Raw genomic sequence first — 548704 nt, forward strand, 5'->3', positions numbered from 1 at the left:
CATCCTGGAGCACTTCTGTTGTGTTTTGTATGTGCTTCGGGGTTTTTACATGTTTTGGAGTTTGTATGTGCTTTGTCTCTAGGGGCCACCATAAATATACTTTTATTTATTCACTCCACATAAAATGTAATAAATAAATCATATAATACAAAAACCAACTATTTACATTTCAACTTTTAACTATTTAAATTTTCAGCTTTTTCCTTTTTAACAAATTTAAAGTGAAACAACACAAAACACTGCAAACCACAACACAATTAAATATAAATTAAAATATGAAAACAAAAAGAAGATGCACATTCTCTGTCATATGGTCCTGCATGAATAAACTTCTGAATCCTTTATCATCGCAACTGAAAATAGTTGTGGATGATTGCTATACCTTTCTAATGTGATGTTGTTGTCCCTGGCTCTCTTTCTCTGTCTCTCCCTCCTGCTCTGTTCCTGTGCTACTGCCAGTGTAGCTACCGCCCCTCCCTCCTCTTCCCAGCGCAAAGCACAAGGCTCGCGTATGGAGTGAAGCCAAAAAAAAGTGCGAGAGAGAGGGTGAGAGAAAGAAAAAAAAACCCACGGCTCCCAATAAGGAGCCGGCTCGCGTCGTTCACGTCAAAGATCCGGCTCTAAGAGCCATTTCGTTCGCGACCGACACATCACCACATAGCAGACAGGTTTGGCCCAGATCTGGTGACTGACTGGTGACTACTGGCTGACTTCTGGCATGGTAAGTGGTATGTCATCCAGTTATGGTCCATGCCTGGCGTAGATGGCAGTGTTTATGTGATGACATGCCACATCTGGCCCGATTATGGTTTGGTTTATGTAGCCCAGGCTCATAGAAAACAGGTCTGACTGACTGGTGTCATGGCAGGGTGTATGTCAACCAGATGTCGGCCAGGTCTGGCAATGATAGCACTATTTATGTTCCCATTTTCCTATTTTAGTTAGAAGACCCAAATACCATGTTGCAATACTATACTGCTATGGTAGCCAACGTTTCAAATGCAGGTTTGACAGGTTTGTGAGTGTAAACTTTATCCAAAACCTAGTGAGGGTTTACTCATGCTTACCGCGGGTGGCTGTAGCTCAGGAGGTATAGCAGGTCACCTACTGCTTGGAAGGTTAGTGGTTCGAGCCCTGTATGTCAAGAGTATGAATGTAGTTAGGAAGCACTCAGTTTAGAGAAAGTGTGCGATTGGGTGAATGTGGCGTGTTGAATAGAGCACTTTGAGTAACCCAGGAGAGTAGAAAAAGGCTATGTATGAATCAGTCCATTCACTGTCTGAACAGAGTTTTGTCATGTTACTTTTGCACTATTATGTTCTGGCACATGTTGTTATTACATGGTTTGATTAAGGTACACATTAGGCTGACATCTGGGGCCAGAGCTAAAACTGTTTTGGGCCAGCACAGGGCCACCAGTGTGTCTGCAACTGGCCTTGTGCTGACCCATGTGTGGGCCACCAAGGGGCCGTTATTCTTTGCGCTATGTGGGCCATGTGTAAGCACATTGTGTGGGCCAGATCCGGGCCATACCAATTTTGCTATGTGGGGTCTTGTCGCTCTTAAATTGATTTTCACCTGTTTACAAGTAAACGTGTTACAAGTAACGTTACTGATCTTTTCTGGTCATGAGATACGAAAAGTTCTGAGTGCAGAAGCTCCAGAGTCAGAACCAACCAGTCCTGAGTCGAAATATAAAAAACATTCATGCCACCCGCTCTGTCATGTTACTGCTTTTCTGTGAACGCTGCCATTAACTCCATCCTAATGTTCACATGCATGTCTGGGCATGACCGTGTGCTCTGGCGAGCCCCTGTTTAAGCAGCATTAGTGTTTTGCGGTGATGTTTCTGTCTGTCAGCTCGCAGTTTGAAAGCTCTGCTGACTCTCCTCTCCTCTTCATTAAAAACTGGGCCACTCTGCAGAGCACATTTAGAAACTCCACCGCAGACCAGGCGACTGTGTGACTGTGGTTAGGCACCTTAGAGAAGAGGATGATAAATTGCTTTTTAATTGCTTATAAATGTGTAACGGGGCTTGGCCACCTGCCCCAGGTCCTGATTGCTCTGCAGAGCTGAAGCTGAGACAGGACATCGGGTTATGAAGTGAGAGGACTCGTGTGCAGCTTTGCTCTGAGGAGAGGCCTGCATGGATACCGCTCGGACCGCCTGTTTGTGGCGGTATTATGGCAACTTAATGTGTTGCATTTCCACAACTCCCCTCCTCCTAATTACATTTTTCTGTGCCAAACATTTTACATTATTTCATAACGCGACATGACTGCACATGAAAATCATGTTTTCTGAAACATAAACTCCACCCGAAACATAGAAATGCCCCCAAAAATGCCAAAAGCAATAATATTCAGCACAGTTGGACTTTCAGTGGGACCTTTAGTCATCTGGAGAGTTTGCAAAGCGTCCGATTGGCTCACTTTAAAGCCCTGTATTCAGTTCAGTGCAAAGTTATTGATCCCAGGAGCCCTCATGTATAACATTAAATATAATAATGGTAGGGTTAGTAGAAGGAAACCTGCAGGCCTACACCACAGGAAGCAGTCACTTTCCATATCTTTGTGGAAACATTTGCTTTGTTATTGTTCTGTCTTGAAATGAAAGTAACAAATGGTTGTACTGAATTTGAGTTTGATGCCACCAACCTGTTTCATTAAAGCTCAGACAAGGGCAACAATGAAAGGCAGGCAACGGCTCCAGCCTGTTCACAAAGATAAGTTGGATAAGCAGTTAAGAAGATGGATGGATAGACGGACAGATGGACAGGAGCAACAGAAGACTGGAATTTCTGTGCAATGCAAAAATTCTAAAAATCTGATGATTGGGTATAGAATGAGCACCTTAAAGAGGCTGCTTGTTTCACAAGTAAAGATGTTGAGGGGTCGCCCCTCTGAAAGAGTGAGTGAGCAAAAAGTTTGAGCACAAAAAAGAAAATGGAAAAAATTATGACCAAAAAAAATGACCTTTCATTACATGGAAAAACTTACCTACCATGAAAAGAACAGAGAGGAACAAGATCCAGAAACTCCGCTGCCTGACACAACACCCTAATGACCCATGTCTTCATACACACTATGGCTCGTATGACCCCACTGACTCACATGATGGGGGGGGGGGGGTAAAGTAGGACCCCCTCCAAGGTAAAGGGGGTTTAAAACCTGGGACTCCCCTTCTGCTTGTAGGCCTGAAGTTAAACACCTTCATGAATCCAAATGAAGTCTTAAAGTTGTCTTCACTTAAAAACTTAGGACTCTGTAGTCCGTTAGTGTCTCTGTCTAGTCTTTTTTGTAGCTGTTTGTGTCGTGCTTTTAGTGTCCCGTTGCTTTTTAGTCATTGTCTGTCATTTACTGTGTTGCTTTCTAGTCCGTCCTGTACTTTGTAGTCATTTTATATCTCTTTGTTTTTTTATGTCTGTAGTTAATTTGTTTCTCATGTTTCTTTGATCTGTTTGCAGTTATTTTGTATCTCACTGGACTCATTTTATATTTTACATCTCTGGTTTTATGTCTTTTGTTGTTGTTTGTCTTGACGTTTTGTAGTAACTTAGTTGTGCTTCAGTGTGTTGCTCTGTGGTCATTTCATTTGTCTTTGTTGTCCTACGTGTCTTTTTGCATTTCTTTGTGCCTCAGTGGCTCTTTGGGTGTTTCAACATATATTTGCAGTGTGCTGTAACACAGCCCAACATATGAAACATATCTGGTGGTTCTGTGCATATACTCATGCATAACGTGTATAAAGAAATAATGAAAAAGCTCCTCCAGGCTCGGGCCTGAGGCCCCCCCCCCCCTCCCCTCCTGGTACTGGACCTCTCTGGTATGTAAACAGTGCGTTAGTCAGTGGCGCAGTGATCCAAAGTTTCCAGAGCTCACTAGGGACAGCCTTGCCACCAGGGGCGTCTGAGCAGATGACTAATAAAGGTGTCATTAAGCCTGTTGATTTTCACAGGCAGCACCTACACGGGCCCAGGTAGACCTTGGCAGGTTGTTGTTTATAGTCTGGTGTGAGGGGGGTCACATCCTCGATGTCTCAAGAGGGCAGGCAGTGTCCGACCCTGAATCAAGGTTTCATTTAGTGTGTTGATTTTCAATGCAGCCGGTAGGTAGAGCCTGGCATGTGTCGGCCTCTCAACCTTTCAATAATTATGTTAGCTTTTGGGGGGAAAAAGTGACCGGCTGTTCCTGGACGTGGAGCGCAACATCTCCCTGAAGGGTGGACCCACTGAGGCTCGCATCCCCTGTTGGCTGCCGGCCACCAAGATGAGATGATTCAGCTCCAGGCTCCTCTCACTTGCCCTGCTGATTAACTGACTTTTTTTTACAATTACTGGGGTAACTAGTGAGTGCTGGGTGCGGACGGCCTGTTAGGACTGGTGATGTTTAGATGACATGACTGATCAGCTGGGCGAGAGCCTTGATTGGGGGAGTTAAGCGAAGCGGGGCCAGCAGACGAGCTGACCGCAGCTGTCAGCAGCAGCTTATTTTGAGGTCCTGAATAAATTAAAACAAAACAAGCAGTAAAGTCAGTCATTGTTACAAGAGGAATTTGGTCATTTAATGGACTCTCCACAAATAAGTCATTTGTTATGTTTGGTAACTGTTATTGGGCTGGATGGTTTTTAGATTTAAGAGGCCTGAAAGTGTAAAAGCCCCAACAGCAATTCCTAAAGGCATGGACAAGTTACTGAGTGGGTTTAAAAGGCTCTGAGCCAGGGGCCCAATAAGCAGAACATAAGTGAAACAGCTAAAAATAGATCACAAAACAGGTTTCATCCTTTGAGGAGCATGAAAGCAATAAAGTCCAACTGATCTAGCATCTTTTGTGGAAGTCTCTTTCTCTGTTTCTTCTCTTTCCCTGAGTATACCGTTATGAAACAGGATCAGCAGTTTTGCACCCGCTGAACAAATATCAGAAAGACAAAGCAAAAAAGAAAAAAGATGCAAAGAAATCTGCTTATAAATGACAGAAAAAAGAGAAATCAGAACTAAGGTTTCTTCTAGTATCAAGGTGTCCCCGTGATAGATACAGATACATCCATAACACACTGCAAACCTAAGCTACTTTTAATCCCACAAATACAACATCAACCCCATCTGGATTATTCTAACATGAACAGATTAAAAATTTTACACATTTTGTTCAGACAGTCTGGACTCAGAGATCTGAATACAACAAAGCATCAGAGCAGTCAAAGTAATAAACCACTCTGAGCTCTATGAAGCAGACTTTAGTGACTTAAGTGAGTCCCTGACGTTCAGGAAGGTGGTGCAGAGCTCTGAGAGCAGGCCTGGAGAGGACTGGTTCCTTGCTGTTGTTTCTCTGGGAGTCTGTTTGAAGTCTCCTAAGGATTACACTGATTTCACCACCTTAGGGCTGCTGAGATCCCCCGCACACACACCCAATGGTTACAACCTGCGACACTTTTACACTCGGAGATGCCAAAAAGCAGCAAGGGGAGAGCTCGAGAGGCAAAGTGAAAGTCCAGCACATTTTTCTTGTGTGGACCCGGCTCGTGTGTGGACGTTTATTTGACGTGTCACGTCATCGCAGTCCATGCCAAGCAGCCCGGCCACCCTGCAGCAGCAGCAGCAGACTCCAGGGCCATGTTTGAACTCCGTGCCACAGCTACACTGCTCTCATTCATTTGTGCAATAATTGCTCTGACCTTTGAGAGTTTTCCTTGCAGTGCTTCAAAATATAGGCAGAAAATTTGGACGATCACAGGTACTAATTAAGTCGGGTATCATGGCTCTTTCCCTTCACCGCACTTCATATTTTAGCTAATTTGTCTGCACTTCTGTTCAGGCCCATTTGTGAGTTTGTGTTGAGAACGTGTGATGTAATGGCTGAATAAAGTAGGACTGATTCACCTGGATTTGTGAGTTTAAGCCATTCGTGTTTTCTTAGCTGCAGGTTCCAGTAGTCGTAAATAGTGTTTGGAGAATGACTAACATTCAGCATTGGAGCGGTCAGTCGGCTCATTGATGAAATGCCGAGCGGCTCCAGATACTGAATCAGGATAAATGATGGAAAGTATGCAAGTCAACATTTGCGCTGCAGGTGGAAGCCAGACGGACGTTCAACCCAGCTCAGATGGCTGCTGGTGGTCAGATGATCTAACTGTGCTGTACTCATCATCGCAGCCAACAAACTTTTACTTCCTATGGAATTTATGCAGGTTATTCTAATGGTCTTTAACATGCAGGACTTATTGAGGATGTTTAATGCTGCATAGAACGGACTTTTATGTTTGGTTGAATTAATATGACTGAAGACAATACAGAAATAATTAATGATTTATTCACATTTCCATTAACTTTTTCTCATAACTTCCCAGCTGTAAGTCACATTAATCCATAGCAATAAAGTTAATCTGCTTGTCTCTTTGGAAAGTCTTAAAAGACAACGTGATGCAAATCGACTATAAAGAGACAAAACAAGAACATGGATGGAAAATAAACACAAACAGACATTAAACAACAAGGAAGATGAAAAAACAACTGCGATTATACAAAATGGCAACAAAGACACTTTAAACTGTTTTTAAAAGACAGGGAACAGTACAAAGAGACACAAAATAACCACAAATAGACCTCAAATAACTACAAAAGATTCAAAAGCCCCCTTTCTGCTGATTGTCTAACTTCTGGAAGCCTACTGATGGGCAGCATCCATTGCTCGTGTGTATTAGATGACAATGTATAATTTAAATACATTTGAAAAACCAGCGATGAAATGCAGCCCTGCCTTAAATCCTCCCCTGCTCCCTGCTTCTATTTTATCTCTCTATTTTTAACTTTTTATTCAGACCAGCTGAGCAGAAGACTCGTTTGTTCATAGATTTCTACATATTCAGACCCCCTGCTGGACATTTAAACATCAAATTAATTTTTTGGACCCTTCAAACTTGTTTCTCACAGGCACTTAAAGGACTTCTGAACTCTAAAGACATAAAATCAGAAACTGAAAAACAATAGTTGAAAAAACATGCTTTTTTAATAAGAATTCCAGGTTGTCTTTAAAGTTCAGGCTCAAAACATTCATTCTTTTACTTTTTCATTTAGATGATCTTGAGGATATCTTGAAATGGGCATCATCACTAAATGGGTGTGCTGAACCTGTAGAAGAAAAGAAATCTGGGGCTAAATATGATTCAGAAAGAGCATGTTTTGTTGATTTTATTTCAGAATAATCAAATCACCCTCCATCTTGAATTTTCCAAAGGCTAATGGGCTTTATCAACAACATAAACGTTCTAGTTTTGGTGCATATATTATTCCGTTTTGAGTGATTTACTGGTCGATAAACAGAAAAAAAAAATGAAATAATGAGAATGCCTGGGCCTTTTTTAAAACACTGACGTAACTTCGGCTATGACAGGTGAAGCCGACATTCAGTTTCCTTAAACCTGCATTATTTCCAATGGCGAGTGGTCAGTGATTAATGACCCATCAGTTACACGATGTCAGCCAATGGCTGTGAAGTTTCAAAACATCAAAGTGGCAACACAGAAAACTTGAGGGTTATAACAGGGCTTCATTAATCAGTGGGTGACATCACAGTGTATTATCTGTATTATTGTAGGGTTTTTGCCTTACAATATAAAGTGCCTTGAGGGGACTGCTGTTGTGATTTGGAACTATGTAAAAAAAATTAACTGAGTGTTTATGGCTTGACAAACTCATCTGACACTGTAAGATAAGATGGTTTTAAAATGCTGCTCAACTCCTGGATAAATGGACCAGTCCTCATGGAACTATAACAACGTCAAGGATTTCAAAGAAGACAAACTCCTTCCTTTCTTCAGTGCGTCCGACCGCCTCAGAGATCTTTCCAGTGCCAGTCCTCTCATCACAGTTTGGCTACTGAGGTGTCCAAGCAGCCAATCTCTCAAAAGGAGACCTTCACACATTCCAAAATCATGATTATGGAAAATACACTCAAACCATTCTTTTAACCTTGTCCCTTTAGAAACACTTCAATTTTTCTCTCCTTTATTCCAAACATGGCAGCAGGCCTGCATGCTCTCGCTGCTCGCTGTTTGTTGGGCCTTGGAGCTCAGCGGTATCCTGCGGTTGCCTCAGTTGTGAGCTCACTTTTTATTTACCTACTCCACCCCCACCACCCTCCAACCCTCAATCCTTTCTAACGGGGCGTCTGGATGCGAAGGCCAGGTGAGGAGGTGAGCTGAAAACCTGAGGTGGTGCGTCAGAGGCACTATGAGTCGCAGACAGACCCGAGCAGGCTTCGGGGAAGGCGACTGAAAGTGCGAGAGATTAACACTCCTACTGCAGCATGTTAATGGTCTGCAGTCGGGGATCATAGAGTTGCCACCAGCCATTACTGTAGTTATGGAGAATTCAGTTGGGATCTAATGAGAGGCATTTGTTTGAGTCTAAAAGGAACAGTCTATTAAAAACAGAGCTCGTAAATACTCCCATGTCCACACCTCCTGAAAAACATGGGCCGAGTTTGACAGAAGATAATAAGCAGTAGTGGAGTCGGTTTTAATAACGTGACCTCCCTCGCCTCCATTTTTTTCCACTCACAGCCACAGAAACCTGCTGCTGCTGCTGCAGATCCAGGCTAACGGCTTCAGGTTGTAAAAGTCAGACAGCTCTTAAAAATGTGGAGGAGGAATGTTTGATGGTTCCAGAAGCGATTAAAGAAGAAGCCCTCATCGTCTCGACTGACCTCATATCGCCATAGGAAAATGTGTAAATGTGGAGCATTAGACAGAATGTAAAAAAGTACATTTACCTTGCTGCTGTACTTCACATTTTACTGTATTTCAGTTGTTTTGTGTAGTGTCCCACTACAAGGACACTTAAGAAGATCCTTCAGATAAACTTCAATCATATTTTGAATGAAATTTTGCCCATTCTTCCAATTTTATCCAAATATTAGAATTTGTTTTTTCCATATGGGCATAAAAGATGTTCTCCAATCTCTATTATGGACATTTAGAGAACACTCAATAAACTTAGTCAATATTTTGCAATATTTTTCACATATATCACATGAACTTTATCTTATAACATTTACATACATTTGTCACAGAAGCTGTCATTCTAATGACTTTCATTAGAATGAGAAGTTTCAGTCCAACTTTTTGCTTATACTTATTCTTTATTCTTATAGCACTGCAGATGAGATGTTTGTTCAATTTGTGTGGAATGTGTAAATTTCCATTTCCCCTCTTGTTCATTTATTTATGGAGCTTTATTTAAAACTTTGAGACAACGGCATCTATTCACAGTCTATTTAAGGAGCTATTCCTGGGCTCTCTGTTACATCACAGGAACATTGTCACTGACTACATATCCACTTATTTCTTTGTTTTTAGCATTTTGCATAAGTGCTGCAGATAAACTGTTAGTCTCTTCTCTAGTGTATAAAACTGTGTCATCTGCATATAGTGACACTGTTCCTCTTATTATTTCTATATTTTGCTTCCACTTGTCTTTGTTCTGTAACAAGAGTCTAATAGAGTTGTTATAAAGGGTCAAATTATCTGCCAAAACATTTTGTGTATGAGCTGTCAACATGTTAATTTCTGCTGTAAAGTTTTAACATAGGAGTCTATGGAGACTCACTGCTGGAGCCTCTGCTGGACGTTAGAGGAACTGCAGGTTCATTTTTGGTTATTTGAAGTTAATTAGTTATTTGAATTTCACGGCACCATTACTGTTAAGAACAGCAGAGCATTGGATCAGTGGAGGGATCATTATGCTAATCTCATTTAAAAGACTTCTCATCTGTATTTTTACTGTAGTTTATTCCTGGAACTGGAAAGTTAAAGTCAAATATACAATTTCTTCAGCTTTTCCTGGAAACTTTTCATCCAGGAAAAATTTGACATAACCCTTTAAAGATTAGGTTTAAGACTTTCATGTTAAATTGTTTTCTTTCATTCATTTTTTGTATCATTTTTAAACTTTAATTTAGCTTTGATGAATGAAAACTATAAAAACAAGAAGTTGAGTAATTTATCCTAATGTAATTCTGCTGAAATAATAAATAATGAAACTGTCTGTCTCTCATGTCTTGATGCATGCTCACTGCATCAAGACATGAGAATGAGCAATGGGCTGTGAGGTCAGTTCTTTGATTATTAATATGCAAACTGTTGCAACAACTACTGATCAAAGCCCACTGATCAAAGCCCATTGTTCGTTCAGTGGGCTTCAGTTTCAGTCATTGTGCAAATGTACTGTTTATAATGTTGGGGAAACCTGCAGTCAGCTGAGACTGAAGAAGTCACTTGGACGAGTGACGAAACGTTTCTCCCAATGAAAACGCTACATCCAGATGAACAGAATCAACTTTTTTGGTTCTGTCTCTCATCTTTCTTTTCCTTTTTCTTCATCAGGTCTGAAAGCATGAGATTAAAAAAAAATCTAACATCAGACTCTCAAACTGCTCTTTTTCTCCACCCAAATTATTTTTGGTTACTTGAGGTCATTTTTTCTGATGAATCTACTTCACCTTTGATCATTGATCAACATTTTTCATGTACCTGAGTGTTTGACCTGTGCTTTAATGCTGCTGAGGAGAAGCCTGGAGCACTTTTACATGTCTGAATGTGAAAAGCTGACTGCCTGCTGAGCTGAAAACTCTGGTGTCTTCATGTTCAGTAGCTGCTTTCTTGTTTATGGCTGCTTTTTTTACTGGCTTGTAAGCCTGTGAGTTTATAATAAAATTCAAATTATGGTAAGGAAAATGTTTACAGAACATAGCTGGGACTTCACAGCTCCTGACAGAGTCTATATTTATCCAGACTTCACCAGACATCTGGATCTGGTGCTGCAGCACTGAGGCTGTAAGCTTACAGTAGGTGCTACTGTACAGCCTCCACTTATTACCTCTTGTCTTGTCCCTGAGGTTTGGATCGAATGACTCGACCGCACAGTAAAAAGAGAAGGAGCAGTCGTGTTGAGCGTCTGAAAATCCCCTGGCAGACGGCGGTCTGGTGGAGGACAGATTCGTCTGAGAAACAACAAAAACATGCCAAAAACGAGCCACAATCAGACACACTCAGTAATAAGGACAGAAACCCGACCTCAACCCACAAGACAGAAGGGCTGCGAGATAGTTTGTGCACCGTGGAAGACCTTAGTCACTTCAGACGTGATGCACACGAATTTCCTCAGGTTGAATCACTTTCACCAAGATAACACCAACCTCCTGGGTCAGAAACATCAGCTTCAAACAACCAAACAGACACAAAACAACTGTAGATGTACTCAAACCAACAAAAAAAGCCAAAGAACTAACAAAGGTGCAAAATAAGTGCAAAAATACAACAGATACAAAACAGGCAGAAACAGATGTAACATCATTACAACAAGATGCAAAATGACCACAAGAGAATCATTACAAAAAGATGCAAACATCTGTCAAACGGACTCAAAATCATGTAAAAGGTGTGCAAACATGAAATGAAAATCGAGAATTACAAAAATTTAAATGCAAAATTAAAAAATTGAGTGTGGTGGAATTACAGGGACACAAGGAGACTAAGAAGATTCCCAAAATGACCATAAAACAGCTGGAAAATCTTTTCAAACACACATTAAAAATAACACAAGAGGATCAGAAAGCTGCAGGATCCCTGCTAAAGGAGCTGTTTCAGTCACGTCTATCTGAGAGAAGGTCCAGGACATGCCGGGGAGATTACATCTCTCGGCTCTCCTGCACCTCCTCCTCCGAGAAACCCAGGAGGCGGTTGCTGGGGCGAAGGACGTTTTGGCCTCTCTGCTCTGAGACTGCTGCCCCCAAATGTTGAGAAGTAAAAAAAACCTGGATTGTTGCATTTCTCAGATTTGAGGGTTTTCTGGTTTTCTTGCAGCAGATCAATCATCATTTGGTGGTTTGGGACTGCTGGGTGAAATTACAGCTGTGGGTATTCTTCATTGTTTTACTGTTTAATCAATAATGAAACTAACTCCATCCAAACTGATGTACAAACAAACGGTGGCACAGAAAAAACCTTCTGAGAAGAAAAACAAGCTATTCTATGGAATTCAGAGTTGATTCTTTCAAATGTGATAATTACTTTGAATAATTGAGTAAACTCTGCGATAACCTGCCAAGCACAAACAGACTTCCTTGGAAGAGTTCATTAGAAAAACTTCAACATGGAGAAGCTGAGTCGTTCGGGAAGAAATGTTGTAAATCTGAGCTCATTTATTCAGAGTTTCTGAAGTGGCTGACTCGATTGCTTCTGGCTTCTATTTAAACACAACCATCTATAAACTTTCTAACGTGACTATGAAAAGTGGGAAATGAGAAGTCTGTGTGGCCTCAATCTGTCGCTTCGACTTTACGGTCTTTGAATGTCTCTGCAGCAGAAGCTTCAGCTCCGGGCTGAGGGGGGAAAAAGAGGCAGGATGAAAGCGGGTGGAGAGCACAGAGGGTCTGGGTTTATTTGGGAGGTGGGGGTTAAGGTTCAAGGGGGTGCGATGTAATTAAAGCCGATGCTTTCTAACAGCATCTAACAGCAACACGTTCAGAGACAGAACTCTTGAAACAAACCAGGGCTGGTTCACTGGTGAGTTTCTTATAGAGTGCTGCTACTCTCACACTTCATTAGGCACTTTCCTCCGAGTGGACCTGCCCACTGTGGTGCTCCCCCAATTTCAGATCCTTAAGATCTGAAGTTCTGAAGGGGGAGCAGCATGAACTCCAGCCCCTGGCCCTCATATGTTCCTCCAGGTTTCTTTACCAAGAGTCTTATACTGAAAATGATTCTTTAACTTGACAGTTAAAATAAAGGGAAATGAAAGTTGCACCACCGTTCACCCCGTTGCCCAAATATGGCAACTTCTGGCTCCAAAACGCGATGTAATTAAAGCCAATGCTTTCTAACAGAACATTGAGAGACAGAACTCTAAAAACAAACCTGGGCTGGTTCACTGGTGCGTTTCTTATAGAGTACAACATAAGATATCACATTCACCTTTAGGTGCACACCAAAAGAACCGCACCAACAGCCTCTTTAAAATGTCACTTTTTTGTATGTAAATAGATAAAAATGTCGCTCATGTCACTGTTATGTGGATTTATGAGACCTGCTCGCTCAGGGTTTGATTCTCGATGTGATTAAAATGATGGCACTAAAATCTGTGCAGGAGCGATTTATATTTCCACTTGTTGATTTTTATTATTATTACTTTTATTTCTTTAGGGCACTTTTCCTCAGAGAAGGCCTCACTCTGTCAGCCAGCTTCAAATCCCCGCTGGGCTCCATCTCTAACTCCCCGTGGCATGTTTAAAGTATCAGCTCCTCTAAGCTAACTCCCTTGTTCATACCAATTGACTGGAGAAAAGAAGAAAATGCAATTTGGCCTCGAACTTTTTCTTATTTCTGGTATTTGGGCGTCTCTATGGAAACCGGGATTTGTTGACGGGACGCGTTGACAGGCGGCCTCGGCAGCCAAACACACAGAAATCCCCTCAACTCCTCATGAGGGCAATGCATGCAGGGAAAATCCTGTAAAAAGGCTCTCAGAGGGGGAGAGGAAGAGTACAAGCTTCGTCCTCTTCTGAGACCTGCAGCCGTTCGGCTTCACGCTCAGCTTCCTTCTTAAAAGACTCCAGGACAGACTCACTGTTTCTGGTTTCTCTGAAATAATACCTCTGCAAGAGAATGAATGATCACTGTTTAAATTTGGGTCAAAACAGCTCTGAAACAACGCTTTCAGCTCTTTATATGTTGATTTTAATTAGGTGCACTGGACAGAAACTTTTCCTCTATTTAAAGATTAATAACTTGTCACGTAAACATTGCAGCACCTCCATTTAAAGGCTTAAACTTTACCAAGAGCGCTCCGTCTTTGGAATAAATTAATCAGCCACAGATTCTTTACACTCTGCCTAAAATCTGAATTATTAAAAGCTTTAAATCATGTCCACATGTGCACCAGATTATAGTTTAAATGCAGCGGGCCTACACATAAAGAAAACGTAACATTTTAGAGTTAACTGAACTGAAAAACAGCATTCCTGTTAGCGAATTACTGGATCATGCTGGGTTAAATTTGTCACAACGATGATGCCTTCATCACTACCATAGTACAAGACCCCCCAAAAAGCAGGAATGGTGTCTGTTTCTGCTTTAGAATAAAAGATAATTAAGATACTTTATTATTTATTTGTAGGGTTGCAAACCAACAGCAAGAGTTAAAAGCAGCTTTAAAAAAGACACAAAAGTACTAACAATGAAAAGAACTAGAAAAACAACATGAATACATACAGACATTGTCCTGTTGTTTTGGTGCAGACATCCGTTTGTGTACCCTTTTTTGAAGCTCCTGCTTAGCGACTGGTTGGCGAAAGGCTGCAGACCAGTTTTGGTCTTCCTTGCAAACTACAGGCAGTCACAGAAATCTGCTAGTTAGCCAATCAACCACAAGGAGGATTTTGGTGCAGCACGCTCTTTATGACCAATTTTCTCCCATCTGACAAACTTAGAAGGAAACATTGCTACTGCACGACTTGGTTTGAAAAATAGCATCTTGTTTAGCATGTGGCTAAAATGCAACTTAATGCTAACCTAACCTTTACACAAAAGTTTAACATTTAGACTTTTTAATACACAACAGAGTGTAAAATATAAACTTAATATTAGTTAAGAGTCTGTCACAAATATGAAGCATAAATTCAGGGGCTCCGGGGATCCATGAGCAGGTAGGGGGAAAAAGGTGCTCCACACTTGCTCGCCAAACCATGCTCCGTTCGCTCCACTCTAAGCGCACTTCACTCTGTGATCGGATTCACTCCGCAATAACACACCACGCCACACTGCCAGACACTCACACTCAGATATCACTCAGAGGGTTACAGGACAGGTCCAGGACATCTATATACAAACAGACAGGGAAATATCAAAACCAGGAAAACACGAGAGAAGACGGCAACAAGAAACTCTGAACTACTGTCTTAAGTAGTGGCCAGGGAAAACAGGATGATAAGCCACAGGTGTATGATTACTTGCAGGTGCATGGGCTAAAGGCAGGAGGCCACCGTGAGCCCTGACCAAGCAGAGTGAAGACAAGAGAGAGAGAGAGAGAGAGAAAAGGAGGGCAAAACACAAACAAAACCATATGTAGCCTCACTAGGCCGACCAGGCAGACACATGGACCATGACAGGACCAGGTGAACTCAATAAAGTAAGGCAGTGAAAACAGAAACACCCATCTTCAATCTTCAAAATACAACAGGAAGTAAAGTGACACTGGGACCGAACTGAAGATATTTTAATGCATTTTAAATATTTCAAATGTGAGGTCCATGTGACAGCCTCAGCTGCAGAGATGCGTCCTCCACCAAAGTTAAAGAACATGTAGCAACATTTAACAGATCCTCTCTTTGCGGTTTAAACTCGTTTCATAATGAAGTTCAGTTTGATGTTATCGGTGCAGCCTCGGTTTTCACCTTCACCGAGAAATGACAGCAGGCGTCAGCATTAATAAACTCTTGGTTTCATGTATTTCTGGGTCATTAGTTGCTCATCAGCTTTCTTCCTCTGTTGTTTTAGTTTCGCTCATTTCAAATATTTTTCTTTCGTTTCTTCCTGGCATTGCGTCCTTCTCTTCTTCCTCTTCTTGCCTCCTTGTTACCTCTCCTTTCTTCACTCATTTTTGTTGATGACCTCTAGCCGAAACGCCTCGTTGCTGTCTCTGAATCAGACCTGTAATTCACTGCAGACCTGGCTTTGGGATGCAGGATGTTCTGGTTTCCTGCGGTGCTCAGAGAGGAGATGAGTGGGCAGAAATGGACACCAGCACCCGCCCCCACCACCACGCACACACACATACACACACACACACATGCACAGGGGGTCTACCTGCAATGGGTGGATGGCAGGCGGTGTGGGTCAGCTCAGGTGGGTGTTTACCCTGAGCTTTGAGCCCCGTGGAGAAAAGTTTGACTCCCACTCAGGAAATAATTGGTCTCACTTCCTTCTTCGCTGGCAGCTCCATCTGCCAGCATCGTAATGGAAGCTCTGTGTCAGATTTTCTCCAGAAGTGGATGCCTCGAAGAAAGGAGCTTAGTGAGGATTTACTGATGCACCGTCCTCCTTTTTCCCTCCTCACTCCGTCAGCCAGGAGATCGGCCGGATAACAAACCCGATTATTGACGATCGCTGGCCTGCAGCCTCCACGAGGCAGATCGGAGACTCGCTCATAGCTGGAAGCTGAGTGTGTCAGTGCTGGGAAACATCAGTAGCCTCCTTAAAGGATATTTAATGTTTAACTGGGAAATTCAATCACAAATACATTAAAACGTAAACTCTTCGCCCACTCCAACAATTATCAGCAAACCACTAAAGTCTTTATTTTCTGGAATCTGCTTAACTCGCATTAAGATCATTTTTTATATAAATATATATTTTAGGGGGGCTTTTTAGCATTTACTGGGAAAGGACAGTAAAGAGAAGTGAGGAGAGCTGGGAGAAGGAGCAGCATACGCAATAAAAAGCCAGAGAGGATTCAAACCCAGGCTTCTGCATTAAAATCACTCTTAGACATTTAGTTCTTCCGTGTTTGCACCACTGTCCTTTTATATTCTAAGCTGTCATTCTAAAGCAGGGGTGGGCAACTCCAGGCCTGAAGGCCTGGTGTCCTGCAGGTTTTAGATGTGTCCTTGAACCAACACAGCTCATTTGAATGGCTAAATGACCTCCTCAACATGTCTTAAAGTTCTCCAGAGGCCTGGTAATGAACTAATCATGTGATTCAGGTGTGTTGACCCATATCTAAATATGATATGATATGATATCTAAAACCTGCGGGTCACCGGCCCTCGAGGCCTGGAGTTGCCCATCTCTGTTTTAAAGTAAAGACTAGGGATGGGTACCGGTCTCCGGTGCCATGATGGCACCGGTTCTGACATAAACGGTAGTAACCAGACCGAAAAGCAGCGCACATTTCGGTGCTTTATTTCGGTGCTTTCTTTTCCTGAGCTGTGATACACTTCTAGCCAATCATTTTACGTTTCCGAGGATAGTAGGCGGGTCCAGGTACGTACGTTCTTTTAGAGCAGAGCTACAGATTAAAAATGACCAAGGCAAGCGGTCAAAAGTCTGGCTGTACTTCACAGCAAAATATGCAAACTCAGCAGCCTGCAACAAGTGCTTTAAGCTGATACTGTGATACTGTCAAAGGAGGTAACACCTCAAATCCGATGAAACACCTGGCGGCGCATAGCGTTTTTTTTTAAAAGCCAAGAAATGCGCTGTATTTGATAGCTTGCTGCAAGACCTCACACCGAGCGCATCTACTGCGGGTGGGTTGCCTGTTATGCAACATCCCCCAAAAACACGAAGAGGAGAGTCCTGGCCCCTAGCCCTGCCAGTGTAGCAGAAATGATGAGGATGATGATGGCAGCAGCAGCCGTTCTTCTCTGCGTGAGTAGCTTAATGTTGTTCGTGTGTAATTTACGTTGAGTAGGCTAACCACGTTATTAAATTAATGCATGTAAGGTGAACTAGCAAACATCATCATTGCTACATGCGGCTGTCTTCTTGTTTGATGGCAGATACTCCCTTCACCCTGGCCAAAAAGGCTAAAATGACCAAAGAAAAAGGGGGAAACGGCTAAACATGAGAGGTTTTAGAACAAAGTTTGTGTTTTTTCCATTGTTTAAGCACTGCTTCCAGCCAAGAGTGATACCATATATGCCCTATAGCTGCAGAAAAGGCTAACATTGTTATCTTTTTACAAAAACCAGCTGAACACGAGAGGTTTTTGTATGGGCTCAAAATGTGGTCATAAATATTTTGTACTTGTAAAAAAGATTTGTATGTGTAAAAAAGATTTGTGTGTGCGTAAAAAAGATTTGTATGTGTAAAAAGAATTTGTGTGTGCATAAAAAAGATTTGTATGTGTAAAAAAGATTTGTGCGTGCGTAAAAAAGATTTGTGTGTGGACTTAGAAAAAAAAACCCTGCAAGTTACAAGTACGGATTTTGACCCTATTTTTCTTCCTTTCATCTGATTGGTCAATGTCATGTCAATCACAAATGTAACAATCCAACCAGAGAACAGATGGGTTTGGCTGTCGAGGGGTGCTTTTTTTTAACTGCAGGTCTTTGAAGGGAATAAATGCCCTTTTACATGCCAACCCAGCGTTTTCCTTCATCACCACGAAGGAAAACAGTCTGTGGTCGTCCGAGTTTGGTGATTTTTGTGTCACAGGTCTACGTGTTAATACAGGGACTTCCACAGCCTTTTCAACAGCGCTGCGGACCGCGGGGTGGGGGCGGGCAGTGTTTTGGAAATGACAGTCTTCATTACAAAGCTTTCTTCGTTATGAATTAGCATACATGTTTTTATTGAACATTTGAAGAACCAGCAAAAAAAACAAACTCTTGTAGAGGACATAAAGTCAGAGATAGAAAAGACAAGGAGCAGGTGCATCTAGTACAGGTAGAGCTGCTGCAAAAACCCACAGAGCTCAGCAGCCAGCGTAACAAATTCTGGATCCTTTGCTTTTAGTTAGCAGTTAGCATTAGCAGCACATCCTGCGTCCGATGTGAAAGGACTTTTATGCTGCGCACTGTGACTCACAGCAATGGTCCTGGGTCAGCCCTGACTTTGTGTTAAACTAATCCTAAAGTAATAATGGTATTTCTAACCACTGATATACCACAACTTTTTCCTTTCAACAGCTACTGAAAGTTAGGGGACCTAGCTGCTATCGGATATTTATATAGCGATCCTCCAGCTTCAAACTGTATCACCCTTCAAGGACCTGCAGTTCAAAAAAGCGCCCCTCCGACAGCCAAACCCATCTGTTCTCTGATTGGATTGTTACATTTGTGATTGACATGACATTGACCAATCAGATGAAAGGAAGAAAAATAGGGTCAAAATCCGTACTTGTAACTTGCAGGGTTTTTTTTTTCTAAGTCCACACACAAATCTTTTTTACGCACACACAAATCTTTTTTACACATACAAATCTTTTTTACGCACACACAAATCTTTTTTACACATACAAATCTTTTTTACAAGTACAAAATATTTATGACCACATTTTGAGCCCATATTTTTGGACCAATTTTGTGTTCTCCATTCTTTAAGCACCGGTTTGAGCACCGTTTGAGCACCGGCACCGTTTCAAAAGTACCGATTTGGCACCATTATCGGATAAAACCTAAACGATACCCATCCCTAGTAAAGACATTAGACAACATTATCGATCTTATGTTGGAAAGTTCTGAATGTGGAAGTGACAAACTTTTTGATCAAAACCAACTGAAAAACAATTACACGGAGCTCATGGTAAAGACTTTCCAGAAACATCCATGAAAAATGGACATTTGCACATTTACAGCAGCGGTCCCCAACCTTTTTTGCGCCATGGTCCAGTTTAATGTCAGACAACATTTTCACAGACCAGCCTTTAAAGTGTCACGGATAAATACAACAAAATAAAATGACACGACCAAGAAAAAAACTGTGGTATTTTGTAAATATAATAATAAACGTGAACTTACTGTGTAATTGTGTAATCTTTTTTGCGGCGTCCTCCTGAAATTCACCAACAACATTGAGAATAACATCCTCCTCTCTGCCCCTTAATGCACTCTGGTTGCTATGGTAACGTGGAAATATTTCTTTCAAAATCAGACAGACAACTACAACATGGGAAAAGACCCAGGGAAACCGAGTTAATGATAAAAACCCTGAAAACCATAAATTCCAAACCCGAGCCTAAACTGGTACCGGTACCAAACAACTACCGGTCCATGGCCCAGGGGTTTGGGACGGCTGATTTACAACCCTTTCTGCTTAGTGCAGTTTGTCTAGCGTCCAGCAGAGGCTCTAGCAGCGAGTCAGTGCCTTCACAACAAGAGAGTGGATCTCTTAAGATTTAAACTTTGCATTAATAGGGAGCATGGCCTGTTTGACTGTAGCTGATAGCTGTCTTAGAGTCCCTGAGCTGGACCTCTGGACTGTGTTTGTGCTGTTGTCATTTTTAATGACATCATCTGGCCAAAAATATGGCTGCTGTGAGATTACTGTACTAACAGACCCTCCAAGAAGGCTGAGCTCCAGTTTTGGTGAAATTTAAGGATTTCATTTGGATGTTAAGTAGCAGGTATCTGTGTCCTTGTGAGGTACCCGTATAGCTTGCTAACTATGCTAGCTAGCATTAAAAGATAATTTAGCAGTCCCCTCTTGTCCAAATATCGTCATTTCTCCAAAAAAACAACATTCCATTTTCCAAAAAGCTGATGCTGATGCTTTAACCCTTTAAGACCTACCATAGAACCAAGTTCGCCAGAGCTTATATTATATGTTTACATGCTGTAGTGCCATTTTTGGGAGCATTTCAAGTTGATATACATCAATACAACCAACCAACCGTGCCCGCTCCATTTTGCATAACTATTTTTAAATCCTGCAACGACATAAGCTAGCGCAATAATTTTTTTTGCATATGAAACCGGAGGAGTTGTACTTACATCTTATGCCATCAGCTTGTCCTAGGTCACAGTTTCCTTCCATATAGCTTTGCAAAAACCGCATAAAAAGCAATTGCAGCAACAAAAACACAATATTCCAGAAACACGCTTTGCCGATCCAATCAGCTGTTTGTAACACTTCCTACGTCCATCAGCGCGAACTATCGCACGTCCGCCATGTCCTGCCCGAAACCGGAAGTGACGTCATTTTGCAGAAATGTAGGGTTTTTTTTTTTTACCATCAGGGCCTTATGAGCTTATACTGGTGTTTTTAAAAGTTATGTTTGACTTTATGACTTTCTGAATAGTTTCTGGGATGCTTAGGACTCATATTGCACTGCTGGAAAGAGTTTATTTTGATGCATATGCTGTTTTTTTTGCAAATTTGCATTATAATATTTATTTTCGTTTTTCCTGCAGTATATAAAAATTGGTGCATTTCAAAAATAAAAATATGAAGCCACTCAAAATAAACTTCCTGTGGTGGGAAACTATTTTGTGCAACTTTTTTGTATTTACAGTTTTGAGGGATAAGCCTCTTAAATTTCTCTAACTAGAAATATATGTTAAAAAAAACAAAAACGATTTTAAATTTTTTTGTAGTTTATTGCACTTTTTTGCAATTTATGTAATTACTGTGCACTTAATGCATACATATTATTAAAATTTGGGCTATAATGGTTGTATTGATGTATATCAACTTGAAATGCTCCCAAAAATGGCACTACAACATGTAAAAATATAATATAAGCTCTGGCGGACTTGGTTCTATGGTAGGTCTTAAAGGGTTAAAGGGTTAAAAGATATCCATCTTTTATACACACACCGGTACATCTGTATATATTTAGCACATGTGTATATATTTAGCACATCTGTATATTTGTTCACAGTAGATCTGTATATCTGCCCATCTGTATAGCAATATAGAACATCTGTATGCTAAACAGATCATTTGTATATCTGTACGTATGTATACAACAGTACATCTGTACATTCGTCTGTTGTTCATCTGTATATTTGGTCTCTGTGTACATAATCTGTTCATAACTATTCCACCATTATTCTACCCTTATCTGTATATATCAGTATGTCTGTACATTTGCCAGTAGGCATCTGTATATTTGTTCTTCACTTAACTTATCTATATTTAATCTGCTCTTAGTGCACTTACTGCTCTTGCGCTTCTGATTAGATGTAAACTGTATTTCGTTACCCTGTATTTAAACATGTGTAATGACAATAAAGTTGAATCCTAATCCATCCTAATCCTATATACAGTCTATCGTTAGCATCTGCAGATACAGCAGAAATTACCATCAGATGTTTTGTTGTCTTGTAAAAATATCTCGTGCACTTCTTTGAGATGTGCTGTTGACTTGAAACATGCAGGCTTCTAACTCTGTGAATGTGCTGCACTTTTGATTAGTCTGAGTATTTAGCTCTACTGATCATGTGTGTAGAACATCTGACTATTGTTGAATAATAGAGTACTGCCCATGCACACAGTAAAATGCACAGGACTCAGTTCCCATCCCAGGGGTCAAGCTGCTTGCTTGTAATGTCTCCTCAAGTAACATACAGTAAAAGCTTACAAGGAAACACAAATCCAAGGTCTTTACTTAACTCAAAAGCAAAGCAATTGAAATGTGCCAAATATTCAAGCAAACTGATCAACAAACAAAAGCTCTAGCAGCTCCAAAACAAACAACAGCAAAGATGGATAATTTGCATCACAAAATAAAGAAAAGACAACTAAAGAAATTCAAGACAAAGTCAGGCAATGGACAGTGTGCAACACAATCAGAACAGAGTCCTGCACATGCAATAACTAATTGCAACAACAGTGGCGGCAGCCATGAGGCAAAAAGAGATAAATGCCCAGCATATGTTAAGCAATGGCATAAATGCTAAAAATGAAATCACTTCCAGAAATGCTGTGAGTCATCACAAACAAGGGGATTTAAAAAGAGATCCTTAAACCCATTGAGATGCAAGCGCCCAGCAGCAATGAGGAAGTGTTCTTTGTGATTGTGGTCAGTCTGGACACTGTAAATCCCTGTTTTCTGCATAGGAATTACATATTCACTACTGTGCATGTCAATGGAAAACCAATTGTGCTCAAAGTGGATACCGGCACTAAATGTAATGTCACGCCAGCTGACCTTTTTGTACAACTGAAACAAGATGGAAAACTCCTGCCATCACAGAAAACCAAACTGGTGACATATGGAGGTGAGAAAAGTCAAACAGCTGGCACAGCTACATTCTTGGGCCAATCTGCAGGCAAGAAATACCTCCTACAATTCTTTGTAGTGAAACGAGACGTACAACCTCTACTCAGCCTACCAGACTGTCTCCGCTTAGACTTAATCCTATTAAACAAAGAAATCCACCATGTAGCCATAGATGAGGAAAAGAACTTTTTAGAACAGATCTTCTCAAGTATTCTGACCTCTTCGAAGATAAACTTGGTAAGCTTCCGGTCACCTATTCCATGAAAATAGACCCAGAAGTCCTGCCAATAGTAAAGCCTGCACGCAAAATACCAGTACCAATGCAAGACAAGGTGTTACTAGTCTGCAGGCTGCATGTTTTCTTTCCCTCTCCCTTTGCTTGCCATTTCCCCAGGTACACAGACTGCAGGCCGGTGTCAATTTGGGATCAATTAGAGAAAGGAGGCTTTGATTGGACAAACCAGGAGTGCACACCCCGATAAGGAAACTCACCTGTGGCTGGGTGTATCCAGAGGTGTGGACTCGAGTCACATGACTTGGACTCGAGTCAGACTCGAGTCATTAATTTTATGACTTTAGACTTGACTTGAAAAAATGTTCTAAGACTTGTGACTTGACTTGGACTTTTACACCAATGACCTGGGACTTGAATTGGACTTGAACCGGTTTACTTGAAAAGACTTGATATTTCACCCCAAATATAAAATTTAACATGCATATTATATAGAGATTGAAAATGTGACGTCATTCAGGGGTAAAACCGCAAAGGATTCTGGGAACTCGTGGCAAGCGGTACTAGCGCACGCAGGCTTTCAATTGAAATCAGTCACACAGCGATAAAAAAGAAACACAAAAATGTCAAGAAGCTGTTGTATTATTAACTGCAATAGCCGGTCGCATGACAGCCACGGGAAGCCGACGGGTAAAGAGATCGGTTGTTATCGGATTACGTCGTTGAAGAGAAATTGTTCGAGCCATGTTTCCGAAGTAACAAAGAGGCGACGGATGGCCTGGATTGCAGCCATTCAAAGACCAAGACGTCCCAGAACACTCCAGCTCACAGGTTAGTCTGCTCCAAGCATTTACACACAGGTCAGTCTGCTGTTGTAGTTAATGCGTCATTTTCATAACATAATTGGTGATATAGGTTACAAGCAAGTCTGACGCTGAACAGAAAATGTCGCGCTATGCTCCTTTGTTTATTGTGCATAAATAGTGAATTGTCCTGGCACAATATTGCGTTTCGCTTCTGTTATTATGGTACAGTGACAAAAACATATACTTTTATTCACAGGATAAAACAGTTGTTTTGTATCACTAATTGCCCAGTACGATTACAGCATACAGTATTATTGTCACTGCTACATTTCTGTGATGCGTACCAGAAATTATTTCCACTGCTAATTAATTACCGTTGAGCTTAAAGGTCCTATTAATAAACGGTTAACGAATGTGTATTTATGACGACGATTTGTGAGACTGGTAAACTTATGATACGTACGATGGTCTTTCGTTCTACACGGTGCATTTCAAGGTCCTGCACCCATCCGTCGGTAAACTGTACCTGGGCTTGTTGCAGTGACCTGAAGTTACTATCCTACAACCGCATCCAAGAATAACATGCAGCTTATCTCAGAACTGTCGGTGAAAATTATTCTTGGAGCTAGGTTTAATTGAGCAGCATTTTAAAGAGGTGCAATTTCACAATTTGTGTATATTTTCTAAGTTCACTATTTGGTCATGTGTTGAGAAAAACAGATTTAAAAATTACATGGTCTAATATTTACATTTAGCATATAACTGCAACATTCTTTTTTCGTTTTTTTTATTTTTTTTATTTTTTTTTTTATAAAGACTCGAAAGGACTTGAAATTCAAAATTTCAGACTTGTGACTTGACTCGGACTTTTACACCAGTGACTTGAGACTCGACTCTGACTTGCCTGACATTACTTGAGACTTGACTTGAGACTTGAGGATAAAGACTTGAGACTTACTTGAGACTTGCAAAACAATGACTTGGTCCCACCTCTGGGTGTATCTCTCTCTTCCTTGGAATTGTTTGGCACACATGTAGAGCTCCACTGGTGCATTTCGTTTGTTTGAAGGTTGTGGTAGGAGGACTAGGTAAGTCTGGGGACCTCATACACTTACTCACGTAGAATCTATTCTGTTAGAAACATTAGGTAAGTGGGTTGGTGCCACCCATTGTAATTTTTGAGCTTGTTTTGAGTTAAGGATTAGGGCTTTTTTTCGCTTCTTGTTTTTCTAGGGTAAGAGCTCAGCTAAGTTTTGGTTTGGTCTTTTTTTGTGTTTTGTTGGGGTTTTTTTGGAACAACCTAACTGTCCCTTTCTCGCCCACATTTTTTTGTATGAATTTGTGTCATTGTTTTTGTGAGAAAGCTGCTATTAAACTTGTCTCAGCATATAACACTTGTACTGAGTTTCTGGAGTTGTTGTTGTAACCCATATTTAAGTATAGCTTGGATAAAATGTACCAAAACATTAAAAAAATATATATTAATCTTAGCATTTATACTAAGTTTATAGTGAATAAGCCATAGGTTCAGCAGTGAAAGAGTTAACTGTTCTGAAGTAAACGTGGGTTGCTCTTAGCCAATGAGCTGCTGCAATGTGGTGCAGTGCCCCGCCTTTCATCTCCATCTGAGAGAGCACGGGCTTTTCCTCCTCTCTCGTGAATCCCCCATGAGCACGCTAGCAAGGAAAAGGAGATGGAGATTCACTGAAACGAGGTACGTTTAAAAAAAAGTGATATAAACGTAAGAGTTAGTACTCGCTGCTTATGAAAAATTGTTTTATTGCATGTGTACTGCTAAGACGAGTAACTAGTTTGGTTTCTTTTACATTGTTTGGTCGAGGAAGGTCAGGAATTGGAGACGGCGCCATTTCATTATTCCTGCGCCATTCTTTTTTTGAGATTGGTGAGCCAAGTGTTTTAATTGTTAATCGCTTATCTGCACTTTTCATGAGTTCATTGTAAGCAAAATGTTCTGGTATTTATTGGGAAAGTGTTTACAGTGTTTTGTGGAAAACTTTATATTATTTACTGGAAAAAAAAGCATTTAAAAGTGATGCACAGATTATTATCTGTTTTACTGTTTATTTTCAATTTGTAACATGGGTAACGTTACAAATAGTACATCTTAGGTGATAGCGAATTGTGAACTGTGATTATATGGGAATTTAATGTCCTATAACACTGTCGTTGACAGGTCAGGTTTTGTTCCTTAATGTTCTTCCTTTCGATGCATTGCATCGGATCCTGTAATCGATGGCGAGCCAATCCTGTTGACCAATTGACTTTTTCCTGTGCTGCATGGCAGAGTGTGGTAGGCCAGCTGCAACAACAAAAAAAACACCACTTTGAACCTACTATTCCCCTTCTTCACACACATCCCCCTGGACTTACGGACGGTGATTACTGTGATTGTACCACATGGTTCTCATTGAGGAAAAACTGGTACCAAAAAGGGATAATTTCATTTGAAATGTTTTTGTATGTTTGTCATTAATTTTCTTTTTTTTCTGAATGAGTAAAAATACATAAGCTGGCATTTTCAAAACTCACAGTTGCCTGAGTCTCATTCAGTTTGCCTTTCCTGTACATAGCCGAACCTACTAGTCCAAAGCCGTGAGCCCTTTTGCATCAAATTTGGGTGAGGTACATTTTGATCTAAGCGTTTGGAGACACATTAGTGTTACACTGTGTTACCTCCTCCTGCCCTCGAGGGGGCGTAATGCAAGGTTAAAGCAGAATTAATCTAGATGGTCAATCTCCGCGTGATCAGTCCTGTCACTGGCCAACAGAAAGGGTGTTATCTATGGTGGCAACCCACAAGAAAACTTCAGATGACATCAGACTCTGCATAGATCCAAGTGATCTAAATAAAGCTCTGAAATGCCCGCAACACCCTATATGTACCATAGAGGAGGTAGCTGCACAAATGCCTAACTCCACAGTCTTTTCTGTCCTGGATGTGAAATGCTCCTTTTGGCAGATAACACTTGACCACATGTTATCCATGCACACAACTTTCAGCTCTCCATTTGGCAGAATGGCATATGAAATCAACTCAGCCAGCGAGGTGTTCCAGCGTGCAATGGAGCAGGTCTTTGCAGGATATCCCTATGCTGTTATCATCGATGACATAATCATTGGTGGAAGAGATATGATTTAGACAGGGGGAACAAATCGTGGCAGGATCAGCCTGATATTATTTGTATCCCACTGTAACTTTACTGTATAAAGAGCTAACATCTCCAAAATGTCAGGAGTAGTTAGTTATTACAACAAGTGTTTGTGAACTAAAAATCAAGAATGTGGGATACTGATTGTCTGTGATTTAAACAGCCCAACACGTGCTCCCGACGAACGGAAAACCAATTCTGCAGGGGAGATCTACCTTGGCACTTGTGCAGGTGAAGCCAAAGGGAAGATATGCGTCACCATATTTTCATATTTTCTAGTCTTTGGCTTAGAATGAAGTTGGTTTGGAAACTTATTCAGCTATGCTTCATCTCCTGCTTTGCGTTTGTGTGGGCGCCCCGTGCTAGCAGTGTCCAAGCTTTTTTTTTTTTTTATTCCCCTTTTCACCCCCCCAATGGCTAAACATGCTGTTTATAGTGTAAAGCAGTTGATGAAAAGGTCAGAGAGAGACCAGATGTCTTCCTCAGCCTAATCAATCTCCGCAATGTGCCATGAGATTAAGCTGAGAGGCTGATGTCAAGGTAGACATGCACATTCCCAGACCCAAAAGCAATACTGTTGTTAAGACAAGCGTATATTTTTTTTTCTTGGTTTGTTTTTGCTATTCTTGTAAACTACATGTAACTTGATGTTGAAAAGGTGAAAAGGTGAAATGTTGAGTATGTTCTTACCAGTGAAACAGTTCCAGGTTTGAAGTGAATATAATGCTAGAATGTTATGGATAAGAATCTATTGTTAATGCATTATGCTGAAGATGATGTTAGTTGTTTATACAGCCATAAGTTAAAGAAAGGGGATGTAGAGCATCTGACTAGTGTTGTTGAATAATGGGGGTTTCCCATACCTGTTTGAAGCAAATAGTGCACTGCCCATACACGCAGTAAAATGCCTAACACAGGACTGGGTTCCCACCAACGGAGTCAAGCTGTTTGCATGTTATGTCTCCTCAGTTATACACAGTAAATCATGACTCATGAATCCAGGGTCTTTACTAAACGTCAAACACTGTGGATGAGAAAATTTTATTTTCCCTGAAGTCCCAGGACAGTGAATTAGTGCAATCTCAGAGATTTATTCTGAGCTCTGCGATTTGTTCTATCGGGGAAGGCGGCAAGAAAACTCCTCCCATTTCTTCCTAATTGGATTTTGAGCAGAATATTCCAGAATATTCTCCACGTTTGCAGAAGAGAGAGTGGATTCTTCTTCAGACTCGGTGTCGGTTATCTCAGCCTTATTTGGAGGAGCTGTTCATTCCATCCTGCTTTTACATCTTTATGGACCTGCAGTGTTTTCTGGTTTTCTTCACGTGGGTTAGCACTGTTTGCAGGAAGTGTGGTGAAGGTTGTGTCAGGGCCACTCTGGTCCTAATGGTAATACCATAATGTGTGCGCTGTTATAGATATGTGAGTGCAGTTATGTACTTTGTTGTTGTGACTCTGTGGTTGTAAATTGTTTTAAAATGTCTTGCGGACGGTCGGTGAAAGCACTGAAGGACGTCTCATGGAGGAAAGAAGAGGAAGGAAGCTTGTTCAGTGATTCTCCATATGTCCCCCAGACACTAGAGAAGCCAAACACTGAGGTTGGAAGTCATTAGGCAAAGGCTGGAGGGCACTGATGGTTCAAACAGCCCAGCAGCTTCAACACCCGGGGGTTTAAAAAAAATTCACAGCGGTTTCAAATTATTCCAGTGAAATCACAGTTCACCATAAAATGTGCAGAAATATTTGCACACTGCGCCCATATTCAATTTAGGAATCACTATTAAACCGACATCCAGTTACATAAATTAAAACCACTGACAGCTACCAGTTCCAGAGTTCAGTCGGACCGAATAAAACTTCCTCAGTTCCTCTGAGGTCCAGCAGAGGCTCCAGCAGTGAATCAGCCCCCATAGACTCCCATGTTAAAACTTTACAGCAGAAATAAACATGTTTACAGCTTGATACACAAACTGTTTGGTCTCTATGGATCGTTTCCCCCATTCTTAACAACTGTTGGGTGGGAGGGAGATTTTAAATTAATTATCAATTATACCTCAATATTATTATTAATCAGTTATTATTGATCAGTATGAGGGGAAAGAGGATTTGGGGCCACAAACCCTGAAATCAGCAGGTTTGTTGAACTACTCTGGCTGATCTGTCATCACCAGCAGGTGAGGGTCACCACAAAACAAACAGAATACTTCACAATGGAGGTTTCAGAACTGGAAAATAATACAATCAAAGCTGGTAAAAAAAAACAAAAAACTTCCAAACATATATTTATGAATACTAAAATAGCTGCAAACATATTTAAGGTTTGTGGTGCTTTATGGAGATGTGAATGGTCACATGAAAGCAAAAGAAATCACCTGTGGTGCTTTGAACAGATGACTGGATCATTCATGTCAGCTGCTGGTAGTTTGAATATGGCAGCTGATTCCTGCAGATAAACCGTGAGATCAAGCCGTGTGAAATCTGTTTATTTTTCACGGGTTAAATGGATCAGAGACTTTTAGGAAAATCTCTGTAATCCCCTAAAAACGGTTTCATTATCTTATTTTTTTCACATGCTTTTTCCTCTTCACCGGAAAGAGGGACTGGATCATAAGGATCACTTTGGTTCTGATGGCTGCTCAGTTTAACTGAATAACTAATCCAGCTTCAGTCTGCAGCCAGGATTTGCTGACCAGCATATAGCCCAAGTGGGTCGACCTAGTAAACCTACTAAACCAGCATACCGCCATTAAAATCAGCCGGCGTCTTAAGAAGCAGATTACGACCACTTTCCACTTTAATGTTCTGTCTGAGACACTGCAGACAAAACTTACAGCAGACACATTTATTTACCATCACAGCCCCCCAATCGGAGGGAGAAAAAGTAAAAGTACGAGCTGTCACGGAGCAGAAACGGGAGCTGGAAGCATGTAAATATAATAATAACCACTGCAGCCAAAGAGAGTGCCTGACGAGCCCAGTTTTAAGTAAGCTATTAAGACTCGACTGTACACTGTGTTCGTGTTTTCCTCCAAAACAATAAGTTCCGTTGGAGCAGCCTTTCAACGCCTCTCTCTGTCTCTCACTAGCAAACTTGACCCAGACAACAAAGTAAAGCTAGTTTTCAGCTGCGAGCCCGACACAAACCCGACGTATTAGCCAGAGGTCCCTTTACTATGGTTTGGAGCCACTGACCTGTTTTATATACGCGCGGAATAGTTTTCTATTCGAGATCGCTGCAAACAGTGCAGCCTTACCTAATGTCCACCCTACTGTTACTCATTTATATTAAGATTTAAACATCTAGTTGGTATTGGTATGGCGAGTAGCCTTCAGTAATAGTAATAAATCACACAGCAATAGTACATCCATGTAGTTGTAAAGTATTCAGAATACATTAATCTATAATCTTTAGTGGAATACATTTTAAAATTAACCTTCCCAACACTGTCAACAGGTTAGCACCTCATACCACAGTGCATCAAAGCAGTCTCATGAGCGCTGAGAAGGATGAGCCCAGAGCCCAAAACAGACAGTGCAGGAGATGACAAGGTTAGTAATTGTATGGTGAAAATTATACTTTTAGTTATCTTGACTGGCAAAAGAAAAGTAAATACAAAATCTGCTTCTCACATATAGGACATTTCCAAGATTTCTTTTCAAAACTTCTTCTCTCAATTTCATTACAGCTGTCCTGTGCCAGATGTTCTGTTGACCCAGGATCAAGCAGGGCTCGTGATCTTCACCAGCAGCTCCCTCACAAGAAGGATAAACCCAGCATTTCATGAACACTGATGGAGACCTTTGCTTTGTGTAATGTTAGAAGTACTCAGATAATCCTCAGAGGGTCTGCACTTTTACATAATATAATATCTTTAAGTCCTGTAGAAAGTTAAATATATGTTGTGCTCTCTGGTTACTCTGGTATGAATGACTCTGAATTACTTTATGATAAATAACACACTATTGTCAAAAAACAGTGAAAGAATTCCAGATCACAAGTTTTTAGTTCAAAATACAAGTGACGACCTTTGACTTTAATTGGGTTTTATTTAATTGTGTCAGAGAAAACATCATGTGCTCTTCATGTAGCTGAGTACATTCAGTGTTTAAAACAGAAGTTGTGCAGGTCTGAGATCAGCAGTTTTCTGAAACACCAAACTGAGGTCCTGTTAATGCTGATGTATAGTGACACAGTTACAGGGGTGATTAATCCTTTTGACTTTTTGTCTTTAAATTTATCAATAAAACAGCTGCAGCTTTCACTGACAGCACATGTGGTACTTTAACCTTTGTACTGTTTTCTTCAGTTAATTTTGGAGTTACTACAAAGATTGAAGATATAGGATGATCTGTCTGCTGTCACTGGGTGGTGCTGAGGTCTGAATCTGAGGACAGCTCCTGTAATCACAAACAGAACAGAATCATCACAAACTGAAATGTAAAGTTTATCTCTCAAATCTGAAATAGAGCAGATCCTTCTCTGTCCTCACACACTCGGGATCTGAAGTTGTTCAGTCCTACAGTTCTGCCGACAGCTGACATATGAGCTGTTTATTTTTTATTTTTTTTAAAGGCATTATATACTAACACATTTTCTAATATCATGTTTACCTTTGAGTTGTTGATGCTTTATAAATGGACATCTGCAAAGAGGAGATGATGGAGCAGGTTTCAGTCAAGGTTCAGTCTGCTGCTGCATCCTGGTCACAACATACGGAGGTGTTATCAGCAGCAGTGTTGGTCAAGTTACTTGAAAAAAGTAATCAGTAACTAATTACTGATTACTTCCCCAAAAAAGTAATCCCATTACTTTACTGATTACTTATTTTCAAAGGTAATTAATTACTTAGTTACTTTTTAAAAACACGATTTACAACCTGAAGAGGTGATAAAGCGATAGATCTTTCAGCCCAATTCTACTTTTTCTGCACAATTCATCGTACAAAATGTAATCAAATGGAAAAGTCTCTTTTTTTAACTTGTTTTATCAGTTTTAATCTTTTAACTTTATGCATCAAGCAAAAATAAAATTATATGCACCATTCTCTGACTTGAATAAATTAGTTTAACATTTAAACCTATTTTCTGCACATTCCAGCACATAAAATAAAATATTTTTTGTGTTTACACTCAGTCTTTCAAATAGATGCAAGTAAAACACAGCAGAAAATAAATAAAGTCAAAGACTAGCGGTCCTGTTGCTCTATTTTCACCTGTAAGTGGCGTAAATAGTGGCGTAGGCGGAGGTTTACCCTGGTGCAGGTGTGCGGCAGCGGTCAGTTGAAGAATCCGCGAGTTTCTCTGTGAATTTCCCATTACGTCGTTGCGCACTCGGTGCTTGCTTGGAAGTTTGGCGGTTTTTTCGCTGTAAAAAGAAGTTTTCTTCCCACGCACAACGGACACTAATGTTTTTGTCACTTTTTATGGAATCAAACTCAAAGTAAGGTCAGTACTTCCACGCTTTAAACGCTGCACGCTCATACTCTCTGCAGCACTCGATATATTATCCATTGTTGATCTGCACACAGCTGTTGCCACGAATGTCGCACTCGCTTACATCACTGTCATGAGACATTCCCCGAAAAACAAAAAATTCACAGTTTTAGTAACACAGCGTTCCTACGGGAAAGTAAAGGTAACCTAATTACCGTTTTTGCAATAGTAATCCCTTACTTTACTAGTTACTTGAAAAAAGCAATCAGATTACAGTAACATTACAAGTAACACGTTACTGCCTATCTCTGATCAGCAGTGGTATTGAACAAGAAATATTAATGCTTCAAATTATTTGTCCTAAAGGATGCACATGTGACTTTGTGAACATAACTCATTAAAAATAATTCAGACAGTTTTTTAACCTGAATATTTGTAACAAACTCAGTAAAATAAAAATGCTAAAAAAATATAACATTTAACTTAAGCTGCCAAGCAGAAGTAGTTGGTTTCAGTACATAAGTATCGGGCTTTGCTATTTAATCCGTAGCTATTGACTGATGAGGGGTTACTGAAGTGCCAGGTTTTTAAAAGTTGGCGTTAATGTCCTTCCACATGTGGAAAGCGACAGAAAACATGCTGCTGTTTGCACATATTTAATAATCAGCTCTGCACAGGAGCAGAAGCAGAGTCCAGCCTGTTGCTCTTACAGTATAATACTCATAATAAAAGTACAGTAACCGTGGTTAGTCACTGAGCAGCCCGGTGCGTTTCTCTTGATTTCTTTAGTCAGGGTAAATTCATTCACCTGCCACGGGTTAGCTAAACGAACTTTACAAAACAAGTTTCCCCGACAGCCGAGTGCTCATCTTAGCTAGCTAGGTCCTTAGCTGGCTAGGTAGCTAGCTAAGGACCTAAATTACAGACTAGTTTACAAACACATTTAACTTACCAAAAATAATGCGGTGGAGCCTCAGGTCCTCCTGTCCGGTAGTCCAATTTACTGAAGAACACCTCAGGCTGTCACTTTGAAATAGTCGGTAATGTAAACGCTGGACCTCTCTGCATCTGCCATTTCCGAACAGACACGTGCAAGTTTGTCCGTGACCGCAGCCGCGTCGTCAGTGTTTTCTCCAGTCATTGGTCAGCATTATAATATATGCAAATACATGCGGGTCGGAATCCCCGCCCCCCAGCGCGCCCCCGTGCGCCAAAACAGTGCCAGCAGAGTGAAACTGAAAAATGGTTTGAAACCAAAAAGTGGATTGAAACCGAAAATTGGATTGAAACCGAAAAAAAAAATTGTAAGCGAAAACAAAAAAATTAGTTTCAATTAATTGTTTTTCACTATCAATTTTTTTTTTCAGTTTCAATACAAGATTTTTCAGTACATTTATTTCAGTTACAATATTTTTTTTCGGTTTCAATATTTTTTTCGGTTTCATTCCAAGGTGGCATCGTTCTGATCCCATACAGCTTCAGCATTGATCACAGCCTTCATCTGTTTTGCGTTTTCTCAGCATTTTTCCTCCATTTTCTATTGTGAATTACTCCCTTTGTTGTGTGTTATTTTTCCCATCCATTCCCAGGCTGTTTCCATGAGTCACTCAAAGTGTTCTCTGCTGCGATCCAGGCCCAAAGTATTATTACAGACAGACTCCTTGTTTATGGTTTTCTCATCAATAAATGGCCTATTGTCTCCGGACACCGTGGGATTTAGTGTGGTGTCGTATTTTAATTTTTACTTTTAAACAGGAACACTGCTATAAATATTACATTTGTCCTCTGAAATAGTGTTTTCACAGGCAATTTCAAAAGTCAAAGCTGGGTGGGTGCCATTTATTGTAGCTTAATCCTTTCCTGCAGCACAGAGACAGTACTGTACTTTTTACAATATTACATTTATTTGACAGCTGCTTTTATGAGTTATTTTAGAGATTAACCCATAAGTGCATGCAGCGCTTGGACGCTGTGCCCCACAAGTGTGTATGTGTCTGGTTACAAAGCAGAAAAAATGTACTTTGTGTATGTTTATATTAGACAAGCTAATTAGCTTGGTTATTGGCTATTAGATAAGTTTGGAATACATTGTGAAATCATCCTCTGAATTTGGTCAGTTCACTTTTATTTATATAGCACCAAATCACAGCAACAGTTGCCTGAAGCTGCTTTACCAGTTAAAGGTTAAAGACAGAAAAAGTAGAGAAAGCCCCAACAATAAAGACAGCATTTTTCTGTGTGAGACAGTCTTCCGCCATATTAACAGACACACTAGTGTTCGCTAATATTAGCCAGATCTGATCTGATTGCTCCATGAATCAAAGTTAATGCTGAGTGTTATTAGGGCATTATTTATCATTATTCTGGAAGTGTCCTGAAAATTGGTGATTATGGATATTTATGCTGTCATTCCAGCTCATGTGTTAAACTACAGAAACACTTCTGAATTACCTTTGAGACTCATTCAAAATGAAGACTGTTTATATAAAAAATGAAAATACCTTCTGCATCTGGAAAGTGAGGCCATTGCTGAAGAGTTTTGCTTTCTCTCTAATGTTCAGCAGGGCACAACTCCACTGGTTGTAAAACAAAGTCTGACTGCATGGAAGTCTATGAGACACTGATGCTATATCTCCCCTGATCTCTGCGCTCGGTAATAATCTCTGATGAGTTTAGTGTCTTATTGAATAAAGCACATTTGGCAGATTCTCATTTTCTTAAGTTATGGAAGCATTAAAGTCATAGAGGATGATAAAGCAAAACCTTAGGGAGGGGATAGTCTACACTGCCCTGTGCTACTTCCATAACACAACTTAATGGCCTCTGGCAACATTTTTGGTCAAATTTAATAATTTAATCCCCTGAGAATATTTTGTTTTCTGACCTTTTAGTTTTTTGCACTACTGCATATATCAGCCGAAATATGGTGTAGGATGTGTGCTCCTTAGCAGTGATGTGTTGGTACATTAACCTAAGCAATCAGAATATTAACTTTTCGATTTTGGTAGTTGTTGTAAGTTTTGGCAACGAGCAGACAGCAAACTGCGTCATCGAAACTGACAAACACAAATAAATTTTCTTTTTTTTTCTCCAAAGAGTTAAAGTTAGACCCGTGGTTAAACCTTAAATGGTTAAATCCGTAACACTCTGTAGAACTCATTACTGATACAAATAAAAAATACATATTAAAATATTTTTAATCTCTGTGGGCACCAGAACACATTAGATAGTTTGAGAAATGTCAGACAGCTTCAAACTTGATGAACCTCCTAACCAAATAAAACCCTACCCCATACTTAACCCTACATGGGTCATCAATGAACTGGTGGATTTTAAGGTCCATCTGTTTTATTTTGCTGTTATTTTCCTTACATTTATCTCCATTTAGGAAAATAGAAAATCTTCTAACAGAAAAAATGTATGATACTATTCATTAGTTAAGCTGAGGTTTGGAGTTCCTCAGAGATCCACTCTGGGTCCTCTTTGTTTTGTTTGTTTGTTTGTTTTTTGCTTTTTGTATAAATTGTTCATCACTACTGTAACCACTGTGTATGTATGATAATCTTTTGAAAACGTTTTTTCTTTTCAAATATTAGGATGTGAACAAAACAAAATATAACCCTAGCTACTCTGTAACTAGTGACATGTTGATTGATCAAACCTTGAAAATCAAAAGTGTATTTCAGTTTCAGGTCAGTGTGTATGTATGCTGTATATATTTTAGATATAAATATATTAGCATTTTCAGCCCTTATGAGAATCGTAAAACTCCAGAGAAAATCTTTTTGACACATTTTAAAACCGATGACAAAGACACTGCGAATGGCCCACTGGGGACACATTTATGTGGAAAGTTTATTCGATGGCTGTCAGCTGTTTATCTTCTGGTGTCAGATGTTAAAGGCAGGAATATGTCGGTGCACACATTCTGTGGTCAAACACACATTCCCGTTGACCACATGTTAGACTGACGCTGCTTTCACGGCACTGGATTGGGTCTGGGTGTCTGATGATGGTCCTGGGTGGAGGGTTGGGGGATTTTTGTTTAGTGGTTGGTTGGCTGGTGGATCTGGGTCTAAGCTCGGAGCGCCGCCAGCTGATGAAAAAATTTCCCGTCTGCTTTAAGTTTTAGCGAGCATTTTTCTCCTAATTACATTGTCTCGCCGTGTAGGGCTGTAGAGTTTGTAGGTTGGGGGTAAAACTGGGGAAGGTGGGTGGGCATCGTTGCAAGGTCCAATACTAAACTGGCATGAAAGAAATTGGATATTGTCCTGCTCAGTGCAGGATTTGGCTCCTCAGCTATAAAAGAGGACCTCTGGCAGTCCTCTAAAGGTTTCAGGCTGTCCAAATCCACTTTTTTTCTTTTTCAGCTGAGACATGCTAAAAATAAAAACGGGCCTTTTTAAAGAGTGTGGCTTTTAATGGCAGCATGTAAAAATCTGCTATGTGTTAACAGCTTCACTGAGGCAAACCAAAGACATGCCTTAGCGGCCTCAAAACAAATTGGGAGGGCAAATGACAAAGCAGAAGGTGGCTTTCTTTCTTTCTTTCTTTTCATTTGGCTCTTTGTGCTTGTGTTTGATCAACAGGGTGAATGAAAGCAGCGGTGACGCCTTGAGACTTTACAGAAAATACACCCACTAAAAAAGCCAAAGATAAAAGAGGAACACAAAGCTCCAGAGTACACAAGCTCATAAAAAAGATCAGGATGTCGTCAGACTTTACCAGTTTACCCTTCAGTGTGCTCGTGCTCTCCAACACATTCTCTTCTGTAATATTTACTTTATGTAATATTTCACAGTCATCGAGGGTGTGACTTTTTTCTCGCCCCCGTTATAATCACACTCACAATGAATGACTGATGATGGCAGTCAGTTCATTCTGACAGCAGGAACAAAATGCTTATTTATTGAGTTTTATGTGTTTTCATTCCAGAAGTAAATGAGATTGTATGTCTTTGAGGCATTTTTTTTTTAGAAAAAATAGCTAGAGCTCCAGATGACAATTGATGGTGACACTTTTTTTTTTGTTATTTTTAAAATACTTGTCCAGTTCAGCTTCAAACACCTTTAGGGAAAGATCCAGGTTACAATAAAATGGTTGAAATTCATTTTAAAACATTATGCTTTTTACATTTTAACCAGAAAAGAGTCAGCAGTCATAGTTTTGTTGACCCATACCTACACCCCAATCTCCTTTGATTGTTTCTGTCATGAATTGGTGGGGAAAAATGGACCCAAATGCTCGACTCTTCCAAGAAAAAAAAACAGTGAATTTATTTACAGTGAATAATATGAAGAATATATACAGTTCATTGACTACGGCCGATGATCAGCCAACCGTTTGTTCTGGTCTGCAGTCCCTAGGACCGCCAATCTAGTGGCTCACCAAGCTTGCTGACAGCGCCTCATGTGATGCTGGACGGACGGCACCACCATCTCACCTTCCATAATAGAGAGAAGTGGGGGTTGGTAGCCCAGGGAAACCTCGAACGGTGAAACTCCGGTGGCTGTCGAGGTGCTGGAGTTGTGGGCGTACTCCACCCAGGCCAGCTGGTCACTCCACATAGTCTGTTTCGAGGAGTCAACTGCTTCCAGGTCTTGGTTGGTGCTCTCCACTTGTCCAGTGGTCTGGGAGTGAAAACCTGAGGACAGACTCACCTGGCCCCGGAGTTCGGAGCAGAACTCCCTCCGCACTTGGGATGTGAACTGGGGCCCTCGCTCAGAAACGATGTCTTGAGGGATTCCATTTGGAATTTTACAATAATGATTTTGTAAGTTTGAACGTCACATTAAAGGTAAATTCGAACCAGGAACCAGCAGTTTAAAATCTTAATCCAAGTTTTTGCTGACCCATTCACCTACCACAATCTTTTCTCCAACGCCAGTCTTTTGGGGTTTGGATCAGGAGTTATTATTATCATACTAATGAGGCAGTTAAAGGTAAATTAAACAATGCTGACTGTCAGTTTGAACCAGGAGGGAAGCAACAGAAAAAAACTGTAGGGTTTTATTGACCCAGCCATGCACCCTGACCTCCTCCCAGTGCTGCTCATTCCCTGTACACCTACATCAGTCAGCTTTGATGTCCTTTGCAGGGTTTTCATTAGAAATAAAAATCAATGTAGAAAACACTGTGCACAGTTTTCAGGCTGCACATCTGTGCACTATCATGGCTTTATTACGCAAAAACTTCACAAGACACTGTAGCAATTACATAAGAATATCCAGTAATGTCCCTGCCTACAATTAAACACATTCACTTACCGAAAATCGGGGGCATCTGCTGTGGCAAATGGGTGCAAGACTTTTACAACAAACTTAGTCACTGCTCGGTGACATTCGTCTATCCTGGCCTGAAAGGAGACGCTAATGGTAGACTGCAGCGAGAACTGCCAGCATCTGAGCCAGCCAGACTCTGTCTGTTTCTCTCATCATGGTCACCTAAACGCACAGTAATGGCAGGTTTTGTAATAAGGCAGATCGCGCTAACATAATATGCACTGTTGTTGATTATTTACCTGCCGCATTAACGGGAGAGGACATGCAAATGTTACCGCTGCTGCTGGTTTGAGATTCACGAATCCGGAGCGGAATTAAAAACACGACATTCATTTAAGCTTATCGCGTGTTTTTTGCATATTCGTAGTGTTTCCTCACTTAAATGAAATATCTACTTTGCAAGTACTGCAAGTTGCCCTGTTGTCATCTGTTCTCGTAAAGTATAACCAAACTTTTGAGCGTTTGAGCCGCCATGTTTCCTGCCAGGTAAATGACGCTCCACAACGTGGTGACGTCATTCAGGGTGACTGGAATCGATAAGGGAATCATTTGCAAAAATGGCAAACAATTCCAAGGAATTGAAACAGTGGGAACCGGTTCTCAACAAGAACTGGGTTTCGATACCCATCCCTACTCTTCACTGTATTTATTTTCAGATTTGTAAGTTATACCTATGATTTTCTCTTTTTGCTGTTACCTGCACAGCTAGATTCACTGAAACTTGTAAGAGGATGTGACCCCTGACCCTCTGTCATATGAAAGTCCCACTAAGTTACAAACCAAAAAGTAAAAATGCTCTTTATTCGGGATTTGTATGAGACACCTGCTGCAGTATCAGCAGCAGGCCTGTGAGGGATCAGACAAACAGAAAGTAAAAGGACGGATTCTGTTGGATGAATAAGATTCAGGCCGGCAGGTCGGAAAACGCCTTGGCCAGCCTCTGAGACAACCAGGGAAGGTTTAGGCACATGAATCCGGATCAAAACGCAGCAATCTGGCACTTTAACAGGCATTCTGACATGTTTGGCAGCACCACAGTTGTCCAATTACACCCCCTCTCATTTTTCCCCGCTGTCTTTAGTAGTTAAGTGTGGACCAGTTGACCAGATGACTCCATAACGAAAAACCTCATCATATTTAACTTAATTTGCATTTTGGCCTCCTGCTTGGTGAGTTTCCGAGCTGGATAATCAGGCTGAGCTGTTCAGGAGGTGTTTTTCTGTTATGTGCTGGGAGATTTGGAAGATTTTACCACCATGATTGGATTAGGCCCGCAGGTCTAGTCTGTTGTGGTTTGAGCCTCTTCAAAGCCTCGCTCTGTGCTCAACTTGCAGGAATGCCCATTACCTTGCGGTCGCTTGTCTCTCACAGAACTCCTGCAGCCAGCAGGTATCCCATCAGCCACTGCAGGCTGCTGTCAGAGCTCTGTGGTGGGGGTGGTGTATTTGATGGGGATACAGAGGTGAACATCACAACACTTTCCTGTGTGGGCCTCTGGAGCTGCAGGGTTTCCTTTGCGACTGACGCAGTATTTTGGTGTTTTTGTGGAGAAAATAGGACTTCAGCTGAAGGCCACACATCTATTTTTAATGCTCCAGCTTTAAATATACAGCGCTCTTTCTTTCCTCCGGGCTGAAACAATGCGTAAGAAATGTAAAAATGTAAAAGCTTTGTTTGGTTTGTGGCCTGTGGAGCCCCATGTGGCGTGCACCGTGTTATTTCCGGAGCTGGAATGAGTCGGAGTAGATATTTTGGATGTGTCATGCAGTGGGCCACCGCCCACGCCTGCAGCGGAATGCAGGCAGCGTCTTGTTTGATGTTGCAGCCGTGATGCAACCGTCGCTGCAGAAGGGTGTGCCCTCTCCGGCCCACGGCCTGACGCATTTCGCTGGGAAACTCCTTCCAAATTCCCACAGCTCCCAGTGAGCTGGGCTGGATTTGGACGACCGCCACGGCCCTGTGGGTCCGGCCGCTGTGGTCAAATAGGATTACAAACCACAAATCTGTGTTTGTAGTCCTTCAGCTAAAGTTAAAATCTTACCACATTTGTGGCCTGTTAGTTGAACGTAAACACGAGAGATGTTCAAACAAATAAATGCTTATTTTAGTTTAAAGCAACTCCACAATGAAAAAAAGACCATTACAATGCATTAGGTAAGCCCAGAGGCCCATTTTATGCCAGGACAATTAAATAAATTAAAATTTAAAAAAGAATTAACTGCAACACATATTTTGACTTGCTGTCTTCAAACACCACTCTTCAAAACTAAACAACCTCATGTGTGTACATGATTTTAAATATCTGTATGGAAGTCAATTAGTGCCAAATAAGTAAACTACATAGATTCTAACTGGAAGTCCTCATCTTTATTGACTGTGTTCAGACAAGACACAGTAAGATTACACATATATACAATTTGCAACTGTATGGGAAAAATCAATTTAAAATTCAAATATTCAAATGATTGAAAAAGGTCAACATAAATAACAGTATAAAAGCACCTAAAAAACGCATAAATGAGGCATAAAAATTAATCTATTTTAGCTTTGTTCGTTTATTTGGAGCCAAAATACCAATAAAATCACCTCACTCAACTGGTCTTTGATTGTTTTTTTTTTTTTGTTTGTTTTTTTTTTAAGAATTCTTGAAAACTTAAATGGAACATTTACAGTGATAATAAATACCTTAAATATAGAAGGAAATAACGAAGCCCTGAAGATTAGACCCTTAAGTAAATGTTTTAAATGTTTAAATAGAAAAAAGTCCCATCCCAGTTTTATGTTATCAACATAGCTGAGCTTCCACAGTAAAACAGGACTTGTGCAAAATATTTTAATTTGAACTAATGACACAGAAACAGCTCTTAAATGGTGATTAATTGATGTTTGTCATGTGAAATTTTATGCAACAGAAATATTTAACATCTCTGAGGTGCTCTGTGGTTTTGTAAGTCGATTCATCCTCCAGGTTGTCATGTCATCACATCTTTGTCTTTTAGTGCTAAAGGCAGACGAACGGCTCTCCTCATGGTCGTAAAAGGGGAGCCGAGACACAGCAACGCCTCTTATGAAAAAACTACAAGAGACACAAACTGCTTCGAGGTGAAAACAGCCAATAAAAAACAGGATGAAGCACCGACGAGAACATCAAAGCTATTTTAGCTGCACCCTGACCCAGTTTGTAGTTTATTTGCATTTAAAGCATTTTAACTTTAGTAAAAAGTCTGAAGTCAAAAGAATCCCAGAGCTTGAAACAGTCTGTACACCACAGCGCAGAGAGGTGGAAGACATTAAGAAGGTTTAAATTGGCTGTAGGTGTGAATCTGAGTGCCTTGGAAAGGTACCTGGATAAATCACAGTGCTGGGTCACTGTGAACATCCAAACAGATGAAAACAACCTTAAACGCAACGCAGAGCTTATCCAGGCCATGAGCTCTTCTCTGCAGAAAGGATCCAGCGGACAGTTCTGTGAAGGAGGTTATCTAAGCACTGAAATAATGGAATGTGTAATTTCGGGATACATCCTAATCCTTCGCCTCTCTGTCGCTGCCAGAGGAGCGTATAAATCCCTTTCCTGGTATCAGAGCCACTGATTGATCCGTGGATCATCATTCATCATGATCACTGCGCTCTGTGTTCCTGCTCCATGTTCCAGCTCTGGCTCTGAGCCAAAAGGGTTTAAGGCTCTAAAGTATTCCAGACTCTGAAGGACTCAGTCCTTACAAGCATGAATATCATGGGAACATTTCAGCGTTTCTAAAAAGACCTCTGCATCTACTCTGTCTGACCTCACTGACCAAACACAGAGGACAGTTGTTAATGTTTATCTGTGAAGCACTCAGATCAGAGTTCCTTTAAAATATCACCACAAGCACCAGACCTCCCATTCCACTTCATTTATTTAGTGCAGTTTAATGTTACCTGTGTTCACTCTGTGCAGGTGAGCCAGGAACTGCTATATTCAGCTAAATGTGACAGAAATACAGGAGTGAATTAAACAGGATAATTTTTTCAATTATTTCAATTCCTTTTAGTTTTTTAATATAGCGCCAAATCACAAAAACAGTTGCCTCAAGGTGCTTTATATTGTAAGATAAAGACCCTACAATATAAAAAGAAAACAATGAGATGACCTCCTATCAGCAAGTATTCCTATGGGGTCATCACAATTAAAAGGGAAAAGTTATAAAAAAGTTCATTATAATTATTCTGACTGGCCAGCTTTTAGAATCTTACTGAGAAATAACAAAGAAGCATCCTGCTCTGATATCCAAACCACCTTAAGTGGCTCCTTTCAGTGTGGAGTAGTCTCTACTCTAAAAATTAATTAATTAATTAATTAATTACATCCCTTTTTAAAACTATTTTGGCATAACTGAGTTTCCATATAACCATCAGGACTTGAATTAGTTCAGAAAAACTACAACAATAGTAATAGCCTTTAAACAATAAATACCTGATGCATGTGAGGAGTAATTTTTTTTATTTTTGCATGATTCACAGTTCATAATGATCCTTCTTTATTCCACACTGGGCCTCCTCTTTCTGAAACAAGCTGCTTTAAATGATTCCTCTGAAGTGTCACCATTTCACTGCTCTTGTCTTAATTTTGAACCCTCTCTGCCGTTACCACCTTCAGTCTGAGTTTGCTCACACTGAACTTGTATTAATCCAGAGCCTGTTGAAATGAGGGTGGATCCAGATTTATGGCCTTCATGGAGCCTCATGTTTCCCTCAGAGGGTTCAGGTAGCAGCCAATGGGCTGTGGAGGAGCTCCATGCAGATCGGGGAATTCACCCTGACTCGTCTCATCAAGTGGAAACTCTTCAGCAGTTATCAGTGTTTTCTTTGGGCGTGTATCTCCAGTTTGAAGACTCAAGTCTATTTGTGTCATAACATTGAGCTGTTTTTAGACTCTGAAGTCAGGCTGAGGCGGGAGTTTCCAAACAATCACTCAGTGTCATCATTAGCTCTGCAGGATAGAAACACGATGCAGAGGAGCTGCGCCATAAAACCCACGTCAGACACCAGAGAAACACCACCTACTGCTCCTGCATGCTGCACACTGGACGGGAGGCAGGCAACAAAGCCCAAAAGCTCATTAACTTATGCTTGTTACAACAATTAAGCACACAGCAGCCATATTATTGGTCACATAATGTCATTAAAAATGCTCCAAAAGCCTCCAACAGCACAAACAAGAGGTCCAGTTCAGGGTCTCTGGACCATGTAGCTAGCAGCTGCCTGTGTCACCATCCAATTGGTGGAGTCAAAGAGGGCACACTCCTTATAATGCAAACAATTTCTGCTGCGTTGGACACAAACGCAGATGAAGCTCTCATTCTCTTAAGGTTTGCTTTTCAAACCTTCAAGGTTTATTTAGGACTCTGGAGCTCATCAAATTCTCACAATGAATGAAGGCCAGTGAAGCAGCAAAGTGACAAAAGAGCCTCAAAGCATCATGAGAATGATTCCGAAGCAAACTCTAACAGAGATGATTCACATTTAAAGCTAAGAAGAGTCTGAGTAAATAACCCAACCTGTGGGAGCCAAGTTAATATAGTTCATATATTTTAGTATTTATATTTTGCTGTTGTTAAACTTGTTTGTGCAATTAATAATTTAAGAAGTAAATGCATGTTTATGGTGGAACTTAAATTATTTTATTGCTGTGTTGGCTTGGTTATGTAGTACCGTGAATACATGTGTCTTAAAGGCTTTTGTTTATAGTTAAATCCGGGCGTCACGGATGTATGCAAATGAGCGCATGCGGTGCGGGAGCGGGGAGAGAGAGAAAAAGAGTTAATACGGCATAAGCAATACGTGGCAGCCGGGGAGAAGAGAGCCACACGATTTTCCTGGCGTAGTAGGGTTTTTTTTGTAGAGGATAAGTTAAACCTGACTGATCCTGTAAGATGACCAGCAAACTGTGGAATAAATTTTTTGTTACATCTTTTCACATCGGAGTCCCGTGGAGAAGCGTGAGTAAGTGGAGCCAATTCACGAGGAAAAAAGTGCTCATTGTGGATGCTGAGCTGTGTGGTAGCCAACCTGCATGATTTTTGGATGATAAAATAAGGAGTTTTGTTGCTGCTATTCGGGAAATTAATACTATGAATGAAGAAGAAGACACAGTAGCAGAAATGGAAGCTAGGGCGGTGAAAATCACACCTAAAGCTATGGAGGAAAGGTTGCAACATGTTATTAATTTATGGAAGGCCAAGCTAGCGAAATTAACAGGCACAGTGAAACAAGTGCGCCAGCTGATGGACAATGAATGTGATACTAGCCTAACAGAAGCAACACAGTTAATGAAAGATTTTAATGAGCGGTTTGGAGAGTTGGAGAGTTTTTAACACAAATGTTAAAGAGGTACTTCATCAAATGCCAGAGGAGGATTTAACTAAAGACCAGGAAAAATGGTTTGAACCAAAGGCTGATTCCTTTAAGGCTTTTGCTGAGACAGCTTCGGCTTGGATTGATAAGATGGCCATGCGCACTGCGGAGGCTGAAAAATGCAATGAAGATGTGGATCCATCTGACAGCATATCTAATGCATCTGTCTCAAAATGCAGTGATAAGGCATTTTCAGAATGTGGCTCCTGCGTATCGTCATCAGTGTCGTCCACACGCATGAAGGCAGAGGTGGAGCAAGCTACCTTATTGGTTAAGGCATCATCTTTAAGACAGAAACGCTTGCTGGAGGAAAGGGAGGCTAAGCTCCAAGCTGAAAACGAGGAGCTAGAAATACAAACAGCTCTTGCAGCAAATGAGGCAAAGATCAAGATCTTATCGGAATATGAAAGTCGTGCATCCAAGGCATCCAGTCGTGTATCCACTCGGGATGGAACGAACTCCTATGTGGCATCGCATAGAGTTGGAGATTTATTTACTTCACAGCAGTCAAATAGTCATTCCCCCACGCGAGAAAGACAAGCGCAGAAGAAGAACATTCTCCCAAATGCACAGCAAACACACACTGTTACCTCCCAGCCATCACAGACACCAAGTGCTCTACAGGATGTGGTCGAAGCGCTAACTAAGCAGCAGGAGTTAGCTAAGTTGCCCCCGCAGAACATTTCTGTGTTTATTTATTTATTTATTTTTTATTTATTTTATTTTTTTTGCGCCTGTCTTGTTTGGCTCTTTTGCCATCAGAATTGTTGTCTAAAGGCAAAGAAAGATGCCCAACGGATTTACTTTACCAAATTGACCATCCCAGCCTTGCCGTAATGGTCCATTTGATTCACCTTTTATTGTTTCTTTTATTTTCACTTACTGAATACGGGACAGACTTGACTGGGGGAAAGAAGGGGAGAAAGAAAGAGGGAAAGAGAAACAGCTGAGAAGAGGGACGGGGGAGAAGGGCAAAAGACAAAAACCAACAGAATGAGCAGGAAAAAAAAGAAAAAAAAATGCATCTATCAATCACCTGGATCACCTGCTGAGAAAGAAAAAAGAAAACAAGCAGAAGAGAACAAGAGTAATAGAATAAACAACATCACAATGATATATGGGAATATGACAGTAAATACTAAATATTAAACATTATTGTGCAGCACATAAGATCAACAGAACACAGTGTGCTTTGAGGTAGGAGCCAAAAAGGGTGTAGTTTGTGGGTGTGATCACCCGTGTGTACACCTGTGAGCATGGACGCGCTTGTTTTTTTTTTTTTAAAAGGTTCCTTCATGTAATGATCTGCTAGAGGGTGTGGGGGGGCCACAGCCCCGTCCTCCAGGGCATGAAGCAGGTATGGAGGAGATCAAAACTCCAGACATCCAGAGGCCCCCAGAACACAAGAGACCAAGGAAGACCAACAAAGGGGCAGCCGCGCCACTGTCCCAGAAAGAGCTGAGGAGAGTCCCAGATGAGGGCTCACTCAGCAGCCGCGGAGCAGAAGCCAGGGGGAGTTGCAGTGACACGCCCGTGAGCTCCGCCGGCAGTCAGCCGTGCCTGAGTGACCGAGCCCCAGGCCGAGAGGCCGGGGGCACCCCACCTCCGAAGTGGCCCGAGCGAGCCCCAGGCTCCAGGCCCCGATAAGCGGCCGCCAAGGAGTGAGCCGGTGTGTACCTGGACGCCCATCCCCGGACACAAAGAACCACCAACGCACCGATGTCTGAGGGAGTCCGCCACTGGCAGGGGAAGTGGTGGTAGGGGGAAATAGGCCTCCAAACCTTGGAGGGCCTAAGATGTCCCCAGAGAGGTGGCGCCTGACACCCAACCTGACACGGTGAGCTCATACATCACCAAATGCATTGATGACGTAACACAGGTGAAAAGTATCACAACTCGAGCCAACCAGAAGCCATGGCTAACAGGAGATGTCCACAGGCTGCTGAAGGCCAGAGACAAGGCCTTCAGAGCTGGGGATGAAATAGGCCTGAGAACAGCGAGAGCCAACCTGTCCCGTGGCATCAGGAAAGCGAAACAGGACTACACACACAAGATAACCTCCCACTTCAATGATAGCAAGGATGCAAGAAGCCTATGGCAAGGCATCCAGGCTATTACAGACTACAAGCCTGTAGCGCGTAGCTGTGAGAGCGACACCACTCTGCTCAACAACCTGAACAGCTTCTTTGCACAATTTGAAGCACAGAACAACACACGCCCACAGAAAACACCACCACCTCCACACGACCAGCCTCTGTGCCTGTCTGCTGCCAGCGTGAAGAGGACACTCATCACCATCAACGCCCGGAAAGCAGCGGGTCCAGATAACATCCCTGGTAGTGTGCTGAAAGACTGCGCAGAGGAGCTGAAGAATGTCTTCACAGACATCTTTAACACCTCCCTGAGGCAAGCCACTGTCCCATCATGCTTCAAGACTGCCACCATCATACCTGTGCCAAAGAAACCATCCCCAGCCTGTTTCAATGACTACCGCCCCGTGGCACTGACACCCATTATTATGAAGTGCTTTGAACGACTAGTCATGTCACACATCAAATCCACCCTACCTCCCACCCTGGACCCACACCAGTTCGCATACAGAGCGAAACGATCCACAGAGGATGCAATCTGCTCTGCCCTCCACCCAGCCCTAACTCATCTGGACAAGAAAGACTCATATGTGAGAATGCTGTTCATAGACTTTAGCTCAGCATTCAACACCATAATACCACAACAACTCATCTGTAAACTGGACAGACTGGGCCTCAGCACCTCCCTCTGCAACTGGCTGCTGGATTTCCTCAGCCAGAGGCCTCAAGCGGTGCGTATGGGCAACAAGGTCTCAAACAGCATCACCCTGAGCACGGGGGCTCCACAAGGCTGTGTGCTCAGTCCTCTGCTCTTCACCCTGTTGACACATGACTGCACACCAACCTACAGCTCCAACCACCTTGTGAAGTTTGCGGACGACACAACGCTGGTGGGGCTCATCACCAAGGGCGATGAGACCCACTACAGGAAAGAGGTTGAGCTCCTGACCACGTGGTGCAGAGACAACAACCTCCTGCTAAATGTCAGTAAGACCAAGGAGATTATTGTCAACTTCCAGAGAGGCCACACCTGTCACCCCCCATTGACCATCGACGGCGCTGCGGTGGAGAGGGTGAGCAGCACCAAGTTCCTGGGGGTGCACATCAGTGAGGACCTCTCTTGGACCACCAACACAGCATCACTGGCCAAGAAAGCACAACAGCGCCTCTACTTCCTGCGCAAACTCAAGCGGGCAAGTGCTCCACCACCCATCCTGACTACATTCTACAGAGGAACTATTGAAAGTATCCTCTCCAGCTGCATCACTGTGTGGGGCGGTAGCTGCACTGACTATAACAGAAAAGCTCTACAACGCATTGTGAGAACAGCTGAGAGGATAGTTGGTGTACCACTCCCCTCCCTGCAAGACATTTACACCACTCGCCTCACCCGCAAAGCCATCACAATTGTCAACGATGCAACCCACCCACTGTCTGTTCAGCCTCCTGCCCTCTGGAAAGAGATACAGAAGTCTCCGCTCCCGCACTACCAGGCTCACCAACAGCTTCATCCACCAGGCTGTGAGACTGCTGAACTCTCTTCTCTCCCGGCTCCCAGCCAGCAGAATCACCAGATTGGCAGAAGTATAGTAGACAGATTGGACTCTACCCCCCCACCCACGCACACTCTCCAACAAGGAAACACTCTCTGAACCAAGAACTGAAAACATTCCTGACTTGCATTGCAATTGCACACACCTGCTGCTATATATATATTTTTAGTATTCTTTTAGCACTATTTATATTATTATATTACTATTTATTACCTTATTGTTAGGGCTGTTTTTGTTTTTGTTGTGCATCTGCACCTTATTGTTGTCAATGCCTACGCATGGGACAGTGTGAAACGTAATTTCAATTCCTTTGTATGGCAAGTACATTTGAAGAAATTGACAAATAAAAGTATTCTATTCTATTCTATTCTATATAGACACAGAAATACAGGCACACACATATACAAACATCCATTCCCACCCTCATGCTCTCATATGCACTTACTCCACACTCAACCAACGTGGAGACAGACATAAAGAGACGCTGTACACACGATCACACTCCCCAAGCATACTCTACAAACCGGGTCTAGGTACCCTTGCCCCTGGAGGGGGGAACTGCACCCAGACCCAGGTGGTGTTACCCTTTTCCCTGCGGTGGGGGGAGGCAGACCGCCCCGACTCCGCAGCAGCAGGGAGGCCCCACACTCCAGACCGCAGTCGGACAGCCAACTCCTCCTCCTAGCCCCCCCGCTCCAGCAGGTCGCAGAGAATGGGGGTGAGAGAAGACTCCAAACCTCCCTCCACCCGCTCATTGTAGTGTTGATGCATGTGTGTTCTAAGGTGCATTTAAAACCTAGGAGGGCATGGAGCTACCTGCCAGAGAGCAGCAGGTAAGCGCATGGTCCCTCCTGCTAGCCCTCAATGTCTACGTGTATTTAACATTGAGAGGTGGCCAACGACGCCAGGGGTGGGGTGTACACCCTGATGGTACTTTGGATTCCGTGTATCGTGCCCACCCCCAAGATCCTATATGTATGTGGAATGAGAGTGTGAGTAATGTGAATGTATAAGTTGTGGGATAAAATTGAGGCAGAGAATCAGAATCAGAATCAGAATCAGAATCAGAAAGGGGTTTATTGCCAAATGTTGAGCAGGTTTACAACATTAGGAAATTGCTGCGGTGCTTCAGTGCAAACATAGTGTCATAAGATATAAAAATAAGAATAAGAATTAAAAGTGCTACGTAGAAAGATATGTGCATGAGCTATACATGAGATATATACATGGGAATAAGAATTAAGAGTGCTACGTAGAAAGATATATACATTAGTGCAGGTGGTGATCAGTGCCAAACATGGAATGATGCAGTGACACAGCGTAGGGTCATGTGATAGTGGCGGGGACAGTCATATGGTTATTGTTCATGTGTCCAACAGCAGAGGGGAAGAAACTGTTCTTATGGCGAGAGGTTCTGGTGCGAATGGACCGGAGCCTCCTGCCTGAGGGTAGCAGGTCAAACAGACTGTGTCCAGGGTGAGAAGGGTCAGCTGAGATCCGAGCTGCACGCCGCAATGTCCTGGAGGTGTACAGGTCCTGCAGGGATGGGAGTCTGCAGCCAATCACCTTCTCAGCAGAGCGCACAACACGCTGCAGTCTCTGTTTGTCCCTGATAGTGGCTCCAGCGTACCACACGGTGATGGAGGAGGTGAGGATGGACTCGATGATAGCAGTGTAGAACTGCATCATCGTCCGTGTTGGCAGGTTGAATTTCTTCAGCTGCCTCAGGAAGTACATCCTCTGCTGGGCTTTCTTGATGACGGAGGTGATGGTGGGCTCCCACTTCAGGTCCTGGGTGATGGTGGTACCCAGGAAGCGGAATGAGTCCACAGAGGTGATGGGGGTGTCACTCAGGATGATGGGGGGGAGTGGGGCTGTGTGCTTCCTGAAGTCCACAATAATCTCCACTGTCTTCTGGGCATTCAGCACCAGGTTGTTGTGGCTGCACCAGGACACCAGGCGTTCAACCTCCCTCCTGTAGGCAGACTCATCCCCGTCCGAGATGAGCCCAATAACGGTGGTGTCATCTGCAAACTTGATTAGCTTGACAGACTGGTGGGTGGAGGTGCAGCAGTTGGTGTACAGGGAGAAGAGCAGAGGAGAAAGAACACAGCCCTGAGGGGAGCCGGTGCTGATGGTCCGGGAGTCCGAGACATTCTTTCCCAGCCTCACATGCTGCTTCCTGTCCGTCAGGAAGTCAGTGATCCACCGGCAGATGGGATCAGGCACATTCATCTGGGAAAGCTTGCCTCGGAGATGGTCTGGAAGGATGGTGTTGAAGGCAGAGCTGAAGTCCACAAACAGGATCCTGGCGTAGGTTCCTGGGGAGTCCAGATGCTGAAGGATGAAGTGTAGGGCCATGTTGATGGCGTCGTCTACAGACCTGTTGGCTCTATATGCAAACTGTAGGGGATCCAGGAGGGGGGCCGTGAGGGTCTTGAGATGGGAGAGAACTAGGCGCTCAAATGACTTCATGACCACAGATGTCAGAGCCACGGGTCTGTAGTCATTTAGTCCAGTGATCCTAGGTTTCTTGGGGACAGGGATTATGGTAGAGGACTTGAAGCAGGCAGGCACATGACATGCCTGCAGTGAAGAGTTGAAAATGCCAGAAAACACTGGGGCCAGCTCGTTTGCACAGTGTCTGAGGGTGGCAGGAGACACGCCGTCTGGGCCGGGAGCTTTCCGAGCATTCAGGTTCTTAAACTGCTTCCTCACATCTGCTTCATGAATATGAAGAGGCAGCCAGAAGGGGACGGGGACGGGGGGGGGGGTAGCCTCCTCTGCACCCTGGTGACATACCCCTACTCCAAGGTCCTGCATGTGTGGGTGGTTGTGGTGGAGCGGGAAGAGGGAGGCAGCTGGAGATGGGGAGGGAAGGAAGGGAGGGGCAAGTGACCCCTCCCTGGGGCCAGCTCCCCCGCTGACCCCAGTAGGCACCCCCATACTCCGCGACCCGCCAGGGAAAGGGGGCCCAGGCCCATCTAGACCGGGGCCCAGCGCAGCAGCGCCTCCCGGCCCCACAGAGCCCGGGACAGTCCACCCAACCCCACCACAGAGAAAACTGCACCCACCCCACCATCCACTCATCTTCCAGACTACACAAGACAATAGACGCCCAGGCTGAGATCTTCCTCCACCTCTCCTGTGTCTCCCCCTCCTGCAGAGAGAGCCCCTGAGGAGAGGAAAGCTCCTGCGAGATGTGACAATCTTCCCCACCAGTTGAAGAGCCCCCCAGGTGGCTCGATGCACCGGCGGCACCCTGCTCCAGGGCTGGGCCCCTATGCACCCACCCACCCACAACCCCGGCAACACACCAAGCCCCCGAGGCCCAGCCCGGGCCCCAGCCCAGAGACGGAGCGCCCCCAGAACCTCACGCCCATCCCGGACCCACCCAGGGGCAGCCAGGCTACCAGGTCAGTAACCCACGTCCGTCAGTACAGACCCTCCCCTAGCCCCGCTGCACGCAGCCGCGAGGAAACAGTCACCTGAGAGCCAACAGAGCCCCTAACTGGACATGACCGCTACCCCGGGTTGAGCCCCCCAAGGAAGATGCCTCCGGGGAACCCCCCGACGCCCTAAGCCTGTCCCTACCCCCACACCAATCACAACAGTGAAGGCGGGACCAAACTATGACCCCCCACCCCCACTAGGTGATGGAGCTGATCAAAGGAGCCCAGAGCAATTGATCTGATGTGGTGGCAGAGGCTGTATCAAGACTAATGTAATCTAATAGATAATTTCTATATTGGTTAGAATTAAGATTGTTTTTATTTTTCCAGTTCATGAGGACTGTTTTCTTGACTATGCATAGGGCAGTGAAAACCATATGGGCGATATTCTTTTCTGAAGTGACATTATCTAAGCTGCCCAACAAACACACTAAGGGGGAAGTTGGAATGTTACATTTCAGACACTTCGATAAGTCCTCACATATCTCGCGCCAAAACTTCTGAACTGGTGGACAGAACCAAAGAGCGTGGATATAATTGTCCGGTGAATTGGTTTGGCAGTGTGAGCAGTTGTTGGTAGACGTAAAGCCCATCTTGAACATCCGATGACCTGTATAGTGCACTTTATGTAATATTTTGTATTGAATTAATTGAAGATTGGGATTTCTAATTAGATGAAAGGTTTTTAAGCAAATCTGAGACCAGAAGTTTAGGTCTAAGTTAACTGATAAATCCGCTTCCCATTTTGCAATAGGAAGTGATATTGATTCATCTGTTTTAGAAAGCATTCTGTATATTTTGGATAGTAATTTGGGGGTTTTAAGAGTAAGAAATTGAACCACACTTGGTGGTGTTTGTAGTTCAACTTGACCCGGTTTAAATTTCTTTTTTACTATGGATTTAATTTGTTGATATTCTAAAAATCTTTTCTTGTTGATCCCATATTGTGTAACTAGTCCGTCAAATGAAATAAATTCTGTTCCTTCTAGTATATGTTCTAAATATTTGATTCCTTTACCACTCCAATCTGAAAAGTTTATCATATTATTGTTTTGTAATATGTCAGGGTTGTTCCAGATAGGTGTACGTTTGCATGGGATTAATGAAGACGCCGTCAATTTTAGAAACTCCCACCATGCTGTCAGAGAAGAGCTGATGTTGATGCTTTTAAAGCATTCATGTCGTTGGATGTTTGAGCTGATAAATGGTAGGTCTGAGATCTCTAGATTATTGCAAAGTGCTTGTTCTACATCTAGCCAAGGTTCATCTAAGAGGGTATGTTTTAGCCATCCTGAGATAAACTGAAGCCTGTTGGCTAAGAAGTAGTGCTGAAAGTTAGGCAGTTCTAGTCCTCCTTTATCCTTGGTCTTTTGTAGTGTTTTTTAAGCTTATACGTGGGGGTTTATTTTTCCAAAGGAATTTGGACATACATGAATCTAGAGATCTGAACCAATCTTGTGGCGGTTTAGTTGGGATCATTGAGAATAAATAATTTATTTTTGGTAAGACCATCATTTTTATAGCGGCAACCCTTCCCATGAGTGATATGGGTAGACATTTCCATCTAGCCAGATCATCTTCTACCTTCTTTAAAAGTGGGATATGGTTTAATTTAGTTAGATCTGCAAGCTTGGGAGAAACATTAATACCTAAATATTTTATATTTCCCGATTGCAGTGGTGTAGAAGAGGAATTATGGAGGGAGCAATTAATCGGTAGAACTGTAGATTCTGACCAGTTAATTGAGTAATCTGATATTCTTGCAAAAGAGTTTATCAATTCAATCACCCCAGAGATATTGGTTTGTGAATTTTGGAGAAAGAGTAACACATCATCCGCATAAAGGCTGATTTTATGTTCCACGTTCTTGCATTTTATGCCCTTAATTACTGAATTCTGTCTAATTGCTGCTTCTAGTGGTTCAATAAAAATTGCAAACAGTGAAGGGGAGAGTGGGCATCCCTGCCTGGTGCCCCTCAAGAGACAGAAGCTGGAGGATGTCTGGTCATTTGTTCTAACACAAGCTGTTGGGGAATTATATAATATTTTTAACCAGTTTATGAAAGAGGATCCAAAACCAAATTTGTGTAAAGTTGCAAATAGAAATTTCCAGTTAACTCTGTCAAATGCTTTTTCTGCGTCTAAAGAGAATATTGTAGTTTCTAGGTTTTTACTGTATGAGTAGTCTATCAAATTAAGTAATCTACGTGTATTTGTTGATGAGTGCCTACCTTTTATGAAACCAGTTTGGTCAGGATGAATTAAGAGGGGGGTTATTTTCTCCAGTCTCTTTGAGAGAGCTTTGCAGATTATTTTGTGGTCTACATTTATAAGGGATATTGGACGATAGCTTGCGGGATATACAGGGTCTTTGCCTGGTTTTAGCAGGAGATTAATGTTTGCAGAATTCATATTTGATGGAAGTCTGCCCTTTTCTTTAATTTCCAACAACGTTCTGTAGAAAACTGGTGCTAGAATCGACCAGAATTCTTTGTAGAATTCTGCAGGAAAGCCGTCTGGACCTGGAGCCTTATTATTGGGCATACTTATCAGAGCTTCCTGGAGTTCACCTGGTGTCAGTGGTGAATCCAGTGCCATTGCTTGAGTGTCCAATAATTTTGGAAGAGTTATGTTGTCCAAAAACTGATCAATTTCTTTTTTAGATGGGTTTATTTGTGGTGAATACAACGTTTTATAGAAATCCCTGAAAATGTTGTTTATTTGTATCGGATCATATATTGTGTTCCCAGATGAATCTTGAACAGCACATATAGTTGTTTTTTCTTTATTTATTTTTAGCTGGTTTGCTAGAAATTGACCGGATTTATTACCATGTTCATAATTTTGTAGGCGTAGTCTTTGTACTAAGAATTTTGTTTTTTTATCAATTATCTCATTTAATTCTAATTTTGTTTTGCGTATTTTGTTCAATGTTTCCTGATCTTGGTGGGACGCGTAGGCTTCTTCTAGTGTTTTGATGTTTTTTTCTAATTCCTGAATATTTTTGTTTTCTTTTTTCTTTTTATGTGATGAGAAAGAAATTATTTTACCTCTCATCACAGCTTTCCCTGCTTCCCATAGAACAGAAGCTGATGTTTCGGGAGTGTCATTATAGTCCAAATATGAAGTCCAATCTTTTTTAAAATATTTAATAAAGTCTTCATCTTTAAGTAGTGATATATTAAATCTCCAGTTTTTTCTTGGCATAGTATTATTCTTGTGCATTAGTGTTAAAGATACAGGACCATGATCGCTGACAGCTATAGGGTGAATCTCAGTGTCTGAAATGTCGTTCAGCAGTGAGCTGCTGACCAAAAAATAATCTAGACGAGAGTAGGAGTGATGGACATGTGAGAAAAAAGTATATTCCTTACTGGTGGGGTGAAGGGAGCGCCATGCATCGCAAAGACCAAAGTCGCTCATATACTGTTTGATTATATTTATGGACTGCCAATTACGCTGAGTTCCCGCTGTATTGAGCCTATCCATGTCTTCATTTAGTCTAAGGTTGAGGTCGCCTCCAAGAACAAGTGTGCCATCTAAGTGTTCAGAGAGTGCACTGAAAAAAACCGTGAAAGAATGAGGGATCATCAACATTTGGACCATATACACTTGCAATACATAGCTTTTTATCAAGTATAGATAGTTTAATGATTAAGAATCTGCCCTCTGGATCTATAACTGTATCGAGTACTGTGAAATTAATATTTTTATGTATTAAAATTGCTACTCCCCTTTGTCTAGAATTATAACAAGCTGAGAACACATTAGGAAGCTCAGGTGTTTTAAGTTCATTCGAACCTCTAAGAGGTCTGTGGGTCTCTTGTAAAAGGACAACATCTGCCTGTAGTTTTTTGAGTTGGTTAAATATTTTTAACCTCTTTACTCTGGAGCTAGCTCCATTTATATTCCATGTAATGAACCTCAGTGTACCCATAGATGTTTGTGTATAACTAGGGATGTATGCTGTGTGCGTCGCTTAGACAGGTGGAGAGAATACGTCACTTGTTCATAAATAAAGAGAAGGAGAGAGAGAGAAAATGTGTGGCGAGATGCTCCCTGAGTCTGACTTTGTGTATGCATATTTACTAATATGAGTAGGCTTGGCTTAAGTGTGTGTATCCTAAACGACTGTGTGCGCTGTCTGACTGAAGTAAATGTGCTGCCGTTGAGCGCATGGTGCGTATGTGTCGAAATAAAGGATGTTTGCGGATGAGTGTCGAAGCAGGTGATCGAGGCAGTAAAAGGAATAAAGAAAGAAACCAAGGACAGGGGTGAGCAGCATAAAACCAAGAGGGGGAAAAGAGAGGAACAAAAAAAACGAGAAGAAAAAAACAAAACAAAATGTAAACATTCCAATTAAATCACTGACGGAGAGTGACGGTGTTAATTCTGCTATGAAATCACACTTTAAGATGCGATTTGATACTGGTAAGTTAAACAGATGTTAATGCAAGTTAGTGTGAGTGGATAGGGAAAGGGTGCAGCTGATTCTTATCTGGTGTGAGGTTAATACAGCCACGGAGTGATGTTGGGGTCACGGTGGAGCTGTCCGTCCACGTACAGCCGGTCCACAGCGATGACAGCGCGGGAGCCCTTCTGGATGAAGCCGCGTCGGATTGGGAAGAGGACCCTGCGTCGTTCCAAGATCTCTTTGGGGAACTGGTCGTTCACGCTGAAGTCCGTTCCTTTTAATTCCCTGCCGCGGCTTTTCACATGTTCCTTTTGTTTGAAGTGGCCGAATTTGGCCACAATAGGACGTGGTCTCCCGGCCGTAGCCCGAATGGGGCCGAGGCGATGTACCCGATCGAAGACGATGTTCTTCACAGTGTCCTCCGGCAGCTTCAGGTGGGTTTTGATGAAGCTTTTTACCGTGGTCTCCGCGTCCTCTCCAGCGGCTTCTGGAATACCAGAAAATACCAGATTATCACGCATGCTACGAGCTTGTAGATCAATAACTGTTTCTTTTATTTTTTTATTTTCTCTATTGAGCTGGGTAACATTATCTGTGAGACATTTCACCGACTCCCTTAGCGTGGCATTTTCAGCAGCAAGCGTTTCCACCTGCTGCTGGCTGTACTCCAGGGATTCTCGCAAGCATTTAAATTCTCGGTGAAGAATCTCCACCAAGGACAGCCTTGCGTCAAAACTGGACAATCGCTTGTCGATTGACTCCAGTATGTCAGCAATATCTTTGCCGGCTGGCGATGTTGAGCCGGGGGAATCTGCCGGGCGTTGTCTTTTCGACGAAGGCGTCTCAGGTTTGGCCGGGGAAGCTGCACACTGGGTCTTCTTCATCACGAGATCCTGAAAGCACTGATCAATATAATCTTGGAGAGCCTCTAAACTCTCCTCGTTGTTCTCCAGGGTGTTGGAGATTATTTAGACAAATAGTGTTAGTTATAAGACAATTGATAAGTGTATTTGGTAATACTGAAGCTTAAATGAATTTGTTCAAATCTAAACTACCATTTGCTTTAATTTTCCGCCAAAATCTCCGGCGTCTGACGTCAGTTACAACATGAGTCGCTTACCTTGTCCGTCACTTCCGTCACTTACCACTTACCTCTCTCTGAGCGACCGATGCTGAGTTGGAGAGTTTTTAACACAAATGTTAAAGAGGTACTCCATCAAATGCCAGAGGAGGATTTAACTAAAGACCAGGAAAAATGGTTTGAACCAAAGGCTGATTCCTTTAAGGCTTTTGCTGAGACAGCTTCGGCTTGGATTGATAAGATGGCCATGCGCACTGCGGAGGCTGAAAAATGCAATGAAGATGTGGATCCATCTGACAGCATATCTAATGCATCTGTCTCAAAATGCAGTGATAAGGCATTTTCAGAATGTGGCTCCTGCGTATCGTCATCAGTGTCGTCCACACGCATGAAGGCAGAGGTGGAGCAAGCTACCTTATTGATTAAGGCATCATCTTTAAGACAGAAACGCTTGCTGGAGGAAAGGGAGGCTAAGCTCCAAGCTGAAAACAAGGAGCTAGAAATACAAACAGCTCTTGCAGCAAATGAGGCAAAGATCAAGATCTTATCGGAATATGAAAGTCGTGCATCCAAGGCATCCAGTCGTGTATCCACTCGGGATGGAACGAACTCCTATGTGGCATCGCATAGAGTTGGAGATTTATTTACTTCACAGCAGTCAAATAGTCATTCCCCCACGCGAGAAAGACAAGCGCAGAAGAAGAACATTCTCCCAAATGCACAGCAAACACACACTGTTACCTCCCAGCCATCACAGACACCAAGTGCTCTACAGGATGTGGTCGAAGCGCTAACTAAGCAGCAGGAGTTAGCTACGTTGCCCCCGCAGAACATTTCTGTGTTTAAAGGGGACCCATTGGAGTATCGGCTGTTCATGCGGGCATTTGAACATGGCGTGGAGGATAGAACAGAGAGCGACAAGGATCGATTGTACTACATAGAACAGTACACAAGTGGGCAACCACGAGAATTGATATGGAGTTGTTTTCATATGGAACCTACACATGGATATCAAACGGCTAAGAGACTGTTGGAGGAACACTTTGGAAATGCCTACAAGATATCAGTGGCATACATTAACTCTCTTAACTGGCCAACCATCAAGTCAGATGATGGAGAGGCTCTTCATCCTTTCGGCCTCTATCTTACTGGATGTCATAATGCAATGATGGATGTGGAGTACATGGAGGAGTTGGATAACACGGCCAACATGCGTGCTATCGTTTCCAAGCTTCCGTACAAGCTGAGAGAAAGGTGGAGAACATTTGCTTGTGGGTCTTAGACAAGGAAAAACGCAGAGTCAAGTTTGCAGATCTGGCGGAGTTCGTCAATAAGCAGGCCAAAGAAGTTTTGCATCCATTGTTCGGTGATATAAAGGACAGCACCTTAAAGGTCCAAGTTAGAGGGCAAGTGAGATGAGAGGTTGCAAAGGAGAAGTAGAAGCAGAAAAGGATTCACCACAGCTGCAACTATCACCATTACACAGGACGTACCCTCTAAAGAAAAGACCAAGGTCAGCGGCACTCAGGTGTGTGCATTTTCCAAACCTTGTCTCTTCTGTCGTGGTGAAGAGCACACCATGGAACAGTGCAAGAGGATGAGGAAGTCACTTCATAAGGAAAAGATTGACTTCATGCGAACTAAAGGACTATGCTTCAGCTGTCTTAAGCAGGGACACATGAGTAGTTCGTGCAAAGAAAAGGCAAGTTGTCAGGTTTGTGCACAACTGCACCCCACAGTGTTACACATGAAGACTAAGCCCAGTGCTACAAGCAAAAGGGCAGCTTCTGAAGTGGAATCATTTGAAAGAGAAGACCAAACAGAGTCAATCGTGAATGGATTTGTTGAAATGGAAGCACCTGCTCACGCTGCAGAGAAAACAGTGCACATCTTGGCAATAGTTCCAGTCCAAGTGAAACCTAAAAGAGGACAAAAGGTGACACACACTTATGCTTTTCTGGACCCTGGCAGTACTGCCTGCTTTTGTACTGAAGAGTTAATGCATGAGCTTAACTTGTCTGGCAGGAAGACAAACATTTTGCTGAAAACAATAGGAGAAGAAAAGGTCGTCAGTAGCCACATTGTGTCTGGGTTGGAAATGAGCAGCTTAGATAGTGATTACTTCTTTGGGTTGCCAGAAATGTACAGTCACAGTGACATTCCTGCTTCTGCCGACAATGCTCCTTCTCAGGACTACGTGAACAGGTGGAGCTACCTTCAGCAGGTGTCTATACCTAGGATTGAAGCAAAGATTGGACTGCTAATCGGGGCTAATGCACCTAAAGCTGTCGAACCTTGGCAAGTTATAGCCAGCGAGAATGGCGGTCCATATGCTGTGAAGACAAGGCTCGGTTGGACCATCAGCGAACCCCGCCAAGCAAGCAGTTCACAAAAGGCAGCATGCGGACTGATTCAGATTGCAGCAAACCGCATATCAGTTAGCAAATTGGATGAACTCTGGGACCAGCAGTTTAAAAGTGACTTCCCTGAGTGTGAAAGAAACGAGAAGCAAGAAATGTCAAGAGAGGATTTGCAGTTTCTGGAGATAGTGACAGAGTCAGCTACTATTGTGGACGGACATTACAACATCGCTCTGCCATTGCGGAACAAACGCATTAAGATGCCCAACAACCGCAAAGTGTCTTACACCTAAAGCGGAAGTTGGAGAGGAATACTTCATTCCACGCAGAATACTCAGCTTTCATGAGTAACATCATAACCAAAGGTTACGCAGTGAAAGTGCCAGAAAAGGACCTTGATCGTGACGATGGAAAGGTTTGGTACCTACCGCACCATACAGTTTACCATCCAAAGAAACACAAGCTTCGAGTGGTCTTTGACTGTGGAGCATCATACAAAGGCACCACCTTAAATGATCAGCTGCTACAAGGACCAAATTTTACCAGTACCCTTCTTGGGGTACTGGTAACATCCGATTCAGACAAGAAGAAGTGGCCATCATGGCAGATGTGGAAGCAATGTTCCACCAAGTAAAGGTGCCTGATGAAGATTCTGACCTTCTTCGATTCCTGTGGTGGACATCTGGTGACATTACTCAGAAAATGGTGGAGTACAAGATGGTGGTTCACATTTTCGGTGCGACTTCGTCACCAAGCTGCGCCAGCTTTGCTCTGCGCAAATGTGCTGAAGACAATCAAGATCCAGCCAACAGCCAAGCGGTCGACACAGTGCTGCACAACTTCTATGTGGACGACTATTTGAGGAAGCCATAAAGTTATAACACACTCTTAGAGCTGTATGTCAGAGGGGTGGATTCAGGCTCACAAAATGGATAAGCAATAGCAGAGCAGTTCTGTCTGCTATTCCAGAAGAAGAAAGGGCACCAGAGGTTAAAGATCTCGATCTGGATCAGGACATGCTTCCCATTGAGAGAGCGCTGAGAGTCCACTGGTGTATTCAATCCGACACCTTCAGGTTCAAGATTGTAATGCTGGACAAGGCACCCACTCGGAGGAACCTCCTGTCCACTGTGAGTTCTGCGACCCACTGGGTATCTTGTCATCAGTCACGCTTCAAGTGAAGAAGATTCTGCAAGAGCTTTGCAGGAGAAAGATTGGCTGGGATGTCATCATACCTGCAGAACTAGCTCACAAGTGGCTCAAGTGGAAGACCCAGCTCCAACAGCTAGAGAACATAAGCGTTCCAAGATGTTTTAAACCTGTGGGCTTTGGAGAGTCAGTATACAATCAGCTGCAACACTTTGCTGATACCAGTGAAGAGGGCTACGGTACATTAAGCTACTTGCTACAGAGGAACAGCCGTAACGAAGTCTACTGCACATTCATGTTGGGAAAGGCAAGAGTGGCCCCACTTAAGCCCATTACAGTTCCCCGCATTGAACTTACCACAGTAACAATGGCAGCACGAATGGACAGGTTTCTGGCATCTGAATTGCAGCTTCAACTCCAACCATCTGTATTTTGGTCAGATAGTACCACAGTACTCAAGTATATCAGCAATCAAACAAGTAGATTCCATACCTTTGTTGCTAACCGTGTGGATGCCATCTTGAAATGCTCCAGTCCAGAGCAATGGAGGTATATCAACACCTCACTGAATCCTGCCGACTTTGCATCAAGGGGGCTCCAAGCAGAAAGCTTCATGCAGTCCCACACATGGTTACAGGGGCCGGACTTTCTCACCAAACCCATGGAAGAGTGGCCAGAGGAGGTGCACCCAGTTGAAGGCCTGACTACAGATGACCCAGAGGTAAAGGGTAACCTGGTGTGTGCTAGTACAATCAAGGAATGTGAAGATGTAGTGCTGGAGTTCCTGCAGTACTTCTCATCCTGGTTTAAGCTTAAAAGGGCAGTGGCATGGATGCTTAAAGTCAAGAGCATTCTGCTGCAACTGTGTCGCAAAAGGAAGGAGTTGAGTGCTGTTAAAGATCAACCTGAAGTCGAGAAGGATATGAAAGGTTTCAAAGACAGCCTGTTTCAAGGGGACACCAACAAGCTAACTGTAGAGAACCTTGCCAAGGCTGAAGAAGCAATCATTCACTACTGTCAAAGGAAGACATTTTCCAAAGAGATCACCGCACTTTCTAAAGGTCAAGGGGTGAAGAGGACTAGTAGTCTTTTCAAACTGAGTCCAGTACTTGAACAAGGCATCCTCAGGGTCGGAGGGCGACTCAGCAGAGCAGCACTACCCGAGGAGTCTAAGTGGCCAGTAATCCTGAACAAGGATCTTCACATCACAAAGCTTATCCTCAGAGAAATACATGAGAACTTGGCTCATTGTGGTCGCAATCATGTTATCTCCAAGTTGAGAACAAAATTTTGGGTACCCGGTGCAAACTCTGCAGTAAGAAAAACACTCGCTAGGTGTATTGCCTGCCGGCGTGCACATGGAGTTGCACAACAGCAGCAGATGGCCGACCTACCCCGAGACAGAGTTCTGCCAGATGACCCTCCATTTACTAACTGTGGAGTGGACTACTTTGGTCCGTTCAAGATCAAACGTGGCCGAAGTACAGTGAAGAGGTATGGAGTCATCTTCACCTGCCTAACTACTCGTGCAATACACTTGGAGATGGCAGCCTCGATGGACACAGATTTCTTCATCCATGCTCTCCGTCGCTTCATAGCCAGACGAGGCCAGATAAAGATCCTTCGTTCTGACAATAGAACTAACTTCATTGGTGCAGAACGTGAACTTAAAAGAGCCATTGCTGAATGGAATGTGTCCAAAATTGAAGACCACCTAAAACAACAAGGCATTCAGTGGACATTCAACCCTCCCTCAGGACCCCATCATGGAGGGGTCTGGGAGAGATTGATCAAGTCAGTGAAGAAAATCCTAAACATTACCTTGAGGCTGCAGACACTGGATGAAGAGAGCCTGCATACACTTCTGTGTGAGGCAGAGGCCATTATTAATAGTCGGCCAATAACCAAAGCGTCCAGCGATCCAAATGATCTGGAAGTACTCACTCCCAATCACCTGTTGCTTCTCAGGAACAAACCATCTCTTCCTCTCGGACTGTTCGACAGGCAAGATCTCTACCCAAGAAGAAGATGGAAGCAAGTGCAATACATGTCAGAAATATTCTGGAAACGATGGGCAAGGGAATATTTGCCGCAACTTCAAGAGAGGCAAAGGTGGACCCGTCCATCTCGCAACTTTGTGGTTGGAGACATCGTGCTTATTGTTGACGATACAGCCCCACGCAACTCTTGGATTACAGGGAAGGTAATCCATACCATCTCGGACAAGGCAGGAATGGTGCGGCAGGTTAGAATCAAAACCAAAACGAGTGTACTGCACAGGCCCATTACGAAGATTTGCCTTCTGCAGGAATTGGACTGAAGTAATCAACTGCAGAGGCTGAAGTTTGTGTACTTTGGCTCCACAAGTTTAATTTGGTAATTGTGTAATAGAGTCACAATTAGGGGCTGGTATGTGGGAGCCAAGTTAATATAGTTCATATATTTTAGTATTTATATTTCGCTGTTGTTAAACTTGTTTGTGCAATTAATAATTTAAGAAGTAAATGCATGTTTATGGTGGAACTAAAATTATTTTATTGCTGTGTTGGCTTGGTTACATAGTACCGTGAATACATGTGTCTTAAAGGCTTTTGTTTATAGTTAAATCCGGGTGTCATGGATGTATGCAAATGAGCGCATGCGGTGCGGGAGCGGGGAGAGAGAGAAAAAGAGTTGATACGGCATAAGCAATACGTGGCAGCCGGGGAGAAGAGAGCCGCACGGTTTTCCTAGCGTAGTAGGGTTTTTTTTGTTGAGGATAAGTTAAACCTGACTGATCCTGTAAGATGACCAGCAAACTGTGGAATAAATTTTCTGTTACATCTTTTCACATCGGAGTCCCGTGGAGTTCTTTTTCCTCTTCAAACTAACGTACATGAGTGAAGCACGGGAAAACTGGTCTCACGGCTATACACAACCAAAGAGGAGGAGGCCACACAGGCAGCGAACATAGTCCACACTGAGCAGTCTGAGCAGCAGCATTTGGTCAGGGATCATTGTTAATGAGTACATTATTGCAGTTTGATTGTATGTATATTCAACATTATTTTCCTAGATGTCTGTAGCTAGTTATAGAAGACTAGCTATATGTGTAACCTAGCACAAAAGCTACAAAAGTATATCCAACTACTGTTCAAGCTATATCTAGCTAGACATTATAGCAGTAAATATTTATTAGAACAAAGCTGTTGAATCTAGCCAACCCTGGGAGGTAATTATCACTGTAGTTATCCAGCTAGATGATGCCGATGCAGTTTGCTACATATATAATTATATGTAGATGAAGTGAGTGTAGCTGTATGTAGCAAGCTATTATTAGCTATCTCTAGGTGTTGAAGCACAGCAAAGTGTTTATCAGGCAATTAGCTTTAGCACAGTGAATATTATCAGTATTATTAAGTTAAACTATATGTGTTGATGTAAGATATCAAATGGGTTTTTTTAGCTGTAGGTAATATGCTAGACCAGCTTACTGTAGCAACAAAATAGCTAATGTCCATATTAATCAAAGTACTATAGATTATTTAGGCACAGGGGCGATTTTAGCCCATTTTTGGGGGTGCTTCAGCTTTCTTACTTTTTTTGACTGTCATGATTCGGCTGTGTGGCAGGCAGGAAGTGGACCCAAACGCAAGCTCACAGAGGCAGGAATGAACTCAAAACAGAGCTTTATTGCTGGAGGGAAACGGTGAAACAAACTGATAAGAAACTACACTAGGAAGCAATACACTAGCACACAGAGAAACACACGGCCATGAATGAGGGAGAATGCGACACAGAACAGAGGGAGACGCGGACATAAATACACAGGTTTAACGAGGGAGGTGGGAGCACACGGGGAACACAGCTGACACAGATAATCGTAACGAGACAGGGCAGGAGCAACACAACATGATGCATACTGACAGGAGACTGTCAAAGTAAAACAGGAAGTACACAGTGGCGCAGACAGGAGGAGAGAGGGAGCACGGGGAGAGCACAGACATAACGGGCTGGGGAAAACATGGAATAAAACACAAGGGGAAACGAGGGCTCACAGATACACAGAGGGGCACACGGGGTAAAAGTCAGAAGGGGAAGTCAAATAAGGAACAAAATACAAAAATACATGAAACTAAGAATGCTGGGCCAACATGGCCCAGGATCATGACATTGACAATATTTGCTGTCTGTGTGACACACTACTAAAAGTATAAAAAGCATACAGTACTTGGTTAAGACGTAACATTTTAACAACAAAAGTATAGAATTCCCCCACCCCATCCCCCACACTCCCCCAAAATGGTTTGTTCCAGCTCGCCTCTCCCCTACTCTGGCTCTAGCTCCGTTGCTGCCAGAGCGATGGTGGCTGAGACGCAGCGGAGCAGAGGTGCCTGGCTTAAAACAGGACATATTAGCTGCATTTAACCTTCAGCTACTCCTTATATTGTTAGGTAGGAGTCAGACCATGTTTCTTTTTAGCTGAAAAACATTACACCCAGGTAATCTGCAGTGTTAAAAAAGTGTTTCCCGACTATGTTTGCTACCCTACAATCCGTCCTGCTCTGTAGTAAAATCAGCGACATTTGACCGTCCTGTTGCTCCCATTGAAATTTATATAGCCTATTTAAAATCTAAAACTTAAAATCGTCCATAGCCTACTGTTGTTACCACTGTCCTGTTTGAAATGGAATGAGAGAAGCTGCTTATTTTGTCATACGTGCATGTGCCGATATTGAATCCAAGGTACTAACTAGCTAACTGACTGGATGCCCATTAACCTCATAACCCTTGTGTGTGTGTGTGTGTGTGTGTGTGTGTGTGTGTGTGTGTGTGTGTGTGTGTGTGTGTGCAAAGAGACAGCCAGGTTCATAATGGATATGAGGAAGTTTTTTTCAAAAAAAAGGAGCCACATTCAGGTAAAAGTGTAAGAGCAAATGATCCATCAATAAAGGATAATGTTGGATCAGTGTATCAGTGGATCTTTTATTAGATGTTCATGTGGTTTGGTTATTTGCCTTTTGGTTGAAAGTACACTGAGAGAGGACTTTTTTTATTAGTGATCTTAATAATATATTTTTTTTCATATTAATGTAAGTTTTTCATCTAATTGAATACAATCTATTTGTGTATGATTATCAGTCCAAAGAGGGAGAGAGGAAAGAGGGGAACGTGAGGAGAAAGTACAAGGTCAGGAAGAAACAGGTAAGAAAACAGACCGGGAACAGCAGGCAAAACAGAAACTGTTAAACTGCTTGAGAGAGTTGACCACCAAAAGTGATTTGCCAAGGTGAGGCGACATAGGTTAAAATAAAAGAAAAAACTCTGCAGAGCCATAGTGGTATCTGCAGTAAAGATCTTTTCATACATAGTATACATTGTAACATAGGCAAAGTTGCCTCCATTTTTATAATTTTTTTATCGATATTTTGTACATTTGTACATTTCAAGGACTCTATTTTTGGAGTGTATTTTTATATATCTGTATTGTATTATACATACACATTAAAAGTGAATTTCTGTCCAAAAAGTGCACTGAGTTTATTTCTTACTCACTATGATCATCATTCATCATTTTCCCCCAGTAATTAAGGTTAGGATATGTATTTTTTTTCTATTCCAATCCATTCTTTGTTTGCAGCATTTAAGTAACCTTTATCTGATTTGATGGTTTTGTTACAGACTTGAAAAAAATGTTTTGCTTTTCATTCACAAATGTGGGGATTAAATTGTGTTAAAATGTACAAAACAGTGATGTCATGTTTTGAGATGAGGACCCAGGCACAGAGACGTGATGAATTTAAGAATCTTATGATTTAATAAAGAAATTTGCAGACTTGCACAGAGATGGTAAAATTATGATGACTGATAATGGAGATCAAGACAACAGACGATGAGGACAGAGAGGAACAGGGGTTTAAATGCACCAAGGAGACAGTCATAGAGAACTCGGGACAACTGGAGACATTTAAGGATGCAGGGACTGACAGAGACAGGGAAGAAGTCTCATCTTGCCTGGCTGGGCAGCTCTCTGGGTGCTCAGCACCCCCAAAGGTCTGATCCTAGAATCGCCCCTGTTTAAGCACATCAAATATTTATCTAGGTGTGTGCAGCATACTCATATGGTAGCTGCTTGTAACGTACATGTTTTATTTAGCTTATTCCAGTCTACCTGAAATTGCTAGCTAATGTAGCCATAAACATTTTCAGTGTTAACTTTTAAGTGCTAAAGTTGATGTTAGCATTTTAAGTTTTCTTTTAGCTATACATAATTTGTTCATAGAATGGAAATGACTGAATGACTGAGGGAAGGTTGGCGTAAGGACTGGTAAGTGACGGAAGTGACGGACAAGGTAAGCGACTCATGTTGTAACTGATGTCAGACGCCGGAGATTTTGGCGGAAAATTAAAGCAAATGGTAGTTTAGATTTGAACAAATTCATTTAAGCTTCAGTATTACCAAATACACTTATCAATTGTCTTATAACTAACAACATTTGCTTAATCATCTCCAACACCCTGGAGAACAATGGGGAGAGCTTAGAGGCTCTCCAAGATTACATTGACCAGTGCTTCCAGGATCTCATGATGAAGAAGGCCCAGAGTGCAGCTTCCCTGGCCAAATCTGAGACGCCGTCGTCGAAAAGACAACGCCCGGCAGATTCCCCCGGCACAACATCGCCAGCCGGCAAAGATATTGTCGACATACTGGAGTCAATTGACAAACGATTGTCTAGTTTCGATGCAAGGCTGTCCTTGGTGGAGATTCTTCACCGGGAATTTAAATCCTTGCGAGAATCCCAGCAGCAGGTGGAAATGCTCGCTGCTGAAAATGCCACGCTAAGGGAGTCGGTGAAATGTCTCACAGATAATGTTACCCAGCTCAATAGAGAAAATAAAAAAATAAAAGAAACAGTTATTGATCTACAAGCTCGTAGCATGTGTGATAATCTGGTATTTTCTGGTATTCCAGAAGCCGCTGGAGAGGACGCGGAGACCACGGTAAAAAGCTTCATCAAAACCCACCTGAAGCTGCCGGAGGACACTGTGAAGAACATCGTCTTCGATCGGGTACATCGCCTCGGCCCCATTCGGGCTACGGCCGGGAGACCACGTCCTATTGTGGCCAAATTCGGCCACTTCAAACAAAAGGAACATGTGAAAAGCCGCGGCAGGGAATTAAAAGGAACGGACTTCAGTGTGAACGACCAGTTCCCCAAAGAGATCTTGGAACGACGCAGGGTCCTCTTCCCAATCCGACGCGGCTTCATCCAGAAGGGCTCCCGCGCTGTCATCGCTGTGGACCGGCTGTACGTGGACAGACAGCTCCACCGTGACCCCAACATCACTCCGTGGCTGTATTAACCTCACACCAGATAAGAATCAGCTGCACCCTTTCCCTATCCACTCACACTAACTTGCATTAACATCTGTTTAACTTACCAGTATCAAATCGCATCTTAAAGTGTGATTTCATAGCAGAATTAACACCGTCACTCTCCGTCAGTGATTTAATTGGAATGTTTACGGGGTTTTTTTCTTCTCGTTTTTTTTTCTCTCTCTTTTTCCCCCTCTTGGTTTTATGCTGCTCACCCTTGTCCTTGGTTTCTTTATTTATTTATTTCGCTGCTTCAATCACCTGCTTCCACACTCATCGACAAACAACATCCTTTATTTCGACACATACGCACCGCACGATCACGCACAGTCATGCGCTCGACGGCAGCACATTTACATCAGTCAGACAGCGCACACAGTCGTACAGGGAGTGCAGAATTATTAGGCAAATGAGTATTTTGTCCACATCATCCTCTTCATGCATGTTGTCTTACTCCAAGCTGTATAGGCTCGAAAGCCTACTACCAATTAAGCATATTAGGTGATGTGCATCTCTGTAATGAGAAGGGGTGTGGTCTAATGACATCAACACCCTATATCAGGTGTGCATAATTATTAGGCAACGTCCTTTCCTTTGGCAAAATGGGTCAAAAGAAGGACTTGACAGGCTCAGAAAAGTCAAAAATAGTGAGATATCTTGCAGAGGGATGCAGCAGTCTCAAAATTGCAAAGCTTCTGAAGCGTGATCATCGAACAATCAAGCATTTCATTCAAAATAGTCAACAGGGTCGCAAGAAGCGTGTGGAAAAACCAAGGCGCAAAATAACTGCCCATGAACTGAGAAAAGTCAAGCGTGCAGCCGCCAAGATGCCACTTGCCACCAGTTTGGCCATATTTCAGAGCTGCAACATCACTGGAGTGCCCAAAAGCACAAGGTGTGCAATACTCAGAGACATGGCCAAGGTAAGAAAGGCTGAAAGACGACCAACACTGAACAAGACACACAAGCTGAAACGTCAAGACTGGGCCAAGAAATATCTCAAGACTGGTTTTTCTAAGGTTTTATGGACTGATGAAATGAGAGTGAGTCTTGATGGGCCAGATGGATGGGCCCGTGGCTGGATTGGTAAAGGGCAGAGAGCTCCAGTCCGACTCAGACGCCAGCAAGGTGGAGGTGGAGTACTGGTTTGGGCTGGTATCATCAAAGATGAGCTTGTGGGGCCTTTTCGGGTTGAGGATGGAGTCAAGCTCAACTCCCAGTCCTACTGCCAGTTTCTGGAAGACACCTTCTTCAAGCAGTGGTACAGGAAGAAGTCTGCATCCTTCAAGAAAAACATGATTTTCATGCAGGACAATGCTCCATCACACGCGTCCAAGTACTCCACAGCGGGCTGGCAAGAAAGGGTATAAAAGAAGAAAAACTAATGACATGGCCACCTTGTTCACCTGATCTGAACCCCATTGAGAACCTGTGGTCCATCATCAAATGTGAGATTTACAAGGAGGGAAAACAGTACACCTCTCTGAACAGTGTCTGGGAGGCTGTGGTTGCTGCTGCACGCAATGTTGATGGTGAACAAATCAAAACACTGACAGAATCCATTGATGGCAGGCTTTTGAGTGTCCTTGCAAAGAAAGGTGGCTATATTGGTCGCTGATTTGTTTTTGTTTTGTTTTTGAATGTCAGAAATGTATATTTGTGAATGTGGAGATGTTATATTGGTTTCACTGGTAAAAATAAATAATTGAAATGGGTATATATTTGTCTTTTGTTAAGTTGCCTAATAATTATGCACAGTAATAGTCACCTGCACACACAGATATCCCCCTAAAATAGCTAAAACTAAAAACAAACTAAAAACTACTTCCAAAAACATTCAGCTTTGATATTAATGAGTTTTTTGGGTTCATTGAGAACATGGTTGTTGTTCAATAATAAAATTATTCCTCAAAAATACAACTTGCCTAATAATTCTGCACTCCCTGTATATGATACACACACTTAAGCCAAGCCTACTCATATTAGTAAATATGCATACACAAAGTCAGACTCAGGAAGCATCTCGCCACACATTTTTTCTCTCTCTCCTTCTCTTTATTTATGAACAAGTGATGTATTCTCTCCACCTGTCTAAGCGACGCACACAGCATACATCCCTAGTTATACACAAACATCTATGGGTACACTGAGGTTCATTACATGGAATATAAATGGAGCTGGCTCCAGAGAAAAGAGGTTAAAAATATTTAACCAACTCAAAAAACTACAGGCAGATGTTGTCCTTTTACAAGAGACCCACAGACCTCTTAGAGGTTCGAATGAACTTAAAACACCTGAGTTTCCTAATGTGTTCTCAGCTTGTTATAATTCTAGACAAAGTAGCAATTTTAATACATAAAATTATTAATTTCACAGTACTCGATACAGTTATAGATCCAGAGGGCAGATTCTTAATCATTAAACTATCTATACTTGATAAAAAGCTATGTATTGCACGTGTATATGGTCCAAATGTTGATGATCCCTCATTCTTTCACGTTTTTTTCAGTGCACTCTCTGAACACTTAGATGGCACACTTGTTCTTGGAGGCGACCTCAACCTTAGACTAAATGAAGACATGGATAGGCTCAATACAGCGGGAACTCAGCGTAATTGGCAGTCCACAAATATAATCAAACAGTATATGAGCGACTTCGGTCTTTGCAATGCATGGCACTCCCTTCACCCCACCAGTAAGGAATATACTTTTTTCTCACATGTCCATCACTCCTACTCTCGTCTAGATTATTTTTTGGTCAGCAGCTCACTGCTGAACGACATTTCAGACACTGAGATTCACCCTATAGCTGTCAGCGATCATGGTCCTGTATCTTTAACACTAATGCACAAGAATAATACTACACCAAGTAAAAACTGGAGATTTAATACATCACTACTTAAAGATGAAGACTTTATTAAATATTTTAAAAAAGATTGGACTTCATATTTAGACTATAATGACACTCCCGGAACATCAGCTTCTGTTCTATGGGAAGCAGGGAAAGCTGTGATGAGAGGTAAAATAATTTCTTTCTCATCACATAAAAAGAAAAAAGAAAACAAAAATATTCAGGAATTAGAAAAAAACATCAAATCACTAGAAGAAGCCTACGCGTCCCACCAAGATCAGGAAACATTGAACAAAATACGCAAAACAAAATTAGAATTAAATGAGATAATTAATTTTAAAAAACAAAATTCTTAGTACAAAGACTACGCTTACAAAATTATGAACATGGTAATAAATCCGGTCAATTTCAACCAATCAGCTAAAAGTAAATAAAGAAAAAACAACTATATGTGCTCTTCAAGATCCATCTGGGAACACAATATATGAACCGAAACAAATAAACAACATTTTCAGGGATTTCTATAAAACGTTGTATTCACCACAAATAAACCCATCTAAAAAGGAAATTGATCAGTTTTTGGACAACATAACTCTTCCAAAATTTTTAGACACTCAAGCAATGGCACTGGATTCACCACTGACACCAGGTGAACTCCAGGAAGCTCTGATAAGTATGCCCAATAATAAGGCTCCAGGTCCAGACGGCTTTCCTGCAGAATTCTACAAAGAATTCTGGTCGATTCTAGCACCAGTTTTCTACAGAACGTTGTTGGAAATCAAAGAAAAGGGCAGACTTCCATCAAATATGAATTCTGCAAACATTAATCTCCTGCTAAAACCAGGCAAAGACCCTGTATATCCCTCAAGCTATCGTCCAATATCCCTTATAAATGTAGACCTTAAAATAATCTGCAAAGCTCTCTCAAAGAGACTGGAGAAAATAACCCCCTCTTAATTCATCCTGACCAAACTGGTTTCATAAAAGGTAGGCACTCATCAACAAATACACGTAGATTACTTAATTTGATAGACTACTCATACAGTAAAAACCTAGAAACTACAATATTCTCTTTAGACGCAGAAAAAGCATTTGACAGAGTTAACTGGAAATTTCTATTTGCAACTTTACACAAATTTGGTTTTGGATCCTCTTTCATTAACTGGTTAAAAATATTATATAATTCCCCAACAGCTTGTGTCAGAACAAATGACCAGACATCCTCCAGCTTCTGTCTCCTGAGGGGCACGAGGCAGGGATGCCCACTCTCCCCTTCACTGTTTGCAATTTGCAATTTGCAAATGAACCACTAGAAGCAGCAATTAGACAGAATTCAGTAATTAAGGGCATAAAATGCAAGAACGTGGAACATAAAATCAGCCTTTATGCCGCTGATGTGTTACTCTTTCTCCAAAATTCACAAACCAATATATCTGGGGTGATTGAATTGATAAACTCTTTTGCAAGAATATCAGATTACTCAATTAACTGGTCAAAATCTACAGTCCTTCCAATTAATTGCTCCTTCCATAATTCCTCTTCTACACCACTGCAATTGGGAAATATAAAATATTTAGGTATTAATGTTTCTCCCAAGCTTGCAGATCTAACTAAATTAAACCATATCCCACTTTTAAAGAAGGTAGAAGGCGATCTGGCTAGGTGGAAATGTCTACCCATATCATTCATGGGAAGGGTTGCCACTATAAAAATGATGGTCTTACCAAAAATAAATCATTTATTCTCAATGATCCCAACTAAACCGCCACAAGATTGGTTCAGATCTCTAGATTCATGTATGTCCAAATTCCTGTGGAAAAAAAAACCCCCACGTATAAGTTTAAAAACACTACAAAAGACCAAGGATAAAGGAGGATTAGAACTACCTAAATTTCAGCACTACTTCTTAGCCAACAGGTTTCAGTTTATCTCAGGATGGCGAAAACATACCCTCTTAGATGAACCTTGGCTAGATGTAGAACAAGCACTTTGCAATAATCTAGAGATTTCAGATCTACCATTTAGCAGCTCAAACATCCAACGACATGAATGCTTTAAAAGCATCAACATCAGCTCTTCTCTGACAGCATGGTGGGAGTTTCTAAAATTGACGGCGTCTTCATTAATCCCATGCAAACGTACACCTATCTGGAACAACCCTGACATATTACAAAACAATAATATGATAAACTTTTCAGATTGGAGTGGTAAAGGAATCAAATATTTAGAACATATACTAGAAGGAACAGAATTTATTTCATTTGACAGACTAGTTACACAATATGGGATCAACAAGAAAAGATTTTTAGAATATCAACAAATTAAATCCATAGTAAAAAAGAAATTTAAACCGGGTCAAGTTGAACTACAAACACCACCAAGTGTGGTTCAATTTCTTACTCTTAAAACCCCCAAATTACTATCCAAAATATACAGAATGCTTTCTAAAACGGATGAATCAATATCACTTCCTATTGCAAGATGGGAAGCGGATTTATCAGTTAACTTAGACCAAAACTTCTGGTCTCAGATTTGCTTAAAAACCTTTCAACTAATTAGAAATCCCAGTCTTCAATTAATTCAATACAAAATACTACATAGAGTGCACTATACAGGTCATCGGATGTTCAAGATGGGCTTTACGTCTACCAACAACTGCTCACACTGCCAAACCAGTTCACCGGACAATTATATCCACGCTCTTTGGTTCTGTCCACCAGTTCAGAAGTTTTGGCGCGAGATATGTGAAGACTTATCAAAGTGTCTGAAATGTAACATTCCAACTTCCCCTTTAGTGTGTTTGTTGGGCAGCTTAAATAATGTCACTACAGATAAGAATATAGCCCATATGGTTTTCACTGCCCTATGCATAGCCAAGAAAACTGTCCTCATGAACTGGAAAAATAAAAATAATCTCAATTCTAACCAATATAGAAATTATCTATTAGATTACATTAGTCTTGATACAGCCTCTGCCACCACATCAGATCAATTGCTCTGGGCTCCTTTGATCAGCTCCATCACCTAGTGGGGGTGGGGGGGTCATAGTTTGGTCCCACCTTCGCTGTTGTGATTGGTGTGAGGGTAGGGACAGGCTTAGGGCGTCGGGGGGTTCCCCAGGAGCATCTTCCTTGGGGGGCTCAACCCGGGGTAGCAGTCATGGCCTATTAGGGGCTCTGTTGGCTCTTAGGTGACGGTTTCCTCGTGGCTGCGTGCAGCGGGGCTAGGGGAGGGTCTGTGCTGACGGACGTGGGTTACTGACCTGGTAGCCTGGCTGCCCCTGGGTGGGTCCGGGACGGGTGTGAGGTTCTGGGGGCGCTCCGTCTCTGGGCTGGGGCCCTGGCTGGGCCTCAGGGGCTTGGGTCCTGGTTGGTATGTTGCTGGGGTTGTGGGCAGGTGGGTGTATGGGGGCCCGGCCCTGGCACAGGGTGCCGCCAGTGCATCGAGCCACCTGGGGGGGGGTTGTTACACCTTTCAGGAGCTCTCCTCTCTTCAGGAACTCACTCTGCAGGAGGGGGAGATACAGGAGAGGTGGAGGAAGATCTCAGCCTGGGCGTCTATTGTCTTGTGTAGTCTGGAAGATGAGTGGATGGTGGGGTGGGTGCAGTTTTCTCTGTGGTGGGGTCGGGTGGGCTGTCCCGGGCTCTGTGGGGCCGGCCGGCGCTGCCTTTCTGGGCCCCGGTCCGGATGGGCCTGGGCCCCCTTTCCCTGGCGGGTTGTGGAGTATGGGGGTGCCTACTGGGGTCAGCGGGGGAGCTGGCCCCAGGGAGGGGTCACTTGCCCCTCCCTTCCTTCCCTCCCCATCTCCAGCTGCCTCCCTCTTCCCGTTCCACCACAATCACCCACACATGCAGGGCCTTGGAGTAAAGGTGTGTCACCAGGGTGCAGGGAGGCATCCCCCCCTCTGTCCCCTTCTGGCTTCTTGTGCCTCAATTTTATCCCACAACTTAGACATTCACATTACTCACACTCTCATAACACATACATATAGGATCTTGGGGGTGGGCACGCTACACGGACTCCAAAGTACCATCAGGGTGTACACCTCACCCCTGGTGTCGTTGCCCACCTCTCAATTTTAAATACACGTAGACATTGAGGGCTCTCAGGAGGGGCTATGCACTTACCTGCTGCTCTCTGGCAGGTAGCTCCATGCCCTCTTGGGTTTTAAATGCACCTTAGAACACATATGCATCAACACTACATATGAGCGGGCGGAGGGAGGTTTTGGAGTCTTCTCACACCCCCGTTCTCTGCGGCCTGCTGGAGCGGGGGGCCGGGAGGAGGAGTTGGCCATTCGACTGGGGTCTGGAGTGTGGGGCCTCCCTGCTGCTGCCGAGTCGGGGCATTCTGCTTCTCCCCACCGCAGGAAAAAGGGTAACACCACCTGGGTCTGGGTGCAGTTTCCCCCTCCAGGGGCAAGGGTACCTAGACCCGGTTCTTAGAGTACGCTTGGGGAGTGTGATCGTGTGTACAGCGTCTCTTTATGTCTGTCTCCACGTTGGTTGAGTGTTGAGTAATTGCATATGAGAGCATGAGGGTGGGAATGGATGTTTGTATCTGTGTGTGCCTGTATGTCTGTGTCTATATGTCAGGTTGGGTATCAGACGCCACCTCTCTGGGGACATCTCAGGCCCTCTAAGGTATGGAGGCCTATCTCCCCCCACCACTTCCCCTGCCAGTGGCAGACGCCCTCAGACATCGGTGCGTTGGTGGTTCTTTGTGTCTGGGGGTGGGCGCCCAGGTACACACCGGCTCACTCCTTGGTGGCTGCTTATTGGGGCCTGGAGCGTGGGGCTCGCTCGGGTCACTTCAGGGTGGGGTGCCCTCGGCCTCTCGGCCTGAGGCTCGGTCACTCTGGCGCAGCTGGCTGCCGGCGGAGCTCATGGGCACGTTACTTGTGTTCTGGGGGCCTTTGGATGTCTGGAGTCTTGATCTCCTCCATACTTGCTACATGCCCTGGAGGACGGGGCAGTGGCTCCCCACACCCTCTAGCAGATCATTACATGAAGGAACCTTTTAAAAACAAACGCGCTCATGCTCACAGGTGTACACACGGGTGCTCACACTCACAAACGACACCCTTTTTGGCTCCTACCTCAAAGCACACTGTGCGCTGTCGATCTTACGTGCTGCACAATAATGTTTAATATTTAGTATTTACTGTTATATTCCCATATATCATCGTGATGTTGTTTATTGTATTGTTCTCGTTTTCTTCTGCTTGTTTTCTTTTTTCTTTCTCAACAGGTGATCCAGGTGATTGATATATGTATTTTTTTTTTTGTCTGCTTATTTAGTTGGTTTTTGGGTTTTTTGCCCTTTATCCCTGTCCCTCTTCTCCGCTGTTTTTTCCCCCTCTTCCTTTCTCCCTTTTCTTTTCCTCACTCAAGTCTGTCCCGTATCTAGCAAGTGAAAATAAAAAATAAATAAATAAATAAAATAAACAATAAAAGGTGAATCAAATAGACCATTACGGCAAGGCTGGGATGGTCAATTTGGTAAAGTAAATCTGTTGGGCATCTTTCCTCGCCTTTAGACAATAATTCTGATGGCAATCAGAATCAGAATCAGAATACTTTATTGATCCCTGGGGGAAATTATTTTTTTGTTACAGTGCTCCATTATAAACCAACATAAACCAACATTAACAAGACAGACAATACGCTAACTAAGAATAGTACAATATATACAACTAAACACCCAGCACGCCCCTGCGGGCGGTTTATCCTTCAAGCTCGGGTCCTCTACCAGAGGCCTGGGAGCTTGAGGGTCCTGCGCAGTATCTTAGCTGTTCCCAGGACTGCACTCTTCTGGACAGAGATCTCCGATAGCGTAGTGGTTAGACTACACGCCTTTGGAACCCAGGATCGCAAGTTCGATTCCTGCCTGGGGCGTCTGTATCCAGTAAGGGTCCTAAGGCTAGACCCCCTATGCTAAGCGAGCCTACCGCAGACATGAGCGAGACAGATAAATATGAAGGCATGCCGGCTCGGACGTCGCCCGGATCAACAAGGTCCGCGTCAGGTGTTGAGGAACCAGGGCACCCTGACGAAAAGTGGGCTACTGGAACAAGAAGGCATCGGTGGGCAAGAGACGAAAACAGGGCGTTGTTGGAATGCTACTACGCAAGTAACCCCAGCGGAAGGGGCTACATGAATAGGATGACAGACCTATGGATTCTTCGATACATATATATATATCTATATATATATAGATATATATATATATACATAAGTCACTCATAAATAAATAGCTGGAAAAGAAACATGTGTAGTTGTAGCAGTAACCAGTGTGTTAAGTGGATGCGTTGTACAGGGAGATGGCCACAGGCAGGAAATATTTCCTGTGTCGTTCATTGGTGCTTTTCGGTAATCTCAGTCTCTCACTGAACGTGCTCCTGTGACTGACCAGCATGTCATGGAGTGGGTGGGAGGTGTTATCCAACATTGTCTTTATCTTGGACAGCATCCGCCTCTCCGACACCACCTTGAGGGAGTCCAGCTCCATCCCCACAACATTACTGGCCTTACGGATTAGTTTATTGAGTCTGTTGGCATCTGCTACCCTCAGCCTGCTCCCCCAGCGTGCAACAGCATAGAGGATCGCACTGGCCACAACAGACTCATAGAAAATCCTGAGCATTTTCTGGCAGATGTTGAAGGACCTCAGTCGCCTCAAAAAATAGAGACGACTCTGGCCCTTCCTGTAAAGTGCTGTGGTGTTTAAAGCCCAGTCCAGTTTATTGTCAATGTGTACTCCAAGGTATTTATAGTCCTCCACAATCTCAACACTGACTCCCTGGATTGAAACAGGGGTCAAGTGTTTCCTGGTCTTCCTGAAGTCCACGATCAGTTCCTTAGTCTTTGCCACGTTGAGCTGCAGATGATTCTGCTCACACCACGTGACAAAGGAGTCGACCACAGCCCGGTACTCTGTCTCATCCTCCATGCTGATGCATCCAACCACCGCAGAGTCATCAGAAAACTTCTGAAGATGGCAGGACTCTGTGCAGTGGCTGAAGTCTGTGGTGTAGAGGGTGAAGAGGAAGGGGGAGAGGACAGTCCCCTGTGGTGCCCCTGTGTTGCTGATCACCTTGTCAGACACACACTGTGGGAGACGTACATATTGTGGTCTTCCTGTCAGGTAATCAACAATCCAGGACACCAGAGAAGCATCCACCTGCATCGCTGCTAACTTATTACCCAGGAGGGTCGGCCTGATGGTATTGAAAGCAATAGAAAAGTCAAAAAAACATGACCCTCACAGTGCTCGCCGGCTGGTCCAGATGGGTGTAGACACGATTGATCAGGTAGATGATGGCGTCCTCAGTTCCGAGACGAGGCTGATAAGCGAACTGAAGGGGATCCAGATGTGGTCTTACTATGGGTCGCAGCTGGTCCAGGATGAGCCTTTCCAGGGTCTTCATGATGTGGGAGGTCAGTGCCACGGGCCTGTAATCCTGGGGGCCACTGGGACGTGACGTCTTTGGTACAGGGATGAGGCATGATGTCTTCCACATCACTGGGACCCTCTGCAGACTCTTGAGGACGAGGGGACTCACTCCGTCTGGTTCAGCAGACTTGCCTGAGTGAAGTCTCCTCATTTGCATCTCAACCTGGTATTGAGTGAAGGTGATGGGTGGGGGAGGGGTGTCAGGAATCTCACAGGAGGCAACAGCGCCATGTGAAGAGAGAGGCTGGCACAGTGGTGTGGCTCTGGATTCCAGGTTGACTACAGGTGAGGTTGTGGGGGTGTGAGCAGACACTGTGGTGTCGAATCTATTGAAAAACAGATTCAACTCGTTAGCTGTATTCTCACCTCCCTCAGCTCCCCTGCTGTTGGTTGGCCTGAATCCAGTGATGGTCTTCATGCCCCTCCACACCTCTCTTATGCTGTTCTGCTGGAGTTTAGAATAGAATAGAATAGAATAGAATTCAACTTTATTGTCATTGCACATGCACAGGTACAGGGCAACGAAATGCAGTTTGCATCCATCCAGAAGTGCTTTAGTGATATAGATATATTACAATATATATTAGCAATAATATAGATATGTGAGTATATTACAGAAATGGGTCTATTATGGTATGTTATAATGTACACGGTATGACGTATGTTGTGAATATTCTATAACTATAAGTATGTACAGGCTGTAGTGAGTACAAGCTATGTACAGGATATGAACAGGATATAAATATGAAAAACTATACAGAATATGAAATAAATAACTTTACAGAATCTGAGATATACAGCTATACAGAAATGGGAACTATGCAAGTTGTAAACAGTTGTAGGATTAAAGATTATCGAATGTACAGAATGATTATTTACACAGAGCTATACAGTAGTGCAGTTAAGATAAGTGAGGGTGTAGATAGTTTTTACAGAGGCTATATAAAGTGCTAGTGGTTGTGAGTGGTGGTTCAGTCCATGTTATTATTGTGTGTTTGAGGGTACAGTTGTCCATTGTGGGTGTGTGTATGTTCAGTCCATGAGTTTAACGTGGGTCAGATGTCAGGAGGCAGAGTTCAGGAGTCTGACAGCTGTGGGGAAGAAGCTGTTCCGGTACCTGGTGGTCTTAGTCCGGAGGCTCCTGTAGCGCCTCCCAGAGGGCAGGAGGGTGAAGAGTCCATGCGATGGGTGACTGGGGTCTTTGATGATTTTCCCAGCCCTTTTCAGACACCGCTTCCTGTAGATGTCTTTTATGGCAGGAAGTGGTGCTCCGGCGATGCGCTGGGCAGTTTTCACGACCCTCTGCAACCCCTTCCGGTCCGAGGCAGAGCAGTTCCCGTACCAGACTGTTATACAGTTGGTCAGGATGCTCTCGATGGTGCAGCGATAGAAGTTCACCAGGATGTCTGAGGACAGGTGGTTCTTCCTCAGAGTCCTCAAGAAGAAGAGGCGCTGGTGAGCCTTCTTGACCAGCTTGGAGCAGTTGGTCGTCCAGGTGAGATCCTCGGAGATGTGGACTCCCAGGAACTTGAAGCTGCTCACACGCTCCACAGCCGTCCCCTTAATGTGGATGGGTGGATGTGGGTCAGCATTCCTCCTGTAGTCCACGATGAGCTCCTTGGTCTTCTCGGTGTTAAGCAGCAGGTTGTTTCTGTCGCACCACTCAGCCAGACGATCCACCTCCTCCCTGTAGGCGGCCTCATCGTTGTCACTGATGAGGCCAATCACCGTGGTGTCATCTGCAAACTTAATGATGGTGTTGGAACCATCAGCAGGTCTGCAGTCGTGGGTGAAGAGGGAGTAGAGGAAAGGGCTCATCACACAGCCTTGTGGTACACCGGTGTTCATTGTGATGGTAGATGAGCAGTGGTTATCCAGCCGGACATGTTGGGGGCGGTTGGTCAGGAAGTCCAGTAACCATTTGCAGATGAGGGAACTGATGCCCAGGTCTGTCAGTTTCCTGATGAGTTGTGAGGGGTGGATTGTATTGAATGCTGAACTGAAGTCTATAAACAGCATTCTGGCGTAGGTGTTGTTGTTGTCCAGGTGTGAGAGGACAGAGTGCATTGCGATGGAGACTGCATCCTCTGTGCTCCTGTTCTGGCGGTATGCGAATTGGTGGGGGTCCAGGGTGGGGGGGAGACAGGATTTGAAGTGTGCTAGGACCAGTCGCTCTAAGCACTTAGTGATGATGGGGGTGAGTGCTACTGGGCGGTAATCATTGAGGCAAGATGGGTTGGAGTTTTTGGGTATCGGGACGATGGAGGTGGATTTGAAGCAGGCCGGTACCACAGCGTGGGCCAAGGACAGATTGAATATGTCTGTGAGCACTCCTGCAAGCTCCCCAGAACACGCTCTGAGAACACGCCCGGGGATGCCATCAGGGCCTGCAGCCTTGTGGACATTGATCCTGCTCAGCACCGCTCCTACATCGGTGGGGGAGAGAGTCAGAGGTTGGTGGTCTGGCGTCATGTCTGCTTTGGTTGTGGTTGTGGGGTTCCCTCGCTCAAAACGAGCATAAAAGTTGTTGAGCTCGTTGAGGAAGGAGACATCAGAGGATGCGGGGGAGGGTTTGGTGGTCCTGTAGTCTGTGATGGTCTGGAGTCCTTGCCACATGTGTCGGGGGTTGGAGTTGGAGAAGTGTTCTTCTACCTTCTTTTTGTAATGGTGTTTGGCTTTTTTGATGCCCTTCTTTAGATTAGCCCTGGCTGTACTGTAGGCGTGTGCATCTCCTGACCTAAAGGCAGTGTTGCGGGCCTTCAGGAGGAGACGAACATCCCGGTTCATCCAAGGCTTCTGGTTGGGGTACATGGTGATCCGTTTCTGGGTGGTGACACTGTCTGTGGTTTTGGAGATGTAATCCAGTACAGATGAGGCGTACTGGTCCAGGTCTGTGTGGGTGAACATATTCCAGTCTGTGTTTTTAAATCTGTCCTGGAGCACTGCGTCTGTCCCCTCTGGCCACACTTTAATTGTCCTCACAGCAGGTTTCACACGTTGGATGAGTGGTGAATACCGAGGTGTGAGGAACAGGGAGAGATGGTCCGATTGTCCAATGTGGGGGAGAGGTGTGGCTTTGTAGGCTCCAGCCAGGTTGGAATACACATGGTCTAAAGTCTTGTCTCCTCTGGTGTGGCAGGAGACATGTTGGTGGAATCTGGGGAGGACTGTCTTTAAGTTGGTGTGGTTGAAGTCGCCAGCAACAATAAAAGCAGCCTCGGGGTGTTTATTCTGGTGTTTGTTAATGGCTGCAGAAAGTTCTTTCATGGCCAACCTAGCATTAGCGTCGGGGGGTATATACACGGCAGTGAGTATGATCGAAGTGAGTTCTCTGGGGAGATAATAAGGTCTGCATTTGACCATTAAAAACTCCGCATTAGGTGAGCAGTGACTCTCAGTAGTAGTGGAGTTCATGCACCAAGCATTGTTAATATAAATGCACAAACCTCCACCTCTGGTCTTGCCGGAGTCATCTGCTAGCCTGTCGGCTCGGTGTGTGTGGCGTCCTGCTAACTCGATAGCATTGTCCGGGCAGCTGTTGTTCAGCCATGTTTCGGTGAAAAACATGACATTTGAGTCCATAATCCGTCTGTTGTTAGTGATGGAGAGCCGTATCTCATCCATTTTGTTTGCCAGAGAACGGACATTGGCGAGAAAAATACTGGGTAAAGGCAGCCGGTGTGGTGTTAGCTTTAGCTTAGCCCCTAGCCCTCCGCGCCTACCTCGCCTTTGTTTACGATCTCGGCGCCGTCTGCGTGCACTTCCGCCCGGCCGGGGAGAGTGGGCAGCCTCCGGTGTTCTGGAGATCTCTGGGATGAGTCGGAGATCGGCGATAAAACTGTTGGAGTTGTGAGTCCAGATGTCCAGAAGCTCTTGTCTGCTGTAGGTCAGCAACGCACAGCAATTCTGGACGAATAATCCGGTTAAAAGTAGATAAAAAAAAACGCTAAATAGCAGATTCTGGAGAGACACTGAGCCTCGCGTTGTTCACGCGCCGCCATCTTGGAATGTTAGCTGGAGTTTCCACTCCAGCTTCCTCCCGTAATTGTCCTTAGCCTCTCTGATCTTGTCCTTTAGTAACACCTGGACCTTCCTCACCTCCTCTTTATTGCCCCCTCTGAAAGCCCTCTTCTTGTTGTTGAGGAGGGCTTTGATGTCCTTAGTCACCCACAGCTTGTTATTTGGGTAACAATGAACAGTCTGAGCTTGAACAATGGTGGAGGTGAATCAGGTTATGATCTGACCTACCAAGTAGGGGGAGGGAGGAGGAGCTGTATGCATCCTTGACATAAGCATACAGTAGGTCTAGAATTTTTTCTCCCCTGGTGGGACAGTCCACATATTGTCTGAATGTTGTTAGTGTATTGTCCAGTGATACATGGTTGAAGTCACCCGAGATCACAATAAAGGCACTCGGGTGTTGAGTCTGTAACCGGGCTACGGCAGAGTGAATGGTGTCACATGCAGCTGTGGGGTTAGCAGAGGGAGGAACATAAACAGCCACCAAGATGACGTGAGAGAATTCCCTGGGTAAATAATACAGCCTGAGTCCAACAGCACACAGTTCAATGTCCGGGCAACAAATCCTTTCTTTGATTGTTATGTTGGCAGGGTTACACCACCGCTTGTTAACTAAAACAGCAAGCCCACCTCCTTTCCGCTTACCGCTAGCGATGCTGTCCCTGTCCGCCCGAACAGTGTGGAAGCCTTCCACGGAAGCATTCTCATCTGGAATGTCTTGGTGCATCATTGATTCGGTGAAACACATCAGGCTACACTCTCGGTATTCCCTCTGACTCCTTACCATGTGCTGCTACTACTGCACATTCACCCAGTGTATATACTATATGTCTGTATATATATATATAATGTTCTTCCTCTACACCCCCCCCCCAATTTTTGCACATGTCGAGGAGCGTGTCAGGCTACATTTCACTGTGTGTTATACTTGTATAACTATGCATGTGACAAATAAAGAACCTTGAACCTTGAACCAGTGCTGAGAGCTCGTCGATTTTATTCGATAACGATCGCACATTTCCCATTACGATAGACGGCAGACACGGTTTATACCTCCTCGCTTCGAACCTCCACTGTCTCACCGTCTTCTTCTTTCTTCTCTTCTGTCCTTGACCTCTGCATCCCCGATGTGTTTTCCTCCAAATTTCAGCTGGTACTTCTGCGGGCCTGGCCAGCGAGCCGGCCGGCATCAGGGCGATCAGCTGATCTCTGGAGTAAACAGTCCGTGAGTGTAGGAGATGTGCCGCGGTCCCGTTCCTTGATAAAAGTAACAGTTCCACAGCCACCAGAAGAACAAAAACTCTCTCAATCCACATGATTGAGTAAAAGATAATAAACGGATGAAAATACAAGTCAGAAAAAAAGAATACATAAGAAAAAAGAGCTAAACTAAGAGAAAAAGCAGGAACGACTGTAACAGGCTGCACGCTGGTTGGCGCATGCGCACATTGTTTGAAAAGAACCAAACGGGATAGGCAAAAAAAAAAAAAGGAAATGTGTTTTATATAAGCAGTTATCCTTAAACCACCAAGCAGCAAGCATAATCAATATTAATCTATAAGGATATCAGATAGTTTAGTTGTGAATAACATACTTATTGTGGAAACTAATAGTTTTGCTGATGTGTCAACACTTGATAACACGCTGATGTGTCACTTGTTTTCCTTTCAGCTTGTTCTGGGTGTCCTTGGCCCCTCAGTAAAATATTTATGGATTATATAAATATCAAGCACACCATAGTTTGTCTTCCCGCTGTTGGATCCATCAGAGGCAGCATACAAATTTACGCCGCCGCATACACATCGGTAAATTACGTCTCCCAGCAGGCCGAGCAGCCAGGGTGCACATGTAGGCTTAATTACAGAGAGAACCCTTGGAAGAAACTAATCCTTCCCCATTTTGGAGAGCTTTGAGCTCCAGAGGAGGCTTCTCGACTCATCAGCCTGTAAATCAGCACTCCGTTGGCGCGGGCTCCACTTCCTGCCCCTACGGCAAGCCTCGCACTCTCTGAATCACTGTGAACCCAGAGGACTGGAGCTGCAGGGAGGCCAGGTATATTTGCTTATCTTGCACTGTTGGACATGCTGGAATCTGTGCAAAGAGTTTCAGATGGATACTCTGAGTTTTTTGAAATTCAGAACTGTAAAAACTTCCAGTCCCACTCGGACAGTGAAGACGCCGACTGGGGGATTTTTCTGTCCATGCGCGTAACATGTGGCCTCTCAGACCGTTTGAAGTCTTTTCCTTAACATTTAGAGCTGACAGAGATGATTACTTACAACATGAAGAACACTAATCAGAGAGACATTTCCCTTTTTTGTTTTAAGTTAGTGGAAAGAATAAAAACCGACTGTTGGCCTTGTTCCCGTAGCAGGAATTAATTCAGCAGATGGGATTTGGACAGTAAATATGTGCAGCCATGAAAGGATTACTGAAGCTCTGAAGAGGCTGTAAACATTTACTGCTTGAAGGTTAATCAACTGACAGCAGAGAGACACAAAACCCTACAAAAACACAAACTTTTCCAACACAATCAGGCCTTTCTTCCCTCCATCAGCAGTGAAAACAAACTCACTGCAGCTTCACCTGAGCAGGTAATAATCACCTTTGATTCATTCATTTCAGTTTCCATGAAGACACACCTTGAATCAGACTCTGCATGTAATTGCTGAGCTGTTGGATGAGGTCTTTGATGTTGGGGGGAGCATTTGTTTCGCTGATCGTCGTCATTGTTGAGCGCTGAGCTGCCGAGCGCGACATAATAACAGGGAGGCCGACACATCCTGCAGGCAGCGCTCACTGTTTATGATATTTAAGGCAATTAGAGCTCATCATCCAATCAGACTGCAGTCAGTGAAAGCATTGTTCAGGTGGTGTTTGATGGATTTCAGCACAGGTAATGTACTGAAATCTGTTTACAGTGCAGAACCGCCAAAGACTGCTGATGACTCCTGAGAGACGAGTTACGGGAAACTGTAAGCAGTGATTTAGATTTTTATTCAGGCTAACCTTATTAACCATTTCCAGGTTCTACATAAACTCTTCTCAGTAGAGACAAATGCCATCATACGACGGGAAGAAATGATGATGGCAATAAAATGCAAATGATGACTTCATTTAGTCAAGGGAAAGAGCTATCTAAAAAGTAATTGCCTCCTAATTACTGGTTGTGCCACGCTTGGCAGCAAGAACAAGCATTTGTGATAACTGAGAGTCTTTAACATCACTGTGGAGTAGTTTTGGTCCACTCTCCTTTGCAGAATTCAGTGACATTGGAATGTTTTCTCATGCCAAAGCACTTGATTTAAGTCCAGATTTGGGCTAGGCCACTCCAAAACCTTTATTTTGTTTGTATCATCCATTCAGAGGTGGGTTGCTGGTGTGTTTTAGATCATTGTCCAGCAAGTATCATTACATCATTGAGCATCATTACAGCAAGTCATCAAAGCAACCTGAGACCATCACACTACCACCATGTTTGACTATTGGTACAACATTTCTTTTAATGAAATAATGCACGAGTTTTATGTCCAATGTAACAGGACACAAAGCTTCCCAAAGTTCAGCTTTTGTCTCGTCAGTCTACAGAATATTTTACAGGTAGATGTGAGACGAGTGTTTGTGACCTTTTTGGTCAGCAGTGATTTTCTCCCATGGAGGCCATTTTTACCCAGTCTGTTTCTTATTGTTCTTGGAGTAATTTTGGTAGGCTGGTCACTCCTGACATCAGGCTTCCAGGTCACAGTATATATATATATATATATATATATATATATATATATATATAATATGACATGTCAGGATGTCATATTAATGTAATCATATAGTTAATTCTTGAAATCATCATTAATAAATGACATTTTGTATTTGCTCTGGTTTTCTTTGTCCGATGCTAAAATTAGTTTGATGATCTGACAAATATGCAAAAAAATAGGAAAGGAAGAAAATACTTTTTAAGGGCACTGAGAGTTTTTAAAAACTGAGCATATTGACATAGTGACTCTGGTTGATGTTTGTAATAAACTTTTTCACTTGTATTTTACAAACTGTGGGGTTGTGGCTTATTTTTTTCCTTATTAAACAAATATTTAGTTTAACCTGCGACTTCAACAGGTCAACAACTTGAGTGACACTTCAGGTCCTTATGTTTCTAGAACTCTGACTTTCTTCATCTCATTTCTGTTTTTAACACAGAAACTGCAGATTGACTTGAGTCCTTTTCCACATGATAGTGAAGAAGCAGGTCTACTCTGAGTGTCAGGCTTCTCCAACGTCAGCTCTGAGTTTGAGCACATTTACGTTTCGGTTTCCTGCCATAAAAATCCATTTGAGGAGTTTATGTCAAGTATTTCTCCGACTGTCGCTCCATAAGTGATGAAATATGGAGGATAAGTGGAGGAAGACAGTGACTGACCACAGGCACACCGCCGCAGACCAAAATGACAGAGGTCATAAAAAGCATGGATGTCAGGAAATAAAAGCAGCGTATAAAGGACGTGCGCACGCACACACGCTTGGTAAATTACTGAGCTTTTTATGTGTTTTTCCAGCTCCAGCAGAACTTTGCTGTGGTCTCCCAAAATTTTCCTGCTGTCACTTTTAATGCAGAGGAACAATAGAGGAGCTCGTGGACCTGAGTGACATCACAGAGGCCTGACGGCAAGACCTGCTGACACAGAGGTGAGTCAGCAGGTAGACGTCAGCATGGATGACAACACATCGCAGGGATGATGCACAGCTGTAAATCAGTCCTAGGATGATGGGAAGACGTGACACCCCAGGGATGGGTTACAAAAAAGACTGCAGAGCCCAGAAGTCAGAGGAGCCAGAAGCTCTTTTTGAAGAGGGTTGATGTGATTGTCACATAAACAGAGCACTCATGGGCTTGGAAATCCTGGAAAAGGCATGGAATCTGAATGTTTTTCAGGCCTGGAGACAAATGAGTAAAACTTATATTATTAAATCCTGAATTTAAACAAGACTTGTGTATAAAGCAGACACAAAGACACATGGCAGATGATCTCACATTAGCTGAAACATAAATAAAATTTAGTTTGTTCTTGCCAAACATTTTTCCAGATATTAGTATTTTTTATTTTATATTGTTTTTTATTTATTTATTTATTAATCTTAATAATTGCCATTATTATTATTATTATTATATTTATTTTTCCTCTTTTTCATTTTTTTATTTTAGTTTGTATTAAATTGTTTTTTTTTTATTTTAATATTATCATTTTATTTTAGATTTTGGTACTTTATTTTTGTTATTGTAGTTACTTTTCTATATTTATTCTTTTTTTAAATTTTATGATATGTTTATATATATACGCTTTATGTATATATAAATTTATTGGGGATTTTGGGGGGAGGGGGGTGATTGATGTCGCGTGTGGTTAAATCTGGCTGGTTACGTTCGGTCGGCTCCTCTCGGCTGTTTTACGTCTCCTGTGATGGAGGTTTATGGAGAAAATCCTTTGACTTGTTTAGAAAAACATAAGCTAAATGTTAAAAACAGCTGGACTCAGATCGGCACAGCGACACCACACCGCCTCTGTTGTCTGCTGCTTGGTATAAATGGCGGCGAGGCGTGGATCTGTCCCCACTCTCTGTTGTGAAACAAACAATTGTTTGATCTTGTCGAGTCACCGCACTCTCATCCCCAGACACCCAAAACATGCATTATAACATGCAGGGGGAATTCTGTGCAGGGATTGGCTGGCGGGGGTGGACAGGTATACACTCGGTGATGTGTTCAGACCACACAGAGCCGGCGTGCTCGCGCTGCAGGTCGCTGCAGTTTCCTCTTGTAAATATTTGGCGCTGTGGGGAGCTGAGGCCTCGGGTGAGCTTTAATTACAGCACAGGACGCTTTCATGTGGTGCATACCTGAGTGCAGGTATTTCTGCGGGGGAGGGGGTGTTTATGAGCCTTCTTTGGTTTCACAGCAACAGCCGCAGCGCGAGCCCCTAAGGTTTCACTGACGGTGAATCCGTCTGATCCCTCCAACAAACACAGACTGTTACTGCAGGATGATGCTGTGATGTCACCGCTGAATAATCGTTCCCACACCATCGAGCTCGGGTGCTCTGTCAGAGCTGCAGGAGACGCTCACAAGGTGTCCTCTGCATTACAGGAGGGGTTAACGTGGGCAGGAACGACCTATATCTTCTCGACTATAGGACATTTCAAACCCTGCAATGTGGATTGCAGTCAAGTTTCGTGCGCGATGACTTCCCGTTCCTTGAGCTGACTCAAAAAAAAAAAAAAAGCAAAATTTAATTTTGTCATTTTCACCCCACAATCAAAGATTCCTGGTTTTCCATCTCTTTAATTTTTTTGTGCAGGCAGGAAAATAAAACACCAAAACCTGCAGTTCCTTGACTGCCCACTAGAAGTGCCAACAGTGAGTAAAACTTTTCAGTAGAAATAAATATGTTTACAGCCTGATACACAAAGTGCTTGGTCTCTGTAGACCATTTAAAGTTTGCATTATCAGGGGTGTGGCCTCTCTGACAGGTGGATGGTGACACCGGCAGCTGTAGCTGCTAGCTTCACCTGACCTGAACCTCTGGGCTGTGTTTGTGCTGTCGGAGCCTTTTTGAGCATTTTCAATGACATCATCTGACCAATAACATAGCTTCTGTGAGGTTACTGTACTAACAGACCATCTATGAAATGTGTGTCCATCTTTGATCTACAGTCTGTGTTTCAGTCACATATGAAAGTATAACTTTGATTCAAATCTGTCTCTATTGTCTGTCTGTTTATATGAAAGCTCAGATGTTTATCTGCTCCTAACTTTAACATTTGCCACGCTTCAGTAAAACTCTGCTTCCTCATATGTTCAGCACAGTTTGGTCTTCAGTTGCCGAAGTCTGTTACATGTTTTATGAGCTATAAAGTGAAGGCAAGCGCCCACCTCCACCTACGGAGGGTGTGCATGACTTATATGCACTCTTTTGGTTAATTTCAGAGGATGAACTCAGCACAGAGAAGGTGGATTTTATTCTGAATATTGTCTGGATCTCGCAGATCTTTTTATCTCTGAGAAATTAAAAACACAGCACCTCCTCTCCTCCGATTGAGGGCGTCTTAAAATAACTGCATGCTGAGGGAGAGGCAATTAATTTTTCCACACCAACACTGAACAAAACTTTCCAGGAATTATGTAATTTCATGTGAAGGCCAGAAAGCTTGGCCTCACCTTTGCACACCGCCCCCTGATGGAGGGAGACTCACACAGCAGGTGGCTGAGAAATGAAGCTCACTGATCTGTTCTGTATAAATGACAAACACGTGCAGGCTGTGCACTAACACGACTGTAACACATGAACAAATCTGCCCACTCACGTCGTCCTCTTTCGCTTTCTCCTTGGCATCTGTTTCCTGAGTTGATTTTGGGAAATAAACTCTTGTGTTTTCAGTTGCTTGCTCATGCTTTGACTCGGGTTGAGTTGACCTGACACCGGTTTATTTTAATTATTTTAATTATGCAGATTAGACCAGAAGCTGCTCTCAGCTCAACTCTCACACAGCTTAAGTCTCCAGAAAATTCCAGCTGAGTGTTTCCTTCATGAGGTCAGGAGAGAAAACAGGACTGATGGGAAACCAGCCATCGCTCACAGGGACTCTGAGTAATCCGCTTCACCAGAGGATGAATCGACACTGACGTTAGAGGAACTGCAGCTTTTGGTTCTTTGTTTTGTGTTTTCAGAGAGCAGCAGTCAGTAAGATGAGCTCTGACTGATCATCATGTCTCCTGATCATGTGCCTCCTAACAAGCCTCCACCTCTGTGACCGACCTCTTCATGCCTTGTGTTGTTTTGACCTTTCTGTTTTTTCCTGCCCCTTCATCTTCATCTTCAGGAGTCTGAATAAGTCTGAGTAATGTGGACAATAATCACTCCTGTCAGACCTAAAAATGTTTATTTGTGTTTAAGAAGGTTTTTCCGCAGGATTTGTTGAAAATCTGGCTTCATTTTGTCATTTTAAATTAAATATGCCCAACTCTGAATTTATTATGACTTAAAAAACTGTAAATTCTAGAAGCTGAGATGCTGGAGACATCAGAGCTTTTAAAAAGTGACTCAGCTCTCTATAAAAATATTATTAAGGTCAAATAATCGATTAATCGGCTTATTTATGTTTAGATTGATATAATAGGGCAAATCCAATATGTGGAAAAATATAAGAGAAGTGTTAGTTTAGTTTCATATTTAGGAAATTCTTTAAATAATTTATTAGTGTCATACATATATATATATATATATATATATATATATATATATATATATATATATATATATATATATATATATATATATATATAACACCCAGCACGCCCCTGCGGGCGGTTTATCCTTCAAGCTCGGGTCCTCTACCAGAGGCCTGGGAGCTTGAGGGTCCTGCGCAGTATCTTAGCTGTTCCCAGGACTGCGCTCTTCTGGACAGAGATCTCCGATGTTGTTCCCGGGATCTGCTGGAGCCACTCGCCTAGCTTGGGAGTCACCGCACCTAGTGCTCCGATTACCACGGGGACCACCGTTACCTTCACCCTCCACATCCTCTCGAGCTCTTCTCTGAGCCCTTGGTATTTCTCCAGCTTCTCGTGTTCCTTCTTCCTGATATTGCTGTCATTCGGAACCGCTACATCGATATATATATATATATATATATATATATATATATATATATATATATATATATATATATATGTGTGTGTGTGTGTGTGTGTGTGTGTGTGTGTGTGTGTTCGTGTATATATATACATTAGTGTTATATGTAACAGCTTATATTTCATTTCATACGTTAATGTGCGCATTTGTTTTCTCTTTAGTTTTTTTAATTTTTAAATGAAATTTCTAAACATTTATGCAAAAATCAACATCAACAGATTCGTCTTAGTTTGATTATTTTTTTAAAAAGTATTTCTTCATCCATTTGCCCTGTCACATTTTATATGACTGATGCTGTTTCAAGGGGAGGATTATATTGTTTTTACTTGTTCTTGTTATGCAGTATATATTATATCCATGATAAAGATTTTTGAAAAAAGATTAAATCAAGTCACTTTAACCCTATCTGGGTTCCTGGGTCGGTAATCAGGAACCCAGTTTTCAGTTTGGACTTTTGTCAGTGTTTAGTTTCTAAGTGCTTCCTGTTTTATTGCGTTAGCCTTTTATCTGTGTGCATTATGTTCAGTTCTTCTTACCATGTCTCATTGGTCAGATCCAATTCAGCTGTGTTCTTACCTGATCATCCACTGTATTTAAGCCCTCAGTTTTTCTCATTTCGTCATCGTCTATTCAGTGAGTGCGTTTCCAGTTCAGTTACGTTCAGACCAGTCGTTCATGTTCATTTCTCTCAGTTCTGTTAATAAACACTGTAGTCATCTTCAACCAGCCTGCAAGACCTGTGTTTGGGTCCTTTCTTCCCTTTCTCCTCGTCCACGCAGTGACCATGACAAACCCCTTTAAGATCTTTTATCCTTATTGTCATTTCAAAACTTTGAAACAGCATCATCCTCTAATACAGTATTTCCCAACCTTTTAGAGCCACAGCACATATTTCACATTAGAGAAATCACACGGCACACCACCAAACAAAATCGTCACAAAAAGCATACTGATCATTTTTCCCCGCACACCAGGTATACTGTTTTACTGGCAGTTGGCAACCCATTTAATTAGAGCAGGTAGTTGTACTGCCCTCTAGTGGAAGAGAATAGTTGTTCTGCCCGTTACTCAAGCCAGTCACTCAGTATCAGGTGGAACCAGATAATCTTCCATGGCACACCTGATTGGCAAGCCTCTGTGCCGCTGCACAGTGGTGGGGAAACACTGCTCTCATATGCCCTAAAACGATTTTAAACAATAAAGGTTTGAACTGTATTGCACATTGTTCTGTTTCCTCATAGTGAGTGTAGTTAAAACCTAAAAACTCTACAGATAAACGTTGAGCTCAGGCTGAGAAAAGCTTTATTCTCCCTCAGTGTGAACATCACGTTAATCTAATGAACAAACTGGAAACTGTGGCCCCTCAGAGTTAAAGCGTAAAGGATGTTTTCAGCAGCTGCTGGTCCTGAGAGGCCATGGTTAAACAAACAGGTGTGTGAGGTGAAGACATTTCTTTAAATAGAAAACAGGATCTGCTCGAGTCTGTTTGGACTTGATGGGAAACACATCTGGGCAGTGGTGGTGACCCTTTACCTCGAATGTCCCACGAGGTTAAAACCCCTAAAAATAGAAAGTCTGTGTGTGTCCTGCTGTCGGTGAGGAGGGTTTAATGAAGCGAGGTCAGTTACAGGAACCTGCCGATGGACAAAAAGGTTCAAGGGAACAAAAAGCATCCGAGACATTCCCATAAACCAGAGAAGGGACAGACACTGCCTGGCTCATTTCCTTTCAGAGTAACACTGGCCTTAAGGGTCACGGAGTGAACTGCAAAACTAATGATGAACTGATGGGAAGGAAATAAAAGGGTAAAAAAGTAACAGGTAAAGTATATAATTAATAATAATAAAAGGTTAATATTAATTAAAGGTGTTGAGGGAGTTGGAAGGTAAAAATACAAAAACTAAAAATGAGGACGGTGATGCAAAACACCAAGGAAAGGGACAATAAGTCACAGGTGAACCAGGATCTAACAACACAGACAACTACACAAGGGGATACCTTTCAAAATAAAACAGGAAGAAACAGAGAGGCATAACAAAAAAGGAACAAAAAAACAAAACAATAAAAACTCCAAAAAAAGACAGCAGAAACAAGAACAGGAAGTGGTTCACAACATGGTCACTCATGTCATCTAACAGTGGCTAACAGTGGCTAACAGCAGCTAACAACTACAAAAACAGCAGTGCTTACTGAGAGAAAGGTTCAGGATGCCCTCAACAACCCACCTCAGTATCGCTGTCATTAGACAGCAGTGAGCGTCACTGAGTCACGGACTCATGGACAGTAAGTAAAGGTACTCACTACAGATTTTAAGGTGACTCTGGTAAAAGCATAAAATACTGTAAAGTATTTAATTAACCATATGTGCTTTTTTTCTTGATTTATTGCTAAGTGTTGATGTTATTAAAATATCTTAAAATTCAGTGAGTACAGTCTAAATGTTTCTGACCTATTGGCTGACTAAAACATGTTTGTCCTATAGCACTCGCCGTAGCATCACACAGGCGGGAGAACACGGTGCAACTTTTCCACAATGGAACAGCAGTGTACTTGATGACATGATGACATCACAGCTCAGCTCCACATGTTTTTACTGCCCTGACCCTACCTCCCTATCCCCGCCCCTACCTGCAATTTCATTAATAATATTTACAATGGAAATTTCACATGATACACATAATTGTGAGTTTTAGTTTAAGAAAGGTTGCAGTAATGACTGGACTGCTGTGTTCATTATATATCATATATAGGTGTGCCATATAAACTGATTATTCTATTATCTGGTTTTTAAGATCTAAAGAACACTTCCCTGCCTTTATCTTACCAGTTTCATTGGGTTTAATGATTTTCATACAGTAACATGACTGAAACACAAACTTCATCTCTCTAAATAAAGATATTGTACATGTATGCATAGCTCACGCTGCTCACTGAATAGCAACAAATGATGTGAGAGTGAGTTATATTTTTGTTTTAGTATACACCCCAAACTTAGAAGAGACGGCTGATGTTTGGAAGAGAATTGAATAAATATTAAAAATATATAAGTTGTTCTTCAGGATCTCCACGCCTGTGTAGCACTTATATAACCATATGTCTGTGGAAAGGTTTCCTTTACCTGATTCGTGCTTCCTTCAGCGGTGACAGAAGCAATCTGAAGTTCGTGTCGCTGTCGGGCTGTTGCCACAGAAGGCCAACGGTTGCCAAGAGCAAATGTTCAAGACGTTTCTGTCTGCAGTGACGTGAGGCAAAAGGTCATTAAGTCACTGCTTTCTCCAAACCCACACAGGAAAACATCAGCACAGCGTCCAGCCCCAAGACCTCCACAAGGAACGATGAAGACTGAGGACAGATACAGTAAATCTACATTTCACTCATTCATATGAAACCAGCAGGTTTTAAACAATAAACACATTTCTCATCATGGATCTTCTTGGTGGAATGTGTCAGGTGTTTGATATTTAACATTCGAAGCTCTGATTTTGTGATAATTAGCAGGTTTTTATCCCATTAAAAACATTAAAAGCATCTCATTGTGAGCCAGTGAAATCTTCCACATCTGTAATCCAGATGTTTGATCAGACTGAGGTGAATCCACTGTTTATCAAGTATCACACAGTCACCAGTACATCAGCATGTTTCAACGAAGCAATGGAAACTTTGGTTGTGAAATGATGAATGATGAGCTTTTTCTAAAGATGAATACTAATAAAGGTCAGGTCATACAAAGGGACCACAAACAGCTGAGAGGACTTAAGCTGACCAATCAGGACTTCTGATGTTCTGACAGAGTAGATTTGAGATTAACATCTACTCCAGCATCATGCTAAAAGAAGCGCTGATGCACCTTTCCTCAGTGTGAAAGAGAAACTAGCTGCTCTGATCACGGCTCGGTCCGCTGACCTCAGGCTCACACTAGAGTGAAGTTCAGGTGAGACGTAGGTCAGGGTGTAGCTCAGGGTGTAGGGCAGGGCTTGGAATTTAAGCCGGTGTCCTGTCTGTGAATCTGTGTTTATGTGTGTGTGTTCGGGGTGGTATAATAAACACTGACACATCTTCCCGAGAGTCTGGGGGCTTTGAAGAGGCTGTTTTTGACCTCTATCCATGCCTCCGTCTGGACTCGGAGGGTGCAGGTATCCCAATGCAGCCTGGATCCACATTTAGATTTACAATCACTGGCCTTTGTTTGGACTTGCACTTCCTGATGAGCCTTTTTCCAAATAAATGGATTCTGTGGAAAGCAGCTCAGAACGCCTGCACCAACTGGAAAATTCCTCAGAGCAGAGGCCAATTTTGGTGCTTTGTTTGTCAGTTTTTTAGCAGATGTAGAAGGAGGTGAAGATACTGCACTGTGGTTTATTTACCGGCTGTTTCTGAGGGAAAAGGGAGAATCTACAATCTCTGAGTAAAAGATAACAAGTGTAAACAGGTTGCATGAGCTCAAGTTTACAAAGTCAAAGGAGTGTTCAAAGGAAACCTGACAGGAAGTCCTGATTTGGGATTGTAGGAATAAAAGAAGGTCACACAGGTGCAAAAAGAGCTGTTCTGCATGTTTTTGACAGGTTTTAACCATAAATGTGTTCAATTTTAGACCAACGTTCCCACAAATAACACATTCAACCTTTTTCACTCATCTATAAATGTATAGTTTAGGGAAGATTTTTAGGAATCAAACTCATATAAAGTGCTTAACAACTCGAGTCTGTGTAATCACGTTCAGAGCAATTCAGCCAGATCTGGGTGGATCTGGTTTTTTACATTTATTTCTTAGAGTTCATTCCAAAGACCCAGTTATGGATGTTGGTTACTGTGGCTTTGCTAGATTTGCAAAATTTTAGCTTTCTGTAGTAAAAAAAACAATAGGAATTGGGAGTAAGAAGGTCTGAAATACAATAGCCATCTTGGGGGGGGAACAAAACACCAAAACACTTAATTTGCAATTTCTGATCTTAAAAAAAAGAAAGAAATAAAAACAAAACAGATCTTTCAAACAGGAGATAAGTTACAGACATCAACCATGGAGTTTCTTCGGGTAGACCACAAAGTCAAACTCAAACCCAGGCCACATCAGCCCATGGGTCAGATAATTAACCTCTGCTTTAAGCTACATTAGCCTCTCAGCTGCAGCCCCTGCAGGCCACTTTGCAAACCCCCCTCCTCACACTGTCCCAGGGTCGTATTTGCTCTCCTTGATGGGTTCCATGTATGAAAGTGGACGGGCTGGTTTGCAGTGCAGGTGTAAATAGAGTAAATTGAAAAAACAGGAAAGTGAAGTGTTGTTCCTCCATATGTTATCCATCTCAAAGCCTCCTGGGAGACTCGAGTGGCGACCCTGAGAGCGGTGAGATGAGCATAAATCTCATGGCTGAGCCGAGGATTTCGGTGACACTCGTGAGCTTCGTGCAGCAGCCAGGCTTGTGCTTTAAAGCTTCTGTTCCAGCTGCTTGGAGGAACGTTCTCACGCATCACCAACAGCTGGATGGGAATCAGAAAAACAAACAGTCATTGCCAACGAGATTTGCTATCTTTCCTGTCCTCTGACAGGTGGAGCATTGACATCTAACTCCATCTTTTTGAAGGCCTGTTTGGCTTTCCTCGAAGCTGCTCTGTTTTGTTTTCCAGAGGAAAGTTCACACTGGCTCAGAGTCGGCCATGTGCAGATGGAGCTGTGAGAACAGACCCTGCAAACAAAAAACTGAAATCTGCCTCATTATTTCACTGCTGATCAGCAGTGTCTCTATTTTTGGTTCTCAAAGAGACAAAAACACATCAGTCTTCACTGGACCAACATAATAAACCACTGGGGATATTTTAGAATATTTTGTGGGTCACCTTTTAGAAAATATTTTGTTATTACAGGACATAAAATGTCTAAATCAGCGGGGCAGATGGTTAAATGATCTTTGACCCTCCTAACTTGAAATTCTGTGTGACATCTGAGGTCAGCATGTGAAGGTGAATTCACAGCAAGCTAAACATAGACTGTACATAAATGATAGAAGCAGCCACAGTGAAGTCACCCATTAGTTTCTAGATATTTGAAGCTTCAGCCTCAGCAGTAAGTGCCCATATTTAGATGAAAATCTCTAAAATAGTTTTGACTTATTGCAGTTTTTTCTCATGTTTGCTTCCATCAGATTTCCTCCATTTATCTTTGGCTGATTTTGTGTTTTTGACATGGTCTGGGTGAGTGGCTGGAAATTTCCAACAGGTTCCTGAGCTTCCTTGGTCCTGCCCATGCGGCCCCTCTCTCACCTGGAGCTGATTGAGGCAATTAGGCTGGGAGATTTAAGCTCCATGTTGATGTCCATTCCTCGCCAGTTTATCAACAACTCTATGTTGGTAAGCAGGCCTCATGTTTCATATCTTCTATTACTTACGTTGTTGTCTTGTAAGTAATCCATTTAAAGACTCCTTTGACCCAAAGGTTACGAGTGATTCATATATGAAATGTTAAGAAAACCATTTTTGTACTTATTTTTACAGACTATTTATTAAACTGATTTTGTACGAAATAAAGAAATGAATGTGGCTATGTCTTGTTTTGGGAGCGGGGGGGGGGGGTTGTCCCAGAACCTCCACGGCTCAGAACGCCTCATCTCTTGGAATCTGGCTCACCTACCCGCTCTCTGGAAATCTCTCCATGCCTCACCTGCCTGTCATCTCACTATCTCGGAACCAACAGAACTCAGGTCAGCCATTTCACACCATCAAACTCCCTCAGACCTACGCCGCCTCTCCCTCAATGCATCTATCACTCTTCCAGCAAAGTAAACTGGGAAAAACTATTATACTCACCTTTTCTGGAACTCACCGCTTGCTGCATTCTAATTCCATTCCCCTCTCTCCCCAGTGCGACCATACGTACCAGTCACACTCCCACTGCCTTCCCGGTCTGGTTTCCCTGTTTTGCCACAGCCACGTTACCAAGCCACTGTATATTTTGTCACTGCCAAGTTTTAGTTGTGTTAGTTAAATAAACATTGTTAAATCATTACATCTGCCTCTGCTCTGGGTTTCTGCACTTGAGTCCAGTTCAGTTACCTGCCTCTGGCCTTTTGACAGTTTTTTTTTCTCACTGCAGTACGTTTTTATCTCTCATATTTTTCTTCTCTTTGAAGTTATGTCCATTTATTTTTCATCAGTTCATGCCTTGTGTACTCTTGTGATGGAGAGTCCCTTCAAACAGGTTCAGGGCCAGAAGGTCAGAGGTCAGCTCAGTAACCTCCTGCATGTTTCTGTATTTGTTTGTGTGTTGTGTTTTTGTCTTTATCCTTGACAATTTGTTCAAACTGCTGAATAAACTCCTTCAGAGCTGCTGCAGATTGAGGTCAGGATGGCCCCTCACTGCAGTTTTTCTTCACCTCCTAAACACTGTGAGATGACTCACTGATGAATATCAGAAGTATAAGCTGCTGTTGAAAGCTTCAGACGTCTGTCCATCTCCAGCTTCAGGAATAAAAGCGAGCAGAGATGGCTGCTTTGATATGATGTGTGTTATAACACTGCTTATCTGCTCGAGCTCCCCGCCCTGCGCTGATACATCAATAAGGGAACGCCCTGTGGGTAAACACCCGGCCCTGTGGCCTTCGGGGGCCCAAGTCCTTCAACCTGACCCATGCTCCGTGAAGGTGAGCCTGTGGTGTTTGGCACTGCTGACGGAAATCAAACCCTTCCATTTATTAGTTCTCAGAGCTGGTGTTGTTGTAAGGATCAGAGATGAAGAAAGAGTCTGGATTAATGCGGTGAGAAGACAAACAGCCATCGGGCCGTGGAAGATGTTAATGCACCACTGAGTATTATTTCCAGTCTTCAAAGGCAGCAGCTGATACCTGCCGATGAACTCTTTTGTCCCTGATCTCAAACCTGTTTTATGACTTCAGACCCTTAAAGAACCAATGTTATAATGTCAGAGGGCGTTTGAGTTTTCACGTGTACTTTTTCCTTTACTTAAAGACAGATATCATTGAATGTTGTAAAATTATTAATTACAGTTTGTAGTCTTTTTTTTTTTGCAAGAAAGAAACTCACAAACAGCAAGCGAGAGAAAATGTGTTGTATGGCTCATTCAGTGACTCAGAAATGAAAACTTTAATAGCTGTATTACTGATACAGCTGTTTTTACTCTTTTTTTGAATTGTGAAGCTGGGGTTGATGGCGCCTTGGACTTGAGGGGACAGTCTATCTGCAAATCTGATGGGAACTTGGGATTTCTGACTTCCTGCTTCAAATCAAATGCAGTGCAAATAACCAGAAGGAGGGAAGCATAATAAGAAAGAGGTGAACACGATCAGACACCAACAAAGGCAGGAAAAGAACAAAGGAAGGAAGTAAAAACAGAGAAAATAAACCTAACCTCCAAAATAAAACAGGAAGTAAACTAAAAGAGGGACTGGGACCAAAACCATACAGAACAAGGAATCATCCACTTAGCAAGTGAAACGTGGCCCAGAGTTCCTGTTCATCAGTGAAGGAAGACCAGAAGACAGACAGACATATTTCCAGTAGTCCAGACATTATAAAGGAAAGCTGTGGATTCAATCTACTTTCCTACCCTAACCCATGAGCGCAAGCTTCAGGAAGTAACTGAAAGAAAAACAATCGAAATGAGCTTCCTTTGAAGGATGTCTTCCTTAAAGAGAACTTGAGGACATCCAGAGGAGCCTGTTATGTGGTTTCAGGATACCTCTTGGACTGGTTTGGGTACACTTAAGTGTCCGGTGAGAAGAAGGGAGGAGGTGGTGGGAAGAGGGAAGTCTGAGCAGCTGCTGTTACCTAGACCCTGACAACCGTCAGGAGATGGATGGATGGAAAATTATGGGATTTTCTTAACTTTGTAAGATGTTTTAATTTAAAAAAAAATCTATTTCTGTTTTCACATAAAGAAGGGAATTATTTGAAATTTTTAAAGGCTAATTGGAAATAGCTGTGCTGTGCATTTGAGTTCATTAATTAAACTAGGTTGAACATGATCCATAAACTGAAACGAGTTTGGTACCCCAGATATTTTTTTATTAAAAAACTAAAACATTTTTAAACTGATCTCTGTGTAGTCAAAAAACATACATCAGTAAAAAGCTCTGAAATAAAATAGCCATTGTGGGGGAAAAAGAAAAACAGTATATTTGCTGCTTCTGATCTGCTTTTGAGAGTTTTTTACAGTAATCTGCTGCTTTAAAAAGAAAATATGCGCTGTTTGTGTGTTTGTATAAAGGTTTAGAACTAAGTTCAAGGAAGAAAAGTGGATTTAGAACAGAAGGAAGAAACTCCTCAAAAACAGTCAAGGTGAGACTTTCTTCTGTTATTATCACTGCAATAACACACGGCTTTTGGCCTACAAAAACCTTCTTTCCAATCTGAGCTCAGCATTAAAATCAAAGCACAGCAGCAGCTCCTCGGCCGGCTGTGCCAGCAGGCTCTGTTGGTATGTAATGGCCTACACACCCAGTCTAAATAAACCCAGGTTACCCACAACGCCACTGCAGCGCCTTCACCTCTCACACCTCTTCAGTTTGTGATTTCCAAGAATGTCCATTTTCCGTCCACCTGAAATTTTCCCCCAAGCTGTGATCGGATGTTCAGGTGGAGGAAAAATATTCAGCCAGGTCACATCTGCTTCAAAGATGAGGCATTAAAGGACCAAAACACATTTCCGAGTGCTCTTTCTTACTGACGGTGTGATGCTGTCAGACTGGAGCGACAGAATGCCGTTCAGACGGATACCAAAAGCTTTTATTTAGGAGAACAACCTGCACTTTTTAAAGCCAGTTTTAAAATGTACAAGAAAATGATAAGCAGACAGGTTGTATGGTATCATTCACAGAGTTTACCTGGAATTTTAAGTAAAATCTGTTGAATTCAGTTTAAGGTTTACTTTCCAGTGCCTAAAACTTACCACTAGATTCAGTAGAATAAAGAGTAGAGATTATAGGATTTTGAGGAAATAAAAAAAAAAAAAAAGGAATGAAACCTCTCCAGATCAGATTTTACCTCCTAAATAAGAAAAATGAGCCTAACTGAGCATAAACTTGCCCATCAGTGGTGCAGCAGCACCCACAATGGTTTCTGGTCTACAGTCTTTAAGTCAGGTTTAGCATGTTTTGTTTTGTTTTTTTCAATAATTTCTGGATCAAAGGCTCCTTGACTAAAAGGTCTTTTTGGGGGTTTTTTTAAATAGATTTTGTATAACAACTAACCTGAATATTATTTACATGAAAGTGGTGGGAAATAATGCTAGGGGACCTCAATATAAATGAGGACCCAGGATAGAACCCTGAGGTGCACCACATTGAATTAAATAATGTTACTACTACAAGCTGTATACCAACAAGTAAATTACCACTAATGCATCCCACTGGTTTTCAACTGTCAACGGCAGCATATTGAAGGAGACTTTTTGCCACAATATGCACCACAACTCCTCCTTTCCACATACCTCCGGGGCGGGCATCCTTAGTCGTTATTTAAGGTATGGTGCTGTGTTTTCTGGAAATAAGTTGAGTATTTTAACACCATGAATAAAAACCTGTGAGTTTTTATCAGCTCAAAAAATGTGTGGAAAGTCTGACCATTGTCCCTGTAAACCAGCTCGAGGTGCAGAAAGTTGATGTTCATCCAGTCGATGACTCGAAGCAAAGGTGATGAGTCCCAGTCTGACTTTTCACCAGCATGATGTCGCCCTTAGAAAATGGACCACACAGGCTGAGAAGAAGAAGAATGTCAGACATCTTTCATCCACTGGTGGAAAATCATGAGGAGCATGAATGAGTGGATGTATGTGTGTTTTTACTTAATAGTCAGGATGTCCCTCAGCCAATCGGGAGGTGGAAAGAAGATTTTCTGCTTCTTTAACTGATGAAAATCCCCCCAAACTGGAGACTGGAGCGCCATATGTAGTTCATGCATACCTCCCTGATTTAACAGCATTAAGAAAAAAAATTTTTTTTAAAAAATAGGCCAGCTTTTGATGAGTAAATATGCACTGGATACATTTTTTAGTATATTGGACTTTTTTAATTGCCAGTTTCTCAGCAGACTATAACTTAAAAATGTCTGCTTTCTATGTCAAGCCTTAGTAAGGAAGTAAGGTTTATGCTCTGAGTTCCTTGCTGCAACTCTTTTGCTCACAGCATCAACAGTAAGCAACATTAGCTAAAATTAGCTCAGAAAATCTTTAACTTCACCAAACAACCCCAACACAAACTGCACATAAGTACAAAGGTAAACACTGGTGAGGCATAATGGAGGATTTCAATAGAAAGAGAGCCTGAGTGTCACAGTTCTGGGTCCGTTGGACCCAGTATTTTGAGTTTATTATGTTTTGGTTTATTTTTGCATTATGGATTGTTTTCTGATGTTCTGGTGCTTTGTTTATTATTATCATTATAGATCTGTTTCTGTTATTCTTGGTGAGGGATCAGTTCTTAGGTTTTGGGTTCTCATGTGTATTGCAGTTCTGTTCAGTGTCTAGTCTGTCTCTCAGTGTCATGTCTGCATCTTGTTTAGTAATTCTTGTTTCCAGTCTTATTGTGAAAGTCTTTGTCTTATGTTAGTGTGTGCAGCTTAGCTCCCCTGTCTCGTCAGTTCTGATTTCCCCCAGCTGTGCTCTCCTTCTGTGTCTCATGCCCCTCGTTACTTCCCAGTGTATTTAAACCCTGTGTTTCACTGAGTCAGTGTTGTGTTGTCCCTCATGCTGTGTGTTTTAGTTTGTTGTTTCCCAGTTTAGATTAGTTTGTATGTTTTTCCCTGCCAGCAAATAAAGCTGTGATTTTGAGTTCACCCCCTGAGTCCTGCATTTTGGGTCAAACTCCTGCCTGCCGCACAACGATCCATGACAGAACGACGCGACCACAACATGGACCCAGCAGACTTACCCGGGGAGAGCAATCTGATACGTGTCCAACGCCTAGTCGAGTGGATAACCCACACTTCAAATACAAGAGCAAAGATTGTGGGGATAAATGCTATCGAAGCAATCCTCAAAGGAAATTCCCATCTCCGCCAGGTCAGAGGATGTGTGGACTTATTGGCCAATTTGAATGAAGCCCGGGAGGCGGCGCGAGCTTGGGAAATATCGGACGTGGCCCAGCAGCAATAGACAACAGCCACCCTGGAGCAGCCGCGTCAGCCTCGCCGGCCGGATGTGGTTTTGCCCGGCCCATCGGAGCCATCTGCGGGGAAGAAACGACGATCGCGCCGCCAGCGCGCCACCCCACAGCCGGACGTTCGGACTTGTACATCGCCGGCTGTGGTGAGTAGGGACTGTTTTTCCGTGTCGAACTGTGGGACTATTAGTTCAGGGGTGGTGTTTTGTGCTACGGATTTTGTGCTCCACCCGTTACACCTCCACCACAACCGTCACTGCAGTCTCCAGTTCAGTCTCCTGCAGCTCAGCTTTCCCCAGTGCAGTCTCCAGTGTCCCCAGTGCATCCTCCCTTAGCACAGTCATCCACTCAACCACCAGCTCCACTTTCTCCCCAACCATCACTACCACCTCTAGCTCAATCCCCTGTGCAGTCACCTCTTGTTCATTCTCCTGTGAAGTTATCAACTCCACCACCAACTCCACTCTCACCACCACCGTTACTACAGACATCAGTTCAGTTCCCTGTGCCAGTGCAGACACTCTCAGTTCAGTCTCCCGTGGAGTCATCTACTTCACCACCACCACCAGTAGCCCAGCAGCCGCTGTCTGCTCAGCTAGCTGCCCAGCAGCCGCTGTCTGCTCATTCACTCCATGCAGGGAGGTAACTTAATTTCTACTCGGAGTACTTTTCATGGTTTAGCTGCCGTTGGCACGGTTTGCCACTCCAGGGCTTCCCCAGAGGCTAGGTCTCAGTTCCCAGCTGATTCTGGACCCCTGAAGTTTAAGCAGCCCCCTAAGAACTGCACCATGTTAGCATTGCCTGGGCAGAGTCAGTGCTCGGTGCAGTGCCAGTTGTCCTCATGTCAGCCAAAAGACTTCATGCCTGTTGGCTTTGTTTTGGCCTCCGCTGGAGGGTCCAAGGGACCGCTCCGGCCTCTTGCCTCGTCAGCTGGGGGTCCGGGAGGACCCAGCCAGTACATCCTAATGTCTGCTGACTGTTCTGGCGAGGCTGTTCAGCCACCACCGGCTCCACTGCCTGAAACCTCAACATCCACGCCGCCTGCAGCATCAGCTTCTGCTTCAGTCTCGTCTGGTCCAGCCTCTGCCTCAACTTTGCCCGCTTCGCCTGGTCCAGCCTCCGCATCCGCTTCAGCATCGCCCGGTCCAGCTCCGGCTTCATCCTTGCTCGGTCCTGCCTCGTCTAGGTCTGCGGTTTATCGGCCATCTTCCAGGCTACTGGTCGGGCGTTATCGCCGTCGTGGGCGGCCCCCAGACCCCCTTCGCCTGAATCGCCGCCGCTGCCTTCCGCACGGCCGGCCCCCGGATCGCCGTTGCCGTCTGCACGGCCGGCCCCGTGACCTGTTTCCCCGTCGTTGCCGTGTGCACGGTCGGCCCCCTGAACTTTTCGTGGACTCTTGTTGAGCTCTGGTTTCATTTTGTTTTTGATGTGCTTTTCTGCGTTTTTGGACTCTGGTGCTCCTTGCTTTTTGTTTGGTCTCTGGGGGAGGGTTAGCCAGCTAGCTTAACTTAGCTATACACCATATATCTGATACTGGTATCTTCATAACCAGGGGCGGAGCGTGGGGGTGGCTTACTGGGCTTAAGCCTGGGTTGTTTTGTCAGAAGCCCGGGGTCTTTTGGAGTGTAATTTTTTTTTTTTCATAGTTGGATGCCTGGCTGACAACTATATAAAACAAAAAGTATACACAATATTCGAAGCACATAGTGCACACTGTGGGAATTTACGACTGTGCGTGAATCCCCCCCCCCCCCCCCCCCTGATATTGGTATGATCCAAGCTCAGGCACTAAGCGACTGAACGAGAGGGCGGGGGAGCTGCTGCCTGTGAGTCCGCTGTTGGAGAAACGGAGCCAGCCATACTAAGGAGAGCTTAAGTTTGACCAGGTACCAAAGCAAATCATTCATACCATACAAATAATGTAAATATGACGGTGTATCACGAAAGATTGATATCAAACTGATCACTTGACCCATATTACGTTACTTACTCTTCGAGTGAATCAACAAATGGCAAAATGAAAAGCCGAACAACAACAATGCTGTTTCTTTAGAGAGTCTTAGCTTACATGTGTTTATTTCATATTTTCAGTTGTTTCCCTCCACGGCTAAATAAATCGGTTTCAGTAATTTACTGATATACAAGAATGGACATAAGGAGCTTCTTTCAAAGAAAAAACTCTGGTAGATGTTATTATATATATTATGCTTTGTATGTTGTTCAGTATATTTCTATGCAAAACAAGAGGCACTTCAATACACAGCAGTATATTCACAGTTGAAACCAGATATTTACATACACTTTATGGAAAACACAAGAACATTTGTTTTTACTGTACAACATCAATTTAGAGTAAATTTGTTTTGGTTAAATAAATATTGAAATATCTTTTGAATTAGTTAAATGTCAGAATAAAGAGAGACAGAGCTGTCTATTTTTTATCACTTTCATCAAATTTAGGAGTACATATACACTAAGATTATTGTTAGTCAAATGGTTGTTTACCAAAAGTATCACCGTATCATAGGTACTCATGTATCTCGTACCTAGTGTTTCTTTTTAGGTTTCCTATTTTTCAAATTCTATATTTATTAAGTTATGCAGGCTTGTTTGCACAACAAGGCTAAATAATTATATAAACTTTTCTAAATCTAAATAGTGGACTTTGGTAGAATTTAAAAAAAAAAAAAAAAAAAAAAAAAACAAGTGTAGTGCAGGTCTATGATGATTTTTAGTGCTACTATCATCTAGTTCTGATTGTGGTTCTGTCTTGGTTAAGTCCTCAGTAGTCCTGATTTTGAACTGTTGTAGTCCTGTTTTAATTCAGGATCAGTTCTGGGTCTGGTTGAATTGGGGTTTAGTCCTCGTGTCTTGATACAGCCCTGATTTTGTTCTGCCTTGCTGATTAATTAAAAACCTAGTTTAAGGTGTCCTGCATATGTGATATATATTTTTCCCTATATGAAGTCATTCATTTTTTTTTTTATTTTTTTTTTTTTTTTTTTTTTTTAACAAAACTCAAAACAGAGCCAATTAATCTTTCAGTCATTTCTAACCCCCCCCCCCCCTCCCAAAAAAAAATCCCACATGTATACTACCCTTTAGGGCTAAGCCCCGGGTGTTTCAAATGTCTGGCTCCGCCTCTGTTCATAACGTCCAAGGAACTTTGCTGTCATCGTACTGATACTCAGAGACAGCAAATATGCTCCCCTCTCAGATGCTGGACAGCATACATGACATACATAATATGCAGTAAGGGAACATGACAGACCAGGACAGTTGCTGACCCTGCCATTTATATGCTCAATGCGGGCTAATGTGAGCAACAGACTGATGAGTAAAGCTGACTTAACAGCAGCAGGTGTGATTAATGATGTTTTTCCTGAGGTTAGGCTGAGTGCCTTCAAATACAGATCTACAGACTGGAAACTTGAAGCTTTAGTTTTTCTCAATACTGAAGATTCTTTAAGAGTTTTTCATTCCTCTTTGAGTTTCTAACATCAAGCTAATTGTTCTTCTTCTCTCTGCAAGAATTTTTAATGTTGGCTGCCAGGACCCAGGCCCCACAAAGTGAATGAAAACACAATAGCGTGCCCTTCATCTCAGGGCCCTCTACAGGCTGCCGTTGTCGTGGTGATGTGTGGACACGGCAGGGTGAAGTGAAGAATCGTGTGGAAAAAGGAGGTAAGATGCTGGAGGGGGAGAAGCATGAATACACTTTTGAGAGGTTTTCATAATGGCTGCAGTGATTCAGAGCTAAATTAAGCTCAGGGAAGCCAGCCCCAGCTTCAGGGCGGGGCTTGCATTCTCATAAGTGGTATTATTTAGCCGGTGATGTCAGTAAATTGGCGAGTCGCTGGTGGCCTCGCTTGTTCCAAATTGACATAGGAGAACAGTAAATACATTGATGCATGGAGTCTCAGAGAGAGTCTCTTAGTGAGCCAAGAGCTGTAGTCCTGATCTCTGAATCACATCCCGAAACATTTCCCCACTTTACTCCTTCAGCTCTACAGCATCTCCTGTCCACAGAAACCACAGCTCATTCAGCCTCCTGTTACATTGCCTCGCAGGTCTGCACACAGCCATACTTTTTCACATAACAGCTTAAGCTTCTTTTGTGGATGAATGGAATTAATGTAAATATAATCCAGCACCAACTTCCCTTTCTATTATTAAAGCAATGTGGGCCTATTTTAGGCTTCTGTATTTTCAGTCACATAGATATACTTTTTCATATTAAATACCACCAATACAGTCATCAGCTAACAGTAAAATGGGGATAAAATATTTTTTCTGCTTCTCCAAAGTGAAATGGATGGGATAATGGTAAAGCATAAAGAACAAGTCCATTATTTTGGTATTTAAACAGTGTATCTATGAGTATGGGTCTAGATAAGTATAACATTTTTGAAAGACTATAATATAATAATAATAATATTAATAATAACAACTAGATTGTGTAATTTCTGGATTAGTTGCAACAGGATTGTTGCTACTACCAGAACTGGGCTGTTGCTTGCTTGTAGGTTGACAGGTTACATTGTACAAGTTAGAAAACATAAATAGGCTTTAATTTTGTAAATCTGGCATGTTAAATCAGTGGTTCTCAAACTTTTTATGATACTCCTGAGTTAATGTCCCCTCATCCTGCATTTTTATAAGCATTAAACATAAAAAAGAACCCCAGTTTAATTTTACTCATGCTTAGCATAATTTGATTGGCAAACTAATTAGAGAGGAAGAGAGGAAATAATGTCAGCATTACAAACTGTTAATTTGGATATGAGACTAAAATGTATTATTACTATTATTGTTGTTGTTGTTATTATTATCAGCTTATTATGCCACTAACGTTGGCGTATTACCATTTTACTTCAAAGAAGACCTATAGTTACTGATACATAAAATTCATACTGACATTACTGAAATACATTTATACCAAGTACTGTGGTAGCTATATGGTAATTTTGTAATTGTTACCTTTTTTAGTTTCACCTCACCATTACAATGGTATTACTGTTCTAATATGTTCTAATATGCAGTGCCTATTATCCATAGGACTGATAGTGACTTTTATTTATTGTAGTTTTATTGAGCGTAAGCCTGGTCGGCTTTGATTTAACTTCACTGAAGCAGAGGTAAAGTGACGACAGAGGTTTCAATGAAAACCGCTGTCCAGCTGTTTCTCACAGAGGTCAGGTAAGTAAAAAGGTTCACTGTTTGTATTTCTTTGGTTGATTTAGCACCCAGCGGTTGGTCCGTCAGTCGCAGTTCGCAGGTGGACGAAGTTTCTCTCAGCACATTTCTTTGTTTGGTTGGCTCCCAATACCTCTCATACATTTCCCCAGCCTCAGATAAGCTAGTGCCAGGGAAAATGTAAAAGTAGGTCATATGTAGAAGCCCAACACTGTCAGAGTTGGTTTCATTATTTGTATTTCTTGCCGTGTAAACAGGCACCCAGCCGTGATCAGTGGGACATCAGGATGAGGAGCTCACAAAGAGATCAAGCCAGACGCATGCAAAAAGGTTAAGGGTCACCAGAGATATGATATACTTCAGTCAATGAGAGGAGCCATATGAAGACAGTGTTTGAGTTAGACTGTGGTCATTTCGATGTCTTTATCACTAATTAGGCTGTAAGGATGATAGCCTTTTGCCTGCAATGTGTTTACACAGCCTTTCCTGATTTTACTTAAAATCCTTCCAATGTGAGGGAGCAGCAGCTCTATTCTGAACAACCTCTCTAAGGCTGAGCCCAGACGCCTTCAGAGGAAGTTCATTTCAATCTCATTCTTACCCACAGCTTGTGGCTGTAGGTGAGGATTGGAACCCAGATCAGCAATTAAATCGCTGAGTTCTGTTCGTAATGACAGACTGCTGCATCAGTCCATCTGCCAATCTCCTGATCGATTTTTTTTTTTCTTTTTTTTTTCCTCTGCTCGTAAACAAGAGCCTAAGTGGACGCGTCTCACCCTTCAAGCATCGTATCAGACTTTCATATGTTTATTCTCATTGCTACCACTTCACACTTGACTGTAAAGCGGTCAAATATAATCTGGAAATAAAAGAAAGAATGACCACACATCCTTAAAATACTAAAGACATGAAGCCAGAAAGCTGCAAAACCTTCCACCCCTTGGCTACCCTAGAAAGTTTGTCTATTGAAGTTATGAACAGAATCAGTGACAGTGGGCAGGCCAACACTGAGAACTAATTCTCCATTATTGTCTGCAATAGAGAGTAGATTCAGAGATGGAAGGCTCCAAAGTACTCCCAACAGGACACCTCAAGGAATCCCATCAGATCATCTACTGAATTCACAAATGGTAAATGGCCTGTATTTATATAGCGCTTTTCTAGTCCCTAAGGACCCCAAAGCGCTTTACACATCCAGTCACCCACCCATTCACACACATTCACACACTGGTGATGGCAAGCTACATTGTAGCCACAGCTGCTATGGGGCGCACTGACAGAGGCGAGGCTGCCGGACACTGGCGCCACCGGTCCCTCTGACCACCACCAGTAGGCAACTGGTCAAGTGTCTTGCCCAAGGACACAACGATCGAGACTGTCGGAGCCGTGGCTCGAACCGGCAGCCTTCCGATTACAAGGCGAACTCCTAACTCTTGAGCCACGATCGCCATGTGCACAAGCAGCCTGGTTGGGCAACTTTCCAGGGACCCTCAAGTAGTCATGAGAGGATAAAGAGCTACCCACCCTAATAAATCATCATAATTGATATTTCTAAAATTACTATTCTTGCTTTTTAACCGCTAAACATCCATTCCAGGGTGGGTTACTGGTTGGGTTATTGTCCATCCCTTTTTCTTTTTTTATCTTTTTTTTTTTTTTTTTTTTTAGTTTTTTCTATTTGACATGGGAAAACCTTTAGCAGAAAAACTATAATGACAAAATTTATTTAAACTCTTTAAAGTTTATGAAATGTGGCCAAAAAAAACCCTAACCAGTCGCTGGTGCCCCGGTAGATGTTGAGAGGTTGAGTGTAAAAGAAGGGGGGAAAAGGTCAGGTAAGATGTACTTAAATGTCTTTTCCTTTGTGGTAGAGTGTATTTTCCTGTTTAAATTCCCTCCAGTGAATTTTAACCTGCCATACCTTTCAAATAATAAAAGTACATGAGGATGAATGTTTGGAGAATTAGTGCTGCAGAGGGAAAACTCACTCTTGGCCGACGTGCACATGAACATGAAATTGGATTATAGTGGAATACCTTCAGCCAATATTTTTCCTTTCTACTAAATTACCCTCAGCCGCTGCACAGTTCAACAACCAGATCTCAGATAAGGCCAAAGAGTGATGCTGCACAACGCTTTTTGGGAATTTGAGGCACCAGGTTTCTGATTTTTGCACAAATGTGTCTTTGAGTCCAAAGTGCATGGGAACCATTAAGAGAAACGTATACAGAGCAAACATACAGAGCAGGGTGTAAATTGTCAGCTGGCTGCAGCTCTAAGTAATCAGACGGGAACTCTGGAGCCGGCGTGATCCGATACCTGAGTAATTTCGCTCTTCTCTATGTGTAATAATCCATTTCACGGTTTATGTTTTAAGTGGAGAATTAAGTAATTCTTTGCTTTCTCGCTGTTTGTTCAGCAGTTCTGGGGTCAGCGCTGCTGCGTGTGGTCATTTTCTCCACAGTTTATAATACTCCCCGTATAAATCTCCTCCTTTGAAGCCTCCTTTTCCTTCCACAGAGGAACATTTCTCTGCATCCGGTTTATGAAGCAGCTTTTGAACAAACTCTCATGTTTTTTCAGAGCAGGATTGGAGCGAGATCTCTGCTTGTGTCATGTAAACTTGGACCTTCGCTGGGAGGTTGTCAAAGGAGGAAGAGGGAGTCAGCCTTTTCCTCGAGGGCCAAGGCAAACATTTCCTTTATTGAGGAACAGTATCTGCTGATGTCAGTCCTGTTAGTTGCTCTCCTATAAAGAGCCACTGTTTCAATAAAAGAGGTATTGATGCAGGAACCTAAACCACCAACTTGGAGGGTTTCAGTCTTTTGTGGTACTCATAATTAATCATTGAAATGCATTAAAAAAATGTAAAACAGGGAAACCACCCAAAATTCGTCCTCAACAGGGTTTACAGCTGAAGAAAAATGCTGTTTGTGTTCACGTCCAAGCCTCCACATTCTAAAGCGAAGGGACTGTCAGTCTTTTAACAGTCTGGAGCTTATTTTGTAGTTCTGTCCTTTATTCCTATTGGTTGTGCTTTGCATTGCACTCATCAACTTTAGAGCTGAGATCTTAAGTTGGTAATGTGATTTACTTTCTCAGAAGTCTTCAAGATAGAGCGTTTAACAACTCCCACTGACTAAGACTGGATATAAATGGGATATTATTGCTAAATGCAAATGCAATCATTTTGGTTTTACAGTTAAATTTAGCCTAGAAAGGTTTCTGTTTTAAATCTAAGCCTCACATTTCATTTTCCAAGCCAGAGCTCAGTTCAGGTTGTCAGCTACTGACAGGTGTTTACTGGCTATCCACCCTCAGGTTAGTGATTTATATACTGTAAACCTCAGTAATGACAACAAAACTCACTTGGACATGATCATTACATACAGTGCTGTGCAAAGGTCTATACTGGTTACAGGGAGACAGACTTGTATTTTAAGTAAGTCCTTTTGAGGGACAGTTCATGCAGGGTTTTCAATTTTTTTCTTTGGACATTGGCTGCTTTTTCACTAATTTTCAGTCCAGTCCTTGAACCTGACCATTTTCTGAGAAATTTTGTTTGTTAAGCCCCCTGAAGCAGTCAGCCTGAAAACCTAGTATGTCTCAGCATGATGTACAGCTTGTCCTTAAAAAATCTGAGGAAACTGGACACTTGGAGGGAAAGTATATGGTATAAGTATATGGCCTAAAAATCTACCTACAGCATATGAACAGTATACGAAAGTCATGTCTTTAAGAAAGAGGAAGAAATCCAGCAAATACCCGACACAAGACCTGATAGATGCATCTGCTGCTCACTGAAGCCTCATCAGAAATGGCCTCAGTTGAATGGAAGCTATCGAGAAGCCATTTTTAAAGAAGGGAAACATGGAGGAGACGTCCAACAGTGAGAGTCTACAGTCATCTGTGAAACATGGTAGAGGCTCTGTCATGGATTGGGCTGCCTTTCACCCAGTGGTGTTGGAGATCTTTGCCAAAGTTGATGAATCATGAACTCAGAAAAGCACCATCAGAGTTTAAGCCAGCATACAGTCAAAGGATCTAAGTGGCTTTATTTTCCAGCATGACAATGATCAAAAGGCAGAAACATCTAAAGAAGAGCTTTGAATGTCCTCCAAGAAGTCTGGAAAATTATTCCTGAAGAATATTTAAAGAAATTACAAGAAAGTTCCCTCAGAGTTCAGCCTGTGCTGAACGTGTTGCTGGTTTAAGATCTGAATCAGTAAAAAGTGATATTTAGTTTGCAGATTATGGTCCCGTTAGAGTTCCAGAGAACGTGTTCACTGGACACTAATGTGCAGTAACAAATGCACCTTTACTTGTTGTCTGACTGGTTAAAATCTACACTGTCAGAAAAACAACACAATTATGGACCTTAGAGAAGATGCAAATTACCGGTATTAAAGTATGAAGTCATTTTTTATTTTGTCGACTCCGCAGCTCTCGCTGGACCTCGAGGAGTAAATTAAACAAATGTAAAGGATAAATGAGAGGGAGCGGCAGCTTCTTAAAATCCTTCCCTCCTTAAAGCGTTAGTGGGATCTCAGCTGTATCATCACTTTCTGCTAAAGCTCCTCTGCTCCCTCCTTCTCTCAGCTCAGCTCCGTTTCACCGTCAGAGTCGATCGAAGCACCTGGAACCGCTTCAAGGACTCCGGGGTGGTTCTCCAAAACCAACAAACAGCCCAGCTCTTAGGTGAGCAGTCCAAGTGTTCATCAGTCTGATAGGTTAAGGACATCTTACACCATGGCCCACACCCAGATCTTCTTTGAGCGGCTTTCCTTTGGACAGCAGATCCTCCCCATCTTGTCCAAATTGGCTGCTTTTAAACTGCAGAGAGTGAGGGAGACATCACTACCCACTTCACAAACCTGTTGGCAAGTGTAATGTTGGAAAATTAAACTTTATTAAACAAATTATCAGAATTTCTGAGAATTTGTGTTCAGGAAAAGGACATTTTCAGTGTAGGGAGCCTCCTGTTTTTACCAAGGCACTGAATCATCCTCATCTCTATCTGACCTGGTGTTAGCTGACACCAGAAAACCTTCTTCTTGATTATCAGACTGTCCTGTTGACTAACAGTCAATAAGGATGATCACAGAAATATCTGTTAATCATGACATCCTATTAATGTCATGCTGCTGCTCAGTAAGATGATTGTTGTCCAACATAGGCAACAGATCTAAAACCTGCAGGGACACCGGTCCTCGTGGACTGGGATTGGGGACCCCTGCTGTAGAGAGTAGTTGACCTAACCCACTGCTTTTGAAGTCTCATTATTAGCATTTAGTTTTTTGGACCATATTTGGAGGCCCCAACTAAAATCCAAGAAGTTCACTCAGCAAAACTGGATTTCAGACTTCATGGACAATTACTAGTACAGTAACGTCACAGCAGTCAATTTATGGGTCAGATATTTGCATTAAAAATGTTTCAAAAGACTCCAACAGCAAAAGACTTCAACAACCTTAGCTAATTGGAGCCCTGCTGTGCTCCAATTAGCTAAGGTGAAGCCAAGCTGACAGCTAGCAGCTACAGACACCTGTCAGTCAAAGAGGCCACATCTTTAATGATTCAATTTCCAATTCAATTCAATTTTATTTATACAGCGCCAAATCAAAACTGTCACCTCAAGGTGCTTTATATTGTAAGGTAGACCCTACAATAATACAGACAGAGAAAAACCCAACAATCATATGACCCTCTATGAGCAAGCGCTTTGGCAAAAGTGGGAAGGAAAAACTCCCCTTTAACAGTAAGAAACCAGCAAAACCAAGCTCAGGTAGGGGCTGCCATCTGCTGAGACCAGTTGGGGTGAGAGAAGGAAGACAGCCTTGAAAACTGAAGGCTCTGCCTCCCATTCTACTTTTAAATACTCTAGGAACAACAACTAAGCCTGCAGTGTGAGAGCAAAGAGCTCTAATGGGGTGATATGGTACTATGAGGTCATTAAGATAAGATGGGGCCTGGTTATTCAAGACCTTGTATGTGAGGAGCAGGATTTTGAATCCAATTCTTTAACAAGGAGCCAATATAGGAAATATATGCTCTCTCTTTCTAGTCCCTGTCAGTACTCTTGCTGCAGCATTTTGAACTAACTAAAGGCTTTTTGTGGAGTTTTTAGGACATCCATACAGTTCTTATGAAAGAGGAAAGTATCTTTAGAGACCAAGACAGTTTCTATACCAGGCTGTAAATATTTATTTTTGCTATAAAGTTGGCCATTTTAACATGGGAGTCTATGGGGACTGACTCAGTGCTGAAGCCTCTGCAGGAAGTTAGAGGAACTCCAGTTGTGTTCAATAATCACCCTAAACTGTAAATGATTTAATTCTCAGCCACCTCTGACCCTCCTGCTGCTGTTGCCTTTGTGTGGAGGGATTGAGTCAGGCTGGAAATGTATTGGATACTATGTGCCTTGGTATGGCTCAGTCCTCAAATCATTACCTCTTCTTTGTGATTGAGCATCTGTTTCTGGATAAACTGCTTGTGGCTTCAGTACAATGATGAGGGGCATCTGCCAGTCAGCTGGCTGCTCACTTATGCAAATCTGAGAAGCTGACGGGCATTCCTGAGCATCGAATACCCCGAAACCTAACTCTGCCCGGTCACAGAGTGATGGGGCAGTTAATAACCGTGCAGCGTTTTTACAGCATGAGGAGGGGGAAGTCTGGGAGATGGACTGTGGCGGCACAGACACTCCGTGGTTTGGGGTAGAAAATCATTTTATATTGCTGGTTAACCACAGCATGAACACGAAACATGTACAATCTACTGAGGGTAAACACAACTGAGTGTATTCCTGACGAGAAAGTAACCGCCGGGTGAATTACAGAAGGCAGCACAACTCAGTGTGACGGATGATGACGGTGTCGAAGCACTAACACTCAGTTAGCTGCAGGTCTGTAATGAGCTGTGGACGGATGGGGAAACAGGTGGTTTAGGTCGGCGGGGGTCTGGGTCTAAATCTGAATGGCCACAAGGCGTTTAAACACCCCGCCACATGTTTTAGGCATGAAAAACACTCAGCTTTGAATAATAATTCATGTCTGCTGTGGTTTTCCACCAAAAACGTACAATTACCATGTTAGAGATTTCTATAATTATATTGGTTTAAGAACCAGAAGCCAAAAAAAGGTTAAGAATCACTATGAAAGCCCAGAATGATGTTCCTGAGGCCACGAGAGGGCCTCAGGGAGATGATCTGACCCATCAGGACACTAAATATTCAGTTTGGTGCATTTTTGATTCAGCAAAGAAAACAAAAACAAGTAAAGAAAGTAACAGTTTTGCTCTTTATGTTGATAAATTTAAACGCGCTCCATAATCAAAGTGGCCACAGACGTGAGCAGTCTCAACTTTATCGTTCTCTGGAACTCTAACAGGACCATAATCTGCAAACTAAATATTATGTTTTACTGATTCAGACCTTAAACCACCAACTGAGACTATAAACACATCAGGAAGGAGTTTAGTGGGCGCAGAGATCACAAATTTCTTCACAGATTTCTATATAAACTGGCTGGACCTGCTGGATATTTCTAAGTGTACCAGACTCAAACACCGCATCCATCTTTACACTGACTTTGTCTGCTACAGCAGAACATCTCTAATGAGTTTAATATGGGTTCATGTGGTGGATGTGCGGATTGCTAATTCATGTTGTTTGGCGTAAACCTCGGGCAGTTTCAAACTCTTCTCAGTGAGCGTGACGACAGCTTAATGAGCCGTTTACAGCTCTGTGCCGCCCACGGCTTTTCATCTCACCCTAAAATAGAGAGCCACTTGACACATTGAGACTCCAGACGATACGGAGTGTGAGTGCTGGATCATTATCCTCACAGTACCCTCGCTGCTGTGGATTGAGAGTGTGGACTGATGTGTGTATGATGAGCAGGGGTGATAAGGTCACAGAGTTCTCAGAGCTGGAGCTGTGGTCTTTGTAATAAACCTGAAATCAAATATTCAGCCTTGCACCTCCACTGATCAGTGTAATCAAACAGATGTGTAGGTGTGACCAGCTGTCAGCAGCTGGAGAGGACGTTGCTGTGTAAATACCCCGAGGTGTGGAGAGTGCAGGAGCTGGGAGGAAGCCAGGAACTAGATGTGCTGATTCGGGGCTCTTGGTCCTGGAGGGCAGAGCCGCCAGTCTGGAGCCCATTAGAGGAGCTAAGCCCCCCTAAAGCCAGCTGATCACTGCCTGCAGCTCCCTTCCCAGGCCTGGAAGATGGAGCATCGCAGAACAGACAGGTCAACATGAAAACCTCGCTGTAGCCCCTGAACTGCTGCCTCCCAAACATAAACACACACGCTCCCACCTTCCAGGCACACCTGCAGGAATACAGGGCTGAAATCTCCAGGTTCAAACCATAGCCAGCGACTGAAACGCGCTTTTTATGCACAGTTTCAGAGTTTAAGTGATCAATGACTTCAGTTGAGGATTATCATCCACTTCACACTGCTGTTATTTTGTCTGATGATTAAATCTTCTTTTTATTCACTTTAGCTGACATTATGCTTCATCCCACCCAAAGAAGCAGAGCTTCATGAGCTCACATCACATTCCCACGGTAGCACTGGCAGCTATTGTCAACAGGTTGGGGGATTGGAGGTAAACCCCGCTCTCTTTGTTGTAGCGCTGGTATGCGCTGACATCTGGATCAGCACACCCAGCTGCAGAGGCAGGGTGGAATGAGGGGGGTCACTGCTCGCCTCCCACGGGTCTTAAGACCAATAACAGACCTGAGCGGCCACAGGTGCACCGAGTCCTGCAGTGGGCCTCCATCAACAAATAAGGAGACAGGACACGACTGAAGAGAAAGGACTCCACCTGATATGACTGAAGGTAAGGGCTAATACGATCCATCAAGCAACGCAGCTACACTGTAAAACAACCTCTACTAGATGCAATCTAAGGAGCTTGGCTCAATGTGCTAAGCCACAGCTACATGCAGAGCGTGTGTTCACTTATAAATTGATGTTATTAACATGAAAGTAATAAATAATATATGTATGTCTGCAGTAAATTACAGGATCGCTTCACTGAAAGAGATTTAGAGAACAAAAGTTAGGTACTAGAATCATTTTTCAACATGCTTATAACTTCATCACAAAACATGACATCAACCGTTTTCTCACCTTCACTCCTCTCTATTATTTTCCTCATGACCGGTCATACTGAGGCTGCTGGCTTGTGGCTGGCTCTGAGCTCTGGATACCTTAAAGGTTCAGCTAGATCAGGATGACTAAAGTGTCTGATCAGGTACATTCTCGTGGTGATCTTTTCAATTCAATTCAATTCAATTTTAGTTATACAGCGTCAAATCACAACAACAGTCACCTCAAGGCGTTTTTGTTGTCTTTCCATGGTTTATTTGGTGACTTTTATGCATTCAGTCCCAGTGAGACGTTTTTAACATCAGACATATATGAGGCTGACCAGCTGGTCGTGGGTCAGGGCCGAGAATAGAGGTTCTAGCTTTGGTTCAGTTTGTTTTACCCCTGTAAACTCCAAGGTCCTATATTGCTGTATTCATTAAATAAGCTATAACTGATTTAAAAAGCAGCTGATTGTGAGGGGGCTGGAGGAACTTTTGTTAGGTTTGACAGATATATGTAACCAAAATGTCTTTAAAAACAATTTTAACTGAACATTTATTTGTCCCTGGGCTCTCTCTTTTAGAATGTTTTTAGTGAGCTGTTACTGTAATCATGCTCCCTTATCCTGATTAAACAGGGTTAAAATTACTTTTTCTCTATTAATATATACATGTATTTCATAAAATCACTACTACTTATTAAAAGTAGCCAAAATTGATGCACCCACCTATTAACAGCTCTCCAGCTGCCCTCTTCAGACTTCCAGAAGTTGGCCAATGAGAAGGGGAAAAAAAAGGGATTTTTGAAGTATGACTCATGCAAAGCTTTTCTAGTGACGTAAAAACTATGGCGGAGAAATATGTATTTGCAGATATTGTCAGAGTTTTACCCCTGATACTGCTGGATAAACAGAAACTCACTCAGGAACGAGGTCACACAGAGCTTAACTTTTCACTCGTGAGAGCGAAGCAGTTGTCTCCAACCCACTTCAACTTGCTTTCCCCCTGCAGGTTGTTTTTATTGGCATAAAGCTTGTTGCTGTACAGGGAGTGCAGAATTATTAGGCAAGTTGTATTTTTGAGGAATAATTTTATTATTGAACAACAACCATGTTTTCAATGAACCCAAAAAACTCATTAATATCAAAGCTGAATGTTTTTGGAAGTAGTTTTTAGTTTGTTTTTAGTTTTAGCTATTTTAGGGGGATATCTGTGTGTGGAGGTGACTATTACTGTGCATAATTATTAGGCAACTTAACAAAAAACAAATATATACCCATTTCAATTATTTATTTTTACCAGTGAAACCAATATAACATCTCCACATTCACAAATATACATTTCTGACATTCAAAAACAAAACAAAAACAAATCAGCGACCAATATAGCCACCTTTCTTTGCAAGGACACTCAAAAGCCTGCCATCCATGGATTCTGTCAGTGTTTTGATCTGTTCACCATCAACATTGCGTGCAGCAGCAACCACAGCCTCCCAGACACTGTTCAGAGAGGTGTACTGTTTTCCCTCCTTGTAAATCTCACATTTGATGATGGACCACAGGTTCTCAATGGGGTTCAGATCAGGTGAACAAGGTGGCCATGTCATTAGTTTTTCTTCTTTTATACCCTTTCTTGCCAGCCACACTGTGGAGTACTTGGACGCGTGTGATGGAGCATTGTCCTGCATGAAAATCATGTTTTTCTTGAAGGATGCAGACTTCTTCCTGTACCACTGCTTGAAGAAGGTGTCTTCCAGAAACTGGCAGTAGGACTGGGAGTTGAGCTTGACTCCATCCTCAACCCGAAAAGGCCCCACAAGCTCATCTTTGATGATACCAGCCCAAACCAGTACTCCACCTCCACCTTGCTGGCGTCTGAGTCGGACTGGAGCTCTCTGCCCTTTACCAATCCAGCCACGGGCCCATCCATCTGGCCCATCAAGACTCACTCTCATTTCATCAGTCCATAAAACCTTAGAAAAATCAGTCTTGAGATATTTCTTGGCCCAGTCTTGACGTTTCAGCTTGTGTGTCTTGTTCAGTGGTGGTCGTCTTTCAGCCTTTCTTACCTTGGCCATGTCTCTGAGTATTGCACACCTTGTGCTTTTGGGCACTCCAGTGATGTTGCAGCTCTGAAATATGGCCAAACTGGTGGCAAGTGGCATCTTGGCAGCTGCACGCTTGACTTTTCTCAGTTCATGGGCAGTTATTTTGCACCTTGGTTTTTCCACACGCTTCTTGCGACCCTGTTGACTATTTTGAATGAAACGCTTGATTGTTCGATGATCACGCTTCAGAAGCTTTGCAATTTTGAGACTGCTGCATCCCTCTGCAAGATATCTCACTATTTTTGACTTTTCTGAGCCTGTCAAGTCCTTCTTTTGACCCATTTTGCCAAAGGAAAGGACGTTGCCTAATAATTATGCACACCTGATATAGGGTGTTGATGTCATTAGACCACACCCCTTCTCATTACAGAGATGCACATCACCTAATATGCTTAATTGGTAGTAGGCTTTCGAGCCTATACAGCTTGGAGTAAGACAATGAAGAGGATGATGTGGACAAAATACTCATTTGCCTAATAATTCTGCACTCCCTGTATTAACTAAGAGAAGTTACTATAATTGGTTACAAAGTGTATTGTGCAAGCATGGTTATACAATGTGTGTGGTTATATGATGGGAGTGCAGCGCTCCCAGGATGCTGTCGGTATCTTGTCCCAGCCGGGTGGCTTCCTTCATTGAGTAGAATCTTTTCTTCTCAACGCTGCTTGTTCCCCTTATGGAGGTCGTGCACGTACTCATATGCGTAGGTTACATAGAGAGCAAACAGAAGCATTCTAGCTTTTTAAATGGCACCCTACAACACATACATTAAACCTAACAGATATCATGTTCATATTAAACTGACTCACACATCCTGTTTGCATGAAGACTTTAAATGCCATCAGGAATCACTGTTTTAGCTCCCAGCAGCCGCCGTCTCTGTTATTGATTCATACAAACATCTTTTCACACCACATCTTCATCAACAATTGGCCCCTCAGGGCCAAATTAGCACCCAGTGGCTCCGAACTTTTCCGCTAAATAAATGCCTAGTGGAGGGCTGATAATTCAGAGCTAACGGATCCCTGTCCTCCTTCCACCGATTAACGCAGGAAGTCACTATGAAAACATTCACATGCTGTCAACGTCTCAACAATCAGCACCAAGCAACATTTCAGAGAGTGCAAGTGTCAGGATGGCGGGTCAGGTCAAACAGCGGGGACACTCAGGCTTTAGGGTGTCATTTCATGTCTGGAGGTGAAGATGATCACAGCAGCTACCTGTTGAGAAGTGACTTTAATGCCACTTCAAATTAGTTCATCTCTATCTCCAGCTGGTTAATTAACAAAGCGTTTGTTCGTGACCTGCTGACTGGTGTCAGAGTCAACATGACGAGACAAAGAGCTGTAATGACTTAAAGTTCATCAAACACATTTCAGCCTGTAATGCTCCTCAGACTGTTCTTCTGCGTGGGAAGAAAACGTATTTCTACAGCAAAAAATTAAACTTCAAATCTGAGCAAGCACCTAGCATGCTGCCACGGGAATGTGAAATCCCCACTGAAATGACCTCTGCTGCTACCACGTCTTCCACCGAGCAAACCTCCGACGACCCCACTTCTGCTAAACAAGTTTTAAGAAAGACACGACTTATTTCAACTATTTATTAGATTTCACATCTTACAACAACAAACAAAAACAAGAACAAAAAAAACTGAGTTTTTAACGTCTGTTGCATTAAGCTAGAATGTCCAAGTCAGGTAGACACGTAGGTGTAAAAATTGTCCCATCGTTTCACCGAAGTTTCAGTCACATGATGTAACCTTCCCAACATCTTTTTGCAGGCAACGTTCCCAATCATTCTTTCTTTCCACATTTTAAGCATTGAAGTATGGGAGTCCTTCCAGTATTCCAAAATGACACGGGCGCATGCTACCAATGCAGTGCTTAACTCTCTAATTGGTGTTTATTTAACTGTGGCACCTCTCGTTTGTCTCCTAGTAGATATAATTTAGGTGATCTGGGCAAGTTACAAGGTATCCATCCCTGCATATAATTCAATACACTGTTCCAAACTGGAAAAACCAGCAGGCTGTCACGGCGAGTGAGATAAGCCGTATAAAATTAATAAATGAGGATCCAATCGCAGGCAGAAGTGGAGGAGTGAAGGTGGTTTATTGAACACAATGCGCCAGTGGAAAAACAGAAACAGAGATCACACTAAAGTATACTGGAGACAACTAAACTACTGAATACAAACCGGAACTCAAACATGAAGCAAGGTGGACGACGGTACAAGATGGTGACGGCAGGGAACACATGGATGAAACATGGTGGAATACACAGACGGACCAGTAACTACAAAGACAGAAGACGCGACTTAAATGCACACAGAGAAACACAGGGAGATTACACACAGGTGGGGGACACAGCTGGGAGTAATCAACGAGACGAGACAAGAGGTAAAACTGAACACACTCACATGAGACGCAGACCTTCACAATAAAACGGGAACAAGAAACCATCACACAAAGACGCAGACTCGACACTGAGAGACAGACAGAAAATGACACATGGAACTAAACTAAACCTGCAAAAACATGACAACTCAAAATACTGGGTCAAACTGACCCAGAACCGTGACACAGGCAGCTCCAGAGGGCATGTATCAAAGTACCTTTGGCTTGTTGGCATTTCCAACACAAGTCTTCTCTACCAACACCAATTCTATACAGCCTTGAAGGAGTATAATAATATCAAGAATTTTGTACTGAATAAATTTTCCCCTGGCTTGCCTAATGTTTAATCCATTATTCAACAATATAGAATCCCATGTATCTTCATTCATTGTACACCCTAGATCCCTTTCCCATATCGTTTTCAGGCTCTTATTTATATTATTTATATTTAGTTTTAATTTTTTTTTTTAAATTATTATTTCAACTTTGCTAGCAAGAGGGAGGCGTTGAAAGGCTGCTCCAACGGAACCTTATTGTTTCTGAGGAAAACACGAACACAGTGTACAGTCGAGTCTTAATAGCTTACTTACATCTGGGCTCGTCAGGCACTCTTTTTGGCTGCAGTGGTTATTATTATATGTACATGCTTCCATCTCCCGTTTCTGGTCGGTAACAACTTGTACTTTTCGTCTCCCCTTTTTCTCCCTCCCTCACACTCACAGACACATAATGGGTATGGCAGTCCATTCTCCCTGCAGCACGGACTACACTGCCCATGATGCTACATCCTTTAGGGCTATTCCTGTAACACTCAGCTCATATTGCCTTCAAACTAAAATATTTTTTGAATAATAATTTTAAAAAAATATTTCTTCACATCATTATGCTACCAATAATGATGTAAGTAGGTGTGACATGGTGACAAGACCCCTGCATTAGAGTCTCTTATTGCATGTTCTGTTTGGGTTTCCAGGGGTGTCGAATTACCAAAAATAGAGAGGGCATAGCCTAACATACGAAACAGGAAAAGACCGCCGTGTAATCCATTTATTTCAACAATTTGGCTGTATTCTGATTATCACATTTTTAAACGGTAACTGTAACAAAATACAGTTACTCTTATTTTGTAGTTTAAATACATAATACCAGTACATGTATTCCATTACTCCCCAACACTGCATGACAAGGACAAAATAGCCACAATATTAACATCTAAGCTAACTAAGGTTTTCCATCTAGTTACTTAGAAAGCAATTTGTTTGTGTTAGCATTTAAGCTACTGTAAATGCCAGAATAAACACAGTTTTATTCAACAAAACCCAACAGGATTTTGATCCACAGGGGAAAACTGTATTTGAAAGCAGGAGGGCGTTTAATTTATTTAATCTTTTAAAATTAGCTAATGATAACGTAATTAGCTCATACAACTGTGGCGGGGGTGTGGTCCCTGGCGCAGCTGCAGGGGAGGAGTGGTGTAGTGAGCTCAAGGGGTACCGGGAGGCAGGTGAGCCACAGGTGGTGGCGATTGTTGATGACAGTGTTTTTCCTTTCTGTTTGTTTATATAGTGACGGCAGAGTCGAGCGGAAGGCGCACTGGACCAGAACGGACTGTTTCCTGTATGCTGAGCGTCAAATAAATACATTACTTGTGAACAGAAACACCGTGTGTATTGCATACGTTACAAGTGGTGCCGAAACCCAGGATGGGGGGCATGGCAGACCCACGACGGGGCCGAGGAGCTGGCCCAAATGGTGGCCGAACTGGCGGCCACCCAGCGGGAGCAGGCGGTGGTAGCACAACGCTGGCAAGAAGAACTGCAGGTCCAGACTGAGCTCCACTTGCAGAGGATGGAGGACCTGGCTGCCCAGCTCCGGTCCTGGCTGGCACTACCACCAACCCCACCAGTGTGCTCCAACGGCGCTGCAGTGGAGGAGAACTGGTCGGATCCGGCGCCTGTGCCTGTGCCAGCCCCAGGGATGCGACCAGTGCCCATTCCCACCCCTCACGTGGGAGCCGCTGGGGCTCGGCAGGGGCCAGTGCCCGTTCCTGCGCCCCAGGAGAAAGCCGAGGAGCCGGCAGCGGTGGAGGCGGTGCGCAAGGAGCCGGTGGAGGCAGCGTGCAAACTGCGCCTGCCGGTTGAGGCGGAGGCACAGTGCGGGGATGCGCTCCAGCCGGTAGAGGCAGCGGCGGAGGCACAGCACGGGGAGCCACGGGATAAGTCGGAGGTGCCCGTGCTAGGGGAGTCCACGCCACCGAAGCCCGAGGTCTGCGGGCTGAGCAGAGCGGCCTCACCTCCACCAGAGGCCGGTGCGTGGTGTGGTCCGGCGTGCTGGACGGCCCAGCCGCCTGTGAGCCCCAGCTCAATGCCACACCGGCTGCGCCGCTGCTTGCCACATGGGTGGCCCCTGTCTGCCAGTGGATACGTGGGCGACCCCTGGACACACCTCATCACTGGCGCCGCTGGATGCGTGGGCGGCCACCAGAACAGACACCTCCCTGTCACTTGACCAGGGCCCGGGGGTGCCGACGGTCCGGGTTGATCCCCTCTCCCGCTCGTGGTGGGGGGAGTAGGTTCAAGTTTAATAAACTCAGCCATCTGCTCCTTGCCATCTAAAATATAACAGGACACTGCCCTAAATTCTCAACCATCTCACACTTCTGTTTAATCAGTTTTCTGTTTGACGTTTATTCAGCTATATGAAAACCCCGGAGGAACCACTTGAGGGATTAATAAAATTTTATTTAATCTAATCTAATCTAATAACTTTAATCTCAGCCAAACCAAGTTATCTGAGTGACTTATATATCATGTTTAACCTGAGTAGCGAAAGACCGCGGGGGTCTGAAAACGATTAAGCCGGGAGTCTGCTGTTCTCACCGGCTCGAGTGAATAGGGGACTACCCCCTGCTAGCTATCAAGCGGGGGGGGGGGGTGTAACAGACGTCTCCGAAAACGTCGGAGCACTTTTGCAAATATGCAATATCTTGATAAACCAAGCAGATATTTGAAGTTTACACAGCTACTTTCTCGCTTTAAAATATGTTAAAAGTTTATTTTGTGACCCAGAAAGATTAATAAGAGTAATATTAAAACTTAGTAGCGGCTGCCATTGTTGGAAAATGGAATTGGCTGGGCTGCACTATGAATTCTGGGATATAGTGGGCCACAAAGAATACATCCAACCCATCCCTCAAATCTGGGGGAAAGGCCGGATTCGGAGGAGTCTACGAACTGGGACAGCCTTCGTCACGTAGCTGTGACGTAATCGCTCTACAAATGCGGCCTCAGGAGGCAGCGGCCTACTTTTTGGGACACAGCTAGTGTCTTGAGAATTTTAGGATAACGTCAGCTAATTCCTCCAGACCCATAGGGATAATGTGAAACCTTAGCTGAACATTTTCAAATGACTATCAGCTAACAGTGTAGCTAACTGCATCTTTAGTCTTTGAAAAATCTCAGTGGAAATACTAGTTGTCTAGCTTTCTCAGCTAGCATGATCCATGACACTAACCTGTATATACTTGTGTAAAACAGTATAGATTTCATCCATCATGTAATAATACAAAGCAAAGGCACAGAATTAATATTAACCTTGCATAAATAGTTTTTATAATGTGTTTCAGTTAATCACTGGTTATAAAGTAAAAATGTATGAATGTGAAAAAATGTATGAGTATGTACGTGTTTTGGACACTCGAAGACTGTCTGCAGTATTTATATATGCCAACTGATGTCTTGGAAACCTGGTCCAGCTCCCACCCACGAGTGGTTTTGGTGAAGACAGGACATTATGAAAGCGTATTTCCTCTTTGAAGTGAGTGGAGCGGTCATGTAGTGTGAACCAAACCACTGTCACTGTGCTCTCATAATCTCAGACTTACATAACCTGTCTGCTGCCTTCCAATAAGCTACAGTTAATTACAACAAATGACCCATTTCCCTGATTCCCTCTTCGAAAAGTCGTTTCTGCTGTCTGGGCTTACAGAGCAGGAAATACATGTTCAACTTCATTACTGAATTAAAAAATAAAAGCTTGATTATTCATGCATTAAAAGTTGTTTTTCATCATCTGCTTGGTTGACCATTAGATGGGCCTCAGGGAAAATGTCTCGCTGGCTTTATAAGTCTATTAATATTAATTTCTTGTGAACAGATACCTACAGCCTTTCTCACTGGTTAAATTTTACTAGACCTCGAGGATCTTTACATGAACAAACTATATCACTGACATTTGACTGAAAATGAACCGCAGCTGTATGTTTAAGACTATTTAAGAGGCTCACACTGAGCCTGACATTTGGAAGTGAGTGGAAAACACTGGAACTCTTGGAAAAGGGGAAGCATGAAACTGGTTTGATACTCCCTTAGTTTTTCCTCAGTGATAAAGGGCATCCTGCTGCCCATTGGTCTATCCAGCAACAGCTGCCAGTTACCCTTTACTTCAATGGAAAACTCTTAAAGCTTAAAATGTAGACGTTTATCTAATCTTAGGGGGAAAAAAATCTTTAGTCTTTGCCTCTGTGAGCAGGTATGGAAAAAAGAAATTTAAAACAAATGTGAAAGCTGGTCCAGATGTTGGGTCTGCATAGGACTCAGATCAAAAAAGGTGACCATATAGTAATTAATATACTGGAGTCACCACAGCAGACGGATTTGCATGTTTGCTTTGGCAGATTTTTTCCGGATGTTCTTCCTGATCCAAATCGTTTATTCTGGCTTGTTACTGGCACTAGCCATACACCATCCTGTGATGGCATCCTTCACATGGAAGGCAAATATGTTAAGCACTAAACGTAGAGCTACCAGGTTTTTCATATGACGTCATTCACACGTTGCTCAAAAGCTGTCAAACTGGATGTAATGCACCCATGATGAGGAATTGGTGGTTTATATTCTCTGACTGGCTGCTGTTTGCTGAAATCAGTCACAAAGAGATTGCTGCACTAAAAACCTACTTGAGATTGCTTTGCTAGCAGGATGCCGCAGTTGCATTTGCTGACTTTTCTACAAACGCTTGCTAACTACTTGCCAACTGGCAGTAAATTCTTGAAAAAGTGTGAAGAAAACCAGAAATTGAGACTGTTAACCTTCAAAGTAAAAGTTCTGCTTTCCCACCAAAGCCAACACATTTCAAAAGGGTTAACTTTTACTCTGAAGGCAAATGATTTGGAACTTCTGGTTTGCACCACAATTTTCACAGGTATCTTTAGCTTGTGAATGTTTGCAGACAAGTCAGCGTCTTTCATTAAAACTATGAACGACTGCGGCAATAAGTTAGTGACTAAAGTAATCACGATAAGGATGGTCATGGACCAGTATGTAGGTCTGTGAAAAAAGCTTGTATTCACTTAACCCTGCACAGCATGGCAGACCACATGGTTAGTGGTTACATGACAGCAACACAACTAACTCAGACTTGTAAACTTGCCCTTTTGGTGTGACTCAATTTTTACTTTTTCTTTCAGTCTCAGATGCCAAATAGGGGGAAGAATCAAAGCTGAAGCTTTAAAAATGAATAAAAACAATAAGATAGTTTATTGCTCCTGCAAGCAAAATTAGTTTGTTACAGCAGCAGCATAAAGAATAAAGATAACAAAAAAATATATTATTAAGATGAAGAAGAATAAAAACTTTTAGTTCTACCATGGGGCTTTTTTCAGGTTTCAGCACCAGCTCTAGTCCATGAATATTAGAGGACGCAGAATTCAGTTTACCTGTCTGTAAGAGGATATTAATGAGACTCAGCAGTGAATGCAGCCTGATGCTGGTTAAACAAAACATTAACAGGAGCTGAGGCCATGTTTGCTGCTTCCAGCTGTTTGAGTTTATCAAATACCTGCAGCTTCATACGATCCATATGTGCATCTTCACAAGGAAACACATAACTTAATTTAGATCTCAGTTATTCCTGAAACAGAGACAAACTATTTTGTTATTTTGTTACCCTTTTGTTGCAAACTGTTGTGACTTGTTTTCTGGCTCATACCTAAAATGTTTCAGCTCAGATGTGCTCAGACTTGCTTTTGTTCTGCATTTGAGACTATATTATAGAAGACCTATTTCCTCGCAGACATAAACTCTTTTTATGATGTCAAATAAAATGATGGCAATAACATTTTGATGTTCAAAGTTGGTTAGAGAACCAAAAAACAGATTTGGTCTTTAGATCGGGAGTCTTGCAGTGGGTGTAAAATTGATTGGTTGCAGTTTTGAACAGAGCTAAAATGTGTTTTTCAGCCCTGAAAATTTCATGTGGATATCTCCGGTACTTACAAAGTTATGAGGGCTCAAATATACTTAAAAGACCTAATTCTGGACTTACAGGCAGTCAAATTACATGAGGTAACTCAAAAAAAAATTCCTAGTATAAAGGTAAAATTTTGCATGCCTTCATTAAATACACTAAGGTGACTGTACATTAAAAATCCGCTGACTTTGATTGGTTTGGGGGGAGCGTTGCCTTTCTCCTTCCTCTGTATCTGTAACCTTGGATTTTCTTAGAGATGAAGGAAGAGTCCAGGGGTCTCTGAAATCTGCCTCTGATCTGTTAAAAGCAGCAGATGGAAAAGAGAATCTATCCAGCAGCACCAATAAAATCTCACAGTGCGTTTTTCATGTGTGAGGCAGCTGAGAACAGTGGTACAGTAAACAGAGCCTCTACATCAGCTCCATGCAGTATATTAGATCATTTGGCCGGCTGGAGGAATCCCATTTAGCAGCTGATAAAAGCATTTGGGATGAATTCTGAAGCCCCAGGGCAGTTTGGAGGAGTCCCTCACCTCATCTTGGTTCAGTCATTGAACGCTCTCCACGGAGCTGTTTGAGGCCGCCGGTTGGCCGGCTGCAGGGAAAGTGTGGGCAGACTGGGACACGCGCAGATGAGCAGGATCAAAGAACTGTTGGCCGCCGTTTAACGCTGGAAAAACCATCGCAGGCTACATGGACCAGAGAAGAAGAACAGAGAGAGGCGATGGGAGTGGAGGTGAAGGTTAAGAGGAGGGTGGGGGTCGTATTAATGCGCCACTTTATTGCTTTGTACTGTTAAAATTAAGAGCTTGGATTTCATGACAGCACTTCAACCGTGCACGCTTGACTTCTCCTTCCAATCCGGGTTCAGTTTCAGACGCCTGCGACCCGAGAAGAGAGCTGACCCAACCGCCACTGAGTGACAGCTGAGTACCTGTGATCATTCAGTCTGTGAAATATCAGCATTGCAGAGCCAAACGTGAAGAAATACTCCAAATATTTAGTTTACAGAATTTTAACCCATCCATCCATCCATCCACTTCTGCTTATCCTTTTCAGGGTCGCGGGGGGCGCTGGAGCCTATCCCAGCTGTCATAGGGTGAGAGGCAGGGTACACCCTGGACAGGTCACCAGTCTGTCGCAGGGCTAACACACAGGGACAGACAACCATTCGCACTCACGTTCACTCGCACATTCACACCTAGTGGCAATTTGGATTTTCCAATTAACCTATCCCCACAAGCTGCATGTCTTTGGACGGTGGGAGGAAGCCGGAGTACCCGGAGGGAACCCACGCAAACACGGGGAGAACATGCAAACTCCACACAGAAAGACCCTGGCCTGATGGTGGAATTGAACTCAGGACCTTCTTGCTGTGCGGCAACAGTGCTAACCACCGTGCCACCGTGCTGCCAGAATTTTAACCCAATGTCAATAAAATGTGCAACTTTTCCACCTCTTTAATTTCTCCCCACAAATGGTCGAGCCTGCTAATTTCCAACTCCACATTTTCCTCCAGAACTCCAGTCAGGCAGAATTTCATTTTTGCTGTTGAGAGCCAATTTAAGCACAAATAAACTTTTAACGAACCTAACTTCCTCAAATTTCCTAATTTTTTTATCTTTTTTTAAAAGATTGGGTCCAATCCATCCATTTTTAGACATCACAGGCTTTGTTTGTAATTTCTAGGTAAATGTTCCAAAATTAGGCTTCTTCTTGTGATAATTTTCTGTTTAAGGCATTTAAATATTTTGAGTGTTTCACAATAAAACACGTGTAACACGTGATCTTAATTGCCCCTTGGGGATAAATAAAGTCTTTCTGATTCTGATATTAAAAGCATTTAGTTAAATGACTGGCATCTAAAGATATAAAAACATGGGTGATGTGGTGGGGTGATCAAATTTGGTCATTTTTGTAACTCAAGCATTAAAAATAACAATATTTACACATTATTTTATTTAAATAACTTTTTTTGTAAAAAAAAAACAATGAGCTACCATTTGTAATTCACAACAGATTTCTAACTGATCTTTATACATCCGTGGTTGGTGGATATCTATATCCCTTTTTTCTCGCTGATTCATATATAGACTTTAAATACACATGTTTTGATGTGAAGAAATTATACATGTGAATAAAACTTTCTCAGCCATTCTCTTTTGCAGCATCTTGGATTAAAACTAAGGGTAATGAGAGATTTAAAATACAGTGAACAGCTAACAAACAGAAATGATGATTAAAGTGTGAACAGAGACATGAAACATTTTGTCTCATTTTTGTGAAGGTAAACTTTTAACCCCAACGCCTGTCAGTCATTTGGATGAACTGTTATCCTGCCTGAAGCTAAACAAAACTCTCCACATATCCCAAAATATGCTTCTGTCTTCAGACTGTCTGCTCCTGGCCAGAGTGCAATCAAGGAAACACAGTAGGGCTGGTCGATATGACCTAAAATCATAATTGACATTAATTAAACATTTTCCCTTAATGAATATCATTACCAATTTTTAAAATGAATATTTTTTTTATAATGACGTGAATTTTTCACCAGATGTCAGTAACAACCCAAACAATCAGAATATGAAAGAAATCAAACCACAGATGGCCTTAGATTATGTGCAATAATGAGATATGACACAGGGAAAAAGTATTGAACACACTCAAATGTATTTAATACTTCATGCAAAAGTCTTTGTTGGTGATGACATCTTCAAGATGCCTCCTGTAAGGACAAACTAGTCGCATGCACTGCTCAGGTGTGATTTTGGCCCATTCTTCCACACAGTCGGGGGGATCCATGGGATCCTTCTATAAACTAAACTGAAAAACAATATAAACAAAACGGGAAAGATTATGTACCAAAAATGAAGTGATTTCAGTTCTGATTAGTTGCCCAGCCTCTTTCCTTGTTACCTGCTTTCTCCTAGGTCATTTTCGGTGTTCCAGCCTTTCATCTGTTGGATTCAGCTCCAAGCGCTTTCACTGGAAAATTCCCTCTGACATTTTTTGCCTTTTGGGTGAAAATTTTTCCTTGACTTTTATGATTGTACATGTATAAACAACTTTCCAAAGAAGTTGCCTGACTGTAGATTACAATTACTATTAGGACTCCTGCTGGTGAGGAGAGTTGGCCTTTTTAGAAATGTTCCGGGTGTTAGAAAATGAGATCATAGCTTTGATTTTAAAACCTCAAGCTTAAAGATGTGCTTCACATCAGTAACAAGCTGAAAAGGATGAGAATCCAGATGAATAGATTTTGGGGGGATTATGTCTGTCAATAAATAAATAAATAAATAAATATGTATCCCTTGCTAAAATAATTCATTTATTTTAATGACTGAAAAATTCATCTGAGTTCAGTGTGTTTAAATGTTCAAAGATGCTTATTAATGGTTAAAATACAAAAAGAAACCATTTAAAATGTAGTTAAAACATTTTAAGATGTATTTTATACTTTAACTGGAAGAGTTTGGAATTCATAAAAATGTGTGATGTGTGCTGCTTAGACTCTTATGTACATTTTGAAGTATCCTTAATTTTTTTTTTTCTTTAATTTAATTGGCATGTACTAAAGTTCTGGTGACTCCAATCAATCTGGTGAGAGTTTCAGGTAGAGGGGCGGGATCTGGCGGGGAGCTGTTTGCGTGAGAGGGATGAGAGATGAGCTACTGCTGTCGTGGAAGTTTGAGTCCGTAGGTGAGCAACATGCAGTTATCGGACATGTGGAGCTGTTATAAGCAACCAAGAGGTGATTAGGAGTCTGAGAGGTTTTTCCAAAACTGTGAGTGTTACCATGTAAAAAGTGCTGATATATAAATAACCGCATTTAGCGTAGCATTTTTCTGCTTAGCTCACTTTGTATTCAGCTAATGCTAGCTATTGCTGAGACGGCAATGAGTCGGTATTCAGCTGATTTATTTAATTCAGGAGGAGGTAGCTGACATTTTACCGGCGTGATAGTGGATTTTCTGTGACCCGGTGGACCGTGTGTGCCGCGCCCTGCTGGCGGTCTTGACCCCTTCCCTCCAACCTGTCCTTTGAACTATCAGGAGCCATGAGTACTGATATTTGCACGTGCCTGTTATTTTAGTGCTTGTTTACAAGTGAAGCCCCAACAAACCCCAGCCACAACCCAGGGCTGCAGCGAGGGTTATTTTGAGAACTTTTGAGAGTGTTGCAATAGAGGTGTGGGTAGGTGAGAGTGTGATGAGCCCACCATAATGTTTAATTATTGTGTTTCAGTTGGTATTACAAACCGTAGTGAATGAACAGTACTGAACACCGCTTTATCAGTGCTACATGTTATTTACTTTCTAACCCAAGTGATTTTACTTGTTTTCTCTTTTTTCCTGAAAATCACTAAAGTGAAACTGTTGCATTTCAAATGATATGCTTGTTTTGTGGTTTATTTACATGATTCATATTATGGGTTATAAGCATCAACAAAGGAATATCAAAAGTAAACTGCACTGTAGAGACCCAGGCCCTGCTCATATATACATGAGACAGGTGTTACAAATAAATAAATTTCAGCACATTAATCAGACAAGAACCTCATCCAGGATCAGAGACCGGAAACACTGTGAGTCAGTCAGCAGACAGATGAGGACAGCACCGTCCTTACTGCCCACCTCCTTTAAACAAGTGCCTGTTTCAGCCAGCAACTCTATTAAAAGCTACTTTTACCACAGCAGGTAGGTCCTTATGTTTGATTTGGCAGAGATTTTTTTGCCGAAGGCCCTTCCTGAATTATTATTTAACATTACTCATGCAATGTTTGTGATGTTTTATACAAACTATAAAACATTTCAGGTGAAGCAAATGGAAAAATTTGTTGTAGAAAACACAACTACTCACAGATTTACAGGTCAAACAGACTGCATGTACTGTAAATGGACACTCTGGGTGTGCAATAATTGGATCGTGACAGGACAATCAGCCTGTGAATGAAACTCAGGCAAGTCCAGGGGTTGGAGAGAGCGTGGGATCAGCTGTCCTCTGGGCCTCAATGAAGAGGCTGATGTGAAGAGCAGAGGTGGGCTCAGATGACAGAAGTAAAGAGGTGCGACAGTCCATCAGCAGAGTCTGGGACACATCACCTCACAGTCACTTATTGGCTTCGCTGCTGCCTTCTGATCCCACTACCTGTCCAAGTGTTCACATATTAGCCTGGAGGAGAACGGCGGCTCCTGGCTGTCTGCACGCCGCAGACGAACGACGAGGAAATGCAGAGGACACGTGGAGGATGATCCTCCAAGAGCTGCAAGATGAAAAGTAGAGAAACAACATCCGTAAGCATAGCCAGGATTCACTGTGGTCTGAATTTCACCATCTGATACGAGAAATAAAAGACCAACAACAGGCCAAAAAATAAATTCAAGGTACTACTGTTATTTAACTTAAAAGATCCAAACAGGTCAAAATGTGATTCCTGTTATTATTAAAAGCTGCAGTTTTTCAAGTTTTTCAAGCTCTCCAGTTTTTCCTCTTTGTGTTCACATCCAAAACATGAAAACCACTCTGGATGGAGGTCGAGTGTTTTCCTTCAGGTTTTTCCTCAAAGTGGAGGGTGAAACAGAGGACTGACCTCAACTCTGCTGCTTTACAGACAACTATTTTTCCTGTGTGCCACGGCTCATCACCAAACCCACCTGGAGGAGTATATTTAAAAGACGAAATACCCCGAGAAGAGCTCATCAATCAACTAGGAGTTAAATTTAGTTAGACATCTTCACACTGTCCTGTACTGACACCTGCCACCATTAAATAAACTGCAGCCATCATTCTAACTTGGTTTGCAAGCTAAGAGCAACCAAAAGAGTGCTTAGTCATACTCAAACTGTCTAGCTTTGTCATGTCGATCTGCTGTATGTCTGTTATATGTTCTATATGTTGTTCAACAGCTGAGAGTTGCATGTGTGTGTATGTCGCCCTTGCTAAAATAATTCATTTGTTTTGATGACTGAATTTAAGTCATTAAAAAACAGTTTATTGAGTGTTTAAAATGTGTTTATATAGGTTAGGTTATGTTATTTACGGTGTAAATAAAAGACTAAAATCCATGTAATTTATGTGATGTGTGTTATTTACACTCACAGCTTTCTTATTTGTGTTTTATAAGTGTCCTTCATTATTTATTTTTAATTTAATTGGCATGTACTAAAGCGCTGGTGACTGGCGTTTAACCTAGCATTTTTCTGCATAGCTCATACTTGGCTCTGTAAGGATGCCTTCAGCTAATGCTAGCTGTTGCTGTGTTGGTATTCAGCTGGTTTATTTAATTCAGATGGAGGAGACGAATGTCTTGCTGGCATGATAAAGCTCCCTTCTGTTGGTGTAAGCTGTGGGTATTGTCTGACCTGGCGTGTCCTGCCGCCACACCCTACTGGTGGCCTTGACCCCTTTCACCCGTCCTCTTGAATATCAGGAGCCGTGAGAACTAATGTTTGCACAGGCCTTCGATTTAATTGCTTGTTTACAAGTGAAATGTCTGTTTGGTTTTTGACCCGTTGATATTGGAACCAGAATGCTCTGGGTTTTAGAGCCCAGAGCATTCTGGTTCGAATAACTGTTCCCTGCTGGGTCGACCAAAGCATGTGCAAGTGCCTTCTTTTACCGTGCTCCAAAGAGAAATGCAAAATGAGAGAGGGCAGTTGCAAATACTACAAGTGAAAACCAATGACAAACTTTGAACCAGTCAGTCGACCTCGCAGTCAGCACAACACATGCTGCTTCCTGTTTGAAAATGAGATTACCTTGAAAGCATAGATGATTTTCGTTAACTTTAGCTTTCTTAGTTGCTAAAGTTAGCCAAGTAGCTGTGATATAGTCTGCATACATTTTGTTGGTTGGTAGTTTGTTACAATGTTAGCTGATGAAGTAATTTGAAAGTCAAGTTTGGCTATATTGGCCAATATTGTCTCTTCAAGATGAGATTTTTCTTTATGAGACAGGATGCTATGGATACTTTTAACCCTCCAAAGCCAACCCACGAACCACTCTGTGTACGTTATGTAGAATAGCTAGCAGTTAGCTATTGTTAGCCAAAATAATGACCCGTCAGGGTCAAATCTGATCCTGAAAACAAAATGATCCTTCCATGAATCGTAAGTCCTGCTGAGGTTAATCACAGATTTTATTTACTGATTTAAGGAAGTATTTTTATTTTATTTCATTTGTCAACTTTTACTCTATATGGGTTTTTTTTATTAAAACATACCTGGGTACTGCATGACTTTAGACTTTAACTTTGTCCAGATCGCTCATGAACAAGAGTTGGGGTTTTTTAATCTCAATGGAGCTCCTGCCAGGGTAAATCATGGATATAAATAAAAACGTTTAAATTATAATGGCAGCATATTCTCTGCATGGATTATGTTTATTTATAGGCCAAACCTGCTCAATAACACTCATTAGCCATAGTGTCTGTATTTTTGTAATAAAACTATAAATCCCTGTGTTAACCACTTGCTGTTATTTTGACTGCACCAGCAAGCTGATTGGCTGCCTGCGTTTCTCCCCCTTGCCCCTGGTCAGCGGACAGGAAGTGGACCCTCCTGTTGATTATGGTTCTTTGTGCTTCGTCTTACCTGCATGTGGTTCTGATTTGGACTGGATGGCGAGTGTTTTGATTGGCTTGCAGCCTGTTACAGACGTTCTTTTGTGCCTCGTCCTCTCCATGTTTTTTTTTTTCCTTGACACAGCGGCAAGAGGCCGCTCAGCGTTTCTTTATGTAGCTAATTGGGAGCCACTTTACCCTCCTCTGCCTTTTCCTCCTCCCTGCTCCTCGTTATGACAGGGTTAATGGCTTTAGTGAGAGGGTACTTTTTTTACTGGTTCTGCTGGTTTTTGCAGGGCCTCACAGCCAATTACAGTAATCAAAGCCAATATGTGGATCCAGGGAGAGGAGCCAAATGTGCTAGTTCAGGTGTAAACCAATCTGTGAAGGCTTTCTGCAGCAGAATAACTCTTTGTTTTTACCCTCCAGAGTTCAGCCTCCCCAATAGAGCTCCCCACGATGCTCAGATCTTAATACAGCACATCTGCTGGTCTAGAAAGTCTTAAAAACACTTCATTAGCCTTTTTAAAATATAGATTTGAGGTTGTTTTCCTGTTTCTAACTTCAGCCCTAAGGTCCTCTGTTCCTGTTTTCTATTCCATATGTGGTCCCGATTACTTTAATTGATTAATCATGAAGAACCAATACCCATTGGTTGGTTGTTACCTGCCTGTGACATCAGTTTCTTTTCCTTGCTATTTCTGAGCCGTACACCAATCCAGTGAGTTCCCGCTAAAGACTTTAACAGTACCATTTGCAGCACACATGTTTGCTTAGTGTGTTCAGGTTTATATTTAGGCTGCAGCAGGGGTAAAAGGTCAGATCACGAAGCTTAAAAGCCATTTGCCTGGTTTTTCGAGCTGCTCTCCCAATCAGAGACAAGGAGAAACCTTCAAAGAAAACCTCTGTCCTGTGGGGAGATAAAAGGTAGACACGGTGTAAACCTGCAAACATCAAAATTATAGAACTCTTTACATTTCTGATTTCCTGATTTTCACCTGAGTATGATTACCATGTTCACACCTGCACAAACAAACTGCACAAAGGAGGGAAAACGAGCCAGAGCTTGATTTAAACGGAATAAACAAAGGTGGTGTAAAAACACTTGAAGCAACGGGTCACTCTGGTAACCAAGAAAGAGAGCTTTAAAAATAACATGTACCATTATTATTATGGTAAAGTTTACCTGACCAAGCACTTTGGTCATTTGTGGTGACCGTGAAAAAAACAAAGCTAACATTCTTGTTCTGGAGACCAGAAACCAGTTTGTTCTCTATCTTTTATGTACAGTCTGTGTTCTTCGGGGGCAGAAAGACTGGTCCGGTCTCAAAATGCACCCCCCACTCAAGCCACAGGACCTGTGTGGCACACCACAGGATGCCTCAGTTAGCAGCTCTGAATAAGGGGGAGCCTTCAGCGCCAAGAGTCAATCAAAAGGTGATTTCAGAGTTTTTGAAATAGTCACTTGAATATAAGAGAATGTGAACACTTAAAATCCAGGAGCTAACATGTCCTGCTGTAAGCTGAGTGTGATGGAGTAAATGTGTTTCTGGTATGATGTGTGTCGCTGCAGGTTAAAGTGCGAGGTGTTTCCATGCTGATGTTTGCAGAGGAAACTTTGTGCTCTGGGAAAGCCCCCGAGTCTGACCCCATCCCCGTAATTACTCCAATTACTTTTCCATAACACTTGTGTTTGTGGTTGCAAGAACAGTTTTCCACATGAAACACTCGTTCATTCATGAGGTTCATGGAGCTGTGGTGAGCGGGGATCCTCGGCTCGGCCGTCACTGCTCTGACCGCCGAGGCCAGCTGAACAGCGTACTTTCAGGCCGTTGCTCTTTTTCTTTCTGCTCTACAATGAGTGAGCGGCTGCAGCAGGACGCTTCTTGTTTGGTCTGCAGATGTTCTGACAAAACCTCATCCGGGCCGATGGTGATTAACAGGAGGCACAACGTCCTCAGCTTCTCAGCCTTGTTAGTAAAACCTGCTTCAGATACCATCCAGAGGTCTGCGTCTGCAGGGGCAATCAGCTCAGACTCAGTCACGCCTTTCAAGTCCAGATGTTTTCTTGTGTTTCTGGGTCCCAGCAGGTACCTCCATAAAGTCTGAACTGACCGCCACATTTGGTACATATCTACAGCTTCTGTTGCCTGCCTCAAACAGACATAAATGTGCACAGATTTGTCTTTGTGTCTACCTGGAGTCAGAGGTTTGCCGTTTAAAATGTAGATGCTGTTTTTACAGGAAAGTTCTTAAACTTTAAGCTTTGGTTTTGATTCTGGTCTTGATCTCACACAGGGAGCATTTCAAAAGCAGTTTGCATGAGGTTTTTATTTTGACCCACTATATACTATATATGTTTGACCCACTTAACAATTCTCCAGTAAGCACAGGCACATCCAGGGTTTAATCAATTAGATTTTGAACAAAAACACAACTTGATTTTTACAGTTTTTTAAAAGGTTCACATGAGGAGGCAGTGTCCAGATGTATAAAAGCAACTGGAAAACTAACAAACTATGGTGGAGCAGGAGACAGAGTGGCAGGAGACACCAAAACACTGTTAAACAAAAACCAGGGAACCAACAGGAGAAAATGATCAAATAGCTGGATAACAAGGATCAAGTGAAATCAATCAGGACAATAACAAGGACATGACCAAAGGAGGGAACTAAGGGGGAGAGGGATAGCTCAGTAGGTAGAGTGGTGGCCCCATGGTCGGGGGATCGAATCCACTGAATGGCTATCCTGAGGTACCCCTGAGCAAGGTACCGTCCCTACACACTGCAGTGGCTGCCCACTGCTTCACTGAGTGAATGGGTTAAATGCGGAGAGGAATTTCCCACGGGGATCAATAAAGTATACATTATTATTAAGAATGCAGTAAAGCACATGAGTAGGTAACCATCATATAAACTGAAACAGGACGCAGAGTAGACTTACTCATGAAAGAGAGAAAAAAGGCTCACACTGAGCATGTTTTAAAATATATATATGAATTTTATAGATGTGAATTTGTCGTGTAACATGTACAGGAGAATGTAGCACCAGCGAGAATTTCCCTGTTTGGACCAGTAGTGGAGGTTGCATCACAGCTGCTTTCGTACATATTTTAGGATGTCAGTAGGGCAGTTTGAGCTCTTGTTAGCGGAGTCGGGACTACATCTGAGGCAGAGGGATCATTTCAGGGAGACGACTGAGCCGACGCAGCGTGCAGCTGTGTGTCTGAGGTTACTGCTCCCATCTTGTTGTGTATTCAGTTCTGGTGTCCTGCAAAATTAGTTGGTCAGTTTGAATGTCAGCATTAAGAATAGGTGTAAAGGCATTAAATATCACAAGTCTCCTCAAAGTCAAAGAGTTTTCTGTCTGCAAATGTGTAAGTTTAACCTTTGGTGGTGTTTTTAAAATAATCGGTGTCAGTCTGTATGGACTCCATAAAATAAACATGCAGCTGTTTTGTTGCCTTTATGATGTGTTTGACTTCATAATGATCCTCTGTTATTTTCCTGCTTCCTGTTTGCCTCACGCTGACACTAAAACCTTCCTGTCGTCGCTCGGCTTCAAACCGAGAAACATGAATCTTTAAATGTCTGTTTCAGTTTATTTTTAGAGCATCACAACTTAGAAACAGGTTGTGAGCGTGACAGGAAGCACACTCACAACCTGTTTCCACCTGTTTGCCTCTACCTGCAGATGCCACAGAGGGAGATAAAGCCCACATCATGAGCCTGGCCAGCATTATGTAAGCGTGTCATCGAGTAGGCGAGTGCAGATATGAATCCTCTGCTAGATATGAGCTCTCCATCACACGATGTTTAAATAAGTTTATTAATACCCCTTTGTGAGGATGACATCATGCTAAAGACTCTGATTTGATTGGTTGATGAGATGATAAGGAGTGCTTTTATCGTTCATCACAGTTTGTGAGGCGCCCGATGACAGCTAAGGTCACACGCCCAGCTGAGACCACAATGAAAGGCACGTAGAGCCAGAGGTCAAAGGCCGCAGCTGATTGTTTCACAAAAGAAATCCCAGAAATACTTTACCTCTGACCTCAGAAACTGGAAGCAGGCCGCTTTCCAACTTTTGCTTCATATAAGCTTCATTAGCTGCTCTGAATGTATTCCTAAATACAAAATAATAAGAAAACAGTCAATTTTTTAAAAATAAATGATAAAAATAAAAAGCCATTCTGAAAAAAATAAGCAAATATATATTTAATTTACGTGTGATATGATTGATTTCAAATAGATCTGTTTAAAAAACTGTTGTCACATGAGAATTAATTTTAAAAGAGAAAATTAAAAAATGTGAAAAAGTAAACTAATGAGATCAACACTTGGTTAAAATAATCAAAACCAAAAATAAACTTTGTGAAAACTAGTGAAGATTAATCCCAGAAAAAGGCCTAAATATTGAATCTAATGTTATAGAAAAGTATGGGAAAAGGTATAAAAAATGAACTGAGGTTCATTAGCTACTCTGAATATATATATATATATATATATATATGAGAGAGAGAGATGAACGTGAAAGAATGGAAAAGGGTAAACAAAAAAGTAAATATGAATTTGCAGACAGAACTGATCTACCATTTGTGTGAGGGTTTACTGTAAACTGTGTTTTTATTTATCTTTTCTACAGGACAGACTGTACGTGACGCCTCAGTCGCTCATCGTGGTGAAATCAGACAACATGTTTAGCCTTTAAATCTTCTGATCGTCCGATAATCTTCTGTTCTGATATTTTACAAGAAGAGACAAACTGACTTCCTGCTGACAGTCGGAGGGTGGAGGCGGCTTCCATTAGTGAAGAGCGCTGAGAGAGTCTTCCTCCTCAAATCTTGGAGCCTCTAAATTTATCATCCTAACGAGCTCCTTGCCCACTTTATGCTTCATCTTTCTAATTTTAGCAGAGAAATGAGGCGACTGCCAGACTGCTGCCTCCTCCCTCAGTGAACGTTAATCAGATATTTGAGCGTTTGTTTAGCGTCCTGTCTCCCCGCACCCCCCATTCATGTTCTTGATTTTAGATTAGAACATTTTCAGGTTTTCTTTGTCCTGGATTTTGCACCACTTTTATTCCATCTTTCTTTAGCTTGTGTCCTGTTTCTTTGCACTCTTGTCTTTATTTATACAAATTTTTGTTCCATTTTTTTTCTCCCAGCTTCCTGCTATTTTTGACATGTTTTCTCCTGCTTTGTTATTTTGCACATTTTTCCAATTTTCTGTAAACTGAAAATCTTTGAGTATTTTTAGGCTCTTTTGTCTGGTGTCTGTCAGTTGTTTAGTTTTTGGTTTTTTTTTTTTCATTCCCAATTTTTGCAAGTCTTTCATTCATTTTCCATCTCTTTCTACTTTCCCCCATTGTTTTCACCATTTTTCTTAACTCTTATGCTCTTGCTCTGTCCAGCCATTGAGTTTCATAGTTCATGTTTTGCATCATTTTGCCCTAAAGTCAAAGCTCAGTGTAAATAATACACTGAAATAAATAATAAGTGTAAATTTGAGCACATAAGGAAAGAAAAAACAACAACATCATGAGTCAATGAAGAGAAGCTCCACTGTAGGTAAAACTGAGGAATAATTTCACAATTCAAAGAAAAATGAAACAGAATTGATCCAGCATGGAGTTCATGCTGCTACAGACGACACGTAACTGCAGCCTAATCTGCAGCATCAGGACGGCGTATCTGAGCTCTGATCTGAGCTCCGTGCTGGCATCAGGGCGATGTGTGCGATCCAGCCTGGCTCGGGTTGCTTTCTCTGGGCGTGGCGCTGAAAGCTGCTCTTCCTTGTTTTGATTGTGAGCAGGGAGAGGCTCAGGCACTCCGACTCGGGCTCGGGGACTCGCTGACCCCCGACAGCGAAATCATTAGGACAAGACTGAAGATAGAAACTGTCAGGCACCCACTTGCCTTATCCTGAAATCTAATCAGAGTCCAACTCAACAGGACAAAGTCTGACAGCCCAACAGCAAGGCCATACTGGAGGAACTTTTGTCTTCAAGGTGGCATTAACTGACTGAAATGGAGACACACACACATTGAGCTCAACTGCTGGCCTCGCGAGTCGGTGTTTCTGATCTCCAGTCCACAGATTTAAATCTCCTTGTTTCCTTTTATGTTTTCATTTTTTTCCCGTTCTGCATCATTTTAATTGTTTGGAAATGTTTTCATTTTTTTGTGTAGCTTCCTCATCCTCGTTTCTTCTGTCCAGCAGGTAAAAATGTTCAGGATTCATAAACATGATGAATTAAAAACCATCACTGTGCTGCTTTCCTTCGTCCAGAGATGCAGATTTACAGTCAGATTAAATTTGCTTTAAGAGCCGAGTCCTTCGAGCAGGTCACTGCATTTTCCAGCCTGAATCATGTTGGGTCTGCAGCCGTGAGAAAACTCAGACTCCTGTATCATTATTTCCACTTCTCCCTGAACCGAAAACCCACCTCTAATTATTTTCTTCGCGCTCTCAGCCTCACAGAGCTCCTACAGTTCAAACAGCCACAGGATGAATAGCCCGTTTCCGTCGAGGATTTTGCTGCTTCATCATTCAGCCGCTAAATCTCTGAGCTGCTCCAGGAACACAGAAGTGATCAATGAGCATCCTGGAAGCAGCTGGGATCAATCAGTACTTTGTTCTGATGACCGTGACCGTGGAAGTAACACCAATGGGAGGCAGCGATTACGTCCAGGTCCTTGAGTTAACGTGTCCAGAAGAAAACTGCAACTAAGATCTCTTCTCCTTCTCTGTCTCCTTCTAATGTTGAGCTTTATTTATGAGGAATGAAGTAAAAACGCAGCAATCTGACATTCAGTGGCAATCTACACTTTTACTCTAAACACTTATGTCCACCCTTTTGATGTGACCATGTTGTGCTTTACACACTTGGTCCAGTTTTTGTGCTGTTTCTGCCTTTCCATGTCTATTGCACCATTCTGTCGCAGTTTCGCATAGTTTACAATTATTACAATTATTTTTTTCTGTTTTCCATCATTTTAAGCATCTTATGGACCCTTTAGCTCCGCTGTCCTACACACCTTTTTGTTTTGGTCTCTCTTCTCTTTTGCCCATTGTTTCTTTTCTGCCTTTTACTGCTTTGCACCATCTTTTTTTTTTTCACTTTTTAGCTTGGATTTTGTCTTTGTTGTCCTTTGTCTAGCGCCATCACCATCATCTTTTATTCTTTTGTCAAAGTGCCAGATTTTATATCTATGTGGTGTAAAATGTGTCAGAAAAGTACCGTCTTTATTTATCGAGGACAAAGTCAACTCAGTTTGCTTTATTTGTAAAGACAAAAATATTGGAGAGGAGAGCTTAACTATCAGAGACTTCCCCATGAATAGCAGTTCACTGAGAGAAGGAAGAAATCCTTAACAGAATCCATAACACAAAGAGATTGAACCAGGAACCTGGTCACAGGTGTCCTCAGGCATCTTCTCACTCCAGGAAAGATCTCCATACCTGCACAGGTGTGTCATCTGGACCAGCGGCCTCTCCACTCTAAGTATAATCAACATGCAGCCACAAATCAAATCTACCCAAACATTCAACAGTTTCTTGTGCAGGTTTTCACATTCCAGTTTTGGGATTCTGATTAACTTTTTCTCTCTCGCAGTGATTATCACCTTCAGGTTGTCTCATTGTTGCACATTCATTACTTTTTCATGTAAAATAAGTGATTTTCCATCTCTCACTTTGTGCCCAGATAAGTATCTGCAGCTTGGCTCTCTGAGAAAACAAAGAGCATTTCTGCTCACTTTCTAAAATCACATTTTTATGCCTTTACTGTTGTCACATAGTGGACGATGTGGACACGCAACTTTATGAACACGATAACTCAAGGAGTGGCGATTACTAAAACCTAAAGACCAATTCAACTATTAGCAACCTTGACCTGAATGTTAAGGTCAGAGGTCAAGTTTTCTGAAACTTTTGTGAAGGTAATTTAGGCGTTTGACAAATAGGGTACAGGTGGGCAGATCACTCCACACTGCAGTAGCATCACTACCAACTCTGGTATTGTTATTAGATCGAAATTAGCAGAACAGGATCTTAGTGGAAAGAAAAGTGTAACTTAAAAATGCAATATAAAAAATGTCTGAGCCTTTTTGTATTGACTGTCATGTTTATTTTACTTATAGACTATAACAGATTAAAAGAACAGAAGGTGACCCAAAGTGCTTTACAGACAGGCATACATTTACACTCAGGTCCACAAACAACAGTTTAAAAATAAAAAGCAGAAAGGTGTGTTTTGTTGAACTCGTTGTGGAAAGTAAAAGTCACAGTGATTTAGTGATCATTAAAATGTGTTCAGCCTTTGCAGATTGATGATTCATTTCATAAATCATGACGCACTGCTCTCCCCAGCATACACTCTCTTCACAGGTTAAAAGTATCGGTACTGGTATCTGTAATACTGACCCAGTATGTATGTGGTATTGGACCCGTACCAACATTTCCAGTATCACACACTGCAGGCTGTGAGGTACCAATCACTATTTGATCATGTGTACTCTGAGACAATGCCGCTAAGAATACGTAATGATTACACTACAGCAGGGGTAGGCAACTCCAGGCCTCGAGTGCCGGTGTCCTGCAGGTTTTAGATCGCACCCTGGGTCCTTTAAATCAGCTGTGATGGATCATGGACACATCTAAAACCTCCAGGACACCGGCACTCGAGGCCTGGAGTTGCCTACCCCTGCACTACAGTTTAATAAATTGTGTTCACTTCTGGTGACACAGGTGTTTCTAGGTGACCCAGCAGGCAAATGTTTTGCCACCTAATGATTCTCCTCCTGGGAGGATAAAAATGGCTTTGACTTTTCTGCCTTGTAGAAACAAAACAACCTCAAAGAGCTTCAGATGATGAATAACATTGACAAAGTTCCTCCTGACTTCCTGATACTGGGCACAGAAGTACAAAACTTCAATTTTCCATGCAGCTTAGAGTTCTGAGAAACTTATCTGTTCCAGCACTGAGAGGTTGATGAAGTGGAGGGTGGACAGCCTGTAACCTTCATCCTTTATTGTCAGGCACACACAGGAGTCCATTGAGTGGAGACAGGAAGCAGAGGTCTTCGACTGTCTCCAGATACTTTACCTCAGTGTGGACTCGATGAAACGGCGTCAGGCTCCTTCTTTGAGTCCAGTCTGGACTTCCAGACATGTCACAGGAGCTTTATTTCATCCTGGAGTCGCTTTGATGTATGCCTCAGTTAGAGGAAACCTTCACAGTAAATCATTCAGCTGAAAGCTCTGGATTAAAGACATTAAAGAGAAGGGGAACGTGGGTTTGAAATAAGTTTAAAAATGGCATTAAAACCTTTTCTTTCAGCAGCTTCTGTTCAAAGTGTCAGAGGCTGGAGGTTGTCCTACTGGGCTGTCAGTGTTACATAAGGAAGCAGTGAGGGTGTGGTGGGCAGATGTGCTCCCAGCTGTCAGTTCTCTGCTAAAAATTAGCTTTTTGTTGCTCAGCCGGTTTCTGTCTGCTGCTCAGAGTTTGGTGCCGTCTCCAGTTTGTAGAAACGTCATGGAGGAGAGAGAGGAGCTGTAAATCCACCACAGCACGCTGCTGAGAGCCGTCATGTTCACTTTGAAACTTAAAGGTCACAGTGTGCCTGAAAACAACTTAAAGAGAGACAGACCTGCAGCTTAAACATGAATTAAAAAACCTGCAGTTCCTCTGATGTCCAAAAGAGGCTCCAGCAGTGAATCAGTCCCCAGAGACTGTTACAGCTTTACAGGAGAAATAAACATGTTTACAGTCTCAAGCAAAAAGTCTTTGGTCTCCATAGATAATTTCCCCCTTCAGTACATCTGTATACATCTATGTATAACTGACCAGCATTAAAGGGAGCGTGGCCTCTTTGATCAGTCTGCTATATACTATATACAGTGGTCCTTTGCTACAATGTGGTTCACCTTTTGTGGCCTCGCTGTTTCGCTGAATTGTTCTGTGCAATTTTGCATGCTTTTCTTTTTTTTACAGCACATTGTGTTCTGCAACCTGATTGGCTGTAGACCATTGTCAATCAATCTCGTGTCGTGTCTCCTGTACAGTACAGAATGCGTTCAGTTTGTCAAATTTAAATCTTTGATCGCTAGCAGTGACTCTGAAGTGCTGTACTGTATGTCTGTAAGTTTTCTCCCCAACAAACACAGCAATGTTGACGAAACGTTTTGCACCGTCAAAGGCAACTGAGGGTTTTTGGTTTCATTCTATAATACTGGACTTATTTTTCTACGAAGGTTTGAACTTTGAGAGTGTTTAAACAAGAGAGAAAAGTGTGAAAATGTTTGTGCCTGTCTGAGAAAAGTGTATAGAGTGTGTAGTGAGGGGTTTTACAGTCTTAAAACATCTATAATAATTGTAAAATATAAAGTTGGCTACTTCGCAGATTTCACCTATCGCGGGTTATTTCTAGAATGTAATTCCCGCAATAAATGAGGGACCACTGTAATAATCATGAATGGGTTTTTTTTTTATGTTAAATGGGGTTTTTTTAAGTAGATGGACACAAATTCAGGATTACTGCTCAGCAGGATAAAACTGGAAAAACTTAGGATCCAAATAAAATTTAGAGACGGGACTGCAGAAACTGGTGGCTATGTCCATCTTTTATATACAGTGTACATTTTTTGGATGATACCGCATTGTTTCTGAGGGTTTGTTAAATTCCTTCAGAATGTTAAATAAAATTTAGAAAATACAAATAAAAGTGAATACCTTCAGCATGAGGTTAATAGCTGTGTGTTTTTTGTTCAGATATTAGTTTTTAAGTTAAATTGAGAGCAGGAAGACTTTGTGAGTTTGTGTTTCTGGGTTTCTCCGTTGAAAGTGTTAAACAGCTGACTGTTTAATGCCGGACTCCAGCAATGGTGGTCTGTTTCATCCCTTCACTGATTAAATCAAAATGTGTTTGCGAACTTGCAGCCATGAACTATATTTAGCTGCAGCTCCTTTTACTCCCTGAACTCTGTCTTTCTTCTCTTTATGGAAAATGTCCTCCACACATTAGCTGTCCAAACATCACCTCCAAAATGCACAAATTGAATAATTCAGCCCAGTTAGCTGAACAAACACACACCTTCACGAAAGTTAATGGAATTAACGAGCTGCACTTAAGTGTCTGTTGACATTTGTGTCTTTAAACCAACATCCTGTCCTGTAACGAGGCCACGCTGATTAACTCCTTGCTGCACAGACACGAAGCCGGCGTCCAGCTGAAGACTCTCCAACAACAACTGGCCACTGTTTGAAGTGTGAGCACGCGTCCTGCAGACCTGAACAACAACACCAACGTATCCAGGCCACCAAAGAAGAAGAGGAAGAAGCAACCAGCTCCTTAATGAACTGCACTCCATTACAGAAAGTGGAGCTCTGTGTTTATAACTGTTATTACAGGGGAAAAACCACACTCTCCAGCCTGTATGCCAAAATAATAAAAAATAAAACAGCCCAGGATACTGAGGAACCTTTTCCTCCACCAGGAGGAATTTTAATCAAGAGTTATGAATTTAAAAAAATGTTTAAAATGGTCAAAATAAAAAAATGTGACCAAATGAAAATAAAATAAAGAGTAGAACATTAAAGTCACTAAATAAGATTTAAAAGTATGAGACTAAAATCTAAAAGTAGGGATATGTCAAAGTATAAATACAGCATCTTTAAAACACATTTTATTCAAACCATGCTATATAAAGAATGGCATGGTAAAAAACAAAATCATTCACTGGGGCTGTATCCCAGTGGGTTAAAAAAAAAAAAATTAAAATGATTAAGAAGAAAATTTCATGAAAAACAGAAATTCAGTTGAGAAAAAACTAATTATGATATATGCAACTTTATAGATACTTTATATTTTAAAATTAAAAAATAAACATTTTGATTTTAAAATATTTAAAATATTTGGATTAAGAGACAAAAAGATTTAAAAAAAAAAAAAAAAGAAGAAAGAAATATCTTCTAAAATGAATTATTATTAATGTAAGGAATCATTAAGAACATGTGGTGACTGTAAGACTGAGTCAAAAGTGTTGACTTATTGTGTCCAGAGTGCAAGATAAAATGTATTCTGTTCAGTAAAAAAGTCAACGTCACACACATATAGATAGAATGATGTTATTTCAAACTTGTAAATATAATTGATATAACAAGGGAAAAGAAAAACTTAAAAATATCAAGTTTTCCTCAAAATCTCTATGTCTACACAATGTTTATGCTCAAAAAGGAGTAGGATGAAGTTAACACTTTTTTCAGTTTACACGTTACCTCATCCTCTAACACCTGCCCTGTTTCCCTCCCACACACTCACCTGACTCCATTCCACCAATCACTGCTTCAGTGTGTAAAACCCTCTTCACTACTTCACCTTTCAGACTGTTTTCGTACAAAGGCAGGAATCTGTTTGGTTTCCCTTGTTGTGTTTTCAGGTGCATGACTGTAGATATGCCCTGCCCCCTCCAGCTTCCTGTGAGCATCCTCTTGGGGAATAAAGCCTCCTCTATGTCCTCTGGTTTGACAGCGCTGACAGTTTCTCTCATCAGAAATTATGATCTGATGAGGACGAAGCGAACAAGCAGTTCCACGTCTGACAGTGTGAAGGCTCAAGAACTTCAAACGCCGACTCTGCATATTGCTGCGATGGCATCAGAGGAATGTTTTTGGAGCAGTATCATCACCCTCATCACCCTGACCTTAGGTGAAAGTTCAGATTATTTTATATTCATGAAAACCCTTGTTGTGGCTCGTGAAAAGTAAAGGTGAAGCCTCAAACCTGAATTCTCTGTAATGTCCAGGGGGGGGAACTCCTCTGCTCAGATTGTATAGAGCTCGCCTTCTAAGAGAAAATGAGCGTCCTTCTCAAGTGATGGGTTTTTGGTCGCAGATTGAATGAAACATGATGATCATTTTGGAGGTTATGGTCATGATAGAGTTACAGAGGAGCAGGAAGAAAGGAACAACAAGCTGCCCAATGAACATGAAGTAATCCTCAGTTTTCTAATGTCTGTTTTCTAAAAGACAAAACAAAAGAGTTATGATGAAAACAACTTCTAGCTTGAAGAACTTCACACTAATGACATATGTCAAACATAAGAGTTCATACAGAGTTCAAACAGATGATTTAGCAGCTGGCTCGAGTCTGCACGCAGATACAGACATAAAAACAAAAGATCAAATAACCTGAAAGGGGTGGGGATCCATACAGCACAGTAGCACCATATTCATTTATTGATATTGTCTCGATACAGGGACACCAAATATCAGTGTTCTGTTAAATAAACAAAAATACTCAGGAAATATTATGAACAGAGGGCCTCACCAACATCCTGAGACAACGTTAGCTGAGCAACTAGCATAGCTCAGACTGAAGTCACTCAGAGAGATTACTGTCTGGTTTATAAATACAGACAGATTGCAGACTCATGAGTGAGTGAGTCTGTGTCAGTGAGACCACTCAAGTGGACTCGACTTAACTCTGGTTACATTCCTGTAGATCAGAAAGGCTGTTGAGCACACATGTAATAATTAAATTTGTACACAGCTTCACCTACATGATTTTCACTGATTTGTCACTGTTCATTGCTGTATTATCAGAAAAAGATCGCATGTAATTGCTTCGTTGACCTTTATTCAATCACACACTGGTTGCAGACTGACTGTCTTACAGCAGGTTTTAGTGACAGTTTGTTTATCTGATGTCTCATTTTGCAGAAAAAAAACGTAATCTTATTTGATAAAACAGACAGATAACTGTGAGGACAAAATCTGCAGCAGAAAAATGTGATTGTTATTGCAAAACTCAGCGTAATCTCTAGAATATTGTATGGTCGGGTGTCTGCAGAACGACTTCTGACCCATGACGTTCTCTTCAGGTTTAACAGGTGTTAGTCAATGTGAAATAGACTGCTGTGATTGGTCATAAATCTTTTTTAGAAAAGAAAACATGCTCAGTGTTTAGGCAAGTTCAAATAAACATTTAAATAACTTCAAAATAAAAGCTCAACAATTTTTTTTTTCACTGGTTGTACAGATGGGCTGCTAACAGATGGCTCCACAGAATTAACACGCTAACACTGAGGCTTCAAAAAGAACAGATTCACCTGTGAGCGAGTTGACACCTGGGATAACAGTGATGTCATCAGGTTACGATAAATCTGTGGAACAGTCTGCACCACCCCCTGTGGGAGTAACGTGCAACTACTGGAAAAGGTGCAAGGGCCCAGTGATCCTCAAATCTCACAGGGGTTACAGGAGGAGGTCTGGTGCAACTTTAGGAGTGGGTGGGGCTTTTTCAGCTTTTATTGTGCTTTTATTTTATCGAGGAAATAAAGGTCCTCAAACCTGTGCACGAGCCTCACAGCATGTGGGGTCACCTACTGAGCTTATGACTCCCAGGCATTCGTTTCCACATGTTTGCCATCCTAAATCCTTAAAAGGTTTCATGTGAACATCCGACACTTTAAAACACGTTTGTCCTGTGAGTCAACTGCAGGGTTTGGCCATCAGGTGTTGCTGTTTACACTGAAAGAATGAGTTTAAACTGGTACAAAGTCTGCAGAGAACTCTGCAGTGTGTGTGTGTGTGTGTGTGTGTGTGTGTGTGTGTGTGTGTGTGTGTGTGTGTGTGTTCTGTAGAAGCTGTTAAGCTTTGTTGATCTTTGTGATTACATGTCGTTTTGGCTCCGACGGCTCCGAACATTCGTGGGAGGTTTGGAGAAGCATTAAGTGGAAGATGGAAAGTGTTTGGCTGCTGAGCACGGAGCTTTTAGCACATTCCTGTGCAGCGGAACGTGGTCTGGGTTCAGTCCTGGTCAGCGCACTCCTTTCTCCTGCTGGAGAAAACTTAAAGCCCGTCAATCAAACGGCGAGCCTGAGTCAGCGGGTTGCGGTCCTGTTGCCGATAGCTGAGCCGGCAGCGAAGAAAGGTGCTTCTTTGTTTGGAGCGTGCGCTGTCTTTTCTCTGCAGGCGGACCACGGGGGAAAGTCCCCGACCTCCCCTCAGAGTGTAGGGGAGATTATTTAAGAGCCAGCTCTGCCTCAGTGAGGGGTAATTACTCTGAGTACTCTCAGGCTGCTGCTCGCTGATGATTTTATGTGGCCATGTTGGATTTATGTAAGGCGACCTGCAGGCCTGCAGTGTGACGGCCGCAGGTGGGCAAGGAGCTGCCAGAAAGTCCTACTCAGACTTTCAGTTTGTGTGAAGTTAACGATGATGTGATGTTTGAGCTCAGCAGAGGGCCAAAACACTTCGTGCTGCTCTGAAGTTTATGCTCCATCTGAGGCTGAGCTTCAAGTCGTTTTCATTCAGCCTTAAATATTTTTGTCTCCAGGAAAGGTTCCCATTAGCAGTGGCATGTCTAGAAAATTTTTGTTGGGGGGGCCAGGTAGGGGCACAGATTTGGAGAAGGGTGGCAGATGTAATTGGCAGATAATGTTTTAAAAAAAAAATTCTACCAACCGTTAACCATAATTCAATAACCCTATAAACCTAACAACCGAATGCGCTTTTAACTCTTATTAGAATGAGATTTTAACCACTACGGTGCAAAGTTTTTAGATACTGCGTTGATAAAGTACAAGAGATACAATCAGTGCTTTGTCAGTGTTTACTCAGCATTCAAGGACAGCAATATTTGCACAGTATTTTTACTGACATATAGTGCACATATGTTTTGGGCAAAAACATTTTTGAATATTAAAATACAAACATCTGTAACATACAATTGACAAATTAGCCAATGCCAATGCAAAACTTCATCTGCCTATTAAAAAAAGAAGATAATCTTCTCACAAACTGGTGTTTGATTTTGAAACAGGAAAAAAGTGGGGAAACAACTGAAAAGACTAACATTTGAATAAAACCTGAAAGCAAGTAAATACTTCCTATGCTGCCTTATGGTAAACTTTGGTAATATTGATAAAGAACAACACTGGCTGATGATGAAATACAGTCAGCTGGCATGGTGACACTGCCAGTATTAACCTGCAGGGCTGGACTGGGACAGAAATTTGGGCATTTTGACTAGAGACCGGCCCACCAGGTATTAAAGCCATAAAGCCTTTGAATGAAAACAAACGCTGTTGTGACAGTGATGTACACTGTCTTGTTGGTATATGTATGATTTCTATACATTTTACGTCAGATAAAAACTTTGGTTGTAAGATTTAGATAATTATTTAATAAAAGCTAGATATTTTAAATGAGAATAAGAAAGAAAAATATTTCTTTGTGCCCCCCTTTCCCTGTTAATGCCCTACCTGGCCCCCTGGCAACACTTTGCTAGACCCGCCCCTGCACAGTTACCAGCTGTCAGCTGCTTAGAAAATGATCCTGGTGTTATTTGTCTCTCAGAAACAGTTCATAACTTCCCTTCAACTCATTCATGTCACCTAAAAGGTAAACCTGTTTCTCCATCACTGTTCAGCTCTGATGATTCAGTAAGGACATCTCCTGGTTTCATCTTCATGTTTCCCTCTCACCACATATCCAAACCGACATCCTGACCAGCAGCTTTTACAGCTGTGGCTCCAGCAAACATCAGCTGATACTAGAAAGTAATATTAAATACATTCTAACAACAGCTGATCAAGCTTAAAAGTGCTGCTGTTGTTTAGCGCAAATTCCGCTGGTTTCCTGTTTCTGGCGCAAAGTGGGCGATAAATAAATGAGAGAGAAAAGCCGATCAGCTGATCATTGATCAGTTTCATGATTGAAGTAGCAACAGGAGAGGGAGGGGGAGAGAATGAGAGAAGAGGCAGCTGTGCAGCGTAACGACAGAATAAATCCAGCTTTGTGTCTTTTTTTCATTATAGCGAAAGTCCGGGACAAACTGCGTCTCTTCTCAGCTCAATACGAAACGTGTAATATTTTCTCTGAATGAGGGACCATCCCATTTTTTAAGGAGCCGTTGGCAACTCTACTAACTAACCTTATGAATAAAATAAAGTTCACTATCAGTAACATCATAGCACCCACCCAGCTGTATAAAAACTCTGTCATGCTAGCTAGTAGTGATGGCCCGCTTGAAGCTGACGCTCCGGAGCGTGTGTCGAAAAAAACAACACACTGGTTCAGAAGCACTGTGTCGAGGCTTGCTTCGTTTGGCAAAAGTGACGTGACCAGTGACGTCCGAAGCTTCATTACGCACGTAACTGCTTCGGTACCTGATTCAAACGGATATAAGGAAGTGAATCATCCACGGGATTCGTGGAGTGTGTTGATGGTGACAGATAGCAACGAGGTGATCATTCCACTGACAGATCGAGCCAGCGAGGAAGAGAGGACGTTCTGGCGTGTGGGAATATTTTGAGTTGATTTTGCTCAATTCATTTTATCTGCCGAAGTGAAAAACTTGAAATGTCCAAAATCATGTTTTCATAATGTAAATATCATTACAGCATATGACTTTAGGAACACTTCCATGTGAATTAAAGCTAATGAAGACTACAAAAATGTATTTGACACTATACGTACATTACATTGCTACAGTTTAGAAAATCATTTTGTTTATTGTTTTTAGGTGATAGTCTGCAGGACCCAGGAATACCTGCATATACCAGCTTGCAGTGTGGTTCCTGCACTCCACAGCCTCTTCTGTTCCATGCAAGTGGATTTTCTCCAAGGCAGGAGAAACTATTTCTAAGAAAAGAAACAGACTCAGCCAGCGCACAGTAACACTAATCCTCTTTTTAAATGTAAATAACAAAAGGGCTACCTTACATTGATCATGTTTTTACTTTGCAAGTTCTTGATTAGGGGTGGGTTTTGATTATCGCTTTTCTGATTACAATCCATGCTAAATTGAATAAAGTGATATTGATTCATTACAATCCCGTGTCGATTTGTAAATTAACGTTACTATGCCTGAAACGCCAGCATCTCAGGTTAAACCTCACAACATGTCGTCAAACACCATACAGCTAAAACAGTAACTGGGAGCAGGTTTACGGATTCTGCATACAAACGTGAACACAGAGCGCGGACCCGACGCGTCAGAGTCAGATTTTGGTGCGTCGTTGGGTCCGCGCTGTGTTTGCCTCTTTTTTTTTTCGCTGGCTTCTGCAGCTGCAGGTTTCATAACTCTCTGTTTACATCTCTAATTAAGTCTCACATGTGTCAGCTTTCTTTTAATAGATACGAAATTATGGATATATACTGTTAAATGATCAGAATTGTAATATTTCTGACTGAGGCAAAACTTTCCAGATTCCAATCAAATTGAATCGGATCCTGTATCGAATCAAAATGATTCTACAAATCAGTAACGATGCAGCCGTACTCAGCCCCCTAAGCATTTTCCCTTTCCAGTTCACAAGCAATCCCACCCCTAGGTCAAAAATATGTAGAGGACAATTGGCCTAATCTAATATTTTGTATGAACCTGTCCAGCTGTCCAGTGATTAAACGACAAGTAGATGGAGGCAGGACTTCACAGCAGGGGCATACTCCATAATGTGCTGTGCGTTATCATATGTATATTATATATATTGCTCACTTATTGTATTTACCAACATCAAGGAGTTATGAGCAAAGAAAGGCCACACCATAGTGCATGTTTAAATAGGGAAAGTTTATTGATCAAAATGTATTACGCAAATACGCATTACATTTTTTTCAGCCCCCCAATCGAGAAAACAAAACCAATTACATGTTCAAAGCAACGGAACGGTGGCCCAATATCAGAGAGAACTCCACTCTTGAGTGAGCAGTCCGTTTTATTTTGCAGATTCAAGCTGCTCTTCAAAATTTTCACCACCAGATGTCACCGGAGAGGACTGTGTTGAAAAGCTTCGAGTAATGAACCGTTTTTCAATACAAGCTTCAGTGCTTCGGAAAGCTTCATTTGGCCATCACTACTAGCTAGTAGCAGTACGAGTTATTGTAACTGACGGTAAAAAGTCAGCACAACGAAAATAAACTCCACCTAAACTTGGTTTATATCTGACCCAGATAGACTGCAGGTCATAACTTCTTACCTGAAGTTCAGTTCACCTGACACTCGGACCGGCGGCTGCCTCGGGGCTCTCCTCCTGCCTCCCCTTCCCTCATCCACCTGCTGGCCTCTGTGGAAGCCCCGCCATAGCCACCACCAAACAACTGAGTTATTTTTACACATCGACCTGCATCTGGCCAATCCACCACCTCTCATTGTTCATGCCATTACAAAAAAAAAATAAAAAAAATAAGTCACCGGGCATATGCCCGGTATGCCCGATGGCCAGTCCAGCTATGTTAACCTGCAACCAAATCTGCAGCTCCATACAGCAATGTTACAACTTAGATTATATCTTATAACTCATAACTCTTATGTTAGCTCCCCTCAGTAGCATACTGTCTGAAATATTCGACGGCTGCAATAATTCTTTAAGTGTTATTCTTTCCTTGGTATTCTAATTTCACCGAAGTTTACTAAACTCAAACTTAATATTACTTACCGGGACATTTATTCTCTCCTCATTTTCTTTCACCAAAAAATTGTTTCCTGCGGTGCCGTCTTTCGTGCTTGGCTCTCCTACCTTTGCTAACGTGATGCACATAGCGCAGAAGCCGATGCTGCATTCACTTACAGTCGGATATCTGAGCTTCACCGTGAAAACATAATCGTACATTTGATATTTGATTGAATTTTATTGTTTTACCTTTGGGGTGGCACCTGGGGTGGCCAGTCTGGTTGGGGGGGTGGCCTGTGCCCCCCCAGGCCACCCCGCTGGACACGCCACTGCCCATTAGTTCCAGGTTCTGAAGAATACTACAGCATACTGGTGCTTCCAGGGAGAAGCTGTGAATCCAGTCTCATCGCTCGTCCTGCACAGGAAGTTCTCGTTCTGCTGCTCCACTGCAATCACGCCCCCCATAGTTGCTTGCCTTTCTCCATCCCACCGTCTCTTACTTCCACAGCTCAGTTTAATCTGTAAGTCCTTCAGCTGATCCACAAACAGTTCAGAATGCCTTCACGTACCAAACACCACTGTAATCCACCAGTGTGGAGTGACCTCAGGAGACAACTCAGTGTGGAGTGGGTGAGGACCTACGTGCATCTAAAGGTTGACCTTTGACCTCCTGTGACCATGTGTCCTCATATGGGGGATTGCATTTGAGCTTTTTTATTGACGACGATAAAAGACGATGCTTAGTCATTATATTCATCTTCAGTTCATTTCAGCAGGGATCAAACATCTAGCTCAGGCTACATCCCCTTCAGAGCGGTGACATCCTACGAGCTGGAGTCAGCAGCTGGGGATCAAACCACCAGGACCTTCATCCTAAACCCACCCAGATGTGATGAGTGTCGCTGTTAGTGTCAGATTGTTTTGAAACCATCACTGAAACAAACAAACTCAACTAAACAAATCTGCACGAGGAACAGACTGACTGTAAAAATGAGACAGAAGGAGCAGGAGAGGTAATCGTTACCAACACAGGTAAAAGAACACTGACACTTCTCACATGAATGTCGAGGTTTTTAAGATCATTGCAGGCTCGCTGGGAACCTCGTGAGCTCCTGGAGGACTCATAGCACTGGATGAATCCCTCTGATGAGCTGTTCAGTCCCAAACACAAGGACAGCATAGAGGTCAGGACTCAGCACTGCCACCACAGCATAATTACCCTCTCCACCTCCGCCTCACTCCTGCGTCTCCACCTGCAGCCCTGACACTAAGCCTTTATGCCCTGTGGATTTTGTGGTTTGAGGCTTTGCCACTCTGTACCTGCGGAGAGTTTTTGGCTGGCCGGGGATCCACAAAGCCTCCCGGCCACCTCGAGCTGTCGGCCCAGGCCGCAGAACAGTAAACCTGGCTGAGGCCAAGACCAGACTGTGGTCAGGTCAGAGCCTCAGGATTCCCCTCAGTGTGCAGGAAGCAAACAGCTAACATGAAACTCTGCAACAGCAGCACACATCAGTGATTTAATGCTGAGACGAGCTGCAGGTTCTTTTCTTAATGAATCATTTGGGCTGAAAAACACCAGAAAACAGGAAGAAAGCCCAGAGTGACACGTCTGCTGCCAGTACAGGATAAATAACCTGACTTCATGTCAGGTCACGCTCCACAGCTTTACTGCTAAGCAGACTGATGATGGTGCAGATGGCTAATGGATAATACTGTAACAGACTAATACAACAGTATAACACAGTAACAGGCTGTCTTGACTTCAATTCTTGTGCTCTGTTCATTGTGTGTGTGGTGGGGGCGGGGCTTAAAACAACCTGAAACAGTGAGCAGAGGAGAGGAATCAGAGAGCTTCCTTTCTTCTCAGCTTGTCACTCAAAGCACTTTCTACACTACTCTTTTACCAAATCACACACACATTCCTACATCACTTCCCCTGTGCCCGAGGACGTTGTCCAACATTTATACATGATGGAAGCATCAGGGACAACCTGGGGTCTGCTCAGGGACTTGGGGACCAACCCACTGATATTCCAGTTGGTAGGTGACCAGCTACCTGGACCACAGCCACTCTCAGACTGCTAAAACACATGAACTTAATGACACTGTGATTTCACAGTGTTTTCACTACCCCTTAATAATGTTTTGAGTTTTAATTGCACTATACATTACAAACAATACATTTTAAAACATTAAAATGATCATTTTAAATTAAAACTCTTATGAAGATTCATTAACCACTCCATTTTCAGAAAAAAGGAATTTTCTGGCAATTATTTAATTGTTCAGACTTTAACAGGCCGACTGTATTTTCACTGTGATTATTGACTGTTGCCATGTTGTCGTTTCCTCTCCCATATTTAATAAAAAGTGCATTCTGGGTAAACTTTCAAGGCTCACATCAGCATTAAAATATTTTAGATTCATGAAAGGTTTGTTTTTCACCTAAATTTGAAAGTAGGATCATTTTTCCAGCCCTGATTTCTTCAGGTTCAGAATCATTTTGTAAAGGCTGACTGTTTTTCCTGCGATGAAGCTGAAAAATGTCTCTGCTGTCATGCTTTCCATGATAACCCAGTCAGAAAATGTAATTTAATTTTAATTAAATCCCACAAGCCTTTGAGTTTACACAGAATGCATGCTTGGGCGTTATATGAATTATGAGAGAGGGGTCAAACATCCACCCAGGCATGTGTATGCTGCTCTGCATCACACATGTTTAAACTGGAGCTAATGGTTTCAGTGGAGAGCTAGCTGATGCTAATGCTCGGTGAGTTAAACGTTTGGAAATAAGATCGTTAACAGAGGAAAGTTCTGACGTTTGTAGTATTTGGCACCTCTGGGCCACCGTAGCTCGGTCCTGCAGCAGGCTGGTATCAGACGTCCCCTCTCTGCCTTTAAACACTTATTTTCTGTGTGAGAGCCATCAGCAGTATTTCAAACATGCAGAGAACAGCCAGCAGCATTTAAGGGCCTCTGAGCTCTTGGCAGCTTGGCGTTCCCAATGAGCTCCTCTGGGAAGCTTTAACTGTGTGCAGTCGGAGCTCGAAGTCCTGAGAATTTAAACCAAACGGCCTTTTAAGCCCAACAATAAAATCCCTGCCATACAGACTAAGCTGCTTTGTGCGGTATTCATTTCTGGAGTTATAACCAGCTTCCTGTCACCAGTGCTGTGCATGGAGCTGCTCACAAATAACGGAAAACACGCTGACGTCCTCCTGCTGTCCGCCTCCCTCTGTATAGCTAACAATTTTACGTGTTCATGAAGGTGAAGTTTTCCAGCGCTATCTGAGGTCCTCTCTGCACATGCCCAGTTCACTCCTTTTCTGTAAGTTAGTCCACATTGAGGACGATTACAGCCGAGTCCGAACAACCGAAGTGGACCCACATTCACACTGAGCCACTCTACCAAACACACATTCTCACCCTTCACATTTCTGCAGGTCCCTCAGATTCTCACCAAAGACTGTGAAGAATTTCAACTGAGTAAGTTTCATAGAAATACAGAACCTTTGAAAACAGCATGACGGCACAAAGTGTTTAGGAAGTCTCTCCTTTTCATTCCTGTCAGGTTTCAGGGCCTCTCAGCTACGATCCACACTTGATGATCTCGAGTGTGGCCGGATGTCATCAAACTGGAAATTAGATCCAGCACGAAGATCTGGACAGGCGGAGCTCTGAATGTTTAGAGGTTGAGGTCGGCTGAGGAGAAGGCGGCCTTCATCAGCACAAAGGTTAAGCTAATCAATAATCAGTTGAGGTGGCAGCTTTGAAATCGCTGCTCAGCTACACTTCATGTCCTGGACAACACTGCCACCGTGTGGACAGACAGCATAAGAGCAGCAAGTTCACAATTACTCCTGGGGTCAAAGGTCAGAGATCAGGGATTTGTTGGGTCTCATTACCTGAAGCTACCTGTCAGCCTCAGCAGTTTCATCACTCTTTAAGGCTCGACCAATAGAAACTGTCAGCTGATTGGTGTTTGATCACATTCATCAAAAACTAAAATGTGACGGTCACAAACATCACAGTGATGTCATGTCTGGTGGATTTAGAGAGAAGGTGGATAAAAGCGCTTCAGTTCATCATCTGAGAAAATATCAAACAGGAAGAAGTCCCATTTTCTACATTTGTAAGACACCTTTAAAAGTATAAAATCAGAATTGGATTCACGGTCCTGACACCCAGTCACACTATCCTTTATTTACAGTAACTTCAGTTTATCTGATGAAAGTTTTAGCTCCAGAATATTAATTTATGTTAAGTTTGAAGCCATGTAAAAAAAAAACAAAAAAACAAAAAAAAACATGAGAGGGTGGGTCAAAGTTCAGCTCTTTAGATCAGGGGTGTCACAAGGCCCGGGCTCCAGAACCAGCCCGCCAGACAACTTTGGAAAATATTTAGCAAATGCATTCCCCCATTCATACCACATAAAAACTAAATTACCCTATAAATGTGGGACGGTATGGTCTGTGTACTAACAGGACTTTATTGGTAATTTTGCTGTTCAAACTGTGCTTCATTTTTTATTCTTTAACCCTGTAATCCAATCCAACCCATCAAAAAATATATATAATTCAGATGTTTAATAACCTTTATAACAATTGTTTTGCTATATCATGTTGTTTAAGATATATTTTGTTAAGATTTTTTTTGCATCGCAGTTGATACAGTGGGTGTTTTGGGCAACTTTTTGTTAACAAGAATGTGAAATTTAGACCCCCAAAAAGGTTTTGTCCATAACATTTTGAAATTATGTCAAGTATTGATCATGTTGATGAGCTCTCAGACACTCATGTAGCAAATATGATACAAATGGCATAATACGGTTAATGTGATGTGAGGACTGAGCGCCGGCAGCTCAGCGTTTGATGTTTGTGTGACAGTAAGATGGAGACAGAGACGAGGCGTCGGCTGTTCGGTCGATTCGTTTATTATTTCCCGCACAAAAACAAATACAGCTGTTTTTAGTAGAAGGTGTTTGGTCTCTTGGTGGTGAAGCGGGGTTTGTGCTGGCGGCGCAGGACCCGGTGGGGCAGGGGGAACCTGATCTTGGAGTCCTGCAGGGAAACACAAAAGTCACACGATCAGACGTTAAAGCGCCAAACAAAGGCACTAACGGTTGTCTGTCGCCAGCTTCATGACCGCCAGGTTTAAAGATGGAGACTCGAAACCTGGAAGAGGAATCTGGCCATTGGTGTGGCGGGTTTTCAAGCTGGAGCTGACAATGGTGGCAGCAGCCCAGAGAGAGTCCCGCCTCCTGATGAGGGAGGGCAGCGAGAGGAAGACTTACGTGGAACTGCTTGATGGCGGGTCTGCGACACTTGTTGGCGGCGATCACCTGCACCTTCATGATCTGGATTGAGTGGGCACGAGCACGATGGCGAGCTCCCATGTCACGATCTGAAAGAGAGGTTAGGAGGCAGAGCTTAACAAACAGGAAGCAGCCGCTCTGTGCAGACATCTGTTGATAAAATCTTCCACGCCCTGCAAAATTAAGGGTTTTCAGGGTTTAAATAAAAATTAAACCCTAAAAACGCTCAGACGTCACCTGCTGCTCTTCGTTTCTACTAAGGTTCGATTTTTAGATTCAGATGTGAGCGAAATGCTCGCCTTCCTGCTCGTTAGAGATCATTGATCAGGCGCTGGAGGAAACGGCATCAGTGATGGAACAATAATAGTTCAGTAATTTTAGATGTTTAAATTAATCCTGTTAAATAATCCAGATGATGACATTAATTCATCATTAAGCCTAAAACCTCCTTAGAGGCAGGAGTTACGTCCACACTCAGGTGTTTGACCACCAGCCGTCAGCTCAGACCAAACACACCACAGCGCTGACACACAGCTGGGTTTAGCAGCTCAAACAAAAACCAGTGAACAGGCGCTTCAAAGCGCTCGTGCGAGCTCAGCTGGATGTTGGAGCCAGGAGGTCCTTAAAACCGTGGAGAAACTGCAGGAGCACGCTCAGATGCCATGAAACTACAAAACAGAAATGATTCTGCAGATTTACTGTCCGAGGTTTCCATCGGCACGTCCTTAGCAGAGAAATCCTCACCATGAAGAACAAGTCAGAAAAATTGAATCTGGCTGCACGCTGGCCGCCGTTAATTTTAGTGGCGAAAACATTTCCAAGTTTTCATCAGCAAACTTTTTTCCTGACAAAAATACAACGATCAATATATCTGCCAGGAAAGCACAAAGCCAGCTCCCCATTTCTCATGAAAACACGACAAAAGGTCAAAATCTGAAATCATCTTTAATATTTTGCTGCTGTGAAAAACAGAATTCCCACTTTTGGGATTAACCGTAAACCAAGCAGATCCAAACCTCATTCTCACCGTGATCCAGGTAAATTCGTCTGATTTCTAAAAACAGTTTCTAACGGCGCCTCGTTGGCCCGCTGTTAGTACTCACAGCACTGAGTGACGGCTCCAGATGTGGTGAGGTCCCTGTACTCTCTGTACATGTTGTGGGTGCCGCTGCGGGAGTCGTAGCGCAGCCAGATGCCGAAGTTCTTCACCTTCAGAGGCGTCTTCTCGTTGACCTGACCAGAAAACACGACGAGCCATTAGACGATGTCAGAGTCGCTAACAAGGAAAAAAGAAACGAGGGTTAAACAGAGACTCACCAGGCCGCAGTAGACGATCTCTCCGGATGCCTTCTTCATCTTCCTCAGCTGAGAGACAAAGTACCAGAAGCGAGACTTGGCTACGATGTGGTTCGGGGCGAAGATCCTCATCCGGTAGAGAGGGGGGGCGGGGTTCTTAGCCGAGGGCAGCAGACGCCCAATGACCTTATACTCCCTAAGCTGTGGGAAGAAAATGAAGATGCGTCACATGTAGGTAAAATGATCAAACCAACAACAGCGAGACAACAATAGGACATGTTGATCCCTGAATTCACTTTCAGAGGCACGACAGCAGCAGAGAAAGGCGACAAGGACCAAGTTCCTGTTCGCACGCCAGACAAAATCACGCCACGAAAACGGCGTGACCTTTGGGTTTGGGTGCGTACGGAGACATCACAAATGACACACAAGCTACAAATAACATTGCTCACTTAAACATCACCAAAACAAACTAATAATAAAATAACAGTTTCATTTTCTTACCGCAAACACTCAAACATGATTAAATTATCATTAAACTGACGGATCTGAGGTGTGTGTAGTGAAATTTTGGCTAAAAACAAAAAACAAAACTTTAAAATGACTTCAGTTTTATTGATATCTTAAAGCTTTTTTGAACAATTATATTTTAAACTACAAATAACACAATCCTCTAAAAATTTGTGTTTTTCTATTAAAAACAAGAATCCATAACTGTTTCCTTTTATCTTATACTTCCTCGGTGTTAGGTTGGGTTTTTTTGCTGTCATCATTAGCCGAAATCTTTCTTAGCATTTCCTATTTCTATCACCACCACAGGTGTGCACACACCTGCCACTGAATTACTGAGTATCTGGAGAAAACCTTAAATTGCGCTTTTTTTTGAAAGAGGTTCTGCAGCCGCTCCATTCAGTGCTTTCTATACGGATTAAAGGCAGTTCATTGAGTCCGTGTTTCAGTTTGTGTTGCCAAGCCTTTGTGTCTGTTTCTGAACATTTTATATCAACTCCAGTTCTGGCCTACAGTGGAGAATAACTGCTGTGAGCCGGAGGAGTTTTTACGGTACTCAATCACTGACCGCACTCGCTTTGAAAAAGCAGCGATTCTACAAAAAAAGTGTTTAAGACTTTCTTTTTTTTTTTTAAAAGCTCCATAAAGTCGCCATATTTATAAAACTATGATTAAAAACTACAGTTCCTACTAAAAAACCGGCTCACTATGCCTGGTTAAAAAGCACGCCGATAGCTCGGGTCAGAGATGAACTCACATTAGCTGCTAACATTAGCTTCTACTAAAGCAAATCAAGCTGCGCTGAAATTAAATCAGATTAAATATGATCAGTGCTACTGCTGGACCGCTGTCCACACCTCAAGCCGAGCTCATTTTCTCAGTGAAGGCGTGAGAGCTCGCACTCTCTCCGGCTGCAGCCCTCAGTTTGAGCCCAGTCCACATGGTGCTGACGCCATGTTGTAGACGCGAACGCACCAGGGTGAAAAGACTCAAATTGCCGCTTTAAGTCGCACTTTATGGAAATAGCTCTGCACGAGCCCCTCAAACTAGACGTTATTTTATTAAATGTGCTGTTAGAAGCCGCGTGTGAAGAGTGAAAAAGTGTAAATTTAGGGTTTACGTACTGTGCCGGACGCCTTCATGGTGCCTCTCGCTCACTGCCACAGTAAAAGAGGAAGCAGCAGGGCGGAGCATGCGCACGTCAAATGGAGGGCGGAAGTTCCATAGAGGTGCCGTCCGAGTTGAGTTCCCCCCAGAAACCGAAGAAGATAAGTTATTGACCCATAATCTGTCAAACATCTGTCAAACAATCTGTGTCAGCGATGGTATGACTTCATTCTGAGGCTAAAATCTGTTTTTAATGAATATCTGACCGAGAGAGTCAAATACAACTCAGCAGCCCCGAGAGGAGGGTTAAATGGCAGGAAGCTCTGGACTGATTATAATACAAGTGATTTCTTTATTTTAAATATATCCTCTTTATAATCCTGCAGCGTTTTACCAGAATAATCATGAACACTGGACATCAAACACACAGATGTATGTTTACATATATCTGTCTATATCTTAAATAGAAAGATATAGTGCTTATCCCTATATCCTTATAAGAAAGATCAGGCTTCCTGCTGTTTAATGAACAGCAGGACGAGTCTTCAGTCAGCACATCAAAGCACGGAGGAGAAAACAGGCTCGTGGTTCAATCCCCGTTTAGAAATACTGTTTTAAGACCACAAAAATGTTACAAAATAAAGAGTTTGACCAAGATGGTTTTTCCACTGCAAGCAGGTGGAGCTGAAGAAAGAGGGCTCCACACTGATATGATCAATATGAGAGTCGATCACTCTTGATTATTGATTTATTATGTCACGCTGTGATTGGATGCCTGAGTGTGGGAGAATCAGCTGTCAGCTGTGTCCTGTCATGTGCTGTCTGAGGGAGCACATCTGTTCCACATGCTCCTTCAGATGTTTACCTGCTGTAAAGCTGTGATCTGAACTCTTAAATTCAAATTAAAGTGTGCACTCTTTCTTCCTGTGGCATGATTATTGTCATCACACGGTTACAGGTGTTCACATACTCATGGAATCTTTAACCTTGTATAATTAGAAGAAGAAGAAGAAGAAGAAAAAAACAAGAAGAAGAATGTATTATCTTGGCAAATGTATTCTTTAGTGTCTTTTGACTTCATAAGAAACAGATCTAGTAATCATGGTCTATGTGCTTGCCTATAAAAGTTCATCTTTCCCATACTGAACCCATCTTGTGACTTTCATCAAAGAAAACAAACTAGATGTTAAATCTGTGACCTCAGGAACAACACAAAGGGCCTACTGTGTTTTCTGTCCTGTTATTGTCACCTTTTAGCCTTTTGTATGCCTGATTTAAAATAAACAAAGCGGTCTTGATTCAACATCTCCATGTCAATGAATCTACTGATCTAATGAAGCAAAGGCTGTGTAAGACAGAGAAAATGACAGTTCCAGCTGAACTTTAACTTTTAACCTCAGAATTAAATCCAGCCAAAATTCAGTCTGAAGCTTCTCTGCAGTCTGACAGCTTCACTGAAAAAATACATAAATAAATAAAATTAAAAAATCAAGAAAAGACTGCACAAACAGAGGGATTAAAATGCTAATGAAATGTTCAAAATTAGAGTTAGGGTTCACTTGTTGGATCACTTGTTTTTCTATTGTGAATCAGTCCACTCCTTTTGAATTGATGCGTGGAGCTGGCTACAGCCAAGGGGAATTCAGTTACCACATTTGACGGTAACTGTAGTTAAACTTGGGATGCTTGCTGAGAACCCAATTTAGACTTCGTGATTAGGACTGTCTTGTTACTGGGAAACATTTTTATTCACAAATGCAGATATTTCAAAGCTAAACCATGTATAAACAGATGGCTGAATGATCTTAAACTCTTGAGTAAGTCGCTAAAACATGTAAATGACAAGAAAGCCTGTAAACTTGTTGTACTATTAAATAAGTTCAGTTTATGTTAAAAGGAGGCCTCTCTATTTGAGATGTGGATCATGATTTCCCTTTTTATTCTCACGGTCTATGCCTATACTCTCAGATTTTACATTGCCCTTTTCTTTCTTTCTTTCTTTCTTTCTTTCTTTCTTTCTTTCTTTCTTTCTTTCTTTCTTTCTTTCTTTCTTTCTCTCTCTTTTCTTTTTCTGTTCTTTTTTTATCTTGTAGTAATGCTCAACCGTAACAACAACCGTTTGTTTTTGATAAAGTTCATTAAAAAAAATAAATAATTAAAAAAAATGTGCACGTTTTGCTGACGCAGTGACGGCGGACCCTCTTCCGGGTCACGCGCGGTGAGCCGGAAGTGATCGTGCGCGGACACGCTGCGTGCAGTGGTACTCCCGGCGGCTCTGTAAGGCGCTGACGGAGAAGAACCACCGGAGGAGGACGGTTTCATTAAGGTAGGATCTCATTCTTCTTCTCCCCTCTGAGCTCTGTCTGTGAACTGCAAACGGGGCTGAGGCTTACTGAGTTTTTTTGCGTGAGGCTTAAGTTGCTGTGGAGCTCGCGGAGCCGCGGGCAGGTAGCCTCACCGGGCCGTCATAAACCGGGGAAGAACCTCCCTCGGCTCCATCCGCTCCCCCGCACCGTCACAGCCGATCTAATTAAACACCTTCGGGTGAAGTCGGCGGGGTTTGGTGGAGTTTCAACCATGCGAGGAGCGCCCTCCGCCCGCCCGCGAGTTCAGCGGCTAGCAGGCTAGCTGGCGTTAGCAGCTAGTTTGTTCCGATGGGAAGGTGTTAGCTCGGAGCTAACTGACGAAGGTGGGCTTCATCCAGGAGCTGCGACATGGAGATATCCGCCTGGGGCTCAGGTGTTCGGTAGAGATGAGACCGTGTGCTGTGGGTGGTGTTTCGGTGTAAACATGGAGGCTGGAGTATTGGCCCCGTGTTGCATCACCCTCGGTCTCCGTCGTCCACAAACGCCACCCGAGCTGTCACTGCGGGCAAGAGCACTGCCAGCTCACCTGGACTGACTATCAGCTGGACACCTATTTACCTGTCATAGTACATAGCCCCTACATAGCCAACGTAATTCAGTCTGTAATTTTGATTAAATCTGTTTTTATAAGAACGCTGGACAAATTCTCTAAATTGGGCCAAAAGTGAATGGAGTTTGGTAGAGAAATGCCCGTTTTCTACAGCAGATTACCCATGTGTTATTACTGTACAGCAGTGTACACCTACTCGACCACGTACTTGGTTAATTTAAAAAAAAAAAAAAAAAACGAAGCTAATAAGGTTAAGAAGAGCATCCAAACCTTTCTTTACTGAAATTTAATAAAAAGTGAATGGAGTTTGGTAGAGAGGCGCCCTGTTTATCCAGCTGTGTTAATAATCAACTTAATCATCCCACCCTTGCTCACATGTTTCACTGAAACTACAACCTAGATCTGATGTGTTTATCATCACTACAGTGCAGAATCAAATTTCCACTAATCTGATAAAAAGGGAATGGCCTTTGGAAAGAGCCATATCTCTGGAGCCTTTCTTTTTGAGTTATTACTTTTATCTGACAACATCAGTCACATACTTTGAGTCTTTTATTCATTGTATTTACAAACAGCAACAACAAGTCTTAAGTACACAAAGGAAAGAACAACGGACAAGATTAAGAAAAGGGATAGAAATAAGCAAGAAGAGGCAGAAAAAGGGAGAGGAAGAGTTTTTAAAAATGGAGGAATCAAGGGGAGAAGGAAGGAAGTAGGATATGAATGAGGGAATATAACTAAAGTAGGATGAAGGAAAGGAAGGACAAATTAAAAGAAATAAAACTTGAACGGCACTAGGATGGGAGCAAGAGATGAAAAACAAAGTTTTTAACAAAATGTGATGTGGTTTTTTTTTTTGTTTTGTTTTGTTTTTTTTAATGGAGTCCATTCACTTTTTATTTAATGGAGTCTGTATGTTTTCCTGGGATTTCTGATTATTCACTAAAAATAAGTCTCTTGTGCTTCTTTAACTGTAACCTTAATAACTCTAAAGCTGATCGTGTTTCTTTGGCTTCTGCTGAAACAGTTTACTTGAACAAATGACACCTGAAACCTGTAACTGCCCTTAAATCATCTAATTAATCTGCTTCAATCTCACTAACCTGTGCTGTGACAATCGTCTCTTTCCTTGCTGCAGATGAGAGAGTTCTGGCCGGCAGCAGCAGAGAGGAGTGAACTGGCCTTGGAGGAAAGCTAACCCACGAATGGCCTGCCAGTCTGTCGCTGTAGTCATGGACGAGCAGGCCCTGCTGGGGCTCAACCCGAACGCCGATGCCCGCTACAGGCAGAGGGTGAGGCACTACCACACATCGCCACTGATACCCCCCACCCACACACCCAAAACAGTCACAAAAATCAAGCAGGATGGGTTTACAGATGCGTGAGTTGAAAATGGTTCAAAGATGACACGTCAGGAGCTGAAAGTAGTAAATCTTACTCAATGTCACAGGTACTTTAACAGAAGTAACGCAGCAAAAATGAGGTTAATCAGTGGAGTGAAGGAAGAGTCTGGGTACTGAAGCTTCAGGGTGTTCAGAGGATCTGGAGGAATAATTACTAGATCAGGTTTAAATCTCTGCTAGAGAACGAGGATGCTCTGCACCATGAATGCATCCGGCCAGCCTGACAGATTATCTGCCACTTTCACTTCATCCTGCAGGTGTTTACAGGTCTTTTCTCACTGTGTTTGTGTTTGAGCTGGTACAAAACTGCATTCAGTCATACTTAAACACGCTGAAGACACTTCTGTTGCTCCGTTTCAAAGATGAGACACAAACCACACGGCGCAGAGCTTCCAGAAACACGACTTCTTAGTTAAAGACAGCGTTCGGGTGCTGAACTGGCCTGCTAAAAAAACATCTGGAGCTCCATCAGCGTCCAATAGAAACAAGATAAGCAGAGCACACTCAGATCAAAACCTGACATCAGCACCAGTAAACCCTCTGCGGATGTAAAGGTGCAGGAGAAGAGGTGGTGTGAGAGCTGCTTGAGTAGAGCAATAGCTGGTGATGTCATTGATGTCGCCCTTCTGTGTATTTCCAGGCTATCGCTTACTTCGAGCAGCTGAAGGAGTCTCAGGACGCTTGGGAGGTTTGTGCTGAGGCTCTCGCCAAAGGGATTTACAGGTGAGTGCTCCGCCCACACACCACAGGTGTGTTAGAGTCGTACCTGCAGCTGTTAAATGCATTTCTGTGTTTCAGTGATGACCACGTCAAATTCTTCTGCTTCCAAGTCTTGGAGCATCAGATCAAGTTCAGGTGAGAAAGAAGTTTCTTCACACGTGATCACATGATGAGTATTACCTGCTGGAGCTGCTCTCACGTGTGTGTGTGTGTGTGTGTGTGTGTGTGTGTGTGTGTGTGTGTGTGTGTGTGTGTGTGTGTGTGTGTGTGTGTGTGTGTGTGTGTATTACAGACATTGCAGTTTGAGTGCTGTTCAGCAGCAGCTCATCAGAGAGACTCTGATGAAGTGGCTCCAGTTTCAGGTATGTCACAACTTTGTGCCAGTTTAAACATCACAGTAATTTTCACTGTTTTAGTGGTGCAGATTTGAGCCTCGCTCACATCTCCTCACAGACTCACTGTCACGTCTTTCGTCTCTTCCTCTTCCCCGCAGCTGATGAACACTCAGCCCGAGAAGGCCTTCATCAGGAACAAGGCAGCACAGGTGTTCGCCCTCACCTTCGTCATGGAATACATGACTCTGTGGCCCAAGTTCTTCTTCGACATCCTGTCCCTGGTGGGTCTGAACCCCCACGGAGTCGACATCTACCTGAGGACACTGATGGCCATCGATGCCGAGGTGGTGGACAGAGACATCCTGCACACGCCGGAGGTCAGAAAGCGGATCATGATGGGAAAATGTTTGGTGGTGTTTTATATTTGTTGCTGAGTTAGAGAAGGAGAGCAGGCTGATGTGGGAGAAAGAAGCCTCTGCAGGAAAGGAAACCCGCAGAGCTCTGGCCCACACGTTACTCACAAAAACAGACTGGTTTCTAAGGAAGTGCGGTCACATGACCCAACAGGAAATGTGTCATAGGAAGCGTTTGTAGCTTTGGTGATGATTTCGCTGCATGTATTCCTGCAGGAGACTCGCAGGAACACGCTGATCAAAGACAGCATGAGGGAGCAGAGCATCCCCAGCCTGGTGGAGTCCTGGTTCCAGATCCTGCAGACGTACCAGCAGTCCCACCCCGAGCTCACCTGTCAGTGCTTGGAGGTGGTCGGAGCCTACGTGTCCTGGATCGACCTCAACCTCATCGCCAATGACAGGTCAGAACAAGCACAGGGGGAGGCGTCGTATACATGATTTCTGACCCATGGCCATCACATCTCACCTGTTTTTGTGTTTTCAGGTTCGTGAACCTGCTGCTGAGCCAGATGTCCATGGAGGAGCTGAGGGAGGAGGCCTGCGACTGCCTGTTTGAAATCGTCAACAAGGGAATGGATCCAGTGGACAAAACCAAGCTGGTAGAGTCTCTGTGCCAAGTGCTACAGTCAGCAGGCTTCTTCAACGTGGAGCAGGTTAGAGTTACCATGGATACAAGGAAAACTCACAGTGTTTATGAAAGGAGGATTTGGTGTTTGTGGTCTCACAGCTGGTTCGTTAAACATGTATCAGTTTAAAAACTGATTTTGTTTTCTTAAGTTTGCAGCACTGAACTGTTCCTGCAGAATGTGTTTCCGTTACAGCTTCATGTTTGTTTCCTCTTCCTGTCCCCTTTAGGAGGAGGATGTGGACTTCCTGGCCAAGTTCTCACGGCTGGTGAACGGCATGGGTCAGAGTCTGGTGCTGAGCTGGACCAAGCTGGCGAAAACCGGCAATGTGAAGGACGCAGCGGAGACGCTGCAGGCCGTGGAGGCCAAAGTGCCTCTGCTGCTGCAGCTGCTGGTGCACGAGGATGACGACATCTCGGCAAACATCGTGGGCTTCTGCTACGAGTACCTGCACGTCCTCAAACAGGTGAGGCTTCTGAGGCCCGGGCAGCTTTTCTAACTTTTAGGAACAAGTTTAAAAGTGAGAACATGTTAAAAATTAGGGACCTTCGGGTCTCACAGCAGTGGTTTAAAATGTTCTGAGGTTGTTTTCTGTTCATAGCTTCCTCAGCTGACGGACCAGCAGAAAGCGAACATCGAGGTGAGTCTCTGAGCGCGCTCAGTGCATTCTTACGTCTTTATCTGAGGGCAAATCATTAAAAAGTTTTCTCGCTGTCACCATAGGCCATCATGCTCGCTGTAATGAAAAAACTCACGTATGATGACGAGTACAACTTTGAGAACGAGGTGAGTTTCTGTTTCTTCCTCTGTGAGGGCGGGGCAGAGCGGCAGGCATTACACCTGCTGTTGTTGTTTCTCAGGGCGAGGACGAGGCAATGTTTGTGGAGTACAGGAAGCAGCTGAAGATGCTTTTGGATCGACTCGCTCAGGTTTCACCGGAGCTGCTGCTGGAAGCCGTCCGCCGCGTCTTCACCAACACGATGCAGTAAGAAATGTTTTGATTTGTTTAGAGAGGTGGGAAAAACGCAGCTGCCATGTTTTAGCTTTAATGTCTCCTCTTAGGAACTGGCAGACAGCACCCTTCATGGAGGTGGAGGTCGCCATCAGGCTGCTCTACATGCTGGGTGAGGCCTTACCGGCGGCACATGGTGCCCACTTCTCTGGAGACACGGCCAAGACGAGCGCCCTGCAGGACATGATGAGGACGGTGAGTCACATGACCCCTCGGCTGTGGTTTGGTGTCTGTGCGGCAAAATTTTAAACGCGTTTTCTTTTTGAACCCTTAGCTGGTTTCCTGCGGTGTCAGCAGCTACCAGCACACCTCCGTCGCTCTGGAGTTCTTTGAAACAGTTGTGCGATATGATAAGTTCTTTATCGTGGAGCCACAGCACATTCCTGGCGTGCTGATGGCGTTCCTGGACCAGCGAGGCTTGAGACACAACAGCCCGAAGGTCCGCAGCAGGGTGGCCTACCTGTTCTCCAGATTCATCAAAACCTTACAGTGAGTCCAGCTTCACTTGCTGCACAATATCACATGTTTCAGTTTCCAATGGCAAGCCGTGTGCGCACAAGTGTGCGCTACACCAAGAATAACTCCACCACAACAAAATGTGATGTTTACACAGAAAACAGCAAAACTACAACCTGAGAAAATATTGTTTCATAAACTCTTTGAGCTGTACCAGCTTCTTTTTAACGTAATAAAACAGAAACTACAGCTGTCATTTCGTTCACAGTAGCCATGGAAACACAAACTGTTAGATCAGATTTGTGAGTTTCTTGTGGTTGCCAGCAGGTAGATTAACAGCAGTGGTGAGTCCACACATCACAAACATTTGGGACGAGTTTTATTGTCGTGTGGACGACAGCGTCCGGAGGGGGACGCACTGAACATGTGCAAACTTTTGTATGTAAAACTACATGTCTAGCCATGTTTTTAAAAAATAATTTATAATATTTAGTCTTTTGAAATCAGATGATTATTTTTCTTTCTATATTACCACTCTGACACTGAACCTGTTCATAACTCAGGCTGGAGTCAGGTTCAGTGGTTTATGATGATGGTTTCGATCTGTCGGCTTTATCAGGTTTTGACCTCCAGCTTTCACTGGTGTGGCTCTCAGCTGTTTACCCATTTATTAAGATTTCTAACCTCCGCTGTGGTCATGAGTAGAAAGAATGATGCTAAGGAACTTAGCCTCAATCTGGAAGGCAGAGTGAGGTGGATCTGACCAGGAGGCCACCTCAGTGAGGCGTTAAGGCCCCGAGGCGTCTGCTCAAGCTGCTCCATGACAGAAATATAGAATGACACTCATTACAGTCGGATGTGACTCTAATGTAGTTAATGAATCCATGAACGAAGAGTCTGATTTAAGAAAGAACATCCGAATGATTGAAAATACGCTCAGTTGACTTTAAAACCCAGTGTTCGTTTACCGCTCTCTGTTGGCAGTAAACACATGAATGCCTTCGTCGAGGACATCCTGACGAGGATTCAGGACCTGCTGGAGCTCACTCCACCTGTGAGTATCACAACACCGCCTCTTCTTGCTGTTTCCTCCTCCTATACTAACTCATGCATTTCTCTGTCTAGGAAAACGGTTTCCCGGCACTCCTGACCAGCGACGACCAGCTCTTTATGTTTGAGGCAGCCGGCATCCTCATCGTCAACAGCGAGAGCCCTGTGGAGAGGAAGCAGGCACTGATGAGGAGCCTGCTGACACCGCTGATGGACGCCTTCCGCCTGCTACTCACCAAACTCCCCCAGGAGACTGAGGAGGAGCGTCAGACCGCCCTCGCCGACTGCCTGAGTCACGCCGTCGGCTTCGCCAGGTGAGAATCCATCAACGATCTATTTATTTATTATTCTGTCCACCGCCACGGCGTGCTACTCACCTCGTCTGTGGCATTTCAGCCGGACCAGCAAAGCTTTCAGCAACAAGCAGACAGTGAAGCAGTGTGGCTGCACCGAGGTGTACCGGGACTGCCTGCAGGCCTTCCTGCCCGCACTCAGCTGCCCCGTGCAACGGAGCGTGCTGCGCAGCTCCGTGCGCTCGTTCCTGCACCGCATGATCATCTGCATGGAGGAGGAGGTGCTGCCCTTCGTCCCCGCTGCCTCAGAGCACATGCTGAAGGACTGCGAGGCCAAAGATCTACAGGAGTTCATCCCGCTCATCAGCCAGATCACTGCCAAGTTTAAGGTAAGCCGCCGCTGAACCAGCACCAAATCTTCCTGCACACTCTGACTCGCCATCCTTAACAAACTTCTCCTGTTGCCACGGCAGCGGCAGGTGTCTCCCTTCCTGCAGCAGATCTTCATGCCCCTCGTCCTTGCCATCTTCGAGGTTCTGGCACGCCCAGCAGAAGAGAACGACCAGACAGCGGCACTGGAGAAGCAGATGCTGAGGAGGAGTTACTTCAGCTTCATCCAGACCATCGCAGGAAGTGGGATGAACGAGGTGATGGCCAATCAGGGTGAGCGCCACTCAGCATGCCAAGAAACACGTAGACACAGAAGTAGGGTCTGAACCTCACAGGGGAGGGCTCATTCAGGGAAAGGAAGCATAGAAGGAATGATGGGAAAAGGAAGGAGAGAAAATGGATTAGGAACAAGGAAGTACAAAGGAAGAAGGGAAGGAATGAAGGGAAAAAAGAGATGGTAGGAAGAAGGAAACAAATGAGGAAAGGAAACAAGAGGAGAAAACGGTCCCGAATATTTTTTTCTTATTATACTTAAAATGAAAGAACAAGCCAAAGTTAAATGTTTTGTTTCCAGGGGCAGAAAACATGGAGCGCATCGTGTTCACCATCATTCAGGGCGCTGTCGACTTTCCCGACCCCATCGCGCAGAAGACCTGCTTCATCATCCTCACCAAACTGGTGGAGCTGTGGGGTGAGTCTGAAACATGACCTCGACAGGAAGTCGTGTCCTGTGAGCAGGAAGCTCGTTTTCTGTCGCTCCCTGCTGGTCAATACAGGGTGTGAGCTTCACTCTGAGCTCTTCTTCTTCTGCAGGAGGTAAAGACGGCATGGTGGGCTTCCCCGACTTTATCTACAAACACATCGTCCCAGCCTGTTTCCTGGCTCCCCTCAAACCGACCTTTGACCTCTCAGATGCACAGACTGTCCTGGTGAGTTTCTTTAAATCCACCTTTAATAAAAAAAAATCTCGTTTTGGTGACAAGCCTCAACTGTTTTCTTTTTTTCAGGTTCTGTCGGAGTGCGCTCTCACACTGAAGATGATTCATCTCAAACGGGTAAAAATGTGTTTTTGTGGTTGACCAAGCTTTGTTATGTGTCACCGCGCTTCCGCTTGAACACGTGCTGTTTTTGTTTCAGGGACTCGAATTCATCCAGTTCTTGCAGCAGGAGTACCTGCCATCACTCCAGGTGGCCCCGGAAATTTCACAGGTCAGAAAAGCTTAAACCCTGACGTTCAAAAATACCTCGAGACGTGTTCCGTTATTTATGTTCAGTTTTATTCATTTCAAAGTGTTTCCTTATTTAAATATGTTTAATAATTTTTTCCTTGCATTTTTTTTCCTCCCTTGATAGTTTCTTGTTGGTATCGTAATATATAGTTTGACCCTGCTGACTCTCCGTACTTTGGACGAACTGTGGTTGAACGTTACCTAGTGTTGGACGTTGGACAGGTGGGTGTGTCAGAAAGCCTGCTAACAGTTTGTCTTTTCTTTTATCCATCAGGAGCTCTGCCAGGTTCTCCAGCAGCCTGACGTCAAAGTCCTGAAAAACTACATTAAGGTACGAGTTGTTGTTCTTTCTTGGTTTACGGCCGAGTTCACCTGTTTCATTTCTACTGATGACCTTTTTTTTATGTCAACAGGCGTTCTTCCAGCGAGGAAAACTGTAGGGAAAAAAACTGGAAGTTCACGGGGACTGAAGGACTCTTCACAGGAAGTGGTCATACTGCCACTCAACAATTGAAAAATACAGGACCTTAGCATAGGCGCTGCTCTTGCACTTAGAATTAAATGCATAACAAAGCCCAGCTTGTCTAAGTCGGGGACGCGGAACGAAGCCTGGTGAAACCCCTCCCTCTGAGATCAGCAGATGTGCAGGAGCGCCACGTCTGCTCAGAAACGTGGAGAACTTTGTGGACGCCATGAGGAAAGGGCTTTTTTTTTTTTTTTTCTTTTTCAGGAGAGGACGCCTCTTGTCGGGAAAAGATTGGGTAATTATCCTCAGTGACCTTCTAGGTTAGAAGAATCGATAGCTTTACACTCACATTAGAAACCACATTTCAGAACAGGCTAGACTGAGTTTTATAAGAAGGAAGAATAAAAAGGGCTGACGCATTATTCTTATTTAAAATGTGGCTTTTTGTTTTGTTTTTGTTTTTTTTAAACATACATGCTGAGGAGTGAACGGTTGGTTTTAGGTTTGAAGTTTGAAACGTTACAGCCCGACTCGATCTGCAGATCAAGTATTATCTTGTTACCTGATCAGACAGAGATCCACGGCGTGGATTTTAAAACCGAAGACGTGACGGAAATAGACACCACATTTTTGTTTGCTGGATGTGGCTGACTTTTTTTTTTTTTTTTTTAATTTCAGATGGAAATGAAAATGTAATGGAGGAACAAAGTGTAAATAAGAGAATAAGATGTTAAAAATGTAAATAAAATTCCTAGGTTTAGTTTCTTTTTGTTTTTTAAATATTCATTCCCATCTGGAAACCATGTGCGGAGGCCCATTTATGCCAGGGAAAAAAATGTAATATAAAAGTGAAAATTTCCGATTTGTGGCATCAAAAGTTTATACAAAAAATTAAATATGCGTTCTTAAAACTTTTTGTTTATAAATCAATGGAGTATTCAATTAAATTCACTTTCAGAATGAACATTTTATTCCAGGTATTTTCTTATAAATGCAACTTGATGAGTATTAACACAATTTTGTATTTGTTTTTTGAATTTTCTTTTTGTTCAACCTTCTGGTGACCTTATGGGGACTCAATGCGTAAAAATTTGGTTTCCATAATTTCATAAAAAGTGAATATTTAAACTTACTATAAAGCGTGACTTTAAAGTAAAACTATAAATTTCACCGATGTAACTTTTACACAAAACATTTGACCCACACCATTAGTTTTACTACTTCAATACAAAAATCATGTAAATTGAATTAATCAGTACATGGTTATATTTATTATTGCACTGACACATCTTTAAAAAAAAAACATTTCGTTTGATAAATTTAAAAATTACAATTTGCAAAGGTTGCAAGTTACTCTGTTGTGACTTAAAAGCTTGCTGTGGCTTTTTGTTTGGTTTTTTTTTCTCGACCTTAAAGTCACAGTTTTAGGTTGTTTGAAATTAAAAATTTAACAGGTGTGATCTGAAAGTAAACATAAATATGTTTATTATTCCAAAAGTTTATCCGGTTATTAACTGCTTTGATGTATTTAGTCAAACATGAGTGACTTTTTTTTTTTGATTGAGTAATTAACATTTTTGATGCAGTTTCTCAATATTTTGAGGTTTGCTGTATTCAGTTAAGTTGTGAGTTTCTATGACTTTCATAGATTTTATATTATTCATATCATCAATTTATTAATTAAATATTTTGTTCTAGTCTCTTATAGTTTAACGTTTGGCAATTGAAAAATGTTTTTTCGGGGAAGAAATTACTTATTCTGAGTATTTGTACTTTTGATGCCTCAAATCTCAAAATCTAAAACTTGAAAAAACATCTGAACAATAATAAATGTAATCTAGCATTGAAATTGTTGTGATTTATTCAGTAATGCTGATTTACCAAACTTAAAATTTGAATCTGTTCACCTCTAATTTGGACAACTTTCATTCCTTTTTCTTGGCATATGAGGACCGTAGAAATTGGAACTAAATCATGCGTATCTCCTGTAAAAACAGACCGTTGCTGTTTGCAGAAGCAGCTCGATTAATTTTATATTGCAGTGACAATTCAGGACAATTCATTATGCAACACTTTTACTGTGAAGGAGCTGCTAAACAGTTATAACTGTCCTGAAACAGCAACAATCTGTACAGATGCTCTTCACACCTCCAGATTTTGTGACGCCCTGGAAATATTTCCAGTGTTTGAATAAGTCGGTGTGTTCATCGTAATTTGCTGTAATTTTCCTGAAACTTTGCCTTTGGACAACCTGCTGAGAAAGTGCCTGAAATTGTTGGTTCCAGTTAAAAGGGGACATCTTACACTCTCAAGAAATCCAGCGGGGGAAAAAATCTAATCAACAATAGTAATTTTTTTTTTTTCTTTAAAGAAAAGGCTCCGTAATTTACCCAAAAAGCGAATGTTTATTTGAGGAGTAACAGTTGTCAGCTGCGTATTAACACGGATTGAATTGGATGTACAGTTTGCCAATTAATGCTGCAGAACGGATTTGATGACAACAAAAATCTAATGAAATGTCATTAAATCATTGTTTACCTTTTCAGTTAACTGTAATACAGTTGTTTTTTCTCCTCTGTGGTGAATTTAAAGATGCTATCTCTTCAAACAATATCTGATATTAATGCATATGAAATAAAAAGAAAAACATTTGCTTTATTAGACAAATACGAATATCACATTCATAGTGAGCCTGAACTAAAATGTGAATATTTTCAGCTTTTTAAAAAAAATCGTAAATAGTTTATTTTTGGCAGATGTGGGCTTCCACAGACCTAGCAAAGTGCTAGTGGTCTAAATACATTGTTTAACGCAGGGCAATTGGTTTCTGGCTCTGATATAATCCACCTCAGTTCTCTGGTGATATGAAAGAACTCACTCAATGATGTTAGATTAATAAAAGCTGCCAAGCTAAGCACGCGAAAACAGTTAGCCTGCTTAGCTACAAATATCTGTGGTTAGAAATTATTTTATTAGCATTTTGAACATTATGTCCCATTTATAAATTGACCAGAGTGTTGTTACCGCAACTTTAACCCAGCTTAGTATAAATAGCTAAAGAGGCCTGTTACCTAATTAAAGGTAGATTTTAGTTTTATCTGGTTTAGCTAACAAGCTAATGCTAATTGCTGCTAAAACAAAGATCTGTCATTTCTATATTTTTATCCAAAAAAAATCCATTGTTATTGAAATTATTTACAGTAGTTATTAAATGTGTGGGTTTTTTGTCTTTGTTGTTTTTTTTGTTTTTGTCAGTGTAGGCTAGGCTTGCGGTTCCTCCCATTTCAATTTCCGCGTTATGTTAAGCTAGGCTAAAAGGATCTATAGGGTACAGGGGTTTTGTTTTGTTTTTTTGGGGGGTGGTACCTGTTTTTAAAAGGCTTCAAATGTTTTATTCCTAATTAATAACAATGAAAATTAAACATAACCATGATGATGTTAGTATATCACAAAGATGGTCAAAGCTAAAACGATGTAAAAAAAACAAATAAACAAAAAAAAACCCCAACATTACAGTGGCTGCTTATACCCTTTGTAATGTTAGCTATGTTGACTGGTAGCTGTTTTGATGACACGCTGATTAGCAGTTTCTCTGATTTCGTTTCCCTTAATTTCAGTCTTTGTGCTAAACTAAACTAATTGCAGTTTGGATTTGGATTTTCTCAATTCTATTTGCAGACTGTAAATTTCTTAGCAACATATAAAAGCCACATTCCGCCACTAAAAATTTAAAAAAGGTCCCAGCGTTGATACAAAAATGCACTCAAGTTGTCTTCTATAGAAATACAAAAACATTTATTAAATGTCAGGGTTTTTTGGGGGGAGTTGGGTTTTTTTTGTTTGTTTGTTTTTTTTTAGGTGACCTTTCTTTTAAAAGAATGTCTGTAGCGAAATTAAAACTTTCCTTCAGGGAGATGCTCAGCTGGATTTTACTCCAAGTCTGAGAGTTTACCGTTTAGCTTAGCTTAGCATAAAGACTGTAAATGACTAGCTTAGCTCTGTCCAAAGTAAAACTACACCTGATGAGCACCTGTTTCTAATGACTGTAAATGAAAGACTGGAATTATTGCTTGTTTAATATCTCCCTTTCTGCAAATGCCGAATGCTTTTAAAAAACACTCAGCTGTTACACTAACACCAGGATCTACACCTTGTTGTCTCTATGGAAAATGTGCACCTCCACATGTTGTTCATGCCCCATCAGCTTGAAGTGACTTTTTTATACCGTAGAAGTATTGACGCCGACACTAAAGGTCAGCTCTGCAAATCCGTCAACCCACAAAAAAGCAGAATCAGGTTTTTTTGTTTTTTTTTTAATTTAAAGGATTTAATGGATGTTTGAATTTTCAGGTTATATTTTCCTGTAAGTGGTCCTGAGCAGACAGAGAACTGAAAAATTGCCAAATAAATACATTTTATTGATGGTGAAATGTGTTGACTTTTATTTTTGAACCTTCTGTTTGAATGTCCATTAAAAAAAAAGTGTTCACTAATCAGCCACCTCATCCTTTTTTTATTTATATATCTGGATAAAGATGCAGTAAACGTTCAGAAATTGGCTTCATTTTATATGCTGTATGGAGGTATATTCATGCCACAATAGCTAAGCAAAGTTTACAACTAAGATGTATATTAATAATATTATTGACAAAGTGAAGTATTTGTAAATTAATAAATTCAGTCCTACATCCATGTGAATTATTTGGGGTCTTTAATTTGAAAAGACTTGCATTTCTTTTCATCATCTGCACAAAGGAAATATTGTGACATCCAGGCTCTATTACTAATAACAGCTCACATAAAAAAAAGTTGATTTCTGTAGTTAAGCAGCTCAGTCCTTGATGATCATAAAGACTTAAATATGTTAGACAAGTTTGTAAACTTCAATTTATGTAAATGTTTGAAGGAAACTGCAAATATCATTCAGTGAAGTCAGTCTCAGGTTCTGTAATAACGTTTTTATTTTAACCCTGTTGAACCACGCAAATTATTTCCTTTAATTTTTTGTTTGCTGTCGTAATGTGAAATCAGCGTGAGATTAAATCTCTGAGCCTACATGTGGGATTAGGACAGTGACTTTGACTTTACCTCTACAGAGATCATGTGACTGCTTTTATTTGGTTAACGTGTCCGGAAACGTTCCCAGAGGTGGATCCTGAGATTTTCTTTCTCACTGTGAGATGTGATGGAATAAAATATGAGAAATTCACAAATTCTTTCAATTTTGCTTCTTGAGAAGAAGCTAAACTCACAGCTCTGACATTTACGTCCTAAAACAGGAGAACATCATTCATCCATCAGCACATCTGTTTTCATTTTATAAAATCTTTTTTTCTCACCGTGGACCAAACACTTCACAGGTGTTTGTATTCTCAGCGGCAGTGGAAAACAAAGACTGAACCCGTTCACTGCACACTTGGTTCTTTATTGAAGTCGATATTTTTTGGAAACTAAACAGAAATTAAACATGTTTACGTTTTCTCAGACAGTCTTTGTTATTACGCACATTTAAGGCATGAATTCGATTTTTATTGCAGTAGTGTGAGCACACTGAAATGAAAGCAGATTTCTGCATTTATCTCAAAGGATTCAGATCCAGCTTTTCTTCTGGGACTCGCTTCATGCTGAGCAGTGAAAAATTTCAGCCGCAGTGGCTCGTTTTTTGATCTGCAAGAAGTGCAGCCGCTCATTTCCGAGGACGTGTCTCAGAGAGCTCATGAAGCAGAAACTGGAAACTACAGCAGCCACTTCAGTCCTGAGAGCTGACCTCTGACCTCCACTGCAGTGCGATCTGGTTTTCTTGGCAACCAAACAAAAACAGAATTTTTTTTTTTTTTTTTTTTTTTTTTTTTAAATCCTTCTTTAACGTAAATTCTCTCCAAACAGAAAAGTCGTGTTTATCGTCTTTCGCCCATGAGTCATTTCTGTGGTTCAGCTTCATCCTTTGATGACAGCGATCGGCCTCAGTTTGATCGCCTTCTTGCTGATGCCAGCCTCGTGACACGTGTTCACCACATCTGTCACGTTTTTGTATGATTCAGGAGCCTTAACAAAAAAAAAAAAAAAAAAAAAAGAAAAAGAAAATAGTCAGACGCAAACAGAAAACAGCTTAAAGTGCATAAAAACCCACCCTGACTCCTCCCCCTCACCTCCTCCATCACCAGTTTGGGCGACGCCACCCGGATGGCAATGCCCATGTCGGCCAGTTTGTCCAGGACGTCCTGGAAGTCCAGGTTCCTGCGTGACTTTGCTCGAGAGAGCGCTCGGCCCTGAAACAGACAGGAAGTTGCTTAAAGACATGAAACGAACCAAGGTTGACCATGTGACAGCGAGAAGGGCGCTCAGACTCGTACCGCTCCGTGACAGGTGGTCCCAAACGTCTCCGTCATGCCCTGTTCGGTCCCCGTCAGGACGTAGCTGCAGGTCCCCATCGTCCCACCGATGAGCACCGGCTGACCTGTGAGCTGGAAATGGCAGCGAGTTCAGGCAAGACTCACATCACGATGGCGAGTAAACAGACGAACATGACGCGCTCTTACCTGGTAGTCGACGGGGATGAGGGGGTGGTGAGGGGGGAAGGCTCGCGTGGATCCTTTGCGGTGAACGAGCAGCGTCCTCTGCTTCCCGTCCACAATGTGCTCCTCCACTTTGGCGATGTTGTGAGAGACGTCATAGATGACGTGCATGTCAAGGTCATCCGGCGTCGTACCGAACACTTTGGAGAAGGCCTGAAAGACACGAAAACTGCTTTTACAGACTCCGCTCACCCAAACCCCCTCCCCATAACGATCATAGCAGAATCGGGACATTGTTAGGTTCCACAGCAATCCGATGCCAGAAGTTCAAATTACAGAATATCCTATAAATGAAATGAAAAGAAAAATACACAAAAATTATGAATTAAATAAAAGTTAAAAGATTAAAAAAAATTACTAAAAAATGTAACGAAAATAAAAAATAAATGAACAGAAGCAGAAATTGAATTTTCTATCAAATTAATGATTTTTACAGTTGTATTTTTATATTATTTGTGGTGCGTTTAAGTGCATTCGTCGAATCTCCGACTCGGAGTGGAACAGAGTGGGTTCATCCTCCTGATCATGGAACTCACTTCTTCATGAGAAGAGCTGCGCTTTAAGCACCATGTGAGGTCACTTCTCTTGTTAGGGCGGGTGCAGCGGTGCGTTTATGACCCGAGAGCGGCTCAGGTGAGCATACCTGTCTGGTGAGGAAGGTCATGGAGGAGCGGTTGACCCAGGCGTAGTTTCCTGCGGCTGCCATGCCTTTCAGGTAATCCTGCCCCTCAGGAGAGTTGATTTGAGCGCAGGCCAGCTGTCGATCGTTCACCGTGATTTTGTCACGCTTCATCGCCTTCTCCATGGCAACCAGAGCATCTGTAAATATCACCAGGTGTTTTCGTTGATAATTTAAAAGGCAGAAGTGAAGGTTAGCGATCCATTTCGGCGGCACTCGTACCTGTGGCGACCTGATGCCCGAGGCCTCGGCTGCCACTGTGGATCATCACACACACCTGGCCTTTGTGGTCAATGCCCATCTTCTTGGCGGCGTAGTCGTTGTAGATCTCATCCACCACCTGGATCTCAGCATAGTGGTTTCCTGCTCCCAGAGTGCCGAGCTGCAACACACACACACACAGCTTTAGACCCCAGCAGAGGGTTGCAGGTGTGAACACAGGTGTGAGGGGCAGGGCTACCTGCGGCAGGCCTCTCTTCTTGGCCTTGGAGGACACCTTGTTGGGGTCGGCCTGCAGCATGCGCCCGTACTCTTCGCAGTGCTCCTTATCTTCGGCCCAGGCGTAGCCCTCCCTTAGAGACCAGTCCATGCCCATTTCCAGCGCCTCCTCCAGGTCCCTGGTGACACATGCGTTAGTCAGGTGACACACAGGTGAGGAGAAGCAGGTCTGTTCTGTTCTACTTACTTGGCGCCCATCGGGATGACGCCTTTCGAGCCGACTCCCACAGGGATGTGGTCGAACAGTGACTGAGCGAGCTGCTCCTTCACCGGCTGGACATCGCCCTCGTCCAGGTTTGTCCTCAGCAGGCGGACACCGCAGTTTATGTCGAAGCCCACGCCACCTGGAGGGCACATGGAAGTACTGTTTTAACAGGGTGGGTCACAGAGTAAGTTTCATGACGGGTGACCACAGCAGGGAAATCCACAGGTTGGAAGATTTTTTACTTCCTGCACACAGCTTCCCACCAAACTCCATTCATTTTTCATCAGGTTTTAGAGGACCCTGCTTATGTTTTATCATAGTACTTCCTACCTGGAGACACCACGGAATTGGGGTTGTCCATGTCGAAGGCCGCCATGTTCCCGATAGCAAATCCGTACCCAGAGTGGACATCTGGCAGGCCGATGGATTTCTGCCGACCAATCAGAGACACCCTGAGTACGAAGCAAAACATTTACTGTGGACACATACAGAACTGCAACACTCACGCTCACAATCCCCGGCAGCGCCGCCACATTCCCAATCTGCTTCATGGCTGGAAGGAACCCGCCCACACCTGAGGAGGAGGAACAGAGAGAAATGAGGAGGGTGGAGGTCAGGTAGAGGGGGCTCTCAGAGGGGTTCAAAGGTCACCGACCTCCTCCTCGGCAGGCATTACGAAGCTCCTCGAACATCAGCTTCTCCAGAGACTCGTTCACGTAGAAAACTCCTTCCACCTAAAGAGGAAAAGGAGGAGTCGTCAAGAGGTGCCAGCAGAGGAAATAAAAGCTTTTAAGGAGCGTCCTTGCTTCACTTTAATGATTATTCTGAATCTTTCTTCTGTCAGACAATGAAACCAACTGAAAATAAACTAAAATGGAGCAGAGAGTCACCTCCTCCCAGCGTCCACCCGCGGGTGGAGCAGAACAGATACACTTAAAACTTTCGTAAATCATTTTAAGCGTTTTTAAGTTTGTGCTGCTGTTCAGAATCATTTTTAGCCTCGTGCTTATTCGGCATTTCTCGGGGGTTCCGTCAGCTCCTGTGTTCTACTGTCTCTGATGTTCTCCTCTCATACCGTGGACACCTGTGTTTAATCAAGTCACCTGCAGCTGTCAGCCCGGCAGCCACGTTAGCAGCTAGCTGTGAGCTGTTATCCGTTAGCTCGTACCTGCATGTTGGGGACGAAGCCCTTTTTGATTCTCCAGGAGGTGGAGGAGATTTTATCCAGAAACTGCAGCTCATCATTGTAACTGCGACTCATGACTCCACAAACGACCAAAAACGGCAAATCTCACTCTTTAACGCCGCGTTTCACTGGCTGTCTAATGTAAGATTAGGGAAAAGATTCTTCTTCGGCTTCTTTTTCTTTTACGCTCGACAAGCTGCACGCGCATTACTGCCACCTACTGTTCAGTGTTCCACAGTTATTCTCTATGCGGTATTATCCTCAGTAGAACAGCAGTGTGTGGACGTGCTCCAGGATCTCTGCTCCTCCTGCTCTGCGGGTTCAATTTCTGTGATGGAAACACTTCCTGCCCTCTGTGAGGAGTTCCTGCCCGTGACAGTGCTCCCACACTCACACGTGTCCTTGCTGTATTGTGAATCATAAACTAAACCCTTCCCTTTCAGTCATTTCCGACCACCTTTGCTGTCGTTCATCGATGATGTATTTATGATTTCTGGGTATTCTGGTGGCCCACGCTGCAAATAAGACACGGCCCTGTCCTCCTGAACTGTGTGTTCAGTCTGCTTTTTCCATCAGTCACTAATTTTTTTTTTCTTTTCTGATTTCTTTTTCTTGTCATGGCAATACTGTTGTGGAATAAAAGTGCTCCACATAGAGTCTTTGGCTGAATTACATCCAGCTTCTTGGCTTTTTAATCACTGAATTTGTGTTTTTAATAGTTGTAGTTATTACAACTGCACACGTTTGAATGTGTAAAAGAAAACAATCATCTTTATTTCTGCTGTAGATCATGAAGATTGATATAGACAGTCATTCACTGAAACATGGAGATCCAAAGCGTCATTAAATAAATATAATATAATAAATACTGAGATGGTTACTATGGAGATAAATGACAGAGACAGACACTGCTGAGATCCACTGACTTATATTAGCAAAGAGAGAGAGAGCAGCACTGATCTGTGAATTCATTAAATGATCTCAACAGATATAATAGACAGAAATAAGAAGCGGAAATTTTCAACTTAAACCATCATCTAGTTTTTCTTCTACTTTCAGCAGAAAATGTGTTTAATGCATTCAGAGATTTCATCCTCACTGTTAACCTCATAGTGCATAGACACAGCCCAAAGGAGGACCAACAAACACTGATCCACTGATCTTTGTCATTGTCACACAGTTAGTTTGGAATTTAATACAGTAATAAATAAACTATTAATACAACTGTTAATAAAAACATAAGACCCCCAACACAAAATTTGTGTCAGGAGTATCGGAACAGTTGAGACGCATTTTTGCTAAACAACGGGTCTCTGTAGCTTTTAAACCCCAAAACACACTGTGGCAAAAATTGGTCCACCCCAAGCATCGGGTCCCCTGACTCAAACAGAGTAACATAGTGTACGCTGTTAAGGAGGATTGCTATGATTTATATATCCGGGAAGCCAAACAACCTCTGGCGAAGCGGATGGCACAACACAGAAGAGCTAACTAGTCAGGCCAGGACTAGGTAGTGTCTTCACACCTAAAGGCCAGTGGACACTCTTTCAATGATGAGGATGTATGCATCCTGGATAGGGAGAAACGCTGGTTTGAGTGGGGAGTCAAGGAGGCCATGTATGTGAAAAGGGAAAGACCATCTCTGAATCGAGGAGGGGGTCTAAGGGTACATCTTTCACTATCTTACAATGCTGTGATTGCAGACATTTCCCAACTCTCTGTGAATGGTACTCATGGTCAATGATCAATAGGCTTTGATCAACGGGCTTCGATCAGTGGTTATTGATCAATGATAATGGGAATTTGCATATTAATGATCAAGGAACGGACCTCACAGCCCACCGTTCATTCAGTGGACTAGTTTCAGTCATTGTGCAAATGTACTGTTTATAATGTTGGGGAAACCTGCAGTCAGCTGAGACTGAAGAAGTCACTTGGATGAGTGGTGAAACGTTTCTCCCACTGAAAACGCTACGTCCAGATGAACAGAATCAACCTTTGGGGGAACATAAAATGCCGTTATTTAAACACTTTATAAAGATTATTAATTTAATCTCCCCTGCAGATTTATTCATACCAATCGACATGTTCTGGAGAATACTCAGGATTTTATGCAGCCCGGTTGCCGTATTTGTAGTTTTACGAAAGTTTATTTTGGATAATGATTCAGGAAGTTTAGTGACAAGCCTTCAAAACAAAAGCAGAATCTACACAAAGCAACATAATGCATGCGTACATTTAAATAAAAAATATAAATACATGCATCTAATTTAATAAAAGTTTTTATTTTTACGGTATAATACATTTATTCTAACAGAATTATTAAGATTTTTTTTTTTTTTAAAACTTTGGTTTATAAACTTTTGATTTGAGTGCCCTCGACGTGTATTGTGAAAATCCATCCCGGAAGCGGTGTGTGCGTGTTTTGGGGCGCTGCAGGTTTGTTTGTTTATAGAGAAGCACATGAAGAGTCGTGGATGTCTTCCCGGTAGTTCACGGTGTGAGTGTTCTTCTGTTTGACTTCCAGCTTTCAGGACTACAAACGCTCCTTAACCCGGTTAGTTAGTTAGTCCGGGTAGTTAACACTAACCCGCGCTAAGCAGCAGCAGCGTCAGTGAAACGTTAGCTAACGATTAGACTGCGGAAACGAAAACGAAACGTTTGTTTTCACGCAGCTCTTTACATATTTTTCTACCTCACAGAGAACCAACGACGCTCTGAAATCAGCGCAAAATGAACGAAAATCCTCTAAATGTGACGTTTTAGCGGTAAAGCGGAGCTAAAGCTGCTAAGAAACTTCAAAACGTCATTAGTGACTCATCAAAAGTTAAATTTGGCAGATTTGTAATGAGGTTTCGTACTTAATGAGCTAAAGTTTACTGTGAGGTTTGGATTTGAATCAGAGTCACTTTGTGCACAGTAAAAATCACGTGATACTTTTTTAATATGTGCACAGATTAAATTAATGTTAGTTAAAGTTCATTAGATATCACGTCACTGTTCACCGATGATCCGATTTAGCAGCTGGAATCTTTTCACCAGACTCCATTCACTTTTTATCCGTTTTTAGTGAAATTTGACGACATATTTTTATGAGAAACACAAATAAAATAAGAAACGAAAAATAAGAACCTGATAACATAAAATGAAATAGATTAATACATACTAAAGAAATGAATACAATTACATACAAAAATAATAATTATTTTAAAGTAAAAATTAGAAATGAAACAAACATTAATAGAAAGATGATTAAAATAAAGAAAAAATATAATAATAATGAATAAAACAAAGTTGCATATAAATAAAATATTAAATACAACATGGAAATAAAATTATATGAAAAATCAGACTGAGTGATATAAAATCCAAACATGTGAATTCAGTTCTGTTAAGAGCATCATGGCCGTCTGCAGTCTGTGCATTACTTAGTGTGAGTCCTCTTCCTGTGTCTGTGTGTGTGAGCAGAATCATGAAGCTGCGAGTTCGGATCAACAGGCAGACCAGCCGGGTGGAGTTACTTGGAGAAGATCCCAGTTTGAAAGAGCTCAGAGATCACATCCAGGAGATGCTGTTGTCCTCACATGGACTCAGGTCGGTGCTGCACACGTCTAACTCTGTAATCTGAGTTGTGGTTAACAAAGTTTCAGTTATTTGACTCCCTACTTGTGCTTCAGTTCAGACACAGAGTTTGGTTTGTCTCTGAACGGCTCCAAGCTGCTCACGGACACTGCTCAGACTTTGGCGTCCTGCGGCATCGTGTCCGGAGATTTGATCTGTGTCCATCTGCCTCAGTCTGAAGCCACAGCTGCCGCCGGTTCAACCAGCTCAGCCTCGTCTACAAGCTCCACCTACACGGCAGCCAAGAGCTCTGCAAACCAGAGGCAAAGCCAGCAGACCCCCATCATGGCCTCCACTCAGGTATGATGTTCACCTCCAGCAGGTTGTTCAGGTGGGCTGGATAGGTGTGTGAGACATATCGAGCCTGTTTCCAGTCCATGTGTGGGAGGTCAGTCTACACAGACTGTAGACTGCCTCGGCCAGAGATCAGAAACAGGCCCAGAAAGCATCCACATACTTCTGGCTTCAGTGCACAGTTTCTGTTTTACTTTCTCATGTTTTTATGAGCTGAATTATGACATAAAATAATTCGCAAATACAGACACACCACAGAGCACACAGCAAGGGTTAAAGCTGGTTTAAAGGGCCACACACCCCTCACAGCTTCTCTTCTGTGGATGCACACGATGACACACTTAATTTCACATCATCCAACACTGATGACACTCTGACTCATCTCAGTTTGCATCAGCAGCATCAGACTGAAAGTGTTTAGGTGAACCAGCTGTGCCTCTGAAACCTGAGATGTTTTGTTTGGAGCTGGACGAACTCACGGGTTCAAAAGCTTTCTCACCTGATACTTACAAGCTTTCAGGGAACTTTGGATTAAAGAACAGTTAAAAGTCATGGGCGTGCCAGCCTTCATCGTGGAAGCACCGGCTCTCTCACAGCAGTAGAAATCTTCACATCTGGAAAGCTGCAGGAGTCTAACGGAGCATTTTCAGACACATCCTCAGCTTCACATCACCAGACACATTTTTAAATAGCGAAGTCTCAGTCAGCCTGAGAAGCATTTATATATTTGGTGCTTGGGGCGCTTTTAAATCCTTACAGATGTGCGTCTCATGAACAGCTGGAGAGAAAAACAAAGTTCTGCAAAGGTTTAAAAAGGACGAGCTTTACCCATTGCAGGAGATGGTCTCCAGTGTTACTGGTGCCAGAAAAATAAAAACAAACTCACTGGAAGAGCATAGTGGGCGTTAAATCTGTGTAATGGTTTGATGGTATTTTAAAATTCCCTATCATTCTCAAAATGAAGACAAACACTGATTTATAATCGTACGGTGTTCCACAAGGTTCCCATCCAGGCCCCTTGCTGTTTGTCTTTTACAGTTGTCACCACAAGTATTTGAAAACTGATAGAGCCTTTGTAGTTTAGCCTCGTGGGTCATCACAGAATATTTCATATCAAACAATAAGACTTTGAGCTTTAACTCGAGAAGACAACAAAGTGTTGCATTAACTGTTCAGGAATTTCAGCCAATTACAGTCTTGCATTTTCAAAGGCTGGTCAGCAGAGGCATCATTGTTCACATACTTATGGATCTGACTGTGTTTTGATGTTTGTGGTCAGCTGTAACATTAAAGGAGATCAGCCTTGACCTGTTTATGGCAGGTTGTTGTTTTTGATGTTGTTCATGTCTGTTTTATATTTTAAGTTATTATAACAAAGAAACAACAGCAGATTATTTTAGCCTGTGCCGCGTCACTCATCAGACCTGACGAGGGGCGTAGACGTGCCCAAGCTCACAGTTTTGTTGTTGGTAAACAGCCGAGCAGCAGCAGCAGTGTCAGTGGGGCTGCCGGTCCTGCAGTCCTTTCAGAGTCCCAGCCGTCCTGTGAGATGCTGGACTCTGAATCTTCAGCCACCATCTGGGAGCCAATGCTGTGCGGTGAGGCCGAGGAGGGTCAGGCACCACTCTCTCTGGAGCTCCTGTACCACACGGCCCAGCCAACAAGTCCCAATGATGCCATTATGGTGGCCGGACATCTCCTGATGCTCGAGACTGGGTTCATTGCTCAGGTGAGGCGAGGGGGACAGGTTAATATCCTGCTGAGTAAACAGGTGAAGGCAGACGCTTTGAGTAAGTGTGTGCGCCTCCACAGGGCACCGAGCTGAAGCCCGGTGAGATGCCTGCTGGATGGAGGTGTGCAGGTGGAGTCTACAAGCTGCAGTACACTCATCCTCTGTGTGAGAGCAGCCTGGCCTCGGTGGTGGCTGTGTGCATGGGCCCAATGCTCGTCATCAACAGTGAGTCCTCTTTAAATGGGCTGAATTTATTTTTCTTTGACCTTTTAGTGTCCAACTCCCACTGTGTTTCTGACCTGTTTCTTCTTCATGCAGCGACTCTGAAGGTTACAGAAACGGTCGACACTGTCCGCAAACTGTGTCTGAATGCATCCAGCTACGTGACCAACGAGTGGCCAGGTAAAGCTGTGATTGGTTGGCATAACGCCACCAGCACGGGAGCATCTTTGATTAATTTTCTGTGTCTGATGTTGTTCAGGAGGAAGTGCTGCAGCAGCATTTAAAGACCTCAGCAAACTGTCCCGGCTCTTCAAAGACCAGCTGGCGTACCCACTGATCGCCACCGCCAGAGAAGGTAACGCCCCTCTCAGATGAGTCACAACATGTTGGTGCTGACATCATCCAGTTCATCAGCTTTAATCAGAGAAAACCTCAGAGAAGTTAAATTGCTGTGAACATTAGCCATGTTACAGCTTTTAGTGAGTTTAAGAAAGATTTTATTTAAATCGATGTTCAATTTCATTAAAATTAAAATGTAAAACTCAAAATCCCACTCATAAAAAACATACAGGGCAAAGAGAATTATATTAACCAATCAAAATCTTAATGAAAGTTATTTAAATTTATATAAAATTAAAAGATTACTCCTTGAATTTACAGCTTTATTAAAAATTTTAAGACATTTTGACATGTAATTAAAGTGTCTCTTAAACTGTTAACTTGCATTATTTAAGGGGATTACATTATTAAATAACTTCACCATAAATTAGCAGTAAGTGCCTCTAAAAGTCAAATTTATTCTGTATTTTATCACCTACGGTGTTCCCCAGGGATCCAGTTTAGGTCCTCTGGTGTTTGACTTCTATGTGCGTCGAACTGAGAAGATTAGCAGCTTTAAAAGTTACATGTAGATGACACTCAATTTTACGTTTCCTATGATCAAAACATATTTTGATCGAAATCCCATTTTATCAACTACATCATCTTATTTAAATACCAAAGAACAAATAACTTTTATTTGTAGTAAAAAAGTGTTGGATAAAGAAGTTATATGAGTGTCCATGAAAGGTTTCATCCCAACCTATGAAGCCATGAGTTTAAAAAAAAAAAAAGGATTACAGATTATTTTGCCATCTTAAATTCGTTTTTTACTTTCAGACTTGAGTTCATACAGAGTTTCCTTTTCTAGTTTTTCTTTTCACACAAACTCATTTGTTTTGTAATAAACTATTTCATGTCAATATCCCGAAGAATTCTAGTAAAATCTGTCCCGAAACATTTGGGAAGCTGCTTCAGAGGAACAGCTTGTTTGACTCATATGAGCTTCAGTCGAGTTTTCATTGATGATGTTTCTCTGTAAGCAGATGCTAACGTGCTAACATGCTAATGTCTGGTACTGACAGTCTGTGATGTGTTTCAGCGATGGCTCTCCCCGTGGCGTTCGGTCTGCCTGCTCTTCCTCCGGAGCTGCTCCTCCGAGTCCTCCGCCTGCTCGACGTTCGCTCTGTGGTCAGACTGTCGGCGGTAAGCCGGCACTTCAACGTCGCCACAGCAGACTCGTCGCTGTGGAGACACCTGTACCGCCGCGACTTCGCAGGTGGAAAAAGAGTCCCTAAAACTATTTCATTTATTTTTAAAATTATTTCTGCAAATTTCTCTAACTATGGGTCAAATGTTCCACTGACACTGTTTAAATGTTCTTTTTCATGTGTTTTTTAGATTCCATTTTTTTTTTCCATTCCATTCCATTGTTTTTTAGATGTTCTTGATTTTTTTTTCTATTTTCATCTACGTATAAAAATGACAGGCTTTTCACCCTTAGAACACCCTTAACTTATTAAAACCTCTTATAATGTCTTAATTTACTTATTAATTAAATAATTTTCAGTGAAGTTTTAAACAGCTTACTGTACATTAAATATTAGAATCTGAATAAGAGAATTTAAATGACAGCATTAAAAAAGCAAATAACATTTAAAAAATGTAAAAACAAATCAGTCATTATTTTTATCCACAAATAAGCAGAAATTGTGGGGGAAACACCTGAATGTCCACCTTGTTTAAGATATTTTTAGAAATAAATAAACTAAAAAGTATCAAAATATTTTCTAAATTTACACAGATTTGAAGTTGTGAAATGAGTCCATTAAATAAAGGTTTATTGATTGATTTATTGTGATTGTCCAGTTTTTCAACAAAATCATTATAATTAAAGTGACTGATTGTGTTTGCCGTTTTTCAGATTCAGGCTCAGGCAGATCCAGAGACACAGACTGGAAAGAGGTGAGAAACACACTTTATCAAAGTAAATAACTAAAGAACTGTAAACTCTTAAAACCTCCTAATGTGTCGTTTTTAATATGAATATTTTAAGGTAATAATAAATTAGACTAATGTGGGGCAGATTGATGATAGCTCGCAGAATTTAAGCTTTAATGTGATTTGTTGTTGATTTTTTTGGCATTTTTTTGTGTAAATAATTTAATTTGTTTTTATTTGTTTTCCAGCTCTACAAAAAGTCGTACAAGTTTCGCTCTGAACTTCGAAATGCTGCCTCGACCCGCCCCCGCCCCCTCCTGCCTTTCCATCCAGGAGACATCTTCCACCCCATCCCCTACCCTCACTTCCCCCCGGTGCCGGGCATCATCGGTGGGGAATACGATCAGCGACCAAACCTGCCCCACGGCCTACTCCCCCGCCCCCGCTACGACCCCATAGGCCCGCTCGCAGACCCGCACAGACGACCTCGCCACGACTTCCACAGAATCCGACCAACGGGAGGGCGACCTTCAGACATCCGACGAGGATTCATCTGATCACTCCGTCACTGATCACATATCAATGACACAACTTCCTGTTTGACTCCGGGTTGACAAAAATTCATTTTCACAATAAAATCAGAATTTAAAACATTCTGTCTGGGAATCATTTATAACCTCACAACTGAACAAAATGTTTAAATCCTTTTGTTCCACAAAGACAAAAAAGTAAACATTTTAATTTAAAGTTTTAATTTTATGTGACAGCCATTTATTTATGGGTTAAAAATCAAACAGAAGAAGTTTGAAAAATGTCAATTAAAAAATGCAATCTACAGGGTGGGCCATTTATATGGATACACCGTAATAAAATGGGAATGGTTGGTGATATTAAAGTCCTGTTTGTGGCACATTAGTATATGTGAGGGGGCAAACTCCTCAAGATGGGTGGTGACCATGGTGGCCATTTAGAAGTCGGCCATCTTGGATACAACTTTTGTTTTTTCAATAGGAAGAGGGCCATGTGACACATCAAACTTATTGGTAATGTCACAAGAAAAACAATGGTGTGCTTGGTTTCAACGTAACTTTATTCTTTCATGAGTTATTTACAAGTTTCTGACCACTTATAAAATGTGTTCAATGTGCTGCCCATTGTGTTGGATTGTCAATGCAACCCTCTTCTCCCACTCTTCACACACTGATAGTAACACCGCAGGAGAAATGCCAGCACAGGCATCCAGTATCCGTAGTTTCAGGTGCTGCACATCTCGTATCTTCACACCATAGACCATTGCCTTCAGATGACCCCAAAGATAAAAGTCTTAGGGGGAGACCTTGGGGGCCATTCAACTGGCCCACGATGACCAATCCACTTTCCAGGAAACTGTTCATCTAGGAATGCTCGGACCTGGCACCCATAATGTGGTGGTGCACCATCTTGCTGGAAAAACTCAGGGAACGTGCCAGCTTCAGTGCATAAAGAGGGAAACACATCATCATGTAGCAATTTCAAATATCCAGTGGCCTTGAGGTTTCCATTGATGAAGAATGGACCCACTATCGTTGTAGCCCATATACCACACCAAACCATCACTTTTGTTGTTCCAACAGTCTTGGAGGGATCCATCCAATGTGGGTTAGTGTCAGACCAATAGCGGTGGTTTTGTTTGTTAACTTCACCATTCACATAAAAGTTTGTCTCATCACTGAACAAAATCTTCTGCGTGAACTGAGGGTCCTGTTCCAATTTTTGTTTTGCCCATTCTGCAAATTCTGTGCACCGATCTGGGTCATCCTCGTTGAGATGCTGCAGTAGCTGGAGTTTGTAAGGGTGCCATTTGTGAGTAGCTAATATCTGCCGAAGGGATGTTCGACTCTCCAGTGACATGCGGCGAGTGCTACGCTGTGGGCTCTTGCTGAATGAAGCTAGGACAGCCACTGATGTTTCTTCATTAGTGACAGTTTTCTTGTGTCCACATTTTGGCAAATCCAACACTGAACCAGTTTCACGAAACTTAGCAAGCAGTTTGCTGACTGTAGCATGGGAGATGGGTGGTCTCGTAGGGTGTCTTGCATTGAAATCTGCTGCAATGACCCGGTTACTGCGTTCACCAGATATCAACACAATTTCGATCCGCTCCTCACGTGTTAACCTCTTCGACATGTCAATGGCTGTGAACAAAGAGAAACTTGTAAATAACTCATATATTCTTATAGTAGTATGTAAAATTATTGCTATAGGTTGTAGTTTTATTATATCCTTATAGTTACTTTATATCCCTATATTTAAATAATGTTTTCATATCTGTAACACAAAATTATCAGTAGAAAACATGAGATTTTACTTTACAGTGGCCTTTAAATCTTTATTTTTGTTTAAAAAGTTTATTTATAAACTTTATTATTAATTAAATGATTCATGTCAAAAATATATAATGATATTAAACAAGTAGGTACAAAAATGAAATATTAATTTCATTAGTTTCCAATATTTTTAACACGCTTATCCCTCTACTGCATAGCGTTGCCCTGAGGCAACAAACCACATTTTCATGCCTCATACTGGGCCTTCAAAAAAACCACTTTTTTTTTTTTGTCAAATAATGCTACCAGGCACATCTCTTTCCAATAAAATGAGGAGTTGAAGGTGGTGTGACTTTCATTTTGGGGGGGGGGGGGGGGGCTGCACTACATGAGAGACATCTCCATTAGGAGGTAAGATAAAGATCACTATTTTACATCATTATAATAATAATAATAATAATAATAATGGATTGCATTTATATAGCGCTTTAGTGAAATAAATGTATATAAAAAACACTTGTCTGTGCATGATTATGTTAAGAAGTATATTTGATTGTTCTACTTTTTAAAATTTATTTATACAGTAAAACTGTTAATTTTCATTTGTTGCCTCAAGGCAACACTGTGCAGTTAGCCTAATTTTTTTCAGGCAAAATAATGCGTTAGCATATGTGTGTAGAGATGTGTTTGTGTGCATTCATAGGATCATAGTCAATGTTTTTTACTTTACAATCTACTGATAATTACAGGACATGGACGTAAAAACCTTTTATGCAAGGAAACCAAGGGAATGTGCAGTTAGGGACATTCCCTCAGAAAGTGAGGACAGTGAGCTTTCAGGGAGTGACAGGGAAGTGGAGGAGTGGATCCCTGAATCAGGTTTGAGGGACATTTAGGAGCTCAGGGGTCAGTTGGTAAAGTAATTGTGTGTGTGTGTGTGTGTGTGTGTGTGTGTGTGTGGACATGTATTACTTATTTTTGTGGGGACACAAATCTGTTTACACACTCACATTGTGAGGTCTCGCCTACTTTATGGGGACAAATGGCAAGGTAAATCATTAAATTTTAGGGTGAAGGCTTGAGTCAGGTTTAGGGTAAAGTGAGGGTTAGGTTCAGGCAGGTAGTTGTGATGGGTCAGGATAAGTCTCCAGGAAATGAATGGAAGGTAATGGAAAGTGATGGAAACACAACGTGTGTGTGTGTGTGTGTGCGCGTGTGCGCACACGTGCATGGGGTTAGGGTCAAATGTCGGATGTATTTTGGTGGTTTATTGTTCTGTGAAATGTTTACATTGTTTATTTGTTGTTTGATTATTGGTTCATCCTTGTTGTACTAATAAAACTTATTATAAAATAACTTGGTTTTGACTACCCTTGTCGCACAATGTTGCCTTGAAGCAACAAACCAATATCTGTTTGGGGGGAGGGTGTCAAATTTTATGATTGATATATTATTAGGGACCCTAAAGCTCCCCCAAAATACGGTGAAATATTTTTTTTTTCCCAAAAAAATTAAAAAGTCATGCAATAGAGGGTTTTAATAAATCCGTTTAAAAAGTATTTATTATTTATCTACGGTACAAGAAAAAAAGTCATACTTTTATTTTCGTTATATATTTTATTCAATTATTTATTTACGTTCCGCGACTTTATCTCGTAAAACAATGACGTAATCCTTTGTCTTGAACAAAGGGTGTATTTGTTTACATGCACTGCTTTGTCCGGCGCTGGGGTCTGGTCTCTGTGTGCGGGGTTTGCTGCGGGACGACGCTGATGTTTTGCAGAATTCCGTGACTGTCACAAACTGAGACCTGATCGCGCCTTCAGTGAAGTTCAAAGGTTCATTTCTCAGGCTTGAAGCCGTTAGTGAACTGAAGCTGAAATATGACCAGAAGATTTATGACGACTCACAGAGACGCAGATTTTCAGTGTTTTACACTCGAATTGCTCTCCTTTTTCTTTGCCGGCCAGCAGGGCGGGGACTGTCTTCGCATTACAAACAACAGTAACAAGGGTGTGTTTGATTTATTAACCGCTGAGCCCCGGAGGATGGTAGACCAGCGACATCCTGCAGGACCAAAGGGATTTTTCCCCCTTCTCATTTAATTTAGTTTTGAAGTTTAGATTCAATAAACTTATATAAATGTTTAAATTAAAAGAAAAAAATGCAGTCTTTATTTAATTATTTTATTTCTCATATATTTCATTTTCAGCTCCCAGTTTAATAAGAAAATTATCTTGAACTGTTTCCTTAATGTCATAACTGGAATTTTCTGTTGTAATTTAAAATTCATCTAAGAGTTTTTAGTTCTTATCAAAATTTATATTTTATAAACTTCGTTTTATAATTTTTCAAAAATATATTTTTTAATTTAATTTAACTTTGTATCTTAAATGTTTCTTGTTTTCTTTATTGAAATAAATTTTTCTTGAATCTGATTTAATATTTTTAAAAGCTTGTGTTTTATATTTTAACTTTTTCTTTTACATTTGTCGGTCATTTGGAACAGATTTAATCACACCTCAATGCACCTTGTCACTTTTGTATACCACGACATATATTTGCATGAATACATCCTTTTATATTTATTTATATTCTATATTTATCTTTATATTTATAGCTCTATGTCTATCTATTTATCTCAATATTTATCCATCAATATCTATTTTTCTACACTAATTTTATTGAAGTGCTTGATGTTTGTTGTATATTTTCTGCTATGACAGCTCAATTTCCCTCTCGGATTAACAAAGTCTCTGATTCTGATTCATGTTTATTTTTGTTTTACATTTTGTTTTGTTTTAAATTTGTCCACTTTTTCTATTGTTTATTTAAGCTTTTGTTTAACAGTTTGTTTTATTTTATTATTGTTTATTTTGTCTAAAGTTTGTGTATTTTTGTTCAGGCGGACAGGTCCTGGAGGATCACTGAATTCTTCGGTACGTATTTTTCTGTAACACCACAGCGCTCTCACGCTCGACTTGCGCGTGCCCGCCGTCGCGGTGCCCTGTCCCTTTAAGAGCCTCGTGTTGTTACAGGAAGTGTGAGGGGTGTTTCCAGCTGATCTGAACAACAGGAGGACCGGAGTCTCCCTCAGCAGTCCGACCTGTCTGTGCTTTTTTCGGGCACCTTAGCAAAGCTCGCCGGTCCCGACCTCCGGCGGCTCCTTTGCGCCGCGAAGAGACAGTCGTTCCGGGGTAAATCAGGAGGAGAGCCGGGGGCTTATTCTCGTCCGATAGCCGTGAGCCGGTGCCGTCGGAAGCTGTTAGCTCGGACTGTCATGATCCCAGCTCGGAGATGGCGTCCTTCCCCGGTTTGTGTAAGGCTGTCGGGCCCGCGGAGGAGGAGAACGGGGAGCTGGACGGATCCCTGCAGCAGATGCTGAAGGCCATCGCGGACGAGAGGAGCCGCCTGAACAGCCGACAGGAGATCAGCGGCATCGGTGAGTGTCTGCGTGCTTCTTCGTATCCACACAGGCAGCACCTGAACTCCCGTGAGCAGGGATGAGCCCTCTGATGTGTTTCAGGCTGGCTCTCATTTATCTGTGGGTCTGGTTTACTTTGGAGCAGGGCCGGATCTATCTGCTGAAGGCCCCCGGGGCTGCACTCTGGTGTTGGGACCCCGTGAAGACCCAAACACAGTGCTCTCCTTGCTTTCTAACCCAGCAGATGTTTCCATGTTTAAGCATTGGTGGACATTTCTTTAAACTAAAAACTAAAGACAGGTGTGAAAAGGTTTTTTAGTTAACCAAAAATGTCTAAAAATGCACATGCTGTTCAAACAGGGTTCGGGCTTAGAGCCACGGCGCACAGTGGAGTTTTAAAAATACAGTAAATAACTGTCAATGTTAAATAAGAAATTGCAGGTCCTCTAGTGTCCACCAGAGGCTCCAGCAGTGAACAAATGTCCAACTTTACAGCAGAATAAAAGCCCCAAAATGTTGGAGTGATTATGATCTGAAGGCAGCTTGGATCAGTAAAAATAATAACTGACATAATGTAATGACATTTATGGTTAATTTTCTAAACTCTGAGCTCCACAAAGGTCAGAAATCTGTTTTCTGAGGAGGACCTGAATGTCTCCTGTAATGACATCAGCTGCCGTGGATCCTCCATCTCTATGTTTCTCTTTTTTGCGAGGATTGTGTCGAGTCCTCGTGACTGCCTTGTCGCCCGGTCCTCGTCACGAGCCTCGTTGAAAATAAAAATGAAAGTTGATCTTTGCTCCGGCCTGCGTTTGCCGCCAACATCGTTGGAGCACCGCTCCGCCTGTTTCTCCTGCTCATTTGTTCTGATGGATAAATCAATGAAGCTCTGTTCACAGCACATGACTTCATCACAGCAGCTTCACTGTCATCACCAGGAGCAGAGCAAATGTCAGACACTGCAGTGCTACCTCTGCTTCGTGTCATCATACAGTCTTGAGCCAGGCCTCATTTCTTTCTTTCTTTTCCACTGTATTAAACTAAATAGAAATCAGAGTTTGTACAAATCTGATGAGCTTGAAAGCTGATCTGTGGTCTGACCACATTATTTCCTCCTGTCATTACAGAGATGAGCCCGGTCTTGGGTCTTTTCAGATTCTGATCATCTGCTGTAGATGGTTTTTAGGCCTCACTCTTCTTCTTTTGTCCTTCACTTGTCCACTTTTCCTTCTTTTTAAAAAAAATAAATAAATAAATAAAAAAAAAAAAAAATTTTTTTATATATATATTCTATTTTTTTAGGACACACCACGCTGAGATAATCTAGGTCTTCAGCTCTTTGAAAATCACCTTGTTAGTACAAAAATCGTATTTATGTTAACCTGTTTTATCTTTGGCACATTCTCATTTCTTTAACAGAACTAAAGAAATGAAGTGTTTCAGGGATCATCTGGTAATAAAAGACATGATTAAATAATTCGTTGCTCAGGTGGCCATCATGTGCAGATACAGCACTGGTTCATCTTTGAATTTTGAGCCTTTTCATGTTTGAATGATTCACAGGTCAGAGTTCAGAGGATTAACAAACACAATCCTATGGAAATGCTCTGGTACGAGGACTGGACTGAAAAGAAGTGAAAAAGCAGCCAGTGTCCAAAGAAGAACTTGTACTGCTGTTTAAGACCACTTTAAAAATTCACAGAAACTCTTGACTCCTTAAAAGCAAAATATAATGAGTTTTGGCTCAAGACTTTTGCACAGTATCGTAAACTAAACATTGGGTCTTCGAGTATTGATCACATGAAACATCCTCAACTTAAATAATAATGAAACCAGTTGATGCAGTTTGACTTTACGTGTTCCTCAAGGCTGTGGCTTCAACTTCATTATAACGACGGTTTTATAATACAGTGGATCGTTTATTAGCTGAACTCAAGGAGAGAAAGTCAGTCTGTGTTAGTTTTATATTTAAGGCCACAAACACAATTATTTAAACTGAGCTAATTTTTTAATAGAGTCTGGATTAGTTTACAGTGACACAGATCTATTTTTTTCTGAATAAGAGCAGGTTTCCAGACTAATCGATCGATAACTTAAATATCGTAGAGAAGAGGAGTCTGTGGATACGTCACAGCGTGTGTGTGACACCTGCAGTATCACACACACGCACCCCTGTGGTGTCACACAGGGCAATATTTAACGGTAAAGACTGTGCAGCGGGGCTGGAGGTGCTCCTGTTTCTTCATGCAGACTCTGTCGTGTCCTTGGATGCTCCTCTGCAGGCGGCTGGTGGTGACTCAGGTCTGATCCGACAGTGACTCAGGTCTTTGCTCTGATCACAGAATAACTCGAATTAGTCTCTCAGACGCAAAAACCTGGTGATGTCGCTAAAAGCAAGCATGGTGAGTATATAAGCTCACACACAGCTGACAATCACGACAGCTGACTCAATAAGGAAACTGAGGTTTTTCACATTAAAAGCCTAAGGGATGTGCTTACAGTTCTGTTTTTGCTCATTTACACAGTAAGAATTTATTTTATTTTAGCTTTTATGATAAACCATGAGCTGAACATGCTTCAGATATTTCACTTACCAAGCTCTTCACAGGAAATGATAACCAGCTGCCTCCCTCCTCCATGTTGGGGAAACGTCCTCCAGCTCGCCGCTGAGCCATCACTATCAGACCGTGGGCGGAGAGGCTCTCTGGAGAGTCAGCTGAATGAAAACACGGGAGAGGAAGGGGAAAGGCGAGCTGAGGATAGCGGCTGAACTTTCAAAATAAGAGCATAAATCCATTGCAGCTAGCATAGCTCTTGGGGCAAAGCTCCACCTGGGCAGTCCACACAGGTGAGGTCTGTGTGTGGTGACAAGTGGCATGATGTCAGCTCCGGCAGCACCTCTGCTAGGTTAATGAGCAGCTCAGAACTCTGGGTGTGACTATTATTCTGCATCCACACCTGAATAAACACAGCTGTTGAAAGTTTGATAGAAAATAGAAAAACATGGAGGGCGATTAGACCGCCTCGGTGGTTTTTATCGGTTGGTGGCGGCTCGTATAATTTGAATACGAGCTCTTATTTGAGAATTCACGGTCTGAACTATAAATACTCGCTGAGGCAGTGAAGCGGCAGTCAGGCGAGGCAGAGAGATGAACATGAATGATTTAGCTTTAATTACCTCCTGCTGTAAATACTCTGACATCAGCGCAGCTTTCACGCTGACGCTAACGGTGAGAGCGTCCATCGATCGTCTGAGATCTGCTCTTCAGGAACTGTGGTGCAGAGTTACCGCCGATCTGACCGTGACTCGCTCTCTGCTGACAAATTATTACAAATCCTGCTAATGAGGCCGCAGTCCGAGTCCGGGCAGAGGTGGTTGAAGTGCTCCAGTTTGTGTCTACGTGCACATATGTGTGTGACCGCAGGACGTCACAGCAGGAGGCCTCCAAGCTGTGTACAGTCTGTCTGGAGTGGACTGTTGGAGCCAGACTGTAAAGGTTTAATGTACAGGACCAGTTGTTACCGTCTATTTCCTTTAATAAGCGAATGCAAACATCTCAGTGCTGCGTTTATTTAGCCGATTGGTTTTTAGCTTTAATTTATGTAAGACTGTAAACTTTGAACTTATAGACAAAGGTTTTTGTAATTTGTTTAACAAAAAGTAATATCAGACCTGTTTGGATGATTTTCAGAGTAGCTTTGCATGATTCACAGTTTAAAATAATCCTGTATTTATTCCCGAGCCTTGCTTTAAAACTCTGTATTTCCCAGATCGTTGGTGAGTGGTTGCTTGAGGTCACTGGCTGGTTTCAGCGAGGGTGACAGCAAAACAAACCTCCCTGTGGCTGCTTTGGTCAGTAGAAGATTGCTGCGGTCTCGTGTAGCTGGAGTTTCACTCAGTGTGTCTGCAAACACAAGTGTGACACTGGAAACGTTCCTTACCACTGTGACTTTAGTGACCCTCAGTGCGCTCAGAAAGAACATGTTGATTATATTTAAAGCACAGTCTGTGTAACCTTTTAATTTAATATTCCAAATATTTCCTCCCAGCTTTGGGTTTGCCTCCAATGTTGGAGAGGAAGCTAAGCTTAGCTGTGTTGGCTTCATCACGTCAAAGTCAGCTTTGTGGTCGTCATACTGATGCTCAGCTGGATGGTACGCCAACGCTCTCTCAGCTGCTGTACAACATCTGTGACATGCAGATTGTATCAGAGCAGAATGAGCGCTGGCCAGTCAAAGGTTGTAGGTGTGAGTATTTGCATTTTTCTTTAAGTTCATTGGAGCTTAATTACGAAGCACTTTCAGACGTTTGGCCTCAGTGGCTCAGGCGTTGCAGAGAGTCTCGCTGGTTCATTCGGTGCTGGTGCGTGCACTTTGTTCATCCTTTCATCCAGGTCACTGGAGCTTCGAAAGCACATCACACAGGATTATATAACTGTCATGAAAAATGCAGCAGGCCTACCACGGCTCATGATATTTCTACCCACTGCTGCAGAGAGATTTGGGGTGATTCAGCTCACTTTCCTCAGATGATGAGTGATAGTGCGCCGGGCTTCATAACACAGTTGATGTATTTTTAAAATGGCATATGCAGCTATAAATAGAGCCGGACTTTTATCAACGTCCCAGAGGCTCCTGCAGAACTGTACTCTGCTTCAGTCAGCTGTGAGCCTTTAACACCTTTAAACAACACTCTGAAGCCCAGGTGACATTATAACAAGATACAACAAGATACCTGGGTGAGTTTAAACTAAATGACACTGTTCAGCACATCAAGGCTGACTCATCCTCGACTCACATCAGAATACATTTCCTTGAATGTAATTCATACATTACAGTGAGCCTTCACGGGATGATTTTTTTTTTTTTTTTTTTTTTTTTTTTTTTTTTTTTTACTGTTCTCTGGTTCATGACGTCATCATCTTCACCTTCGTTGCAGTGTGAAGCTGTGATTTCAGGGATCTGCAAGTGGGGTTATGTCACACTCAGACATGGTCACAGTTTCTGTCATAAAATCTTTTCATGAAAGACTTGATCTAATCGATTATGCGGACTGCTTAGTATGACATGCGTGGTAGCTAGTGATTTTCATGATCATGTCAGCAGAAGTGGTTCATATGGGACTCAGCAGGGTCATCGACATATGCCATGAGAAGTTGTTGAAGACCCCAATATCTCATTTACAGGAGAAACCTTTTTTTGGACAAACAATTATCACACCGAGGGGAAAAAAACAACTTTTTAGTGGGATTTAAAGAGAGCTGAGGGCTCTCTGGGTAAGTTTGGCCATTCTTTGGGTGGTTGGAGTGGTATTTTAGTGGCATGTTATGTGGTGTCGCAGCATTGGTCTTCTAAAACATTTAGTGGTCATTATCATTCCTGATCTGAACCATTGGTTCAGTCTTCTGCATCTGACCATAACTAGGCTGATCTCGTATATCCTGAACTTTTGTTGGTTCCAGCGGCAAGAAAGAAGGTTTGAGTTGCCATTAGGGAGGTTTGAAGAATCCTTTGGCTCTAATTATAAATGCGATTCAATAGGTAGTTTTAGGAGTTCTAGAGAAAATGTAGGTGCTTCCTTTAGGTCTATATGTGGTTCAAGTTCTCTTGTAGGAGGCCTTTGGTATAGTTTAGGTCAGGGGTGTCGAACTCCAGGCCTCGAGGGCTGGTGTCCCGCAGGTTTTAGATATCACCCCATTTCAACACACCTGAATCAAATTATTAGTTCATTACCAGGCTTCTGGAGAACTTCAAGACATGTTGAGGTGATAATTTCACCATTTAAATCAGCTGTGTTGGATCAAGGACACGTCTAAAACATGCAGGACACCGGCCCTCGAGGCCTGGAGTTCGACACCTGTGGTTTAGGTATTGTTGGAGTCACTACGAGGTTGTATGGAGCCTTTATTGGTCTCTGTTCAGGTTTTCAGTGGTTCAGGGTTTGCTCTCTCAGATGAGATATATATATATATATATATATATATATATATATATATATATATATATATATATATATATATATAACACCCAGCACGCCCCTGCGGGCGGTTTATCCTTCAAGCTCGGGTCCTCTACCAGAGGCCTGGGAGCTTGAGGGTCCTGCGCAGTATCTTAGCTGTTCCCAGGACTGCGCTCTTCTGGACAGAGATCTCTGATGTTATTCCCGGGATCTGCTGGAGCCACTCGCCTAGCTTGGGAGTCACCGCACCTAGTGCTCCGATTACCACGGGGACCACCGTTACCTTCACCCTCCACATCCTCTCGAGCTCTTCTCTGAGCCCTTGGTATTTCTCCAGCTTCTCGTGTTCCTTCTTCCTGATATTGCTGTCATTCGGAACCGCTACATCGATCACTACGGCCGTCTTCTTCTGTTTGTCTGCCACCACTATGTCCGGTTGGTTAGCCACCACCATTTTGTCCGTCTGTATCTGGAAGTCCCACAGGATCTTAGCTCGGTCATTCTCCACCACCCTTGGGGGCATCTCCCATTTTGACCTCGGGACTTCCAGGTTATACTCGGCACAGATGTTCCTGTACACTATGCCGGCCACCTGGTTATGGCGTTCCATGTATGCTTTGCCTGCTAGCATCTTGCACCCTGCTGTTATGTGCTGGATTGTCTCTGGGGCATCTTTACACAGCCTGCACCTGGGGTCTTGCCTGGTGTGATAGACCCCAGCCTCTATGGATCTTGTGCTCAGAGCTTGTTCTTGTGCTGCCATGATTAGTGCCTCTGTGCTGTCTTTCAGTCCAGCTTTGTCCAGCCACTGGTAGGATTTCTGGATATCAGCCACCTCCTCTATCTGCCGGTGGTACATACCGTGCAGGGGCCTGTCCTTCCATGATGGTTCCTCGTCTCCCTCCTCTTTCTTGGGTTTCTGCTGCCTGAGGTATTCACTGAGCACTCGGTCAGTTGGGGCCATCTTCCCAATGTATTCTTGGATGTTCGTTGTCTCATCCTGGACTGTGGTGCTGACACTCACCAGTCCCCGGCCCCCTTCCTTCCGCTTAGCGTACAGCCTCAGGGTGCTGGACTTGGGGTGAAACCCTCCATGCATGGTAAGGAGCTTTCTTGTCTTTATGTCAGTGGCTTCTATCTCCTCCTTTGGCCAGCCTATTACCCCAGCAGGGTACCTGATCACGGGCAGGGCGTACGTGTTGATGGCCCGGATCTTGTTCTTACCATTCAGCTGACTCCTCAGGACTTGCCTGACCCTCTGCAGGTACTTGGTGGTTGCAGCCTTTCTAGCGGCCTCTTCATGGTTCCCATTCGCCTGTGGGATCCCCAGGTACTTGTAACTGTCCTCTATGTCTGCAATGTTGCCTTCTGGTAGTTCAATCCCCTCAGTTCTGACTACCTTCCCTCTCTTTGTTACCATCCGACTACACTTCTCCAGTCCGAACGACATTCCAATGTCATTGCTGTATAGCCTGGTAGTGTGGATCAGTGAATCGATGTCTCGTTCACTCTTGGCATACAGCTTGATGTCATCCATGTACAGGAGGTGGCTGACAACTGCTCCGTTCCGTAGTCGGTATCCGTAGCCAGTCTTGTTAATGATCTCACTGAGGGGGTTCAGGCCTATGCAGAACAGCAGTGGGGACAGAGCATCTCCTTGGTAGATCCCGCACTTGATGGTGACTTGTGCTATGGGCTTGGAGTTGGCCTCTAGTGTTGTACGCCACATCCCCATTGAGTTCCTGATGAAGGCTCTTAGGGTCCCATTGATCTTGTACAATTCTAGGCATTCCAGTATCCAGCTGTGGGGCATTGAGTCATAGGCCTTCTTGTAATCAATCCAGGCAGTGCACAGGTTGGTCAGTCTGGTCTTGCAGTCTCGGCTGACTGTTCTGTCTACCAGTAGCTGGTGTTTTGCGCCTTTGGTATTCTTGCCAATTCCTTTCTGTGTCCCGCTCATGTATTGACCCATGTGCCTGTTCATCTTAGCCGATATGATGCCTGACAGGAGCTTCCATGTAGTACTGAGGCAGGTTATTGGTCGGTAGTTGGAGGGGACCGGTCCCTTCTTGGGGTCCTTGGGGATCAGGACCGTCCGACCTTCGGTTAGCCATTCCGGGTGTCTCTCGTTAACTAGCAGCTGGTTCATTTGTGCTGCCAGACGCTCGTGGAGTGCAGTCAGCTTCTTTAGCCAGTAGGCGTGAACCATGTCTACTGGCATATATATATATATATATATATATATATATATATATATATATATATATATATATATATAAAAATTGTTTGTTTGTTTGTTTTAGGAACCTTTCGGATTTCTAGAGTTATCCCAAACACAGTCGTCTGGGTTCCAGAGTTTCACAGCGAATACTCCGAGGATATTTAAGGATATTGGTAAACTGCTACACCTCTGGCATGATAGGTGGATCCTAAATGCAAAATCTGGGCTGTTTGGTGTTCACATATGATTAAAACAACAGGCAACAACACAAGGTGTGGCAACAGTTGACGCTGCACCATCATCAAAACCCTGGAAGAATGTGGTTTGTCCTTTCTGCAGAGCTGCCGTTTTAAAGTACCAGAAATTAAAGGACTGATGGTCAAGTATGAGATGCTGAGGTTTAATAAACTATGCTGGCTGTGAGGCATGGTTTAAAGTTACTGAGTCATTACTCTGACTGTAGTTACCTGATATTGGAGCCTGAGTTAAGGATTTCTTTTGGCTGGTTCAGTGCTTCCTGTTGCTCTTTGGAGCTTCTTCTGCTCGGGTTGCCAGCAGGTCGTGTTCACTGACTCACCCCCTGTCTGGGGAAAACATCCCTCATGCCAAGCGTGACTGGATGAAGGCCAGAGGTCACTTCCTTTCTACAGCCAGCGGTTCTGCCTGGCTGCTGCCTTAGCTCGGAGGTGTTGACTTGTGTGAAATGTGAACAGCTTTAAGCAGCAGCCTAAACATTAATTCACACACTTGAGTTTCAGCTGTAAACTCTGAATAATGACTGCTGACATCGGGTACTAACACCACAGAGGAAGTCTTAGTCCTTTTATAGGAGTGCAGAGTTAAACATGAGTAATTCGGAGAGGCTAGACAACAAGACCTTGGGGTGCTTGTCATCAGAGAAGCTTAATTACTTCTGCAGTAATGGCCTGTATTTATATAGCGCTTTACTAGTCCCTAAGGACCCCAAAGCGCTTTACATATCCAGTCATCCACCCATTCACACACACATTCATACACTGGTGATAGCAAGCTACATTGTAGTCACAGCCACCCTGGGACGCACTGACAGAGGCGAGGCTGCCGGACACTGGCGCCACCGGGCCCTCTGACCACCACCAGTAGGCAACGGGTGAAGTGTCTTGCCCAAGGACACAACGATCGAGACTGTCCGAGCCATGGCTCGAACCGGCAGCCTTCCGATTACAAGGCGAACTCCCAACTCTTGAGCCACGATCGCCCTAATGTCAGTTCTTTATGAGATGTTTATTTATGAGAAGTACCATTTTAAAAAAAAAAAAAAAAAAAAAAATTGTATTTACCTACCAGAACCAGTGATAAGTATTCATTTATTTGCAGGTTTATTCAGACTCGTCCTCTCAGTCACTCTAAATTAAACCCATAAGAAGTGTTTGTACAATTACTCTGGTTTCATCTTCATCTCAAATTAAATTAAAGCCTGAACAAATCAAAGCAAACGAAGTTTATCCTCCTGGACCGACAGAGTTAAACTAATTCATTTAATATCTGTGAAATTTAATGAAATGCCAATACACCATCATGGAAGGGCTTTATACCCACATCATGTGGTTTGGTTACTCCTCGTCATGCTGTCTCTCCTTTAACTTTGTACTGATCTTAGAATATTTAGAATTCGATTTTAATTTTAATTGGATATACAGCAAAAGAAAATAAAAGGCTACTTATAAAATCTAGAAACAGAATAAAATCTTAAAGTCTGATCTGATCTTTAGAGAGGGGGACTTTTTAAACAGATGGGAGGTAAAATAGACAATATAGATATATTTATAGCAGAAGGTAATTAAACATTAAACAGGCTAAAAAAATAACTGCGGACAGCTGTGTTAAAACTTTTACAGCAGAAATAAAGATGTTTACACCCTGATGCACAAACTGTTTTGGTTTCTAGAGAGAAGTTCCAGCTTCACAACAACTTTTGCCAAGGAATAAAGAGGAAGTAAAAGAGAGGAATAGTAAGAAAACTGTCACTATTTGCAGATGACAAAGTGTTATTTATTAGAAAAGAGGAAGATTGTAATTGTTTATCTGAGACTGTAATATCAGGAGTCAGAGACAAATATAACTTGTATTAGGGCTTAAAGTTTGCATGATTAGGGGCGTGGCCTCTTTAACTGACTGGGTGGATGGTGACACAGATGGCTGGAGCTGCTAGCTGTCTGCTAGGCTCCACCTCAGCTAATTGGAGTCACTGAACTGGCCCTCTGGATCGTGTTTGTGCTGTTGGAGCCTCAAGGATCTCAAAACTGGATTATAGATGGCAGACAGTTGGTGTCGTAAGCCACCGCCTCTGTTCAAAGATTGTCGTTCACAGTGTACATAGATGGCTTCTTTCACTCATCTTTCAAACCATCTGTACTCTGTCCAAGATGTGAACATTGGCATCCTTGAAAGAGTGACCTTTGTCCTTTAGATGCAGATGGACCGCTGAGTCTTGTCCCGTCGAGTTGGCTCTTCTATGTTGTGTCATGTATTTGTGAAGTGGCTGTTTGGTCTCTCCAATGTAGAGGTCTGGGCATTCCTCGCTACACTGTACAGCATGCTCTACGTTGCTAAGTTTGTGTTTAGGAGTTTTGTCTTTGGGATGAGTCAGTTTTTGTCTGAGTGTGTAGCTGGGTCTGAAGTACACTGGGATGTGATGCTTGAAGAAGACTTGAGTTTTTCTGATAAACCGGCAACATAGGGGATAACAATGTTGTTGAGTTTGTCTTTCTGATCCTCCCTAGATGGCGTCTGATCTTTTCTGTGCTTCTGGTGTCAGAAATAACTTCTGACACCAAAACACAAAACGTTAGCAGCTAAAATGCAAACGCCGAGGCTTCTAAATGTGGCGTGGTGTCACAGTGACTTCGTGGTCCACAAAGAGTCCAACTCAACAAGAGCCAGTCACAGACAGGAACAACCCCACAAACATCCAAACACACACACACACAGAGCTCAGCATTGATGTGTTTAATTTAAAACATGTTAAACTGTGTGAGGAATCAAAGTTCACCAGTTTTCTTTAATTAAATCAAAATTAGCAAAAACTCTAATGAGCGTGAATCTTAATTGGCTCCGGTTCAGCCGTCTGACCCGCTGACCTTCTCCTGCTGCTCTCCAGGTTTATCTGCAAGAGAAGCTCTCGCAGGAAGTTTAATTCAATGCAGAGTCATTCTCTGGCAACTGCCTGACAACTGTTGCTAAGCAACAAGGCAGGTGCCTCCGGCCTGTAAAAAGGTAGCAAAGAACCCGGGGTGACGGAGGACAGGGGGTCGATACCGAGTGAAACACAGAGCATCAGTATGAAATCGATTGGTGTCTGTATCCTCTCACACTCGGCCCTGTTTGATCCTTCAAAATAAAAGCGTGTGTAGTAATCCAGCAGCCTGTGAATAATGCATGAGCTGATTTTATTGGTCATAAGGAAGAAATAACTGGATCTGAACAAAAGCTGGAGCTGAATAATGGAATAATAGATTTTAGAGACAGTGTGAACAAAGCACACTTCCTCTGAGCTGCTTTCAGACATTAAACACTCACTGACACCATATTCACAGGGAAAGGCCTTTGAAACGTTTAAGTCCAGGTTTAGTGTCAGTGCTCGGGTTTTTGAAGCCCGTCTGAATGAAAAAGGTTATTTTAATATTTAATTTTTGTGGAACAGTTTCAGATTTCGTGATGTCACAGTTGTAGTTAAAGCTTTTATTGAAGTGCAGACCTTGAACCTGGATGTTTGGTTAATTAATCATCTGATTGTTTCCCGTGGCTGCAGGTTAGTTTAAACCTCTGAGGAGCACTGCTGTCCTAAATACCAGTTGTGTGCTGCTTGACATCAGCAGCTGCTGGATTCTGTCCATAGACCAGTAAGATCGGTGCTGATGTTGGATTAAAAATGACTGAACTGTCACGGCTGTCTGTTATGTTCCTCGATATGAGTAAATAAATGCTCATGCATGTATTTTTGCTGAAGGAACTCTTGTTGCCGAATAGTTTCTTCCCTTTTTCTGTTTTTGTTCCTCTGAAAGGCCAAAATTTATAAAGAAGCTTGAACTGAGGCCAGATTTTGTTAGCAGTTGAAGAACAAATATTTTTTTCCTCGAGCAGCCGATCACTCTGTAAGTGTAAGGTAGGAATCACTGGACGTGTTTCAGGCTTCTGTAGTCTCGCCTTTCCTTCGTTTTAAACGCTGTGATGTCACACAGCACCAAAATGTATTCATTTATTTAGTTATTCAACGTTTGAAACATCTGTCATGTCACAGTTGGTGACAGCTGTTAGCCAATTAGATAATGCTATGCAAATATCATGAGAGAGCAATATGTGCATGAAATAAACTGTCGGCTTTTTTCTAACTGCCGGACTCGGACCGTAAGTGGAGAAAAATGGTGTATGTACAGTACTTGACTACACACTGCAGCTCTTAACAGTCAGGAACACCCACAACAGTAAGGAACGTGAATCCTGTCAAAGTGGTTTTTGTTGGGCAGTCACGCATATGTCAAGTACTTTTACTGTGAAAGGAAAGAACAGGAAGATGCCCATTCCATACATGTGTACAACAAAGCAACAAGAAAAGTAAAGGATGGACGTAGCTTCTAGGTCTTAAATCTGCATTCTGCACCAGGGGCAACGATTGCCTAAAGGCTTCTGGTCCCATAAACGTTGATGGGAAAACACGTAAACACCCTCCTCATGAGTCGCGATAGTTTCAGTAACATTGAATAAAACATGGAGTTAATTCAGTAAAATTTGGTCATTAATGGCGTCGGGACGATTATGTGGTGTGCGCCAGCAAGCATGCTCAGACAGTCATGTCTAATCCATCCCAGTCATTTACTCAGAAATTGTTCCACAGACTGTTTAAAAATGAAGCTGCTTTAAACTGAATTCTCGTGCTGACTTGTTGTTTTGACCTCGTGTTTCTTGTCTCTGCAGGCTGTTTTAAAGATGACCGCATCGTTTTCTGGACCTGGATGTTTTCCACGTACTTTATGGAGAAGTGGGCGCCGCGACAGGACGACATGCTGTTCTACGTCCGCCGGAAGCTCTCCTACGTCAGCGCCGACAACAGCGAGGGCAAGAAGGTGACATGACACTTGATGTAAAGAGTCATCATCGCTCACGTTTCAGACATTTGCAGAGCACCAGCAGAGCCTGAGGGCCAGGATTTCAAAATAAAAGGTTTCAGAGAAACGTGAATGAGGCGGTGAGACATGATGGATGTGAGGCTGCATTTGTGTCTCTGTTGGTGAATAATAGATGGCTTGCTGGTCTGGATGTGGAGCAGTATTAAAATAAACCATGTTCAGGCTCCCTGTGAGCTGCAGTGGTTGTGTAACGTTGGTGTTCATGTGAGGATCATTCAGAGGGAGACTTTGACCCACCATCGCTCCCTTGCCCTGAGCTTTCCTACTACTTTTATTGTGAAAATGCAGAGTTTTTCAGACCCTTTCCTGCGTCTCCTTTATTTATTTGTAGTTTTTTGTTTTTTTTTTACCTTCGGTGCACCTGACCTGTGAGTTTTTGGCCCATTAAATGACATATTGCAAATTTTGGATGTGGTTATGATAGTTTGTCCACCACAGGAGCAGAATATGTGACAGAAAAAAGGAAAATCAGAGAACTAAACTTTAACCGCTGAGACGTTGGCTCGGTTATCCAAAGCACCGACCCAGAGTGGTTACATCTTTCCCACAATCAACCCTGAAAAGACCCCAGAGGACTTCCTGCTCTCTGAGGTGCTCACACTTTCCTCCGTGGCTCTGGCCTTTGACAGATCTGATGATTAGATTTATCTGAGTCTGCAGCAGAGCGGCTTCGCCCGCAGGTGGACAGTGTGGTTCATTTTTACTGCAGCGTTCGTGGCTGTCAGTCAGACTAACAGCAGATCAGACGATACAGACAGCAGACGCCATAACAGCTGGCGAGATGATCGGCAGCGACAGCAGCCATCAGCTTCCCATCACTCTGTCCTCTGAAGAATCCAGCTTCAGTCACAGGAACAGAACCTGAAGAAGAGCAGATCAGAAAAACAATGGAACCAGCTGATGAGACAGAAGCATTAGTCTCAGTAACTGAAATTAATCTGAGATTAACTTATTATCATTTTAGTTTTTGTCTTTCTGATCAAACGTTTAAACCTGCAGATTTCTCATGATGCCCTAAATCTCAGCCTCGTCCTGCTCTTCATCTCTGGTCGTCATAATTATATTTTATAAGCTCAGGCTCTGTTCGTCCTTCATCCCCCTGCTGTGTCCAGGTCTCTGCTTCCTGTCCCAGAGCAGAAACGGCTCTGGGAACCTTTCTCTTTCACATTTGTAATGTTTCCAGGGAAAACTTATTTAAGCTCAGGAACTTTTTTCCAGCATTTGTAAGTTTAACCAGCTGTGAGTGTGAACAACCTGCAGCAGACACCAGCTCCTCTGCTTCTGATCATTCAAAAAGTGCATTCCGGGTGATCTTTCAGCTGGCATCAGTGTGTGTGTGACGTGTGATTTGACCTTTGGAGGATTTGCGGGTTTTGGTTCTTCTTCATTGGTTTCATGTTCTCTGATGGACGCCTGGAGCTTCAATCGCTTTAACCCTTGGAGTTTGCGTGATGTCAGACTGAACATCTGGACCAGAAATGGTTCATGACATCAAACTGAAGAAGCTGCACCTGGTTTAAGATGTGAAATCAAAATGGCAGCTGCCGTAAAGCGGGTCACACTGCTGTGATGCGTTTGCTTCATCGTTCAGGTCAGAAAATGTTCATGAAGTTTGCATTGCTGTGAAATCAGGATCATAATCTCCTGCAACACACACACACACACACACACACACACACACACACACACACACACACACACACACACACACACACACACACACACTGGAAAACTAGAGTCATTTGACCTGAAATGAGCTTCGTGTTTTTGCTGAATCAGCGTCACTTTTTCAGTTTCAGTTCGTCAAAGCAGGAGGATCTGAGGCCACATAAAAACCACACACACACACAAGCGCTTCACAGGGAAACCATGACAACCGCTCCTACGCTCTAAATGGTTTCTGAGTGATATGAAGGCTGGCTTGTGGAAAACTTGTATTTCCCTCAAGACCAGAGAAATTCACCAAGTGGGCAAGGAAACAGTGGAGGAAGGAAGGAAGTATGTGTATAGGCGGGATGGATGGGGGAAAAAGAGGAAGTAGGAGAGGGAATCTGGGAGGAAGTAAGGTTGAAGGAGCTGAGTCTGATGGTAAGTGTGTTCAGACATGGTGCTGATGGAGGCTTTGTGCTGTGTTTCAGGTGGAGGTGGAGGTCTACAGGAGGGACTCAAAGAAGCTTCCGGGCCTTGGTGACCCCGACATCGACTGGGAGGAGAGCGTCTACCTGAACCTCATCCTTCAGAAGGTGCAGAGCAGTAAAGTTTAAAAAAAGAATCTTTTAAACTGTTTTTTGTTGTCCTCACTAACCTGAATCCTGCACCCTCTTCCAGCTGGACTATGTGGTGACGTGCGCCGTCTGCACGCGCTCAGACGCAGGAGATATCCACATCCACAAGAAGAAATGTCAGGTAGGCTGCTCTGCAGCAGCTCGAGCTGATGAAGCCACCAACCTTCTCTCATCCCACCCGTGATTTGTCCCATTTTATTTCCCCCTCCTGTGCTCACAGGAAGTGTTCGCATCTCCGAGTAAACATGCCATGGACAGCAAAGGGGAGGAGTCCAAGATGAGCTACCCCAACATCTTCTTCATGATCGACAACTTTGAGGAGGTAAAAGGATGTTTTGAGCTCGTGCAGAGCTTCTGTGGTGAAACGTCTCTGAGCTCACAGTGCTGTCACACTGAGGAGGGGAGGTGGGGGAGGAGTGAGGGCGGTGACTGAAATCAGCTCCTGGTTGGTGCGCAGATTAGTTGATGAAGTGTGACTAAAAGCTCTCGGCCCATTTGAAAACGAGCTTGTGCACAAGTGCAGCGTTTTTACTGCCACAAGCAGCAGAGTTCGCGCTGGGACAGAAACCGATGATCCTCCAAGGCAAGGGAAACGCTGCTGACCACAGTCACGAGACGCTGTTTCTGCTGCCGCACAGAAAGACACGGGACATTTGCAGGTGAAGTCATGTGACCTTCTGTTTGTGCAGGTGTTCAGTGACATGACGGTGGGTGAGGGCGAGATGGTGTGCGTGGAGCTGGTGGCGAGCGACAAGAGCAACACCTTCCAGGGCGTCATCTTCCAGGGCTCGATCCGCTACGAGGCGCTCAAGAAGGTCTACGACAACCGGGTTAGAGGCCAGAGCGTACACCTGCACACATGAACACCTGCACACATGAACACCTGCACTACACTAGCAGAAACATGCTACAGGAGTGTGAATGTGTTCTCATTTAGCATGCTCACATTTATGAAGTCTTGACACTTGGGCTAAGAACACCTGCAGACTCTGAAGCTCTCAGGTGTGATGGGTCAATCAACTGTCAGCAGTTTGACGTCCGTGTCGTGTTTCAGGTGAGCGTTGCTGCTAAGATGGCCCAGCGGATGTCTTTCGGCTTCTACAAGTACAACAACATGGAGTTTGTGAGGATGAAGGGGCCGCAGGGCAAAGGTCACGCCGAGATGGCCGTCAGCAGGGTGCCGACTGGCAACACCTCCCCCTGCGGCACCGAGGAGGACCAGGTCTCACCCATGCACGAGAGGGTGAGGGAGAAGATGCAGTTTAAATATTCGGTCCTGAGATTTTTCATTTTTCTCCTCTGAATGTCTCCACAACAGATTTGAAGGTTTTGTTTTTGAACAGCTGTGTTCATGACCTCAAATGTGACTGAACGTAAGCACTTTACTGTAATACTCTGTGGAGAGGACGGGGACTGCTTTATGTCTCAAACCGAGTATTTCTTCAGAGGATGAGACCAGCTGTGATTAGGTTGAAATCTGAGTTACCACAGAGAGGCTCGTGTGATCATCCACCACAGAACAACACTGCAGGTGGAGTTTCAGTTAAATTGCTTTTTGAGCTGCTGAAGTCTGATCTCACTTTCATCCCTGAGGCCGATAAACAGTTTGAACCTTGTACTGAAGCCTGTGCTTGCTCTATAAAACCTCTTTACAGTAGAGCTGGATATGGTACGCTTAGCTTTATGTTGTGATAAAAGGATCATTCTGCATAAAATCAATCCATCCTCTTTTATAACAGTCTGTTTTACTGCTATCAGAGTTCCTTGGACACTTTTGTAATCATGTCCAGGCCTTTGTTCCTGCTTACATTAAAAAGAAAAGTGAATGAACAGCCCACATCTCTCCACATCTGTGCATTAAAAGGGTTTTGATTGAATTGTCCAGTTACAACAGAGGACTGTAATCCCTCAGCAGCTAATTAAATGTTTCAGTTTAACCTCTTAAATGAAATCTGAAGGTCTTCACCTGAAGCTCATCTCCATCACAGAGCTATAACTGTGATGAAAACCTGCTCGGCTCGGGCAACCACTGGTGTGGTTTCACTTCTGTGTCCGAGATCTTTGAGAAGTAGAACAGAAAACCCCAAAACTCAGGAAGTGAGTCGAGCGAACGGCACGAAGCTCTGCTCAGACGAAATCAGGTCGAGATCAATAATACATGCAGCTGGACTGACTGTGCATCATTTAACAGCCGGATGTGTCTCTCACAGAGACGTCTGCTGGAAGGAGAGCTCAGCATGAATCCACTCTTTGATTATTGATCTGAACAATAATTTAAAAAAATAACTTCACATGAACCAAAAAAACCAAAGGATGTGACGGTGTTTACTGAAACAAGGACAGGAGCGATGGGAGAGCTGAAGGAATAAATTTACTCTGCTTAATTGGAGCAGCTCTTCCCCACAAATAAACTTCAAACTGCCCGACGTTCCAACAGGAAGCTCTCTGAACATCAGGACATCACACAGAGATGTAGAAGAAAACGTTTCAGCTGATTTCCAGCTAAACTTTCTCCTCATTACCAAAGAATCTGGTGCTGGTCAGGTGTGCATTTTAGGATATTTACACAGTTAATTGCTAATTAATTTTAGCTCAGGTTGGCTTGTGTCTCTGTAATACAAGCTGCATATCATCCCACCATCACCAGCAGGACAATGATGCACAATCAGCAGATTAAACCACTGATCACCTGTGGACCACAGACAGAAAAGCCTAGACTTCTGTGATGTTTTATTAAATATGTAATCCACAATGTTGTTCCTGAAAAGGCCAAATTTCTCTGCTGTTACAGAGTAAGATGTCCCTCAGGGTTCGACATTAGGCCTTCTGATATATATATATATATATATATATATATATATATATATATATATATAACACCCAGCACGCCCCTGTGGGCGGTTTATCCTTCACGCTCGGGTCCTCTACCAGAGGCCTGGGAGCTTGAGGGTCCTGCGCAGTATCTTAGCTGTTCCCAGGACTGCGCTCTTCTGGACAGAGATCTCCGATGTTATTCCCGGGATCTGCTGGAGCCACTCTCCTAGCTTGGGAGTCACTGCACCTAGTGCTCCGATTACCACGGGGACCACCGTTACCTTCACCCTCCACATCCTCTCGAGCTCTTCTCTGAGCCCTTGGTATTTCTCCAGCTTCTCGTGTTCCTTCTTCCTGATATTGCTGTCATTCGGAACCGCTACATCGATCACTACGGCCGTCTTCTTCTGTTTGTCTACCACCACTATGTCCGGTTGGTTAGCCACCACCATTTTGTCCGTCTGTATCTGGAAGTCCCACAGGATCTTAGCTTGGTCATTCTCCACCACCCTTGAGGGCATCTCCCATTTTGACCTCGGGACTTCCAGGTTATACTCGGCACAGATGTTCCTGTACACTATGCCGGCCACTTGGTTATGGCGTTCCATGTATGCCTTGCCTGCTAGCATCTTGCACCCTGCTGTTATGTGCTGGATTGTCTCTGGGGCATCTTTACACAGCCTGCACCTGGGGTCTTGCCTGGTGTGATAGACCCCAGCCTCTATGGATCTTGTACTCAGAGCTTGTTCTTGTGCTGCCATGATTAGTGCCTCTGTGCTGTCTTTCAGTCCAGCTTTGTCCAGCCACTGGTAGGATTTCTGGATATCAGCCACCTCCTCTATCTGCCGGTGGTACATACCGTGCAGGGGCCTGTCCTTCCATGATGGTTCCTCGTCTCCCTCCTCTTTCTTGGGTTTCTGCTGCCTGAGGTATTCACTGAGCACTCGGTCAGTTGGGGCCATCTTCCCAATGTATTCTTGGATGTTCGTTGTCTCATCCTGGACTGTGGTGCTGACACTCACCAGTCCCCGGCCCCCTTCCTTCCGCTTAGCGTACAGCCTCAGGGTGCTGGACTTGGGGTGAAACCCTCCATGCATGGTAAGGAGCTTTCTTGTCTTTATGTCAGTGGCTTCTATCTCCTCCTTTTGGCCAGCCTATTACCCCAGCAGGGTACCTGATCACGGGCAGGGCGTACGTGTTGATGGCCCGGATCTTGTTCTTACCATTCAGCTGACTCCTCAGGACTTGCCTGACCCTCTGCAGGTACTTGGTGGTTGCAGCTTTTCTAGCGGCCTCTTCATGGTTCCCATTCGCCTGCGGGATCCCCAGGTACTTGTAACTGTCCTCTATGTCTGCAATGTTGCCTTCTGGTAGTTCAATCCCCTCAGTTCTGACTACCTTCCCTCTTTTTGTTACCATCCGACTACACTTCTCCAGTCCGAACGACATTCCAATGTCATTGCTGTATAGCCTGGTAGTGTGGATCAGTGAATCGATGTCTCGTTCACTCTTGGCATACAGCTTGATGTCATCCATGTACAGGAGGTGGCTGACAACTGCTCCGTTCCGTAGTCGGTATCCGTAGCCAGTCTTGTTAATGATCTCACTGAGGGGGTTCAGGCCTATGCAGAACAGCAGTGGGGACAGAGCATCTCCTTGGTAGATCCCGCACTTGATGGTGACTTGTGCTATGGGCTTGGAGTTGGCCTCTAGTGTTGTACGCCACATCCCCATTGAGTTCCTGATGAAGGCTCTTAGGGTCCCATTGATCTTGTACAATTCTAGGCATTCCAGTATCCAGCTGTGGGGCATTGAGTCATAGGCCTTCTTGTAATCAATCCAGGCAGTGCACAGGTTGGTCAGTCTGGTCTTGCAGTCTCGGCTGACTGTTCTGTCTACCAGTAGCTGGTGTTTTGCGCCTCTGGTATTCTTGCCAATTCATATATAGACTTTACAGCTGAACACAAAGTATACTTTTTTGCTGATGATGCCATCCTTTATGAAACCTTCTTTGAGCCCCTCCTCTTGGGTTTATTTATGCCCCTGTTTTTAAAAACAAACAAAAAACCAAACATTTGCTCCTTTGGGGCTTGTAAATGTCTCGATCGATGGTTCCGATCTCTGTATGTGACTCACTTTATTAATGTGAAACTTCCCAACAAGACAAACAGTTTGGGTTTTAGAGAATTTCGTGTCCCTGCTCTGGTCACCAGCCGTACACTTACAATACATCGGGAATTTAAGGTTGGATTGCAAACGAATAAAATGAAACTGAGGATTTCGGCCAGTGAAACATCTCTTCTGCCTCCCCGTCTCACTTCTGTATAACGAGGTCTCGGTGACATGTGATTAAATCTTACTTCCTGTGTGGACTCTAACCTGCTGTCCTTCCTCAGGTGACATCGTTCAGCACGCCTCCGACCCCGGAGAAGAACCGCCCCTCCTTCTTCTCGCCGTCTCTGAGGCGCAAGATGCCTCGAAACCGGATCGCTGAGATGAAGAAGTCTCACTCTGCCAACGACAGCGAGGAGTTCTTCAGGGAGGAGGAAGATGAAGGTAAAGACTGGCACTTCTGCCTCATTCCTGAGACGCTCACCACAAGTGTGGGTAAAGTGTTCCTGAATTAATTCAGTTTATTAATCAGGTTAGCTGTGAGTCTCTTTGTGATAACACAACATTAATAAAAGATCATTAAACAGTCGTTTCTAATATACAGCAGTTCTCAGCAGCAGGTTCAAAATCTCCTTTTCCCCCTGAAGTAATCAAAGATCCAGAAACATGAATGTGTCACAAACTAGCTACCTAGAGTTCTCAAAACAGATCAGTAAAGTTAATTAAATGTAACCTGTGCGGTTGTGGCTCAGTAAACTAAACTCGTCCTGGAATTCAGACTTTGGGTTCCTGGATGTTGCTTGGTCGGTTATGGGGAAAAAAACGCTACCCGATCAAATGTTGGCATGATTTATGGTCAGAGCCACTATGATATCTGATCATCTTTGAACCTCCAGTAAGCAAACTTCCTGCTCCTCTGTAAGAAACCCAGCTGGAGAATTTAATGACAGTAAGTGTAAAATGGCGCCATGACATGTTCTGGTTTTACTTAAAGCTGAATTTTAACCCTCAGTGGGCAAAAATCTTTAATTTACTCTGTAAAACATTTAAGAGCATTACAAAAAATGGTTTATTAATAACATTTTTTTCAATTTTTTTTTTTTTTTTTTTTGTGTTCAGATCTTCACACCACCACAAACCTCCGCTCGCGCTCGCTGTCGGGCACCGGGCGCTCATTGGTCGGCTCGTGGCTCAAACTGAACCGGGCAGAGGATTATTTCCTGCTGTACTCACACCTGACCTACGTCACCCTGCCACTGCACCGCATCACCACAGGTCAGAGGTCTCACACTCACACAGCACCACAGTGCCCTACTACCCTCTGCAGGGAGACTGCGGGAACTGCAGGAAGTAAAGAATGACATTTTAAATTTATTTTAGGTCTCATTAATTCATAATATTGATTCTATTGAGGGATAAAGGATAAAACCTGCCTTTGGATAATCTGCAGGATCATGTTTGTCTTTCATTGCCCAGCAGGAGATCATTGACAGTGTTTTGTGTTGTCAGTGACAGCAGATGTGTGCTGATGATCACTGATGGATTGTGCGCGCTCTGTTATTTATTGTGTCTGTGTGTTTCAGACATCCTGGAGGTGAGGCAGAAGCCGATCCTGATGACATAGCATAGCTGGACTCAAAGCATCACTACGAAGTGCCTCCTGCATCAGGCCACCGAGACAACAGCAGCGCCCCCGGTGTTCTGACCGAGACCCGCAACCAAACAGCCGCTTCAACCGGAGACGCAGAAACGGCGTCAGAGGGACGACGAACAAACCAGCCATCCGAGAAGTGCCTCCGACTCTTTCGGTTCCTGCGGCCATCTCCACGGAAATGGGCCCGGAGTCAGGATCACATGACCTCTGCGTGAACTGACCGGAAATGAGAGCGAAGAATGTTTTTGTCTGTAAATACCTGCTGCTTTTCTCACAGACGCCTTGACTAAAGGTCGAGCTTTTAGAGACCGCCTCCTACTTCCTGTTCGGCTCGCTGTGGACTTCTTGTTTAAACTCCACCACGGGGGAAATTCTGGGTCACAGTGATTGTGTGAGAGGAAACGGCGGGGTCAAATCCACCTGACTCATACAGGAAGTGGTCGCTTCACTTCAGAATAAAACACCAACCTGTACAATTGCAGCTTCACTATCAGAATATTTTCACTTCTCTGAGTTCACAGTTTAAACCAAACGACATGTGATATGTGTCACATGACACAGTCAGTTAAGGATTCTGTCATAATCATTTTACAGGATTATAACTAAAGACAAAAATTTTAAAAATAATTCTAAGAATGATAATTTTTTTCAACAAAGACATGACCCACATTTTCACAACACTTATTCAAGTTTTCCCCCTGTTTTTGTAGAGAAAACATGAAATATTTCATATTTATTCATATTTGTTGTTGAATTTTATTATCAGACATCAAAGATTTTAACAGGAAAAGGTATTATAAAAATAATCATTTTTGTTCATTATGTTGAAAGTTTTCCCTTCTCAAAGAAAATGTATCTAAAGAATAATTACATTTTCAGCTTAAGATTTCTCTCAAAATGACTCAGACCTCAGTCATTCACTAAGATCAGCAAACAGTAAAACGAGTCCTTCAGACACTAAAACCTAAAACTCTTTATTTAAACACTACTCGCTTCATGTTGGATTTTCTGAGTAAATGTGTTCTAATGAACCAAAAATACAGAAAATACAGTTCTGATGCTGAAGACCCACCTTCATCTTGTGCGTTGTTAATTTCTTTGTATATAATGAATTTTATAAGTTTAAGATGTGAAACTATAAATGTAAGTTATTATATCTGCGTTTTTCACAAATTTGTACTTTTGTCTTACCTTCCAGTGTGAAAAACTTGGAGGCGACTTTTGTTGTGATTATATGAATAAAACTGAATTTACAGAAAATTTCCAACTAACAAAACGAGAATCTATTAAAGTCATTTTGAGAGAAATCTTGAATTATTTTAACTGGTGCAACATCATAAACGCTAACGTTGAGTAATCCTGATGAAGAAATTCTCATATTTTATTCCAACACTCCAGAGTATTCACTAAATAGTTTTAACTTTTATCTGTATGTACGTATGATTGAAAGCAACCAGTCTATAACATTTAATGGTAACTTTATGACAAGTGTTTTTAATACTAGCATTTATCGTCAGCGCTGAAGGAAATTTTTTAAAAAGAACTTTAGAACTTAAGATTTTTCACAAGTTTGTGCCATGAGTTTTCTTTGTGTTGAATTATCTCATTAAGCTCATTAAAATATTCAGTTTTAAAAAATAAAACTTATTGTAAAATTGCAGTTCATGAATTGTTGCACAAAATTATTTCAGTATTTAAATACTTGACTAAAATTAAAATTTTAAGTCCAAAATCTTTGAGTTTACTTTAAAGTTCAAATTAAAACGAGTTTGAATACAGATACAGCTTTAATTATGATGACATGTTCAGTTTGGGATCATTTCAGTAGGACTTGTTGAACCATGATTCAGTATTTGACCCCGTCCTCGTGTCCTCGTCTTTATACGAAATCACTTTTTCTTGTGATGATGAAACTCTGCCGTCGACTTTTCACGTCGACTCACTAAAGCGAAAAAAGGTAAAAGAAAAAAAGCAGCTTATAAAAACCAGCTTTTACTTTTTACAGATTTATTTTCAAACCTGCGGCTGAAACTGGACGAGACTTGAAAAACTGCTGAAGTTCCAGACGAAACTTTAAGGGAACAAAAGAAACTGAAGCAGCCGGCTGTTGATGTTAAAGTGACTCCCGGTTTTTGTCCCTCTGAGCTCCCGAAGCCTTAAACACACTGACTGTGTGTGTAACATCTCCTCTTTTCACTTCCTGTTTCTTTAAACTCACCTGTGAGACGTTTTAGACACACCAACCAGCCCAGGCTTCGAAGCGTCACCTGCATCATCAGAACACCAGAATCAGAATGACTCTGTGTGACTCACAGCGACTCCTTTTTTTTATGTTTCCTGTGAAAACTTAATCTTGTTGGAAAAAGTTACAGCTGAGAAATGTTTTAAGAAAACTGGAACAAATTCAACACTGTAAGGAGGGGAGGGGGGCTAAAATTGAACTGAGTCTAGGTAAGTAAAAATTTTAGTTTTAAGGGCATTTATTTAAAGAAAACTGCTTTTACCTCCTGAATGGAGAAAATCTCAGTAACCTCCTAAAAGTGAAATCAATTTTACTCTAAAATTTCAAAGAAAAATGAATCTGTTTTTAAAGTAAGTCGTACCTTGAGAAAAAACTCCAACTCTGATCCAAAGTTTGTGATAAAATGATGTAATGTTATCATCTTACATTATTAAAATTAGTTTTAGATATTGGAAAAAAATTTTTTTCGAGAATACACTTTGAGGTTTTAATGATTTGCATGTACGCTGTACTACAAACACCTGGTGTTTTCAGGTTTGAGGGTGGAGTCAGATCAGCTGTTGGTGTTATTGATCAGATGTCATCAGTATTGGTTTGCTCTCAGATGAAGCCATCGTCGCTCAGAGTGTTTTCCTCCGTGTCGTATTGCACCTTTTTCTTTGTGTCAGTGTTTTTGATGTAGTTTATAGATCTCCAGCTGAATGTATCCACGCTGATTAACAAGCGCTTTAAGTGAGAGACGTTTGACGGACTGTGACGGTTTGCACTGTAAAACGCTTTTACAGCCTTTTTGGAAGCAGTTTGTTAAACTTTCTGTTGACGTGTTCATGCTTCCATCACAGCTTTTGTACACAGACACACTTAATGTGCATGTTTCTGTCTCTTCTTCTGTTTCCAGACTCTCTGTACATTCTCCTGCATTTATTTACTGAAATACACATTAGCAGAAAAACGCCTCAATGTCAAGTCGTCTGAATTCAGCCCCACAGTCACAGGTCATTAAGGTGGACTTACTACAGTTACACTGAGCTGTGGTGAAGTCCTTCAGTGTAAACATGCTGTGTTAGGTCCTCCCCCTTTAAATACACCCTCTGCAAAAGCTGTTTTTTCTGGTTGACCAGCTTTTGGAAGCCTGCCGAGGACCAGGTGTGGCTGTAGTAATGAGGGCACCAAAATAAATAACAAAAAAACACTTTCCTTCCAAAAGTAGAAAAAAAACTGTCTTAGAAGCCTTGGATCACAGGGATTACTGTACACACACCAACCTCAACTGGCCATGTTAACATCCACCACTGGAACTGTAGTGTGCAGAAGTCTTGAACCACTGCCTGTTTCTTTACATTTGTCTTCCTGAAGGTCTTTCAAAGTTCTTTGGACACTGGCGGCTTTTCCAGGTCTTGTACTCGACAGTGTTCACAGGAGTGTGTTTGTGTTAAAACACAACGCTGACCTTTCACTCACGTGTCTACACGAAATAGACGACTCATTTGTTTAGATCACTGTTTGCCAAATGAAATGCAGTGGAAGATTATCTGGTTCCACCTGATTCTTAAGTGACCGGTGTGAGTAATGGGCAGAACAACTACATTCTCTTCCACTAGAGGGCAGTACAACTACCTGCTCTAATTAAATGGGTTGCAAACTGCCAGTAAAACAGGCGACAAAGAAATTACATAGTGAGTGCGACAACGCAGGGCGTAATAGCAATAGATAAATATTTTGGGGGAAAAAAAAGGTCCTGGAGAAAATTCCAACCCAGATAAGCCCATAGCATGAGTAGTGGTCACAAGAAAGCAAAAATGGTATACTGGGGAGAAATCGATCCGATTCTGCTGGTGCGCAGGGAAAAATGATCAATATGCTTTTTGTGACATTTTTGTTTGGTGGTGTGCCGTGTGATTATTATTATTTATTTTTTTTGTTAATGTGAAATATGTGCCGTGGTTCCAAAAGGTTGGGAAACACTGGTTTAGATTAAAATATCAAACAACACTTTGACATAATATTTCTGCACCAGCAAACTGAAAACAATACATGATGTGCACTGTCCTTAAAAGCTGAGTAAACTGGACAAATGGAGGACAAAAACAAACAAAAGACAAAGTGTCAGGGAAAGGTGGACTTATGAAAATGACACAACTGGACTGAAAATCAGAGGAAAACTTCTGATGGAGAGATGGATCGAAATCATTTTCAGTATGTACAGGTCATCAGGTGATCTTTATTAAAACTGATGAATTATGAACATACACACATCTGATCAGCAGCAACATCACAATGATCCCAAACACACTGCCAGTGCAGTAAAAACACACCTGATAGTTCTGTGTTTCTATGTAAAACAGAATTATCCAAGGAAGAGCTGTGAAGCCTGGAGATCATATCCTGCAGACGCAGAGATGACGAAGTTCAGACTGAAGAATAAAGGTACTTGCATCAAAACTCGTTAAAATAGTTCAAAACTGTTTTTGCCTTATATTCTGTATTTTACATTTTTGTTTCTACACTTCAATAAATCACTGCACTAAAATGAGGTGAGTGCAAGAGTTTTCTAAAACTTTAAGAATGAGCATGAAAGTGTTACCTCATGTTCACGTGTTAAAGGCAGAGTCTGGGTTGCTTGTCGGGCGAGAAGATACTTCGTGCAGTTTTACCTCCTGATGTTGGCGGCGGTTCTGGTTTAAAGACTGACACGGCGCTCAGCTCGATTTCTCCCGGGACTATTAAACTGGAATTATTCTCAGCACTCAGCCCGTCAGGAGGGCGGCGCTAGATGTTTGTGGAGGTGAAGCAGAAATAAAGACAACAGAGGAGCCGCTTGTTTCGTTTCCTTTTATTCTCCAATAAATGTCTTTACAAATGTTCTCAGATGATGACGGCATCTGGAAGGCCGAGCTGAAGGCCACACAAAGGACACTTGGAAAACGACAGTCTGTGTTTACAGAGAATAAACGCCGCGCTCTTCGGGGGAACATTCACTCCAAGTAGAAACTCTGCCGACACAATAAATAGTTTCCAGAGCAATAACACAAAAACACTCAGCAGACACACTCTAAGAGGAAATGTTACTGCAGGTATTTAATTTGTAAAACCAAATCGACTGGCCCGTTACTTAGAGCGCTCCCCAAAAACTGCTCAGGAAGTCACTCGTTCAGTCACTCGACAGATTCAAACCGTAAAACTGAAGCACTACGAGTCTAACAGCAGCGGCGGCGATGAACCGGAGGGAATGTAGGCGACGACCTGCTTCGATTGTTACGATTCAAAGAAATGATTCACAGTTTGACGACCAATTCGTTGTGATCAGACGAGGAAACGACGGGGGTGTGTGCATGTGTGTGTGGATAAACCGGCGCGATGAAGAGGTCAGTGATTCCACGTGGGAGGGGGCGGAGTCTGAGGATGACCACTGCTAAAACCACTGCGGAGTCTGCTAAAACCCTGGGGGAGGTGGGGCGGGGTCAGCTCAGGCTTTCTTCTCTTCAAGGATCTTGTGGAGCTCGTCGGCGTCCTCGGAGGTTTTGACCCGAATCAGCAGGGGGACGGGGGTGGTGGGGTTCTTGTCGTCAACGGGCGGATTTGGCACGCACACCACCATCACGTTATTCTTCCCCACCCGATTGCATGGCATGGATGACTGCACGATGATGTTCAGCAGGATGTTTCCTGGAGGAGGAGAGAACGTTATACAAGAAGAAGACCCGGCTTTAAAATTAATATTTATATTTGGTAAGTTGAAGATTTCTAATTTTATCATTTCATATTTATTATTACTATTTATTTCAAATTACATCTAAAGTTAAATCTCCTGTAAGAAAATAAAGCGTTTGCTAATCAGGGCTTTAAACGCGATGTCTGACATCAGCACGACTGGTCCAGTGTTCTGTTTGTCTGCATCCCGTCTGCTGATTCATGACCATTCACAACGACTTCCCGGATTTTTCAGCCCATAAGGCGCATTAAGCAAAACAAAACAGTCAGATAAGTCAAACTTTTACTCAACTCATTCTTGCTTCTTCCACTTCCGTACCATTGATACATTGATGTTGAATTCTCTCACAGCTGCTCTATTCCGTGTCGCTGAAGTATGTTAATGACTAACCTCGTATTATCTCAGTTGTTCTCCTTTTATCGAGTAGGAAAAAAGTTAGCGTTCGTCCTCTAACTTCACTGTGTTTATGTTATGCTAACACAGCTGTTTCGCTAGCAATCATGTAGCACATCATTATTTATCAGCTGGTCCAACAAACAAAAGTGAGCCTTATAGTGCGGAAAATACAGTACAAAGAAATATTTTATTAGTGTCCTTCAGCAATTACTGTTGGTTAATCTGCAGATTATTTCTGAATCTGTGGATTTGATGTTTGATAAAAATGGAGGTTAAAAGCTGTACAAGTTTCAGATCTTCCAGCTGTTTGTGGAAGAAGTTTCACTTGCTCTCAATTTAAAGAAGCTTTATCTTTGATATCGTTGATTAGCTGCAGTAATCCTGATCGAGTCTTTTCATGTCATCAAGGATTTGATCCGTTTTTATTGTTGAAGCAGCAGTGCTTGTATCTGACCAGCAGGTGGAGCAGTCTGATCACAGTTCAGACCTCATGAAGAGGAAGCTGCTGAATGTGGATTATTTTTATGCTTTTAGGTGTTTTGGACGTTTCTGGGCCTGAAACCTGAAGCTCGACATATTAAATGTTTCACTGCTGTAGGTTTGATGCGGCTTATTACAATTATAAGTGAGCAGTTATTGGTTACACCACTTTAAATGGTCTGTGTTATTTCAGATTACACTTTAAAGTCTATTTTTGTCCCCTTTGTTTTTGTTAGGACTAATCTGACACAGTGACCATCCTGACAAACATCACGCACGTTTGATTCTTTAAACCTGATCATCTTTGACATTAATGTGTTTATGTTTGATTTAAAGAAAAAAAATCTCAAGTTGGATTGAATATTGTGATGACATCAGATGTTTTATATAAAATCAATCTGTCGACGCGATGCTCTCACCCAGGTTGGTATCGGCTCGGATGATCATCTGAGTTTTCCCCTCGGGTGTCTTTTTGAGGTGCAGCGTTCCCACTCCTTTATCTTTGAACTCCGACTCTTTCTTATAGAACATTTTACACCTGGAAGCAGAGCAGACAAGAAATTAATAAATTACAAATCATTTATAATTAAATAAATAGGATTATTTAATAAAAAAACAAAGTTCAGAGTCGATGGGACACTTTCAGGGTTTTAGTGATGAAGATTTAAAGTCTGCTCTCTAAATCTTACTAAGATGGAGGAAGCTTACAGCAGGTTGGAGATTCCTCCATCAGCTGCAGGTCAAGTTCATTTCTCATTGTGTTCTTTTAAAACTTGCTGGAAGTTTGTATTTCATGACTACAATAGGATAACATAATGATCTGTCTGCTCCTCTCTCTGAGGAGGTGAACTCCATGAGTGCAGGGAAAGGACAAACAGCCAGGGAGATGAGAAGTTGAACCAACAGCTGGAAGCTACAGAGAAATATTTCTTACAGTTTCTCACTTTTTTTCTAAGCCCTCTCCTTTTCCTCCATCTTTGTCTAAAAATGTGATCCAATCAGCTCCAGCTGGCTTCAAAAGCATTACTAAGCTCCTCCTCCTGATAACCTTCAAGATGCAGTGTGAAGTTAATTTTTATTAAATAATTTGACTGAAATTCATTTATTCTAACTTCACTTGTATTCACGCGGTGCACCACAGCTCTGAGTTCTGTGCACAACGCTGCTCTTGTTTCCTCCTTTTCAGATTGATTTCTATGTGAAGCTGAAGCTGCTGCTCGACCTGCAGCTTCAGGGTGAAACATTTCAGAAACTTACTTCTTGGAGTAGAAAGCATCGTCCTCTTTCACCTCTTTGATCTCCGGCTTGGGCGGGTCTTCCGACTCCTCGTCACCGTTTTCGTCTACAAAAAAATATCAATAAAATTAAATAAAATATAAAAATTATATATAAATATAAATCACATGTTTTTTCCTTTCATGTTGAATCTTTGTCTTTCAAACTGCTGATAAAATGAGCACTGATTAAGTTTTAACTGATTTATTTAAACTATTTAAAATCATTTTCAAATAATTTTCAAACTCATCCTATTTGATCTTCACAGTAAAAAATATGAGAGAATCTCAGCTTTAAAACTTAGATATAACTTCATGTATTTGAGCGTTTTGCTGACCTGTGGGTTGAGCGTCCTCGGCTTTCGCCCCACTAAAGGACAGCGGAGCGGCTGATCCTGGAGCTCCGAACACTGAGGTCTGACTGGAGGAGGAGGAGGAGGACGAGAAGGAGAAGCTGGGGGGATTCGATTTGTTCCCTAAGGAACCCAGAACTGAGCTGTCCACCTTCTTGCCAAAGTTGAACGTGACTCCGGCAGGGATTGGAGCGGCGGCGGAGCTTTTCTCCCGGGTTGATTCGTCCGTTGTGTTTTTGGTAAAGGAGAACAAGGCAGCAGGAGTGGAGGTCGCTGAGCTGCTGCTGGAGGAAGATGAAGGAGGAGGAAGAACTGCGGCTGTGGCTGGCAGCGTCCCTCCATGCTTCTTCTTCTCCTCAGAGCCTCCGTCAGCCGATCCGCCGCCATACTGGCGCTCAATGCTGGCCAGGTGGCGCTCGTAGTCCCTGAAGATGGGGTTGAGGTCGCACAGCGGGTTGTCGTTCACATGTTTGGTGATCCAGTCCCGCACTGAGCAGTTGAGCGCCGTGAGCTGCCGGCTGTACTCTTTATTGCTGCTGCTGGAGCTCTGACTCGCACTGGTGGCGGAGCCATTGGTCTGCTTGGTGGCAATATCAGTGGCGGGTTTAGCCGAGGATGGCCCGTTAAACGTCAGACCTTCGAGGAAGGAGAAAGTGTTAGTGATGGCATAGAACGCTCAGCTTAGAAAGAAGGAAGCAGAATAAGAGAGTTACACGGGGCGATCGTGGCTCAAAGAGTTGGCAGTTTGTCTTGTAAGCGGAAGGTTGCCGGTTCGAGCCCCGGCTTGGACGGTCGTGTCCTTGGGCAAGGCCCTTCACCTGCCGCCTACTGGTGATGGCCAGAGGGGCCGATGGCGCGATATGGCAGCCTCGCTTCTGTCAGTCTGCCCCAGGGCAGCTGTGGCTACAACTGTAGCTCCCTCCACCAGTGTGTGAATGTGAGAGTGAATGAATAGTAGAATTGTAAAGCACTATATAAATGCAATCCATTATTATTATTATTAAAACATAAAGAGCCAGAAAATTTGATGTTTGTTTTTTTTAATCGATCATTAAGATGAACTGCTGTGAGCATCCTGAACACATTTTACACTCACAAGAGATCAATAAACTCATCATGCCCATGTCTTAGCATTTTTAAAGCTTCTAAAAACTAATGAAGACATTTTAACACAAAAAGAAAGCTCATTTATGGATCACATTCAAAGGACGAACAGGAATCTGAGCTGAAGGTTTTGAATGGCACATAAAGAGGAAATAGTTTCCGATTAATAACCGATCGAGCTGATCAATGTTTTGCTCACCAGGTGCAGATGAGGACGCTGCAGGCGAGGAGAAACCTCCGAAGGAGGGCGTGCCGCTGTTCCCATTCGTCAGACCGCCGAGGCCTTTGAGGCCTCCGCCATTCCCAAACCCGGAGAACGGAGTTGGAGCTGAGCTGCTGCTTGCTGCCGCGGTCAAGGAGAAGCCTTTAAAGCCTTTAAATGCTCCACTGCCCTCGCTCTGAAACAGGGAAACACTCAGATTACTTCATGATTATAATCGGACGCAACAGGTAAACAATGGTTTTCTCCTCGTACCTCGGTTCCAGTGTTTCTGCGTTTGGCCTTCTTGATTGCTCGATTCTTAAGCACATCTTCACTCGCCACTGAAAACGTCCCGGCCTGAAGGAGGACAAGAAAGTCAGACTCACATAATTCCAAGTTCCTGAAGCCCGACTTACAGTTTCAGCATGGCCTCTTACCTCCTCGCCCTCCTCCTCCTGATCCCAGTTCCTGTCCGTGAGCTCCTTATCAGCGATCCTCTTCGCCATCCCACTGTCTCTGTAACAAAACATAAGAATTCAGTTTGTGTTCTCTTTCATTTTTTTTTTTCAGGGTTTAGTGCGTCTTAATCAGCATTTTACAGAATTGAACTGAATAAGAAGTAGAAAAGATTCAGTCTAGAAACAAAAACTAGGACTGTAATAAAAATATGTTTACAAAACGGTTTATCATAAGCAAAGTAAAGTATTCTGCAAAGGGGAATCCCCCCCCCCACACACAAAAACAAAACAGGATTATTATTGAAAACTATTGATTAACCAGCTGGTGTAAATCAGATAACAGAGCTCAGTTTGTCCATTAACACAATTACTCAATTTTATGGACAGTTTGTTACAATTACTATTTAATCTAAACTATTTTAGTTGACTTTTCTTGTTAATATCACTACTGTTAACATTTTTCTGCTCATCTTCTTGATCTGGCTCAATGCTCCAGAACAGAAATCTGTGGAAGAATCCACAGATGTCCAAAGCTGCCCACAGACTGAACCTTAACTTACTGAACCTGAGCTTTTATCTCACCTACTTTCAGTATTACTTCACCTGAACACACCACTCTGCTTTTTCTCCAATAAAACACCTGATATTCAGGTGAACAGGTAACAACAGGTGTAAATCTGAGCTTTGGATGGCTATTCTGAACATTTAAAGGTTTCACCTCAAAATGTGAAACAATAAATTGAGCATTTTGCTAAAAGAAAGTAGTGCGTCAAATGATAAAAAGCTCCAAATTCTTTAAAGCTTTTCGCCAAAAACCCGGCTTCATTTGGTGTTTAGTTATTAATGGAGGCCGATAATCACCGATTAATCGACTATAAACAGCTGTGGTGGAGCTGCTGTTCGAATATTCTGGATGGTGTAAAGGTTTAAACATACCTGTGAATTCCTAGTGCGGTCCAAGGAAAGCTGATGTTTAACTAAATCAAATGCACAGGGTTAAGCACTCCTGTCAGGCAGCCTTTATCCGGGTTAACCATCAACTAGCCTGATTCGGTTAGCGCTTCTTTCCGGGTATAATCAATCACCTGTGTACCTGAGCCGAGAGATTTTCTAACTAACGTTTTACTCAGATTTCCGATTACTGAAAAACTGGCTCCTGATAAACTGGCCTACCATTACCGGAGCACACACCGAGGCCACCTGGCCTGTCCACGCCGGTGTCTAACATCATGTTCTGGCTGTTAGCCGCGGAACTAAACAAGCAAGCTAACCGGGCCGCTCACAAGCAGCTAATGTTAGCCAGCAGGCTAATGGCACGAGCTCCTCTCGTTTCCGGCGTTTAATGATTTTTTTGTTAACAGGTAAATGTGACGCACCTTGTCTGTAACGTAAAGTCCGGTCTCTGCCTCCGCGCGGCTCTGACAGCTCCAGGTAACGTCTGGCTGAACACCTTAACAGGTAACACCGCTCTGTGTTTTTGAACAAACCTCCTTACGCCGCCATTTTACAGAGCGGTATATTCGCATGGGTTTGCGCGGCCCACTTTCCACGCATGCGCACCACAAAGCGGCCTTTAGTCTGGGAATTGTAGTCCATATGTTTTTTTAAAACGATAATAAGAGGTTAAAAAACGCAAAGGTAAATGCATACTACGCACATAAATTATATTAAATATTAAATATGTCACCGGTGATTATTTAACTTTATATGCAGGGTGAAGGGTCTTGCTTAATGGTCACAAGCCCTAGTGACTTTCAATCTGTGGTCCAGTGGCCAAGCTCTGCACCACCACTGCTCCGAAGGGGCAGCTCTGCACAGGTAAAACATGCAGGGTTAGTTCAAAAAGCTCCCCTCCGACAGCCAAACCCATCTGTTCTCTGATTCGATTGTTACATTTGTGCTTGACATGACATTGACCAATCAGATGAAAGGAAGAAAAATAGGGTCAAAATTCGTACTTGCAACTTGCAGAGATTCACGGTTTTTTTGGCTAAGTCCACACACAAATCTTTTTTACACACACACAAATTCTTTTTACACATACAAATCCTGATTTGTACAAAATATTTATGACCACATTTTGAGCCCATACACATGCTCAGCATCATATCCAGAGGTTGTCTTCTGAAAATGGATGTATGAGTGCTGCCAGCATTATTACAGAGGTTGGAGGCATGGAGAGTCAGCCTGTCAGTGCTCAGACCAAATGCCGCACACTGCATCACATGGCTGTCGTCCCAGAAGGAAGCCCACAAACAGTTTGCTGAAGACAAGCAGACTAAGGACATGGATTACCTGTGGTCTGATGAGACCAAGATAAACTTACTTGGTTCAGATGGTGTCAAGGGTGTGTGGTGGAAACCAGGTGAGGAGTACAAAGAGAGTGTGTCTTGTCTACTGTCAAGCATGGTGGTGTGATGTCATTGTTTGGGGCTGCATGAGTGCTGCTGGCACTGAGGAGCTACAGTTAATTGAGGGAACCATGAATGTCAACATGTACGGTGACATACTGAAGCAGAGCATGATCCCCTCCCTTCAGAAACTGGGCCACGGGACAGTATTCCAACATGATGATAACCCCAAACACAGCTCCAAAAAGACCAGTGCCTTGCTAAATAAACTGAGGGTAAAGGTACTTGACTGGCCAAGCATGTCTCCAGACTTAAACCCTATTGAGCATCTGTGGGGCATGTTCAAATGGAAGGTGGAAGAGCGCAAGGTCTCTAACATCCACCAGCTCCATGATGTCATCATGGAGGAGTGGAAGAGGACTCCAGTGGCAACCTCTGAAGATGTAGTGAACTCCAGTGGTTGCCACACAAAATATTGACACTTTGGCCACAGTTTGGACATTTTCACTTAGGGGTGTACTCACTTTTGTTGGCAGCAGTTTTGATATTTATGGCTGTGTCATATCTTCAATGTTGTCCCATGAAAAGATAGAATAAAATATTTACAAAAATGTGAGGGGTGTACTCCTTTTTGTGAGATACTGTATATGCCAGCTGCTGACTCCATATGTTCCTTCAGTGTCGCTCCTGGCAGTCCCAAAAACCTGGCTGAAAAACAAGGACAATTAAGCTTTTTCAGTTATCACCCCCAATTTGACCTCCATGCTGCCTTTAAAAAATAAAATAAATAATAACAATTGTAATATTGTTGTTGTTTCATTGATTTGTTACTGATAGTTTTGTGAGCTACATCTCAGTTCACTGTAGGTTTCTTAAACATTAGAAACGCCTGTCAGTGTTTCTGATGTTTGATTCAGTGTGTGTTATAATCAGGCTTCAGCAACAGCAGCAGCTGTAACATTCATTTAAATTTGAATGAATAAAAAAGCAAACAAAACAATGTGCCGTGTAAGTTTTTTTTCTTCATGTTTTTCATGTTTATGTGGAAGTTGCAGAGAACTGACAGCCTGCTGTGCAGTGAATCCACCTGCTGGACAAAAGTCAAACTGCAGTGAAAACATTAGAGGACTGTTCAAAGGGTCATTTTGTAGATCTTACAGCAACACTTTATGCCAGGAAGGACATTTGGGGTAAAAACTCTCCCCAATCATGGATGTTGGTCCGTTAAAAAGAGGGTAGACAAAAGAAGCTCAGATCAGCTGATTATTTCATGCAGGCAGAGGTCAGTCATGCTCTGTGGTTGCAGAAAACTGAAGAACTGGTTTGAGATGTTGAGGCACAACTGTAACCCGTGGAGAGCTGTTTGTTCAGCCACTGGAGTGCATCGGTCACACAGCGACATCTCTGCACATGTTATTCGACTCTAACTGAACAAAGTGATCAAATATCAGAGTTAACGTAAAACAAATCGTCTCCATCAGTCTCACAGCTCTCTGCTCCCTGTTTCAGTCTTTACTGTTGGACAGCTGAGGATTCTGCTCTCTGACTTTGATGGCGTCTCTCTGCTTCACCGATCCTCTGAAGTTTAAATTATTTTCATGGAGTAAAAGTCACAGTTACAGATATCTAACCACTCAGATATGCCTCATTACAAACTACACGAGCATGACCCTGAAATCTGCATCACAGCTGACCTGAGTGATGTGCAGCAGGACACAAACAGTATTTACTGTCACATCTGTTAAAGTCACAGTAACTTTGTCAATCATCATTAATCCATCCTCCATCTTTCTGTCTGAAATATGTCACAAAACTCGACTTTTAGAGTTGTTGTTTCAGCCTTAAAGATAATCTCTGTGACTCTTTCCAGTCACAAACTTATTTTTATGATTCTTCTGATGGTACAAAAATACAGAAAGACACTCATTTTGTTTTCCTCCTGCTGCTCTGTGACTGTAAGACTAAGTCTGAACTCACAGAGCATTTTCAGCAGAGCAGCTTAAGTGAGAAGAAAACTGAAAGTATTATTAGAACGTAATCATACAACCGGCATTCACAGGAGGTTGTATGACTACATTCCATAACTGGTTAAACTGCACCTTAAAATCCATGTCTGTCCACTTATAACATATAACATTTATGGCAAAAACTGTTACTTCATCAGTGAGTGAACCTTTGTGTTGGATTTATATCATGGTGTCTAAAGCTGAAAGTATACAGTGCTTTCTCATTGAGGATTTTCTCATTAATAGTTATTGGCGACTGTCAAACCTTTGAGTTGCCGAGCAGCTGAATAGGGGGATAATGTTGACGCGTTACTCAAAGTTCCAATTTAAAAACTCCTTTATTTGTTATCCAAATCCTTAAAATCCATAGAAAAAACAGTGATCAAAACATTCCAGGCTTGAGCGGTCAGCAAAAATCAACTTCCACCATCACCCACTCATTCAGAAAATTCCCTCGGGCCGCGAACAGGTGATATAGCAATCACTACTACTATTATCAACACCACGTGACCCAAAGCTACGCCTATCCACGACAATAGTGGTTCATATTTACTGTGTATGACTCTTAATACTGTAGCTCCTGTGAAAAAGAGAGCCTTAAGTCAGAAGTACGTGGCTTATATAACTCTCTAACGTGCAGCTTAGAGCAGATAACCCGTAAGCTCGAGAGGAAATGTTGTTTCACCACTGAAAACAGGAAGTTTTTAAAGAAGACTAGAAAGAGAGAGCATATTTCTCCTATACTGGCTTCTCTTCATTGGCTCCATGTTAAATCCGGAATTTAAAATGCTCCTTTTTATTTTATTTTACCTCCTGTTTTTGTTTCTTTCGGCTCTTTATGATCGTCTGGGGTCGATTAGTCCTCCTTCCTTTGTTACCTTCACTTTTCCCTGACCACAACAGAGAACATCACATTACAGCAGTCTGTAATCTGTTTCTGTGTTTGTTTCTAATGCACCAGTTAATAATAATCCTTCTTTATCTGATACTGGGCCTTGGATAACCTCCTCTTCTCTTTGATTGGGCAGGTTCTGGAAGCCTGCTGAGGAGCACCCAATGTTTATGAGCTGGATGTGCTGAAGCAGAGGAAACCTGTGAGGAGTCAACATCAGACCAAGCTGTGTGCTCAATGATTCATCTTAGACGTGCATTCCTGGGCAAATTTTGAAGGCTCACATTGTTGAATTAATGGCTGCTCAGAACAGTACAGAGAATATTAAAGGTCTTCTTTAAGCTGCGCTTAAATTCTAGGACCATCTTTTTTCGGGGTCAGCTGGTTGTGGAAGGTCAGTGATTTTCTGTGGAACGACTCACATATGACAGAAAATAAGGAGAAGCAGGAAATGTCCACTGAGCGTTAAACATGTTTATAAAACAATCCTGTGATTTGACTTCAGACTAACTTTCAGCCTCAGAGATGGAAGACGAGCGTGGCTCCATCTGCATGAGGTAAATGAGCTCTGCTGTTGTGATTTCAGCATCGTACTTGCAGCTTCTTGCTTCAGCTAAACACTGATTTATGCTTCATCTTCGTCTCAGCAGTGCTGTGAAAAAGGCGGAGAGAAAACCTCATGGCTGCGTGCAGAGACACGAGGGATCGGGGGTAAAACGGTAGAGTTGGGCAGCAGATGGCTCATCTCCAAGCTTCCAGCATCCCGCCCGGCCTGCCAAATAGGAACAGGTGCTGGAGAAAGAAGGAAGTGAGCTGTGGGCCTGGCGGGCAGCGGGAGACCCCTGACCAGCTGGCGAGGAGAAAATGGAAAAAGCTGGCAGCAGAAAAAAGAGAAAACCTGTTTAATGCGGAAGGCGCCAGCATGCAGGCCCACAGAGGTTCTTTAAGCCTTTTAAATAAAACACACAGAGCTGACACTTCACACCGACCGAGAGCAGATTTTAAATCCTGCTTCTATTTACCAACATCTCATCGGCTCACTCTTTACGAATGAAAAAACAACTAATGATCCAGACTGACAGGATCTTCATAAAAATCTTTTTTTTAAAAACATTTGGAGAAAGTCAGCTGCAGCAAGAAGACTGTTCAGAATAAGAATAAGAAGCAGTTTCAGTTTTCATGTGTCTGTATAATAACTGAGTGCAGGCTGGAAACAGTCAGTGCGACATTCAGCACCTGTATGTTTAAATAATAATGAGCTTGGGAGTCTCACAGTCCAGTTTAAGGTCAAAGTGCAGTGGACGTATGCCACTATGTAAAACAGGTCTGATGTTCCTGCTGTAGTCTGTTCTGTTTTAATGTGTCTCTACTAAACAACAAGATAAAACATGATTTATCTATAATTGTACGTTGAAATCAGGCTCATTTTCTCGCAGAGTTCAATACAATCAGATCGAACAGATTTTACAACCTGAGACGTCGCCCTCTGCTGGACATTAGAAAGAATGCAGGTTAAACAAACTCATGTTTAGACTGCGTCCATCTGCATCGACTCAGCTAAAATTACTTTGGGCTGCGACTGTAATTAAAAACAAGAAACATATGACGTCATAATCATGTGACAGAGAGCAGCAGGTGTTTGCAAGGGTAAAAGGAAATGTAAATATCACATCCAGTATTTTATTTTCAAGATCATTTCCCACGGCTGTGACGTTTCAGGCATTTTGTGCAAATTAAAGAAAAGAAAAAGAGCAGAACTGGACCTCTGAAACATTTATTATAAACACCATAAAAGTCTAAAACTACAGAAACATGAATGAATTCTGCTTCTCTCCGTTTCATGTCAGTAAAATGTGACTGCTGAGCGGGTCTGCACACTTGGCTGCTGTAACACGAGCTGCTGCCTCCTGCTGTGCGCGGTGGGTCACTGCGAGTCGGGCCGGGCCCTCGCCACTCAGCGGGGTCCGGTATATGGGGATCCATTCAGTCAAGCGGCGAATCAAAGGCGTCGTCTCCTCCGAGAAAGCTGATGCGCTGCTGATCAGCAGAGATGCGGAACATCAGAGAGCTCGGGAGGGCTGAAATAAATAACCAGCAAAAGTCCAGCAACAACGTGGATTTAACATCATTCACTCATTTGCTCATGTGTTCATTACACTCAGTTATTGTCATGCAGTCACACCACCGTAAAGTCATTTTTTAAATTTATTGTATAGTTAATATCACTACATATCCTATAATTTCTTCACTAGCTCATTTATTCCACAGATGTAATCACACATGCTTTCATCCATTCATTTCCTTTATATTCGTTAATTTCACAGGTTATTCATATTTATTTTTCATTTGTTGTTTTTTCTGCTGATAAAGAGTTCCTGTCTCCCTCTGATGAATCCATCCTTTTGCTGACTTAAGTATTTCAGTGATTCATTCACACTTTCATGTGTTCACTGAGTTGTTCTGAGTAATCAGTATATTTAGTGTCTCATGTGCCCTTATGTTTACTTCTTTATGAGGAGAATATCAGAACTGAAATGTGTGGAGCTAAAATTGAGTGTTTTCTGAATGGACTCTGGTGCAGCTGTCAGGTTGATGCTTTGACTCCGTTTCTTTAATAATCTCATCGCAGCAGACCTGCCCTCACATTCCCGCCTCTAATTAATTTCATTTGATTAAATCGTTAAGATCTCACAGTCATTTTGTTCAGTGCTCACAGTTTTTCATGCGTCTACGCTCTAATCGCCAGTTCAGCACACAGATCTACGTGTCAATTAGGCTTTTGCAAATGGAGCTCTAATTAGGTTGAATTAATTGCCCTGCAATGTGGACAGCAATTAGTACAGTGACAAATTAAAGGGAAGCAGCATGTTTCTTAATGATCCCGATGCTGTCTCCATTAAATAAAATAATTTAAGTTATCAGAGCTTCTACTGTTTCCTCTCAGAGTTTTTTTTTTCAACTGGACTTGTGTATGGAGCTCAACATCCAACCAAATTATCGCTTGGCTTCCAGACCTTGAAAAGAACAAAATCATCGGCCACCCTGCATATCATCGTCTATACCCAGGGAATGCCCTACCCTGTATTTACAGACTTTCTAAGATCCACAAAGAAGGGGTTCCATTCAGACCCATTGTTAACAGCATAAACTCAGCCAATTACAACATTTCTAAACACCTTGCTGGCATCCTAACAGCCCTGGTGGGGAAGACCCCACATCACATCAAAAAATGGAAAAAATGGAAGAATGGAAACCTAAACATTGAAGTTTACCAGAAGCCCACAAAAGGACCAGTACATCCTCTTTGACTCCCAACAGAACCCTACAATCAAATCAAATCAAATGATAGGGTGGGGCTAGGTTTCACAGTGGGTTCACCCAAAGCCTTGGCTGATTGTGACCCACACCCGTTTTCACACCTTGGCTCATGTGATTAGGTAGAGGATCAATAGGAGGTTCACGACCTTCTTGGGGGACACTCCCATAGGGCTTAAGATAAGATAAGATAAGATAAGATAACCTTTATTAGTCCCACACGTGGGAAATTTGTTTTGTCACAGCAGGAAGTGGACAGTGCAAAAGTTATGAGGCAAAAATTAGAATACAATAAGAATAAATACAGTACACAACTGTACAGAATAGAATAAAATACTATATACAGTAGAATAAAATAAAATAAATATACAATAAGATAAAAATAGAATACAAATACAAATACTATATACAACTGAGTAAAAATACAACGATGACAGAAAGGATTATTGCACTTAGTATTATTGCATATGTATGGATGTGTGTGCTTGATCAGTTAAAGTCTTTATTATGGAGTCTGACAGCAGTGGGGAGGAAAGACCTGCGAAATCTCTCCGTCCCACACCGTGGGTGCCGCAGTCTCCCACTGAAGGAGCTGCTCAGTGCTGTCACAGTCTGCTGCATGGGGTGGGAGATGTTGTCCAACAGGGATGACAGCTTAGCCGCCGTTCTCCTGTCACTCACCACCTCCACTGGGTCCAGAGGGCATCCTAGAACAGAGCTGGCCCTTCGGATCACCGAAGGGCCGATCACTGATTAAATCTGGGACTCTCCACCATTTGACCTTAGAACTGAAGAAGCTTCTCGGATGAGAGGTGAAACATCTTCAAGCAACTTAAAGAAGTCCAGACGCTTTTCTTTCCAAGCTCCTTAGACTATGATAACCTGGATGACTGAGAACCTTCACAGACATATCAAAAAGGAAAATAGATTTAATTTTCTCAGATCCGTATATGGATGCGGATATTTACTTTTGCTGGTTTTCAATGAGAGGAAACTCAACATTTACATTTTTCAACAAGTTGCAGAACTTTCAGAGAGAAACAACAAAACCTTTGTGCTACAGCTGCGACTAACATCATGAAATCATTTCTGCAACAAATAAAACTAGAGCAACTTCCGGCCGGACCGGGACAAATAATCGGACCTGGCTTTTTCGGTCAATGCAGCCCATCATGATCAAAAATAAATCTCTCCCTTCCTAAATATGTCCATCCATCTGCCTTCTTACCACGTTAATTTCAGCGTGGTAGCTGGTTGTTACTGGTACTGTCGACTGTGCAGGAGATTCGATAGCTAACATGTCGGTTAATTTGACGATTTTGCTGAATTTACTTTTAGTTTCTTTTTCTGTCTTACATTTTCAGCTCTGCCTTTAAGTCATTTCTTCTGCACTAAACTACTGCTCTCAGTGCATGTAGGGCCAGTGCAGCCCCTCAACTGACCCATCCGCCCAAAAGTGGGTTGGTTCACCGGGACCATGCTAGATTACCAGTCCGGCCCTGCTTCTGCAAACAAACACCGCAACCCGGACCAATAAACTAGGTCATCCTTAGTTTAAGCAGTTTTTGCTGCAGGACTTGCTGTATACAGTTACAGGTGTTGTTATAATATTATTGTTTTTAGTTGCAATTGTTGCTGCAGGTAAGTTGTTGTGTTGAGCTGCAGGTGTTTAGTCACAGCAGTTGGATTGGCTGCTGTGTTGTTGCTGCTGAGTTACACAAGTGTTTTTGTTTGTTTGTTTCAGGTCTTGCTGCAGTTGTGCTCAGTTGCAGAATTTGCTGTGTTTAATTGCACAACACTGCTGGACCGTGTCATCTAAACCGTCTGCTGTTTCGTCTTCGGTTCTTCGTCTCTGGTTGCTCCTCCCCGCTGTTGCCGCTGTGGATCAGAGCTCATAACCGACTGTGGGCTGATGTTGCACCTGGGGAAATATCTGTGTGATGAATGAATCTGCCCGTCGGCCTCTTCAGAACGGCTGATTAGAAACTGTCTTTCGGCTTTAATATTAAGTGGCTCAGCAAACACTGGAGGGACTTTAGAACAATCAGACTAAGATGATTGAATTATGCTGATTAATAATTCATTCCTATTAAACCCTCAAATTTAGAACAAGCTGCTGCCAAAGAGCTGCACAGTGTGGCTCGGAGGTTCCAGGGTAATGTGTTAGTTTGATTCTGCTCCGACCAAGCAACAAAAGTATAAAGCAGCAGCTACACAAAGCTTAATAAACCCTCTGAGACCTCAGATTACTTACTGTTTGAAAAGTAGTTTGAAATGAACTCATCACTTAAACCTGCACTCCCTCTCATTACCAGCAGGGGGCTATTCCTCGGAAGTCTGATTGATAAGAAATCTATGAAGAAATGAACCTGCTGGTCCTCGAACTCTGTAAACTCTTCCCTGATGAGTTTATGGTGTTGAACATGAGTGAAAAACACTATAGTGGTGCTTATGTCACCATCGACCTGTCAGTCAAAGAGGCCACACCCCAAATACTGCAAATTTATTAAAATATTCTCCTCTATACAGTTGTTATATTTGTCTCTGACTCCTGAAATGAACCCCAGATAACTGTTAGTTATGTTCTTCTCCAGTATAGCTGCACTCTCTTCTGGTTCCTCGCTTTAACTTTGTCCGATCTTTTGTCTGTAACCAAAGTTAACGCCGTTGTTATGAAGGGGGAAATTATCCACAAAATACCCACCATTAATTTGCATCTTATTACAACATTTCTTGAACTTTGGTTCAAATCTACATTTAGACAAAAACATTTTAACATGTGGTGTATATAAAACCAATGATTAGTCTAACAGTACCATTAGAAACACTCTTTCTGGTGTTGTTCCTGATGTTAAACATGAGCCTGTGGAGCCCTCTGAGCCGCTAACGAGCTGCCTTTTCTTTGATGCTCATTTACATTTCTCTCTGAGAATCTTTTTTTTTTTTTTTTTTTTTTTTAAAAAAAGCTCCAAAACAATAAAAGCAGAAACAGGAGACATCAGTTTCTGAAAACACTGCACAGAAACACACTGACTCATCATCATGTCAGCACATTATCTCTGCATGACAACTTCCAGTTCAACAAAACCCTGTCTTCTCGTTGCAGTTGAGTTATTCCTGTTTAAATGTGTTGAATGGTGTTCGAGCGTCTCGGCTGGTAATGAAACACCTCGCGGGGAGCTCGTGTTTGTTTATCTCTGCTGAAGTAAAAGGAAGGCTTTGAGTGAAAGAAGTGGGTCACAGCCTGAGCACAGCGGCGTGAAATTCAGAGACGTTTGGAGCGACTTCACCTCTGCACCGAGAGCCGAGCGGCAGGACGTACTCAGACTGCTTTCCTTTCACAATAAACCTCCTGTTAACTTACCACAGCATGCTGATGCAGAGAACACTCATGCTGCACTTCAGAGAGAGCTGCTGCTTTTCAGATGCAGTCAAGTCAATTTATTTATGAGCACGTATAAAACAGCAATCATTACCGCATATGGCTGACATGCACAGAGGTCAGCAACTGTGTTAGTTCAGGGAGATCACAATCCTCATGCCTCATATGAGCACAGAATATGGAGACACTTTCCCTCTCCTTGTATCTTCGGGATGATTTTGGCCACACTAACTGGGTAACCTATGTGGTGCCTGTGTTGGCACAGTGCTGATGGTGCCATTTTAAAGGAGGTGGTAAGTGGATGCTTCGCATCACTCAATATTATTTGCTTTGCTCCACCTGGTCCCTATAAATACTTTCTATGCTTAATAGCAACTTACTATTACTGCCATTGTTCACTATTCACATGGATCTTTTAATACCAAGCTGTGAAACTGAGCTTGAGGATTTGCAACAGGAACTTTCAAACCAGTGGTTGACATCGCCACAGCTTTGTTTTATGCGATGTTGGGTCTCAGAGGCCTGTCCGAGGTGTACAACCAACAGCCAGTGTGATAACCTGTTAAATTGAAATTTTAGCCCACCTCTCAGTATTCTTATTAATATATAATTTTTCATATTCGTACACCTGCCACAATGAGCCAGTTTTTCAACAGTGCTGGTGGCATTTATCTCTGTCCTCTGAGAGAAGGCACTGTGGAGCCAATAAACACAGAAACAGATCTGATTTTGATGACAGTCACCAGACTGATGTTGACCTCTCACTGCTCTGTTTTCAGCCACTAATCATCTTCGTTTTCGTCTTTCTTTCCGTTGCATTTCTTATTCTCATGTTGCTTATGTTTTCTTCATGTTTTACCGTCTTCCTGTTTTTTGGCCCTCGCCTCATTTAGTCATGGTTCGGCCATCAGAAACACGAAGTGGACCCAAGAGCAGATTCAGAACAGAGACTTGGTTGTGTGAACTGAGTGCTTTATTTACAAAGTGACCCTGTGAAAGGCAACGTGAAAACATGAACTAAAGCTCTGAGCAGGACTATGAATACTTAACATGAGCTATGAACTAGACTTTGAACCAGGCTTTGGGTAGTTAACTATGATATTCTAGACTGAGATTAACTAAATACAATATACATGGACAGGGAGGCTCCAGCCTAGGCCGACTGGATACAGGTGCTCGAGCATGTCAAACAAACTGTGGTTCAAGAGCTTGTGGTCTATGGCACTGAAACCAAGGGAGAGGAGAATCAGGGTGGTTCTGAGGATTGAATGAATACACATCCAGTAAAAAGTCTTAATGTCTTACTTTGTATGCAGGTGAAGTGATGCAGGATGGGGAGGACGTGAGGTAGAGGCCTGGGTGAGTCCAATCGAGAATTTTCCCAGGTTTTCAAAACAGAGGAGCAGGGAGGCAGGCAGGTGAGGCAGGAGAGCAGGCAAAGAAATGTTACTGGCTGTGAGTGAGCAGAGGAGACCAGCAACCAGGCATGAGAGGTTATTGCAGGGTTGGGTGTGTATTTTTCGTGATCCGACTGAGACGACAAGAGGAAAAGGGTAAGTACAAGCACTATGAAAAAACACAAGGTTAGCAGACAATCTGGCAAAGGCTGGTCTTAAATACAACCGGTCTGATTAGCTCCAGGTGTGAATCCTGGGAGGGGCGATGAAGGCTCCACTCAGAGGAGGAGAGCAGGCACTGTGGAAAAATTACTGTGACTCACCCAGACCATGACACTTTATGCATGTCCCAATTCCTGAGCCACATCCTTCGGAGGCCGCATTTGAAGGTGGATTGCATCACAGCCAGGTGATGAAGGCTGTCCCAATTCGAAGGCTCCTCCAAATGCAGCCCGCAATTGCGTCCTTCATTTCCCCGAATTTGAAGGATGGATCGGGTGTATCCTTCCCATGGCCCAACCTATCCCAGAATTCAAAGCACGGCGAGCCAATTCCAGTTTCCAACAATGGCAACAGCTACTTAGTTTTAATATTACTCTTATTACTCCTTCTGGGTCACAAAACAAACTTTTAACATATTTTCAGGCGAGAATGTAGGTGTGTAAACTTCAAATATCTGCTCAGTTTATCAAGAGATCACATATTTGCTAAAGTGCTCTGACGTTTTCAGAGATGTCTGTTACCCACCAGCTCAATAGCTAGCCGGGGGGTCAAGGCTCACTAGAGCTGGCAAGAACACCGGACCCCCTTTATATATTTAGAAACCCCCCACAGTTTTTAGCTGCTCAGGTTAAACATGATCTATAAGTCACTTGGATAACTTAAAAATGTTATTGTTTGGCTTTTTTCAGATTGGGCATTCAGTTCCTCTCTTCCTGTCACAAAAGCCTTCAGATCACATGACTTCCTCTTGCCTGTGTTGACATGTGATCAGTGGCTGTAATGAAGTGACTTAAAGCTCCTGCAGGGCTGAACGCGGTGTTTTCCTGCTCTGATCTCTGCTGCACTTGGCTGACATTTACAACGACCTCTCTAAGCCCAAAGAGTCGGTCCTTACAAATGTCACTGTGTCTCCGAGTCAGCAGAGAAGGACACGTTCTTGGCTTCCACGGCGTCTGCATGGAGCCACGCCGTTTGCCAACCATCCGTTTGGAAGAGCAAGTAAAAATGTCAGAGCAGCATCTCTGCTCACATTAGGCCAAGTGTGAGTGCCAACTGTGCCACTTTAAAGCTGCAAACAGGGAAACGATGATAAGGTTAATGGCTGTGAGTCTGTCAGCTGATGGGCTTTTCCTTTCAGTATTCTGCAGTGAAGAGCAGAAGATATCAGGACAAACATGAAAAACTCCAGATATTTATCTCTCACCGAGCGCTGCTCATCAATGAAGATTCCTGATTTTAAATCTTAAACTAATTTTAACAGATGCTAAACTGATAAATTAAACAAATCAGAGTTCCACCTAACCACTCACAAGCATTTCAATGCACAATGAGTTTAATACATCTTCCAGCTGTAACTCCTAATTTTCTCATATATTGTATTTTTATATTAGAAATGTTATGAGATTCAATTTACCCTAGAACTTAAAACCACAATGATGCTGTGCATGTCTGCAACATGTAGGAAGGTTTTCTTAAGTTTGACCTTTTGTTGATGATGTGAGCAACATGCCCGGGCTCGATAATCATGATATCAGGCATGATGGTTTTTCGGTGTTTTGGTTGTCGTAAACACGTGAAGCTTCACTGGCGCCAACCCAAAAAACCTGGATCTGAATACCTGTGTCATCAGACAGCTCATACCTGCCAGCACTCCAGCTGAACTCAGACACTGACAGACTCAGTTTTTTATTCCTGTTTTGATTTCACTGTCATTCTTTCATCCAGTTTCATATTCATTTGAGTTTTCTTCAGTTTTTTTTATTTGGTTCCTGACTAGTTTTCAATTCTTTTAGCAAAGAGTTTCTGTCTCAATCTTGAGTTTCATATTCATATTTCTCGTTCAGTGTTTAGTGTGGTTATTTTGTTGTTTCCTGTTTTATTTTGAAAGTGTCTCCAGTATCTTGTTTTCAGTTTTATGCCTCATTCCTGACTTTATTACGTTCAGCTGTTTCTCGTCCCCTTCCTCAGTGTGTGTGTGTTTTGAGTGTATTTTTGTGTGATTTTCTATTCAAACTAACCGATTCTAGTTGTGACATTCAGAAGTTTATTTTATAAAACCCTTTTAGCCTGAATATAATGTGTTCCTTTATATTTCTATAAAACCCCCAAATGCCAGGGCAGTTCAACTATAAGCATTAACAAACATAAATGGGATAAATGTTAATAAAACATAGCAGATGTGATAAACTTTACAGCTGTACTATCCTGTCATCTCAGTTTTAGTCTGATTTTCGTCCTCTCATGTTTTACTCTTAGTTCTATGAAGTAAAGAGGTCTCCTTTCACCACGTTCAGAACCTGATCTCTCCTAACAAAGCTGACAGAAGCCATCAGTACCCATGAGTTTGCCTCTGAGCTGTCATTGTTGCATGACTGTGTTAGAGAGCAGAGAGCAGATTTTGTGGACTATAAAAATCCTCCTGCTTCTGGTTTTTGCTGCAGTAATGCTCTTTGGCTAAGTCTGATTATTATCACACACTGATGTTCAAATATAGACCAAATAAAAGTTTTGATATTGTGTTTCTGGCTTGTTGCAGGTTGTTTGATTCCAAGTGTTCCCCATTAAACACTTCCTGTCAGCTATGAGCCTGGCTGGGTTCAGGACCGGCCAGGCTTCACTGGGTTTGCAGTGCTGACAGATGGCCGGTCCCAGCCTGGCCTGAGGTGGACTGTAAGATAAACCCAACATGCAGCTGAGTTCAGATCTGTTTGAGCTTCTGCATGTTTAAAGACTGAAAGGCTATCAGAGAAGCTATCCACCTATGACTATGAGTTTTAAGTAATGTTTTTATTTTTAGTCACAATCTTCATTTTACTGGTTTAAAAGACTAAAAATAATTATTTTTTATAAAGATTCACTGTCTGCAAATATTGTGCCAGTTAGTTTGCTGTAAACTAAAACTGAAGCGCCAACATATAGTACCTTTTATGTCCAGCAGAGGCTCTAGATCACAGTTGTCGAAGTCCAGGCCTCCAGGGCCGGTGTCCTGCAGGTAGATGTGTCCTTGATCCAACACAGGTGATTAAAATGTCTAAATTACCTCCTCAACATGTCTTGAAGTTCTCCAGAGGCTGGTAATGAACTAATCATTTGATTCAGGTTTGTTGACCCTGGGTGTTATCTAAAACCTGCAGGACACCAGCCCTCGAGGCCTGGAGTTCGACACCTGTACTCTAGATGGTGATGGAGGCACAGCTGTAGCTGCTAGCTGTCTGCTAGGCTTCACCTCAGCTAATTGGAGTCCCTGAACCCGAGTTGGTTCCCAGTCCTCATTAAAAAAAAATTGTGTGGCTTTTTGAGACTTTTCTGGGGAATATGAAAGTTTACAAACTGAATTTGTAAACTCTTAAGTCACTGCTAATCCTCATTTATTGTCCAGCAGGGAGTGACTCCTCTGAAGTCAGACTTAACAGAAGTCTGAGTTTATGGTCTCAGGTGCCGGTTTCAGGTCTGCCTGAATAAAACAAGTTACTTTTTTTAAATTTAGGTCCCATCACAGTTGGAGAGGAGCAGGAAACTGACACCACACTCGTCACGCCCAGTTTCAAAACTCCAAGGTGGCGCTCAGCTCCAGGCTTCATGATTGGTGACGTCACACGGCTATGTCCATCTTTTATATACAGTGTATGGTTCAAATCTCTTGTTATGTTTTGTGTTTTTATATATCTCTGTGCTCATGTGCTGGTGTTTCTCAGAGGTTGTTCTTAGTGGTTTGTTTCAGTCTTGGTCTGACTGTAGTTTTTTTGTTTGTTTTTAATGCCACTTTGCATAAACAATTGAAAAACAAGTGCAATTACAGCTTTGCAGTTCTGGATTTCTTTGTGGTATTTTTCTTTGCAATGATTGAATTTTTTTTCTGTCCGTTTCCTCCCATTTGGGTCTGTTATTTGTACTTTGTGGTAAATGTATTTGTAGTTTTCATTTCTTTTGCAGCCATGCCTCTCTTAGTTGTCTTTGTGGATCCATCTTACCTCTTTTGTGACAATGTATTTCTTCTGTTGTCTCTTTGTGTCGCGTCTGTTTGTTGGTGTAATAACTTTTTAGGACTTTTTGTGGTTTTTTTGTGGGGTTTTTTATCCTTTATGCTCTTTATGCAGAGCTTTGTGTTTCTGAGTCTTTATGTTCATTTGACTGACACCCGAAGAACAATTGTTGTTCAAACTAAAGCTCTAGCCTCACGAAGTGAACATTAAACTGACAATGTGAAACATACTGGTGTGGGGGGAATGCTGCTGGGGCTGAGCTGGACCTCAACATTTTTCCCATGCTGGCTGTGGGTCCTGCAGACTGATAATAAAACCTCAGCACCAGCAGCCGGCATGTATCTCAGGTCTGAGTCCATTCAGAGTGAGTGGAGCTTAAAAAACTTGCTGCAGCCTGGAATAGTAAAGCAAGCACAGAGAAGACTTCAAGAGTCTTGCCGCTGAGCCGTGAAATGAAAAGTAGCAGCTGATGTAGCAGACCTGGCCGGGGTGGGGGAGGGTATCAGCAGGCAGCCGAGTGTCGAGGGACGGACGAAGGGAGTGAGCTGCCTGTGAACTACAACCAGGAGTGCAGAAAGCTGCAATTCAGCCGGGGGCACAGCAGGTGGTGCTCTGAAACAGTCGAAGATAAACAGGAGCGAATGGAGCTAAAATGATTCTTTCCACCTTAGACAAAAAAAAAAATTCCAATATTTATTTAATTTCCCTTTCAATGTTTAAAAATCTAGCATTGATAATGTGTCTGACGTAAACTGTAGTACGACATTCAAGGTTTAGTTTCTCTCACAGTGAAGCTAATTTTCCCCATAGATCACTACTCATGCTCATGTCTGCTGATTGGACAGTTAGACTGGCAAAAACTCCAACAGATGTCAGGAGTGTAGTTAAAGCCCAACAGAAACTTTCATGTATGTAGAAGAAGCAGCTGGTTTTGCTGGCTGAAGTTGATGTAGGTAAAAATCACAAAAAAGCAATATCATTTTGTCAGGGCAAGCAAGGTGTTCTGTACTTGCCCAGTGAAATCTAAATATTTGCACAATTTAATACCTAAAAAAGTGTCATCTATTAACATCTACTATAATGTCTTGGCTATTGTCTGTGGAAGGAAGCTGAACTCGGTTTGACGTGGAACAACTGGAATCTAAATTTTCTGCTGAGTTTGTGTTCTGTTAAAGAAAACAGTCTAGAGCTTGTCACCCTGAAAGATCAGCAGCATTTTCTGGTTATTGTGGATAAACCTGTGGACTTTGATGGGAAACTGACAGGGCATTAGCGAGCTACACAAGCAGCTGCTAGCTTTTATATTTCAAATCTACTTATGCTTTAAAAAATATCCCGAACTGTCAGGTAAACTGGAACAGGCCCACAACAAATCCAACATCTACATCATTATGACATCTTGCTTTTAGCAGCACAAAAACTTTGCGTTAAAGCACAGAGGAAACTTCAGACTGCTTCCTTTTCTTAACTGCCACCACATTCTCCTTTAAAGGCTTGCAGACAGAAACACGTGAACCCACACCAAGTCTAATCTACCTCATCCAGGAGAAAAAATACTGCCCAAACTCTTTTTGCCTCTTAATAACGTCAGAAAGTGATGATGACTGTAAGGGCCCATGACTGACAGGGGCCCTACAAAACATAAACTAGCCTTTTTTAAATGAAAATTTTTAACCTATCGCCATAAAATAATGTTTGCTTGTTTTATAAACACGTTTGTTTCCCAGCATTAGTTTTCTTTTATTTTTGGCAGCAAAAAATAAAAAACAACTCAGCCCCTTACCCCGCCTCCTACCTCCTCATTTGGTTTGGTCCAGGTGCGCTCTTAGGTGATGCTGAGTGGTAAAACAGTAGGATGGCTCTATTAAAAGGTGAGGTCAGGTTTTAAAAAAGAGAAAAGAGTATTTACTGGTATCCTAGCATTAGCTAGCTTACTTCATTTCTAACAGAAAAAAATGTGTTTGTGTTAATTAGCCAACATTCACTCTTTGTAGGCAGACCCTTTGCACATATGTGAACTTACCTGCCGACCTGCTGCCAGGCCACACAGATGACACCTCTGGGTCACACCCACTCACAACTCCCCACACCCACACTGCTGACACTGAACCAGCCCACTGATACCTGAGGTAGCAGGTGGGCTTAGTAAATGTGTCTGAGGGAGGCGCCTTGCGAATTATATTATTTTTTCTAAACACTATTTATTTTATAACCATCATTATAACCAACAAAAACAGAGTATTTTTGGAGAAGTGTGTGATGCTCTGCATATATTTTGCATGCTGCCTGTGACTGTTACAGGTGGAGAGCTTTCAGTAAATCCGATTAAAACATGTCTGAGCTCCACCTGGTCTCAGGACAGATATTTTAGTTGGCTTTACTTTGTTTGAAAACTCATAGCAAAACTATTATTTAAGTTTTATTTGCCAATACTTAATATTATAAATAAAAACATTTAAGCGGTAAAAAATACACCATTTTATAGATCAGAATTTATACTTACCTTCTTCCAAAAATTAACATATATTTTATTTGTATTTGTTGTAAAGTGCCAGTCAATGTGGAAAAAAAATAACGTTATAATTTAAAATATTCAAATATAAAAAATGACACACACACATATGCCACCAATCTCTCAATCTTTTGTAGTATTAAATTTGTGGGTCTAAAAGTGATTATTATTTATTTATTTTAACTTGTGTATTTTTAGAGGCAGCTAATAAAATCTAACAGAAAGTTTAACCTTTACAGTTACACGCTTCAAGTGCATGCTAACGGCGATAGCGGCGATAGCCGAAGAACAGGTTCCGGTTAGAGGACCGGACTTCCCCCCCACCACTGAGCTCGGCACAAGGGTGTGGTGCTTCTACTCTGTTTACTTCATGGACCATCAGACACTATATACACCTGCTTTTTAATTATTGTCAAAATACCTCTAGACTCTGTGGTTACGATGGGAAACATCTCCTGTCCTGTTTTAGTTCTTGCTGGTGTATTTCAGTGATGACTGCTGTGTTTTGCTCTGGTTCAGTTTGTTAAACACTAGAGGAAGATTTATTTTCTTTCTTTCTTTGTTTCTCCTTTCCCCTCTGTAAACATCAGCATGTGTCACTGTGAACAACTCATTTACGTCTTTGTGTTCATGGAAATGAATCATCACATCATCATGAGTCAGCATGATTTTGTTCTTCAGTAGGAAGTATGATTTTGTCACAAGTATGCACACTCTCCCACCAAAAAGAAATAAAATGAAATGAAATAAAATGAGGTCAGCTGCAACACCTGCACATACTGATGAGCAGTCCTCTCCATCAGTAAGTGACAGGACTCCGAGTGCTGCAGGGAGCGTGACATCACTTTCACACACGGAATCTTTGTGATGGACTGACTTCAGTGATCTGACGTGCCCACCTTAAGTGCTCTAAAACTAATCCAGCTCTGGATGGAAATGCTGCCATACCCTCATCAAAGCTATAAAAAAATCAGAGTCACTTTCTTGTGGCCTTTTGTCCAGATAAACCGGACAAACCTTTCAAAGACAACTGTTTTATCCCCAAATATGAACTTTATTTAAAGCTCACACAGCAGTTTAATTTAGAGTGCATTTTGAATGAATAATGTATTAATAAGTAATACAAACTAATTGTAAACAACTGTCATGTGTAGGACTTAAACTTTGACCTGTGGTCTCTGCTATGAAAAAGTTGAAAATAATGGGGGAAAACAAATCAAACTGGAGACAGTGCTTATAATTACAGAAAAGTATTTTAGTTCAGTAGAAAATCTGAATATGTGTCTGTTGTTTCTGCCACCTTTGGTCATAAACCCAGTTGACTGTTGACCCCTCAGAGCGCCTCTTGTGGAGACCGGAAGTGCAGACAGAGGCAGGTCCGTGTTACAGTTCCGTGCTGCGGCTTCTCTGCGGCCTGTGTGAGGACCAGTGAGCGGACTGAGCGGAACCTTATACATAGAGCACATGAAGAAGTAGTCCCTCCCACGCGGCTGCCTCTGTCCGTGGTGCTAGGGTCGGCTCCTCCGCGGTGCTGCGCCTCAGAGACACGTCACAGCGTCGGTCTGAGACAAGCTGAAGTCCGCGTGCAGCTCAGGGTCCGGAGTTCTCGGTGGATTCAGACGTTACCGGCTGCCATCCCCGCTCTTTCATCTCCCATCACGCTTACTGCCAGGGCGGCCCCGCCACCTCCGCTACCTCCTTCACGCTCATTGGTTCTTCTTCTTGTCGCTTCTCGTTTGCAACTCCTGATTGGCTTTCTTCCATCGACCATGCTCCCGTTTTTATTTGCAAGCAGTTTGGACCAATCGTAGCTTGGCTTGCGGCCAGAGGGCGGGAGGAGGAAGATGGGGGCGGGGCCAGAGTCAGACTGACAGAAATGGGGGAGAAGGGGCAGATTTGTGAGGAGAAACTAACCCAGCAGGGCTCTTTGTGCTCATGTGACGAGGTAGAAAGTGTACAGGGGCAGGTGTGGGTGGATGTTCGTCCTGCTGAGGGGCATTTCTGCTACCCCCCCCCTTCGCGTCTCTGTCTCAGGAAGTTGAGAGTGGAGTGCTGCTGCTGCCATGTTTAAACCTGCAGAGCATCCATGTTAAAGGAGTAAACAACACAAAGACTGTTCTGCCCGAGTCAGCTCCACTGCAACGCTGGGCAGGAGTTTAAACAAGCATTATTTCACATGTATGACAGGAATAACATGTGTTCACGAAAAAAAGCCACACTGGGTTTATTTTTAATAAATATCCACACTTAAAGTCATCTTTATTTTTTTAAAAATAGTTTTAATTTGTATAGTTGAGGTCACATGTAACAAAAATCAGTCTTTTATGAATGCTTCAAATCCAACCTATTTACATCACTACTTACTTACCCATCCTTTCTTTTCCTTCCACTCAACCACTTTAAGTGAACATATTTTGGTGTGTTTGTTTGTTGTGTTAAAAATATCAGTGCAGATATGCCTAGCTGTGAAAATGACAAAACCTTTACATCACAAAAACATACACAATGTGAGTTTGGTGTAGTTTATTTTTTATTAAATCAACAGGTTTTCATTTCTGACTTTTACTCATATTGTGTATCCTGATGCAGCTTAATTAACAAAATAACTGTGCATGTGGCACCTAACATCAAAACATTATGACTCAAAGAAGCAGCTGACACAGTCTACATATTATTTATCATGCACATTAAGTATTAATGAGGGTTAGGATATTATTAGTAGAGAAATCTAAAGTTGCTGTGAGTTTCCAAACAGGTGAGGGTCATGTGATGCAGGCTGGCTTGTGTGAACTGGGTGTAGCTGTCATATTAAAGCCCTGTTATGACTTTTAAAGCTTTATTATGTTTATTTTCTGTAAAGCTGCTCACAGTTTTTGTGTGTTATTTTTAATCTCATTTAATGGTATAAAAATACAGTATCTAAGCTTAAAGTGATTATTATATGTGGGTATCCTGTGGATAAAAGACCATTTTCGGATGTTAGGTAAGGCTTTAGTTTGTTAGTGTTGCAGCTGAAGAAACTTTTTATAACTTATATCCTAAATCTATGTGGATTTTCTATACATGTGTAATATATGTGTTATATTTATAATTGAAGTCTGTAGAATAACTAGAGATTTTGTAATGACTGTAATGAAGCAATTTTATTTACAATCCAGCACTTTAGGTTTGAATGTGAAAAGCTCAGTGTAATTCACACACTGACCAGCTTTTATTTATCTTTTCTTTTAACTAGACCTCTCTGAACCATCAGAGTGTGACTAGGTGCCGTTTTATTGCGACCAAAGGGGTAAAAACACGACTTTTAATCATAAAACCTGACTGTAACTGCCCCCCGCTCACTGCGCATGCGCAGTGAAGCAGGGAGGAGGGGGTCTGCTCTCGCTGCTCCATCCGGGAACTTCAGAATTACCATTGACAGCCGAAGCGCAACTTTTCCCCAGGCAAAGTGAAATCAAGCCGCGGACTCGGACAAAATATAGTCCCCGTTTTTCAACTTAAAATTAGCGAAAGAAAAGCGACCCGGCTGCCCGGTCAGACCCGTCGACGCTCGGTGGTCTTCTGGAGAGGAGCCGTGCGAGGCCCGAGCTCTTCCCGCCGGGTTTGGAGCACTTTTGAAGACGGGCGGAAAGTGGGTGATGAGTCCTGGGCTGTAAAAAGAAGCGAGAACTTGCTTTGCAGCCCGAGTAGTTCTTCTTTCAATTGTTATTGTCGCTTAAAAAAATCTTTAAAATCACTCAAACTTGGTCTCGGCCGCGTCGAAAGTGGGAGAAAAGTGCTTTCCTGGTCGGAACATGGAACTACAAGGCCTGCAAGAGGCGCTGAAAGTAGAGATCCAATGTCATCAGGTAAACGAAACATCGTGTTGTTCTCGCCTTCAGTGGCGTTCCGAGCAGCGGGCTCAGAGCTGCTCACTCCCGGGGAGCAACTCTGCGACATCTCGCTGCTTAAAATGTCCGCCGGCGGCCGTTTCCCGGTCCCGCTGACCGAGGGCACTTTGGGCAGCACTTTGTCTGATTGCCGTGGCTGTTTTTCTGCGAGCAACAAGAATGTGGAGCGGTGATAATGCGGTGCTGCTGCTGGTGCTGTGTGGCGATCAGGACGCGACCTGAATATTTATGAAGAGGTGCAAAGAGTGCGGCTTTGTTAACTTGAGGCACTTTTTCCTGCATGTAGTGGCGCAGATGAAGCGGCAGCCGCAGGTAATTATGGCCGGACTGTGTGAGAAACTTTATCGGCTTAAACCCGCTCTGCGTGAAGTTTCCCCGCTGGGTGGGGGTCTCTGAGGGGCATACCGGGGCCGCTTCTCTGCCCCGCTCTGCGGGCTGGAAGTGGCTCCTGCTCGGCCTCTCAAAGTTGTGTAATGTTGGGGGAATTTTAGCGTCCATTTTGAGTTGGTCGACATGTTTCTGGAGAGCGGGGGTGAGAGCGGAGCGGCTCGGCGGACAGATGGAGGAGCTGTGCCGGACTTTGAGTACCTCACACAGCTCTCAGAACCATCATGGAGTAGTTTAATTTCAGCGTATTTGACACGGTTTACTCTGCTGCTGTTAGTCCCTCTTGGTCACATGACCTCAGAGGGTGCCTTTGATTCGCTTTCACTTTTCTTTAATACTCGGTCTTTATGTGGAGGTGGCGGATGTTTGGTTAACTTTGAGGCGGATGCTGCGGAGCGTGGAGCCGGGCTGGATGGTGTTCAGCACCGCGGACAGCTCCTCGGAGCTCCTCCGCGGCGCTGCACCGCCCCGTCGGCCGGTCCCAGCCCGGCAGCAGCGCACCCAACTTCCCCCTCATTTATCAGAGGAAGAAGAAGGAGCTGCTCTCCATCCGTGCACTCTTTCTCTTCTGTTTGTGTCTCACTTTATTTCCTACACAGTGCAGCTTCCTCAGCTCCTGATTGGCTGCTGGTAAACTTTAACTAATCCATCTTCTTCTTCTTTAGTTTGGTAGTGGAAGCTTCCATTTTGAGAGGAAAAAAAGGGGGGGGGGGGGGTTACTACCTCCTGCCCCCCTCCTACTCCTCCTTTTCCTCTTCCTCCCCCTCCTCTAGCTGAAGAGGAAAAAAAGTCTGCAGAGTTTCACGCAGGAGGAGGAGGTGGTGGAGTAAAGGGGGGATGGGCCCCATTCATGCCTAACATTACCATTTTGATTGCTTTGATGCTGTTTTTGGTGTGGAGGAGCAGGGGGAGGGGAGGCAGCGACAGAAAGCTCAGTCAGCACGGCACACCGATGTTTTTAATCACCACGCTCCTCTTTCTCTCTTTTTAGTGACCTTTATGTTTCCTCCTTAAAACACAGTGGCCTTCAATCCTCCATGCACACGTTTAAACACATTTATCTACATTTACAGAAATAACATGAACTCACAGCCGAGCAGGAGGGTGGGGGTTAGAGAGGTAACAGGAAAAGCCCTGGAGGTCATTTCAGGGTCGTGGTTTGAGGCCTAAAGGTGGATGTTTGTGAGGAGCGTCGGAGGAAAGGCTTCGATAGCCACAAATATTTGAAGCAAAAATTTGAGAGAACTTTCTCCACGGCGCCCCAGAACCAGCTTTAATGTGTTTGATGAAGGCATGTCACAGTTTACCTTCAAAGTGCAAACATTCAGAGCTCTTTATTTATTATTACAGCATTTTTGAGCCCTCATAACTTCATATCTACACCAAAAAAACCAACAACACATTTTTAAGATCAGTTTTATCCCACTGTGAGAGTTTCCATCTGAAGAACTGTGACCTTCAGTGAGGATCCATCACAGTCTGAATAAACTGCAGTTTGATCTGTGACATGGAGGAGCAGAAACCAACACTGGTGTTTGATCTGTTTCCTTCACAAAGTGCATTCTGGGTAAGTTTTGAAGGCTGGTATCAGCATGTAGGACTGTGGAGGTGTCTGTGAGGCACCTGAATGCTCTACTTTCACCTACATGTGATGCCAGGATCATCTTCAAGTTGTGATTTATTTGCTATACTTAATGTTTAACACTCACGATTAAAGTTTAGGGCTGTAACATGATGTGGTAGTAAATTGTGCATATGATGTTGATTAAACAGCTTAAGGTCCTGAAAAAGTTCTTTAAAAGCCTTGAAGGGGGGACTGGAAGGGCCTGGATCACAGACTGAGCAGGTGCAGCTGATGTTTGAAGAAGGATGAGGTGTGATGGAGCCGAGAGCTGTTTTTGTGTTTGGAAGTGTTGTTTCTGGTATTTCAGGCAGATATCGTTTACACAATCCCTCAGAGGCCTTTAGCACAGCGGTCTCCAACCTTTTTTGCGCCACGGACCGGTTTATGCCTGACAATATTATACACCTGAAAACCATATATTTCACACCTGAGCCTAAACTTTCGCGGGCCGGTACCAAACGACTCATGGACCGGTACCGGTCTGTCGCCCGGGGTTTGGGGACCGCTGCTTTAGCACATCCTGTTGTCTGGTCCCCTATAAAGGCAGCTTTACCTCGCTTCACATTCATCTATTCATTTAGTTTATTCAGCTGATTTACAGGGAGTGCAGAATTATTAGGCAAGTTGTATTTTTGAGGAATAATTTTATTATTGAACAACAACCATGTTCTCAATGAACCCAAAAAACTCATTAATATCAAAGCTGAATGTTTTTGGAAGTAGTTTTTAGTTTTATCTATTTTAGGGGGATATCTGTGTGTGCAGGTGACTATTACTGTGCATAATTATTAGGCAACTTAACAAAAAACAAATATATACCCATTTCAATTATTTATTTTTACCAGTGAAACCAATATAACATCTCCACACTCACAAATATACATTTCTGACATTCAAAAACAAAACAAAAACAAATCAGCGACCAATATAGCCACCTTTCTTTGCAAGGACACTCAAAAGCCTGCCATCCATGGATTCTGTCAGTGTTTTGATCTGTTCACCATCAACATTGCGTGCAGCAGCAACCACAGCCTCCCAGACACTGTTCAGAGAGGTGTACTGTTTTCCCTCCTTGTAAATCTCACATTTGATGATGGACCACAGGTTCTCAATGGGGTTCAGATCAGGTGAACAAGGTGGCCATGTCATTAGTTTTTCTTCTTTTATACCCTTTCTTGCCAGCCACGCTGTGGAGTACTTGGACGCGTGTGATGGAGCATTTTCCTGCATGAAAATCATGTTTTTCTTGAAGGATGCAGACTTCTTCCTGTACCACTGCTTGAAGAAGGTGTCTTCCAGAAACTGGCAGTAGGACTGGGAGTTGAGCTTGACTCCATCCTCAACCCGAAAAGGCCCCACAAGCTCATCTTTGATGATACCAGCCCAAACCAGTACTCCACCTCCACCTTGCTGGCGTCTGAGTCGGACTGGAGCTCTCTGCCCTTTACCAATCCAGCCACGGGCCCATCCATCTGGCCCATCAAGACTCACTCTCATTTCATCAGTCCATAAAACCTTAGAAAAACCAGTCTTGAGATATTTCTTGGCCCAGTCTTGACGTTTCAGCTTGTGTGTCTTGTTCAGTGGTGGTCGTCTTTCAGCCTTTCTTACCTTGGCCATGTCTCAGAGTATTGCACACCTTGTGCTTTTGGGCACTCCAGTGATGTTGCAGCTCTGAAATATGGCCAAACTGGTGGCAAGTGGCATCTTGGCAGCTGCACGCTTGACTTTTCTCAGTTCATGGGCAGTTATTTTGCACCTTGGTTTTTCCACACGCTTCTTGCGACCCTGTTGACTATTTTGAATGAAACGCTTGATTGTTCGATGATCACGCTTCAGAAGCTTTGCAATTTTGAGACTGCTGCATCCCTCTGCAAGATATCTCACTATTTTTGACTTTTCTGAGCCTGTCAAGTCCTTCTTTTGACCCATTTTGCCAAAGGAAAGGACGTTGCCTAATAATTATGCACACCTGATATAGGGTGTTGATGTCATTAGACCACACCCCTTCTCATTACAGAGATGCACATCACCTAATATGCTTAATTGGTAGTAGGCTTTCGAGCCTATACAGCTTGGAGTAAGACAACATGCATGGAGAGGATGATGTGGACAAAATACTCATTTGCCTAATAATTCTGCACTCCCTGTAGAATTAAAGTTCAAGGAAATCTGATTAGTTTCTTCTTTTTCTTTTAAAGTTTGGAGAAGTCTCAGTTTTCCAAAGTCTGATCTCAGTCTTGACCAAAGTAACTGTGGTTATGATCATGCAAGTTAGTACAAAAGCACCTCTATAGTCAACTGGAAGTTAAGAGTAGAGAGCATTAAAAGAAAATGCATCTGTAATTATAGTTTCATATGAAATCATTTTTTAAATCATCATTAAATCTTTTTTCTCATTTATTCTCAGTAATAAAAAAAGGATCCATGTTGAACCTCCAGTGGTTTCGTGCCCCATCAGTGGGGCCCAGGCCCACAGTTTTAGACCCGCTCAGTGATTTTATTTGTATGAAACGTTTCTTCTTTAAGTTCATTTCGAAATTGGGATGATGCAAACAGGTGTCTGCTGTTTTGAATTTTCTTAAAGGTCGGGCTGGTTTCAGACATGTTCCTTACCTTGCGTAGAAGCAGGTGGAGCTCGCTCAGGTGTCTGAAGGTAAATCTGTGTGTCTGTGGATGTGGAGCTCAGGTGAGCACAGACTGATGACAATAGACGTGGCGTGATCTGTGACAGCAGGGCTGGATGTCTGTAGAACCTCTTTAAATCAGTCCAGCTGAATGCTTTCACACACATTAAAGATCCAGCTCCAGATGATGCTCGACAGGTATGATTCCATGTCCAATCCTCATCATGTTTATCACACAGAGTGGGTTACTTCTCACATTCACATCTTGAAAGTTTAATACTGAACATTAAGTGTATCTCTAGTGTTTAGTTGTGGTGCATTGACATAGGCTGATGATGGCCTTACATTAGTGTGCGCTGTGTGCTGATGGTGAGTGAGAAAAGAACAAAAAAATAAAACCAAACAATAAAACCGTAAAGTCAGGGAGGCGCACTGACTGCAGGATCTTTGATTTGATTGGTCGCTAGGCAATGTGTATACCTGTTGATCTCTTATCTGGAGCAGGTTAAGTCTGCAGCTTAATGTTGCCATGGCGATGTACCTTGCAAGGAAGTGAATCACCTGCTTAGTTTTTGATTTATTTATTTTTTTCATAAATAAATTGAAGAAAGGTGAAAGTGGTGCTGTGAGTGTGAGCGTCTCTCCTCGGCTGACGTGCCCACCTTTCACCTGGCTGGTGCTGGAAAGAAAATGACTTCACTGATTCGTTGCCGCTCTGCTTGCTCCCCGTTGCGTCATGGCGGTCTCGTCAGGCGGAGCCCATCAGACGTGTGTTTTTAATGTTTGTCCCATTTCTGTGCTGGAAGTGAAACAAAGACCACACCAAAGCCATCATCTGTAACCATGGTTACATCTCACTTTAACCGCGTGCGAGCGTCATTAAGGCTTTTTTAAAAGTTTCACATGGCTGCAGCTGCACAGATATATGTATGTGATGAAGAGGGGGGCGAGGAAGGCTGCTTTCATCGAAATGTGGTTGTGTGAATGCAGCCCTCTGATTGGCTACTGCTGGATGGTGCGCTTTTTAAAGGTGATGGGTGACGCTGGAATGACCTCATGTTGATCAGTGAGGTTAGAGGACATCACTGAAGCATCAACTGTTCCTCTGACATTCAGCAGAGGCAGCAGTGAGTCAGTCCCACAGATGCCCAGGGTTAAAACCTTACAGCGGAAATGAACATCTTTACAGCCTGACAAGCTGTCAGCTGTTTCTACTGGGTGAACTCTGTGAGGTCTCAGCCGTCATCAAAAATAAGCATCCCTGACCCTCAGCCATAAGAAAATTGCATTTTGGGCCTTTGAAAATTGTTCCCCTTGAGCCTCACCAGGCTTCCAAACAGTCACAGTTTGTTTCTAAACAACACTGGACTGATTTCCCAGACATGGTTTATGGTTTATGGTTTATCGTGACATAAACTTTTATTTTTAAAGTGGAAATCTTCCACGCGAACCTCTCCTTTAAGTGTTCAATATAGAGTTTACTAAGTTTACCTGTCGTCCTGATAGGTATTGGCTCCAATGAACCAACACAGCAGTGGCTGAATCTTTAACATTTAAAGGCCATCCATGTTTGCAGCCTTTAGTGTAAACGTGCTTCAGAGAAATGCTGCTGAGCTGATGTTTGCATTTATAGCTGAGATAATGACGTCAGCATGTTGTCCTGGCTTGAGGTTATCTCGGCCTACACTGGAAGGATAAGACTTCTGTAGTCTCCGAGCTCGTACAACTCACTCTCAGCATCTGCAATACTCATCACCAACTTGAAGCTGGTTTTACTTATGTAGCACCAAATCACGACTACAGTCTCCTCATGGTCTCCTCATATTGTAAAGACGACACAGTATTAGAAAAAACCCTCCAATAATCGAGGAGCACTTGGTGACTGTGGGGAGGAAGAACTACTTTTTAGCAGGAAGAGACCTCCAGTAGGAGAAGGCTCATGTCTGTAGTTCCAGTGACAATGATGTAAGCAGTATCTGTTTGTGCTGACATCATTGTCATGCGACCAGTAATGTGTTTGGAAGCATTTTAGTGAAAACAAACACAGAGTCGAGGTCAGCGTGGAAACAGGAAACGTCATGCAGCCTCAGGCGTGTGTCGTAAGGTTTCGAGTGAGATTTGACGACTCTAAATGAAGCAGGCGGGCAGATGAGGTGCTTAAACTTCACAGAATAAAAAATGATCATTTATTTAACTTTGTACACTGTGATCGCTGCTGAGCCTCCAGGATTCTGACAACTCTAAAACAGGACAGTGTTATTTAGCAGGAGTGATCACCTCCTGCTCCATAACCACGAGAAGAGCTGAAATCTAAAGGTCGCCAGCTTTTTGTTTTGTTTTGTGCTTTTTGGTGTATCCTGGTTCATGTTTGTGATGCATGCTGAAGTCATTTCTGCTGCTTTTTAAAGTAGATTTCAGCAGAAAATCAACCCTGACCGTCTGCTTGTGTGAGCTGCTGCTGCACACTCTCTGCTCTCTCCTCCAGCTGTGAGCAGCTGCTCTGTTTGCTTTGTGTGCCGCTCTGTGGGACGGCAGTCACTGTGTTTACTCGCTCATACGAAACCAGGTTACTCAGAAATCGGTCATCATGCGCTGTAGTAAGCTGGTTTGTGAAGAGCAGGTGTGTGCATGCAGGAGCGTCTCAGTAATCCGGAGTGTGTTAGTGCTACGCTCAGATTAAACTTGTGGATATAAACGTGCAGCATGTCAGCTGAGTTTTGTCTCTCAAGGACTCTTTGGGGCTTTGAATCTCAGTTCTGTAATAAACAGTCAGGTTATATATATGCAACATTTTTTTTTCATCACTTCCACTAAAAATGTTTAAAAACAAAAAAAAGAGAAGGGTTTTTGACATTAAGCAGCTTCCCAGTGTATGTAAAGATCAAGTTTTTACTGTCCATACTGGTATTAGTAAGACTACTAAAGTGTGTCAAGTATATTTACCCAAGTATTGCATTTAAGTCCTCAGATCAGCAGCTGTTCATACAAGTTACTAATTAAAAGTAAGATTTTACAAGCAAAGCAAATGAGGAGGTATTAAAAAACCAACAACAGGCAGTCAGCCGAGAAGAATTTATTTACCAAGTACTCAGAACAACAGGAGGACTCATCGCCTTCAGTGTAGTTCTGTCACCCACCCAAAGGCCTTTATGATCCAGTCTAAACTCTGGTTTACTGTCTAATTACAAGATTGCACTGATTAATCTGTAAATAAGCAACATATGGACATAAAACGGAAATAATAAGAGCATAAAGGCAGATTTGGCCCCGGGGGTGTCTAAGATCAGATAAGAAATCAGGCCCACCTGCTGTGGAGTCTGTTCTTTGCTCATTTTTCATTGAAATCAGTGAAAATCAGCTGAGACTTTTGGAGCTGGTTAGTGAGGCAGCGGTGGGGTGATTAAAGCCATGAGACGTGGCTGAAGGTGGGGAAATAGTGATGGGGTAAATACAGAGAGGCAGGTGTTAAAAACTGCCTGCTTACCTCAGAAACAGTTTACAGCCGTTTAAAGACTCTGCCTCCTTGATATTCACTTATTTCAGTTTTGCACATAGATTAGTCAGTGAGGGTCAGAGGTCAGCCTGGTATACTGAGTCAGACTTCAGCTCTGCTCATTAGCTGGACATTGGAGAGCGTGGGCCAGAGGCGGGCCATGACGTCCGTCCATCCATCCGGATTTCAGGGAGCGGTACCCTCCATTTTTCCTCATCGTGGTTGTACCAGCGAGCAGGAGATCTTTCCCAGCATCTGAAAACAAACTCGGGGGTCTAATCCCTCAGCGGCTCATTACCAGCTTCTGCAGGGCTGATTAAGCCGTGTAAAGGTTTAGGGATTTCTGCTGGACTAACCGTGGTTTAACAAAGCAGACTGGTGTAAAGGACCAGCTTTTCTCTGTTGAGGCCAATCTATAGTTTTTTGTTGTGTGTGTGTGTGTGTTTTTTTTTTTTTTTTTTTAATAACTTTGCCCTCTTTTCTTTCTGCTTGTGCCTCTTAGGAAACCTTGATTGGATAATTACCTTCACGGCCTCGATGTGCAGCGGTACAAAAAAGCAGCACATGCTTAAAATGTAGAAGTACTTTACTTGAAATGTTCCCTTCTTTATTATACAGAAGTAAATATAATAGTTTTTGGTGCGCTGCATTGATCTGCCAGCAGGTGATGAGCTTAAAAATACAAACAAAGGATTATGAGGAATTAAACGCTTACTCGATTCCCCTAAATTATCAGCCAGGTCCTCCGTTTAAAGCCCAACTCAGCCCAAAGCTCACGTCTCAGTTACCCCCTCACTTTTCCTCCTGATGTGTCCTCTCCACAATGACACCTTTAGGCCCTCCTTCTTCTGCTTCTTCTGCTCAAACACTCTAAACCCAGTGATGTATTTCAGACTGACCACCTCAGCAGGAAGTGCTTCAGTCTGATGTTCCAATGCAGGATGCTAACTTATCCGTCAGTATGATCGGGAGCGTCCGGGCTGGAGACCTGTCCAGGGTACCTTGGTGCATGCTGGGACACACCTGGGTCCCATCACCTTGAACAGGTTAGAGAAAACTAAGGAGCTGATTTCAGAGGCATGGCTACCACAGAGAGCATCTCACTTTCAGAGAGAGGGACAGGAAGTGACTGACAGCTCTGTTTTCCAATCAGACAGCTGCAGCCAATCACGATAATCACAATAATGACTATTTTGGCTGTCACAGGTTTCGAGAATCCAAACCTCAGATCTTCAGTTTGTTATTGCAGCAGATGAAGTAAAACCACTGCTCTGTTTTTCATCTTATGCATAAAACTCCCACTGTGTTCTGTTTCTTCTCGGAATGTCATTAGCTTTTCATTGGACTGTAAACTTAGGGACGCATCACGAGTTCCCATTTTCAACCTTGTGATTTTAGATCTGATTTTGTGCCACAAACAATCCAAAACTCGTCTTTCAAAAAAAAAAAAAGAGTAGCAATTCTGTTTGCTGTGGACGCCATCTAGACTGAATTTGCACATTTCATGGTTAAGCCTACAGATTGAATTATTTGTCCTGAAGCTGAAAAAATGGACCGCTTACTCTCTCTGTCTATAGTTAAAGCTGAGCGTTCAAGAAATCCTTTGAGAATTCATAAAGGTTTGACCATCCACAGCTCCATGAAGAGTTGGTGATACATCCTTGGAAATCTTTTAATTATCCACAGCTGTCACCTTTGACTCTGGGAACATATGATGGAGATTTTTGATGAGGTGTGAATAAGAGGTGTATTTATACAAAGTTCAAAGGTTCTTGAGGAGTCTGGGCTGCTGAAAGGTCCAGAAAACCTTTTTTAAAAAAAAAATTATTTTCATCCATTGAGCGAACAAACTGAACATCTGTGAGTTTCAAACTAACGGTTAGACAAAATAAGATACTTGGAGTCAGGTCTTTGGGGCTTGTGAAGGTCATTTTGATTAGATTGAACAGTGAACTTCAAAAATCCAGTCCTAATGGAAACCATAGTAGACTCAATCTCCAACTTCCTTATTTGAGTTTCTGAAACTTATGACAATTGAGGAGGACTCGGTACTTCATGTTTGTCATGAAGTTTTCAAACATCCTGGACTTTTTGTCCCTGTTAGCTTTCATTGCAGGTAAAATGTGTCTCAGAAGCACCCCACAAATTACTTTGTGATGCAGCAAATATTGGTGCTTCTCATGCTCTTATTTTGAAGTTTTAAAAGGCATCATTGATTATGTGGACACTTCCTTTAGCTAAGCTCTTTCTGTTTGATCTGTGCTCATATAATTTGTGGTTTTGCAGCTTTAAATCCTCATAGTTGACTTTTGAGACGTGTGTGTGTGTGTGTGTGTGTGTGTGTGTGTGTGTGTGTGTGTGTGTGTGTGTGTGTGTGTGTGTGTGTGTGTGTGTGTGTGTGTGTGTGTGTGTGTGTGTGTGTGTGTTCAGGCTGATAGGATAACAACCAAAGGGCATCCACATATCAGCCTCACGAAGCAGCAGATCCCTGTTGAGTCTCAGAGGAGCGTAAATCTGCTCTCGTTTGTCCCCGTGCTGTCGCAGCAGCAAATCGTCCTCTTTTTTTGTTTGCAGACTCGTTTTAATCATTCCTGGAAGGCACGCTCGGCTTTAATTAAGAGCAACATGGCAGGAAAGCCTGTGATGACTCCTCCAGAGGGAGGGCAGGGCTGTTCTTTACCCGGGTGTATCACATACCTTCAGACGGGACCGGGGCCGCCAGCTTTGTTTTGATTAATTCTGCTTCAGAAAGTGGAGATCGGCCGGTTTGTGCGGCGTCTTTTCGGCCGCATTACCTTCATTAAGTCCTGAAAAGAAGACAAGATGGAATTCAGGAAATTGGGGCGGCCTTTCAAGGAGCCGGCTTACAGTTTAGGGAAAGATGGAAATCAGTTTTTCTTTCATTCAAATCACTACAAAGCTCTCCACTTCCTGCACACACTGTCCATTTTAGACAGGTTTACTTCATACTTATTAAAAACATCATCTCATAGGACCTTACAGGCTGCTTGCTATTCAACACATACTGTGATCTGATCCAAAGTCTGTAATTATTCATGGCATTACAAACATGTCAAATAGAAATACTGTAATGTCCTGCAAGGGAATACTTTTTTATCTGCTGCACAAAATAAAATAACCACAAATTATTTCTCACAAGGTGAAATTAAAACTTGACTTCCTTTTTGATCAGAGGTGTTATTAATGGCAGGTATTTCAGTGCTTTTGTCTGAGGAGCCGTGTGCGGCTGGTAAACAGGTTGCAGATCACCTGCTGCAGGCGCTCGGCCCTCCATCCGAGTGACAGCTCCTTATTACAGAGCAGCAAACAGCGATTTCCAGAGAAAAGTGCTGATGCGGCGGGAGGCGAGAGGCTGCGATGAATTAACCCGTGTTGACTGCCGCGCTGCTGTTTCCCTCGCCACAGCACTCTGTCATCTCTCTGCATGCGGTGGCAGGACGTAATGGAAAGATGTTTTCTTTTCTCATGACTCGCACTGTAAAACCAAAACACACATCTGAGCTCTTTTGGTTTTACAGGTGGTGCACACATGAAAGCAGGCCCTCATGGACCACGTTAGAATCTAAGCTTCATGCATGTGGAGCTGTTACAGGTAGCATGCAGACCTGTCTGAAGGGCCAGCTTTTTAAACCAGGTCTGAGCTCGGTGGCCGGATTCACCGGCCTCTTTCTGCCTGATTTATGTTCGAGGACTCAGAGTCTCTCTGACTTTGACTGGTATTAAATGCTTTATGGTGAATTACACCCTGACAACAGTTCACTCAGACTTTTGCTCTTTTTCTGTCCTGCAGACGAGTTTTTGTTGTTTACTGTGAGGTGAACTCTTTCTGCCTCCTGAGTGACCCTCAGTAACCTTGAATCTGTAGATTCAGAAAGTCCATCTTTCTGCAGCTTTATTTGTTGTTTGGAGCTGAACGGAGAGGAAATCGTAATGAGGGGAAAGTTTGGATAAACTGGGAGGGATCGATATGAGTGCTGAGCATGAGGTGAGTGCTGTATGAGACTGTAGCTGTATGAAGTGTGTGCACTCTGCAGGAGAAGGAAGCTACTGTTGCCTGCTTTTTCCTGTTGTGTGATGAGAGTATGAGTGGCCGGAGCGGAGACGTGCCCATCGATCGTCCGAAAATATCCGATTCTATCAAAACTATTTCAGAGTTTTAAGCCTGCTGCTGAGATATGAAAAACATCTTCCACGTTAAGCTGTTCTACTGCGAGACATGGTGGAAGTGAATCCAAGTAACTGTCACTGTTTCTCGATCTGGCTTCTTTGATCCAATCAGATGGAGCAGATTGCAGCCGTGTTTTTTTCCTCTGTGAAAAAATGCAGCATGCAGTATTTGTGTTTCATCATGCAACCGATCGATTACTTTACTACAACAACAACAACAAATGCAGTGATTTCTAGTTTACAGAGCTGGAGGAAATCATAGATGGACCCTTTCTTATCATTATAATCAGTTGCTTGTGGGACTTTTCTTGCAAATATACTTCCTATATATACAGTTTTCTCAAAAGTGCATGTCCTGGATTATTAACCATTAAATTTGTAATGAAAGGTTACACCACCATAATTTCATTGCACATGTACAATGACAATAAAGGGTTATTTTGTTGTATTATATCTTTTTCTAGCCATTCTGATGATTTGGCTGATTTTTATTGCACTACCAGTGTGAAGATGGAGATCCTTCAGGTTTAAACGGCTACCATCCTCTCCTGTTAAGGAAACTCTAGCTCCTGTCTGTTAGCATGTATTCTCTGAGCTCCCACTCAGTGTCAGGAACAATCAAAACTACAGCGGTCTTAAAAGTGCTGAATGATTTTATCGATAAAACAATCAACAAGCAGTGGCATGTGGCCTTTTTTTTAAGGCATCTCACAGAGTGGATCCTGAAGCTGTAAAGCACAGACTTGGTTTGGGAATGATTTATCGGGCAGATGTCAGTGTGTACAGACAGAATGAATCACTTCCAGCTTGTTTAATGTAACTGAAGGTGTTCCCCAGGGTTCAGTACTGGGGCTGCTACTGTTTGTTTTATATATGAACAGTCTGAGACTCTTACAGACCTTATAGCTCTTAGCCAGCAAGGTACGTGGTGTGTTCAGGTCAGATGTCATTTTGTAGACTCGGCTGTGCTGTTCTTATTTATAGAGCAGGTGAATCTTCAGTCTGCGAGCGGCTGATGTGGTCGAATGTATCTGAAATGCTGAAGAAGTGATGGGAGCACACATCCTTCAGAAGTGTGTGAATATTTGTTTGATATTATTTGAACTTTTCTGGTGACTAAGATCATGATCTAACTATACTTTTAAATAAAAGGATCATTTTTTTCACTTTTTCCATCTTTTTTTAAAGGAAGAGTTTTATTAGTATAACAATATGACTTTATGTTAACACAAGGTCTCTTTATGCTTTAAAACATTTATTTTCACATTTTATCTGAGTTTGTTGCCTTTTCAAATGATACTGTGACTTCCATTAAGCTAAATTTAGACACAGTTAGATCACAGGATTTAAATAGTTCTCTGCCACAGTAAAGTTGAACATTAATAAAAGTTTACATGCTCATAATCAGTGTAAACACATTATTAAACGTGGTGATTTTTCTCTTCTTCTGTGGTGACTTTTGAAGGTGGCGGGTGGAGATGTCCCTCAGCTCTGTCAGTCGGCCTTTGGGGATCCAGAGAGTTGTGCACTGAGGCGCCACGGAGCTCGGATTATCAGGCTCAGAAAACCGTGAAAATCACTGTAATAATTCAGAAATTGCCTCCCCGCGTCGCGCTGCGAGCCTCTTCTTCTGTTTTGAGGATTTGTGTTTGTGTAGCGGAGACAAAGCGGCAGCAGCTCTGTAATCTGCTCGTTTGTTTATGAGCGAGCTCTGCTGGCCTTTGTGGTGGCGGCACTTTCAGCCCCAAATCATTGCTCGATTTCACGCCGCTCTGAAATTAACTGTTGCAGCTTCGACGTGAAATATCACCCATATGTACCTGCTTCAGGAGGTCAGAGAGGTAAATCTGGCTTAACAAACATACACCTGTGCTTTTTTTTTTTTTTTTTTTTTTTTTTTATGAGGGTAAGGGGTTCACAGCAGGCCTTACAGCTATGACAACATCCGTTAAATAAAATCAATGCACTTAGCTTGTATTTTAAAATGCAGACTTTTGTTTGGAAATAAAAGTCATGTTTTTGCAAAATGACACCAAAGTCTTCATCAGTGGTGCTGCATGGTAATGCAAAGCTGTCAGCCAACCAGTGGACATCTTAGCTTTATAAATATGGTTCATGTTTACCTGTTTGATCCCTGCAGCAGGCATTTATCCATCAGCAAGTGTCTGTGAAGACTTTGGAGCTGCGTTTCAGGCCTGAAAACACTATCAGCACAGCGTGGATCACAGCTCAGTGTTGGGATCTTCCCTAGAATAGAAACCTGGTCAGTTTAACCCTGATGGTAAAAGTGTCCAGGAAGACTGCAGGTCAGCTCTCATGTGTACAATAACTGCAGCGTATTTAATGAGCTATGCACAGTTTATCTTCACACCTTGAATATTTTCGTAGTATGAACGTAAAGCTGCAGGCTGATAGGGTTGCAGCTGAAGTGCAACAAAAATGTCCAGCGTGGAACTTAAAGCTCTTAAGTTTCTGCACCTGACAGGAAGTGCTGGTTCACAGGAAGTGGTTCAGGGTAAAGCGTGTGGAGAGCATGCAGTGCCGTCGGCCTGTCTGAGGTCAGTTAATGATCTCTGCTGTCGGGACAAAAGCCTCGCTTACTGGTTTTCCTCTCCTTTAATGAACTCCCTCACACTTCTCAGCCCTCACTATTGTGGCGTTTTATCGCCGTCTTGTGCCCTCACTTTTGTGCGTCTAGACCGGCAGATAAAAAGGTTTTATCTGAGAGGGTGGGAAGGTTAAAACTTAAAGGTTTTTATAACTCCTCTGAGTCAGACGTTCGCTCATGTGTCTGTTTGTTGTGGTCACATTCCCATGGTTCGTATTCAGCCACTCTCTTCCTCCCACTCACGTCCTCCTCGTGTTGGCCGTCCAGCTGACCGACGCGATGAATAATGTCTCTCTGAGGCGAACGATGAGGCACGAGCAGATTCCCTGACACGGGAGTGCTTTCATGCATAAGAGATCACAGTTCAGGTTTGAGTCACTGCTCGTCTGTCAGTCGGCGGACTGAGCTCGTCAGCGACTGACCTCTTCCTCTCTGCTTTCACTTTTGTGTCCTCCTGACTTCCTGCCGCGAAGACAGGAAACGAGTCCCATCAGACTTCATGCTATATGATGAGAAAATCTGACTTCTCTGAAGATTTGAAAGTAACTTGCAGGTTTGAGCTCTGTTTTAAGGTTCGCTGAGACACTGGAGGCAACAATATAGAACTGAAGGTTGGGGCTTGGATCGTTTTGGGCTCTGAGCTTTATTAGTGAATATTCAACCATTCAGCAAGACAAAAGGCTGCTATGATTCATTATGAGTTAATAACCAGGACCAAATTCAGTCAATTTCATGTGTATAATACCACTTCACAACAACAGGTGATTAGACTCTACAATGTTGGAGAGAAAACTCCCCAAATCAGATAATGATGGTGATGGTGGGAAGGAAGAAATTCTTCCAGCAGAAGCTCAGGAAGGCATGAAAGACAAAAATTTGATCTAGTGAAAAATTCCTGCGTCAGAGTAGCAAAAACTTCAAATATAACATGTAACAGTCTCAAACAATAAAACTAACAGTCAAATAACGAGAACGAGAAATTTTCACAAACGAAAGGAGCTCATCTGTGTGTTTTATCGCAGGTCAGGGTTTCTAACCTTCTCTCCCATCTTATTTGAATAAATTATGAACCGCAGCTTTAAATCAGACCAACATGAAAAATGCATAAATAAACTATCTCATTCATTGCCAATACATTTCTCTTATTAAATGTCAGCCTTCTTTACACTGATCTGCCCCGGGGCCAGCCCGAAATGTCTTAAATTCTTTCTTTTCTTTTTTATTCTGCCGCAGTTTGGTGTCAGTTTAGCTTCACCCTACATGAATCTCTGTTAAAGTTTTAATAAAGCTACCACAATAGCCTGCTTTGTGTTAGAGAAATTACAAGCAGATATCAGAGAGCTGGACCCACTCGTCCTGCTGTTTACCCACAGACGCACCCTGCAGAGTGTGAACTCACCTTGAAAGCTGCAATTTAAAGGACTTCTTTCCACGGAGATTAGAATCAGGTCCTCGTTGAATCATTTTTCTTTCCTGTAAAGGGCACAGCATCAGGAGAGGCGACGGTATTGACTTTTTCCCTTGATAAGGTTTTCCAGTTCGGCTCGCTGTTGATAACCTGACGGCACGGCCAGGCCGGTTGAGGCCTCGGCGAGCGGCTTACCGGCTGACGCTGTGCACAGTCAGCAGCCAGGCCGCCCACAAGGCTCAGTTTATCATCAAATGCTGAGCTACATAGAGTCAGCATGCTTCATCGCACAGCAGGAAGTCAGAGAACAAGACGATGCCCAAAAACTTAAAGACAACAGAGGAAACTTTGCACCTGTGTTCATTTTTATGAACACATCATGTTCCTATTTGGTGAATATTTCACATCAAATTAAGCTTTGAGATAATGAAGCTGTGGAACAGAGACTCACCAATTGTGAGAGTGGAAGGAAAAAAAAAAAAAAGGACAAATCGAGCTGGGCACCAAAAAACATATAATCCATGCCCCAAAATGTAAAACTGAGGACCTACATATCAAATGAATCTTCAAGTAACTGAATATTCAGTCGTCAGGCTGCTCTCAAAGCTCCTGATCCAAAACGCTGCTGTGTAATGGAGAAACAGTAGAACCTGGTGGAGACGGAGTCGATCCAATCATGAGACAAATACACTTTGAAGAAATAGCTGAATGACATCAGATGACCCCGACCAGCAATCCAGCCAGTCAGAAAACACGAGACAGGAAGAGGTGGGGCCATATGATGCGCAGCAACTGAACTCTCAAAATAAGAGCGAGGTCAGATTAAAAACATGGAGGTGGTCCATGGTGTGGGTATGGTAAAGTCGGGTAACAACTCACAAAGATGGCCTGGCGTGCTCGGGAGTGTCGGGAGGTTAAAAGTTAACAGGTTAACCCGAGGAAGCCTTTCAGAGGAGAGTGACTAAAGCATTTTGGACTCCCCTGACTTGAAATACTGAGAAACTTCGGACTGTTTGCCCCTTTTGGGGTCTCTGTAGTTTCAGGTTCCAGATGAGAACCATGTTTGTGGTTCTGTATGGATTTATTTTTGATGGAAACAGATTATATTCTGGAACCTTGTCTGGGTTGGTAGAAAACGAAGAACACGCTCTGATTGGTTTACGTGGGCCAACTCTTGTTTTGATGCCACCTGTCCCAAACCTGACGGATGAACCCTCTGACACTGACTGTTGATCCTCCTCCGTGAACAGGAGGTGGGATTGTTTGGGTCCGATGTCGCTTGGTGATTTGATCAGTTGGAGGAGAGCGTGTATGGACAGGGTTGTGGTGGTGGTGGTGGTGGGGGCTTCCTGTACACATCTGATTCAATTAACCCTGAGACTGACAGGATGACGGCTGCAGCAGCCTGCTGCTCCCATAACCCACTTCACCGCCGTCTGTCAGAGAGCGAGAGAGAGCTCAGTGCAGCTTCTCTGCCTCATCCTGACAGCGTTGCATCGGATTTTCATCACGTTCCTGCAGCTGCTTTTCCAAACAGCAGGAAAATGTTTGATACTTCCGTGATGCACTGCGAGGCTTGAAGTTTGGTGCCGTTCAACAATAAAACATCAGATGAAACCTGAAAAACAGGAGAATCAGATTAAATTCAGATTAGATTTACAGTTAAAATAAAATGTTATCAGACTTAACTCGAGGTTTGATGGAGAACGGAGGCGGAGATGACGGATTACTGTGACTGACAGATGGTAGAAATGTATATACTGTTCAGCCCACATCAGGCGGGTGGTGCCAGCTCTCAGCTGAAGTGAAAGTTTCTCCTTTCAAAGGGACAACTTCAATTTTTCAACATATATACACTACCTGCCTCACATGGAGACTGATTTTAGCACATTTTATTTTTATGTTTTCTGTCCATCTGAAAGAACAATGCCATCCAGTAATGGACACTGTCCTCACTCTTATTTTGAAAGTTCAGTCAGTGCAAACAAGTTAGCCCCTGCCCTTCCTGTCTCATGTTTTCTGGCTCACTTGTCTGGTCGCTGATAGGTTTTCTTAACGCATCTTGGACTGCAGCTGGTGATGGATCTTCTGCCCTTTCTGATCCCCGTTGGTACTCTTGCTTCACAATTTTGGATCAACTAAAAGCTTTTCAGAGAACTTTTAGAGCAACCTGATGATAAGGAATTACAATAGTCCTCCCTAAAAGACACAGTCTTTATACATCCTTGTTAAAAAGGACTCTAACGTAGTGTTTTCTGATTACCCAGGGGAACCATGTATAATGTAAAAATAATCAGCCTCAACACACAACCCAGAGGAACTCTGTGTTTACCTGGTCAAACTAGAATCTATCAGATGATTCAAATCACCGCAGGTCATTTCTTTGAATCCCCAACGATGTATTTAAGTCTCTGTAGTAAATTGTGAGGTCTGACAGGAACAGGAGAAGCACATCGTGGCCTCAGAGTGAAATAATTTCTGTTGTTGGGCATCTTTTGCTGCTGGTTTTGTGTTTGTCAAAATTTTGCTGCTCGGCTCATGACGATGATGACAAAAGAAGTGCAATGACTGTGTTTGCATCTTTGCTTCTGTTTGAACATGGAGTGAAATGTGAGCTCAGAGCCGGTAAATCAGCTGGAATATGATGATAAATGTTTGTCTTTGTCGTCCTGTTTCTACCTGTCAGTAATTATTCGGCGCATGAGGAATTGGCATCATTGTTTCTATAGGCTCTGTGTCTCGTTAGAGTGAAATACTCTGAGTGTGGGTGGCGTTGGTGGGACAGAGCAGAGCATTAAAATGCATGTGACAAACATAGACTGAATGAAATGCTGTTGGGTGGTGCACGCATGAAAGTTACTCCAGCTGGCTGAGTCGACTCGCTGGCAGCTCACCTCCACAGCAGACTGTGTGTGTGTGTGTGTGTGAGTGAGAGAGAGAGAGAGAGAGAGAGAGAGAGAGTGGTGGCAAACAGCTGGTGGGAAAAATTAATCCAGACGTAAGCTCAGTCGTGTAACAAGAAATAAAGTTCTATTAAGTGTCTTTCTTCCAACTTAGTCACAGAACAATAAAAATAATTCAGTTAAGTTCAGTTTTATTTTTATAGCCACAGCTGCCATCTCAGAGTGTTTTATTTTGGAATTGAAACCAGTGACCATCTCTGGGCAGTCCAGCAAGTATAGTAGGGGTGTCCATGCTCTTTTGTAGGTGGAAATAGCTGCCGATGTGCCACTTGGGTCCAGTGCTCCTTCATTTCCCCAAATCAAACAAGCACTGAGGGTTAAAATGGTCGAGGTTCTTTCAGCTCAGTGTGGATTCAGGTGTTTCAGTGAATTTTAACATCCAACACCTGTGACCAAGAGGATTTATGAGGTCTAGGGGAACATTTAAATAGTTTACAGTAAGATGAAACAGGATAATGTCCTAATGACAGCAAAACCTAATCTAAAATATAACATTTCTGACACTTGGTGGGGTTGTTTGTCTGACTTTCAGGCTGAAAGCGCACTCATTAGACCCAGTTCTGAAAGGTTTTGGATAAGTTATCAGGAACAACATAACTGTCCCCTGCTGACCATAAGATTTAGGCTCTTTAAACTGTGGGGACTGACTAACTGCTGGAGCCTCTGCTGGACGTTAGAGGAACTGCAGTTTTCTAGCTTTGTTTTTCATCCCCATAGGCCAACACGTGCTTTGAAATGATCTGATTACACCAGGAAGTACTCTGCTTATCTTACAAGCCTCAGATGTTGACGTTTCTCACGTGCAGTGGGGTTATATTTTTTGCTGTGTGAAAACTTGCTGTCTGTGTTTTGAATTGATCTAACACAGTTGAGGCATCAGAAACCATCTTTTCTGAAGATTTTAAATTCTGTTCACTGACTTTGCATGTTGTTGTTGTTGTCAGTTAAAAAAAATTTAAGGTGTAAAATCTATAAAACTATTGCCTGGCTTTACTTTTGAAGGTGGGAGAGCAGAAACATAAGAGCTTTCTGTTTGGTCGGTCTCTTGTTGTTGTTGGTGAGCAGCTCAGGCTGGGGGAAGTCAGGAAAACTTGTTCAGAGTGAGCTTCTGAGCTGCCCTGGTGTTAACAGGGCTCCTCTTTAATCTTTTATTTATCTGCTGAACTAAAGAGGTCATTCTGATTGAGCAGCAGTGTCCAAAACAAAGAAAAGTCAGTCCCTCTTACTTCCTGTTTGGACCTGCCTCTTTAACTGTAGGAGGAGAACGTTTAGAGGAAACAATTAGGAGAAGATGTAGACTGGCGTTATAATTAAACACCGCCAACACACGCCTGCTGTCACCCATCCAGCCAGCGTGGGCTCTGTCTCCATCAGCACCCTGACCCCTGATTGGCTCAGATGGCTCTGTTAAGCTGGTAATTATGGAAGGGGCAGAGGTGCCGCTGCGTGAATGATGTTAAATGACTTCTTGCCACAAATTATTAATTGTTTTACTTGAGCTTTTGAACTCAAAATGTGTGTTTACATTCATGCTTTTATACTCCTCAATGTGAGCCTCATGGATTGACCTGATAGTGAGTATTTAGAGGACGATGGGCCTGATGATGCCTTGAACACCACAGTCTCATGATTTGGCTTCTTCATGGTGGTTTTACCTGAATAGGGCAACAATAGATACTGGTTTCCTGTCAGAGCCAGTCTATTGTTAGGTTGATGTACTGTGTGGAAAGAAGTTCAGTTCTTTTGGCTGAAATATCTCAAGTAATTAAGTAAATATACTCTGATAACACTTTAATAAGTAATATAATAGAGAGTGAAATAACATAATAGCACTGCCTTTGAACACAGACCACACTATTGACATTTTAAAGACCAGGTGTGCTCAAACAAGATGAAGAAAACAGGATGAAGTCAACCCGAACCCTAATTTTGACCCTAGGATATCAGAATGTGTAACTTTAGGTTTCCCCAATCAGGGAACACAAACGTATTCATAATTCTGACAGACATTAAAAACTTTTCACATTTAGAAAAAAAAAGACTAAAAAAAGTCTCTCCTGCCTTTCTCCAAAATATAGGGTTTAGGTTCTTACCTGTGATTTTGCAGACCTCAGAAGATTAAGATGATTTTGCATAGGTGAACTTAATCACCTGATGATGGGGCACAGGTAACTCAGTGAGGCGGGGCCACCTGACACAGGTGAATCCTGATTTTAGCGCACAATTCACAATTCAATAAGTTCAAGTTTCAGTGTCATTATCTGTAGCAGTGTTTAGTTTTAATGCTGTTTGGAGATTGTATTTCTTTTTAAACAAGTGTATATTTTCCATCATTGTTTTGGTGCTTAGCAGAAACCTGACTCCATCAGAGCCTTGCTAATATGCTGCCGAAATATAACCGAATATTTATTATTTTGAGCTGTGACAGCAGAGACTTTCAGACCTTAACAAAGTTGTGTTTCCAAACATTAACCACGGCCGACGTCTTCATTGGCGCGTGAGGATGCAGAGCGGCGGCGTTTGTCTCTGGCTCGTCTTTGTCTTTGTGAGAAAGCGAGCAGAGCAAAGAGAGGAATGTTTTTGTCTCTCTGCAGCAGCTGGTTCCTTCTCAGCGCCGGCTGTCCAGGCCTCATTCAGTGCTCTCTGATTAGGTTTTTGGTGTGTGTGTGTGTGTGTGTGTGTGTGTGTGTGTGTGTGTGTGTGTGTGTGTGTGTGTGTGTGTGTGTGTGTGTGTGTGTGTGTGTGGTTCATTTGTCAAAGCTTTTTTAGGAACAAACAATGGGCTCAGTGAGCCAGCTAAACAGACATCACCAGAAAGAGGTCAATTATAGTAAAGGACTAAAAAAATAGAAACGTGAATGTTGGTCTGATTAGTCTTTGTTATGGAAACCGTTTCATAACTCGTCTCCTGCCGGCTCTGATTGTACGTCTGACATCTCTGAAGATTTAAACCATTTCACTCGCAGCTTCACGAGATGGAGAGGAAAAAAAAGGGAACATTGAGTCGTGATGGAGCTGCCGTTTTCCTCCAGCTGCCTCAAAACAAACCGAATAGAAAACTCACAACTTGCAGAAAACAATTTCCTGCAGTTTTCCCCCCATTTAGACCTGAACTATGTGTGGGAGTGGCCGTATTTCCTGGAGCTCATTTACATACTCCTTTTAGGCCAGCATCCCACAATGCCCTGCTTTTTTTTTTTTTAATGCATTATTGAGTCTAGTAGCTTGCTTAAAAAGGGGGTAGAGACCTCGCCATAAAGGGAAGTAGGACTCTGCATTCAGCCAGGGTTACTTCAAAGCCCCTTTGAAAAATTGATCAGGTGGGGTTGTAGCTAAAGTAGATCTCAGGCTGCGGCCTTTTCATCAGGTTAACAACACAAAACACAACCAGGAAGAAGAAGAAAAGGAACTTATTTATGTGCATGAAAGAGAAGAAAGCTGCTGAGAATTCCTCTGTCGCTACTCATTTGAAAGATCACATCTCTCTTGTTTTTTTTCTCAAGGCTTTGATCCTCAGATTAATCATCTGCAGTATTTAAAAGCAAGAAAAGAGGATCAGAGCAAATGGAGCCAAACTGGATCCAGGGAGCATAAATTACTCTTATTGATTATCATGTTTAGTTGACCCAAAATAATGGAGATAGGCAGGCAGGCAGGAAGGTGAAGGTTTAACATATTATAACTGCTTATAACAAAAAATGAAAAATAAGACCAAAGAAATAAATTCAAAACACAAGGAGCCAGCAGGAGAACCCGGAGACGCCTACAAACAAAAGGAAGCAGAAACATTGACCTGATGAGGCCTGGAAGAAGAATAAAGCTCGGGTAATAATAATAATAATTCAAACCTTGCTGCACGTCACAGATTTCAGTTTCTATGCTCGTTCGCATTTGACTTTTTGAATTGACCTAATTATGTTTTCCAAACATTAACTCACAGTGCAGGAGTGATAATAAGGCACAGGTTTAATCAGTGAGAACTGATGGACTGAAAGAAAATTATACTAAGACGTGAACTAATGGTCAAAGTCTACCAGTGACTTTGTACAGAGAGTCCCAGACAGGCAGTGGAGGTGAGGGTCTCCTGGTGCAGGTATCCCCACTTGTTGTTGACTTGTGTAGTGTTTTTTCTGAGAGCGTGAAGTTTCAGCGGTGCCCTCTGCCTCCTCCATGGTCTCCTTTTCTCTGTAAAAGGTCACGGGGTCGTTTTTTTAATTACCTCCACCAGATGATGACCATAAATACGACAATAAACATCACGTGCTCCATTGCCGCAGCTTGCTGTAAATATCTGAGAGTCCGGTCAGGAAACTGTTCAGCTTTCTTTCTTTAGCATAAAGCACCTGGTTGTTTTTTGTGTTTTAGAAGTCTTTCAGCAGAACATATCATCTGTACACGGAGTTGGATGAAGCTGGTAAATCCTCTTCTTCGTCTTTGCTGTAACAGGAACTGAACCAAAATAATTTGGACTGTTTTAAAATCTCACTGGTGCCTCAGAGTTTGATTGTGGAGCTTGAAGAAGAGGTTTGGACCCAGAGATGGGTAATAATATCAGAATTAACAAGCAGGACAGACCCAGGACAGGTGGGAGAGATAATATCTCTAGGCATGCTCTGTGTCCTCCACCCCAGAAGACCTGAAGGAGGTGCTCAGGTGGGGACAGGAAGGTCCGGACATCTCTGCTAAGGCTGCCTGAGACTCCCAGCTGTATACACCCCTGAGCTTGGTCTTGGTAGTGACAAACACATTTTGCGTCTGACTTTCAGATTAGGGCAGCTGGTGTATTTCAGGGGAAACTTTTCCTGAAAAATGCATGCTGACTCCTCCCCTCCTACAGTGTAGATCTGGTCTTGGGTCCAGATATTCAGGAGATGGAGGGATATCGGCGGTGTCTTGGGGATCATGCCTCTGTTAAGCTGTGATGAGCTGTCAGGTCTACGCCTCTGTGCGTCTAATCCTGCCATCCCTCTCCAATCTGATCTCATCCACAGATCTTCAGCATAGCTCAAGGCATCGCTGCTTTAATACTGATAATGCCTTCCTAGTTTGTGGGGGATATAAGCTTTGAAAATCCCTTTAATCAAAGCAGCAGTGACACAAACATCGCCTTGGAAAGCGGCCCAGTAAAGACTTAATGCCACGGAGAGTTTCCCCTGTTTCCACATGCAATCCTGCCGGCTGAGTTTACCTCTGCCTGAGTTCTTAATAACAAAACCTTTCATTTCTCTTCAAGAAGAACAATCATCAGTGTTCACGACAGATCCAGCCACCTGGAGCAGCACGACTTCAATTCACTTTAACAACCAAACACATATCTGTTTGGACAGAATAAATAAAGTTATCTGCACACATTGTTTAGAAATGATTTGCATCGCCTGGAGCTTTATGAACATGGAACAAATGGAAACATACAGAACTTTGGCAGTGCTCTCAAGAAGTCCAGCTCTACACAGACGCTGTTTCTCAAGGATGCTATCCAACTGCTGAGAGAGGAGGGTGTATACTGCATGCCTGATTATCAGTATAAAGACAGCCAAGCTGACCTGGACGAAGCTGGATAACCTGTTTGGGTTTTTGGGGTTTGTTTGTTGTTGTTTTGGACAGATTGCATGGACATGACACAGAGATTATAGCATGCGGGAAAGTGACAGTTCTGGTCCACATTTCAACAGGTTTCAGGATTGAATTCAAGGCAGCTGAACTTTGGGTAAATTATGTGGTTTAAACCTTCGGAACAGCCATTAAGTTAGAGCCAGTTCTAGGTCCTGGTTTGGTGAAGGTAAATGGTGTTAGTTTGTCGGACTCCTTCAGAGGAACCTGAAGGTGGCCACAGCTCAGAAAAGATGTGCCCTTCATTAACATTCAGGAGCACTCCCGCTCCTTTCTTCTGTTGTGTTGTAATGTTAAATGGACCCACATAACCCTGCATTGCGAACAATGAAAACAGTTCGCTTTATTGAAAATATTTTAATTGCCTTTTTAAAATCACCACCAGACTCCATTAACAAAACCAGTAACTGTTCCCTAAAACATGTCAGAAGTTCTGCTTTGCTGCTGCCTGGATCCACTGAACTAATCCTAAACGTCACTGAAGAGCGCAGTCCTGCAGGGCGAAATTACTGTTATTTGTCAAAGGAGTTTGGTGATATAACAGAGGTGAAGACCTCCTAAAAACCTCATATTGATCTTTTTTTTCTTCTTCTTTTCAGCTACTTTGCCGATCGATACTTTGGTCTTTTTTTCCCAGACGTGGGTCGTCCTAGCCCATGAACCGTTCTGAAGCAAAGAATTAACAATGAAGACTGTGGCCTATGTGTGGTATCTTAGACAGGCTCTGCAAACATATGAATATAGGCAGGAGTGTAGATAGAGCCTCCAGATGTGAAAGGTGAAGCCTCTGCTCTCTCTGATTTGCATGGTGGAGGCAGTGAAGATGGTGAGTTTCAGCTGTGCTTTGAAGTCGAGTGTTTTCTTTCGTGCAGTAGTGGAGGAGCCTCCGGGGAGGCTCTCAGCCTTCATCCAGACCCCTCCCACTGTCAGCCTCTGCTTGGCAGTCTCCCCGATCGGCTTCAAAGTTGGGGACGTTTGTGCCTCCAAAGTCTCGGAGCTTTGAACCGAGAATGGGCTTCAGTCACAGAGGTACACTCACAGAACTGTAAAACAGACCTGACTCTCTAATTCTGCACTGATATCCAGATTTGTTATTGTGGCTGGGTGCCCAGAGGCTCACCGACTAACTAACACTGACAGAGCGTCCCGACTGTCAAAGAAGTTCTTTGAAAGTGAAATGAATCTGCTGGGTGTCTGCAGGCAGCAAAGCAGTCAGGAAAATGAACAGCCTCAAAAGTGTGAGAGTGTTCTGTGAGGCGTCTCAGATAAACCCAAAATAATCTGGTTTAAACGCACGTGTCTGCTGCTTTAATTCAGACCGCTCTTTGGTCACATGCTGGTTTAGATATGGAACTGATAGCTGAAGACGAGGCGCTCTCTGCAGAAGATCCTGAAAGGGGAGAGTCTGCAGATTTGAACTATATTTCTATTTTCTGTAATAGAACCAGAACAGTTTTTTAACGTCATGGAGGTTGCTGTATGATTAACCTTGCTGGGTTGTGGAAGCTGGTTAAGTTTCACTTGGATAAAGGTTGGTTTAAATGTCCAGGTAAACCATTAAAAACTGTCACCAGTTAATTAGATAATCATTCCAGCTTGCTGTGCTTTATTGGAGTGATCTGTATGAGAGGTGCATCTGAACTTTCTTATCTCCACACTTTGTGGAGGGGCACCAAGACTTTAGTGACCCTGAAGGTAACACCACCCAAGCAACTGCAACATGAAGCACAAAAACCTACAGTTCCTCTGTTCGTCCAGCAGGGGCTCAAGTGGTGAGGCACTCATAGACTCTCGTGTTAAAACTTTACAGCAGAAATAAACATGTTTACACTCTGGTACACAAACTGTTTTGGTCTCTGTAGCAAATTTAAAGGTTTTATTATAAGGGGTGTGGCCTATTTGACCTGACAGGCGGCTGTGGCTGCTAGCTGTCTGCTGGCCTTACCTGAGCTAAATCAGTCCCTGAACTGGACCTCTGGAGCATGTTTGTGCTGTTGGAGCCTTTTGGAGCATTTTTAATCATGTGACCAATAATATGGCTGCTGTGAAGTTATTGTACTAGCAAACTGTCCAGGAAGGCGGAGCTCCAGTTGTAGGATTTTATTTGGCAGGTGTCTGTGTGATGCTCTCTTCGTCTGTGGATACAGTTCTTTCACCAACAGCTCAGCACTCCACCCTCTCATCCTACCATCCTCACTTTGGACTCCAAAACCCTATTTTGCAGCATCCAGAAAGCTAACATTAAGACTTTAAAACGTGCTAAACCACCCTGCAGTCATGCACTGTTGTGGACATGAACATATTTTTGAACAGTCTGATGTTCTCAGTTTTGTTTAGCAGCTTCTGGAGGACAAAGTGAACCTGAGACCTTTCTGATTATTCTTCCCACTCAGGCTGTAATTAGCTGGGTTTTTTTTTTTTCTTGCCATAAAATAATCTCTTCAAATGAACTCTCATAATCTCTTTTTGTAGATGTGGATTTGATTTGTGCTCAGCGTGCTGTTCAGTCGTCAACACCTCCTGCAGGTGTGGATTAACGTCTAATTCTGGCTGCTGGCATTTTAGAGAATAAATCGGCAAATCTGCCTTCATCACACGTGACAGTTCAGTTTGTTTCTTCGCCCTTTAAAGTGAAACAAAAGAAGGGGCTGTAACTTTGATGGAGCTGAGCATGAAAACACTCCATCCAGCGGCGAGCGGCTCCTTTCATCCTGCTGCAAATCCTCCCTGTGTTCGCTCATTACAGCTCAGCCGCTCTGCAAAGACGTTAAGTCAAAAGCGTGGAGAGAAAAGAGAAATGTGTCTGTCTGAGTCACTCACTAAAAATATCAGCCGCCGCTCTCTCTGCCGCCGTTACGCTGACCTGTGAGTCAGAGCTCCAGCTGGAAAGGTTTGGGGGAACCAGGTGATCTGACCGGAGAACACAATGTTTGTCAGGGGAGGCGTCAGAGCCGGCGGAGGGCAGGTGGATGAAAGGAGGAGCAGGAGGAGGCTCAGAACACTAACACTGCTTCAGCAGGCCGGAAACAAAATGGCTGCTGGAAGCAAGGATGGTTACAGGAAACTTGGGATAGTACAGAGACCCAGAAATACAAAAAGGCTTCACTCCACATGCTGCAGCAGGAGGTGGTTTGAGGTACTTTTTATGGCATTTATATCTCTGTGTGGACATATTTCATCAATGCAAAGTGACATCAGACCTCAGCGGCGCGGTTAGAGTCGAGTTTGAAGAAGGGCATCATCTGTAACATCCGTACTAGCAAAGAGTAGAAATGATCCTGCTACCTAGTGTCCAATCAAACATGAGGTTAAATCCAACAAATCCACAAATTAAAATGTCTAAATTTTCAGAAAATGATCTGATTTTCTGAGGTAGTGCTGTGCTCCTGGTGATGGATGCTACGGTAGCAACAGCAGCAGTTTCTAATCTAGCTGCTTGTCAACTTCAGTTTGGGATTTTAGAAAAGAATAAAACCTGTTTTGCTGTTAAACTAACCTTACAGGAAGGTGAGGCTGATAATGTTTCCTGTATCTCTCCAGCATTAACATTGTTGTTTTATATTTAGCTGCTAGCTGCTGCCTAAACAATAACTTAACTGTAACAGTAGCCAATTAACTTGACTAACAAGTTAAATGGTTACTGTTGCTGTGCTGCTATTTGTGTGTTCAGCTGCTAGTGAGGGGAGGGGCTGTGTGTCAGCTGCAGGATAATCATTTTTAGTTTCAGTTAGTATCCAAGTGTGAAGGCTGAAGGCTGTTTGGTCAGATGCTGCCTGCATCTCCCCCGTTATGTGAAAGACGTTTGGTGCAGATGTTTAGATGAACACATTATGTGGAATTTCTGGGATTGTGTTTGTGTGTGTTTGCAGTAAACACACAAAAAACAACTGTGACTAGTCCTGTTGTTCACAGATATTAATCTTTGTGATTTGCACTTTCCGTGGCTGCTTGTTTTCACTCGTTGCTCAGGTTTAGGGAAAACAAAAATCCTAAATTAGATTTGGTATATAATGTCTGTAGTATATCTTCAGTGCAGAATCTCTTGTGTTTTGAGAGTATATATCCTCCTTCAGGTCATCATGTGTTTACGTTTTTATGTGATGGTGACAGTTTATTCAGCTTCTGTCAGATACTTTTCCTCATAAATATCCTGCTGTTAGCTGCAGCCTGCGAGAAATGCCCCAAGGTAGAGTACAGCTGAATCACTGGATTTTATTGCTTTTTTTTTTGTTCATTTAGTAAACAAAAATATGTTTTGTTCTTGAGTAAATGAAATCCCACTTTCCACAAATATTTTATTTATGTGAAAATCCTTGGGAAAAGTCAGAAACACAGACAAATCCCTGACTGTGTCTTTCATTTGGTACTAATTATATAGTGTTTCTCACAAATGTGAAATGTGAATAAGTTTGTGGTTTTATTTAACACCTTCTTTTCGGTACATTTAATGGCCAGTGGATACAGACAGCAAATATGAGGAAACTGGGAATGGAAACAAACAGGAATTAAACCTGAGACTTGCTACTTGTTGCAAACAGCATTGGTATCCATGTTGTACCCCCTTAAAGGCCTTGCAGTGTTTATTTTTATCAAATACCCCCTAACAGCAGCTGTGTGGACACAGCAGAATTTACTGTCCACACTGCGTTAATGGATGAAATTGTAATAAATTAGTTTACTTACTGGTCCAGAATTTGTAAATTGTAAATTGTGGAAAGCTTCTATGCCGATGACGCCGATGTTTATGTGTAAGTGAAGCTGACGTGAAACCGAAAACAACCATCCACACTGATGTTAATCAGACCATCACTGTGGACATCTTTGCTTTCTGTGGAGGTTTCTGATTGGCTTCCGTTGTGTCTGATTTTTATCCAGCTGGTTTTTTCAGAGCGGTGCTTCTGAGTAAGATGCTGTTGGACTAACACTTCTTCCCCGAGTCTCTTTTTCCTTATCGTCTGAGAGCACCCAGCATCTCAGCTTCTACTTCTGTGCCGGCTGCATATCGGCAGTGATTACTCTCTCTCTCTCTTGCTCTGTCTCTTTCTCCCTTTCTCTTCTTTCTGCTGTAGCCAGAAGATGGCATGGTTCGTATGCAGTCTCCTCACAAAGCAGAGATCAGGGCCGCCTTGCTATTAATAGCCCTGCCATGCCTTTAAATGTGTGTGTGTAAATAAAGTGCTGCTCACTGGGAGGGAACACAGCTGTACAAGCCGGCCTCGCTCTGGAAAATGGCGCACAGATGCAAACATAAAGCAACATGACAGCTTATTGCTGTGTAAGTGGCTGATGATGGTGATTAAAACTGAAAAGGAGGGATTTCCCACGTTGAGCCCAGATTTAAAGCTCCGAATGCATCACCTTTCCTCTGCCAAGACCGTTTTCTGACAGATTCGCTAGGCTGCAGGGCGCCGTCTTCTTCACCTTCAGCACTGGACTCGGTTTAGCAGAAGCAGTGAGTGTTTCTGATAAAGAGCTGCATGCGAGGAATTAAAATGTGTTTGATGGGCCTTCAGAGGGAGAATAATATGTTTGCTTAATCACGCCTGAGTGTGAAAATGTGAAGGCAAGTTGCCTGGAAACTAAACAGGAAATGGTCGACCAAGGGATAAAGGCAGGAGAGTTTCTTTGAATATTCACAGCGAAGGCCTCAGAAATGGCCTTGAATGCAGCCGTGTGCAGCAACTGAGTCACAAAGTCAGGGTTTCATCGGGCTGTTGTGCTCTGGAGGGATCACTGCACTGAGTTTATTGGATTTCTTTTTTACAACAATCAAACTTTATTCTTGTGAAACTCGGTGCAGCCGTGAGGGTCGATGGTGTGAAGGCTTCCAGATCTTTGAATGTGTACTTAACGTACACTTAGCGCCTCAAAGAAGAAAGCCCTTTGACTGCTGGATACAGCTGCAATGTTTGCTTTGGATTAAAGAGACTCAACAGAAACAGATGAATGACATTATGCCTCATATTATTAAAAGAAAACTGAGATGAGTCAAGATCAAGTGTTAACTGTACCTCAATTTAAATTAGTTCATTATTTTATTTATGTTTTTACATTAAGAGAAAATGTTAAAAATTGGAAATATTAAATATATTTTTTTCTGAAATCAAAGACCACATTTATATTGCATTTCATTTATAATTTCAAGTCAGACTTTATTTTCCACTTTTCTAATTATTATTAAATCCAAAATTAGCCAAGTTTTGGTCCCAAGCACAACATTGCTGACAAATGAAGAATGACCAAATGCTTGCAGTTCCTGTAATGTCCACTAGATCAAATATGCCACCGAAAATGGTCCCAAATAAACATTTAACAGGAACTGCAGCAATTCTGTCAAGCCACATCTAAAACCGATCTAAACCAACCAAACACAAATTTGCTCCCAAATTCAGTTTTTTATCCAACAAACCACCACCAAACCCAGCGCCCACTTCCAAAGCAGCTTCAAGCCAAGCTCAAAACCTTTCCAGCAATTAGGTCCGACACTAAATGAAGTCTCAGACTACTCTAAATCTTGCCCTAAATTAGTCCAAAACCAAGTCTGAAGTTCAGTAAAACCAAGATTAAATGAATTCCAAAATCTATAGCCTAAAGCAGTTCAAATCTGGCTCACAAATTCAATTTTAAACGAAATGACAAATTAGTCCAAATCACAGCCCAAAATTAGGCCAAAAGCATTTCAAATCCAAGTTCTAAACTATAAAAATGCTTATTGTGCTTGTTTTTTAACATCAGTAGTTTTCTAAGCTATAATTGAGGCCAACTCCAGTCAAACCACAATGATTTTATTGCTCACATTTTACATTCTAAAAACCTTTTTGAAACATCTGGAGTTGGTGTTAAACTGACGGAATAACAGTCACATCTGAAGTCTGTAACAAACGTTTTTCTTTTTCTTGTGAATAACTGAAACAGAAACATCGAGGTTTAAATCCACTTCCCACAGCCCTGGTTTGGTCTTTTTGTGTCCAAACATTTAGACTATTAACTTTATTTATTTATTTTTATATTGTGAGAGGTTCTTTGTGAGATGGGAACATTTAGTGCTGAAGGATTGAAACACTTCATGAGGTTTGTGTTTGTTTAAAGGCTGTTGAGGACAACCTTGAGATGAAGGGCGACCCGGTAGAAGAAGTGCTCTTGATGCATGTCCGCTGAACTCCTGAATGAAAAATGACCGTTTTGATTTATTCATCTCTGTGTGAGTGCGAGCAGGGACGAGGATTTACAACCGTAGATGATCTGAGTGTCAGAACAGAGGGAAGAAAAAAAGAGCAGAGAGCGAGGCCAGTTTGTCTTCTTCCTGCAGGAGAAAGACAAACTATCAGCTACTAAAACCCACAAATTGTTGATCAGAACAAGCCAAATAGAGTGTCAGGTGGAGCAGTTGGGGTTTGGGATTAAATTTAGTCAAAAGGGAGAGGTGGGGGTGTCCTTGCACTGGCAGTCAGGCGCTAACAAAGAGCGCCGCATAATAAATGGGACTTTAATTTGTTTTTTCTCGACAAGGTCGCCATGAGTGATGGGTGAAAGGCAGCGATGGGATGTAGAGTTGGCCCGAAGAGGAGAAAAACACGAGCAGTTAAAGCCTCAGTTCAGCCACTAGAAACTGCATCCAAACAAAGCAAGTTTGGGTGGTTGTGGTTGGAGAAAGGAGGACTTGGTTTAAGATGTTGTTGGCTTCATGTGACAGGTTGATGAAGGTTATGGGTTGTTAGTGTTTAGAAGCACACCAAGCTTAATGTGAAAAATCTGTAGTTTGGCAGAAATCGAGTTTCTTCAATTTACTGATGTTGGGACACAGAGGAGAGTCACATGGTTAAAAAGACAGGGTCTTAAAGAGGAGTGTACTGGCATGCTGTATGGCCAAAAGTAGGTACAGAAGATATGTTTGTGTGTTGCTGGATGCTAAAACTCAGTTCTTCTCTATGAAAATGACAAACCTATGAAAGAGGAGGAGGCGGCCATTTTTTCAGCCCTCTGCAGGTGTTTTAGGTGAAATGAGCTCAGTCCCCTCCTGAGAATCACTTCAGTGGCTCTTACAGACTTGTTTCAGTCCTCTGTGGGACTTTGTTGAGGCGCCGCGATGCGTCTTCTGTGCCCTCTGACATGCATTGTGTTTACATGGAGGCTGCCAGGCACCCCAGCTGCTCTGCAGGCAGGCCGGCGAATGGAAATGTGCTCAGAAAACTAATGAAAGCAGCAGAATGAGCTTATGTTTGTGCTGCGAGGAGAAGAAGAGGAGGAAGAAGAATCACTGCTCATGAGTTTCATTTTACAGGCTGACATTTTTGCTACCTCGGTGAATGTAGTCAAATTAAATTGCCATTATTGTGCCGGCTTATCGGACGTCGCAGAGACGTAAACAAAGATGCGGACAAACCGTGAAAAGCAATTAAAAATAAATGGGGTTTGGACAGAGAGGCCTCAGAGAAGGAGATAAAGGGAAGCAGAGCTGCTTTTGCTGCTGCTGCTTCAGTTTGTAGTTTTTGGTTGGAGCTGCTGTGGACTTTTTGGGCGCCGTCCTGAGGCGTCATCACACTAAACGGCTAAATTAACCCAATTATTTGGAGCAAGCTGAAGTGGCGCGGCTGCCTTCAGGCGCCCTGTTATTTGGGAGGACTGTGTAAGTGCTCGTAGCCCTGGGTGTGTTTCTGTGAGGGTCAGCTGAATGCCTGCCTGCAGACTGATTACTGTGCGCCTTTGCTTAATGAAAAATAATGACCTGCTTGCCAGATTTTTGCTTCTTTGTTGGCTCTGTAATGTGACAAAAGCTTTTTCTCTACCTGAGTTTGTCTTCGTGGAAGAGGCAACTGTGGTCCTTAAACGAAAGCTAGTTTCCGTAGCAACATGCCAAATATAACAAGGCTTGTGCTTGCATGAAAATAAAGAGATGGCGACGCAGATGCTGTTTGCTGACTGAAGCAGGGCTGCAGGCCTGAGTGTCTCTGATGAAACTCGGTCTATAAAACATGAAGGCATGAATGTTGATGCCCGGATGGTGCAGCAAACGCCTCACAGGGATGCAGTTTCTTCTTTTTCTGCTTTTTATCAGCTTTGAGGACTGCAACAGTAAACATATGGCCCTGTGCATAAGTATGAGGTGGTGGCAAGAGGACAAGCCGCAAACATTTAACCAGAGTCTGAAATAGCCATCTTCATCTATAAGCAGAACAATGAGTCCTCCTACAGATGGTTTGACACACAAAGTCCTGATCTGAGCATTGTGGAGTCAGTCTAGATCGCCTCAAGAGATAGAAGATACCGAGCCAAATCCAATCTAAACCAAGCCCAAGATCAACCCAAAACCAAAGCGGTCCAACAACCACTCTAAGCCAAGTTCAGAGCCAATAATTAAAACTCAAAATAGTCCAAAACAAACACCAAATTCAGTCTTAATTGAAGTCCAAATCTGCCCAGAACCAATCCCACAATCAGTCTGAAACAAAGCCCAAATTTAATGCCAATTCGGTTTTAAAGCAAGTCTAAAAACATTGTAAACAAAGCCCAAAAATGGAACAAAAGCCAAATCAAACCAAGCTCAAATGAAGACCAAAACAAAGTACAAATCTGATCTGAAAACTACTTAAAAACCAAGTTATGATTTTGTGTAAAAAGGAATTAATTTTAATTTAATTGTAAGATGCATCCCCCAGTATAGATGAATAAACGAGCTTTAATTGTTTTTCATATTTGAGGTTGTTATGCACACAGCTCTCTGCTTGCTGTGCAGCCCTTCCTGTTTTACTGATTGATTTGACCTTTTGATAGTTTTTTTTCTGCATCAGTCTAATGTCACGTAAACCCTAAAATTAGCTGCTGCTGCTGTTCTGCTGCTCCTGTACTCACATTTCCTCTAACAGCAGTTAAAGCTTTCTGGCTTCTAACGAGAAATTCTCTGAAAGACAAATCAGGAGGACTGAGATTGAGTCAGAAAATTGCTTACGAGTGTTCACAGTGAAAATTGGAAGCCTGTGGAACATTATGTACGGGAACATTACAGGGAAATGATCAAAGGCTGAAGGAATTGTTAGAAAACTGAACGTGGAGTACAAAAGCTTGATTTTAGTCAGAACCTTGTCCCACAGCTCAGGATGAAAATGCAGACTTTGAACCTGAAACACTGGAAGAGTTTTAAAAAGGGCGAGTCAGGATGTTCAATGGATTCCAGGAACCATTTGGCTTGTTTTTGGACGGCTATTTTTGTTCTTCCTGTGGAGAGCAGCCAAACGTTTTGGGTTCAGTACCTGAAAATCAAAGAGAGCTTCTTTTCTGCAGCCGCCATTTTACAGTGATTCTCAGCCAGCACAGAGGCACAGCAAAGAGGCAGAGAGCAGATTTTCTGATGCTGACAGGACTGAGGGAAACTTAATGATGTAATGCACCGGAGAAACGTGCAAGAGCTTTTGACTAAGAGGAGTGAATTACTTTATATTTGAAAGACTCACATCTTCTTTTCTCATGTTTCTGTTTTTCATGCATGAGAACAGCAGCAGCGTGTTGGGCAGAGAGGTGAGGCTGTAAATGTTACCGCCACTGCTCAGGTACCTTTTACCCACAGTGCTTTCGATCTGCAGCTGCTCAAGGGCCTGCAGATAAGAGTTTGGCTACTCAGAGCGGATTAAAGATTTGAAGGTGTAGCACTGTACTGAGGAGGATGTTTCTTTCGCTCATGTCCATTACCAGGTCACACCATGTAAACCCTGGTCTAAAGACGGTCAAGGTGAAGATGAAGTGAAAATGGGTTGAAACATGCTAATGTTTAGCAGGAGTGATTTAACAATAAACACTGAGTGCAAATCAGGCTCTGGCAAAGACTAGTTTGCACCCTGCCACAAATCAATCCTTAAACCAGTTCAAAATCACTCCAAAATAAAGTCAAAACTTAAGCCTGAATTTAGTTCATATTCATTTCCAGAACCACTCTAAACCTAGCCCAAGATGCACTCAAAATCAACTAACCCCCTAAACTGAGCACACATTTTGAAACTAGCCTGAAAACTATTCAAAATCAAGTTTAAAACAAACTTCAAATTTAGTCTAAAACAACTAGAAAGTGGGTCTAAAAGTCTAAATTTAGACCCAAATTCTTAAATAACCAGAATCAAGTGGTAAACCAGTCTGAGACCAATCGGAAACCTGTTTAAGCTCGCGAGGATAAATAACTTGGTGCAAAACCTCTGTGGGCCAGACTTGGTCGAAACCTCATGACATGGTGTAAGACGCCTGTCATCTGGTCCTTATAGGCTGGTTGTGGCTGCCTTCCTCTGTCTGTTAACATTTAAAATGCTGGAAAACCTAGAGCAGGGTGATATGACCAAAAATATTTATCACAATATACATTTGACAATTTGTGATAACGATATAACTGATGATATAATTGACACTAGACAAAATACTTTACAACTCCACAACTTTATTAGAGCAAAAAAACCAAACATCAATGTATTTTCACTTAAACAAGCAGCTGTTTTTTATGTGCATTAAAGTTATATAAAAATTTAACAGTGCAAATGCAAATTTCTCGCTGACAGTTTAACCAAAAGGCATTTCCAGTGGAAATTGGCCGACATATCCTCAGCATAACCATGTATAATATCCACAAAACTTAAAAAGTGGTTATACACACACAATACGGTAATATTATGTTGAAGCACAGTACGTATCACTCCGCGAGGCTCCTGCCTACGATAGCTGTAAAGCTCTGACATTCCAGCAAGCGGTGTGAGTTTGTAGCTTAGCAAAGTCGGACTAAAACATTTGGCAGACTTTAGAACGCCGTGTACCACATAAAATCATTTCGAGGTCAGTAAGCACAACCAGAATTCATACATAAGGCATACGGGATTATAAGGGGCACTGTCGATTTTCAGAAAAATCAAAGGATTGATTTTAAGTGTGCCGTATTTCCCAAAAAACATGGTAATAATGAGGGTCCGCTAGCATGATCTACCAAAAATAGTGCTTTGTTGTGTATCTGACGGACAAAAGCTAAACCAGTTCCACACCACTGAAGTTGCAGCATTTTTACAAACCAATTCTGGTTCATCCGTTTGATTCAACGATCCGCTTTCGCCCTTCTCATTCTGCGCCATGCTTTTTCTGCCATGTGCGCATGAAAACAAAGGCACTGCGCATGCGCGTTTACCCATATTCTATCGCGATATTTCATTTTCTTATCGTTGCCCAACATTATACCGGTGTTACCATGAACGGTATAATATGGCCCAGCCCTAGGAAAACCCCTAAAACAGTCTAAAACAAGGAATTTTACTCACCAAAGAAACCAATGGACAAACATTTAAACACTATCATGGTGCAGCCTCTGGATTAAAACTTCACCTGACAGTCCATGCAGTAGCTGCTTATGTAATTCAGACTGAAAACTGGAGGTGGAAGACCAGAAGCAAAGTTTTTAAAAAGTTAAAGAAATCATTTGAAGATTATGAGGGTCAGAGCACCTTCGACTGATGAGGTTAGTTCACGATGTACGCTAAGTATTTTTTTTAAAAGATTCGTTTGTTGATCCTGGTCCTAATGAATCCTGCTTTAGATTCTACACGTGCTAATTGAAGGAGAAGCTTGTTTGCTTTCTGGGTATTTGTATTGTATTCTCTGCAGATTTAGACAAACTGTCTCATGGCATAAACGGTGAAGTGTTTGATCCCCTCCCTGCGTCACTTCATTCTTCAGAAATGTTTCAGGAAGCAGTGAACAGCACACATCCACTGATGTGTGGCAGTAACAGCATCCAGGTGTTTCTTCCTCCATCACAGATAACATGGTCAGCGTGGTGTCCCTCCTCGGCGATGATGTACAGTTCAGTCTGTCGAGGCTGTAATGGATTTTGAGTCCCTACATGGCCGACTTCCCTCTCACATGTGCAGCAGCAGAGAGAAAAGACAATTTCATTTACCTGCTTCTAATGAAAAGGCAATTTGTTGTGTGATAGCATGAAGATGGAGTGGGACGCCGGCGTCGTCCTCCCTGCAGGTTCGGAGGAGAAATGAATGGCAGTGTGTCATCTGCAGCTCCCAGAGGCAAACTGAGAGGCAACGCCACGTCTGCCGCTCCATAAACTCAATCAGTTTCTGTACAGCGACCTGCTAGACACCAGCTATCAACAGCCCCCTCTCAGCACTCGCCTCCGGGGTTTGATGCATGATGGCAAAAACTGGAAGCGGATGGAAACTATAGCAGCAGCTGAAAAGCAGAAAGATATTTTAAAAGCATCCTGCTATGAGTGACCACTTAGACCCAGGTAAAATGCAGGCAGGATTCAGCGTCTTAATGGATTCTTTCTTTATTCTAATGCGCTAAAAGTTGTTCCACCTGCCATCTTTTTTGTTCATTTGAAAGGTAAAAGCCCAACAAGTGGTTTATTTTTTAGCCACATGCAGAGTTTATAGCACCATTTCAAACTGTTACTGCAGTGCTAAAAGCCAGCGCTTCCTTTGCCTTGTCCTTGGCCTGATGGGAATCTAAAACCTCAAAAAAGACCACATTGACTCATCTCTTTAAGTCAAACATGGACATGTTTTGCAGAGGGTAAAATCCATTTTGGACTTTATGGACTGTAACATGTCACGTCATTTGGTTGGCCTGGCATCACCTGATAAATGTGCAAATCCAAATGGCACCATCAGTGCCTCTGGACACAGCTGTGTAGACCTGCAAACAGATCAGTGACACCTGCAATGTAGTGCTGAGCACTGGCACTCTGCTGCACAGTCGTTGCATCAAACCCATCCCGGGTTAGATAAAAAATGATAAAACAGCCGAGGCTGTGTAGAAATGTTTGAAACAAAATGGAACAGAAATAAAACCTCAACTCTCAGATTCATCTCATTTCTGGACATGAATGCCAAATCCAGTTCTTTCAGTCTTAGGCTGCTGTGATAGACAGCCTAATCTTTCACATAATATTGAGTTGAATTTCTTTATAATTTGAGCAATCTGAAGGAGGCCCTGGGTTGAGCCTTGGGGAACTCCAGCTGCAGTTTAAAACAGTTTATAAGTTGTGAAAAATCTTTCTATTTTTAGCTGATAAATAATCCCAAAAGACTGTAACTATATTTTAATAGTCTGAGTTAGGGGTGGGCGGTATAAACGGTATACGGTAGAAACGATATAAATTTGGCCAACGGCAGAGATTTTGACCATACCGCTCTACCGCGATAGCGCATGTTGATGGTGTCATTAAGCTGCGCCTGTTTTGGTTGGAAGCATTGCAGCGGCTGCAAACAACATCATCTGCAAATTATGCCGGGCGACAGTAATAGCAAAGAGACGAAGCAGTTTTGGAATATGGGAAAAGCCAAAAACTGTGCGTTCTCCACTTCCGTACCATTGATTCATTAATACTGAATTCTCTCGCAGTAGATTATCTCAGTTGTTCTCCCAACTGAAGTTTGGTCCGTTTACAGCATCCTGCCATGCGATTGCATTTGTCCCTAACCACCAGAAATCCTCACGTTAACTTTTATCGAGTGGAAAAAAGTTAGTGTTCATCTTTGAGCTATACTGTGCTAATGTTATGCTAACGTAGCTGTTTTTCTAGCGACACATAGCACATCATTATATACCAGCTAGCCCAACTTCAGTAACCCTACAAACGTCACTGCTGTTTAATTTTCTGTCTTCATTTATGTTGTAAGTGATATCAGAGCTATACGTTTTAATTTTTTCAGGAATCTCTCAGAACATGCTATATCATGTTTAGGTGAAAACTAGCGAGCTAACTTCCTGCTAACTTCTAACTCTGTTGAAGTTAATGTTTTCATGGATGCCTGGATGTTAAACTTAATTGTTACACCTGGTAAAGCAGCAACGCTGATCATTTTATTAAAGATGAAAGAATTTAGACAGTTTTTAACTCTCAGTGATGCCGCAGTGTTCGTTTGACTTTGGGACCTGAAGCTGACAGAGTTTAGGACCCAGATTACTCCGCGAGGCTTCTGACTACAGCAGCTGTAATGCTCCGGCAGTCCATCAAGCTTTGCGCCTTCATAGCTTGCCAAAGTCTTACTAAAACATTTTTTGATGGATTTTTGAGCGCTGTTTACCACATAAAATCGGTTCGAGGTCAGTAAGCACAACCAGAATTCATACATAAGGCACACTGTCGATTTTAAGTGTGCCCTATAGTGTGTAAAATACATTATACAGAATAAAAGAATATATCACGATATATATCATTACCGCACATGCTTCAAATTATACCGTGATATGGATTTTAGGCCATATCGTCCAGCCCTAGTCTGAGTAGTATTTGTACCTATGTGGCATGTTAGCTGAATAGGGAGATTCATAAATCCACATTTTACCACCTTATTAAGACCTCAGTCACTCAGGCTTGTTGGTGATCTGGCAACCACTGGTTGCTGTCGGTAATGTATGCACGGCTGCTGGAAGTTGCTAGATGAAATCGGTTGCAAAGGGTGCTGCCAATAACTTCCCTGTGATTGCTTTGGTTGCCAGCAGGTCACCACAGTTTGCATGAAAGATGCTAGCTTGTCTGCAAACCGGAAATGGAGAACGTTTACCTTCACCATAAAAGTCATGACTGCAAACAGCACATTTTAAAACAAAAACACTCTGGTGTCTGGTTTATGTCACACTTTTTGTTTCCTGATGGAGAATACACATTTTTCTGGTGACCTGAGTTTGCTGGGGGGCGGGGGTGACTGAACAATCTCTAGGCCTGTGTGAGTCATTTAGCTGTTATCTAAGCAGAAAATAAGAAACCAAAGACATAATAATAACCTTTCAAAATTACAAGCTAGTTCTTCACATCTTCTCCACATTCCTCATATAAAAAAGCTTTAACACACACTTTGATAACAGGAACCCCAGGGGTGAGATTAATGTGCCTATTAGGAAAGTGAAGGCAATACCATGACTGTTTTTCAGCTGTGAGAGGTTGTACTGGGAATGTCGGCTGATATAAAAGAACTCTGATTTTGTGTATTTATAACCTGTAAAACTAGTAAATAATGGGCTTTACTGGTTAGTCACAGCTTGGAGGGCCTTGCTGCTTTCCTCCCAGCACTGCTGTAAATATAAAATCTGATTTCTCTAAAACTTGTCAGAGCAGCTGGCAAATGGAGCTTCCAGGAGCTTCGATTAATTAACATGTAGAAACTGTGTCCACAGGCGTCCTCACTGAAGCTCCAGCAGTCATTTTCTGTAACTAAGTGGCTCTTTCTCCTGCTGGAGCTGCGAACATACGAAAGCCACGCCACTAATTGAACACCGGCATGTCGGAGCATGTTTCAGCTTCATGCTGCAGTCAGCTGCTCCAGGGACAGGGCCCCCTTCATCACCTCCTCCTCGTCTCTGAGCCCCAGCCTCCTCACACCTCCTCTAGTCCTCAGATAGTTACCTACTGTCTCCTCTGATTGGCCTCTCCAACACCTCAGTCAGCATCGTGAATCCATCTTCGGGCTCGCCTGCCCGGGCCTGCTGCACTCCGAACATGAGGAACATCTCCAGGTCTGCTTTTTTACAAAATCAGCTTCAGAGATTTGTGGGCTCATTCTGCCGTTCCATGAAGATCAGTGTGTGGTTTTTTTTCTCCCCCAGTCAACAAAAAGCTCAGAATTTAATTTTATCTGTGGATTTGAACATTTTATACATTTTCTTTCTTTTGAAGTTTCTGGTTTTAATTTCACCCAGACTAACATGTACAGACTGTTTTACATCAGTTTAAAAACAAGTTTATTTACTTCATTAAATTAAAGTTAGTTTTGTATCGCTGTCAAGGCCTCACTTTGCCTGATCTGGAACCTGCTAACATCAACCAGTTCATTAAGCACCCCTAAACGTACTGTTTGGTTAAATAGAACCTCTTTTTTTACCTGTTTGTAACACTTTTAGAACCTAAAGGTATCGGTTATGTTAAGATACTTTAAATGTCACTACTATTATAGAGTCATTTAATCATGGCCATTGAAACAGTCGCAGCTGTATAACTTCATACATTGTAAACCAGCTGCATTTGTCCGCGTGAGAAATTAAAGCCAACATCACTAGAGCAGCGCCACCTCGTGCATCTCACCTTTAAACCACCAACTTTAACATCATTGTTGTCACCTGGTACCCGATAACCATGACAACGTTAAATCAGTCTTATTTTAGCATTACCAGCATTTATTCAGTGATGATTCAGGCATCATGTTGCCCTCTGGGTTATTTGTGATTTTGGGTTTTGGACTGAACTGGACAGCAGGGCGCTGGGAAGAAGACGATGAGGCAGCGGGACAGGTGGCCATCATTTCCCACGAGGCTTTGCGGCGGCGGCTTTGAGAGATGAAGCTTGTCACAGTTAGCCAAACAGCGCTAATGCTCTCCCCAGAAAGCCTCCAAACACTAACAGGAAAGCAGAGCCGGCTGTGTTTGTGTGCATTTTGAACAGATGCTCTGGCTGTAAATATGGGGGGTGGGGAGGAGGGGGTGCCATTTGTTTTCATTTTGTTGCATTCGGGGGGAGCAGGGGAGAAAACAGTCATTCAGATTCAGCGGGTCTTCTGAATGAGCCTGCAAACCAAATATTAGTGTGTGAGTAACACACACACACACACACACACACACACACACACACACACACACAGCATTTTCATAGTATTTTGTTTTTTGGCCTTTCATGGAGAAACTGCAGCTTTGCAGTTTGTGCTGCTTGTTCATATTTTTGGGGGATGGTGTCGATCGTGTTTCTGAGCATCTCCTGCGCTGGATGAAGCTCTTATCTTTTTAAAGTGCTGCAGTTCTTTCTCCCTTGGTTTTTAGAGCAGTCTCTTCAGCTTTTTATGCGCTCTTCATATGTTTATGTGTCAAGTTTGTAAAAACTCTCAGTGTATCTACAGCCAGTGGGCTCACGGTGTCCTGGCGTTCTCAGCTGACTTCATGTGGATATGAAGCTGAGGATCAAGAACACAGCAGCAGATTAATTATTGACCCCCTGCTGTGGATGAGGTCAGAGGTTCTCTGTGCTGAAGTTTCCATTTTCAGCGTCATGTGATGGTGTTTGTCTCTGCCGTTCAGGACCCTCAACATAGACCCTCAACCTCTGTCTCCTTGTCCTAATGTGTTCATTTTAGCCTAACCACAGCTCTGTAGCTAGCCACCAGGTAGCACACTATTATAAGACAGCAAGCCTGACTTCACCAGCCCTCCAAACAACACTGCTGTTTAGTTTTTTACGCTTTTTCTTCCAAAGTTACTCCACAGCGGTGTGTTTTAGAAATACTATTGTCAGAAGTATCTCTGCAGGTATACGTCAGTTCACACAGGACCTTGTGAACACCCTGAGATGATGGACAATATGAAAAATATAACACAAGTGAACCATCCGTGTCTGGTTTTGTTGCAGATAATGTGTGGTTATCCCTGGTGTTTGTGGGCGCGCCATGTTTTGAATGAACTAGACTGTCTTGATGCATAATAAAGATGGGTGAAGCCACCATGAAGTCACCTTTGCAGCTTTAATAGGAGAGCCAGCGTTCAGCATGTACGCTGATGATACTGTTCTGTATATGGAAAATAACCATTGTGACATCACACATTGACTTTTGGACTCAACATTCAAAGGTCCACCTACCACTCAAATAGGCCATGCCCCTTATAAGGCAAACTTTAAGCCATAGTAGAATTGAAACAGGTGTGGTATGAAACAGTTATGAAGGGTACAGTTATCGATAAAGGATAAACCACTTTCTTTATCAGGCTGTAAACATGTTTAAGTTTTAACATGGGAGTCTATGGGGACTGACTTACTGTTGGAGCCTCTGCTGGACGTCAGAGGAGCTGCAATTTGTGGTACCAGCTGATCAAACCTGCTCTCTGCTCTTTGTGCCTCTAACAAGTCAACAGAGGAAAGCATTTTAGGTGGTGTAGCATTAACCCCAGTAACAGTGAAGATCAAGCAGAAGCTCCGTCCTCTTGCTCTGCGCTAGTGCTTCTGTGGTGGTCAGGGTCGCCCTTGGCGACCACCCTTCTGCAGACTGAGTCTGGCTTCAGACGCAGCAGCAGTGAATGAGTTTGCGTTGTAAAGTGTAAACGAGGCAGACGTGGTGGGTCGTTGGGCTGTGCAGTGCGGTACTCTCTCTCTCTCTGACGTCCTCGCTGCAGCTGATTTGGAAACTATCAGCGCTCGGCTTGTAAATTTCCCCAGTGTGAAAAGCAATGCATACAGAATGAATCCGCCTCTATTTATCTATCCGACTATCCTCACACGCCTGTACACGCTCGCCGCGCGGCAGCCTAACGCCGGCCTACTGCGGGGAGGTAAAGAAATAAATAAAGCCTGTGCGCAGCTTCAGTTTTTCCGCTCGGCTCCCCAGACGTTTCTACACCTATCCGTTAGATTACAGATGACAAATAGACCCAGATCCTCCTCTGCCGACTGCGTCGGCCCAGCTGTGACGGCATTTCGTCCTCCTGAGGTTTCACCGGCGGCTGTTAGTGTTTGTTAAAGAGCGGGGCGGGTGAGGAGGGAGGAAGTTTGCAGCAGAGACACCAAAACCAGCCGCCGATAAATCATTTTGTTCCTCGATTAACCTCGAGGACCTCACTCTGCAGCTACTGCATGTTATTACAAGTGTTTTCCAGCTGAGTGCGTCTTCACTGATTTATGCAATATTTCATTTACAGTTTCTGAGTCGGCGCTCTGCAGCATCTCAGTTTGTGTGCAGGGACAAATCTCAGCGGAGAAAAAAGAATCACTTATTTAAACTGATTTCTTTTCTGTTTGAAAAATGTCTGTGAGTCCTTTTCATCGACCGAATATTTGTGTTTGTGAGACACTCCTCTATCAGCTCGTGTAGGTTTCTCTGACTCTGAGTCTGAGGTGAAGCTTCAGGCGTGGTCCATCAGCACATGTCAGTCACATCGAGTAGAAACATGACAGTTCAGCCTGCAGGTGGGGGGCAGGGTGACGTAACATGGACTCATGTACTGTATTCAAGATCAAATCTGCTCCTTTATTTGCTTGTTTCTTTCATTTCCTGGGCTGTGTGTGTGGCCCTGGGCCTGAGCCCAGAACACCCATTGGATAGTCAGATTCAGGAGGAGGAGGAGGTGCTCTGATCCTGAGAAGAGTCTGTCTCACCAGCCTGATCAGGCTACCTGTAGGGAAAGAGGAGGCAAGAAGAGCCTGCTGCTAACTGGTTAGCAGCACCTAAAATGTTCATGAATAGTAAAAACGAACCAAGCTTCACCCTCTGATGCAGGTCTATGTTTTTAAGGTGGTTTTCAGAAAAATGTTTAATTTCTAACAGAGGTTTTTATTTTTTTTATTTTTTTTTGGTCCATTTTAAATCAGTCGCCCGTCTGCCAGCATTCCTGCACTTTCACAGATGTGTCTGTGTTTGCTTCCTGTGTCTGAGTCACTCTGAGATTGAGCGGGTGATGATGACTTCAGTTTGTTGCAGAAAATCCCAGTTAACCTCGTTAACCAACCTCACAGCTGATTTAATCTGCAGTTATTGGAACATAAGTTCTGACCTGGTTCTGTGAGAGGTTCGTGTCGATATCTCGTGTGCTTCGGAAGCTCCTCAGGATCAAAACTGCTGTAAAAACGATTACAAGGCATCAACTTGTATTTTCAGCTATCAAGTGATCAGATATAACAGTTACTGTCATCACTTCAAGATGCTTAGGTGTGCTTGTGTAAAGTCCTGAAAAATAATCTGACCTTTGACCTTTGCAAAGTTGTTTGAAATGACATGAAATCATAGTTCTACTCACGTTTCTTTCTCCTTTTTCTTTGCAGAATCAGACGTTGTGCAAAGGCCTCAATGAACTTCAGAACGGACAGGTAGGTCACATGATGGTGTCTCTAGAGGTGTGCATTCACCTGAACAAGCTCCTCCCACCTCCTCTCTCACTGCTCCTGCTGTACGTCTGCTTCTTCACCCTGCGGCTCATCTTTGTCCTCTGAGGAGAAACCAGTGAAAATAAAATGCTTCGGCCACATTTCACTGCCAGAGCTGCCGCAGGTGGAGCTGACTTCATGGATGATGTGGATGTGTCGGCGGTGGTTGGTTTGAAGTTGTGGTGCAGTGTAATTGGGCGGTGTGATCTGTGACGTGAGTCCGAGGGTCTCCGGGATGATGTCCTAACTTTCTCTGAAGTTTGTTGATTTTTGTTGATTTTTCCTGCCATTGATAAAAGGCGACAGGAGCTGAAACACGGCCGTAACCGTTTCCTTTGTTGCGCTCGCCGGTGCCGGTGATGCTGAGCGTTTGTGACGGCAGCTAGATGGCTGAGGAATGTGAACAGGCTGAGAGGATGCTTCCAGAGAGCAGAGACAAAAGGAGGAGAGAATAAGAGCTGGAGATTCATTACACGTCAGTTTAATTTCAGAGCTGCGATTCATTACGCGCTGGAAGTCGATTTGGCCGCTCGTTGCGGCGGTTTCTGCAGGCCCTCCCATTTATTTGGTCTCTCAGAGGCGAGCAGGCGGACGAAAGAGAACAAACCTAATTAAGGCGAACCCTGTGATGGGTGGATAATTGTTTTGAGGCATCAGTGTGTGTAATTGAGGCTGAATTTGTTTTACAGGTTGTAAATGTGCGTTTTCCCCCTTTGGATGGTTACTGCAGGACTCGTACACATTTGAACGGTGTCCAATCACCGCCACAGGTGACCGTGGAAGGTCATTAAAGCAGTTTCTTGAAAAGGGGCGCCCACAAAAAATAATCTGTGCTTTCTGCAGAAACACAAACACAGAGTTTACTCCAGCTATTTTTTTCTGTGGTTAAAGACTCTGATTGGCTCCCTCGGTCCTCCCCCAGCCAAATAAATGAAGAGTGCAGCGTGGAACACCTTCCCTTGTTACCTCCCCGAGGTATAATTAGACACAGCCAGAGAGGGAGATCAATTCTGAACATCATAATACGACTCAGAGTGAAGCTGTTAAATGATCCTCAGGAGACCTGCTGGAGCTGCTGCAGTGTTTAACAGCCAGCTAGCATCAAGGGAGGCCACGCTCGCTTAATTCCCTCCAAACAGAGACGAGGACGTGTGCCTCCGACCTCCAGTCACCTGTTTCATCTGCACACTCAACCACAGACTGTATACAAAAGATGGTCATAGACAGCGTGACATCACCCACTTATGTGGACTCCATTTTGAAGCTTCAGTTTTAACGTACAGGCTGCCATTTTATTATTATTTTTGGACAAGTGGGTGGAGTTATCAGCTTACGCTTGCTAACAGAAACGCCCAGTGCTCAGTAACCTGCAGTTCCTCAAACGGCCACTAGAAGCTCCAGCAGTGAGTCAGAATGTTTTTGTAACTCAATATTTTAAGTTGTAACCTTAAAGTTTGCATCATTATTATATTATTATTATTATCTTTGTCACCTGGGCCATCCTTTTGTACAGTTTATAATGCCATCTTTGAATACTAGAAAATAAAATCCTAGTTTTACATACATGTACAACCAGCACATATCGCCCCCTGCTGGTGTATCCCTGTGCTGCACAGTACAGCATGATTTGCTTTCCTACCCTTAAATCTTATCAGTGCTGTGAGCTGTGAGCAGACAGGGGAAGTTTTCTGTTTTTCAACCTTACAAGTTGTCATTTCATTGTAATTAATCGCATTTATCATGATGTCGTCTTATTTTTAGATATTTCAACAATCTAAATATTTTCAGATGTTTCTGCAGCAAATCTACCAAATGTTCAAACTAGGTGTTTGTTCAGATTTAGTCTGGGGTAAGAGGGGATGAAAACCAGCCTGACTGTGTGGAGCTTGCTGAAAGGAAGCACCGGATCGTTGATATACTCTGGTGTTAAACACAGAATTCACTCAAACGTGTCTCCAGTTTTAAAATATTGTTGGTTTTTTGTCGGTTTTTTTTTTTAACTTTTTGCATTTAATGATTAAAAACCTCGTGTTAACATTGAAAGTGTTTAGAATATCTCAGATAAAAGCTCGTTTCTTGATAAAATATAATGCCCACACTCAGCCACATCACTCGGTAAAATTGCTTGGGCGCTGAAGGGTGAAGTGAGCCTTCTCCAGAAAGCTCTGATTGTTCCTTATTGGAGGCTTTTTATCGGACTTGGCAAAGCAGGCAGCCCCCTCTTCTTCTTCTTCTTCCTTTTTTCTTGCCCCTCCGACTGTGACGGTGTTCAGGACTGTGTATTTGCTTTGGGTTAGCGGGTAAATGTTGACACGGTGGCTCTGAATGAAAGCTTTTCCTCGCTGCTGAGAGAACAGAGGACTTTTGGAAGGTAGTTTGAGGCCTCCCATCATCATTTTCTCCCCACACCTGTCCCACTCACGCCGCTGCCATCAGCTGAACTGGTTCTGACCTGCTCTTCCTGTCACTGCAGCCTCTCTGCAGACTCCATCACGTCTCACAGATCTGCCTAAACTACTTCCCTCTCCGACTCAATCATTCGCTCCATCCAGCCCATTATGGCGCCTTTAACAAGCGGCCGAGCCACTGAAGCCCCCCCCCTTTTTCCTGCTCATCCACAATCACTTCAAATTAGATTGGCGAGTCAATAGAAGAGTCAATATTTAATTTGCTCATAGCAGGTGGTGATTCAGGCGGAGACATGGAGGATCCACCTTGAGGACGCCATCCTTCACATGAAGTGCGACGAACTGATAAAATGTTCTGAAAGGGGGAAAAAAGGAAGTCATGTTTTTGCCTGGAGATGATACCTTACAAAGGCTTCAGGGGAGTCGACTGTAATTGCCTAATGTTGACTGTCAAGTAGGGCTGCCAGGATTAGTCGACTAGTCACGATTACGTCGACTATCAAAATTGTCGCTGACTTATTTAGTAGTCGATGCGTCATTTGAAGCTTTGTATGATCCCAAAAGAAGCAGGAATAAGTAGTAGGATTTAAGAGTGTAATAACGGACTGAAACAGAAGATGGCAGCACTGCATGTACAAGGATGCCAGCTGCCCTTAAACCCCGAAGAAGAAGAAGAAGCAACTCCGGTATCGTAGCCGTGTCCAAATTCAGGAACCACATCCTCCTGTGCCTGCATTTGTAGGCCAATTACGTTACGATGAAGATTGTCCAAATTCGAAGACTCTGACAAATGCGCCCTTCATTTCCCTAGATTTGAAGGATGGGTCGGGTGTATACTTCGTGGCCCAACCTATCCCAGAATTCATAGCGCGGCACAGCTCAGTTTCCAACAATGGCAGTAGCTAGTTAGTTTTAATATTACTCTTATTCAATGTTCCCTCTAAGCTGCATGCGTGCGCAATTGTGCACTGCTGGGACGGTCTCTGTGCACAGAAAAAAAATCTAACCTGAATTGAAATTAAAATAAATTTTTTGCAGTGTTAGTCAGTAAGTGACTGGCTGCTGCCGTATGGGATTAGAACGATGCCACCTTATCCGATAATCCAGCCAATACTGCGATTCACATTCGTATATGCGCAGCTAATCAACGTCATTGACAGGCTATGACAGCGTCGTTATGTGCCGACACCGGTGTTTTAGCTAGCAAAGCGGCGTGGCTGATGTGGAGTGAAACCACGTTAATGACAACATGGACAACCATTGGAGATGTGAGCAGGACAGACGGAACATTTGACGGAAAAAGTGTGGACTTTATACCAGTTTTTAAATTGTGTGGATAGGCCACGAAAACCAGAGTTATGATAAAAATATTTGCAATGTTTGGTTTTCTTCCTGAGTACTATGGTTGTTTATAAAATGGTGTTTTATAAGGAAAACGCTGGAAAGCACTCTCCGCCTGTGAGGAAAAACAAAACCAAAAGAACCCACCCTTTCCTATTGGTGGAAAAATGTACCATGTCGACCAATCAAAAAGTGATTTGGCAACATGGCATTTAGTTGTTTAGGGAGGGGGGAAGTTTTAGGAGTGACAGCGGTGTTTTGAGATGTGAGAGATTTGCGACGTTTAGCGCAAATCTTGTGTAGTTAGTGTGTAGTGTAGTCAATAGTTTTGTTGTGTGTGTCAGAACAATGAGGCGACTGCTGAATGTTACAGGTGTTACAGGAGTGATACTTCTCCTGTTGTCAGGCCTGCAGGTATCAGGCTGTTGTTCTCCTTTATCTCATAGTGGACAGAAATTATTTTTTGGAGTTGCACAAATAATTTCAAATTTGATGCAGAACAGCTGATTGTTCTGTAAATAGTTTGAAATGTTTATTTAAAAAACGCCTTGGCAGCTTTTTCAACAGCTGCAAAAAAACGTTGTTGTTTGCATAACTCAGTTACTTTTTTGAAGAAGTAACTATATAATTAATTGCCCAACATTGGTCATTATATACTGTATTTTGCAGACAGAGAGTTACAGGACTCTCTCCCAGACCACAGACTCATAATACAAGTCAGAGCTTTATAAAAAAAAAAAAAAAAAAAAGTTGTGTTTTCAAAATTGGAGTTCAAGTTATTTTTACTTCCAATAGTGTTAACATACTACACAGGTCATGAACAAGATTTATTTTTTTATTTTCATTGTAAGTGGGCTAAAGCAGTTAATTAAAAGTAGTGTAACATAAATATAAATGCTGTAATTTGATTATTTTAATAAACCATGTAACTTGGATGGATTCGATGCTGGCGTGACCACAGTGCACACGCCTGCTGTTGCTCACAGTGCTCCAAGGGACCGCTCAGGGAGTTTGTGTGTTCGCTCAGACACATGAAAAATTAGAGGGAACATTGCTCTTATTACTTTTTCTGGGTCACAAAATAAACGTTTAACATATTTTCAGGCGAGAATGTAGCTGTGTAAACTTCAAATATCTGCTCAGTTTATCAAGACACCACATATTTTTAAAAGCGCGCCGACGTTTTCAGAGACGTCTGTTACCCACTAGCTCGATAGCTAGCCGGGGTTAAAGGCTCACTAGAGCCCGTGAGAACACCGGACTCCCGGCAAATCGTTTTCAAACCCACCGCCGTCTTTCGCTACTCAGGTTAAACATGATATATAAGTCACTTAGATAACTTAAAAAATGTTATTGTTTGGCCTTTTTTAGTATTTTATTTGTTCTTGAGTAAATCGGTTTGGCTGAGATTAAAGTTAGTTTTTACACAGCTGAATATACGTCAAGCAGACAGCTGATTATCAGAAGTGTGAGATGCTCGAGAATATACTCCGGTGTCCTGTTATATTTTAGATAGCAAGGAGTTTATTAAACGTCACCGAAACAATCTGCAAATTTCATTAAAATTTAATAAGCTATCATCTTGTCTTTATTTTTAGTTAGCACATACCTTAAACACTTAAAGCTGTAAGCTAATGATAGTTATATAAGAGCAGATGCTGCTGGTGCAATAAGCTGTACGTTTTACGTCCAGTGGATGATGATCTGATTAGTCAACTAATCGCAAAAATAATCGGTGCAAGTCGACTATCAAAATAATCGTTTGTGGCAGCCCTACTGTCAAGTCACCTTTTTTGGAGCCTCAGTGAGGTTAGCTTCCATCGACTGTAGGGGTGATTTGCTTTTGGACTTAGTTTTACGGACAGTCGCCTCGCCTCGCCGTGGCGAGCATCCTTCCTCGGGTACTACAGAACTCGCACACAGTGGTTGGCCAGTGGTCAGCCAACGAGCTTCATTCAAACTGCTCAAGTGATGTCATATTTGCCTTTTACCAGCGGTAACCTGTAAATCAGCTTTAAGGCTTTATGACCTCCACAAGGAATTCTGACTTATATTTATAACTGATTCTTACATGTGTGGTGTGTGTTATCATCATATAGTAGGTAGAGTAAAATGAAGAGTAAATAAAGAGTTAAAATAATGTGTCACATTTGACCTCTGACCTCTCCCTCAAGGTCAATAGATTTATCTGAAGGTGAAGGTGATAACAAAGCTACATAGAACTGTTTTTTATGTTTGTACTGACAACACATGGGCATATAGAGAATCACATATAATAATAGGTTATAGTCACATTTGACCTTTGACCTCACTTTTACATTTCACGTCTGCCTTTCTTTTAGGTCAACACCAAAATGTGTTACATCTTTAAAGCAAGTGTTGTCCAGAGAAAGGGAAATAAACTGTAGTGTAATATTATATAATAATATCCGGTTATTTACAAATCAATATCTCTTATGCAGGACTTACTCCTACATGTCTGTGTAATCAAAGTAAACATCTGTCATGTACTCTTAACTAGTTTTTCCTGTACTACTAAAACTTCTTAGAGTACATTTAAAAGAACAGCTGCTTTGCTGTAGCTTAGCGCTCTCTTCTTGGTTTCGACTGGTTTAAACTGAACTCTGTTTGGTTTTGTAGTGACCTTTGACCTTTCTTTATTTTGGCTGTTTGTCTGACCTTTTCTTATGTCTTCTGCAGATGGTAATATTTTAGTATGTTTATCTTCTCCTGCTTGGAAGTTACTAAATCACTTGGTTTGTCTGACTCAATATTTTGTATATCTTTTCAAAATAAAAGCTTTTCACCATTGTCTGTAGACAGAAACATTTTATTTTAAAAACCCACAGGATTTTCATTAGAAGTACACCAGCTTATATATGTAATGGCATTTGTTCTCTGACAGTTGATGTTCTACCACAGCTAAATAACAGGCAGTAACAAGTCCGTGGTTGTCTGTGGTTTGGAGGAATAGTTAGTTTATTTCTCTCTGAATCAGAAAACATCTCTAACTAATAACTTGTGCCTCTACAATGATGAACGCTCTCATGTGTGGGTGTTTGAAAGGCAGTCAACAGAGGCTCAACATCTGGTCAAAGGCTGAGAGCCTCACACACCACTGAAACGCACACTTGTCCACATACTTTTGGCTCTGAAGCTAAGTTGCTTAAAGGTGATTTTGTGAAAAACCACCAGAGAAACACCTGTCAGGTGCACAGGAAGGAGGAAGTGCCTCTTCACGGCTGAGTGGGTAATGAGGTCTTCCTCTTTTCGTCCAGCCTTCATCTCTGCTCCTCTGTCACTGAGTTTAATTACACACCGTACGCCGAGGCTGCCCCCAGCGTTTGGTTTACCGCTGTCGCTGCTCGGACACAACGCTACATTTACATCAACCCCGCACTCCGAGCAACTGTCCTCCATATCTGTCCTGAGCACGTGCTGGCACAGAGTCTTGGCTCCAGGTCTTAGCTGTAAGATGTGGTTAAATGAACAAAGACCGAGGTGAGCTGCATAAATGCATATTTACATGGCGAAACCCTCAAGTCGCTGTTTTCAAAGTTTTTTCTTTTTTAATGAACTAAGTGGAGAATTACTCTTTGTGCCGGGCTCAAAACATCCAACTGGAATCCATAACAACCGATGAGTTTGGACTAGTTTCAGTCTGAGTTAGGGTCTGGTTTTAGTCTATTTTTGGCTGGTTTTGGACTGGTTTAATTGGTGTTAGTCGCTGGTTTAAATCGCATCTATAAAGGAACAGACTCATAGTCAGATGTTTCTGTAAGGATGGGGTGTTTTGGCCGTAAACCTGATGCAGGTTCTGGATGTCCTGAGTTATGTCCTGGTGCTCGGTGGAGCAGATGAACCAGAGTAAAACAGAATGTGGAAAGAAAGCTGAGAGCAAACATAGATCCAGTTGTTAGTGTGCACTTCACATCACAGCAGGGACTGATGCAGTGCACTCCCGTCACCCCCCTCATAAGCATCACCCAGGCCCCTCCCATGCATGGCGGACTGTGTTAGGATGTTTCCTCTCTGTTTCTGCAGGGCGGTGGGGGACAAAGAGAGAAGCCCGTCCTTCCCTTTGTCCCCTCGGAGCCCCCTTGGCGACTGCAGGAAGTTCTCAGATGTCTGCAGAGATGCACTGAGAGTCTGTTAACAGCAGATGTTCAGATATTACAGCACTCCGTTTACACAGGGCACTTCATCCAGACCTTTGAGTGAATGCACAGGGAGAAGTGTGTGCATTTCAGGGCTAGAGTGTTAACATCTTTTCTCCTCTCTGATGACCCACATTTCTGGAAAAATCACATAGCTGCAGGTTTGTGGCAGCTCTGGCCGTAAACCTTTATTAAGACATTTAAGTAAAAACTTTTATTGTGTAATCCCTATCACAAGTTTCCACTCTGTCAGATCTTTTTTTTTCATAATGATCTTAATTGTGATTTCAGTCTTTTTTGCACTTTTTTTTTATGATTTCCTGTAATGTTTACGGTATAACTCCAGTGTTTTTGATGTGATGTGTTCAAAAATGTTTTTAGGGTTGGTTTTGATGGTTTGGGTTGTGGAGTGGTTTCACTCTGGTTTAGGGCTCTGTTAGTGGCTTCTTTTTATTGCAGGTTGTTAGTGTGTTTCAGGGGCAGGGTTTGTGCTGGTTATGGCCTTGTTTAAAACTTTGATTTGTACAGATTTGAGTTTGGTACTGAATTTGAGCTGATTTGATTCTAGTCCTGGACTGGTTTTAGTCTAGTTTTAAGCACTGGTTTGCAGCATCATAGACGTTTTTCTCTGTCCTCTGGTGATCTAAACTGATGCTGAGGTCTGGAAGCTTATGCTTCTCTTAAAGAGGGCTCCTTGTACTTGTTGTCATGTTCCAGTGTTTTCTTATCAGACTACACTGTAGTGCTAAAAACCCCTTGTTGGAAAATGTAAAAATCCAAAAAGTGGTTATGTTAGATCTGTATAATGGTCATGATGGTTAGATCTTTTTCTGTGGAAAATAAAAATTTTCATGTTCCCGAAAAGGAGCCAGAGTCCTTCAGATTGCAAAGTTAAAAAAAGAGTTTCACAGTTTGTGCCCATTTTTTTAAAAACCTTTTCCCATCTCATCAGGAACAAAAACGAGTGACTTCATAGTTTTAGAATAAACTTTGGGGTTTTTTATGTGTGTGTCCCTGGTGGCTGTGAGCAGTGCTGCTCCTCCAGAGTCTTTTGGTTTGTCGAGCTGAGGCTTCGTCTCAGCTTTTTGTGAAGTGTGTCTCTGTGTGCTTGCTGCTCTTTGTGGCTGCATCTGTCTGCCTCTATTGTTTGCAGGAGTCCATCTGCTGGCCTCCAGCTTGCCCCTCCTCCCTCGCCTCAGACAACCAACACCCTCTAGCCTCACCCCTCCTCCTCCTCTTTGCTGGGAAAGCCAGCTGTCCTCCCCTTACTCTCCCCCATTGCTCCATCACCGATGAGCTGAAGAGGCTGCTGAGAAAACTTGGCCTGAGCGCATTCTTACGTTTACGATAATTTCATTTAAAAAGCTTCAGCTGAAATAAATGAATGTGATTAGTCTGGTCCACACAGTCTCAGCACGTAGATGGCATTTCTAGTCAGGAAAGGAAAACCAACACATGCAAAATCATATTAAACAAAGGAATATTTCAGCACTTTTCTAAAAGTTATTTTAACACTTCTGCTGGAAGATGCAGAGGTAGATGTGGATATGCTTTGACTTTCATTCAGAAGAGAAGACGGGCCGGGCTGTAAAAAAGTTTGTACACAAATAAAATATCTTCATATTTAATCATGTTTTCCGAGTTTAAGAAACTCTGTTTTCACTGATGATGAATTTCTGAGGTTTTCTGCACCTGCTTACAGTCTTGGTGTTGATGCCTGTAAAAATATCCCTAAACTTAACTCTGTTCACAACTCTTGTGATTTTTCATGTATGAACCGCTGACAGTCATGTCCTGCTAATGTCAACTTATGCTATTCCGACATGAGTATTAACTATTTGTGACGCAGTGTCCTGCTGAATGCATCTTTCTCTAGCAGACACGCCTGTTATTAAACTTTGATAACTTTACTGACTGACTGTATCAGAGCAGAACTGCTGCTTATATTTCTTTTTATTGTCAGTTTATTATGTAGGATCCCAGATGACACATTTTTGCTGCTGTTTCATAAAAATAGTCCAACAACGGGTTGATTGGTCCAAACAGAAGTGTCCAGTTTTTCCTGCAAATTTAAAAGTAAGATGAATATTTTCAGGGTTTAAATTCTTGGTTTCTACTTTTAATTTTGTTTATTTATGATTTATTATTGTCTTTATTCCTTCCCAGCTAGTTTTGCTTTTTACATTTGGATGCTGGTCTGATTATGAGCTCGTCAGCGGTTTGTCAAGCACTTTTAATTGATGAGACAAGTAATAAACAAATACATGTTGATTGATTAGCGAATCATCTTCAGCTTTAGCGAAACCAGATTTGGCCTTTCGCACTAATCTGTGACATTTTAAGATCAGTTGATATATAGATGACCTGAGAAGTGACCGGTAAACTGATCGATAATGAAAACAGTTGTGAATGCTGTCCTGTTGCTGAAGCATTGCGTTTATTCACGGTGATGTTCAGAGCTGTTTCACTGATAGATGAAAACATTAATCGACTATAAATGCCTTCAGCTTAACATTGTGAAGTGTGCGGATCAATAATTCAAAATGACAACTGTGAGTATTGATCAGAGGGAGCTGTGTGGACAGGGAGCTGCAGAAAGTGAAAGAATCAATGAAAGCGCTGAAAAACAAAAATCCAGTGTTGAATTTGCAGCTTTTGGTGTTTCTGGAAGCCTCACAGCCTGACAGCTGCTGTTTTGTTGCAGTTTTCAAACTGTCCGCTGGTTTTATGGGATGACATTCATCATTATTCACTTTACTCTCTCTATAAACACTAAAAATATGAAAGTAACAACAGATAATGTAATCAAACAAAGGTAGAACATCTACCTTTTCTTTTTGTCATTCAAACAATATTGGACAGTCACTTCTCTGCTTTGTATGGATCACCTGACCTGCCTATGAGAATAATTTGACATTTTTTTGTAAGCAAATGGAATTTTTTTTAAACACTAAAACAATCCTCAAAAAAGGACCACAAGGATGTGACAAAGGTAAACACTTTCCAGGCTCTGAGTAAAATTAAGCAGTGCAAGGATATCTGAGAGAATACATCACATTTCTAAACGTGATTGCTATCCAAATGTACGTCCAATAAATATCTGGCACACATTTATAAACACAATCTAGAAAGGCACCAGACACCAAAGAGCTCCGCCAAAGCCAGTCGTCCATTCTTCTCTATGTGATCCGCAGCCAAGCCAATGATAAAAAAGCTTTTTTCCAAGCAGTTTGGATCCACAACAAAATATAATGGTTTCTTCCCTTTCACAGGCTCAAAATCTCCAACTTTTATCTCATTAGTTTTTATGTAATCGCGCAAACCAACAACAACTGAAAATAAAAGCAGATCATCAGCATAAAGAGAAGTGCAACTTGTGAACTGAAAGCTTCAGTGAACATGTTTTTATTTTTCCTCGTATAGGTGCATTTATATCTTTAAAAAAATCAGCTGTTGGAATTCACTGCAAACAGCAGCGGTATTACATCTAAGAAACAAAATGTAAATCTCATCAGTGCCGGTAACAAACCTGGATAGGAAGGACATCCGGCATAAAGTCTGTGCCAAAACAAACATGAGGATCCATCAGCGTCTTCTGTTAGAAGTATAACATAATAGAGAATTTGTAGTTTTAGAACATGCTGAATAGTAAGGTTTAAAAACATGGTTCATGCAGAAAACCTTTGACAAATTAAATTAACCTTTTAATAAAAAGTCAGAAAACTTTTTATTAACAGTTTTAAGCATTTCAAATAAATAAACCTAAACCAAACATTTGATCAGTTTTCCATTTAAAAAAAGATCAAAGTGCCCTTAAAGCTCTCTGTAATGGTAATGTGATGGAGCAGACCTCAGAAAGAATAAATTCTGTTTTGATCAAACTAACTGAAACCTTATTAGCGATCACTCTAGTATCTTAATTCTGTGTTTAGTCTGAAATAATGGGTGGATACTGATGTTTTTGGTGCTCCAGGTTGTACATTATGGATGCTTTTTGGATAGTTTCTAAACTCGTTTTGTCTCAGTAGTTAAAGTCAGTTCTGCAAGTCACAGCTACAATACTGTACAATACAATACTATGAAATACTGAGAATTTGAAGTGTACGAGCTCACAAAGCTTAAAGAAGCTCCAGAGTAGCGGATTCGTCTTCAGTTGTCATATTTTCCTCCAGGTGACTTCCAGAGTTTGACTTTTAATTTCTCCAACTCTCGGTCTGTTCTGTGCCATCACAGCAGGAGAGATAAAACCAACAGAAGCTCCTCATTTTGCTCAACAGATGTCCTTAATCCCGTCTAATCCAACATGTTAAACGGTTGTTTTCTCTGCAGCGAGCGCGGGGCGCCGACCCTGGCACTAAAGCTTCCCACAGGCCAGTTGGACTCCCTCAGACTCCCTCTGGTCCTGGTCTAGTGCTCTCATCTCCTCACCACAGTGCCAAGCACAGGCTGAATTAATAAAGTATCTGTTTCTGAGGCCGTATGTGAGCGGGGACAGCTCATAGCAGGAAGAATAACACAACTTTTTAAGTTTCCATCAGGAAAGAACCCTAGGTTTACCTTTTACAAAAACTATAGGAAAAAGATTTGTGATCCGATCAGATATTTTTTTTCTGGTCAGTCCCATAATCAGTTTTTCTGATGACTGTGGCAGTGTGAAATAAAGAATAATCAGTGCTCAGGAGTGACCACTTCAGCATTTATGACTTTGAATAAAGTCTGTTTTATTCTCTGACAACAGCAGAGCTCCGCACTTCATAAATCAGTTCTTTAAATAAATCATCTGTCCCTTCAAATTTCAAATCAGTGGCTTTAAAGAACTTTCACTGCCTTTAATTTAGCAGCTCTTACCCTGAAATGACCTGATTCGTTCCTTCAGATTAATAATTTGTGGCATCAAATGACTAAATCGTGCTCTGAAATGACTTCATTTTCACCCTCTTTCCTTCTCTCTCTTCTGCGTCAGCTGAGAGCCAAAACACTGAAACTGACTTTCTATGAACTGGGTCAGAACATCAGCACTTTGAAGGGAAACTTGGATATCCATTAAAATATTTTGGGGGATATCACACATGCAATGGGCCAACCATAAATCAAAATAACATTGATGATCTCCATGCTGAGGATTTTAGAGGAACAAAGATCATGATTAGAAAGAATAATTTGTAATTTGTCCTCACAAACACCTGAAACCTGAAACATTTAAAAGTATAAACAAGAATATACGTTGGTGGGATTTTAATAATATAAGCAGCTGTCGATGAATGATTAGTAAAATCAGGCATTCAGATAATAATTCAGAGACTTAACCTTCTAAAATCAAGCTGTGTAACATCCGCATGTGTGACTCGTGTTATATAACCAGAGAACAAACAGGAAGTGATGTAAATGCTTTTCAATGGAAATTGATGCAGAAAAGTGGAAAATCATCCTAAAAACCTCCCTCTGTTGTAGTAAATGTGAATAAATAATAAAATAACTGCTGGTGTTTGGTGGCTGTTTGATGACCACGTTATTACCACGTCCAGTGACATTTAAAACGTGACCTGATCACTGAGGATTCCTGGTGTCAGGAGTGTTTAACCGTGTTCATTAGTCAGCTTTGAGTGTTTTTCTTTTTCTTTTTCCTTGCTGTTTTTCCACTACTCGAGTAGTTTCTTTTTAAATCTTGACTAAACAACTTGTACATTAGTTGCTGGGAACATTGTTGCTTTTATTCCACTTTATGTCTGAAGTCTTTTAGGGGAGGCAGCTTCCATCAGTGCAGTTTTCCTTGGTGACTTTTCAGGCTAGTCTTCATTTTTCCTCAGCTGCTCTTCCAAACAGAGCCCAAATCATGTTGAGAAAAGATTAGATTTTTAACTCCTCAGCGTGAACACGGCCGAGCTCCAGCCCAACCTGCTCATTCAGCCACTAACTGGCCATTTAATCAGCACCAATAACGTCTGCTGCTGCTCTTTCTGCCATTTTTCATCCTCTTATTATCTGCGATTAGGAGAGCAGAGCTGAGATGATCGGTGGACGCAGCAGTGGCTCTATAATTTCTCTCCGGCTCTTCATTTTTTAATATAGAGTTTGACCTTTCAGAGCTATGTGCCGGTTGCCGCCGCTGGTCAATATTCTCAGCTCTCGCTGAAGGTGCGAGCTGTTCGGTTGGCAAATAAATGTCTTCATTAAAGCGACGACCCCGAGCCACATTTCTTCTCAATGACGTTCAGATCGTTTCTGCTTCAGCCTGTGATTTTGTTTGGCCTCCGATAAACGCTGAGGGACGAGGACGGGAGATTAAAGACACTCAGTTTTCACAGGTGAACATTTTCTGAGAAGCTCTGAGGCCTCTGTTCCCACAGGATTCATGTTTCTGGGAGGTGGTGTTCATTTAATTCATCTTTCTGTGTGAAATTAAAAGATCTGGACTGTACAGGAGAAAACAGAAAAGATTTGACATTTTTAGGTTTTTAATAGTTTTAATAATCCAGTTCTAACTGTTTGTACAGACACTGGCTCATTACACACAGGAGCTCCGCTTTTTTTAAAGGCACCTGTGTGACACGCACGAACAAATCCAGGCAAAAGACGGCGCTCAGAGAGAACACCTGTGCTTACCTGTACCTCACATTACAACAGCACATTAATGAGCTTACAGCTGATGGCCTTTATTGCTTTATGTTGTTGTTTTGGCTCGCAGACAGGCCTGAATGTTGGTGTCAACATGTTTCCAAAAGCCGAGGGAAACCAGTTCCAAAACAGGCCTGTGTGTTACTGCGGTTTATACGCAGATGCAGGAGCCCAGTTTCAGGCCTGCTCCTAGATCTGTTATACAGGAAGCCCAGATTTCCCTTCAGAATAAAAGCTCGCCTGCTGGGCCTTTGTGAGTTCTCAGCTCTCTGGCACAAAATGAGCTTTTATTGAAAAAAAAAAAAGGCTGAACTTTATGTCTTTTTCAAACCCCGAGATGTCTGAGTCAAATCAAGCTTCTTCTTCTTGAGTTGTTTTGCGTTCCTCTTGTTTCCATTTACATCTCGGACCTCCTGCTGTGATGGAGTGACACGTCTCTATAGCAACATTTCTGTGTGATGCTGCAGGATTGAAACAAAGACAGAAACCTCCCTTCAGCGTGAAGTCACAGGAGCTGATTTAAGTGGTAATAAGAGCAGGAGGGGTGAGGTTTGATCGTTTACTTTTCATGGAGAGGCGCCGCAGCGAGAACAGCGGGCAGCGTCACAACAGCTTCGATCACGTTTCGGCAAATCACATTAAAAAGAAGTCACATTTTTATGATCTTCCATTCATGCGAGCGGCTCCGTCACTTCTGAAAAACCCAATTAGCAGAGATGGGCGATTGAAATCTTGGTGAGGGCGGTGGAGACTCTCAGCGGGCTCGGCTCAGTTCTGTCTCTGTGTTGGCATTCAGTCGGTGAAATATCTTCTGGGCACTTTTGCTGAAAAGTTAATTGAGATGATAAACAAATCAGAGTTTGGAGCTGCTGCTGTGATTTCCTGTTTTTTCTCTCCTGAGTAAAAAAAAAAGAGAGAAATCAAAGAGCCGAAGGCAGCAGAAACGGTGATTAGAGCCGCTGCTGCTGATCGATTGAAGAGGTATTGTCACCGTTTCTGTTTGTGTAATTAAAGTTTGTGTCTTTGAGTCCATTTACCGAGTAAACACTTTTGTCTTTCTCTGCAACGAAGCTCGTTAGGGGGCGAAAATCAGCATCACTTAGTATTTAGAAAATAATTCAACTGTTTCTCCAAAGAAGTAAAAGCTCGCAGTCATTTTTTGTTTTTTCCCCTATCACAAAACTGCTGATTACTCAGACTGTATACCAAAGATGGACAAGAACACTCACTGGTTTGTGGACTCCACATTTTGAAGCCTCAACATTGGCTTTTTGGAGCATATATCTTATTATTATTAATAATAATAATAATCTTATTATTAATAATACTCTCAGATTTTGGTCCACGTTGATATGACAGCATCACACAGCTGCTGCAGATGCGCTGCGACCATCAGAAGATGGTACACTTGTTATAAAGGGACGGACATGGTTAGCAACAATAATCAGGTAGGCTGTGGTGTTTAAATGATGCTCAGTTGGTACTAAGGAGCCCAACATCTGCCAAGAGTATATCTCCCCTACCTTTACACCACCAGCAGCCTGAACTGTTGATATAGGTCAAAACTCTGACCCGACCATGTGAATATTACTGCAGAAATTAAGACTCATCGGAGCAGGAAACATTTTTCCATCTTCTGTTGTCTAGTTTTGCGAGTCTGTGTGATCTGTAGCCTCAGTTTCCTGTTCTTACTGACAGGAGTGAAATCAGTGTGGTCTTCTGCTGCTGGAGCCCATCTGCTTCAAGGTTCAGAGATGCTGTTCTGCAGATCTTTGTTGTAACGAGAGGCTGTCTGGGTTACTTTTACCTTCCTATCAGCTCGAGGCAGTCTGACCATTCTCTGACCTGAACAAGGTCATTTCTCCCAGACAGCTGTGGCTCTTAATGGTTGATGGGGAAATCGAAGCAAATCAGCAAGAAAAAAGTCACTTAAATCATCTTAATTAATCATGCTAATACAGTAATTGGATCTACAGCAGGTTATTTTTATCATGTCTATATGTCTAAATGCACTGAGTTGTTGCCATCTGATTGGCTGATTAAATATTTACCTTAACAATCAGTTAGTTGTTAGTGTCTCTAATGTGGCTGGTGAGTGTATATATTATTTCAAATTAAAAGTCTGTCAGCAACAGAAAGCAATGTTTGCAGATTCCCGGGAGTGTTTTTACATATTTCTCAGGTTTAAATCCAAACTGTAAGGACGCATGTGGATTTATTAGGACACGAGTTAACCATTAAGGAAGCTTTTATTTGTCATCAGGTCAAGGGGTGATGAAAGGCAATGTCAGAAACAAAGCGATGTAAACAGTAAACAGCTGTTGTCATCTGCAGTTAAACATCTGTGAGGTCTTTAATTACTCATCAGAGTTTTCATTGATCCGCTGGCCAATAAATTGATCTATAGTTTCGGCTCTTCTTGTCGACATTTCCAGCTGTCGGTCAGTGCGGCAGCTTGTCACATTCCAATGGAGTCCGAGTTACATGGGAAAATTAGACTCGGGGCGCGTTTGATTTGCATTTAAATGGATTTATTGTCCACTGACGGTGTGACGGGTGGAGACTGACCACATGATCAGATGAGAGGAAATGAGGAGCTGTGCTGCACAGTTTGGCCGAGCGCCCCGTTCGGCTGCATAATGAACATTTTAATGTGATTGTTATCAGATGGAAGCCAGCGGAGGAGGATGAGGAGCAGCAATACTGACAGAGCTGAAGCTCTGCTGAAGCTTGGAGTCGTGGTCATTGAGCCTCTGAAGCGCGACTCAGTTTGATTTCATGGATTTTTTCTGTCTCTTAAAGTTAAAAAGCAAACACTGAACAGCAAGTGGGGACTCTTTCTGATTTCATTTAAAACTACATGAAACAGGTTTAATTACTCGAGTTAACCAGCTGGATTCACTTATTGACCAGCTGATAATTGCTGATGATGCTCAGGAGGAGTGAATAACGTGGAATTATAGACTCTGTAATTGGTCAGCAAAGCCTCAAGCTGAGCATTTGTTTTTTTGTTTTCTACCATCGCCATTTTAATGTTTTAAAAACAAGATCTGCTGAGTGTTTTAATATTTCCTGCAGCGTATTTTAATGAAGTCAACCAATGTAGAAATCTCTGTTTCATGTTTTAGATTCTTCAGGACGTCAGCTTCATTTTGTGAATTCAACTGCCTTAAAGTCAAAATAATTAGAGTAACTCCTGAAACATCATTTCTGACTTCAGGGTGATGAAGCTGAGAGAAACTGGCTTATACCTCATGTGAGGATCCAGTTTTTCACTTTCAAAAAGTCTTGAAAAGTCAGTAAAATATACTGAGCTGCTCTTTGTCTTTCTTAAATCCTTTGACACTTTAACCGCAGTAAGCTGGTTTTAAATTACTCATCAGCTCTGTCCCTCAGAGCTCCAGATTAGGGTTGGCACTCATTTCCTGGGATATAAATAATATTACCACCATAGTCTTTTCAAGATCACCTCTGCTCAACGAGCTGAAATTGAAATGATTACATCATATAAGTGTTCGTCCATCATTGTAGATCAGAATTTGTTTTTGAAAATCTTAGGTTGATCTTTTCTCTATGACCAGCACCTGAGTACTGGCAGTTTGGTTGGTTGTTGATAGTTAAATCTCTGCTTGGGGTGCTTTCCTTTTATCTGTGCACACAAATAAAAAACATAGTCAGTATGGCCTTTGTTCGCAGTGTTTTATGAATGTTTGTCCTGAAACAGACGTGATTTTTAATGTCAGATATCCTTTACGTGGGTGAATAAAGGAGCTCTGTTCTGTTTCTCCGGTTAATCCTGGTGATCAGCGAGAGGGTGATGAACCTTCAGAAAGTTCACATCACACACAGTCCCAGATGATCAGACCTCCTCCTGACGGGGAGGGCAGGTGTGGCTCGGTGGCAGTGATGGTCAGCTCTGCAGTGTTTTCCCTGCTGGGTCGCAGCCACCCGGCGGCCATATTTCCACGCTGTGTTTGCTGGCTGAAGCTCCACCTCTGCATGTGGGGCAGCGGGGGCCTCACGGCCCTTTTTGCCAAACTGTGGGCGAGGGTCCAGACTCTGTCCTGTGTGCCCCTGTTGATAAGCTGTCCCGCTGCCAGACACGAGCTGGTAGGAGTCCATTTACCCGGAAACTGCAGCCAAGGACACTTTGGCGGTTCTGATCCGTGAACATTTTCCCTGCTTCAGTCAGAATCTTTTATCTTCGGTGGTTTCAACTGCATGATCTACTGTTTTTCTACCAAATATATAATCTAATCTCTCTTTATGAATCTGGAATAATCTCTCTGTCTAATGGTAGTGGGCTTTGGAAAGCTTCAGCCTAAACCTGTTTACATTTTATCTGTTTTCTTTTCTTCATTTAATAAAAGCTTTTATTTTGAAAGTTTGGATTTTAGTCGAGATTAAGCACTGAATAAAAACAGTCTTCCTGGTTATGATGAAGCCTGCCTGCTGGAATTAATCAAACATCTGGCCCTGCCTGTAAGTAGGCCCCACGGTGGGATCCTGGATGGGTTTATGCTTGTCTCACCGTTTTTAAGGTGGTGTTTGTGAGTGTTTCTGTCTCACCAGAATGGAAAAGGCCAAACTGCAGCCGTCCGTCTCCTCGCGGCCTGAAGGGCCTTGCTGGTAAATGGCGTGTAAACAAAGGAACCGTCTGGCAGCTGCACTGATGGAAATCTGAACAGCTACTAATGTGTTTTTCAGCAGCCCCGTTATCTCAAAGGCCCACTATCAAACCAGAGTACATAATGAGTGTGGATAATCCGGCCCGCTCGCTGAATCGGCAGCGCTGACGATGACCTTAGCCGTGGCCGTGGAGCGGGCGGCGGCGTTCTCAATTAAATTCTGCCAGTGGAGTGGAGAGAGACGGCGAGCACGCAGAGATCAGTTTAACTGCTGAATGAGAGATTAGAAAGAAAACAAGCGTCGACTAATGCTGAATAAACTTCACCCCTACGGGTTGTTTCTTCGAATGCAGCAGACTATATGTGCCTTTCAAAGTCGAGGGAGTGGACGGGAGCTGAAACAGGAAGGGGAGGAAGCCGAAGAATAACTGTTACAGTTGTTTAAAGCCCAGTAACGTCATATTCAGATTTAAATCATTCCAACTCATGTGAGGCATGCATTCATCTTTGTTTCACAGCTTTGTTCACTTTGTTCTTCTTTAAAAGTCGCTATTTGAGGAAAAAAGGCTAAAAAGAGCTTCATCGAATCAGAAGTATTTTTTGTGCTTCTGTATCATTACACTCACGAATCCACAAGGAAACAAAAAATACTCAAAATCAAAAGAATGTTTTTGTTTTTGTGGTACACGTTCAAATCTGATACCATCATAGCCCGCTGCCGCCATGTTGGTTTATCAGAGTCAGAAGTGACCATATTTAGACCAGAGGGTGGAGCTTCTGGTTCCGCAGCATGAGCTTTACTAGAAGTTGATGCTTCCTGGCATCCATTAAAACCTGCAAGTCCTTCATCGTCCAGCAGAGGCTCCAGCAGAGTCCGTACTCATGCTAAAGTGGAAATGCTGTTTCAGGAACAGCTTCAGGAGTCAGGAGTAGTAGTCGTGGTCTTCAATTCCTTGACGTCTTTCCTGTTCCCATCAGCTGACACACTGCAGCTGTTTCAGGTCTCTGCCAGCTCCCTCCTCGTGGAAAGCTGACTGGCTTTCTGGTTCCAGCTGACTCGTCTGTCTCGAGCACTTCCACTGGGACCTCTCCCAGAGTTTCAATTAACGATCTTTCTTCAGCCAGCAAAGAGCAGAAGAGATCAGGGAGGAAGGGAACACTGTGTGACCGCTCCGTCACAGCCGGGTCTGAGAAAAACTCCAGGCGTGCATTCATAAATAAAAAGAAGTGTGTGATTGATGCTGCAGGGCTTTATTTTTTCCATTCTTAAATACCTAAAATTGTCTCTAGATTGTAGAAACCTCTAAAACAAGATTGTAAAACATGATCCGGCCCCAACTATAAATTCTCCAGAGGTGATGGGTAACCACCTTCTCCATAAACGGACAAAAACACCCACATACTGCTGTCTCACTCCCAGTTTATTGATTGATTTTTATTATTATTCCTTCCTGCATAAATATGCCGAGGCCAGACAGCATTACAAGACATGGTTATTTAGGAAAAAGAAACCAGAACCAGACAGAGGCAGCAAATAAAACATCCTGATACTTTTCTTTTTCCGAGCTTTACAAATATAGAGAAGTCATTAGGAAAGAATTTTAAAACTTGTTCATTCATTCTTTATCAGTGCACCAAAAAAATTCTGGGTCTTAGTAACAGTAATCTCATCATACATGGAAACATTACTGAAGAAAACATCATTAATTCTAAATCTCGTAATTAACACAACCTGTTCTCCTCCTGGATGTTTTTAATCTGTGAACTTCAAGAGTCAAGAAACGAGTTCTTGTTCTTCATAAATGTGCTGTAATCGCTCTCAAGGCCATAATCATGCTTCATTTGAATATATGTTCATTATTTTGGTTTTAACAAGATGTCCTTTAACCATTTTTCTCCAAGTAACTTTATTCTAGTAGAGTTCACACTGTGTAATAAATTGTTATTACAATACATAAATCAGCATGAGGCTCTGCAGGACATGGATGATTTCCTCCAAATCAAAGCCATCCTGTTGACTCTAGCTTCTTACAAGCTTACCATTTAATTTTCACCTTGTTGATCCAGGAATAAAACTCGGATTCTGTTTAATGTTGTTCCAAACACCACTGACCTGAGGCACAAGGACAAGCTTTATTTCTGTTGTTGCAAATACAGTATTGATATATATGAATATGTACATCTTAGTACATGCTGGCTGATCGTTATCCTCACTCAAACCCAGCACAGGTTAGGAGTGTAGTTTAAAGCCCAGCAGAAACCTACATGTGTGCAGGAGAAGCAGCTGGTTGTGGAGGTTGAAGGTGAATGAAGTTAAATGGAGGATGGTGTAAAGCATCTTGTTGTACTGTGACTTATCTGATATACAGTATTTTTGTACAGTAATAGAAACAATACAAAATGTAAAAATCAGCCTTTATTAATTTCAGCAATCCTTTCTATTAAAAATGATGAAAGATTCTACAAGAAAATGTTATGTTATTAGTTTACAGCTTCACAGGGCTCCATTTATTGGCTTATCAAACAGAAACACCAGAAACAGGAAGTCCAAAAAGTTGGAGTTCTACTTTCACTAATCCTCAGAGGTCTCAAACATCATCAGCAATGTCAGGAAACCATTTTAGCTCTTTCCCCCTAAAGACGACTTTTGATACCCTTAATAACCTGATGAGTTCTGACGCCTCAGTATATGTCAATAAAGTTGTGGTTTGATGACCATTAGAGTAATTTCTTAGTTTCCAAATGTAGCTACATAGGCAAAGACTGCCCACACTAACTTCTGATGGCCTCTCAGTCATTTTGGCCTATAAGCAGCTCAAATATGAACTTCTAACATCACAAGAATGCATTAATAAACATGCAGCAAATAGGACGCTGATAAAATCCAAACCAGTTTAGCTTACCAGGCTATTTCGTACTTATTTGACTGTTTATTGGTTTCAATCTCTAGTTTAGACAGTTGGTGCTGCTTTACACCATTTTGATGTGCACCAGCTTACAGATGGAGAATTTACAAAAGTGAATCATCGGCTCTCAAAGGCAGAAAATTGGGTGTGCATCAGAAAGCCCATTTCCTCCATCACACTGTCTGGCCGTCATTAGAGCTGCTCTGTGTGGATAAAAGGTGAGGAGAGAGTGGACGCTGATGAAAGCCTCTGCAGGCTGCGTCTCATTTAACTGAGCCCGATAGCTGGAGGAATGGCTCGTTAAGACACCTTAAAACATCGTTAACGTTTCCTCTCTCAGATTGTTGCCTATCAGGCAAAACTGTCTGCTCAGGGGTCACAGAGTCCTCCCAAAGTCTTCCACTACAATCCGCCAATCAGCCCGACACAGGCCCGATCTGCAGACATATCTCAGAGGAGTTAGACAGCACTCAAAGGGCCATCCTGGTGCTTAACAGTATAAAACCGGGGAACTGAATCCTTAAATCGTCACCTTTCGACCGGTGACTCTGCTCAATGTTACACCATAGAAAGAGGCACTCTCTGTGCAAGATGGTGTTTTCTTTCACACCCTGCATGCATTAGTGAAGCCTCCTGATAGTAACATGTGCAATCAATCCTTCATTTAGAGATACTTGTGCCTAACTGTTGGTAAAAACCGAAGAAAAGCGAAGCACCGAAAACATTTTTCAGAGCGACGCTGCAGGAGCTCCGTTTGATTTTATCCACAACTTTAAAGCAGCCGAGGTCAGGTTCAGCGCACGCTGCCATTATCTGACATTTTGGGAAATCCTTTACACCTGAGAGTCAGATGGATATCAGCTGTCGAGCAACACGTCATTACATTCAAGTCTGAGTGTCCTTTTTCTGGAAGATAAATCCTCGCCTGTTTGAAGAACCTGGAAGGTCATTTAATGACACTTAAGGGTGGTTTAAAGGTTTCTGCAGGATCCTCAAAGACTCTGAATACATTCCATCAGCTGCACGATAAAAAGGATTTACGATTTACGTTTAAGTGTAGCTGTGGGCTGTGTAAATATGTCAGCACTCTGTGAGGACCACAGATTGTCTTAAATTTCTAACAAAGAAATCTAAGGAGGTTAAAATTTATTTCAACCTAAATTTGGGGTTTTAATGGGAATTTAATTTAGACTTATTGGAGGGAGGGTAAATGTTTCTAAAGTTGTCAAAAATCCCTATAACTTGTGGGCTGGTACTAAAGTAAGACTGAAGAACATTTTTAGTGAGTTGGATATTAAACACGGACGTCATCTGTTGGGTAGTTTTGGATCATTTTGGCTGCTGCCATGTTGAGTTTTTTTCATAGGTGACCATATTTGGAGACGAGGGTGGAGCTAATGCGGCCAAACAGATGTGATGAACTTATCGATAGAGAACAAACATGTATACGTGTTTGTTACGTTTCTGTATCAGCCTGTAAACATGTTTATTTCTGCTGTTTTAGTTAAACATGGTAGTCTATGGGGACTGACTCACTGCTGCCTCTGCTGGACGTCAGAGGAACTGCAGGTAGTAATGACGTTCTCTGCTCTGTCAGAAGCTCAATGTGATCTGAGGTGTTTCCTCGTCAGGCTTTGCCTTCTGCAGGTGGTTGAGGCTTTTTTATCGTCCTGTGTTGTTTCTTTTCTCGTAGCAGGTCTTTGACTGAAGTGCTGATGAATCTTGACGTTCTCAGCGGCAGCATTGTTTGTCTTCAGTCTGATCTCCGGTGGCTCTGAAACGCTCTCGGAGCACCGTAATCGTGGCTCTCTGCGATCCCTGCTGTTCTCACGTTCTCTTCTTCCTCCCCTCATTCACTTTCTCCTCAGCTCCCTGCAGGAGGGACGAGGCTGTGCTCTGCAGCCTGGAGAGCCTTTAAATGAGTGACCTTTGAGACAATCAGAGGCGCCCCGGCTCAAACAAACCCTGAATGGCGAGTGGCGGTCCCCGGGCCCTGTAGCAGGCTGCTGCCCGGGCTGCCTGTGGATTACATTGATCCTCTGAAACAATGTCCTCACTGCGCTCATGGTGGAGAGGGCTGATAAATAACATGTGAATAAATGCAGGGGGAGCACCGAGAGTCATGGAGGCCTCCGCTCTGAGCTAGAAAGGATTTTCCTGTTGTTCCAGAAGCTTCACGTCCCAAACAGCCAACAGGTTTCATTTGACTGGGTTCTGTTCAGGTGACATCGTAACCACGGCTGACATGAACTCATATAGACAGTCGTTGCTGCTGCCATTTTCTAATAAAACCCAAACTTTGAAAGTCTTTGTGATTAGCAGCCGGGCTCGGCCCCCCCACACACACCCTGCCCCGCCCCACCCACTGTAGTCTATAGAAACGCTTGAAAGAAGCAGCGGTGGGATGAGAGGGGGCAGCAGTGAGTGGAATATAAAACATTTAGAGAGCTCTTCTTCAGGAGTGTGAGGGTGAAACGAAGGGGAAAGGGAGATTACTCCGATCTGCCTGGGGAAATGTTTCTGTGGTACACGCTGAGGTGGGGGAGGGGCGTAAATGTGTATTCATGTGGACGAGGATGCTGAGTGTTTCCAGTTTAACATCAGAGTGCGAGTCGAAGTCATCGTGAGCTGCTTCAGATTCAGGTCAATGCCAGTGTGAACACTTTCAATCTGTTTGTGTCGAGGGGAGACATCTGCTCAAGGATTCAGGCTAGAAGAGGTCACCTGTTCACCTGCTGCTACATTGTTAACAGGCAGGATGGATGTAAAGGATCACGGAGAGCATGACCAGCATTTATACAGCAGTCAGTCTGCTCGTACACTAAATACTTACTTTAAACACAAAGTAAACCCTAACAAAACTTAAAAACACAACATTCAGAGTAAATATTAAAAATATACTTAAAATATCAAAATACCAAGTAAAAAACAAACTAATGTAGAAAGTGCAACCTAAACACTTTTATAGTAGAAGATGAGTTCATTCTTGAAAATATAATAAAATGTAAAGGTTTTTTAGGTTTTTAAAATAACTACATAAAAAAACCCTAAAACTTTAGCAAAGTAAATACAAAAATAAATAAGTAAATAAACAAGAATGAAGAACAATGCAAAGAAGAAATTATGAAGCGAATTGAAAAATACACAGAATAGTAAAATATAGAATAAATTATTGAAATCACAATAGTGAATTTAACAAAAGAAATAAAAAATAAGTATTACAAAGCTTACCTTTTTGTATTTTACCAAAATAAAATGTAAAGTAAATAGTTTTAAATGTTAATTAAAATGTTAACATTTAATTCTTGAAACTAAAATGAAACGTCAATTAAAAAGTAAACATATACACTACAAGTTTAAAAAAATCCACAGTGTATACAGATACTGTGTATCATCACTGCGAGCTTGGAGGTGTTTCAGACTGTGTCCTGATTGGTGTAACCTTAAAGGCAGGAGGACGCTCTGCACACAGCTTTTTAATCTCAGCCGCGGCTTTGTTTGCAGCATCTTCATACAGCAGGGAAATGTAGTTTCAGGAGTGTGAGGTGTACTCAGAGTACAGACAGACTGAGGCCCTCACACACAGACAGAAGCATCTCCGTCTCACTCTCCCTCCCTTGCTGTTATCTGTCTGTCTCACCTGTCTGTCTCTCTGCAGAAGCTGGCGGTCAGAAGCTGTCCTGTTGGGACGACTAAGCCGCTGTCGCTCATCAAGCCTCCCAGTCAGGGCATCGCCATCTCCGTGGTGCCGGCCAAGGCTCCCGTTTCCATGGTAACCGCACACATTAACGGACAGAAGGCGGTGGCGAGCTCGGAGCCACTGCAGACGTCCCCCATCAACCTTCAGACGGGCGGCAGGGCCGTGGCCGCTGGAGTCCACCCGTTCAGCAGCAGCAGCAGGAGAGCCGGAGAGCTGCCCCCCTCCCAGGTAACGTCCCTGCTGAGGTCACAGCGAGCAGCTGTTCCAGCTGTTTCTGTTCCAGTCATTAAGGTGAACAGGTGTCCAAAAAGAAACTACTTTACTTTTTCACACAGAAAGTAGTTTATTTCATGTGATGGATTACTACATCACACATCCGGAGATTGAGTCTCAAACACGTTATTGTGGTTTCACCTGTTTTCCAGGTGAGCGATGAGTTAATAGGTTTCACACAGTAACACAGACCTGCACCCGATGCAGGCAGCTTTGTTTCCTATGGGTAGAATTTGGGTTTTTGTGAATGGAGTCTGGTGGGTTTGGATGGAGCCGTCTGACAGCAGCACAGGCACTGAAAATGTTTTCGTACTATCCGCAGTGCTACGATTAGCTTGTCCTTTATTTACCACAGTAAATGTAGAACATTTGTTCCTGGTTCCTGGTATTAGTCTGCCTATTTCCTGGAAACTATAATGAAGGATATCAACAGCGGATGAATCTGTGGAGCTTCACAGAACATCTGCTTTTTGGATCCTTTCAGAGGTATTTTATTCTTTACAGTCTTTAGTCTACACTGCAGAGCTGAAGTTATAAAAACATTTTCCCTCTGAACATCAAACTGGTTTAGAGTTTACAGATTTAAAGATGCTTTAACGTTACGCGTTGGTCTTTAAAGTTGCTGGTTTAGGGAGTAAATGTGTTTTCTTTGCAGCCGTCACCTTGTCGAGTATCCAGAAGCTTCTGTGTTGAGTCACTGCTCAGAAACCTTGGAAGAAGAAAGAAATTGCAAAAACTTGACATTTTGTGCCAGCTGCTCTAACATCCTGAATGATTGTGTTTGAATGCAGCTCAGCGTGTGAATGATCAGAGTCAGACAAAGACCTGAAAACCACAAATTCATCAAGCACAACACTTCCTGTTAAAGTGTCATTTTACTTATTTCGTCAAAGAAATCTCAATTTTTTTAAAAGCTTCAACTCTGAGAAAAACACATCAAAAGCTCATGTATGTGTGGTCAGAAAACTGAGTCTGAATGTAGCAGAGCCAGCCTTGTTTTTTCATGTCGGTCAGTTTCCTGTCATAGAGTCTGATGGCGTGAGTGCCGCAGCTCGCCGCTAAAGCAGCAGCTGATTGTTGTTGTGATTCTGAACACAATGTGCAGCACGGAGGAGAACTCATGGTTTGAACTCAGGGACTGTTTTCCACTGTTCCTCCTCCTCCTCTGAGCTGTTAGGATTCAGGCTGCAGCACCTCACCTCTTCCACACTTTGTATTCAGCACCATCACCTCCATCAGCACACAGTCGGGAACCGAGCTTCACGCTCAACACCGGCAGCCTCCACACTATTACTGTAATTGCACGGCACCATAGAGGGAGGAGGGCCGAGCCTCGGGGCCCTTGGGCTCTGGCTTTATGCTTCCTCTGTCTGTCCGGCACATCAGCACACCTCATATGACACGCAACACGTCTGCTAATGTGAGACTGGCTCATACAGAGAGGCTGCAAAGTCTGACAGGAAATAACATGAGGAAGCTCTGCATCTGAAACTAGTCCTAAACACCATGATGAACAAGGTCCAAAGCTTTCTAAAGAAGACCCAAATCAACACCTAAAAATGCAAGAATCAATGCCCCTAAAGGGATTTTGACTTAAATGGAAATGATGTCCTGGACGACGTTCAAAGCCTTTCTAACATTAGAATTAAACTATAACTAGCCCAAACTATGGTCCAAAACGAGTCTTAAATCAGGCCTCAAAATGTCAGAAGCAATGTCCCAAACCTTTTCCAAAATATGTCTCAACTTAGAACATCATCATAAACAGGTTTAAAATAATGTACTGTTTAATATAGTGTTTCCGGTAACATAACGAAGCAGCCGGTTGGTGGACCTGTAGGGAAGATTGCACCATCTACATGCGGTGCAGTGAGAGTTTGAGCTTCCATCAGGGCTGCACTGATAATCATAAAACTTGTTTAACACGGACCAGAAAATGAACACATGACAATTGACAGTCCCACGACATTCAGGCTACATAACTGGACACTCGGTGGTGTTGACTGTTCTTCACACATCACCAGGGGACCGGTCAGGGTGGGTTTGCATTTCAGGTCTAAATTTTATATGAAGTGAATCTGACCCTGATGATAAGCAGGTTCCTGGCAAGCTGATGGAATTAGGTTTACTCAGCCTGCACTTAGAGGCTTTTTGTGAAGCTTGTGGCCTTGGCCTTGTGCTTCCTGTCTTCTGTCAGTTTGAGGCTTCTTACAGGTGGACGATCAGCTGCTCAGCTGCCGTTGCCTCTACTTGGGATGCAAAGCAGGTCGAACGTTTGGTGCGATAAGGCAGCTGCTTTTCATCATCGTGTCACTTTGGACAAACCCAGACTGGCTCTCCTCCTCCTCCTCCTCTGTCAGGTGGTGGAGGTGAATGCTTTGGGCAGCAGGACTCTCTCAGCTCTTTATGGCTGCATTGTTCAGCCGAAGCCAGCGCTCCTCACCCAGCTGCCATAAAAGAAAAAATAAACCCTCACTCTCCCCGACGCTTTTCTCGCCTCCATCAATTGAGAGTCGGTGGCTCATGTGTGAACTGAGATGAGGAGGGGGGGGGCAGGGAGGCAGGTCACTCCGACCACCTGGCCGCTAATTTGCAGATCAATAATGAGTTGTAATGGGACTGCTGCTCTGCATGAGTGCACACATTACAGCTGCATTGTTTCAGCACTTCAGTGAGCTCTGAGTGCCGCTACACACACACACACACACACACACACACACCGTTTCTCTGTGCAGAGAGACGGGGATGCCGAGGCGCCGCCGTGACCCGCTTTACAAATTCAAATCAGACTGTGTTCAGACGTCCCCCTCCTGCTGGTGGGGTTCATTATCTCTGCCAAGCAGGTGAGGCCTCGGTCTTTCACACACGACTCGAACAGTTTGGGGCATTTGGTAGAAAGTTTTGCTCCGAGTTTTTGAATTTGTTTTAATCATTTCAAGCTTTTCAAACACTTTGAGGTGAGGACCTTTTACCATCATCTTTATTTGAAGGCTGGTGATTTGGCTTCTCCCAAATAAAAAAACTAAATGCTCACTCAACAAAGCAAAATCTAACCTAAAAACTCCAGACAGTTAAAGTAAATGTGTTACAGCCATGTGCTCCATGTACTGGAGTTTCTCAGCTGTAAATCCTTAAGAACAAATATAGAAGTTCAAAATATAAAAGTGCATCATAACGATGCCCAAACCATCTTAAACAACTCAACAATGTTTGGCCTTTTGAATTTGTCTGAACCCATTTAAAAAACAACATCAACATCCTAAACAATGTTTAAAGTAGAAATTGTTGAAAAGCTTTGCTAAATGCCTCTTTATCCAGTCCTAAAACTACCCTAAACACCCAAACAGCATCCTGAACAGAAACTGATTTTAAACTAGTCCCAAACAACATCATCAACATCTCCCTGAATGTCTGAAATCTGGTTGTAAAAAAGCGTTTAAAACAGCGTTTCAGCCGGCGCTGAAACAGAATGGAGAAATCTGCATCTTCAGCACCGGGCCAGAGTTTATCTGAAGATGACATCAGAAACATTCAGCATGAGCGAGTGCTGCCTCAGAGGAAGGGATTCAAAATAGAAATCATAAAATGTCGGATTTTATTCAGATTTGTTATGAAGCCGGTGAGAAAGCAGCAGTTTTACGTGAGCTGGAGATAATTGGGGCTGGTTTCAGTCAGCTGTGAACCCTGGCTACTGATTGGAGCTGAGCTCAGCGCATGTTAGCTGAAGCGGAGGTACAGAGAGGCTGCGAGGAGGCCAAATCTGTTTGAAAGTCGTCCACTTTAACGCCAATCCTGCCTCTCTCTTTCATGACTCTCCTTCTCGCCGCCTTCCAAAGACATCTTTATCCTCTTAAAAACAGCAGCCAAGGTCATCGGTGCCGTCCGCCTCCAAGGCTCGTCAAAGCCAGAGGAAGGTAGACGGCCCCTTCAAGTGGTCTGCACGAGCACAGAGGGTCCGCAGAGAGCGACGGTCGCATTAATCATTATTTCATTTGTCAGCTGGAAGAGAAGAGAAGGCAGAGAACAAACACGCATGCTGTATCTGCTGCTGATTTAGCTGGGCTCGGTTCAGTCACAGGAACTCAGGATTCAGGCTTCACCTCCCAGAACCGGGGTTTCATCTGCAGCCCATCATTTACTTTGAGATATGTAAGTGTGTGTCTAGGGAGAAGTGCGAGGTCATAGACACGGACCAAACAGGCTGAAATAGATTTATTCATAAAGAGCTCTTCAGTGAGAGCGCCTCAAACTGAAGCACAGAAACACAGAGTGATACTTCAGTCTCTCTGGCTCAGATCTGCTCAGTCATTTCTCAGGATTTGGGGCTAAACAAGGACTTCTAAACATTTCCATGAACATCTGTGACTTCAGTAACCATGACGACCACAGGAACAGCATTAGTGTTAACCTGACAGGAGCGTCCGTGAGGAAACATGGATCCTTTTTATTCATTGACCTCCTTACAGCTAAAACCTCCGTATAGATCATGAAGCTGTGCAACAGTCGACCTTTTTGATCATCAGCTTGTTTGATCCTCACAGCTTCATAAGTCCCGCAGACTTCTGCATGAGCATCAGCTCGTTTATCTTCATTACAAACTGCAGTCAGATCAGTTTTAAGTGTCAGAGTGACGATCGATCAGAGTCTGAAATCTGCGTCGCTACTCTGATGTCTGATCTGTTTTCTTCACCAAGTGCATTCTGGCTAAACTTTAAAGGGTCGTCTCGGCATGTGGGGTGGAGGTGTGATCAGAGCATGTTGGAGTAGATGAAAGCTCTCCTTTTACCTACATTTAGAGGTGGGGATAATCGCCCTCCTGTGAGACCTCCCGGGTTGGAATCATTTTCTCATATTTTGGAATTTTTGTGTTTGCTGAGATAGAAACGGTTAATTCTACTCTGATGATGGATCAGTTTTGGTCCAGTCGATGAATTCTGTGATTCGTGATAAAGTTTGAAGGAAGCTTTAATTTGATTTTTAATAATTGGAGGCATTTAACAAGCATGCTGCGCTGCACGTTCACTTTAATCAGCACCAATCACAGACTCAAGGGCAGGAGGAGGAAGTTTTACTTTCAGTCAGCACGTTTGTTTTGTGCAGGTTTCAGAAACGAGTGTCTGCTGCGTCTTCATCATCATCATCATCAGTGTTCAAGTTTCACCGCTGAGAGCGTGAATGAAGTCTGTATGAAGCACAGACGGAACCAGAATTATAATATTTCCTGATCAATGTTCAATTTTAAAAAGATGTTTTTAACATAAAAATCACATTTGATTGTTTAAAAACCTTTTGAAAGGAACATTTGTGTACTATTTTGTATGTGTACCAGTTTTTAATGTTTACTGTTTCATAAATAAGCAAACCTGTGTCCCTGTACCATAAAACACATTTAATTAAACTACAGCATCATATTCAGTACATGTATGAATAAATAATCAAATATTTTACATGCACAGCCGGGCCATACCCCGAGGTTAGCAGGGTTCAGGCCAGTGACCATAGACTGTCTGAATTATGTTGTAATAAACACTGAGCTGCACTAACATGCTCACAGAGGTCAGAGGTCACAGAGGTCAAACTCAGGATTTCAGGTTCAAATGAGAAAGATTCTCTTCTTATTTCCAGCTTTCTGTTTTCCTGCTGAGTCAGATTGTGAAACAGCGCCCCCGGTGGACAGAGTCCCCCTGTTTTTTGTAGAAACACTGAGTGCAGCTGAAGCTGCTGATGCTGCAAACCGATTCTGAAATGTGTCGTCTCTGCTGTGTGTGCGCCTCCTCTTCCTGCTGCCGCTGCTGCTGTCGTCATGAAAAACCAAAGTTCATAGCCTCCAAGGCTCGCCCGCCTCAGGCCATAAACCGTCCTTTGACCTGTTGAGACTCCAACACTGCTCACTGTTTACAGCGTTTACCCATCAAAAGTGGATGTGACGCAGAAAAGTCAGAGAAACTTCTGAGCTGATCTGTGAACACAGAGCTTTAATTTTTATGTCACCACCACAGTTTGAGAATTGAAGCTGTACTTTGTAAAACAGCTGCTCCTGGATCAGCTACTGATGAACAATCTTTAATTTATTTTAATTACAGCCAGAATAGTTCAATAAACACAAAACTCTTCCTTTGTTGAATTTCACATGTTGTGGTTTCATATTTTAGTTTTTTAGATGTGAAATCACCTCAGTCTTCCCCTTATATCAAGTGTTCCAGATGGATGTTTGCATTGAACATCTTCCTAATAATGAAGTCAGAGTATGAACAGTAACCCCACCCACCTGCTTCTTAAGCCTTTTCTTTACAAGGACAGCCAATCAGAAGGAATTGGGAGGAGCTAAAGGAGCAGCCGTGGGTCAGAGACAGGAGAATTATTCTGATCCGTGTGTCATACCGAGCCGCTGTAGCAGGGTCCAGAAACAGATCCGGTTTAATGAAATCAAAGCTGATTGGACGGAAGAGGAGTTTGGCTTTATTTTTCTGTTTTCAGTTCTTCTCGTAGATGCCACAAACACAGCATCCTCGTCTGAATGTGACCCCGGCCCCTCCTCTCTGGTTTATCGCAGCAGGCCTGCGAGACTAGGGGAGGAGGACAGTGTATGTGCTGCAGAGCCTTGGTCTGCCTCGGTCATAGTGTAAACTTAAAGAAGGAAGCAGAGAAAATTCATTAAAAACAAGAAATCACTGGGCCGAGGAGGAGGGGGAGAAGGTCTCCTGAAGAGAGGGTGCTTAGGCTTGGAGAAAAGAGGCAGCAATTACCAAAATGAAAGCACTGCAAGAATTTTCATCTCTGCAGTTGCCATGGAAACCAACCTCGTCCTCCTCCTCGCTATGGAGCCGCAGCTCAATACAATGGAACGAAGGGATTTTCATAGAAGAAGAAAGGAGGGGAGGGAGCTGCCAGGAAACATGGAGGAGACGCTTGTGGCTCATTTATAGGTTAGTCTGACAGAAGGAGTTGGCCAATCAGGGTGCAGACATCAGAGGGGGGACAGGGGGCGCTGTGACGGGGCAGCACGCTTTAAACAGAGATTAAACAGAGGGAGCAGAGACGACCAACAGGGAGAGGGGATGGGGTTGGGAGAGGAGAGGACCAACAGAGAGGGAGGGAAGGAAGAAAGGAGTCATTTCACTGACTGCTGCAATATTTTATGCATTAAATAGTAAAAATCGATTTCTGGTATTTATTTTTGTACAGTTTGGAAACACAGACTGAACTTTGAGTGTTTTGAATGAATTCAGCGATCTGACTGTAATTAGGCACTCCTGAGCTTCTGTACCGACTCTTCCAGCAGGTGGAAGATGTTTTAAAGTTTCCACTGAGCTCCTCTGAGCAGCAGCAGCTACTTAAACAAAGAGAAGTCCTCGTTAGTTTGAAGTGACGACCCACTCGGCTGCTTTTCTGTCTGTTATTTATTTGTTGCCTGGCAACAGGAAGAAGTAAAACGCTGCTGACTAACGAGACGCTGGAAACTGAACGACTTCCTGAGGAAAATTTCTTCTAATGAAGTTGTGAGTTTCATGAGACCAGCCGCGCAACAGCTCAGAAAGGCGGAGCTTCTCGTTACGGCCCGCCCCACTGCTGCGGCTTGACTTGTCTGAGCAGAATAATCTCAGGTTCAGGTTAATGAAACTGTTTCCCAGCATGCAGGAGTGCTGTGGTTTGATGTAGGAGCAGCTCCCCTTGTGGTTAGTGTTTGTTACCACAGCAGAATGAGCCCACTGGACTATATGAATTAAAGAGTTCATGTGGCAGACTGACCCCGTGTTGTGTGTCAGTGATGATGCTGAGCAGATGGATTTAGATGCCGGACTCGTTTGAATCCTGCTTCAGGCGGGTGATCAGTTTGTTGATTTGTACTTTCTGTGTTGGTGCTCGAGGAGCTTCCTGCTGAATAACTGCGTTTGTGTGTTTCAGATGCTGGGAACTCTCACTGCTGTGCCCATCAAGGTGCCTCAAGTCAGCTCCCTGCACCGGCTGGCAGGACAAGCAGCCACTGTGCTACCTCAGGTAAAACCACTTGCTAGGTCGTCCTTGTTAGTCTGACTCCACATCACGATAATGTGTCAGAGTCAGCAGAACAGTCTGAGTCTGATTGTAACAGTAGCTGCTTCAAGCTGAAAGCACCAGAATGATGAAATCAAAGAGTTTAAAGCAGAGCTTCAGGTTTGATCTGCGGGAGAACGCCCACTTCTTCTTCTGTCTTTGTAAAAGCTGCAGAGTCGCTTTGTTTTGTGCTTCAGTGACACTGTGAGCTGCTTCACACAGTGTAACAGTAAATACAAGACCGCTGAGGAGCGAGGAGGGAAAAAGAACAATTACGAGAAAAAAGAAAAGAGGAGCAGGAAGATGAAAAAGAAGATGAAGGAGGAGAAGACCAGGGAAAAAGAAAGAGGGAGATAAGTAGGAACTAGAGGAAGTGAAGAAGGAAGGAATGGAGGATGGAAAAGATGAGTTTTTTTACAACCCCTTTTAACTCTTTGTTTTGTTTATATTGTCTATTTTATTACTTAACCTTCTGTTTATTTTAACCTTTTTGTACAGCGCTTTGTGACTACCTGTCTACGAAAAGCGCTTAATAAACTTAACTTACTTACTTAACTGGATGAAGACAAAAAAGAGTAAGAAGATGAAGAGTAGGAGGAAGAGTTTTTTGTGAAGCTGGGTTGTGTCTCTAAATCAGTGAAAATAAAAGTTTTATTTGGATGGTTCCTTTTTACAATGAAACATTTGAATGGGATAAATTTGAGTGGGATTTTATTTTGAAAGTCTTTCCCAGGTGGAAGTAAATCAAATGAAGTTTGGACACATTTGAAGAACCTGCAACATCCAGCAGGGGGCAGCAGAAACCAGAGCGGCACCACAGAACTCACAGTTTCAGTCCCTTCATCATTTATCAGAAAATCCTCTCATAAATGTCTGAACCCAGTGTAACAGTGTTGACTCCTGCCTCACAGTGTGACTAGTTCATCATCATCATCTTCCCCATCCTCCTCATCGTCGGGTATTCTTCAGATCAGGGGTGACACGTCATGCTCAGTCTCAATGATTTGTCCGAGTGCTTCAGGAAAAGTTGAGTGTGTGTTGTTAAAGGCTGTCCTCCTGATGTCCCCCTGCAGGTCAGGCCAAAGACCCAGATCCCCGACAGCCTTCCCCACAGCCCCTGCCAGGAGCTGCAGCCTCTCAGCCTGCAGCGGGCCGCCGCCGTGGTCAGCCCCAAGAGCCAGGGCCCCACCCTGCCCACCGCCAACAGCACCTTCAGCCCCGACCACCAGCCCAACGGCCAGAGCGATGCCTCACCGCCCTCGGCCCCGTCGGGGGGCCCCGACTCTAGCAGCCCCGTCCACCACGCTTCTGCGGGGCCTGGTGTGGCCTACGCCATCATTGCTGCCTCCCCCGCCACCGGCAATGGGGTGTCTACTGTCAGCGAGGCTGTCAAGGTGCGAAAAACAGACAGAAACCACGTTAATAATAATAATAATAATAATAATAAACCATTCCCCTCCTGGGAAATGGTTTGGACAGCTTTGGACATGTTTCCAGCCTTTAAGTCAAACTTTCATATTGAGCCATTTGTTAGTTTTCTTTGGTGCCCCCTGGTGGCAGAGCCTGCTGAAACTCAACTATTTTTTACTGTTGATCAATGTGTTTGTGTCTGATTACTAAAGCTAAACTCAGACTTCACTGAAGCTGGTTTAAAGATTTTTAATCTGGTTAAATGAAATCGAAAGGAGCCAGCTGAGGTGGTTCGGGCATCAGACAAGGATGCCCCCTGGGCACCTCCTGGGCGAGGTTTTCCGGCATGTCCCACCGGGAGGAGGCCCCGGGGCAGACCCAGGACACGCTGCAGAGATTATATCTCTCGGCTGGCCTGGAAACGCCTTGGTGTTCCCCCCGGATAAGTTGGAGGAGGTGGCTAGGGAGAGGGAGGTCTGGGCTTCTCTGCTTGGGCTGCTGCCCCCGCGACCCGGCCCCGGATAAGTGGAAGAAAATGGATGGATGGATAAATGAAACCGGAAGTCATCTACACGGGGCAGGTCACATCTCCTCTGACGTCACCTGTTTGTTTTCAGGTGATTATCATCCAGCCGCAGGCGCCCAGCAGCACCGAGGGGTCCCCGGCCCCGCCCACCCCCAAATCCCCATCCACCCCCAAATCCACATCCCTGAAGAAAGACGAGGACCCCGAGGTGAGACGTTACTCTTCATCTTCATCATCATTACAGTCAGCAGTCAAATCCAACTGAACTTCATCCTCACTTCGTCTCTCTCTCTCACTTTTCCAGAAAATCGCCTTCATGGTCGCCCTCGGCCTCGTCACCACTGAGCACCTGGAAGGTGAGTTTCCGGCTGCTCAGAAGTAACCAAGTACTTTTACTCGAGTACTAACCTGATCGACTTTATGTGTCAGCTGCTCCTCATTACATTTTGAACAATTCAGAGAAAACATTAAAAAAAAGCTGAAGGTACACACTGTATGGGGCACACCCGTGGACTGTTAGCAGATGAAACAGCAGTTTTTAAAGTGTTTGTGTTTCTGTGAACAGAAATCCAGATGAAGAGGCAGGAAAGGAAGAGGAGAAGCACAGCCAACCCGGCCTACAGCGGCCTGTTCGAGCCAGAGGTAAGAGAGCCAAAAAACGCTGCGATCGCCTTTAATCTAGATTAAATGAGGAATGTGAGTAGTGCTTGTGTTCATGCTCTCACTCTGTCCCTCGTGTCCCTGCAGCGTAAACGCCTGGCGTCACATTACCTGAACAGCTCACTCTTCCTGTCAGCACGAGGTAAGGAACAGCTCACCATCCTCTGCCTGCATCAGCATGTTTACACAGCTCACAATCAAACACTTTAACTCCACGTTCTCACAGTTTTAAAGTCAGTTTCATCTCTCATTACCCAGCAGCAAAAGCAGTGAAACATGACCTTTAACCTCATGGGCTATTTCACTGATCCTGAACTGAACTGTTCAAATTTGGTTCCGAATGTGCCGATTTCACCTTTAAGTCCTCACGATTCATGGTTCAGACATCACTGGACTCCCCAGGGTGACCTCTGACCTGCCAGCAGGAAGTAGCACCTGCTGATGCTCATTCACTCATTCCTTCATTCACTCATTCTCTCAGCTCATTGATTGCAGTGATCTGATTGGTTGATCTTGACTCGGTTACTAACCTACCTGAGATGTTTTAACTGAATGGCCTGCACGGCTTCTCCTCTAACCTGCCACTAACCTCTGCTCTGCTTCAATCCACATGCTAGACTCTGAGGATTTCTGCTGGAAGGTAGGTCATGTGATTCATGATGTCATACCCGTGTTTCAGGTCTTCTGTTTTCAGATGTGCATTAAAGTTCTTCATTTAAATCATCAGCCCGTCTCTCTTTTCACTGTCACTGACACTGTGAGATCATAGGCTAGCAATGTGTCAATCACAGGTAGCCCCGCCCTAAACTGTCCCCTGCTTCTTGCTCCTCTAATGGGACGTCATTTCCAAAATGAGCTACATGTTTTATTGTAAAAGTATCAGATGGAGTTCACTGAGCTCAGGGGTCAGCTGGCTGGAGGCTCCCCCTGCTGGCTGTTAGAGAAAATGCAGACCCTGGTGGATGAGACCGGTACTGATGGATGCTTTTCGTGCTCTGACAGCAGGACTTGGAGCATGATGACCACTGTGCCGTATGTAAGGAGGACGGCGAGCTGCAGCAATGCCACAATTGCCCTCGAGCTTTTCACCCCACCTGCCTCCACCCACCCCTCAAAACCCCACCCAGAGGCCCCTGGTACTGCCCCAAGTGCCAGAAGAAGGTACGACCTTCCCGTCCTCACAGGTTCAAAGGTTTTTGGCTTTCGGTGCTTAGCATGTGTGTCTAACAGCATCGATCTGTTTTCGCTGTCCAGGTCCTGAATAAGGAGAACATGTCATGGCCACAGAACTTCGTTCAGTCCTACGTTACACACAAGACGGGTAAGACACGCGGTGAGCGGCCATGTTTGTCCGAGCGTACTGACGGTGCACTGATACATGTTTGTGTGTGAGCAGTGAGGCAGGAGGAGAAGCGACGGCTGCTGAGGAGGAACAACGAGCTGAAGAAAGAGTGTGCTCATCTGGAGGAACAAGACAAGCAGCTCAACAAGACACTCAAAGTACGAACACACACAGAGTTCAGCGACACGCTGTGGTCACAGGTCTGGGTCCAGCTTTTCCTGCGCTTTTGATCCTTCGTAACTTCGTAGGTGCAGCAGCAGTCTTCACATTATAAGTCTTTCAGTGGGTTTAAAACTGATTTGGTTGCAATTTCTACAAGAGCTTAAATGTGAAACTTTCATGTGGACATGGATGCTGTAGTTTGGGAAAAATAACACAAATTAACTTAAAAAAAACACATTATATATAGTTCAATTTTATTTACATAGTGTTAATTCACAGCAACAGCCACCTCATGGTGTTTTATACTGGAGTGACTTTATAATAATAGATTATGAAGATTTATGATTAGAATGAAGAAGAAACACTCAGTGCATCATGGGAATCCCCCAGCAGCCTTCACCTATTGCAGCATAACTAAGGGAGGATTCAGGGTCACCTGATCCAGGCCTAACTATATGTTTTAACAAAAAGGAAAGTTTGAAGCCTAATCTTAAAAGTAGAGAACAGTACAGAAGAGCAGCCTGAAAACTGAAGGCTGTGCCTCCCATTCTGCTTTTAGGAACACTAGTACTTCTAGGAACAACAAGTAAGCCTTAAGGAAATGTATAGTCCAGAGGATGTGGAAATTTCCTGTTTAGACAGCTTGATTAATCCTAATTTAGATTTCTGTTTTAACTGATAAAACACTCCTGTTGTCTTCCATAGATGGTTTCTCTATTTTGAAGTGTTTTCCTTTTTAGAGTTTAGTTACTAAAAGCTTCACTTGCACTGGCCAGCTCACCATCATTAACAGCACTAAATCAGAAAGGTGACTCATTACACATTTATTAGTGCACTGCATGGAAACACCACCAGAGGGCAGTATGCAGTAGTAAACAGCTGAGCTCAGCGAGCTGTGAAACAGAAAAAGGCATGCTAAACAGAGTGTAAGGGCCTGCTGATAAAGGCGAGGCAGCTAGCTAAAAAACGAAGCACTTTAAACTGCTGTCACCTTCAGATGAATGGAAGAAGGGTTCAACTGTGTTTAGCACTCCTCTTTTCTGTTTCATAGCTCACTGACCTCAGCTGTTAACACTACATACTGCCCTCTGGTGGCATTTTAAAGCATTGTATCATTGGCCTCTCAGTAGCCATCCCTGGTAGAACCCACGTTCCATTCAGGCAGATGGGACTGAACACCTGGTTATACCTGATTTTAACACCTGATCTGTAGCACGTAATACGTGTCCCCAGATGAGTGATCAGGATGCAGCTCACATGCTAATGCTGGGTGTGCCGGTGTACCTGTTGTACCTGACAGGAAGTTGCTCTTCTGTTTCCTGTTGCTGCAGCAATGCATGGACCTGCGGGAGCGCCTGCTGGGGCAGCAGAGAGACACTCAGGCGTCGCTCGACCGCCTCAAAACTCTCATTAGGTTGATCCAACGCGACCAGCTCATCCAGGTCACCATGACGACCACCGCCACCATCGCCACGTCACTGCTCTCACAGTCCTGGATCAAATCCACCAGCACCACCGCCGCCGCCACCCCGCCGGGCCCCTCGGCCACGCCCCTGCAGACAAGCCACAGCCAGGACGACGTCAACATCTAGCCCCGCCCACCAGAGCTCCGAGTTTTTCCACAGAGGGCAGCGGTGATGATTTCTTTAGTCAGAAAAATATTGATGAAGAGCCTCTATCCTCCACACGATTCAAGTATTTTTTAAAACCCAACACCTACAGTGCTTACGAGATTTCTTTTTTTAAGTTCTTTTCTATTTATTAACATTCTTGGCCTTAATGTATTTATTACAAAAAGTTCGATTACAGCGTGGCGGCGGGAACGCGCGGCCCAGAAGATATTTCCCTTTTTTGAAACACAGGTCTGATTCCTGTCCTGCGTATAGAGAGAGAGAACAGTAGAGTTAGAGTAGATCCAGGATGGATGGAAGTGGACGGACTGTACATTGATATATCTGAGTAAATGTTTGTTCTCATTCTCCTATGAACAATGTTTTTGCCATAATGATTCAGGAAAATGTTTTCATCGTGTATGTGAACGCATACGAGCCTTCAAACAAAAGCAGAGAATAACTTTTTTCAGTATTAATAGAGTTAAAGTCAAAGAAAAAAAGTATTTAAGATTAAACTACAGAAATTAGCATTTCTAGTGGAGATTTTAGTATTTTCATGCTGATGCCTGTTGAAAAATGTAAGTTTGGAGTATTCAAGGGGATCACTGTACATATGTTGTATTATTATTATTATTATTATTATTATTATTATTATTATTATTATCACCATCATGATCATCGCAGGGTTTTTCTTTTTCGGTTTTCAAACTTTACCGAAGTCACACGTCTGAACGAGACGAGTTCCTGCTCGTTTAAAACATCCACTTCCTGTTTGACAGCAGAGCCAGAGAAACATGCCAGACATATTTTCATTAAAATTCATTTCCTATTTAAATCAATAATAAATATTGATGCATCTAGATTGTAAAAATAACTGCAGAGCTTCACATTCTCTTTAAGGTTTAGTCAAAGAAAAGCAGAAAACAAACCATGCAAACTCTAATCTTTGCTCTTGAAAAACTAAGACTGCACTTAAAAAGTCAAAACTGCTCTGAAGCTCTGAATGATATGAGTTATTAGAAAACCATTTATAAAAACCGCTGAGCCCGACATTAAACTGGATTTAATTGGTTCAAACACCATGATGGTCAGATACCATGAGCGCTGAGAGTGAACCAACACAGACCTTACGGGAGGTTCACACACAGGCCCAGCACTGAGTTTGTCTGCTGCTCACCGTGCAGCCAGTGCACGCTCTGCTGGACAGGCTGGGTCACTCCTCATTCATCCTCAGCACATTATCTGCATCATGCTCAGTTTGAAAAACCCAAAATGTTTCAGTATCAGATACGTGTATGCTGAAGCAGACAGAAGAAGCTGCTTCCACATTTACGAGGGGTCAACACAACACGTTTAATCTGGAGAGTTTTACTCCTGATGTGACCTCAAACTGATTTTTGTCTCATTTCAACATCACCCATCAAAATACTGAGTCAAGTCCTGTTAGACCACAGAAGAAACACATTCACGGCTTTAATATTAAGAACCAGCAGATCTTCAGTAGTCGCTGAATAAACTGTAAGCTGTGTGTAAGTGAACTTCTTTCTTCGTGCTGAGCTAAAGTAAAAAAATCCCGCTCTGCTGTCACAGGAAGTGATTGGTTAAGTGGGTGGGGACCGCCGTGTTTGCTCACAGCTGCACTCGAACACGCCGGCGTTCAGTCGATGTGACGCACCCGCCCCCTCTCACCTTTAACCAGTATAAAAAATATGCCAAAAACATTTTGTTGTTTTTGTACTGGGATCAGTAATGTGCTTTTTTTCTTCCCCTGCCCGTTTTTATATTTTTCGCTTTTTTTACTCGTGTTTTTCGAACAGCGACAAGCCTGTTAATCCGACAGATGAACACTGCCTCAAGTACAAATCGTTTGAAATCCAGGGTTTGCGTCTTTGTTGCGTCATTTTATAAACACGTTGATCGGAAATGGGACCGCTCTGTCAAACTGTCGGCGGGCCGGGACGCCGCTGTCAGTCCATTTGTCTCGCTAGTCTTCCTGCTGGTCCAGAGAGGTTCCATTTGAGTGTTATGAAGTTAGATTTAGTACATTTTTTATTTCTTTATCATGCAGCTCTCAACTTCCTGTCGATGCACAAACATGAAGAAACGGTCAGAAAAACGAAGGCTTTATCAGGAGGACGGGAAGGAATACATAAAGACGTGATTTTATTTTATGAGTCATATCAAGTCCAAAATACCGAAAAGATCCTTAATGTTGGAGAAACATCATCTGCACAAAAGATTAAAAAACAGCCAAGCGACTCTGAATGAAAGAAACGATGAGCAATACATCGGCAAAACGGTTCCAAAGTGACTTCACTCCAAAAACACGTGCAAAGGCCTCCATCGGCTTTTGACCGTGCTGAGAGACAAAAGTGGGCATGGAAACACGACAGCCTGACTTTTCCAAAAGATGCTTTGAAGCTGACGCCTGAAATCTGTGCACCTTCACGTCCATTAGGTTTTAAAGAAAAACTGAATTTTAGAACCTCAACCCAAATCGAATAAATCAGGGGCACCGAGATTGAAAGGATTTTTGGTTTGTTCTGCTTTCATTTTGGCTTAAATCTGCGAACATGTTCATAATGATGGATTCTTGTAACTCCAAGAGTCAGTAACATGAACTGACAAAATAAATAAAAGAACAGACGGTATCAAAAAGGATTAATTTTAAACTACTGAGAGTAAGAAGAAGGCGTAGGTTGTGAAGGTGCACAGACGACAGACACCTCGGCTGACCAAGGGATCCCAACCTCAGATGAACGTCTCTCAGCACCAAATTTTCCTGCGTCCGTCGTTCCCTCCATCGTCAAATGAACAAGTAGTTTTTCAGAATAAGAGCTCTGTCAGATTACAGAGCCTGGAAGGAAAGAATTTTCCTAAATTCTGACCCCAAAGTGCTGATCTCTGAACCATGTGCTCAGGTTAGTGAGTCCTGGTGCAAATAAAATGTTTTACATCAGAGGAAAGCAGCACATTGACCAAGAGATGCACGGGGATCTGTGTGGCTACCTTAGCTAATGAAGTCTTGGATTCAGCCCTTTCAAAATAAAACGGTTCAGTTTATGCTGCCGCATTATTAGTCAACACAAAAGGTCATCAACACCTTTTTTTCCCACTAACTTTGTCCATTTAAAACCATATTATATAATCTTAATTGAAGATTCAGAATCTGCAAAAATCTTTTCATGAATAAGAAATGATCAATAAAACTTTTTAAATTCTCTTGGCATTTTCATAATACTGGGGATCCACATGTTGGACGATAACGTGGACGTCTGAGTTCAGTATCAGGCTGCATCCACAAACACAGATATCTGCTAATTAGTGTTCAGTAACAGTAATCAGTTAGAGCCCTGGAATTTCACCAAAACTGAAGCTCAGACTTCTTGGACGACCTTTTGGTACAGTAACCTCACAGCAGCCATATTGTTTAAAAGGCACCAACAGCACAAATTTGGTCCAGTCCAGACTCCAGTTGGCTGAGGTGAGGCCTAGCAGACAGCTAGTAGCTACAGCCACCAGTGTCACCATCACCTGCCAGTCAAAGAGGTCCCGCGAACTGCAAACTTTAAACCTGAATACAGTTTAAAACAGTTGAGTTATAAAAACTTTCTTCCCCTTACAGTTGTTTGTCTCTGACTCCAGATATGAACCTCAAACTGTTACGTCTCCTTCTTCTCCAGTATACAAAACTGTCATCTGCATATGGAGACACTCATTCATCTCTTTTACTTCCTCTTATCTTTATTCTGTATCAAAAGTTTCATACAGTTGTTATAATGGGGGAAATTATCTAAAGAGACCAACAGTTTTTGTATCAGGCTGTAAACATGTTTATTTTTACTGACTCACTGCTGCTGCCTCTGGTGGATATTAGAGCTTAACGTAACTTAACTCTTGAACTAAACTCTTCCTGGCTCTGAATTTGAGACGAACCTTCAGTAAAGTGTAAAAACATCAGATTAAATCTTTGAGGGTGACGTGAATGATGCCATGTGATGCATATCGAGCAGGGAAATAAAACCAGAAGGAAACCATATCAGCGCTCTGTGCCACGTCCATGCTCCGCCCCTTTAAAATGAACAAACCTGTCCCTACGAGCGAACCTCTTCATCCGTTTCTAGAAATCCTCTCCGGGAGAAACTGTGCAGTGCTTAAACAGATCTATTTTAATACACGAGTCGACATTTGAACAAAAACATTTTTATATTCTTTTATGGAGGAGCAAAACGAGAAAACAGAACATTGGATTTTCTATTGTTTGCCAGTTCTGCATTCTGACTTCTCGCTTCGGTGTATTATTTTAACCACGAGGAGGCGGCGACGGCGATACGAGGGTGTTTAGATGGAAGTGAAGTGTGTGTTGGCTGTGGAAGTAGAAGTTTTCTTTGTCATTGATAAGGGGACTGTCCAGTGGATAGTGTGTATAGGAAAGTGTTTGTCTTAAATATGCCAATGTAGTTTTTCTTCTTTATGATGCATTAAAAAGCGGATTGATGGAAGGTGGTAAATGGTTAAAGAGTAGTCTCACCTTTTTGTACCAAGTTCTTACGAAAAATTTAATCATTAATAAACAAAATTCAAGAATAAAAACGGCTCAAATTTGTTTTATTCTTAGCAGTTTCTCTACAGTCTGCTCTTATTTTGAAAGTCCAGCCCTTGTGTTTCCTAGCAGCTGACTCACTGATGAGGATTTTTCTTTGGTGGTCCTCCTCCAGCTCTCAGACCACCTGAAGGAATGGGATTTTCCCTACACGTTCACCTCTTATCTGAAGAAAACGTGGTTCAGAGCAGGAATGAATCACCTTCACACCAGAAAGCCGAGGGCTGAACCTGAACTCACCTGCGCACGGGTCTCCTCAGGCTCGGATTTTACTCAATTGTAGATGAGGATTCTGATTTCTGCTCAGTGTGAAGCAGAACTTTCTGAATTTGAGGCTCACAATGAAATCAGAGCGTGCTCAGTTTGAGCAGTTACAGGTAAAGTGACCTCAGGAGAGGCTGAAGATGAGATCGGCTGAATTTAAATTGGGGACAGAAAATGGGGCAAGCTGACCGTGTACCTGCATGCTCATTGGCTAATGAACATACACTTCTTGGACGAATCTGCTCAGCATCAACCAACCTTTTTTCTCCAATAACGCGTAAAGTCCAACAGTGGAAAGAAAAATCTAAACAAAAACAGGTGAAAGCAGAGAATTTATCACATATAAAGGTACATATAAAAGATAAACCTCTGGGTGTCTTCTGTCAGGAAAACATTCTGTCTGTACAAACCTGATGAAGACGGCGCTCTGAGGGTTTGAGGTTGTTACAAAAACAAAACTTACTGCAATCAGTTTTTACATTTGGCGGTCTGCACTCGACAGAAACGCAAAATACCACAAACATGGAAACGGATTCCAGCTTCTCGTCCAATCAGATCACCTCCAGTGTTATTACTTCATTAAAGATGAAACACTTAAACTATAAATAAAACCAGTAACGTCACCACCATGAGTCCAAACGTGAAGGTTCATGCTTGGAGGTTCACCTTGCATTTGACCTTTTTAAAAACGATAAGAGTTAAAAAAAAAAAAGAAAAAAGAAAAATCAGTTGCCGCCGTCCTTCAGGGCATCACCTGTGCAGGTGGGCAGCGGGAGCCGAACACTGTGTGGACGTGCTCGATGAGGAGCTCAGCGAAGATGTTGATAGGGGTCAAAGCGGTCAGGGAGATGGAGCCGTGACGAGGCCAGACCAGGTTCACGCCAAAAACACACGCCAAGTTAGATGGAGACATCTTGTTTATGATGCTTTCCTGAGACACCTGAAGGGGGCGCCGCACAGGCGAGAGAGAGGGAACAGAGAAAAGACATCAACAAACTGGAAAGGTGCTGCAGCATTCAGTTTGACCTGCTGGTGGCAGTGGTGCCTCACTGTTAGAGTAAAGTCACCGATACACAAACAAGTCCGACAGATCAAATGATGTTTTTGTATATTTAAGATGATTTTTATTGTAACTTATTTCCATATTCGAAGGCGTTGCTGTTTGAGTCGTTTCATATGTGATGTCACAAGCATATAAATCAGCTGCTGAGACTGCTTCATTTTACAAATCTGACCAGCCATCTCCGTTTACAGTCTCAACTTTACAGCAATAAAAATCTGTTTGCACCAATCAGCTGTTTGTGTGTCTGATCGATCACCTCCTGATTGGTGCTTCTCAGACTCATCTGAGCTGTGACTCACCTGGTGCAGGAAGCACAGCAGGTACTTTGCCACAATGAAATTATGTTCAGGTAGACTCTCGACGATCTGTTTGCATCGGGTCACCCGCAGACTGCTCTCCACATCTGCAACCAATCAAAAACCACTTTAGTCTCCAGAGAACACAGCCCCTTTTTCTTCTTCTCCTGCACAAATGCGAAAGTGCGGGACTCACGGAGCAGCTCCTGGACCTGGCTGTAGACCCGGAAGGTGAGCAATGGCTCAGGAAGCTCTCTGAGGAATGTCTTCAGGATCACGGCAGGAACGTGCACGTCTCCTATCTGCTCGAAGTTCACCGGCTTCCCTGCATGAGTTTAAATAAAGTTAACTTTATTGACAATGCTATTTTTCACAGATCCTGAACTCAAATTTATCCACAAATTTTAAAAATGAAGATATGAAAATAAAATAAAAAATAAGATATTTTTTATAAAATAAAAAATAGCCCAATAGAAAAAATGGAAACAAAAACAAATATTTGAATCAAACTACAAGAAACAAAAAATAATACATAAGATAAATATAATCAAACTTCATAAAATAACATTAATAAATTGGAACTACAGCAGTGTAGCTTATATGAGTGGAAAAGGGATTGAAGAGGTTTTTTGGGTGATCAGTACAGTAAAATCATGAATCAGAATCACCAGGAGCTGCTGTGATCGATTGATCACCTGGAGATTGATCTGTGATCATGCTGATCTTAAATGTTACGTTCATGAACACGAGCCGTTTCCCATTTCTCACAGTTATCTCCATCTGAAGGCGTCGCCTCGCACGGCAGGAAGTTCATTTAATGCAACGTTGGCCTCAGCATGACTTCCTGTCTGTTTTGTTTTTTTTCTGACGATCTGAGAGCCCCTTCTGCTGAGGCAGGGAGACCCCACTCACCCAGGTTGTAGAGTTTCTGTACTTCCTTAATGAGCTGAACCCGAGCTGATCGCCTGAAGAGCCCCTCAGTCCTCAGACCTGAAACACACCGTGATGCATTCACTGACATCAGCTGAAAACGTTTTTCTCCGGTTTACAGTCGACTGCAGATCATCTCCTCACAAACTCTAATCACAGGTCTCACCTTACTGACCTCACTTTATCTGACTATCCAGACAGAGCTCTCAACTGGATCAGGTGACCCTGAACTCACTGTTCTGAGATGAAGCCTCACCTTTCTCCTTCAGGTATGTGACAGTCTGGGTCATCACAGGTGGGATGACGGCCTCTCGGTTCTTCTCTCTGATGCTGTCAGAAAACACGTTTCATTGATTAAAACTGCTCGTTAGCGATCGACTAAACTACAGAGGGACACTCACTACTGCAGACTAACGCCGAACTGCTGGGTGGGCAGGGGGGGCCGGGGCGGGGGTGTTTTCACAGAGGGCGGGGGTCCTCCTTTCTGGGTCGCTCGCAGCTCCTCGTCATGTCTGTGGAGAGACGATAAACACGGTGAGGAGTCGTTGGGCGTCCGAGCCGTTGGGCGTCCGAGCCGAGGAGCACCGACCTGAGCACTTCTGGAGGGATGAAGAGCTGCTCGTAGTTCAGGTGTTCCCGAAGCTCAGCCAAGTAGTTCACATACGTCAGCTTCCTCCCAAACTTGTGACTGCAAACAGAGAAGAAGAAGAATCAGCTGCAGCGTGACCGAGAGCAGCTAGAGAACTTCCTGCTAAGCCTCAGGTGTGCTCAGGTACATCTGTACCTGATCAGAGGTTTGAAAAGGTTCCAGACGATTCGGATGAAGTTGGTGGGATGGACAACGTACAGAGCCTTCAGGTTCTTCTTGTACCTGAAACACATGTGAACACACCTGCTGAATAATCCACTAAAATGAGCAGTCTGGTTCTCGGTCCATGATCTGTGGCTCTCCCTGACGGTTCGTGATACCACGGTAACCTGACCGATACCACTTCTCAGAGACAGGTGAACAGGTAGAATCGACCCTGACGCACCCCTCAGGACTCATTGCTGCACCTCAACACAACTTTAAGCACATTTGAAGAGCTAAAGAGGTGCAGATATGTCCCTCAGTGCCGAGCCTGGTACCACATTTTTTAAAAGGTCATTTTTTGCACTTTTACAATTAAAAAGGTCCAAATAAATAGAATCGGATTGAATCGAGTTGAATGCAAAACTGATCGACCGCCCAGCCTGTAGACCCCGGCGGCTGTTACCTCCTCTGACTGAAGGCTGGAGTAAAGCTGGAGGTTCTAGTTCTCCACAGAAACGCTAAAACGTCTCTGAGACTGAAGCTCGGAGTAAACTGTGGAGGGTCTGAAAGGGTTTCCTGCTGTATAGGAGCTGATGGTGCAGCTGGTCCACACACTCTGACGTCACACTGAGCATGCTCTGTAGCAGACCTGAACTTGAGGTTCTGGTCTCTGGGCTCTGCAATAAAGCGCTGAACTTGACTCATAAAGAGTACAAGAAATTGAGGTGACCTACTTCCTGTCGAACTCGCTGTAAGCCTCTCGTAGCCACTTGAGAGACGGCTTGTTGCTGCTCCTCAGGCCATAGTGAAAGTACACCAGGATGTAGTCCATCTCCACGTACTGGTCCAGTGTGAACTTCAGGTACCTGCAGACAGAGAACATTGTGAAAACCAACCACAGAGGACCTGTATGTCTCTGACCATGGCAGGCTGCAACATGGACTCACTCGAGCAGGCGGCGGTGATTCAGCTGGTGCGAAGGTGGTAGGCAGCAGCTGCTAAAGACAATCAGCTTCCTGCCGTAGTGGTCGTCCCCTGGAACCAAAAACGGCGAGAATATTAGCAGATCGTTAGCATTGGTGGATCGTTCTGAACTGGTTGACTGAAGCGGAGCTTACCCGAAACCTGGATGATGCCGTGTCGAGCCACGTCGTAATACGGGTGGGAGGGGTCGAGACTTGGTGTGCTGACTGGAGGAGCTGATGGACCGTCTGTGACACAACTGCCCTCCTCCTCCTTCTGCAGCTCTGTTAGAGGAAGAACCACCTGAGTAACTCACACCGACAGTGTCTGTCTGTCTGATTGAGTGTGTGTGTGTCTCTGCCTGCCTGCGTGTGTCTGAGGTGCATTTGAACTCTTTAAAGTTTTCCTTTACAGCTGACTGATCAGCTGATCCATCAGGAGCTTCCACATTTAGTCAGTAACAGAAGACCCTTCACAATAAAAACCTGCAGATGTAACCACTGGTTATATTTGAGATTAAAAAAAGTAACTGACCAATCAGATCTCTGGAAAATGACCTCACCATTGTGTCTGTAGTAAAGTGTGAAGTGGGCGTGACACTCGTCAGCTTCAGTGAGAGCTATAAATTCTGATTAATAACCCTGATATGACGCCAAGCTGCTCCCCTCTCCTTTGAAGAAGTCAAAGTTTAGCCTGAGAATAATCACATGTGATAAATTGCTCATTTATGAACCTGAGGAGAAGAAATTACACATCAGTGTTTCCCCGTCACAGCACAGACTTCCAGAATAGAACAGTTCCACTTCTGGACATTCCTCTGACGTTACTGACACAGACCTGAAGTTATTGTTTCACAATTTCTAATCTTAGCTTTCTCTGTAACATCAGTCTCTCTGCTATCAGAAGATCTGTTTCTAATTGGTCAACAGCTGATAACTTCGCCTCATTCATGAGACTCGAGCCAGACTGGTAACAGGAACCTGCTCCTTCTGACCTCATCAAGGTCTTATCTGCTGCTCTCGGTCTCCATGTTCAAGTCAGGCTGCCCTCAGAGGTCCCAACCTCAGACACAGCTTCACAAAGACTATCCAAACACAGTTAGACACATCATCATCATTATCATCGTCACCATCATCACCACCTGAGTTTTGGCTGAGTTTTTAGAAATGACCGGTGATTAGTTCTGAATTCCAAACGTGTAGCTCCGCCCATTTCCGAGATGACTTCCTGAGATCAGTGATTATCAGGGTGGAAACTGGAGCTGTAATCTGTGCTCGGGAAGTTTGTTGTAAACACACAGCAAGGTTGATAACAGACAGGAAGTGACCCAAGCGCACAAAGGCCGACTTTAGCCCCGAGCAGGAGGTGCCCAACAATCAGAGCCAGGGCGCTGGGCTGTAGTTTTCCTGCTGGAGAAACCGAAAGCTTCGTCTGCAGGTTTTAAAGTGTGCCAGCATCCTGTGACCGCAGGCCAACTCAGACCGCTGTGCTTCCATCGATCCATGTCTAACTGACACGTGTGTTATTTATGTGACCGGACAGCACAGTGACAATGACCTGAAGAGGAAAATGACTCATGCTGTTCAAACATTTCTACAAATAAAAATCTGAAACGTGTGGCGTGCATTTATTTTCAGCCTCTTTTCCTCTAAGACCCCTGGATCAAACGCAGGTCACTAACAGGACACCCACAGGTCACCTCTGTCCAGCTGTTCTGTGACAGCCTCAGAGGTTCCTGAAAGAACAGCAGTGAACAAACAGCAGGTGGGTTTGAAGGAGCGGAGGTTATAAACAGATCTCAGGCTTTGAGAGCCTCACAGAGATCCACTCACTCCATCATCCACAGGAAGAGTAAGCAATGGCTGCAAGGCACACAGTCACTGTGGAGCAGCTGCAGAGATCCACAGTCTGTCCACAGGTCATCAGTTATAATAGTCATAATAATAATAACAACAAATTTTATTTAAAAGCGCCTTTCAAGACACCCAAGGACAAAACCAAGACCAATAAAAAACAAGATAAAATAAACAAACAATAAGTTCACACAGAAAGAGGCGATAAGAAGGCAGAGCAAGTTGGCTAGAAGAAAAAGATGGAATTGAGCGAGCAGAAGAGGTGGTGCTTAACAGGTCTGAAAGGTAAGGAGGAGCAAGGTTATGAAGGGCCTTGAAGGCGAACAGAAGAAGCTTGAATACTATTCTGAATTTCACAGGAAGCCAGTGAAGTTCCTGAAGGACAAGGGTGATGCGCTGGTAGGAGGGGGTTCTGGTAATAATGCGGGCAGCGGAGTTTTGAAACAGTTGAGACCATGTAAGAGAAAATTACAATAGTCACTGTGGGAGGTAACAAGACTATGAACAAGAATGGACACAGACTGAGTCGAAAGAGAAGGATGTGAACGGGTGAGATCATTGGTCTGCAATTTATAGGATAGTGAGCTGTCAAGGATAACACCAAGGCTCTTAACCTGATGTGAAGGGAAAACTGTGGAGTTGTCAATAGTGAGAGTGAAATGATTTGCCTTCAGTAGGTTGGATCTAGTGCCAATAAGTAGAATTTCAGTTTTATCCTCATTGAGCTTAAGAAAATTGGAGCTGAACCAGGATTTTAACTGGGATAAGTAATCTGAAATAGAAGAAGTTGGAGGGAGGAATCGGACCTGTGGGAGAGATATAACTGGGTGTTACCAGCAAAACAGTGAAAGTAGGGATCAACTTTAAAATGGTACCAAGAGGGAGGATGTATATTATGAAGAGAAGAGGGCCTAAGACTGAACCTTAGGGTACACCAGTAGTGACTGGGAGTAGACGAGAGCAGAATGATTTAAGTTGGATAAACTGGGAGCGGTCAAGGAGATATGATTGGAAGCGAGCTAGAGGTGTGTCAGAGATGCCAAGAGAGGAAAGTCTGTTTAGAAGGATGGAGTGAGAGAGTGTCAAAGGCTTGAACTTAGATCCATAAGAACAAGAATGTTGAGAAGACTAGAGTCAGCCTCAAGTACAAGACACACAGCAGGGGCTCTGGTCACATGAGACCAAAACACAAACCCAACACTGCACATGAACCTAACGGAGCATCGTGCTCGTCTCCAGCAGGCAGATGAGAAGGTGGACAAAGGTAAAACAGACGGTGCTGCAGAGGAACGCTCAGATACAAGTCTAGACCCAAATCAAGCCACTCACAAACGAGCTCCAGACAGCTGAACTCACATGCTTCTCAGATTTTTACTAAAAACTTCTGAACACCACGAATCATTTTCCTTGCACCTCACAGTGAAGTACAGCCATGTGCTGCTCTGTTACATTAATGTGGGCTGACAGCAACACCGACTCCTAACATCTGAACTCTTCTCAGGCTGACTCAGACTTCATTGAAGATGAAGCTGAGGATGAGGACTTCCTCAGAGAGTGAAACACGCAGCAGCAGATTAAAGCCGGACCTCCTGCTGTGGATCATCTCAAACGCTGTCTGTAACGGTCTGTCGTTTCTCTTCATTAGAGAACATCAGTATGAACATGTACTGTGAGCAGCTGACCCTCCATCATGCAGCTAACCACTGGGTAGAACATCACCACGTCCCTAAGCCTGCAAACATCTGCTCTCCTCTCTGTTTACATTCAACCTTACTGCAGAGCCGAGTGTGTTTTACAATCTACATGACACAGCCACAAACACGACTAGAAAAGCTCTCAGAGCTACCTCACCTACCACAGAGTCAATACAACACCCCCTCCCATTACTACAGGAAGCTCTGAGAAGTTTCCAGGAAAGCACCTGACAAACCAGGACCTGGAAAGCCGCTGCACACTCACCGATTTCTGCCAGCTGCTCCAGATCAGCCGAGGAGCTCATTCTGCTGGAAGAGAGCAGAGACTGATCAAAACAAAAACACACACACACATCTCCGGAGCGAACTGAAACCTATACAGCGCACCTGAAAACACCTGAGTTGCTCTTCAAACTCGCGGTTACCCGCCGCGCGCGCTCTCTTTTCCGTTTTTTTTTAGCTGCACGCGGTTCACGTGGCCCTCCAATCAGTGTTACGAGGAGGAGAAGGGGGCCAGAAACTCACCTGAGGCCGGTGAGGTGACGTTACAAACCGCCAAGCGCACAGGTAACAAACATCCAAACTTCCTCCAACTACCGCGGGCTGGCCGGCGCTCTGCGCATGCTCAGAGCACAGGGGTTTCCCACAGCGACTCTCGGAAAATAAAAGGAAAAATATACTAATAAAAGCAGAACTTTATTTATTTTTTATATTTGTAATCGAAACATTTTTAGATTTAAATCCTGACGTGAGCGTTTGATCTCGGCTCTGAATCACATCTTTAATCAAACTGCTTTTTTAAAGTTTTATTTCCTCCTGAGTGTGACGCATGAGCGCGAGGCAGTAAAAGTGCAGCTGAATCAGGCTTCAAACATCAGATCAAATTATTTTGCCTCAAATGATTTTTCATTCAAATTTTTTTTTTTGTATTTGTGAGATGAACCTTCTTCCTCCTGTTGTTGCAGCAGAAGTCATGTGGTGCGTTGAATTTGTCAATATTTTGTCACATTTTAAACGTTTTCTACCACATGAATATATATTTGTGCATTATCGTTCGGATTTATTTTATTTCAAATAATAAATTTTCTAATTTTAATGCCATATTATTTCTTTATTTTTCTTTGTTGTGTTTATCTTAAAAATAAATTTTCTTCAATACATTTGATGTTTTCCAGGGGTCTCCCCCCCCCCTCTTTTAAATTTGTAGATAAAATTCAATAAGAACATTTAGAGAGTTAAACTGGTGTTTGGTGCACAGAAATCCTAAATCATGGATTTTTCTCCAAAAGGAGCAGTGTGTTCTTTAAACTACACGATTACCTATTTTATAGATGAAGGTGATCACAGAGGGAGGTCACAGCCTTCCTACACTCCAAAGGAAAATCAGGAAAGTGAAGCTGGTGTGAGATTATTATTCTATCATATGTTATCCTATGCCTGTAATCGAAATGAGTGAATCATTATACTTCTGTAAGCCACATCATACTTATTATAGTGAGTATGATCAGTAGTTTTAGTTTACATTATGCTTCTGAATTAAGAAAAATGTGAAAATCATTAGATTTCTTAGATAGGTTTATATTATCCTATACTGTTGATTTACTGTGAATGAATGACAATGTTTCATGACATTTCATACTGCTGAGTTAAGAAGAGCATATTGTGCTCAGAGGCCTTGTTGTCTGATAACGGAGGAGACGGACCACATTCCACAGGAGTTTCACCCCCACCTGTTTTCTGCAAGCAGAAAGACAGGGAGCCAAGGCCATAAGTCAGGCTCAGCCAGGAGTTAGAAAACATGTGAATGTTATGATTTTACGACTAGGTGGGGGCCATCAGAGGCTATAAGAGAGTAACCCTCCACCATTTTGAGATTTGCTGTCTCCCCATCCGGATGGTTTGTGCTCAAAAGTGTTGAATTGTATGTAATAAAGTAATTGTTGATTGAGCATTTATACACCAAGTATTGTCCTTCCTTCAGCCCAAAGATCGAAAGAATTGGGAGGATTTAACACTGGGGATTTATTTAAAGAAGGAAACAGGATTAGAGAGCACAAAGGAGAGGAAACCAAGCCAGCGGTTTGGTTTGTGTCACCTGGGGAAGAAACCATCACCGCTGGAGTTCTCCTCGGGAGGAGATCAAAGGGTTTCCTCTCAGACTCTCTGCAGGACAAAACTTGTGAAAGCCTGACATCTGCTGGACTCTGCTGCCTCCCTCTGATGCTCTTTACAGTCTCTCTAATTACCCTCATCTCTAACTGTCGGTCACCTTAAATTGTTTTTTTTTTTTTAACATTAATGAAACATTTCCCCCTTCTGAGCTTCATCAGGTGAACCCAGGAGAGAGAGGATATATTTTCTGCTACCTGTCTGTGCATTAACATGCATTCTTCACCTGTTAGATGATGCGTATGTAACAGAGTGTATCTGGTTTGGGTGAGTACGCTGTGGCTGTTATCGCTCTGTGGATCTCTCTGAAAGACAGGAGTTTTATGGAGGACAGAGCTGGATTTTCATTTGAATTCTGAGCTCATGTGAACATATGAAGCGTCTCTGGTTTCTTTCAGTGTGATGGCTCCTGCTGAGGCGCTGCAGTTTAAAAGGAAATCCTGCAGGGAAGGATTTACCCACAAACACATTTATATGCAAAGCTGTCACAAACTCTGTGGGGAAAAATTTCCAAGAAAGAGGTTTTTGTCATTTGGTCTGAAGCCGGCAGCGTTTCAGCGATGGGTGAACAAAGAGGAAGTTACACGAGACAGAAGGCAGCAGAGTGAAGAATCAGCAACACAAACAGTGTAACGTCAGACAGAAGCCTGCTGTTTCAAATGAGGCGGTTCAGAGGAAATTAAGCCTTCTCTGCACAGCTCACCCTTTAAAATTCGTTCTTTTAAGCGTACTGCCTTAAAATCACCCATCAGATCAAGACTTCAAACTCTTACAGCCCATCATACCTCAAAATAAGATTCAAATGTAGCATTTTAGGTTCCCTCATATGTTACAGATGTTTGGTGGCGTACCTCAGGGTCTGGCACTGGGCTCACTGACATTTCTTTTTCAAACTGAGCAGCAAATCACACATTTTCTCAGTATCTGTGAAACATGGTTCATGAGAGCACAAAACAGCATGTTCACTGACCAACAGTCTGAAACCAAAAATATTGAGTTTATAATATGATAAAAGAAAAAAAAAAATCCCTCACACCAGAGTACCTGTCTCACAACAGTACCACTTCTTGTCACACGCACTTAGGGAATGAAACACCTTTAATGTTACAGCAGCTTGGAAGTCTGTAACTTGATATGGAACTGTCACCGTTTCACCTACAAATGATTTAGCATCACCAGTTCACCTAACATGCATGTCTTTGGACTGTGGGGAGAAGTCTGAGTACTCTACAGACAGAGAAGGATTCAAAGCGTGAACCTTCTTGGTGTGAGGTGATCCTGATCAGCTCTGGATAAACTTGGTGCTGCTAACAAGTAAAATATGCTGAATGAAACATTAGAGCAATAATGAAAGTCTTAAAACAGAAGCTCAACAGACAGGACAGGACTCTTTAAGTGAAACAGCAGCTACGAGGACGCCTTAAGTTTAAAACTTTAGTTGTATTGGAGTTCAGGCTTCACCTGCAGAAGCTTCAGGTCAAAGATCTGCTCCCTCTAAACCTGAAGTCTATTTGCCGCCATTTATTACAGTCAAAGGAACGAGTGTGATGCACTGCCAGCTGAGGGCGCCTCATTAGGTCTGTTAATGCACACACAATGAGATCCTAACCCAGCATGCTTCTTATATTTCATGGTGTTCTGAGAGTTGTACTACAGCCCCTCCCCTCAGGCTGTAAGGGTTAAATTAGCCGCATTACATAAGACAGTAGCTGTTTATAGCACAGGAAACATGCAGGTTGGCGCTCTGAGCCGTCGGGTTGGGGAATCAGCGACGGCTGTCAGGACCTCAGAGCCAGGAATGTTTGGCGGCACGCTCACGGCCGCTGTGTTCACCACTCCTGCTGACACGATCAGAAATGAGGCACGAGACCGTGGGTGTGTTTCTAGTCGACGCTGAATATTAACGAGCTTCTGGGGCAAATCTGATGACCTGCTCATTAGAAAAACAGGTGAGGGGCGTGAAACCCCCTCTGGTGATACCGTGTATGACTTTATTATAATCTGCTGGCTGTTCAGCTACACACTCAAGCAGAATAATGCACGTTATTAGCTTATCAGCCTGTGACGACAGCCACTGTATGGATTCATGATGATAAGAGCTTCACATATAAGAGCTGACTGCTGGGGAGATGGTTTAGTGCTCCACACAATAAAATACACACCATCAAACTCCATCTGAGAGCAGGGGGGGGGCAAGGACACAAAGGGGAGAGAGTTCTGATATGGTATTCTCTGATTATGCAAATCAAGTATATAGGGACTATGTGACCCAAATATGGAGAGGAATAATGATGAGCCTAATCATAAGCAGGAAGATACTTGACACCTCCACATACAGTAAGACTGCGAGTACAAGTGAAAGATTACAACCACCCCAAATCTAAATATAGTTCAAGGGAAAAAGGAGGGTTTATATAAACTGAGCAGCTCACTGTATGAATTTTCTGATTTATCTTTTAAATGAGAGCAATTAGCACGCAGTCACTTCCTTGGTGTAAAAATTAAGCTTCTTCTAGAACTAACATTGTATTTATTTTTATGAGGAAAGTGGGTTTCTTTTTAGAGAGAAAATAGAAAAAAACTACTCACACTTGGCATGAAAATATTGTATTGAAACCTGGAGATGAAGAAGCCCTCCAGAGATATTTGACTGTACTGAAAGAGAGAACACATGCCTTTGTGTATACCTGAGATAGTGAGAGAGGGAGCTGGGAATCCTCTTCTTCATTATGTGCTTCCACCATGGAGGCTCTATAAATAGAGTCAGGGAGGAGAGATGGAGGGGGAATAAAGCCGAAAAATGCTGAAGGTAACATTTAGACTAAAGGATGAAGATGTTCAGTGTCTTATGTATGCAAGAGGAGGCATCCATCCAACCATCCAAAAATGTCCTTTACTTAAACATGCATCCAACACTTCCTCTGTGTCATCCAGCAATAAAAGAACCTGATTTCATTCAGTTCAGTAGTGCCAAGTGGCAGCCCGGTGATCCACCTGTTTAACAGTTCAGCTATCCATCAACGCCAGCAACTAGTAAGCTTAGGATCATTATTACCCAGAAGATCCAAGTCATCAGCCTAATGCTGAGAAAAGATGGTCATACAAAGCTGATGTTTAAATGTACAACTTGTAATTTTCTTTCCTAAAGACCAGCAGAAAACTGCCCCACCCCTCACTTATGACCTGCCTGCTCAGTTTCACCTCAGCTAATTGGAGTCCCTGAACTGGACCTCTGGACTGTGTTTGTGCTGTTGTATACTTTGGAGCATTTTTAATGACCAACAGTATGGCTGCTGTCAGGTTCAACCTGATCATTTAACCTAATAGTTAAATGATTATTCTTCTTAAGGTACTTTTGACTGTTTCCTTAGTTCTCAGTGAGTTCCCACAGTAATGTTCATGTTTGATTAAATGGCCTCGCATGTCTATAAGACTTGGATCAGCACAAGAAGCACAGCAGCCTGTGATCCTCTGACGGGCCTCTAATGAGGAGTAATTCTACTAACACATCGGTCAAATAATCAATATTACTTAAAAAATATTGAATAAAATAAATGATATCAATGATGAGGCTTTGACTCTTCCATATGTTTAGAGGTTCAGCCCTGTGCTTTCCATTATGAACACATCGATTCTCCAAATAACTAAATTAAATGTATGTAAATTAAATGTACAGGGTGGGCCATTTATATGGATACACCGTAATAACATGGGAATGGTTGGTGATATTAAAGTCCTGTTTGTGGCACATTAGTATATGTGAGGGGGCAAACTCCTCAAGATGGGTGGTGACCATGGTGGCCATTTAGAAGTCGGCCATCTTGGATACAACTTTTGTTTTTCAATAGGAAGAGGGCCATGTGACACATCAAACTTATTGGTAATGTCACAACAAAAACAATGGTGTGCTTGGTTTCAACGTAACTTTATTCTTTCATGAGTTATTTACAAGTTTCTCTTTGTTCACAGCCATTGACATGTCGAAGAGGTTAACACGTGAGGAGCGGATCGAAATTGTGTTGATATCTGGTGAACGCAGTAACCGGGTCATTGCAGCAGATTTCAATGCAAGACACCCTACGAGACCACCCATCTCCCATGCTACAGTTAGCAAACTGCTTGCTAAGTTTCGTGAAACTGGTTCAGTGTTGGATTTGCCAAAATGTGGACGCAAGAAAACTGTCACTAATGAAGAAACATCAGTGGCTGTCCTAGCTTCATTCAGCAAGAACCCACAGCGTAGCACTCGCCGCATGTCACTGGAGAGTGGCATTAGTCGAACATCCCTTCGGCGGATATTAGCTACTCACAAATGGCACCCTTACAAACTCCAGCTACTGCAGCATCTCAACGAGGACGACCCAGATCGGCGCACAGAATTTGCAGAATGGGCAAAACAAAAATTGGAACAGGACCCTCAGTTCACGCAGAAGATTTTGTTCAGTGATGAGACAAACTTTTATGTGAATGGTGAAGTTAACAAACAAAACCACCGCTATTGGTCTGACACTAACCCACATTGGATGGATCCCTCCAAGACTGTTGGAACAACAAAAGTGATGGTTTGGTGTGGTATATGGGGTACAACAATAGTGGGTCCATTCTTCATCAATGGAAACCTCAAGGCCACTGGATATTTGAAATTGCTACATGACGATGTGTTTCCCTCTTTATGCACTGAAGCTGGCACGTTCCCTGAGTTTTTCCCAGCAAGATGGTGCACCACCACATTATGGGTGCCAGGTCCGAGCATTCCTAGATGAACAGTTTCCTGGAAAGTGGATTGGTTGTCGTGGGCCAGTTGAATGGCCCCCAAGGTCTCCCGATCTGAACCCCTTAGACTTTTATCTTTGGGGTCATCTGAAGGCAATTGTCTACGGTGTGAAGATACGAGATGTGCAGCACCTGAAACTACGGATACCGGATGCCTGTGCTGGCATTTCTCCTGCGGTGTTGCTATCAGTGTGTGAAGAGTGGGAGAAGAGGGTTGCATTGACAATCCAACACAATGGGCAGCACATTGAACACATTTTGTAAGTGGTCAGAAACTTGTAAATAACTCATGAAAGAATAAAGTTACGTTGAAACCAAGCACACCATTGTTTTTCTTGTGACATTACCAATACGTTGGATGTGTCACTGTGACAGGTTGAAGGACTACTGCATATAAAACTGTTCAGTTAATACTAATTCATATCAGTTGATATAAGGACGAAAATAATGTAAATATGGTAAGAAAATGGTTAAGAGTTTATTATTTTTCATGTTATATTAATGGCTTTCATCTATACATCAGTGATCGGCTAGTAAGCCTTTTCTGGGATCGATTAGTAGTGTCTCTATTCTCCACTAGGGGGCTTTCGCGCGTTCTCCTCACTGCAATAAACTACTGCATGAGAGATGCAAGTTATAATCACTCTCGTGATTCTTTTCCTCCTGTTTTCAGGTAAAAGTGTTTAAAAGTTGATATATTTCCAATGTGTACACTGTTAAGACATTTAAGAGGTAATCCTTCGTTGTTTTGTAAGCTTTAGAAGCATTATATTACAGTTTTGTGCACATGTATGTGGCGGTTTTGAGCCTCAGTTTTCTACAGTGTAATGGCCATTAAGACAACGGCAGGAGCTAAAAACGCCGCAATTGTCAGCCATTTTGTCAGGAAACCTGCTCAAGTATATGTATAGTAAGCACTTTAGTATTTCGGTTTATTATTTAGTGTTTTTCTTCCACCATGTGACATTTAGCAGTACAAAATGTGAAACGTTTCTGCTCATTTTCACTGCAATAAACTACTGCATGAGAGACGCAAGTCATAATCACTCTTGTGATTCTTTTCCCCCTGTTTTCAGGGGTGTAACATCACATGGCCCTCTTCCTATTGAAAAAACAAAAGTTGTATCCAAGATGGCCGACTTCTAAATGGCCACCATGGTCACCACCCATCTTGAGGAGTTTGCCCCCTCACATATACTAATGTGCCACAAACAGGACCTTAATATCACCAACTATTACCATGTTATTACAGTGTATCCATATAAATGGCCCACCCTGTACACAAAACAAGTGTATTAACATGTGCTCCTGCTGTAAGCAGTGTGAAGCGTTTTCCTCACATTACTGTTTGAATGAAGTGAAAGGAGCTCCTCTGTGAATTCTGCTAATCTGACTTTTCTAAGCGCTTCATTTCACCCATCATTATCCTCCTCTCCGGACTCAGTTTGCCTCTTAGCAGCAGATCCTGCAGCCTGCGATGCAGCTCAACAGCCAGCAGATGTCAGTGTTGCAGCAGAGCGTCCTCATCGTGTCCTGAGAGCTGCAGACAGCAGCTCGCACTGAGACTCATAAATCCACCCCGAGCGGTGTGATAATCAGCGTGCACTGATGTATGGGCACAGCTTTATCTGTTTCCATGCACAGCAGCTCCACAGTTTAATGCAGCACACAGCGGCCGAGCTGCAGGCAACCCCCAAAGACACCCCGGGGCATCCAAATGTTGACAATATTAAATCTTTCAAAGGAGCATCCAGAAACGCAAACGGGAGTCTGCATGTCAGGAGGTGTGATTCATCTGATGCCATGAAGAAAAGCTTAACCATCCACACTCTGTCACGATGCTTCAGTCCTGAAGCTTCATCAAAAATGTGAAACAGACTCCACACACACATGAACTAATTATGCTGGCAGCACCCTTTAGAACAGATGAAAGGTCCATCATCATTGACCTCTGTGGGGGCATCTAACAACTCTAAGAACTGCAGCTTTAGTTCTTCATGCTGGCTTTAGATTTCAGCCCTGGAGTTCATCAGCTGATCGCCTTCAACAACAGCCAGAAGCTGTTTCCAGAGAAGAAGCTTCTAAAAGTCAACAGCAAACAGAAGACACATGCAGTCAGTCCAAAATGTCTACCACAGCTAGCAGAGCTCCACACTGTTGTCCTCATATACAACAAAGCATCATCCATCCACCCATCCATCCTAGTGGCTGCAGGCTAAGCAGTTAATTATTTTCCCCAGCAAAGTTCTTCCAGTTCCTCCTGATGGACCGTGAGGTGTTTTTAGACCTCTCCATCCTGAAGATGCTTCTACTATGAGCTCCACCAGGATGTCCCAGTTCATCCTCCCTGAGACTGCAGACCGCTGCAGGCACCATGAGTGATCGCCATCTCTGTTATATGTCTGATGTTTCCGAGGACGAGTCTCCTCAGTCACACACACTTTCATTCGAGTGGACTGTCCTGGGCAGACAGGGGCATTCCTCTTAGTGCTGCTTTCATTATTTATAAGTTATTGATAACTTTTTTTCATAATTTCTGCACATATTTTATGTACCTGGTAGTTTGTGAGCAATAATGTTGGTGTTATCTCATCCTGCAGATGATGTCCAGCTCCTCCAGCTGTGATTGCAGCTGTGAGTCCTGGTTTTGAGTCTGAGTGATCGTTTTTGGAGAAGCAGCTGAAGGAGAGTCTAAATAATGGCTGAAACAGCTTAAGGCAGAAAAACAGAAGCCTGGACTGGAGGGGTTGGTGCATGAATGAAGTGATGAGTAGTTGTCTCTGTGATGTATGCACTACATCCAGGAGGAAATGTGGAATTATTGATGACACAGTGCATTAATAAACATGTTAACAGGTAATCAGCTGTCCTGTTTGGTGTTAAATGTTCTCTGACATCAAAGAAGACGATCAGCTGAATAGTCAAACACTCGGCCCCTGGGCCTGTGGGCTCCAGCAGCTAATGTAAAGCAGTGAGCGGTGGCGGCGGCGGCTCCTCATCCTGCTGCGCTGCATCACAGGCTCTAATTGATTTTCCGTTGCTACGATCTCAAGGTGACATTCTGGGCAGCAAGGATATCCTCACACTCCCAGCGCCAATTAATACCAGTTTCTCTGCGGCGCTTCTATCTGCACCAACACACCCGGGTGGCGGTTTACAGTCACGCTCCCTCCCCAACGCCATTTCCACTTGCACCAGAAAAATGTTTAGCACATGAACTTCATGGGGATAACAGGAGGCCAATAGTGATTCAAATAGAACAGAAGGATTAAATCCGGCCCCCTTTGACCCTCACTACTCTGAGCTAGATAACCTTTAAAGAGGGCCTATTATTTTGTTCCTTATTTTCTGTCATGTGTACAGTTTAACTTTAATGCACATATCAAACATGCATAAAACATCAAACCAAACGTCTGTGGAACAAAATACAAATATTCACTTAAATAAAAATAAATACAAGACTTTACTCATTGAATTCTGATAAAATTCTGATAAAATAAAGTTTTAGTTTTTGGTCAAACGTGTAAGCACACACAGGCTGAGGAGGATCTGAGTCAGTGCTGCTGTCTCTGAACAAAAAATAAAAGAAAGAAATAATAATAATAAAATAAAGAAAAATCTGGTGTCTAATTTTCATTTCTCGTTACATAGCTCTGAGATGTTATTCTTTTTAAACTCATTAGTTTCATCTCTGACACACAGAATCATCTCAGGACTTAAAGCGATGGTTTGTTCTGCACAGAGCAAATCTGGCTTCCATGTGTGTGTCATTTCTAATCTACAGCCAGTTAACTGACATTACTCTTCATCTTACACATTTAATTACAGGCCTGCCTCTGCAGACTGCAGGGTGTCAACTATTAATTCTCCAGAGAGAGGTAATGAAATCATTATCACAGATGATTTCAGTGATGGGCTAGATGGTTCCTCTTCTACTGATAGAAATGTAGTTAGTGGCGTAGCTCTTGAATTAATGACGTGATTGGACTGGATTACAGGACTGATTAGATAAGGAGAATTAAATCAGGTGCTTAACTGTTCTAATTTAGACAAAAGTAATAACGAGCTAGATTGGTTTCATTTTTATTAATGTGCTAGATGATTGGAGTCAATTCCTTTAGTTAATTTTAATGGAGTAAAAAAATGAAGATTTCCACTTCTAGACAAAAACATTTGATTTTAGTTTTCATAAATCATAACATGCACAAACTGGAAGAAAAACACTTTTATCTTTCAGGTTTTCTCACAGTGAAGCCGATTTTGTCCATAAAACACCCTCATTCTCCTATTGTGTGCTGATTGGTTGGTTGAGGATTGAGGACAGGGCATCCTCCACTGATGGCTGGAGATTATGTTGTGCAGATGTTAGCAGTGTAGTTAAAGTCCAGCAGAAGCTTCATGTGTGTTGAAGAAGCAGTTGGCAATTGTTGGTGAAGGCGATGCCATCAGGAGGCACTGTTCTCACCTCTCAAAGTTCCCTGCAGCTCCACAGAGCCCCATTCACTCTGAATGAATCCAAGTGCGTTCCATATGAAACAGGAAGCATAGATGTGGCTGTTCATGCAGATTTATCCAGGTTTGGACATTTTTAGACAGGTCATTATTTAATGTTCAGTAAATGTGTTCTCATATTTATGAACCCTTCGCTGCTATATATTTTTATACAGACACCACTTTGTGGAGGCAGCTAACTCTTTCATGCTGTATTTTATTTCATTTTGTAGGCACACGATATTGTTTGGGTAATGCTTATCTTTTCTAAGGGACAGTTTTTTAAAAATAATTTTTGTTTGTGACACCTTTTGCTGGTTTGTAGCGTAGTGTTATTTAATACCTTTGACAGTAGCATGGATGGTGTTTGGTATGCCACACTCACACTCTCGCCTCTTTCATTAGTATATCACTTTTGATGATGGGTATCCCTTTGTGAAAGCTGACTTGATCAAATATCATGACGTGAGTCTCACTTGTGAGCCGTCTGTGTGTTTACGTCTGTACAAATGATGGAGGAGCTGCCAGAGTTCAAAAGTGATTCATCACTTTCTGATTTGCATTTATTTTCAGCAGCTGTGACCTGCACATCTGGTCTGACTCACACATTCAGACATCGTGAGCAGATCTGGCGCGATCCGCCACCTCATTAGCATTCAGACAGTCACGCCTAGAGAGAAACCCTCACCTGTGAGCAGAGCGACACAGCCACACAGCTTCTAACTAATATCAGCACAACACTGCAGCTCATAGGCTGGATAATCCTCAGGGGGAGGTGAGACACCGTGGCGGTGGGATTCCTCTTTGGTCAGATGTCACCCTTTTAAAAAAATGGTGAACTGTCAACAATGAGGAGGCTGCACAGGAAAGATAAGCAGTGATGGACTGGCAGCTTCCTTTCACTGAAGATGGTCAAGGCAAGCTAACAAACATGCACACACCGGATGCAGAAAGCTGCATGTAAGCCTCATTCAGACGGGATTAACACCACTGGATCTGGACTGTAATGGACTTACACATCAGCAAGACAAACCAAGCAGAAAGCAAAGAAACGTCCAATAAATTCTTCTAAAATCAGAAGATTCAGTCAGAATATCTAGCAGAATCATCCCGTTAACAGATATTGCTTTGGTATCAAACGTTGTTCAAATGTTTATGGTGCGTCCCCAGACCAGACTTAAACAGATGCTGACGCTGATCTATTAAGATGTTTGTCCAGTCAAATTTTTTAAAGCAATATTTTATTTGGTTTTAACCTCAGACAGTCTTGTGGTGCAGGGTCCATGGAGTAGTGTCATTAGAGACTGTTTTCAAAAATATAAGCCCTCCAGTGTTATGAACCTGTGGGCAAGTTAGCATGGTGTGCTGGGCGGTTAGCTAGGATAGGTGTGGTCTTAGCCTAGATGGGATAAAAGATGGACGCAGACACCGTGACATCACATGTTCACTGCATTTTGAAGCATTAGCTGTTGCCACATTGCTTAATTGGAGCCAGAAGCTCTCTTATATGGATGAGAAGGTAAAGTGATCATTCATCAGTAAACACTATCAAGCTAGGTTTTCAAGCTACAGACACGGGTACCTGCTAATTACTGTTAAACAACAGGCAATAAAATAGTAGAATTTTACAGAGTCCAAGCATGAGCTCCAGTTTGGAGTTCAGACTGCTTGGACAGTCTGTTAGCATAATAACCTCACAGCAGCTATAATATTGGTCAGATATTTCATTAAAAACAGCAGGAAAACTAATCCTTTCTGTAGAGTTTCTCCAGATCTCCCCAGATGCACTCTAACCCAGTGGTTCCCAAACTTTTTTTGCTGGGCCCCCCTTTGGTTTACAAGAAAAATATTCGCTCCCCCCCCTCGCACAAACACATCCTCCAACCACACACACCCATATTTTGCTCCATCGCAGTTTATTTCACACCTCAAACATTTAGTAAACAATTAAGCAAATACAAGTAATCTGCAGGTAGTAAGAAAATAAACTACCTCTTTTACGCTGCGTCCGCACGTACACGGGTGATTTTGAAAACGCAGCCGTTTCGTCCACACGTAAACGGCGTTTGGAATCACCGAAAACTGTGATTTTTTAAAACTCCTTTTTTGGGTTTATGCACGGACGAGGAATACAGAGTTCGTCACGCAACGTTAAAGGTATGTGCCTTTTTCCACATCACGCTGTGCGCAACGTTATTGTTTACATGAGATGAATTGCAGAGTGGCAGATTGTCAGATTAATAGTATTTTGTCTCTATCTTCAGGTTTTACAGGCTTACATATATGCACGCAGTTACTGTCCCTCCATTTAGAAAGGCAGAGGCATCACAGTGTGATTATTTTACATGTAGTTGTTGTTTTAATAATAATGTTTTGAATAATAATATTCAACATTGCTATCAATACATTTTTCAAAAAATGTCTCTCTGTGCAAAATGGGTTTAAAAACATAAACAACTGTGGGATCCTGTTTGTCTGTGATTTAGACAGGGGGAACAAATCGTGGCAGGATCAGCCTGATATTATTTGTATCCCACTGTAACTTTACTGTATAACGAGCTAACATCTCCAAAATGTCAGGAGTAGTTAGTCATTACAAGAAGTGTTTGTGAACTAAAAATCAAGAATGTGGGATACTGATTGTCTGTGATTTAAACAGCCCAGCGGTGCTCCCAACGAAGGAAAAACCAATTCTGCAGGTGCAGGTGAAGCCAAAGGGCAGACATGCTTCACCATATTTTCTAGTCTTTGGCTTAGAATGAAGTTGGTTTGGAAACATATTCAGCGATGCTTCATCTCCTACTTTGCGTTTGTGTGGGCGCCCGGTGCTAGCAGTGTCCAAGCATTGTTTTTTTTCCCCCTTTTCATGCCGCGCCCCCCCTGCAATGGCTCTGCGCCCCCCCTAGGGGGCGGGACCCACACTTTGGGAAGGTCTGGTTTAATGGAACAGAAACAGGGCCAATACCAGCTGAGCTCCAATGTCACATGGTTCAAATCACAGGCAGAAGGCAGATTTGGTTGAACAATGACATGCTGCTGAACCTAACATGGCCAGCCTTATTGACCTCAACAGATCCAGAAATAACTGTCCTGCTGTTTCTTTAATGGAAAACGTGATGAGCTGCTGGTTTGTTGTCAGACTATTTGTAATGACAAAATCAATTTCAGCTGTGATGAGAAGAACGGAGGGGATTCCTGCAGAAAACGAGGAAAATAAAACATGACAAGAGAGGCAAAGTCAATCAGGCCGAGTAGCCAGCTAATTCAGCCATACCTCCATCTGCATCCAGAGGGGAATGGCTGGAAATGAAACGGCCCGTCAGGTCTCAGAGATTCATCACACCCGTCACCTCAGGACTTAAACCAGGCACTACAGTTGTTTTTATCTTGATAACAGCTCTCGCACATTTAAAGGTGTCGCTGTGATTTATTCTTCCTGCAGGCCCCTGGATTACCATCTGCCTCTCTCTCAGATGTGAACGTATGCAGGCGACAGGTACATAATATTCAGACCCACACTGTCCAAACATTCACACAGACTGGCTCGTTTTACATCAAGATAACCTCTGAGATTTATTACAGGCGGTTGTGTGTTGGTCTGTTTATTATTTTGCATAAGTCATGTTGAAGACACGTCACCACCTGCACTTTGGACTACAGTTTTAAAGCAGGGTTTCAGCAGGTCCCCCTGGATGGTCGTCATCAACAGTGACTATGTTTGGAGGAGAGGGCAGAGCTAGTACAAAAACAACAACCAAGAAACAAAAATTTCCTCTTATATTATCCATGTTCTTCTAACAGAGGTCTTCAGTCTGAAGTACTCAGAGTTCTAAAAGCTGAACTGGAGGCCGAACCTGCAGACTGGATCAGGTGACTCTAAACCCTCCCTTAGTTCTGCTGCATAATGAAACTCTTGGTTCATTAAAAAAGGTACAGAATTGTAATTATTAAATAGAAATAGGATCAGTCACACTTGATTTCAGAGCAGAGGATCACGATTTCTCCAGTGTTCCTGTCCGGTTTAAGATCTCCAAGACGGAGCACAGCAGCAGCACAGCGCTGCACCATCTCGACACCAACTAAAAAAGATGAACATGAGAGGTTTTTAACCAATTTATTCCAAAGAAACAGCAAACTGTCATTTGGATGGAAATGATGTTGTGGAGGTCCACTGTACCTGGACCTGAAAAAAAGGAACTGCATTTTATTTTTCTAAATAAGCAGCTGATTGATTTGAGTCACTGGTGCAAACAAAAGAGGAGTGGATGATTGTTGACCAGGAAAACACAATCATCTCTGCTAAAAATGATCAATCTGTGACCTGCTCGCTCATCCTGACAGCAAACAGGTCGATGCTGAGCACATGTGACCAATGCCACGGCGTCTCCAGACTGCTTTGCATCTGGGCTGTGAGTATAGGTTGTGTTAAAGGACATAGGTGGAACCTCATGTGGTTATTTGTGGTCAGAAACATGAGTAAGTCCTCGTCTGGAGGTGATTCTCTACGGCTTTAATGGAGGTGCTTAAAGCGGTGGGTGAGGTCGCTGTGGATATAAAAGATGGTCACATCACATCTGTAAACATGTGTAAGCAGTCAGAAGAACACGAACACACAGCGAGCCCCCAGCCTAACGTTCCTGATGGTTATGCAGGTTCAGTTCAGCCTCCTCCCTGCTCCAAGTCTAAAACACCCATTCAGGATGTAAACAGGCTCTTTAGCTCTTATCTAAACTGAAACTAATTTTCAGGTATTTTAGGGAAATAACGACTCATTTTTCAAAGGTGTGGCACGTTAATTTCATTTCAGAGTAAATATATTTACCAGCTGACTGTAACACTGTTCAGGCTGACGTCCAACCGTCACAGCTGAAGTTCTTTCAGGTGCTCCTTCTAATTATTAAAGCCTAAAGCGAGCAGGTCTGTGCGTGCTGCTGAGAACTCGCTCCATCGCATTTTCATGTAAATGTTTCTGGCTTTTGTGAACGCACAGATAACAAGCTCTGAACAGCATTCAGACCCAGGCTGCTTTATGAATCAGTATGTAGGCCACCTCGTATACGCAAAGTGTCCTGGTTATTGTGTTTGAACGTCACGCTGGGAGAAAAAAGCTGAAAGAACAAAGCCTGGGAGGATTTCAGCTGCTGGGTTTCTCCCAGACCAAGCAGTCTCACCCAAAAAGAAAATTCATGTGTCACTTCTCCACCACCGCTGCTCCATTTTCCCCGCCACGCTGGCGGACGCGGCTCTCAGCTCGCTGTCGTGCTTTGTTTAGGGAACGTCAGTCAGGTTTAACTGTCGAGCGCAGACCTGCAGACTCCACAAGCTGCTAGATCATCAAGTAAAATATGTAGTTAAGCTGCCAGAAATGCCTGCTGATTTATTTAATGCTGGCAGTCACAGAAGGACAAATATGAAGCAATATGAGCCAATATGAGGTAATGTGCTCCAAAGTAATGCACTACTGTAATCCAATTACATTTGTCTGTACTGCAGTACAGCAGTCCAAGCACAGACACAGACAGGATCTCCAGCTCTCCTCCAAGTAAGACATGACCCAACACCTGTGTAACAGATCACTGTACTAAATTCAGTAAAGAGATTACAGCCAGAGTGAGTCTTTTAGCTGAAAACAGAAACGTGATGTCCAGACTCACCGGACTGTACACATCTACCTGTTTGTTTCACACAGACAAAAACATCTGCAGCAGGTGCTCCAACCAGGACCTATTTGTCAAAGTAAAGGAATAAATACAGGTGATTCACAGAAAAACTGATGCCTAATGCATTATTTCTTTTACACAACGAGCCCAGACCTGTTGGAAAGAAGCAAATCTAGAAAGGTGTATATTTATATGTATGTTTGTCATTTGAATTTAAAGATTGGAGATTAGCATTAGCATGAGCCTCACAGAGCTTCCTTTGTTCTACAACTGGGCTAATGAAGAAGCGCTGTTACAGTGCTTCTGCAGTTAATGGTCCTGATGATATCAGCTCATTAAGTGGACCTAAATAAGAACCTCAGGAAATGGAAACCTGGCTTGTAACCATGGAGGGACCAGGTGTGGCAGGAGAAAAATATTTACTAGAAAACTGAGCAGAAAGTGTCTGAGCTGTGATTCAGTGCAACCCAATGTATATGACATTTTTAAGTAAAACTCGTTGTGTTTGAAGGCTAGCTTTTCTGTTTGGTTCCACAGAGTCTGTGTGTAGGTTGAAGAACGATTCAGGCAAATGGCGGCTAAATCAGGAAACTCAGACTGCGTCACGCTGAGGTGTCTGATTGGGACACAAAACTTTTATTCTTGTATTTTTAGACTGTTTTCCCTCTGAGTGGAGTCAGATGGTTTCTCTCCTCATCAGCATTGACTTGTCTGAAGGTCACTCAGTGAGGTGAGTGAAGTATCCAAACCCAGACAGACGCATTCCTGCCAAACCTCCTCTGGTTTCGCTTGCATCCTCGCCGGGTGGAAAGTTTTGTAGAGAAACTCTTGATGAAAGGTGGAGGGGACAGATTGGTCCTCGGGGATCAGATCTGTTTCACTGACTTCCTTCATCCTAAACCTGCAACAAACCGTGACGGAGAGCTGACACTGCAGCCTCCCGCCTCTCGTGTCACACCCAGTTGTTCTTTTCCTAACAGCCGTCACTTAAAAATGCTTTCAGGGCCTGCTGGCGACCAAAGAGATCAGAGCTGAAATGAGATTTTTCAGGGTGAACGCAGGGCTGGGAATCTTTAGACTTTCACATTTCAGCTGAAGGTGGTACACTTTTCCTTTTTTTAAAGCTCTGTTACTTTTAGATTTAAATCACTTCGCGTCCTCGCAGATTTCTCTGGCTCACTCAAAGTGACCTTGGTCAGCATCCACTCAACACATCTGAAGACTCTCGGTCTTGTTTACAGCCAGAGAGGTGGACTTCTTCAGGTCAGACATTCTAGTTCTGAATGCTCTTGAATGCTGGCAAGTTGATAAATGCCACAGAGGTATGAATTTTAATGGAAAGCACTGACACACTTCATCTATGATGTGGATAGAAAAGGCCTCAGAAACAGATCATCATTCACACCTTAAAGCTAAAGTTTAAAATAAAGAGCAGTCCCAGGAGACGTTGTAGCCGCTGTTTTGTAAAGAAGAAAAATCAGTTGTACTTAAACTATAAAGTGGATCCTTTTGCAGTGGTTGTGTCTCAGCTTCACTTTCAAACACGTGAAAAATGTTTTTATGGAGATGATGTCTCAGAATCTCTGTAACTTGCATAAAGTGGCAGAATCGGAGGTTCTGTGCAGACACTAAATATAATCCTGTATGTGGGCTGCACGGCTCGTGGAACCGGCTTTTCTTCTGGGTTTCATGTTTGGGCAGCTGCCCAGGTCAGTAAAACACGTCCAACTGTTTCTCATCCAAACACAGGCAGACGTGCCAAAGACAGGGCTCTGCAGGACGGGAAAAACAAACTGAGTGCTCAGTTAGCCGAGTATCCAGAGAACTTCTCCCTGCCAGAGCTAAAGCGGTTTTTCCAGCTCTCTTTTTCTTTTCTGGCACTTTTATTTACTGCAAAGCCGTTTTAGTGAGAGAATACATCAAAGCTGCGCTGCAGCCAGCGTCCTTCAGAGCCACACTGACTCTAATCTGCCTCTTTACACTTCTAACACAAGACTGCGGGGAAAACCTCCAGCTGTCAGAGACACTTCTGCAGGACTCCCTCTCTCTGCCCTCCTCGTACACTCACTCATTTGTGCAGGAGGCATGGACTCAGAAGGACAAGCGTGTGGGAATTTAGAAGGGGAAGAAACAAAGTGAAGCATCTGAAGCAATGCTTACAACAAACATTAGAGCAGGTTGAAAGTTTGAGGTGGAGCCTTTCTTAACCTCTGCAGCTGTTCAGCCTGTTAGGATGAGGTGGTGGAGAAGCCTTGGGAAGATGTATGTGTGGTGGAGGAGACTCGGAGGCGCACGGGTAGGTGACCTGTTCACCTGGTGTGGGTGACGCATCAGTCTGCCCACAGCAGGGAGCCACGTGTTAGGTAATAAAGAAGAGGAAAAGCAGCGATACACGCAAGGAACTCACTAACTGGCCACAGCCAATCAGATTACAGATATATTTGATTGTGTAAATAGATATACTTGATTTATTGATGCAATCCACAGAGCATTAAAATGATGACATTTTGTTTGTTCCTCCATCAGAGTGGCACAGCTACAGACTTTTAAAGCAGCAGTCGCCAACCTTTTTTGCACCACGGACTGGTTTATGTCCAACAATATTTTCATAGACCGGCCTTTAAGGTGTTGCGGATAACTACAACAAAATAAAACCAGTACTGGTACAAAAAAAAAAAAAATAAATAAGAAAATTTATTCATAACACACGGGAAAAGAGCCAGGGAAACCAAGTTAACTATAAAAACGATAAAAAACAATAAAAACCCTGAAAACCATAAATTTCACACCCAAGCCTCAACTCTCGCGGCCCGGTACCAAATGACTCACGGACTGGTACCGGTCTGTGGCCCGGGGGTTGGGGACCGCTGCTTCAAAGTACAGGGCTGTAATTACCAGTACGGCCACAGAGGTCGCTGTTTCCCAACTCGATAATGGACTAAACAAACACGTACAGAACATGGCTCTGCATTATTCCAGGATAATATTTACCATACAAATTAAAAATGTAGTTTTTATATTTTTTGTGTTTCCTGCCCTTATTAAATCACTTTAAAAATATTTTCATACATTACACAGATTGTTTTTAAAAGTTTAGTTTGTATAATAAATGTCTCCACAGATAAAAGCATCAGATACTAAATCAGTATATTTTAAGCCTTTCACTGTAAATTTTACATGTTCCCATCCAGAGTGTTTTAGTCAGAAGCGTTTCCTCCAGTTTAACTGTAACAGACAGCTGTATGGAATAAAATCATTTGCATGAAATTAAAATGTTAAAGACATTTGAAGAGATTTGAAAACGTTCTTCTCTGGCACCATCTGACAAAGTGTCACATTTCACTGATCCATCAGTCGATGGAGGGAAATAAATCATGTGTAGGTCGACCGTCCTTCAGAGAAATGCTGCTGCGTTTCCATGTCCGGACTCAGACATACAATCCGTCAAAGTCACCAGTCATTCAGTGTCATCATGTGTTGTCACAGCTTTATTGAGTATGTGCAGGACCGAGGGCGCAGCAGGCATGATGAAAGTGTACTGATCAATAAGGTGAAACCATGGACTGCACATCCAATTCTCCGGAGGTGCATTAACCTGCTCTGGGTGGAGTAATGCATCTTTAAATCAGGTGGGCCATTAACTCCCTCGACTCCCTCTTTTTTCAACCTGCAACGTTAAATGGCCAAATTCAAATGACAACTGGTCCTGCATGGAAACTTCTTCTGGATCCCAAAATGTTGAAGACATTTCTGTCATGCTTTAGGATGGCTTCCAACGGCCTTCTCATAAAAATCCATCCATTCATTCAGGAAACTATTCATCCATCCATCTAAATACCGCCTACTCTTACATCATCCAATCAAACAACCATCCAAATGAAAATGCGTCCAATATTCAAATATCCCCTATGCAGCCAGCAGCCATAAAATCATTCATATAATCAACCATTAAAAAATTCATTCATGCATTCATCTGTTCATCCAGCCACACAAACACTAGCAGTGAATTGTACACTGCACACGATGTCAATCAGGAGAACATGATGAACCACGATGACCTGTTCTGCACAGGTCACCGTATCTGTGGATGTTCTTGGTTTTTATGGACCTTCACAGACCTGCAATAACATTAAATGTTGTAGGTCTACCTGGTGAATGTGTTCAGAAAATTATGTTTGGCAGTAAAATTTAAAAAATGAAACTCTTGAATTGGTATTTGGTAAATTTGAGTTATTTTGGCCTGTAAATAATATTTATGGTGTTCAGTTGGTTTAAACCGATTAATCAGTTCAGATGTGTTTCATCTGCTGTTTGTTGTATTTTTTAAATGCAGAATCATATTTATCCTCTCTACAGTCACTTTAGAAATAATACATGAAGCTTTGTTTCCCATGCCATCACACAGCAAACGAGGTTCCTGACACCACAGTGAACCCTTACCTGTCTGTTGCTCCGCCCTACCTGGTTTGTTGAAACAGGAAGTTGAGGATGGAGCTGATGTTGAGGCCAAGAAAGTGGACTGAACCATACTGTGACTGCAGTAGTGGGTATTTATTTTCTCTGGAGTTTAGATGCCGTGTCTGAGGTTTGTGTTTATAATGCTTTGTTGCCTGCTGACTGCGTTTTTGCTCTCAGTGACCAACTCTTGACAAACCACACACTAAACCTCTGGTTGGACACTTTCGATTGCAAGATAATTGCACGGGTTACTCAGTGGGAGGCAACCAGTCTCCAAACAACTGTGGTCCGACTCGGCAAGACTGGAATCGGCATCAGACGGGCTGGAGCAGGTCTGCAAGTAACTACTGTGTAATTAATAGATGAGAACAGATTTTCATCATCATATGAGTCGGTCTGATCAGCTCAGCTCGACTGCAGTGTGACTCTTTGCAACACAGGACTCAAGTCAGCTGCTAGTCTTCTGGTTATACTCTTAAATAAAAACAAGGTTGTTCTGTTTCAAATCTTTGACGTTTGAAACCAGCAACATATTTCTGATTTTTATTGATTTATCCCAGATAATTGCTGTGTTATCACAGACAGATTGCAGATTACTTGACCACATTCCAGCATAAACTGTGTTATTGCTGTTTCATTGCTATCCTAGGTCATAGTGAGACAACAGCTCACTGCTGACCAGGTCACATTAACATTTTGCCTTACTTTAGTCTGCAGTCAGTTTTCTTTAGTGTGACTGTAACAGTAGTTACACTTTTAAGCAGGAATTTTCATTGTTCTGCACTCCTTCTGCACACAGGTACAGGGGTTCACCTGTACCTGTGTGTCCTTTGGCTGCTTGGGCCTGGACAGAGTTATGTTTCTAATGTCTGCTGAGGGTTTTATTTATTATAAATGTTTTATATATCCTTACATGGCATAAATAAAACATTGCTAAAATGCCAACCCAAGTTAACATAGTGACACAGTGCTAAACACAGAATGTAAAATGCCAAACAGCTGTACAGTATCTTCTTTTATTCCTTAGGAATTTGTATGCTGGATTATGTTAAATGCCTGTTATGCTGCTACCTTCTGTGGAGACTGCAGAGCCACTTTGTGCGTGTGCTTTATCTGGAGTCTGGATGTGCTGTTAAGAAATCTGTAACAAACATCTGATGCTGTGACAGACAGTGAGGGAAAGCCGGTCCCGTTAACACTGCGTTCACAGATCCCTCAGTGAGTGTGACAAAGGAGAAGCTGTGCTGGGGTTACTCTGCTGCTCAGTGTGAGTTGGGTTAAAAATATCCCCACGGCTCTGCCGTCAGAGCTCTGAAAACAATAAGAAGCCCTTTAAGAAAAAACAGGCATGAATGGAACCGATGGATTGTTAATGAAATCATTCTGTTTGACATGGTGTTCAAGGCACCAAAACGTGAGTAATCACCATGATTAGGAAAGAAAGGGGGACTGACGGAGGCCTGATCCCAGCATCATCCACCGGTTACTCCATCGATCTGCTGCTCGGCTCCGACCTGCTCTGGCTGCAGCCAGTCACAGCGCAGTGCTCAGGTGGTCACGGCCGGATGGAAATGCCACGCAGGGATCAGAGAGACCAGGCCAGGCCTTAAGGCCCCCAGGCCCCCCAGGCTATCCTCAACCCCTGCCATGCAGGATGACAGATGGCTTCCACAACAACATGCAAGGCTGCAGCAAAATGCCAAACCTCCTTCACAGCCTTTATCAGAGCCGTGTAGGCGAGCAGCCAGAGCCCGGAGGTGCTCCGCTTTTTAGGTTAACACTCAGTGAGGACAGAAGAGTTCAGACAGTAGAAAGCATGTAAACTTACACTAAGCTGCCACTTCATTAGGTCCAGAGAGCTAAAGCCAGAGCAGCCTAAAACAAGAGTCCTGCAGCACTTTGAATTAGGTGGTAATTGTGGAGTTTGTAGGACATTATACTCTCATTTCATTTCCAACAAATTTACTCTGTATCTTTGTGTTTGGAATCAAAGAGGAAGTTTAAACTTTCCCAAATGTCTACAGACTGCTTTCAGGGCTGAATATGCATTAAAATGAATCAAAACTTTCTGAAGGAAGACTTACTGCAGGATTCTCAAACAGACAGAATTAGTTTTGTGGGTCTCCGCAGCGGATCATCTGCCTATCCCAACATATCCTCCTTTTCTCACACTGTTTTAAAAGATTTTCAAGATGTCAGTGTGAAACTGAAAAATCATCTCTTTGATTTTGAGCGAATGCTAAAGTTCCAAAACCTGCAGTTCCTCTGAGTCCAGTAGAGGCAACAGTGAGTGAGTCCCCACAGACTCCCATGTTAAAACTTTACAACACAAATAAACATGTTTACAGCCTGATACAAAAACTGTTTGGTCTCTATAGATAATTTCTTTCTTCATAACAACTGTTTAAATTGTATTTAGGCTTAAGCTTTGCATCATTAGGGGCGTGGCCTCTTTGACTGACAGGTGGATGGTGACACAGGTGGCTGTAGCTGTCTGCTAGGCTTCACCTCAGCCTGAAAGGACCTCTGGACCGTGTTTGAGCATAGAGCCCAGAAACCAGTGGGTATCATGGCTACACGCCTTTTCATATGAAACAGCAGTAAAGAAGCTCAGCGCCTATGCATGTGGGCCCCACTGGTGGTCTAGGCCTCAGGTTAGGAGGTAGCATTATAGTCAACCAGGTTCTTAGACAGAGAGAATTTAACCAGAGACAAAAGACTTAAAGAGCTAACCACTTATTGATATCTAAAGAAGTCCAGTCATTAAATCATGCACGCCCGAAAGATTTGCTAGAAATGTTGTTTTGCAAAAGTCTAGAGCTCTGAAACCCAAACCGCTCGTCACACAAACAGCACAGTGCAGGATTATGCACACGGAGCAGACTGTTGCTGAGCAGAAAGGCTTATTTCTGAGAATGAAACAGAAAACAGAGACTAAAGGCCACTTTACTGCTCTCTCACGCACGCACACACACACACACACACACACACACACACACACACACACACACACACACTGTAACTAACAGGCTGGTGACATGTGTCACCAATTGGAATTCATTTTTCATGAAATCAGACCCAGTTTTGATAAAATATGTTTTCTGATAAAGATGAGGTGGTTATGAAAAAAGCTTCATTGATCACCGTCATACATGATAATGTATTGGATATGACCTTAAATAATAACTGACATGAGTGCCGTCAGCTGCACTGTGAGCTGCTGTATTTATTGACATATTTAAAATTGTAAAAGCCATTAAGATTCAGAGACAAACATCAGCTATAATCAACACTAATAAACTGTAAAATCTTGAAGCTCTGCAGCTGTTCCTGACCTCTTATGGTAACTGTGAAACTGTCATAGTCAATCACAGGACATCTCGTTATCACTCACATACAGTCAGTGATTCTTTTGTTGTTTCCTCTTTGAGCATCTCTGTAAACGTAACTTTAACTAACAGACTTGTTCTTGGTGGAGCCTGCCCACTACCGTTTCTGTTTCTACCATTTCTAGGTTCAGTGATGGGGTAGAGGGTGGAGGGTTTGTTGGTCTCAGGATCTCGTGCCTGCCTTTTGCAGATGTGGTGCTTTTGGCTTTGTTGGCTGTTGGATTGTGAAGCGGCTGTAATGAGAAATAACACCTCCATGTCCGAGATCAGTTCTCCAGGTTGGGAATGAGCTTCTGCCCTCTGGGTGAGCAGCGCAGAAGAGGGATGGATGATTTGTTTCAGCAGCATTTGCAGTGATGTGGACACTGTACCGATATGAGCTGAGTGTGAAAGCAAAGCAATTGACTTACTGGTTGATCTACGACTCTATCTGTGGCCACGAGCTCTGGGTAGTGACCAAAAGAATGAGACTGTTAATACAAACAATGAAGATAAACCTCCTTTAATAGGTGCTCAGAATAGAGCTGGTAGTTCACATTGAACGGAGCAAGCTGACCGGGATGCGTCTTTGGTGAGAAGTTCCAAATAATACCTGGAAGAGGTCCTTTGGCAGACCCAGGACAGTAAGAGACCAGGAGAGTCCATCTTAAAGCTGGATTGGGGACGACTGTGTGTCCTTGAGAAGCCAGAGGAGGTGGTCTTGGAGGAAGTCTCAGCTTTGACTGGATGGTCGTCATTTTTTTGTATTGTCCACATTACTTCATGTGATTTAAGTACAATTAAAGCAGAGAAAGGGATGGTCTTCTTTAATTACCCTGAAAGTTCCCAGATTTTAGATTCTGGAGCCAAAAGTTCCAGAACATATAATCACAAGAAAAACAGATTATTATTTTTGTTCCCAACACAAGAAAATCTTTGCTCTCCCATGTGACCCTGCCCACTGTCCCAAAATAAAATCAAGCTCATTCATCACTGTTTTGACTCTTTGAAAGAGAACTAGTGGAGAGGCTCGAACACAAAGGAGATAATTTTCATTGAAGAAACAATGGACAGGCACACGAGAAGATGAGCTTCAGTAACGTAAGGATTTCCTCCGGTTTTCACTCATGCCCAGAATTCCCCAAAATCCCAATGCACTACAATTGCTCAGTCCAGAAATGTATAAAAGATTTAACATTAATGTTTCAGACGATAAAACTAACAAAAAGAAAAAGAAACAGTGTCAGATATGTGTAGGAAAACATCAAGGAAGTGCATCTGGTTCTTCAAAGACATGTCATATTTACATACGTGCTCACAGGAGTCCCTGATTAACAGCTGCAAGCTGACTGTGTGCCATCTGATACGCTGATGAGGAGGATGTCAGTGTGTCAGAGGAACTTATTGATTTGAAGCTTCTGTTGATGAAACAGCTCAGCGGGTTCACAGAGGACCATCGGGGAGAAAGAGGCGTCTGCACGTCTGACCTGCCAGAAACTGCCAGCTGGCCCGATGTGTTGAGTTAATGAGTACCACATGTACCGAGTTTGATTTTTTCCACATTTGAATTGTTTCAAGAAACAGCACTGCAGCCAAACAAGCTTTACTCCGTGTGGAGAACATGCAGCTGATTCGATCACCAGTTTGCACTTTGGAGGTTCAGGTCCATCCAAAAAAGTCACTGAGCTCCATGAGCTGCAGTCTACTGACATCATTTTACATAAAATTGTAAAAATAAGTCACACAGTTTGATAATGAAAGAGTAACAATATGAGTCACCGTCAGTAGCTTAGTGTATCTGCAATAATAAAGCGAACTAACACGACTGGAGACAATGACCTCACTCGGTGGTCCTGTGACACCGCTGTGCTTTATGGGCAAACGTCTCCACTTTGGTCTCGTCTGTCCAGAGGGTGTTGCTCAGGAAAGTCTTGTGCTTTGTTCAGATGCAGCTTTGCAAACCTGGGCTGTGCTGATGTGTTCTCTTTAAGAGAAGCCATACTCATGCTACCTTTAACCTGCTAGCTGAAGCCTGTAGAGGCTTAGGTTTTTTTGCAGTGAGCACTGCACCGTTTGACTTTGGGGGGAATTTGCTGGGACGTTTGATCTGAGCACTCCAGACCAGCTTACAGAAACTTCTGCTTTTAAACAGGTGATCACACTTGCTGATGATCAGTTAATCACTCCATCTGATTATCAGTAAACCTGCCATGGGCCCACTGACCTATTTAGAGACTATACACTGAGTTTGGTTGCACAATAAAAGGAGAAAGTTCACAACTGGAGCACATATCACTAATAATAAAGAAATCTGAGACCAGCTGTTTTTGTAACTCAGCTGTTTCAAAGCAGAGAGCCTGTGTTTGGCTCTCAGAGCTCGTTTTAAAGACTTTTAAAATTCAATCTTTGGGCATATCCGTCATTGATATGACGGATATGCCCTACAAGACTATTTCACACATGACATTGTTAAGATTAATGAAAAGCAGCCAACTCATTTTTCCTGTTCACAAACAGGAAAAACAGCAACGTTTAAAAACTCCATATCCATTACAGATCCTGACTGTTCTCTTGCCCACCTGCCTCCATTCAAAATCAATCCGTAAAAGGTCAGCGCCGTGTTCCATCTCTGAAGACATTCAGGTTTCACCGGAGCAACAAAAATAGATCCAAGACGTGAAACTTTAGACAAACTATAACCACTAAAGCCAGAGAGGAGAAGAGTGACTCGAGCTTTCAGGGCTCAGATGAACTTTTCCTACCTCGTAGAAATAAGCTGAGCGGGCTGCTGAAAAGTTTCTGATCCACAGTTTTAGTCAGAGAGGTTGATCGTGGTCTAAAGGCTTTGACAGACAGCTGTTTGTTGGAGGATTACGCTTCACTGCAAGTGAGGATGAGCACTCTTTGAAGTGGCAGCTGGAGTAAAATTAAAGAAAACTCAAGGCTTATGCACGACAGTCCTAACACTAATACTCAAGAGAGGCTGGAAAAGCTTTTAACATGCAAAACACCTGGTGCACGTTTCAGAGAAAGGTCTCCCAAGTTCAACTCTATAAACCAGGAGGAAATAATGGACTGGAAACTGTGCCCTCGCTCTTGGAATCAGTTCTTTATTAGTTTTTTTCTAATTGGGCACCAACATCTACACATCTGAATGTATATCTGGTGGTGGTTTTATTAGTCCGCTGCAGTAGGGCCATTTAAAGATGCTGATGACGAATCACAAAGATCTCACAGCAGGTTGTGAAGTTGTCCTGAACGCTTTTTGTTACATGAACTTCACGTTTTTTTCTTCACAGTTGTTTATTGTTTCTGAACGTGATTTTTTTGAGTCATTCAACCTCATGTCATACACTCTTTTTACACACCATTTACTTCCATCCATCCATCCTCTTCTGCTTAAGTAACTTTAAAAGCGCTCCTGCAGCCGCTGCTCAACTGGCAGAAACATGACTGTGCTCAAGGGATAGTGATAGTGGGGACATTTTCCCCATGGCAGAGGGGCTTTCTCATAGTCTCATCATCAGTGGAAAGTTCTCCAAGCATCTTGAATCCAAAGGTGTTTCATTTCAGGTGAAACCTGAGAACCTGACTGTGGTGTCCTCAGTGCTCTCTACAAATCTGGAAATAAAGCTGCTATTGAAAAGTTCATATTTTGGTTGGGATGACTTCTAACAGGAAGCAAAGTCCGGGTGTGTCAGAGGACGTGAAGAAACCACCGTCTGCTTTTACAGGGAAAGAACAGCAGAGCAGTGTTTGCACAGCGAGCGCTCTCCTGCTTATTTATGCTCATTATGTTTTTTCCATCTGAGCGTGACCGCAGCTCTGCTCTCTTCCTGCCAAATCAGCGTCCCGGTCGCAGTTGGCAGCGCTCCTCAGGCTGCGGCCCAACATACACAGAGCACCTGTCAGCTGTGGCGGGACAGCACGGGCCTGTTTTTACCTGCAAGAGACACGTGGAGGCTTCAGAGGGGCCTGCACTAATCTACAAGACTCAGACCTGTACCTGCACCTCGGTCAGCTGTGACTCATAAAACAAACAACGCACAGCAAATGAAACGTTTTGATGTTTGCAGGAACGAGTGCTGAAAGTCTGAGTAAAATGAGCTGGGCTAGAGCTGTTTTTATGCCTTACATCATCGGCCTTATAACGACAGGTCACTGCTGCACAACACAATTAAGAAAATGGAAGGATGACAATTTTAAGCTACAGCGGAGACAGAAGTAAGCCCTGTTTTTCTAACTGCAATTTACAGAAGTCCTCTGAACAGGCCACGTTCAGGCAGCGATAAAGTCAGGTACAAGGACATGCTCACTAAATGAGAGTGTTTATTTAAACATGGCTTTGCTCAACATGCAGAGCATGGGTTCCAGTTTTTCTCAAGAACCATAGAAACAGCACGACTGAGAGACTGAAGACAGAAACAAGGAAACCTGTATAACCACACAGTCTGTGCACTCACCCTGTTAGATACCTGTTGGCAAGTATCTGTCTGCCTATGGATTCAGCTCTGATTTTCTTCCAAATGAGTGAATGAATTATCCAAACAGCCGTGTTTCCCGGAAGAGTCGAGCCTGAAGAACCACGAGGATGCTTGCATACTGTGACCTCCTTCGGGAGTGCTAACGGGTTGTGCTACACCAAACATCGTCTCTTGTCAGCACCTGTGCTTCTTTTTAGGTTTTTCTTCCCTAGAATTGAAGTTGCAGAATTGTAGTTTTGACACTTTGCAACAGAAATGAAGCACACAGCACTGGTGTTGTTTCCATCGACTATCACATAGCTTTAAGGGGCTGTGGGAACCCAGGCACTCCTCCCTGTCTCCCTCTCCTCCCCACAGGGGCTCAGACTGATGTTTTAATTCTTAGACTGGAGTAGATTGACTTTAGAGCCCCAGGAAGATAAAAACTGCACATTTCCAATTGCCAATAAAATTAAGCTTCACGGTTTGGTGACTTTCCCCCCAAATATATTCCCTGTAAGTTATATTTCTGCTACACGTTTCACAGTGTTTGAGCTTCAGTAACGGCTCAGCACAGTGGGTGTCTCTGACTCCACCCAGCAGAGCCCTAAACTGAAAAAATACACAGAGGGGGGTGTCCAAATTCATGGGCTGCATCCTCCTGAGGACGCATTTGTAGGCCAATTACGTCACAGTAATGCGACAAAGGCTGTCCAAATTCAGCTCCTCTGAATGCAGCCGACAAATGCGTCCTCCTTTTCCCCGAATTTGAAGGATGGGTCGGGTGTATCCTTCGTGTATGGGCAGAAATCTGTGCCATCAGAAACTGAATTTGAATAAGTTCAATTTGAATTTGAATTGCTCAGATTGAATCTGAATTGTAACTTGAATAAATGCTTTTGAAAACTGAATTTGAATTAGTCTAAATTGAAATTGAATTTATACTTTGAAAATGAATTGATTTGCTTTGAAACTGCATTTTATCCTTTAAAAATTCAGCTCTCGAATAATTTCAGTTTCACTTCTCACCATTCAGTTTCAGTTCTACGATTCAATTTCAGTTCCAAAATTCAGTTTTTTGGAACTTACATCCGGTTCCGGTTCAAGCGCAGATTAATAGAACTACGTTTTACTAGCGGACCGAAAGTGTTACTGACGGGAATCTACAGCGTCTTGAGCTGAATTAAGACTTCAGAAGTCATTCGTCATGTCGAATGACCAGCAGATAAACTCTCAGGTTGGTAATAAATGTATTACATGTATAAGAACAAGCGTCATGTTAACAAATGATAGCCGTAAGGTAACTTTTATGCTTATTGTAGCTGTTAGCTCAAAACGCTAATTTAGCGTAGTTTGCCCTGAATTCAGCTTTGACAAACAAATATGATCGACTGTTTCTAGTAGAATTCCAAAGTTGTCATCTTGGACCCTCTCAGAGTACCCCCTCTGTATGCTTGCAGAGACCCCTACAGTAGGGAAACATGCAAAACAGTGCCCAAACCTTTGTATTTTAGCTTTATTTATGTCTTACACAGCATCCCAACTCTTTAGCTAACTTAATAACTTTAGCTAAAGTGAATAGTTAGTCTAATTCATTAGTGCAGCATTACTGGATCACCTCTGTTTGAAGTGATATAATGTGATATACAACTATCACTGTGTTTAACTACCATAATAATTCTTAGGGTACTGAGTGCATGCTTAATTAGATTTTTTTTTTTTTAAAGCATACTGTTCCATTAATATGTTTGACAGGCTGAAGTTGTCGGGTCACCTCCTAAATCGGCCATCTTTTACAGGTGTTTTGTGCCAGAAATGGAGTGTCCACTGAAGACTGAAGATACTGAATCTCTACGCCTTGCCATTGATCCCTCTTGTGCCTTCATCTAGACAAGAGACATTAACTTAACCACTCTCATATGCTCTGTACCTACATCACCTTCCCTGACAGTCGTAGCTTGGCTCATCTGAGGGTGAAATTATAAGAATGTGTTATTTTGCAAAGTGCTCTCTCGGGTTCCTAAATAAAATATGGCATTGAGGTCATTTCTTTTGAATTAATCCCTTCTTCTGAAATATAAGAACCTCTCCTGGTTTTAATGGCACTTTGGATTTCTTTACTTTCTGTTCCACTTCCAAACCCAAATAGATGCTGACAAGCTGACACAGTAACATGGAAGAGGGAAAGACGTTGGAAAGGACTACTACAAATAAACCTAATGCCTAACAATGAAAAATGTAAAATAAGAACAATAATAATAATAATAAAGATAAAAGATGAAGTAACAAGTTTTTAGTTTATTCCAAATGATCATCCAGATGTCTGTGACATGTGATGACAAACACCATAATGGAAGGCCTTAGTCATCACATGCTTAAACTCATCATATATTTTTGCATATGCTGAACAGGCAGTCAGACATGCTGTAACTGTGGGGTGGAAAACAGCATGAACACCATACGGCAGGGGTCTCAAACTCCAGTCCTCGAGGGCATGGAAAAGTTGCATGACACCGGTCCTCGAGGACTGGAGTTTGAGACCCCTGTCATATGGAATATGACAGGTGTGGTTGAACTGCATGAAGACTCTGAAGTTTCTCTTCTCTTCTGGCAGGACAGGAATGTAGCCTTGTCCTGTGAGCCACTGTAAGGATGTACTTAGAGTAGAACTGGACTGTCACCGGCCTCAGGCTCTTCACCTTTTCAAAGACAAAGCAGTCATTTAGATAAAATATTAGATATTGTATACCTGTAAATGCACAAAGAGAATTTAGAAATGTTATTATTGTCAAGAGTGAACAAGCACTGATAGTGTAATCTACAGCTGTGGCCAAACGTTTAGAGAATGAGAAGTGTTGTTTGCTTATTTACAAAGTTTGCTGTTTCAGTGATAGTTGTATATCACATTATATCATTTCAAACAGAGGTGATCCAGTAATGCTGCACTAATGAATTAGACTAACTATTCACTTTAGCTAAAGTTATTAAGTTAGCTAAAGAGTTGGGATGCTGTGTAAGACATAAATAAAGCTAAAATACAAAGGTTTGGACACCGTTTTGCATGTTTCCCTACTGTAGGGGTCTCTGCAAGCATACAGAGGGGGTACTCTGAGAGGGTCCAAGATGACAACTTTGGAATTCTACTAGAAACAGTCGATCATGTTTGTTTGTCAAAGCTGAATTCAGGGCAAACTACGCTAAATTAGCGTTTTGAGCTAACAGCTACAATAAGCATAAAAGTTACCTTACGGCTATCATTTGTTAACATGACGCTTGTTCTTATACATGTAATACATTTATTACCAACCTGAGAGTTTATCTGCTGGTCATTCGACATGACGAATGACTTTTGAAGTCTTAATTCAGCTCAAGACGCTGTAGATTCCCGTCAGTAACACTTTCGGTCCGCTAGTAAAACGTAGTTCTATTAATCTGCGCTTGAACCGGAACCGGATGTAAGTTCCAAAAAACTGAATTTTGGAACTGAAATTGAATTGTAGAACTGAAACTGAATGGTGAGAAGTGAAACTGAAATTATTCGAGAGCTGAATTTTTAAAGGATAAAATGCAGTTTCAAAGCAAATCAATTCATTTTCAAAGTATAAATTCAATTTCAATTTAGACTAATTCAAATTCAGTTTTCAAAAGCATTTATTCAAGTTACAATTCAGATTCAATCTGAGCAATTCAAATTCAAATTGAACTTATTCAAATTCAGTTTCTGATGGCACAGATTTCTGCCCATATTCGTGGCCTACCATATCCCAGAATTCATAGCACGGCCCAGCCAAACTCCAGTTTCCAACAATGGCGGCCGCTACTAAGTTTTTAATATTACTCTTATTACTCTTTCTGGGTCACAAAATAAACTTTTAACATATTTTCAGGCTGTGTAAACTTCAAATATCTGCTCAGTTTATCAAGATATCACATATTTGCAAAAGTGCTCCGACGTTTTCAGAGACGTCTGTTACCCACCAGCTCGATAGCTAGCTGGGAGCTCGAGGGTCACTGGAGCCGCCGAGAACGGCAAACTATAATATATAAGTCACTTAGATAATGTAAAAATGTTATTGTTTGGCTCTTTCAGTGTTTTATTTGTTCATGATTAAATCGGTTTGGCTGAGATTAAAGTCATTAGATTAGATTAGATAAAATAAAACTTTATTAATCCACTGGGTGGGTTCCTCCTTGGTTTTCACACGGCTGAATAAACATCAAACAGAAGTGTGAGATGGTCGAGAATTTACTTGTTATATTTTAGATAGCAAAGAGCAGACGGCCGAGTTTATTAAACTCCACAGAGACAGCGGTGAAGCAAATCTGAAGGCTAGACCGTCCAATTTCACGGCCGTTTACTTCCGGCCTACCCGACCTTCTGAGGACCCGGCCCACATAGACCGCGAAGGCCGGGTCCTCAGGAGGATGCAGCCCATGAATTTGGAAACGACCTTACCTCTGCCTCCACACAGCTTAAACAGGAAGCTTGCCATGATTGGCTCATTGTTTTCCCTGTTTCAGATGCTGATTGGCTGTTTGGTGTGGAGGCGGGACAGCTGGCATCATCTCAGGTTTTCTTTCAGGATTCCTCACAGCTCCTCTCTCTTTTACCTTTATTTCTTCAGATTTTCTGTCCTTCACAAACAGAAGGTTTGAATAGAAGAATGTGACTCTTTATGACATCACACACATTATTAGAAACTTTGGATGTGTTTAATATGAACGTTAGCACTGAACATGAAAAACATGACAAGAAACGGCAGAATAAGCCCATTTCAAGGTTCTGGCCCTGAGTCAGGTGATGAGAAATCTTAAAAGCTGTGAAAACCAAACAATGCAGGTGTTAAGAAACTCCAGCACGTGCTCAGGTTTGCACAAATGGACACCTTCCCCTGGAAACACAGTAAAACTAAAAATAGCCTCGGCATTTTCCCATCAGGAGCCAAAGCAGAATCTGAGCTCTGAGAACACAAACATAGCCCCTGATCAAAGATGACCATCTCCATTGATTTCCAGCATCTTTTATTAAATTAGTGCCCTGAGATAAGAATGTGCCTGGCTGTAGCTCAGGAGGTAGCGCAGGTCACGTACTGATTGGAAGGTTGGTGGTTCGATCCCTGCCTCCTCCAGTCTGCATGCCAAGTATCCTTGGGCAAGATACTAACCGCAAGTCTCCAATGCATGCATCGGATTGTGAATGTGTGTGAATGTCATTAGAAAAGCACTCAGTTTAGAGTCAGTGCTTGTGAGATTGGGTGAATGTGGCATGTTGTATACAGCGCTTTGAGTACTTCTATATGAGAATCAGTCCATTTACCATTACCGGCAGAGTGTGGTCATAGCCTCAGCCTCTACATGGTTATTTATGGTGAAAAGGCTTTTCCACTAACATGGTGCCAAACAGAGAATGACTGATTCCCTCAGAGTTCAGGAGCAGCTGCCTGGTGTAGTCAGACTCACACACTGGGCATCTGCAGGTATACCTGCAGATGCCCAGTGTGTGAGTCTGACTGCAGAAGTTACACTGCAGAAGTAACTTCTGCAGTAAACTGCAGAAGTTACACTTCCTATAGGAAGTGTAACTTCTGCAGTTGTTTTGTTCTTCATTTTGTGATGCAGTTTTAGAACTTGCTGGTTCCACTTTTGTTTTTGTTTTTGCTGAATAGACCGGTCTCTGAGACTTGGTTTGATCCCTCTAGCTTCATACCACATCCGGAACAGTGTCTAGTCTGATTGAGGGCTTTTATTTTGAAAATCGTCAGGGTTCTCTCTCCCATTGCTGTTTCTGACTTCCTGTCCTCACCATCTGCAACTTGATGTGGTGTTGTTCAGCAGTAGAGCTCGGTGGCTTTAACAGCTTTGTTTCTGCTCACCATAAAAACACAGCTGTAACTCTGCTGATTACTATGTTTCAGCTGTGATGACAGAAACATATGAAAGATATGAAGATTTTTCTCTTTCTCTTACTCATTAGCAAATTCAAGCAGTTCTGTAAAATCAGCTTTTTGATGCAGCAAACAAGCTGAAAATAGTTTGTTCCTCACTGCTTCTTCACCTTTGAAGAATTAATTACACTGTGACTAATTACTCAGTGTCGTCTGCTCCTGAGCTGATCCTCCAGAGGCCTGAGGAGTCTGCACAAACTGAATCCACATGCAAGTTTCAACATGGAGAGTTTCAAAGAGCTTTGAGAGCATGAAGAGAAAGTGAAGGCTAAGCCAGTGAGAGTTCGTATTTAACCTGATTTACTCACTGCCATGAATAATTTAATCTTGACTAGTGAACGTATCAACTCACCTGGCATCAATCTGGTTCTTGAACATCTTTAATTTTTTGTTGTGCTGTTTGATTATGTGTAAAAACAGTTGACAAGAGCTGCAGACTTAAATATTTCCTTATTGGAGGCTCTGCAGGGAGCAGGTCGATCATGCTGATACAAACTCTGTTTTATAACATTTAAAATAAAGTTTCCTCAGAAACGTGGCGTCCACACCGCTCTGGATCTGTGCTTTAAAATCAGATCATTAATAAATCAAGCATGTTTGTAAAAGCTGAGCAGGTTTCATGTTGAAAGCTTTTTATCTGCAGCACAGAGCAGCTGATGATTGCAGTGATTAGCATCACTTCCTTCATGTTCATCCAGATTTCCAGCAGCAGTTTACAGTGAAACGTGGAAATGGAGCCGCTGACGTTGGTTTTCCTGGAAACCCATCTGAACGTGTTTGAGTTTGGATGAGCAAAGCAGCTGTTTGCCATCATCTGAACTTCTTTATTTAATTAATACCATCAGTGCAGTGCTAATCCCATGCATCATCACGTCTGCGTGAAATCACCCCCCCCAAAACCTCTCAGGAAAGCTGTGTGAAAATGACTTTCTGTGTTCAGTCTGCACTTTGGCTAAACTCGACCCCCCCAAACCTCCACCTGGTAATATAAAGGGCACAACCTCAGCGAGCGCCCATTTTCCTGTTACATAACATCCTGCAGCTGCGCCGAGCTCACAGAGTTTTATAGAGAAAACATCTGTGTGGAAGAACTGGCACAGACATCGCTGACTTTTTACCTGTTTTAGCTCCTAGTTTGGGTCAGATGGTAAATATTTTCTGTTGAGGTCACGTCATCGTTTCCTGCAGCAGCTTCCATCTAATCAGCGCTTCTGTTTTTATCCTCAACATTATTTAATATGCAGCTCAGAAATGAACCAAAACTAATACATAAGTACATAAATATGATTCTGTATTTTCTATACATTTTGTTTCTACAGTTATATATTCAGGTTATCTTTTTTCACTTTGCATTTACTTGTTTTTCTAGATTTTTATTTGTGTTTATTACACGTTATTTATTGCTGTAATTCTACATGGATTTATTGAATGATTCTATTTTCATTAATTAATTTATTTCTATAAACCAAAGTCTAAATTTAGTTGACATTATTTCTATTTTTATTTATTATTTAGTTAATTTCTACATCTATTTTTGGCTGTTTGGCAGTGGTTATTACTAAAGCGAAAAAACAGCTTGTTGATCAGGATGATGGACTCCTGTAAATGAAGCTGTGAAAACAATATATATATACAATAATAGTTTAATTCTTAGGAACAAAGTGATTTCATTTTCAGTGCCTGTCTTAGAAATGTGTAAAACTTTGTTTTGTCATTTTGACGTTTATTTTGTTCATCACTGGAAACTTCTTAGAAGGAGAGCAGGAGGAATGTTCAGATGTTCACAATGAAATGTGATGTGTGGAGCAACAAACCAGTGAAATGATTGGCAGACTGATTTGACTTGTGTGATGTATAATGTATAAAGCATTAATATAAACCATGCAGTTACTGACCCACACATACTGAGGCAGAGAAAACTACGTGATATACTGGAGCTCACTGTTGGCACTTCACTTGTTGGCCAGGTGTAATCAGGTTTGTGTCTGTGACTATTAACTGCTGATGGACCTGGTATAAATGCTGTATTTTGTAGTCGAGGTGATCTGAATTCATTGTGCTCACACAAGATGAACCTGGAGGATTTTTTCCCATTACAACAGGCAGTGGAAAAGATCAGTTCATCGTCAATGTGGAACTTTTTTCAGGCCATGTTTCCTTCACGGGTCCAGCTCAAGGATAAAAATAGACACTCTCGCCAATAAAAATGACGCTGCTGCCAAGCATCGCCGCCTCCCACCAGCAGAAGTCCTCGGCACCTGCTCGACCCAACAGTTTGTGAGAGTTCAGAGATCTGCTCCCCCCAGTCGGTGCTTGAACACGAAGGAGGGGCAGATTGCAATGTGTTGTTTATGTTCCTTCAACGAGGCCAACGAGGCGTCTGACTCTCTGCATCAGCAAGTTTTCTCCCAGCATTATGGTCCTCAATTAGACAAACCAGGATGTTGGGAGTTTGTGCTGGTCCCAGCGAGAGTCAAGAGATTTTTGTTTTTAATCCAGCAACCTGTGCTCTGAATCACCTCTGCACCATTCTCACTGCTTATTTAATATGGAGCGTGTTTAGGGACAAACACGTAAAAATAGGATGTAAACGTGCTGGACTTTAGAATAAGTGTCATGTTTTTTCATTATGCATTTCATAGATTTCTCACTCATCTTCATTTTACTGTAAAAACAGACACTTTGACAGTACTGTGGAAAACTTTGAGCCACCCTTCATTGCTTATGAATTATATTTTGCTTCCAAGGAGCCGGGCTGTCTTTAAAACTGTTTACAGTGCTGTAGAACAACAGTTCTCCAGATCTGTGAAGCTCTTTCAAAGTTCTTCTTTGGACATTGGCTGCTTTTCCACTCATGTTCAGTCCAGTCCTCGTGCCGGACCATTTTCACTCACTCAGCTCACGAATGAACCGGTGCTGTGTCTGCACGCAACAGACAACCGAGCAAAGACTTCAAAGGACATCTTCTCTAACTTGTCCTGAGCAGACGCCTGTCCCACATGCTGTTAAGAGCCTGAAAGTTTACCCAGCATGCACTTAGATTTTCTCCAGTGAATTATCAATAATCTGCTGCAGTTTATTCAAAATACAATAGATCCATCAAACTGATGATCAGAGACCATGAAGAACAACAGATTCAGTTTTCAGGTTGTGACTCAGGTAGTGGGTAAAAAACTGATCTTATTGCAGTTTTTTAGCAAAGCTTAAATATGCTTTTCAGCCCTGAAAATGTCATGGGGATCTCTGCTGGACCGATGAAGTTATGAGGCTCCAACATGCTGGAAAAATAATTAAAATGTGCCAAATTTGGACTAAATGAGCCAAACCTTCATCTTCCTGAGAGAAGGGCGAGCTGAGATGAGCATACCTGTGACGGGGGAGGTGGAGAGGATAATCTGTGACATTTTGGGCTGAAGGCAGTACGCTGACCCAGAAACACCAAACGAGCCTCATCAGCCCAAACGAGGAGAGTGAGGAGATGAAGACGGACAAGCAGAAACACGAGTGAACTTCTGACCTGCAGAGAAAACACGGCGCCGACTCATGACTCAGCAGACCCGAGCTTGGCTGCACTTCTGCCTGCCTAAAAATGACAGAAAGATTTTTACTGTTTTTGTAGATATGATCCACTGGAGTTATTGAGTGGACGTGGTCTAACAGCAGGCACTTGTTTAGTGGTGCAGAGATAAAACGAACAAACAGCTTTCGGTGAGGACGGTAAACGTCTGTTGTCTGATTTCGAGGGCCTGAATCAGCAAACAGGGGCGTGGCAGTGTGTAATTTTTAGGCTGTGCAGGAGTGAATAAATGTGCATTTAATTGATGTAAACTTGTTAATGAACATTTTTACTATTTTAAAAAAGTAACTTTTTAAAAATTAGATGTATTTTTAATGTTCTTCCTACCTTTAAAGACTTTTAGAGTATTTGGGGTAAATGATCGTAATGTGCTGAGGTTTAATAAGTAATCGAGGGCACAGAACTGATGAAGAATCAACATTAGAGTTTAATATGAGGCTTTAATGGCTGCTGTGGTTTTACTGGATGAAAATATGGCCCAAGTGGGAGAACCTCATCTCGGTTCCACTCTGCAGGTCATGTGTTGGTGGGAGCAGTGAGGCTGTTTGGGTGAAATAGCTTCACTGGGATTTACAAAGCAATTATAAGGTCGGTGCTTTTTTTAGATGCACTAGTGCTGGGGCTGGAGGCTGCAAATGTCAGCTCCAAGCTTTGATCAGCACTCAAATACCTTGTTAACTAGTGGATGGAGATTCAATACATTCATTCATTTGACCCCTAAGGATGAATTTGTGGATGTGGGATTGATGATGGGCGTATATTTCCAGGGCTGATGACCACTTAAATCTGCATCTAACATATTTGGTTTTCAGTCACTTCTCTTTTAGTGAGTGCCAGTCTGAGCTTTTAGAAAAACTCTCTCACATAAATAAAACTTTGGTTTTTATACAAGAGAAAAGTTGTGTTTTCTGTAGCTCAAATAACAGTTTTCACATGCCAAACTGGAAAAATGTTTTTACCATGAACACAGTTCCTAAAGCTTCACATGGTGGTGTATTAATGTTATAAAGTGCGAGGAGCTGATTGTTGTGGAGCAGCAGTCAGCTGAGGTCGGCTGCTTTCTCTGCTTGACACTTCCTGACAAAGAGAACGGTCCTTTTGTGAAAAATTCAGGATGATAGAAATGAACTGAGGTTAGCACAAAGACACCTAAACACTGGCCACAAAATCTGAATTATCTTAGAAGAACTTTGACTGAGCAATGTCATCTTTAAGAGAGATGCCACCAGAGTTCCAGGATGGCGAAAACTTAGCTTCAGGACCTCCTCTCATCCTTTCCTGTGAGTCCACATTGATACACTGCAAGTTCAGGCGCGGCAAATTGTTGCAGTGCACGAGTGTTTGCCACGGGCAGCATGGTGGAACAGTGGTTAGCACTGTTGCCTCACAAAGAGAAGGTCCAGGTTTTGAATCCAGCAATTGGGCGGGGCCTTTCTGTATGTGTATGGGTATTCTGGCTCCTCCCACAGTACAAAGACATGCAATTAGTGGGGTCAAGTCCACAGGTGTGGGTGTGAGTGTGAATACGCTGATCACAGAAGTGTTAACACTGAAACTCATCCACACCAGGAGGACTTTTATATCAGAGCATTATCATTCTCAATGCGTAACATACCGACCATTTGTCACACCCCTAGACGTCTCATAGTGAAGCAAAAGGTACCCTTCCACGTTCTTATTAAACGCTCTGGGTTCTCAATTGACTTCAATATAAACCCGCTTGCAGCGGTAAGAGACCTTAGAGATGAGGCTTTAGCCGTTCAGACCAACACAAACACATGAAAGTATCACTGATAATTCAACAATAAAATAACTTTTGTTGTGGGCATCAAATAGTGTTTTCCAAAGTGATTCAGGATCTGAACAGAACGGATTTAACAAACATAATGCGTTGTTAGGTTTATTTTCATTTCACATGTAAAACATTTATGGATTCGTTCCAACTCATTCCCAACGTGTAAAATACCGACGATTTGCCACAATCATTAATATTGTGACAAATCGATGCTGGGATGAGAACGTGTTGATAATTTAATGCCCATTCAGATACCACCTTAAGACTCTGCACTCTGAGCTCAGGGGGATCTTCTATGAATGGTGACATCATTTTTCAGAGCACTGATTGGTCGTAAGTGTTGTTCTTGTGCACCTCGATCCTTCCTCCTGAATATGACTTGCTCTGCAGCGTGTTTTTGAGGCCTCAGTAAGCTTTCAAATGCTGAGATTTAGCTGCTCCGTGATTCAGGAAGGTTTGAGCTTGTTTGTACTGGAGCTGGATAATCAGATATTTTCCACCTGTTTTAATGTTTAAGACTTTAATGCTGATGTTTCAGTTTGGTGTATTTCTGCCTGCTGGTCAGAGTTCAGTGGACCATCAGATGCTAATCAACGTCGTGTAAGCATAAATACTTAAAGAATCCTGATATTAGAGGCACTTATTACTCATCTTAGGGGGATTTGAGTTTGGTGCTAATTACTTCCAGCTGTACTGTATAAGTGGGCCTCTAGAATTACCTCGAGAGCTTCTTCCCTCCTCCAGTATTTATTCCTGAAACCTCAAAGAAAGCAGTAAAGGCAGAGAGGGAGTGCTTCCCCGTGCAGAGCAGCTTTGCTCTCTCTGCTTTGAAGAGGATTCAGAAATCTGTGAGGATTTCTCAACCAGAATGTGTTGGAGTAAGACTCACCCTCTCCAAAACACGATCACAAAGACACTGTGCAGAGAGCAGGAAAGGATCAGTGTGTACATGCATGCTTTGGAAACCTTTATTTAACCACACTGTGTCTAATGGGACATTTTCATGCTTCAGTTTTGCTGCAGGGTCTCAGCAGTAAGCGGACATTTGTCACAATGGGGCTCATGTTAAGGACAAAGAGGGCAAACCACAGATTATGTCTGCACTGCAGTCCAAATCAAGACAGAAGAAAATAAGAATTAATCAGTGCGCGTGTGTGACAGGAAGATGGTGGGAAGCCGAGCAGACACCTACAAACAGAAGCTGCCAGGGGAGAGAGTCTCTTGACAGATGCTTTTATTATTTAGCTGCCATTTAGAGCAGGTGAGCTGAATTCTACTAAACACCTTTGAATCTGCCCCCCAGCTGTAAGCAGGAAGTCCTTTGTTTCTTTCTCTTTAGTTGGTAAACCACAACGAAGACAAACATGTTCTGTGAGTAAAGTAAAAAGTTTGTTTTCAGAGAGCCAACACTCCACAGCGTCCTCATCTAAAGGCGTTGCAGTAGGTCAGGAATGTAGCTAGGAGGATTTTGCCAACATTCATGGTGTTGTGCATCCTGAGGTTTCTGAGGGGGACATTCAGTGAAAACACACTTCTGTTTTTTTTTAGAGGTCACATCATTTTTTTTTACCACATCGATCCATTATGACACACAGGAACAGATCCAACAAGCCCTACGATGGGAAGTATCCAGAATGGGGCATCCAGAGAGCAATCGAAATGAAGGAGGAGCACTGAAATATGTCCAGATGTTTAGAAGAAGCTGACCTTCAAGAAATCAGAGTTTAATCAGTGAGTTTAATCAGCTTTCTGTGGTTGAAGTCACAGAAAGCGAGTGCAGCTCATAAGCAATGGACTACAGACAAGAGTGAAAATATAAGGAATTTATTTTTATCCATCCGTCAGTTTTTCTAAAGATCCCCTCTCCTCTCCTCTCCCTCACCACCTCCTTCAGCTCTTTGGGGTACTGAGGTGTTCCCAATCCAACTTAAAGACATAATCTCTTCATCGTGTCCTGGTTCTGCCTCCTAGGGAGTCCCCTATCACCAAAACACCTCCCTGACGGGGGCATCCCAGTCAGAAATGATCAGTAGAAATTGTGTCCTCATCCAGCACATTCATGTCCTGCATGGATATTTCAGTGTAGTTGCTTTAGGACATGAACAAACAAGGTCAAAACAAAAGTTCCTCTAACACTTTTCATACTGTAAGCAACCCCAAAAATCAGCAGAATTTGGTGATGGTGGAGAGGAAGAACTCTCTCTTAACAGGAAAAGACCTCCAAAGGAACCAAGATGGAAGAAGCACAGACTGTGGAAAATTAAAGATGTGTGAACAAGAATAGCAGACAGTTTCACCTGGATTTTACAGGTGTTCAAATGGAAACTTTAATAAATAAACTGGTATTGGTCAAAAAGTAGAAGCTGGGCGTCCCTGATGTGCAGAGACAAATGGCATCACGTGGCAGGAAGATGACACTGAAGCCACGAGAACATGTGAGATGATCCACAGCAGGAGGTCAGTTTTAATCTGCCTCTGAAAAGTTTGGATTCCTCGGTGTGAAAAAATCCTGATCCTTGGCTTCACATCCACTCGGACATCTGAGTTGGCCACTCTTTTAAATATTTAGTGTCTGGGACAGTGTGAGCACACTCAATGAGTTTTTAATTCAACATGAATTGTGCTAATAAAAAGCCAGAGTAGAATATCAAGTGAATACTTTTCAGGACATGAGGGACAAAATAATGGACAAATATCAGCAGGATGTCACAGGCGGAGCTTTAACCAGGAAACTGCTATCAGTCAACAAGCAAATGACCATCAATTCATTTTATGATTCTGCAGTACAAAGACGTACCAGTCTGTACCTCGGTGATCAGCAGAGGAGTTAATCATAAACTAAATAATCTGATTATTTTTGCATGCAAAGGTTAGCAAATATTCCCCTGAACACTAAAATGACTAACAGCCTTCTGTTAGGTGCATTTTTATGTCCAGTTCCGTGTTTGTCTGAGCAAATTCCTTTACAATCTTCCATAAAATGTGAACATTACTCATCACTCCTCTGCTCGGAGAAAAGACGAGCTCTTCATTGGCAGCCGTAAAGCTTCTTGTGTATGTAAAACCAAACAGATAGTGCTCTTAAAAAAGATAAGATAAGCACGCCCGGCCAGCTTTTACCTAAAAAAGTGTGTGTGGGTGTGTGTGTGAGTGAGTGTGCCTCAGTAGTGTCTTAAGGAGGTGGACTGTCAGTAAGAGAGAGATAACTCTGTATGCATCCTGTAGAAACTACTAACAGATTACAGTAACAATAATCAAACATAGAACAGGTGGCTGCCTTGGTTTATAACTCCATTAAAGAGTGTGACCTGTGGCAGACTCACGCTACACATGACAGGAATAACATCACAACCATTTCAATTACTGCAGCAGAAACAGAAAAATGCTTGAACCGGGGAAAATGCAAACATCTGAGGAAGTCCTCTCCAACAATGAATAAGCAGCCTGGGATCCTAAAACATTACAGCATCCTCCGTTCTGTTCCTGCCCGCTGCATTCGCATTACTGTGGGTAAATTTCCACAGTTGACCTCTGGCACAGACTCAGGGAAAGAAAGAGCTCAAGAATAATCAGGAAAAAAGAAGGAATTCCCTTTAATTCCTCAATAGAATCTGATTTTCACACAAGTCATTTTAAACATTTGTGATCAGTCTGAAATCAGCCACGTAAACCCCTATGATGGAGCTCCATCCACCTATCAGCTGATCTAATTGGTTTATAACCAGTTTCATGTGAAACCGAGGGGATCATGTCTGTGGTTAGCCCAGAGACCCCACAGCCAATCAGAGAAAAGTTGGCTTTGAGAGAGAGGCCATGATAGTGCATGCAAAGATGCATTATTCTACATCCTGGATCAGAGAGAGACAGGATGATAATGTTTTTTGAAGAAACAGTAAGACATAATATTTTACTCCAACATCTTCCATTAAGCATGAAAACAGAAAACACAAATTTCAAACAAATTCAGAATACATTAAGTTAAAATATTGTAGATATGATGGGGTTATTACACTGATTTTAATTATTTTTTGAAAAAATTACCTTGATGTTTCTGGGGACACAAAGAGCACAGAACACCTTGACGAGTGTAAAACAAACACGTCTGCTTTTACACTGAATCCAGGAATTCTGTTGAGCTCATCAGCATTCAGGAAGCAGCAACGTTTGCAGGCTGTACTTCACCCGAATGTCATCTAGAATCAGGTCATTTATTCACATTTGCACCATTTTGTGCATGATCTTGTGCCTAATTGACTGCAGAGGAGCCTTTGTGTGCCGTCTCTCTCACCCTCACTGAGATCATGAAGTCAGTGGCTGGACGTCAGAAAATAAACCGGCTGCAGAGAGACAAGGACGACCCCTCCTCAACGCTCCACTGCGTTACCGCAATCATGCTCATGCTCGGTGTGAGCGTGTTCATGCACATGCTCGGTGTGAGCGTGTTCATGCACATGTATGTGCTATATGCAGGCAGGCGGGGGGATTGGCTCAGGGTCTCACTCTCAGTCTAAACCACCTTAAATCATGTCACGAGCTGCCTTTTCTTAACAGATACTGCAGTCTGGATCAATAACACCAAACGCTGGCATATTAAAGGCAAACAGAGGGCTGTTATTTGGTAGCTTTCAGAGGCTTTTGGTTTTCATCACTGATGTTTTGTCCTTGACATTTTCTGTTAGGAATGTGCTTTGCTCTCTCAGCCATATCTTTCTTATTTTAAATAAAATTAGGGGAAATTTTGATCATACTATCAGTCAATGCCTAAATTAAACAAGAGGGGAAATACAGACACCAGCACTTTCCCTTTAGGGATTATATAGTCTTCATAATCACCCCAAAATCAATAATATTACAATCTGTAAAAATTATGGCCCTTACCTTGTTCCCACTTCATTTATACATGAAAAGAACTAGAGCCTAAAATTAAATGAACAGTTGTTGGATAATATTATGAACTGTCAATAAGTAAATAGATAAATGACACGATAAAAAGTGGAGCAGACTGATCACAAATGAAAAAAGGTTAACAGAAAAGGAACTGCAATAGCTAATTGATTTAATGAATTATTAAAGATGGGGATCTATAGAGCCCTGAGATATGCTGCCATCATCGCTGATCCTTGACTTCCTTACAGGCAAAAAACAAAAAATATTAAATATCAAATACAAATAATTAAAATACATTCTTGAACTGTCCATCAGCACAAGAGCACACTCTTTGTTTTCTATGACAAAAAACAAAGCAAAGCATGTGGTGCTTTTTAAAATACATGATATTTTCTACATCATGAATTGAATATTCAGTTCAATTCAGCTTTAATTATACAGCACCAAATCAAAACAACAGTCACCTCAAGGCACTTTATATTGTAAGGTAGATCCTACAAAATAAAACAGAGAAAAACACAACAATCATATGACTCCCACCTATGAGCAAGCGCTTTGGTGACAGTGGGAAGGAAAAACTCCCTTTTAACAGGAAGAAACCTCCAGCAGAACCAGGCTCAAATCCATCCCTAACTATAAACTTGGTCAAAACGCATTGTTAATAAATTGAAGTGAGAGCATAATGTGAACAATTTTATTAACAGAAAAATCCTGATGATGGTGCTGAAATAAAACAGAAGAGGTAAAAGTACACATAAACTAACACAAAAATGCTGTACTGTGATCCAGGGCCAGACGCTGTGCCTGACTTTGCTCTTGTTAAGAAATCCAGTGAAGCGACTTCACAGGACCAATCACTGTCATGGTTCTGCGTCATTTTGACCCAGCATTTTGAGTTCTTATGTTTTGGTTTAATTTTGCATTATGGATTGTACTTTGTTGATTATTATTATAATTCTATGTTTCAGTTTATTCTGGTTAAGGGTTTAGTCCTTAGGTTTTGTGTCTCGTGTTTAGTGCAAGTTTAGTTCAGCATCAAGTCTGCGTCCTTGTGAATTGTTTCTTGTTTCCTGTTTTATTGTGAAGGTCCGTGTTTCATGTGAGTGTATTCAGTTTTGCTTCCCCTGTCTCGTCTTGTCAATTACTTCCAGCCGTATTCCCCACCTGTGTGTAATCTCCCTGTGTTCTTCTGTGTGTATTTAAGTCACGTCTACTCGTTTGCTAGTTGCTGGTTGGTCTGTAAATCTCCTGTTTCATCCTTGTGTTCTCCCTGCGATTTACCTCCATGTGCCTCTGCTCACCCACCTTCATGTTTAGTAGTTTTGTTTTTCCCAGTTCAGATTGTCTTTAGTTCTGTTTGCCATTTTCACCTTGTGTTTTATTTTTACAATAAATCTCCTTCGCACCTCCACGAGTGCCTGCGCTTGGATCCTCCTTTATTTTCTCCACACAACTCATCCCATTCGTTGTAACAATCACAAAGTTTAACCAGGTGTTTATCTTAGCAGATCTGAGAGCTGTGAAGAAACCACAGCAGCCAATTAGACTGAGTAATTGTCTGAGAGCTGGATCACATTCAAAGTCACCAGCTGTGATACAAGAGGCCGACCTCGACCTGCAGCTGCCACTTAGTGTAAATTGATGTCTGTACCGTCTTTCACTCAGTAACGATCTCTGTGATGAGGTGACTCGCACCTTCATCGGTTCCATTAGGCTCGATTTAAAGTGTAAGTTCATTGTGGATTCAAATCTGAGTTCTCATGCCTTAAAGGCGCTTTTAGTAACTTCAGAAAAGTGTGTGAGCTAACATCGTCTGAAAACATGAGGCACAGAAACTGTCCTGCTCTGCTCTGCATGTTCTGTATGTACCAGAGCATCAGTGGATGTGTTGAAACTCCAAATGTCAGATACATGCTGTGCAGTTCAGCACTGAAGCACATGGTGCATAAACAACTCATCCTTTGGATTTTAGTGTAAGATTCACATAGGAAACAGTACACAGGCTGCTACATCAGAATCTGTTCACACATTGGAGAAGAAAAAAGTACCTAATACACATTTAGACTTCCTGTCACACAAAGCTGAAAAAGCCTGAAAAATACAATTTTTATCATATTTTGTTGTATTTCCATGACAGAGTTTGTACTAAGTACCATAACAAATAAAGAATCTAATAACTGCCAGCTCCATAAATAAGGAGAGGTCATTTGATTGATGGAGGAACAAAAACAAACACAACAAAGAATCATTTCTGCAAGGAAGTCGGTTTGTTGAGGTTTTAGGCTTAAAGGGGTGAATATTTTACCTCACTCAGGTTTCCTGTCGCTGGCGTTTTGCTAGAAGCCGGTGATGCGAGATAAATCCAGACCACTGTTTTATATGCAGTAGAGTTTCTGGTCTGTCTGTTTAAGTCAGCAGGCCTCCTAAAGAGATGTGACAAGCCTCTCAGATAAAAAGAAGACGATGTGACACACAGAGCTCTTTAGATAAAATCATGTCTGAGAGCAGCAGAAGACGGTCAGGTCTGTCCCACAAATACACTGCAGGAGCAACATGTCTGCTCACGCTGAGCGCCTCCATCACTCAACACATCTGACCGCTTTAATGTCACTCCAACGTTTAGCAGTGTTCCTACAACAACGCTTTCATGAGGGTTTTTTTTTCAAATCTGATAAATTTGTAGATGTGCATATTTATTATTAATACTTACACATGGAGTTCGTCTTGTTCATAGACCAAGTACAGGAAACTGGACAAGTGAAGAAGAAAAGTGTGATGCCTAAAAAAAACAGGTATGGCAGATGAATAGTATTTCAGAGCTATGTCCTTAAGAAACAGGAATAAATCCAGCAAAGACCTGACAGATGTATGAAAATGACACAAGAACTGAACTGACGATCAGAGGCGCATGTCTGATGGAGAGATGGATTTACACTGTGGATGTCAGGAGGAGGTCCAACAGCTGCATTTCAGGCAGTCGTGTATGAGATCTGAGATTAAACTGGTGAATTATGAGACCAGAAAAGTACCATCAGAGTTTGATCCACCATGCAGTAACATCTGGAAACATCTGATTGGCAGCAGCTTCCTTTTTCAACATGACAATGATCCCAAACAGACTGCCAATGGAGTAAAAACATACCTAGATAGAAACACATAGAGGAACACTATCAGTTATGGATCGGCCGCCCCAGAAACCTGAACTCAGCATTAATGAAGCAGTGTGGGATCATCCTGATGGAGACCACAAAAAAAGGCAGAAACATCCACAGAAGAGCTTTGAATGTCCTTCAAGAAGCCTGGAGAACTATTCCTGAAGATCCTTACAGAGATGACAGAGAGCCGTCATCTCTGCGTGTCATCTCTTCAACCTTTAGCTCAGAGAGGTCAGACTGAGCTAAAGGATGAAGGTGTTTGCGCCAAATGTTCATTTTCAAGCTTGTTGGAATAGTAAAATGTTTTGCCTTATATGCTGTATTTAAATACATGTTTGCACATGTTTCTTATTTTCCACTAAAATTTAAAGAAGAGAGGAATGGCTCAAGACATTTGCACAGTACTGCATGTTTTATATGTGCTATCAGGAAATACTTTTTGTTTGTCCCTCTGGTCTTTAGCGATATCAGCAAAGCTAATGGAAATGTTAGCCACATTAGCTGGACAACATGCTAATGCCAAAGATTCTCTAGTTGAGAGGACCAAAAATAAACATAATCCACGATGTTTTCAGATCCTGAGAGTGCACGTGTTTCCTCTGCAGCCATCAGTGCTTCATTTGGTGCACTTTGCTGGCAGCTGAGATATTTTTGTGTTTCAGCAAAAGTGGCTGTTTGTTCCATGTTTGAGAGTGTGCCAAATGAGCTGCCAGGCAGGCATTATGTAAGACATGTAACATGGTGACATAGATAAGTAACAGAAAAGTCTGCATGCCAACAAGGCGTTTCAGGGATTTCAAACACAGAAAGAATATGTAGAACAGCAAATGAGAAGAAAAACCTCAAAAAACTAACTTTAAACTCTCCAAAGCTCATATATTTTAACAAGCCGTTCATGACTTTTACTTTATTATAATGTTAGCTGCACAGATAAATTAAAATATAAAAGTACAAATAAACCATGCACAGTTTAGAGTACTCATCTGTGTATCCATTGTGTCACATTATTCTAATCTTGGACTGTTGGGTCCACATGTGGCCATGTCTGCAGTTTTCTTTGGACAACTCAGCTGCAGGCACACCTGATATCAGGTGTGCAGGACCATGAAAACATCTGCCAGAGCCTGAACTGAGCCAAGCGCAGGCCCAATTGGGCCCAAATGTGTCTGCTATGTGTGAGTCATACTAATGAACTCAAACTGCAAATGACAATTTTAGAAATCTTTCTCTAAATTTGATAAGAGACGTCATTCCACTTCAGACTCTCAGGACCGAGACACCAAATACTGAACATTAACCATAACATCTGATAAGACGTTGAAGTGCAGAGAGTCACCGCTCTGCTGAGGAGCAGCTGCTCTGCCTCCATCGCTGGCAATATTCGGTGATCAGTGTTTGGTGGCGTGACAGCGGGAGGCTTTTCAGCATCCGTCATCTGAGCTGCTGCATTGTTGTCCCCGCGGAGAGGAGCGGGAGGAATGCTCAGTTGGTGGTGTGGAGGAGGGAGGGTCAGAGAGAAGGGGGGTCTATACTTAGAGGACTGACTGCATGTTGCACCTGTCCTCCACCCATCATCATGCAGCTCACGCTTCGAAGGACGACGCTACGCGAGCTGGTTTTGTCTACAAATTCTGAAATGAAGCAGAAACGATGCAAAGACACAACCCCAGACCCTACACGCCAAAGAACTGTGATTTATGCCGCCACATGTTCTGCTGAGAGGAAACAGATTCAAGTTTGCATCAGTCAATAAAACCAAAACAGAAACACAGGCCAGGCGTGACGCCACGGTAGCCCTTCATCTACTTCCAGAGCTTATTAGAAACAAAAAGAATAAATGATTGGACAGTTTGTATTTAACTCATGAGCTCTATATAAAAGTGAAGTTAGAACAGACGGGTCTTAAAAAGGCTCTTCTGGTTCCTCAGTTTGTGTGGGGCTCTCTCAAATAATGTCAACCACCAGTTACTATGGAAAAATATGGATTCTTCGACCCGCTGACCAATGTTGCTGGGTGTCACTTTGTGAAAATCAATCACAAAGAGACTGCTGCACCAAAAACCTCCAACTGGTCAAAAACTGGTCACAAGCTGATTGCTGCAGAAGACGCCAACTTGTCTGCAAACATTCGCTAACTACTGTGTGACTTTGGCCTTTTTTACTTGACCCTCTTTAGTTTCACATCACTGTGAGACCTGAAGCTGAAATAACTCTTGGATACTAACTGAACTCTGAACTTCAGCACCAACACCGACAGCCTCTGCTCCAAAGTCACGTAGCGTTTACTGAACAGGAAGTTCAGTTGTCTTCAACTCTCAGTAGAGTCAAAATGAAATGCAGCCCTTGTTCATATGCTGAAGCAGAGGACAGTCAGGAGAAGCTTTGATGCAGACAGAGATGCTGGTTTGGTCCGAACATGGGATGTTTGCAGATAAATGCAGTCGTGCTTTCTACTCAGTGCACTGGTGCGATGAATGAATCATGCATATCTCTGGAATAATAACTGGCAGGCAGAGGCCCAGTGTGATATCAAAATTAGAGGGTAATTGTGGTGCTAAAAGCTTCCCATTAGTGGCGTCATACATCTGCTGTTAGTTAACCCCCCATCTGCCTGACAGCATGCCACTGTGAATTACTGCAGCACCCCTGGGTCAGTAAACGCCTGAAGGCTGCAGGTACTCATGTCTTTGCTTTGCCTCCCCACCTGCCTGACCACACACCTGCGCAGCTGCCTCTACGGGAGATGAATCCAAATGATTTGGCTTCATTCTTCAGTCCTGGAGGTGCATGCTGGATCCTTACCCTCAGCCCACACCAGGTATTTGTCCAGTCGGTTAGAGGCAACAAAACAAACCCCCAAACTGCTCAATTAGCTGCTTCAGACACAGCATATTCACAGAGTACCTCTGAATAAGCAAAGATATTTTTTTTTTATTTTCAGGAAACTTTCATCATGTTTTTGGTGAAAACGGTCGGGACAGCTTAATTTGTGGAGGCTTTGCTGGTTTCTGTTGCAGTAAAACAACTTTCTGTGAAACATGAGCATCTTGAGCCGCTGTACTGTGTCCTCGATTTTGATGTGAGGTGTGAAGATGCGAACAGCTGCTGTCGAGCTGAAAATAATTACCGACTCTTACCACTGATTACTTTTTCAGAGCGCCCCCTGCTGACCTCTTTCTGTACACTCAGATTAACAGGAAGTGGGATGACTATGGGACTAGCTCTGGTACAGCTCACATGATCCGGCCCCTTGACTGACTTCCAAAAGCTGGCCAATCAGAAGGAAGGGGGACCTTAAAGAGACAACAGCTTGTTTCAGATAGGTGATAAAACAAGTGAGTAGCATTTGTGATTTTAAAAGTGTGTATCATGCAAAGCTGCAACAGTGGAGTAGGTGTATTTACTTATAATTCGAAGTATAATTGAATGGGGCGGACTGAAGCACACCTGCTGTGAGCAGACTGCTAATATTTGAGTCTAAATCAGGGTTTACACTGCAGGCCTTAGGCTGCACACAACTGGTTTCATTAAATCACCAGAACAGGGAACAGTTACTCACAGTGCATTCAGGAAACAAAAAATAAGAGGCCTCTGGTGTATTCCTCCCCTCCACTCTCACTGCAGGTAATTAGGTCCTTGACAAGGAGACAGAGCACCCCCCCCGTATGACACCGGTTAGTGACTACGTGACAGAAAAGCCTGCACACATCATCAGCTCCTCCTCCTCCGTCTCTGCAATACAAACCTTCAGTTTTTGTTAATCAACAAGCTCGATTGTGACACTTCATTACAAACCATTTATCACATCTGTCACATCTGTCAGCCCCCCCCCATCTCCCCCGAGCTGCAGAAGGGCATGGTCATGTGACACAGTTACTCACCATCTCACTCTAGTGATCATCAGACTTCTTTCTTTGTCCTACCTTCTGTCTTATTTCCAAACAAGGTGTTGCTCACAGGTGAATATTTATGAGCAAACAGGTGCTTTGTTTCTGGTTTTGGGGGACGTCCATGCAAACATTTCACCTTTATGTAAGTTTTTTATTACTGAACTGTAAAACTTACCTGAGGTGACGTCTGCGTGGTGCTATGAAAACAATGATCTTGCTTTCAGAGTGAGACTGAGTGCCACAGGACAACAAACAGAACAACGAACCAAAGCAAGGACAATGTTTACACAACAGGGCTGATGGGATTGGAAACAGGTGAGGCTGCTGTGGCAGGGGTGTGTTTATCGCCAGCAGAATTAGGGGCAATGGTCTCCCTGATGATCAGGAAGTGTACTCTCCATAATGTGTATCTGCCTGGACAGAAAAAGGCAAGATCTCTGGTACCAGAAGCTTTTTGATTGCATTCAGCCCGGTCTCATGGCAAAACAGATATTAAGACCTGAGCTTTGAAAAAGTGGGAACTCTTGCATTTTAACCCAATCGTGTTTAGAAAATAAGTTAACCAAGTAATTTCACTGCTAACCGTAGCCTTTCTAAGGCTTTAACTGTACGACTTCAGCAAAAAAACCCCAAAAAAGTAAGTAATGCAGGGGTGGGCAACTCCAGGCCTCGAGGGCCAGTTTCCTGCAGGTTTTAGATGTGTCCTTGATCCAACACAGCTGATTTAAATGCTAAATTACCTCCTCAACATGTCTTGAAATTTTCCAGAGGCAAATGAACTCATCATTTGATTCAGGTATGTTGACCCAGGGTGAGATCTAAAACCTGAGTGGGCAACTCCAGCGCTTGAGGCCTGGAGTTGCCCACTCCTGAAGTAATGAGAGCAAATGCAACTTGAGTTTACAAGTAATACAAAAAATGCTTAAAATGAACAGTGCAGAAAAGAGGTGCATGCAGGGTGGAGTGGGTGGAGACGAGTGTCAGGGGAGATCTGCAAGTGAAGGAGAGCATCAAGAGTAAAAGTGAAGGTTTAAAGATGGAGATGAGACCTGCTGTGATGGTTTGGAGACGATAGAGGCCGAGCTGAAGATGCTCAGATATTCACTGGGAGTGAGCTGGATGGACAAGACTTATATGTGACTTAGATGGTCACATTATATGTGTCTGTGCTATTTACAGATGAGGAAAACCCAAACCTTGCTGTCATCCTCGCTGGAAAGCGGATTGTCTCTGGGTCGAGGGTCAGCAGACGGGGCCTTTCCTCCAGCTGACAGCATCTAGATTTCAATAACTCTGCAGTGTGACAGCTGACCCGCCCTCCTCTGACACATACCCGATAAGGTTTATTTCCCCCTTCAGCCTCGGATTTTCTCACTTTCCCTGTTTTTATGGCTCTGTTCCCACTCTGTAATGTCACAGGGCAGCTGCAGAGAGCATCTCTGCCTCCGTTAATTATCATCCTCTGGGCTGAATGATCCTGCACGGGCTGTTTAATTGTTGCTTTCAGCTTGCCCTTTGTGTCCCCTTCATCACCGCTGCCAGATAGGAACCCAGCTTTAAGGATAGCTTGAAGGTAAAGAAGAAGAATTAAAAGCTGGAATATTTGCTACAATCTCTAATTTTCTTCAGGAATCATACATAAGAATGTTGTGTTCTTTTTAATGACAGATTAACTAATCGGAATTTAGCATGAAGCGCTAAACAGATTCACCTAATAAAACAAGTGAAAGCACTGCCAAAAGACAAGAAACAAAGAGTAAAAGATGCATTCAAATATGCATTAGATGTGCACACATTAAAATGAGCTTTTAATGAAAGGCCACAGGATCTAGCAATGTTTAAAATATTATACATTAGCAAAGATGCTGTGAAGGAAGATGAAGTTCATTTATCATTAGAATTAATATTAATAACGTATCAGTGTGTATGCAACATTTTAATGTTGCAGATGAATATTTGGAGCTCATGAATACTCTGCCTAACTATAAACTAAATTATTCCAAATTAACACCGTTACTAATACTTTTTTATTTTATTCAAACACCAAACCTCATCACAGCAGTAAATTCTCACCTCTGGGAAACAGGAGCAAAAACATGGTTGGATTTTTTTTTTTTGTATGATTATACTTTAACTCATAAGAGTGCTTTATCAGCATATTATAAACCTCTATTTAAACTACTTCCGTAAAACCTCTTCTCCACTAGTGCCTACTCTACTCTGCTGGACTCCACTCTACTGGTCATTTTCCATTGCTCTGTGAGAATAGACAACTTATTGGTACTACAATTTTAATATATTTCATGAAACCATCCACTATTACAGATGTGCAAGTACACAGGGATGAGTTGAAATTTGAAGAAAACAGGAGCAGGAAACTTTCAAGGCTGAAAAAAAAAATCATTGACACTTTGCTTAAATCAGCTGGAAGTATTATTATGATTGAGCTACCATCATTTAAATAAACTGGAGTATTTTAACATCTGTGATGCAGAGGAGCAGAAACCAGCATTGGTACGCTGGATGAATGCTGCTCAAGACAAGAAAATAATTTTGCATGCCTTTGTCATATGAACTAAAGTAACATCATAAAAAAGACATGAACAAACTGCGTGGGGGGATTGTTAGTGCACTGGCCGCCATTTTGGCTAAAGAAATCTGATGAAAATAACAAAGCAATAATTATCTGCCATCATGTGAGAACTGTGAATTGTAGTTCACTGGAAACATCAGCCTAAGAGCTAATGTGTGGGTGGTTGCTGAGTTGATTGACACAAAACTTTCCAAACTCAGGAGATCACAGGAGAGCAGGAATGTTCCCAGCAAGCTGTGGTAATCATCATTAGCAGTTTAAAGCTCGTATATGTTTTCCCTGCAGCTCAGAATTCCTGGTTCAAAGACTGCAGAAGTCCAGGGGCTATTAAAGAAACTTTAATGGGAAAGTTTTTCATAGCTCAGTGGGAGGTCAGAGCAGGAAGGCAAGAGAGGAGGTGAAAAATCTTCAATATTTCATCCAGCGAGAAGCCCTGGTTTGATATGGTGAGTCCCAGGCTGTCAGAGACAGAAAGCTTGAGTTTCAGCTCCAAGATGGAGAAGAAATCTGAGGCTGAGGACGTCTGTGAGCCTCAGCAAAGGACAGGAAAGATGAGTTTTTCTCCGCTCGGTGACCTGATGCAAAGTGAGCCACTCAATACGTTATCTCTTATCCGCTCGATAAACTGTAATCAGGATACAGAGGATATTTCTGGAGCAGTCAGCAGTCATTCTGCTTCCACTGTTTCCTCCATTAAAGTCCTTGGAGTTAATGTTCAATCCACACAACCTTCACGTACATCACAAGAGAATTCACAACAGTTGTACCAAGCTGTAACTTGCTTTAGCTCCTAGTTTGGGTTATGTACAGACTGTTATAATTAAATTTCTTCTCAGTGTTTCCAGCATTTATCACACCTGCTCTGGTGAAATCTCTGTATACTTTCCTCAACATCAAACTCAGGCAGCTGCAGGCAAGCTGGTGAACTTACTGCAGCATTCAGCATCCAGACGTCTGATGGTTCCCTTCAGCAGCTGATGGAGGCCAAAAACTGAACTAAAAGAAAATACTGGGCTCCGTTTTATGACTCCAGTGCTACTATGTCTGATGGATATAAGCAGTGATTGGTGAAAATTACAGTAGTACCTTGGTTTACGAGTATGATTCTTTCCTGAATGATGCTTGCAAACCAAAAAACTGATATATCAAAGCAAATTCCCCCATATGAAATAATGGAAACTCAGATGGACATTTATGAGCTCCCAAAATATTGATTTAAAAATCACTTTTAAAGTTATTTTCTATATAAACCACTGGCCCTCATACTAGACCCTCATCCTAAATGCAAGTAGAAATAAAAAAATGAATCTGCATTTTACCTTTGAGTAAACGTCGCTGCTGAGGTGAGGGGAATGAAAGGAGGAGGAAGATTATTGCTTAGAAGGAGAATCTCCTTCCTGTGCTGTAAACGATATGCTTGACAAATGCTAACTCTACGAATGATGAACGCTTACTGAGACGCATGTAGAGAAAGCGTACCGAACCATTACCATGTGATATTTAATATTTCAAATATGTTCAAATGTAGTATGTACAAAAAATGTTTTCATGATTATCTGGTAATCAGGGCTGAGATTAGATGAGAGGATTACGTACTTAATTAGGTAGGTTTCTTGTTGAGGCTGATTTGTCTAGTTTTTGATAACCACTGCATTATTTTAGTTCCTTACCTTTACCAAAGAGGCAAAATTAAAACATTCCTTCCAGTATATCAAAAAACTTAAGTCACTGAATGATGTATTAGGCTATTCATAATGTTGCCTGTTATAAGATAAGATAAGATAAGATAAGATAAGATAACCTTTATTAGTCCCACACGTGGGAAATTTGTTTTGTCACAGCAGGAAGTGGACAGTGCAAAAGTTATGAGGCAAAAATTTGAATACAATAAGAATAAATACAGAACTGTAAGATAATACTAGTAGAATAATAAGGATGTTACACCAAGATCACATGTAAAGCAATGCAGCTTTTCTATTTGCTAAGACTTTTCATGGTCGAACTCCAAATATCCCAAACGTTCCAAAATTCACTAATAGAATGAGACATCTTAAAGAGTCCCAACTAAGAATCAGTCCTTTAGTGACAGATAAATTTGACCTTCTCTGAGATTTTGTGTGAAAATGACATCAGTGAAACTGTTTGCAGAAGCAAACTGAGCAGCTGAGCTCAGAATGAACCAATACAAAGATCCTTAATCCTGGATCTTTATGAAGGATCCATCACAGCTGCTGTTATAAATCAGTGCTCCAAAGTTTTTGATAAATTTGGACCCATTTAGATTGAACCAGTATTGAATTAACTGCCTTTGGCCTTCACAAGTGTTGGGTAGTGACCATCCAGCCCCTCGGCAGCCCCGGTTTATATTAAACATTGATTCAACTTTGGAAGTGAGTCAGTTCCAGCTTTTGTTCGAAGTGAGGGGCGAGTGCTCAGCGGTGTATTGATTTAGATTTGAGGCTTCACAGAAAACAGTAGTCTTATCTCAACATGCAGCTGCTTCTTAAACAACACAACAGCTGCTTTTACATGTAGCTGCCAGGCATATGAAGTCAATTTCAGCGTCTCCCACTCTTTCATACTTTTCTTTTCTCCTATCAAACACGAACACAGCAGTTAATCCTACAGACTCAATGTACCTTCAAAGCAACAGGCTTCAGGTTCTTGTTTTACATGTTAATCACTTTATTTGAACTGTAACTGATTATAGTTTTACTGCACTGGATTTTTTAAGACTTCAGCTTAGTGCTACCACAGCACAAGTTCAGTCAAAATGTGACCAAATGTTGACGAAATCTGAAAATGTAAAAGAGACTTTGAATAAAATAAGAGCCTCAGACACCTCAGCCCGATACATTTTCAACAGGGCTAAGGTCCATGATGGTCAGTCATCTTTGGTTGTCTTTGGTCATCCGATGGTTCTTGAAAGCTTTAATGTGTGTTTGGTCTCATTGTCCTGCTATAGTGTGACTCCTCCACCATAAAGTTTCAAACAGAAGGTGGAGCACGTCTCTGAATGCATACAACACATGGTCATAGTTGCTGCCTGTAAGGTATGAACCTGTATACAGAGTCCAAAACAGTTTGTGTATCAGGCTATAAACACATTTATTTCTGCTGTAACATGGGAGTCTATGAGGACTGACTCACTGCCTCTGCTGGACTGTGAAGGAACTGCAGGTTTTGGTGTTTCAGTGTTGGCTCTACTTTTCAACCCTCACTTGACTGGAATGGAATAAAATTACTGTTTTTGGCTTGTTTCCTCATCTCATTTTAACAGGACATTAAATTGTGGACAGAAAGTTAAAAGACTAAAGAAAATGTATTATTTCTGAACCGCTTCCTTCAGTTCATATCAGCTGTTGCCGTATCAATGAAAAATACTCCTAGATATTAATTCTAGCTTATCTTTACTGTCTGTTCTCTCCTAATGAGGACCGACTGCTGTCACCTATAGATTTGGGATGTATTACTTCAGTCTTTGCAACCTTGTGGCTGATAGAGCAGTAAATCAAGTCAGCAGCCTTCACAAAGTGGCACACCAGTGTCTGGGTGGACTGATATAAATGATAGATATGTATGTGTGGGTGCAGGAGGAGGAGGGAGAGGAGAAGACAAATTATAAAAACTTCCAGAAGATAGTTCTCCAGCCACCATCGATCAGAGCCTCGGTGCTGTCACAGCGGTCAGAAAGAAACAGAGATGGAGCTGCTGTTGTTGTTCTGCAGGAGAAAACTCTATCACACTCTGTGTGTCTGTGTCACTGCAGGTTCACACTGTACTGACTGCATGTACTGCACCAGGAGAGGTAAAGATCTGAGGAACCAGAATGATCTGATATATACTGTAGTGTATTTTCAATTAAATCAATATGTATGATACCCTCAGTCTTATGTTTGGGTTTTCAGGCACTTGTGAGCCAATCAAACGTAAAACTAACACAACAACAACAAAATAACACACATGCTGTGCCATGACATCAATATCTAATATGACATAAAGTCAACTTTATACAGCACAAAATGTTGTTGTCTGAAGGCCAAAAAATGCCCCCAAAATGATCTTCTTGCACCTGTGCCGACACACTCTTGTCCTTTAGCCCATCATGCAAAGCCAAAAAAACGTGTGTAATTTCTGCAGGACGGCAGCTCGGTGCAAAGCGGCAGTTCATCAAGAGGAAAAAAGCAGCTGCACATCTCAACCTTTGCATGGACTTCAACACGACTTTTCTCCCAACGCTCTGAATCTGCTTCATTTCTCTTTCGTTAACATGCTTTTCACTCCAAAGCACTGGAACAGAAAGGAGTCACCATAGCAGATCACCTGCCTCCATCTCCTCCTATCCCAACATCCTCCTCTGTCACACCAGCCCTCTGCATGTCTTCCTTCACTACATCCATGAAAATCCTCTGAGGTCTTCCTCTTCTGCTCCTGCCCAGCATCTTCATCATCCTTTGTCGCATACATCCAATCTCCCCTCCTTCATGTGTGCGAACCATCTCAGCCTCTCATTTTCTCTCCAAGTTTATGAAGTTAATAATGATTAATTTAAAACAGTTTGAATTTGATATTGAACTTGAACCACAGTTATTACTATCACTAATCTTTTCCCAGCTGAACAGTGACCGCTGCTACTCATCTTTCATTAGCACGTATCCAGAGTCTCTTCTGTGGTGTGTTTTCACATCTCCATCAGCGCACTGGAGAGCTTTTACTTTTCAGAAGAGGAGCCATTATCAACTCCCAGCATTCCCGGCTCTCTGTAACCTCAACGTGAATGCCAGAGTGTGCATTTGTTTCCCCACATGAGGATGAGGTTACTTGTTTCAGGCAGATGATAGGAGGCGCTCATGAACCCAGAGTGTGATGGGTGATAGAAGCTGTAAAAGTCTGTCCGCAGTGTGAATGCAGGGCGAATCTCAGAGACGTCCTAAAACGGTGACATGAGTGCCAGAAAATTGAAGTCAGGGGTTGATGGTTCATCAGTGGAGGGAAGAGAAGAGGCTGTAATACAATTTATGAATTCAAATGCAGCAGCAAAAAGAGCGCAACAGGTGCTTTTATCCTCTCTGTGAGAGCCAGGTGTACTTCAGTAAAACATTTTTAATGTGCTGTTTGCAGCCCAGGACGTGACGTGTTAGCTTCAATATTTCAGCACTGTCCGCACTATCCGTCCCCTCTGTAAAAACAAAGCTGTTAACCTATAACTGCTGTGTCACCTCCTCTCACTGTTTATTTCATTTGTGGCTGCTACAAGCTCAGGGGAAGCCTGACCTATGACCGTTGACCTCAGAGCTGTTAACATGGCCAGGGAATGCTTCATCAGTGTAAGACATCTGGGTCACCAAGGGAAGCATATGGAGAAGTGGCTGCTGCTAACAGCCAATCATCTGTCACAGCAAAGCAAACTCTGGATGCTAAATTAAGATAATTTTATCCTAAATCATCCAGTCAAAACAGTCTGGCCTGTGATTCAGGCCTGAGAGCACGTGGAGTTTGTGCACAATTATTCACAAACTGGCTTTGAACCTCATACACAAGTCCTCCGGGAACTTTAAGTACACTACTGGACAGATTCCAGTGAAACTGCAGTCATACATTCATGTTCCCAGAGGATTCATCCCACACTCTAATGATTCTGTCTGTTACATAATTCAGATGGATCGTGATTAAATTTAGTACAAATGTTCATGTTCTCTCAAAGAAAATTGTTTAAGCAGTCCTAGGAGTCACATTCAGCTCAGTCTAAAAGCTAACAGTTGCACGTTGTCCTCACACAGGACATCCGAGCTGTTTTAGCCTGCCTCAGTCCACACCTGCAAGCCACTTTGCAACTCTGCTTTTTTCATGTTGATTCATATCTCTCATCACTGAGGCCTCTCTTCTGTAATGGGGTCTTATGGCTGCTACAGAGCCACCAAATATAAAAGGCTGCAGATGGAAGTCATTACCTCCTCTTGACAGCAGAGCTGTTTATTGAGTGTATTTTTGGAATATTTGGAGTTCCCTTCATAGAGTGACTTTATTTGCTGTTCACTTCTGCTTGAGTAAATGCAAAGACGTTTTTCACTGCAGCTATTGGCATGGCAGCCATTCAGAAGTGTTCTTAAATATGCAAGCGGGGAAGATTGCAGTTTGTAGACTGTAGAGCGACAACTTCTCCTACACACTCAGGTCTCTCGTTACCACAGCAGATATTGCCGCAGTCCATCTGTCAGTCCTCATCCTTCCTTCGCCTCTCATTCTTGAAGAAGACCTCAAAGTACTTGTACTCCTCCACTTAAGGCAGGAACTCCTCCTCGACCCGGAGTTAACGTTCCAGCTTTTTCTAGTGGATCACCACAGCTTCAGACTCAGAGGGCCAATCCTTATCTCAGCCTCTTCAACATTTAAAAAAACCACGAGTTCTTCCTGACAGAAGGAACCTGAGAACTGGTTAACATGTGAGACTTGAATAAAAGACCTTTGACCCAGAAACACATTTAATGGAGAATCAAGAGAAGAGAGATCCGTCCTTTGTGATGTTCCTGCAGCACTGAACTAATTTCTCTTTCTTAACAATAAAATCTAGAATCTACGTCCTGAACGTCATGTGTACCCGAATCCTTTCTGTCCGGTACAAACTGGTGAAATCTCTGAGCTGTAAATGCTGATAGTAAAGTGGTAATCACTCCTCTCTCCTCTTCAGCATCAGCGGTCACACAGAAAACTGTTCGCTGCTATTGAAATGAGAGTTTTATGTGGCTGCTACCTCATTATAACCGCCTCTCCTGAATGGCCTGATTGGGGTCATCTCACTGCGGGAAATTGCAGTTATTGTACTTTTCTCTGTTCATTATGTGAAGCGGAGAGGCTGCATGATCATGGTGAGGTGTGGGACTGGATTTCTGCACAGAGGGAGAAGAAAGAAAAATGATTTAATGTGTTTTCATTGGTCAGATTTCAGTTTCATTTATTCGGCTCATCTCGGTGCTCGTTTTGGGATTTTGCTGCTGTAGGCGAACAGAGACAAATGTGCAGGAAATCAGCATTTACCAAACTGACATTTATTGAAAACTCTTCATACTGGATGTGTTTCTGCATATAAATTGTTACCACCTGTCTTAGTTTTCTTCCTGTTTAACCTTTGTGTTAATGATGACAGTTTCCAGGAGGAGGATGGACTCAGTGTGTCGATGGGCTGTTGAACCGCTAAAGCTCGAGTTCTCACGGGACGACTTACTGTAGAATTAATTAATGAGCGGATAATGAAATTAGCTGATATGTGTGGCTGGTCCATCGCAGAATGAAGTTGGACAAGGTCAAAAGATTTTATAGTTTCTGGTTGAGAACACTGAACGACACGTGACTACTGCTACAGCTCACTGCAACATGTTCCTCTTATTTAGATTTTTTTTACTGTCGGAGAGCAGCTCTGTGTGATTCTTCTCTCCGACAGTTCAGAATGACCAAAGTGTACAAAATGGACTTTTTACTTATCCATCATTTTGGCCCTTTTCTCACAGACTTCTATAAGACTGCAAGTCATTTTGTTTTGACACCTCAGTCTGTAAATGAAGCAGATTTAAATGTGCAGTAGCGTCTGATTGGCCAGCCGTACCATGTCTCTCGTCCAATGATAGCTGGTATAGGCTCCAGACCGGGACCCTGATAAGGATAAGCAATACAGATGGATGCATAGATGGATATTTAAATGCAATGCATCAGTTATTTTATTTAAATATTCCATATTTTATTATTCATAAAGTGTATTTTGATGCTCAGACTTTTCTTCTGTGTTACTTTTCTTGTAATGAGGAATGACTGCATCAGCAGGGATTCTGCAATCATTTGTATCCCGAGGTCATATATCATCTTTGAAAGGATATTATGGGATGATTACCTTTGCTCATGCGTCTGCCTCTTCCATGCTGTGAGCTCATGTTTGACCACAGCTCATCAGACCTGAGAGCAGAACTGTCCTGAAGGCCGCATAATTCGCCGTGTGACGGGATGTGACAGGTTGATCTCTGCAGCTTTGCCTCCCACTGCAGCTGCTGCTGGAGGCAGAGAGGACTTCCCAGGTTTCCAAGGACAGCCTGGTGTGGCAGGTAACCCCTTCCTCCTCTGCAGCCCCTGGGCAAAGAAGGTGGGAATGAATCCAGCTTTAGGCCTTGTTTCTTCTTCCTGCTCACCAGCTGTAGTTGAGGCGATGAGGCGGCTAGGGTTATCTGCTGCGATGATGCCTGCAGCCATAAGGCAGCACTGGAATTACATTGAGGCACAGCGGGACTCTGCGGGGTGCCGTTAACAGCCCCGCTAATGTCACAGTGACATGATGGATGTGCATGTGATTATTGTGGGGTATATGGAATGCACATCAGCATCAGCAGCAGCAGCAGCCCTGACTGGGCAGCGTCACCTCCATGTTTGACCGCTGCGATGAGTAATGGTGGATCAGGACGTCACCTTGCAGTGTCCTGAAGCACACAGATAAAAACGGCTCCACACTGACAACCAAAACTCCTTCTACAGTTTACAGATATTTCATTGGTCCATTCATCCCACTCTTCTCAAAATGTCTCCTCTCCAGATCTGCTTTTGAGCTACTAAGCAGGTTTTCAAAAACACAAACAGACTGATGCATTTGGAGCTGACAAACATTTGCTAATGAACACTTTCACAATGACACATTGCCCCATGTCATAATACTGCAGTCATTTTGTGGTGCTTAGAGGTTTTTCTCAATGTTCAGCTGATTTTTTTGTCCACATTAATGGTTTTATAGCCAGGTTAGGTACAGCTAGACAAAATTTCTGCTCTAATTGTGAGCTATTCTGATGTCAAGTAACCATTTCAATCATTTAATGGTTGATTTCTATCATTGAAAGATTGCGCTGAGTGCAGGACAGAGTCTAATGAAAATGAGAGTCTAAAGGCCAGAAATCAAAACCAAGAAATACAAAAGCCAAAAGAATAAAAATAAACTAAGAATGAGAAAAAATACAGAACTAAACAGTGCAATTACTATCCACTGGGAGGGAAGGGCTATAAATACACCGAGGTCTGGTGAATGACAGACAGTTCAGGAATGAAACAGGTGAAAACAGTGTGAAGCTCATTCAACAGTCCAAACAGGTGAACCGAAAAGAAGAGAAAAACTAAAGCTCAACTTTACTATATTGATAATGATACCAACGCCCTAAAACAGTGACCATCCATCAGTCTACAGACACATTCAATAACTTTACCGTATTTAATGAAGGCATATGAAATTTTACCTTCATAGCAGGAATATTTCTAGAGATCATTGATATCCAAATCTGATGGTAATTAGTTTCTCACCATGTCTGAGCCCTCATAACTTTAGACATGCACCAAACCTCCATACGAAGCTTTCAGGGCTGAAAATCACATTTAAGTCTGTTAGAAACTGCATCCAGATCAGCGTTACTCCCACTTCAAGAATCTAAAGATTAAATCGGATTTCTTTATCCAGTTTTAAGGGATCTATCATAGCTTTAATAAACTTCAGGTTGATGTCTGTGATGCAGAGAAGCCGAAAGCAGCATTGGTACTCGGGAGGTTTGATCTGTTTCTGATTATTCACTGGAGGAAACTTCACAAAGTACATTTAGAATATATATTTAAATACTGACATGTCTGGAGAACCCTTCACCCATCACTATATTCAGGTACAGAGGGTCTAAACTGTTTGAATGCTTTTGAGGATGATGAAGAGTCCGTGTGGGCTCACACGTTGTTTATGACGTTCTTTAAAGAAACTTTAGTGTGAAGTAACATTCAGATCTTTATTTGGCTTCACTTTTATGCCTGTATTTTTCCTGTTTGTGTTTAGCTGGCCCTGATGAATAAACCGTTTCATTGGCAGTGAGCTGAGTCAGTCCTGATTCAGCAGTGTCACCATTCTGTCCGCGGTCACTTCCTGTGTGGACCGCCCCGTCCTCGCCACATGGCCCTGAGCTGGCACCGCTCTGCAGGCCGCTGCCGTGCACCGTCTGCTCGTTCAGCCGTTATGTAATCACAATCCATGACAAAGTCCGAGGTTTCACTGCAACAATCTGCTTGCTGTCACCTCTCATAGAGTCACAGCGGACAGCCACGGCCTGCCTGACCTCTGCATACCTATAGTGATGTTTAACATCAACACACTCTGCCAGGATGTCGCAACAACCAGTTAACTTCCAGAGCTCCACTCAGATTGGATTTATGACTGTGGCGGTGGGGCAGTTTTAAAACTGCTTTGCAGCTGACATAAAATTACCTCCTGCTCTTAATAAAGTGTCTGCTCCTCACCTTCTTTTAATCTATGAGACATAGCTGAATCTAATTAACATGGCTGAAGACAATGAGACTGACTGTCCCAAAGTAAAACTTAAAAAAAGCACAACAGGAAGCTAACCTTCAAAGTAAAACAAGAAGTAACCAAAGTACATGACAGGAGGAAACAGGCGTCTGAAAGAAGAATGAAAATCAATTCACTAGCTGGGCCCACGTCCTCATTTTAGGTTTGACAGTGTTTTAGTGGGTAAAAATGAATGCTTTGACATGAATTGAGCTGCGGTTTGGGGAAGGCCTTGAAGGGGACTGGCGACGGCTCCCAGGCCTGGCAGATCCCCATACACTAAATAGAAATGAAGAAGTTAAAGAACTGAGAACAAGGAGGGAGGGAGAGTGGGGCACGTAAACGAGAATGAACAGCTTGCAGAACTGGGGGAACCTATATAGATGACAACTGGAGGGAGCGTGTTTGGAGACGTGGTCCTGCTCCTGGAATTCCGATAGATAATCTCCAAAACATGAACGAAAACACAGGAAACGTCAGAATAACCTTAAAGAAACAACAACAACAACAACAACAACAATAATAATAATAATGATAATAATAATAATGATAATACCACACGACAGACTAAAGAAAACAGAAATACTATAAATACCAGAACAAAAAGAAATGTATAAACAGTGATGTATGGCAGGAAATGCAGAGAGGTGAGGGGTAACGGGAAACTGGATGGATGCAGCTCTGTGCTGTAAAACATGATTCAGCAGAGAAACGTGAAGCTCCAGCTGCTGGATCAATAAAAGCATGACACGATGTGACTATGGGATGCAGTACATGTACTCGCCTCCTGTGTTTTGGACGCCCGAAGTGGAAATGTGGTTTTGGCTGGTGGGGCCTCCTCTGGCACAGTGAGCTGTTTTCTAATCCCAGCGTTCCCAGAGCGTTTGGGTGCCGCTGCCCCAGTGATTGATGGAGCTATTCTTGTTCCTGTGACCCGTTACGTAAAACGCAGTCAGACCCTAAAAATATGCGCAGGCTTTTCAGGACAATCATTGTTTGCTTTAGTACAAGAGCAGGAATCCGAATCCATCCGTCACTGACCCCCACGCCGTCCACCACCCTGCCACTCCTCAAATTAGTCACATTAGCGTCGGCTGCGTCCTGCTGTGGACGGAGGTATTGATGTGCAGCTGAAACCAGTCAATGTGACCGGAGGAGGGAGGGAGGGGCATATCATCAGCTCTCCACATATAAAGAAACAACAAGTGTGAGAAGTATGAACATGAACAGAAATAGCAGAGGGTGGAGAGAGTGTGCTCAGCACACACTGGCCTCTGGAAGGTTCCCAAATGTGGGTTCCCCTCACATGTGGACTGGGTCTGATGGTTTGTGGGAGTCCAGGGCTCTGAGTTAGTATCTCAGTATCATCACTTTAAGCTTCACAGTCAGAAACTGGTGGAAAACACTGAAGTTAAAATTGGGTGTTTTATTTTGAGGATGAAGGAGATTGGCTGTTTCCACTTTTATTTCAGTGCTGGATTGTGATGATACTTGTCTGCATGCTTGTATGTGCTGTACTATCACAGCACACTGAGATTCATAACAAATGTAAAATTCTCATCACTTCACGCTGTGTGTTTGGCTGGATGGTGTGTTTTATCTCACCCACTGCTATATTCTTCTTAATGAAGCCATTCTTGGTCTGCTTCCATCTTACTGCCATGTTTTGAAGCAGTGTGAGACGTTACTGTCTTCATTCCTGACATGTCTTCTGCCTGAAGCTCGTACTGAATTTGGAAAAGAGGCGTATGAATTCGCTGCTCCTTCTGACTTTAATCAGTTCCATAATCACCAAAATCTTCAAGAGCTGCTTTCACTTAATGATTTTAAGGACATTTGAAGTGATCTGGAGGCTATTGCGCTGATGATGACCTGATTTAAGGTGCCTGAGCTTTGAAGTTCATAATATCAGTCTTGATCTTCTGCATTGTGCTGTGTGTATTATGGTCCATGTAAGTGATGGCTATATGAGCATTCTTTCAAATTAGATTTATTTTCCTGGCTCAATAAATAACAAGGAATGTTTTTTATTTAGAAGTTGTTTTTTAAAAAAAAAAAATAAATTCCTGTGTGTAACAAATTGTTCAAAATCCCCTAAATTCACCCAGCAGATGTGACAGCAGAGTGTTGTGTTGAAGCGACATCAGCTGAAGCGGAGCCGTGGCAGGGCTCCACTTTAGTGTCATACCACTTTGTACCACAAGTAGTGAGTCAGTGTAACCCATCACCTGATGGTTTTCAAATCAACCATTTATAAAATTATTCTTTATTCTTTGAGCTGAAAAAACAAACGAAATGTCTTCTTTGGTCCACATCAGGGACGTCACAAAACATGGTTTCTAACCTTTTTCAACCTCTTTAGCTGACGTCAAGGATTTCATCAAGGATTTCTTCAGAAGTTCATGAACTGAAGTGCTGCAGCAAGCTGACACAGATACTTAATGTAGCTCTAAATGATCCTTGCATCTCTGATCTAAAATGTGAGGAACTATACTTACTCAAAAAGCTCAAAGAATTATTATTTTACTGAGTTCAGGGAAGGGCAGAGAACAAAAATACAGAACCTGAAAAACTGGAAATAATTAATAATGATTACACACTGAATGTGTCTTTATTGAAGCTGTATTTTAGCAGCTGACCTTCTACAAACCTTCAGGTCTTTCAAACTCAATCTCAGCGGCCTTTGTGTCTGCAGAATCCCTGAAGTTATTGTTTGTGTTATCAGTGCAGCTTCCCTTTGAAACCAGCACAGAGTGGTGGCAGTAAATCATCTAAACTGGACGTGATGCGATGGATTCTGCATCGACTGTAATTATGTTCCTCTCCCCACGAGCTCTAACGTGCTTGCCGTTATTCTTCAGCTGTATTTCTGTTGGTGTTGGGGGAGGGGATGTTATTCAGAGCTGGGTGATAGTCCGGCAGTTTCATCAAGCATGCTAATAGAGTATGGAGAGAGGTCATGGCTGCAGACGTCTGCCAGGGATGGCAGCCTGAACGGAGGGAAACAACTGTGTGTAAGAAAGCTGTTAGCACAGAAACCACAAACCTGATGAAGACCCCAAGAGACCAGCTGCTAGTTTACAACAAAGCCAAGGACGCTGAGTTATTAATGAGTCCTGTTATGTGTTAACGAGCCCGGGAATGATAATTACAAACTTAGAGAAAATAAAGCAGCAAATAACAATCAAGCAGCTTCTTATATATATATATGTATATATATATATATATATTAGGGGTGCAATGATATTCGTATCGATATTGAACCGTTCAATACAGTGCTTTTGGTTCGGTACGCATATGTATCGAACAATACAACATTTGTAATTTATTTTATCAACTTTCCTTCTGACGATGCTGTCTGTGTGGAGCGCTCAGTGAATCTGCGTTCGACTACTCCGCCTAGGCTGCACTGTCGAGCGCAGATCCACTGAGCGCTCCACACAGACAGCATAGTCAGAAGGAAGAGCGCAGGGCAAGCTAGCGTGACAGAAGTTAAGCTCTCCTTGCAACATGGCAAATTGAACCTCCCCCACCCTCATTCAGATCTGGCGTTTGGAACTATTTTGGTTTTCATGTGACGTATGACCCTGAAGGTAAGCGCTCATGGACTAAAGTAAAACAGTATGTTGGATGTGCCACGCAATGCTCAATTACATGGGTGGGAGCTAGCGTGTTAGCGCAGTTAGCTCGTTAACGTGTTGGCTGTCTAGCCCCATGCACGGGGCTATCAGGGGTAGCTCGTTAACGGAGATTTGCCGTGTTGTGGCGTTAAGGTCATTTTAACGAGGTGAGAGCGACAGCACTGATTGGTGAGTGATGATAATTTGCGCACCAATTCCTCTGACATTGTCTTATTAATCGTTAGCTTACTACGCAAACATGACAAGTGAAATCTCCCGCAGCAAGCTTAAACATGTGAGAGGTTGATCGCGCAGAGAATCGCTGAGCTTATGTGAGTGTGTGTGTAAAAGCAGCAGGATTTATATTTTAGTTCTGCTGAGCCAAATAAGACAGGTCAGGGTGAAGAAGTGACAGCCAAAGAAAAGCTTACCACAAAACAGAAAAGTTATGACAAATCAGACTATAAGGCAAAAAGAAAGTGCAGCTTTATGGTTTCATGGACAAAATAATTTCTGTGGCTGCGATATGATGAGCTAAATAACCAGGGCTGCACATAAGTGGTCCGCAGGTGCGCATTCGCTGTCAAAATAAAAAACACGCACAAGGGTTAGGGTTAAATTTAAAAACTGTACTTTTGAGTTAAAATATATATTTATAATTTTAATAAATGACAAATTAAAATGGCATGAACATTTTATTTTGTATCGAAAAAATATCGAACCGTGACACCAAAGTATCGAACCGAACCGAACCGTGAATTTTGTGTATCGTTGCACCCCTAATATATATATATATATATATATATATATATATATATATATATATATATATATTTTCTAGTCCATAGGACCCCAAGGGCTTTACACTACATTCAGTCATTCACCCATTCACACACACATTCACACACTGGCGATAGCAAGCTACATTGCAGCCACAGCTGCCCTGGGGCGCACTGACAGAGGCGAGGCTGCCGGACACAGGTGCCACCGGGCCCTCTGACCACCACCAGTAGGCAAACATGGGGTTAGTATCTTGCCCAAGGATATTTGGCATGCAGCCAGGATGCAGCCTGGGATCGAACCACCGACCTTATATATATATGTATGTATATCTATCTATATATATATATATATATATATATATATATATATATATTAGGGGTGCAACGATATTCGTATCGATATTGAACCGTTCGATACAGTGCTTTTGATTCGGTACACATATGTATCGAACAATACAAAATTTTTAATTTATTTTATCAACTTTCCTTCTGACGATGCTGTCTGTGTTGAGCGCTCAGTGGATCTGCACTCGACAGTGAAGCCTAGGCGGAGCAGTCGAGTGCAGATTCACTGAGTGCAGGGCAAGCTAGCGAGACAGAAGTTAAGCTCTCCTTGCAACATGGCAAATTGAACCTCCCCCATCCTCATTCAGATCTGGCCTTTGGAACTATTTTGGTTTTCATGTGACGTATGACCCTGAAGGTAAGCGCGTCATGGACTAAAGTAAAACAGTATGTTGGATGTGCCACGCAATGCTCAATTACATGGGTGGGAGCTAGTGTGTTAGCGCAGTTAGCTCGTTAACGTGTTGGCCGTCCAGCCCCACGCTCAGGGCGATCCGCGGTAGCTCGTTAACGGAGATTTGCCGTGTTGTGGCGTTAACGTCATTTCAACGAGATTTACGCTGACAGCACTAGTGGGAACACAACGAATATGACTGCACATTTACGCTGACATCATCCTAGTGCAAAGACAAGTGGAAGCCGACAAAAACAACAAGCACGCATGCTACAAACTTTACCCGAGTCATTTATACAGCCGTTAGCACATGATTCTCCTTATGGGGACCTGATATGTTTAATATGCTGCTGAGAATATAGCCCAGAAGAAGCGTATAGTATAGCTTTTATTTTGGAAAGGGACATTTCTCTGTAATAAACTCTCTTTTCCAAAGATGAGTGATTCCTCAATCAGATACAGGGCTTGCAAAATTTTTCCAGTCGGGCTACCAAAATCTATCTCTCCCCTGCCCGTCGGCCTATCGTAGGAAGGAAAAATATATGTCAATGCTTTTGCATTCTTTCGGAAATGTAGCTGGGTAATTATGTCATTGGCATCGGTGAGCCACTGTCAATATGTGACATATTGAAATCACGTTTGAATTTGCGCTTGTTTTTTGCTTTCACTTTGCAATCGCGCGAATTGTGTATAGAGAGCGACAGCACTGATTGGTGAGTGACGATCATTTGCGCACCAATTCCTCTGACAGCGTCTTATCAATCGTTAGCTTACTACGCAAACATGACAAGTGAAATCTCCGGCAGCTTAAACATGTGAGAGGTTGATCACGCAGAGAATCGCTGAGCGTTATGTGAGTGCGTGTGTAAAAGCAGCAGGATATATATTTTAGTTCTGCTGAGCCAAATAAGACAGGTCAGGGTGAAGAAGTGACAGCCAAAGAAAAGCTTACCACAAAACGGAAAAGTTATGACAAATCAGACTATAAGGCAAAAAGAAAGTGCAGCTTTATGGTTTCATGGACAAAAGAATTTCTGTGGCTGCAATATGACGAGCTATATAATCAGGGCTGCACATAAGTGGTCCGCAGGTGCGCATTCGCTGTCAAAATAAAAAACACGCACAAGATAAGAAGTTGCAACGCGTGTTTGCGTACATAAGATTTTCAGGAGGACAGACATTTGTTTAGAACTCATAAGAAGCTCCTTTAAGCAATTACTTTGGTGTTCCTCCACCTCCAAAGAAATGTCAGAAGGAGTCCGAACCACAAAAGAAGCGCGTATTCTCGGAAAAGTAGTTGCAGGAGGTGAGCTGGCAAATGATGAACGCACAGAGATGTGGTGCGGAATGTGCCGTGAAAATTTAATAAATGACAAATTAAAAAGGCATGAACATTTTTTTTTTTGTATCGAAAAAATATCGAACCGTGACACCAAAGTATCGAACCGAACCGAACCGTGAATTTTGTGTATCGTTGCACCCCTAATATATATATATATATATATATAACACCCAGCACGCCCCTGCGGGCGGTTTATCCTTCAAGCTCGGGTCCTCTACCAGAGGCCTGGGAGCTTGAGGGTCCTGCGCAGTATCTTAGCTGTTCCCAGGACTGCGCTCTTCTGGACAGACATCTCCGATGTTATTCCCGGGATCTGCTGGAGCCACTCGCCTTGGGAGTCACCGCACCTAGTGCTCCAATTACCACGGGGACCACCGTTACCTTCACCCTCCACATCCTCTCGAGCTCTTCTCTGAGCCCTTGGTATTTCTCCAGCTTCTCGTGTTCCTTCTTCCTGATATTGCTGTCATTCGGAACCGCTACATCGATCACTACGGCCGTCTTCTTCTGTTTGTCTACCACCACTATGTCCGGTTGGTTAGCCACCACCATTTTGTCCGTCTGTATCTGGAAGTCCCACAGGATCTTAGCTCGGTCATTCTCCACCACCCTTGGGGGCATCTCCCATTTTGACCTCGGCATTTCCAGGTTATACTCGGCACAGATGTTCCTGTACACTATGCCGGCCACTTGGTTATGGCGTTCCATGTATGCCTTGCCTGCTAGCATCTTGCACACTGCTGTTATGTGCTGGATTGTCTCTGGGGCATCTTTACACAGCCTGCACCTGGGATCTTGCCTGGTGTGATAGACCCCAGCCTCTATGGATCTTGTGCTCAGAGCTTGTTCTTGTGCTGCCATGATTAGTGCCTCTGTGCTGTCTTTCAATCCAGCTTTGTCCAGCCACTGGTAGGATTTCTGGATATCAGCCACCTCCTCTATCTGCCGGTGGTACATACCATGCAGGGGCCTGTCCTTCCATGATGGTTCCTCGTCTCCCTCCTCTTTCTTGGGTTTCTGCTGCCTGAGGTATTCACTGAGCACTCGGTCAGTTGGGGCCATCTTCCCAATGTATTCTTGGATGTTCATTGTCTCATCCTGGACTGTGGTGCTGACACTCACCAGTCCCCGGCCCCCTTCCTTCCGCTTAGCGTACAGCCTCAGGGTGCTGGACTTGGGGTGAAACCCTCCATGCATGGTAAGGAGCTTTCTTGTCTTTATGTCAGTGGCTTCTATCTCCTCCTTTGGCCAGCCTATTACCCCAGCAGGGTACCTGATCACGGGCAGGGCGTACGTGTTGATGGCCCGGATCTTGTTCTTACCATTCAGCTGACTCCTCAGGACTTGCCTGACCCTCTGCAGGTACTTGGTGGTTGCAGCTTTTCTAGCGGCCTCTTCATGGTTCCCATTCGCCTGCGGGATCCCCAGGTACTTGTAACTGTCCTCTATGTCTGCAATGTTGCCTTCTGGTAGTTCAATCCCCTCAGTTCTGACTACCTTCCCTCTCTTTGTTACCATCCGACTACACTTCTCCAGTCCGAACGACATTCCAATGTCATTGCTGTATAGCCTGGTAGTGTGGATCAGTGAATCGATGTCTCGTTCACTCTTGGCATACAGCTTGATGTCATCCATGTACAGGAGGTGGCTGACAACTGCTCCGTTCCGTAGTCGGTATCCGTAGCCAGTCTTGTTAATGATCTCACTGAGGGGGTTCAGGCCTATGCAGAACAGCAGTGGGGACAGAGCATCTCCTTGGTAGATCCCGCACTTGATGATGACTTGTGCTATGGGCTTGGAGTTGGCCTCTAGTGTTGTGCGCCACATCCCCATTGAGCTCCTGATGAAGGCTCTTAGGGTCCCATTGATCTTGTACAATTCTAGGCATTCCAGTATCCAGCTGTGGGGCATTGAGTCATAGGCCTTCTTGTAATCAATCCAGGCAGTGCACAGGTTGGTCAGTCTGGTCTTGCAGTCTCGGCTGACTGTTCTGTCTACCAGTAGCTGGTGTTTTGCGCCTCTGGTATTCTTGCCAATTCCTTTCTGTGTCCCGCTCATGTATTGACCCATGTGCCTGTTCATCTTAGCCGATATGATGCCTGACAGGAGCTTCCATGTAGTACTGAGGCAGGTTATTGGTCGGTAGTTGGAGGGGACCGGTCCCTTCTTGGGGTCCTTGGGGATCAGGCCTTCGGTTAGCCATTCCGGGTGTCTCTCGTTAACTAACAGCTGGTTCATTTGTGCTGCCAGACGCTCGTGGAGTGCAGTCAGCTTCTTTAGCCAGTAGGCGTGAACCATGTCGGGCCCTGGTGCTGTCCAACTCTTCATACTGGAGACGCTTTCTTGGATATCTGCCACTGTGATGGTTACTGGACCCTGTTCAGGGAGGTCGCTGTGGTCTGCCATCAGATCCACTAGCCACTGAGCATTGCCGTTATGGGTTGCGTCCTTCTCCCATATGCTCTTCCAGTATTGCTCCGTCTCCAGCCTTGGTGGTGCTGTTCTCTTATTGTTCCCTTGCCACTGAGAGTACACCTTTGCTGGTTCTGTGGAGAACAGCTGGTTTATTCTCCTGCCTTCTATCTCTCTGGTGTACCTCCTCAAGTGGCTGGCCAAGGCTGTGAGTCTTTGCTTGGCAGTTTCCAAGGCCTCAGGTATGGACAGCTTGCTGTATTTCTTAGGCACCTTCTTTGTCGCACCTTTCTGCAACTCCGTTAGTTGGCTAACCTCCCTCTGTGCTACTTTGATCTTGCCCTCTAGCCTCCTTCTCCATGGAGGGTACTGCCCCTAATATATATATATATCAGGGGTGCAATATATATATATATATATATATATTGCATATATATATTGCATATATATATTGCATATATATATATATATATATATATATATATATTGCATATATATTGCACCCCTAATATATATATATATTGCACCCCTAATATATATATATTGGGGGTGCAACGATACACAAAATTCACGGTATCGTTGCACCCCTAATATATAAATATATATATATATATATATATATATATATATATATATATATATATGTCTCAATTATATATGAGACAAACCTCTAATGAATGTGTCTCATATATAATTTTAGAGTAAGAAAATATACAAAATCCATTTTGCCTTTTAGTAGAAAGTTACAACAAATGTTCATTTTGAATAACAAGATGCTCTTCTTTGTTGCCTCAACTTTTTAAAAAATTCTAAAGATTTTTTTAGTCATTTTTAACCAGTAAGACAAAAAGAAAAAGGAAGACACTCACGTTGGTACGTGCTGTCAAACTGTCGTCAGGATCTTGGATTTAATTTGGTAAATCTTGAAGAGACACTAAAGCTGAGAATCTGATGAATGACCAAATTAATAGTTATAAAAATGTCCTTACTTTTCTAAATTCTAAATTCTAAACGTTTAAAAATGCTTTTCCTGTAAAAATCTCACAATTTACTAAAAGTATTATCGTATAGTAGCATAAAGTATTACTTTGCAAGAATATTCACAGATAGATTATTTCATCATAATTCAAATTAATAAATCACAAATCAAGTCTAACGACCTGACAAAGGAGCTGAGAGAAGCATCTGAACCTTCAGCTGATCATCTACTGTTGACTGAAACCTCATCAGAAATGTCAGAATGGTCAAGAAGCCATTCTTAAGGAAAGGAAACAGGAGGAAAGGCCGAGGTGTGAAAACTACACAAGAACTGGACTGAAAATCAGAGACAGTAGGTCTGATGGAGAGATGAATTTAAATCACCATCAGTATGTACAGAGGTTATTTGATAGTTATGAACTGAATGGGACTGTGAATGGCTGTTGTGTGTGTCTGTGTGTTGGCCCTGTCACAGACTGGTGACCTGTCCAGGGTGCGCCCAGCCTTTGGAGCCTGTCCCAGCTATCACAGGGAGAGAGGCAGGGGACACCCTGGACTGACTGCCAATCTGCTGCAGACCTAACACATAATTATTCGAGGTGGGAATTTAATGCGTTAATTGTGATTCATTAATTTGAAAAAAATAACATGCTAAAACAAATAACGCATTTAATTGCACTTTGCATTTCAAGCAAAGGGGAACTTTTTTCAGTGCTCGGTTTCCTGGTATACCGATTACACTGATGCAGATCAGTATTACTACTGATGACAGTAGTGTCCATGCTGCCGGACATTACTGTGCCATCCACCTCTGCACGTGTCATTGGTCAAAGTCAAACTGAAAATGTTATCGTGAAGAAAAAAAAACGACTACATTAAATGTCATTGATATTCTGGTCAACTGTGAGTAAGTCAGTGTGACAGGTGACATTTGATGTCCATCACCATTAGCTGTACTGGCTTGTTTTAAGACACTGAACAGAGCAGGAAATTAATTCATCGGGTTCACTGATAGTGAACAATGTAATCTTCTAATGCACCCCACAGTGGGGAAACCTTCACCTTGACTCAGCTGGCAGCTGAGCAGAGGAACAAACGGCAAATGCAGCTGGATTTATACTGAAGACCTCAGTGGTGAAGGAGCAGCTGCATATACAGGAAGTTATATCAGTTTGATTGCATATGTTTGGAGTACCCGGAGAGAACCCACACAAACACGGGGAGAACATAAAACAGACAGATTCAAATATAAGTGCAAAATAAGTGTTTCACATATTTTGGTTGAACTCTAAAAATCTGCTCTTCATTTTGAATCTGCTTTAACGACATAAAAAGCAGACATTATGATGTCAGTCCATATATGTCTGAATGCTTACATACATTTACTTAAAAAATCTCAGAATATAACAACACTCAAGTCCATCATTCATGCTAACATAGATGAATTTGTACATTTATGTATTTAGTTACTGTGCATTTTATTTCCTTAGAGTTTTATGTATTTACTACATATTTACTATTATGTATACATATACTTGTATATGTATTTATGTATGTATGTAGTATATACAGATATATACTACATACATAATATTGCATATATTTTATATTTTGAAAAGTAAACATTAATCTCTATATGTTGATTATAAAGTGATACATAGATTGCACATATTTACATGTGTTGACATATAGTTGCTTAAATTATTATAAATGTGACCCAAAAAATGTAATGAACTCAAACATTTGTTGGCAGGAAGGTCATCTAAAGTACATAATATATATATATTATACATAAATTCATATATCCATAGGTCTCTCATCCTATTCATGTAGCCCCTTCCACCAGGGTTAGTTGCGTAGTAGCATTCCAACAACGCCCTGTTTTCGTCTCTTGCCCACCGATGCCTTCTTGTTCCAGTAGCCCACTTCTCGTCAGGGTGCCCTGGTTCCTCAACACCTGATGGGGACCTTGTTGAACCAGGAAACATCCGAGCCGGCATGCCTTCATATTTATCTGTCTCGCTCATGTCTGCGGTAGGCTCGCTTAGCATAGGGGGTCTAGCCTTAGGACCCTTACTGGATACAGATGGGAATCGAACTTGCAAACCTCTGCTCCAAAGGCATGTACCAGTACGCTATCCAGCTGTGGAGGGTGAAAAGCGCAGTCCGAGGAACAGCTAAGACACTGCGCAGGACCCTCAAGCTCCCAGGCCTCTGGTAGAGGACCCTGAGCTTGAAGGATTGACCGCCCACAGGGGCGAGTGGGGAATTTATATATATATATATATATCTATATATATATCTATATATATATATATATATATATATATATGAAGAAGCTTACGGTACACACATTTACTTCCTTACATATGAACATGTTAAATAAAGAACTTATTTACACCTTTATGTGCTTAAAATCACAATAATAGTACTTTAATATTGTAGTGTAGTATTTCCTTCTTTACAGTTTTAAAATTTTTTTTTTAAAATATTGTAAACACGTACTAAGTATATTTACTCCTTCATAAACATATAAATTCAGTATTTAGACACTTATTTGCTTATTAATGTTATTCACTTGGATTCTGACTGACTTAATTCTGGACACTGAAGCCAACATGACAGCAGAGAATCATAATCAATCTGACGTGGAAACATCTTCTCCTCCTTCAACCTTTGCTCCTTGAGCTGAAAAGAGTGAAGTTTTATTATCTGCATAGCTGATGATTATAAAAAATGAAGCCCGGACGTGTCAGTGACTTCAATTAATGATTCGTGTCAGGAGGAGACGGGGCTTTTTTCTCTGCTGCTGAGATAAGAGTAAATCCTCCCGCCAATTATTCTCCACAGAGAAACAAATGCCTTTAAACTGCCACTTTTACTCAAAGCTTCTGGATGATCTTCAGAAAACAGAACAGAGATATTTAACTTGGATTCAGTGTAACTTGCATATCACGGATCTCATAAAATGAAACATGAGTTTGGAAGACAAGTCTTCCTGTAGATTCCCACATTTTACTGTCAGGAGCCGAAACCAGTGTGACCCTTTACAAAACTTCATGTCAAAAACTACAAAAAACCCCAAACAATTTGTAAATATTTCAAAATTAAAATAATTTTACAAACTGGAATCTAAAGAAAGTTGCACAGCCATCACGTTTCTAATTTAAACACAACCTGCCACCACTTCCAGGAGCCGATGAACGTGGAAGGTTCACTGAAGAAGTCACCTGGTACCAGCATTAAAGTGGGGATGATATCCTTTTAATTTGGTAGACTTTCAGTTGTAGAACAAATAACCTGCTTCCTTGCTCCCTGAGGGGGGAGCTACAACCATACATGAGCTAGTAACCTGCTGGATTAGTGTGTAATGGAATTAGGACATGAATGTAATGAACACATGAAACGCCTCCTAAAGTGGGACACATCCCAACTGGTGAAATGTTACGCTCAAATATAAATCCATGCCTACAGCAGAGACTTTCGCTCGGCACAGATACAATTGAACTGAATCGTACTTTGTCTGATTGTGTTTGCTGCTGCGGTCTGACAAACGAATGAGGGATCAACCTTAGCAATCAGATACATGTGTGAAAAGGAAAAGACTGCCTGAAAAAGGTGTTGTAGGAAAGAGATTAAATAAAGGGGAAGACGATGAACCGGATGATGAAGGAGAAGATGGGACTGTTTATATACAGGAAACTGATAATAACACAAGACAAAGCTGGGGGCCAGAGGGCAGGTGAAGGTGACTGAGGTGGGGGATGCGAGGCAGACAGAGAATGTCAAACTACTGCAAGACAAAAAAAAAAACCCTTCAAGTCAAACACAAATGAAGATTTGAGACAAAGAAAGAGTGAAGGAACTAAAAAGAAATAACAAATGAAGCTCAATGAAAAGCAAGACTTTAAAACTTTAACACAAGATCCCATGAAGTTCACCCAACACTAGAACAACACCTGAACAGTTTGCTCTCATTTTAGGGTCAATAGTCTTGAACATTTGCATCAAAAGATGGTAAATGGCCTGTATTTGTATAGCGCTTTACTAGTCCCTAAGGACCCCAAAGCACTTTACACAACCAGTCATCCACCCATTCACACACTGGTGATGGCAGCTACATTGTAGCCACAGCCACCCTGGGGTGCACTGACAGAGGTGAGGCTGCCAGACACTGCCGCCACCGGGCCCTCTGACCACCACCAGTAGGCAACGGGTGAAGTGTCTTGCCCAAGGACACAACGACCAAGACTGTCCAAGCTGGGGCTCGAACCGGCAACCTTCCGATTACAAGGCGAACTCCCAACTCTTGAGCCACGATCGCTCAAGATCACACGAGTGTCCAAAAAGCCCCACCTCCTTCTGACACTGAAGTCACGGACACATCAGACTGTTTTATAATCATCAGCTTCATACAGAAAATAAAGCTTCAGCTCCAGGAGCGAAGGTTGAAGGAGGAGAAAATGTTTCTGGGTAAGACTGATGATGATTAACTGCTGTCATAAAATCGCACATAAGCGGTGGCATCAGATGGCATCAGATGGCCACCCCTCCCAGAGCCTGGTTCTCCCGGAGCCTAGTTCCTTCCTGTTAAAACTGAGTTCTTCTTTCCCATTGTTGCCAAGTGCTAGATAATAGGGGCCATCTGATTGTTAGAGTTTTCTCTGTGTTGTAGTAGGTCTTTACCTTACAATATAAAACACCTTGAGGTATTCGCTGTTGTGATTTGGAGCCATATAAATAAAACTGAATTGAATTGAATATTGGCAATGACATCTGACAGAAAGCCACATTTGAAGATGTGGAATCGCTGCGAGCTGTCAGACTTATGCCCTGACCCTTTGGAGGTAACCTGCTTGAAGCTTGAAGTTAATTCCAACAAGCTGTTCCTGGATCAGCTACAACATTCAAATACAGCACTGCATTAATGTTAGCATTGTTCTGTTTTTGTTTTTGTTTTTACTTTAAATATAATATTTTTTCATATTCCACTGAAGTGAAGTATCTGAGAACTTCCCTCTCACATAGATGATATTATCTTAAAAAAGCTGTCATGCTCCTGGAGCGTACCAAAGTATACATGTTTCTGCTCTCCGAGGCCCACCATCCTCGAGGACTTCTGCCATTTTTCATGTCAGACTCCGTAAGTGATCCAGAACTGCAGAGTTCAGAATTTACGTCCACCAACATCCATTAAAGTGACAGTCTAAAGAATTTGAGGGTGGGAAAAAAAATCCTCTGTATACTCTGTGGTCATTCAAAGAGGGTGCTGGAGCTGAGCTGGTCAGCGCTAATGAGCTCAGTAAATCTCAGTGGTATTTGCATGTCAGCTTGCAGCGACCCATTCATAACTAACAAATAGTGGAAAACATGCCGAGGTGGTCAGGAGTGGAGTCGTGCAGCAAGAGCTCCTCTTCTCAGACTTAGAAAACTGTCGTGGTAAAAACATCCGAAAAGTAAGTATCTCAAATGTTTCGATGATGGCCCGCTAAGGTCACACCTAGGGACTGGACAGTGGCTCCTGGCAACCTCTGGCCACTATGGAAAAATGTGTGGTCCCCAAATATTTGGCAAGTGGTTAATGTCTGGCGCCAGGTACACGGGTGGTCACAAAGAGGGTGCAACTCCTAAAACCTTCTTGTTTCTGCGTTAGTTGGTAGCAGATTGCTGCAGTCACCCATAGTTTACATGGCAGATGGTAACCTTTCTAGCAGCTAACCTTTTCTAACCAACTTCTTGTGGAGTGATAGTGAAACCTGGAAAAGTGTGATGCAAACTGGAAACGTCTTCAGAGTAAAAGTCATGTCTTACTGTTGTAACCAATTTGGTTAAAAAGGTGCAACTTTTACTTTGAAGTTAAAGAGTTTCTATTTTTGGTTTGCATCGCACTTTTCGGGGCCTAACCCATTTTGTTCAGATGCTTTAATCACAAGAGTTACTGACTACTCTCTAGATCTGCATAACTGCAGCAATAACAGCAGGTGATTTCACAGCCACTGCAAGCAAACGCCAGCAACCAGTTGCCAACTAGGTGGAAATACACAGCTTTCCCTAGATGCCAGTGGTTGCCAGGGAGTCACCAGCCAGCCTCTAGACCCACGTGACTGAGCCAATAACTAATATAGATAGTCAGGTTCAAGCTCTGACCTCTGAGCTGTGGTTTTCTCGCTAACCTTCATCGTGTCTATGTTTCGACAGAAAAGTAGAGTTTTGATGTCAGTTGTTTGAGCCGATATGATTCCCTTTAACTTCAATGACTTCACAAAATGACAAAAATTACGTAAGAATTATTAATAAACTTTTATGATTAGGTTGACAAAAATGTAACTAATTTCTCTATGTGGGTTAATAGTAAGAGGACAATGAATCTCTGACACTGTTCAGTTCTCACACTTCCTCTCCACAAGTCATTAAAATAAAAGTCAAATAAAATGTTTCTTGGATAAGATTAATGACTAAATGGCATATTTGGAGCGTATAGTTTAAGAGCATCCAGACACCAGGGGGCGCTAAACAGAACTATCGTGATTTTTAGTTATTTTATATCCCAAAACATTTTCTTCATCCAGAATATAAATAAAACTTTGCAGAAGATGAGATTGTCTTGATCTGAAGCTCCTCAGGACAACTTGACCACCTGAGTTGAACTCTAAGGGTTGGAAAATTGTCAAATTAATGTGATATTATGTCACGACTGTAACCGTGACATGTGACTGTGTGGGATGACCTCATCACAGACATTCAGGAGTGTTTTGGAGTGTTTTGGAGCTGGTGGCCTGACAGATGTTCTGCAGTAACCTGATGAGCTGCCAGAGAATCCAGCAGAGAAGCACAGTGAGTTTAAAACATCCTCACAGTAACATGTGGAGAGGAGAAATCCAGGACTTATATGTATGAGCGTGTGTGAGTGTATCACACCAATGAGCTCACAGGATACAGGAAATGAGGTAGTGTCAGACTGAAGAGGTCGTCTGCAGGCAGCTGAAGTCGGGACTTCAGTATGAGTCAGAATATCAGGGCCTGAATAATGAGGTGAGCGTGTGGGGAAGCACGGAGAAGAATTTAATGTTGGAAACACTGCTTCATAAAACAAAAAGGCCTTGTGAGTCCAGCCAGCTGCACTTTGTAATGCAGAGGATCCTTGTGCAGCTTCCACAGGGTGAGAAACCAAACAGAAATATTTACACTAGCCTCTAATAAATCGCTAATAATGCACTACTAAAATGCTAATAAAGCAGTTAGTGTAAATATTTATGTTGGTTTACCTGCTCCAACACTGTACTTGCTATTACAGTGTTCTCCTTTTTGCTTCAGAGCTGCTTTAATGCTTCATGGCTCAGATTCATCAGGGTGCTGCAAATATTCCTCAGAGACTTTGGTCCATGTTAACATGATACCATCGTACAGTTGATCCAGACTTATCAGCTACATAGCAACGATGAAAACCTCCCATTCCACCATGCACCAGTGATGCTCTAAGGATCGGATCCATGCATTCGTGCTGTTCACACCAAACTCTGACTCGACCATCGAGACTTGTCAGAGCAGTAAATGGCCTGTATTTGTATAGCGCTTTTCTAGTCCATAGGACCCCAAAGCGCTTTACACTACATTCAGTCATTCACCCATTCACACACACATTCACACACTGGTGATGGCAGCTACATTGTAGCCACAGCTGCCCTGGGGCGCACTGACAGAGGCGTAAGCATTTTGCCATCTTACAGTGTCACTTTTTGTTAGTCTGTGAGAATTATAGCCTCAGTTTCCTGTTCTTACTCACTGGTGTGATCTTCTGCTGGTGGCCTTATTGGCCTGGGAAAATCCCAGCAGATCAGCAATTTCTGAAACCAAGTCACTTAAGTCACCTCTCTTCATCGTTCTCGTGCTCAGTTTGAACTTCAGCAGGTGGTCGTCACTCTTTCTCCACAGAACTAGGCAGAAATGATGTAAGCAGGAGGCTCATTAACTTATAAACCTCTATATAATCTTCTTTATAACCAGAGAAGTCCCCCACATTAGAGAATGTGAGTTTAAAAGACTGTTTTTTGTCAATTTTGGAAAAATAAAGAATTTTACTATTAACAAACGAGCATTTTTAAACCCATTAAACAAGTCTGAGCTGACCTGAGCCGGGCGTCAGAGGCATGAAGTCCTTTTGGTCAGTAGTGATTGTTTTTCTGCTTGTGGGTTATTTAATGCCCAAGAGGATGCTCCACACTGTGACCTTTTCACAGTTTAACGATTAAAATTAAACAAGAAAAGCATAAAATGTGTTGATATCACATAAGTGAGCCTGAAGGGCCGGGCTATTTATACTTTATCACATGACGTCAAGTTGTCACAGTTTCAAGATTCCCTGGAAGCACAGTTTTCCTTCATTAACCCCAAGCAGCTGGATCTGAATTTCATTTCTACATCATTCTCGGTATGAACATGTTTAGCACTTTAGGAAATGTCCTCAAAGAAAATGTAATCAGGAGTATTTTTCCTACTGGGGGGGGGGGGGGGGGGGGGGGGGTTCTGAGTGTTTCCTCTCTGCATGAGTCTGACCCTTTACATGTGACTTCACTTTGGAAACACAGTTTTCACATTTTGGCAGCATAAGAAAAGGGAGCAGACTTCTGGGTGAGGGGACATGTAGTGTTTCTCCTGCTGTCAGAATTAGTCCAGGTTTCATCCCAGCTGCTGTTTGTATTTCTGAATGACTCACGTGCTGTGTCTTCATCTCTGCTGCAAATCTGTTCTTTCCTTTTCATGTCAGCTCTTTTTTCATGTTCCCCTGCAGCTCCCCCAGGCTATTCCATGGGAAAAGAAACTTTTCCTGAGGCCCTGGGAGAAATCCAACTATTTTAGGAAAACACGTCACTGCTTTGAGCTGCAGCCCAGAAACTCTCCCTGATCCCCCCCCCCCCCCACACACACACACACAAACACGCACCCCTCCTCTGGACTTGTTGCACACGCAGTGTTTACCTTCCATGCTGTCATTGCTCTCTCATTATAATAATTATTATTGTTGTTGTTTTTGTTTTTGTTGTTATTGTTTCCTGTTTATTGTTGTTTCATGCACACACAGCACAGACTCGCAGGTCGTGCACAACTTGTGGATGGGGGAGCTGCTGTGGAAACGTCAGCGCGGGTTTGTGTGGAGCGGCTGCAGCGTGACATTGCAGAGCCTGTCTGTGTCTGCCCGTTCACGCCACCTGACAGGAGTGAGAGGGCGGGAGGAGGACGCATCACGGATCCACAGGTATTCGTTCGGCTGCAAATTCTGAATGAAAAAGCGGATTTTTTGCCTGAAATTTGAGCGTTTTGCATGAAAAGTCTCGCGCTCTTTGTCTCCACACGTCTTCGCTGTGACTGCATGCGCGCTGTTTCAAACGTGACATCACGTCAAGGAATACACGGCAGCCCCTGTGATAACCTTGAGCCCGCGCCGCGCAGGACACAACAGGTTCGTTACGCACGCAAACTCTCTCAGAATCCCGCATCTCTGCGGTGTTCCCGGAGCTCTGTGCCCCTCTCGCGTTCAGCATGTGCGCGTGTTTGTTTCCCCCTCCGCGACGGAGCGTGCACACACACACGTCAGCTCGGGGAGGGCAAAGTCTGCTTAAAATGCTGCGAGTGTGACGGCTGAATCCAGAGCACAGCGCCGCGCGGACGGACAGGTGAGCGCGGGGGGCGCAGAAGGACACGCGGAGGCTCGGCGGAGGATCAGAGAGCCCCGAGGAGGGCGCGGGGATCATGACGGTGGTGCCCGCGGAGAACCTGGACGAGACCGTAGCGCTGGCCGCGCTGTCGGCACAGGACGCGTGCGAGCCGGAGCGCGCGGACAGCCAGGACTGCTGCGAACGCGTGGTCATCAACATCTCCGGGCTGCGCTTCGAGACGCAGCTGAAGACGCTCGCGCAGTTTCCCGCCACGCTGCTGGGAGACCCGCGGAAAAGGATGCGCTTCTTCGACCCGCTGAGGAACGAGTACTTCTTCGACCGGAACCGGCCCAGTTTCGACGCCATCCTCTACTACTACCAGTCCGGGGGCCGGCTCCGGAGACCCGTCAACGTGCCGGTGGACATCTTCATGGAGGAGATCAAGTTCTACGAGCTTGGAGAGGAGGTGATCGAGAATTTTAAGGATGACGAGGGCTTCATTAAGGAGGAGGAGCGCCCGCTGCCCGAGAACGAGTTTCAGCGGCAGGTCTGGCTCCTGTTCGAGTACCCAGAGAGCTCCGGTCCCGCCAGGGGCATCGCCATCGTCTCGGTCCTGGTCATTCTCATCTCCATCGTGATCTTCTGCATGGAGACGTTACCGGAGTTCCGCGAGGAGGCCAGGACGTTTGACGAGCACCTGGCAGCGAACGGAACAGTGCGCGCAAAGAAACCGAACCCTTTCACGGACCCGTTCTTCATCGTAGAGACGCTTTGCATCATCTGGTTTTCATTTGAGCTGCTGGTTAGGTTCCTCGCGTGCCCCAGCAAGGCCGCCTTCTTCAAGAACATCATGAACACCATCGACATCGTGGCCATCATGCCCTATTTCATCACGCTGGGACTGGAGCTCGCGGAGCACCAAGGGAACGGCCAGCAGGCCATGTCTCTGGCCATCCTCAGGGTCATCCGCCTGGTACGGGTCTTCCGCATCTTCAAACTGTCCAGACACTCCAAAGGACTGCAGATTCTCGGGAAGACGCTGCAGGCCAGCATGCGCGAGCTCGGACTGCTTATCTTCTTCCTCTTCATCGGAGTCATCCTCTTCTCCAGCGCTGTGTACTTCGCGGAGACCGATGACCCGCACTCGGGCTTCAGCAGCATCCCTGACGCGTTCTGGTGGGCTGTGGTCTCCATGACGACGGTGGGCTACGGGGACATGTGCCCGGTCACCATTGGGGGGAAGATCGTGGGCTCTTTGTGCGCTATCGCCGGCGTGCTGACCATCGCGCTGCCGGTCCCCGTCATCGTGTCCAACTTCAACTACTTCTACCACCGGGAGACGGAGCATGAGGAGCAGTTCCAGTACACGCACGTGACCTGCGGACAGCAACAGCCGGCTTTCGGAGAATTCAGGAAGAGCGACAGCAGGTCGAGCCTGTCCAAGTCCGAGTTTCTGGGCAGCGAGGACGCGGACTCCATTAAATACACCAACTGCAGCCCGCACAAAGCCCACAGCGGCAAACTCACCGACGTCTGAGCCGCAGCATCACGCGCTCTGCTGTGACTGCACACCGGAGAGCTCCTTTTTTCTGCCATCCAAGACTCACGGAGAGGACCCACGTTTACCCCCGAAACTGTCTTCCATCACGCGCGCCACGAGCGGACAAACAGAAGCTTAGAAGTGATGAAAGAGCCAGCGGCAGCACTTTATCCAGACATTTGATTATTAACGTTTCTGTAGTGGAGCTGGTGACACACACACACACACACACACACACACACACACACACACACACACACACACACACACACACACACACACACACACACCTGTTAAAGCTCGGGGTGGATCAGATGATGCTTGTTGGAAAAAGCCGTTAATCTAAATTTAAAGTCCGTCCCTGACACCATGTTCGATCAGAATGTTCGTTATTACTAAAACAAACGACAAACAGAAACAACAATCAGGCTTCTGTGGGGAAAACTCCGAGCACGTGCTCCTTGTTATTGCCACGCAGACTGTGTGAGCGTTATGAAATCAACCTCAGTTTCTCCAATCCAACAGCACCGCTGTGTGGACGAGCCGAGGCCCTGCGTGTCTCTCTGTGGATGCAGTTTCTATAGCAACCTTCCAGACTTTTCTGTATTGTCTGCCACAGGAATGAAAACACGCGGGCTGAGACCGCATAGGCCACAAAACCACCATGTTGTGGAAAAGCCTCCATGTTGTCTGAATCCACCGCTGAACATCACCTGCACCCCACACAAAGTCATGGTTCACCTGCCATCAACACACACACACACACACACACACACACACACACACACACACACACACACACACACACACACACCGATTTTCCGTTATTTTAGGCTTTAAAATGCTCACAAACTCCCCCAGCTTCACATGAAGACGTTAAACTCTGTATTTTAGTTAAAAAAAAATCTAAGAATCTGAGAAGAGCCTCAAATCCTCGCCTTTAGCAGCTTATTAGAATAATATTAGTAATATTTTTGATGTTTTAGAGCTCAACCAATACTGATAAATATATATAATATACATAAAACTATTTAAGGAACAGTGACAGTATATCTGCTAACAATATTTTTGTGCTTTGGACAGCAGAAGAAAAAACACTTTACAAACATGAAAATACAGAGTGCGATTATTGTGTGGAAGCACCGTGAGGCCAAAATTCTTTTAGTTTCAAATCTAATTTTACATTTCAGTTTTTCATAAGTTGCTTGTAACATAAAAATCTTAAACTGTGAAACCATCAGAATTATTTTAAAACATGACAAATGAAATCCACACAGAAAGAAAACTAAAATTTAATCGAGTGAAATTCTCATAAATATAAAACTCAAAGTCAGAAAACAAACAAAAATTTAAAAGTCAAATATTCGAGTTGAAGTTTTACTCACTTTTGATCACTTGATCAACTGTTATTACATATTGGCTGCATGTGGCAGCGCGAAAAGGACAAAATTAATGTCAAATTTCACATCACAACTCATTGTTCAGATGATAAGGTTGAAATATTTGGCAAACTCTCTGATTTTATGTGATTTCTGTTCCCCACTCTAATTATAAATTAAAAAATATTTTCAAAAGGAAAAATTTTTAAGCACTTTCAAATTAATATCGAAGACTTGTTGATTAAAAAACATATACATACATATATATTAACATAAGCAACTTAATATATATTAACATATATATTAAGTTGCTTAATTTCAACACATAAAATTAAAGCCAAATGAAAACAAAAAATTAACTTGCATGAATGTAAAACAGCGATTAATACATTTTTATTACATTTTAGCACTTTAATGGAAATAATGTGACCCCAGAAAAAACTGAAGCACAAAGGGTCACAATTTCATGGCTATTTCTTAAAATTTATTAAAAAATTATCAAAACTTGTGTTTCCAGTAAGGAAACTAAAATTAAAGGGGAATTTAAACCACATACACTCAGAAGCTTTTCAAAATAAAGTATTTAGATGCAGCAAGATTGTAACGCCAGCTTCACATATGCAATTTAAATTATTTTGGCACCTTTTTTCTTCCATACCCTGTGATAACGGTATTAGGCTGATAGCCAATATGCTTACTGAGCAGACATGTGTCACAGGTAATTATTAAAGTCCGTGTTGGAGCCTGTGGGGTCCCAGTCGGAGATCAAGGACTCTCTGGATGTAAAAACAGCTCACCTGTACTCACCTGGACTCCAGGATGGACCATAAAATGGACCTGGAAACAAAAAAAGGAGTTTTTAAATGACCTGATGGAATAAAAACTAAACAAAAAAGAAAAAAAGATATACCAGGAGATGTTTTCACTGTGAACGTCTAATGGATTATTATCTGAGTGAAGGATGGATTCATGGACGGATGGACGATCAGACTCCAAACAAAGGTAAGAAGAAGTTCTCTCTCGCTCTCTCTCTCTCTCTCTCTCTCACACACACACACACACACACACACACACACACACACACACACACACACACACACACACACACACACCTGTCTGGTATTGGCTAGGCTGCTTTGAGGTATTCCTTGGAATGGGTGCATTGTCTTATTTTGGCCACCCAGTGGCAGGAGAGCAAACCAAACAGAACCACCATATGTGGCTGTAAATGCTCCCTGTGCAGCTGCTCCTCTCTGACTGTGTCTTGTGTTTGCTGCTTTATAAGGCCACAGAATCTCCTCGGAGCTGCAGAGGTGATGATGACTCTGTATGGGTTTATTTCTTTAAGCAGAACTGACACTGCAACTAAAATTTGCTGCTAAAACAGGGAGAGATGCCAGCTACTCATAATTAATACTGTTTTCCCAGCAATTATTCTGTTAAGACAAACAGAAGGAAATCTGCAGAAAGACTGCAAAAAGTCTGAAGTAAAGCAAAACTATCATTCACAGGCTACGGCACCGTGAAGTATACAGTGTGCTTCGGATGTTGGTCAGGCTGCTCTTTAGGTTTCAGTTTACACATTACACTGACTGCCTGCAGTCTTGTTACCTCCTCGTGGCTTTGAGTCAGAGCTCAAGAAGGAAACTGATCTTTGATCATCCTGAAACACAATCAGTGTCATTTTCAGCAGCAGCGAGTTTTAAAACGGAACGTTTTTATAAAAAATGAATGCATTGAGAGAGGTTTTTAGACCCAGGCTGTCCTGATGAGAAAGACTAATGTAAATATGACAACAACCACACACACACACAATCACAAAGATTAAAAATGATTTAAAAATCATGACAAACAGATTCCAAACAGCCAGAAAATCATTTAATCTGACTTCAAAATGACTGCAGTCAGAGACAAAACGAGCATGAAAATGCAAAACACCAATAAAGACACACAAAAAACTCCAGAGTGACAACAACAGTCGCAAGGAGATAAAGAAATGACTCGAGTTTGATGACAAAGAAACACAAAATGATTTCAAGGAGATGTAAGGTAAAAACTGAGGACCAAGGGAAAAAACTACAAAACAGTCATACGATACTTAAAACCTGTTCAGAATAAGTAAAAAAACACATGTAGAATCACCACAAAACAAAGAAGATTTTAGTTTACTTATTTTTTGTGTGTTAAAACCAGTGTTGGTCAAGTTACTTGAAAAAAGTAATCAGTAACTAATTACTGATTACTTCCCCAAAAAAGTAATCCTGTTACTTTACTGATTACTTATTTTCAAAAGTAATTAATTGCTTAGTTACTTTTTAAGAACACGATTTACAGCCTGAAGAGGTGATAAAGCGATAGATCTTTCAGCCCAATTCTACTTTTTCTACATAATCCATCATACAAAATGTAATCAAATGGAAAAGTCTCTTTTTAAAACTTGTTTTATTAGTTTTAATCTTTTAACTTTATGCATCAAGCAAAAAATTTAATTATATGCAACATTCTCTGACTGGAAGAAATTTGTTTAATATTTAAACCTATTTTCTGCACATTCCAGCACATAAAATATTTTTTTTGTGTGTTTACACTCACTCTTTCAAATAGATGCAAGTAAAACACAGCAGAAAATAAATAAAGTCAAAGACTCAGCGGTCCTGTTGCTCTATTTTCACCTCTAAAGCAGGAGTAGAGTAGGCGGAGGTTTACCCTGGTGCAGGTGTGCCGCAGCGGTCAGTGGAAGAATCCACGAGTTTCTCTGTGAGTTTCCCATTACCTCGTTGCGCACTCGGTGCTTGCTTGGAAGTTTAGGGGTTTTTTTTCTCTGTAAAAAGAAGTTTTCTTCCCACGCACAATGGACGCTAATGTTTTTGTCACTTTTTATGGAATCAAACTCAAAGTAAGGTCAGTACTTCCACGCTTTAAACGCTGCACGCTCATACTCTCTCCCGCACTCGATATATGATCCATTGTTGATCTGCACACAGCTGTTGTCACCAACGTTGCACTCGCTTACGTCACTGTCGTGAGACATTTTCGCAAAATAAATCACGGTTTTAGTAACGCAGTAACGCAGCGTTCCTACGGGAAAGTAACGGTAATCTAATTACCGTTTTTGCAATAGTAATCCCTTACTTTACTCGTTACTTGAAAAAAGTAATCGGATTACAGTAACGCGTTACTTGCCCATCTCTGGTTAAAACAGAACACTGCATCACAGATCAGGGACAAACAGCACCACCATTATCCCTAAATACACTGAGAATTATTTAATGTGTACATCATGTAAATACAGGCAGTACAGGTAGGCTTAGAGTTTTTCTTTAAATGTTTAATGTTGTCATCCTTATTTCAGTTATTATGTGTTTGGATCTTGATTGTTGTGTATGTGTGTGTGCGTGCATGTGCTGTCTCAGTAGTTACCAGGCCACCATGACTGAGACTGTTGTTCCAACTGGATAACAGCAAGGTTCCTGGGACAGTGTGGGGCACAAACAGTTGCATCTCTGCAGTTAAATGCATAATGTAAATGTTGAGTTTACCTTCCGAGAAGAATCTACAATTTAGGTTAGGTTTAGGTTTTATGAAGTGCTTTTAACTTAAAATTTGACCTTTTTCAACACTGATCTACTCTTAGGTTCATCCTTCTTCGGAGCTGTACACTGTAAAGCTGGTGTTACTCACCATCAAGTTAACATTACTATTTTTAGGAAAATAGTTTGCATAATTCAAATTCAAGTAGAGCCAGCTTATCATGTTTTACAGTGACATGGGCTGATGGTTTTGTCATAGTTAGTTAGTTATGGTGGATAAAATGCACAGAACGGGCGTTTTGTTGGGTGATGACATAATGAATGTCACAGATATCAGAGCAGAGCATGTAGTGTAAAAACAAACTCCAGTGTATTCCAAGTCAGCAGATTTTTAGCTCGTCCAGTTGAAGGAGTGATGGGCTCCCAGGAATCACTCCTCTGGTCAGAATTTAATCAAACATACACACGAGGATCGGCTAAACTATACTCAAGGTCAATGTCAAGGTCAAATCAGTCTTACTATTTATTTTAATTCTCATTTGTTTGTGCGAAACAACCAATCAGTGACAAGAAAACCTTAAATGAAAATGTGCTTCACACATCACAGAAACCTGTGATAGATCTTGAGCCCAATGAGCTCCTTGGTCCTGATGTTTTGCTTGGAATAAAAGATGTTTTAAGGTCTTTTTAGAGACTTTATGACAGCAACCAGAAAATGCACTACACCCATGAAGAGGCTGATCTTAAGTTCAGTTTGCTTTAACCTTTGAACTTCAAACAGGGGACGCGTGAACCATCAAGGTTGGTGTTTAGATTCAGTTCATGTCCAACTCTTTATTACTAACTAACACTTCATAGACTCTTCTGCCTTTTTGCAACTCCCAAACAGATTTTAACAGGAAAGAGAGAGCATATTTCTCCTATACTGGCTTCTCTTCATTGGCTCCCTGTTAAATCCATCACTGAGTTTTTCTATATAAAGTCCTGAATCATCAGGCCACTCTTATCTACACCTCCTGAGACTCTGGAGCTTCACATTGAGGCTTTCCTGCACCTTCATTCAGCTCAGCTGTGTGCTTTACATCTTCATATGAGAACATAATTAAAAAAGAAAGTATGTAACAACTTCCTGTTTAAGGATAAAGATGAGTTTTCATACTCGTCAGATCCAACTAATCCCAAATATCCAGGAGAAAATAAGAATGCCAACGTTTTTGTACAGCAGAAAAGTTTCAAACTACAAAATGAGGAGAGATGCGATTTATCCTGCTGCTGTCCATCTGTGTCTGTTTTGATCAATCCTGGACTTCACTTCATGGTTTGAGGTCATAAACAGGCTGCAAAGCCAACATCACGCAGCACCTCTGTCGGCCTGCAGGTGGCAGCAACTGCTGCTCCCTGCAGTTGTTTGGACACCGCTGGACCTTCAGTGCATCCAAAACAGACTCACTTTAATCAGACCTCATTCACATTTAATAAATCTGTAATTTAATATACACAAAGGCATCGATGAGAGACCTGTGACGGCAGGAAACATTAAAACCAGTTTATATCAGCACTTTATTACATTTAAGGAGGTCCTGCTTAATGCAGATTTTCCTTGTATCTCATCGTTGTAACTTGCCAGTGTCCTCTCAGATTACTGATGAGAGGTTAGTTTTATTAGCTGCCCTCTGGATCATCAGTCCTGGACTTTTTTCCATGGCTGTTCAGATCATTTCCATGTAAGACAGGATGCTGAAATGTAGTCTCACAGACACAAACAGCTGGTCTGATCAGTTGTTTTCAGAACCTATAAGTCGACTGAGTCCTTATGAAATGTTTTCTCAGTTTTATTTGCAGACTGGACATACTCGAGCGCTGCCTACAGTTTCTAAGACCTAACGAGCTCACAGACAGAGTACGGGGATGCTGTGATTCAGGGATGTGTCCTGTAAATAAAAGCAGCTCACAACAGGCCTTTTTTATTTAAAGCCGACCTGTTTGCAGCGTGTTGTGTGACCGGTTCACTGTTACGTAACGCAGCGTGTCACACGGAGAGCCGGAGAAATGACAGCTATAACAAGCATCGCGCTAACTGACTGCTTCTCCCTGGGGAGCGTTTTTGGTTAGATTCCCTTCTTGTGACCTCACCCCTTCCTCCCCCTCCCTCTACATGTCCTCTCTGAACATATGCATGCAGCCGGTGCAGGCGGAGGTAAACAGGTTTCCCCTTGGATGACACGGACGGGGCAGAGTTACACTCTGACAGCTATTGTTAGCGTCTTTGTCAGCGCTGAGGGAATCTGTCCCGAAGCCTCGAGTGGCCTACAGCGAGCTACACCACCACCACCACCACCCAGCCCACTCCTTTTTCCACTTCACGACAGACAAACAGGCAAAAGCAGCAGCACTGAGGTAAAGATGGAGGGAGGACAGCAGGAGTGAGAGCACGAGACAGAGGAGATTCATGCTGACAGCCAAACCAGAAAAACAAAAAAAAACCCCAGTAACGGAGATTAGCATGATTGGAAGAGGTATACAGCAGCTGTTTCTCTGCTGGACCGGGCCTTGAATCCAGTTCATGTACAGAGCACTGCTAAAGACATTTTCTCAGAAAAAGAGCAAAAAAAAAAAGAGCCAAAAGAATTCAAATTAAAGTCACTTGTTATAGTTTGTTTTTTTTATCATTGATTTTAAAAACATTGTTTTTATCATCAAAGGTTAGATTTAGATGAAGTGTTCATGTTGTCCTGTCTGCTTCCCCTCACCCCAGACAGTTTCGGCAGATTTCTATTTCAATTCAAATCAGTTTTATTTATCCAACACCAAATCATAACAACAACAACAGTCAACAGTTATATTGTATTGTAAGGTAGCACCTACAATAAAGATGGCCACCCCTCCGTGAGCCTGGTTCTGCTAGAAGTTTCTTCTTGTTAAAGGGAGTTTTTCCTTCCCACTGTCACCAAGCTTGTTCATAGGAGATCATCTGCTTGTTTCTCTGTAATGTTGTTGGCTTTTTAGCTTACAATATAAATGTATTCCTATTGAAATATGTCAGTTTGCACATCAAGCTCACTGTCAGGTAAAAATACAGTGAACATGAACTAAGATATTTTTCACGATTATCGAATTTTTTATTTGAGACCCAAGTCAGTGTGAACATGATGAGTTAAAAGTGTAACTAATGAAATCACAGCACACAGAGCACAGCCGTCCGCAACCATGTAAGGAAAAAAAAGCAACAACAGCAACAACAACAACAACAACAACAACAATAATAATAATAGTAAAGCTGTAGCTTTACCATTGCTTTGGTTAAAAAACACGGAACTGAATCTGCTGAAAAACTATGACTCCTGCTCCTGAAAAAAAAAGAAATCATATACCATGTTGTGGTCTAAACTGCTTTTTGGGCATGAATGTTGCATTCAGAATAACCTGAGGGCTGCTGCCTGAAAAATGTGAATGACCGGAAGGCTTGAACATGTATTTTTCCACCAAGAAATAGTTAAATAAAAAAAACCATGTGAAAGAGCTTGTTTGGCTGATAAAAGAGTAGAGTGATTGATGCTGTTTTACGCAACAGCTGTAAATCAATCAAATCGGTGAAATAGAAAAAAATAGAAGCAGTAAAGAGTCCTCGATCTCCGGAGACTCTGTTTACAAAAAGGTGTCTGTCGCCCAGTGATATTTGACACGTTCATTCAGGTGGAAAGTCGGTGTTATTTAAAGGCCTTATGTCACACACGCTTGATGGATTACCGACACGAGGCCTTAAACTATCCAGAGCTCGGCAGCTGCTGAGCTCTGGGTGCCACGGTGACACAACACAACATCCACATAACCCCACACCGATCTGATTCAACGCCGTTTGTATTCCTGCTGTCATTCAGACATCAACCTCAGCTGTCTGCAGCGCCCCCTGTAGTCTGTTTACATTTGACACAAGAGGCTCCATGAAAACTTCACCCACCAAATAAAGACGACACAAACTCACTCACTCTGTTCTGCTAATGTCCACCATATTCCGCTCAGTACAAGTGTAGCAGGTTGCTTTTTATCTTATTGATCTGTCTATTCAAGTTCTATAGCCCAGTGATCACTACACTCAGTTGTTCATTTGCACAGAGGCTTCAAAATTGTTACGTTCCCCTAAAAGGGTCCAGGCGATGAGGAGGGGGGGGTAACAAAAAGTGTCCGGGTCAGGAAAAGGAGACAGAGGCAAAATGGTTAAATCAAAGAGTTTTATTAAAGTTTCTATTAAAACTTTAATAAAAGTTTTAATAGAAACTTTTTTTTGGGATGGAAATATGCATTGATTCTCAATTTGTTCTGTTTTTGTTACTGGGAATGTCCATTCTGCTATCTTTTGGGTGGTTTGTTTTTTTTTTTTGGGGGGGGGGGGGGGGGGGGGGGGGTTGGGGTTTTTTGTATATTAAAATCTAATAAAGTTTGAGTCATAAAAAATAAAGTTTCTATTAAAACTAACTAAAAGAGACGGACAAGCCGCTATCACCATTTAAAGGAACAAACAAAACTCGTGTTGGTCAATAAAGTACAAAATAAGTCAAAAAGAGAGCAGCTCACTAGACACAAACCCAGACACACAGCTCACTAACTGTAACCACTCACATGACACTCTGGCCCAGAGCTCACCTTTCCCTGGGCTTAAATCTCTTTAATTACTGACGAGAATCAGCTGCACAAAAGGGAAAGGTGGCACCTCAGGCAGAAGAGGTAGTGGGACACGCCCACACAGGCACCTTCAGGAGGAGGCCCTGCTAGGGCCGTAGCAAAATGCATAAATAACTGCCTGCTGGCTTTAGCCTAGATGGCTGCAGAGTCGTGAGACCTGGGGATCTCTGAAGCTCCTGAGACTCTGATGTCTTTGATTTTTCTGATATTTGCTCAGAGTTTGTTTGTGATACTTTGAGCATGAAACACTTTAAGGAACCTCCCTCAAAAGGGCCTCAAACTCACTTTCAGCTCTGCTAAAAGCACCAGCTGACCTTTTGATATGATAAATATATAACCTGAAGTACCATGAGAACACAGGCTTGATGACGATTAATGAAAATTGATCTTGTGTAATTTGTTTCTACTTTTAGTTGAAATGTGTCATCCATGTGGTTCTGTGATGTCTACCAGGGGAAGTACTGAGCAGTAAAAAGTGAGGTGAGCTGGAATTCCGACAGAGAACATGTGCCACAGGTCTTCAGACAGGGGTGGGGCAGCTTTAAAAAGGGTACATCAGAATTTTCCCTGCTGGTTGGATAACGTACTATTTAAAGGCTGATGAGAATATATAAGACACATATGATCATCCTAACTGTTGTGAACAGACATGCTAGTACATGCTAAGTAATAAAAAGGCTCAGGTTTTGTTTGGGCATTTTTAATCAGTTGTGCTTCACTGCTTTCCTCACACTATAAACTTTAATATGAGCAGGAGATTGGGCTCTGTGTGCGTGCGTGTATCATCTAGGACAGGTTAGGATTATATTAGTGCCACATATGTTGCATTAGAAAGGTTCAGAGTTAATGCTGGGTGAAGTCTGAGTTAGATTTCACTGAGAAATGGGTCAGAGTCAGGTCAGGGTTGGGACAGGACTGCAGTGAGTTCAGACTCAGACCTGTTACAAACTCCTCAGCTGCAGGAATGAAAATAAAGCTTTCTGATCAGACTGAACTCGTAGCAGAGCTCTCATGGTGCAGATATCAAATGAGACTTATTTCAAACCCTTTACAAACTCAAACCCTTCCGGTGTTTCTGCTTCATGCAGCCAGCTGCTCCGAAATAACCATACAGTTGTGAATGAGGGCAGATAGGCCCCTCTTTCTCATGGATGCAGCCATGCATAATTATTCTCACCATTATGAAGATAAAGTTGTAAATATGGCAGGTGCTCGTCAGTGATGGAGATGATGTGAGTTTGTGAACTTCATGAAAACGAACTAAAAATCAAAGAGAGTTGACACCAACAGGAAGTCAGACAGAGAGCGGGGGAGCTAACAGGCCGAGTGGCTTTAATCTGCCTCTCCAGACCAGGTGTGCCAATCAGCTGACTGACTGCTTAGCACTGCAATGCTACATTCAAGGATACCTAGAAAAACAGAGCTTTTAACCAGAGGCTGTGCATTACCATACTGCATACCAACTTCAAATCAAATCATTCACTGTCTGGATAACTCTGCCTATACAGCGCAAGAGAGAAGGCAGCGTTTTACACGATAACACGTTACCTGCAGTGATGAGACATCAGGGTAACCCCTAATTATCTGATTTGAAGGCTGATGCCTTTGAAATCTTGCTAGTTTTCTCTCTGTGATATTGATTACGATTTGATTCCTCACCACTTCCTCTTCCTGGATAACAACCTATTTTTAGTGATGGCTTTGTGGAAAATGTGCAGCCATGCTTAAAGATGCCAGCTGATAATACCTTGCAGAATCTGCTGGGGTGAAGTGAAGCTCAACAAAACACAGGGAGCAGTTTCAGTGGATTCATTTATGAATTCCATGCAATCCACAGCTGGTTCAGCCACTGCTCTTCATGCTCCAGCTCACCGGCTGCTCGCTTGTCCTGGTTCCACTCATCACTTCCTGTCTGGACAAGCTTTTTCTTTTTTTTTTTAAATTTCTCACCAGTGTCCCGGGATCAGTGTGGCCCAGGCTGCAGGTCTTTGTAATGTCCTGGGCCCCCTGGGTGTAAAATCTCAGTGGGCCACAGCCTATCACAATGCAGCGTGTCACAGGTTTTTTCTTTTTATTTGGTTATCAATCAGTCATACACACATAATGTACTGCAAAAAGCATCAGATCTAAAACTAACCTCTCATGCTTTTAGCCCTCAGTAAAACTGAACTAAACTTAATGAACTTACAAAACTGAACTTACAAAAAAAGATAACTAGATCCAATATTCAGTTGAAATCAGACTGATAAACAGATAAAGCAAAGTTTTGTCATGAACTGTGAAATGGTGACATACACAGCAGTGTCCTCTGTTAGCTCTCGTTATCTCTGGGTGAATCTTGTCTTCTGTCCTTTGAGTTTTATCCAGAGAAGAAGTCACAACCTACAGCATCAGTGTCTAACAGACAAGTTCACCTTCAGATCAAAGATCTATTGTCCTCCTTCAGCGGCAAACACAAACACCTGCATTACACTGTGTTATCCCAATAACCTGTGCTGCTCTTTGTGTTGGCAATCACTCACATGAATTTTCTGTGTTGTAGTTTGTAAAAACGTGCATTGTCAGCTGATGACCTGCAGAGCTTTCTACTCACATCAGCTTTGTAAATCAAACCCTTCAATGGTGTAAAAAACTGGCATTTCAGATGATTTTATATAAACTATTTTATATAAACATTTAATAAGTGCGGCTTTTGTCTGTGTTAGAATAACTGACGAAGAAAACTAAGGGATCCAGGATTGAACCCTGTGGGACGCCACATGCTTGGTGAGGATAAGTATGATGAAAAGACTCTGAATTAGGGTCACTTGTTGTTAAGGGCAGTTCAAAAGTGCAACCAAATCAATTTTATGCCCACTCCAATCCGTGTTTTGTTCTGTGACCCTGAGCGTGGTGGATCTATCACTGCAGCATTTTAACGTCTGTGACGGAGAGCAGCAGAAACCAGCGTTGGTACCCTGGATGTGTTTTCTTCAAAAAGTGTATTCTGGGTTAACTTTGAAGACTCATATCAGTATGTGGGATAAATGACTGATCACTTAAGTGATCATGTAAGGTGTTTGGTTTTGCATTTTATTTATTTTAGTGGCATTTTTACATTGTTAACTACTTTGTGCAGCATTGACTTTTTGGAAATGTGCTATATAAATAAACTTGACCTTGACCTTGATCACAGATCTATATTTCTCTTACATTTAGAGACTAGTACCATCTGCTAAAAGTGAAAAAAGCTGGACAAACAAAGGTGACTTAAACAGAGCTAAATCTGGAGGTATTCATGGCCTGAAATGCTGAAAGTATTCATAGTATGAAGGTCAATTTTGCACGGCTTTATCGATGTGATTTTACCCTTCAAAATATTTCCAGCAGCGTGCAGTAAATGTCAGACAAAATACACGGTGTCAGATTTGTATTTTCTCTCCTCACAATAAAGAATCTTATCCAATTAAGAAACGTTTATTCACTAACTTCACCTTGTCTTTCATGGTACTGTGAATCCTGCAGTTTCATTGTTGGAGTCTTTCTAAGAACATATGTTCATATATATTATTTTTGTGAATTTAATTTAGCTGTTTCAGACAAGTGAGTCATTTCAGGGGCATGAATGTTCAATTTAAGTGGACGTTTGAGTAATTCGAGGGTACAAATGACCAGACTGAGAGGACAGGGGAGGAACTATTCATTTAAAGGGTAAATTTCTCAAAAGCTCCCACCACCAACTCATCAGAATCTTTTAAATGTGTGCGATATCTGTAAGACCACATCTGACAGAGCAGGGCTGAACGTGAGCTCCTTTAACTCAAAGAAGGGCAAGTTCAGGACAAAGTGTTTTTTTCTTCTTGTGCCATAATCATCCTATAATGACCAGGCCAGTGGAAGACTTCTGTCAGTCAGGTTTTGGTGTAAGTGTAACTCAGTGTTTGGAGTCACCAAAGAATAAACAGGAAGTGATGGCTGCTTTCTGTCCTGTCCTTGGCTGCCTCAGCATGTGACTGTTTGTGGTGATGGAGGCAGGCCTGGAGTGAGAACATGAGTCTGATCACACTGCAGCTCTGAGCCTTAAATCTGTCAGCTTCAGGTGGAAATCAATAAAATTAACAAATTCAGGCAATGCAAAAACAAACAAAGAGACTCAACATGTTTTAATATTTGCTGGGAAACATATTTGTGGTCAGTTGTCACGTCTAAAAATCTATTTCCATACAATCTTAATTTTGACCTCATGTTTCTGTGTTCTGCTGTAATAAGGTGATAATGTATTCATATCAAACGCCTTCTTTAAAGGTACTTGTTGTAGTTGCCCTCATGCAGACAAAAACTCTCACCACCAGAGGGCAGCACTTCACCTGTGGGTGTGATGAAGTGTTTTTGGATCTTAAATGTTTCTTTGGACTTACATTTCTTGGTGGAAAACCATTTTAAATAAAACTGTGTTATGTGAACGTCGCTGGAGAGATAATCTAATCCTGCTGGATTTACCTTTAGTGTTTTTCTCTGTTTTCAGGGGAAGAACGATGAGCCTCGTCCAGCTGACAGAGTCCGACAACTGCTGCCATCACTGCTCTTCTCCATCCTCTGATGAAAGTGAAATAAAACAAATTGTGGATGAGACGCCCTCCCATCACAGGAGGATGACCTGATTTTTTTTTTTTCAAAGAGCAAAGCTAAAGACTCTGAGGTACGAGGCAAATGTTACTTGAATCCTGCTTCATATATTTGCTTCTTGTCCTCTGGCTGATGGAGGCCTCCATATAATCACGAGTAGATGCTCTGTGGGGAGATGCTCCTCCTGCTGTAGAGAAAAAGACCATTTACGTCCTGTCTGTGCGTTGCATATCATATTCAAACCAAAACATATTATTGCATGCTTGGAAAGTAGAGCATGTGAAGAGAAGAGAACGCGTCCGATTGAACCCAGCACTCTGACAAACGGGAACAACAACATCAGCCGCTCATTGATATTCTGAAATGATTCTGTTCTAATGATGAACTTAGTTGCTAAATCTCTATTTTTTAAAGTATCATACTGTATATGTTTTATATGGAGAGGATTTGGTTCACTTGGTGAATTATTTTGTAGATTTTTAACATTTTTGCTAATGTGTTTGGATTTTCTTTAGTTCATTTTTTTGCCTTGGTACAAACAAAGCAGCTCTAGCTCCAGGGGGCAGCTCCGGTGAAGACGTCTGCCCCCTTTGAGAGGAATGTTTGTGCAGGAAACGAGGGTTCCAAAAAGAGACAGCTTAATGCATTTATCACTGAATGTTTCTGTGTGTGGGTTCCTGATCAGAATGCTGTATATCTGTTATGCCGAGAACATCTACCTCAGTGTCTGCTCATTACCAACAGAAGCTTTAACACCCGTGTCCCTGCATCAGCTCTCATTAGGCATCTAATTACTTGGTGCAACTAAACCCAAACGCTCTCCAAACTGCCATTTAAAATCTTGGAGGGAAAAAAGCAACACATTAAATAGTGTGAAATATGGAATATCTGTATGAAGCCGATCCTGACCTTGGATTTAAATATCAGAATTATGCAGTCTGCGTAAAACAGCTTAGAGCCTTGTTTTTGCACATTTTGTTAATTTATTTGTGAAGTTGGATGTGCTCGTGAGCGTATGTGACTGCTTCTGGATTCATTGTGTATTTAAAGGGCAATAAATGAACTGCAGGGTGGAACCAGTCTGGAACCAGAAAGGAGTCCAGTCCAGCAGGTTTTATGGGTACAGACCTGAGGCTGCAGGGTTTAAACTGGACTCTAGTTTTCCTCAGAATCAGATGCGAACATCAGCGTCTCAGTTTCGGGTAAAAACAGCAGAGAAATGAATCTCAGTTTCCATCTGAAGCTGTTTTTAGTGGCTGTTGAGCTCATGTGCTTCAGGGCAGCTGATGTCTTCTTTGCTTAATCAAAGGAATTCCAAAGAAGCTGCTCAGCTGAAGGAATGGGCCATGTTCAGATGTCACTGAGTGAGCTAAACTGTGACTTTCTTAACTGCCTATATGCGAATTTTTGCATATTGTTGCATGACGATGATTTATTCTGCTCATTTCCAGGTCTTTGTTTTTTATCATATGACTCCCCTGCAGCAGCTTTGCATGATCCACAGTTCAGAATAATCCTTCTGTGTCTCACACTGTGCCCCACAGTTCATCCTGTCTGGAACAAGCTGATTTAGCCCCTGTCTCTTTAAGACTTCCTCCCTAATCGTTCACTTCTGATTGGCCAAACTGAGGGGCAGCACGTGTGCTCTTTGAAGATTTTTTTTTTTTTTTTTCCCAAATCATTAAATTTATTCATGTTTATGGTGGTCCAGATGTCCATGTTCTGTCTTGTATCTGTGACTAGGTTCTCTTTAAATCATTCTGTTTGGATGGTTTGCACCGCCGTCTCTTTCTGGTGTTACAGCTGCTTCATCGTGTGAAGCAAAAATCCTCCACCCAGTGCTCATCGCTGGAGAAGGAGCAGCTGCAAAGGCTGAAGTTTTTGAAGGGTGTGTCTACTTTGTGGGGTTGTCAGGTAAAAGTTCTGACTCCACAGGTGTGTCACAGCTGATCATTTACAACTCAGCTTTTTGACTTTGGCTCATTTCTCTCTGTTTTTCTGGCTCTGCGGAAGATGTGAGGTCATAATGTTTCCTGACATATTGGACTTTTGCTGGTCATGCAGCTGCGTCCACTCTGCAATTTTGTCTCGTTGTAATTCTGCTTTGCTTAACATAAAAACAGCCGAGGGAGGTTTGTGTGTGACGGAGGCACTGATGAGCAGGGACTGGGCATTAGTTATGATGATTAATGTGTTCTGCATACTCTGCGTGCAATAATAACAGAGTGAATGCAGCCACGACTGAAGAGAAGTCAGTCTGGTCCAAGCGCCACATGTTTAACTATCATTGAGATTCACCACATCGTCCGTTGTGTTCATACGTCATCTTCAGGTTTCAGTTCAGGCTCGTCACCGAAGCTTTTGTCATGCAACAAGAAAAAAAAAGCAATAGTGATTTCTGTGTTCTGGGAACTTCAGCGTGGAAGTGTTCTGATTTCTGTTTCTCTGCTTTTGTTTCTTTCCACGTATCGATGCCATTTCTTTTTTTGACAAACTTTAATTGTGATCTATTTTTGATAAAATAAATCTTTAATTCTGATCGATCTCCATGTGTTTCCCATGAATGCACATGCAGATGTGTCACTTTCTGTTGAGTGTGAGTGTGTTTGTGTGCCATCAACATCAGCAGAGGTGCTGGGGTTGGATTTAGGGTTTGTTCAGGTCATTGTTTGATTTACCTTCCTCATGCTGTGGCTCCTCATGGTCTCCTGAAGCAGCTGATGATGAAAGCATTAGTGAAAGGAAACAAAAATTCTAGAAGGAAACTGATTTGTAAAAACTGAAAACCTGATGGAGTCTTTTCTTGTTCTTATCTCCTACAGAAGTTCAGAGAAATGCCACTCAGTGTTCCTGTTGTAAAGCATGATAACTAAAATCTTAAGATCATTTTATGGACTTTATTTTTAATTAAACGCACCATCTCCTTCACATGAACCTGCAACACCAAATGGATTAAAACAAGGAACCGGCGCTAATTTAAATATTTTAGCAAACGTCAGATTTGTTGAATTGTCTTTCAGTCGGTTAAAAAGATTAAAGTTGATTTAAGTTTCATCCAACCTGCAGTATTTCTGTTAACGTAGCATAGACATATAAGGTAGACGTGGGTATTTGCTCATACATATGCAGCACTATAGCCCCAGTAAAGATGCCTCCTCCAGCTTTGTGTCAAGTAAAATAACTCATGTTCAGATCTGTTCTGCTGAAGGTTGCAGGTTCCGCAGCAAAAACTATCATTAAATAATGATCAGCTGGACCTTTTTCATTGATGTGGAGTCAAACTGAAAGTTGCGCTGTTGCTGGAGGCGCACGTTTTTCCTGGACTTCCAGTTAGACATCCTAGTAAGAGAAATTCTGTGTTTTGTTTTACTGATGAGAGCAAATTGAAAGTATCAAGAACAGCTGGCACAGCAGTGTTGTGGTTAATTCAGCGACAAAGTCCGGCGTTCAGACCCACTGGCTGTGTGGAGAACTCTCTGGTTCCTCCAAAGACATGCATGGGTTAGATATGTGGAGTAACCAGAACCATTTAACCAAATTACTTAATTTTGGATTAAAGAAGACTTACGTGTTTTTTTTATTTATTTGATTGCAATAATCTGATCCATATTTGTTGATTTGTCTGAACCTGCATCATCTCGTCTGTCTGTGGTTCAGTTTTTGGTGTCCCACTCTGTCCAGTCTCACCCCGGAACATGACGCTTGTTGGGTATCTCACACTTCCTGTTTCCTTCAGTCTCCACAGCAGAGGTCAGAGCTGCAGAGTTACGCCTCGGTCACATAACAGTCGCATTAATGGGAAATTCAGCAGGTTGAAGTTGGTCTTTAGAGTGAGAGTGCACTTCTTACCCCTAACATCCACCCCGGCAGGCTGGTTCAACCCATTCTTTATTCACTCAACATAAACAGCTTCCTCCGATCCAGCTGCACGGTTATACTGCATTCAGTTGAATCTTTAAAAATAATTAAGGCAAAACTTTGCTTTCAGTTAAGAAATCTTATCACCTTCTTCACTCTTCCCAACAATCGTTTTGTCAAATCAGCTCCAAACATGTCCTGCAAATCGTTCGAGGACTCCAGTAAAAGCTGTATCCTTTTAAAATAGTTCAGATCATTGCTGCCAGCCTGAGCAAGTCATGATTTACATGTAGGACCCTTTCTTATCCAGAGCCCTCCACCCTCATCATATCACCTCCTTTCACCTCATTAAAAGTATCCTGGAAGGAGACATCAGTGCTGGAAGGGCATGTGCCACTTCTGAAACCAAACCACAGCTTTTACCTTTATTTTTTAAACACAGCTGTTATAAATCATAAAGAATATGAACGTGCGACCAGTGCAGAGGTGGTGGAAACATTAGATGTTGCTGTGAAGAGCACCACAAGCAGGAAAACCAGCATAAACATGCAGTTATTCATTACTGAGCAATAATGCATGAAAAGCACTACATCATCAGCGGGCTGTTCATATCTGTGCATAAAAATGTTCACAGTGCCTTAAATCGTTTTCGTTAAAAACCCTGTCAAATGCATCTGAGGTACCACAGAAGAAGAAAGTGTGTGTTTATTAGAGACGGTGGAGGATGTTGAAATAATGTAATGTACAGTAATGTATTGAATGTACAGTAAGCAGTCTTCCTGGTTTAAAGTGATGAAGAAGAGAGAATAATATTGTGCAGAAGCTCAGAGAGCTTCTGCTGTGCAGTGCTCTCATGTTTTAGCTGATTTTTACTATTTTTGCACATCTGTCTTAAAAACATGTTTTAGAGTACACAGTGTAATTTAGAGGAAATATAAAGTCTTAGTAAAGTATTCTTTGCATTAAAGGCAGGCTAATGTGAGTGTATTCTAACACCGTTACAGCCTCCCAGCTGCCTCTCCCTGAGCTTCTGCAGTGCTGCTTCTTGTTGTATGATACAGATGTTTTCCTGTTCCCGTGCTAGTGATGCCGTTCACATGTGTGTTCAGTTTGCTGCATTACTCTGTCAACAATCCTGTGGTATTACAAAGTAATGCCTTCACTGGTATCGCTGTCTGTTTCAGCCTGTTTGTTAAGTTATGACCAAAGTTATTCCATCATCTTAAATGACTGTAGTTCCACTGTTAGCGCTATCGTTAGCATTAGAATAAAACAAATATTTATGCTTTTCAAAGTAAAATGAAATGCGAACACACACAAAAAGTAAATGTTAATGAAGTGAGGCTGAAAAAAGCCTGGTTTCATTCTTAGCTTTAGATTACAGAATCTCAGCACATTTGATTACACAGCACACAGCAGCCACAGCCTTTAAAGAATGACACACAGTTATTCCACCTCAGTTCATCAAACTTAACAAAAACCTTTGTTTAAAGAAATACTCTTTTTAAGCAGCTTTGCTTTTCTACCATCACTTTTGAACTTAGTGATGTAGAAGCTGGTGGAGCTCACCAGTCCAAATATGTAATAACTAAAATATTCTGTGAATTAAATCCCATGAAGTTTAATAGAATGAAGTTTATGTTCATGTGTCCTGAAATTCAGGATGTTACTTTGAAATATTATTTATGAATTCTGTTATTAATTCCAATAAGAAGTGTTTCACTGGAATCTGAGATGGTCAGATTTTGTATTTTTATTCTTTGTGTTTAAATAGGATAAGCTAATGTGGAATTACTGCGACACTTAATCCAACTCACACTCACTAAGTTCTGCTGTTTAAGGCTGTGACATCATTAGTTACATATCAGTAATACAGATCAGACAGTGTCAGCAGTGTGGATTTAATGCTTTTATTTATTTTTTAATTTTTTTTTCCACAAGGCTGTGAGACTTAGAAAAAAGGAGATCCCAGCTGTGCAGCACCTGCAGTGTGTCCGTGTGCTCGGTCGTGTTTTCGCTCACTGAGCTGTGTGTTTGTGTCGAGCTGTTTTCCTGCTTCTGTCCTGCTGATACAACGGGAAAAAAATACTCGTCTGCAAAACCTCAACTTGTGTCCTGAGTGTAAAAAAAATCTCAAATAACAGATTTTATTTTTGGTAACTTGGGTATTTGTGTGTGTGTGTGTGTCACTGTATGAAAGTCCAACAACAGAAAAAAAGAGATATGTAATATATGTCTGGCTCCAGATCGTACATACTGTATATGCACAACAGAGTCATTCTGAATACTAGTTGTGACTAAGTTTAATGTGGCCTTTTCTTTCTCTGTATGTATTGCAATGTTGTAAATGATTTGTATATTATAACATAATGTTTATTAAAGTTAATGAGGCTTTATGTTTTTACCACCTATGTTTAATAAATAAATGAACTGTGCTGAACTGCAGAACCTGAGCCTTTATCACCCCACTCCGGTGGGGCTTCGGCCGTGCTGATCATTCATATCTGTGCATAACAACATTCCTGGATCCTTAAATCATTACAGGATTCAGTTATTCTCATGATCCAGGTGAGCATCTGCTGTTTTTCTGATGCCTTCCTGTGTCTGCCTTGTGAGCGGAGCCTTGAGTCCACACCTATACATAAGTATGTAAAATGCATTTATACTGAGCTTTTCAAGAACAGAAGTCACAAACAGTGTTGGTTAAGTTACTTGAAAATAGTAATTAGTTACTAATCACGGATTACTTCTCCAAGAAAGTAATGCCTTTACTCTACTGAATACTTATTTTCAAAAGTAATTAGTTACTTTATTACTCAAATAACTTTAAAAAACATAATGCACAACCTGAATACGTAATAAAGCAATAGACTTTTCAGCCCAATTTTTCTGCATAATCCATCATATAAAATTGTGTATAAAAAGTGTTTTATTAGTTATAATCTTTTAACTTTATGCACATTGCATCAAGCAAAAATTAAATTACATGCAACAGCCTTTGACTTGAGGATATTTGTTTAACATTTAAACCCATTTTCTGCATATTCCAGCATATAAAATATTTTTTGTGTCTACACTCTTTCAAATAAATGCAAGTAAAACACAACAAAAAAATAAATAAAATCAAAGATTTATCAACAGTAAGTCGTGTCGCTCTTTAATCTTATTGTCACCTGTTTAGCAGGAGTGGGGCCGGTGGAGGTTTGCCCAGTGCTGCAGCGGTCATGTCAGTGGGGAGGATCTGAAGGTTTCTCTGTGAATTTCACATTCCTGTGGCAGCGTGCTAGGTGCTTGCTCAGATTTGTAGTTTAATTTTTTTGTTGTAGAAAGAAGTTTTCCTCCCACGCAGTGCACAGTGGACGCTAATGTTTTTGTCACTTTTTACAGAATCAAACTCAAAGTAATGTCAGTACTTCCAAGCTTTAAACACTGCATTGTCGTTCTCTCTCTCGCACTGTTGATCTGCACAAGTCTATTGCTGCCACGGACGTCGCATGCTCGTACGTTATTGTCATGAAACACTCTCAGAAACAAAATCACGGTTTAGTAACGCAGTAACGCAGCATGCTTACGGGAAAGTAACAGTTATCTAATTACTTTTTGCAATATAATCCCTTACTTTACTGGTAAAGTAATAGGATTACAGCGTTACTGTCTGTGAGTCGTTTGGTACCAGGCCACGAGAGAGGTGAGGTTCTGGTGTGAAATTTATGGTTTTCAGGGTTTTTAGTGTTTTTTAGCGTTATTTTTTATCATTAACTCGGTTTCCCTGGGTCTTTTCTTGTGTGTTATGAATAAATCTTCTTCTTTTTTTGGTACCGGTACGGTTTTTATTTTCTTGTATTTATCCGCAACACCTTAAAGGCTGGTCAGTGAAAATATTGTCGGACATAAACCGGCCCGTGTCACAAAAAAGGTTGAGGACCGCTGATTTAATATAAAAAAAATAAAATGTAAAAATTGTACAGATCGATAAAGTTAAATCAAATCCAGCCTGCAGAGCTGCACTACACAGATCATTCTCTTCTCTTCACAATACTTCCCGTAAAACGAATTTTGGGGGGAAAAAAAGCACTTTTGAAATGTAAAAGTGAGGTCAGAGGTCAAATATGGCATGATATAATATGATACTTTCCTAAATGAAAACAAAGGCAGCAGAATTTTTAAAGAAAATACATTTTTATGAAACTTTGACCTTATTTGACCTTGAAGGAGAGGTAAGAGGTCAAATGTCTTGTCATATTTTAAATCTTTATACAGTATTTTGTATATGTTGGCAATGCACAGCACACTTCTAATGCTTTTTTTCTGTTAGCGTGACCCCACTCTGAACCCTACAGAGTGTTATCTGCGTTATTGTGATTACAGACAGAACGACACACAAATGCTGCCAAAAACATGACAAAAAATCAAACAGATTTTATCAGGAATGACTCTAATGCAAAGAAGACTGAAGTACAGCAAGCACAGAAAGTGGCTTTTCAATCATTTACATACTAGAAAATTGAAAAAGAAGAAACATGAAGACAAAGGTAAATGATAATTAATAACTGGTTAGCATTCAATTTTATTACCCTTAATGATTAGTTATTTATTTCGATCTATTTGAGATACTTGAAGGGAAATATCATAGGAGAATAACTGGGTCCAAAATGAGACTTCATTTCAAGGGTCCTCTGGTTTCTGCTCTGGAGCAAAAATGTTCCCCATGCTGAGACATGAAACACTTTTACATGTCTGCATCTTCCTAACGCATAAATTCACGTCTGTTTCTGTTGTAACATTTAACCTGATGTAATCGGTGCGACCTGTGGCTGCAACTGCAGTGCTGGGACATTTGGAGTCGTATCGTTTGCAAACAGCTTGACTCGTGTTTGCAGAGCCGTGTAGATCCGGCAGATAACCTGCGTTCCTGCTACTCCAGCATTCCCTGCTCTCATTCAAAAATAATGACCTGGCATTGCTGGGAAACAGATCCGTTACATAAGAAACCTGCAGAAAGTCAAGCCTCCACTGAGCCGAGGCCATTAGCACCGAGAGCTCTACACTCAGACACTCTCAGTGTATTCATATATATTTTTGGCTCATTTTAGAGAACCTGAATATTTAAGGGTAAATTTAAATGTTCTAACTGTGTGTCTTTATACTTCCACAATAATCTACTACTGATACCTATTATCTAATACATCTGATAATTACCTCTGTTATTTTATTCTTGCATGCATCTATGAATAGTTTCTATTTTAATGATGAAATCTTGCTGTGTAGTATTATAGCTACAGAACTGTCATATACACGTAAACAAATATTATAATCTCATATTTACCAGATTGATATAACTGATTACTTTTTATTTGCAGTTTTAAAAATAAGCTCTGTTGGTAGCTTTTTCTTAGAAACAGCTACAACTTTTGGTTTTACATGTTAACAAAAATGTATAATGGATTTTGACCTCGTAGGCCATGAATTCTGTAATTAAATGTATCACATGGGTCCAAACAATAAACCTGAATATTAATAGAACACAGTGGCAGCATTTAAATAATAATACATACAGAAAACCATGAATGAATCAAAAAACGTGTTTTCTCTAAAATTCTTGAATAAGAAAGACGTACATATGTAGGATGTTCTCGCTATTGTAAATAGTAATCTGTCATAATCTGCACTTGAAAGTTAAGATGGAAACATCTTCTGACTGAAACTGATCTCCTGCTGAATATATAGGATGATTCAGTGGAAAATCCACAGTAAGAAGCCATGGGTCTATGATTGTGTGGATTCCTGCCTCCAAAGTCAGTTAACAGAAAGCTTCCTCTGAGGCCAGAGGCGGCCAGCGAGTCCTGTGATGACAGCGTAATGTGATGGCCCAGATTAATGACCAGCGGCTACGAGCCATCTTTAAATGGATGGGAATGTCCTTGGATTACTGGCTAATCCCAGTTGAGATTTGAGAGATGAGTGAACTTTGTGGACATGATAAAACCCAGCGATGGCTGTGTGTGAAGCAAAGATTAGTCGTCTAACATGAAAGCACCACACAAAGCTATGGTGAACTCTTCACCTTGGTCAGCTGCTGCTGATTACACTGATTACATGAAATAAGCCCTTTATTGACATGTCGCACAGAGGACCCTGCTAACAAAGACCTTGTTAAGCTCGTTTCTACGAATACCTCCATCTATATTAAACCCCACCCACCCCCTTGCGTGTAGATGGATTACTGAACGGCATGCAGAGGGCTGAGAGGTCATGCTCTGCTGCACTTTGATGCTCAGCTCAACACGAAGTGGAACAACCCCTTTGGTGAGATAATCTCAACACACCACAGCCTGGAGTAAACCAAACATGGTACTATGAACACTGGAGACATATTCCAGGAATATAGGAAGAGCTTTTTGTTATTGATGTCTTTAAAAAGAACCTTTGTCATGAAACGCTGTGTGGCAGGCAGGAGATGTGGACCCAAAATGCAGGCGCTCAGACTCAAGGTGTTAACTCAAAGTCACAGCTTTATTGGCTGGCAGGAAAAACATTAAACTAAACTAAACTAAACTAAACTAAACTAAACTAAACTAAACTAAAACACACAGCATGAGGGATGACGCGACACTGACTCAGAGAAACACAGGGTTTAAATACAATGGGAAGTAACGAGGGGAATGAGACACAGAAGGAGAGCACAGCTGGGAGAAATCAGAACTGATGAGACAAGGGAGCAAAGTAGGATACACTCACATGAGACACAGACCTCCAAAGTAAAACAGGAATTAGCACAGATGTGAACTAGACTAGGGGAGACAGAGCAACTAAGAAACACAGAGGGCAGCTACTAAATACTCAGAGAACTAAACAGAATACAAGAACACCAAACTAAGACACTACACTAAAGAATAAGCTGGGACAACAAAGAGAACTAAGAACATAATACAAAAAACTCAGAGGCACAAGAAACTCAAAACACTGGGTCACTGACCCAGGACCGTGACAACCTTAGGCCTTCTATGCAACACAGGAACTTACTCTAATTTTACTTTTATTTTTTAAAATCTTTCACTTCTGCTGGGTATTTATTTGTATTCAATTAGACAAGAAAACTTTTGCAAACAAGAACGGTAAATTTACCCTATTTTTTCCATTCATTTATTTATTTATTTTCAAATGGCTAGTTAGGCTACCTGGCAGATCAGCCCACGGAGTTTGGATTAATTAACTGACTGTCACGGTTCTGGGTCATTGTGACCCAGCTTTTTCTGTTTCTGTTTTGGTGTTTTTCTAAATTATGATTTGTTTGGGTTTTTGAGTTGTGCTGGTTTGATTTTGCATTAAGGGTTATTCTTGGTTTTGTTCTCTTTACGTTATTTGTTGTTCTGGCCTCTAGTTCAATATTAATATTCTTTCTGTCTATCTCTCAGTGTCAAGCTTGCGTTTTTGTGATTGGTTTCTTATTTCCTGTTCCGAGTCTTGTTTTGCTTTTGTGAGTTTTATTTTATGAGGAAGTTTTACCAGTAATAAAGCTGGGTTTTGAGTTCCAGCCCTTTTTTGAGAGTCCTCTTTTTTTTTCTCAAGATGGCGCCGGTGTCTATGGCTGGCCGTCTTTACTCTCGCTCTCGCCTGCATCTGCCCCTTTGCTCTTTACCCTCTCTATCCCGGCTTCTGGACTTTGGCATAGTACTTTTTATTTTCTTCATATTATGCTAATCAGGTGGCAGTGCATTATTAACATACGACCAGCAAACACTCCTAGACCTCTGTTTCTCCTATTCACATCGCTTCGATCGACACTGGACTTTGGGACTTGCCGCCCCACTACGACCAGACCCCCCCCACTAGCTTTCCCTGCCTACCTCCTTTTAATCTGTATAAGAAACGATACATGAGATACAGGAGACGGAGTAAAAGGAGTGGCTTCCGTGTGCGTATGAAAGCTTACCTTGAAGCACAGGCTACGGTTTACCCATATGCCTCTGGGGACTCGCTAAGCTCTCTCCGTGCAGTCTCCAGTGATCGCCCCATCGCTAAACTGCTTGGCCACCGGTGGATTTGCTCCGTCTCACAGCAAGCCCAGCCCTTCCAGCGGCATGCCTCCCTGCTTGTACAGACGTGGTGTCAACCACAGCAACCTCAGAGCCCTGCGACGTGCTACTCGTGTGGATGCTGCGCCCTGGACGCGGATGGCTCTTTTCAATATCAGGTCGCTGGTAAATAAGACCTTTGTGTCAAACGACTTTTTCTCCACCACGAGCCTCGATGCTCTCTTTCTGACGGAGACCTGGATTCGCCCTGGTGAGTCGCTTCCTTTTTCTGAGCTTCTCCCCCCGGACTGTGTCTTTTTTAGCTCTCCGAGGCTTACCGGTAGAGGTGGTGGCTTAGCCTCGGTCTTTAACTGTAAATACAAAGTCCGACAGCTACCCTGTTCTTCCTACATCAGTTACGAGGCTCAACTTCTGGAGATGACCGCCTCGCGAACTTCTCTGATTGTTTTGGTTTACCGGCCACCTAAATATAATAAGACTTTTATTCATGAATTTGCTGACCTTCTTGGTTCAGTTATTTTTAAATATGACTGTGTGCTTATTATGGGTGATTTTAACATTCATATCTGCTGTAACGACGATCCGTTAGCCAAAGACTTCCTTGCATTAACAGACTCTTTTAATCTTGCCCAGTGGGTTAACCAACCAACCCACGCTAGGGGCCACACCCTCAATCTGTTTATTTCACACGGTTTGGACATTAGCATTAAGGATATAAGCAATGTTGGGATTTCTGATCACTTTCCTGTTATCGTTGATGTTAACTTATGTACTTCTGAACTTCACCCTGATGCTCTCCTATGCCCTACACGTATAATTAATTCTGCAACTGTGGAGGATTTTTCAATGTCTTTTTCGAAACTTGCCTCTTCCATTCCTGACTGTTCCCTGGCTTCCACGATTGATGACTTTGCTAGCACCTTTTTTTCCACATGCTCCTCCATCTTCAATACTGTTGCCCCTGTTAAAATGAAGCACCCTAGATCGTTTTCCCGATGCTGGCTAAACGATTCTACACATGCCTTGCGACGTGTGTGCCGCCGGGATGAGAAAAGATGGAAGAAAGAGACTCCAGGTTTCTTATGATATCTTGCGTGCCAGCCGGTTGCAATTTCAACTTGCCGCTAAAATGGCCAAAGCTGCCTTCCTATCTAAAATTATTCTTACTCATGGTCACAATCCCCGATCCCTCTTTAATGTTTTCAATTCATTAGTTAACCCCTATCCTGAAATACCACTGGCGTGCTCTCCTGAATTTTTTTTTTAACTCATTTTATTTGTAAAGTTTTACATTTTAAGTCGAGTTTTATACCCACCAGTGGATGTTCATTCATCATTTCAACAGTTTGAGCCAGTGTCACTCCATACTCTCAAGTGACTTATTGACCAATCAAAGAACACCTCTCCTGCTTATGATATTCTTCCATCTCGTTTAGTTAAGGATTGCGTCAGCGTAATTGGACCCAGCATCCTATCTCTAATGAATATATCTCTACTTGCAGGCTCTGTTCCTTCAGCCTTCAAACACGCTGTTGTCCAGCCCATTCTTAAAAAAAGAAACTTTGATCATAACGATCTTGGGGAACTATAGGCCGATCTCTAAGCTTCCATTCCTGTCCAAAATACTGGAGAGGATCGTTCTTTCACAACTGCAGCCATATTTGGATGCGAATGCCATTTATGATAAATTTCAGTCTGCTTACAAACCCTGTTATAATACTGAAACGGCCTTGCTCAGAGTCCTCAATGATCTCCTTCTGATTGCTGACTCCGGACGCTCTTCAGTCTTGGTCCTACTAGATCTATCCTCGGCCTTTGATATGGTAGATCATAACATCTATTAGCGAGGCTTGAACACACACTTGGCATTGGAGGTGCTGCCCTAAATTGGTTTGTTATACGTCTCTAATAGGTCCTTCTCGATCAATTTTGGCCCTTATTTCTCCTCTGCTGCACCTGTCTCCTGCGGCATGCCTCAAGGATCTGTCCTTGGCCCCCTGCTCTTCTCACTGTATATGCTCCTTTAGGCGCAATCTTTGAGAAGTATAACATCGCACATCATTGCTATGCCGACGACATACAGATGTATTTCAAGCTAACTGATGATCCCTCTATGTCTTTGTACGGCTCGCAGGTAACTCTCTTATTCTAAACGACAGGAAAACGAAAATTATTGTGTTTGACAATAGAGTCCCCCGTAGCCAACTCTGTGACGCCCTCGGTTCCTTTAACAGTTTCCTCACTGACACTGTTAGTGACCTGGGTACATTTTTGGATAGCTCTTTTAAGTTCGATAAACAAGTGTCTTCTGTTGTTAAATCATCAATTGCGTCTTATTAGCAAGGCCAGACATTATGTTCCACATAGGGACCTTTGTAAGCTTATCCACGCCTTTGTGACATCTAGGTTGGATTATTGCAACTCACTTTACTTCGGTCTTAACTCTACTCTCCTCCATAGACTGCAAATTGTTCAGAATGCAGCTGCTCGTCTCCTTACTGGTAGTGGGCAGAGTGTCTCTATTACCCCTGTCCTTGCTGATCTGATTTGGCTTCCCGTTAAGTACCGCATTCAATTCAAAATCCTGCTGCTTACCTTCTGAATTATTAACAATATGGCGCCAAGCTACCTCATTGAGCTACTTAGATCATACACCCCTACTAGAGCATTAAGATCATCTTCCCAGTCACTCTTGGTACTGCCGAGATCTCGGCTGAAGACTAGAGGTGACCGCGCGTTTGCCTTGGCTGCACCCGATTTATGGAATAACCTCCCCATCGCTATACACGAGTCTGATTCCATCCATTCCTTCAAATCGCGGTTAAAAACCCACTTATTTAGCCTCGCCTTTTCTACCAGTTAACGCTTGCTTGATAGTTAGCTTAACGCTTATTCTTATCTTCGGCTTATTCTTAAATACTTTTAATTTATTTTTAATTTTTTTGACTGTTTTATCCTCTACACTTAGCCTTCTTTTATGCTTTTATATGCAATTCTTTTGCCTTCGTGTGTTTTAATGCCATTCGACCTGCTAGCACGTTTTGGTACCTTGCCATAGCCCTCATCCTTCCCTGTTACTTCATCTTACCCTCTTACATGTTAAGCACTTTGGTACACCACTGGTTTTTAAATGTGCTATATCAGTGGTGTCAAACTCATTTTTGTCTGGGGGCCGCATACAGCTTAATCTGATCTCAAGGGGGCCAGACCAGTAAACTCATTCCAAAATTATATAGAACTAACAGTAAGTCCACTTTTTTCCTTTGTATTAGTGCAAAGAAGAAATAAATTATAAAAATCTTTACATTAAATCAATTGTCCTTTTACACTTTTACTCAGTTTAACATTTATTTAAGTGCATTATACATAAAAATCTGATCACAGTGATTGTACAATGTTTAAAACATTCAGTCAACAAACAGTTTTGTGGAACTTAAAAACACTGCCCTGCATGTTAAAATACATCAAACACATCTAAATTTAGAAATGAATGAATTTAAAATCCATTTTCCACATCTAGGAAGCAATTCTGAACACATAAATTAGGGCCACACACTCTAAATTTTAAGTGGTAGCTGTTATAAACAGACATTTGATGAAGTAAATTTGGCCCCTTTCTTGTTAATGCATAAAATGTAAACAAAAAAAACCTCACATAGATAACATATGTGGCATGCATAAGACATAATATTTTACTTAACAATAGTCTTCTCTTGTAAATCTGTTTCTGACTACCACTGACTTTCACAGCAATTACTAGAGCAAATATTCACATTTGTTTATTTTATAGTGCAACGTTAAAAGCAGCATTCCATAGAATTTAGTCTTGCTCAGTATTTGCCCCTGAAACTTGGCATCTTTTAGCCTGCACAAGTGCATCAATATCAGGCATCATATCCTGAGTAGCAGCCAGTTTCAGAATCTCATTTAAGTGCTTATGTGTGAGCTTTGAGCGTAGCTTTGTTTTATTAATGGTCATGAGTGAGAAAACTTGCTCACAAAGGTAGGTAGTCCCAAACATGGACAACATTTTTGCAGCCAGTGCTGTCAATTTAGGATAGTGTGGTAGGAGATACTTGTAAAATGTGTCCAAGCCCACAGAGGCAAATTTGTCCTTCAATTCTACATCACACTGCAAATCAGTGATTTCAAGTTGCATGTCAATAGGCACATCAGAAGCTCTGACTGTGAATGGTGAGCGAAAAACTGCGAATTCTGTCTCGAGTTCGCTAAAGACCTGAAATTGTTTCTCAAATTCCCTCAGCAACCCTGAAATCTTGTCTTTGTACTGTTTCACGTCAGGATTAACACTTGCTGTGCACACATCTCGGAGACAGGGAAAATGAGCAGGGTCTCCGCTTGCTATCTGCGTCTCCCATAATGTGAGCTTTAACTTGAATGCATGTATGCTGTCATAATACTGTGTTACAATTTTTTTGCGTCCCTGCAACATTCTGTTTAGATTATTCAAGTGCTCTGTAATATCAACCATAAATGCAAGGTCCTGCAGCCAAAGTGGGCACTGTAATTCCTTAACAGGTTTTCCTTTTTTCTCCATAAATTGTCCGACTTCCCCACGTAGATCAAAGAAGTGCTTCAGCACAGCACCTCTGCTTAACCATCTTACCTCAGTGTGGTATGGCAGACCATGGGTAATGTTACAGTCACTGAGAAGTAGAGCTGGGCGATAGAACGATAACGATATGTATTGCGATATAACTTTTACTCGATAGAGAAATTAAGCTATCGCGATAGACCTCGCCGCTCTTGTCCTCTTAAAAAAAAAAAAAAAAAAAAAAAAAAAGGTCAGCCAATCCAAATTAAGTAGCGCAGAGCCGAACCAATCACAGCCGCAGCATCACGTCGCGTGACTTGTTACGTACAGCACAAGTGCCAAGCCGCACGTGTGTTTGTTTGGGAAGCAGCCAGCGGGTAATGGAGCCAGCGCATAATGGAGGAAATGAGTGTGCCGACTAGAAAAATCAACCGAGCGTGACCGAAGAGAAAACAGATGATGGTTCCAATGCCGGAGAGATTGTCGAACGGAAGAGCCATAGAAGTTCCGTAGTGTGAAAGTATTTCGGCTATTTCAAGTCTGACAAAAAACAGAGTAGCGTGCACTGTAAATTGTGCCGAAAGCAAGTCTGGAAATACAATAAACTGGTGCATGCGTCACACTGTGCGCCACGTTATTGTTTCGGTGAAATGAATTTCTACAATACTGTTACTGTTAATTCTACTCTCTGCAGTGTTTAAATGCTTACATATACACACAGTTACTGTCCGTCCACACATACGACTCGGTTCTGCTTCTATGCCCCAGCTTTGTTTACTTTTTCCCACCGAGGCTTCTAGACTTCTGATTGGCCAACATTTCTGCACGGTTAGGAATCTAGCGCCACCTGCTGCTTTGGCATGTTCATAGCAGCGTTTTCCTTCATTTCTGCCTTTATGTGTGGACGGGATTATTTTTTTAAAACGAAAACGGAAAATCTCCGTTTTCAAAAATGCCCGTGTACGTGTGGACGTAGCCTCAGTCTCTGACTGGAAGCGCTAATTCGTCATTCGGCTTTTGTCAGACTAAAGTAACTGTTAAAACTGTTTAAAAAGCTAAGCTATACAACAAGGAGAGATTGAGAATTTCCTTTTAGTTCTCAGTTTATTTGATATTGACAAAAGTTAGTCAGTTTTGTCTGTTCTTCTGTAAAACAAACTAAGATTTATTTTTAGAATTAATATTTTGTTTCTAAGTGGAATTGACAATTTAGTCTGTTTCGTTTGTTCTATTTTGAAACTTAAACGCTTTAGCGGCTGCCTTTTGTGTAGTTTGCAATATTTGCCTTTATTTATCTGAAAAAGTCTCATGTTCCTTAAGTACATCTACCCTGTTGAACTTATTATGTGAGCAGTTTGCAGACCACTTCAGGGGAAAGATCAGCGCCATCAGATCTGATATTTTATCTAATCGCGATATGATTGTAAACACATCTGAGGGCTCGATTGTACCTGAGGAGACACTGGACAGCTTTGTCCTGGTTAATGCTGAGAACTTTCAGAAGGTTTTCTCCACAGTGAGACCCACCACATGTCTTTTAGATCCAATCCCTTCTTCACTCTTTAAAACACTTTATGGATTTTTTGAGGCTGAGCTTTTATACATGATGAATTGCTCTCTTCAGTTGGGTGTCTTCCCTGCTGCCTTTAAAACGGCGGTGGTGAGACCCCTTCTGAAGAAGAGCAATTTGGATTGTAATGATTTTAATAACTACAGACCTGTATCCAACTTACCATTTTTAAGTAAAGTCTTAGAAAAACTTGTTTTTACTCAGATTACTGATTTTCTCAATGATAGACAGATCCTGGAGATATTCCAGTCTGGATTTAGGGTGAACCACAGCACAGAGACTGCTCTCCTAAAGGTTTTAAATGATCTTAGATGTAACTGGGACGCCCAAAAGCTCTCAGTCCTGGTGCTACTGGATCTAAGCGCAGCCTTTGATACAGTAGACCACGCTATTCTTTTAAACAGACTAAAACACATGGTGGGCCTCTCTGGTGCTGTACACAACTGGTTCACTTCCTATCTCTCTGACAGATCTTTTATGGTGAGTATGGATACATGCTCCTCTAAGATCCATAAAATGACATGTGGTGTGCCTCAAGGGTCGGTTCTAGGCCCTGTACTTTTTAATTTGTATATGTTGCCTCTCGGCAGTGTCATCAGGAGGCATGGAGTGAACTTCCACAGTTACGCTGATGACACGCAGCTGTACATCTCCGTGTCTCCTGATGACACCAGACCAATGGATGCCCTTTTTAACTGTATCTTGGATATAAGATCTTGGATGGCAGAAAACTTTTTACAGCTTAACCAGGACAAAACTGAAGTTTTAATTGTCGGTCCTGAGGCTCAGAGAGAGAAACTCTTGTCTAAATTAGAGGCATTTTCACTATGTCCTTCGCTACAAGTGAAAAACCTGGGTGTTATTTTTGACTCTGAGCTTGGTTTTATCCCACATGTTAAACATGTAACCAAAATTGGATTTTATCATCTAAAAAATATAGCCAGAGTCCGCCCTATTCTCTCTCGGGCCAACACGGAGATGCTGATGCATGCTTTTATTACCAGTCACATTGATTACTGTAATGTCCTGCTCTCTGGTCTTCCTAAGAAGAATATTTCAACTTTACAACTCTTGCAAAACTCGGCAGCTCGTGTGCTGACGAAGACCAGAGGGCGGGCCCACATTACACCGGTTTTAGAATCGCTGCACTGGCTCCCCGTGTGTTTCAGGATCGATTTTAAAGTTCTTTTATTGGTTTTTAAATGTCTTAATGGTCTTGGGCCTTCTTATCTTTCAGATCTGCTTTTACCATACGAACCCTCGCGGACCCTGAGGTCCTCTGGTACTGGCCTTTTGATTGTCCCTAAAGTCAGGACACATACTCACGGAGAGGCAGCTTTTCAGTGGTATGGTCCTCGTCTGTGGAACAGCCTGCCGGAGGAGCTCAGGGCCGCAGAGAACGTACATGTTTTTAAGAACAGGCTCAAGACCCACCTTTTTAATTTAGCTTTTACTTAGCGTTTATTTATTTTTTATGCTTATTTATTCTATCCTGTTATTCTATTATTAATTTAGGATTTACCTAATATTTTTTGATTTTATTCTTATTCATTTTTTAATCTTCTTACTCTATTTATATTTATATTTATATTCATATTGTATCCTGTTCTTATTTATTTTATCATTTTACCCTGTATATATCGTATTGCGTCATATCTCCAGTGTTTCCTCGGAGGGCGCTCTCTGCACCGGGGCTGTTATTGACCGTGGCTGCTGGGTCTCTGGGGTCCTCTCGGCCTGGTTGGGGGGCTCCTTGGCCTCCCTCCTGCTGTGTGCCCAGCCCGGAGGCTGCGGTCTGTGACCGGCTCCCGGTGCAGACGGCTCTCTGTTATAATGTTTCCTCACTTGGCTCATGCGAGCCCAGCCCAATTTTTACTCTTTAAGTGTGCGCGTGTGTGTATGTGTGTGTGGGTGGGGGTGGGGGGATATATGTGTATTGAGAGTGTGGGGAGTGCGTTGGAGGGTGGGGTGGGCTGCTTTTAACTATGTAAAGCACTTTGTGCTACATTTTTTCTGTATGAAAAGTGCTTTATAAATAAAGATTGATTGATTGATTGATTGATATTATGGGAAATAAATATTTAAATAAAAACAAGCTGCTGATTATTTCACATTTTACTTGTGAGCAACGGCACATTTAAATCTTACAAATATAGTTATTTGGCTTATATCGTGATAGATATCGTTATCGCCTGAAATGAAAAAAACATATCGTGATATGAAAAAATCTCATATCGCCCAGCTCTACTGAGAAGGGTGTCAAACTGACAATGATTAAGACCTCTGGCTCGGATGAAATTAACAGTTCGGACAACCACCTCCATGACGTGATCCATTTTTAAGGACTTGCAGCATAATGCCTCCTGATGCAAAATGCAATGAAATGTCCAAAAATCACCCCCTCTATTTGCGGCTTGTACTTTCTCTCTGAACTTGGTCACAACACCTGCTTTTTTCCTGGTCATTGACGACGCACCATCAGTGGCCAGGCTTACGGCGCGGGACCAGTCCGCCCTGACCCTGTCCAGTGCTCCAACTACGAAGCGGAAAATGTCCTCAGCTGTTGTGGTGTCGGTCATAGGCACCAACTCAAGAAATTCCTCTGTGACAGTCAAAGTATCATCAACTCCGCGAATGAATATGGCCAGTTGAGCGACGTCTGTAATATCAGTACTCTCCTCAATTGCAACAGAAAATGCCAGAAATGACTCCACTTTGCGTTTCAGTTGGCTGTCCAAATCTGCCAATTGTTCCGAAATCCTGTCTGCCACGGTATTTCTCGTCAAGCTAATATTGGCAAAAGCTTGTCGCTTCTCAGGACACGCAATTTCAGCAGCCTTCAGTATGCAGTTTTTGACGAACTCTCCCTCAGAGTACGGCTTTGATGCTAATGCTACTTGGCTAGCAATTACGTAGCTGGCTTTCACCGCAGCATCATTGACCTCTCGGCTCCGGGTGAAAACAGATTGCTGTTTCCTCAGACCAACCAACATTTCATTTACCTTCTGTTTTCTCAGTTCTCCGTGCAAGCTGTTGTATTTTTCACCATGTTGAGTTTCATAGTGTCGCCGAATATTGTACTCCTTAAGCACCGAAACTTGCCGCATGCACACTAGGCACACGGGTTTCCCATTCACCTCTGTGAACATATAGGAAGAAGTCCATTTTTCTTGAAAAATCCGACACTCTGTGTCCACTTTTCTCTTTTTTGACAAAGACATTTCGCTGATGAGGGTGCCCATTCCAAGAGAAAAAGCGGGTAAAGCGATTGAACTGACCAAAACACAACGCCCCTAGCGAACAACATAGGAAATGCAAATTTGAAAGAAAATGAAGTTTATTCTTTTTTTTTTTTAATAATGCAAATTTATCCCGGTATGTTTCACACCCCTGTGCTATATAAATAAAGTTTGTTGTTGTTGTTGTTGCACTTTGGGTCCTTTTTCCTGCCTGCTTGCCACACAGCACAGCCATGCCACCAGAGGTGGGTTGTAATGAGTTACATTTACTCCGTTACATTTACTTGAGTAAGTTTTTGAAAAAAATATACTTTTAAAGTACCTTTTTTGCACGATACTTTTTACTTTAACTTGAGTACATTTTTGAAGAAGAAACGGTACTTTTGCTCCGCTACATTTGCAAAATTAGACTCGGTACTTTTAAAACAATAATTAGTTTAACACATTAGATAACATGCTGCCAGTGGAGTTTCCGGTGACTTTTTTTTTAACCAATCAGATGTGGCCATGCAGTCACATGACCAGTTTGAAACCGTGGCAGGCAGAGCGGCCCAAGCGTTTCAAAGAAACACATGAAAACATGGCAGAGCCAGTTGTCTACGCTAGAGCTGAAGAGGATGAACAGCCTTGGCCTCATATACAAAGAATGTTTCGCTTAAAAGCAGTACAAAAGAACAGCTATGTCTTCAGTGTCGGTGTCTTCAGTGAGAGCCAAAACAAACCAACTTTAAGATTTAGAGAAAACTTACTAAACGGTAAGTTTTCTCTAAATCTCTTTTTAGCTGTGGTTAGTTGGATGTCAGTCTTATGTTACATCAGCTGTGTCGAGCTCGAGCTGCAAGTCATATTTTCGGTGCTAGTAGTGAGATACGTTTGTGGGTGTTTTGTGCAGTTTTGGCTGTCCTTTTAACTGCTGGCTGGTTAGCTAGTGTGAGCTATAAGCTAACAGCTAGCCTGGTTAAACAAGCTAGACTTCAACGCACATGCAAACAGCTCGTCTCTACTGCTTTAACTGTTAAAACAGAAGGCAATAGACTATGTGCATGTTAGCATATGCTACTTCCGGTGCGGAAACTCCTGTGGGGTAGTGATGCGCGAATCATGAACGAATCGTTCAATACTCGAGAATCACTTTACTGACTCATGAATCATGATTCACAAGCCCAACTGACTCACTGACTCATCCCTGTTGCTGTTAGCAGCAATATATCTAGCTTATAATTAAAACTGTGGAGAAAAACACAACATCCAGTATCGTAACAAAAACATTCTGCTCTGAACTGGAAGAAAAAACCCTGAGTAGAAGCTCACATCAAGAAAATAGCTCCTCGGTTCACAGTATCATTGCTCTGCTAACATGCTAACAGCACATTTGAGCTACTCACCCCCTCCCTTCTTGTGCTGAATCGTAAGCGAATCACTGAGGACTCGCTCACCCCCTCCCTCCTGTGCTGAATCATAGAGCGAACGAATCACTCACTCACTAACCCCCTCCTTCCTGTGCTGAATCGTAAGCCTAAGCGAATCACTCAGGACTCGCTCACCCCCTCCCTAGTGTGCTGAATCGTAAGCGAATCACTCAGGATTCGCTCACCCCCTCCCTCCTGTGCTGAATCATAGAGCGAACGAATCACTCACTCACTAACCCCGTCCTTCCTGTGCTGAATCGTAAGCCTAAGCGAATCACTCAGGACTCGCTCACCCCCTCCCTCCTGTGCTGAATCATAGAGCGAAGGAATCACTAACTCACTAACCCCCTCCCTCCTGTGCTGAATCGTAAGCGAATCACTCAGGACTCGCTCACCCCCTCCCTCCTGTGCTGAATCATAGAGCAAACGAATCACTCACTCACTAACCCCCTCCCTCCTGGCTCGCAGCTTCTTCTTCTTCTTGGTTGGCAACCAATGTTAAGGCGCATTACCGCCCCCTGGCTCACAGCTCAGTGGACGTTTAGATGAGAAAATATATATTTAACACATTTAAGGAAAATACTAATAAAATAAAAAATAAAAATATATTAAAATAAAATAAACTAAATAAATGTTTATTAAGCAATTTTGATAGGAAATTGCTTGATTTTAGAAATGTTTTTGCTCTTTTTTGCTCTATAAAATAGTTGTTTTCTTTTAGAATCTTTCATCTTAGCAGTAGGATTTACATGAAAAGAGAAACAAATTAAGTTTGAGTGAAAATGTACATTTTTTGCACTCTCTGGTCGACTGACTTAGTGAATCAAATGACTCAAAAAACCCCGATTCACTTCGGTGAGTGACTCATTAAAACTCGATTCAGTAAAAAGAATCAAATTTACCATCACTACTGTGGGGAGCTTTGTTTCCGGTGTCCTATTCGCGCCCTGTTTACGGTCCAAAACAAGTTAAGCAAATGAATGAATCAAGCGGCGATTTACATTTCTATAGATGTCTTGGGCATTTACCCAATATATCTGTAAATGATGTTCATCGACTTGTCTATATTTTTTCCCCCGCGCCTCAGAGCAAAAGAGAAAAGGGATTCAAATGTTATATTTCTCACTATCTGTAAACAGCGGTCCCTCGTTTATCGCGGGTGTTATGTTCTAAAAATAACCAGCGATAGGTGAAATCAAGTAGCCAATTTTATTTTTTGACGGTGCAAAACGTTTCGTGGACATCATGGACATACAGTACTGCACTTCAGAGTCACACTGCTAGCGACCGATGCAGTGATTCTGTACTGTACAGGAGAGACATCACGGAGGAGATCGTCTGCAGCAATCACTACGCAAGACACAATGTGATGTAAAAAAAAATAAGCATGCAAACTTGCACTAAAAAATCCGCGAAACAGCGAGGTGAAAGGTGAACCACGTTATAGCGAGGGACCACTGTAATTTTGAAGGTAAGTCACAACATACCCTTCGTAAATACTAATGTATAGAAACCCTTACCAGCAATCGTTCATTTTTTGTGTGGCTTTTTTTCACGGTTTGTTAACATGCTGTGTAGGTGTGTACTTGACTAGCTGATCTCGACATAATGGGGGAAACATCTGGTTTGACTATTCTTCACCTGTAGTTTGAATGCTGAACATTTGCCTGTTTAAATCATAAGACCAGTCACTATACAGGGATGTGCTTCTGAATGTGGATGATGTGTCTTCTAATTTTGTAATGCAGTTCTGCTTGTGTTGAGTGATGTAAACAACTGATTGATCTTTAAACGTCAAAATTGATCATTAGATTTTTTATGATACAATAGTGGTGAGTGTTCCCACCTTCTCCTCTTTGTAACTTAATGCGATCTTTCCGTTTTTGAGTTTTGGACATGATTTTGGAGTATATCTTCGCGATTGACCGCAAAGTAAAGCTACCGGAAATGTACAACCCCACATCCGGTCTCAAACCAGGAAGTTAGCATTTTCTCGTGCACAGGGTCTATACTGCGGGTGACAGGGTTTATTATGTCAAACAGCAGCTTGTTTAGTTTAAACAGTCTGCATTAAGCTGGGCAAACACTGCGATTTTTTTTTTTCCAGTCGTGTTATTCAGCTCCTGCTCAGACTGTACAATTGAATCTCAGGGGTTAGAAGTTCATAGGTCACGATGCAGGGTCTCACACTATACGGCCTGATGCTCTGATGCGACCTGAGTGCTCAAACTGTGCGTTCATAACATGAAGCTTATCATACAAAATCTGTCCCTCGCTCTCCCTCTCTCTGTCTTTCACTCACACAGACACACACACGATGAACTTTGCTAAATTACTAATGAAAAACCCAGCTGTGATTGAGCAGCAATGTCCATCCAGCTCTTTTCATGGTTGTTGTAGTCGTGATAATTTTGTGAGGCCACACTGAAAAGCCTCGGATACGTAAGCGTAGAGCTGCCACCCAGGCAAAAGAAAAATAGAGCTATATATCACGTTATAATGTGAAAAGTATATTGTTCTAACAATATACTTTTAATGTTTGTACAGTATACTATCATGTAGGTACAATATACCTCTCACCTTTGAACTATATAATATCATGTTATTACAATATACATAATATAAATATTGTATAGTACGAACGTGATAATTATATTGTACAAACGTACAATTGAGATTAGAGGCTCCAGTGCAGCTCCAGTCACGGCTTTCACCACTGTCTTTCTCGTCTTTCCCCCAGAGTAACAGCCAAACATTGGCTAGCACTGCTTAGCCTTGTATGTGTTCTTATTTTAAACTTAATCTGGAATTCATTGCAAACTGTTTGTGCGGGATATGAATGACAAGATTTTGTTTTTCTACAAGAGTTAGTAAAAACATCTCCAGTGTGATCAAATCTTCTTGCCAAACATCTGCAGCTTGGCAGTGTATACAGCACTATAATGACCAGACCTAATTCTTTTGAAAACCATACATCTTCCACAGGTCTCAACTTCATCAGACATCACCTACACTCAGAGCTGGATAAGGCCAGCACAAACAGCAGCCTAACTGGCTAAGATGATGGATCCATGGGGTCAGGAAAGCCAGAAGCAGGGGAGCTGGAGAGGTACCTTTCATGTCCATTCACTGGAGGTGTGCATCTATTACATGGCGTTCCTCACATCAAGAAGCTGTCGATCAAAATCAATACAGCTCTTCCTGCATCTGGAGCTTGTGAAGGACTTCTTAGTAATGCAGGACTCCTGTTCACTGCTGAACAGTTACAGCTTCACAGAAAGAACCTTGAGAGCAAACTGCTGCTGAAGCTTAACCATCACTTCACTGAGTGAAGAAATGGCACATTTTTGCTAAATATGCAGAAATAGATGCACACCCATACAATTTATGGTAAACTGAGCTCCCTTGTATGTACATATGTTGAAGATGCCTCGTTCTAATGTTTTCTCTGAGGCTGCTGTGGCATTTGGAGCAAAAATGAACTTTTACAAGTTTACAGCATATCTTGTCACTGGAAATTGTTTGCACTGTTTATATATTTATATTATTTACTGTAGGCATTGGTGAAAAAAGCTTTATGTTGTGAAAAAATGAAATCTGGAAATTAGAATTGCTGTGCCTTATTTTGTTGATGTTTTTACATTTATTCCTGTTGAAAATACTAAAATCTGTATATTTATTTTTGTTTGTCTGATAGCATTTATTTAAAAAAGAAATCAGACATTTCAAACAGTTACTCGCTACTTGAGTAGTCTTTTCACCAAGTACTTTTTTACTCTTACTTGAGTAACTTTTTTGATGACTACTTTTAGCTTTTACTTGAGTAATAATATTTTAAAGTAATGCTACTCTTACTTGAGTACAATTTTTGCATACTCGACCCACCTCTGCATGACACTGACCAATAACTAACTCAGCAAACATGGTTGAAACAGTGATGTTATCGCCACGTAAACACTGCAGGGCAGACAGACGGATGATGATGTTTCACGTAGAACAGTCAGAGCATTGCTTAAAAAAGAAAAGAAAATCTGCATGTACATAGTTGTGAACATATAGCCTCTCTGCTCCTGACGTCAGTATTATACACCTGTGACAACTCAGCTTGCAGCCAGTTGTCTCGGTAGGAAGAAAATTGCTCATCCCATTCTTAATGTTTGTACTTGGCATTCAATCAGGAACTTCAAGATCTTTTCTTTTTTTCGCATCAATGAAAAGATGATTTCAAACAATTTTTATCACAATTTTTTTGTTTTACTAGCAATTCTAATGACAAGTCTCAAAAGGTTTGCTGGTTACCCACTTGAGCCTGTGATCCAGCCTTATTAGAGAAGTTAATGTTAGCTTTAGCCATTAGAAAGTTTGTTGGGTGATGTTTTTAACATCAGTACCAACACAACCATCATCTACAAAATAGTTTTAAACACTTTATATGTGGACTTAATTTTCATGACCTGAGTTAATACACTATCCAGCCACATTGTGGGGGATGTAGGAAAAATTAACTCACTCTATAAAACAGTAAGAAATTTGCTGCATCAGACAGCATATGGGAGATGTTACTGTTATAAAGGGCTGACGTATCCTCATAATAACATTTTACATAAAAGATTTTATTTATAAAATCACAGCAAGCTTTGGGAGAGTTCAGTGGTTAGCATATGTGTTCACAGTATACCTGAAATATCATCACATCATCGGTGTATAATATCACACGAGCCTTCCATCTTGCTATAGCAACTGAGGCTCAGTGCAGCTTTATAAAGCAGAGTTCACTGAGCTGCCCTCAGCACAGATTCACTTCCTATACCTGCTGTGTTACTGCCTCCACCTGAGGATCCATCAATTATTTATCAAAGAGCAGCGTTGAGTTTCACTAACGCAAAGGCCGAGAGTTTCACCTCTCAGCCGTCCTTTCAGTCGCACAGACAGCCGCTGATCCAATGATAGTGCTGTCAGAAAGTTATGCTAATGAGGAGTGATGTCATAGAAAGGATAAGAAATTCACAGAAACCCAAAACTACATTTCATTGTCCCGAGTCTGCCTTTGTGCTGGCGAGGAGGGAAGGGGGGTGCAGGGTGGCACCAGAACAGGTGATGATGACTTTCCAAACCTGCACATACACAAGAGCCCCCCCCCCGAACATGAAAAGAAAACACTGCGCAGGGCTGTTACTTCTTTCGAATGTATAATTAAATAGATGCTTTTTGTTATGAAACTACAACTTGTAAAAATTGATTTATAGCAACAACTATGGGCAAAATAATGAGCTGTGTATTACAGCAGCTCTTTTGCTCTTTTTCTGCAGGTTTGAGTTCAAAGGTTCTTTCTTTTGTTTTATTTTTATAATATTTTGGCTTAAACCATCAGTGAACAGAGCCAGAGGAGGAGGATATGCAACAAAATGCAGCACAGCACCTGTCACCGTGGTTTGAGTCCACACACTGACTGCAGTACTTGCTAAAATCCCACACTGCTTAATTGCTTAAGGTGTTGTGTGCTGACAGCCAAACCGCTGCAATTTCTCATTCAGTCTGCACCACTGACCCCCCTCCTGATGTTAAATGGTGCAGACCATCAGGACCCTCAGCAAAAAATAGACTCCAGAATCCCCTCAAAGAAAGATGAGCTTTCTAAAAATAGAGTGCACACCCACAGAAATGTTGTGGTCACAGCAGGGATTTCCTGAAGGTGGCTGAACATTCACGTCTTTACTGGCTGGTAAAACAAACAAGCGACAATAAAAGATCAAGAAGTCTGTGTGTTCTAATGAGCTAATATTCACAATAACATCTTTATTATGGGAACACTTCCTTTATAAAGTCCTTCTTTGCAGTGTATCCATGTCATATATCTCTAACAGACAGCATATATTATCATAATGTACCGTCACCTCAGAAAATGTTGGAACACATTTACACATTTTAAATCTATTTTTTCCCCATCAATTTAGTCTCAATAAGCCACAGGGATGTTTTTAGAAGATCGTCCGATTGTTGTGGTTTATTGCTGTAATATTTGAGGGGTCTTTACTTGACAATAACAACACTTCAGATCTGTATTTTTGTACTTGTTAGAAGAATTCTTCTGATTGTAAGCATCAGTGAGCTACAGGGGCGATTCTAGGATCAGAGCTTTGGGGGTGCTGAGCACCCAGAGAGCTGCCCATCCAGGCAAGGTAAACTTTACTCGTCACGATGAGACTTCTTCCCCGTTTCTGTCAGTCCCTGCATCCTTAAATGTCTCCAGTTGTCCCGAGTTCCCTCTCACTGTCTCCTTGGTGCATTTAAACCCCTGTTCCTCCTTGTCCTCATCGTCTGTTGTCTTCATCTCTATTATCAGTCATCATAATTTTACCATCTCTGTGCAGGTCTGCAAATTTCTTTATTAAATCATAAGATTCTTAAATTCATCAAGTCTCTCTGTGCCTGTCCATATGGAAAAGATATATATAAATCTTTTTTTTTCCTTTCTTTTTTTGTGTCCCGTTTGGATCTTTAGCCATCAGAATTGTTGTCTTAAGGCCAAGAAAGATGCCAAGCGGATTTATTTTACCAAGTGGATCATCATGGCCTTGCCATATTGGTCCATTTGATTGACCTTTATTATAATTATGAATTTATTTTATTTTCAGTTGCTACAAACAAGACAGACATGACTGGGGGATAGGACAGAGAGAGAGAATGAAAGAAAGAGAGGGAGAGAAAGAAAATCAAAGGGGAGAAGAGACGGTGAGAAGGGGGGGAAGAAAGAAAAAAAAAAACAAAAAACACCTGGGTCACCTGTATGGAGAAAAAAAACAGAAGAGAAAGCAAACAACAAAGAGCAACATAATAAAAAAAAACGGCACCATCACAATAAACTAGCTAGCAGTAGATATCAGTAGATACTAAATAATAAACGATATTGTGCAGCACGCAAGATAGACAGCGCACAATGTGCTTTGAGGCAGCAGCCAAGAAAGCTGTAGTCCGCGTCTGTGAATACCCGTGTGTACACCTGTGTGCATACCTGTGTGGATCAGCATGCTTGCATTCCAAAGGGTTCTCCATGTAACGATCTGCTAGGGAGTGTGGGGGAGCCACAGCCCCGTCCTCCAGGGTATGAAGCAGGTATGGAGGAGATCAAAACTCCAGCCATCCAGAGGCCCCCAGAACACAAGAGACCAAGGAAGACCAACAGAGGGGCATAAATCTTATAAAGTTTGTATCTGTCTTGTGTGAAACTTGTATGAAAAGCATACAAGAGTGAAAACAGATATAAGATCCCTTGAAAAATTATATAATGAAACTTGTATGTTTTGGATACTTACTAAAACAATATATGAAAGTATTGAGAAAGTAGCCACTTTCAGGAGTAAATCATATAAGGCTTATATGATTTACTCATGAAAGTGGCTACTTTCATATATATATATATATATATATATATATATATATATATATATATATATATATATATATATATATATATATAAAAAATCTTTGATCTTTTTATCTTTAAAGAATTAAACAAAACTTTCCTGATCGAAGGAAAAGGTCGAAGATCAAGAAAACATATACACATGAGGACATCTGTGACTGTATTCTTATTAAGCCAACAGATCCAGGCACTGAGGTCAGTGCATGGCTGAGTCTGTACTTGTGAAGATGGAGTCGACGTGAGTCTGATTACAACCATTTCATAACCAAATAAGTAACAAAGTCAGACTGCAGAGATAATGTATTTGCTTAAACAATGTTTACTGGGTCCTGATCACTGTACTCCTGGAGACACTCGAAGCTTTAGGGATAGTTTTAAACTTCTGTCTGATCTAAACCTATCGAAACCTCCTTAGCCTCATTTTTTTGTTCTTACAGGCTTCTTACCCGAAGCTAAATTTATTGTGCAGAAAAAAGATTCAGCAATCCAGAGCTGAAAACAAGACAGGACAGCGATGCAGGTTCAAAACAAAGACATTAAAACAAGTATCATCAAAGCCTCAAAAATAGCATCAGAGTCATGACAGAGTGCTTACACACACACACACACACACGCACATGCACACGCACACACACGCACACGCACACACACACACATTCACTCACAGCTTAAAGTGGCCTGCATGAGTGAAGTGCAATCTCTTATGTGAGCTTTGTTTGGTAGTGCAGTAGCTGCAGGTGTCTAAAGAATTTCTCTGACCTTTTGTCTTCTGCCTGAAGGCTGACAGCCGTAGTGAGGGAGGAGGAATTCATGTCCAATCAGTTCACTCAGGTTGGCTCACTAAATAAAAACATCAAACAGGACGTGCCGGACCACAGTGTAATCAAAGAAAGTCAGTTGGTTTTTGCCTAGATTTCTAACAACATGTTTTGACTTGATCTTTATGGGTGTAGACTGAAGGGTGCATGGACGGATGCTGCGGGATTTTAAGCTCAGCTTTCTTCATGAGAGAACTGCTGTTAGATATTGTGTACAACCCGAGCCCTGTGAGACAGCCTCTGTCTGACTGGGTGAAGCCTCACTATGCTTCCAGCCTTGAAGCTACAGCTAATGTCCCAGTCCTTTCACTGACCACATGAAGCCATCTGAAACGTCTGACAGATAACAGCAGGATCTCCCTACTGACTTGCTGACATGCTGACATGCATACAGCTCGTGTGGATATAACTGCTGACTCGTTAACGTGGACAGTGGCTCCTGCGGGACCCAGCAATGTTGTGATTGCTGTGTGTTGTCCAACTGTGTGGGGGGCTGACGTGCCATTTTCCAAAGAGATGTGAGCTGGGCAGCTGCCTTTTCAGGAGGAACACTGCCAGGGACCCATTAAACACTGCTGCGCACTCGCCTCGCTGCACTCAAACACAATGCACGAAATAGTTAAATGGAAAAGGTCAGCTCTTTAAAAGCCCTAACTGATGATGTGATGTTTTCTGATCTATTTTCTGTGGAGGAACATCCAGACTGTACTGTCAGTGGGCTCCAGGTGGATCGAAAATCAAACTAATGAAGTGGAGTAAATGCTAAAGCTGAGGCCAGAGCCTCCAAGGGGTTGGGGATTAATGTGAGCGTGTACTTCCTGGAAAAAAGATTGGAAGCAAAGCAGATACTTGTTCTTTCCTTTCTAACCAGACCAGACCAAAAGCAAAAGTGTCAGTCTTCACTCAACCAGAAGAAATCATCACGATTAACTGCTGCAGAAACCGATGGAGTCTGACTAGAGACCACTGGAGTCAAAGGATGTCTGCTTTTTCCATCATGGTGTAACCCAAACACACCAGAAGAATGATATACCATTCACAGACTCACATGTCTGTCTGTCTGTCTGTGACCCTTCCTGATATTTGTCACATTTAAATGTTTCAGATTATCAAATACATTTTATCATTAGATAAAGAAACCCTGAGTAAATGCAAAATGCAGTTTTTAAATGATGATTAAAAAGAAGATTAAACGTGGTGGTATAATGGTCTGCGACTGCTTCACTGTGTAACAACCTGGACGACTTGAATTCTGCTCTCTGACAGGAGATGCTGAAGGAGGACATCCGGCCATTAGTTCATGCCCAGAAGCTAAAGAGCACTCAAGGTTTGCTGCAGGACAATGATCAGAAGCAAGGTTGTGTTTCCACATTGCTACCATCAGTTTCACTTTGTTATCCAGTTACATACATTTCTATATAATACTGCTGATACAAGATATTACTTTGGTAAGCAAGTGATATTAACTTCTTATTTCCATGTTATGACCCTGTATTATTGAGATGTAACAGAAAGTGCTAGCACTGGCAGAGTAAGTGAATGCATCATTTACTTCCTCTCCTGATGTTTCAATGACACATAGCAAGGTTCTGTGCTCATGCTAGCATCATGTGTTCATGAAGGAAAGCATTCCTTTGATTTGTGTAAACTGCATATTCGGTCAGCTGTAGCTCTGTGAAATGCTTTTATTAAACTAGTTTTTATGTGTTTCTCTGTTGTTCCTCTGTTTAATTCACACCTTCCTTTTGTTAATCCATGCAGCGACACGCTGACCTGACCACGCCGATACAGACCATGTTTAACAGAAAGACAGTTTGTCCTCCAGTGCTCGACTTCATGTTTCCTACATCTTTTATTCATACAGCAGAGCGGAGTCTGTTTGTTGCTGATGTCCTGCCACGCTCCTCCTGTGTCACTACATGTGGATCAACATCTGGGTTTTTCTGCTGCAGCATCACGAGTGATGCTCCTAAAAATCCAGCACGTTTTCTGTCTGCAGCTGTAAATGATTCGAAACGCTGACATATTTTCAATCTCTCAGTAATTTTCAAAGCACAGATTGAGAATATTTTCATGATGTTCTCCTTAAGCTGCAGGCTGTACCTTGAAAAGCATCTCTAAATTCAGTCAGTAACGCCTCATAGAACGTGGAACCAAACTTATTCCCTTATTCTCCCAGGTCAGCAGACACATTCAGGTCCAATATCTGCTAATATCTACTTTTGGCTCTTTGACTCCATCAGTGGAAATTGTTGTGTTGGCCAAATCTCACTGTACACCTGACATCAGAAAAATGTGTCGAACCAACCAGAGTGATGTGATTCATTGCTAAACTGTTGCCCATCAAAAGCTGCATATGTGGGTGGGTGTCTCTAATCCGCAGATCCAGAGTTTGTTAATTTGGACCTCTAAGCGGTGGAGCAATAACTGGCATGAGGCTGATGCCACAGGGAAAATGATTTTTGCTGTGGGGATCCAAATTCTTGGTTTTTTTGACACCACCACAGAGAATACAATGGCAACTGCCTTTTCCCGCCCTTCCTCCTGTGGGGTTGTTTGCAGTTATCTGAAGACACCAATCAGCTGTCAGACCTGGCAGGACGTCTCTCCTTCATCCTCTCAGTCTCCTCAGACATCAGCGTGTCACTCGTCTCGCTGACATCTTGAGTGCTTGTGCTCACTGATAATGCTTATTCATGTCAGTGATGAAAGCCCAGTTTAGACACTAATGTGGTCAGCTGATGTTTTCTATAATTACACTGACAGCACGTCTCATGGCTCCCTGGAGCCACAGAGATGTTAAATAACGGTTCATATTTACATCCATGCCCTGATCTAGAGTGTGCAGCGTCTCTGCAGTATCAACAGGGAACATAGTAATATAGCAACACATTTATAAAATGTAAAACTGTTTCAGTGAGGACAAACCAGAACAGATTATTCTTACCCAGTGTGTTATTTAGCTACCCATTGAAATGTAACTGCTGTAAGTACTTGTGGATCCAAGAGTATTTAATAGTAGAATGGGAGGCAGAGCCTTCACTTTTCAGGTCACTCTTCTGTGGAGCCAACTTCCAGTTTGGATTAAGATGACGGACACTACCTCTACTTTTAAGATTAGGCTTAAAATGTAACCATTTTGATAAAGCATATAGTTAAGGCTGGATCAGGTGATCCTACATCCACCCTTAGCTATGCTGCAATACGTCTAGGCTGCTGGGGGATTCCCATGATGCACTGGGTGTTTCTTCTTCACTCACTATGTGTCTATACACTTCTCTACATTTAATCAGTGTTGGGACTAACGCGTTATTAAGTAACGCGTTACAGTAACTACGTTATTATTGTGGTAACGAGCACGGTAACTAGTTATTATGCCAAAACCAGGAACGCGTTACTCGTTACTGGGATTTAGATAGGGTCGTTACTCGTTACTTCGTGTGGTGGCTATCGCGGAGTTTCCACAGATTCAGTAACATTAGCAAGTGGTGGAAGCCAGCGGGTGGATGAAGGAAAAGGGACGCAGAAGGAAAAGAGACCCGAGGCGGCCGCCGGTCCAAGTGTGAACTGAACTTCAGGTACTGAACTTTTAACTTCCGTACTGCGTGCTAGCTAGCATGACGGAGTTTCTATACAGCTGGGTGGTGCTATGAAGTTAATGATGTTGAACTTTATTTTGTTCATAAGTTATTAGAGTTGCCAACCGTCCCGTCTGGTATTCAGAGAAAATATTACGCGTTTCGTATTGAGGTGAAAAGAAACAGTTTGTCCCGGACTTCAGCTACAATGAAAAAGACACACAGCTGGAGTTATTCTGTGTCTTTGCTGCGCAGCTGCCTCTTCTTCTCTCATTCTCTCCGCCTCCCTCTCCTGTTTCTACTTCAATCATGAAACTGATCAATGATCAGCTGACCGGCTTTTCTCTCTTGTTTGTTTATCGCCCACTTTGCGCCAGAAAGAGGAAACCAGCGGAGGTCACGTTAAACAACAGCAGCACGTTTAAGCTTGATCAGCTGTTGTTAGAATGTATTTAATATTACTTTCTAGTATCAGCTGATGTTTGCTGGAGCCACAGCTGTAAAAGCTGCTGGTCATGATGTCGGTTTGGATATGTGGTGAGAGGGAAACATGAAGATGAAACCAGGAGATGTCCTTACTGAATCATCAGAGCTGTGATGGAGAAACAGGTTTACCTTTTAGGTGACATGAATGATTTGAAGGGAAGTTATGAACTGTTTCTGAGAGACAAATAACACCAGGATCCTTTTTTAGGTAGCTGACAGCTGGTAACTGTGCAGGGGCGGATCTAGCAAAGTGTTGCCAGGGGGGCAGGTAGGGCATTAACAGGGAAAGGGGGGCACAAAGAAATACTTTTCTTTCTTATTCTCATTTAAAATGTCTAGCTTTTAAAAAATAATTATCTGAATCTTACAACAAACGATTGATAGATTGATGCATATATACCATCAAAACAGTGAACATCACTGTCACAACAGTGTTTATTTTCATTCAAAGGCTTTATGATTTTTCCTATAATGGTGGGCCGGTCTCTAGTCAAAATGCCCAGGACGATTTTTTTGTCCCAGTCCAGCCCTGTATGCAGCTCATCTGCGGTCTGGTGTTGCCTACATCTTCCTATTCAGAAGGCAGAATTTCCAAGTTCTGAGTACAATCGAAAGCACCACGACTGCAGTTTTTGTGTTGGATGTAAAAGGCGCACATGACGCTGTGACGTAGGCTAGAATCATGGCAGCAGTCAATGACGGTCCAGGCGTGGGATTTCTCTCGTGGAAATATGCACATTATTTTTTCCTTTCTATTGGTAGGTGGCACAGTGCACTTGTGGCAAGTAAGCAAGCTAGAAGACTGACAAAGTTATGGAAGCAACACATTAACAAGAGAATTCTGAGTAAAACCAAAGTTACTTTCCCTAGTAACTAGTTACTTTGAAAGTAACGAGTAACTTGAAGTAACTGAGTTACTTTTGAGAGAAGTAACTAGTAATGTAACTAAGTTACTATTTTAAAGTAACTTACCCAACACTGCATTTAATCATTAGTTATTATTCATCTCCAGCATCTCTTTTTTCCTGACTTCCTCCCTTCACCCCAACCAGTTGCGACAGATGTCCGCCCCTGCCCGAGCCTGGTTCTGCAGAAGGTTTCTTCCTGTTAAAAGGGAGTTTTTCTTTTCCACTGTCACCAGAGCACTTGCACAGGTGGTCATATAATTGTTGGAGCTTTTTCTGTTTTCTCTTTGTTATTGCAGGGTTTGTACCTTACAATATAAAGCACTTTGAGGCAACTGTTGTGATTTGGTGCTATATCAATAAATTTGAATTGAATTCATGCTTGTTACCACAGTGAGATACTTTCGCCTCAAGTTTAAAGTAAGAAATAAGACACCAGCATGAACAAAGCTTAATTTCCTGAAATTGTCTAATGAGCTGCTCTGAGAGTATCTCAACAGCTGAAGACAGATGGTGATGAGGAAGAGGAGCTATCATGGAAGTCCAAGTCTCTGCATGGGATGTACCATCTTCAGAACTTTAATAGTCTCAGTGCAGCCTAGGATACAGTCATAACTTTTAACTGCTTAATTTTCAGATTTTTCCTTTTTTTTTTTTTTAAATAATTAATGTTTATGTACTGAAGGCAATACAAAAAAATACTCTGAAAAAATATAGATACATGAAACATTCCTACTGAAATAGATCAGTTTCAAAGACGTGCTTAAAATGACAGATCATGTCTTTGTATTTTAGCATATATTTTATTTTTTGTGACTATTTCCTATTTTTCCATGAAAGCAAGCTGACAGTTCATGTGAGCCACAGAAATGTTAACGAACGTAATAACTGTGCCCAGTTCTTATAGTCAAAAACTGTATTTTCTAATAATACTGTGACATAGAAAATAGAAAAAAGATAGAAGTGATGAGGCTGATTATCTCTAACAAATTAAGATGAGTCTGTAACCATAACTATACAAAAGCATAGAGAAAGAGCATTCATATTCCATATGCTGATTTCATTTTTATCTCAGCACTGCAGGCTGAAATGAATCCATCTTTAATAGCTGCTAAATACTTTCTAAATGTATGTAAATATCAGAGGTCAGATGTATTTTTATATGTATCTGTTGGCGCTCTCACAGATCTGTTTAATGTTGTCGTGTGGTTAAACATGGACTTCAGGGTTTTCCCAGCCTTTACATTCGCTCCATCAGCAGCAGCTCCGCCGTTATCTCCCCCTCCCCCCATCTGTCAGTTCACCTCCCCCTATCCTCGCAGGCTCTCCCATGACGTGATTCTAATAATAGCTCCCTGAAGTCGGGCCCGGCAGCCCCCCCTCTGGGGGGGGGGGGGGGGGCTTGTTGGTCTTGAAGGGCACAGCATGAATTGGCTGTGCTCTTCTCCATGCAAGCTGTGGGCCTTATAAATAGCACTGGGAAAGAAGAGGCTCTGCATTGGCGTTATATAAGCATCTTGCATGTTTATGAATGGGGGGGCATTGATAAGTAATGCTGCAGCTGCTGCTGTTTCACACACTCACCACTCTCTCATCCCTGTGTGAACAAATTCTGCACGGTTACTGGATATACTACTATAAAAATATTCAGCTTTTTGAGATGCAGGCACCTCCTTTAACCTACAGTGTGCCTGATCCTGACACAGAAGTGGCTGTGACTTTAACATGTTGCCTGAAAAGGTCAAAAGGAATCCAGTTTGGACATCCTGTTTAATTCAGAATATATAAACCACACACAGGCACAGGTCCAGCACACACATCATTCAGATATCTGGGTTTCCATCCAAATGTAATAATTTTTAAAGAAAAAGTCTTTGTAATGTGCAGGCGGAGGAAGAGTCAGACACAGGAGCTTGAGGAAGGGAGAAGAAGACCAAAACCAGGAGGTGATTAAAGAAGAAGATACAGGGCAGGATGTAGAAACCATCAGACTACAGACAGGGACATGAGAAACACAAGGATGAGCTCAAAACAAAAACAGAAAGTAAACAGGACATGAAATTATTGATGTTAATGTCCACCTCCTCCCCCTTTTTCTTTATTTACTGGGCACCAAAGTAGATCATCTGCCTCCTATTCCAGCATCCTCCTCTGTCACACCAGCCCTCTGCATGTCCTTCTCTACATCCATGAACCTCCTCTGAGGCTTTCCTCTTTTCTTCCTGCATGACAGCCCCATCTTCATCATCCTCTCTCCCTCCTCTGACAACATGCAAACCATCTCAGTCTCTCTGACGCTGAGCTGTCCCTCTGATGGACTCCTGTACATGCTACCCACTCTCAATGAACATCTGAACATCTTCAGCTCAGCCTCCTCAAAACATCCATCATATGTGTCTATATCTTCTTTTAGCTCCATCCACAGCCAGTGTAGGGACTAACGCGTCATTAAGTAACGTGTTACAGTAACTACGTTTTTAGTTTGGTAACGAGCACGGTAACTAGTTATTATGCCAAAATCAGGAACACGTTAATCGTTACTGGGATTTAGATAGGGTTATTATTCGTTACTTCGTGTGGTGGCTATCGCGGAGCTTCCACAGATTCAGTAACATTAGCAAGTGGTGGAGGCCAGCAGGTGGATGAGGGAAAGGGGAGGCGGGAGGAGCAGAGACCCGAGGCAGCTGCCGGTCCGAGTGTCAGGTGAACTGAACTTCAGGTAAGAAGTTATGACCTGCAGTCTATCTGGGTCAGATATAAACCAAGTTTGGGTGGAGTTTATTTTCGTTGTGCTGACTTTTTCATACTGGTGCTAGCTAGCATGATGGAGTTTCTATACAGCTGGATGGCTGCTATGATGTTACTGATGTTGAACTTAATTTTGTTCATAAGGTCAGTTATTAGAGTTGCCAACTGTCCCCTAAAAAATGGAATCGTCTCGTATTTAGAGTTAATATTACGCGTTTCGTATTGAGGTGAAAAGAAACAGTTTGTCCCGGACTTCAGCTACAATGAAAAAGACACACAGCTGGAGTTATTCTGTGTCTTTGCTGCGCAGCTGCCTCTTCTTCTCTCATTCTCTCCGCCTCCCTCTCCTGTTTCTACTTCAATCATGAAACTGATCAATGATCAGCTGACCGGCTTTTCTCTCTTGTTTGTTTATCGCCCACTTTGCGCCAGAAAGAGGAAACCAGCGGAGGTCACGTTAAACAACAGCAGCACGTTTAAGCTTGATCAGCTGTTGTTAGAATGTATTTAATATTACTTTCTAGTATCAGCTGATGTTTGCTGGAGCCACAGCTGTAAAAGCTGCTGGTCATGATGTCGGTTTGGATATGTGGTGAGAGGGAAACATGAAGATGAAACCAGGAGATGTCCTTACTGAATCATCAGAGCTGTGATGGAGAAACAGGTTTACCTTTTAGGTGACATGAATGAGTTGAAGGGAAGTTATGAACTGTTTCTGAGAGACAAATAACACCAGGATCCTTTTTTTATGTAGCTGACAGCTGGTAACTGTGCAGGGGCGGGTCTAGCAAAGTTTTGCCAGGGGCGCCAGGTAGGGCATTAACAGGGAGAGGGGGGCACAAAGAAGTACTTTTCTTTCTTATTCTCATTTAAAATATCTAGCTTTTAAAAAATAATTATCTGAATCTTACTACAAACGATTCATAGATTGATACATATATACCATCAAAACAGTGAACATCACTGTTACAACAGTGTTTGTTTTCATTCAAAGCCTTTATGATTTTTCCTATAATGGCGTGCCGGTCTCTAGTCAAAATGCCCGAGCTGATTTTTTTGTCCCAGTCCAGCCCTGTATGCAGCTCATCTGCGGTCTGGTGTTACCTACAGCTTCCTATTCGGAAGGCAGAATTTCTGAGTTCTGAGTACAATCAAAAGCACCACGACTGCAGTTTTCGTGTTGGATTTAAAAAGCACACATGACGCTGTGACGTAGGCTAGAATCATGGTGGTGGTCAATGACAGTCCAGGCGTGGGATTTCTCTCGTGGAAATATGCACATTAATTTTTCCTTTCTATTGGTAGGTGGCACAGTGCACTTATGGCAAGTAAGCAAGCTAGAAGACTGGCAATCTTGCTGGGTATCCAGTTACGGAAGCAACACATTAACAAGAGAATTCTGAGTAAAACCAAAGTTACTTTCCCTAGTAACTAGTTACTTTGAAAGCAATGAGTAACTTATAGTTACTAATTTAAAGTGAAACTTACCCAACACTGTCCACAGCTGATGCCTTTGCGTCTCCTGAGGCTGGTTTTACCTTCACGCCATGTAGTTTTGTTAAGGTTAGGGTTTCAAATGTACTTCATGCACAGGATTTTGAGAATCAGGCTTTAAATGTCACGACTGAGGCAACAGTCGTGTAGTGGAATGAATGAGGACCCAAGATGCAGATGGCGGTGGAGATGCGAATGAGGATTTATTTACAGTGGAAAATAACCCAAGCCAGGACAGAACTAAACATAAACCTAGACTGGGGAAACTAATAACAAACCAAACCCGTAACCATAACTCACGGAAAAACATAAGGAAGTGACACCGGGATGACGAGCGGAGAAAGGAGAGCAGGAACAAAGGACAGAGAGACACTGAGATTACCAAGAAACACAGACGACACAACGAGGGACACAGGCAGACACACGCTATAAATACACAGAAGGTAATGAGGGAATGGCGCACAGGAGTAGGGATGGGTATCGTTTAGGTTTTATCCGATACCAGTACCAAACTGGTTCTTTTGAAACGGTGCCGGTGCTTGAACCGGTGCTTAAAGAATGGAGAACACAAAATTGGTCCAAAAACCTCTCATATTCAGCTGTTTTTTTGTAAAAAGATAACAATGCCTTTTCTGCAGCTATAGGAGATTTATGGCATCCCTCTTGGCTGGAAGCAGTGCTTAAACAATGGAAAAAAACACCAACTTTGTCCAAAAACCTCTCATGTTTAGCTGTTTCCACTTTTTCTTTGGTCATTTTAGCTTTTTTGGCCAGGGTGAAGGGAGTATCTGCCATCAAACAAGAAGACAGCCGCATGTAGCTATGATGATGTTTGCTAGTTCACCTTACATGCATTAATGTAATAACGTGGTTAGCCTACTCAACGTAAATTACACACGGACAACATTAAGCCACTCACTCAGAGAAAAACGGCTGCTGCTGCATCATCATCCGTCATCATTTCTGCTACACTGGCAGGGCTAGGGGCCAGGACTCTCCTCTTCCGGTTATTAGGGGATGTTGCTAACTCCGGGTCCGATAACAGGCAACCCACCCGCAGTAGATGTGCCCTGGTGTGAGGTCTCGCAACAAGCTATCAAATACGGCGCATTTCTCGGCTTTTAACAAAATGCTATACGTCGCCAGGTGTTTCATCAGATTCGAGGTGTTACCTCCTTTGCAAAGTATCACCTTAAAGCACTTGTTGCAGGCTGCTGAGTTTGCATATTTTGCTGTGAAGTACAGCCAGACTTTGACTGCTTTGCCTTGGGCATTTTTAATCTGTAGCTCTGCTCTAAAAGAACGTACGCACCTGGGCCTGCCTACTACGCTTGCAAAGGTAAAATGATTGGCTAGAATCCAAAGTGTATGACATCTCAGGAAAAAAAAGCACCAAAAAAAAGCACCGAAATGTGCGCTGCTTTTCGGTCTGGTTACTACTGTTTATGTCAGAACCGGTACCCATCCCTACACAGGAGGGGAGCACAGCTGAACCTAATTCACCAGACGAGACACAAACCTTCAAAGTAAAACAGGAAACACACAGACTGTTTTACAACACAAACACGGGGGCACGAACAGAGCACCGAGGACAGACACAGGTAGGGCTGATAAAACACTAAACTCCAGGTTCAACCCTAAACTAATACAAAATCAGAATAAACACAAAATGACCCAGGATTATGACATTAAACATGTTTATATCTGCTGTAAAGTTTTAACATGGTGTCTGTGGGACTGAATCAGTGCTGGAGCCCCTGCTGGACATTAGAGGAACTGCTTTTGGTTTTTCAGCTGTTGAACACACATACCCACTTAAATTTGGAAGTGTGGAAGCGAAAGAAGTAAAATTGAGCTCCAGGGTTTCCTCATTTATTCTACTATCACTCAGATTTTCATCCATCATTCTCCATCTTTTCCCCTGAGGTTCAGCTCATTGTTACTAACCAGTGTGTTATGTTTTCATATGATTACATTGGATTTTTCTACCATCTTCACCTCTCACTGTCTCCTGAGGTTTCCCTGATGGTAAAGTGAGCTGAGAGTGAAGAGATAAGTGGGATGTAGGATGAAGTGATGGCTGCAGAGTGTAGAGGAGAGGGGGAGGATGGAGAGAGCGATGAAGAGCTCTGTGGAAAAGAGGAAGGCTTAATGAGTATGTTGCCCCTGACTCGGGCACGAGTGCGAGGCAGGAGATGACAGGGCTGTGCGTTGCCACGGGGGATGCAGCGCCGGCCTGCACAAAGCAGAGGCTGCCCCCTACCCCCTCCTCCACCTCTTCTCTGCTGCTTATTGCAGGAAGACCAGGGTGCACAAGAGTGCCGCTCAGCCACTTCCACACAGCATTACTGCACTATGGTGTTAATGTAGGCCTCACATTGTGATGGAAATGTGCTTTAGCTTTAGATGATTTATATGTAAGAAAAGTGAAATACAAGAAACTTTCTATTTCTGCTTTCTTGACGTGTTTGACTTTAATGGAGTTAGAATTTGCTCTGTGAGTTACACTGTGTGCCACTGTGAGTTTAGATTTTGAGAATGTAAGCATTTAAATGTTTCAGAAAAACCCAGAGAATAGAGTTCACTTCATTTTACAGGCTGTAACTTTAATTTCTGTTCTCCTGAATATAGGGTTTATGATTTTCTTCCCCCAATTTTTCAACTGGAAACCAATGATGTTCTGTTAGGGCAAGCACTGCTGGCCTTGCTTGCCCTAACAGAACATCATTGTCAAATATAAAAATATCCATAAATCAAAATGTACCAAAGTAAAACGATCTTGCTCCTAGGATCAGAACTTTGGGGGCGCAGAGCACCCAGAGAGCTGCCCAGCCAGGCAAGATAAACCTGTCTCTGTCAGTCCCTGCATCCTTAAATGTTGTCGCGAGTTCTCTCTGACTGTCACTTTGGTGCATTTAAACCCCTGTTCCTCCCTGTCCTCATCGTCTGTTGTATTCATCTCCGTTATCAGTCATCATAATTTTACCATCTCTGTGCAAGTCTGCAAATTTCTTTATTAAATCATAAGATTCTTAAATTCATCAAGTCTCTCTGTGCCTGGGTCCTCGTCACAAAACATGACATCACTGTTTTGTGCATTTTAACACAATTTAATCCCCACATTTGTGAAAGAAAAGCAAAAAACTTTTTTGAAAAGTCAGTAACAAAACCATCAAATCTGATCAAGGTTATTTAAATGCTGCAAAAGAAGAATGGATTGGAATATAAAAAAAAAAAAATACATATCCTAACCTTAATTACTGGGGGAGAATAATGAATGATGCTCATAGTGAGTATAAAGTAAACTGAGTGCATTTTTTGGACAGAGATTCACTTTTAATGTATATGTATAATATAATACAGATACATAAAAAACACTCCCAAAACAGAATAAATTATTACAAAATATAAAAAAAAAAAATATAAAATTGGAGGCAACTTTGCCTGTGGTAGAATGTATACAATGTATGAAAAAATCTTTACTGCAGATACTAATTTTACTAATGTAATAATAATAATTTTGTGTTGTAAGATTTATGAGTTTCATGCTTTCATAGTGGTACTTAGGAGAGTTTGACATTTTTATTAGTGATGTGCGGATCGATCCTGAAATATCGGTTCCTCCGATACCAATCATTTATGTTCTAGAATCGATTCTCACATTAAAATATCGATATTTTAGTAATTTAGAGTAAATTTGTAGTTTATCATTAACAGGAACACAGTGGAAAGAAACTATAACATTCGGATTGTCTACATTCAAAGGAACTACTTCCTCTTCCGCCTTTCATAGTCATGTGCGAAATACGGCTGTATAAATGTCTCGCAGCGCCTTGGCGTGCGCACTCACAACAATGGCTGAGCGTAATTGTGCGGATGTATTTTACCTCCACAAACAGCTGAGACGTGGTTTGCGATACATGTGGCAAAAAAGTGAGGTGTTGTGGCCGTACTTTCCCAACCTTGAGACCTCAGAACTAGGGAGACATTCAAAAGGGCTGTTTGGGGGGGATAAATATATTTTACAGTATTTATTTATCGGATAAAATACGTTAAATGTCACCGTTATTATTGGCCGGCCCGGAAACAGCGGGGGTGTCCAAATTCAGAGGCTGCTTCCACCTGAGGACAGGTGGAAGGTGTTTTGATAGTGTGATTTGGCCATCTGAACATGCTACCTAAATAAATCCCAGCAGGAAGCATGTTTTGATAGTGTGATTTGGCCATCTGAACATCCTACCTAAATAAATCCCAGCAGGAAGCATGTTCTTAACGTCCTAGCGAAATAACTCAAAGTTTTTAAGTGTGATTTGGCCATCTGAGCGTCCTACCTATACGACGGAGCCATTAACTACGTAAGGTAGCATATTCTCATAAGGTAGCACGGATTGATAGACAAGACCATAAATTTACGCTACGGTAGGATGTTTTGACAAGGTAGGACGTTTTGTCAGAACACCGGCCTTCGCGGTCGAAAGAAAGCCGGGTAGTACGTCACGAGCTCCCTCGGTGGAGTGAAACTCTGCCGTCTGCTCCTTGCTATCTAAAATAGATAGCAAGGACCGTCTCACACTTCTGTTTAATCAGTTTTCTGTTTGACATTTATTCAGCTGTGTGAAAACCCCGGAGGACCCCTCCCGAGGGATTAATAAAGTTAAATTTAATTTAATCTAATCTAATAACTTTAATCTCAGCCAAACCGATTTACTCACGAACAAATAAAACACTGAAAAAGCCAAACAATAGCATTTATAGGTTATCAAAGTCACTTATATATCATGTTTAACCTGAGTGGTGAAAGACCGCGGGGGTTTGAAGACGACGTGTCGGTCGGCTCAGATATTTGAAGTTTACACAGCTACATCTCACCTGAAAATATGTTAAAAGTTTTTTTGCGACCCAGAAAGAGAAATAAGAGTAATATTAAAACTAAGTCGCTGCCGTCATTGTTGGAGACTGGAATTGGCTGGGCTGCGCTATGAATTCTGTGATATGGTTTTTCAACTTTGTTGTCCGGGTGGAAAATCTGGAGAAAGGTGGGATTCTTCCGGAAAAATCGGGAGGGTTGGCATGTATGGTTGTGGCAACATCACTAACCTTGTCAAACACCTCAGAGTAAATCATATCACAGAATATGACGAGCGCATGTTGAGGCGAACTGAAGAGGAGGAGAGGGACAGGTGCAGCTAGGGCGAGACAGACGTCTCTCACGGAGTCCTTTAGTGCTGCAGGCAGGCAAGGTGTTCAAATAGCGCACAACTTTAGTTTTTTTATTTCTATATGATGAACCCTGCATTATTAAGTGATAAGAACAAGTAATCTGATGTCCTGTAATCATTATGACACTATAATTTGAGATACAATAAATGAAATAAGTTTTTGTACAAAGTATCGGTATCGGATCAGTATCGTCGATACCACCCTGAATATTACCTGGTATCGGATCGGAAAGGAAATCAGTGGTATCGCACATCACTAATTTTTATCAGGTGGTACACACTGTAAAAAGTTTGAGAAACACTGTGTGCTTTTGGAAAACATTTAAAGCTGCAGTACATAATCTTTGAAACAAGCTTAAAACATTTTTAGAATATAAACAGAGCACTCTGCTTCTATTTACAGCTCCTCACTCCACCAGGGCTGTTTGGCACTTTCTGATAGTGTGCAAATGTGGCGCATGTACTGCGGCAGTCATACAGACAACTGGACGGTCCAAATGTTGGCCTACATATTACTGGCTAAGGTTTTAGTAGAGTTGTGGCTGAACCACATAAAAATATATCATTAATTTTAATCTCCCCAATCAATTATAATGTTATGTTGGAATGTTGTTAAAGAGGGTCAAAAATGTTTCAACCCAGTTTGTTTTGCAGATTCTGTATAACAGCTTTAATATAGGGAGGACACAACTTCCTGATTGTATGAGTAAAATCAGGGTTTTTTTCTCTTTGTCAGTTTAACAGTTTGTGTTGTGCCTGTCACTGTTCCCTGTCTGTTTTCTTATCTGGTTCTTCCTGACCTTGTACTTTCTCCTCGTGTTCTCCTCTTTCCTCTCTCCCTCTTTGGACTGACAATCATACACAAATAGATTGTATTCAGTTAGATGAAAAATTACATTAATATGAAAAAAATTCTATTAAGATCACTAACAAAAAGTCCTCTCTCAGTTTACTTTCAACCAAAAGGCAAATAACCAAACCACATGAACATCTAATAAAAGATATAAACATTGAAACACTGATCCAACATTATTCTTGATTGCTAGATCATTTGATCATCATTTTACCTGAATGTGGCTCCTTTTTTTTGGAAAAAACTTCCTTACATCCATTATGAACCTGGCTGTCTCTCTGTACACAAACACACACACACACACACACACACACACACACACACACACACACACACACACACACACACACACACAACAGGAGTTATAAGGTTAATGGGCATCTAGTCAGTTAGCTAGTTAGTATCCATTTCAAACAGGACAGTGGTAACAACAGTAGGCTGTGGACAATTTTAAGTTTTAGGTTTTAAATAGGCTGTATACATTTCAATGGGAGCAATAGGATGGTCAAATATCACTGATTTTACTACAGAGCAGGACGGACTGTAGGGTAGCAAACATTGTCGGAAAACACGTTTTCAACCCAGCAGGTTACCTGGTGTAATGCTTTCAGCTTTCAGCTTTGATTCATTTTGGGGGTGCTTCAGCACCCCCCAAAATGGGCTAAAATTGCCCCTGGACAGCACCGTTATACAGTTCCTCGCCTGTTTGCAACCATCCTTTACATTACTGCCATCTTGTGGCCACTTGTGTCACTGAATGCTTAACTTGTTTCTTACTCATAGGAAACTGTACTTTTCTCCCGTTTACATGTGTGTGTGTCTCCCATTAACAAGCTGGTTAAACTGAGAGGTCAGCAGTTTTTTTTTTTTCATGGTGCTTTGCACATTTTGGCTAAACCTCTCATCTTACACATAAATTGATGACTCAGCTTTCACTGCTCCAAGGTCAGTTACTATCAGCACTTTGTGTGGAAACCCATCTAGCATTAGCGAAGTAAACGAGCTCCAGAGATTTAGCATCTTAACAGGTGAATTTGATCTTGCTAACTAACTAACTAACTTGCTAACGCGTGATTTAAAGAACATGGAGTTTGACAATGAAAAAAAAATCATCTTTTCTGTAAACGTCATTGCATACCACTGCTAGAAACATTGGTTCACTGGTTCCTAACAGCAAAGCACAGCAGAAGAAGACATTAGAAAAATTATATTTTAAATATTTTTTTCATATTGGTGCGATTCTAAAACAAAGGAATCTGACTAAATCTGTTTTTTTATTTTAAATACTGTTATTTAAAAAAGAAAGAAGCAAAGATTTATAACAGGCAATGTCAGACTGACTTAGATAAGCCAGTAGTTCCCAAATATGATTCAGCTCCACAACACAAGTGAACAGAAAGTATTGAGAACTGAATTAGTACACATCGAGAGTGTACACAAAGAGTGTAGTACACAAAGAGTCTAAGTGATAGTGAAGTGGTAAAACAGATCACTCTCCCATGTAAAGCAAACTACGACTAGCTAAACTTTCAGTGTCCAGGTGTTTTAAACATGCCTTGATCTAATATTATACAATTAAAAGAAAATTTCACATGTAGGCTACTTCATGCAAGTTTTAAACCCTTTGGTGTGAATTAGGAACAGCTGTTATAAAAGGGCACAATTACACAGACAAAGTGCTTTAATATGTTCAAATCCATAAATTCTGGGAGACAGATTACTTTAAAAATCCTAAAACAAGAACTATGGAGTTCTCAGTCCTTAGTGGAGGGACAGCTCACATTTATTCTGTTATTTATCATCACACAGTAGTTAAACTGTGCTCACTAATGTACTAAGAGTGCATGCAGTCTGAGCTACAGCTTTCCTTTGGGAGGAGGGTGTTTAAACTTTGCATTATAGGAACCCTAATCTCCCGTCTTTTGGAGATTATGCATCGGAATTTCAGGAGTGGGACCACGCCTCAAAAAATGCTCCTTCCGGTTGTCATCTATATAGGTTCCCCCAGTTCTGCAAGCTGTTCATTCTCGTTTACGTGCCCCACTCTCCCTCCCTCCTTATTCTCAGTTCTTTAACTTCTTCATTTCTATTTAGTGCATGGGGATCTGCCAGGCCCGGGAGCCGTCGCCAGTCCCCTTCGAGGCCTTCCCCAAACCGCAGCTCAATTCATGTCCAAGCATTCACTTTTACCTACTAAAACGCTGTCAAACCTAAAATGAGGACATGGGCCCAGCTATTGAAATAATGTTAAATCATCTTGAGAATACTCTTTTTTTTTTTTTTTTTTGTTAAAATTCTTACCTTGCCTAAAGTTACTCACAGTGCTTCCATCATTAGACTAGAAGTATTTCACTCTGTCTTGTGTGCTGTTTAATGAAGTGCCGCAGTCTTTGTGCTGTCACTGTTTGACTGATGAGGTTGTGTTCAAATAATTCTCCTGTGCAAATTAAAAAGCTAATCCTTGCCCATCCTTACAATCACTGCCTCCCAGCAGGCAACACCGGGCCCCGCAGGGGCTTAGTGACGGCAAACGCCCACTGCTGATTGGCTGAGCAGCAGATGGAGGAGCCGAAGAAGAGCGCTTTCAAAACTTCAAGCGCACATTAAAGTTTCCACTCACTCTGAGATGGGATTTTAGGTGCAGCATGCGTCTTCAGTTTCAGCTGCAGCTGTAATCCGACACGCCGCCACTTATAGAAGGAGCAGCAGGCTGTCTTTGTGCAGCAGCAACGTGCATGGATCATCTGACGGCAGATAAAGAAGCATGTCGATGAAGTCATCCGAGGTGCACCTGTGCACCCGCGTCAATGTGTGAATATGTGCATTCAGCACTATGTCAGCTTTTACAGGCTCGGCGCCTCGCTTGTTCTCCCCATCAAGTTTTCACATGGTTCATGCTTTCATTCACAACAAACCTTGTGAGCATGTGCTGTCCAGCTGCATTAATCTTGTGGAGCATGAAGTCATGCTAGGAAATCTTCTCATTGGGTTACCGGTGTTTACCACCAAAACAGACTTTACAGGACAGTTTACCTGAAATCTGCAAACCAAAAGCAGCGGGTAGGAATAAAGGTTAAAACTACCACAGACAGCCAGGAGGAAACAGACCCCAAAACCACAGGAGACACAGGTTCACTCTATCTGCAAGGAGATGCAAACCAACAGAAAACAATGAGAAAATGAAACCACAGCAGAGCAACAGCAAACAAAGATGTGCAGTGATGTGACAAAAACACAGAGAGACACAAAACCAAACACACCACAGAATAAAATGAAGAAGAGAAGATGATCTCAGAAAATGGATCAATCAGTGGAAAACAGTCCTGTGATTTAGAACTTCTTCAGGTCTGATGTCGTGACTCTTCCGCTCAGTGAAAGAATTATATTTGAGTTCCAGATATGTGCAGATGTGTTGGAGTCAGTTTCTTTCTGGATACTGGCTCAAGTCTTTAAAACCCAGGCCTACATTTCCCACAATGCATCTAAGCAGCATGTTTTCCTGTTTGTGTGTAAAACTGGTAGAATTTCTCTTTTAAAACTGATTGTTATTACAAAGATGTGAGCCTCAGTGAAGGACAGCCAGGTTATAATCTGGCCGTTAGAGGTCAGAGGTCAAAGGTGAGCGTAACATATGGATCCAAGCGTCTGCCATGTGTGCAGATTGGCTGCTGTGCATGACTGAGCACACATTCAGTTCCCTGTATGGTGGACATGTGCCAGGTTACATCCTGACCGTGTGTTCCAGAAATAATGACGTTTCTGAGCGTTAATCATCCACACTAGTGCTCCTGCTGCTCCCAGCTTCTTAAATTTAGTTTTCAGGAATTTGTTTGGAGCCACCGTGCAGCAGAACCTCAGCCAGCTGTCAGACAGTTACAGTGACAAACCACAAATATAGTTCAGTCGCTCACACAGAATAACCTTCATCCACAGTAGAGGACATGCTGTACATTTCTTCCATGCTCGCTCCCTCTCTGCCTGATTCACACTGTTCAGCTTTTCATTTTTGATCTTTCACGTTGAAGCACGCTGCAGCTTTCATACTCACAGTAAAGCTTAAATCAGACTGAAGAAGAAGCTTTAGTGAGCAGTCACTGGTGGACAGTACAGGTAGCCTTATAGATATCTGCTCGCTCAAACCACAGACTGTATACAAAAGATGGACATTTCCACTGCAACATCACCCACTGTTTCTGAGTATTTGTCAACATTTATGTTTTGGTCTCCACCAGTCGTCTGTGTCCCCATCCACCTGTAACTCAAAGAGCCCACACCTCCCAGAGCAGCCTCAAGTGGACATTGAGGGAACTACACTTCCTAGTTGCTGCTTTGCAGCAAACGAACCTTTAAATGTCAAAAACAAACAAATGAGGTTCTGTTTATGTTTTACTGTCAGTTAATGCCGCTGCTAAGAAAAATATCTTCATTTGAAACAATGTTTCTAGATTCATTATGTGTCTGATCATTCTATGTGTTCTCCTTGTTGTCTCTGAAGTGATTTTTTTGTCCTCTCAGTCTAACTGGGACTGATTCCAGCTCTCCGGCCAGCTGATCCCACTTCTTCCTGCCCACTGCTGCCTCCGTCTGCTGGGCTTTCACTCCTGCTGCCTCCATCAGGACTGAGACTGCTGCTGAAACTACACAACATATATTTTTTATGGGAATGAATACAAAAAAAAGAGGAAAATAGTTTGAGGATGTTTGGAGAGGTGGAGCTGTCCGTGGTGCTGAATTCTGTCTCCTGGGATTTTGGAAACGCTTGTCATACACACTGCCCACCTGAATTACACAGTCTGGTCCCAGCAGCTGAAAAATCTTTATGTTCGTGGACACGAATCATCAGACATGAGAAATCGTGTTCAGGGACATGAAATCTAAGAGGGAAAACATGTTGACATTAGAATCTGAAAACAGACGAGCATTAAATTAAATATTGTGAGCATTTTCTTTTTCTCTATGATATTAGTGAGCATTTGAAGCCTCAAGGTCATCACTTTCACTTTCATCTTAGTCTCTGAAATGCGGACATAAGGAATGAGGTGCAGAAACCAAACCACATTGCAGACTCACACAGCAACGTGACTATCCCTGCCTTAAATCCTCTCTTTCCTGGTCTCTTTTGACTGTAACAGGACCATCATTTCCACAATAAGACCATAAACTGATTAGCCGAGCACATATGGCGTTATTTTTGTGCCACTATTCTGAGCGCACGTAAAAAAAATTTGCAGGTGCAAGTGTTGCATTTTGAGGAGAAATTTATTTTGAGCGAAGAAAAGCTAAATTTGAGTGAACAAAATTCATTGTTGCATGCAAAAACTGTATTTCAGTGTTTGCTATTATCCATATACACGCACAATAGCAGCCCCTCTCGCTCAGTTTTTGCATTTGCACTTGCTCGAAATGTGTTGCTTGCGCTCTCAACATTTCTGCCCGTGCGCGCTCAACTCTTTCTGTACACCGTTATATATGTGCCACAAAACCAGCCGATCACAGACTTGGATGCAAAACAAATCTGATTGGCTGTTTTGGTCCAATCAGCTCGAAATGACAAAATGCATTTCGAATGCCAGAATCCATTTCGTCCAAAACTCAAATGAGGCAGTGGCGGAGGAACACAGAGTGGCGGAGTTTGAAATATTACTTTCTGGGTCACAAAATAAACTTTTAAGATATTTTCATGGATTCTGGGATATTGCATTTCATCATTTCGAGCTGATTGGAGACCAAAACAGCCAATCAGATGTGTTTTGCATCCAAGTTTGTGATTGGCTGGTTTTGTGGCACATATATAACGGTGTACAGAAAGAGTTGAACGCGCACGGGCAGAAATGTTGAGAGCGCAAGCAACACATTGCGAGCAAGTGCAAATGCAAAAACTGAGCGAGAGGGGCTGCTGTTGTGTGTGTGTGTGTGTGTGTGTGGGTGTGGGTGTGTGGATAATAGCAAACACTGAAATACATTTTTTGCACGCAGCAATGAATTTTGTTCACTCAAATTCAGCTTTTCTTCGCTCAAAATAAATTTCTCCTCAAAATGCAACACTTGCACCTGCAAATTTTTTTTACGTGCGCTCAGAATAGTGGCACAAAAATAACGCCATAAGCACAAAGCTCATTTTCTGATGAACTATAAAACAATTAGACTTCTCATTACCTTCGCCCCCTGGTGCACATCAAAAAGAATGCAGGTTAAAGTACTTCAGCGTTAGTTTCACATTTCAAAGCAATTAGTGAAGTTGTCCTTTTATCTTTTATGAAAATGCCTAAAAAGGTGGAGCTGGAGCCGAGTCCAGTTGCAAAGCAGAAACTGTGGGTTGAAAATGTTAACAAATTATTGAAAGAGTCAGTGTGTCTAAAGCTGGCACTATATATTTATGAGTTAAAAATATCAATTTAGACCAAAGTCAGAAGGTTTGGAGATGAACTAACAGGATTTATTTATAGACATATTTACACCTGCAGATTTCCTCTGATTCATACATCCCATTTAAAGCTTCTCATTGATCTAAATTAGAGGCAGCTTGTTAATCCAAAGCACACAGAAGATTTCTCTATTTCCTATTTTATCTTTTTTAGATTCTAATTTTAAAGTCACACCAGCTGGCTTAGACTCAGCCCACTGAGCTGACCTCTCCGATGATCCAGGTGCGATTACTCAGACTCAGTACCGAGGCTAAGAACTCAATAAAGTCAAATTAAACCTCAGAGCAATTCAGGCTGCATGTTGGGGGCTTTTTTCTAAATCTTTTATCTCACTATCACCTCATTGCATTCGTCACACAGATCAGTCCTTATAGCAGGAGCAGTATTTTTTCTAAAAATGATGATGAAATTTAATTATTAAAAAGAAGATTAATATCTGTGAAGACGCAGAAGAGTAAAGATTTGGTGGACATTCTGATGTTTATCAATACACTTTTATAACTAAAACAACAACAAATATTCAAATTCAAATATTTAAAAACTGATTTTTTTTTTCAAGTACAGTGGTCCCTCGGTTATCACGAGAGTTACGTTCCAAATATAACCCGCGATAGGTGAAATCTGCGAAGTAGCCATTATAGATGTTTTAAGGCTGTAAAACCCCTCACTACACACTTTATACACTTTTCTCAGACAGGCATGAACATTTTCACACTTTTCTCTCTTGTTTACACACTCTCAAAGTTCAAACCTTTGTAGAAAAATAAGTCCAGTATTATAGATTGAAACCAAAGGCACCCACAGGTGCCTTTGACAGTGCAAAACGTTCCGTTGACATTGTTGTGTTTGTTGGGGCGAAAACTTACAAACATACAGTACAGTACTTTAGAGTCATACTGCTAGTGATTTAAGATTTATGTAAATTTGACAAGCTGAACACATTCTGTACTGTACAGGAGACACGGTACGAGATTGATTCACAATGGTCTACAGCCAATCAGGTTGCAGAACACAATGCGCTGTAAAAAACAAGAAACAAAAACAACAAAAACATGCAAAATTGCACAAAAATGAAATCCACGAAACAGCATATGTAGTCTAAAGTTTACTTTAAAAAAACAATTAGTCATATATTTGTACGAGTCATTAACCCTCTGGGGTCTCAGGGTATAATTGGCCGTTTTTGACTATTTTACCTCTATATTTCACCTTTAAAATATGTTTTTCTTGCCTTGTTTGGTATCATTATTTTCAGCACAACCTCAAATATCTGAAATTTAGGTTATTTTTTCATTTTGGCATACTATATTAGCACAGTTGATCTAAATTCAGACAAAAAATTCAAAATCTGAGTAGAAAAAAGTTATATTTTTTACTGTAAAATCTACAAACATGTTTAATGAATCATTTTCATAACTTGAAATGCAAATAGAAATTGTACATTTCTAAAAATTATGCACAAGTTTTGCAAACAACAAAGTTATATGGTACTATTTACCTAAAAATGCAGCCATGGCCTCAGGCGTTTTTAATATAACCATTTAAATCCATTTACAGAACAATCAGGTGTGCTGCATCAAATAAGAAGGCACACAAATTATTTGTGCCAGTCCAAAAAATGTAGTTTGTGTTCAGTATAAGACAGAGGAGAACACCACAGGCCTAAACCCTGCAGGTCTGACAGCAGGAGGTGCATCAGTCCAGTTTTCCATGTGGGAACAGCGTTTACACTGGAATCTGCCTTTGACGGCTTTTTTTAGAGCAAATATGAAATTCAGCAGTATAACTGACACACAATACAAAACAATAACTACACAACAAACTAACTATAGCCTCCAAACACGCTAAACGTCACTAATGTCTCACATATGAAAACTAGCTCTCTCTGTCTTTCGCTCGCCTGCTTTCTGTCACGGGTGTCACTCCTAAAAACTTCCCCTTCTCCCTAAACAACCAAATGTCACATGTTTGCCATATCATTTTTTTGATTGGCTGACATGGTAAAATCTAACACCAATAGGGAAGGGGTGTTTTTTCTTTTTCTTTTTTCACTCGCAAGCGGAGAGTGTTTGCTAGCGCTGTCTGTAGAAAACGCCATTTTTACCGTCCTTCCCACTGTAAATGCCACTGTTTTGTCCAGAAAAAAACATTGTGTGTATTTTTTTATCACAACTCTGGTTTTACGTGGCCCATCGACACAATTCAAAAACTGGTATGTAGTTTGAAGTCTGCACTTTCGACCCAAGTTGAAATGGAGACTCTGACTTACTGCATCTTGTAGCTGTGTCGTCTTAAATTGGTCATGTGATTTTGACAGCGATCCCGGCAATCCCAGAGGGTTAACATATTTTAATAGTCAAATTATTTTATTAATCTGACTCTTAGTTTTTAACATAATAGCCTTTAAGTTGATCATTGGCAAGTTTTCCATTGTTTTCTGTAAGCTAAATATTTTTGAGGGTCTCTGTCATTTTAGCTGCTAGAACAGTTTGTTTCAAGTAATTTAGATGTTGACTGTAAATATATGATGGATAAATTCTTTTGTATTTTCGATCTTTGAAATAAAATTCAGGATGCTTTTACTTTTTTCCCCCTGGATTTTGTTTTTGTAATTCATTCCACTTTGTTGGTGAGTTTCTTTTCTTGGCATTAATGAGCTTCCATACCTGATGGTGATAATTATATTTCTTCTCATGTATGAGGCTCTCTGCGTGTTTAAATAAAGTTGTTTTTTTTATTCTTGATTTTTCTCTGTTACACAGTCAGAGCAGATGAAGTCTGCTAATTTTTCTCTGTCTCCATAGCAACACGGGGGTATTTACACCAGCATGCAGGTCTGACTGTCGCAAACTGCTCAGCAGCCAATTACAGAGGCCAGTTTGATCCTCTGCAGATTCCTGCAGTCAAACCTGAGACCTGCTCCATGTGAGACACCTGCAGCACAAACACGTCGAACTGGTTACATAACCCATGATGCAGTGCGCTTCTTTCGCTCTCGTTCCTGCCGTTGTGGGGCGCGTGTCCGCGGATCCTTCATGTGGATTTTAGCGGAACTTGACGGACAGGAGCCGAGCAGCTCAGCTCGACCTGCTGCACGACTCTCCGCTGTTTGTGCGCACATTCAGGACCGGAGCACCTGCTGGCTTTTACAGTCTGTCTGCACTGCGTCGAACCCCCCCTCCTCCTCTTCCTCACTCCCCTCCCTCCCTCTGTCGCTCACTTATTTTCTCCCTCTCCCTCTCCCTCTCTCTTTCTCCTCATGAAATCCTGCAATATGCTTCCAAATTCCCGGACGCGGACTCTCTCCTGAGCCGGTTTTCCTTCAAAGCCTCGGATTTTTTTTTAACCGTTTTTACCGCAGAGAAAATCACGAGAGTCTCTGAGTGCGGATGCTGCTGCAGTGCCAAGTCCTCCCAGTCCTCCCCTTCAGACTGAGAGCCAGCTCTTCTTGGGAGTTCTATCTTTTTTCCAGCATGATTTTAAGAAATTGTCAGTCAGGATTTTTGCTGTCTGAAGCCTACTCCTTCTCTTCTTTCTCCTCCTCCTCCTCTCTCTGCGGGCTTCTCCAATCGACGCTGAAAACCTACACCAAGAGGATACGGATGTTGACCAAGACAACATAGTCTATTAATATTTCAGAGCTACTGTAAAGCGATATTAAACCCCAGGTTGTGGCGGGTGGCTGGGGAAGGTGCACAGGATCTCCATCTGCTGCTCTCCAGCTCTGCTCAGGTGGGTTTTATGTGTCATCTTCATCACTTGGATTCGGGTTGAAACTGTGTGTTGGTGTGAAGGTGAAAAGCTTTTCGTGGCTGAAGGCTGAGTGATGTGCGCAGTGGGGCTGCAAACTCGAGTACTGATGTATGCGGTAAAATTACAGCAGATGCAGCGCGGCTTCTGGAGGTGCTGCAGGATTTTTTTTTCTTCCCTCTCAACAACAGGAAGCTCTCCAGCCAATGAAACATGTCTGCGGTGAAATAAAACCATGTTTGAGTGACGGCATGTCATTTTTTCTGTCTTTCAGGTGAGAAAAAAGAGATGTGATGGCGATAGTGCTGAGGATGATGATGATGATGGAGAGGGAGGTTCTCCACAGCTCCTGGCCGCAGTAGGAGCTTCTCCACTCCAGCCTACCGCCTCCTTCTCTCCTCTACACCTAAACTTCCTCTTTCTCTCCTCCACCCGCCAGGAAGGATGACTGTGGTGTCCACAGAAAACATGGATGAGACTTCCACCCTGCCGGGTCACCCGCAGGACCCCTACCCGCCTGATGATGACCACGACAACCATGACTGCTGTGAGCGGGTGGTTATCAACATCTCAGGGCTGCGCTTCGAGACCCAGCTGAAAACCCTCGCCCAGTTCCCGGAAACCCTACTGGGGAACCCTAAGAAGAGGATGCGCTACTTTGACCCCCTTCGAAATGAGTACTTCTTTGACCGGAATCGCCCGAGTTTTGACGCCATCTTGTACTATTACCAGTCAGGAGGACGGCTGAGGAGGCCGGTCAACGTGCCGCTGGATATGTTCTCAGAGGAGATAAAGTTTTATGAACTCGGTGCTGAGGCAATGGAGAAGTTTCGGGAGGATGAGGGGTTTATTCGGGAGGAAGAGCGACCTTTGCCTGAGAACGAGTTCCAGCGGCAGATCTGGCTCCTCTTCGAGCACCCAGAGAGCTCGGGGCCAGCTCGGGGTATCGCCATTGTCTCGGTGATGGTCATTCTTATTTCAATAGTAATTTTTTGCTTGGAGACATTACCAGAGCTGAAGGAGGATCCCAACGACCGGATTCGCATGGTCGGCAACACCACCATGTACTACAAAGCAAGCGTCCTCACAGACCCTTTCTTTGTGGTGGAGACGCTCTGCATCATCTGGTTTTCCTTTGAGTTGATAGTTCGGTTCTTTGCCTGCCCCAGCAAGGCAGCGTTCTTCAAAAACATGATGAACTCTATCGATATTGTGGCTATAATCCCGTATTTCATCACTCTTGGCACAGAGCTGGCCGACGACCAAGGCAACAGGGAGGGTAAGGGTGGTGGGGAGCAGGCCACATCTTTGGCCATTCTCAGGGTAATCCGTCTGGTGAGGGTGTTCAGGATCTTTAAATTGTCCCGACACTCCAAGGGGCTCCAAATTCTGGGGCAAACTCTAAAGGCCAGCATGCGGGAGCTGGGCTTGCTCATTTTCTTCCTCTTCATTGGCGTGATTTTGTTTTCCAGCGCTGTCTACTTTGCGGAGGCTGAGGAGAAGGACTCGTTCTTCTCCAGCATCCCAGATGCTTTTTGGTGGGCTGTGGTGTCGATGACAACAGTCGGCTATGGGGACATGTACCCTGTGACCATCGGAGGGAAGATTGTCGGCTCGCTTTGCGCCATAGCCGGAGTGTTAACCATCGCGCTGCCGGTGCCAGTCATCGTGTCCAACTTCAACTACTTTTACCACCGGGAGACGGAGGGTGAGGAGCAGGCCCAGCTGCTCAACGTCAGCAACCAGAACTTGGCGTCAGACACCAACTCGAGTCGCCGCAGCTCCTCAGTGGTCAGCAAGTCGGAGTACATGGAGATAGACGAGGACTTAAACAACAGCATTGACAACTTCAGGGAAGCTAACCTTAGGACTGCCAACTGCACAGCTCCCAGCCAGAACTGTGTTAACAAGGGCAAGCTGCTCACTGACGTGTGAGGCGGCATGCGACCACCGCTGTAAATATTGTAGAAATATCTGGATGCTTTATATCCATTGGTGCATTTTATTCTCATCTTTGCATTGATTCATTCAGACATTTGTGGAGACTTTAATGCACATGTGGTCAAATTATTAAAAAAAAAAAAAAAAAAGAGAAAAACATTTGTTTGGCAATAGTACAAAAATCTGCAGGTTCGGGGAAACATTTGAGAAATTATTGACAAAGTTTAGTAACTTGCACCCTTCGATTTTCTAATGGTCTAAACGTTAAATGGAAGCTTCGCTAATTTTACTTTTAGTCAAGGATTTCCATAGACTGTATATAAAAATATGGATGAAAGGTATAAAGAGTGAAGCTAGTGCTGAGGTGGCTTAAACCTGCATTCCTTCTTCTGCAGCGGATGACCCCTCTTTGAGAAGTCTATGAGAAAATGAGCCTACTGCTTACCTGACTTCTCAGTTCAGCAATATTTTCTTGATGAGTTTATGGTCTCAGTTGCTGGTTTCACGTCTTACTGATTAAAACACTTTGGAAATTATGGTCCTGTTCGAGTCATATGGGACAATAAAAGAGGGGCGGAGCTAGAACAGAGCTTCCTCGTGACTGTCTGAGCGTGTCCCTCAGTTCCTCATTCATCCCAGATCTCATGCTTCATGTTCAGATTCCAAACTGGCTTCAAACGAGGCTTCACAAAACAAAGCGTGCCATCGTCACACTGGCTACATCCATCTTTTATATACAGTCTCAGAAGTTAGTTTAAATGTCTCAACTTGTCAGTTTATGTACACTAAATTTTGTGGTAAAAACTGGACCTGTGGATTTTAAAGATATGAAAAGGCTGCAAAACAGATACCCACATTGCATCCTGGGAAATGCAGTGTTTTGTCTCAAACTAGAGATGGAAAAGTAAGAGTATTTCTTCTTCCTGTTTTATATCACTTTTAACCATTCTTCCAGCTAAGTGTAAAAAGAAAACACATCCTTTTGGAAGGGAAACACTCACCTGATGGAGTGCACCTTTATCAGAGTTATTACGGTAATATCCTCTTAGAATCCTTTCATAATTGCGATTTAATTTAGGATGAATTAAAAACTTTAGAGCAAAGCAATACAACTTTTATCTGTGCTGCACTGTTTGACAAAGAGATATTACGCCACAGAAAAAAATGGATCAAATGTAGGTTTAAAAGTAACAGAAAAGATTCAGAAAGTATCAAAAGCAAGCTAAGACAATGACATATATGCAAGGCATATATTGTGCATTTAATAGTAGAAATGACTAATTGTACAATAATGAATCAAATGTCTTCCCGACACCTGCCAAGTTTTGTGCAACAGACCGAACTTTCAGGAAAAAAAAGGAACAGAAAAAAATAATTAAAGCCCAACTGAGATTCGAAGAACGATTTCCTCCCTGAAGAAACGCTTTCTGCGTGGATTATTTCAGGTGTGTCTTTCTGCGGCACATCCAGGGAAAGTTTGGAAAATGCGACGCCGGATGTAGACCCCGGCTTTTCAGGCACTTTATCAGAGATAAACAGGAAGCGTGCCGAGCCTTGTGAAGGATTACGTGCATCGCTGCTGCTGCTATGGGTCGGCTGGAGGTTCCCTGTATGATGCCATGCAACACTCCTTTATATAGAAGCATGTGGAGACTCTCTTCTCTCTTATATCGGCATGCACAAGACGTTACCTCATTTTATTTCTACATTCTTCTGTGCGTCGAGCTCCATCTCCCGCTCCTGGATTTTTTCTCTCATTTGTTTTCACCAAAAGTGCACTGGCTGCTTATTCTTATCATTTCAGTTGTTTCAGAGCATTTAAGTGTTGAATGTTTAAGGGAACAGGAACTCTTCTTCTTTTGAAGATTATGGCATGTCAAAATACTAAAGCATTATGGCCTAATTAGCTATGGTATAGCTACGTATATTCAATGCATGACGTCAGTATTAAATTGCTTGCAGTTGGGAGGGACCTGGGGAGGTGGAGGATGATGATGATGATGTGTGTTCTCATTATTGTCGCGCTGAAGACAGAATTTGGTGCATGATGGAGCTAAACTGTCGGAGGGAACAAATCTCCTAAAAAAGAAGAAAAGAAAAACAAATTCAGAAAAAAAATGAGATATAGCCGATGATCTCTAAAAAAAAAGATCTCATAAATTCCATCCTCCGTTTTCATTTGTTTAAAGCTTTGATCTTGGAGTGCATGGGATCATTTCATGTGATTTATGACCCCAAGAAGGAAAGCAGTAATATTTAACAAATTTCATAGATATATCTATAATTAGCGTCTTAGTGCCTTGAAGCCCTTCTCGTTCTAAAATTGACTGAAGTGCCTCCCGTTCCAAGAGAAAATCAAAGAGCTTACTGTGTGCAGCTTCTCCTGCCAAAAAGATGCACTGCTCCCTGCACATATGGAACTAAACACAGATGAACCCACATGTTCAGAATTTAGTCCTGATTCCTGGGCCTAAAAAACACAAAGAAAAGCTTTCTGGGATGATGACACACAGCATTCGTGCAGGAAAGTTAAAATATGGATCATTTAAGATTTCCTTATTTTTGGTACATTTGGAGTTTGATGGTATGTATACCACACGGACACTCAGACCTTCCAGATATTACCCATTAGAAAAGTAACATGGAGGTGATGTGTTGGATGTTCAGATGGAGTGACTGTTGAAAGACAGGAGCTGCTCAGCTGGTTCAATTAGAACAGGACAGAAAGGTCAAACAGCTCGATTTAATAGAAAGTCATGAAGGAAACGGTCACAAACCACGGCCGACAGTTTGAGGATGGTGACCCTCATGCTGGTGCAGTACATCTGTACATAGGCGTATGAAGAGGGATATTATAGAGTGATTGACAGAGTGACTTACAATAGATTTGAGGAAAGAGGCAATCGGTGATCGGGTGATGAGGTGTGATGAGCAGAGAAAGAGCAGTGAAGAGCTAAACCCTGCGGTGAGGGTGCCTCTGTCATAGTGTCGTAGTTCGCATGTTGTCTGAAGGTTCCTACAGACTGTGATCTGATCTGTGCCCATGTCAGAGCACATAAGCTTCAGGTTTAAATTAGTAGTCTGGACTCTGCTGCTGAAGTCTGGATAGGCTTTGGTTGGATGTAGGTACCCTCCTCTGTGCACAGCAAAGAGGGATTATAACAGCACCCTCATCCACCATCATCCAAACACTGAGGTGGTGTTTAACCCTCCACTCGAGCTCCGAGCCTTCGAGAATAAAAGCCGAGCACCACTAAAGTTCTTCCTGCTGCCTTAACCTTTAAATGACTTAACATCAGTTCTTCCTTTAATTCTTCACATGAATGCTAAAAGAAGGCACTTCAATGAGCTGCTAAGGGAGCAAAATACCTATTCAGACACATGAAACTAATGAAATTAGTTTCTTATTTATACCAGCTAAATGCACAGAACTGTATACACTGATTAAGGTAACAAACATTTTTAAATAGCCACAGAAACGACACAGAAAAATACATTTAAAATAGCATGTGATCAATAACTGGTGCTAATTACGGCTCATTATTCTCACTTTTTTTAAAGAACTAAAATTAATTTGGAAGAAAAGTCAAACAAGTGACAGCTCAAAGACCACTTTGTTAGGTACACCTTTGAAATCTAAAGTCATACATTTCCTGCCTTTACAAAAACCGCCATGTAAAACAAGTGACGATTTCTATTTATTACAAAGCTCTTTCTCAATTATGTCACATTTTTTAGATTTTACAAGTGTACCTGGGTTTTAGCGCAAAATGCAGATTTTGTGGTTTCACCAAAAAAAGTACCTCACTTTCTGAGAAATTTCTTAAAAATCTAACAATTATTGGCAATCTGTGAATACAAACATGGCGTGGGCGTCCTCGATGAAGTTAGGGCTTCAGCTGAGGCACAAAAACGAGCGTTAGGGAGCCTATGAACTGAACAGAACAGCAGAACACTGCCACCTTCTGATGCCGGGGACCAAAAACTGCTGGAGATTTGACCAGAGTCTTTGGAAAGAGTAAAAATTGCAGAGAACGATACTTCTGTCATCGATCTGCAACACCTTCACCTGCCTCTAGTCACTGCCGTGTTTGTGATGCTTTTTACTAAGCTCGTCCTGAGTGAAAGGAAAAAAGCCTCTGCCTGTGTGTGGATGATGGTGGATCTGACCTCAGTGTTTCCTCTGCAGAGCGTCTGAACATTACCACGGGCGTTAGTCACTTAGCACGCCAGCAAAATGGCACTGCTGTTCGTACAGGGGAGAACCTGCCTGTGTCAGGGAAGACTGCTGTGATATTTTTTTCTGTTAAAACATTGACTTTAATTCCACACGGTCAATTTTTAGTGACATTAACAGGTGTAAGTGATTAATCATCACTTTTAGTGTTACAAAATGTTTTCGACTGCATCCAAGTGTCCAAAAATCCATCCAGTCAACAACATGACTGTGAGGGCACACTAGAGGGAAAGGATCAGGACACACACACACACACACACACACACTTATAAAATATCAACTGTACCATGTGGACATCAGAGGAAACACAGGCTTCATTTTTGGTCAGTTGGGAGCGTTTATAACTCACTCGAAGTGATTTGAGACAAGGCTTAAAATGTCATTAATAACTGTCCAATCACAGGTTCTTGGCGTGGGAAGCCTCGCCCCTGAAGTTTCCTTAACTTTTAGAAGGTACTGCCACAACTTTTCCAGTACTGTGCCGGTGTTTTTTATTCAGTTTGTAAGGCTGGCCCGCTCTGCTGTGGTCGCTATAACGACATTCTGACTCATGTCTATTTCACAGAAATACGAACATGAATGTTATCAGGTTTCTCTGGTGGGAAAATATCAAGGATAAAAATGCTGGATTTTGATCCTGATCCTCACTTCAGATAAAAACACCTGCAGACTTTCAGGCTGCTGTTACATTTGAAGCTGAACCTCAGAGTCAGAGCAGCAGTGACCCGAGGAGTCCTCTGCAGCCACCCACACAGCTGTTTTCACTCAAGTCTGTGTGGGCATGTGCAGACTGGACCTGGGACCGACAACATTAATCACTAAAAACACTAAACAGAGAGTTCAAGTTAATCAATTAATTATTTATTCATGTAACCACCATGTTTTAATTATTATTGTAGGAAAATGTATATGTGGTGCCATATTTTACTCATCAGTCTGCACTTAGTCACAAAATGAAGTTAAACGCAACACACAAGATTATATTTATGCTTTCTTGGCTATTAACCTTGAAAACACAAACTATTATTAATGTGAAAAAGACTACATAATCTGAAACATGCATGGTGGTATTTTCAGGTAACTTTTTCCATAAGATGCAGAAATTAAAATGAGTCTAATTTTGCATGCAATAATATCGTTCATACCAAAACAGTTTGGACAAATTCCAGGCTGGGGATGATATGAAGATAAAAATTTACACCTGAAAGATGAATTTAAAAATGAATCGCTATTAGACACTAATAATCCGTGCACAAAGTGTGTTTGTGTGTGAGAGAGAATTATTCTAATTTATTCATGCACATGAACAGTTTCAGCTTAGCACGATGTATACAAGCACAATAATGTTGTTTATGGATAAACTGAGAGAAGTCTTGTTGTGTGCAGAATTATACATTACAAGAAGAGTTTACAGAAGTGTCTCCCTGCAACTCTGAGATGTTGCTGACAAGAAAACGTGTTAATGATCTGATTTGACATCATGGTGATAAAAGAGCCTTCTTGTGTGCTCCAGCATTTTTATCACAAGCAAACTGGAGTCTCTCTTTTGCACTCAACTATCATCCATTTATAAAAACATCTATTTTCAGCCCTGCCTATGATTAGAATTAGATTCAAATTATTATTTGATCTCTTTTTGTCGAGAAGTTGTCTTATTGCTACACGATACTGATAAGAAAAATATGTTTTCTTGATGCATAAATGTTTGTATTTTGTGTCACAGTTACTGATTTCCAAAATTCTTATTTTAAGATTAACTTCTGGCACAGAGCACAGCTTCATTTGGGACTCTTGTGCTTCCTGAAGCTTTAAATTTATTGCTGCTGTGAGTGATGGAACATCAGGAGGAAGGTTTATTGTGCGTCTCGGCTGTGTGTCATCATCCTTTTACCTTTAAGGCTTGTCTTATAAACTGCCGAAGAAAAAAAATCCCTTTAATTAACATTTCAGTCTGATGGAAAAATTAATGCATGCAACGAAGGTGCTACGTTTTAAACATGCAGTATGTTCTAGGGAGCAAAATTACAAATTCCACATGTTTTTAAAGGAAGGATCACATTCAAAATGTCTATATTTTTTCTTAACAGCTGTTTAAATTTGTGATGACATCCAACATCAGGGTGATCGGTCGTCTTCTTGTGGTTTGAAATTCTGTTTGTTCATACTTGTTTACCACAGGCCAGAGTTAGAGACATATCTGCACCCGAATGGACCAAATCATCATCAGAGCAGCTAAACACACGGATGGTACACAAACATTTTCTAGATTAAAGCTCATGTGTTTGGAGAGATTTTATAGTGTGTAGTTATTTTTAGAACCTTTATCATTTGGTTATGCAGTAGCGAGGAAGAGAAACAAGTTTCCTTTCAAATTAAAGTCCAGTTTTTATAACTACTGTAAACATAATTTATTTAAGAAGCTTCCAGCTGCCATGCGCAAACCGATCAATTAATTAATTTGCAGATGACAACATTAAATGAACTGCAGAGCAACCATTTTTATTCTATCTGCGTTTTCATTACAGGATGTTTGATTTTTTACAAATATTATTCGGACTGCTGACTCAAGCCATCACTGCAGAGTTTCTCCGCCTTGAGGAGATCGTATATCTGTATCTGTGTATTTAAGACTGAGTTATTACAGAAAGTGTTGTGCAAACACAGAGTGCAGGAAGCAAGAAATCAGTTGTTGGAACATTACCGACTGTGATTGTTTCCATTCCATTAAAATCAGACATTAAGAGTCTTTACTAATTATTGATGAATACCAACATCTGTGGGGTTTGTGGTGAAGATTCTTTCTAAATTGAATATCTCTGGAGAATTTTTCAGCAATATTTAAGCTTTTTATTGCCACTGAATTAAGATGGAAGAAGGAATTTTCTTTAAAATTGAAAATTCAAGGAGATAATGAAAATTATAGGTTAAGCAGTTATGAAAAAAATAAATATAGTTTATGTTTTAATTTTGCAACATTAAAATTAATAATTAATCTTGACCTATGAATGACTTTTAGTGAATGACCTTATGTAGCTGATGAAGGGTTGATGCCTGTAATCATCTGGAAGAGGGCATAAATTGAAACTTCCTTGTGAAAGTTCACCATTGCATTTTTCAGCATTGAAAATTCAAATATCCAGACATTCACAACTGATTTTAAATTATATTCTGACCATAAAAGTGAGTTAAGCCTTCAAAATGAAGAGAAAATGTACATCACAATTTACAACAGTTAACCCAACAGATTTTGGGTTGAGAAACTCTGTCTTATGTCATGTTCCGTAGGTTTTTGTGATATTTAAAAAGCCATGACGCAAGTGAAAATGATTCTTATGATGCAGAATTATAAAAAGTATGTAAATGTGTTTCATGGATTTTTGGAAAAAATGTGATTATGTGCTGATGGTTTTTGTCAGCACTGCAGTGTAAAGAGAAGGTGCATGGATGAGTGAAGACTGAACTGCATGAACTTAACATTAACATAAATTTATGCTGGTGGAGATATATTTTTGCTTAAACAAACACTCTAATGATTGTTTGTCTTTTTAGAAACTCATAAAAAAGATTTCCAGCTGGTTACTTTGGGACGAATTATGTTCGGCTTAACATTTAGCTTAAGTAAGTCTGTTCCCTCTTAGTCTCAAGCCAAAGTCATCATTTACAAAATAATATGATAAACAGTACTTGTTTCCCCTTTGCTGGGGTGCTGAGATCCTCCTTGAACTCCGCAGTCATCAACATCGCAATACGTCTGTTTTATTCTGCTTTTATTGCTTTTTTAATCTTAAAGGCTCTTACTGGAGAGCACAGCGTTTGTCATTTGTTGTTGAGGCATAGTCTGTAACCTATGCAAGGTTAGTCAACGACATATGTCCATTCTGATTATCGTCATATAACAGCAGTTTCAATAAATCTTCAAAGATGAACCAGTTCCTGTGATTCATTTAAAAGCACTCCATGTGGACTGTTTGTCTGTAAGGTGAAATTTTCTTTGCAGACGACCAACCCGTTTATGTATTTTTACAATCAGTTTAATAGCTTCTCATGTAAATACCACAAAGTTAATGACCTAAAGACACTTGAATAAACACATTTATCTACATTTCTCATGAAAACTATGATGGTGGTCGAGTAGAAGCAAAATCACTTACAGAGCAACAGTTCTACTGATTTCTCTACTGCTAATTTCACATGATATAAGTGGTGGAAATGAGCTTCCTTCAAAGGGTATCTGGTCTCTAGCCTCAGAGATATGGTGAGGAGCTTGGTGATTAGGATGAGACTCGGAGTATAGCTGCTACTCCTCCACATCAAGAGGAGCCAGTTGAGGTGTTTTGTCATCTGACCATCACATCACCTGGTGATGTGATACAAGCATTTCCAACTGAGAATAGATCGCAGAGTAGACGCAGAACAGTGGTGGGACTTTATTTCTGGATTGGTTTGGGAATGCATTGATGTTCCTCCAGAAGAGCTGGAGGTGGCTGTGAGATCTGTCTGTCTCTGTTTTGACTGCCTCCAACAGGAACTAGACATGCATTGGCATCAGAAAATGGATGGATGGATTATGTTTTATCAGCTTGTACTGTTTTTAAGGAGCTTTCTAAAATAGCAGATGGCAGGTGATATACACCAGCTTTTTACAATTTTAAATGTAATAATTCATTTGCTGCTGTCATTGGTAGAGTTAGTCTGAACTAATTTACAAACTTGAAAATTACAATGTTCAAATTTGCTGTGTTTTATCAGTTCATCATATCTTATGTTAGAAGCACAGGCTCATTTGAAGCTGTGCAGTGTTTGGAAAGCTCAGTGTCAGCACTTTGAACAGTGTAATATAATATCTCTGCACATTTTTTCATGCCTGGGAGTCAATTACACTTGAGCACAGGATCAACACGAGCAAAGTCAAACTCCAGGAACAAATGTTGCAGAAGAGCAGCAGCACGTGTAGATGTGACCGCTCTAAAATAGCTTGACATATGAAGCAGCTCATAGAGTCCAAAAGAGATCCTGCTTCACATCAACACTCAGATCACTGTGATGAAAACGAGCATAGAAATGTGAACCAAAAAGTCCCAAACATTTATCCAAAAACATGCTACGGAATGCTTTATAGACTCTAATGACAGCTTGTTCGTTAGAGTCTACAAAACCTGTTTTATTCAGTACTGTCTGTGCCAATTAAGATTAATAAAAGGAAAAATGATAATGGAAGTGAATAAAGGAAGGTGGAAAGTCAAATAAATTAAAATAAGTCGAAGTAAACGAAAGGTATAAACAAATAAAACCAACTTTCAATGAACAAAGACTGATAAAAGAAACAAGCTTTGACAAAAGAAAAGAAAGACATAAGATGAAGCAATGTCAGGAAAGGTGAAAGGAAAGGAAAAAAAACAACACAAGACAAGGAGTGTTGAAGGTAAAAGGCAAAATTCACATGGAAGGAAAAGTGGTGGAAGTTAAGGGAGGAAACTAAAAGGAAAATAAAACGGGGAAAGGAGAACACATAGGAGAGGGAGTAAAGAAAAAAATATCAAAGTTAAGCGAGAAAACAACATGATAGGAAAGCAAACAGAAAACTGTTAAATAGGAAAAATGAAATAAGAAAGAAGGGAAAATGTATGTTAAAGAAAATAGAGCAGGAAAGGAAAAGAAAGGATAGGAAAGTGACAAACATGAGGGGATTTATTTTACACGCTGGAGATATGAAGATGTCAGTAATGCAATGTTTTCCTGTGTGGAGTGCTGCCGGCCTGGTGGAGGGCCGGTGTCTGTGCTGTTTGCTGTGCAGGATTTGTTTGTGTGGAGCTGTTTGAGATGCTGCTACGAGTTGTATTCTTAGCTCGGTAAGAATAGCTCCTCTGTGACTCAGATTGTTCGGTGCAGCCCACAGAGCAGCTTCTCATGAGGACAGTATGGAGTCTGTACGGTAAAACGCTACGGACTCTAGCTTTAAGGTCACCGGCACTGCAGCAGGACTCACAGTGTGACTCACGCATGTCCTTAAGCTCAAATACTCTTCCTGTTTGTCGTGCCTCTTTTTTCTTCTTGGCCTTTTTTTTTTTTTAAACTTTCCATTGTTTTTTGTTTTCTATTGCTTCCTTTCCTTCCCCATTTTCCACTGAGTTCCTTGTTTGCCTTTCACATCTTTTCATTTTTCTTCCCGTCTTTTCCTTTTCTTTCCTTTTTTGTTCCACTTCCTTTCAAATTTTGTTTTTCTTTCCTTTCTCCTTTCCACTTCCATTGCCTTTCATGTCATTTCTCTCTTTTCTTATTTTACCTTCTTTTCTGTTCTTCAGTCAAGTAGGGTTTCTTTTTTTGTTTGTTGTTTTCCAGATTTTTAATCAGGAAAACAAATATTCCCATAAATGTTGGACTGAGCATCTCTCGGTTACTCATCTGCTCCATGTCTCCACTGGATGTAAATAATGATGATTTTCCTGACACTAATTCCTCCACCATTTTTATAAGAGTTTTTTGTGTTTGTGTGTTTGCATGAATCACACCGATGCTGGAGACCACTGCGGCATACAGTAAATGTTAGTGTGTGTGCTGAAAATGAGAAGAGCCATTTCTGTATATATGGAGACAGAGAGGCAGCCTGGGGCAGAGTGCATGTTAGGTTAGTGTGGGTGGATGTAGAGGGAGATCCAGAGGAGAAAAAACACTACAGAAACAAAGAGAAAGAGAAGGAAACAGGGCAGAGGAGGAGGAGGTAGACAACCAAACACTGAGAGGTCTGCTATTTGTGGAAAGAGGAGAAATTGAGATGAAGCAATGGAAAAAAGAAAAAGTTTGAGAGCGATAGATTTAGTTACATTGCACATGAAGCTCTGTTAGAGTCCTGGAATAATCCATCTGCTGCTGCTTTTTCTTATTGTTTATGTTTGATTGAGGTTCTTGGCCATGAAGAACATTCTGGTGACCCTGGATAATGTTCTCTAATGATGAAGAACATCCTGAACTGTTACAGATCCTTGGATACATCCAAACATTAGCCTCTGGGGCTGAAAAATAAAGGCCCCAAGCCTGCAGTTTCTCTAACGTCCACTAGAGACTCCAGCAGTGAGTCAGTCTCCACAGACTCCCACGTAGACATGTCCAACTTTGTCTCTGCAGCTTTTCATTGGCTCAGATCACGTAAGCGTGTCTTTGAGCTTGGTTTTTAAAAACTACAGCCCATGGGCTCATAGCTTTTAAATTCTTTAAAAACAAACTTGCTCTCAGCCCAACCGACATGTCAGTGTGGTTATTAATGCCCTGCAAACAGCACAGCAGCAGAATGATGACCAACCTCCTGCTGTGGGTTGATCATCTCAGACATTGTAGCTAGCCACCAGATAGCACATCATTATGCAGGGTGCATCAAAAGGAATCATCATGATTTCACGATTTATTTGTAAAGTGATGCACATAGAAGCTTGCACTAAGATTTGACATCAATCACTGAATATACAGTTTTACGTGCATACAAAATATCACAAGTGCTCAATGTTTCCCTGCCTGGACACACAGCACATCTGTGAGCATGTGTGAAGTCACTACTGTTGTTATGCTAGCTGCCGTAAACCTTGTGAAATTCACAAATCCGCCCTTTGTAACAGGACGTGTTTCCATCGTTACCTGTTCACTGGTACAGCTGCAGAATTAAAGCTCTTTGAAATCAAATGATTCTTTTTGATACACTCTCCAACTTTAGCAGCTCTTCAGACATCATTAGGGTTTATGTCCAAGGTTATAGCATAGCTGTACGGTACCTCGGTCAGCTAACATGTAATACAAGATTTATACTTCTGTTTTAAATCCATGCCATAGGTAAACTGTAACCAGACACCCTTCTGAAACTTTATGCCACAACCTGAAATGTAGAAATGAAGTTACATGTCGGCCAGCAGCAGCATCAGCCACATGAGCAGGCTACACTGGAGGCTGTACTTTATAAATCTTCTTTTTATGGATGCTGGATGTTAACATCTATGGTAACAGATGAGAGAACAGCCACACAGATCATTTTACTGGAGCTGAAAGATTTTCAACTGTTTTTAGCTCTGAGAGTTTGGTGGATTTTAGATAATAACAGAAAAGTCTTTGACCGGAAAGGGCTCATGACGTCAGACTCAAACGGCAATAAACGCATTTCGATGACACAGTATAATAGGTCCAAACCCGACAGGTGACGTCTCAGTGACAATGAGCATCTTTCCAATAGAATGAGACCCTCGGAAGCATAAATATATTTTACTGAGTGTTTAATGAGTTTTATGGGTTTGGGTTGGTTGCATAATAACTTTCGCTGGATAAATTTAAGGGGGTGTTTCATTTTGTGACCTTGCTGATAATGAAATACCTCGTGGTGTTTATTCACAGCTTAATTAAAATCTGGAAATAAAAATGATTTTTGGGTGTTATTGCATGGTAGAAAGGCGACTCTGTGACTCTTCTCTTATGGACGTTCCCTTAGGAAGAGGCAGAGAGCGTTTATGCAGCCTTGTGATTGGTTTGTTGGTGCTTGCCAGTAACTCTCTCAAAGACAGTCAGCAACTCACAAAGAACAAAGAGTCCAAATTTAGTTCCTGGTTCTCGTCCACAAGCTGGACAGAGAGGAGAGGAAGAGGCTGAGCCAACAGCAGTTGGTAGAAGATTTATTTTGTTAAGTTCTCACAGTGGAAACAAGTTAATAATGCAGCAGCTTTCAGTATACAGGTATACAGGTCTGAGATGATATACTCATGTGATCTGTTTCAGGACTCCTGTACAGTGAGCCTGGCTCTTATTGCTGTGTTTCTCTACAAACAAGCCTGCACATTTCCTCAAGGAACAAAACACTGAGTGTGGAGGCCGACGCTAACCACAGCCCAGCCTTTACCCAACACGGCTCTGGGGCTTGTTTAACTGTGGGCTCGCACACACACACACACACACACACACACACACACACACACACACACACACACACACACACACACACACACACACACACACACACAGACATGCAGCTGTGCATCCCTAATTTCAGAGAACATTCACATATTAGCTTCCTGGATATTCTAACCTTAAACACTGATACTTAGTATCTAATCCAAACCTTAAAGATGTAACATGAAGACACAGTCTCAGGTGACTGAATCAGCTGTTGGGTTTTGCACTTTGCACCTTGTAACTCCAGAGATGGAGCGTCTGCTTCTCTCTGTATCATCCATCATTTAAAAGCCCCCTTTAGAGAGCTTTGTTTGGTATCAATCATTCAGGTGTGTTGTCCGCATGCCAGCGGAGGAAGCTCACCTGACAGAGAGCAGATCTCTGCCGGACTGCATTTAACAGACTTCTGAGAGCAGCTTTTAAGTGCCAGCTTCAGAGAAATCATCTGCTGACTGAATGTAAACAAACAGATTTCCTCCAGCTCATGAGTTACAGTGATGGAGTCCGTGTTGCTCACAGGGGGGTGGTGTGGGCCTTCCTCAGGCTCAGCTCTCATAGCTATTCCTCGGACTTCACTCTTCTGGAGACCTCTGATGTTGATGCTGGACTCTGCTGGAGCCACACTTCCAGTCCTAAAGCTACTCTTACTGCTGCCACTACCTTCAACTTTACCTTCCACATCTGCTACAGCTGTTCCTTCAGCCGTTGGCACTTGTCTGCTTTCTCATGCTCCTTCTTTCTCATGTTGCTGTCTGCTGGGATTTCCACATCTATCATAGCTGTGGTCTTCTGCTCCTCGTCAGCCGCAGCCATGTCTGCTTGGTTGGGCAGCAGCTGCTTGTCTGTCTGGAACTTGAAGTCTCACAAGACTGTAGCCCTGCTGTTCACAACCACCTTTCGAGCTGTTTCCCATCAGGTCAGGCGAGCTTCTTCCCCCCGCTACAAAAACTGTTTTGGTCTCTGTAGATAATTTCGTAGTGGCTTTAATAGCTCACCTGTTTAGACTTTAAACTGAGGTGTCAATATTAAGGGTGCAGGGGAGGTCGACAAATGTGTCTTTATTGGGAAAGAGTTAAGTCTTACAGTTTGCATTATTAGGGGCATGGACTCTGACTGACAGATGGATGGTGACCCATGTGGCTGTAGCTGCTAGCTTCACCTGAACTGGTTATCTGGACCGTGTTGTTGGAGCCTTTGGGAGCATTTTTAATGCCACCATGTGGCCAATAATATGGCTGCTGTGAGGTCACTGTACTAACAGACTGTAGGATGCTACTGAGCTCTGATTAACGGGTGTCTGTGTGCCATACAGGTGTGGGGATCATCAAAATTAGGCTTTAGTTCAGCTTCAGAGGAAGTGAAGAGCTGAAATGTGACTCTGGCTTCAGTTTCCCTCTCAGCACTGGGAGGACACACATGAGTGCAGCCTGTGGACTGAGGCATGATGTCAGGATACCTCATTGCTTTTTATGTCTTTGTGATGTTGTACAAGCATTAATTCCCTGATTTGATAGTCCTTTAAATGACTCCATCAACATGCTGCGTCTGTTTCTGTGTGCTAACCGGGCTATGCCTTATTTCATTCCATCCTAGGTGAATATTTGTCTTCCTTTATCACACTCGAGCTGTTTATTGTGACGGTGTGTCAGCTCTCGCTGTCTGTTTGCTGTAACAGCGACTTTTATGCTCCCCTCTTGAGATTTGATGTTGCTTTTTACAAATTCAAGCAGCGCTGCTCCAATTTCATGCTACGCACTTATGTTCCTCTTTCGCTTCTGGATAAATATTTGTCTGGTGTGGCCTTAAAATAGCAATGCAGATGACACATTTTTACATTACCGCTGGTGATAAGTGTGATGGGCTGTCAGTGGGTCGCCTTAGCGAAATGTTGCATCCCAAATCCCCTCTCAGCTGCACTAATCTAATGTGAGAAGAGGGAGGGGGAGGCTGTTAACTCGAAGACCAGCGGCTGAGGTGACTGCTTTTGTAACCTGCAGAGAGGAGGTCGGAGCAGGCTTCAGACAAACTGGTGACCTAGATGGGATATGAAGATATGAAGTACCTTCGGCTCTTTATTCCAGATCATGCTATGATCTTATATGCCTTCTGAATGACCACATGCTGCCCTGATCCTCATATGAAACACAGAGTAAATGATTCTACAGCGTCACAATGAAACGAGACAAAAAGAGCTCGCTCCTCATTAGTATGAGACCAGCAGATACTTCATGAATCAGTGTGGGATTACATGAAGAGACAAATGTTGCACATTCACAGCTATAACATGAGAAATACCAGCCAGTTGCACCTCCACATGTTCAGCATTGCTGGTTCTCACAGTTTAGATAAGGTAATTTCTTTTTACAAGCCTCCAGAGTTTCTTTAATAGCTTCTTAATTCCTTTTTATGTGCAAATAAAGAAACATGAACAGTTGCTGTTGTTCACATGAGTGAGATGTTGAGGTTGCTCGACCTTAGAGAGGACAAAGAGGAGGAGACTCCTTGGGCCTCCTCACATGGCTGGGAGAGAACAGGTGCATGCAGTGGAAGGCTTGTAAAGATGTGGCTGGTGGAAAAAGTTAGAGTGACGCAGACGTGAAGCTCACATGCTACAACAGGTGATGCTAAGCTGCTGCTGCTGTTCTGCTAACGACTGACGGGAGGCTTAAATTTCCTTCATGAAAGTTCCAGTGGACAGATACTGCAATAAAAACCTCTCACTTTATATTGACATTATTACACCTGAAATATGTGTTCATTGTTCATCTGTTTGGGATTAGTTTCTGAGGTGGATTGATTCACATTTGGTACCTTAGTGTATTGGACACAGTGAAATGAGATTGCTAGAACTTATTTGTTTTTTTGTTTTTTTTAAGTTTTCACTTGTAGGGTTAATTCCACTTCTTTTCTCATGAGAAAATATCCACTGATCACCGTTCGAGGTCAGTTTAATTCTTCCTCTGGTTGTTTTACATCTTTTCATAGTCATTTGGTGTTTGCATGGAGATGTTTTCTGCCTCTTTCTTGTGTTTTCTGATTGGATGTGCATTTTTTGTCCACACTGTGGGTTGAAACAGCCAGAAAAACATGATGTAGAAACTGAACCCACTTAATGTGAGTGTAAATCGTTGTGATTTGTTGCAGCTGCTTGAGTGCAGCAGACTTCCTAACGCAGCTCCTCCCACCTTCAACTTGCGCACGAATCTAGTCTGTGAAACCTGGAGACAGCTGTGTGATTGGTTTGATTTTGGTCTTGAAGCTGACAGACACAGAACTAAAGCTACATCACCTCAACCATGAAGCAGACATGTTTGGGTCTAATCAGGCTGCCAGTGCTCAAAATCAAAGCACACCAACCTCCACTTTGTGCTGGACTCAAACTTTAACTCATAGAAAACTGCAGATGTGGCTCCTTTTGAGTCAAACATTCACTGCTCTGTGAGTGTGAGCAACCAGCAGCCACAGAGTCACCTGGGTTCACCTGATGAATGAAGTCCAATGTTCACTTCACTTTATGTTCTGCTTTGGTCTCCACCAGCTCCACGGGAAGAGATTGGTCAGTGATTGGTCAGTGATTGGTGTTTTGACTCTCCACCCTTGGCTCCTCTTACAGCACAGCAGAGGCAGCGCTCAAGAAAGTACAGATGTGAATATTTTATAACCTGATATGATCCACGACGGTAACGTGACACCAGACTCCTTTCACTGCTGTTCGCCGAGCAGAGGTCAGCATCTCAGAGGATTTCATCATCTTACAAAGTCTGATACAGTCTAAATTTAAAAAAAAAAACTGTATCTAACCGACACGGTGAAGAAAACATCTGTCCATCACTACAAGACTCTGAAAGTGTAGAAGAGCATCAAGGATTTTAATACTGATGAAGCCACAAGCATCTGATCTCATGCATGAACTCAGAGTAACAGATAGAGAAGAAGAAGGACTTATGGACTTAGGTGCTCTTTACTGTGCTGTAATGACCCACCCAAGTTAGGTCTGTGCGTGGGAAACACTGCAGATGGTTTGAAGACTAAAAGCAATCAGCAGCACATATAAACACTCACACTTACAGCTTATATCTTGCATACAGAAGTCAGTCAGCATCCACAAGGCTCAGCAACCAGAAACATTTATTAAAGATTAACAGAAGAACTTATGGTTAATGCTGAGAATCTGATTGGTCCTTTTGCTGTGCTGATTTACTGTTTAATAACGCTACTATGAGGCACGGCTCTCACACAGAGGTGATCATCAGTTACTCATTGTTTCAGGTGTTCTTCACTGCCTCTGATCTGATCATTCGTCCTCTCAGACAGCAGGATCGAGACTGGTTCTGGTCTTTTTTTGGACTCCATGCCGGGAGCCCATATGGACGCCAGTGCTGGCGCTCAAAGCTCTTTCTCAGCACACTCAGGAAGAGATGAAACCCAATCAGCTAGCTGTTTGTTGTGTGCTGCATCAGTCTGTCTGGTGCTTTGTGTTGAGCAAAGGCGGTCGGCTCGGCTCCTCTCTGCCTGAATGCGCTGATGGCAGCTCAGGTAAATGCTGGAACACCGCAGTGGAAAATGAAACTCGAGGAGACGGCCGGGCTATTAGTCGAGCCGTGTCTGTGTGTCTGCATGTGAGAGAAAGAGGAGAGATGTGTGTGGGTGGATGTGAGTGGGTGTTTGCAGCCTGTGTCAGTGGTGCTCCCACAGCACACAGCAGCTCTCCAAGGTCGCTGATTTCCAGCAGACTGACCTGGGCTCAGCACATCATTAGAAAGCAGCATGGAAACACACTTATGTGGCTTTCCAGCTTCATTTCCAGCTTGTTGAGGTCATTTGACCTTATCAGGTAACGTCCCTGTAACAATAATGTTCCTCAGTGTTACAGCTTCTTCAGGATGTTCACTGAAAAGATATCAGAGCATTCATGTTGACGCAGACCAGTACATAAGGGACCAGCTGCCTCTGCTTTACAGTGTGGATAAGAGCTAACTGTCACATAATTGATCAATACTTCTTGCTTTCAGGCATCTGCTGAGGGCTGTGGGTAATTCACCCCACCAGGGCTTGCAGAAATGCAGACTTAGTGTGAATAAAGGGCTCAACGTGTCTCCCAAAGAGCCCCAGTGGGAAAACTAGAAGCTCCCACTGCCTGTGTGAGACATCAGGCTCGGGCCTGCTCTATAATGGAGAGAAGGACTAACAGCTAATGCTAGGTCATCAGGAGAGTGAGAACACAGATCAGGGTTTGCAAAAACCAAATGGGTGAGGTGTGAATAAAAAGTTCCTGCAATCTTTCTATAACAAGGAAAACCAGCCATTGTCTTGGTTTGGCGGGATCCCCTTTGAGGTTGGTTCCGTGTGATGTGCGGCCTCGTTTCCAGCTCTCGATCTCCTTGCTCATGTCAAAAAAGGAGAAATTTTACAGAAATGTATATTTTGAAATGCTTGCTTTTCCTGAAACGAAAGACGTTGTACCTGTTCAGGTGACTGAACAGCTGACTGACTGATTTTCTGTTCTCCCTTGAAAAATGCTCCGTAAAGATGAACAGACACCAGGGTCAAGTTGCTCTGTTATGTGCTAATGCTATCCTGGTTAGCCAGCTGCAACCATTTTTGGACTTCTTATATGATCTGTTAGCACAGTAACTTTACAGCAGCCGTATTCGTCACATGATGTCATTAAAAATGCTCCAAAAGGTTCCAACGCATAAACGCAGTGCAGAGATCCAGTTCAGGTGAAGCTAGAAGACAGCTAACCGCTACAGCCAAAGAGGCCACGCACAAGTCTTAATAAACAAGTGAGTTATAGAAACAGTTGTTTTGAAGGGAGAAGTCATCTATAGAAACATGTTTATCAGATTTTTTCTTTTTTTTATCACAGCGTGGTAAAATGAGAATCAGAGCGTGACTTCCAGGGAGTGACGTAACAATAGCAGCAGCACTGGAAACTGTTCAGAGATGCACAAAGAAAGATCTGCCAAAACTGAATAGGGTCAGGTTTTTGTTTTTTCTCAACTTTTACCTTGTGACAACCTGAACACTCACGCACTGCACACATTTTCTTGTGCAGTGCGTGAGTTACAGGTTTGGTGGGACTTTTAATATTCATCCACAGCAATATTGCTGTGGATGATGCTTCCCATGCTGTTACACCACAGCATACAGTTCATAAAAGTTATTCTAGTGAAAACTGGCACAAATGAAAGGCGATGTCACTGTGAGAGAAAGTGTGGAGTGCTCTGCTTCTGCTGCTGTTGACGCCTGAAGCTGGGGCTCGCTTGTAAAGACCACATTATGAAAACTTACATTTAAAGTGTGCTCAGATGCATGAGTGTGCACCTCTTCCTCTGGGCAGCCGGCCTTTGCATCATTTACATAACCCTGCCCCTTACCCTTTGTTTTTTCCCTTCTTGTGTCTGTGCCGTGTTGTCGTTGCCTTCGTCACGCGCAGGCTCACTGCCCCGCAGCGAGGCCTTCCACAGGACGGGACACCGTGTCTTTAATGCACACTGACAGCGGATACTGGCTTTCTGCTTGTGTAAGTGCACATACTGTAAGGATTCGACTGCCTTTTAAGGCTAGAGACAGAACTCTAAAAATAGGAGCTGTGAATAATAACGTCAAAACAATAATCTTCAGGACAAAAGGACAATTTAAAGACTCATCTTCAGAGGACAGAAGAGCTGAGTGGACTGGTGTCAGTTTAATGGCAGTCACTGAGATTGAGAGTGGACGGAGAGTCTTTGGCTGAGGAAGGTCATCATGTTCAGATGAAAACTTGGATCCGAGCCAAACAGATAACAGGGATGGACCAGTAACCCTGCACACACAATGTTGAATTTTGGTTCAGACATTCATGATCTGCAGTGGAATGAACCCCAGTGAAAAGTCAGTGAAAATGTTTTAACTCATTTTATGACAAAATACCTGCAAAACATTTAATCCCATCTGCCCCAGCTGCCCTTAGAACTCATCTAAGCACGCTAACATAGGAAAATAACATTTTCCTAAACCACAGTTTATATATATATATATATATATATATATAAAATTGTTTTTTGTTTTTTTTTTGGAGACAGGAGTGACCATATTTGGATAAGAACTCTAAGTTATCAGCTAATGCTTCCTTGCAAGGTTATGAGCTGCATCCATAGACTATATGGAAGCACCACAAGGGTGTTTTAGCTGTTTCCCCTTTAAGACCACCATGAATCTTTTTAAGCCGCCTTTCTCCAGATTGGTTACCCCTCATGAATTTGAGAAACCTGTGCTGAAGATCAAAACATTATTGTTTATATTTGACATCATGAAAACACGTAAAAAAAAAAAAAGACAAACTTTTCTTTTTTAAAACTCCAGGCATCAAGATGTCATCCTGTTCCGCATCCTCTGTTCCTTCAGCAAGGGTGTCGAACTCCAGGCCTCGAGGGCTGATGTCCTGCAGGTTTTAGATCTCACCCTGGGTCAACACACCTGAATCAAATGATTAGTTCATTAACAGGCTTCTGGAGAACCCCAAGACATGTTGAGGAGGTAATTTAGCCATTTAAATCAGCTGTGTTGGATCAAGGACACATCTAAAACCTGCAGGACACTGGCCCTCGAGGCCTGGAGTCCGACACCTGTGCTTCAAAGCATGAACCTTTCTCTTAGTGCTGTAAGGCAGTCATGCTGTCTCATTCTATATATTTTTAATACATAGAAAACATAATTACTCACTAATGAGTGCGTATTTGTGAGTACAATATTCTTTTTTTCTAATTAAATAACCTCAAAACACAACTGACTGTACCTTTAAGCATTACTGTTGACAATGTTTAATAAAAACAGGAGAGATATGATTTTGAATAAAGCCACATTTGGCACATTTTAAAGGTTAAATATTCACATAAACTCCACTGTGACTTTCTGCCAGAGTGAACCAGCCCATTAAAACTAATCTTCCTCTCTTCGGTGCTGACTCTGGTCACCCTGATCTTCTTCCTTTCTGCCACAGCCCTGATGTCCTCCAAAAGTCTTCCAGCATCACCTTGTGGCTGAACTGCAGCACTGCAGGTTACTGTTTTTTCTCTCATCTAATAAAAGCAGCATTATGGAATACACATCCCCATATCCGATACACGATCCATCACACCGCCGTGGGAGGGATGCTGTGCTGGCGTGGAGACGAGCCTTGGCAACAGGCAAATACTACTGTGTGTCGCTATGGTAACCTGTGAACTGGTGAGAGGGAAGAGAGAAGGAGATGTCAAAAACTGAGGGTGGAAAATGAAGGCAGAGGAGATGCTACATAACAAACAGTGATTATGACAACATGTCAGAGAGAATCCCCCCTCGGGATGAGTTCACAAACTGACGATCAAAAAAATCAAATGAGAGAAGCAGGCCGGGAACGCCTCCGGGACACATTCAGTGTTTGTACAGTAAATCTCAGTTTTTATTTCTGTCATCGTCTTTTTTATTATTTTTCCTCTGAGTCAAGTCCCTGATGTGTGACCTGTTTAATGAGCGATAAAATAGGACAGCCTCTTCCTGCTGGGCACTTCTCAGACAAATTCAGTCCCCTCCCACAACGAGCACAAACACATGGATGAAAACGAGGGGCTCTGCTGTCCAGGGTGACGGGCAGTCTGCCCTCAGAGCGCACACTTTCATCACAAATATGGAATCATTTAACACACTTTCATAACCATGGTGTCGCAAAGACAAGCATTACATTTAAACTGGTGTCTTTCTGGGTTCATCTGTGACTTTTAACAATAGAAGAGCAGCTTTTACCAGCCGAGAATGTCACAAAATAAAAGCTGGTCTCATTTGTAAACAACTGTTTATCTCCTCTCGGCTTCATGGCTGTAACTTCCTGCACATATTCAGCTTTGCTTTTCATTTGAGTTGTGCTGTTTGTTCATGTTGGCTTTATGGTAAATGGCCTGTATTTGTATAGCACTTTACTTAGTCCCTAAGGACCCCAAAGCGCTTTACACTTCATTCAGTCATTCACCCATTCATACACTGGTGATGGCAAGCTACATTGTAGCCACAGCTTCCCTGGGGCGCACTGACAGAGGCGAGGTTTATGTTCTGTATTTATTAATATAAGTTAAGGTGAATATGTTGCAAAGCACCTTGGGTAATGTAAAAGAAAGAAATGTAAATGTAAATAAAAGAAAGAAATGAGTCCGATTCTTCTCTTCATGCATCATTTTATGTGATCTGAGTCATCAGAGTCTCGTTCAGCTCAATCATCATGTTCACCTGTTAGAAATATGACTGTGCCTCAAGTGCCCAGCAGAACATTGCTGACTAAGTGGGAAACATTGACTTCATAGCAGAGATGCTTCCCCACTGGAGATGTTTTAGGACAGGGGTGTCCAACTCCAGTTCTCAAGAGCTACTGTCCTGGAGATTTTAGATGCATCTTTGTTCTGACACACCCAAATCAAATGGATGGCTTGTTACCAGACCTTTGCCAAACTTGATGGCATGTAATGTAATCCAACCATTTGATTCAGCTGTGTTGGAGTAGGGATGCATCTAAAATCTGCAGGACTGTAGCTCTCGAGGACTGGAGTTGGACACCCCTGTTTTAGGAGGTAGAGCTGTTAAAGCAGGATCAGAAGAAAAGAGCACGTGACTGAAACATAATGTCCCAGAAGTGATCTATTAGATTTAGGTAAAGCGAACCAGTCAATGGTGTCAGTTCCTTCATCCTGAAGGAAGTGTGTGCATACTCTCCACACGAGGTCAGGCATTGTTGTGCACCAAGAGGAACCCAGGACCCCCTGCACCAGCATAGTGTCTGACAGTGACTCCAAGAATCCAGATGGCTGATGGCAGTCAGGGGGACGTTTCCTAGCATGTAGAGTTCTGAGGTCCCTCCACAGATACGTGTTCAGTTAACTATTTAGGATTTACCTCCCTAGACACTCACCCGACACTTACCCGGGTCATGCTGAACTACGTAGAAGGCAGACATCCTCCACGGCTTCTCCAGATCCATTCACATCTGTCACATGTGCTCAGGGTGAACCTACTCTCATCTGTGAGAAGCACAAGGTACCAGTGATGCACCAGCCAATTCTGGTATTCTAAGGCAAATGCCACTCAGGCTATACAGGGAGTGCAGAATTATTAGGCAAATGAGTATTTTGTCCACATCATCCTCTTCATGCATGTTGTCTTACTCCAAGCTGTATAGGCTCGAAAGCCTACTACCAATTAAGCATATTAGGTGATGTGCATCTCTGTAATGAGAAGGGGTGTGGTCTAATGACATCAACACCCTATATCAGGTGTGCATAATTATTAGGCAACTTCCTTTTCTTTGGCAAAATGGGTCAAAAGAAGGACTTGACAGGCTCAGAAAAGTCAAAAATAGTGAGATATCTTGCAGAGGGATGCAGCAGTCTCAAAATTGCAAAGCTTCTGAAGCGTGATCATCGAACAATCAAGCGTTTCATTCAAAATAGTCAACAGGGTCGCAAGAAGCGTGTGGAAAAACCAAGGCGCAAAATAACTGCCCATGAACTGAGAAAAGTCAAGCGTGCAGCTGCCAAGATGCCACTTGCCACCAGTTTGGCCATATTTCAGAGCTGCAACATCACTGGAGTGCCCAAAAGCACAAGGTGTGCAATACTCAGAGACATGGCCAAGGTAAGAAAGGCTGAAAGACGACCACCACTGAACAAGACACACAAGCTGAAACGTCAAGACTGGGCCAAGAAATATCTCAAGACTGGTTTTTCTAAGGTTTTATGGACTGATGAAATGAGAGTGAGTCTTGATGGGCCAGATGATGGCCCGTGGCTGGATTGGTAAAGGGCAGAGAGCTCCAGTCCGACTCAGACGCCAGCAAGGTGGAGGTGGAGTACTGGTTTGGGCTGGTATCATCAAAGATGAGCTTGTGGGGCCTTTTCGGGTTGAGGATGGAGTCAAGCTCAACTCCCAGTCCTACTGCCAGTTTCTGGAAGACACCTTCTTCAAGCAGTGGTACAGGAAGAAGTCTGCATCCTTCAAGAAAAACATGATTTTCATGCAGGACAATGCTCCATCACACGCGTCCAAGTACTCCACAGCGTGGCTGGCAAGAAAGGGTATAAAAGAAGAAAAACTAATGACATGGCCACCTTGTTCACCTGATCTGAACCCCATTGAGAACCTCTGGTCCATCATCAAATGTGAGATTTACAAGGAGGGAAAACAGTACACCTCTCTGAACAGTGTCTGGGAGGCTGTGGTTGCTGCTGCACGCAATGTTGATGGTGAACAGATCAAAACACTGACAGAATCCATGGATGGCAGGCTTTTGAGTGTCCTTGCAAAGAAAGGTGGCTATATTGGTCGCTGATTTTTTTTGTTTTGTTTTTGAATGTCAGAAATGTTATTTGTGAATGTGGAGATGTTATATTGGTTTCACTGGTAAAAATAAATAATTGAAATGGGTATATATTTGTTTTTTGTTAAGTTGCCTAATAATTATGCACAGTAATAGTCACCTGCACACACAGATACCCCCTAAAATAGCTAAAACTAAAAACTACTTCCAAAAACATTCAGCTTTGATTTAATGAGTTTTTTGGGTTCATTGAGAACATGGTTGTTGTTCAATAATAAAATTATTCCTCAAAAATACAACTTGCCTAATAATTCTGCACTCCCTGTATGGTGCAGGGCAGTGAGCACAGGGCCCACTAGAGAGCGTTAGGCTGTCAGGCCACCCTCATTAATGTCTGTTTCAATTGTTTAGTTAGGCTACGTTCACACTGCAGGCGAAACCGCATCAAATCTGACTTTTTGACCCTATGCGACCCATATCCGATCATGGTATGACAGTGTGAACGGCACAAATCCGATATTTTCAAATCCGATCTGGGTCACTTTCGTATGTGGTACTGAATCCGATACATATCTGATATTTTAGAAAACGACTGCTGTTTGAACGGTCATGTCGCATTAAATCCGTCATTTACGTCACTGACACAAGTTAGACGCCAATTATCAGCACCGGTGAAGCGCCCGAGAAGACATTGCGAACGCTTCCTGGCCATCCAGCGTAGATGTTAGTGAAACTGTTGGGAAGGCAGCGTTAGAGAAACGTGAACATTTTATTTGTACTGTATAATCTGCAGATTCTGACAGAAATCTGCAACTATCCTTTGAAGCACCGCTCCTCTAAAACAGCAATAATGATAATTATTAGGCCATATGTAAATAACAAAATAACTTTATAACTTAAAGCAAAATTGGGAAACGTAAAGTCCGAAACAAGTCTTTATATTAAGGGCCATCAGTCAAACGATACTGTTTGCTCTGGGTCTAAACAGAGCGTGTTGTGTGTGACGTCTTGTTTTGCGCATGCGGGCAGCTTTGAGGGTTCACACTAGAACGCGTTTGCTGTCACATTTTATTTGTAGTGTGAACGAGCAGACAAAAAAAATCGGATTTGATCAAAAAATCGGAATTGAGCATTAAGACCTGCAGTGTGAACGAAGCCTTAGAGACATTCATGCCAGTGAGCTGCTGGAGGCCAGTTTGTAGCTCTGGCAGCACTTATCCCATTGCTCCTTCCATAAAGGAGAACATACTGATTTTGCTGATGGGTTAAGCCACAGGTGTCGAACTCCAGGCCTCGAGGGCCGGTGTCCTGCAGGTTTTAGATGTGTCCTTGATCCAACACAGCTGATTTAAATGGCTAAATGACCTCCTCAACATGTCTCTAAGTTCTCCAGAGGCCTGGTAATGAACTAATCATTTGGTTCAGGTGTGTTGACCCAGGGTGAGATCTAAAACCTGCAGGACACCAGCCCTCGAGGCCTGGAGTTCGACACCTCTGGGTTAAGGCCTTCTATGATCTGTCCAGCTCTCCTAGAGTAAATGCCTGTCTCCTGGAATGTCCTCCATTGTCTTGAAACTCTGCTGGGAGACAAAGCAAACCTTCTGATAATGGCAACCTTCATGCCACCAGCAGTGACCTGACCCTAGTCAAATACAAAACTACTGAGAAAAGACGAGGAGAGAAAACTGTCAGGGTGCTCCGCCTGTAAAACCATCCCTGTTTTTGGGGTTGTCTCATTGTCGCCCCTCTTGTGCACCTGTTGTTAATTTCATTATGACCAAAGCACCTGAAACTGATTTAAAACCCTCTGCTACTTAACTGACCAGATCGACGTCCTAGACATTTCACTGACTTGATGGAACACTCTGGTTAAATGTTCCTTTAATTTTTTGAGTAGTATATGAGCAGAGTGATTTTTGGTTTTTAGCCTTTGCTGTTCCCTTAATTGCCTCATAAATAAAGTTATTAAAACTGTTAGGTTGAGATAAGCGCTGGCTGTAGCTGCATTTCTGCATGTATTAACATAATGTCCTCTGAAGGGCTGGAAACATGGCTGTGTGTGCTCTTGTTGGGAATTCAATGTGCCGGACGATGTTCCCTCATGCTGAAAAAATTTGTCCTTCCTTTCCTCGTTCCTCTCCAGGGGTGTGTGTGTGTGCTACAGCTCTCTGCGGGCTTTGAAGTCATCTGGTTCAGTTTAAACAGACGTTGCAGTGTAATGTTCAAAGCTTTAATTTTTGTTGTGCGTTTCTTGTAGTTGCAGATATTCATGTTCAGCCTGTCATTTTGAGTGTCTTCATTGTTTTACATCGGCACGATCGTGGCTCAAGAGTTGGGCGTTCGCCTTGTAATCGGAAGGTTGCCGGTTCGAGCCTTGGCTTGGTCATTGTGTCCTTGGGCAAGACACTTCACCTGTTACCTACTGGTGGTGGTCAGAGGGCCCGGTGGCACCAGTGTCCGGCAGCCTCGCCTCTGTCAGTGCGCCCCAGGGTGGCTGTGGCTACAATGTAGCTGCCATCACCAGTGTGTGGATGACTGGATGTGTAAAGTGTTTTGGGGTCCTTTGGGACTAGTAAAGCGCTATACAAATACAGGCCATTTACCATTTATTTTTGAGATACACCAATTTCTATACACTAGGAAAACGAAAACAAATATTATGATGCAAATTTGGGAAAAAAAGCATTTGCATCAACACAAGCTATTTCTAACAGTGTAATTTGAGTTCTAAACATCCCAGAAACTATACAGAAAGCCATAAACTCAAACATGAATTTTAAAAACGCCAGAATATATTTGTAAATGCCCTATAGGAAGAAAACTAAATTTTCTGTGAAAATGAAGTCACTTCTGGTTTTGGGGAGGTAATGGCGAACGTCAGATAGATCGCGCTGATGTCTATTCCAACGTAGGAAGTGTTATGAACAGCTGATCAGATCGGCAAAGCGTGTTTCTGGAATATTATTTTTTTGTTGCTGCAAATGCTTTTTATGCAATTTTTGCAAAGCCATATGTGGAAGAAAACCATGACCTATGACAAGCTGATGGCATAAGATGTAAGTACAATTCCTCCGGTTTTATATGCATTTTTTTTTATTGCGCTAGCTTATGTGGTTGCAGTTCTACCAGGCTTAAAAAATAGTTACACAAAATGGAGCGTGCCCACTCCGGCTGGCCAGTAAAATATTTAGCAGAGAAGAAGCTTACAGCAAAATACCACCAGTTGTGCAGCTCTTTGAGGCCTCCGTTAGCTCTTTTTCATTTTTAAGTGTTAGGGCATGTTAATACCACTGACCATGGCTGCTAACAAAAATGGTAATCTAGAAATATGGTAATTTGCACATCAAGGTAACGGAGAAATTCTATTTGAAAGTTATTATTCAAAACTTGCAGTCCTGCTGATGTCCAGGAGAGGCAGCAGTGAGTCAGTCCCCTTAGACTCCCGTCTACAGCAGAAACCTTTACAGCAGAAATGAACATGTTTACAGCCTGATACACAAACTGTTTGGTCTCTGTATAGCATTTAAAGTTTGCATTTTTAAGGTCGTGGCCTATTTTAACTGACAGCTTCACCTCTTCTTTAAAGTCCAACGGTTCAAATTTGTTTCTTTTTTTTTGTAGCATTTTTGATGCTTCATACCTTCATCAGTCCAGGAGAACACATTTAAGCACCAAGAATCCCAAACTGAAGACTAAATGTACATTTTGTTCAGGAAGTTTGTTTTGTTTTGTTTGTTTTTTCCAACTTTGAGTGTCAGTACATTGAACCTATCATAAATTTAACAAACTGCAGCAATCTGATGTCTGTGACGTAGAGGAGCACAAATATGTGTGGGTACCCCGGATTTGTTCTGGTTGGTCTGATAGCCGATAAAGGTTTAAATGCCATATCACAAGCTGCAGTCCTGTGAGCATGCCCACACACTGTGGCTGGTTTTAAAGCACAGAGAGGGGCGGTGTTCATCTTTGATATACAGCCTGTGAGGTGATGCTAGCTCAGCTTTCATGGCTCTAACCACAGTGTAAGCAGGTTCCTGCAGGCCTGCTGTTGCTGGCACAAGTCGCACAGGGTCAAATCTCATCAGAGCTCAACAGCATCATGACACAAAGGACAAACCAACAGAATGATAATCAGCTGTTATTTAACGAGCTTCTGCCTCCTCCTCAGGACTTTACATCCAATAGCCCCTCCACGTTGGTGTATGTCTGTGTGTGTGTGTTTGCTTGTGTGTGTGTGTGTGTGTGTGTGTGTGTGCGTGCGTGTGTGTGAGAAAGAGAGAGACAGAGACAGAGCAGAACACTTAAATCCTTTTTTAAAAATGCTTTTCACTCTTAATACCCTTGCCTGAGAGAGAAGATGAGTGATATTCACTCAGAACAGGAGGGGTGGTGGTAATGGGGGGGGGGGGGGGCTTATGGACAGCTGTCAATTAAAAAACCCTCGACACAATCAGTTTTCTGTCCCTTCCATCACACCGATCCATCTCAGGTGGCGTCCTACCCTTCTCCTCCCTCCTCTCCTCCCTTATCCCTCTTCTCCTCCCTCCTCTCTTCTCTCCTCCCTGCACTTCCTTTATGACTCTGATGTCTGTGGAGAGCAGCAGAGGTTGTTGTTATTATTTCTCTGAGGCTGTAATCCCCTCTCTTCCCCCCTGCAGCCTCTGTTGAATTATTGTAGATTTGACTCTGTGTGTGTGTGTGTGTGTGTGTGTGTGTGTGTGTGTGTGTGTGTGTGTGTGTGTGTGTGTGTGTGTGTGTGTGTGTGTGTGTGGTTAATATCCTGTGTAGGCTGCTGTGAACAAGCACAGATTTTTTTTTTTTTTTTTGTGATCTGCATCCCCGAGGGTTTTTGAACACATGCAGACACATTGAGGTGGGTGGGATGGAGGAGGGGAGGCCCTCGCCCTGTGTGTGTGTGTGTTTGTGTGTGTATGATGGGGTTTACCCAGGGTGCACGTTAAAGCTGGAGGTGCAATACGTGACCAGTGGAGACTGATGATTGGCCCACAGCTCCTCCAGTCGCAGTCACCTTTTTCTATTCCATACAGATATGTATGTATATATATATATATATATATATATATATATTAGTGCTGACAGTCTTGGTTTTGATGATTTTTCCTAAACTGTGCTGAATTCCTAGACAAATGTTCAGTACTTTAGCTCCAACATTATTTACTTCTCCATGATTAAAGTGTTAGCACTTTATGAGCTTTGAGTGGAATGATTCCTGCAGGAAAAAACGATTCCTCCGGGTTCCAGGTATGAATCCAGAACCAGGTGCAAAAGAAGAAAAGAAACCCTGATGTGAACCACTGACCTGTGAGCAGCAGGAACGCTCATTAGCTTTTAAATGTTAAAAATTAGTATCACAGGAGCTCTTGGTTTTAAAGCATTGAGCATGAAAGTGTCCTCTAATTATGTTTATGAAGCTAATATTTGTTTTAAGCTTAGCTGATTGTGGATTTTAAAGCTTTGAGTTTTCTGGAAGCGAACCAGCAGATCAAACAAAGTTTTTCAGCCCAGCAAGACATTTCTGCTCAAATGGAGAAAAGAAGTGAAGCAGAGGTAAGGGCTGATCTTCATCTTCATCATCATCATCATCATCAGTGCGCCTGCAGCCTCGCCAGGTAAATATCCAGCAGCCCTTTCTGTGCAAGCCGGTGTGCTGAGAGAACATCACATCACGCCTCAGCATCAGCTTGCATCACAAATGCAAAACAACACGCTCCTCCTCGCTCTGCTGCAGCATCCTCTGTCCACTCCAGCTCAGCGCTGTGATGTGCACTCTCATGCCTTAGCACGCAAACTGGTCCTCACAGAGACAGAAGTACAAGCGTGCACACACACACAGACACACACACAGGAGGAGGAGGCAGATAGATAGGAATCCATTTTAAATTGCTGCCATGTTGACGCTGATGGTCAGTTTTCCTGCAAGAATGATCTCAGACTGAATTTCAGACCACAGTGCAGAGCATCCTGAAGGACCTGGACTCCAGATTCCAGGATTCCAGCTCTGTTTTAATGAGCTACATCGTCAGCCTGAAACGCTCTGCCTGTTTGGGCTGAAGCTGAACTTGGCCTCCTCCTACACATCAGCATCTGCTCACAGGCTTGCTGACAAATCTCACCAAACCAATCATACTAACAAACGCTGCCTCGACCTCCACCAAGCACACACACACACACACACACACACACACACACACACACACACACACACACACACACACACACACACACACACACACACACACACACAGCTCTTTAAATCCCTGCTCGGCTATATTTCTCAGCACTGATTTCCAAATCCATTTAGCAGCATCTGCAGCCTTTTCTGCACATAATCTGCGTGCACGCTCTAAGCCGCCACAGAAACTGTTACTTTAAATGAGTGGCACGCATGACGTGGTGTCCTTGATTTTCCTGCTTGCACATGTCCTCTCTCTGCGTTATTATGCAGGCATCTGCTGTCAAGACTTCTTAAACTCATCACAGTGCTCCCCCCTCCACGCCACTCTCTGCATGCAGCCCTGAGCCTATAAACACACACACATATATTTAACACACACACATGCAAGCACTCCGTGTGAAACGTACACACACGCGCACACACACACACACAGATGTGGTGATGTGAGGTTGGTGACGCTCCCTCAGGTGTTGCAGAGTCTGACTCAGGCCTACTGTCATCCCAGCAGTGTGCTGCTCGTCTCCACATGGGTACTGAATCTGACATTTCTCTGCTACTGTACCGACACACACACACACACACACACACACACACACACACGGTTCTGTGTCTGGAAGAACCCACGCAGATAAATGTTTCTGGAAGAACGCAGAACTTTGAGCTGTTTCTCATGTTTTAGACCCAGTTTTATCCTTCCTGGTGTTGTCTGTCTCCTGGTTTCCACTTCCTGTCTTTCTTGCCTGTCGCCTCTGATTCGCTGATTGTTCCCACATCTTTCTCATTCTTCCTTCAGCCCAATGGAGGAGTCGAGGAGAGGAACTGAACATGCACAATCTGAGAAATAAGAAGGGGAGTAGTTTTGTGTTTTTCCTTCATCATTTTCTCTGTTTGTGCTTTTCATCGTCCTCAGGTGTTCCTCCATTTAATGTTGTTCTCTGGTTTGTTTTGTTGATGCTCTGCATGCTTTTGTGTCCTCTCTGTGACCTTCATTTCTTTGTCAGGGGGACAGAAAGTACTTTGATGACTGGCACCAATCAGACGGACGATCTACCCTGACCTGCAACAAACCAAAGAACAATAATCATATGAACACATGATAACAGAGTCAGCATCAGAGAGCTGCAGCTGTAGATATAAGCAGGTGTTATCTGCTGTTCATAGGCTGGAGGGTGAATCATCCAGCTGTGCTCCGGCATTTATTTGGGGTGTTTTCATCCTTTGTGTCCTTTTTGTTTCATAATGCTCGAGTTGATTGTTTCTTTTGTTGCCTTTATTTGATAACAGAACAGTGAAGACAGGCAGGAAAGTGAGTGCTGGTCAGACTCAAACTCCAGCTGCCACACTCCAATCATGTGGCTTATGGTCACCTGCCCACCACTGAGCTTTTCTCATTTCTTCAGCACTGTTGTTATCTCCTTTATTGTGATGGGTTTGTTATCTCTCAGTCCTCTTATTAAATAACTGGACAAAATTTAATTGTTTGCAAGTTTGTTGGGTTTTTTGTTGTCTCTCTGCTGTAGCATTATTTTAGCTAAGGCTGGTCAGTCTTCCAGGTGTGGACCTAACCACAGATGCCAGAATAAGAATACTGTGTGCTGATGGGAGGAGGCAGGAACTTGAAATAGAGAGAAACCAAAGTCCTAGGTGAGGTGTTTCAGGCACTGGGAGGAGACGCTGGAGCAGACACAGGACACGGTGATTTGATCTGGGATAGGAGCTAGAGCAGGCTGTTCGATCCACTGGGCTGGACATAGAACCCCAAATTGTTCCTGATGGGTTCATTGGGGTGAATGTAAGATAGAAACCACTCTGGCTGCTGAAGCAGAGCAGAAAAGGAGTGCTAAATAACAACCAGTCCTTTAGGTCTGAGGAAGGCCTCAGTGTCCCCCAGAGGAGCCATTGGAGGTGTCTGCCCCTTCTTCTCCAATGACTGGAGCAGAGGAAGTGTCCAAAAGAAGATGGAACCAAACTATACACACAACAAGTTGCTCACAGCCTCTGGATCCTTGTAACACTTACTGATCTTTAAACAGATGAAAAACCGGTGCTTCTCTGGTATTTAAAAGTAGAGTTGCTTGTCTCTGTGTCTCTGCTGTGTTTAAATGAGAACTTCTTTGTTGTGTGGCTGACCTGCAGACCTGATGCGTATCTGCAGTTTTTTTTAAGAAGCTATGTTGTTGTTATCAGCTGCAGAAGCTCTGAACTGTGTCTCTGTAATTAGAGAGCTAATTTGTGAGCTGCCGTCGTTATGGTTGCTGGTTGTTAGTGGTTACCTGTTGTTATGGTTACTGTTTCCCTGTGTAGCTGGTAACAGGACCTGGAGTACCGCAGAGTGGGACTCAGCTCCAACTCCTACACATGTTCATCAGGATGGCTGAGGTTTGGGACATTCTGTGACTGAACCTCCGTCAGTAACACAGCAGGATGCTTCCATCTCGGAGTTCAGAGTTTGCACACCTCAGGCCTTTAAAACAGCCATTTCGTTTTTTACACATGAACTGGAGCTGAGGATGAAAAAAATCTGCTGTAAAATACATAATCAGTTCAGTTGTTTTTTTGTTTTTTTTTTAATTTAAGCTAATACTACAAAATTAAAAGTTTATATAACTACATGAATCTGCTCTCCTTCCTTTGCCCCGAAGGAGCAGTCACTGACCACACTCACATGCAGGAGCTGTTTGTGTGATGGGGGTTTTTATTCAGCACCTGAAATCTGTCAGCAGCTGATACCAGAAAGGTTTGTGCCTTCATGTCCCTCACAGGATGATTCCTGCACACTTCCTTCAGAACATCTTCGTGTTTTGCGAGTGTTTTGTCAAAGTGAGCGGACCCAGGTAAGTCCAGCCTGTGCCAACTTGGTTTTTCACAGAGACATTCATATTGGCTCATACACACCTGAGTAAAACACAAGACGGAAAACTGGCTGGATTTTTTTTTTTATTTCAGTGACCTCGGGCTCAGGGTGGGGCAGCGGAACAAACTGAGTTGTTTATGTGATGTAGTTATTTATACGTGTTTTTTCTTTTGATGTGTTGTTACACACCTGCAGCCTGGCCTTAACATTTTCACATGTATATATAATTATGCTTAAAGGTCAGCATGTGGAGGCATAACATTAAAACCAGAAGCCACCGCACAGCCCCTGGAAGATCAATGACATGAACAACACTTGGAGCTGCAGCGAGAACGCCATGGATGCGCCTTTACGCGCGGACCACAGTCCCCACCTGTTCGATGAGGACAGGTGCAGAATTTGTTATGTTCATGGTGTCTGGATATAAGGTTGGACCAAGAGCTTTCAGATTTAAACACAACCACTCCAGTGTTTGTACAGGGAGTGCAGAATTATTAGGCAAATGAGTATTTTGTCCACATCATCCTCTTCAGGCATGTTGTCTCACTCCAAGCTGTATAGGCTCGAAAGCCTACTACCAATTAAGCATATTAGGTGATGTGCAACTCTGTAATGAGAAGGGGTGTGGTCTAATGACATCAACACCCTATATCAGGTGTGCATAATTATTAGGCAACTTCCTTTTCTTTGGCAAAATGGGTCAAAAGAAGGACTTGACAGGCTCAGAAAAGTCAAAAATAGTGAGATATCTTGCAGAGAGATGCAGCAGTCTCAAAATTGCAAAGCTTCTGAAGCGTGATCATCGAACAATCAAGCATTTCATTCAAAATAGTCAACAGGGTCGCAAGAAGCGTGTGGAAAAACCAAGGCGCAAAATAACTGCCCATGAAGTGAGAAAAGTCAAGCGTGCAGCTGCCAAGATGCCACTTGCCACCAGTTTGGCCATATTTCAGAGCTGCAACATCACTGGAGTGCCCAAAAGCACAAGGTGTGCAATACTCAGAGACATGGCCAAGGTAAGAAAGGCTGAAAGACGACCACCACTGAACAAGACACACAAGCTGAAACGTCAAGACTGGGCCAAGAAATATCTCAAGACTGGTTTTTCTAAGGTTTTATGGACTGATGAAATGAGAGTGAGTCTTGATGGGCCAGATGGATGGGCCCGTGGCTGGACTGGTAAAGGGCAGAGAGCTCCAGTCCGACTCAGACGCCAGCAAGGTGGAGGTGGAGTACTGGTTTGGGCTGGTATCATCAAAGATGAGCTTGTGGGGCCTTTTCGGGTTGAGGATGGAGTCGAGCTCAACTCCCAGTCCTACTGCCAGTTTCTGGAGACACCTTCTTCAAGCAGTGGTACAGGAAGAAGTCTGCATCCTTCAAGAAAAACATGATTTTCATGCAGGACAATGCTCCATCACACGCAGTCCAAGTACTCCACAGCGTGGCTGGCAAGAAAGGGTATAAAAGAAGAAGAAACTAATGACATGGCCACCTTGTTCACCTGATCTGAACCCATTGAGAACCTGTGGTCCATCATCAAATGTGAGATTTACAAGGAGGGAAAACAGTACACCTCTCTGAACAGTGTCTGGGAGGCTGTGGTTGCTGCTGCACGCAATGTTGATGGTGAACAGATCAAAACACTGACCGAATCCATGGATGGCAGGCTTTTGAGTGTCCTTGCAAAGAAAGGTGGCTATATTGGTCGCTGATTTGTTTTTGTTTTGTTTTTGAATGTCAGAAATGTATATTTGTGAATGTGGAGATGTTATATTGGTTTCACTGGTAAAAATAAATAATTGAAATGGGTATATATTTGTCTTTTGTTAAGTTGCCTAATAATTATGCACAGTAATAGTCACCTGCACACACAGATATCCCCCTAAAATAGCTAAAACTAAAAACTACTTCCAAAAACATTCAGCTTTGATATTAATGAGTTTTTTGGGTTCATTGAGAACATGGTTGTTGTTCAATAATAAAATTATTCCTCAAAAATACAACTTGCCTAATAATTCTGCACTCCCTGTATGGTGCAGGGCAGTGAGCACAGGGCCCACTAGAGAGCGTTAGGCTGTCAGGCCACCCTCATTAATGTCTGTTTCAATTGTTTAGTTAGGCTACGTTCACACTGCAGGCGAAACCGCATCAAATCTGACTTTTTTGACCCTATGCGACCCATATCCGATCATGGTATGACAGTGTGAACGGCACAAATCCGATATTTTCAAATCCGATCTGGGTCACTTTCGTATGTGGTACTGAATCCGATACATATCTGATATTTTAGAAAACGACTGCTGTTTGAACGGTCATGTCGCATTAAATCCGTCATTTACGTCACTGACACAAGTTAGACGCCAATTATCAGCACCGGTGAAGCGCCCGAGAAGACATTGCGAACGCTTCCTGGCCATCCAGCGTAGATGTTAGTGAAACTGTTGGGAAGGCAGCGTTAGAGAAACGTGAACATTTTATTTGTACTGTATAATCTGCAGATTCTGACAGAAATCTGCAACTATCCTTTGAAGCACCGCTCCTCTAAAACAGCAATAATGATAATTATTAGGCCATATGTAAATAACAAAATAACTTTATAACTTAAAGCAAAATTGGGAAACGTAAAGTCCGAAACAAGTCTTTATATTAAGGGCCATCAGTCAAACGATACTGTTTGCTCTGGGTCTAAACAGAGCGTGTTGTGTGTGACGTCTTGTTTTGCGCATGCGGGCCGCTTTGAGGGTTCACACTAGAACGCGTTTGCTGTCACATTTAAAAAGGGTATAAAAGAAGAAAAACTAATGACATGGCCACCTTGTTCACCTGATCTGAACCCCATTGAGAACCTGTGGTCCATCATCAAATGTGAGATTTACAAGGAGGGAAAACAGTACACCTCTCTGAACAGTGTCTGGGAGGCTGTGGTTGCTGCTGCACGCAATGTTGATGGTGAACAGATCAAAACACTGACAGAATCCATGGATGGCAGGCTTTTGAGTGTCCTTGCAAAGAAAGGTGGCTATATTGGTCGCTGATTTGTTTTTGTTTTGTTTTTGAATGTCAGAAATGTATATTTGTGAATGTGGAGATGTTATATTGGTTTCACTGGTAAAAATAAATAATTGAAATGGGTATATATTTGTTTTTTGTTAAGTTGCCTAATAATTATGCACAGTAATAGTCACCTGCACACACAGATATCCCCCTAAAATAGCTAAAACTAAAAACTACTTCCAAAAACATTCAGCTTTGATATTAATGAGTTTTTTGGGTTCATTGAGAACATGGTTGTTGTTCAATAATAAAATTATTCCTCAAAAATACAACTTGCCTAATAATTCTGCACTCCCTGTATATTCTTTATGTAGCACTTGTGACTGCACCTGCTGCCATGACCACAGGTCTTAGGAGAAGATTTCTCATAATAATAGAACACAGTTAAAGCCCTCCTTCCCTCTGGGCTTCTGAAACCTGCAGATCAGACACATGT

General features: G+C 42.4%; 11 protein-coding genes, 4 long non-coding RNA genes and 1 other non-coding gene across 25 annotated transcripts; 8 read left to right on the plus strand and 8 right to left on the minus strand.

Annotated features, from left to right (window-relative positions):
• Positions 1-31232: 31232 nt before the first annotated feature.
• LOC120744147 lies at positions 31233-31683 on the minus strand. The gene is made up of 2 exons (XR_005698304.1): positions 31542-31683; positions 31233-31328 (listed from the first exon to the last, which is right to left on the minus strand). It is a non-coding gene; the product is annotated as an uncharacterized LOC120744147 (long non-coding RNA).
• Positions 31684-83327: 51644 nt separating this feature from the next.
• LOC120744150 lies at positions 83328-84175 on the plus strand. The gene is made up of 2 exons (XR_005698307.1): positions 83328-83608; positions 83799-84175. It is a non-coding gene; the product is annotated as an uncharacterized LOC120744150 (long non-coding RNA).
• Positions 84176-160526: 76351 nt separating this feature from the next.
• On the minus strand, positions 160527-163984 carry rpl18a (ribosomal protein L18a). The gene is made up of 5 exons (XM_040048296.1): positions 163859-163984; positions 162246-162425; positions 162032-162161; positions 160908-161017; positions 160527-160674 (listed from the first exon to the last, which is right to left on the minus strand). Exons 1-5 carry the CDS (start codon positions 163874-163876, stop codon positions 160582-160584), a joined length of 531 nt encoding a protein of 176 aa, XP_039904230.1. The 5' UTR covers positions 163877-163984; the 3' UTR covers positions 160527-160581.
• Positions 162499-162630, minus strand: LOC120744285. The gene has a single exon (XR_005698333.1). It is a non-coding gene; the product is annotated as a small nucleolar RNA SNORA68 (small nucleolar RNA).
• Positions 163985-166065: 2081 nt separating the features above from the next.
• On the plus strand, positions 166066-179580 carry xpot (exportin, tRNA (nuclear export receptor for tRNAs)). Its single transcript, XM_040048248.1, has 24 exons — positions 166066-166167; positions 167896-168049; positions 168801-168883; positions 168959-169015; positions 169173-169242; positions 169374-169592; positions 169845-170029; positions 170113-170281; positions 170484-170720; positions 170856-170894; positions 170978-171040; positions 171115-171239; positions 171317-171461; positions 171541-171755; positions 172707-172776; positions 172848-173086; positions 173169-173454; positions 173539-173728; positions 174030-174146; positions 174269-174384; positions 174463-174510; positions 174593-174664; positions 174959-175015; positions 175098-179580. The coding sequence occupies exons 2-24, from the start codon at positions 167963-167965 to the stop codon at positions 175122-175124; spliced, it is 2916 nt and encodes a 971-aa protein (XP_039904182.1). The 5' UTR covers positions 166066-166167; positions 167896-167962; the 3' UTR covers positions 175125-179580.
• Positions 179581-180554: 974 nt separating this feature from the next.
• Positions 180555-184473, minus strand: rtcb (RNA 2',3'-cyclic phosphate and 5'-OH ligase). Of its 2 annotated transcripts, none has more exons than XM_040048261.1 (12): positions 184276-184473; positions 183763-183841; positions 183614-183681; positions 183438-183537; positions 183090-183246; positions 182865-183021; positions 182627-182786; positions 182369-182544; positions 181690-181878; positions 181504-181614; positions 181300-181419; positions 180555-181195 (listed from the first exon to the last, which is right to left on the minus strand). In XM_040048261.1, exons 1-12 carry the CDS (start codon positions 184366-184368, stop codon positions 181088-181090), a joined length of 1518 nt encoding a protein of 505 aa, XP_039904195.1. In that variant the 5' UTR covers positions 184369-184473; the 3' UTR covers positions 180555-181087. The 2 variants fall into 2 exon arrangements, with proteins under 2 accessions (XP_039904195.1, XP_039904194.1); XM_040048260.1 differs by lacking the exon at positions 184276-184473 and adding an exon at positions 183998-184227.
• A 2228-nt stretch (positions 184474-186701) lies between these two features.
• Positions 186702-193074, plus strand: fbxo7 (F-box protein 7). 2 transcript variants are annotated; one of them, XM_040048262.1, is made up of 10 exons: positions 186702-186791; positions 187762-187887; positions 187971-188214; positions 189686-189937; positions 190021-190165; positions 190259-190342; positions 190422-190517; positions 191583-191759; positions 192405-192445; positions 192670-193074. In XM_040048262.1, the coding sequence occupies exons 1-10, from the start codon at positions 186757-186759 to the stop codon at positions 192976-192978; spliced, it is 1509 nt and encodes a 502-aa protein (XP_039904196.1). In that variant the 5' UTR covers positions 186702-186756; the 3' UTR covers positions 192979-193074. The 2 variants fall into 2 exon arrangements, with proteins under 2 accessions (XP_039904196.1, XP_039904197.1); XM_040048263.1 differs by having other exon boundaries at positions 186738-186850.
• Positions 193075-197814: 4740 nt separating this feature from the next.
• On the plus strand, positions 197815-223558 carry kiaa0930 (KIAA0930 ortholog). Of its 2 annotated transcripts, none has more exons than XM_040048274.1 (10): positions 197815-198169; positions 211285-211433; positions 213635-213739; positions 213825-213902; positions 214002-214103; positions 214471-214611; positions 214836-215024; positions 218992-219151; positions 219827-219982; positions 220291-223558. In XM_040048274.1, the coding sequence occupies exons 1-10, from the start codon at positions 198025-198027 to the stop codon at positions 220329-220331; spliced, it is 1266 nt and encodes a 421-aa protein (XP_039904208.1). In that variant the 5' UTR covers positions 197815-198024; the 3' UTR covers positions 220332-223558. The 2 variants fall into 2 exon arrangements, with proteins under 2 accessions (XP_039904208.1, XP_039904207.1); XM_040048273.1 differs by lacking the exon at positions 197815-198169 and adding an exon at positions 200862-201648.
• On the minus strand, positions 211831-219053 carry LOC120744151. The gene is made up of 2 exons (XR_005698308.1): positions 218975-219053; positions 211831-212357 (listed from the first exon to the last, which is right to left on the minus strand). It is a non-coding gene; the product is annotated as an uncharacterized LOC120744151 (long non-coding RNA).
• A 1859-nt stretch (positions 223559-225417) lies between the features above and the next one.
• nup50 (nucleoporin 50) lies at positions 225418-232122 on the minus strand. 2 transcript variants are annotated; one of them, XM_040048271.1, is made up of 8 exons: positions 231959-232122; positions 230562-230640; positions 230398-230481; positions 230122-230320; positions 228804-229454; positions 228449-228533; positions 227611-227729; positions 225418-226269 (listed from the first exon to the last, which is right to left on the minus strand). In XM_040048271.1, exons 2-8 carry the CDS (start codon positions 230628-230630, stop codon positions 226070-226072), a joined length of 1407 nt encoding a protein of 468 aa, XP_039904205.1. In that variant the 5' UTR covers positions 230631-230640; positions 231959-232122; the 3' UTR covers positions 225418-226069. The 2 variants fall into 2 exon arrangements, with proteins under 2 accessions (XP_039904205.1, XP_039904206.1); XM_040048272.1 differs by lacking the exon at positions 231959-232122 and adding an exon at positions 231519-231932.
• A 21898-nt stretch (positions 232123-254020) lies between these two features.
• phf21b (PHD finger protein 21B) lies at positions 254021-344680 on the plus strand. The gene is made up of 14 exons (XM_040048254.1): positions 254021-254490; positions 300211-300255; positions 326026-326295; positions 334246-334338; positions 335448-335768; positions 336402-336518; positions 336615-336666; positions 336876-336952; positions 337058-337112; positions 337588-337610; positions 337973-338131; positions 338225-338291; positions 338367-338470; positions 339806-344680. Exons 1-14 carry the CDS (start codon positions 254437-254439, stop codon positions 340064-340066), a joined length of 1698 nt encoding a protein of 565 aa, XP_039904188.1. The 5' UTR covers positions 254021-254436; the 3' UTR covers positions 340067-344680.
• A 589-nt stretch (positions 344681-345269) lies between these two features.
• LOC120744121 (rho GTPase-activating protein 8-like) lies at positions 345270-353182 on the minus strand. 3 transcript variants are annotated; one of them, XM_040048277.1, is made up of 13 exons: positions 353072-353182; positions 352812-352855; positions 349155-349283; positions 348984-349071; positions 348771-348902; positions 348028-348114; positions 347833-347931; positions 347645-347755; positions 347500-347573; positions 347226-347303; positions 346510-346638; positions 346317-346420; positions 345270-345894 (listed from the first exon to the last, which is right to left on the minus strand). In XM_040048277.1, the coding sequence occupies exons 2-13, from the start codon at positions 352849-352851 to the stop codon at positions 345697-345699; spliced, it is 1269 nt and encodes a 422-aa protein (XP_039904211.1). In that variant the 5' UTR covers positions 352852-352855; positions 353072-353182; the 3' UTR covers positions 345270-345696. The 3 variants fall into 3 exon arrangements, with proteins under 3 accessions (XP_039904211.1, XP_039904209.1, XP_039904210.1); XM_040048275.1 differs by having other exon boundaries at positions 352812-352852; positions 353072-353180; XM_040048276.1 differs by having other exon boundaries at positions 352812-352852; positions 352934-353166.
• A 24220-nt stretch (positions 353183-377402) lies between these two features.
• On the minus strand, positions 377403-403529 carry LOC120744146. Of its 2 annotated transcripts, XR_005698303.1 has the most exons (6): positions 403518-403529; positions 398451-398461; positions 391431-391440; positions 383703-384471; positions 381925-381929; positions 380549-381078 (listed from the first exon to the last, which is right to left on the minus strand). It is a non-coding gene; the product is annotated as an uncharacterized LOC120744146 (long non-coding RNA). The 2 variants fall into 2 exon arrangements; XR_005698302.1 differs by lacking the exons at positions 391431-391440; positions 398451-398461; positions 403518-403529 and having other exon boundaries at positions 377403-381078; positions 383703-384619.
• A 33383-nt stretch (positions 403530-436912) lies between these two features.
• LOC120744117 (shaker-related potassium channel tsha2-like) lies at positions 436913-456121 on the plus strand. Of its 3 annotated transcripts, XM_040048267.1 has the most exons (3): positions 436913-441562; positions 451476-451536; positions 453275-456121. In XM_040048267.1, the coding sequence occupies exon 1, from the start codon at positions 437736-437738 to the stop codon at positions 439176-439178; it is 1443 nt and encodes a 480-aa protein (XP_039904201.1). In that variant the 5' UTR covers positions 436913-437735; the 3' UTR covers positions 439179-441562; positions 451476-451536; positions 453275-456121. The 3 variants fall into 3 exon arrangements, with proteins under 3 accessions (XP_039904201.1, XP_039904200.1, XP_039904199.1); XM_040048266.1 differs by having other exon boundaries at positions 451476-456121; XM_040048265.1 differs by lacking the exon at positions 451476-451536.
• An 8681-nt stretch (positions 456122-464802) lies between these two features.
• On the plus strand, positions 464803-467510 carry LOC120744180. The gene is made up of 2 exons (XM_040048359.1): positions 464803-464904; positions 465231-467510. The coding sequence occupies exons 1-2, from the start codon at positions 464803-464805 to the stop codon at positions 466353-466355; spliced, it is 1227 nt and encodes a 408-aa protein (XP_039904293.1). The 3' UTR covers positions 466356-467510.
• Positions 467511-508854: 41344 nt separating this feature from the next.
• On the plus strand, positions 508855-517134 carry kcna1b (potassium voltage-gated channel, shaker-related subfamily, member 1b). Its single transcript, XM_040048264.1, has 2 exons — positions 508855-509723; positions 510016-517134. The coding sequence occupies exon 2, from the start codon at positions 510186-510188 to the stop codon at positions 511674-511676; it is 1491 nt and encodes a 496-aa protein (XP_039904198.1). The 5' UTR covers positions 508855-509723; positions 510016-510185; the 3' UTR covers positions 511677-517134.
• The last annotated feature ends 31570 nt before the right edge of the window (positions 517135-548704 follow it).

Source organism: Simochromis diagramma, unplaced genomic scaffold, assembly GCF_900408965.1.
Source record: "Simochromis diagramma unplaced genomic scaffold, fSimDia1.1 OVJJ01000557.1, whole genome shotgun sequence".
Lineage (NCBI taxonomy): Eukaryota > Metazoa > Chordata > Actinopteri > Cichliformes > Cichlidae > Simochromis > Simochromis diagramma.

Excerpts from the sequence above, each read along its gene's own strand:
- rpl18a (XM_040048296.1), bottom strand. Across the intron at positions 161,018-162,031 it reads TGGAGCCGTCACTCAGTGCT|ATCGTGACATGGGAGCTCGC; the intron begins GTGAGTACTAAC and ends CCTCTCTTTCAG. Across the intron at positions 160,675-160,907 it reads CCGCCATCAAGCAGTTCCAC|GACTCCAAGATCAGGTTCCC; the intron begins GTAAGTCTTCCT and ends GTTTCCCTGCAG.
- xpot (XM_040048248.1), top strand. The coding sequence starts at position 167,963 with ATGGCCTGCCAGTCTGTCGCTGTAGTCATGGACGAGCAGGCCCTGCTG. Across the intron at positions 171,756-172,706 it reads AGATTCATCAAAACCTTACA|TAAACACATGAATGCCTTCG; the intron begins GTGAGTCCAGCT and ends CTCTGTTGGCAG. Across the intron at positions 173,729-174,029 it reads CGAGGTGATGGCCAATCAGG|GGGCAGAAAACATGGAGCGC; the intron begins GTGAGCGCCACT and ends TTTTGTTTCCAG.
- rtcb (XM_040048260.1), bottom strand. The coding sequence starts at position 184,099 with ATGATTCTGAACAGCAGCACAAACTTAAAAACGCTTAAAATGATTTAC. Across the intron at positions 182,545-182,626 it reads CGGGCATCAGGTCGCCACAG|ATGCTCTGGTTGCCATGGAG; the intron begins GTACGAGTGCCG and ends TGATATTTACAG. Across the intron at positions 181,879-182,368 it reads TGACCTTCCTCACCAGACAG|GCCTTCTCCAAAGTGTTCGG; the intron begins GTATGCTCACCT and ends CGTGTCTTTCAG.
- fbxo7 (XM_040048262.1), top strand. The coding sequence starts at position 186,757 with ATGAAGAGTCGTGGATGTCTTCCCGGTAGTTCACG. Across the intron at positions 186,792-187,761 it reads TGTCTTCCCGGTAGTTCACG|AATCATGAAGCTGCGAGTTC; the intron begins GTGTGAGTGTTC and ends GTGTGTGAGCAG. Across the intron at positions 188,215-189,685 it reads CCATCATGGCCTCCACTCAG|CCGAGCAGCAGCAGCAGTGT; the intron begins GTATGATGTTCA and ends GTTGGTAAACAG.
- kiaa0930 (XM_040048273.1), top strand. The coding sequence starts at position 201,495 with ATGAGGCCGCAGTCCGAGTCCGGGCAGAGGTGGTTGAAGTGCTCCAGT. Across the intron at positions 211,434-213,634 it reads ACAACAGCGAGGGCAAGAAG|GTGGAGGTGGAGGTCTACAG; the intron begins GTGACATGACAC and ends GCTGTGTTTCAG. Across the intron at positions 219,152-219,826 it reads CAGGGAGGAGGAAGATGAAG|ATCTTCACACCACCACAAAC; the intron begins GTAAAGACTGGC and ends TTTTGTGTTCAG.
- nup50 (XM_040048271.1), bottom strand. The coding sequence starts at position 230,630 with ATGGCGAAGAGGATCGCTGATAAGGAGCTCACGGACAGGAACTGGGAT. Across the intron at positions 230,482-230,561 it reads AGGAGGAGGAGGGCGAGGAG|GCCGGGACGTTTTCAGTGGC; the intron begins GTAAGAGGCCAT and ends GTCCTCCTTCAG. Across the intron at positions 228,534-228,803 it reads CGAGGACGCTCAACCCACAG|ACGAAAACGGTGACGAGGAG; the intron begins GTCAGCAAAACG and ends ATTTTTTTGTAG.
- phf21b (XM_040048254.1), top strand. The coding sequence starts at position 254,437 with ATGGAACTACAAGGCCTGCAAGAGGCGCTGAAAGTAGAGATCCAATGT. Across the intron at positions 334,339-335,447 it reads CAGCCACTGTGCTACCTCAG|GTCAGGCCAAAGACCCAGAT; the intron begins GTAAAACCACTT and ends GTCCCCCTGCAG. Across the intron at positions 338,471-339,805 it reads AGCTCAACAAGACACTCAAA|CAATGCATGGACCTGCGGGA; the intron begins GTACGAACACAC and ends CTGTTGCTGCAG.
- LOC120744121 (XM_040048277.1), bottom strand. The coding sequence starts at position 352,851 with ATGAGCTCCTCGGCTGATCTGGAGCAGCTGGCAGAAATCG. Across the intron at positions 348,115-348,770 it reads TACAGCGAGTTCGACAGGAA|GTACAAGAAGAACCTGAAGG; the intron begins GTAGGTCACCTC and ends CATGTGTTTCAG. Across the intron at positions 347,574-347,644 it reads TTCGGCGTTAGTCTGCAGTA|CATCAGAGAGAAGAACCGAG; the intron begins GTGAGTGTCCCT and ends GTTTTCTGACAG.
- LOC120744117 (XM_040048266.1), top strand. The coding sequence starts at position 437,736 with ATGACGGTGGTGCCCGCGGAGAACCTGGACGAGACCGTAGCGCTGGCC.
- LOC120744180 (XM_040048359.1), top strand. The coding sequence starts at position 464,803 with ATGGCGCCGGTGTCTATGGCTGGCCGTCTTTACTCTCGCTCTCGCCTG. Across the intron at positions 464,905-465,230 it reads GGCTTCTGGACTTTGGCATA|TCTCCAGTGATCGCCCCATC; the intron begins GTACTTTTTATT and ends CTCTCCGTGCAG.
- kcna1b (XM_040048264.1), top strand. The coding sequence starts at position 510,186 with ATGACTGTGGTGTCCACAGAAAACATGGATGAGACTTCCACCCTGCCG.